The sequence below is a fragment of the Homo sapiens genome, chromosome 19 (assembly GCF_000001405.40).
Source record: "Homo sapiens chromosome 19, GRCh38.p14 Primary Assembly".
In the NCBI taxonomy this organism is placed as follows: domain Eukaryota; kingdom Metazoa; phylum Chordata; class Mammalia; order Primates; family Hominidae; genus Homo; species Homo sapiens.
In genome coordinates this window covers 14375617-14926777 of record NC_000019.10, presented here as the reverse complement: position 1 = coordinate 14926777, position 551161 = coordinate 14375617, and the positions used below count along the sequence as shown (strand labels likewise).

The following is a 551161-nucleotide window of genomic DNA, read 5'->3' as shown; positions in this document are numbered from 1 at the left end:
TTTGGGAGGCAGAGGTGGGCGGGTCACCTGAGGTCGGGAGTTCAAGACCAGCCTGACCAACATGGAGAAAACCCATCTCTACTAAAAATACAAAGTTAGCCGGATGTGGTGGTGCGTGCCCGTAATCCCAGCTACTCGGGAGGTTGAGGCAGGAGAATCATTTGAACCTGAGAGGCAGAGGTTGCAGGGAGCCAAGATGGCGCCATTGCACTCCATCCAGCCTGGGCTACAAGAGCAAAACTCCATCTCAAACAAAACAAAACAAAACAAAACAAAAACCAATACTTTAATGATAAATTCTTTCATGGATTTGAGGAATTTAAATTGAGTGTTGTCAACGTTCCAGGCTCTGTCTAGACAATGAGTGAACAGTGCTGAAAAACAAAAGTTCCTACAGTGAAGTATGGAGAAGAATACAAGTAAATCATATACTGTGTCAGATGGTAACCAGGGCTAGCAAGAAAAAGAAAGAAGGTAAAAAGGCGAGGGTGGATAGAGGATGTTAATTTTCCTAGGTGTCCAGAGAATACTAGCAGTCAAGGTGATAGGTGCCCATCAATAGTGGATTGGACAAAGAAACTGTGGTACTTATACACCATGGAATACTAGGCAGCCATAAAAAAGAATGAAATCATGTCCTTTCCAGCTACATGGATGAAGCTAGAGGCCGTTATTCTGAGCGACCTAATGCAAGAACAGAAAACCAAATATCGCATGTTCTCACTTATAAATGGTAGCTAAACATCGAATATACGTGAACACAAAGATGGGAACAATTGACACTGGAGACCGCTGGACAGAGGATGGAGGGAGGGGGATGTGAGCTGAAGAACCATCTGTTGGGTCCTATGCTTACCTCCTGAGTGATGGGATTGTTAGGACCCGAAGCCTCAGCATCACACAATTTACCCGTGTAACAAACCTGCACATGTACCCTTTAATCTGTAAGAAAAGCTGAAATTTTTAAAAAGAGAAATGAGACCTCAAGGAAGACAGGGCGGGAGCCATGAGGATATCTGGGAATGTGTGTGCCCAGCAGAAAGAATGGCCGGTGCAAAGGTGTAGAGGAAGGTTTCAGATGTTCAAGGCCAACGAGGAAGCCAGTGTGGCAGGGAAATCTGTGAGAGGTAAGTGATGGGAGATGGTGTCAGAAGATGTTGCACTATGAGGTGACTTCATTGCTGCTGAAGCTTCAAAATACAAGAAGTCCCTCTGCCCAGATTTTGTTTGGTTTGGTTTGGTTTTGAGACAGAGTCTCACTCTGTCGGCCAGGCTGGAGTGCAGTGGCATGATGTGGGTTCACTGCAACCTCCACCTCCTGGGTTCAAGAGATTCTCCTGCCTCAGCCTCCCAAGTAGCTGAGACTACAGGTGCCTGCTACCATGCCCTGCTAAGATTTATATTTTTTGGTAGAGATGGGGCTTCACCATGTTGGCCAGGCTGGTCTCAAACTCCTGACCTCAAGTGATCCTTTTGTCTCGGCCTCCCAAAGTGCTGGGATTACAGGCGTGAGCCACCACGCCCAGGCTTGTCCTGATGTTTTCTATTTGCACTTTAATAAATTGGCTCCATGTCCCATGAATTGAAATGCATCCTTTGTTTATTTCCATATGCTGCCTTGCGTGCTGACCTCTGTATTCTGAGTCACCTTTTGGAATATATTGAGTCCAGGTCCCTTTACTTTTTTTTTTTTTTTTTTTTTTTTTGAGACGGAGTCTCGCTCTGTTGCCCAGGCTGGAGTTCAGTGGCGCGATCTCGGCTCACTGCAACTTCCGCCTCCCAGGTTCACACCATTCTCCTGACTCAGCCTCCCAAGTAGCTGGGACTACAGGCGCCCGCCACCACGCCCGGCTAATTTTTTTGCATTTTTAGTAGAGGCAGGGTTTCACCATGTTAGCCGGGATGGTCTCGATCTCCTGACCTCGTGATCTGCCTGCCTCGGCCTCCCAAAGTACTGGGACTACAGGCGTGAGCCACTGCGTCCCTCTACTCTTAAAAGGGATATCTCTACCTCATTTGTATGTCATATTCTTTTATGCCTAGGTCTTTGCAACTTTAATTATTTATCCATGTTGAAAACATTAAATTATTGCTACTTCATATCTTGTTTCAGTTAATTAGCAAGGCTCCTTTCAATTCTGTTTAATGATGTTATTTTGAAATCACTCTCCCCACTAAAGACAGACACACATATGCACAATTAGTACAGACACACACACAGGCACACACTTGAAGCTGAATGAGGACTCCTGGGACTGTGTTTATAGCAAGCTGTTCTCACCTCCAGTCACACCATTAATATTAGAGAGGAATGGAAATGAAGCAAGCTTTCAATATCAGATTATCTTTCCATTTTTTTGTATGGTCATGTTCTGTCTTCTGTTTAAAAAAACATAAAAAATTATAAAAATACAACAATTTTGCTTGATAAACATACAGAGGATAATTAAATAAAACCCAAGGGGGGAAAATCTAATAACCTCAGATAATTCCTGGGAGACTAGGAAGAAGAAATAGCTTGCTTGAATGAATTAATGGCATTCGCAGTGACCTGGATGAGATTGGAGACAATTATTCTTTTTTTTTTTTTTGAGACAAAGTCTCCCTCTTTTCCCCCAGGCTGGAGTGCAATGGCATGATCTCAGCTCACTGCAACCTCCACCTCCCACGTTCAAGTGATTCTCATGTCTTAGCCTCCTGAGTAGCTGGGATTACAGGCACCTGCCACCACGCCCGGCTAATTTTTATAGTTTTAGTAGAGATGGGGTTTCACCCTGTTGACCAGGCTGGTCTCGAACTCCTGACCGAAGGTGATCTGCCCGCCTCAGCCTCCCAAAGTGCTGGGATTACAGGCATGCGCCACTGCGCCCAGCTGGAGACAATTATTCTAAGTGAAGTAACTCAGGAATGGAAAACCAAACATTGTATGTTCTCACTCATAAGTAGGAGCTAAGTTATGAGGATGCAAAGGCATAAGAATGACTCAATGGACTTTGGGGACTCAGGAGGAAAGGGTGGGAAGGGGGTGAGGGATAAAAGACTACAAATTATGTGCAGTGTATACTGCTTGGGTGATGGGTGCACCAAAATCTCACAAATCACCACTAAAGAACTTACTCATAAAAAAAAAGAACTTACTCATGTAACCAAACACCACCTGTTCCCCAGTAACCCATGGAAATAAAAAAAAAAAAAAAATTAAGAAAAAGAAAAAAGAGAAAAGTTTCCTTGGTTACAGCCATACTCCAGCTCCCAATATGTCTCCTTGATACTCAGCCAAAATAATAGAATATAAAAAACAAATCTGTCCAAAAGATAGAAGTCATGAAATCTTTTTGGGGTCAAGACACTTAGAGATTGAACATACCCATGGAAAGAATGGGCAAAGGAAATAAACCAACAGCTCAACCAAGAACAACCAAATTTGGGCATTTTTAATATATGAAACAGTAAAAAACTTGTTTTTCCTGTAGCCTATTTCATATTGATTTGGAAAATTGGTTTTTATATGGTCCGACAGAAGATGAAGAGGTGGGCACCTTTTCTCAGAGTTTCACTCTTGTTGCCCAGGCTGGAGTGCAATGGCGCCGTCTCGGCTCACTGCAACCTCCATCTCCCGGGTTCAAGTGATTCTCCTGCCTCAGCCTCCTGAGTAGCCGGGATTACAGGCGCCTGCCAGCACGCTCAGCTAATTTTGTATTTTTAGCAGAGATGGAGTTTCGCCACGTTGGTCAGGCTGGTTTCAAACTCTTGACCTCAAGTGATCCACCCGCCTCGACCTCCCAAAGTGCTGGGATTATAGGCATGAGCCACTGCGCCGGCCGGCAATCTATTCTTTGCTATTTTTTTGGGGGTTTTGGATTTTGATCTCTTTATTTACAATCCCACGGGCACGCTCTAGTTCTGGTTCTGGTCTTTTTGCAACATGCAAAGGCTTCGCTGATATTATTACGTAAAATTCTGTGCACACTGTGACAAGTCCTTTTACACTGAAATGCCTTCTTCATGCAATTAATCCCTGAGGACATCGTGTCATACACACATTTATTTCATTGTATTCTGTCTTCACCATTCTCATGCCAAATATAAATGAGTGGGGACTTAACTTGCTTTGTTCACTTTTGTGTTTTCACAAATGTATGTGAATACATGTGCATCGTATAGAAACACGTTTTAAGAAAATGAGAAGTAATGAGATGAAAAGAATGGCAAGAGAATAAAATCAGTTTAAATATAGTGGTTTCAAAATAACAATATATTAAATAAAATCAAAAGAAGCATCAGTAATGAACCGAAACGAGACACGAAATAGCAGTAATTTAATGATTTCAATGTGGATAAATATAGTCGCAAAGACCTACGCATAAGAGAATATAACATACAACTGAGGTAGAAATATTCCTTTTAAGAATAAAGGGATCTAGACTCAATATATTCCAAAAGATGACTCAGAATACAGAGGTCAGAACACAAGGCAGCATATGAAAATAAACAGGAGATGCATTTCAATTCATGGGACATCTTTGGAGCCAATTTATTAAAGTACAAACATAAAACACCAGGACAAGGCTGGGTGTGGTGGCTCATGCCTCTAATTCCAGCACTTTGGGAGACCAAGGCAGAAGCATCACTTGAGATCAGGAGTTCAAGACTAGCCTGGCCAACATGGAGAAACCCCGTCTCTACCAAAAAATACAAAAATTAGACAGGCGTGGTGGCGCATGCCTGTAATCCCAGCTGCTTGGGAGGCTGAGACAGGAGAATCGCTTGAACCTGGGAGACGGAGGTTGCAGTGAGCCAAGATCATGCCACTGCACTCCAGCTTGGGTAACAGAACGAGACTCTGTCTCAAAAAAGAAAACAAACAAAACAAAACAAAACACAGACCTAGTCACAAGAGAATATACTGTATAATTGAGCGACAGATATCTAAATTTATAGTTTTATCTTACGTAAAGAAACATGGATCAAATATGTTTATAAAAGATAAAGGTGATCTTTAGTCAAATGAAGAAGAAGAATGCCTTCCAAATGATGGTCAAAGACAGTGTGACTTGTAGAAATAGATTGAACGACAAAAGGACAAAGGTGCAATTACAAATAACACAGACAAAAATAAATTGGAAACGTATTAAAGGCCATTTATTTACTCAAATGATGCAGAAGAACTTTGTATGTTTATAAAAGCAATCAGGGGAACACAGTATGACAGATAGATTTGATCACACAAAACTTACAAACTTTCATATATCTACACATGTATAGATGCGTCTATACGTACATAAAATATGCAGTACATCTATATGTACATAACATAACCAAATGTTAAACAGCAAAGGTGGTGGTATATACTCAAATATACCCCACCTTAACTCCAATTCCTTTTATTGTTTTGTGAGATAAGGTCTGGCTCTGTCGCCCAGGCTGGAGTGCAGTGGCATGATCTCAGCTCACTGCAACCTCTGCCTCCTGGGCTCAAGCCATCCTCCCACCTTAGCCTCCCAGTAGCTGGGATTGCACGTGCATGCCACCATGCCTGGCTAATTTTTGTGTTTATTTTTGTAGAAATGGGATTTCACTACGTTGCCCAGGCTGGTCTCGTACTCCTGAGCTCCAGCAATCTGCCCACCTCAGCCTCCCAAAGTGCTGGGATTATGGGCATTAGCCACCCTGCCTGGCCTAAAACTCCAGTTCTTATGTTTGAAAGAATGCAATCAAAAACAGAAATAAAGACACTGCAAACAAACCCACTCCACGAAAGCAAAGCACTCACACAGACAATTTGCAATTGAGAAAGTAAATGTCTAACAAACCCACAAATATATTCAGACTCAGCAGTGAAGAAATAATCGCAAATAAAGCTCATTAGTGCACCCATTTCCACCTATCCAATGTATACTTTTTCCATCTGACTACCTAGCATGAAGGGAGACTACTGCAAAACGTATGCCTCATGAACTACTGTTGTAAGGTAGCATTAGCAAACAATCCACTGGTCTGGATCTTTCTCACCAGTGTGGAAGCATGCTCAAATATACTCCATCTTAAAAACAAAAGAGTCCAGGCACGGTGGCTCATGCCTGTAATCCCAGCACTTTGGGAGGTCGAGGCAGGCAGATCACAAGGTCAGGAGTTCAAGACCATCCTGGCTAACACGGTGAAACCCGTCTCTACTAAAATACAAAAAATTAGCTGGGCGTGGTGGCAGGCGCCTGTAGTCTCAGCTACTCAGGAGGCTGAGGTAGGAGAATCGCTTGAACCTGGGAAGTGGAGGTTGCAGTGAGCCGAGATCTCCCCACTGCACTCCAGCCTGGGCGACAGAGCCAGATTCCTTCTCAAAAAAAAAAAAAAAGAGAGAATGCGCTCACATCAGTGTGTATCCCTCCCGAGCCAATACCCTATTTGTCTGCTTCCGAAAATTGTAGAGATTCGTGGACATTTGTTCTGCTTCTACTGGAACCACTCTATGCCTACAGTTTCCTCTTCTCATTATGCTTCCATCACTTAAATATCAACAGCGAGCAGTATATTGCTGAGGTCAATGTTCATGTCTCTTTTTAGCGTCATAAACGAAAACCTGAATTAATTAAGCAGACAAGCAAAAAAAAAAAAAAAAACCCCACTGCAATCTCTGGGCTCTGGACTAGGCTGAACTGACTCTCAAGTGACCTCGGGTAAATATTCTCTGTTTCTATTCTCTCTGAAGCTTTTCTGAAGTAGCTACTGGGCTCTCCGACTCACCTGGATGGGATCTCTCAGAGGAAAGTCTCTGTGTGGGAATTCAAATTCTTCTCTGAATGGTTGATGGTGGAGACTGAAACTCTGTCGCCAGACAAGACAGCAGGAAGGAGTCAAGCACTGGTCCCTGAGGTAGACCTAGCACTCCAGAATAAATAATCACATGTGTCCCTTCCAGCCCAAGGTTGTACACGCTGAGGGACAACAGTGATATTTATAGCTCTCTGTATCTGCTTGTTGGGCACATAGCTTATTATTCAGACCCCCAGCACATCATTTTCCTGTGGGACATTGCTTTGCACAGAAAGGAAACTTTTCTTGCAGATTCTTTGCCTTCAAGAGTCCAAGTTAAAAGTTAGGTGCATCATGAGAACACATAGACACAGGGAGGGGAACATCACACACTGGGGCCTGTCAGGGGGTGGGGGACAAGGGAAGGGAGAGCATTAGGACAAATACCTAATGCATTCGGGGCTTAAAACCTAGATGATGGGTTGATAGGGGCAGCAAACGACATGGCACATGTATACCTATGTAACCAAACTGCATGCTCTGCACATGTATCCCAGAACTTAAAGTAAAATAAAATAAAATAAAATAAAAAGAGTCAGGCGCATCTAGTCTTTATTATTCCTTCTCCATGAACTCTTCTGCTTTCCAGAGGTCTAACCTCCCATCACCTTGTCCCAACCCTGAGAGAAAGTTTCCCCAAAACTCAAAAACTGAAGAACCTTCCCTGACTAGGTTTCTTGGACTTCCAAAGCATTGACATGGTGGGCACAGCCCTCACCCCTGATACCTCCAGAAAACTGTTATTGTTTTCTTCAACAAGGGAGAGAACTATATTCCTTTGATATAAAATCATAGATACCGTACTCCTTGGCTTCATAACACTTTTGATGAAAAAATGAGGAGATCCGCTTGTGACACAAGTCAAGAGCTGTCCTCGTCCTTCATTTATAAACCATTTATTAGGCCCACGGTGGCTCACGCCTGTAAACCTGGGACTTTGGGAGGCTGAGGCGGGTGGATCACTTGAGGTCGGAAGTTCAAGACAAGCCTGACCAACATGGTGAAACCCTGTCTCTACGAAAAATACAATCCATCATTTCCCAGAGTATCCTGTGTCTTTTTCTTGTTTTGTTTTGGTGTTAAGAACACTTAACACGATGTATTAGTCTATTCTCACACTGCTAATAAAGACATACCTGAGACTGGGTAATTTATAAAGGAAAGAGGTTTAATGGACTTACAGTCCCACATGGCTGGGGAGGCCTCACAATCATGGCGGAAGGCGAATAAAAAGCAAAGTCACATCTTACATGGCAGCAAGCAAGAGAGCTTGTGCAAGGGAACTCTCATTTATAAAACCGTCAGATCTCATGAGATTTATTCACTACCATGAGAACAGTATGGGGGAAACCGCCCCCATGGTTCAATTATCCCCACCTGGCCCCACTCTTGATGACACATGGGGATTATTACAATTCAAGGTGAGATTTGGGTGGGGACACAGCCAAACCATATCAAGGACCAAGGCTGTGGACCCATGTAAGAGTCAGGTATAAGTACCTCAGCCTCCCAAGTAGCGGGGACTACAGGCACCCGCCACCACACCTGGCTAAGTTTTGTATTTTTAGTAGAGACGGGGTTTCACCATGTTGGCCAGGCAGGTCTTGAACTCCTGACCTTGTGATCCACCCACCTTGGCCTCCCAAAGTGCTAGGATTACAGGCGTGAGCCACTGCACCCAGCCTGCAATTTTTGTTCTATTCCTGCCCAGGGAGTGTGGTAGGCACCATGGACACTGGGCTGAATAGAGCACAGGATCCTAATGAGAAGAATGAAATGCCACGATGAGCTGTAAACACACTAATGTGTTAAGGTTTACATTGTCAAGTAGAGCAGTCAAGTAGTGATAGAGCAAAGAATGGTGGACTCAGAAAAGAAAAACTGTGGTCTCAGATATTTATCTACAATAAAATTACATGAATGAGGCTGGGTGCAGTGGCTCATGCCTGTAATCCCAGCACTTTGGGAGGCCAAGGCGGGCGGATCTCTGAGGTCAGGAGTTTGAGACCAGCCTGGTCAACATGGTGAAACCCCGTCTCTACTAAAAGTACAAAAAATTAGCCGGGCGTGATGGCAGGCACCTGAATCCAGCTACTCCGGAGACTGAGGCAGAAGAATTGCTTGAACCTGGGAGGTGGGGGTTGCAGTGAGCCAAGGTGGCACCATTGCACTCCAACCTGGGTGACAAGAGCGAAACTGTCTCAAAAAAAAAGAAAAAGATTACATTAATGACTTTATAGTTGCCAAGTGTAATTTATTCTTTGGGCTAACACAGCTCACAACTCTATGAGACTAATAGGAATCTCCACTTTGTTTCTGACCTTAGTTTGGGAATAACTTTGGAAAAGTAGGAAAATGACAAAAACAAAACAAAACAAACAAAACAAAACACTGTTGGATATCAAGGAGCAGTTTTCCACAGAAAAGTGTAAATTCTATAGAATAGTGGCAATCAAAGAAATTGAAACTCCAGCTAATAAATAGAAGAGACAAGTCCTACTTCCAGAATCTGGTTCACAAATCACAATTTCTCAGTCCAAGGCTTAGAGCTCTGGGATCACTGTCACTTCCTGAAGAATGGCACTACCCTGATGAATTGATTCAGAGCTCTCTTTATGTCTTTATTCCTCAGACTGCAGATGAAGGGGTTCAGCATGGGGGTGACCACAGTGTACATCACTGAAGCTGCAGCACCTGAGTGAGAGTTTTGGGTAGGAGCAGAACTAAAGTACACCCCTAGGCTCCTACCATAAAATAAGGAGACAACTGAGAGATGAGATGCACAGGTGGAAAATGCCTTGTACTTCCCCTGAGCTGATGAGATTGCACGTATGGAGAAAACTATCTTACAGTACAAGTACAGGATCCCAGCGAGGGGAACTCCACCCAGTGGCCCTACTGCAAAATACATCGCCATGTCATTAAGAAAGGTATCAGAACCGGCAAGGCGGATGACCTGATTAAGTTCATAGACAAAATGTGGAATTTGGAAATCTGTGCAGAAGGGCAGTGACAGCACCATCAAGCTATGTAATGAGGAATCCAGATCACTGATAATCCAGAATGCCAGAACCAGCAGTCCACAGAGCCAGGGGCTCATGATGATCCAGGATGCCAGAACCAGCAGTCCACAGAACCAGGGGCTCATGATGACCATGTAGTGCAGGGGGTGACAGATGGCCACAAACTGGTCATAGGCCATCACGGTCAGGAGTAAGCTGTCCAGTGCTTCTAAGAGTACAAAAAAGCACATCTGGGTGATGCAGCCTGCATAAGTGATGACTCTGCTCTGTGTCTGGATGTTTACGAGCATCTTTGGGATTGTAGTAGAGATGAAACAGATGTCCGCAAAGGACAGGTTGGAGAGGAAGAAGTACATGGGGTGTGGAGGTGGGAGTCTGAGATTGTGGCCAGGATGATGAGCAGATTCCCAAGCACAGTGACCAGGTACATGGAGAAGAACAGCCCAAAGAGGAAGGGCTGCAATTCTGGTTTATCTGAAAGTCCCAGAAGAAGAAATTCTGAAATCTGTGTATCATTCCCTGGTTCTATGTGATTGATAATGACTTTCAAAATGAGAGAAAAAGAACTTGATGAAAGCGTGCATTACAAACCTATCAGAAATGCTGTCATTTATATTCTACGGTCAATAACTTAATTTTTAAAATACATTTTATTTCTTTTTAAGTTGACAGAATTGTTTGTATTTGCTGTGTATGATGTTTTGAAGTATATTTACATTGTGGATTGGCTAAATCTTGTCAATTAATATTAATTAATATCACCTCACATAGTCATCATTTTTGTGGTGAAAACACTCTACATCCACTCTCTTAGGATTTTTCACAAATACAATGTATTACCATTGACTAGAGTCAACATACTGTACAATAGATCTCTTGAACTTTTTTTTAGTTTAACTGTAATTTTGTATTCATTGACCATCATCTTGCCAACAACCCCCCTCCCCCAATTCTCCCAGGCTCTGGTAACCTCCATTTTACAAGAAGTTAATTTCTACATTTTGCGTGTGAATCTAGCCTCTGTTAGGGCATCCCTTTGACAACCCTGGTTAGGAATTCTTGTCCCACTCACAGTCTTTCCCTGAGTGCATGAACTCTGCAGTATTCATGAGAAAATTTTTAGGCATTTGAGGACTATAAAGTGAATTCTGAAGTGTTACAAATACTGTCTGGACATTGAATAATTAGTTCTATAAAACAAAAGTCACTACAGGCTGGGTGGGGTGGCTCACACGTGTAATCCCAGCATTTTGGGAGGCCGAGGTGGGTGGATCACCTGACATCAGGAGCTCGAGACCAGCCTGACCAATATGGTGAATTCTCATCTCTACAAAAAATACAAAAAAAAAAAAAAAAAAAAAAAAAATATATATATATATATATATATATATATATATATAGCTGGATGTGGTGGCACGCGCCTGTAGTCCCAGCTACTCTGGAGGTTGAGGCGGGAGAATTGCTTGAACCTGGGAGGTGGAGGTTGCAGTGAGCCAAGATCATGCCACTGCACTTCAGCCTGGGTGACAGAGCGAGACTCCGGAAAAAAAAAAAAAGTTGCTGCAAATCAGTGACAGAGAAAGAATACAAACAAACAAGAGAAATACCATATGGTGTCACCATATGGTATCCGATGGTGACAAACCCTTTGAAGAGGAAAAAAGAAATAAGAAGGAAAGTGTGGACGGGGTGGGTTTTTTTTGTTTTTTTTTTTTTACTATTTTTTTACTGGTCATTGATGCAATACCAGCAGACCAGGTGACAAATGAACAGAGACCATAGTGAAGGCAGGGCAGAAGTCACCATGTGGCCCGCAGAAGTGTGTGCAAGGCAGAAGGAAGGATTAATGAGAGACTCAGAGGAATGTGCTTCTTGCACATGTTCAAGGCCAGCAAGGAAGCCAGTGTAGCAGGGGAATGAGCAAAAGGAGAGGGATGAGAGATGGTTTCAGGGGATGTTGGGGAAAGAGCTGACTTTGAAGTGGCTGAAATTGAAGACACAAGGAGTCCCTCTGACCAGATGTTGTTGCATTGGCACTTTGCTAATTTGGCTGCAAACAGTGTCACATGAATTGCAATGCATTTCTTCTTTGTTTGCTACTGTTACTGTTGCCTTGAGTTCTGGCCTCTGTGTGATGAGTTACCTTTTGGAACATAGAGCCAAAGCTCCCTTTCTCTGAAACCTCCTCTCACTCTAAAGGCATGCGTGCATGCATGTACACACACACACACACACACACACAATGTATACACACATGGAGCATACCATGACCCCCTGGGTCTATGTTACACCAATATTCTTTTGTGCTCAATCATACTACTAGAAAGGAGTGGGTACCAGGCAAGTTGTCAATATCAATTAATTTTTCTCTTGAGAGAAAACAGAAATGATATCTAGAAATTCCACTTTGGAAATCTCGATGCACAAGTAGCCTTGAGCTCCATTTTAGTATGGCTATTTTCTGCCTTGTGTTTAAAGAAATAGAAAATAATCTTCTCAATAAACACACAGAGAGAAAAATTATGTGGATATTATGGGAGGGAAATGGTCTAAAAGTCTCAGGTGATCTACAAGGGACCATAAGAAAGAAAAATCATTATTAGTTGTGGAGATATTTTGAGTCCCACTATATCCCCTTGATACTCAGCAAAAATTATAAATGACAAAGGAAATTTACCAAATGACATACGTAATTATGTTTTCTCTGTGTCAAGACACCTACAGCTTGAGAATGCCAATAAAAAATGAGCAAATGAAATAAACCAACAATTCATTTTTTTTGTTTGTTTGTTTTTTACAAAAACAGTAGAAGACTTGTTGTTTCTTGTGCTTATTTAATATGTTTTAAATCAAGGGGTTTTTATATGGTCTGATAGTAGGTGAGGCAGCCCCCTTCTCACTTTTCTTGTGTGGCATCTTTCCTTTGTGGTTTGTGGTCTTCTGTTTTGACAGATTCCGCTGGCCCCATTTAGTCCTGGTTCTGGTCTTCATCTAACATGCAATGGCCTCTCCAGACCACACTCTATAAAATCCCACATAGATGATGATAATTTTAACCATTTGCAATGAATGAAATCCTACATTGTCTTATATGCACATTTATAGCATTGTACTCTGCTCTAATCATTATAATGCAAGATCCACACAGGTACAACTTCTCCTGTTGTGTTTACCTTTGTATTTTCACAAAGATATACAAATATGTGTGTTTTATATACCAACAATTTAAAGCAAGAAGATAGGAAATAAAAAGAATGTTAGGGGAATAAAGCCAGGGTAAATACAATAATTTCAAAAGCTGTATTAAATAAAATTGTATGGATCATCAAAAATTAACTGAAGCAAGATATAAAATAATAATTTAATGATATCAAATGAATTCGTTATTTATTTGGCAACATCCTAGATATAAAATTACATAATATATAGCATTCCTAGAATGTTCTGACACATAGCAGATGCTATTTGTTGAATGATCAGGAAATAAGTCTCAATATATATGAATATTTAACATATGCAAGATTGTATTTCAATTTATTTGGATCATTGAGTGACAGCTGCTATAAATGGCCATCCACCTGGAGACAATTAGTTCGCCCACTCTCTCATGGCCTATAAAGAATTAGCAGGTTTAAAGACCTCAGTATAAAAGTAAAAAATGCATGTGTTGGATACAGTGAATTCTAGATTTGTCTTCAAAGAATCAGTATGTCAATATGTTCAGTTCTCTGTCCTCCATTTTAAAGTTTAACTTCCTTGTAGTTTCAGTAAACACCTTTTCCACCAGTTTTAATCAGTAGTTCACATCTGTTCCCCTGGTCACCTGCTCTGTCCTGACTCAACCTGGTCACCTGCTTTGACCTGAGTCACCCCGGTCACCCACTCTGACCTAAGTCACCTTTAGTTACCTGTTGTGTAACCATCTTTCCCGCCAAACTGCTCACCACGCCATTCTGGCTCTTACCCCTGCTCTCTTTAAAATAGTCACTCGGAATTAGCTCAGACTGTGCGGTCCAACTCTAGCCAACAGGGGAACGACACAGCAGTAGGGGCTATGTGGGTCAGGAATAAAAACCCCTTCCCCTCCCTTGTTCAGGTGTGCTCTCACCATTACTCCATCTGCGAGTTGTACCCTTTTATAGAAGTAAAAATTGCCTTGCTGAGAAAATAAATTGATGTTCAAATGCTATTTCTTTGGTGGCACTGAAAATGTATTTATAACACACATACACACACACACAAAATCTATGTGTAGGGAAAACATCTTAACAAAGGCAAGAAACAGAAGCAAGATTAGTATGTAGTTAGCTAAATAAGAAAAAGTATACCCTTGCAAGTCCATGAAGAAGCAATACAATTTAAAAATCACTTGAAATGTGGCAAATTATAGAAAAATGGGCATATAATAATAAGTAGGTAAAAACGATGATCATATATATGACTGTCTGCTCAAGCCCAGGAATAGTTTAAGACAACAAGAAATCTCTATCACAACCATCAGCCTGGGGAAAAGCTTCAACAGCTGCCACCTTGAGAGGGGTTGGATGTTTAAAAGAGGCAGCAAAGGGGGACTCTAATTTTCCTGGCAGAAATGTGAAGTGTTACAGGGTCTTGGGGAAGCAATCTAGATGCAGCTATAAATATTAGTAATACAGATATTCATTAACTCAAGTTTCTCAGTCCCAGCACTACTGAAATACTGGGCTGCATCACTTACTGTGCTGGGGTCTGTCCTGTTCATTGTACTATTTAACAGCTTCCTTGTTCTTTACTGACCCTCCCCAGGCAAGTCATTGCTCAATGTCAGTTGGCAGACAAAGCCACCACAGTGAGAACCACAGACTTAACATAAATGTTTGAAAGTACTTTTAGAAGATTTGTATAATAGAAAAGGAAAGGGGAAAAAATATGAAAAAATTACACTATTATATAGAGTATTAGTGATATGCATAGGATAGTATTCATGCATTTGCATAAACTGTAGTATTCGTGCATTTGCATAAAATGTATGTGTGCATAGTATAGAAAAAGAATGTTCACAGAAACTGGCCTGGTGCAGTGGCTCACGCCTGTAATCCCAGCACTTTGGGAGGCCGAGGTGGGTGGATCATGAGGTCAGCAATTCGAGACCAGCCTGGCCAACATGGTGAAACCCCATCTCTACTAAAAATACAAAAATTAGCTAGGCGTGGTGTTGGATGCCTGTAATCCCAGCTACTCGGGAGGCTGAGGCATGAGAATCGCTTGAATCTGGGAGGCGGAGGTTGCAGTGAGCTGAGATAGCGCCACTGCACTCTAGCCTGGGCGACAGGGCAAGACTCTGTCTCAGAAAAAAAAAAAAGTAGGAGCAGGTTTGATTTAAAAGCATGGTTACTACTTATCTGATTTCATCATGCTTTAGCCAGAACAATTAGAAATCTCATACTTATAACACAGGTTAAGAGCTGTTATTTCATCCTTCATATGTATCTAAGGTTATAATTTCATATGACATAAATATGGGAAGATTCAAATATGTTTATGAGAGATAAAAGTGGTCTTGAGTCAGATGATAAAGAATGATTTTCAAATGATGGCCAAAGGAGATGCAACTTCTAGACAGAGGTCAAATTCAAAAAGCCAAAAGGTGCAATAAAGCATGACAGAGCTATGAAAGCAAGTTGGAAATGTAATCCATAAAAGGATATTTATCTGGCAAAATGATACAGAGCTTTCTGCATTTACAAAGCAACGAGGGGACACACTATGACCAATGGATGGATTTGGCTACATCAGCTTTATAAACTGATGTCAGGAGATTGAGACCATCCTGGCTAACATGGTGAAACCCTGTCTCTACTAAAAATACAAAACATTAGCAGGGCGTGGTGGCACGTGCCTGTCATCCCAGCTACTCGAGCCGAGATCGCGACACGGCACTCCAGCTTGGGTGACAGGGTGAGACTCCATCTCAAAAAAAAGAAAAAACAAAAAAAAGACCTTTCACACATTCCTCTCAAATGCACTGATACATATATAAAAGAATGACATGACAAATGCCAACATCGGTGAAAACAACTCCAATTTTTATTTCAAAAATGCAATAAAAATAGGAATAAGAACATTACAAACCCATCATACAAAAGCAAAGAACAAGGCTGGGCATGGTGGCTCACTCCTGGAATCCCACACTTTGGAAGGCTGAGGTGGGCAGATCACTTGAGGTCAGAAGTTTGAGACCAGCCTGGGCAACATGGTGAAACCCCGTCTTTACTAACAACACAAAAATAAGCTGAGTGTGGTGGCATGAGCCTGTAATACCAGCTACTCAGGAGGCTGAGGCAGGAGAATCGCTTGAACACAGGAGGCAGAGGCTGCAGTGAGCAGAGATCATGTCACTGCACTCCGGCCTGGGCAACACAGTGAGACCCTGTCTCAAAAACAAAACAAAACAAAAACAAAAACAGAAAACAAAACAAAAACAAAAGCAAAGAACATGCACAGATAATTTGCAATAGAGTTGGTAAATGTCTAACAAACACAGAAATATATTTAGCCTCACAAGTGAGGAGAGAATTGCAAAGTTAGTGTTGTTAGTATATCACTTTTCATTTACTGAATAACTTCTAAACTTTCATTTGAATGAACAGCATGAGAGAAGACACTGCAAGATGTTTGTCTCATAAACTGCTGTGGTCAGGTAGCATTTGGAAGCAATTCATTGGTTTAGACCTTTCTCATCAATGTGAAAACATCCTCAAATATGTCTCTTCTTAAACCTAAAAAAGGCACGCCCTCACTTCAGTGTATCTCCCTTCACAGCTAATAGCCTAGTTCTCTTCTCCATTTAATTGCAAAAATGCTAGGGCAAATGTTCTACTTTTACTGGAGCCACTTTAAATCTCCCATGTCCCCTTCCAACTGGGCTTCCGTTACCCTTACTTAACTTTCAATAATCACTCTTCAATTCTGAGCTCAATATTCACTTTTCTTTTTAGTATCATAAACAAATACATGAATAAATGAATCAAGCAAGCAGACAAATGATCGCAGAAGTTTCTCTGCTCAGGGCTAGTCTAGACTGGCTCTCAGGTGACCTCAGGTCCATGGTCATAGCTGCCATTCTCTCTGACCCTTTCCTATGGTACCTACTGGTACCGCCTCAGCCTCCCGAGTAGCTGAGATTACTGGAGCACATTACCACGCCCCAGCTAATTTTTGTATTTTTAGTAGACGGTGGTGGGCTTCACCATGTTGGCAAGGCTGGTCTCGAACTCCTGACCTCAGGTGATTCAACTGCCTTGTCCTCCCAAAGTGCTGGGATTACAGGTGTGAGCCACCGCACCTGGCCTAAGAAGTAGATTTTAAGTGTTCTCAACAGAAAAAAAAAAAAAAAAAAACAAAAAAAACCTAGGTAAGGTCAAGTGTATAGTAGTTAGCTACATTTCCTACGGTACCTACTGGTACCAGCTGAGGCTATTGGACTCACCTTGCTGAGTTTTCTGAAAGGAAGGCCTCCATGAGGAGGTGCAAATTCCTCCCTGGATTGTTGATGATGGAGACGGAAGCTGTCCTGAGACCAGACAGCAGCAGAAAGCAAAGCATCAGTCCCCAAGTCGGAGGACTCCAAAAGAAACAAGCATGTCCCATTCAGGCCAAGGTTGCATTTGCTGAGGGCCAACGCAGAGGAGATATTTAGAGCTTTGTATATCTGTTCATTTGGCACATTTCCTCCTGTTATTCCAACCCTGACCACTCACATCCCCATAGGACATTGCCTGGCACTGAAAGATATATGTGTGTGTATATAGTATATAGTGTGTGTGTGTGTATATATATAGATATATATATTTATTTATTTATATTTATATATTTTTGTTTATATATATTTATATATATTTTTGTATATATATATATATATATATATATATATATATATATATATATATATATTTGTTCCTGCATCCTCTGTTCCCAAGACACCTGATTAAACATGAGGTGCATCCAGCCTTTATTTCTCCTTCTCTATCGACTGGCCTGAGTTCCAGAGTTCTAACCTCCTCTTATATTACCATAACCCTGAGGGAACATTTTCTCCAAAGTCGAAACAAAGGAAGCTGTTTTGGCTAGGTCCCTTAGATCTACAAAGCATTGACTTTTGCTGGGAGCACAGCCCTTGATATCTCTGGAAAATTGCTATTCCCCTCTTCAGCAAGAGGTGAACTGTGTTCTCTTGATTTAAAAGCGTGGTTACTACTTGTCTGATTGCATCATGCTTTAGCCAGAACAATGAGACATTTCATACTTATAACCCAGGTTAAGAACTATTATTTTATCCTCCAAGTATAAAACATTTGGTAATTATGAGATATATTAAGACCCTTTTATGCAAGCTGCCCTGAGATTAGCACCTTATAAGGATCATCTTAAGTTTACAAAGTTATTTATTTATTTTTAAAATTGACAGATACAATTTTATGTATTTATTGTGTACAGCATGATGTTTTGAAGTATATATACATTGTGGAATGATTAAAGCTAGCTAACTACTATACACATTACCTCACCTAGTTTGTGTGTGTGTGTGTGTGTGTGTGTGTGTGTGTGTGGTGAGAACACTTAAAATCTACTGTCTTAGGCCAGGTGCTGTGGGTCACGCCTGTAATCCCAGCACTTTGGGAGGCCAAGGCGGGTGAATCACCTGAGGTCAGGAGTTCGAGACGAGCCTGACCAATATGGTGAAACCCCCCTCTCTACTAAAAATACAAAAATTAGCTGGGCGTGGTGGTGGGTGCCTGTAATCCCAGCTACTCGGTAGGCTGAGGCGGGGGAATCACTTGAACCTGGGAGGCAGATGTCACAGTGAGCCGAGATCGTGCCATCGCACTCCAGCCTGACCAACAAGAGCAAAATTCTGTCTCAAAACAAACAAAAACCTACTGTCTTAGCGTTTTTCAAGAATACAATATATCATCATCAAATAGTCAGTGTGCTTTACAACAGATCTCTTCAATTTATTTCTCCTAAGTGCAATTGTGTATCCTTCAACAAAAAACTTCATACCCCTTCTCCCTCAACTGCCCCAGCCTCTAGTAACCACCATTCTAATTGATATTTCTATCGGATCGACTTTTAAAATTCCACATATGAATGAGACCATGAGGAATTTGTCTTTCTGTGTCTGGTTTATTTCACTTAACACAGTGTTCTCCAGGTTCATCCATATCGTCACAAATGATAAGATTTCCTTCTTTTTTGGGCTGAACAGCATTCCACTGTCTATGTATATTACTTCTAAAAGTCCATTCATTGATGGACACTTTGACTTCATACCTTGGCTATTGTGAATAGTGTAGCTTATCAGGCCGGGCACGGTGGCTCACGCCTGTAATCCCAGCACTTTGGGTGGCCAAGGCGGATGGATTACCTGAGGTCAGGAGTTTGGGAACAGCCTGGCCAAAATGGAGAAACCCCGTCTCTACTAAAAATAGAAAAATTAGCTGGGCGTGGTGGCACACACCTATAATCCCAGCTACTCAGGAGGCTGAGGCAGGAGAATCACTTGAACCCGGGGGATGGAAGTAGCAGTGAGCTGAGATCACGCCACTTCATTCCAGCCTGGGTGAAAGAGTGAAACTCCATCTCAAAAAAAAAAAAAAGAGTGAATAGTGCAGATATCTCTTTGATACACTCTTTTCATTTTTTTTTTTTGATTAATGCCCAGTAGTAGAATTGTTGGATTATGTGGTAGTTGCATTTTTATTTTTTTGAGGAATTTCCATCCTGTTTCTCATAATAAGTGTACTAAATTTCACTCCAGCAACAATGTACAAGAGCTTCTCTTTCTTAGCCAGGCCTGGTGGCTTATAGATATAATCCCAGCAACTGGATAGACTGAGGCGGGAGGCTGCTTGAGGCCAGACTGAGAGTAGCCTGGACAACATAATGAGACTTCTTTTCTAAAAAAAATTGTTTTAATTAGCTGGGTGTGGTGGTGCATGACTGCAGTCCAAGCTACTCAGGAGGTTGACGTTGAAGGATTGCTTCAGCCCAGTTGAAGGTTGCAGTGAGCTATGATTGAGCCACTGCATTCCAGCCTGGGTGACACAGTGTGGTCCTGTCTCTTGTTAAAAAAGAAAAAGAAAAAGACTTCCTTTTTCTCCGCATCCTTGTTAGCATTTGTTCGTTTTGATCCTTTTTTTTTTTTTTTTTTTTTTGAGATGGAATCTGGCTCTGTCACCCTGGCTGGAGAGCAGTGGCATGATCTCAGCTCACTGCAACCTCTGCTTCCTGAGTTCAAGCGATTCTTGTGCCTCAGCCTCCCGAGTAGCTGGGATTACAGGCATGCACCACCACGCCTGGCTAATTTTTGTATTTTTAGTAGAGACAGGTTTCACCATGCTGACCAGGCTGGTCTCGAACTCCTGACCTCAAGCGATCTGCCTGCCTCAGCCTTCCAAAGTGCCGGGATTAGAGGTATTAGCCACCGTGCCTGGCCAAGATCTAATATTTAATAACACAACAAGGGGATTGTAGTCAACAATAATTTATTGTATATTTTGAAATAATTAAAGGAGTGGAATTGGAATGTTTCTAACACAAGGGATTGATAAATGCTTGAGGCAATGGATACCCCAGTTATCCTGATGTGATTGATATGAATCATATAGCTGTATTAAAACATCCCATGTACTCCAGAAATATACATGCCTTCTATGTACCCACAATAAAAATGACAATTTTTAAAAATAGCAATAATAAATTTAAAAATGCAAAAAAATTACTTGCCTAGATCAATGCCATGAATTTCCCTTATGTTTTATTCTATGAATCTCATAGTTTTGAGCCTTTCATTTATGTCTTTTTTTCTATTTTAAAATTATTTTTCTATGTAGTGACAGATAGGGATCTAATTCCATTTCTCTTGAATGTGGATATCCAGTTTTCCTACCACCATTTATTGAAGAGCTTGTCTTTTTCCAATGTGTGTTCTTGGCACCTTTGTCAAAAATGAGTTGGCTGTAAATGCATGAATTTATTTCTGGGTTTACTCTTCTGTTCCATTGGTCTATGTGTATGCTTTTTGATGATGAAAGGAATAAGTTCTACAGTTAGATGAAAGGAATAAGATCTACTGTTCCACAGCACAATAGAATGACTATACTTAATAATTTATTATATATTTCCAAATAGCTAGAAGAGAAGATACGAGTGTTTCCAATACAAAGAAATGATAAATGTTTGAGAGGGCAGGTATGCCAGTTACCCATATTTGATCATTATGCGTTGTATGCTTATATCAAAGTATCACATGTACCCCATAAATATGTGCAACTATTATGTATTTATAAAAAATTTTTAAAAATTTAGAATGACTTTATAGGCTTTTCAAGGTCCAACAGCAGGTACAGAGTAGATGCAAAACTCCAAACTTTTTTTTGTGATGATAGATGTTTCACATTACAAAACAGGTAAATGAGAGGTGGAAGAGCAACATCAGTCTCATCTCATCACCAGTGATAACCATTCATTTAAGAACAAAAATGAGACATGCCAAGTTTTTTACATACATTGCTTTGCATTTACTACAATTTACACATGTCTTTCACAATTGCATCTTTAACCGCCCCCCGCTTTTGTTGGACTTTGTGTGATTCCTTTTGTGAAGTGTGGGTTTATTCCCTTTCTTCATTTTCTCTTGGGGTCTTCAATCTGTAAGATGTCTTGACCCTATAAAGATATCACTTTTATTAATTATGAATTATTCTGGGCATCGGGGTCTATAACCAGGATTGAACATTGCCAGAAACGAGGAAGCTGTTTTCGTCACAGTCTCTCATCAACCACCTGTGTACATCATGCCTATTTCATGCATCTCTTTGTTTATTCAGCAAATTCTCATGTATTTTGTTAAATACCAGGCACAAAGTGATGATATAAAATGGAGCCCCACATTTACATGTGCATGGGAAGCTTTTGGGCTGGAATTTGCTGCCCTGTTTACGTCCTTAGGGGGCCACATTAATAGAGGGCTCAGAACCACATGGGGAGACGAGGCTGTCAGTGTCTTGAAGTTTCAACAGCAGCAGGGAGACCACCTGGTTCCTCAATACTCCTGACACCATCTCTGATCACTCTCCCTCCTTCTCATTGCCCTCAACACGCTGGCTTCTATTTGAGCCTTGATTTTCCGAAACAAGCACCTTCCTCAGGCCTTTGCATTAGTCATTCCCTCTGTCAGGCACAGACTTCGCCAAATATCCTCTGGGCTCCCAACCGCCTCTTCCTTGAGGTCTCTGTTCAAATGTCACCTTGTCTGCTGGTCTTGCCTGTACACTCATAAAAAATAGCAACCCCTCTCCATTCTCTTTAATGTGCTTTCATTTTCTTCTAAGCACCATCTAACGCAACAGATGATGATGTCTTTATCAGCTCATTGTCTTTCTCCATCATTGGATAGTAAGGTTATCAGTTTCTCTGCACCCTACACTCATTACCTAGACAGTTCCTGGAACATGGTCAGCATACAATCAATATTACACAAGTGCGTAGAAGAATTTCTCATTAAAGAATATACAACCTCTTAGGGAAAGGTTGAGAATAGCACAAGAATTTTCAATCAGAGACAGCTCTGAGGAGCACAGAAACTGGGAAAAGTTCCATACACAAAATATAGAAATTAATGTCTTGGCTGCAAAATATAACTGGTTGTCTTTCAACAATGTGAGTGATGCCCTTTTGAGTAAAAATTGGTCATGTTCTCTTTCTCTGACTGGTAGTCACCTCAACCACATGGAACCAGAGAATGGTACGAGGATTTTAGGATTTCTTCTTCTGGGACTTTCAGAGGAACCAGAATTGCAGCCCGTTATGTTTGGACTCTTCCTCTCCATGTATCTGACAACTGTGTTTGGAAACCTGCTCATCATCCTGGCCATCTGCTCTGGTTCCCACCTCCACACCCCCATGTACTTCTTCCTCTCTAACCTGTCCTTTGTAGACATCTGTGTTACCTCCACCACAGTCCCAAAGACACTGTCAAACATCCGGACACAGAGTAAAGTCATCACCTATGCAGGTTGCATCACCCAGATGTACTTTTTTGTACTCTTTATAGTGTTGGACAGCTTACTCTTGACCGTGATGGCCTATGACCAGTTTGTGGCCATCTGTCACCCCCTGCACTACACGGTCATCGTGAACCCTCGGCTCTGTGGACTGCTGGTTCTGGCGTCCTGGATCATGAGTGCCCTGAATTCCTTGATAGAAAGCTTAATGGTGTTGCCACTGCTCTTTTGTACAGACTTGAAAATCCCCCACTTTTTCTGTGAACTTAATCAGATAATCCGCAGTGCCTGTTCTGACACCTTTCTTAATGACATGGTGATGTATTTGTCAGCTGTGCTTCTAGGTAGGGGATGTTTCACTGGGATCCTGTACTCTTACTTTAAGACAGTTTCCTCCATACGTGCAATCTCATCAGCTCAGGGGAAGTACAAGGCATTTTCCACCTGTGCATCGCACCTCTCAGTTGTCTCCTTATTTTATTGTATGAGCCTTGGGGTGTACCTTAGTGCTGCTGCAACCCACAACTCACTCTCAAGTGCAACAGCCTCTGATGTACACTGTGGTCACCCCCATGCTGAACCCCTTCATCTACAGTCTGAGGAATAAAGACATAAAGGGGGCTCTAAAACAATTCTTCAGAAGGAAGAAATAAAATGAGCATCTTTCAAGAAGTACATGTGATTTCAAAGCTCTAACCGAACTCAAACATTGTGATTCACGAATCAGATCATGGAAGGAGGGAAAGAGAATGTTCTGCTTCTATTCAGTTTCTAGAGTTTTAATTTCCTTGTTCTCAAGTGCTGTGTCAGACTTATGCTATTTCTTTAGAAAGCTTTCTGCTCTGATATCCAACTTACTTTTTGTTTGTCATTTTCCTAATTTCCCATAGTTATTTCCAAACTAGGGTAAAACACTTTTGGAGATTCCTATTTGTCTAATACACTAGAGAGTTGTATCAGTCCTAAAAAATCAATTGCACTTGGCAAATGTAAGGTCATTGGTATAATCATATTATAGATGAATATCTGAGATCACAGTTTTTTACTTCTGAGTCCTTCATTTCTTACTACCTTTACTGTTCTTCCTGATTATGTAAACTTGACCATGCTGGTGTGTTTATAATCATCATGGCATTTTATTCTCCTCATTAGGATCCTGTCTGCTATCCAGCTCAGTGTCTACACTGCCTACTATATTCCCTGGTAAAGAGGAGGAAGGCGAATATTACTTATAACATACATGTTCCTAGTGTAGTCTACACAGAAAGACACATTTGCATGAATCAATTGACTTCATATGGCCTCAGATTCAGAGACGACCTTAAATATGATGGACTAAAATTTTCAGTCATGCAGTGATTATCGTGGAAGATTTGTTTTTGATGGTGTGTGATATGGTTTGTCTGTGTCTCCACCCAAATCTCACCTTGATTGTAGCTCCCATAATTTCCTTGTGTCATGGGAGGGACCCGGTGGGAGGTAATTGAATCATTGGGGCAGGTCTTTCCCATGCTGTTCACATGGCAGTGAATAAGTCTCATGAGATCTGATGGTTTTATAAAGGGGAGTTCCCCTGCATATGCTCTCTTGCCCGCCGCCATGCAAGACATGCCTTTGGCCTTCTGCTGTGATTGTGAGGCCTCCCCAGCCACGTGGAACTGTGAGTCCATTAAACTTCTTTTTCTTTATAAATTACCCAGTCTTGGGTATGTCTTTATCAGCAGTGTGAAAACGGACTAATACAACTCATTAAAGGGTGGAAGCTTGTTGTCCATGGGTAATGAGGTTTGTTCATTTAGGTAAAGGATTTGGTGTCATGATCTACATTATTTGATTGCATCATCTTTCTGTTTCTGATTAAAAGTTTCCAGTGCTACAAATATGACTTCTTGCATTGTTCTAAAACTATCACTCCCTTTAATAAATTATGTCACAAGCATTAAACTGGAGGTAAGTGAAGGATATGTGTATTTACTGTATCATCACTTGCTTTATCTCTTTTATACTCCAAACTCTCTAATGATGACTCACATAAGAGCTTGAATTTCTTCCCAGTATTGCATGTGAGATTAGAGACTTGAGATTCCAGGTTGCAATTTGTTTCAGCAAAAATATACATGTCCTGCCAAACTCTTCTGGTTACCTAGAGGAAATCTAAAAGTAGTCATCCTATGATACAGTTATGTGAAGTAAATATAAATATCCATATAATTATGAACACTGCTTTCTGATATCAGAAAAAGCACCAAAAAAAAAGAGCCAACAGAATATTCTGTATACAGTGAATCCAATAAAAAACTAAAAAACAAAAGGATCTGACACCTAAAAAAAGATAATTCTGAATATCTTTAGTTATGTTGCTTTGATTATTGTATCAGTAATCTAATGTTGTGTAACAAAACATCCCAATAATAAATGATTTAAAGTCATGCTTTTAAAAAATCACATCAGAGTCTACATTGTGGAAGTTTTCTCATTGGGGATTAGGACATATATATCCTGGACAAGACAAAAATATTCAGCCATAGGACTATCCAAGCTTAATTAGCTCTTGAATGTTGGGCAGTAAGGACAATCTTTTTTTAACTTTTATTTTAGGTTCAGGGGTACATGTGCAGGTTTGCTATATAAGCCAACTGTTTGTTGTGAGGGTTTGGTGTACAGAGTATTTTGTCACCCGCTTAATAAGCATACCTGATACATAGTTTTTTTTATCCTAACCCTCCTACCACCCTCAACACTCAAGGAGGCCCCAGTATCTGTTGTTCCCCTCTTTGTGTCCATGTGTTCTCATTATTTAGCTCCCACTTGTAAATGAGAATATGTGGTATTTGGTTTTCTGTTCCTACGTTAGTTTGCTAAGAATTATGGCCTCCAGCTCCAACCACGTTGTTGCAAAGGACACAGTCTCATTCTTTTTGATGACTCTGTAGTATTCTATGTTGTATAGTACCACATCTTCTTTATTCGGTCTACTATTGATGGACATTCAGGTTGATTCCATGTCTTTGCTATTGTGAATAGTGCTGTGATGAACATATGTATGCATATGTCTTTATAGTAGAATGATTTACATTCCTTTGGGTATATATCCAATAATAGAATTTCTGAGTGAAGTGGTAATCCTGTTTTAAGGTCTTTGAGAACTGTGAAACTGCTTTCCACAATGGCTGAACTAATCTACATTCCCAAAAGCAGTGTGGAAGTATTTCCTTTTCTCCAGACTCTCACCAGCATTTGTTATTATTGGACTTTTAAATAATAGAGCAAGGACAATTTGAAAGAGGAAGAGCAACAGAAGTGGTGTCATCTCACAATGCCTCTTACAGCTTCTTCTCACAGATTGAACATCTCATGACCACTCACATCCTATCAGACAAAGAATGTCTCAATCATCGTAGGTGTTACACTTCTCCCAGTTGAGGCATCATCAAAATCCAGAGCCAAAGGTGGAGAAGACTGATCCTCCTAAAGGCAACATAGAAAGGCAACACAAAAATACAGAAAGAGGTGTCTAATTATCTAAGAGTTAATAAATAAGTGGAAAATAATTATCTACTGGGAGAAAAACAGACATGCAAGCATTTTATACTTCAGTATACATTAAATATGTATGAATTACATGCTATCACCTAGAAGCCAGGAAGATAAGATTTCCATGAAGAGTTGGAGGAGCTCCTAGAAGATTAGGTGGATAATTTGATACACTAAGAAACATCAGCTTTACAGATATTCTCAAAAGTAGAAGATAGTTAAAGAGTCAGACATATCTACTGTGAGTATTTGGAGCCAGCATGAGGGTGACAGAGACAATGATGAATGATTTTATGTCAACAAAGCATAGAATGATAGACTCTCAGGCACTCTCCTCCTTGTGCAGGGCCCTGGAAGGAGGTCTCCCTTCATGATCACAACTTGCTGTCTCCTCAAAGCAGGACAGTGCTAGACTGTAGCAAGAAACCTTTCTGGTGTCACAATGAGCAGAGTAACTGGGAAACTAGGACATGGTCCAAATATCTGCTATCCATTGAACACCTGCTCTGCGCCAAGTAACTTCCAATGGGCTTTGAAGTCTTACTCCTTCTCACCTAAACTTCATAAGGTAAGTGGAACTTCTAGAAGTTTCATTTCCTGTCATTCCGTAAGTGTTCAAGACTTACGCGTAAGTAAACTCGATTATGCAAAAGCTGAGCTACCGAGTCCAACATTTGACCTCCTAAACCAGACATGAGGAGCAGGGTAGGATTCTTGGTAGAAAAAGCCTCAAAATATGTATACCTGCCTTTAACACTGACCACAGCCTCGATCCCCAAAGAGTGTTCCGCAGAACAGGATGAATAGCATCAACACCAACAGGAAAACTGTCAAAAGTATAAAATGTTGGGACCAGTCCTAGATGTCTGAAATTAGAATCGACATTTGAACAAGAACCCTAGGTGATTCATATATACAGTGAAATTAGGGAAGTTCTGGACTGGAATAGTCTCAGCCTCCCCAGTGTCCACATTTGTTTGCATTAATTCTTTCTGCTGTGGGCTGTCCTGTGCATTGTAGGTTGTTGGGCAGCTTCCCCGGCTTCAATCTACAATGTGCCAGTAAGTAGCACTTCCCCACATGTGACAACCAAAAGTGTATCCAAACATTTCCTAATATTCCTGGAGCACAAACACCCCTGGTTGAAAATCAGCAACCTGGCCCGGTACGGTGGCTCATGCCTGTAGTCCTAGCGCTTTGGGAGGCTGAGGTGGGTGGATCATTTGAGGTCAGGAGTTGGAGACCAGTCTACCCAACATGGTGAAACCCTGTCTCTTCTAAAAATACAAAAATTACCCAGGCATGGTGGCACATGCCTGTAATCCTAGCTACCCTGGAGGCTGAGGCAGGAAAACTACTTTAACCCAGGAGGCAGAGATTTCAGTGAGCAGAGATCGCACCATTGCACTCCAGCCTGGGTGACAAGAGTGAAACTCTGTCTCAAAAAAAAAAAAAAAAGAAAGAAAATAGAAAAGAAAAAAGTAAAGAAAAGAAAAGTCAGTAACCTAGATGTGACAACTGGAAACATTTGGATGGCATTCTGATCAAATCCCTTCCCTTACTTGGTTCATAACTTTGGGCAGGTCACTAACTCACCTTAACCAAAATCCTAAAAGTGCAGAAAGAGGCGTCTAATCGTTGGACCTCATAGAACAAAGATGTATAAAAATGAGACACATTACATGTGATATTAAATGAGACAAACCATATAAGATTTTAACTTATTCCATGATGTCTACAAAGGTTTAAGTATATCTCTTATGATTACCAAATGTTTTATAAAGGAAGGACTGAATGATAAGTTGTACTTTGATGCTTGTGTGTTTACAAGCAAGAAACTGCTCATTGCTTTGTCAAAAGCATCAGGAAGCCAAGGACTGTAGTAAATACCCGTGGCTTTATGACAAATAAACACAGTTCTCTCCCTTTTGATGAGGAAAGAGCGTTGGTCTGGAGATGTCGGCAGCTGTGTTCCAACCACAAGTCAATGATTTGAATATCCAAGGGATCTAGTAAAGACCATGTACTCAGCCTTACACTTTGGATAACATTTTAATTGAGGGCTGTGAAAAGGTGCAATGGCACTTAGACCTCTGGAAGGTACAGAGTTCAAAGAGAAGGAGTAATGAAGACTGGATTCACATGACTTCTAACTTGATTCTCTTGGGAACAGAGAATCAGCAGGAAATTGTTCTTTCTTTCCACATCAGTGTTCCACAGGGAAATCAGGTGCTCCAGGCTTAGAGTAGCAACAGGGAAATATATCTCGCTAGCAGATATTAGGAGCTGTAAATATTTCATCTGCTATTGTCTCTGGGATTAGACAACCCTGGGCTGGATGGGATGTGGTTGATTCTTTTGTAGTCCTAAGTCTGGCTGTGTGGCTGATGCTTAACTCTTCCCTTCTGTCTGTCTGGAGACAGAGCTTCAGTCTGCATCATCAACTACCCAGGGAGGAATTTCAACTTCCACACAGAGACCTTCATCTCTGAGACCCCATACAGGTGCGTCTGAGACCCCAGAAAGTACTGCAGGAAATGTTCAAAGAGAATGGAAGCCAAGAATGTTTACCTGAGGTCACCTAGTATCAAGCCAGGTGAGAGATTCATGTGTGTTTGTTTGCCTGGTTGACTAATTTATAATTTATTTATTTTATATGTTAAAATGTGTCTGTAAGACTCAGCAATGCAGGGATTGTTGTTGACAATTAATTGAGGGATATGGAGGTTCAATTGGATGAGATTGAAGAAGGAATGGAAGACATAAAGTGGTTCCAGTGAAGTTAGAACCTAGGAGGTTTGCAGTTAAAGAAGTAGGAAAGGGGCCAGGCACGGTGACCCACACCTGTAATCCCAGCAGTTTGGGAGGTCGAGGCAGGCGGATCACCTGAGGTCAGGAGTTCGAGACCAATCTGACCAACATGGTGAAACCCCATCTTCTACTAAAAATACAAAATTGGCTGGGTGTGGTGACACACACCTGTAGTCCCAGCTACTTGAAAGGCTGAGGCAGGAGAATCGCTTGAACCCAGGAGGTGGAGGTTGCAGTTAGCTGAGATCATGCCGTGGGCACAACAGAGAAACTCTGTCTCAAAAACAAACAAACACACAAAAAAAGAAGTAGGAGAGTAGAATGTAGAATATTAGGTGTGGGTGGATGTGCAATGAATTGAGGGTTTATTTTTAAAATTAAGATGAGTGTATTGGAGCATGTTTCTGTATTCATTAGAAAGATCTAGACCAACGGGCTGCTTACAAATACTACCTTGCAACAGTAGTTCACAAGACAGACATTTCACAGTATCTTCTCTCTCTTGCTAAATATTCACCTGAATAAAATAAATGTTATTTTATCGTCAAAATGGGAACACTAAAGAGTTTTTACTTGCCATGACTTTCTTTTTTTTCTGCTTTTTTTTTATTATTATACTTTAAGTTTTAGGGTACATGTGCACAACGTGTAGGTTTGTTACATATGTATACATGTGCCATGTTGGTGTGCTGCACCCATTAACTCGTCATTTAGCATTAGGTATATCTCCTAATGCTCTCCCCGCCCCCCACCCCCACCCAACAACAGTCCCCGGTGTGTGATGTTCCCCTTCCTGTGTCCATGTGTTCTCATTGTTCAGTTCCCACCTATGAGTGAGAACATGAGGTGTTTGGGTTTTTGTCCTTGCAATAGTGGAAGTCGGTGTGGCGATTCCTTAGGGATCTAGAACTAGAAATACCATTTGACCCAGCCATCCCATTACTGGGTATATACCCAAAGGATTATAAATCATGCTGCTATAAAGACATGTGCACATGTATGTTTATTGTGGCACTATTCACAATAGCAAAGACTTGGAACCAAGCCAAATGTCCAACAATGATAGACTGGATTAAGAAAATGTGGCACATACACACCATGGAATACTATGCAGCCATAAAAAATGATGAGTTCATGTCCTTTGTAGGGACATGGATGAAGCTGGAAACCATCATTCTCAGCAAACTATCGCAAAGACTTTCTTATTTATGTATTTATTTATTTTACTTTAAGTTCTGGGATACATGTGCTGAACATGCAGGTTTGTTACAGAGGTATACATGTGCCATGGTGGTTTGCTGCACGTATCAACCTGTCATCTAAGTTTTAAGCCTCGCTTTCTGTTGAGTCTGAGTATACTCTACCTGAGGGTTTAGTAGCTTTCATTTTCTCCATTGCAAATTGTGCACGTTCTATGCTTTTATATTCTGGTTTCTGAGGTTTTTTATACTATTATGTTGATTGCATTCTTTCAAACAATGGATTGGAAGATTTTTTTTCCTGCTAACTTTACTGAATAACATTTAATTTTTTTGTGTAGGTAAAGATGTATGGTTAAGGAAGTATGCAAAATTACATTATTTTGCCAAAGGAATCATGAAGCCAAGCAATACAGAACTCATGGTTTTCTATCAAGAGAACACAGTTCACTCCCTTGCTGAAGAGGGGAAGAGTCATTCTCTGGAGATATCAATGTCTGTGTTCCCATCACAGTCAATGCTCTGCAGATCCAAGGGATCTAATCAAAGACAGGCTCCTCAGTTTAGACTGTGGAGAAAAACCTTCCCCCAGGGTTGGGATACAGTGTTAACAGATTACATTTCTGGAAGGCAAGCAGGTCCATAGTGAAGAAGTAATAAAACTGGATTCACCTCTCTTTTAATCTGGTGCCTTGGATACAGAAAATGCAAGAAAAATAAAAAAGTTCCACGCAGAGCAATGTCTCATAGGGACACGATGTGCTCAAGGCTGGAGTAACAGGAGGAAGTTTGCCTGATGAGCAGGTACACAAAGCTGTAAATTTCTCCCCTGCTACTGTTCCTCAGCACATGCTACCTTGGGCTTGATGGGACATGCTTTCCTTTTGGAGTCCTAATCTGGCTGCTTATCATCTGATTAAACCTCACATCTATCTCCCCTAAACATTTGAAGCTTTATATGTTTATATAATACGAAATTATAACCTTAGATACTGTTTCCTCCCCACATTTTAAACATTTTCCTGTGATATTCTTCAATTTCCAAGAGGCGATTTCACAGTGAATTAGTGGTGCATCTTTATGTCAGTAAATTATTACTGTCATATTTTTCTATAAGGATTTTTCAGACTTTCTTTCTATGTTGATTCATGCAGCTGTTTTGAAATAACTATTCTTTTTTAATTTTAATTTTTAGTTCTGGGGTACATGTGCAGGATGTGCAGGTTTGTTAGGTAGTAAACGTATGCCATGATGGTTTGCTGCACCTATGAACCCATCACCTAGGTATCAAGCTCAGCATACATTAGGTATTTTTCCTAATGCTCTCCCTCCCACCACCCCCCCCGCCAGCAGACCTCAGTGTGTGTTGTTCCCCTCCATGTGTCCATGCATTCTCATTGTTCAGCTCCCACTGATAAGTGAGAATGTGTGGTGGTTGGTTTTCTGTTCCTATGTTAGTTTGCTGAGGATAATGGTTTCTGGCTTTATTGATGTCCCTGCAAAGGACATACACCATGGAATACTATGCAGCCATAAAATGAAATAACTGTTCTTAACCTAATAGCATCCTCACTTATATTCTATTCTCCATAAGATTTTAGTTCCTCATAAACCTTCTCTTTACACAAAGGTTTATACAAAGGTTGAGTAGTATGTTATGCATAACACATGTGCTTTTTATATTTGACTATAGGTTTTTTTGTTTGTTTGTTTGTTTTAAGGCTCATCTTCCCTTGTCCTTTCTCAGTTGATAAAAGGTATGGAAATATTTTGTGATTTTTATGTTAAAAATCGGTTCTTACCCAGGGGTGGTTTTGTCTCCCAGGGGACATTGAGCAATGACTGGGTTGGCTGTCACCCTGGGGAGGGTCAGTAGAGAACAGGGAAGCTGATAAACATCGTACAATGCACAGGACAGACCCCAGCACAATAAATAAGCTGGCCCAGAAGTTCCTTTTGTATTTCCTTTTTGAATAGTTGATTTTTATCATTTGCTCATTTTTTTTTCCATGGGGATTCTCAATCTATCAGTATCTTGACACAGAAAAGATATCACCATGTTTGATATTTGGTAAATTTCCCTTTGTCTTTTCTGATTTTTGCTGGGCCTCAGGGATATAAGAGGAGTTGGAATGTTTTCAAAACTAAGGAAGCCTTTTCTTCCTTAAGGTCTCTGAGGGACTATGTGAGCTTATTAGATTATTTTTCCCTTCAGTTCCAATCGATTTTCTCTCTCTGCCTCTCGGTTTTTTGTTTGTTTGTTTGTTTTTGAGACAGAGTCTCGCTTTGTCACGCAGGCTGGAGTGCAGTGGCGCTCGAGGTTCCATATGCATGAGAAGTTTTCAAACTGGAAATTCTAGGTACCATATCTGTATCTTCTTGGGGAAAGATAATTTGATATTAACAGCTTGCCTGGTATCCATTCCTTTCTAATACTGTGAGTGGGATGAGAAGCGTGAGGGGGTAACATGGCCCCAGGAAGCCATGGCTGCCTGTGTGGGTGCGTTCTCTGTGTGTGTGTGCACGTGTGTGGGTGCACAACTTTAGAGTGAGCACAGGTTTCAGAGATAGGGAACCTGATCTCTATATTTCAAAAGGTAACCCATCAGATAAAGGCCACATCTCAGGAAAATATCAGTAAACAGAATGAGCATGCATTGCAGTTCATGAAACACCTTTGCAGCCAAATTAAAGGCATCAGTATCTGGACAGAGGGACTCTTTGTGTCTTCAAATTTCAGCAGCTATGAGGACACTTCCTTCCCTAACATCCTCCGACAGCCCTCGCCTCTTGCTCATTCCCCGGCCACACTGTCTTCTTCGCAGTCCTCAAATATCTGAAAGAAGCACATTCCTCGGGGTCTTTCATTGATCATTTTGCTCCATTGCACAAACTTCTGCAGGGAACGTAGTGCCCTCCACCCTGTCTTCATTATGGGCTCTCTTCATTTGTCACCTTCTCTGCTGGTCCTGCCTGAACACCCTGGAAAATCTATTACCCCATCCACTCTTTCCTTCTAACCTCCTTCTTCATAGGATGCATCACCATCTGATATTGAGGATGGCATTTTAAAAACATACTTGTATTTTTCATTCATCATTAAATTGTAGGAAGTTATTTATTTATTTATTATTTTATTTTATTATTATTTTTTAAAGACAGGGTCTCACTCTGTTGCCCAGGCTGGAGTGCAGTGGCATGATCTCGGCTCACTACAATCTCCACCTCCTGGGTTCAAGTGATTCTCATGCCTTAGCCTCCCAAGTAGCTGGGATTACAGGCATGCGCCAGCACGCCCGGCTAATTTTTTTTGTATTTTTAGCTGAGACCGGTTTTTGCCATGTTGGCCAGGCTGGTCTCGAACTCCTGACTTCAGGTGATCCGTCCACCTTGGCCTCCGCGAGTGATGAGATTACAGGCGTGAGCCACTGCAGCCAGCCCATATTAACTTCTTGACTGTAGAATATAAGTGAGAATATTTCTGATATGTTTGTAATGCATGCTTGTGTCATGTTCTCTTTCTCTCTCTTTTGGAAGTCACATCAACAAGATGAAACCAGGGAATGAGACACAAATTTCACAATTCCTTCTCCTGGGACTTTCAGAGGAACCAGAATTGCAGCCCTTCCTCTTTGGGCTATTTCTGTCCATGTACCTGGTCACCGTGCTCGGGAACCTGCTCATCATCCTGGCCACAATCTCAGACTCCCACCTCCACACCCCCATGTACTTCTTCCTCTCCAACCTGTCCTTTGCAGACATCTGTTTTGTGTCTACCACTGTCCCAAAGATGCTGGTGAACATCCAGACACAGAGCAGAGTCATCACCTATGCAGACTGCATCACCCAGATGTGCTTTTTTATACTCTTTGTAGTGTTGGACAGCTTACTCCTGACTGTGATGGCCTATGACCGGTTTGTGGCCATCTGTCACCCCCTGCACTACACAGTCATTATGAACTCCTGGCTCTGTGGACTGCTGGTTCTGGTGTCCTGGATCGTGAGCATCCTATATTCTCTGTTACAAAGCATAATGGCATTGCAGCTGTCCTTCTGTACAGAATTGAAAATCCCTCATTTTTTCTGTGAACTTAATCAGGTCATCCACCTTGCCTGTTCCGACACTTTTATTAATGACATGATGATGAATTTTACAAGTGTGCTGCTGGGTGGGGGATGCCTCGCTGGAATATTTTACTTACTTTAAGATACTTTGTTGCATATGTTCGATCTCATCAGCTCAGGGGATGAATAAAGCACTTTCCACCTGTGCATCTCACCTCTCAGTTGTCTCCTTATTTTATTGTACAGGCGTAGGTGTGTACCTTAGTTCTGCTGCAACCCATAACTCACTCTCAAATGCTGCAGCCTCGGTGATGTACACTGTGGTCACCTCCATGCTGAACCCCTTCATCTACAGCCTGAGGAATAAAGACATAAACAGAGCTCTGAATCGATTCTTCAGAGAGCAGAAACAGGAGGGCCATTTTCCAGAAGTTCTTGAGATTTCAGAGCTCTAAATCCCCTAGCCAGAAATTATGATTCATGGATCAGATTGTGAAAGTAGAATTTTCTCCTAGTATTTATATTCTGGACTTTAGATTTCTTTAACCTTGACGACATTAGAAAATTTACACTTTTTCTTAATAAAGCTTTCTGCTCTGATATGCAACTGTTTTTGTCCTCTGTCATTTTTCTAAAATTACATCCAAACTAGGTCCAGAAACAAATGGAAGTTTTTCTCATACAGGGGTGAGTTATATTCATCCCAAAGAATTAACTACGCTTGGCAACTGTAAGGTCATTAATATAATTTTATGGTAGATGAATATCTGAGCCCACAGTTTTCTATTTCTGAGTCTGTTATTTCCTTTTCTATGAAAACCTTAGCTGTTCTTCCTGAAAATGTCAACTTGAACATACTGCTGAGGTCTTAGCAATGCACCAACATGTAACAGTCTCTCGCCTGAGATAAAACCCAGAGTTCTTCGTCCTACCTCCAAGAACATTAAGGAGCGTGGACACAAAGATGAGGTTGGAGGGAAAAGAAGAAAGCTCTCGGCCAGCAGAGAGGGGGTCCTGAATGGGAAGCCCCCTATGAGGCCCGTTCTGAGGTTTTTATGGACTGGAAAGGGGAAGCAATGTGTTTAGTCTGCAGGCTGTCTTGGAGAACGCTGACTCAGCTTGGCTCAGGATCTTGGCCTGGGACCTTTCAGAAAGCTTGGCCCAGGACCTTTGCCCAGGATCAATCAGGGGCTGAATTCATAGAGACCAGACTTATAGTCCAAAACAAGGGAAGTAGAGTGCCCACCGGAACCCACCAGAGCCCACTGCGTCCATGCCCACGAAGGGAGAAAAAGCTTTTTCCTGGGAGGCCACTGACTATACAAAGGACAAAGGCATTTCTATGCCAGGCCTTGTTTCTTATCTGAGTGAGCCAGAGGTTTGTGAAAGTTTTTATCTAAATGAGCCAGGAGTTTTCCTATCTGTGCAGCCGTGGGCATGTCTCCAGACACAATCCCCTATGCTTCTTCCCTTATTGGTGCCGGCAGCTTCATTTTTTTTCCCCAGGCTTTTTTTTTATATTATATGGAGATGAGGCACTGACCCATGAGTCAAAGGCTCTCCAGGAATCCTTATCTTGCTATCTACCTAAGGCAAGCTAACTAACTCCTTTCAATACTAGTGTGTTTTACAGCTAGGCAAGGGATTTTACTCGCCTCACTGGGGTCCTATGCTCTATTTCAGCTCAACGTCAACAGTGCCTATATTTTCTGATAAAGATAAAGAGTAGGTAGGAAAATACAGCTTATCAAATACATGTTTTAGATACAGTTTACAAAGAAAGGCACATTTTTATGTGTCAGTTGACCTCATACATCCTTAGTCACAGATGATGTTAAATGTGATGGAATAAAATGATCAGTCATGCACTGAATGACTATAGAATATTTGTTTTTGATGATGTACATCTGGTCCTGGAAGTGTGGAGATTTGGTGTCCATGTGTAATCAGGTTTCTTCATCTGAGTGAAGGATTTGGTGTCATGGTCTGTATTATTTCAATGTACCATCTTGCTTTTCCTCTTAAAATTTTCTACTGCTCCCTACGAATATGACTCCTTGCATTATTCTAAAAATATCTCCTCCTTTAAAAACTGTCTCATAAGCATTAAAGTGTAGGTAAGTGAACAATATGTGTATTAAATTTATCATAATTTGCTTTGTTCCTTTAATAGTCTCTTTGGTCCTCATGGTCAAATAATGACTCACACAAGACATTGAATTTCTGCCCAATATTGCCTCTGTCAATAGACACTTGTGAATTAGAGTCACAATTTATCCCTGCAAAAACCTATATGTCCTTTCAACTTCTCCTGGTTATCCCGAAGGCAATCTAAAAGTTGCCTCACTTTAATACAGTTATCTGAAATAAACACGAGTAACCAGGTGATCACAAATGTTTTCTTGAAATATCAGAACAACTGTGAAAAAAGAAGAGGCAGAAGATTATTCTGAATGTCACTAGTTCTGTTTGCATTGATTAATGTATCAGTAAGCTACTGCTGTGTAACAAGCCATCTCAATAATAAATGGTTTAATATCATGCTTTTTCATCCTGTAGGAGTTTATGATAGAGAAGTTTTTACATTGGGAATTAGAACTTAAGCGTTTTTTAAGGAAATAAAAATATTCAGTTCATAGGACTGCCCAAATCTAGTTGGTTCTTGAATTTTGGATAGCAAGGACACTTTGAGAGAGGAAGATTAAGAGAAGTGGTGGAATCTCACAGTGCCTCTTACAGTTTCTTCACAGGCATTAAATATGTCATGACTGCTCACAGTCTGTTAGACAAATCATGTCACATGTTCAAGATGTGCATCAACCGTTTTAGGGATACACACTCCTCCCAAGTGAATTATTGTCAAGACCCAGAGCCAAAGGTGGAAAAGCACCATCCACCTATAGACAATAGGGGAGGTAATAAATGAATGAAAAATAAAATGATCTACCTGAGGGAGAAACAGACATGTGTGGGCTGCTAGCCACCCAGGTGCCAAGGCAAGAGACCGAGGGCACAAGCTGTTCCAATATAATAAAGAAAATATATAAAATAAGAATAGTTATACTAGAAGTAGATTATAGATATCATTATATATGAATATCATTAATCATTAGTTTGTACATTACTCTTTATTCCAATATTATAATAATCTTTGCTCTACAATTATAACCTAGGAAAAACCAGGCCATACAGAGATAGGAGCTGAAGGGGCATGGTGAGAAGTGACCAGAAGACAAGAGTGTGAGCCCTCTGTCACGCCCAGATAGGGCCACTAGAGGGCTCCTTGGCCTAGCGGTAGCATCAGTGTCTAGGGAAGGCACCCATTACTTAGCAGACCGGGAGAGGGAGTCTCCCTTTCCCCGGGGGAGTTAGAGAAGACTCTGCTCCACCACCTCTTGTGGAAGGCCTGACATCAGTCAGGCCCGCCGGCAGCCATCCGGAGGCCTGTCTCCCTGTGATGCTGTGCTTCAGCGGTCATGCCCGTGTTTCACTTTCATGTTCCACCCTGTACACCTGGCTCTGCCTTCTAGATAGCAATAACAGAATTAGTGAAAATACTAAAAGTCTTTGAAATGCATAGAAGAAATAATGGCTCTCTCTCTCTCTCTCTCTCTCTGCCCTGACTGCCAAACAGGGAAGGGCCCTCTGTCCGGTGGACACGTGACTCATGTGACCTTATCAATCACTGGAGATGACTCACACTCCTTACCCTGCCCTTTTTGCCTTGTATCCAATAAAAAACAGTGCAGCCAGGCATTCGGGACCACTACCAGTCTCCGCATCTTGGTGGTAGTGTTCCCCCAGGCCCAGCTGTCTTTTCTTCTCTTTGTCTTGTCTCTTTATTTCTACAATCTATTGTCTCCACACACGAGGAGAAAAACCCACAGACCCTGTAGGGCTGGTCCCTACAGACATGAAAGTCTTTCATACTTCTGTTGAAATTAAATGTGTATAAATTTTATCTACAGTTTTCTCCATGTCTATTTTTGTATTTTTACCACATGCTATACTCTGGCAATGAGGAAGATAAGATTTCTATTAATAGTTGGAGTTTCCAGAAGAGCTGGAGAAATAAATTGACGCAACAAGAATTATCAGAATTACAGATATTCCCAAGATTAAAAGATAGCAGAGCAGGTTATAAGAGTCTAAAAATGAACATACTCATGCATGTATCTTGGTAATAGAATGATTTCTATTCCTTTGGATATTTACCCAGTAGTGGCATTGCTGGATCAAATGGTATTTCTGGTTCTAGATCTTTGAGGAATCACTACACTGTCTTCCACACTGGTTGAACTAATTTGCATTCCCACTAACAGTGTAAAAACATTCTTATTTCTCTGCAACCTTGCCAGCATCTGTTTCTTGACTTTTTAATCATTGCCATTCTGACTGGCATGAGATGGTATCTCATTGTGGTTTTGATTTGCATTTCTATAATGATCAATGATATTGAGCTTTTTTTCATATGTTTGTTGGCCACAGGAATGTCTTCTTTTGAGAAGTGTCTGTTCATGTCAAAGACATAGAATCAACCCAAATGCCCACCAGTGATAGACTGGATAAAGAAAATGTGGTACATATACCCCATGAAATACTATGCAGCCATAAAAAGGAACAAGTTCATGTCTTTTGCAGGAACGTGGATGAAGCTGGAAGCCATTACCCTCAGCAAACTAACGCAGAAACAGAAAATCAAATACCACATGCACTCACTTATAAGTGGGACCTGATCAATGAGAACATATAGACATAAGGAGGGGAACAACACACACTGAGCCCTGTTGGGGGGTGGGGTGGGGGGGAGGGAGAACCTTAGGAAAACTAGCTAATGCCTGTGGGGCTTAATACCTAGGTGATGGATTGATAGGTGCAGCAAACCACCATGGCACACGTTTACCTATGTAGCAAACCTGCACATCCTGCATATGTACCCCAGAACATAAAATAAAATAAAAGGAGTCTAAACATTTTTAATGTGAATTTTTGGAGCCAGGCAGAGGAGGACAGAGAAGATGTCCCTGAGTATAATAAAGCAGACGTGGAAGGACACTCATGCAATCTCCTCCCCGTGTGGACCCCTGGAAGCAGGTGTCCCTTCATGATCACAAATTTCTGTCTCCGAGAAGCAAGGCATGTCCTTTCCCAAGAAACTTTTCCAGAATCACAAACTTTTCCTACTCTTTGCAGGGATGAATGTATTTCTGCAGACTGTGATGGCCTATGACCACTTTGTGGCCATCTGTCACCCCCTGCACTACAGGGTCATCATGAATCCTGGGATCTTTGGACTGTGGGTTCTGGTGTCCTGGAGCATGAGTGCCCTGAATTCCTCACTGCAAAGCAGAATGTGTTGCAGCTGTCCTTCTGCACAAACTTGGAAATCCCCCCATTTTTTTCTGTGAACTTAATCAGTTGATCCTGCTTGCCTGTTCTAACACTTTTTTTTTTTTTTTTAGTGAGATGGAGTTTTGTTCTTATTACCCAGGCTGGAGAGAAATGGCGCCATATTGGCTCACTGCAACCTCCACCTCCCGGGTTCAAGCAATTCTCCTGCCTCAGCCTCCTGCATAGCTGGGATTACAGGCAACTGCCACCACACCCGGCTAATGTTTTTGCACTCCAGCTCAGGTGATACAACAAGACTCCATCTCAAAAAAATATATATATGAAATTCTAATGTTTTGGCAAAAGCAACATGAAGCCAAGAAATGTAGTACCCATGGTTTTATATGAACAGAACACAGTTCATCTCCTTGCAAAGGTAAATTGCCATTTTCTGGATATGTCAAGAGCTGAGTTTCCATCACAAGCCAGTGCTTTGGAGACTCAAGGGACCTAGTCAAGACAGGTTCCTCAGTTTAGACTTTGGAGGAAATTTTCACTGAAGGCTGGGAGAAGGTGCTAGGAGAATGGGACTCTGGAAGCCAAGGAAGTCCACGGGGAAGGAGTAATAAAGCCTGGATACACCTCACTTTTAACATAGTGTCTTGGGAATAGACGATACAGAAAAAAAAAACAACAATGACATTTGTTTCAGTGCAGGGCAACGTCCCCCAGGAAACTGATGTGTTCAGAGTTGGAATAACAGGAGGAAAGGTATCTAATCAGCAGATATACGAAGCCATAAATATCTCCTCTGCTGCAGTCCCTCAGCATATGCAACCTTGGGCTGGAAATGACATGGTGGTTTCATTTGGAGTCCTTAGTCTGGCTCAAGTATAGATGATGCTTCAACTTTTCCTGATGCCTTGTCTTGAGACAGAGATTCCATCTCCACCATCAACCTGCTAGAGAGGAATTTACACTTCTCCATGGAGACCTTCCTTTCAGAAAACTCAGTAGGGTAAGTCCCAGAGCCCAGTGGGTACTGTAGGAAAGGTCAGGAAGAACAAGAGCCGTGAATATTAACCTGAGGTCACCTGAGAGCCAATCATTTCCTCCAGCTTTGTTCCTTTTGCTTAGAAATGTCTTGGCTATACGGGCTATTTTTTGGTTCTATATGAAATTTAAAGTAGTTTTTGTAACTCTGTAAAGAAAGTCAATGTTAGCTTGATGGGGATAGCATTGAATCTATAAATTACTTTGGGCAGTATGGCCATTTTCAAGATATTGATTCTTCCTTTCCATGAGCATGGAATGTTTTTCCATTTGTTTGTGTCCTCTCTTATTTCCTTGAGCTGTGGTTTGTAGTTCTCCTTGAAGAAGTCCTTCACATCCCTTGTAGGTTATATTCCTAGGTATTTTATTCTCTTTGTAGCAATTGTGAATGGGAGTTCACTCATGATTTGGCTCTCTGTCTATTATTGCTGTATAGGAATGCTTGTGATTTTTGCACATTGATTTTGTATCCTGAGATTTTGCTGAAGTTGCTTATCAGCTTAAGGAGATTTTGGGCTGAGACGATGGGGTTTCCTAAATATACAATCATGTCATCTGCAAACAGAGACAATTTGACTTCCTCTCTTTGTATTTGAATACCCTTTACTTCCTTCTCTTGCCTGATTGCCCTGGCCAGAACTTCCAACACTATGTTGAATAGGAGTGGTGAGAGAGGGCACACTTGTCTTGTGCCAGTTTTCAAAGGGAATGCTTCCAGCTTTTGCCTATTCAGTATGATATTGGCTGTGGGTATGTCATAAATAGCTCTGATTATTTTGAGTTATGTTCCATCAATACCTAGTTTACTGAGAGTTTTTAGCATGAAGGGGAGTTGAATTTTATCGGAGGACTTTTCTGCATCTATTGAGATAATCATGTAGTTTTTGTCATTGGTTCTATTTATGTGATGGATTACATTTATTGATTTGCATATGTTGAACCAGCCTGGCATCCCAGGGATGAAGCCGACTTGATGATGCTGGATAAGCTTTTTGATGTGCTGCTGGATTCAGTTTGCCAGTATTTTACTGAGGATTTTCACATTGATGTTCATCAGGGATATTGGCCTGAAATTTTCTCTTTTTTTGTTGTGTCTCTGCCAGGTTTTGGTATCAGGATGATGCTGGCCTCATAAATTGAGCTGGGGAGGAGTCCCTCTTTTTCCATTGTTTGAAATCGTTTCAGAAGGAGTGATACCAGGTCCTCTCTGTACCTCCGGCAGAATTCAGCTGTGAAACTGACTGGTCCTGGGCCTCTTTTTGGTTGGTAGGCTATTAATTACTGCCTCAATTTCAGAACTTGTTATTGGTCTATTTAGGGATTTGACTTCTTCCTGGTTTAGTCTTGAGAGGGTGTATGTGTCCAGGAATTTATCCATTTCTTCTAGATTTTCTAGCTTATTTGCATAGAGGTGTTTATAGTATTCTCTGATGGGAGTTTGTATTTCTTTGGGATCGTTAACTTTTTTGGTTTACTTTTTAGAGCCTGGTTCTCACTATGATGCCCCGGCTGTTCTCAAAATCCTGGCTTCAGGTGACCTCCCTACTCAGCCTCCCAAAGCACTGGGATTACAGCTGTGATCCAATTATATTGCCCTCCTCATTGACTGTTAATGAAATATTTAAGGAAACATTTTTGGTCATAAAAAGTTTTAACTTTTATTTACCTAAAAATATGTCTACTTTCTTAGTTTTTTTTCTTGCGTTAGTTAAAATACTTTGTCTACACTAAGATCTTATATGTAGTTATCTATGTATTCGTCTAACATATATTGCTGACTTTTACACTGAGGTCTTTAAATCTGCTAATTCTTTGTAAAATGTGAGTCGGGAGACACACTTCATTTTCTCCCAGGTAGATAGCTATTTATTTCTGCTTTTATTCAACAATCTGGTCTTTTGCAACTAAATTGGATTGCAATCTTGTCATATTTTAATACCCATATATACTAGGACTTACTTCCTGACTTATTCAATAAGTCGAGAGTATCTTCTATGTGCCAGAACATTTTAGAAACATTGTGTATTATATAATTTTATGTCTAGGTCTTTGCCAATAAACTAAATCATTTGATATCATTAAATTATTCTTATTGTTTATCTTGGCTTGGTTAACGTTTTATGTACCATAACATTTAAAAAATATAGTTGTTTGGAAATCACTACATTTACCCTGGCTTTAATCCCATAACATTCTTTTTATTTTATCACGTCTCATTGCTTTAATTTTTTTCTACATAATACAGACATACTCATACACCTTTGTGAAAATACAAACTTAAAGCAGGGAAGTTCCTGCTCATTTGACTCATGCATTATAACAGAGAAGACAAAGTAAAATGTAACAAATGTGTCTATGACACAATGTCCTCAAGGATGAAATCATATGGAGAATTTCATTCTGCAGAAAAGGAGACAGTTATCATAGTGTGTGCAGGATTTTTTTCTTTTTTTTTTTCTTTTTTTGAGACAGAGTTTCGCTCTTGTTGCCCAGGCTGGAGTGCAATGGCACAATCTCAGCTCACTGCAACCTCCGCCTCCCAGGTTCAAGCGATTCTCCTACCTCAGCCCCCCGAGTAGCTGGGATTACAGCCACCTGCCTCCACACCTGGCTAATTTTTGTATTTTTAGTACAGACGGGGCTTCGCCACATAGGCCAGGCTGGTCTCGAACTCCTGACCACAATTGATCTACCCACCTCAGCCTCCCAAAGTGCTGGAATTAGAGGCGTGAGCCACGGTGCCCAGCCAGGATTCAATAGTATGGTCTAGGAAGGACATTGCATGTTACAGGAAGACCAGAACCAGAACTAGTGCAATTCCATAGGACTGTCAAAAAGAGTTCAAATCCCAAAGACCCTGAATAATTAAAGAAGAGATGCCACATGAATAATTAAAGAAGAGAAATGAGAAGGCTGTCTCACATGCTATCAGACCATTTCTGAATTCTCGTGGGGAAAGATAATTTGAAATTGACAACTTGCCTGGTATTCGTTTCTTTCTAACAGTGTAACCAGGGTGAGAAAAGCACAAGAGTAACATGGCTCCAGGGAGCTACAGTGTGCTGCGTGCATGTAGGCAATGTGTGTGTGTGTGCGTGCGCGCACGCACCTTTAGCATAAAAGCAGGTTGCAGAGAAAGGGGATTTGGGCTCTGTATTCCAAAAGGTATCTCATAATAGAAAAGCCAGAAGTCAAAGACACGGCGGGAAAAAAAGAGGGGATGCATTACACATACTGAGATGCCTTCGCAGGCAAATTAATAAAATGCAAATGCAACAGCATCTGGTCAGACGGACTCCTTGTGTCTTTAAGTTTCAGCAGCTTCAAGGCCACCTCATCCCACAACATCTTCTGAAACCATCTCTCATCACTCTCTTCCTGTACATTCCCCTGACACACTGGCTTCCTTGAGCACCTTGAACATCTGAAAGAAGCACATTCTGTGAAGTCTTCCACTGAGCCTTCCTTCCCCTTGCACAGACTCCAGCAAGGGACATGATGACTCTCGCCCTGTCTTCATTCTGCTCTCTGTTCAGTTTTTAGCTTGTCTGCTGATCTTGTCTGTACACCTATTAAAAGTAACACTTTTTATCCTTTTTATTCATAGGACTAATCACCAACTGACATAGTATATATGTATTTGTTCCCGTTATTTGATTGTAGGGACTCTGTTTTATAGCACCATTGACTCATTATCTATACAGTACCCTGAACATCAACTCATTTTTTATTCCACAAATGCATGAATGATTTTTCTCTTTAATGATACTGTAGAATACATGCCCTCAGGGAAAGGCTGAGAGAGAGAGAGAGAGAGAGCGAGAGAGCGTGGTCTAGGAATTCCTAATCAGAGATGGCAAGGAGATCTTCTAACAGGGACCAGATTTACACACAAAACATAGAAAACAGCTTCTTGTAGAATGGAGATTACTAGAGGCCAGGGCAATTGGTATGGAGGCTTGAGGTGATGTCAGTCAAGGGATACAAGATGATAATTAGATAGAAGGAATAACTTCAAAATATTTATTTTACAGCATGGTGAATATAGTTCATGATGATATATTGAATTATTGGAAAATGCCAAGAAAATGGATGTTAAGTGTTCTCGCCACAAGAATGATGACTATATGAGGTAATACTAATGTTAATTGGCTAGATTTAGCCAATCCACAATGTAAATATACTTCCACATGTGATGTTATACATGATAAATGCATACCATTTTATCTGTCACCATAGAAATAAATAATTTTTAAAGGAAAAATAAGTTCTTGACTCCGGAGTATAAATGAGAGAATTTCTGATAGGTTTGTAATGCATAATTACATTGTCATATTCTCTCTCTTTTTGGTAGTCACATTGAAAAGATGCAACCAAGCCTGGGCACAATGGCTTATGCCTATAATCTCAGCACTTTTGTAGGCTGAAGTGGGAGGATCGCATGAGTCCAGGAGGTTCAGACCAGCGTTGGCAACAGAGTGAGAGACCCTGTCTATGTTAATAAATAAATAAATAAATAAATAAATAAATAAATAAATAGAAAAAAAAAGATGGAACCAGAGAATGACACAGGGATTTCAGAATTTGTTCTTCTGGGACTTTCTGAGGAACCAGAATTGCAGCCCTTCCTCTTTGGGCTGTTTCTGTCCATGTACCTGGTCACTGTGCTCGGGAATCTGCTCATCATCCTGGCCACAATCTCAGACTCCCACCTCCACACCCCCATGTACTTCTTCCTCTCCAACCTGTCCTTTGCAGACATCTGTTTCATCTCCACTACAATCCCAAAGATGCTCATTAACATCCAGACACAGAGCAGAGTCATCACCTATGCAGGCTGCATCACCCAGATGTGCTTTTTTGTACTTTTTGGAGGGTTAGACAGCTTACTCCTGGCTGTGATGGCCTATGATCGGTTTGTGGCCATCTGTCATCCTCTGCACTACACAGTCATCATGAACCCTCGGCTCTGTGGACTCCTGGTTCTGGCATCCTGGATGATTGCTGCCCTGAATTCCTTGTCACAAAGCTTAATGGTATTGTGGCTGTCCTTCTGCACAGACTTGGAAATCCCCCACTTTTTCTGTGAACTTAATCAGGTCATCCACCTTGCCTGTTCTGACACCTTTCTTAATGACATGGGGATGTATTTTGCAGCAGGGCTGCTGGCTGGTGGTCCCCTTGTGGGGATCCTTTGCTCTTACTCTAAGATAGTTTCCTCCATACGTGCAATCTCATCAGCTCAGGGGAAGTACAAGGCATTTTCCACCTGTGCATCACACCTCTCAGTTGTCTCTTTATTTTGTTGTACGGGCCTAGGTGTGTACCTTACTTCTGCTGCAACCCACAACTCACACACAAGTGCAACAGCCTCAGTGATGTACACTGTGGCCACCCCCATGCTGAACCCCTTTATCTACAGTCTGAGGAATAAAGACATAAAGAGGGCTCTGAAAATGTCCTTCAGAGGAAAGCAATAAAAGGGCCATTTTTCAAGAAATAACTGTGATTTCAGAGCTTTAAGTCTCATACTCAGAAATTGTGATTCACGAATCAGGTTGTGAAAGTGGAATTTGCTCCTTCTATTTTTTCTCAGAGTTTCAATTTCTTTGATCTCAACTGACATAGAATTTAATGTATTCCTTTATAAAGCTTTCCGCTCTCTGATATCCAATCTTTTTTTTTTTTTTTTTTTTGTCATTTTCCTACTTTCCCAATGTTTTTCCCAAACTAGGGTCAGAAACAAGGTGGAGATTCCTATTTTTCTCCTACACTTGTGGGTTGCATTAGTCCTGCAGAATCAATTGCACCTGGCAGCCATAAGGTCATTAATATAATTTTATTTTAGATAAATATCTGAGAAGACAGTTTTTCACTTTGAGCTTATTCCTTTCTCCACCACCACCTTAAGTGTTCTTCCTGGTCATGTAAACTTTACCCCACACGAGTGTGCATTTTAGCTCATCATGGCATTTATTTTTTTAGATGGAGTCTCGCTCTGTCACCCAGGCTGAAGTGCAGTGGCATCATCTCAGCTCACTGCAACCTCTGCCTCCTGGGTTCAAGCAATTCTCCTGCCTCAGCCTCCCAAGGAGCTGGGATTACAGGCATGTACCACCATGCCCGGCTAATTTTTGTATTTTTAGTAGGGAAGGGGTTTCACCATGTTGGCCAGGCTGGTCTCGAACTCCTACCCTCAGGGGATCCGCCTGCCTCGGCCCCCCAAAGTGCTGTCATCATGGCATTTTATCCTACTCATTAGGGTCCTGTCCTCTATTCAGTTCAGTGTCCACCGTGCCTGCTCAATTCCCTGGAAAGAGTAAGAAGGTAAAAATTTCCTATCAAGTGCAGGCACGGTGGCTCAGGCCTGTAATCCCAGCACTTTGGGAGGCCAAGGCGGGCGGATCACCTGAGGTAGGGAGTTGGAGACCAGGCTGACCAACAGGGAGAAACCCCGTCTCTACCAAAAATACAAAATTAGCTGGGCGTGGTGGCGCATGCCTGTAATCCCAGCTACGCAGGAGACTGAGGCAGGAGAATGGTTTGAACCCGGGAGACGGAGGTTGCAGTGAGCCGAGATCACAGCATTGCCCTCCAGTCTGGGCAACAAGAGCGAAACTCCATCTCAAAAAAAAAAAAATTGCCTATCAAATTCACACTTCAAGTGTAGTCTGCACAGAAAAATAAATTTGTGTGAATCAATTGATTTCATCTGGACTTAGATTACAAAAACACCTGAAAGAATATGGATTAAAAAATTTATTCATAACTGAAAGAATAAATGCTTAATGGGGTGGGTACCCCATTCACCATGATGTGATTATTATATAACGCATGCCTGTATCAAAACATCTCATGTACCCCATAAGTATATACATCTACTATGTACCCACAAAAATATAAAAGAAAAAAAGATGGAGTAAAATTTTTGGCCCGGCATGGTGGCTCACGCCTGTAATCCCAGAACTTTGGGAGGCTGAGGCAAGTGGATTACCTGAAGTCAGGAGTTCAAGACCAGGCTGGCCAACATGGTGAAACCCTGTCTCTACTAAAAATGCAAAAATTAGCCGGGCATGGTGGCACATGCCTGTAATCCCAGCTACTCAGGAGGCTGAGGCAGGAGAATCACTTGAACCTGGGAGGTGGAGGTTGCAGTGAGCTGAGATCACACCACTGCACTCCAGCCTGGGTGACAGAGACTCCATCTCAAAAAAAAAAATCAGTCATACATTGAATTGCATTGGGAGATTTGATCTGATGATATACATCTACTTATAGAGGCTTGGTGCCCATTTGTAATGAGGTTTGTTAGTCCAAGGGAAGGATTTGGAATCACAGTCTATGTAATTTCATTATATCATTTTACTGTTTCTGCTTAAAAATTTACAGTGCTACACACAAATAAGACTCCTTCTGTTGTCCTGCTTAAAATCTTCCTTTTAAAATATTGTGTCTTAGCCATTAAAATGTAGGTAAGTGAACAATGTGTGTATTTAACTTATCATCAGTTCATTTGTCTCTTTTATACTCTAACTCTCTTCAACCCTTATAATCAAATGATGACTCACAAAGGAACCTGAATTTCTAACCAGCATTGGCTTGGAGAATAGAGACTTGTGAATCAGAATCACAATTTATATCTACAAATACATACACGTTCTTTCAAAATATTCTAGCTCCCTAGAAGGGAATCTAATAGGTAGTCTCATTTTTTATACAGTTATCTGAAATAAACATGAATGCTGCCTTTAAATATCAGAACAAATGTCCAAAAATAAGAGGCATTAAATTATTCTGAATTCTTTTGTTCTGCTTGCATTGATTGTATCATTAAGCTACTGCTGCATAACAAGGTATACTAATAGAAAAAGGTTTAATGACATGCTTTTATTTCCACATAGGGAGCTATACTAAAGAAGATTTTATAATAAGGATTAATACATATGAATACTGGAGGAGACAAAAACATTGAGTCCACAGGACCATCCAAATCTAGTTCGTTTTTTCAATTTTGGACATGGTGAATGGAGAGGAAGATCAGTAGAAGTGGTGGGATCTCACAATAACTCTTATTTCTTCTTAATACTGAACATCTCATGACTGCTCAAATCCTGATAGAAAAAGCAGTCTTATGTTCAAGCTCAATGTCAACCATTTCAGGGACATAGATTCTTCCCAAATGAGGTATCATCAAGACCCAGAGCCAAGGATGGAGAATGACAATTGTCATAAAGACAATAGAGGACTCAATAAATAAGTAAAAAATAAAAATTATCTATCTGGGGGTGAAACAGACATGCAAATATTGTGCACTTCTGTTAACATTAAGTGTTTATGAATTACATTCTATAGACTTTCAACAAGTAAGATAAGATTTCTATGAAGACTTGGAGGAGTTCCCAGAAGAGCTAGAGGATTAATATGATCCACCAAGAAACATCAGCTTTATAGATATTCCTAAGAGAAGAAGATAGTAGAACAGCTTGAAAGAGTCTAAAAATTCCTTAATATGACTATTTGGAGGGAACATAAGAGTAACACAGATGATGTCCCTGAATTCAACAAAGTATAGAATGATGGCCTCTCAAGTTCTCTTCTCCCTATACAGGGCCTTAGGTAGAAGTCCTCCTTCATGATCACAACTTGCTGCCTCCCAGGAGCAGGGCAATGCTAGACTCACTTCCTGTCCCCAAACACCATTCTGGTGTCACCATGAGCCTAGGAAATGGGGAGTTGGAACCTAGTCACTATAGCTGCTCTCCATTGAACAGCTCCTCTGTGCCAAGGAATTTCCAGTGAGCTTTAAACTGTTATTGCTGTTCATATCCTTCCCCCACTTTTTGATGGAGTTATTTGTTTTTTTCTTGCAAATTTGTTTAAGTTCCTTGTAGACTCTGGATATTAGACCTTTGTCAGGTGGATAGATTGCAAAAATGTTCTCCTGTTCTGTAGGTTGCCTGTTCAATCTGATGATAGTTTCTTTTGCTGTGCAGAAGCTCTTTAGTTTAATTAGATCCTATTTGTCCATTTTGGCTTTTGTTACCATTGCTTTTGTTGTTTCAGTCATGAAGTCTTGGACCATGCCTATGTCCTGAAACTGGAAACCATCATCCTCAGCAAACTAACACAGGAACAGAAAACCAGACACCACATGTTCTCACTCATAGGTAGGAGTTGAACAGTAAGAACACATGGACACAGGGAGGGGAACATCATACACTGGGGACTGTTGGCAGGGTTGGGGAGGAAAGGGGAGGGGGAGCATTAGGACAAATACTTAATGCATGCGGGGCTTAAAACCTAGATGACGGGTTGATAGGTGCTGCAAACCACCATGGCACATGTATACCTATGTGTAACAAATCTGCATGTTCTGCACATGTATCCCAGAACTTAAAGTAAAATTTTAAAAAACTGTTACTTACTTCTCACATAAATTCTACAAGGTGGGTGGAATTTCTAAAAGTTTTTTATCCTACTGTGAGGGAAGTACTCAAGAGGCTTGTATAAACTTGTTTCTGCAGAAGCTGAGCCACTGAGGGAAACATTTGACCTCCTAAAGGCAGACATGAGGTATGTGGTACGATTCTTGGTGAAAAAGGTTTAAAAGTAGTTTTCTTTGACTCTAACACTGGATCCTCAAAGAGTGCTTCACAGAACAGAATGAACAGCATCACCATCAACAGGGAAACAGCCACAAATGCACAACGTTTCTGCCTACCCTCAATGTCCCAAATCAGAATCTGCATTTGAACAAGGTCCCAAATGAATTATAAAAACTTTCAATTTGAGTATATTCTTTTCCAAAACATTCTCTCAACCTCTCCAAGGTTAACATGTTTATGGATACTTCTGGTGTAGACTGTTCTGTGCATTGTGAGATGTTGAACAGCAATCCCTGGCTTTAATCCACTAGGTTCCAGTAGCACCTCCCTAGGTGACAACAACAAAAAATGTATCCAGACATTTCCAAGTGTCTCATGGAAGGACAATCATCCCTGGTTGAGAACCACTGACCGAGACTGTGAGAACTGGAAACCGTTTTTTTTGTTTTGTTTTGTATTGTATTGTTTTGTTTTGTTTTGTTTTGAGACCAAGTCTCGCTCTGTCACCCAGGCTGGAGTGCAGTGGTGTGATCTTGGCTCACTGCAACCTCTGCCTCCTGGGTTCAAGCGATTCTCCTGCCTCAGCCTCCCGAGTAGCTGGGACTACAGGCACCTGCCACCACGCCCAACTAATTTTTTGTATTTTTATTAGAGATGGGGTTTCACCATATTGGCCAGGCTGGTCTCGAGCTCCTGACCTCGTGATCCACCCACCTCGGCCTCCCAAAGTGCTGGGATGAGCCACCGCCTGCAGCCAAGAACTAGAAACATCTTGATGGAGTTCCAATCAAAGCTCATCCTTCCCTCAGTTCATAACACTGGGCAGATCACTTAACCCTTCTTAGCCCCAATTCTACAAATGTAGAAAGAGGCTCCTCGTAGCATGGGAATGTGCAAAAATGAGACACATTACATGTGACATTAAATGAGACAAACCATGTAAGATTCCAACTTCAGTCCATGGTGCATAAAATGTGTAATTATATCTCTTGCAATAGCCAAATGTTTCATAAATTAAGGATTAAATGACAACACTTTCTTGTGTATACAAGCATGAAACTCCTAATTGTTTTGTCGATAGCATCAGGAAGCCAAGGATTATACTAACTATCAATGGTTTTATAGCAAATGAACACATTATCTCCATTGTTGGAGAGGGAATTGCAATTTTCTGGAGATGTCAATAAAACTATGTTCTTACCAGAAGTCAATACGTTGAGTTTCCAAGGGCCCTGGTGAAGACATATTCTTCGTCTTAATCTTTGGAGACAATTTTAACTCAAGTTTCAGCAAAAGTGCTAAGGAGGCTAGACCATCGTCAGGTGGGAGATTTCACAGAGAAGTAATGAAGTCTGGATTCACCTGACTTCTAGCCTGATCTCTTTGGAACAGAATCAGCAGAAAAATGTTTCTTCTTTTCCAGACCTGTGTCCAACGAAAAATCAGGTGCTCATGCAACTCATAATTGCAAAAATATGGAACCAACCTAAATGCCCACCAAACAATGAGTGGCTAAAGAAATTGTTATATACACACACACACCGTGGGACACTACTCAGCCATGAAAAGGATGAATTGATGGCATTCGTAGCAATCTGGATGGAAATTGAAGACCATTATTTTAAGTGAAGTAACTCAGGAATGGAAAACCAAACATCATAGGTTCTCACTCATGAGTGGGAGCTAAGCTACGAGGATGCAGAGGCATAAGAATGATACAATGGATTTTGGGGACTTGGGGAAAGGGTGGGAGGGGGATGGGGAATAAAAGACTATCCATGGGGTACAGCGTACACTGCTCAGGTGATGAGTGCACCAAAATCTCAGAAATCACCACTAAAGGCCGGGCGCGGTGGCTCATGCCTGTAATCCCTGCACTTTTGGAGGCCGAGGCGGGCAGATCACGAGGTCAGGAGATCGAGACCATCCTGGCTAACAGGGTGAAACCCCGTCTCTACTAAAAATACAAAAAATTAGCCGAGCGTGGTGGTGGGCGCCTGTAGTCCCGGCTACTAAGGAGGCTGAGGCGGAAGAATGGCGTGAACCCGGGAGGTGGAGCTTGCAGAGAGCTGAGATCGCGCCACTGCACTCCAGCCTGGGCGACAGAGCGAGACTCTGTCTCAAAAAAAAAAAAGAAATCACTAAAGAACTTATTCATGTAACCAAACAATACCTGTTCCCCAAAAAACTATTTAAATAACTTTTTTAAAAGTCAACAGATGAAAAAAGATTAGGTGCTCATGGATTGGAGTGAAAAAAGGGAAATTTGTCTGATGCATAGATACAGGGAATTGTAAAAATCTATTTCATCTGCTATTGTCCTTAAGACTGTAACAGCTTCGGACTGGATGTGATGTGAATGGTTTGTAGACATATGTCTGGCTAAGGTGCTGATGTTTCACTTCTTCTTACTGTCTTGTCTGGGGACAGAGCTTCATTCTCCATTATCAGCATCCAGGGAGGAGCTCAGACTTCCATATGGAGACCTTCCTCTCTGAGACCCCATACAGGTGAGTCCGCCCAGTAGGTACTGCAGAAAATGTTCAGAGGCAATATAAGTCAAGAATATTTACCTAGTGTTACCTGAAAGCCAAACTAGCCTAAGTCAAGCTGAGAGATTGATGTGTGTTTGTTTGCCTGGTTGACTAATTTATATTTAATATAGTTAATATGTTAAAAAGAGAAGTGTTTGTCATACTAAGCAATGCAGGGATCATTGCTGACAACTAAGTGATAATAAAGGAAGTTGATTTGGATGAGATTGAAGAAGGAATGGAAGACAAAAAGTGGTTCCAGTAAATTACAACACATACTAGAAATTTTGCAGTGAAAGAAGCAGGATAGTAGAATATTTGGTGTGGAATGATGTGCAATGAATTGAGAGACTTTGGAACAAATTTTAAGAGAGGCGTATTTGAGCATGTTTCTGTGCTTAACTGCAAAGATCCACACCAATGGATTACTTGTAAATTCCATCTTGCAACAGCAGTTCACAAGACATACATTTCATAGTCTCTTCTTTCATGTTGGATATTCACATGAAAAATAAATGTTATACAATAGGTCAAAATGAGAATACTAAAGAGTTTTTGCTTGCAATTATTTTCTTCTTCTGGTGAGGCTGGATTTGTTTGCTTTTTATTTTCTCTATTGCAAATTATGCAAGTTCCCTGCTTTCATGTTCTGACGTCTGAATGTTTTCATTCTTTTGACTGCATTCTTTCAAACAAGAAATTGTAGCTTTTTCACCAACTTTGCTGAATAATGTTTAATTTTTATGTATGTAGAGGTGTATATCAGGAAAATGTGTGAAAGTTTATAAGCGTTGTGTGCTCAAATCTGTTTGTCATAATTTGTTCCCACCTCTCCAATTGTTTTTTGACTTAGAAAATTCTTCTGCATCATTGCTAGAAATATATCATCCTTCATAAGTATTTCCATCTTATTTCACATCTGTTTTTGCTTATTGCTTCCTTTTGTAATTAGATCTATTTTTATTTTTAATTTAATGTTTTAATTTCTGTTTTGATTGACAAAAATCATTGCATTCTTGTGGGGTGCAGTAAGATGTTATTTTATTTTTATTTCTATTTTTATTTTTTATTATACTTCAAGTTCTGGGATACATGTGCAGAACACGTAGGTTTGTTACATAGGTATACACGTGCCATGGTGGTTTGCTGCACCCATCAAGCCGTCATCATCTGCATTAGGCTATCCCTCCGCTAGCCCTCCACCCACCGACAGGCCCCGGTGTGTGATGTTCCCCTCCTTGTGTCCGTGTGTTCTCATTGTTCAACTCCCACTTGTGAGTGAGAACATGCAGTGTTTGGTTTTCTAGCAATCCCATTACTGGGTATATACCCAAAGGATTATAAATCATTCTACTATAAAGACACATGCACACGTATGTTTATTGCAGCACTGTTCACGATAGCAAAGACTTGGAACCAACCCAAATGCCCGTCAATGGTAGACTGGATAAAGTAAATGTGGCACCTATACACCATAGAATACTATGCAGCCATAAAAAAGGATGAGTTCATGTCCTTTGCAGGGACATGGATGAAGCTGGAAACCATCATTCTCAGCAAACTAACACAGGATAAGATGTTATTTTATATGTATTCATTGTAGAATGATTAAAGGAACCTAATTAATGTATCGGTCACTTCATACACTTATCATGTCTTTGTGGTTGAGAACATTTAAAATCTATGATACTAGCACTTTGGAAATATATAATACATTATTCTCAACTAAAGTCATCATGCTGTGCAATAGATTACTAGAACCCATTCTTGCTAACTTTATATCCTTTATCTAATGTCTCCGCTTTCTGCATCCACCCCACCCCATACTCCAGTCCCTGGTAACCACTGCCTTACTCCTCTCTATCCCTATGAGTTTGATTATTTAGATTCTGCATATAAATGAGAATATGCAGATCTATATTTTAAAGCAGTAATCTACTGCCATCTTGTGGAAGATACTCTTTTGCACTCACAACCTACAATTGAATACAAACTAAAATTACATTCAACTTAAGATCTTTTTCGTAAGCATATTTGGATCCATTTATACTTAGATAGGAATGAAATTATGGCTTTAAATACTGTTTCTTCTACTGCTAAAAAAAGCGTATTTTAATTTTTTTACTTTTAAGTTCAGGGGTACATGTGCAGTTTTGTTACATAGGTAAACACGTGTCATGGGGGTTTATTGTACAGATTATTTCATCACCCAGGTATTAAGCCTAGTACCCATTAGTTATCTTTCCTGATCTCCCTCCTCCCACCCTCCACCCTCCAGTTGGCCCCAGTGTGTTTTTCCCTTCTCTGTGTCCGTGTGTTCTCATGATTTAGCTCCCACTTGTAAGTGAGAACATCTGGTATTTGATTTTCTGTTCCTGTGTTAGTTTGCTAAGGATAATGGCCTCTAACTCCAACCATGTTGCTGCAAAGGACATGATCTTGTTCTTTTTTATGGCTGCATAGTATTCCATGGTATATATGTACCACATTTTCTTTATCCAGTCTATCATTCATGGGCATCTAGGTTGACTCCATGTCTTTGCTATTTTGAATAGTGTTGCAATGACTATACGTGTGCATGTGTCTTTATAATAGAATGATTTATATTCCTATGGGTATATACCCAGGAATGGGATTGCTGGGTTGAAGGATATTTCTGTCTTTAGATCTCTGAGGAATTGCCACACTGTCTTCCACAATGGTTGAGCATTTATTTGCAGATGTTTGCCACTTTAATTTTGAATTTCTGACTCACGTCAGTAATTTATTTCATATCTTTTCTTTCATAAGTTTGTTTTAGATTTTCATTATTCAAATCTTACCTGGTATCCATTTCCTTTCTAATGCTGTAATTGGTGTTGAGAAGGGCATGGGAGTAACATGCACCCAGGAAGCCACAGCAGATGTGTATGTGTGTTCCGTATATATGTGTGTATGTGTCTATGTGTGTGTGTGTGTTTATGTGTGTGTGTGTGTGTATGATGCTTCAGAGTGAGAAGAAGTTTCAGACAAAGAGATCCTGAGTTACATATTCCAAATGACAACACAAAATATGAACGTCAGATGTGTATATGTGTTCCGTGTGTATGTGTGTGTGTGTGTTTCTTTAGGGTGAGAAGTTTCAGACAAAGAGAACCTGGGCTATGTATTCCAAAAGATAACTCATCATATGAACATCAGAACTCAAGGCCACAGCAGGAAACAAAGAGGAAGTTCATTGCAATTCATGGGGCGCCTTTGCAACCAAATTAATAAAGTGCAAATGCAACATCTGGACAGAAGGACTCCTTGTGTCTTCAGGTTTCAGCAGCTTCCAGGCCAACTCCTTCCTCAATATCCTCTGAAACCATCTCTCATTCCTCTCCTCTTGCTTGTTTGCCTGCCACACTGGCTTACTTGTTGGACTTGAACATCTGAAAGAAGAACACGCCTCAGGGTCTTTCATTGTCGTTCCTTCTGCCTTGCATACGCTTCTGCAAGGAACATGGTGACTCCACCCTGTCTTCATTGTGGTCTCTGTTCAGTTGTCACCTTGTCTACTGGTCTTACCTGACCACCCAATAAAAAATAACACTCCATCCACATTCTCCTTCTTACCTCTTTCTTCTTTTGTTTTATAACATCACACATTCATTTTCTGGACAGTGCCTGGAATATGCCAAAATCCACTTTATATTCCTCAAATGCATGAAAGATTTTCTCATTAAAACTTTAGAATACATGCTCTCTGCCAAGGACTGAAGGTAGAACATGTATTCCTGATTAATATTGTCAAAATTGGCCAGGTGCGGTGGCTCATGCCTATAATCCCAGGATTTGGGGAGGGCAAGGCAGGCAGATCACCTGAGGTCAGGAGTTTGAGACCAGCCTGGCAAACGTGGCAAAACCCCATCTCTACTAAAAATACAAAAACTATCCAGGCAAGGTGGCGGATGCCTGTGTCCCAGCTACTCAGGAGGCTGAGGCACAAGAATCACTTGAACCTGGGAGGTGGAGGTTGCAGTGAGTGGGGATCGTGCCACTGGCCTTCAGTCTGGCAACAGAGTGAGACTTTGTCTCAAAAAGTAAATAAATAACTAAATAACAATATTATCAAAATGCCCATAATACCCAAAGTGATCAAAAGACACAGTGCAATCCCTGTCAAAATACCAATGACATTCTTCACAGAAATACAAAAAAAATTGTATAATACATATGGAACCATCCAAGACCCTACATGGCTAAAACAATGTTGAACCAAAAGAACAAAGCTGGAGACATCACACTATCTGACTTCAAACTATATTATGAAGCTATTGTACCTAAACCAGCTTCGTGCTGGCATAAAAACATACACATGGGCCAAAGGAACAGAGACGAAAACCCATAAATAAACACATATTTACAGCCAACTGATTTTAGACAAAAGTGCCAAGAACACATATTGGTGAAAGGACAGTCTTTTTAATGAATGCTACTGGGAAAACTGGATATCCACATTCAGAAAAAGGAAACTAGATTCCTTTTCTTGCTATATACAAAAATTAACTTTAAATGAAATAAATATTTAAATGGAATACCAAAAACTATGAAACTACTAGAAGAAAATACATGGGATAAGCTTCATAAAATTAGCCAAGGTAAAGATTTTTCAAAATAAAACTTCAAAAGCATAGATTACAAAAGTAAAAATAGATGAATGGGATGACATCAAACTAAAAAATCTTCTGCACAGCAAAGGAGATAATTGACAGATCCAAGAGAAAAGCTGTACAATGAGAGACAATATTTCCAAACTAAACATCTGAAAAATGGTTATCTAGAATGTATTTTAAAACTCAATAGTGGGAAAAAATAATCTGATTAATAAATAGGCAACGACCTGAGGACACTTTTTTCAAAAGAAGACATACAAGTATACAATGGTCCATGAAAAGTGCTCAAAGTCACGAATTATCAGGGAAATGCAAATTGAATCCACAATGAGATACCACGTCATCCCAGCTAACAGGGCTATTATCAAAAGACAGGAAAAATAACAAATGCTGACAACGATATGGAGAAAGGGGAAATCTTATACATTGTTCATGGAATGTAAATTAGTATAGCCATTATGGAAAACAGTATGTACGTTCCTCAAAAAGTTAAAAATAGAATGCGACTCAGGGATCCCACTAGGTATTTATCCAATGGAAATGACAATAGTGTATTAAACAGATATCTGCACTTTCCTGTTTATTGCAGTGTCACAATAGCCAAGATATGAAGTCAATCTAAGTGTACCTTAGTGGATGAATGGATATTAAAATGTGGCATATGTACATAATGGAATACTATACAGCCCTGTGTAAGAAGGAAATACTGTGATTTGCAACAAAATGAAAGAACCTAGAGAGCATTATGTTAAGTGAAATATTCTAGGCACAGAAACACAAATATCACATGATCTTAATCATATGGAATATAAAAAAGTTGATCTCATAGAATTATAGAGTAGAACAGTGGCTACCAGAGGCTACAGCTGTTGTGGGAGGAGGAGTGGGGAAATGTTTGTCAAAGGATACAAAATTGCAGCCAGAAAAAATACGTTCAGCAGATCTATAGTATAGCATGAAGATTTTATATTTAAGGATGATATATGGTGTTTCTGGAAAATGTTAAGAGAGTGGATGTTAAGTGTTTTCACTACAAAAATGATAACTATGTGAGGTAAAACATATATCCATTAGCTAGACCTAACCATTCTGTAATGTATATATACCTCAAAATGTGATGTTTTTTGTGATAAATACAATTTTATCTGTCAATTTAAATAAATAAATTTTGAAAAATTAAATTAAATAATCTTTAGAAGGTGCTATTCTCAGGGCAACTTGCATGAAAAGAGCCAAATATATCTCTTAAGAGTAACCAGATGTTTTATACATGAAGAATTAAATGACAGCTCTTAACCTTTTTAAGAAGTACAAAATTTCTCATTGTTTTGGCAAAAGCATCATGATTTCAAGAAATGTAGGACTCACGGTTTTATATCAGAACAGAGTTCACCCCCTTGTTAAAGAGGAAAATAGCGATAATTCTGGAGATATCAAGGGCTGTGTTCCCATCACAAGTGAATACCTTGGAGATGCAAGGAACATAGTTAAGACAAGTTCCTTAGTTTAGACTTAGGAGAAAACCTTCCCTCGGGAATGAGGAATAGAGTAAGGCATTAGGAGGTTAGAACTCTGGAAGGCAAACAAGTCCATGGAGAAGGAATAATAAAGACTGGATTCACTGCAGGCTTAATATGGTGTCTTGGGAATAGAGAATACAGGGAAAAAATCAATTCAGAGCAGGGTAAAATCCCAAAGGAAAATGATCTGCTCAGGGTTGGAATAACAAGAGGAAATGCACCTAATGTGCAAATCTGTAAGTACCCCCTTGGCTGTTGTCACTTAGCATATGCAACCTTGGGCTGGATGGGACATGCTTGTGTTTTTTGGAGTCTAAATCTGCTGGCTTGGGCACCGATGCTTTCCTTTCTCCTACTGTCTTGTCTCGGGACAGAGCTTCCATCTCCACCAACAACCATTCAGGGAGGAATTCACACTTCCACATGGAGGCTTTTCTTTCAGAAAACCAGTCAAGGTAAGTCAAAGAGTCCAGTAGGTACTGCGGGAAAGGGTCAGGGAGAATGGGAGCTGTGAACGTGAACCTAAGGCTACCTGAGAGCCAAACCAACCAGTGCTAGAGTGGAGAGATTGTTGTGGTTGTTTGCTAACTTGCCTGACTAATTAATTGATTCAGGTATTTACTTAGGATACTAAAAAGAGACATGAACATTGAATTCAGCATTGGAGGATGATTGTTGACAATGAAGTAATAGTAATAGAAGCCCAATTAGAAGAGGAAATGAGATGATTAAAGTGGCTCCAGTAAAAGTAGCATCCGTGCCCAAGGATCTTTACAATTAAGTGAAGATGAAAAATAGGGTACTACTGTAATAGTTAAAGAAACATGAAAAGCAGCTCAACGGTTGAAGACAGGTTTATTTTGGAGAACAAACCTGAGAGGGGCTTCTGGCTGAGTTAGGTCAGAGGTACTCTCTTTCTTTTTTTTTTTTTTTTTTTTTGAGACGGAGTCTCACACTGTTGCCCGGGCTGAAGTGCAGTGGTGCAATCTCAGCTCACTGCAACCTCTGCCTCCCAAGTTCAAGTGATTCTCCTGCCTCCACCTCCCAAGTAGCTGGGACTACAGGTGCCTGCCACCACGCCCAGCTAATTTTTTGTATTTTTAGTAGAGACAGGGTTTCACTATGTTGACCAGGCTGGTCTCAAACTCCTGACCTCATGATCTGCTTGCCTCAGCCTCCCAAAGTGCTGGGATTACAGATGTAAGCCACTGTGCCAGCCAAGGCACTCTCTTACAGACTAAGAGTTTTTAAGGGTTCAAGGCGGGAGAGCTTATCACCGGCTTGGAATGTTTCTGTGCCTCTTTGTCTTGCTTACCTGGAGAGAGAGTTTTTGTGTCTGTTCCCGTACATCTTCTTGCAGCTGCAGGCATACCCCCCAAGTCTGCTTTTAGCTTCCCTATCTTAGTGCACCTAAAGGGAAAGGAATGTGCTTATTAGAGCCCACTGTTTTTCTGGGGCCCACTGTGTGAGTGCCAGGTTTGGTGGTTACCCAAGAGACTTTCCCCCTCCCTCTATGCCCGAGCTGTCTTATCTGTGTTTTACTGTCTGCTCTTTCTGGCTGCTTGTTGTTAGAAGAGAAGTGATTTTCTTAAGATGCATGAGGTTAGAAAAGGAGCTGGAACTTAAAGTGGCGGTTGTCCAAGATGATGGTGCTCCTGCTCTGTCAATTACCTGTGGAGAGATATACACTGAAGAGAGGGATTTGTTTGTCTGTTCGTTTGTTTGTTTTTAAGAAGGGGCATATTTGACTGTCTTTCCATATTGGTGAGAAAGATCCAGACCAATGAATTCCTTTCAAAAACTACCTGACAACAGCAGTCATGAGGTATACATTTTGTAGTATCTTCTCTCATGCTAAGTATTCAAATGAAATCAAAAACTTATTTAATGGGTGAAAAAGTGAAATACTAACAAACTTTGCCACTTTTTTTTACTAGTGAAGCTAAATATATCTGTGTATTTGTTAGACATTTACAGCTATTGCAAACTGTACATGAACTTTCCTTTTGTAAAATGGGTTTGTAATATTTTTAATCCTGTTTTATTTCATTTATCAAAATATAAGACTTGGAGTTCTTCATCAATTTTGGCATATGTCTTTTATTACTGTTATGTAACTTTCAATGTATTTGAGGGAAATGTGTGAAAGCTTAGAAGTATTGTGTAGCCAAATCCATTGATCATAGTGTGCTCCCCTCCTTGCTACATAAATGTAGAAAGTTCTTCTGCAACATTTGGACAAATAAATTGCCTTTTATGCATGCATTTCCAACTTGTTTTCTCTCTTATTTTTTATTGTGCTTTTTGGCTTTTTGTATTAGATCTCTTCTTAGAAGTTGCATTACCTTTGACCATCATTTGGTGATCATTATTTATCATCTGACTAAAGACCACCTTTCTCATAAATATTGGAATCCTTATATCATTATATAATATGAAACCATAACCTTAGATACTACTTCTTCCCATGCTTGTAATCCCAGCAGTTTGGGATGCCGAGGCGGGTGAATCACCTAAGGTCAGGAGTTTGAGACCTTCCTGGCCAACATGGTGAAACCCAGTCTTGACTAAAAATACAAAAATTAGCCAGGCATGGTGGCGTGCGCCTGTAATCCTAGCTACTTGGGAGGCTGAGATAGGAGAATCGCTTGAACCTGGGAGGCGGAGGTTGCAGTGAGCCAGCATCACGCCATTGCACCCCAGCCTGGGCATAAAGATTAAAACTCTAACTCAAAAAAATAAAAATAAAAAATAAAATAAAACGTAGCTTCTTCACTGTAGAATATGTATGACAGCATTTCTGGTAAGTTTGTAATGCATGTTTTTCTCATGTTCTGTTCTTTCTTGTGTGTTTTTTTGTTTGTTTGTTTGTTTTTGGTAGAAACATCAACCAGGTGAAAGCAGGGAATGAGACACAAATTTCAGAATTTCTTCTTCTAGGATTTTCAGAGAAACAAGAATTGCAGCCCTTCCTCTTTGGGCTGTTCCTGTCCATGTACCTGGTCACTGTGCTCGGGAACCTGCTCATCATCCTGGCCGCAATCTCAGACTCCTGCCTCCACACCCCCATGTACTTCTTTCTCTCCAACCTGTCCTTCGTAGATATCTGTTTTGCCTCCACCATGGTCCCAAAGATGTTGGTGAACATCCAGACACAGAGCAAAGTCATTACCTATGCAGGTTGCATCACCCAGATGTGCTTTTTTGTACTCTTTATAGTGTTGGACAGCTTACTCCTGACCGTGATGGCCTATGACCAGTTTGTGGCCATCTGTCACCCCCTGCACTACACGGTCATCATGAGCCCTCAGCTCTGTGGACTGCTGGTTCTGGTGTCCTGGATCATGAGTGTCCTAAACTCCATGTTACAAAGCTTAGTGACATTGCAGTTGTCCTTCTGCACAGACTTGGAAATCCCTCACTTTTTCTGTGAACTTAATGAGATGATCCACCTTGCCTGTTCTGACACCTTTGTGAACAACATGGTGATGCATTTTGCAGCTGTGCTGCTGGACGGTGGTCCTCTCGTTGGGATCCTTTATTCTTACTGTAGGATAGTTTCCTCCATACGTGCAATCTCGTCAACTCAGGGGAAGTACAAGGCACTTTCCACCTGTGCATCTCACCTCTCAGTTGTCTCCATATTTTATGGTACGGGGCTAGGGGTGTACCTTAGCTCTACTATGACCCAAAACTTACACTCAACTGCTGTCGCCTCGGTGATGTACACTGTGGTCACCCCCATGCTCAACCCCTTCATTTACAGTCTGAGGAATAAAGACATAAAGGGGGCTCTGACACAATTCTTCAGAGGGAAACAATAAAAGAGCCATTTTTCGGCTGGGCACAGTGGCTCAAGCCTGTAATCCCAGCACTTTGGGAGGCAGAGGTGGGCAGATCATGAGGTCAGGAGTTCAAGACCAGCCTGGCCAACATGGTGAAACCCCCATCTCTACTAAAAATACAAAAATTAGCTGGGCGTAGTGGCATGCGCCTGTAGTCCCAGCCACTCAGGAGGTTGAGGCAGGAGAATCGCTTGAACCCATGAGGCAAGGTTGCAGTGAGCTGAGATCATGCCACTGCACTCCAGCCTGGGAGACAGAGTGAGACTCTGTCTCAAAATTTAAAAAAAAAAAAATTTTTTTAAAAGAGCCATTTTTCAAGAAGGGTCTGTGATTCCAGAGCTGTAAGCCCCAGACCCAAACATTGTGATTTATTAGTCAGATTGTGAAAACAGAAGTGGTTCCTTCTGTTAATTTTTTGGGATTTGTATGATCTTAACTGCTTTGTAAAATGTATGCCTTTTCTTTAAAAGCTTTCAGCTCTCAAACAGCCAACAGTTTTTTTGTCCTTTGTCATTTTCCAACTTTTGCAAAGTTATTCCCAGACTAGGGTCAGAAACAAGGTGGAGATTCCTATCCGTCTCATGCAGTAATGAGTTGTGTTAGCCCAAATAATTAAGAATGGCCACTCTAAGGTCATTAATATAATTTTACTGTGGATGCCTAGCTGAGACCACAGGTTTTCATTTTTCCATTTGTTATTTCTTTCTCTGTCACTGCCTTAACTGGTCCTCCTCACAATGTAAATTTTAATATACTAGTGTGTTTTATAGCTACTCCTGGAATTTTATTCTCTTCCTTAGGATCCTGTCTTCTATTCTGCTTGGTGTCTACAGTGCCCTCTATATTCCCTGGTAAAAAGAAGGAGGACAAAAATTGCTTATTTTTTATTTTTTTATTTTATTGATTGGTTGATTGATTTTTGAGACAGAGTCTCGCTCTGTCTCCCAGGCTGGAGTGCAGTGGCGTGATCTTGGCTCACTGCAAGCTCCACCTCCCGGGTTCACGTCATTCTCCTGCCTCAGCCTCCCGAGTAGCTGGGACTACAGGCGCCCGCCACTACGCCCGGCTAATTTTTTGTATTTTTAGTACAGACGAGGTTTCACTGTGTTAGCCAGGATGGTCTCGATCTCCTGACCTCGTGACCCACCCACCTCGGCCTCCCAAAGTGCTGGGATTAAAAATTGCTTATAAAATACATGTTCCAAGTGTAAACTAAACAGAAAGACAAGTGAGCATACATAAATTGACTTCATCTGGCCTTAAGACTCAGCAATTACCTTCAATATGACAGAATAAAACTTTCAGTCACATATGGAATTACTGTGGAACATTTGAAGCATACAAGCTTAGTGTCCATGTGTAATGAAGTTTGTGCATCTGAGAGATTTGGTGTCATAGTCCATATAATTTTATTGTATTAGCTTCCTCATTTTACTTAAAATTTTCCAGTGCTACCTATAAATACGACTCCTTCCATTGTACTAACAAATATCTTCCCCTTTAAAAATTGTGTCATAAACATTAAAGTGCAGATAAGTGAACAATATGTGTGCTTCATTTATCAGCAGTTGCTTTATATATTTTATACTCTGAACTCTCTTCAACTCTCACGATCAAAGGAATACACACACATGAACTTGGATTTCTGCCTATTATTGCCTCTGGGAATAGAAACTTGTGTGAACCAAGGTCACAATTCATTCCTTCAAAAACATATATGTCCTTGCAAGCTTTCCTGGCTGCCTAGAAAAAAAGGAAACAATACTCTCGTTTTAATACAATTATCTGACATAAGCATCAATATCCAGGTAATCATTAATGCTGCCTCAAATATAAGAACCAATGTTAAAAACTAAGAAGCATTAGAATATTTTGAATGTCTTTAGATCTGTTTGCACTGTTTATTGTATCAGTAAGCTACTGCTGCATAATAAGCCATCCCATTAGTCAACGGTTTAATGTCCTGCTTTTTTATCACATAGGAGTTTATGTTGGGAAAGTTTTTCATTGGGATTAGGACATAGGGATTTTGAAGAGGACAAAATATTCCATCCATGCGACTATCCAAATCTAGTTAGTTTTTGAATTTTGAATAGGAAGGACAGTTTGACAGAGGAAGATCAAGAGAAGTGGTGGAAACTCACAAGGCCTCTTACAACTTCTTCATAGACATTGGACTTCTCATGAATGCGCACATTCTTTCAGACAAAGCACATCACATATCTATGCTCCACATCAACCACTGTAGGGATATACATGCCTCCCAATTGAGGTATTAGCAAAGCCCCGAGCCAAAGGTGGAGAAACACAATATTCCCAAAGACAATAGGGGAGTTAATAAATAAGTAAAAATTAAATTTACTGGCATGAGAAACAGACTTGCAAGAATTTCATACTTATGTCCACATTAAATGTTAATGAATGATGTGCTATAAACTTGCAATAAAGTAAGTGTTCTATGAAGAATTAAAGGAGTTCTTATAAGACTTCCTACAAGAATTGAAGGAGTAATTTGATGAACTAAAGACATAGTCAAGAAGAGCTGACATATCCATTGAGCATCTGCTCTGTGCAAGGTAATCTCCAATGAGCTTCAAAATATTGCTTACTTCTCACATAAACTCCATAAGTAGATGGAATTTTTTTTTGAGACAGAGTCTCACTGTGTCACCCAGGCTGGAGTGCAGTGGCACGATCTTGGCTCACTGCAACCTCTGCCTCCTGAGCTCAAGTGATTCTCCTGCCTCAGCCTCCCAGGTAGCTGGGACTACAGGCACGTGCCACCACGCCCAGCTAATTTTTGTATTTTTAATAGAGACTGGGTTTCACCATATTGGCCAGGCTGGTCTTAAACTCCTGACCTTGTGATCCACCCACCTCAGCCTTCCAAAGTGCTGAGATTACAGACGTGAGCCACAGCGCCCAGCCAGTAGATGGAATTTCTAAAGGTTTCATTTTCTTTCATGAGAGAAGCACACAAGAGGCACATGCAATCTTTATTTATGCAAAAGCTGACCTGCCCAGTCCAACACTGACCACCTGAAGTCAAATATGAGGTGTGTGGTAGGATTCTTGCTGGAGAAGATCTCGAAGTACTAATTGACTCTAACACTGGACCATAGCCTTGATCCTCAAAGAGTGAACCACCCAACAGGTCAGGGAGCATCAACATCAACGGGGAAACCATTACACATGTAGAATGTCTGGACCTATCCTAGAGGCCCCATATGAGAATCTACATTTGAACAAGATCCCTAATTGAATCATACACACATTGAAGTTGGACATATTCTGGACAGAATAGCCTTTCAACCTCTCTAGTGTTAACATTTTTACTGCTTAACTTTCTGTAGTGTGGGCTGTCCCGTTAGTTGTAGGATGTTGAGAAACATCTCTGGATTATTTTTCATAATCACTTGAAAAAATATTATTTCATAGGTCAAATTAGGATTACTCAAGAGTTTTTAATTGCAATTATTTCCTTTCTGCTGAGGCTGAGTATACAGCATTTGTTGGTTTGTTAGCCATTTACTTTCTCTATTGCAGATTTTGCAGGTTCTTTGCTTTTATGTTCTAGAGTGTGAGTGTTTTTATTCTTTTGATTGCATTCATTCAAATGAAGAATTAGAGATTTTTCACCAAGTTTGCTGAATAATAGTTAATTTTTTATGTATGTATAGATGTACATCAAGGGATTGTGTAAAAAAAAAAAAAAATATATATATATATATATATATACAGGATGAAGAAAAGAAAGTTTATAAACTTTGTTTTATAAACTTTGTCAAATCTCTCAGTTGGTCCTATCATGAACCCACACTCTCCAATTTTTCTTAACTTAGAAAATTCTTCTGCATCTTTAGTAGAAGTAAATCATATGTATTTCCACCTTATTTTATAACCCTTTTTCCTTATAGCTACCTTTTTGTCTTTTTTGATGAGATCTTTTAAAATTTAGTTTTAAATTTAATTTTTGATGGACCAATAGTAACTGTATATATTTATGAGGTACAACGTGATGTTATGATATATGTATACACTGTTGAATGATTAAGTGGAGCTAATTAACCTATCCATCACCTCACATATCTATCATTTGTTTGTGGAAAGAACATTTAAAATTTAATATTTTAGCAATTTTGAAATATATAGTACATTATTCTCAACAATAGTCACCATGTTGTGCAATGGAGCACTAGAAATTATTCCTCCTGTCCAGCTGAAACTTTATAGCCTTTGACTAACATTTTCCTTTTTGTATCGACCCTGTCCTCACCCCTATCCTCTGGTAATGTCCATTCTACTCTATACTTCTATGAGTTTTAATTTTTTATATCCCAGGTATATGTGAGAACACAAAGACTTATTTTTTTAATATTAGTCTTCTTCTGCTATTTTATGGAACAAGTTCAAGCAGAAGGAGATAAATGTATGAAGACATTGAGCATTGAAGCTCTGGCTTCTGGTGAAGCTGAAAGTCAAGGTCAACTTGGTCAACTTATGGAAGATTGATGTGGGTTGGGGTAGGGCAGTGTGAAGGTATCAGAGTCAAGCCTTGTGTTTGAAGCTGTAGAATTTCAGCTTCTTTCTCCCATGGGGAATCACAGGGTGGGCATTTAAGCCAGAGTGTTAGGTGATCAGCTGTGAAATATAGATTTTTCTGGATCAATGAGAATATGGGTATATAGAGATGCCAGCCTCAGAAGCCTGGAAGAAATCATGAGGAACTAAAACAGGACCATTGAATTGGGTAACCGGGTGATAGAGAAAAAAGGGAGACTTTTGAGAGCCAGAAGGAAAAATATCAGCCTCACTTCATCACTGGTGATAACTATTCATTCACTAACAGGAAGGAACAATGTAAAGCACCTTACACAGATTGATTACATCTCCCATCTCAGGAGGATAGATGCTGCTATCTCACTATTTAGAAAAACATATTAACATTTTGAATGGTCTTGTTGATTCTCCAAGTTCAGACAGCTGATTCAAGGTAGCTCTGACATTCCAAACCTGTTTTCTTCTGATTTCAGAAGTTTTGCATTTATTATTTTTTACAAAACTATGTTACCATTGCATCTGGTTAAAAAAAACAACTCACTATTGTTGCATTTTTTATGTTTTCTTTGGTGAATTCTGGGCTTATTCCCTTCACTCATTTTTCTCATGGGGTATTCAATCTGTAAGGTGTCTTGACACTCTAAATAGACCATGTTTTGTTCATTATTAATTTTTCTTGGCTTCACAGGTATTTAACCAGGCTTGGGGTGCTGCTAGAAATGAGGAAGCTTTCTGCATCACGATCTCTCATTGACCACTTGTACCTATCAGATCTTTTACCCTCTCATGCCTATTTCATTCATCTCTCTCTGTTTATTCAACAGATGTTTTTGTTTTGTTAAATACAGAGCACAAAATGGTTGCAACCTCCACTGCCATGTTCAAGAGATTCTCCTGCCTCAGCCTCCCGAGTAGCTGGGACTACAGGTGTGTGCCACCATGCCCAGCTACTTTTTGTATTTTTAGTAGAGACAGGGTTTCGCCATGTCAGCCAGGCTGGTCTCGAACTCCTGACCTTGGGTGATCTGCCCATCTCAGCCTCCCAAAGTGTTGGAATTACAGGTGGGAGCCACCATGCCTGGCCGGATAGGTAAGCAAATGCTGGTGAGGATGTGGAGAAAAGAGAACCCTCGTACATTGTTTGTGGGAATGTAAATTAGTACAACTACTATGGAGGACAGTTTGGAGGCTCCTCAAAATACTAAAAAAAAGAGCTACCATATGATCCAGTAATCCCACTGCTGGGTGTATACCCAAAAGAAAGGAAATCATAATATCAAAGAGACATCTGCATCCTCATGTTTGTTGCAGCAACATTCACAATAGCCAAGATTTGGAAGCAACCTCAGTGTCCATCAACAAATGAATGAATAAAGAAAATGTGGTACTTACAAACAATGGAGTACCATCCAGCCATAAAAAATAAAGAGATCCTGTCATTTGCAACAGCACAGATGAAACTGGAGGTCATTGTGTTAAGTAAAATAATCCAGGCACAGAAAGATAAACATCACAAGTTTTCACTTTTTGTGGCATCTAAAAATCAAAACAATTGAACTCATGGTCATAGAGAGTAGAAGGATGGTTACTGGCCAGGCACAGCAGCTCACACCTGTAATCCCAGCACTTTGGGAGACTGAGGCGGGCGGATCACTTGAGGTCAGGAGACCAGCCTGACCAACATGGTGAAATGCTGTCTCCACTAAAAATACAAAAATTACCCAGGCATGATGATGCGCACCTGTAATACCAGCTACTAGGGAGGCTGAGGCACGAGAATCGCTTGAACCCAGGAGGCAGAGATTGCAGTGACCCAAGATTGCACCACTGCATTCCAGCCTGGGCAACAGAGTGAGATTACATCTCAAAAAAACAAAAACAAAAAACAAACAAAACACACACACACACACAAAAAGGGATGGTTACCAGAGGCTGGGAAGGTAAGTGAGTGATATGGGAAAGGTGGAGATGGTTAATGGGTCAAAAAAAATAGAAAAAAATGAATAAGACTATTTGATAGCACAACAGGGTGATGACCTATGGTCAGTAGTAATTTAGTTGTACATTTTTAAATACTTTAAAGGCTATAATTGGATTGTTTGTAACACAAAGAATGAATGCTTGAAGGAATGGGTACCCCCTTCTCCATGATGTGATAATTGTGCATTGCATGGCAGTTTCAAAATATTTCATGTACCCTGTAGTAATATACACACTTACTACGTACCCAAAAAAAAATTAAAAATTGAAAAATAAAAACAAGGCCCCTCTTCCCACCTTCTTCAAGAGATCCATGTAATAACACCCATAGGCTCAAAATCAATGATGGGAAAAGACCTATCACACAAATGGAAAACAAAAGAGAGCAGGGGTCATTATTCTTGTATCAGATAAAAAAGAATTTAAACCAACAATAGTCAAAAAGGAGGACGAAGGGCCAGGCGCGGTGGCTCACGCCTGTAATCCCAGCACTTTGGCAGGCCAAGGCGGGCGGATCACGAGGTCAGGAGATAGAGACCATCTTGGCTAACATGGTGAAACCCCGTCTCTACCAAAAATACAAAAAATTAGCCGGACGTGGTGGTGGGCACCTGTAGTCCCAGCTACTAGGCAGGCTGAAGCAGGAGAATGGTGTGAACCCGGGAGGCGGAGCTTGCAGGGAGCCGAGATGGCACCACTGCACTCCAGCCTGGGCGATAGAGCGAGACTCTGTCTCAAAAAAAAAAAAAAAAAAAAAGGAGGATGAGGAAAGGCATTACATGATGATAAAACGTTCAATGTTCAATTCATAAAAAGATTTAACTATCCAAATATATACCTACCCAACATCGAAGCCCCAGATTCTTCACAAAGCCACTGCTTCTAGACCGAGGAAGAGACATAAACGGCAACACGATAATAGTGTTGCAAATACTGCTATATGAGAGATCAAGATGAGCTGTAGTCAGATGATAAAGAAGAATGATTTTTTTCTTTTCCTTTTTTTTTTTTTTTTTTTCCGAGATGAAGTTTCACTCTTGCTGCCCAGGCTGGAATGCATTGGCGTGATCTTGGCTCACTGCAACCTCTGTCTCCTGGGTTCAAGCGATTCCCCTGCCTCAGCCTCCCGAGTAGGATTACAGGCACCTGGGATTACAGGCACCTGCCACCATGCCCAGCTAATTATTGTATTTTTAGTAAAGACAGAGTTTCACCATGTTGGCCAGGCTGGTCCCAAACTCCTGACCTCAGGTGATCCACCCATCTCCCAAAGTGTTGGGATTACAGGCATGAGCCACCACACCCGGCCTAAGAATGATTTTTAAATGATAGCCAAAGGTGATGTGATGCAACTTCCAGAAAGAGATCTAATACAAAAAGCCAAAAGTCACAATAAAGAAGAATGAACTGATAAAATCAGGTTGGAAATGTGTGTATAACATGAGATTAACTTAGCCAAACATCTACATTTATAAAGCAAAAAGGGCAACATGCAAGTATGTTCATAAAGCGACACCCCATGCCAGCATTAGACAGATCATTGAAGCAGAAAACTAAACTTTAGAGATCCAAAGGACCTCTTCACAAGTGCCTCAGTTTAGACTTTGGAGAAAACTTTCACTCCAGGTTGGGTTCAGGTTTCAGACAGGTCTCTGGAAGATAAGCAAGTCCATATAGAAAAAGTAACAAAGGCTGGAGTGGGCTGGGTATGGTGGCTCACACCTGTAATCCCAGCACTTTGGGAGGCCGAGGCGGGTGGATCACATGAGGTCAGGAGTTCGAGACCAGCCTGGCCAACATGGTGAAACCCCATCTCTACTAAAAATATAAAAATTAGCCAGGCATGGTGGCGCACACCTGTAGTCCCAGCTACTTGGGAGGCTGAGGCAGGAGAATTGCTTGAACCCGGGAGGTGGAGGTTACAGTGAGCCAAGATCGTGCCACTGCACTGCAGCCTGGGTGACAGAGCAAAACTCTGTCTCAAAAAAAAAAAAGACTGGATTGACCTGATGTTTACCCTAATGTCTTGGGAACAGAGTATGCAAGAAAAAAAAAAATTCTTTCAGTGCAGAGCAATGTCCCACAGGGACATCGTGTGCTGAGGGTGGGAATAACAAGAGGGAAATGTGCCTAATGAGCAGATACACAAATCCGTAAATATCTCCGCTGTCACTGTCCCTCAGCATATGCTACCTTGGACTGGATGGGACATGCTTGTTTCTTTTGGAGTCCTCAATCTGGCTCGAGTACTGATGCCTGACCTTCTCCTGCTGTCTTGTCTCAAGACAGAGCTTCAGTTTCCATCATCAACCATCCAGGGAGGAATTCATACATCCACATGGACGACACCTTCCTTCCAGAAAATCCATCAGGGTGAGTCCAAGTGCGCAGTAGGTACTACAGGAAAGGCTCCGGGAAAATGAGAGCCATGAATATAGACCTGAAGTCCCCTGAGAGCCAATACAGCCAAGCCCAGAGCAGAGAGATTGCTTTGGTTGTTTGCTTGCTTGAGTCATTAATTGATTGATGTATTTATTTGTGATGCTAAAAAGAAATGGATGTTGAACTCAGCAATGGAGGATAATAGTTGACAATTAGTAGTAACGGAAATGGAAGTCCCATTAGAAGAGGAAATGGGGGAAGCCTAATTAAAAGAGTAAAAGTAGAACATTTGCCCAGGGATCTTTGCAATTAAGTCGAGAAGAGAAATAGGACATTAGTTGTGGAGGTATATACACTGAAGTGAGGGCATTTCTTTTTTATTTTAAGAAGGAGCGGGCCAGGCACAGTGGCTTATGCCTGTAATCACAGCACTTTGGGAGGCTGACGCGAAGGAATCACAAGGTCAGGAGTTCAAGACCAGCCTGGCCAATATGGTGAAACCCTGTTTCCACTAAAAAAAAAAAAAAAAAAAAAAAGCCCCGCATGGTGGCACATGCCTGTAATCCCAGCTACTCAGGAGGCTGAGGCAGGAGAATCTCTTGAACCCAGGAGGCAGAGGGTGCAGTGAGCCGAGATCACGCCACTGCACTCCAGCCTGGGCGACAGAGTAAGACTCCAACAACAACAACAAAAAAAGACAGATACCAGAACTCCAGAACTCAAGGCAAATGAAGAAAATGAAGAGGGGATGCATTTCACTTCATGGGATACCTTTGCAACCAAATTCATACAGGGCAAATGCATCGACATCTGGACAGAGGGCCTCCTTGTGCCTTCCAGTTTCAGCAGCTGTCAGGCCATCTCCTCCCTCAGCATCCTCTGACACCATCTCTCATCCCTCTCATCTTGCTCATTCTCCTGCCACATTGGCTTCCTTGTTGGCCTTGAATATCTGAAAGAAGCACATTTCTCAGTATGCTTTATTGATCCTTCCTTCCACCTTGCACACACTTCTGCACATTCATACCGGGTCTTCATTATGGTCTCTGCTCAGTTGCCACCTTGTCTGCTGGTCTAGCCTGAACACCCAGTAAAAATGATGCCTCATCCATGCTTTTCTTCTTATCTTCTTTCTTTTTCTTCATAAGATTTGTTACCATCTGACATAGTATATGGTATTTTAAAAGTTTACTTATATTATTTCTCCATCATTAGATTGTTGAGGCCTTGGTTTTATGGCACCATTCACTCATCGTCTAAATTCCTGGAATATGTCAAAATTCAATTTACTTTATTAAAGTGCATGAAAAATTTTCTTCTTAAAACTATAGAATACATGCCCTCAGGGAAAGGCTGAGAGTAAGAAGGAACTCCAAATTAGAGATGCAAGGGGATCCCCAACAGGAATCAGATTCACACACAAAATATAGAAATTAACTTCTTGTAAAATGAAGGTTATGAGAAGCTGAGGAGGTTGGGGACAAAGAAAGTTGGGAAGATGTTGGTCAAAGAATAGAAAATGAGAGTTAATGAGAAGGAATTCATTCGAGAGGTCTATTGTACATCATGGTAACTATAGTTCATGAAGATATTTTGTAATTTCAAAAATGGCAAAAGTGGATGTTAAGTGTTCTCTCCACGAAAATGATAATTTTGTGAGATAACGCAGATTTTAATTAGCTACAAATGGCCATTCACTTTGTACTTATACTTAAACATATTATGTTGTACATGATAAATAGATGCAACTTTATCTGTAATTTTATAAATACATATTTTAGAAAAAGAAATTAACTTCTTGTCTGAAGAATATAAATGACAACATTTATATTGTTAGGATTGTAAGGCATGCTTGTGTCATATTCTCCTTCTCTTTTTTTGGTAGTCACATCAACAAGATGAAACCAGGGAATGATACACGAATTTCAGAATTTCTTCTTCTAGGACTTTCAGCAGAACCAGAATTGCAGCCCTTCTTCTTTGGGCTGTTCCTGTCCATGTACCTGGTCACCGTGCTCGGGAACCTGCTCATCATCCTGGCCACAATCTCAGACTCCCACCTCCACACCCCCATGTACTTCTTCCTCTCCAACCTGTCCTTTGCAGATATCAGTTTTGTGTCTACCACTGTCCCGAAGATGCTGGTGAATATCCAGACGCAGAGCAGAGTCATCACCTATGCAGGCTGCATCACCCAGATGTGCTTTTTCCTACTATTTGCAGTGTTGGACAGCCTTCTCCTAGCTGTGATGGCCTATGATCGGTTTGTGGCCATCTGTCATCCTCTGTACTACACAATCATCATGAACCCTCAGTTCTATAGACTGGATTCTTAGTGTCCTGAATTCTCTGTTACAAAGCTTAATGGTGTTGCCACTGCCCTTCTATACAGACATAGCAATCCCCCACTTTTTCTGTGAACTTAATCAGATAATCTGCATTGCCTGTTCTGACACCTTTCTTAATGACATCATGATATATTGTGCAACTGTGCTGCTGGGCGGTGGTCCCCTCACTGGAATCCTTTACTCTTACTCTAAGATAGTTTCCTCCATACGTGCAATCTCATCAGCTCAGGGGAAGTACAAGGCATTTTCCACCTGTGCATCTCACCTCTCAGTTGTCTCCTTGTTTTATGGTACAAGCCTAGGAATGTACCTTAGTTCTGCTGCAACCCACAACTCACCCTCAAGTGCAACAGCCTCAGTGATGTACACTGTGGTCACCCCCATGCTGAACCCCTTTATCTACAGTCTGAGGAATAAAGACCTAAAGGATGCTCTGAAACGCTTCTTCAGAAGGAAGCAATAAAAGGACTCTTCTTCAATTAATGCCTGTGATTTCAGAGCTCTAATTCCCAGAGATAGAAATCATGATTCATTAATGAGATTGTGGAAGTAGAAGTTACTCCTTCTGTTATCTACCTGGAGTTTCCATTTCTTTGATTCCAACTGCTTTATAAAGTTTATGATTTTCCTTTAAAAAGTTTTCTGCTCTCAAGTATCCAACAGTTTTCTTTCCTTTGTCATTTTCCCACTTTCCCAAAGTTATCCCCAAAGTAGGGTTGGAAATAAGGTGGAGGCCAGGCACAGGGGTTCACCCCTGTAATCCCAGCACACTGGGAGGCTGAGGCAGGTGGATCACTTCAGGTCAGGAGTTCGAGACCAGCCTGACCAACATTGCAAAACCCCGTCTCTATTAAAATACAAAAATTAGCCGGACATGGTGGTGGGTACCTGTAATCCCAGCTACTCAGGAGGCTGAGACAGGAGAATCGCTTGAATCCAGGAGGCGGAGTTGCAGTGAGCTGAGATCACATCACGGCACTCCAGCTTGGGAGACAGAGCAAGACTCCATCTCAAGAAAAAAACCAACAACAACAACGATAAAAAAAAAAAAGTACAGTGAGATTTCGTCTTACCCAAATTAGAATGGATATTATTAAAAAGAAAAAAAAACAGTTGCTGGGAAGGATAAGGAGAAAAGGGAACTCTTATACACAGTTGGTTAGAATGTAAATTAGTAGATCCTTTATGGAAAATAATATGGAGATTTCTCAAAAAACTAAAATAGAACTACCATCTGATGCAGCAATCCCACTACTGGATCTATAACCATAGGAAAAGAAATCAGTGTATCAAAAAGATACGTGCATTTGCATGTTTATTGCAACACTATTCACAATAGTTCAGATATGGAATCAACCAAAGTGTCCATCAGTGCACAAATAGATAAAGAAAATGCAGTACATATACACAATTGAATACTATTCAGCCATAAAAAAGAATAAAATTATGACATTTGCAGCAACATGGATGGGACTGGAAGCTGCTATGTTAAGTGAAATAAGCCAGGCACAGAAAGAAAATAATGCTTGTTCTTATTCATATGAAGGAGCTAAAGAAGTTGACCTCATGGAGACAGAGAATAGAATTGTAGATACAAGAGATATAGAAATTTGAAAAAAGAGGGGGAAATTGAGGTGGAAGTTTTGTTGCAGATACCCTGAGTGTATGATTGAGAAGAGATTGGAGTCAGGAGAGAATCCAGGGTACCCAGTAGGGGCCGCATGAAATGATGTACAAGAAGAAACGCCAGCATTCTTTTCAGTGGCAGACAGGACTGTCTCCACATGTGCAGGAAAAACAACCAACTTCTTCATATGTACAGAAAAAACAACCAACTTTTCTTCTTCCAGTCACCCTATGATACTTTTTAGATTTTTCTGTATGTGAGCCATTCTCCTATGGAGGTCTTCCAATTTGTCAAGACTTTATGTGTCTGTGTGTGTGTGTGTGTCTGTGTATGTTTGTATGTTTCTGTGTCTGTGTGTGTGTAGCCCCATCAAAAAAGTAAGAATGTACAATAACTGCTTATTAGAAAGTACACATGTAATATAACTGATTTTGATCCCCATGTAGATCTTGTATACATATGACAGGTTACTAATATTATAAAATTTATCGGAATAGTATAGCAAGTTATGGATTGCAATCAATTGCAATTAACAGAACATCAAATGAAAATTGTAACTCTTAATTTGCTAAGTGATACACAATATAAAAAGCTGTAAATTGTGACCTCCAAACCATAAAATGGGTCAGGAGTGAGGGGTGGAATAAAAATGTTGAGTTTAGATATGTGGTCAATGTTATCAGCAAACTACAGATCCAACAAAGTGTTCATATGCAGAATTATGTCCAGAATATCCTGAATCCAAGATGTGAAATCAATCAACGTGTCCATCAATGAATGAATGGATTTTAAAATATTATATAATTTCGTTATGTATTATACACACACACACAATAGAATACTATTCAGCCATAAACAAGAAGGAAATTCTGTCATTTGAGACAACATGGTTGAGTCTGGAGAACATTATGTTAAGTGAAATAAGACAGTCACAGAAAGACAAATACCATCTGATCTCACTCATATGAAATTGAAACAAGTCGATCTCACAGAATTATTGAGTAGAATGGTGGTTACCAGAGGCTGGGGCAGTTGCAGCGTGAGGAGTGGGGAGATGTTTGTCCAAGGATACACAATTGTAGTTAGGAGGAATACATTCAAGAGATCTATTGTACAGCAAGGTGACTATATTTAATGATGACATATTGTATTCTTGAAAAATGCCAGCCGGATCACGAGGTCAAGAGATCGAGACCATCCTGGCCAACATGGTGAAACCCCATCTTCACTAAAAATACAAAAATTAGCCGGGTGTGGTGGTGGGTGCCTGTAATCCCAGCTACTCGGGAGACTGAAGCAAGGAGAATCGCTTGAACCCTGGAGGTGGAGGTTGCAGTGAGCCAAGATCGTGCCACTGTACCCCAGCCTGGCAACAGAGCAAGACTCTGTCTCAAAAAAAAAAAAAGAGAAGAAGAAAGAAGAAGAAGAAGAAGAAGAAGAAGAAGAAGAAGAAGAAGAAGAAGAAGAAGAAGAAGAAGAAGAAGAAGAAGAAGAAGAAGAAGAAAAGAAGAGGAAGAAAAGAAAAATGCCAAAGGTGGATTTAAAGGAATCTCACTACGAATATGATAGCTACATGAGATAATGCATATATTAATTAGCTAGATTTAACCATTCCACAATGTATATATACTTCAAAGCATCATGTTGGACACCATAAATATATACAATTATATCTGTCCATTTAAATAAATAAATACTTTTTTTAAAAAATTAATGAGATCACTCTTATAAGGTGCTAATCTAAGGGTAACTTGCATGAAAAGATGTAAATGTATCTCTTACAATTATCAAATGTTTTATAAATGAAGGATTAAATGACGGCTCTTAACCTGTGTTCTTACCACAAGTCAATGCTTTGGAGACTCAAGGGGCTTAGTCAAGAAAGATTCCTCAGTTTAAACTTCGGAGGAAACTTTCCCTCAGGGTTGGAGGGAAGTGATGGGAGGTTAGACCTTTGGAAGGCAGACAAATCCATGGAGAAGGAATAATAACGACTCGATTCGCCTGATGTTTAATCTGATGTCTTGGGAACTGAGTATGCAAGAAAAAAATTTCTTTCCATGAAGAGCAATGTCCCACAGGGACTGAATGTGATCAGGGGTTGAATAACAGGAGGAAATGTCTCCAATGAGCAGGCATATGAAGCTGTAAATTTCTCCGCTGCAGGTGTCCCTCAGCATATGCAACCTTGGGCTGGATGGGACATCCTTGTTTCTTTCGGAGTCTATATCTGCTGGCTCAGGGGTACTGATTCTTTCCTTTCTCCTACTGTCTTGTCTTGGGACACAGCCTCAGTCTCCACCATCAACCATCCAGGGAGGAATTTGCACTTCTAGATTGAGACCTTCATTTCAGAAAACCCAACAGGGTGAGTCCAATAGGTACCGTAGGAAAGGATCAGGGAGATTGCAAGTTGTGAACATAGACCCGAGATCTCGAAAGAGCCAATCCTAGCTGCAACAGAGTGGAGACGCTGCTGTGGGTATTTGCTTGGTGAATGAATTGATTCATATCTTCATTTATGAAGCTAAGAAGAGAAGTGCATCTTGAACTCAGCAATGGAGAATGATAGCCGACAATCAAGTAAGGGTAATAAAAGCCCAATTAGAAGAGAAAATGTGGGGTCTAAAGTAGTTCCAGTGAAAGCAGAACATCTGCCCAAGCATCACTGCAATTAAGTGGGAAAGAGAAGTAGGGTATTAGCTATGGGGGATACGAAAGGAAGTGAGGGCATTTTTTTTTTTTTAGACAGAGTCTTACTCTGTCGCCCAGGCTGGAGTGCAGTGGCACAATCTTGGCTCACTGCAACCTCTGCCTCCCGGATTCAAGCAATTCTCCTGCCTCAGCCTCCCAAGTAGCTGGGATTACAGGTGCTCACCACCACACCCAGCTAAATTTGGTATTTTTAGTAGAGACAGGGTTTCACCATGTTGGCCAGGATGGTCTCAATCTCTTAACCTCGTGATCCACCCACCTCGGCCTCCCAAAGTGCTGGGATTACAGGCATGAGCCACCTGGCCCCGCCAATTTTTCATTTTTAAGAAGGGCATATTTGGTCCGGCGTGGTGGCTCACGCCTGTAGTCCCAGCACTTTGGGAGGCCGAGGTAGGCGGATCACAAGGTCGGGAGATCGAGACCATCCTAGCTAACACAGTGAAACCCCATATCTACTAAAAATACAAAAAACAAATTAGCCTGGCGTGGTGGCGGGCGCTTGTAGTCCCAGCTACTCGGGAGGCTGAGGCAGGAGGATGGCGTCAACCCGGGAGGTGGAGCTTGCATTGAGCCGAGATCGCGCCACTGCACTCCAGCCTGGGCGACAGAGCGAGACTCCATCTCAAAAAAATAAAAATAAATAAAAATAGAAGGGCATATTTGAGTTTGTTTCCATATTGATGAGAAAGATCCAGACCAATAAATTTTTTCCAACTACTACCTGGCAACAGCAGTTTATGAAACGTACAGTTTTCAGCTGCTTTTCTTATGCTAGGTATTCAAATGAATTAAAATTTTATTTAAGAGTTGAAAACTGGTATATTAATGGCCTTTACTTTGCAATTTTTCCTTACTGGTAAGACTGACTACATCTGTGTTTGTCAGACATTTATCACTCTGTTGGAAATTATCTATGAAAATTCTTGGCTTTTGTATGATGGATTCAAAGTGATTTTATTCGTGTTTTTTATTACATTCTTTAACATATAAGCTTTGGAGTTTTTGCCAATTTTGGCATTTGTCATTTAGTTCTTTTATGTGAGTTATTACACAAGGAATGTTCTTATATGTACTTTTTTCTTAGCTGTTTTATGTTCTTTTGTGTAAGTTTCAATGTATTTGAGAGGACAGTGTGCAAGTTTAAAAAGCTTGTGTAGCCAAATCCATCCATCGGTCACATTGTGTCTCCCTAATTGCCTTATAAATGTAGAAAGTTCTTCTGCATCTTTTGGCTGAATAAATCACCTTCTATATATAAATTTCCAACTTCTTTTCACATCTCTGTCATTCCTTATTGTGCCTTTTAGCTTTTTGTATTCAATCCATATCTAGAAGTTGTGTCACATTTATATCTGTCATAAACATGCTTGAATCCTTACATCTTTATATAAGATCAAATTATAACCTTAGACACTACTTCCTTTTCCTTTTTTTTTTTTTTTTGAGATGGAGTCTCGCTCTGTCACCCAGGCTGGAGTGCAGTGACGCGATCTCAGATCACTGCAACCTCCACCTCCTGGGTTCAAGTGACTCTCCTGCCTCAGCCTCCCGAGTAGCTGGGATTACAGGCACCAACCACCACACGCAGATAATTTTAAAAGACTTCCTGTCATATTCTTTAGTTTCCATGACTGGTAGTTTAATCTTAAATTTGTAACCCATTTTGATGTTATTAAATTATTACTATTTTATGTGATTATATTAAAATTTTTTCAGATTTTCATTCTATGTTGCTTTAGACAGTTGTTTTGAAACCACTGTGCTTAACCTAATTGCATTTTAACTGTCATTCCTTGTTGTATAAGTTCGTTTCTTTTAAAACTTCTCTTTCTATATTATGCACACTTTTGTATTCATACAACACTTATACAAACACGTAGACAAAATCCTATGCATATCACAAATATGCTATATTTTAGTGCAGTTGTTTTTAGCTTGTCTTCTCCTTTCCTTTCCTATCCTATAAATGCTACAAAAACATTTTGGAATTTTTTCTTTAAGACGGAGTCTTGCTCTTGTCACCCAGGCTGGAGTGCAATGGTGCGATCTCGGCTTACTGCAACCTCCGCCTCCCGGGTTGAAGCGATTCTCCTGCCTCAGCCTCCCGAAGTAGCTGGGATTACAGGTGCATGCCACCATGCCAGGCTAATTTTGGTATTTTTAGTAGAGATGGGGTTTCACCGTGTTGGTCAGGCTGGTCTTGACTCCTAACCTCCTGATCCGCTCGCTTCGGCCTCCCACATTTTGGAATTTTTATGTTAAAATTGTCGTTCTCACTTGAGTGGGTGGCATGATTTTGTCCCCCAGGGGACATTGAGCAATGACATATTTGGCTTTCACCCTGTAAAGGTCAGCAGACAACAGGGACAGACCCCACCACAATGAATAATGTGGCTTAGAATTTAAGTAGTGCTGAGATTGAGAAAACGAGTGAATGAATATCTGTATTTTTAGTATTTATAGCTGTATCCAGGTGTATCACTTCACATTTATGCCAGCAAAATTAGAGTTTCCCTTCTCTCCCTGTTTGTAAGTTCCAACCCTACTCAATGTGGTAGCTCCTTAAGTTTTTTCCCAGGCTGATGCGTGTGACAGAGATTTCTTGTTGCCTTAAATTATTGCTTGGTTTAAGCAAAATTCATATATATCACCACCATTTTCACTTGTCTTTTTTTTTTGAGATGGAGTCTTGCTCTGTTGCCCAGGCTGGAGTCCAGGGGCGCAATCTCAACTCACCACAGCCTCCGCCTTCCAGGTTCAAGCAATCCTCCTGCCTCAGCCTCCCCAGTAGCTGGGATTACAGGCGCCCACCACCACGCCCAGCTAATTTTTGTATTTTTAGTAGAGACAGGGTGTCACCATGTTGGTCAGGCTAGTCTCAAACTCCTGACCTCAGGCGGTCCGCCTGCCTCAGCCTCCCAAAGTGCTGGGATTACAGGCGTGAGCCACCGTGCCTGGCCTCCATTCCTTCTTAATAGTGAGACTAGGGGTGAGAAGAGCAGAGGAGTAACACAGCCCTAGGAGGCCACGATGTGATGCACATGTGTATGCATTGTGTGTGTGTGTGTGTGTGTGTGTGTGTTTGTGTGTGTGTGTGTGTGCACCTCTAGGGCGAGAGGAATTTTCAGAGAAAAAGAACCTGGGACCAATATATTCCAAAAGGCAACTTGTAATTAAAAGACCAGAAGTTGGCCTGGCATGGTGGCTTACGCCTATAATCCCAGCACTTTGGGAGGCCGAGGTGGGCAGATCCCCTGAGGTCAGGAGTTTGAGACCAGCCTGACCAACATGGCGAAACTCCATCTCTACTAAAAATACAAAAATTAGCCGGGTGTGGTAGCAGGCGCCTATAATCCCAGCTACTCAGGGGGCTGAGGCAGGAGAATCACTTGAGCCCAGGAGGCAGAGGTTGCAGTGAGCCAAGATCGCACTGCTGCACTCCAGCCTGGGTGACAGAGTGAGACTCCATCTCAAAAAAAAAAAAAAAACACAGAACTCAAGGCAACAGTGAAAAACAAAGAGGAGATGCATTTCAAATAATGGGACACCTTTGCAACCAAATTACCAAAGTGCAAATGCAACAACATCAGGACCGAGGAACTCCTTGTGTTATCAAATTTCAGCATTTAGGAGGTCACCTCATTCCTCATCATCCTCTGACACCATCTCCCATCCCTCTCTTCTTGCTCATTCTCTCGCTACACTGGATTCCTTGTTAGCCTTGAACATCTGCCAGAAGCACATTCCTCAGCGTCTTTCATTGATCTTTCCTTCTGCCTGGCACACACTTCTGCAGGGAAGGTGGTCACTCTGACCCTGTCTTCTGTTCCATTGTCACCTTGTCTGCTGGTCTTACAGGAAAGCAAAGTAAAAACTAACACCTCATCCATGTTTTCTTTTTTGCCTTCTTTCTTTACTTTGTAGGAGCTGTCACGCCCTGATGTAGTATAGGATCTGTCGTCATCTGACATAGTATAGGATCTATCATCATCTGACATAGCATGTGGTATTTTACAAATTTACTTGTATTTTCTCTGTGTTTAGAGCATAGGGACTTCTGGAGGGGTTTTTTAAATTATTCTTTAAGTGCTGGGATACATGTGCAGAATGTGCAGTTTGGTTACATAGGTACATATGTGCCATGGTGGTTTGCTGCACCCATCAACCTGTCATCTAGGTTTTAAGCCCCGCATGCATTAGGTGTTTGTTCTAATACTCTCCCTCCCCTTATCCCGTACCCCCGACAGTCCCCAGTGTGTGATGTTCCCCTCCCTGTGTCCATGTGTTCTCATTGTTCGACTCCCACTTATAAGTGAGAACATGTGGTGTTTGGTTTTCTGTTCCATTCTCAGCAAACTAACACAAGGACTTCTGTTTTATAGCACCACTTACTCACTGTCTAGACAGCATCTGGAACATGTCGAAATTCACTTGATATTCCCCAAATGCATGAAAGATTTTTCTCCCTAAACTTGTAGAGTAGATGCCCTCAGAGAAAGGCTGAGAGTGGGAAGGAATTCAGAGATGGCAAGGGGATCTCCTAACGGGGACCAGATTCACAAACAATATAGAAATTAACTTCTTGTAGAATGGAGGCTGGGGGAAGTGGAGTGGGGAAAGTTAGAAAGATGTTGGCCAATAGACACAAAATTCCAGTTAGACAGGAGGAATAACTTCAAAAGATGTGCTGCACAGCATAGTGACAACAGTTCACCGTGATACACTGTATTCTCAAAAGACACTAAAAGGGTGAATGTCAAGTGTTCTCCTCACAAAAATGATGACAAGGTGACGTCATGTAGATGCTAATTAGCTAGATTTTGCCATTCCACAATGTATTTGTACTTCAACACATCATGTTTTAAGTCCTTTGAGAAATCACCAAACTGCTTTCCACAGGGGCTGAACTAATTACATTCCCACCAGCAGTGTATAAGTTTTCCCTTTTCTCCACAACCTCAGCAGTGTGTGCTATTTTTTGACTTTTCAATTATAGCCATTCTGACTAGTGTAAGATGGTATCTCACTGTGGTTTTAATTTGCATTTATGTAATGATTAGGGACGTTGAGCATTTTTTAATATGCTTGTTGGCCGCATGTATGTCTTTTCCTGAAGTGTCTGCTCGTGTCCTTTGCCCACATTTTAATGGGGTTGTTTGTTTTTTGCTTGTTAATTTGTTTAAGTTTCTTATAGATTCTGATATTAGACCCTTGGCAATTTCTCAAAGAATTTAAAACAGAACAACCATTTGACCTACCAATCCCATTACTAGGTATATACCCAAAGAAATATAAATTGTTCTACCATAAGGACACATCCACACTTATATTCATCACAGCACTATTCACAATTACAAAGACATAGAATCAACCTAGACGCCCATCAACGGTAGACTGGATAAAGAAAATATGGTACATATATACCATGGAATATTACGAAGCCATAATAAAGAACAAGATAATGTCCTTCGCAGCAACATGGGTGTAGCTAAAAGCCATTATTCTAAGCAAACTAATGCAGGAACAAGAAACCAAATACCATATGTTCTTACTAATAATTGGGAGCTAAACATTGAGTGCACGTGAACACAAAGAAGAGAATAGTCCAGGTACATGGCTCATGCCTGTAATCCCAGCACTTTGGGAGGCTGAGGCAGGCGGATCACCTGAGGTCAGGAGTTCAAGACCAGCCTAGCCAACATGGCAAAACTCTGTCTCTACTAAAAATACAAAAATTAGATGGGCGTGGTGGTGCCTACCTGTAATCCCAGCTACTCGGGAAGTTGAGGCACAAGATTCGCTTGAACAAAGAGACAGAGGTTGCAATGAGTTAAGACTGCACCACTGCACTCCAGCTTGGGTGACAGAGCGAGACTCCATCTCAAAAAAGAAAACAAGAGAATAGATACTGGGACCTATTTGAGGGTGGAAGGTGGGAGGAGAGTAAGGATCGAACACCTATTACGTACTATGGTTATTACTGGGTATTGAAATAACCTATACACTAAACCCCCATGACATGTTACCTGTTTTACAAACCTGCATATGTAACCCTGAAACTAAATAAAACTTTTAAAAACACATCATGTTATATGTGATAAATACATATAATTTTATCTGTCAACTTAAAAATAATTTTTTAAGAAAAAGATATTAACTTCTTGACTGTGGAATATAAATGATAACATTTCTGATAGTTTTGGAATGCATGTTTGTTTCATGTTCTTTCACTCTCTCTCTCTCTCTCTCTCTCTCTCTGGTAGTCACATCACAAGATGAAATCATGGAACAATACAATAATTTTAGAATTTCTTCTCCTGGGAATTTCAGAGGAACCAGAATTGCAGGCCTTCCTCTTTGGGCTGTTCCTGTCCATGTACCTGGTCACTGTGCTCGGGAACCTGCTCATCATCCTGGCCACAATCTCAGACTCCCACCTCCACACCCCCATGTACTTCTTCCTCTCCAACCTGTCCTTCGTAGACATCTGTTTTGTCTCTACCACTGTCCCGAAGATGCTGGTGAACATCCAGACACACAACAAAGTCATCACCTATGCAGGCTGCATCACCCAGATGTGCTTTTTCTTACTCTTTGTAGGATTGGATAACTTCCTTCTGACCGTGATGGCCTATGACCGGTTTGTGGCCATCTGTCACCCTCTGCACTACATGGTCATTATGAACCCTCAACTCTGTGGACTGCTGGTTCTGGCATCCTGGATCATGAGTGTTCTGAATTCCATGTTACAAAGCTTAATGGTGTTGCCACTGCCCTTTTGTACACACATGGAAATCCCTCATTTTTTCTGTGAAATTAATCAGGTGGTCCACCTTGCCTGTTCTGACACCTTTCTTAATGACATAGTGATGTATTTTGCAGTAGCGCTGCTGGGCGGTGGTCCCCTCACTGGGATCCTGTACTCTTACTCTAAGATAGTTTCCTCCATACGTGCAATCTCATCAGCTCAGGGGAAGTATAAGGCATTTTCCACCTGTGCATCTCACCTCTCAGTTGTCTCCTTATTTTATGGTACATGCTTAGGGGTGTACCTTAGTTCTGCTGCCACCCACAATTCACACACAGGTGCTGCAGCCTCAGTGATGTACACTGTGGTCACCCCCATGCTGAACCCCTTCATCTACAGTCTGAGGAATAAACACATAAAGGGTGCTATGAAAACATTCTTCAGAGGAAAGCAATAGAAAGGCTATTTTTCAAGAAAGGCCTGTGACTTCAGAGCTCTAAGCCCCAGAGCCAGAAATGGTGATTTGTTAATAAGATGGTGGAAGGAAGACTTGCCCCTTCCATTTATTTCCTGGAGTTTAAACTTCTTTGTTCCTCAACTACTTTATAGAGCTTACACTGTTCTTCTTAGAGTCAGAGATGACCTTAAATATGACGGAATATAATTTTCAATCATACATGAAATAACTATGGAATATTTGTTTTCGTTGGGGTACATCTACTCATTGAAGTAGAGGAGCCTGGTGTCCACGCGTCACTAGGTTTGTTCATCTGAGTGAAGGATTGAGTGCCATGGTGTATGTAATGTCCTTGCATCACTCTGCTACTTCTGCCTAATGTTTTCCAGTGCTGCCTACAAATATGACTCCTTCCATTGTCCTAACATCTCTTCCTTAAAAATGTCATAAGCATCAAAGTGTTGACAAGTGAACAATATATGTATTTACTTTATCTTCAGTTGTTTTGTCTCTTTTATACTCTAAACACTCTTCAACTCTCATGATCAAAGGATGACTCACACAAGAGCTCGAATTTCTACCCAGTGTTGCCTCTGGGAATAGAGACTTGTGATTGAAGGTCACAGTTCTTTCCTTCAAAAACATATGTGTTATTCCATGAAAGGACTATATATGCAAAGCAGTTCCCAAGTGCAGAAGGATCTGAGAAGTCAAAGGACAAGGCAGACAAGCCAGTTTGTTGGGTAGGGTAATTTACCAGGTAAACTTACAGACAGAAGCATGGTCTTAGGTGGCCGCAGGAAAAGTGGATCTCCACACCTCCACCACCCCAGACCTGGGGCTTATATCTTGGAGGAAACATTATATGTGCTCTGGAAGGAATGTGTAAGCAGCTACAGGCATCGCAGCCTATGATGTATGGAAGAACACCAAGGGTTGTTTTGGAGGAAAGGCAAAAATTACAGTGAACACGTATTTCTATAAAAAGAGTAATCCATCAACTAGACATTTTTGGAGGCTTTTCTGGACTCAGCGTTACTCAAAAGTAACCTGGTGGATTAGCATGTGAAAAAAAGTCAGTGTTTTCCCAACATATTTACTTTCAACCTCTCCTAGCTACCTGAAGAAAATCTAATAGGCAGTCTCATTTTAATACAGTTATCTGAAATAAATATGAATAACCAGGTAATCATAAATATTTCCTTCAAATAACAGAACAAAGGTCCAGAACAAAGAAACATCAGATTATTCTGAATCTCTTTAGTTGTGTTTGCATTGATTATTGTATCAGTAAGCTACTACTGCATAACAAGTCATCCTAATAGTGAATGGTTTAATGTCATGCTATTTTTTAATCACATAGGAGGCAATGTTGGAGAAGTTTTAACTTTGGGGACTTGGGACATACGAATTTTGGAAGGGACAAAAATATTCAGTCCATAGGGCTATCCAAATCAAGTTCTTGACCTTTGGACAGCAAGGACAATTTGAGAGAAGAAGCTCAAGAAAAGTGATGGAATCTCTTTTTTTTTTTTGAGATGGAATCTTGCTGTGTCACCCAGGCTGGAGTGCAGTGGTGCAATCGCGGCTCACTGCAAGCTCCGCCTCCTGGGTTCACGCCTTTCTCCTGCCTCGGCGTCCAGAGTAGCTGGGATGACAGGCACCCGCCACCACGCCTGGCTAATTTTTTTTGTATTTTTAGTACAGATGAGGTTTCACCATGTTAGCCAGGGTAGTCTCGATCTCCTGACCTCATGATCCACCCACCTCAGCCTCCCAAAGTGTTGGGACTACAGGCGTGAGCCACCGTGCCTAGCCAAGTGATGGAATCTCTTACAGCTTCTTCTCAGGCATTGGACATTTCAGGACTATTCACATTTAGCTGAAGTCACATGTCCAAGTTCAGTGTCAACTATTGAAGAGCTATGTTCTCCTTACAATTGAGGCACCCTTAAGACCCAGAGTCCATAGTGGTGATTTACAGTCCTCCTACAGAGAATAGAGGAGTTAATAAATAATTGTAAAAAAAAAAATTATCCTAGAAAGAAACAGACACGCAAGAACTTCATACTTCTGTTGGCAGCAAACATTTGTGAATTACATGCTGTGGAGGTGGAACAAAAAGGATGAGAAAATTTATAGAAATAATTTGATGCAACAAGAAATAGCAGCTTTGCAAATATTCCCAAGAGCAGAACAAGTAAAGTGGATTGAAAGAGTCTAAAAATTCTTGCTGTGGTTATTTGGAGTCAGCATTAGAGGGTCAGAGGCAGGCCCAGGTGCGGTGGCTCACGCTTATAATCCCAGCACTTTGGGAGGCCAAGGCAGGCGGATCACCTGAGATCAGGAGTTCGAGACCAGCCTGGCCAACATAGTGAAACCCCGTCTCTACTAAAAATACAAAAAATTAGCCGGGCGTGGTGGCACAAGCCTGTAATCCCAGCTATTTGGGAGGCGGAGGCAAGAGAATTGCTTGAACCTAGGAGGTGGAGGTTGCAGTGAACCGAGATTGTGCCACTGCACTCCAGCCTGGGCAACAGAGGAAAACTCAGTCTCAAAAAGAATAGGGTCAGAGGCTACATCCTTGAATATAACAAAGCATGGAATGGTGGATTCCCCACATTCTGACCCCTCCTTGAGTCCCTGGGATGAGGTCTCCCTTCAAGATCACAACTAGCTGTATTCCAGGAACAGGAACAGGGTAACACTAGACTCACATCCTCTCGCAAGAGACATTTCTGGTGTCACAGTGAGCTAAGTAAATGCAAAACTGAGACAATAACAATAGCTGCTATTGATCGAACAATTATTCTGTTCCAGTAACTTTCCAAGCATTAAAATATTGCTTACTTTTCACAATAACTTCATAGGATCGATGAAATTTCCAGAACTTATAGATAAGAAATGAAAGTTCTAAAAGTTTCATTTCCTATCATGAGGGATTTACTCAAGAGACACATGTAAACTTGTATATGCAGAAGCTAAATGTGAGTTTGTTTTCTGCTACTATAGCAGAATGCCTGAGACTGGGCAATTTATAATGAACAGAGATGTATTTGGCTAATGGTGAAGTGGCATCGTTTGTCTGGGGAAATACTCAAGGTTCATTGTCCTGCTCTAAGGAAAATGAAGACGCAGATGCACGAGGTGTGGATTTAATAGTGGAAAGTTTAATACATGAAAGAAACAAGAAAAAAGCTCCCTTATGTAGATGGAGGCGGGTTCCAAACAGATCTCCCTGTTGCCCATGGGATTCGGTTGGTTTTATAGAGGGGCTTGAGGAGGTGGGGTCTGATTTACATAGGGCCCAGGGGATTGGTTGGACCAAGTGTGTCATTTACATAGCCTGCAAAGAGGCTGGCCATCCCACCCCAATTGTTTATTATGCAGATGGGGTTTTTACCTGGCCAGTGCCATGACACCATCTTGTCTGCTCCTTACAGTGCACGTGGCTGGCAGAGAAGGGAAGATGGAGCCACCATCTTGAAAACGTCTAGTCCTTAGTTTCTGCCAGCATTCACCCATGCAAACTCCCAGCTTGCTTATCTATGTCTGCAGCTCAACTTTACAGGCTGCTCTTTGTTAGAAAATGATTTGAGGCTGCTTTTCATTAAAAGAGAAAAGCCTTACTGAGGACTCTCATGCCCTTGCTATCTGCCTAAGTAATTCCTTCTTAACTCCTATATCAGGAGGCACCTAGTGGGAGCTAACCGAATCGTGGGGGCAGTTTTCCCCATACTTTTCTCATGGTACTAAATAAGTCTCATGAGAGCTGATGGTTTTATAAGGGGTTTCCCTTTTCACTTGATTCTTATTCTCGCTTTGCCTGCTGCCATGTAAGACATGCCTTTTGCCTTCCACCATGATTGTGAGGCCTCCCCAGCCATGTGGAACTGTGAGTCCAGAGTCCATTAAACCTCTTTCCTTTATAAATTACCAAGTCTTGGGTATGTCTTTATCAGCAGCGTGAAAACGGACTAATACACATGTAGAATCTCTGGACCCCATCCTAGACCTGATAAATTAGAATCCACATTTGAACAAGATCCAGAAGCAATTCATATAAACTTTGAAGCTGGAGATGTTCTGGTCTAGAATAGTGTTTGCAGCTTCCTCCATGTTAACATTTGTGCTGGATTATCATTTGTGGTGGGGGTATCATTTGCATTGTTGGATCTTGAACAGCATTCTCAACCTCAACCCCCAGGTGCCAGTAACATCTTCCTAGTTGTGACAACTAAAGTTTTCTCAGATATTTTCAAGTGTCCTTTGGTGGCAAAATCATCCCTGCTTTTTGTTTCTTTGTTTTTGTTTTTTTGAGATGGAGTTTTGCTCTGTCACCCAGGCTTGAGTAATGTCAGCTCACTGCAACCTCTGCCTCCCGGGTTCAAGTGATTCTCCTGCCTCAGCCTCCTGAGTAGCTGGGACTACAGGCGTATGCCACCATGCCCAGGTAATTTTTACATTTTTAGTAGAGACGGGGTCTCACCGTGTTGGCCAGGCTGGTCTCGAACTCCGGCCTCAGGTTATCTGCCTGCCTTAGCCTCCCAAAGTGCTGGGATTACAAGTGTGAGCCACCACATGCAGCCTCATTCCTGTTTTTAAACTACTGGCCTCAAGCATGAGAACTGAAAACATCATGAAGGAGTTTCAACCATTCATCCCTTTCTTGGTTTATAATGTTGAGCAGATCACTGAATCTTTCTGAGCCCCATTACTGCATACGTAGAATGATGCTCATGACAGTACCGACCACATAAAATAAACATTTATAAACATTAGATAAAATAATCCTTATAAGGTGCCATTCTCAGGACAATGTGCATAAAAGGGTCTAAATATATCTCTTGTAATTGGTACACATTTTATCAATGAAGAACTAAAAGACAGTTCTTAATTTGTCTGACAAGCATTAAATTACAAATTGTTTTGGTGAAAACATCATGAAGCCAAGGAGTACAGCCAAGCCATGATTTATATCAAAGGAACACAGTACTCCCTCTAGTTGAAGAATGAGATGGAAATTTTCAGATGTTGGGCCAGGCACAGTGGCTCACGCCTGTAATCCCAGCACTTTGGGAGGCCAAGGCGGGTGGATGACCTGAGGTCAGGAGTTCGAGACCAGCCTGGCCAACATGACAAAACCCCTTCTCTACTAAAAATATAAAAATTAGCTGGGCATGGGGGTGAGCACCTGTAGTTCCAGCTACTCGGGAGGCTGAGGCAGAAGAATCACTTGAACCCAGGAGGCGGAGGTTGCAGTGAGCTGAGATCACACCACTGCACTCCAGCCTGGGTGACACAGTGAGACTCCGTCTCAAAAAAAAAAGAGAAATTTTCTTATGGTATCAGAGGCTGTATTCCCACAATAAGTCGATGCTTTGGAGATTTAAGGGGAGTAGGCAAGATGGGTTTCTCAGTCTTAGATGTGAAGAAAACTTTGTCTCAGGATTGGGACAGTTGTTACAAAGTTAGACTTCTGGAAGAAAGGAGAGTTCATGTTGAAAGAGTAAGAAAGACTGGTTCATCCAGTCTCTTGGGAACAGAGAATCTGCAGGATTTTTTTTCTTTCTGTGCAAAACAATGTCCCACAGGGACATAATGTACTCAGGGTTTCAAATAACAAGAAGAAATGTGCCTATTGAGCAGATGTGGGAAGCTATAAATATTTCATCTGCTGTTGTCCCTCAGGCACCCCTGGGTTGAATGGAATATCATTGTTTCTTTTGAAGTCCTAAGTCTAGCTCAGAGACAGATGCTTGACTCTTTCCTGCTGCCTAGTCTGCTGAGCAGAGCTTCAGTCTCCACCATCAATCATCCAGTGAGGAATTTGCACTTACACAAGGAACTCTTCCTCGGAGAGATCCCCTCCTGGTGAGTTGGAGAGCCCAGTGGGAACTGCAGGAAAACAATAGATGGAATAGATGCAGAGAATATTTACCTGAGATCACCTGAGAGCCAGTCCAGCCTAGCCCAGAGCCAAGATATTGCTGCGGTTATTTGCTTGGTTGATTAATTAACTAAGTAATGTCTCGTTTTATGATGCAAAAAAAGAAAAGTGAACACTGAACTAGGCAATGCAAGGGTGACGACTATTGACATTTAGTGAAGGTCACAGAAGCCCAATTAGAAGGAATAGGAGGTGTAAAATGATTTTTGTAAAAGTACAACATACATCTTTGTAATTAAGGGGAGTAGAGAAATCGTGTATTGGCTGTGGAGGGATATACAGTCATGTAAAGACATTTCCTTTTTACTTTTAAAATGGAGCATATTTCAGTTTGATTCTATGCCCGTGAGAAAAATCCAGATGAACGGATTGCTTGCAAATACCATTTTGCAACAGCAGTTCATAATGCGTATATTTTGCAGGATTTTCTCTTACGCTAGGTATTCAGATAATACAAAATATTTAATAGGTGAGAGACTATGTACTAATGAGCTGTACTTGCATTTATTTCCTCACTTGCGTGGCTGAATATATTTGTGTGTTGTTTAGGCCTGTGATTTGATGCTTCTAAACAACTCACAGTGTATAGGATAGACTTTATCAAAGAGAGTGATCTAGCCCAGAATATCAATAGTGCTGAGATTGAGAAACACTGTGGCGAGGAATATCTGCTGGCTTCCTGGTTTTTGGAGTTTTGTTGTTTGTTTGTTTTTTCTTTGAGACAGAGCCTCACTCTGTCGTGCAAGCCTCTGTCCATGCTACTACTGGAATGCAGTAGCATGATCTCAGCTCACTGCTGCCTCAACCTCCTTGGCTCCGGTGATCCTCCCACCTCAGTCTCCCAAGTAGCTGGAACTACTGGTGTGCACCACCATGCTAGGCTAATTTTTGTATTTCTTTTGTAGAGATGGAGTTTCACCACGTTGTCCAGGCTGGTCTCGAACTCCTGGGCTCAAGCAATTTACTTGCCTCAGCCTCCCAAAGTGCTAGGATTGCAGACGTGTGCCACCACGCCCAGCCTGTATGTGTTTTTAATATTTTATCTGTCTGGAGATTGTTTCCACAAGACATTATGACACTTATTTCTGTCACCAAAATTAGAGTACCCGTTTGCCATCTGTTTAAAAATTCCAACACAAATCTATGACAGCTGAGAAAGTTCCCCACTCCATCCCCGCTCAGGCTGATGGACGTGAGATTTCTTACTGTTTTCTTAAAATATTACTGACTTTGAGCAAATATTCATATATTTGATCAAGATCTTGATTGCCTTATGTTTACTATATGCCCATTTTTATACAGTTACCAGCGTTTAAAATTATTTTTTTCAATGATTCTTTTTCAGTTGACTTTTGGGGAAATTTATTAGCCATAAAAAGTTTAAAATATTCTTTAGTTAAATATATACCTATCATCTTACTTCTGCAATTATTGCCTTAGTTAAGGTGATTTGCCCACCCACAGATTTCATATGTAGTTTCCCTGTTTTCATGGAAAAGGCATTGTTTACTTTTTTTTTGAGACGGAGTCTCGCCCTGTCAACCAGGATGGAATGCAGTGGTGCGATCTTGGCTCACTGCAACCTTCGCTTCCTGGATCCAAGCGATTCTCCCACCTCAGCCTCCTGAGTAGCTTGGACTGCAGGCAAGTGCCACCATACCCATCTAATTTTTGTATTTTTGGTAGAGATGGCGTTTCGCCATATTGCCCAGGCTGGTCTTGAACTCCCGACCTCAAGTGATCCACCCACCTGGACCTTCCAAACTGCTGGGATTACAGGCATGAGCCACCGTACCTGGCCGATATTGAAGTTTTTAATTCCTCTGACTTTGTGTAAGATGTGTGAGGTAGGTGACCAATTTTATTTATTCCAGACAAATAGCTGTTTATGACAGCATTTATTTAAATATCCAATCCTTTCTAACTAAATTGAAATACAAGCTTGCTGTATATTAAATGCCCATGTATACTGAGAACAAAGTCCTGATTCATTCAGCAAATAATAACTGAGCATCTGCTCTGTGCAAGAGTTTTTTATGAACAGTGTATGCCATATTCTTTTATATCTAGATTTTTGCCAATTTATTAATTTATGTTGATATGATTAAATTATTATTATAGCATGTCAGTTAATTTTCAATACTTCAACAATTTTATTCACTACAGTTGATTATATTTAACCTGGTTTTATTCTCCTGCCATTCTTTCTAATTTTATAATTCTTTTTTTAATAATGCATACATCGTCACATCTTTTTATGAAAATATGAAGGTAGCCAGGCACTGTGGCTCAGGCCTGTAATCCCAACACTTTGGGAGGCCGAGGTGGGTGGATCACGGGGTCAGGAGATCGAGACCATCCTGGCCAACATGGTGAAACCCCGACTCTATTAAAAATACAAAAATTAGCCAGGTGTTGTGGCTCATGACTGTAATCCCAGCTACTTGGGAGGTTGAGGCAGGAGAATCGCTTGAACCCAGGAGGCGGAGGTTGCCAGTCAGCCGAGATCGCGCCACTGCACTCCAGCCTGGTGACAGAGCAAGGCTCCATTAAAAAAAAAAAAGAAAAGAAAAAAGAAAGAAAGAGAGAGAGAAGGAAGGAAGGGAGGGAGGGAGGGAAGGAGGGAAAAAAATACATAAGTGAACATCCATGGTAACATCCCTGCTCATTTTGACCTTGTGCTATAATGGTGAAAATACAGTAGAATTAAATAAAGGTGCATGATGCAATGTCATAAGGTGTAAATCAAATAAAGAATATTTCTTAGTGTAAAATAATAGAATTGTCAGGCCAAGCGAGGTGACTCATGCCTATAATTCCAGCACTTTGGGAGGCCCAGCTGGGAGGATCACATGAAGCCAAGAGTTTGAGACCAGCCTGGGCAACAAAACAAGACCCTGTCTCTACAAAGCATGAACAAAATTAGCTAGGTATGGTGACACATGCCTTTCGTCCCAGTCATTCAAGAAGCTGAGGCATGAGTATTATATAAGCCCAGAAATTTGAGGCTGCAGTGAGCTATGATTGCACCACTGCACTCCATCTTTAGCAAGAGAGTAAGACCCTATCTCAACAATGAATAAATAGAATACAACAGAATAGAATAGAATAGTCATGACGTGTGCAAAATTTAATATGTAATATGGTCTGGGCAGGCATTTTCATGTTGGACAAAGACCAGAAACAAGCTCATTGGATTTGTCAAAAAAGTGATCAAAATTCAAAGTCCACAAGTAGCAAAAAAAAAATAAAATAGGCCAGGCGCGGTGGCTCACGCCTGTAATCCCAGCACTTTGGGAGGCCGAGGCAGGCGGATCACGAGGTCAGGAGATCGAGACCATCCTGGCTAACATGGTGAAACCCCATCTCTACTAAAAATACAAAAATTAGCCGGGCACAGTGGCGGGCACCTGTAATGCCAGCTACTCAGGAGGCTGAGGCAGGAGAATGGCGTGAACCCGGGAGGCTGAGCTTGCAGTGAGCCAATATTGCACCATTGCACTCCAACCTGGGCGACAGAGCGAGACTCTGTCTCAAAAAAATAATAATAAAATAATAAAATAAAATAAAGGCCACACAGGAAATACAAGAAAAGTGAGAAAGGGACTGCTTCATCCACTCTCAATTCATATAAAAACCAATTGATCAAGTAAATATGGAATAGGCACAGAAAAAAATGAGTCTTTTACTGTTTCATATAAAAATGCCCAAATCTTGTCATTGTTTGTATGTTTCTTTTTGTGAATTGTTGGCTTATTCTCTTTGCTCCATTTTTCTATTAGGATATGCGATCTGTACCTTTGTTGCCAAAAAAGGTATCATTAGTTTTTGTCATGGGTAGCAGCTATCTGGGGCCGGCATCATGTAGGCAGTAAGAATTTACCAAGACAGTTGTAGATAAAGAAAGGCAAATTTAATTAGAGAAAGGATAATAATACATTGCAAGGGTGCAATGGGCAGGTTAGCAAGAAAGGAGCTGACTGCAAGGAGGCAAAGGCTTGCTGGGGATTTTATAGGATAGTGCTTGTGCTGCGAGCTGAAGAGGGCTTTGTGCGGTACTGATAATGCCAAGGTTGCAGTGAGCTAACTTGCATTTTTCCATCAGCTGAGGGTCAGGTGATAAGACGGGTGCAGGAAGATTGTGAGTCATTGGCACACGAGGGTTGTGTGTCCTGGACCATGAAGAAAGGCAGACTTAGAGCTTATCTATCTTCTCTTTTTGTTTTTCCCTGCTTCAGCCAGCCTGACTCCATTTCCCTAATTAGGACTCCACAGTCTTGTCTTTTGGATAACTTTATTTACTTATTTCTAGTTCCAAAAGGAAAGCTAAAACTTTAATAATCATTAAAACCGACATAATTAAATACTATTGTTAAATTAAAAACCATGAAGTCAATAAAGATGTCAGAATTCTTTATTTTTGATCTTTTATTTATTTTGCCAGGCATCGAGGAGATACAATGGAAGCTGAAATGTAACCATAACCAGGGTCGCTTTTATTTTCCATCCTATAAGATCCCCAGCAAGCCTTTGTCTCCTTGGAGTCAGTTCCTTTCTTGCTAACCTACCCGTTGCACCCTTGCAATGTATTTTTGTCCTTTTGCTGAGGGATTACCTGAGTTTATTAGACTTTTTCCTTACTGGGGTCTGTTTAATTTCTCTCACTCTGTTTATTGAACAGCTCTTTTATGTTTCTTTAAACACAGGGCTGAAAACAGTCATACCAAAATGGAAGTCCAAGTTTACATGTGTATACAGACTTGTGAACTGGAATTTCTTGTACCAATTCTACATTCTGTAGGGAAAAAAGAATCTGATATTAAAAGCTTTCCTTGAGCCAAATGCAGTAGCTCATGCCTGTAATTCCAGCACTTTGGGAGGCCAAAGTGGAAGGTTCACTTGAGGCCAGGAGTTCAAGACCAGCCTGGGCAACATAGGCAGACCTGGTCTCCACAAAAAATGTAGAAATCAGCCAAGGGTGGCGGCACATGGCTGTGGTCCCAACTACTTGGGAGGCTGAGGCAGGAGGATGGCTTGAGCCTGGGTGGTTGAAGCTGCAGTGAGCTATGATCACACCACTGCACTCCTGCCTGGGCCCTCTTCGGCCAGTGTGCTGCATGTGTATATGTGTGTGTGAGTGAGTGTGTGGCTGCATGTCTTTGGAGTGACAGCAGGTTTCAGAGCAAGAGGGACCTGGCCTCAATATATTTTATTATAAAGGAGACCAATGAAACAGAGGCCAGAACCCAAGACACCAGAAGGAAATAAAGAGGGGATGCATTTCAATTGATGTGACACCTTTCTAGTCCAGTTAATAAAGTGCAGGTGCAACAGCATCTAGACAGATGGACACTTTGTCCCTTGATGTTTTGACAGCCAGGTCCCCTTATTCTGCAACATCCTCTGACACCATGTCCCATCACTCTCCGTCTTACTGATTCCCTGGCCACACTGGCTTCTGTGTTGGACTTGAACATCTGAAAGAAGCACGTCCCAACCAGGTGCAGTGGCTCATGCCTATAATCCCAGCACTTTGGGAGGCCGAGGTGAGCGGATCACCTGAGGTTGGGAGTTCAAGACCAGCCTGACCAACATGGAGAAACCCCGTCTCTACTAAAAATACAAAATTAGCTGGGCGTGGTGGTGCATGCCTGTAATCCCAGCTACTCGGGAGGCTGAGGCAGGAGAATCGCTTGAACCTGGGAGGTGGAGGTTGCAGTGATCTGAGATTGCGCCACTGCGCTCCAGCCCGGCAACAGAGCGAGACTCTGTCTCAAAAAAGAAAACAAGAAAGAAGCACATCCCTCAAAGTTTTTGTACTGCCATTCCTCCTGCCAGGCACCCACTTCAACAGATAACTTCATGAATCTTGCCCTGTCTTCCTTGAGATCTTTTTTCAAACATCACCTTGTTTGCAGGTCTTGAATAATAATCAGCAAACAAACAAACAAAAAACAAAAGAAACACTTCATACCCTCCCTCCTTTTTACCTGCTTTGTTTATTTTCCAAGCGCCTGTTCCCATCTGACATATTATGTGATTGTTTAATTTGTTTATATTCGATTGTTTAATTTGTTTATATTCTTTCTTCATCATTAGATTGTAGGGACTTTTGTTTCTCAGCATTGTTCACTCATTATCTAGACAGTGACAAGAACATGGTCAACATTCAATTTATATTCCTCAAATTCATAGAAGAAGTTCTCATTCTTTTTTTTTTTTTTTTTTTTTTTTTTTTTGAGATGGAGTCTCGCTCTGTCACCAGGCTGGAGTGCAGTGGCATGATCTCAGCTCACTGCAACTTCTGCCTCCCGGGGTCAAGAGATTCTCCTTGCCTCAGCCTCCCAAGTAGCTGGGACTACAGGCGCATGCCACTACACCAGGCTAATTTTTGTATTTTTACTAGAGACAGGGTTTCACCATGTTGGCCAGGATGGTCTCAACCTCTTGACCTCGTGATCCGCCTGCTTTGACCTCCCAAAGTGCTGGGGTTACAGGCATAAGCCACCGTGCCCAGCCAGAAGTTCTTATTCTAACTGCAGAATGTACGCTGTCTTCAGTTAAGGCTGAGAGTGGGAAGGAGTTCCTAATCAGAGATGACATGGAGATCCCTTAAAGAGAACCAGATTCATACACAAAATGTAAGATAATTTATTGGCTATAAAATATAAATGATGGTATTTCTGAAAGGTTAGCAATGCATGCCTGTCTCGTTTCCCTCTTTCTCTCTCTCTCTCTGATAGTCACTTCAATCAAATGGAACCAGGAAATGATACACAAATTTCAGAATTTCTTCTTCTGGGATTTTCACAAGAACCTGGACTGCAACCCTTCCTCTTTGGGCTGTTCCTGTCCATGTACCTGGTCACTGTGCTCGGGAACCTGCTCATCATCCTGGCCACAATCTCAGACTCCCACCTCCACACCCCCATGTACTTCTTCCTCTCCAACCTGTCCTTTGCTGACATTTGTGTTACTTCCACCACCATTCCAAAAATGCTGATGAACATCCAGACACAGAACAAAGTCATCACCTACATAGCCTGCCTCATGCAGATGTATTTTTTCATACTCTTTGCTGGATTTGAAAACTTCCTCCTGTCCGTGATGGCCTATGACCGGTTTGTGGCCATCTGTCACCCCCTGCACTACATGGTCATTATGAACCCTCACCTCTGTGGACTGCTGGTTCTAGCATCCTGGACCATGAGTGCTCTGTATTCCTTGCTACAAATCTTAATGGTAGTACGGCTGTCCTTCTGCACAGCCTTAGAAATCCCCCACTTTTTCTGTGAACTTAATCAGGTCATCCAACTTGCTTGTTCTGATAGCTTTCTTAATCACATGGTGATATATTTTACAGTTGCGCTGCTGGGTGGAGGTCCCCTGACTGGGATCCTTTACTCTTACTCTAAGATAATTTCTTCCATACATGCAATCTCATCAGCTCAGGGGAAGTACAAGGCATTTTCCACCTGTGCATCTCACCTCTCAGTTGTCTCCTTATTTTATGGTGCAATCCTAGGGGTGTACCTTAGTTCTGCTGCCACCCGCAACTCACACTCAAGTGCAACAGCCTCAGTGATGTACACTGTGGTCACCCCCATGCTGAACCCCTTTATCTATAGTCTGAGGAATAAAGACATAAAGAGGGCTCTGGGAATACATTTGTTGTGGGGAACAATGAAAGGGCAATTTTTCAAGAAGTGCCCATGATTGCAGGGCTCTAAGCTTCAGAGGTAGTAACTGTCATTCTTCAATCAGATAGTGGAAATAGAACTTGCTCCTTCTATTAATACTTATTATATTTCTGGGAGTTTCAATTTGTTGTGATTTCAACTGGTCTTGTAGAATTTAAGCAACTCCTTTTATTAAGCTTTCTGCTCTCTGATATCCAACAGTTTTTTCTCTTTGTTGTTTTCCTACTTTCTCAAGGTTATTTCCGACTTTGGATCAGAAACACTTTGGAGATTTCCATTTGTCTCATACAGGGAAGAGTTGTATGTCTCCTGTGGCATAGACTACACTTGGCAATTGGGGTAATTGATGTAAATTTATAGTGGAATATGACCTGAGACCACAATTTGTTCACTTTTGTATTCTTCAGTCCTATGTCTGTCTCTACCTTCAATGCTCCTCCTGATAATGTAGACCTGAACATACTTGTGTATTTTGCAGCTGGTCATGAGATTGTGTTGTCCTCATTAGGACATCATGTCTTTGTCAGTGCCATGTCCACAGTATCTGCCATACTCCCTGGCATAGTACGGTAAGGCAAAAATTGTTTATCAAAAATATGTTCCGAGTGCAATGCCCACTGAAAGACAAACTTGCATATGTTGATTAACTTAATATGGACTTACAGTCAGAGATGACCTTAAATATGATGGAGTAAAATTGTCAATCATACATTGAATTGCTATGGAAGACTTGTTTTTATGATGTGCATGGACTCATTGAAGTATGGAAGCTTAGTGCCCATATATAAGTTTATTTATTGGAGTGATGGATTTGGTGCCATGGTCTATAATGTTTCATGCATCCATACTTCTGTTTTTGCTTCAAAATTTTTAGTGCTCCCTACAAATACGAATCCTTCTATCCCACTAACCAAAATACCTCCTTCATTATAAAATTTTGTCGTAAACATTAAAGTGCAGGTCAGTGAACAATATTCAATGTATCATCAATTTATTCATCTCTTTTATGCTCTAAATTCTCTTAAATACTCATGATTAAAGAATGACTCACACAAAACCTTGAGCTTCTCCCCAGTCATGCCTCTGGGAATGGGGAATTGTGATTCAGGTGAAAAGGGTGACTCACACCAAACCTTTAACTTATCCCGTTATGTCTCTGGGAATGGAAAATTGTGATTCAGGTGCACAAATTATTCCTGCAAAAAACATACATCTCATTCTAACCTCTCCAGATCACCTAGATGGGGAATCTCAACAGTAGTCTTTTTTTTAATACAGTTATCTGAATTATACATGAGTATCCAGGGAATCATGAATGCTTCCAAGTATTAGAACAAATGCCAAAATAAGAAGCAGCAGACTATTCTGAATGTCCTCAGTCCTATTTGCAATGCTTATTGTATCAGTAAGCTATTGCTGAATAACAAGTCATCTCATAGTAAATGGTTTAAGATGATGCTTTTCTTGTCTCATAGGGAGTCTACGTTGGGGGTGTCTTCTGGTCTCTGCTGTCCTCCTCATGAAGCTGTAGTCAGCTGTGAGTCAACAGTAGGGCTTTGCTGATCTTGCCCGAGTTCTCTTACATTTGGAGGCTTGTTGGCTGTGGGCTGACCTAGGGTGGCCACAGTTGGGACAGCTTGCCAACTGTCTTAACATGGCTTTACATGTCCTCTCCTCCTAAAGCTGGCTGGCCTGGACTTGTTTGCATGGCAGAGGCAGAGTTACAGGAGAGAGCAACAGAAACATGCCAAGTTCCCTTGAGGGACACTCAATTCCACCATATTCTTTTGGCTAAAGCAAATGAAAAGATCCTGAGTCCATCGCCTCAAATAGTTACCTTTTTTGGTGGAAAGAGCACCTAAACTCTACTCTTAGAAAATTCACAGTGTACAGTATAATATTTTTAACTATAGTCGTCATAGTGTACATTAGATGTCTAGGCTTATTCATCCTACATAACCACAACTCTGTACGTTTTGACCCACATTTTCCCATTCCCCACTCCTCCCATTCTCACCCCTCCATAACCAGAATTGTACTCTCTATTTCTATGTATTTTACATTTTAAGCACAAGATCTCAATCTGTCACCCAGACTGAAGTAGAGTGGTGTGATGGTAGCTCACTGAAGCCTCGATCTCCCAGGCTGAAGCCATCCTCTTGCCTCAGCCTCCTGAGTAGCTGGAACCACAGGCTCACACCACCATGCCTGGCTCACTTGTTCATATTTTTAGTAGAGATGACATCTTGCTCTGTTGCCCAGGATGGTCTCAAATTCCTGAGTTCAAATGGTGATCCCATCTTGACCTCCCAAAATGCTGGGATTACAGGCATGAACCACCACCACACCTGGTCAGTATTTGACATTGTTTAGATTCCACATATAAGTGAAATAATGTAGCATTTTTTATTCCTCTCTCTGGCTTATTTCATGAGCATAATATCCACTTATACACTGTTGGTGGGAATGTAAATTAGTCCAGCCACTGTGGGAAGCGGTTTGGAGATTTCTCAAAAAACTGAGTTGAACTACCATTTGACCCAGAAATCCCATTATTGAGTATATAGCCAAAGGAAAATAAATCATCCTGCCAAAAGGACTCATTCACCCATATGTTCACTGTGGTGCTATTCACAATAGCAAAGACATGGAATCATTGCAGGTGCTCATCAATGGTGTATTGGATAAAGAAAATGTAGTATGTACACACCAGGGAATACTATGCAGCCATAAAAAAGAAAAAAACATGTCCTTTGTAGCTACATGGAGAGAACTCAAGGCCATTATCCTAAGTGAACTAATGCAGAAACAGAAAACCAAATACTTCATGTTCTCGCTTATAAGTGCGAGCTAAACATTGGGTACACACGGACATAAAGTTGGGATCAACAGACACTGGAGACTACTATAGTGGGGAGAAAGGGAGTAGGAAAAGGGCTGAAAAACTACCTCTTGGGTACTCACTACCTGGGTGATGGGTTCAGCCATACCCCAAACTTTAGTGTCACACAATATATCTTTGTAACAAACCTACACATATACCCCATGATTCTAAAATAAAAGTTGAAAAAGAAAGTTACCTCTTTGTTCTCTTTGGTTTCAAGGGATTCATGAATGCAGAGCCCCATCAACTCCCAGAGCTAAATAATTTAGGATCCTGTCCCTTGGGTGAAAGCCATAAAAGTTAGGGAGCTCCATGTATGGATACACTTATTATCTAGAAAATCTGGGGACTTTGTTTTATTATTCATGTGAATCAGAGGGGAAAAGGTAAATGGAAAGCACACTGTATTGGGGCACATTGACCAATGGAAAAGAATACAGAGCCCAGAAATAAATCCATGAATTTACAGCCAATTTTTATTTTTGACAAATTGCCAAAAAAAAAAAAAGCACAATAGTGAGAGTACCATCTCTTCAATAAACGGTGCTGGGAAAACTGGATATCCATATGCAGAAGAATGAAATTAGACCCTCATTTCACACCATATACAAAAATTAAATGAAAATAGGTTAAAGACTCAAACACGGATGAAACTAGAGGCCATTATCTTAAGTGAAATAACTCAGAAATAGTCAAATACTGCATGTTCTCACTTACAAGTGGGAGCTAAATAATGTGGACACATAAATATAGAATGTGGAATAATAGACATTGGAGACCCAGAAGGGTGGGAAGATGAGAGGGGGTTAGGACTGATAAATTACTTAATGGGTACAATGTACACTATTTGGGTGATGGTTACACTAAAAGCCCAGACTTCACCACTAGGCAAAATACCCATGTAACAAAACTGCACTTACACCCCTTAAATTTACACAAATTTTATTTATTTTTTATTTTTTTAGACGGAGTCTTGCTCTGTCGCCCAGACTGGAGTGCAGTGGCACAACCTTGGCTCACCACAACCTCCACCTCCCAAGTTCAAGCAATCCTTTTGCCTCAGCCTCCCGAGTAGCTGGGATTACAGGCACATGCCACCACGCCCACCTAATTTTTTATTTTTAGTAGAGATGGGGTTTCGCCATGTTTGCCAGGCTGGTCTCGAACTCTAGACCTCAAGTGATCTGACCGTCTCAGCCTCCCAAAGTGCTGGGATTACAGGCATGAACCACTGCACCCAACCAATTTACGCAAATTTTTAAAAACATTTAAGGATAACACCTGAAGCTATAAACCTTCCAGAATAAAATATAGGCAGAAAGCAGTAGTCTGGGCAATGGTTTTAAAATATACCCCTCAAAACACAGGCAACGAAAGTGAAAATAGACAAGTGGGATTACATCAAATTAAAAACCTTCTGCACAGCAAAGAAAACAATCAACAGAGAGGCAACCTATGGAAGGAGAGAAAACATTTGCAAACCACACATATGATAAGGGGTTAATATCCCAATATAGAAGAAACTCAACATCAAGGAAACAAGTAACCCAGTTTAAAAAAAAAAAAATAGGCAGAGGACATGAAGAGACATGTCTCAATAGAAGACATACAGCTGGCCAACAGGTACATGAAAAAATGCTCAACATCACTGATTATCAGAGAAATGTACATTATAACCACAATGAGATGTCACCTCAAACCTGTTAGGACGGCTATTATAAAAAAGGCAGGTGGCTGGGTGCGGTGGCTCATGCCTGTAATCCCAGCACTTTGGGAGGCTGAGGCGGGTGGATCACGAGGTCAAGAGTTGAAGACCAGCCTGGCCAAGACGGTGAAACCCCATCTCTACTAAAAATACAAAAATTAGCCGGCGCAGTGGCGGGCACCTGTAATGCCAGCTACTCAGGAGGCTGAGGCAGGAGAATTGCTTGAACTTGGGTGGTGGAGGTTGCAGTGAGCTGAGATCGCACCACTGCACTCTAGCCTGGGCGACAGAGCGAGACTCCATCTCAAAAAAAAAAAAAAAAAAAAAAAAAAAAAGACAGGAGATAAGTGCTGATGAGGATCTGGAGAAAAGGGAGCCCATGTACCTTTTTGGTGGAAACTTAAGGTAGTACAAGCATTATAGAAAATAGTTGGGGGTTCTCCAAAAAACTAAAAATAGAACTACCATATGTGTATAATCCCATGACTGCATATATAGCCAAAGGAAATGAAATCAGTATGTTGAAGAGATATCTGCACTTCCGCATTCGTTGCAACACTATTTACAAAAGCCAACATATGGAGTCAACCTCAGTGTCCGCCAAAGAATGAATAGATCAAGAATACGTGGTGCATATCCACAATAGAACACCACTCAGCCTTTAAAAAGAAGGAAATCCTGTCATTTGTGACCACACGGATGAACCTGGAGGACATTACATTAAATGATAAGCCAGGCACAGTGAAACAAATTCTGCACACTCGTACATGGGGAATCTTAAAATGATAATGAACTCATAGAAGTAGAAAGAAGAATGGTGACAATGGTGAGGGACATTTTGTGTTGTCCCAGCAATTGCTGATGAGGAAATAAAAGATACAGGGAGATGCTAACACAGGTGTGGAGGACACACTAGGAGAATGTTGTCCATATTCTGAGATTGGGACTGATTGAGGGGTTGTGCTATGGTACGTAAGATTTAAATAGCATAGAATGAATAAAATGCAGAAGAAAATATTCAAGCACATCATATATGATAAGGGTACCTACAAACTAGTTTCATGATACTCTTTCTTCAGCCACCTGTGTGTGTATATTTGCATGTGCAGGCATGCTGGCTCATGATGTAAAAGGTATTTCTTACTTTCAGACACAAAGAGTGTGGAATCCACTGCAGTAAAGGCGGAATAGTTTTGTTTTGTTTTTTGTTTTTTGTTTTTAAGGCAAGTTCCTGGGAAATGCAGCCTGAATGAAGAGCTCAAGAGAAGAGCCACACTGTTGGGAGAACAGGTAGCCAGCGTAGAACTGACATTATCTCCGGACTCCAGGGCCCATACCCTGAGCAGAATTTCATTGATCCACTTGCCTCATTACAGAATTCACATCAGACCCCTGATCTAATTGTTATTCCTGTATCTATTCCATATTTATGGACCACACATGTTTTGTTTTTGTTTTTATTTTTGCTTTGAGACAGAGTTTCACTCTTGTCACCCAGGCTGGAGTGCAATGGCGCGATCTCAGCTCACAGCAACCTCCACCTCCCAGGTTCAAACGATTCTCCTGCCTCAGCCTCCCAAGTAGCTGGGATTACAGGCACCTGCCACTACACCCAGCTAATTTTTGTATTTTTAGTAGAGACAGGGTTTCACCATGTTGGCCAGGCAGGTCTCGTGATCCACCCACCTCAGCCTCCCAAAGTGCTGGGATTACAGGTGTGAGCCACCATGCCCGGCCCACACATGTTTTTATATGGTCCAGTAGTAGATGAGGCAGGCCTTTCTCTCACTTTTCCTTGTGGGATCTGTTCTTTGTAATTCCCAGGTATTGAGTTTTTCCCTCTTTTCTGACAAATCCAGTGGGCACTCTCTAGTCCAATTCCGTTCCTCGTGCAAGATGCAAAGACCTCCCCAGACCATACTTTAGAAAATCCTGCCCCTGCCACGACAATCTATCATTTTTCTTCATATGACTTACCTCTGGGGACTTTATGTCAGACACACATTTATTCCATTGTTTTCTGCCCTTTCCATTACAAGGTAAGATCTAAATTAGCAGGGATTTCACCTGCTTTCTTCACTGTTGTGGTTTCACAAAAAGTTGTACGTCTACATAGGAACACTTTTTTTTTTCCTGTGTGATTTTTTTTCTTTAAGGTCTGGGATACATGTGCAGAACGTGCAGGTTTGTTACATAGCTATACATGTGCCATGGTGGTTTGCTGCACCTGTCAACCCGTCATCTAGGTTTTAAGCCCCTCATGCATTAGGTATTTGTCCTAATGATCTCCCTCCCCTTGCCCCCGACCCCCCAACAGGCCCCCATGTGTGATGTTCCCCTCCCCATGTCCATGTATTTTCATTGAGAAACACATTTTTTTAAATTAAGAACTTATTAAACAAAAGGAATGGCTGGGAAAATAAAGCTTGGTTAAATAAGGTGGATTCAAAACAACCACATTGAACAAAACTGAATAAAATTCTAAAATAAATGATCTATCCCGGCGCAGTGGCTCATGCCTGTAATCCCAGCACTTTGGGAGGCCAAGGTGGGCAGATCAACCTGAGGCCAGGAGTTTGAGACCAGCCTGACTGCCATGGTAAAACCCTGTCTCTACTACAAATACAAAAAATTAGCTGGGCAGAGTGGCGGCGCATGCCTGTAATCCCAGCTACTCGGGAGGCTGAGGCACAAGAATCACTTGAACCCAAGAGGTTGAGGCTGCAGTGAGCTGAAATTGTGCCACTGCACTCCAGGCTGGGTGACAGAGCGAGACTGTATCTCTAAATAAATAAATAAACGCATAAAAATAAAATAAATGATCAAAGAAAAAGATAGAAAATAACCATTAATCACATCAACATGGGTTTCGAATTTGAGATTAAGTTGACAAAAACTTGGAAATGAAAGAATATAAAAATATACTTTCTTAAAGCAGTGGAAGAAAACAACAGTATGTAAAGTTATGATTTCATCTTATACAAACTGAAATGGATTAAAATATGCTTACATGAAGAATACACAGGAAATCTCAACGTGGGTATAAGAATATGTTCCACATAGTGGCAAAAGATAACCACTATTTTTAAAAGTAGTTCTGATTAATTGGAAACGTGGAATCAACCTAAATGCCCATCAACAATAGACTGGTTAAAGAAAATGTAGTACATATACACCCTGGAATACTATGCAGCCATATAAAGGAATAAGATCATGTCCTTTGCAGGGATGTGGCTGGAGCTGAAAGCCATTATCCTCAGCAAACTGACCCAGGAACAGAAAACCAAATACCACATGTTCCCACTTATAACTGGGAGCTGAAGAGTGAGAACACGGGGACACAGGGAGGGGAACGACACACACTGGAGCCTGTCAGGGGGTGGGGGTGAGGGGAAGGAGAGCATTAAAAAAAATAGCTAATGCATGCTGGGCTTAATACCTAGGTGATGGGTTGATGGGTGCAGCAAACCACCATGGCACATGTTTACCTATGTAACAAACCTGCATATCCTGCACATGTACCCCCGAAATTAAAATAAAATTTTAAATTTAAAAAAAATAGATCTGATTGCAAAAAAGAAAAAAGAAAGGTGGCAATAAAGAAAAAAGATGTGGACACAGGAAGGGGAATATCACACACCGGGGACTGTTATGGGGCAGGGGGAGGGGGGAGATATACCTAATGCTAAATGACGAGTTAATAGGTGCAGCACGCCAACATGGCACATGTGTACATATGTAACCAACCTGCGTGTTGTGCACATGTACCCTAAAACTTAAAGTATAATAAAAAAGAAAGAAAAAAATGTGTGAAATAAGGTGGAAATACATATAAAAGGTGATTTATTGCGATGAAATATGTAGAAAGCTTTTTAAACTCTCTAAACTATCTAAAATGCAACAGAAGGGAGATACACAGTGTGACCCACTGATAGACCTGACCGCACAAAACTGATAAACTTTAACGCATTCACCCCAAGCGCATCTATAAATACAAAAAGAACTAAATGGCAAACAACAACGTTGGTGAAAAAACGTTCACCAACTCCCATTCTTATGTTTGAAAAAAATGCAATCAAATACAGGAATGAAAACACTGCAAACTCGCTATACAAAAGCAAAGATCTCGCAAAGACTGTTTGCAATAGAAACAGGAACTATCTAACAAACCCACTAATCGATTAAGCCTCACAAGTAAGGAAGTAATTGCAAAGTAAAGCTTGCTATCATACCCCTTTTCACTTATTAAATAAACATATTTTTTTCATCTGGATAACCCGCATGAGAAAAGATACTTTAAAATGTATGACTTATCAGCCGGGCGCGGTGGCTCACGCCTGTAATCCCAGCACTTTGGGAGGCAGAGACGGGCGGATCACGAGGTCAGGAGATCGAGACCATCCTGGGTTACACGGTGAAACCCCATCTCTACTAAAAAATTCAAAAAAATTAGCCGGGCGTAGTGGCGGGCAACTGTAGTCGCAGCTACTCGGGAGGCTGAGGCAAGAGAACGCCGTGAACCTGGGAGGCGGAGCTTGCAGTGAGCCGAGATCGTGCCACTACTGCGCTCCAGTCTAGGGGACAGAGCGAGACTCCGTCTCAAAAATAAATAAATAAATAAATAAATAAATAAATAAATAAATAAAATAAATAAAATGTATGACTTATTAACTGCTGTGGCAAGGTAGCATTTGCAAATAATACATTGGTGTGATCTTTTTAATGGATACAGGAACATACTCAAAATACACCCAATATTAAAAATATTTTAAAAGCCCTCACTTTGCTGCATATCCTTTACACTTAATACTCAGTTTTTTTTCTCTCTTACCTGCAAAACTCCTTGACTATGAACTGATGTTACCAGCACCACTTTTTAGCTCCCATTCCTTCTTCAGTCTTACCAATTGGAATTCCATTCCCACCACTTAATTGTCAGCAGTGGTCTCTGCATTGCTGAGTCTAACAGACACTGCTCTTTTTAGCATACTAAATAGATTGATTATGAAATAATCAGTCAACTAAGCAAACAAACATAGCAACCTCTTGGCGCTGGCCTAAGTTGGATTGGCTCTCAGGTGACTTCAGGTAAACATTCCCAGCTTCCGTTCTCTCTGAACCTTTCCCATGAAACCTGCTGAGGGCTCCTGGGCTCACCTGGATGGGGTCTCAGAGAAGAGGATCTCCAGATGGAAGTCTGAATTTTACCCTGAATGGTTGATGATAGAGGATGAAGCTCTGTCCCCAGACGAGACAGCAGGAAAGAGTGAGGCATAGGTCCTCTAGCCAGATTTATGTTCTACATAGCGGCAAAAGATGACCACTATTTTTTAAAGTAGATCCATTAATTGGAGTGAAAACATGGACTCGACCTAAATGCCCATCAACAACAGACTGGTTGAAGAAAACGTGGTACATATACACCATGGAATACTATGCAGCCATAAAAAGGAATGAGATCATGTCCTGTGCAGAGTCTTAACAATTGAACTTCCATTCCCACCTGGAATGGGCTGAAGGGTCCCATTCAGCCCAGTCCCCAGTCTGGGACTCAGATTAGCTAGCCTACTTTTGGGGTATGATAGCAAGCTTTACTTTGCAATTATTTCCTTGTGAGGGTTAATCTATTAGTGGGTTTGTTAGACATTTTTTTTCTCTATTGTATTCTCTGAGGGCCACAGCTCCCTGTATCTGCTCATTAGGCACCTCCCCTCTTACTGCTGGAACTTACTAACCCGTAAGTGTCTGATTTCTCTGTGGACTCCTGTCTGGACAGTAAGGAAATTTTTCCTGCTCATTCTCTGTTCCCAAGAGACCATGTTAGACATTAGGTGAACCCAATTATTTATTTATTTGATTAATTTTTACTCCTTCTCCAATAACTCACCTGCCTTCCAGATATCTAACCTCCTAGCACCTTCTATTAGTCAGGCTTCTCTAGAGGGACAGAACTAATAGGATAGATATATATATGAAGTGGAGTTTATTAAGGAGTATTGACTCACATTATCGCAAGGTGAAGTCCCACAATAGATCGTCTTCAAGCTGAGCAGAAAGGAAGACAATCTGAGTCCCACAACCTCAAAATTAGGGAAGCCAATAGTGCAGCCTTCAGTCTGCGGCTGAAGGCCCAAGAACCTCTGGTAAACCACTGCTGTAAGTCCAAGAGTCCAAAAGCTGAAGAACTTGAGGTCTGATGTTCGAGGGCAGGAAGCATTCACCATGGGAGAAAGACGAAAGCTGGAAGACTCAGCAAGTCGGCTCCTTCCAATTTCTTCTGCCTGCTCTATTCTAGCCACACTGGCAGCTGATTAGATGGTGCCCACACGGATTGAGGGTGGGTCTGCCTCCTTCAGTTCACTGACTCAAATGTTAATCTTTTTTGGCAACACCCTCACAGACACACCCAGGATCAATACTTTGCATCCTTCAGTTTAATCAAGTTGACACTCAGTATTAACCATCACACACCTTATCACTCCTTTCTTTAACTTTTTAAAAGAATTTTTGTGGGTATATAGTAGATATATACACTTATGGGGTACGCTCCTTTCACTGAAAGTTTCCTCTAAAGTCAGAGACTCAGCAGAACATGGCGGCTCATGTCTGTAATCCCAACATTTTGGGAGGCCAAGTGGGGTGGATTACTTAAGCCCAGGAGTTCAAGACCAGCCTGGGCAACATAGCAAGACCCCATCTCTACAAAACATTTTTTCAAAATTAACTGGGCATGGTGGCATGTTCCTGTAGTCCCAGCTACCTGGGAGGTTGAGGTGGGAGGATCGTTTGAGCTGGGGAGGTAGAGGCTGCAGTGAGCCATGATTGCACCACTGTACGCCTGCCTGGGCAACAGAGCAAGACCTTGTCTCAACACACACACACCCAGACACAGACACACACACACACACACACACACACACACACGCACAAACTCAGAGACTCAAGGAAACTCTCTTGATTAGGTCCTTAGGATCATCAAAAAGCATTGACTTGCGGTGGGGACACAGCCCTTGATATCTCCAGAAAATTGTTTTTCCCTTCTAAACTAAGGGAAACATGTTTATGTGGCTATGTTAACTTTTAAACCCCCCACAATTTATAAATTTAGAAAAGGAAAGGAGACTTTATTTCTTGTAAAGGGTTACAGCCTGCAAGATGGCAATCCCACAGAGTGGGAAGCATAGCCTCTAGCCAATACCAGAGAGACAGGCATTTCTAAGGAGGAGGGGTTGGGGTAAGAGCTAAGAGCTTTATGCTCAATGGGTTGGCTAGACATACATATTCAACAGGTTATAGGAGGAGATATGAATATTCATGAAGCTGGCCCTGGTGCATGTGTATGAAACAAACACTCATGCAACATACAACCCATGCCCACTTTGGAGTGGAGACTTTAACATTTAAATGTATTACAAGTAGACCCTATCCCTCAAAAGTTCTTTTCAGAACAGAAAAGCACGCAAGTGAGCAGCCTCTGTAGACGAGCCAGAGCCAGTCCACAGTCAGTGGTCTTATCAGGAGAAAGTTGCCCAATCAGTCTCTTGCCCAATCAAAGCTGTAGTTATGGCTGCTGGAATAGGGGCTGGGGGTCAGTTAGTATCTGGTGGAGCTGCAAATTGTTTTAATATTGCTTACCCTGAGTCCAGAGCTTGTTTAGCTGCTAGAGAAAAATAAAAACCATTTGGCAGGTAGAACATAAATTATTCTTTAAGGGTAGGGTGTGTGACTTAATGCTTGCCGGGCATGGCGTTAGGCCCTGCTTATAATTGGGTATCTTATTGCCGCAAGAAGTCTGTTCTGCCAGTCTCATGGTCTCTATTTTATTAATGCTGGTTGGTTGTTGTGTAGTGAACCATGAAAAGGAAGGGGTATAACGAGGTGTGTTTGACCTCTCGTCCCGTCATGGCTGGAAGTGAAGTTTTAAAAGTTTTTCTGGGATTCCTTTGGCCAAGAGGAGGTCCGTTCAGTTAAGGAGCATTTTCCCGGCCAGGCATGGTGGCTTACGCCTGTAATCCCAGCACTTTGGGAGGCCGAGGCAGGTGGATCACCTGAGGTCAGGAGTTCGAGACCAGCCTGGCCAGCATGGTGAAACCCCCGTCTCTACTAAAAATACAAAAATTAGCTGGGCATGGTGGTGGGTGCCTTTAATCCCAGCTACTCAGGAGACTGAGGCAGGAGAATCTCTTGAACCCGGGAGGTGGAGGTTGCAGTGAGCCGAGATCGCACCATTGCACTCCAGCCTGGGCAACAAGAATGAAACTCTGTCTCAAAAAAAAAATACATAAATAAAGGAGCATTTTCCATATTCCTGTTGGCCATTTTGTATATCTATCCAGGTTCTTTGTCCATTTTTTAATATCAGGATATATGTTTTATTGCTATTGAGCTGTTTGGGTTCCTTATATATTTTGGATATGAATCCCTTATCAGATGGATGGTTTGTGAATGTTTCCTGCCAACCCATAGGTTGTCTTTTCACTCTGCTCATTGCTTTTCTTTGCCATTCAGAAGTTTTTAGTTTGATGTAATCTCATTTTACATTTTGTCTCCTTTTGTCGCCTGTGCTTCTGGGGTCATTTCCCAAAAATTATTGCCCAGACCAATGTCATGCAGTCTTTCCACTATGTTTTCATCTAGTAGCTCTATAGTTTCAGGTCTAATGTTTAAGTCTTTAATCCATTTTGAGTGAATTTTGTATATGGTGTGAAATAGGATCCAATTTCATTCTTACACATGTGGATATCAAGTTTTCCCAATGGCATTTATTAAAGAGACTGACCTAACCTAAGTCCTGTTGGTCATGGTGTACAATATGGTATGGCTCAGTGTCCCTACCCAAATCTCATCTCAAATTGTAATCCCCATGTGTCAAGGAAGGGGCCTGGTGGGAGGTGATTGGGTCATGGGGGCAGATTTCCCCCTTGCTGTGCTTGTGATAGTGAGTGAGTTTTCACAAGATCTGGCTGTTTGATAAGTGTCTGGCACGCCCCCCTTCTCTCTCTCTGCCTCTCTTTCCTGCTGCCTTGTGAAGACGTGTCTTGCTTCCCCTCCATTACTGTAAGTTTCCTGAGGCCTCCCCAGTCATAAGGACCTGTGAGGCAATTAAACCTTTTTTGTTTATAAATTACCCAGTATCGGGTAGTATCTTTTTTTTGATACGGAGTCTCACTCTGTCGCTGGGGCTGGAGTGCAGTGGCACAATCTTGGCTCACTGCAAGCTCCACCTCCTGGGTTCATGCCATTCTCCTGCCTCAGCCTCCCGAGTAGCTGGGACTACAGGCGCCCGCCACCATGCCTGGCTAATTTTTTGTATTTTTAGTAGAGACAGGGTTTCACCGAGTTAGATCAGGATGGTCTCAATCTCCTGACCTTGTGATCCGCCCACCTCAGCCTCCCAAAGTGCTGGGATTACAGGTGTGAGCCACTGCGCCTGGCAGGGTGGTATCTTTATAGCAGTATGAAAATGGACTAATACAGTGTATAATTATTTTTGTATATTTTGGATTTAATTTGTTAATTTTGTAATTTTGTTGAGAATTTCTGCATCTGTGTTCATATGGTATATTGGTTTGAAGATTTCCTTTCTTGTAAATGTTTTCTGGTTTGGACACTCGGATAATTTTTTTTTTTTTTTTTGAGATGGAATCTTGCTGTGTCGCCCAAGCTGGAGTGCTGGAGTGCAGTGGTGCAACCTTGGCTCACTGCAACCTCCGCCTCCCAGGTTTAAGTGATTCTCCTGCCTCAGCCTCCCAAGTAGCTGGGACTACAGGCGTGCACCACTTTGCCTGGCTAATTTTTTGTATATTTAGTAGAGATGGGGTTTCACCATGCTGGCAAGGCCGGTCTTGAACTCCTGACCTCAAGTGATCCACCCGCCTCGGCCTCCCAAAGTGCTGGGATTACAGGTATGAGCCACCATGCCCAGCCATCACCAGGATAACTTTTGCCTCATAAAATGAGTTAGGAAGTGTTCCCTCTAATTCTATATTATGGTGTAGCAGGACGAGCCGCAAACAAAACCCCTCAGACACCGAGATAGTGAAGGGAGTGGCTTTAATCAGCTGGGAGCATCGGCAGGCTAGCGTCTTAAAATCCATGCTCCCCGAGTGAGAAATTCCTGTCCCTTTTAAGGGCTCACAACTCTAAGGATTTCACATGAAAGGGTCATGATTGATTTGAGCAAGCAGGGGGTACGTGACAGGGGATGCATGCACTGGTGGCCAGAGTGGAACAGAACAGAGCAGGGAGTTTCAAAATGTTCTTTTATACAATGTCTGGAATCTATGGATAACATCGGTTTCTAAGTCATGAGTTGATTTTTAACTACTATGTTTAGGCCAGGCAGGCCCAGGCCTGGTTTTGGGCCTGGCACCGGGCTGCCTGTCTTTGATTTCACTTCTTTGTTTTTTCTTAAAACAGGTACTGAGTATAAAACAATATAAAACAATATGAGAGGGTCTCTCTCTTCCCTCAATGGAAGAGATTATAGAAAGCATGCCAGCTCTAAGTGTAGCCCCTAAGAGACCTTGCATATTTCTGCTGAGCAGTAAAGTCTCTGCTATTTCAATAAGAGCATGCCCTTGCTAATCCACTGACAAGACATATGGAGTAGAACCATCCCAGCCTGTCCACAGCATGAAGCAGAGCTGCCCCAGTCACTGCAGCAAAGACTGAACAACACACACCAGGAAGCTCAATAAAAAGCACCTACACCCCATAGGTCCACAGTAGTAAATAACTTAGTGCAGGGGTCCCCAACCCCTGGGCCACAGACCAGTACTGGTCCACAGCCTGTTAGGAGCTAGGCCGCACGGGAGGAGGTGAGCAGCAGGTGAGCAAGTGAAGCTTCATCTGTATTTACAGCTTGCATAATAAAAGATTAGAGTATGGTGGATAGTCTGACAGTCCTTTTAATAGGTGAATTACAGTAGCAGAAATGAAGCCATATTTAACTTTTCTTTAAATTTTAGTGTCCTCTGTGATTATCAGCTCCCTGTATCTGAATCTACCCTCTAAGCTGGGGGTCAGCAAACTACTGCCCACAGGCCAAATCCTACCCACAGCCTCTTTGTAAAAAGGCTTTATTTGAGCACAGTAAGTTTGGTGAGTTGAATGTTGGCCCCCCTAAAGGATAAGCTCACATCCTCACCCCTAGTGCCAGTGAATGTAGCCTTATTTGGATGAAGAGTCTTTACAGATACAATTAGGCATCCTGAGATGAGATCATCCTGGATTATCCAGGTGGACCTTAAATTCAATGACACAGTGTCTTTATAAGCGACATGCACAGGAGAAAACACACACAGGTGCAGAGGAAACCAAATGACACAGACAGAGGAGATTGAAATGACGCAGCTGCAAGGTCAGGAACACCTGGAGCCATAGAGCATGGAAAAGCCGAGGAACAGAATCACCGTTAGAGACTCTGGAGGAAGCCTGGCCCTTCTTGCACCTTGATTTTGGACTTCTGGACTCCAGAACTATAAGAGAATACATTCCTGTTGTTTTCAGCCACCCAGTTTGTGGTTACATGTGACAGCAGCCACAGGAGGCTAATACAAACAGCCATGCCCATTAGTGTCAGTATTGCATACACCTGCATTCACAGCAATGGCAGAGTTAAGTATTGTGACAGAGAACATAGGACCCAAAAAGCCTAAAATATGTACCACTGAGCCCTTTACAAAAATGTTTGCCAGTGCATGCTCTTAGTCACTGTCAGGTGCTGATTATTTTTTATCCAAATTCCTTCCCATTGGGAAGAAATGCTCCAAATAACATACATAGAAATATAGCCCAAAAAATTAGATCATGTGGATTAAAAATATGAATGTGTTTAGCCCAGATGAAGAAACCGAATAACTGAACTCAGAGAAACTGAGACAAGAAAACGCTAACTCTGCAGCCAAAATGAGCCTTTTTTACTCTCTACCAAGGGAAATGGCCCATTAATTTTTCTCCAGAATCTGTCTCCAGTGTCCAGAATAGAAGCCAGGACAAAGCTGCAGTTAAGAGCTCATTTCGGGCCTGGCGCCATGGCTCACGCCTGTAATCCCAGCACTTTGGGAGGCTGAGGCGGGCGGATCATGAGGTCAGGAGATTGAGACCATCCTGACTAACATGGTGAAACGCTATCTCCACTATAAAAAAAAAAAAAAAAAATTAGCCGGGCATGGTGGCGGGCGCCTGTAGTCCCAGCTACTCGGGAGGCTGAGGCAGGAGAATGGTGTGAACCCGGGAGGTGGAGCTTGCAGTGAGCCAAGATTGCGCCACTGCACTCCAGCCTGGGCGACAGAGCAAGACTCCATCTCAAAAACAAAAAACAAAAAAAAAAAACTCATTTTGGTTGAATGTGGTTAGGGGACAAAACCATATGTCTAAGTCTAACACTGGAAACCGAGTGTCCCTCAGAAACTTGGAGATTCATGAGGTGGTTCCTGAGATGTGCCCTGGAAGAGGGGTCATTTCCAGTGTTGGGGGAAGGATGTTCATTCTAAGGGAGATGAAAACCATCGAATAGAAAGGAATATGTGTCTAGTCCCAAAGGTGAGCCCACGGGGAATGAACTGGCAGAAACACTTTTTATTTATATTGCTTGGCCTCCAAGGAGCTGAACTGCTTGGAGAATTGAGCAACAATAAAACAACTTATTTAATGAGGAGCCCTGAGAATTCAGCCTCCGGTTCTCCATAAACTGTAAATTCTCCCTTTGCAGAACCCACCTGCAGTTCACCAGCCCCAGACCAAGAGCACCTTCTCTATGCCTCTCTGAAATGTCCATCCACTCCAGAGAACCAGCCCCTGACACCCACCCCCTTGCCCTGCCTGCACCGATTGTGCAAGGAGGGAAGGTCAACAGAGCCAAGTCCATTGAGGGATATCAAGAGAAGCCAGAGTAAACCCGTAAGTACTGTGGGAAAGTTTTGTGGAGGGAAGAAAAGCTTTTATTAACCAAGTCTTCTGGGAAACAGCCAGAAATGATGAGATGGTGAAAGAGGATTGATTCAAAGTCCTGAGCAGTTTGTGTCCCTCGCTCTGAAGGGGATTCTTGCAGCCGGTCCTCTCTCTGTTCTTGCTTCCAATCTCTGTTTCTTCTTGCTTCCAATCTCTGTTTCTTCTTGCTTTCAATCTCTGTTTCTTCTTGCTTTCAATCTCTGTTTCTTCTTGCTTCCAATCTCTGTTTCTTCTTGCTTTCAATCTATGTTTCTTCTTGCTTTCAATCTCTGTTTCTTCTTGCTTTCAATCTGTTTCTTGCTCTCCATTACTGTTTCTTCTTGCTTTCAATCTCTGTTTCTTGCTTTCAATCTGGCACAATTCCAGGGCCACTCTCTTCCTGCAGCCGGATCTGACCTTCCTTTACGTATGTGCAAGCCTCAGGATTCGGCTCTATTTCAACTTTACCATCTCCTCGTATTTATGAAGCATTGTGAGTGAGAAAGGCCCTGACTTGGAGTTGGGCAGGTGTGAGTTTTACTTCAGCGTTTTCCCTCTAGAACCTGACCCCAGAGATGTTTCTTACATTCTGTGGATCAATCCCTCATCAGCACAACAGTGAGTTTAAGGAGATCTCAGAGAATGCTTTTGAAAGTAGAGATACAATGGGTCAAATTCAGGGCTGAGTGTCACTCGAAACACACCATTGATTTATTTGTTCATTTACATAACATGTTCCAAAAGAATTTCAAGAAACCTACTCAATATGCAAAACAAAGAAAAATATCTTAAATGTATATGACAAAGGAAATATTGTAACAGAAGTAAAAAAAGGGGGGCATACAACGAGGTGCATAATTACAGAAGTAATCAAAATATATTTCACCAAATGTTACATAGTAGCCCAAATTGGGCCCCGATATGACTCTATGAGTTCTAACGAGGACAAAGCATTCTGTGCTGTTAGGTTGAAATGTGTCTACATAAATGGAAAAACTTTTATTTTACAGATGTAATGAATGCAAGTACGTTTGTGTTACATAGATACATTGCATAGTGGTGAAGTCTGGACTATTAGTGTAACCATCACTCAAATAGTGTACATTGTACCCAATAGGTAATTTCTCAAACCTCATCCCTCCCACCCTCCCACTTTTTGGAGTCTCCAATGCCTACTATTATTCCATTATCTATGCCCATGGTATACATTGTTTGGCTTCTGCTTATAAGTGAAAACATATGGTATTTGATTTTCTGTTTCCAAGTTATTTTACTTAGGATAATGGCCTCCAGTTCCATCCATGTTGCTGCACAAGACATGAATTCATTCTTTTTATGGCTGAGTAGTATTCCGTTGGCTGTATATATACCACATTTTATTTATCCAATCATACATTGGTGGACACTTAAGTTGATTCTATGACTTGGCTATTGTGAATAGTGCTGTGATAAACGTATTAGTTCAGGTGTCTTTTGTGTAATGATTTCTTTTCTTTGGGGTATATACCCACTAGTGGGATTGCTGGATTGAATGGTAGTCCTACTTTTAGTTCTTTGGGAAATCTCCATACTGTTTTCCATAGAGACTGAATTAATTTGCGTTCCCACCAACAGCACATAAGCAGTCCCTTTTCTCTGCATCCTCACCAACATCTGTTGTTGTTTTTTTTTTTTTTATTTCTTTAAAATAACCATTCTGACTGGTGTAAGATGGTATCTCATCGTGGTTTTAATTTGCATTTATCTGATGATTACACCAGTCAGAATGGTTTATTATTAAAGAAATAAAAAAATATGTTGGTGAGGATGTAGAGAAATTTTTGAGCAATTTTTCATGTTTGTTGACTGCTTCTAAAGACTGTTTGTTTGTTTTTTTTTTTGAGACTGAGTCTCGCTCTATCACCCAGGCTGGAGTGCAGTGGCACAATCTCGGCTCACTGCAAGCTCCGCCTCCTGGGTTCACGCCATTCTCCTTCCTCAGCCTCCTGAGTAGCTGGGACTACAGGCACCCACCACTATGCCCAGCTGAATTTTTGTATTTTTAGTAGAGACAGGGTTTCACCGTGTTAGCCAGGATGGTCTCAGTCTCCTGACCTCGTGATCCACCACTGTTTTAATTCAATCAGGAGTTAATGTGTCTCCTCCCTAAAAGAATGGGTCACCATGATCACTCTGTGCTAACCTGAGGCACAAGGGTTTACTCTATCTCTCTGCTGCCCCATCTTTAATGTGTTGTTTTCCAAGATATATCAGCTAAGGGAATTCCAGTGTCATGTGCAAATCCCAGGCAAGAAAGAGATGAACAGAGGGGAAGGATTCTAAAGAGGATTCCAGGATTCCCATCAAATAAATTCCTATGCTTCAACTCTCCATGATTTTGCAATAGAGAGTGGAAAATATAGTATCTTAGCTGGACACATGACCACTTCCAAATATAATTGAGTTCTATTAATAACAAAAAAAGAATGGATATATTGGGTAGGCAATCTCTGGCACAATGATCAATTACAAGATTAGCAGGATCCATAACATTAAAACAAAAAAGTGCTTAATAGAAGCATGGCCATCCCTACATGAACAGACACTTCTCAAAAGGAGACATTTATGCGGCCAACAAACATGAAAAAAAGCTCAACATCACTGATCATTAGAGAAATGCAAATCAAAACCACAATGAGATACCATCTCATGCCAGTCAGAATGGCAATTATTAAAAAGTTAAGAAATAACAGATGCTGGCAAGACTGTGGAGAAATAGGAATGTTTTTACACTGTTGGTGGTAACCTATATTAGTTCAACCATTGTGGAAGACAATGTGGCAATTCCTCAAGGATCTAGAACCAGAAATACCATTTGGCCCAGCAATCCCATTACTGGGTATATACCTAAAGGAATATAATTCATCCTATTATAAATATACATCCACACATATGTTTATTGCAGCACTATTCACAATATCAAAGACATGGAATCAACCCAAATGCCCATCGATGATAGACTGGATAAACAAAATTTTGTGCATATACACCACAGAATACTACGCAGCCATAAAAAGGGACAAGACCATGTCCTTTGCAGGGACATGGATGAAGCTGGAAGCCATCATCCTCAGCAAACTAACACAGGAATGGAAAACCAAACACCTCATGTTCTCACTCATAAGTGGGATCTGAACAATGAGAATGCATGGACACAGGGAGGGGAACAACACATACTGACGCCTGTCAGTGGGAGTTGGCAGAGGGAGCGCATCAGGATAAATAGCTAATGCATGCAGGGCTGAATACCTAGGTGATGGGTTGACAGGTGCAGCAAACCACCATGGCACACATTTACCTGTGTAACAAATCTGCATGTCCTGTACATGTATCCTGGAACTTAAAATAAAACTTAGCAACATGGCCATTCCTGACATGAAGGCATAAAATACATTAATGACTGTTTCTCTTAAAGCAGTCACATTGTGTGATGGAAGGAGCAATGTTTCCAGCCAATTCCCTTGAAGGAATCCAAAAACACATTTTTAGATTCTTGAAATGTTCCTTAATGTAGGCTAAAGACCTCACACACAGTAACAGCCACACAGCAGTAGAGGGGAGCCAAGGACACTAGGTATTGCCCAGGTATTCAGGAGCCCTGAAAAAAATAGCAGTAAACCTTGTCTTGAGTTAAAGCACATCTCATTGAGTGACAAGAACATTTAGACTCTAAATAGTACAGACTTATTGTATAATACCATCATAGTTAGAGGACAATTTTCTGTATTATTAACATTAATTTGGTGTCTCCAATTAACAAGTCACCATCTGGTCTTACTTTGATGTCCAAATTACATTTTTGGATTGACTCATATCAGTATATGTCCCAGAACTGTTGTAATTTTTAGATAGCAGTCTTATATAAATGGGATAATAAAAATAGCTGGTCCCTCTCAAAGTTTGTGACTTAAAAATGTTATTACTAGATCCCTAATGGATGGTCACATGTGGAAGGTAGAAAAAGAAAACCCAATGAAGCTGGTCATTCAGATTATTTTTTGTCACACAGAAATAATTTCCCAGGCCGGGCATGGTGGCTCACGCCTATAATCCCAGCACTTTGGGAGGCCGAGAAAAGTGGATCGCTTGAGGTCAGGAGTTCGAGACCAGCCTGGGCACATGGCAAAACTCTGTCTCTACTAAAAATACAAAACAAGGCCGGCTGTGGTGGCACATGCCTTTTATCCCAGCTACTCAGGAGGCTGAGGCAGGAGAATCACTTGAACCCAGTAGGCGGAGGTTGCAGTGAGCTGTGATCATACCACTGCACTCCAGCCTGGGTGACAGAGTGAGATTCTGTCTAAAAAAAAAAAAAAAAAAAAAAAAAAAATTATTTTCCTGTTTCTTGGGTCCTGCCTCAGTGGACCATCATGGGAGACATGAAGATGCTCCAGGGATGGTCCTAGATTACAGAAGGCACCAGGGTCTCAATGAGCCTTGAATCAATGTGCATCTCATTCCCCTTGAGTGTGAGGAAGCTCTAGCCCCAAGAACTCTCAGATTTTTTTTTGCAGGCAGGAGGAGTACAGACTGGGGACCTTCTTTGGGCATTCTGCAGCGTAGTGATCAAAGCTGAACAAGAAATGTTCCTTCTAACCCCCGTGCTTGTGAATTCAAACATTGAGGCCATATACATAGCAGAGGAATTTAATAGGAATTCAATAGGCAATCAAACTTCCTATCTATCTAGATCCACTAGCTTCTGGGTGTGACGGTGCATTCTTGTAGTCTCAGCTACTTTGGAGGCTGACATGTGAGGATTGCTTGAGCCCAGGAGGTCAAGGCTACAGTGAGTCATGATTGCACCACTGCACTCCAGCCTGGGCAACAAAACAAGACCTTGTCTCAAAAAAAAATTATTGAGATGAAATTAATATAACATAAATTAACCAGTTACTTGAAAGCAAGCAATTGAGTGCCATTCACTACATTCTGTGTTTTGCGCAACCACCATCTCTATCTAGTTTCAAAACATTTCCATTACTCCTAAATAAAACCACTTACACATTACAGTAGCACTTTATCCTCATCCCCTACCCCCGCTCCCCAGTCCCTGCGACTCGTTATCCTGCGACTCGTTTATGTATTGTGGCTATTTCATGTAAATGAGATTGCATGTAAACGAAGAAGCCCAGGCATTGAGCCTCAGTAAAGGCTTCCTTGGGGTCAGGTTCTACTAATTAATTATTCTTTCCTTTGCTATACTTTCTTGTTTCATTGCATGTCTCATAATATTTCATTACAACTAAATATTTTGAATATTATAGTGTGGCGACTCTGGAAATCAAATTTTCTCTCCTCCTTGGGGTTTATGGTTGCTGCTTTTTGTAATTTGCAGTTGTTTACTTGCCTAATGAGTCTTCTAATTTTATAAAGATTGCATATTTGTCCAGTGTGTGGTTGCTGAAGTCTCTAGGCTGTTAGCTTAATGGCCAGAGAGTGATTTGATAAGAGATTTCCTTAAACAGTGGAGCCCAAAACCAAAATCTCCCAACCTTTGCAGTTTGGCTCTGTATGTGCTTTCAGACAGGCCTTTACCACTCAGCTGAGCATTTTTCAACTCCAGCCTTTGCCTTAACTTCCTACTTGCACAGAGCTTGAATATCAGCTACAGGTGAGAGGTCAGGGCCTTCTAGATGTTTACTTAGCATGCAATCCTGGGTAGGACACCTATGTATCCTACATTCCCAGGAATCTTTCTGATATAGGAGTTAAAAAGAAATATTTAGGCCAGGCACGGTGGTTCACGCCTGTAATCCCAGCACTTTCGGAGGCCGAGGCAGGTGGATCACGAGATCAGGAGATCAAGACCATCATGGCTAACACGGTGAAACCCCGTCTCTACTAAAAATACAAAAAATTAGCTGGGCTTTGTGGCACGCGCCTGTAGTCCCAGCTACTCAGGAGGCTGAGGCAGGAGAATCACTTGAACCCAGGAGGCAGAGGTTGAAGTGAGCCGAGATCGCGCCACTGCACTCCAGCCTGGGCGACACAGCGACACTCCGTCTCAAAAAAAAAAAATTATTATTATTATTATTATTTAGGTAGATAGGGAGGGTAAGGAAGTCCTTGGTAAGGTTTCCCTTTTAATAAAAAGCAGCCCCCAAATAATTTCTTTTCTAACAAAAAGCAGCCTGTAAAATCAAGCTGCAGATATAGATAATCAAGCTGGAACCCTGCACGGGTGAATGCTGGCAGCTGTGACAAATAGGAAAAGGCTGTCTGGGAGCCAGGCATGTTCAACATGGTGACTCCATCTTCCCTTTTCCTTGCAAACCACGTGTACAGTAAGGAGAAGACAACATGGCAGCGACCCGCAAAGACCCCATCTGCATAATAGAAGATTAGGATGGAGCAGCCAGCTTCCTCCGGACTATGTAAACGTCACACCTGGTCCAACCAATCTTTTCTTTTTTTTTTTTTTTTTTTGGAGACATAGTCTCCCTCTATCACCCAGGCTGGAGTGCAGTGGTGTGATCTCGGCTCACTGCAACCTCCATCTCCCAGTTTCAAGTGACTCTTGTGCCTCAGGCTCCCAAGTAGCTGGGATTACAGATGCGCACCACCACACCCAGCTAATTTTTGTATTTTTAGTAGAGACGGGGTTTCACCATGTTGGCCAGGCTGGTCTTGAACTCCTGACCTCAGGTGATCCACCTGCCTCAGCCTCCCAAAGTGCTGAGATTACAGGCGTGAGCCACGACGCCTGGCCCCAACCAATCTTTGGGCCCTATTTAAATCAAACACTGCCTCCTCAAGCCAGTCTATAAAATCCAGTGTACTTTGCTGCCAGCAGGAAGTCCCACTCAGGCACGTTCTCCTTTCTCTTTCTTTTGCCTATTAAACCTCTGCTTCTAAACCCACTTTTTGGGTGTCTGCGTACTCAATTTCCTTGGCGTGAGATGAGGAACCTTGGGTATTTACCCCAGACAACGACAGAGCTTCACCTCTACATTCCCAGGAATACGTGAGAAATTTTCAAAGTCATATGTCCCAAATATCTCACTCCACAGCCTTTCTTCCAAGACATGTCAGCGTGTCCATCATTTACCACTACTCATATGCTTTTCCCCAGACACTTGTGGATAGTTCATTTGTCTTTAAATGTTTTCAACAATCTCCTTTGAGAGAGGTTTCAAGGTAGGTAAAGGTAAGCTCCTTGTGTTATTCCTTCAGCAGTCCATTGGAATTATTATCTTTCTTTAATTATTATTTGGAGACAGAGTTTCACTCTTGTCACCCAGGCTGGAGTGCAGTGGTACAATCTCGGCTCACTGCAACCTCCGCCTCCCAGGTTCAAGCGATTCTCCTGCCTCAGCCTCCCAAGTAGCTGGGATTACAGGCGTGTGCCACCACGCCCAGCTCATTTTTGTGTTATTAGTAGAGACGGGGTTTCACCATGTCGCCCAGGCTGGTCTCGAACTCCTGACCTCAGGTGATCCACCCGCCTCAGTCTCCCAAAGTGCTGGGATTACAGGCGTGAGCCACCACGCCCGGCCCATTGGACATATTAAAACAGAACATTGCCATACATTTCCGCTATCTTCAGCACCAGGAACTGGTGGGACTGTGGGGTTGTCATATTCAGCAATGCCACTGAGCCAAGAAAGATGGTGGGAAAATGATAAATTGCCACAAAGCTGTCCAACCTGGTTTCAGTCACCTTTTTTAAAAAATTAAGGATTCACTTTGTTGCTCTAAACCTTTGACTGTTTTCCAGATTCCTGACTGATATGGTTTGGCTCTGTGTCCCCACCCAAATCTCATCTCGAATTATAATCCCCAAGGTTGAGGGAGGGGCCTGGTGGGAGGTGATTGGATCACAGGGGCAGTTTCTAATGGTTTAGCACCATTCCCCTAGTGCTGTCTTGTGATGGGATTCTCATGAAATCTGGTTGTTTAAAAGTATGGTGCTACCGCCTTAGCGCGCGCTCTCTCTCTCTCTGCTGCCATGTGAAAAAGGATGCTTGCTTCCTCTTCCCCTTCCACCATAATTGTAAGTTTCCTGAGGCCTCCCAAGTCATACAGAACTGTGAATCAACTAAACCACTTTCTTCATAAATTACCCAGTCTCGGGTAGTTCTTTACAGCAGCGTGAGAATGGACTAATACACTGATCAAGTTGATTATGACAGCTGCCACGGTATTATCTATGTTTCTGTGAAGTATTGGTACTTTGGAGTTCTCTACCTAAAATTCAAAATATATCCTAAAATCGCATTAATTTAATACGCAGTACCTATAAAATTTTTTAACCATATTTTACCAAAATATTTTTTTAAAGCATAATGTCTGACTGGCTTTCCAGTGACAGAACAGAAACTCACAAAACGAACATGTAAAATAATGTAACATATGATCACATAAACAATGCAAATTATTGTAAACATGTCAGATGTTTGCACTGAAAAAATGAAACATTGGCTTTATAAACAAAGGTTGGAATAGCTGAGAACAATGTGTGAAAAGTATCAACTCCATGCAGATAGCAGGGGGAAAAAGCATAGTTATTGAGCTCCTGTTTTGCATGCATATTAGGTAATGAGGAATGAGGGAAGACATGGAGGAGAACAAAGGTGAGAAGAGCTGAGAACTAGAAGCTGTAAGTGTCCAAGACCATTGCTACTCAAATATTAATGAAGCTGCTACATTGTCTGGAGTATATACCCTGGGGTTCATTGGCATGCACTAGGAAAATTTAGAACACGGACACACACGAGGAGTTCAGAGGCGGAGGTTTAATAGGGAGAAGAGAAGAAAAAGAGAAACACCTCTCTCCATAGAGAAAAGGGTCTCCGAGAGGAAAGGACAGGCTGGTGGTGAATGCGCAGAGTTTAATAGTCCCCTTTGAGGAGGCAGTGTCTGATTTACATCAGGCTCACAGATTGGTTCCATCAGGTATGACATTTTCATAGTGCTCAGGGAAGGCTGGTGGCCCCACCCTAATCTTACTTTGCAATTGGACTTTCCAGTTGATCTGCGCCATCTTGTCTGCTCGTGGCTGACAAAGAGAAGGGAAGATGGAGCCACCATCTTGAAAACTTCTAGTCCTTAGTTCCTGCCGGCATTCACCCGTGCAAGCTCCCAGCTTGTTTGTGTCTGCAGCTCGCCTTTACAGGATGCTCTTTGTTAGAAAATGATTTGGGGCTGCTTTTCATTAAAAAGAAAAGCCTCACTGAGGACTCCCATAACCTTACTATCTGCGTAAGTGATTTTTTCTTAACTCCTATATCACTAATATGCATGTGAAACCCTTGGTGATATTGTTAAAATGTAGATTCTGAATCCGTAGGTCTGACCAGGGATTCTGCATTTAAAGAAACTCTTGTTGATCTTGTTGGTTCATGGACAACACTTTGAGAAGCCAGGCTATAGAGGGTACAAGTATTATGGAACTAACACTACATTTCCAGATCCCGATGGTAGCAAAGAAAAGGATGGAAGAATTTCAGATGCCCCAGAAAAAGACAGCAAGAAAAAGGCAATCTTTTGTTAATTGATTCCTTCACTTAAAATTAAATGTAACCAAATTTCCATGTTGCCAGTGTGTTGATAATTGACTGTTGCTTTTTTCTCTCTTGTGGCAGTTATTTTATCCCCATGGAAACAGGAAATCAAACACATGCCCAAGAATTTCTCCTCCTGGGATTTTCAGCAACGTCAGAGATTCAGTTCATTCTCTTTGGGCTGTTCCTCTCCATGTACCTAGTCACTTTCACCGGGAACCTGCTCATCATCCTGGCCATATGCTCAGACTCCCACCTCCACACCCCCATGTACTTCTTCCTCTCCAACCTGTCTTTTGCTGACCTCTGTTTTACCTCCACGACTGTCCCAAAGATGTTACTGAATATACTGACACAGAACAAATTCATAACATATGCAGGCTGTCTCAGTCAGATTTTTTTTTTCACTTCATTTGGATGCCTGGACAATTTACTCTTGACCGTGATGGCCTATGACCGCTTCGTGGCCGTCTGTCACCCCCTGCACTATACGGTCATCATGAACCCCCAGCTCTGTGGACTGCTGGTTCTGGGGTCCTGGTGCATCAGTGTCATGGGTTCCCTGCTCGAGACCTTGACTGTTTTGAGGCTGTCCTTCTGCACCGAAATGGAAATTCCACACTTTTTTTGTGATCTACTTGAAGTCCTGAAGCTCGCCTGTTCTGACACCTTCATTAATAACGTGGTGATATACTTTGCAACTGGCGTCCTGGGTGTGATTTCCTTCACTGGAATATTTTTCTCTTACTATAAAATTGTTTTCTCTATACTGAGGATTTCCTCAGCTGGGAGAAAGCACAAAGCGTTTTCCACCTGTGGTTCCCACCTCTCAGTGGTCACCTTGTTCTATGGCACGGGCTTTGGGGTCTATCTCAGTTCTGCAGCCACACCATCTTCTAGGACAAGTCTGGTGGCCTCAGTGATGTACACCATGGTCACCCCCATGCTGAACCCCTTCATCTACAGCCTGAGGAACACGGACATGAAGAGGGCCCTGGGGAGACTCCTCAGTAGGGCAACATTTTTTAATGGTGACATCACTGCAGGACTTTCATAAGTAGCAAGGCTTGGACCATTGGGAGGCACTTTTGGTGGTTCTTGAATGTATCCAAACATCAATGTATTCTCTTTTAGTTCTGGAATTACCATATCTTATCGTGTCTTTGATACAGGAGCTAGAAAGAAATTATTTAGGTAGATAGGGAGGGCCACAGAGTCCTTGGCAAGGTTTCCCCGTTAACAAAAAGCAGCCCTCAAAATCATTTCTTTTCTAACAAAGAACAGCCTGAAAAATCGAGCTGCAGACATAGATAAGCAAGCTGGAAGCTTGCATGAGTGAATGCCGGCTGCTGCGCCAATAGAAAAGGGCTAGCTGGGGACCAGTCATGTTCAACATGGAGGCTCCCTCTTCCTTTTCTTTGTCAACCATGTGTACAGCAAAGGAACAGGCAACATGGGGCTGCCCAGGTAAAGAACCCATCTGTATAATAAAAGATTAGGGTGGGGCAGCCAGCTTCTCCACATGCTATGCAAATGGCACACCTGATCCAACCAATCTTTTATGGCCTATGTAAATCAGACAACACCTCCTCAAGCTAGTTTATAAAACCCTGTGCATTTCACCATGGAACTGGCAACCCATTTTCTCTGGGACCCCTCTCTGCACATAGAGCTCTTCTCTTTCTCTCACCTATTAAACTTCTGCTCTTAACCTCACTCTGGTGTGTCCGCATCCCAGTCTTCTTCCATGGCTGTGGGACAACAAACCTCAGGTGTTACCCCAGACAACTATGCTGCTTCATCTTGATTTTGACAATTTTTGAAGACGGTGTATTAACTTTCTAGGGCATCTGTAACAATGTGCCACAAATTGGGTGAGTTAAACAATAGCAATTGATTGTCTCACATTTCTGTAGACTATGACGCCTGAAATCAAGTTGTTGGCAGGGCTGGTTCCACTTGAAGGCTGTGAGAAAGATTCTGTTCCATGCCTTACCCCTAGCTTCTGCCGGTTGCTGGCAGTCTTTGGCTTTCCTTGACAATATAGAAGCATCACCCCAATCTCTGCTTTCATCTTCAGGTGATGTTCTCCCTCTAGGTGTGTCTGTGTCCAAATTTCCCCTTCTTATATGGACAACATTCAGATTAGAGGCCAACTCTACTCCACTATGGACCTCATCTTAGCTTAACTAATTACATTCACCGCAGCCCTATTTCTAACTGAGGGCTTTAATGTAACATATGATCACATAAGCAATGCAAACTATTGTGAACATCTCAGATATTTGCAATGAAAAAACTAAACATTGGCTTCACAAAGGTCAGAATAGCTGAGACCACATTCTGAAGTTTTGGCGGTAAGGACTTCAACATATGAATTTGTAGAGAATGAAAATTCAACCCATAAAAGACAGTTTCATCAAGACTAGCTTTAAATGCAAAGAATGACCAGCATCCCAAATTGCCCATTTCTGTTTTTTTTTGTTTTTTTGCAAATAAAATTTTATTGGCATATAGCCACACCCACTTGTGTACATATTATCTGTGGCTGCTTTCATGTTACAAGAGCAGATATGAGTAACTGCCACAGAAATCATCTGACCTGGAAAACCTACCTAAAATATTTACTCTCTGGCCTTTTTCACTGTGAAGGTTTGCTGACCCCTGAATTAAAACATTGCTCTCACTTCATCTCGTCTAAGTTAGATTTTTTTTTTTTTTTTTTTTTTTGAGATGGAGTCTTGCTTTCTCACCCAGGCTAGAGTGCAGTGGCGCAATCTCGGCTCCCTGCAAGCTCCGCCTCCCGAGTTCATGCCATTCTCCCACCTCAACCTCCCGAATAGCTGGGACCACAGGCACATGCCACCACACCCAGCTGATTTTGTTTTTGTATTTTTAGTAGAGACGGGGTTTCACTGTGTTAGCCATGATGGTCTCAATCTCCTGACCTCGTGATCCGCCTGCTTCAGCCTCCCCAAGTTCTGGGATTACAAGCATGAGCCACAGCACCCAGCCTAAGTTAGATTTTTTTTAAGCATCTCAGCATACCATTAAAATTTTCTAATGTACATGAAATTCTTTGCAAAACTGCATTCTTATTACTGTGTAATTAGAAGGGTTTTGTTCTATACATAGAATGCTAACTCAAACAATAAGTGATCCTTTCCTAGTAATCTAAATATTAATTCTCATGATGGGTGGGACCTTCATACCCCCTCTGTGTAGCAAAATCTCTGACATAGAAGGAAAGTGTGGTAAATTCTTGTTGAATAGGTAAACCTAAACTAGTATATGCAAATCTTGAAAAAATAAGTAGAATTAACAAAGCTGTGAAGCTAGAAAAACTTTCAGCTACTCTGTAGTTAAGTCTCACAGAGATTTTGAGTAACACCCTTATGTGAAGTCGCCATTGTAAGATTATGTCATTATTCACCATCACGCACATGTTAAAGCTAATTCAGTGCCGTCGTCTTCCAGGGGAGTGATGTAGAACAGGAAAGACTGAATGAATGGTCAACTTTTCATGTAACTCACTCAATTAGTGGAAACGGTCCTTCCATTTCTTTGTCTTTTTTTTTTTTTTTTTTTTTGAGATGGAGTCTCACTCTGTTGCCAAGCTGGAGTGGGGAGTGCAGTGGCACGATCTCAGCTCACCGCAACCTCCACCTCCCGGATTCAAGTGATTCTCCTGCCTCAACCTCCTGAGTAGCTGGGACTATACGCACGTGCCACCACGCCCAGCTGATTTTTGTATTTTTAGTAGAGACAGAGTTTCACCATGTTGGCCAGGATGGTCTTGATCACTTGACCTTGTGATCTGCCTGCCTCAGCCTCCCAAAGTGCTAGGATTACAGGCGTGAGCCACTGCAACCGGCCTGGTCCTTCCATTTCTAATTGAGGAGAGTGATGCTGAAACTGCCTTTGCAAAAAATCATCGCTGAGAACATTATGACGGTGAAAGTGGTCTGACCTAACTAACTCCATCTTGCCTCTAACCTCCAAGCTGTCCTTGCTCATTCCTGGGCTCTAACTTTGGGAGAAACTTAGTTTATAGTTTAACTTTGAAACAAAGACGGTAACAGCCCTTTCCCAAAACCAATTCCCTTCCTGCTGGGAGACTAGACTGCCTTCGTAGGACTAACATATTAGCCACAAGATCAGAAACTATGGTTTAAAAGTCACGCAGTTGGCCGGGCGCGGTGGCTCACGCCTGTAACCTGAGCACTTTGGGAGGCCGAGGCGGGTGGATCACAAGGTGAGGAGATCGAGACCATCCTGGCTGACATGGTGAAACCCCGTCTCTACTAAAAATACAAAAAAATTAGACGGGCGTGGTGGTGGGCACCTGTTGTCCCAGCTACTCTGGAGGCCGAGGCAGGAGAATGGCGTGAACCAGGGAGGCAGAGCTTGCAGTGAGCCGAGATTGTGCCACTACATTCCAGCCTGGGCGACAGAGCGAGACTCTGTCTCAAAAAAAAAAAAAAAAAAAAAGAAAAGAAAAAAGAAAGTCACGCAGCTGGAGACTGCAAGATTCTGAACCTCCCCAAATTGCTTCTGGGGACAACATCACTATTGTAAAACCTAAGATTGGTGCTTGAGCTACTTTGCAGACCCTGTACTCCATTGCTCAGCTGGCACCACCCAGACTGATTAACTCATCTGGTCTTGTGGCCCCTCCCAGGAACTGACTCAGCACAAAAGGACAGCTTTGACTTCCTATGATTTCATCTCTAACCCAATCAATCAGCACTCCCCACTTCCCAACTCCTACCCACCAAATTATTCTTTAAAACCCCAATCCCCAGATTTTCAGGGAGACTAATTTGAGTAATAATAAAACTGCGGTCTCCTGTACAGCTGGCTCTACATGAATTTAAACTCTATTGCAATTCTCCTGTCTTGATAAAGCAGCTCTGTCTAGGCAGCAGGCAAGGTGAACCCATTGGGCAGTTACAATGGTGCAATCAACTCTATTGTTGGACAGCTCCCAGCATTAGAGATTGAAAAATCTGAGTCAAAATTGCCTTCCCTATAACGTCTATGATTAGTTATTTTGAAGGAATCGATCAATTTTCAACACTCTTCCATGAAACCACTAGTCATTTCTTAGACAAAAGGTTTATTCCTGTCTTCACCCTTACGAGTTTTCTATACTCCTTAGAAGGTGGAATGAGTTCCTTTGTCAACAACTCCTCTTCCACTGACATTCTATATTCACTCAGTTCTATCACTGCTGCTTCTAAATTGTGAGACACAAGAATGCACCCAACACTCCAGGCATTTACTGATGAGCACTGAGCATGCTTCCTTGAATAATCTGCAGCCCCAGGCCAATGTGCATGTGTCTGTGTTGTAAGCCACAAGACACATATTAAACATTAATTAGTAAAGTTGGATAAATAGAAAAGGTCAGCGTTAGGGGGTGGGCGGGGCTGAGAGAGTGGGAGAATTGTCAAAAGAGTAGAAGAGTTTCATGGAAGAAATGTTGGGAAGTGAAATGTCAGGATAATTAAATGAGTGACCATCAGATGTGGCTACTAGTAGATCACCAGGGATATAAACAGGTACCAGTTGGTTGGTGTTAAAGCTGAAACCCAGATTGGCTCCTCCTCATCTTCTCAAGTTCTCAGTGCTGCAACATTCCATGATTTCGTCTTCTAGCCTCTTCTTTTCCCTACCTGTCCTCACTTTTCCCTATCTGTCTCTCACCATGTGTCTCTCTAGTTAATGTCATGCTGTCTCATAGACTTAAGATCATATATGGAGGCTAAAGAATCCAAAATGCGTATCTTCAGACAAGATGACTCCAGATTCATAGACCCAACTGCCTCTTAGACAACTCCACTTGGAAGCTTAACACACATTTCAAACCTGACATGCCCAAAATCTTAATCCTAATTACTCCCAGCCTTCTCCACTCACAATCTTCCCATCTATGTACATGGCAAAACTCCATTATTCCAGCATCTCAAGTCAGAATCCCTTGAGTTGTACTTAACTTCTTTCTCTCTCTCTCTGTCTCTCTCTCTCTCTCGATTGTATATAAATGGAATCATACACTATTTTGACTTTGTGAGTGGCTTCTTTCACTTAGCTTAATGCTTTCAAGGTTCATCCATGTTGTAGCATGTATTGGTATTTCATTATCTATTTTGCCAAATAGTACTCCATTGTATAGATAGACTATATTTTGATATCCACTCATCAATATGAGAGACACTTCAGTTTTTCCACTTTTGGACTATTATGAATATTCTTATAAACGCTTGTGTACAATTTTTTTTTTTTTTTGAGACAGAGTTTCACTCGTTGCCCAGGCTGGAGTGCAATGGCGCCTTCTTGGCTCACTGCAACCTCCACCTCTCAGGTTCAAGCAATTCTCCTGACTCAGCCTCCCTAGTAGCTGGGATTACAGGCACCCACCACCACACCTGGCTAATTTTTTTGTATTTTTAGTAAGACGGGTTTCACTATGTTGGCCAGGTTGGTCTCGAACTCCTGGCCTCAGGTGGTAGGCCCGCCTCAGCCTCCCAAAGTGCTGGGATTACAGGCGTGAGCCACCATGCCCAGCCTTGTGTACAAATTTTTGTGTAGACATATGTTTCCATTTCTCTTGAATATATGCCTCGGAGTAGAATTACTGGGTTGTATGGTAATGCTATGTTTAACATATTGAGGAACTGCCAAAATATTTTTCTTAGTGACTGCACCATTTTCATCTCCACCAACAATGTAGGAGTGTTCCAATTTCCCCATATTCTCATCAAAACTTGTTAATTGCTTGTCTTTTGTTTTATTTTAGCCATTCCAACAGATGTGGAGTGGTAACTCGGTGTGGTTTTAATTTGCATTCCCTAATGACTTATGATAAGACTCTTTACAAATGTATATTGACCATTTGCATATCTTCTTTGGGGAAATATCTATTCAAATTATTTGCCCATTTTTAATTGGGTTATTTGAATTTTATTGTTAAGTTGTAAAAGTTCTATGTATGTTCTGGATATAAGTCTCTTGCCAGATGATTTTGATGCATAAACATTTTTAATTTTGATGCAGTCCTATTTATCTAATTTTGTATTTTGTCATTTGTGCTTTGGATACCATATCTAAAAATCCACTGCCTAAACCAAGGTCAAAAAGATTTACTTCTGGTTTTTTTTCTACAAGTTTTACAGTTTTAGCTCTTACTTTTAGGCCTATGATCCATGTGGAGTTGGTTATTTAATGCAGTGTGAGGTAGGGGCTTAACTTCATTCTTTTTTTTTTTTTTTTACACATATTGAGCCATTTTAATAAAAAAAGCTAGTCCAAAAAAGGGTCTCATTCTATAAAGATTAAATCATTTCCAAATCACAGTGAAACGAACTTAATTAACCAATTTTGTTTTCTACTATATGCCTTAGAGATACCTCACTAAAATTTCGTATCTGATACAACAGAATAACATTTGCAGAATGTAATATTGTAGTGACAGTACTGAGGTTCATTGTTACAGACTATTAAATGGTTACATCTTAATTATTTATACAGAATATTGGTCCAATAACATTAAAATAGAGAACAGCATCTGGAAATTTATCTCATTCAATGTTCGGAGATAAAAGAGTTAAACATCCTTTCCATTATTTTCTGCAGTAAGTCCTTGTTCACAATGAAATCTGATGGCAATTAAATTCTGGCATTTTCCCCAGCTACTGTATGAAGAGGATGCTGAAGGCCATTACTATACAGCATACTTCAACATAAGGACTCTTCCGTTCACCAATTCTGGCACACTTCCAAAATATACCCAACAATCCAGTTTTATTTCTGTCCAGGAGGCTGGGTGCCAAGGATCGAATATAAGCACAGGTACATATAAGCAGCAAGATTACAGTCAATAGACTCTGAATATTGAAAATGGCAGACATAGCGAGGCCGGCGATGCCACAGCCACATCACCCTTCCAGGCCCCAAGCAGAAGCTTAACTTCATTCTTTTGCATGCTGAAATACAGTTGTCCCAGAAACATTTCTTAAATAGACCATTCTTTCTCCCCAGTGAATTGTCTTCACATCCTTGTTGAAAATCTATAGACCATAAATGTAAGAGTTTATTTCTGTACTCTTGATTCTATTTCATCGGGCTATATGTCTAATCCTTATGCCCATACCACACTGTCTTGATTACTGTAGCTTTGTAGTAAGTTTTAAAATCAGGAAATGTGAGTCTTCAAGTTGGTTCTTCTTTTCCAAGATTCTTTGACTATTGTGAATCCTCTACCATTCCACATAAATTTTAGGGTCATCCTGTCAATTTACGCAAAAAAGTTAACTGGGCTTGTGGTAGGGACTATGTTAAATTCATCATGTTGGGGAGTACTTCTATCTTATGAATACTAAGCCTCCCAATTCATGAACATGGGATGTCTTTCCATTTCTTTAGATCTTTAACTTCTTCCAACAATGTTTCATAATTTTCAATGTACAAGCCTTGTACTTCTTTATACAGTAGTATTTGTACATCTTCTTTCACAGGATAATTATAATGAGCAGCTAAACCAGATGATCCTGTCTCCTGGAAAATGAGGACAATATTGAACTGTCATTCACTGAGCCAGGAGTATCTTAAAAATGCTTTTTCATGTTTGTTACAAATAACTTTTCATGGCACCATTATAAAAGAAAATTTCCAGGAAATGTTTGACACTCATTTGCTGTAGAATTTAGGTGTTCTGATCCGTAGAGCATGCTCAGCTAACTCCCATTGCAGGTAAGGTGCTATGGCCCAATTTCACACATACTTTGGATTAAGTCCTCTGCTTCAACCTCCTTTTCTAAAAAGATCTTCCTCAAGTTGAAAATATATAACCAGGAAAACCAGCCTTAACAGACTTTCTTAAAATAGCATAAGAGAGGAAATTATTGTTCAGTCCAGGACCTTCATGTAAAGCAAACAACTGATCTCAATTGCCCAGCACTTTCCTGGTTTAGTACAAAAAGCCCCAATCCCAGAAAAACATCTCAGTTACAGGAAAACCAGGTCACCTGAGCTCCCTACCTGCATGCCCCATGTTCTTCACTCTCCTTTTCTAAAGAGTCACTAATTTAATTCATTCAACAAATATATTTTTATTACTCACCAAGTGCAGCACACAGATCAATAAAGATTCAATTCCTGCCTTTACAGAGCTTACAGATAATTTTTTAATGTTTCCTGGCTAGAGTAAAATCAGAACTTTGTAAATAGAATCTCTTCACTCTTCCATTTTATAAACTGAGCTATGGAAGTAGGCATATATTTCTACTGCACATTTTGTAAAATGTATTTATAGATAACGTTATTTCATCCTCGGCATGATACCTAAATCCAGAGCAGTTCCACCTAAAATAATATTCCCTCTGGGCTCCCACTGACCAAATTCATACCGATTGGAACATCAAGGAAAATGACTTTAAATTATTATAACCTATTAAATAAAAAATATCCATGAGTTCATAGTGATACATAAAATACCAGCCAATAAATGTAGAAGATATGATAGAATTAGAAAATCATGATTTTTCAATATCCAGTAAATGACCACTAAAAATGTTGCATATTGGAGAACAGGGTATCCCTACAGTGCCAAAGAATCATCTCACAAATTACTGATTAATTACAAGTGCCAAAGTGTACATTTACAATGTGGAGATCTGATAGTCACTATCTGAACTCAGTCTCAGGCTTAACATTATCAATACAGGGGCAACCTGACATTATATATCTCCTGATAAGACATGAAGTTACAAAATCATGTTTGTGGCAAATAAAGAATTATTGACAAATCAGCCTAATCTTAATCTAATCTAGTCTTTAGACTGAAGGTTGGCAAACTACAACATGCAGACCAAATTCACCCTGCTGCTTGTTTTTACAAATATGGTTTTATTGGAACATGGCTACACTTATTCACTGATGTATTATTGACAGCTGCTTTCAACCTACAATGTCAGAGTTGAGTTGTTGTAACAGAGACTATAAGGCCACAAAACCAAAAAAAAAAAAAAAATTACTATCTGACTCTTTATAGAAAAAGTTTGGTGGCCCCGTTCTTCTAGATCTAACCTTCAATCTACATGAAATATGAGGGACAGAAGAAGTTAAGTGACATGATGAGGAAACAAACTGGCAAATCCAGAACATGAGACATTCAACAAGAAAATTGACCTAGACTCTTCTAAAGTCATTATCATGAAAAAAGTGGCCAGTAGCTACTCTAGATTAAGACACAAAACCAGAAAAACAATCAAATTCAATATCAGTTTTGGTGGAAACTCTAGTTCAAATATATAGTATAAAAGATATTTTGGAGTCAAGCGGGATAATTTGACTATGCATTACATATTAAAAGTTATTGTGAAATTATTTATTCCTTTGGGTGTAATAATAGTATCATGGTTATATAAAGAACATTCTTATTCTTAGAATTTGTTGAAGAATTATTTAAGACAGAAGTGCTGGCCGGGCACGGTGGCTCACACCTGTAATCCCAGCACTTGGGGAGGCCGAGGTGGGTGGATCACCTGAGGTCAGGAGTTTGACACCAGCCTGACGAACATGGAGAAACCCTGTCTCTACTAAAAATACAAAATTAGCCAGGTGTGGTGGCACACGCCTGTAATCCCAGCTACTCAGGAGGCTGAGGCAGGAGAATCGCTTGAACCCGGGAGGCGGAGGTTGCAGTGAGCTGAGATCGGGCCATTGCACTCCAGCCTGGGCAACAAGAGCGAAACTCTGCTGCAAAAAAAAAAAAAAGATGGAAGTGCCATGATATCTGCCACTGACTACCAATGTTTTGTATGTGTAAATCTGTGTATATAGAGAGAGATGTTTTCTAGGGTGCCACTATAATAATATTGTTCCATCTCTATGGATGATATATGAGTGTTTATTGTATCAATCTTCTGAATTTTTTCTATGTTTTAAAATTATAAATAAAAGTGTCAGGAAAGCAAATGCATTAATTAGTTCTTAATTCATTAAGGGTATACTCTCATGAATTCCTAGACATCCAGATCAAATGCTTTTTTCTCTGCACAAAGTTAATTTTGTCAATAGATGTTTTATAAAACTGTGAATATGTATGGCTATAAGGTGATGGATTTAAAATCTAAAAATTAAAAATAAAATTATTAAAACGTTAGGAAAAAATGGAGGGGATCTCTACTTCTGCCTAGAAAATAGAAAATGAAAATGAGTATGGCTCCAAACCCAAGAATAAGAAAATCCAAATAAACTACAAAACCATTAATTTTCTTGAACCCATTAGAGAACAGAGGTAATGGGACAAGAAAGTAGCCTGAAACCAAAGGAAAGACAGGAGTGTCTAAAGAGAGACCATAAGGAGTAGTGGCGAACCTAAGGCAGAGCACAAAAGGAAGTTATCTGGGTGTCAATACAAGTGACTAAGAAGAATTCATCTAAATTTTTAATGAATTTAATAGCCCCAAGAGTGGTCACTGATGAAAGTATTAGAACTCTGCAGGAGTGCAAAGAATGTGGAGAGACTCTCTCTGAAATGCAGCTACATAGGGAAGAGCCACAGCTGAAGGTAGAACAACTATGAGACAAACAAACCCTCTTGCAAAGAGAGCCCTCACCCCAACACAAGACACCAAAGTAACACTCAAATAAACTGAAGCCTGGGGTTCACTGATTACAGACAGACTTAACCTGATTCCAGACAGACTTAACCTCCCACAAAAATAGCTTAGGAGAAATAATATAAAGATGTGCTCATTTCCAGTCATAAATAATACCTCATTGTCAGCTGCCCTACACAAATTGTCCAGCATTCAATCAAAAATTATGAAACACGGGCCAGCCACGGTGGTTTACACCTGTAATCCCAGCACTTTGGGAGGCCGAGGCAGGCAGATCACCTGTCAGGAGTTCAAGACCAGCCTGGCCAACATGGCGAAACCCTGTCTCTACTAAAAATCCAAAAAATTAGACGGCGTGATGATGTGCACCTGTAGTCGCAGCTACTTGGAAGGCTGAGGCAGGAAAATTGCTTGAACCCAGGAAGTGGAGGTTGCAATGAGCCAAGATCACACCACTGCACTCCAGCCTGGGCACAGAGTGAGACTCCGTCTCGAAAAACATTATGAAGCACAAGCAAAAGCAAGAAAACACAAACCACAGAGAAATCAGCAGAAACCAGACTTAGAAATAAACTAATAGGGAATTTAAAATAACTATAATTGGGCCAGGCGCAGTGGCTCACACCTGTAATCCCAACACTTTGGGAGGTCAAGGCAGGCGGATCACGAGATCAAGAGATCCAGACCATCCTGGCAAACATGGTGAAACCCCGTCTCTACTAAAAATACAAAAATTAGCTGTGCATGGTGGCACGCGCCTGTAGGCCCAGCTACTCAGGAGGCTGAGGCAGGAGAGTCGCTTGAACCTGGGAGGCCGAGGTTGCAGTGAGCCAAGATCCTGCCACTGCACTTCAGCCTGGCGACAGAGAGAGACTCTGTCTCAAAAAAATAAACTATAATTAATTTTTTTTAACTCTAGTGCAATTCTAGTTTATTGCATTCTCTTATCAAAACTCCTGAACCACGGGACACTGGCGCCACTCTGGCTGGTCCCTCCCAGCTCACAGTAGTCTCCCTCATTCTCTGACTCCCTCCAATTCCTTTCCAAGCTCTGCATTCTTCCAATTTCTCATACTTACTCTCATAGAACTCCTATTTCCTGGGCGCTCAGAACCACCAACATCCCAGCCCTAGATCCCTGAGTCCTATTCCTGGATTTCTGCAGGCCCCCGCACTGGGACCTCAATTTCGCTCCCTGCAAATGTGTGGTCTCTGACTTCCGGTATCGGAAGCAAGGATTTCCGGTTCCCACGCTCCTGTTGACAAAAACTTCCCGTTTTCGTTTTTTGAGGTTGGGCAACAGCACTATGAGAGGCCGAGGCAGGCAGATCACTTGAGGTCAGGAGTTCGAGACCAGCCTGGCCAACATGGTAAAACCCTGTCTCTACCAAAAATGCAAAAAATTAGCTGGGCATGGTGGCACGCGCTTGCAATCCCCGCTACTCAGGAGTCTGAGGCAGGAGATCGCTTGAACCCAGGAGGCGGAAGTTGCAGTGAGCCAAGATCCTGCCACTGCACTCCAGCTTGGGTGACAGAGACCCTGTCTCAAAAAAAAAAAAAAAAAAAAAAACCAAGCAAACAAACAATCAAAAAAAAAAAACGAGCTGACTCTGGACTCACGCAGGCCTGGTGTCTCCGATCCCAGCCTTGCCATTTTCTGGCTCTATGAACCTGGGTGAGCCGCATCGCCTTCCTGAGCCTCAGTTTCCCCATCTGTAAAACAGGGATTCACCCATTCACTGTTCCACAAATGTGCACCCAGGACCCACTGACACCAAGCGCTGCGCCCAGCTCTAACCTATATAAAGTTAAGGCAGAACACGAACATGGTTAAGTGCGTTCACCCCTCCCCCAGGCATGGAGCTGCTGAACTAGTTTTAGGAATGGGGAAATCAGAGCATGCGTGGACAGAGGGAGGACCACAGAGTGGACCACCCCCACTCTTCTCAGATTCCCCTCATTTGACCAAAAAGCCCGTCTACCAGGAGGTGGGACCCCAAGCAGGGTGCCCGGGCTTGGCATCCTAATCCGGGCCAGGAACTGACCCCAGCAGCCAGACAGGGGAGGGGGCTAAAGCTTGGGTTTTCCCACCTCCGGCTTCCCGCCGCTGCAGCGCGTGGAGCCAGCGCCATCTGTGGGCCGCCAAGGGGAGGTGCGTGCGACTGCCGGGGAAGTGGATGGTCGCCCCCGTTTCTCCCCGATCCGGGCGCCTCAGGCCCCCCAGGAGTTTCGGAAACAGCTCTCATCTCTTAAATTATCCTCCACATCCCACTTTTCCCAGTTGTCATTTCCCAGCTAGAACTCATCGTTCATGTATTATTTATGCACATTTATTGAGCAGCTACTGTGTGTATTGAGCAAACCTAGAGCATTGCTGTAGGTTTCGAGTACAGAGAAGAAACAGAACAGGCCTGGCTCGGGCCTGTAACCCCAGCCACTCAGGAGGCTGAGGCAGGAGGATCACTTGAGCCCAGGAGGTGGAGGCTGCAGTGAGCCATGAAGGCAACACCACACTCCAGCCTGGGCAACAGAGCAAGACCCTGTCTCTAAAAGTAAGAAGAGGCCAGGTGCAGTGTCTCGGCCAGGCACAGTGGTCACGCCTGTAATTCCAGCACTTTGGGAGGCCGAGGCGGGTGGATCACCTGAGATCAGCAGTTCGGGACCAGCCTGGCCAACATGGTGAAACCCCCTCTCTACTAAAAATACAAAAATTAGCCAGGCGTGGTGGCAGGCGCCTGTAATCCCAGCTACTCAGGGGGCTGAGGCAGGAGAATTGCTTGAAAACGGGGAGGCAGGGGGCGGGGGCAGAGGTTGAACCGAGATCGTGTCACTGCACTCCAGCCTGGGTGACAGAGCAAGACTCTGTCTCAAAAAACAAAATAATTAAAAGATAAAAAAAAATTCTGAGGGAAAGGTATTCCAGGTGGCGAAAACAGCACATGCAAAGGCCCTGAGGCTGGACTGGGCCTGGTATATTTGTTTGGGGAATAGTGAGGAAGGTGCTGTGGCTGGAGCCAAGTGAATGAGGGGAAGAGAGCTGGAGGTGACAGGGCAAATCACACAGCCAAGCCTTGTGGGCCTTGGGGAAGACTGGATTTTACTGGGTAAGGTGGGAGCCATAGAGGGTGCTCAAGGAGAGGAAGAGCTTGGTCTGAACGGATTCAGATGCTCACAGGAAGAACAGACGGCCAGACCAACAAGACAGCTGTCACAGATACAGGAAGAGATATTATATCTCCCTGCGGTTGGTTTTGTTGCTTTTTCCCATGACTCATGGGGAGAGGAACCAGTGGGGCGAGGAGCTGGGAGGACAGGCCACCCCAGACTTCCCCTTCCCAGGAGTCGGGGAGCCCCCACCCCACCATGTCCCAGGACACACTCGGGCAGGGCTGCCAGGAGTGTTTGTGTTTCACCCTCTCTAGATGGGTGGAAATGAGGTGTGGCTGGGGAGGTGGTGGGGTGGCCAGGAGGGAAGCTGGGTCCCGGAGAGGCAGGACCCGTGAAGGCATCGGGGAAGGGGGTGCCCCCTCTGAGAAGGCACAGGGGTCTTGCTGTCTCCTTTCTCTATTTGAGTATCAAAGGCCTGCTCAAGCCCGAAGCTAAAGGGAAGGTCAAGGGTGTGGGGGCGTCAGGCTGTGGGTGGCTGGGTTTAGTCACAGCTGTGACTGCACTGCCGGTAAGGACCCTGGAGGCTGGACGTCAGCCCTGCCAGGGTTGGGCAACATCCTGTTGGGGAAGTCTCTTCTAGTTATGGTTTTCGCTTTTCCAGCCCTACTCTGACCCTAGTGGGAGAATTACAGGCAGGGGAGCACAGGATGAACGCGCGCGTTACCAGAAACAGAAATAATCCCCTTTAAATTTTCCCAAGAATAGGATATACACATGCAAAAAATAATAATAATAATGAAAGAACTTAGACCCTACGTCATAACCATACACAAAAAGTAACTATATGAGGCCAGGTGCGGTGCTTCACGCCTGTAATCCCAGCACTTTGGGATGCCGAGGCAAGGGAATCACCTGAGATTAAGAGTTTGAGACCAGCCTGACCAACATGGTGAAACCCTGTCTTTACTAAAAATACACACACACACACACACAAAAATAGCCAGGGGTGGTGGCACACACCTGTAATCTCGGCTACTCGGGAGGCGAGGCAGGAGAGTAGCTTGAACTCAGGAGGTGGAGGTTGCAGTGAGCCAAGATCACGCCACTGCACTCCAGCCTGGGTGACAGAGAGAGACTCCATCTCAAAAAAATTAAATTAAATTAAATTTAAAAATAAACATAAGTATCCGTTTGAGTGTCTGCCTTCAGTTTTCTCAGGTGTATACCCAGGAGCAGAATGGCTGGATCACAGGGTCACTCTGCAAGTAACTTTTTGAGGAGCCGCAAACTGTTTTCTATGCCTGGAAAGAAGTGAAAGGGAGACCTCCATCCGAGGGACAGAGCCCTGGGGATGGGTTGATTCTCATCAATGCTTTCCCATCGTTTCTTTCTGGTACTGGCTGGGACCGTCAGTGCCATCCATGGCCCTAATTCTCGGGAACCCACAAGCCCACAACAGAAGAGGCCCAGAGGCATGCGGAGGGGTTGACCCGGGTGGGCACCCAGCCTGAATAAGCCCCCTTCCTCCCCTGGCCTTCCCCACCCATCGAAAGTCAAGGGAAGGATTCTGAGACCCCCATCCTCACAGTGCCCCCCAGAAGCCTGACCCCATCCTTATCGGGACATCGGCACCACCCTGCTCAGAAGATTTTGCAAAATGGGGAAGACACTGAGAGCTGCAAGAAGGTGATAAAAATGCCACCAAATGTCACACAGCGTTCCCAGCTCAGGGCTTCTTGTTGGCTGCCACCAGTTCCCCACCCCCACAGCCACCCCTGAGCTGTTCCCCTCCCCCACCCTACTCTCTCCTTTGCTTCCTCTAATCGCTTCTCCTTAAAACCTTTACACATTTTAAAATTCTTTTTTAAATATTTGTATAGAGCCTCAGGTTTATATAATTCATGAAACAATGTAATTCTTGGGACCATCGGTCTATCCATGATCAGCTTTATTTTACTTACTTATTTTCTGAGACAGAGTCTCACTCTGTGGCCCAGGCTGGAGTACAGTGGCGAGAGCTCACTGCAACCTTGAACTCCTGGGCTCAAGAGATCCTCCCACCTCAGCCCCGTGAGTAGCTGGGATTCCAGGCACATGCCATCACTCCTGGCTAATTTTTGCATTTTTTGGTAGAGATGGAGTTTTACCATGTTGCCCAGGCTGGTCTCGATCCCCTGGGCTCAAGGGATCCTCCCGCCTCGGCCTCCAAAAGTGCTGAGATCACAGGCATGAGCCACTCTGCCTGGCCGATTTTATCTTCCTTGATACAAACTCTTTTCAGAATTCTCTTTGTTTTTGCTTTGGTCCCTGATAAAATCACATGTGAATATAACCGCAAAACACCACATGCCTGCATTACATGGCGTTACGTTAAACAACCATCATTTTGGCTGGGCGCAGTGACTCATGCCCGTCTCTACTAAAAATACAAAAAAATTAGCCTGGCGTGGTGGTGTGCACCTGTAATCCCAGCCACTTGGGAGGCTGAGGCAGGAGAATGGCTTGAACGCGGGGGGCGGAGGTTGCAGTGAGCCGAGATTGTGCCACTGCACTCCTGCCTGGGCGACAGAGCAAGAGACTCTGTCTCAAGAAAACAAAACAAAACAGCCATCATTTTAGGAAACATTCATATGTGGAAACTACTATGTGTATTGTTCACAATTTGCGGGAATAAAGAACTTTGCTTTGCAAAAAATATGTAAATTAAAAAATAAAAGGGAAGGAAGGCATACCCATGAGCCTCCCTCATCACCAAGAACTGAGACATGACCTTGTTCCCATGCTCCCATCTTTATCTTGCTGATTACCACCACTCTGAATATTCTTTGCACCTTATTCCTTTGCTCAGTTACTTATTTTTTTATTTTATTTATTTTTGAGACAGGGTCTTGCTCTGTCACCCAGGCTGGAGTGCAGTGGTATGATCACAGCTCACTGCCACCTCGAATTCCTGGGCTCAAGCCATCCTCCCACTTCAGCCTCCTGAGTAGCTGGGACCACAGGTGCGAGTCACCACACCTGGCGAATTTTTTATTTTTATTGTAGAGATGGAGGTCTCATTATGTTGCCCAGGATGGTCTCGAACTCCTGGGCTCAAGCAATCCTCCCGTCTCAGCATCCCCAAGTAGCTGGGATTACGAGCATGAACCACTGCGCCCGGCCCAGCCTTGTTTATTTTTATTTATTTATTTATATTTATGTATTTTTATTTTATTTTATTTTATTTAGACGGAGTCTCACTCTTGTCTCCCAGGCTGGAGTGCAGTGGCGCAATCTCAGCTCACTGCAGCCTCTGCCTCCCGGGTTCAAGTGATTCTCTTGCTTCAGCCTCCCAAGTAGCTGGGATTACAGGCACCCACCACCATACCCGGCTAATTTTTGTACTTTTAGTACAGACGGGGTTTCACCATGTTGGCCAGGCTGGTCTTGAACTCCTGACCTCAGGTGATCTGCCCACCTCGGCCTCTCTGGGATTACAGGCATGAGCCACCGCGCCCGGCAGCCTTGATTATTTTTTAAAGTCTTCTTGCATATGTTTGTATCCTGAAACCAAATCTTTTATTATCTTTGTATCTCAGCTTTTTTGCAAGGTGGCTTTTTCCTATGGGGCTTTGGAGACTTTTTCAAGATTCTAGTATGGAATCTGTCATGCTGCAATTTAAGATTTTTTTCTCCTGACTTCACTCAGTTTTTAAATTTAAAAAAGGAGTGTGGCTAGGCATGGTGGCATGCACCTGTAACCCCAGCATTTTGGGAGGCTGAGGTGGGCGGATCACTTGAGGGTCAGGAGATCGAGACCAGCCTGGCCAACATGGTGAAACCCCGTCTCTACTAAAAAATTAGCTGGGCGTGGTGGTGTGTGCCTGTAATCCCAGCTTCTAGGGAGGCTGAGGCAGGAGAATTGCTTGAAGCTGGGAGGCGGAGGTTGCAGTGAGCCGAGATCTCGCCACTGCACTCTAGCCTGGGTAACAGGGCAAGATTCCGTCCCCCTCACACACACACAAAAAAAGTGAAAAGTTAGCCAGGCATGGCAACATATGCCTGTAGTCCCAGCTACTTGGTAGGCTGAGGCAGGAGGATCACATAAGCCCAGGACGTGCAGGTTGCCTGAAGCCATAATTGTGCCACCGCCACTGTGCTCCAGCGTGGGCAACAGAGACCCTGTCTCTAAAATAATAACAATAAATTATACTAATATAATTAATAATACCATTATTATTGTTGGTTGGATAATCTTGGGTTGCTTCTTTTTTTTTTTTTTTTTTTTTTGAAACGGAGTCTGGCTCTATCGCCCAGGCTGGAGTGCAATAACGCGATCTCAGCTCACTGCAACCTACATCTCCTGGGCTCAAGCAATTCTCCTGCTTCAGCCTCCCAAGCAGCTGGGATTACAGGTAATCTTGGGTTACTTCTTAGCTGAGCAACCTGGGGCCAGGGGCCCCAAACCCCCAGGTTCCAGTTCCCCTTTTGACAAATGAGGACCATGTTCGCACCCCCCATCATTGCAGAGGTTGTCCAGAAGCTGCAAAATAGGTCAGCAGGACTGAGACTTCTGGACAAAGAGAAGGCGGAGAAACATAGGCAGACACCCCGGCAGGGACCAGATCAGCGAGGCTGAAGGAGGCTTCCTTTAGCTGGGCGGCAGCGGAGTGGAGTGGCAGGAGTACTACTAATTTGCATGGTTTACCATATAGGGCCCCACTCAGCACAGGCTCTGTGCTGGTGCTCTGCAGAGAAAAAGACAAAAGTCACTCAGGGGGCTGACAGCCTAATGCGGCTCGAGGGCAGATGGTTGCTAGGGAAGAAGGGAGATGGTGAGAAGTATTGGAGAGACTCAAGAAAGCCGCCAGGAATGGTGACTCACGCCTGTAATCCCAACGCTTTGGGAGGCTGAGGCGCGTGGATCATTTGAGGACAGGAGTTCGAGACCAGCCTGGCCAACATGGTGAAACCCTGTCTCCACTAAAAATACAAAAATTATCTAGATGCGATGGCAGGTGCCTATAATCCCAGCTACTCGGGAGGCTGAGGCAGGAGAATTGCTTGAACCCGGGAGGCAGAGATTGCAGTGAGACGAGATAGCACCACTGCACTCCGGCTTGGGTGACAGAGCAAGACTTCGTCTCAGAAAAAAGTAATAATAAATAATAATAATAATAATAAAATAAAAATTTAAAAAGAATGTTTCAGGCCGGGCATTGTGGTTCACGCCTGTAATCCCAGCACTTTTGGGATGCCAAGGCAGGCAGATCACTTGAGGCCAGAAGTTCGAGACCAGCCTGACCAACATAGCGAAACTCCATCTCTGCTAGAAATACAAAAATTAGCCAGGCGTGGTGGCTTGCACCTGTAATTCCAGATACTTGGGAGGCTGAGGCAGGAGAATCTCTTGAACCCAGGAGGCAGAGGTTGCTGTGAGCTGAGATCACATCACCACACTCCAGCCTGGGTGACAGAGCGAGACTCTGTCTCAAAATAAATAAATGAATGAACAAATAAATAAAATAAAATAAAAATACAAAAATTAGCCAGGTGTGGTGGTGGGCACCTGTAGTCCGAGCTACTCTGGAGGCTGAGGCAGGAGAATCGCTTGAACCCGGGAGGCGGAGGTTGCAGTGAGTCGAGATGGCGCCACTGTACTCCAACCTGGGCAACACCAGAGTCTGTCTCTAAAATACAGTAAAATAAAATTAAATTAAGAAGAGTCGATGATCACCATGAAGGGGTGTAGGGACAATCCCTGGCATCAGGAAGTGCCACTACCTCCCTGAGATTCTGCAGACGCCAGCTGTCTGACCTGCCCGTCTGATCTGCAGAGAAGGGACGTTGAGCCCTGGGGTTCTAGCTGGAGTTTCTGGCTTTCTGAGAAAAAAAAGGCAAAATCCCTCCAGACCTGGTCTGGCCCTCTCTCCTTCCAGCTTCTGCTGGTGTTCACTCCCCTCCCCCACAGCCCAGGCCACCCCCACAGGAGCCCGGGACAGGAAGGGGTAAATTCTAGGACTGTGGATGTTTGATTATTCCCAGGACAATAGTTCTCTGACTTCAGTCATTAGTGACTTTTTTCTCCATCGCTGCAATCTCCCCCTTTGAACAACTGAACTATATTTTCCTTAGCATTCATCACTTCTGCATCTTGAATTTACTCATGTAACAAGGAGACTTGATTTCGGCATCCTCACTGAAAAACCCTCCTCATTGCCCCAGATAGTAGGGAAACCTAAAAATAAATATAAATATGAGGAACACAAAACCAAGTCCTTGAATTCTGGCTGGATACAGACACCTGCTAAGCCTCAGGGTCACGGAGGCGCTAAAGACATGTTAGTGCCCAGTGGAGACTTTCCCCTGGGCTCATCGCAGGGACTCCAGGGCTGGGCTGCCGGCCTGTGGATCTGAGTCTCAGCTGGGTGAGTCACTTGTGCCTCAGTTTCCTCCTCTGTCAAATGGGAATGACAACATCATTGCAGATGTTTTAAGGAGTAAATGAGTTAATATAGATTAAAAAAAAAAAGCACTTAGGACCAGACCTGGTACAAATTAAGTGCTCCATAAATAATAGCATTTTCTTGGCAGGATAGCGAGATCTCGTCTCTACAAAAAAAAAAAACACTTAAGGAGAAAACTAGCCAGACGTGATGGTGCACAGCTGTAGTCCCAGCTCCTCAGGAGGCTGAGGCAGGAGGATCCCTTGAGCCCTGAAGTTTGAGGCTGCAGTGAGCTGTGATGGTGACCCTGCACTCCAGCCTGGGTGACAGAGTAAGATCTCTTAAAAATATATATAGCGTTTTAAAAAATGATTACGTACCTCAAGAGACAAGCTAATCATATGATTTATCCAGAAAGGAAAGAACCCTCCTATCACATGATTCTCTGTTGATTAACGAAGTGCCCAGGGGCCTCTGAAATATAAGTTTCCCACAGGAGGAAACTGGCTTAGAAAGACCAGAAAGATCCGGGGGGTCTGCTCTGTGCGGTGAAGCTTCTCTTCTTGGCACCTGCCTGGCATCGGAAGAGGGCCCCTTCTCCCTCCCTGGGCTTTTATGTGGACACTGTAATGCCTCAGTTTTCTTTCTTTCTTTTTGTTTTTGACACAGGGTCTCACTCTATCACCCAAGCTGGAGTGCAGTGGCACCATCTTAGCTCACCGCAGCCTCAAACTCCCCAGCTCGGGTGATTCTTCCTGCCTCAGCCTCCTGAGTAGTAGCAGCTGGGACCACAGACGTCTGCCACCAAGCCCAGGTAATTTTTTTTCTTTTTGAAGAAACAGAGCTTTGCCATGTTGCCCAGGCTGGTCTCAAACTCCTGAGCTCAAGCGATCCTCCTGCCTCGGCCTCCCAGAGTGCTGGGATCACAGGTGTGGAGAAATAGGAACGCTTTTACACTGTTGGTGGGAATGTAAATTAGTTCAACCATTGTGGAAGATAGTGTGGTGATTTCTCAAGGATCCAGAACTAGAAATACCATTTGACTCAGCGATCCCATTGCTGGGTATATACCCAAAGGATTATAAATCATGCTACTATAAAGACATATGCACATGTATGTTTATTGCGGTACTATTCACAATAGCAAAGACCTGGAATCAACCCAAATGTCCATCAATGATAGACTGGATTAAGAAAGTGTGGCACATATACACCAGGGAATACTATGCAGCTATAAAAAAGGATGAGTTCATGTCCTTTGCAGGGACACAGATGAAGCTGAAAACCATCATTCTCAGCAAACTAACACAGAAACAGAAAACCAAACACCACATGTTCTCACTCATAGGTGGGAACTGAGCAATGAGAACACCTGGACACAGGGCGGGAAACATCACACACTGGGGCCTGTCGGGGGGTGGGGGCCTGGGGGAGGGATTGCATTAGGAGAAATACCTAATGTAAATGACGAGTTGATAGGTGCAGCAAGCCAACATGGCACATGTATGCCTATGTATCAAACCTGCTCGTTGTGCACATGTACCCTAGAACTTAAAGTCTAAAAAATTTAATTAATTAATTAATTAATTAATTTAAAAAGAAAGAAAGAAACCGAGCTTCGCCATGTTGCCCAGGCTGGTCTCAAACTCCTGAGCTCAAGCGATCCTCCTGCCTCGCCCTCCCAGAGTGCTGGGATCACAGGCGTGAGCCTCTGTACCTGGCCTCAGTTTCCTCATCTGGAAAACAGCAGGGGAAGATACTGCCAGCTGGGACGCAGGCTCTGCCAACTCTGGCATGCCAAAGCTCTGGGCACAGGGTGAGCCCTACCAAAGTGGGAGCCCAGAGCTATTTCTGACAAGGCCCCTGCGTGCCTGCCCAGGGAAGAGCCAAGTGGCCCCAGGCGAGACCGCCCCGCCCGGCTGCCACACCTTCCCCTGCACAGCAGCCAGCCTGGAACACACAGAGGCCAGAGGGTTGGTCAGAGCCACATGGTGGAAACTCCAGCAGAGGGATTTTTAAAGCAGGTTGCACTTCATTCTTGCTGAGCGAGTACACGTGTGTGTGTGTGTGTGTGTGTGTGTGTGTGTGTGTGTGCAGCGCCCCTGGTTCTGTGTTTTTATTGTGCTTTCCTGCTGGCTTCCAGCTGCACCGCCAGTTCCGGGGAGGGCCCTGGGCCAGCGGCTGTCCGCCCCCCCTCCTTTATAAAGTCCTGGCCTCGGGACAGCCCGCACAGCTGCCCAGCCTGCGGAGACGGGACAGCCCTGTCCCACTCACTCTTTCCCCTGCTGCTCCTGCCGGCAGCTCAGCTGGAACCATGGGAGGCCGCGTCTTTCTCGTCTTTCTCGGTAAGTACTTTGGGGCCCCGCTGGGGGTGGTAGCGAGGAAGCTCCAGCGGGACCCCTTGGATGCGTCTGAGAAACGGGAGGCGCCGCTGGTGTCTGTGGGGCCGGCGATGGAGAAAGCCACATGGTCAAGCAGGCACTCACGGGCACACGGCGAGAGGGGCTGGTGGTGCTTGGGCACCCCCACACCCCGGCAGGAACTCCAGGGTGCTCTCGGAGCCTGCTACCCTGCCCGGAGGGATCCTCAAGCTTTCTACTGGAGCCAGTTTGGCATCTGCTCCATAAGAGGGGAAACTGAGGCACGGGGGAAGGAAAGGGGCAAAAAGTGAGTGCTAGGACCCCAGAGCCACTGCTCTTAATATAGCGCATAGAAAGACATGGGCGGGGGGCGGGGAAAATAGAGGCCAGGACTTCTCCACTGCAGGGTACCCCCAGCTTCTCCCTTCTTTCTCTCTCTCTCTCTGTCTTTCTCCTTCTGTCTCTCTTTCAGTCTCTCTATCTCCCTAATCTCCGTTTTCTCTCTACCTCTGCCTCTTTGTCTCTCTCTCTGGTGAACAACAAGGAGATCCCTAGGTCCCCATCTCTAAAGCCCCTGGTGACCTGAGGAGGGTCCCCCAGGACATGCCTTGGAAAGGGGAACTTCCTGAGTGCTGGGAACCGCAGCGCCACATGCACCCCAACAGGCGGCCACAGCGTTTTCCTGTGGGAGGGGCGCCCGGGGTGAAATATCACCACTGGGTTTCAGGATGGGCCGCCAGGGCTGGCGGCGGTTGTGGTGTGTGTGCACCTGTGTCCCTGAGGAAGCATGCGGTTCCAGGGCATCTTAGAGCCTGGGGGATCCAGCGCCATCATTTTTTTTTTTTTTTTTCTGAGGCGGAGCCTTGCTCTGTCGCCCAGGCTGGAGTGCAGTGGCACGATCTCAGCTTGCTGCAACCTCCGCCTCCTGGGTTCAAGCGATTCTCCTGCCTCAATCTCCCAAGTAGTTGGGTAACAGGAGTCTGCCACCACGCCCAGCTAATGTTTTGTATTTTTAGTAGAGACGGGGTTTCACCATATTGGGCAGGCTGGTCTCGAACTCCCGACCTCAGATGATCTGCCCACCTTGGCCTCCCAAAGTGCTGGGATTACAGTCCCGAGCCACCGTGCCTGACCATGCCTTCATTTTTATCTAAAGAAATGAAGATGGCAGTAAATGCTCAGGCACACCAGACAGCCCCCAAGTCAGAAGAGCGGCAGCTGGAGCTGAGACCCCCACCAGGCTCATGGCCCTTTCCTACTCCTCAGTTCCTTAAACCCCACCCCCAAGCCAAGCTAGGGAGGCTGAGGCAGGAGGATCGCTTGAGGCCAGGAGTTCAAGATCAGCCTGGGCAACAGAGCAAGACTCTGTCTCTAAAATAACTTTTTAAATTATTTTTAATTTTTTTGGCCAGGCGTGATGGCTCATGCCTGTAATCCCAGCACTTTGAGAGGCCAAGGCGGGCAGATCACCTGAGGTTAGGAGTTCAAGACCAGCCTGGCCAACATGGTGAAACCCCATCTCTACTTAAGAAATACAAAAATTAGCTGGGCATGGTGGGTCATGCCTGTAGTCCCAGCCACTCAAGAGGCTGAGGCAGGAGAACCGCTTGAACCCAGGAGGTGGAGATTGCAGTGAGCCAAGATTGCACCACTGCATTCCAGCCTGGGCAACAAAGGGAGACTCCATCTCAAAAAAAAATAAATAATAAAAATAAATAAATCATTTTAAAATTTTTGAGCTGGGAGCCGTGGCTCACACCTGTAATCCTAGCACTTTGGGAGGCCAAGGCCGGCAGATCACCTGAGGTCAGGAGTTCGAGACCAGCCTGGCCAATATGGTGAAACCCCATCTCACTAAAAATACAAAAAATTAGCCAGGCACCATGGTGGGTGCCTGTAGTCCCAGCTATTTGGGAGGTTGAGGCAGGAGAATTGCTTGAACCCAGGAGGTAGAGATTGCAATTAGCCGAGATCGCACCATTGCACTTCAGCCTGGGCGACAGAGCAAGACCCTGTCTCAAAAAGAAAGAAAGAAAATTTAAAATATGGCGGTACTCACCTGTGGTCCCAGCTACTCGGGAGGGTGAGGCAGGGGGATCGCTTGAGCCTAGGAATTGGAGGCTGCAGTGAGCTATAATCGCATCACTGCACCCCAGCCTGGGTGACCCAGAGAGACCCTGTGTCAAACAAAACAAAACAAAACCCACCCCCATGAGGACAGGGTGACAGACTCTCTGGCTTTGAGCATCCGAGTGGGACGTGACATCTGCTCACTCTGTTTGAACGATGGGCAGGATCTGAGCCTGAGAGGGGTCAGCATCCTCCTCCCACAAAGTGCATCACCCTTACGCCTCCTTTCCCACCCTGGGATCCCCTCTGACCCCCTTTCCTTTCTCTGTTGCAGCATTCTGTGTCTGGCTGACTCTGCCGGGAGCTGAAACCCAGGACTCCAGGGGTGAGTCTGCTGGGAAGCAGAAAGCACAGTCCACAGCCAGAGCCTGGGGAGGGTCCTGGACCCCCGCCCAGCCCCCTTCAGCCCAGGGAAAGAGAGGGCTCGTGCACGGGAAACTCAGCGCTCTGCCCCATCTCCCCCAGTGCCCCCTTTTTGTGTATTCCCTTACCCCTCACCTTCTGACCGTGCTCCCTGCTCTTGCAGGCTGTGCCCGGTGGTGCCCTCAGGACTCCTCGTGTGTCAATGCCACCGCCTGTCGCTGCAATCCAGGGTTCAGCTCTTTTTCTGAGATCATCACCACCCCCATGGAGACTTGTGACGGTACAGAGGCTTGAGGGCAGCGCAGGGGACATCTGCGATTATGAGGCATAGCCCAGTGCCAGTGGGGGACAGAGGTTGTTGTGAGGGGCCACAGCCTTACCTTCCAGACTATCATCATGGCCAGAGAAAAGAGAAAGAGGGCAGGTGTGGTGGCTCCCAGCACTTTGGGAGGCAGAGGCGGGTGGATCATTTGAGGCCAGGAATTCAAGACCAGCCTGGGCAACATGGTGAGACCCTGTCTCTACAAAAAATACACAAAATAGCCGCGCATGGTGGCACACATCTGGAGTCCCAGCTACTCAGAAGACTGAGGCGGGAGGATTGTTTGAGCCCAGGAGTTTGAGGTTGCAGTGAGCTATGATTGCACCATTGCACTCTAGCCTGGGCAACAGAGTGAGATCCTGTCTCAGGAAAAAGAAAGAAACAAAGAAAGAGGCCAGGTGTGGTGGCTCATGCCTGTAATCCCAGCACTTTGGGAGGGATTGTCTGGGCAACAGGAGCAAGACCCCATCTCAAAAAAAAAAAAAAAAGACAGAAAGAGAGAAGGAGAGAAAGAAAAGAGAAGAAAAGAAAAAGAGAGAGAGGGAGGGAGGGAAAGAAAAAGGAAAGGAGGGAGGGAGGGAGGGAGGAAAGAAGGAAGGAAGGAAGGGAGGAAAAAGGAAAAAATATGAAGGGGGAGAAGTAAGAAGTGAATAGGCATGGCTTCCTGGAGAGAGAGAAGCTGCGTGCTCAGGAATCTGGAGTCTGTGCCTCAGTTTACCGTTAAGACTGGGAAGGGGGTACATTCTGGCCATAGGTTTTTTTTTCTCCCTTATTTTTCTTTTTTCTTTTTTTTTTTGTTTTTTTTTTTTTTTTTTGAGATGGAGTCTCACTCTGTCGCTCAGGCTGAGGAGTGCAGTGGCGCGATCTCGGCTCACCGCAACCTCCACCTCCCAGGTTCAAGCGATTCTTCTGCCTCAGCCTCCCGAGTAGCTGGGATTACAGGCATGCACCACCATGCCCGGCTAGTTTTTGTATTTTTAGTAGAGATGGGGTTTTGCCCTGTTGGCAGGCTGGTCTCGAACTCCTGACCTCAAGTGATCTGCCGGCCTCGGCCTCCCAAAGTGCTGGGATTACAGGTATGAGCCACTGCACCCGGCTGCCATGGGGTTTAAATTTCTACAAAAAGACTGGGGATGGGGATATGGCGCTTCCTGTCCATCCCCCACCTCAGCACTGTCCACTGTGTCCAAATCTAGGATGCCAGCCAGAGAACTGAGATCAAGTGTGGTCTTCAGGAATGGCCTGCTCCAGCTGCAGCATAGCCTGTGCAGTGCAACTTGAGATCCTTTCCAAAAGATACTAAGCAGCAGGCCCCATGTTGGGGAGTCAGGACGGGGGTCTCTGCCCTGACGGAACTCACATCTTTGGGAGATGACCTCCTGTCCTGTTGTGTTCCAGACATCAACGAGTGTGCAACACTGTCGAAAGTGTCATGCGGAAAATTCTCGGACTGCTGGAACACAGAGGGGAGCTACGACTGCGTGTGCAGCCCAGGATATGAGCCTGTTTCTGGGGCAAAAACATTCAAGAATGAGAGCGAGAACACGTGTCAAGGTAAGAACCACCCCACATCCTCCATCACCACTGTCCATGAGGTTTGGGGTCACCAGAGCTGTTTCTGCAGCATCCAGGGAGCAGGTACCCAAGTATAGGTTCAGTTCCTGGAGTCTGAGATGAGACAGGTGTGCATGTACCTGTTTCGCCAGCCCAGAGAGGCAGCGTGGTGTGAAGGCCAAGGGAAAACTCTGGGACCAGCTACCTGGGCCCAAATCCTGGCTTTGCCACCTGTTACCTAAATGATATTACCAACATCACTACTGCTCTTAGAGCCTTGGTTTACCCATCTATAAAATGAGGATGATAATAATGGCCTACTCCTATGCCTTCTAGGAGGACCAAGGAAAGAATAGGTGCTTCTAACAGAGCCCAGCACACAGCAGGTGCTACAGGCATCTTCATTCTTTAAACGTTATTATGCACTGTAATCCCAGCACTTTGGGAGGCCGAGGCGGATGGATCACGGGGTCAGGAGATCGAGACTATCCTGGCCAACATGGTGAAACCCTGTCTCTACTAAAAGTACGAAAATTAGCCGGGTGCAGTGGTGGGTGCCTGTAATCCCAGCTACTCAGGAGGCTGAGGCAGGAGAATCACTTGAACCAGGGAGTCGGAGGTTTCAGTGAGCGGAGATCGTGCCACTGCACTCCAGCCTGGTGACAGTGCAAGACTCCATCTAAAATAAATAAATAAATAAATAAATAAATAAATAAATAAGCAATGGATGCCTTTTAGGAGTTGTTCAGACAAGCTGGGCTCCTGTGGGGCCACACTCCTGGCTGGCACTCAGAAGAAATCTATTTCGACACAGCCTGCCTCATCCCTTGCCATGGTCTTATTCCACACTGCAGCTCCAGCCCATGAGAAGCCAGGCCCCCATGCATCACTCTGCTTTGCCTTCTTTCCAGTGGGAACTAGTTGGGTGCGGGAGGGAGCTTCAGACATCTGCAAGGCCAGATGGGAACCAGTAGCAGGTGGACAGAGAAGGGAGATTAACACAGAGTACACAGAGTGGGAAGGGAAGGTGAGCAAAGGCAGGAAATGAAGAAGCTGAGGCTGAGCCAAGGGTCCCAGGGGACATTAAGGGGGTTCAGCAGACCTGCCCTGCTGTAAAGAGAAAAGTGGCAGTGCTCCTGTTCCCAGCCCTGTCCCTCCTGTTCTCCCTGCAGTCAGTAGAGCCTCCCTGGTGGGAGGAAAGTGAGGACAGAGCAGAGGTGTACGTTCTGAGAGCACGCAGCTGCATAGAGCCCAGCAGGGGGGCTGGTTCACAGGGGTCCCCTGTGAACAGATGCTACATTGCATGCACATATCTTGACCAAAGGACAGAGCCTTCCTGTGAATTAGAAAAAGGACTCTCCGGGCCAGGCACAGTGGCTCACGCCTGTAATCCCAGCACTTTGGGAGGCTGAGGCGGGTGGATCACCTGAGGTCAGGAGTTCAAGACCAGCCTGACAAACATAGTGAAACCCCATCTCTACTAAAAAATACAAAAGTTAGCCAGGCATAGTGGTGAGCACCTGTAATCCCAGCTACTCAGGAGGCTGAGGCAGGAGAATCACCTGAACCCAGAGGCAGAGGTTGCAGTGAGCCAGGATCTCAATATTGCACTCCAGCCTGGGTGACAGAGCAAGACTTTGTCTCAAAAAAAAAAAAAAAAAAAAAAAAAAAAGAAAAGAAAGAAACAAAAAGAAAAAGAGAAACAGAAAAGCCTCTCCTCTCCAGGTAGACACAGCCCCATTTGGGGAATGGAGAGGTTTTCAGCCTCTGCTCACCGCCTTGGCTGGGCATCCATATGTAGTCAGCAACCTACACAACTGTACGTGGTGGTCATGGGTCCTTGTCAGTGAGAGCCTCTGTTTTAGTCTATGTTGTGTTGCTATAAAGGAATACATGAGGCTGGATCATGTATAAAGAAAAGAAGCTGATTTGGCTCATGGTTCTGCAGGCCATGTAAGACACATGGCTCCAGCATCTGCTTCTGGTGAGGGCCTTAGGGAGCTTCCACTCTTGGCAGACGGGAAAGGGGAAGCTGGCATCCCATGGCAAGAGGAAGGAAGCAAGAGAGAAGGGAGGAGATACCAGGCTTTTTCCAACAAGCAGTTTTCATGGGAACTAACAAGGCGAGAACTCACTCATGACCCAAGGACAGCACCGAGATGTTCATGAGGGATCTGCACTCAGGACCCAAACACCTCCCACGAGGCTCCATCTCCAACACTGGGGATCACATTTCAACGTGAGATTTGGAGGGGACAAATATCCAAACTGTATCACCGCATGCACAGGTGGTGTTTGTAATTATTGAGGAGGTGTGTTGCCATGTTAGAAACAGGCCAGCACTGGCCGGGCGCAGTGGCTCATGCCTGTAATCCTAGCACTTTGGGAGGCCGAGGTGGGCGGATCACAAGGTCAGGAGATCGAGACCATCCTGGCTAACATGGTGAAACCCCGTCTCTACTACAAATACAAAAAAATTAGCTGGGCGTGGTGGTGGGTGCCTGTAGTCCCAGCTAATCAGAGACTGAGGCAGGAGAATGGCATGAACCTGGGAGGCGGAGCTTGCAGTAAGCCGAGATGGCACCACTGCACTCCAGCCTGGACGACAGAGCGAGACTCCGTCTCCAAAAAAAAGAAAAGAAAAGGAGAGAAGAGAAGAGAGAAAAGAAAAGAGGCCAACACTGAGAGAGGGGGCTTAGTTGGTGGATAGGCAGAGACACAGATGAGCAGGAATGAAGTGGGAGAGGGCTCTCATGGACCCCATCCGCACAGAACAGCCTGCTAGTTCGGAGCAGGACCTGCCTCTTGAAGCCTCAGCTCAGGGAAGGGCTCCGTGGGGCCCTGTCTGCATCCCCCTCACCCCTCAGCATTCTTGTTTTTTTTGTCTACCTGGTGTCACAGGCCTCATAGGCAGGAGACCTGGGGCCACTCCCTCAGCTCCTTGCCCCACTTACTCCAGGCATCACAGGGCCGTCCCAAACACCTGGTCACCTGTCGCTATCCAAACCTCAAGGTTCAGAACCCTCCACAGAGGGTCACTTCCAAAAGCTCAGAACATCCCCCTGCCCATCTGGCATCTTATTTGTTTGTTTTGTTTTGTTTTATTAGTAAAGATGGGGGGGGGGTGTCTCACCATGTTGTCCAGGCTGGTCTCGAACTCCTGGCCTCAAGTGATCCGCCCGTCTCAGCCTCCCAAAGTGCTGGGATTGCAGGCGTGAGCCACCATGTCCGACCTGGTATCTTATTTGTACAAAACAAAAAGGGGGCTGGCACTCAGGATATTCGATGAGCTCACTGCGTGGTGCATTCCAGCGCAGTATCCATTCTCTCTGCTATCATCAGCGACTGCCAGGATGAGACAGTCTCCACACAGCTCTGCTCACCTGGAACTCTCTCTGATCCCCCAGCTCATCATGGACCCAGGCACCCTGTCCAGAAATGAAGGAGGAGGGAGATTTGAAGGCAGGGCCACTGTCCCCAGTCGAACCTGCCACTGGCCAACAACCCCACCTGGAGAAGATGCCTCGTGGAGCCCTGACCTCTTTTTCTGCCACTCAGTCTCTGTCCCTTTCACTGAGCGAGACTGCCCTGACCCTTCCTGATAGTTTTGGTCCACCTGAGTGCACTGGAGGATGTTGTGGCTAACGGTGGGCACAGTGACATGGACTCCCCATACTTGGAGAGTTGAGTGAATGGAAGAGGCACTAGTGTGGACCCAATGGCAAGAGAGGTTAACATCAGGGCCATTGCTCCAAGCCTGATCCTCTCCCAGGAGGTCAACCCAGATCCCATGGGAGTGGAACCATTCAGAAATAGGTCTGTGTCCCTGGTGGAATGCCAAGAGATGAGATGACAGATACACCTCCATCTTTGCCCATCAGCATCTGTGCCCCTCTCCAGCCACTAAACCTTCACCCAGGGCCAGTCTTTCTCAGCTATGGATTCTCACTACATCCTGCCATTTCCAAGACACCTTCCTGAGGATCAAAAAAAGGCACCTTCACAGCCCTGGGGCAACCCAGCTGTATGTCGGTCCCCACTGTCCACCCTGGCCTGGGACCCACTGTCCAGGCAGCCCTGGCCTATGCAGCACCAGACTCATGCTCCCCTGGGGACTGGCTCAGGGGCCAGTCTTGGTCCATGTGCCTGGAGCTGGGCTCTCAGAGCTAGTGTGGATGGGAGAGCACCATCCTGCTAGGGCCACCGGGATTCTGATAACTCAGCCAGTGAGCAGCTGTCCTGGGGAAATCAAGGCCACCAGAAGCAGATGCTGGAGCCATGCATCTTACACAGCCTGCAGAACCATGAGCCAAATAAACTTCTTTTCTTGCAACACAAAACGGACTAAACCAGAGGGTTCTCACTGAGAAGGACCCATGACCACCATGTACAGTTGCATAGGCTGCTGACTGCATATGGATGCCCAGCCAAGAGGGTGAGCAGAAGCTGAAAACCTGCCTACTCTCCATTCCTCAAATATGACTGTGACTACTTGAAGAGGAGATGCCTTTTTCCAATTCACAGGAAGGCTCTGTCCTTTGGCCCAGGACTGCCACTGGGAACCAAGACAGGTCCTACCTGGGCAAGCAGCATGCCCCCTGCACTTGGTCCCAAGAAAATCCCACCCTGACCTTTGTCCTGAATCCTCAGGCTGGGACATCCCTGCCCCAGCTGGGAGCTGCCCAGGGAGGCAGGGGAGATGGGGAGGACTCAGATGCTTCCAGCCATATCTGAACAACAGAAGGCCTGGGCCACCATGCTCACCATGGGACACCTCTGTGTGGATTAGAAAAGGGAGGAGATGGCCAGGCATGGTGGCTCATGCCTGCAATCCCAGCACTTTGGGAGGCCGAGGTGGGCTGATCACGAGGTCAGGAGATCAAGACCATCCTGGCTAACACGGTGAAACCCCGTCTAATACTAAAAATACAAAAAATTAGCCGGGCATGGTGGCGGGCGCCTGTAGTCCCAGCTATTCGGGAGGCTGAGGCAGGAGAATGGCGTGAACCCGGGAGGCGGAGGTTGCAGTGAGTTGAGATCAGGCAATTGCACTCCAGCCTGGGTGACAGAGCAAGACTCCGTCTCAAAAAAAAAAAAAAGAAAGAAAGAAAAGAAAAGGGAGCAGACAGTGGTGCCTTCCAGATGCTTCCGTGCCAGGAAACATGGCGGACCCTCAGCCCCGAAAGCTGCTCACAGCTACGGGCATTCTTCACCCTCTCCTTCCTCTTGCAGATGTGGACGAATGTCAGCAGAACCCAAGGCTCTGTAAAAGCTACGGCACCTGCGTCAACACCCTCGGCAGCTACACGTGCCAGTGCCTGCCTGGCTTCAAGCTCAAACCTGAGGACCCGAAGCTCTGCACAGGTAGAGGCCCCAGGAAGACGCTGTGAGGCTGGACGGGAGCTGGGGATGGAGCTGAGTCAGGTCCTCCAAAGCAGCCGAGGAGGAGGGAGAAGATCCGCAGGTTCCCACAAGGTCAAGGACCTGCTAAGCCCCTGCCTAAGGATTCACCTCCCAGGAAGGACTCGCCACACGGCAGGGAGGCGGCAGGGCCTTCAGGGCTTGGAGTGCCCTTGTGGGCCCCCAGACCTCACCCCTTCCTCATCTGTCACGTGCGAGTGGAAGAAGGTGTCACTTCCAGTTCTAAGAAGGGGAACCTCCACCATAGTGAGGGAGGGAGCAGGAGAGAGATTTTAGTCAGAAAGTCCAGCTCCCATGACTCAGTTTCCCTTTTGGTTTCACCTCCTATAAACTGGGGACCATGGTCCCTGCTGTGCCCATCTGGTAGGAAGACCATCATAAGATGCTTTGAAGGTGAAGTTGAAGGTCACCAAGTGGTGGCACGTGCAATAATGGTCTTCAGTCTGAGGCAATGAAAAGATAGGGGAGTGGGTGCAGTGAGTGGAGGGCAGGCCCAGGCTGGTCAGGGACAGGGTTTGACCCTCTGGCTTTGTCCTCAGATGTGAATGAATGCACCTCCGGACAAAACCCATGCCACAGCTCCACCCACTGCCTCAACAACGTGGGCAGCTATCAGTGCCGCTGCCGCCCGGGCTGGCAACCGATTCCGGGGTCCCCCAATGGCCCAAACAATACCGTCTGTGAAGGTCGAGAGCTCAGATCCCACGTTCCCAGAGACCCACAAACATCTGATCACATGTTCAACGGCGCCCACACAAACCAAGCAGAATGAGCGCTGGAGGCGCCCGACTGTGTCAGGCGTTCATTCTTCTGAGGCTAGATGAGAAAAGAGCAAGGGTCCTGCGGAAGGAGCTGGGGTACTGAGGGGGGAGGCTCAGGGGGACCCCAGGCAACAGCTGATGACTCACTGGGAGGAAGGCGTTTCACCATATTCATAACCTGCTCATCTGCACGGGGCCCACCTGCTGTGCCCAGGCCTCTCCACGCTTCCATAACCCAGCGTCCACCTCTCCAAGGGGGGCACTAATGCCGGGAGGAACGAGCTGGGGGCACAGACAGGAGACAGGACCCTCTCCAGGCTGGGACAGGACCTGACCCCCTTCTTCCTGTCCTCAGATGTGGACGAGTGCAGCTCCGGGCAGCATCAGTGTGACAGCTCCACCGTCTGCTTCAACACCGTGGGTTCATACAGCTGCCGCTGCCGCCCAGGCTGGAAGCCCAGACACGGAATCCCGAATAACCAAAAGGACACTGTCTGTGAAGGTATGACCTGGCCCTAGAAGCTCCCCACCCCCAGCACACACACTGACACGCTCCCGCCTAATGAGCCGCTTGTCTTGTTCCCTACAGATATGACTTTCTCCACCTGGACCCCGCCCCCTGGAGTCCACAGCCAGGTGAGTGGCCCCCACAGGGACGAGGCGGCGGGAACTCCATCCACACAGCACTGCATCCGTCTCCTTGTTCTAAACTTCCCACCCGCCGTCCAGGCTCTCTGACCCCCACATCTCCTCTCTCTGCAGACGCTTTCCCGATTCTTCGACAAAGTCCAGGACCTGGGCAGAGACTACAAGCCAGGCTTGGCCAATAACACCATCCAGGTAAGGACAGGACCCAGGGCAAGGGGGCGAGGCAGGAAGGTGGCTGCATCCCACAGAGGCCTGGGGCAGTTTGGGTCTGGGAGGGGACAGGACCCAATGCAGTGGGTGCTGGTCTGACTCCCAGCATCTTTCAGGGCTGGTGGAAGCTAATGGACACCCAAGTGCACTTAATATCTTTCCTCTTGCTTTCCCTGGACTTTGGGTTTAGGTCAGCATTGATATTGCACAGAAGTGTTGGCCTCTGAGGGGCCATAACCAGAGTCAAGGATCACCTAGGGAATCCCATCCAATGTCATTTTTTTTTTAGACGGAGTCTCACTCTGTCGCCAGTCCAGAGTTTAGTGGCCCGATCTCAGCTCACTGCAGTCTCTGCCTCCCGGGTTCAAGCGATTCTCCTCCCTCAGCCCCCTGAGTAGCTAGGATTACAGGCACACGCCACCACGCCCGGCTAATTTTTGTATTTTTAGTAGAGACGGGGTTTCACCATGTTGGCCAGGATGGTCTCGATCTCCTGACCTTGTGACCCACCCTCATCGGCCTCCCAAAGTGCTGGAATTAGAGGCGTGAGCCACCGCGCCCAGCCGCCAATGCCATCTTCATCCCCCAGATAGACAGTCTCTAGGATCTGTTCCCTGGGGCTGAGCGGTTGGAGTCTTCATGCGGGCCCTCTGGCCCATGGCTCACTAGGTCTGTGTCCACATCCCTCCAGAGCATCTTACAGGCGCTGGATGAGCTGCTGGAGGCCCCTGGGGACCTGGAGACCCTGCCCCGCTTACAGCAGCACTGTGTGGCCAGTCACCTGCTGGATGGCCTAGAGGATGTCCTCAGAGGCCTGAGCAAGAACCTTTCCAATGGGCTGTTGAACTTCAGTTATCCTGCAGGCACAGGTAGGTCCCTGGGTCTGCCCCAGACTCCAGCTCTGCATGTTTTCTGTCTCCTTCCTTTCCCAGTCCCACCAGAGCCAAGTGACCACACCTGTATATCAGTGTTACTCTCATCGACAAACTAAAATAAGAGATTAAAAAGAAATACATACCAGTCTGGACAAGATGGCAATACTCAATCTCTACAAAAAAAAAAAAATCTTTTAAATTAGACAGATGTGATGGCACAACTGTGGCCCCAGCTAGTTGGGAGGCTGAGGTGAGAGGATCGCTTGAGCCCAGGAGGTTGAGTCTGCAGTGAACTATGATTGCATCACTGTACTCCAGCCTGGTTCACAGGGCAAGACCCCATCTCAAAAAAGAGAAGACGAAGAGGAGGAGGAGGAAGAAGAAGAAGAAGAGAAGGAGGAGGAGGTGAAGAGGAGGAGGAGGATAAAGAGGAAGAAAAAGGAGGAAGAGGGCAGGAGGGGGAGGACAGAAGGAGGAGGACAGGAGGAGAGGAGGGGAGGAGGAAGAGGAGGAAAGAGGATGGGAGGAGGAGGACAAGAGGAAGAGGACGGGAGGAGGAGGACAGGATGGGGAGGAGAGGAGGAGGAGAGAAGGAGGAGGAGAGGAGGAAGAGGAGGAATGGAGAAAGAGAGGAGGAGGAGAAAAGGAGGAGGAGAGGAGGAGGAGGAGAGGAGAAGGAGGAGGAATGGAGGAGGAGAGGAGGCAGAGGAAGATAGGAGGAGGAGAAGGAGAAGAGGAGGAGAAGAGAAGGAGGAGAGGAGGAGGAGACGAGAAAGAGCGGAGGAGAGGAGGAGAGGAGGAGGAGCACAGGAGGAGGAGGAGAGGAGTAGAGGAAGAAGGAAGAATAGAAAGAAGGAAAGGAAAGGAAAAAGAAATGCATAAATAACATGCATTTTCATTGTAATATGAATTATCAGCAGTAAATAATTATGATGAAGAATTTAAAATAACAAAATAGAAATCACTTCAAAAGAGAACAATTTATTTAATTTGGAATACTATAAATTAATATCATTTGATCTCTAAGTATGATTTCTTTCTTGTTTGTTTTTGTTTGTTTTGTTTTGTTTTGTTTTGTTTTTTTGAGACAGAGTCTCACTCTGTCGCCCAGGCTGGAGAGCAGTGACGTGATCTCGGCTCACTGCAAGCTCCGCCTCCTGGGTTGACAGCATTCTCCTGTCTCAGCCTCCCGAGTAGCTGGGACTACAGGTGCCCGCCACCACGCCCAGCTAATTTTTTGTATTTTTAGTAGAGACGGGGTTGCACCGTGTTAGCCAGGATGGTCTCTCGATCTCCTGACCTTGTGCATAATCCACTTGCCTCGGCTTCCCAAAGTGCTGGGATTACAGGCGTGAGCCACCACGCCCGGCCTGCATAATAATTTTTAAAGCATGAAAATGCATATAGCATTAATTTTATTAAGATAAAATTCACATAACATCAAGTTCACCACTTTAAAGTGTCTGTTTCACGTGGGGCGTGCCTGTAATGCCAGGCGCTCACACCTGTAATCCTAGCACTTTGGGAGGCTGAAATGGGTGGATCACTTGAGGTCAGGAGTTCAAATCCAGCCTGGCCAACATAGTGAAACCCCATCTCTACTGAAAATACAAAAATTAGACAGGCGTGGTGGTGCACACCTGTAATCCTAGCTACTCAAGAGGCTGAGGCAGGAGAATCACTTGAGCTTGGGAGGCAGAGGTTGCAGTGAGCCAAGTTTGCACCACTGCACTCCAGACTACGTGAGACAGAGTGCCACTCCATCTCAAACAAAAAAATTAAAATTAAAAATAAAAATAAGAAAAAATTTTAAAAGCGTGTGTTTCGGTAGAATCTAGTATATTCAGAAAGTTATACAACCGTCACCTCTATTTCTAAAATGCTTGCATCAGCCCAAAAGTGAACACTGCACATGGTAAGCAACCACTCCTCATTCCTCCCTTCCTCCAACCCATGGCAGCCGCTAATCTGCTTTCTGTTTCCATGGATTTTCCTAATCAGGATATCTCACATAAATGGAATCATACAATATGTGACCATCTAGTCTAGCTCCTTTCACCTAGCATAATGGTTTTGAGGTTCATGCATGCCATAGCATTTATCAATATTTCATTCTTTTTCATGGCTGAATACTATTCTATTGTATGAATACATCACTTTTTTTTTTTTTATCCATCCATCCATTGATGGACATTTGGGTTGTTTCCACCTTTTGGCTGTTGACAAAAAGAGTCAAACTCTGTAAAATATTTGAAGAGATTTATTGTGAGCTAAATATGAATGTATGACTGACCATGGCCCGTGACACAGCCCTCAGGAGCCCCTGAGAACATATTCCCAAGTGAAGTGGTGTTGTTTTCTGGGGTAATACCTGAGGTTCATTGCCTCATGCCAAGAAAATTAAGGACACAGACACACACCAGGAGTGAGTTTATGAGTGGAGGTTTAATAGGCAAAAGAAAGAGAAAGGAGAACAACTCTCTCTCTTGTGAGAGAAAGGAATGCCCAAATGGGACTTCCCACCCATGCCAGAGGGCACCGGATTTTATAGACAGGCTTGAGGAGGCAGTGTCTAATTTACATAGGGCCCAAAGATTGGTTGGAACAGGTGTGACGTTTACATAAGGTGCAGGGAAGCTGGCTGCCCCACCCTAATCTTATTATGCAAATGGAGTCTTCGCCAGCTCCTTACTGTATACGTGGTTGGCAAAGAGATGGGAAGATGGAGCCGCCATTTTCAACATGCCTAGTCCCAGGTGGCCTTTTCCTATTGGCACAGCTGCCAGCATTCACCTGTGCAGGCTTCCAGCTTGCTTGCCTATGTCTGCAGCTCGATTTTACAGGCTGCTCTTTGTTAGAAAAAAAAAAAATGATATAGGGGCTGATTTTCATTAAAAGGAAAGACTTACCCAGGACTTCCTTACCCACACTCTCTGCCTAAATAATTCCTTTTTAACTTCTATATCACAAGGTAGTCGTGGTACAGCTTGTTGTGATTGTTGTTGTTGTTGTCTTCTGTTGGAGACAGAGTCTTGCTCTGTCAACCAGGCTGGAGTGCAGTGGTGCGATCCTGGCTCACTGTAGACTCCACCTCCCGGGTTCAAGCGATTCTCCTGCCTCAGCCTCCCAAGTAGCTGGGACTACAGGCGCCCGCCACCACGCCCGGCTAATTATTTTGTGTGTTTTCAGTAAAGACAGGGTTTCGCCATGTTAACCAGGATGGTCTTGATGTCCTGACCTCGTGATCCGCCTGCCTCGGCCTCCCAAAGTGCTGGGATTACAGGCGTGAGACACCACGCCTGCCCCCGCAACTTGGTTTTATACATTTTAGGGGGACATGAGACATCAATCAAATATGTTTAAGCTATACATTGGTTCAGTCCAGAAATGCAGGACAATTTGAAGTGGAGGTGTGGGGCGGGTGCTTCCAGATTATAGGTAGATTTAAGCTTTTCTGATTGGCAGTTGGTTGAAGGAGTTATTATCCATAGAAAAGAATGTCTGGAATACGATAAGGGGCTGTAAAGGCTGAAGTTGTATCATCCAGATGAACTCTTCAGGTATCAGGCTTCAGAGAGAATAGATGGTAAATGTTCCTTATTAAGCTTCAGGTCTGTGTTATGTTAAATGCTGGTCAGCTTTTCCTCAACTCCAAAAGGGAGGAGGGCATGACACATGTCAGACCCCCCACTTCCCACCATAGCCTGAACTAGTCTTTCCAGTTAAATTTAGAGTGCCCTGGCCAAAAAGGAAGTCCATTCAGATGGTTTTGAGGGGGGCGGGAGAGGACTTCGAATTTTTTTTTTTTGTTTAGATGGCTGGTGTGAATAGTGCTCTTATGAATATTAGTGGACACATTTTGGGTTGAATAACTGTCTTCAGTTCTTTGGGGTATATACTAAGGAGTGGAATTGCTGGGTGATATGGTAATTCTATGTTCAGCTTTTGGAGGAACCACCAAACTTTTTCCAAAGCAGCTGCATCATTCTAATTCCCCACCAGAAACATACACGGGTTATCCTCTCCACACCTTCAGCAAAACTTGTTACTTCCGTTTTCTTTTGTTCTGTTTTTAATTGCTTTTATTGATACATAAATCTTACATATTTATGGGTACATGTGATACTTTGTTGCTTGCCTAGAATGTGTAACGATCAAGTCAGGGTATCTCAGGTATCCACCACTTTGAGTACTTATCATTTGTATGTGTTGGGAACAATTGAAGTCCTCTTTTGTAACTACTTTGAAATACATCATACAGTCTTGTTAATTATAGTCACTCTGCTCTGCTGTCAAACAATAGAACTTGGGCCGGGCACGGTGGCTCACGCCTGTAATCCCAGCACTTTGGGAGGCCGAGGTGGGAGGATCACGAGGTCAGGAGATCGACACCATCCTGGCTAACAGGGTGAAACCCCATCTCTACTAAAAATACAAAAAATTAGCCAGGCGTGGTGGCGGGTGCCTGTAGTCCCAGCTACTCGGGAGACTGAGGCAGGAGAATGGCGTGAACCTGGGAGGCGAAGCTTGCAGTGAGCCAAGATGGTGCCACTGCACTCCAGCCTGGGTGACAGAGTGAGACTCCGTCTCAAAAAAAAAAAAAAAAAAAAATCTGCTTAATAAGCGGAGAGGTGGCTGGCTTGGTGGCTCACACCCGTAATCCTAGCACTTTGGGAGGTCAAGGCAGGCAGATCACCTGACATCAGGAGTTTGAGCCCAGCCTGGCCAATATGGTGAAACCCTGGCTATTAAAAATACAAAAATTAGCTGGGCTTAGTGACACGTGCCTGTAATCCCAGCTACCTGGGAAGCTGAGGCAGGAGATTCGCTGGAACCCAGGAGGCAGAGGCTGCAGTGAGCTGAGATCGTGCCACTGCACTCCAGCCTGGGTGACAGAGTGAGACTCCGTCTAAAAAAAAAAAATATATATATATATATGTATAACTTATACTTTTTGTCTAACTGTATGTCTCTACCTGTTAACTCACCTCTCTTCATCCCAGTGATACAGGAGTGAAAAAGAAATTATTTAGGCAGTTAGCAAGGGTCAGAGAGTCCTCAGTAAGGTTTCCCTTTTAATAAAAACCAGCCCCCAAATCATTTCTTTTCTAATAACGAGCAGCCTGAAAATTCGAGCTGCAGACATAGAAAAGCAAGCTGGAAGCTTGCACGGGTGAATGCCGGCAGCTGTGCCAATAGGAAAAGGTTACCTGGGGGCCCGACATGTTCAACGTGGGGGCTCCCTCTTCCTTTATCTTTGTCAACCACGTGTACAGTACAGAAGCAGGCAACGTGGAGCCAGCCAGGTAGAGAATCCATTTGCATAATAAAAGATTAGGCTGGGGCAGCCAGTTTCTTCATGCTGTATGTAAATGGCTCACCTGTTCAGACCAATCTTTAAGCCTTATGTAAATCGGACACCGCCTACCCAAGCTCATCTATAAAACTTCGTGCATTTCACCACGCAACCGGAAGACCCACTTGGGAGCCCCTGTCTCTCTGCAGGAGAGGGAGTTATTCTCTTTTTCCTTTTTTTTTTTTTGAGACGGAGTCGTGCTGTGTCCCGCAGACTGCAGTGCAGGGGCGCGATCTCGGCTCACTGCAAGCTCCGCCTCCCGGGGTCACGCCATTCTCCTGCCTCAGCCTCCGGAGTAGCTGGGACTACAGGCGCCCACCACCATGCCCAGCTAATTTTTTTGTATTTTTAGTAGAGACGGGGTTTCACCGTGTTATCCAGGTTGGTCTCGATCTCCTGACCTCGTGATCCTCCCGCCTCAGCCTCCCAAAGTGCTGGGATTACAGGCGTGAGCCACTGCGCCCAGCCAGAGCTATTCTTTTTTTCTTTCGCCTATTAAATCTCCACTCTTAAACTAACTTCTTATGTGTCCACATCCTCAATTTCCCTGGTGTGAAACAGTGAAACTTGGGTATTTACACCACTTCACTAGTGAGATGATACCTCATTGTGGTTTTGATTTGCCCTTCCCTGATAACTAATGATGTTTAACATCTTTTCATGTGTTTGCTCACCATTTGCATGTCATTTTTGGAGAAATGTCTATTCAAATCCTTTGCCTATTTTTAATTGTGCTGTTTGTCTTTTGGTTGTCCAGTTGTAAGCATTCTTTAAACATTCTGATAGTAGATCATCTGAGATGAATGATTTGCAAAATATTTTCTCCCGTTCTGTAGATTGTCTTTTCATTTTCTTGTCTTTTCACTTTAATGAATAGAAGTTTTAAATCTTGAAGACATTTATTTTATCTAATTTTTCTTTTGTTGCATGTGCAATTGGTGTCATATTTAAGAATTCATTGACAGGGGGTGGTGGCTCACGCCTGTAATCCCAGCACTTTGGAAGGCCAATGTGGGCGGATCACCTGAGGTCAGGAGTTTGAGACCAGCCTGGCCAACAAGGCGAAACCCTGTCCTTACTAAAAATAAAAATAAAAATAATTAACCAGATGTGTTGGCACATGACTGTAATCCTAGCTACTCAGGAGGCTGAGGCAGGAGAATTGCTTGAACCTGGGACACGGAGGTTGCAGTGAGCTGAGATTGTGCCACTACACTCCAGCCTGGATGACAGAGCAAGACTCTGTCCCAAAAATAAAAATAAAAAAAGAATTCATTACCGCATCCAAGACCAGGAAGATTTACCCCTGTTTCCTCCTAAGTGTTCTAGTTTTAGCTTCTAAGCTTAGGTCACTGGCTTATTTTGAGTTAATTTTTGTTTGTTGTGTGAGGGTAGGGTTAAAACTTCCTTATTTTCATGTTACTATCCAGTAATCCCAGCACTATTTGTTGAAGAGATTATTCTTTCCCCCATTGTATAGTCTTGGCACCCCTTGTTGAGAATCAACTGACCATAAGATGGATGGGTTTATTCCTGGACTCTCAATTCTATTCTGTTGTGTCCTTATGCCAGTATTACTGTCAGTTTGTAGTAAGTTTTGGAATCAGGTAGTGTGAATTCTCCAACCTTCTTGTTCTTCTTCAAGATTGTTTTTGGGTATTTGGATTCCTTACAACACCATATGAATTTTAAGATGAACTTTTCTTATTCTGCAAAGTAATAATAGGCTAAAATATTGATAGGGATTGCATTGAGTCTCTAGACCACTTTGGGGGAGTATTGTTATCTTAACAATAGAAAGTCTTCCAATCCATGAACATAGGCTGTCTTTCCATTTAGAGAGGGCCTTTTATTTCTTTCAAACACTTTTGTAGGCCAGAAGCAGTGGCTCACGCCCAATATTGTCAGAGGCCACCAAGGTGGGAGAATTGCTTGAGCCCAGGAGTTCAAGCCCAGCCTTGGAAATATACTGAAACATGATCTCCACAAAAAATTTAAAAATTAGCTGGCTGTGGTAGTGAGCACCTGTAGTGCCAGCTACTTGGGAGGCTGAGGTGGAAGGATTGGTTGAGCCCAGGAGACTGCAGTGAGCTATGATCATGCCACTGCACTCTAGCCTGACCAACAGGTGAGAATTTGTCTCAAAAAAAAAAAAATACTCAAAAAACTTTCCTATAAGTCTTGAGTCTCCTTCGTAAAATGTATTCCTAACATTTTTGCTGAAAATTTTTGCATCTATGTCCATAAGAAATATTGGTCTATAATTTTATTTTCTTGTGATGTCTTCATCTGGTTTTGTTATCAGAGCAATATTAGACTCATAAAATTACTTAAATAGTGTTTCCTCCTCTTCCATATTTTTAAAAAGGTAAAAGATTCATGTTCATTCTTTCTTAAGCTATTGGTAGAACTCACCAGTGAAGTCATCTGGTCTGGGCTGTTAGTTTTGAGAGGTTTTGATTACTGATTTAATCTGTTATAGGTCTGTTCAGATCTTCTATTTCTTCTTGAGTTGATTTCAGTGGTTTGTGTGTCACTAGGAATGTGTCCATTTCATCTAGGTTACCTACTTTGTAGATATACAGTTGCTCACACTATTCTCTTCCGATATTTTGTAACTTCAGACTATATATGTATATAGTATATATATTAAGTCATAGTATATCAACCACTGCAGGCACGATTCCTAACCTAACCCCCCTTATGTAATTCCCACAACTCATAGAATTGTCCCTGGAGGTGCAGAAGCAAGTAGACAGGAGTGTCACCTTGAGACAGAATCAGGCAGTGATGCAGCTCGACTGGAATCAGGCACAGAAATCTGGTGACCCAGGTAATGGCTGAGATGGGGAGGTGGTCAGTGAAGCTTCATGGTGGGAAAAGATGCCCAAGAATGTGAAAAATAAGAAATTTAAAGATTAAAGGGAAGTGTGGGATGTTTGGAGTGGGGCTGTAAGAGGAGAGTCCAGCTGAGGAGGAACGGACCTTGTTGGGGACCCTGAGATATTAACCGTGGCCTTGTCCTGCAGGATGTGATACACATAGAACTAAAGATTGAAGGAAAGTGTGGGAGGGGTGAAGCCAAAGGAAGGTAGCCCATCTGAGTAGAAAGTTCTGTGCAGGGCAGAGGAACTCTGGTGTGGACCCAGAGATTCAACCTACTCCAAGATTCAACCTTGGCCTCGCCCTGCAGGCCCTTCTGTGGTGGGCCTTGTCTCCATTCCAGGGATGGGCAAGTTGCTGGCTGAGGCCCCTCTGGTCCTGGAACCTGAGAAGCAGATGCTTCTGCATGAGACACACCAGGGCTTGCTGCAGGACGGCTCCCCCATCCTGCTCTCAGATGTGATCTCTGCCTTTCTGAGCAACAACGACACCCAAAACCTCAGCTCCCCAGTTACCTTCACCTTCTCCCACCGTGTGAGTGCTGGTGGAGTTGGTTGGTGGGTGAATAGTCTGAGTCCGGGCATAGCCTTGCTGCTCAGCTCAGCCCTGGGGCTCAGGGGTCTCTGTTATGGGTACATTATCTCCCCAGGAAAGTCAGTCCTTCCCAAGCCGGCTTTGGGTAAGCATTTCTGAGCATCCGACCCACCAGCTCACACCTGTGTTCTTTTTTTTATTGAGACAGAGTCTCGCTGTGTCAGCCAGGCTGGAGTGCAGTGGCACGATCTCAGCTCACTGCAGTCTCCGCCTCCCAGGTTCGAGCGATTCTCCTGCCTCAGCCTCCCTAATAGCTGGGACTACAGGTGTGTGCTACCACGCCCAGCTAATTTTTGTATTTTTTTTTTTTTTTTTTTTTTTTAGTAGAGATGGGGTTTCACCATGTTGGCCAGGCTGGTCTCAAACTCCTGACCTCAAGTGATCCACCTGCTTCAGCCTCCCAAAGTGCTGGGATTACAGGCGTGAGCCACCATGCCCAGCCCACACCTGTGTTCTGTTCCTGCAGTCAGTGATCCCGAGACAGAAGGTGCTCTGTGTCTTCTGGGAGCATGGCCAGAATGGATGTGGTCACTGGGCCACCACAGGCTGCAGCACAATAGGCACCAGAGACACCAGCACCATCTGCCGTTGCACCCACCTGAGCAGCTTTGCCGTCCTCATGGCCCACTACGATGTGCAGGTGAGACCCTTAGGAGGGGATGCACTCTGCATTTATTGCCGTGTAACAAATCCCCAGAGACGTAGCAGCCTTTTAAAAAAATATATGCATTATCTCACAGCTCTGGGTCAGCAAGCTGGCATAGCAAGATGGCTTTTCTGCTCAGGGTCTTACAAGACTGAAATCATCATGTCACCCCACCCCCAGGGCTGCCATTTCATCTGAGACTTGAGGTCCTTCTCCAAGCTCCCTGGTTGCTGGCAGAATTCAGTTTCTTGTGATTGTAGGACTGAAGTCTCACTTTCTTAGCTGTCAGGAAGGCATCACATTCAGTTCCTAGAGGCCACTCATATCCCTTCTCACATGACCCTCTGGCAAACTTCTAGCATTCCTATCTGGAGGACAAGGAAAAAAATTTCCTCACGCAGAATCCCTCTTAAGCTTTGTATTAGTCGAGGTTCTCTAGAGGGACAGAACTAATGGAATAGATAGATAGATAGATAGATAGATAGATAGATAGATAGATAGATAGATAATTTCTGCCTGCTTATATTCTAGCCACGCTGGCAGCTGATTAGATGGTGCCCACCCAGATTAAGAGTGGATCTGCCTTTCCCAACCCACTGACTCAAATATATACATATATAGAGATATATAGAGAGAGATCTATATATATAGATAGATATAGATATATATAAAGGGGAGTTTATTAGGTATTAACTCACATGATCACAAGGTCCCACGATAGGCCGTCTGCAGGCTGAGGAGCAAGGAGAGCCAGTCCGAGTCCCAGAACTGAAGAACTTGGAGTCTGATGTTCAAGGGCAGGAAGCATCCAGCACAGGAGAAAGATGTAGGCTGGGAGGCTAGGCCAGTCTCTCTTTTCACATTTTTCTGCCTGCTTATATTCTAGCCACGCTGGCAGCTGATTAGACAGTGCCCACCCAGATTAAGAGTGGATCTGCCTTTCCCAGTCCACTGACTCAAATGTTAATTTCCTTTGGCAACACCCTGATAGACACACCCAGGATCAATACTTTGTATCCTTCAATCCAATCAAGTTGACACCCAGTATTAACCGTCACAAGTTTTGAATCTGATTCTCCAGGAAGAGCCCAGAGCTTATAAAGACTCATCTGATTAGGTCTGGCCCACCCAGGGTAAACTCTGCCTTTTTTTTTTTTTTAGACAGGGTCTCTGTCACCCAGGCTGGAGTGCAGTGGCACAGTCATAGCTCACTGCAGCCTTGACCTTCTGGGTTCAAGGGATCCTCCTGCCTCAGCCTCCTGAGTAGCTGGGACTACAGGCATGCACCACCATGCCCGGCTAATTTTTGTATTTTTACTAGAGATGGGGTTTCACCAAGTTGGCCAGGCTGGTCTCGAACTCCTTACCTCAAGTAATCCACCCGCCTCGGCCTCCCAAAGTGCTGGTATTACAGGCAGGAACCACCACACCTCGCCCACCTGACTTTCTTATCTCATCACTTAGAGTAGATCCAAGGGACATCATCATCATATCCTGCGGGAGAAAGGGCCAAACCACCCTTTTGTTTTCCATGACAGGAACATCTTATCAATATCCTCCCAGGCAGCAAGCCATACCGCCCAGCCCCTCCCGCCCAGACCTGTAATTACCCCAGCCTGTAAGCGGCAGTGGGTTCTGGCACGAAGCTAGCTCCCCCCTCCACAAGTCTCCTGCTGGACATAAACCTGCATTGCTGTAGAGCTGCCAACTCTCTGTCTTTCTTTAACTCTCACTTTCCCTTCAAAACCTAACGGGCCCACACCTGGAATCTCTGTGCTTTGGGAGGCTGAAACGGGAGGATCACTTGAGCCCAGGAATTCGAGACCAGCCTGTGCAACACAGAAAGACCCTGTCTCTACAAAAATAAAAAAAAAATTAGGACGGGTGTGGTGGCTCACGACTGTAATCCCAGCACTTTGGGAGGCCGAGGCGGGTGGATCATGAGGTCAGGAGTTCAAGACCAGCCTGGCCAACATGGTGTGACCCTGTCTCTACTAAAAGTATAAAAATTAGCCTGGCATGGAGGCACGTGCCTGTAATCCCAACTACTTGGGAGGCTGAGACACGAGAATCGCTTGAACCGAGGAGACAGAGGCTGCAGTGAGCAGAGATCGCACCACTGCACTCCAGCCTGGGCGACAGAGCAAGACTGTCAAAAAAAAAAATTAGCAGGGCATGGTGCCATACATGACTATAATGCACACCCGTTGTCACCTACATGACTACGCCTGTATTCCTAGCCACCCATGAGGCTCGGGTGACACCTTCGCAAATTAAATTAAATTGGTGACATCTTCACAAATTTACCTGGCTCCCTCATTCTTGAATGTGCTATGCCAAAGTAAAAATTTTAAATGGTGGTGGGGTCATTACCCCAGAGCAGGAAAGCATCACTGTGAACTCTTCTTTTCCGGGTCCCAGGAGGAGGATCCCGTGCTGACTGTCATCACCTACATGGGGCTGAGCGTCTCTCTGCTGTGCCTCCTCCTGGCGGCCCTCACTTTTCTCCTGTGTAAAGCCATCCAGAACACCAGCACCTCACTGCATCTGCAGCTCTCGCTCTGCCTCTTCCTGGCCCACCTCCTCTTCCTCGTGGCAATTGATCAAACCGGACACAAGGTATTGACAGCGGTGTTCCAGAGGGCTCCCTTCCTTGACGCAGGACACGCTGGCTCATGGAATGATGCGGCATTTGATTCCTTAATATAATAGCCCGGCTGGGCGTGGTGGCTCATGCCTGTAATCCCAGCACTTTGGGAGACTGAGGTGGGCGGATCACCTCAGGTCGGGAGTTTGAGACCAGCCTGACCAACATGGAGAAACCCCGTCTCTACTAAAAATACAAAATTAGCCAGGCATGGTGGCGCATACCTGTAATCCCAGTTACTCAGGAGGCTGAGGCAAGAGAATCTCTTGAACCCAGGAGGTGGAGGTTGTGGTAAGCCGAGATCGCACCATTGCATGCCAGCCTGGGCAACAAGAGTGAAATTCCGTCTCAAAAAAAAAAAAAAAAAAATATATATATATATATATATGTGTGTGTGTGTGTGTGTGTATACGTATATATACACGTATATATATATAGGCCCTTGAGTCCTGGGGAATATTAGAAGAGAACACCACCAATTTCCCATTGCCTGACTCAACTACACAGCAAATATTCTCTATAATGCCATCAAATATCTCAGAATTCTCCCCAACAACATGGTACAGGAGAAGCCATGGGCCACACTCAAATCTGATCGCCGCTCTGGGCGTCTTTTACTTCTCCGCCAGGTGCTGTGCTCCATCATCGCCGGTACCTTGCACTATCTCTACCTGGCCACCTTGACCTGGATGCTGCTGGAGGCCCTGTACCTCTTCCTCACTGCACGGAACCTGACGGTGGTCAACTACTCAAGCATCAACAGATTCATGAAGAAGCTCATGTTCCCTGTGGGCTACGGAGTCCCAGCTGTGACAGTGGCCATTTCTGCAGCCTCCAGGCCTCACCTTTATGGAACACCTTCCCGGTTAGTGCAAATTCTCACAATCCTTATCTTCTCCGGCATAACCATGGCCATTGCTAGAACCTAGATAGCATTTTTATGACACCTGCTTTTAATTAGATCAGTAGGGATTTTAGGCTCTATTGGTTGGATTACACTGCAGCTCCTTATTCTTAGCTATTGAGTTTATTTCAATTACATTTCAAGCTAGGCATTGTAGAAGAGGGTTTTCGGAAATTTTCTGAATGAAATAAAGGGCAAGCCTTTGGAAAGCACGAATAGGACAAAGACACTATGTCATAATCCCTAGGGCATCTTTCTGCTAGAAGATTATAATAATTAAGGAGGGTCAGGCTCAGTGGCTCGCACCTGGAATCCCTGTGCTTTGGGAGGCTGACACAGGAGGATCACTTGAGCCCAGGATCTTGAGACCAGCCTGGGCAACACAGCAAGACCCCTTCTTTACAAAATTTAAAAAATTAGCAGGGCCTACTGGCACACACCTGTAGTCCTAGCTACTCAGGAGGCTGAGGTGGGAGGATCGCTTGAGCCCAGGAGTTCGAAGTTGCAGTGAGCTATGATTGCACCACTGCACTCCAGCCTGAGCAAGAGAGAAAGACCTTGTCTCTAAAAAATAATAATAATAGTTAGGGATAATGCATTTAAATCTGTCTCACTGAAATAGTAAGAATGAAATCAAAGTGCTCAAGACAGCATTTTTTAAAAATCTAACCTACTTTATCTAAATCTTTTAGGATACTCCAATTTTTCATTTGAAAAAGTAGACCTGATTTGAATAACTAAAATAATTGATATTGTCATAGTTAAGATTTATGAGATGCTTACTTTGTGCCAGGTACTTTTCTAGCTAGTTTGTTTGTTTGTTTGTTTGCCAATTGCACTGGTTGAAACCTCCAGGACACTGTTGACTAGAACAGCAGACAATTTTGTCTTGCTCCTGTACTTAGGGAGAAAGCATTGACTCTGTCCTCATTAATGTATGATGTTAGCTGAGGATTTTTCATAGATACCCTTTTTCAGGTTAAAGAAATTCTTTTCTATTCCTCATGTGTTCGGTATTTTGATGAAGAAAGAGTGTTTGATTTTGTCAAATGCTTTTCCGAAGCATATAATTTTTAATTATATGGGGTAAAAATTATATGATCACATAATTAGATAATCATATAATTATATAATTATATTAGATTATTTTATATGTAATTTTTATATAAATATATATCTATGTAATTTATATATTAATATTATATAACTATAAATAATTATATAACATAGCTATAAATAATTATGTAACTATGAATAATTACATAACATAGCTATAAATAATTATGTAACTATGAATAATTACATAACATAGCTATAAATAATTATGTAACTATGAATAATTACATAACATAGCTATAAATAATTATGTAACTATGAATAATTACATAACATAGCTATAAATAATTATGTAACTATGAATAATTACATAACATAGCTATAAATAATTATGTAACTATGAATAATTACATAACATAGCTATAAATAATTATGTAACTATGAATAATTACATAACATAGCTATAAATAATTATGTAACTATGAATACATAACATAGCTATAAATAATTATGTAACTATGAATAATTACATAACACAGCTATAAATAATTATGTAACTATGAATAATTACATAACATAGCTATAAATAATTATGTAACTATGAATAATTACATAACATAGCTATAAATAATTATGTAACTATAAATAATTACATAACATAGCTATAAATAATTATATAACTATAAATAATTACATAACATAGCTATAAATAATTATGTAACTATAAATAATTATATAACATAGCTATAAATAATTATATAACTATAAATAATTACATAACATAACTATAAATAATTATATAACCATAAATAATTATATTACATAACTATAAATAATTATATTACATAACTAAATAATTATATTACATAACTAATTATATTACATAACTATAAATAATTATATTACATAACTATAAATAATTATATAACTATAAATAATTATATTATATAACTATAAATAATATGATCACATTAAATTGTATAATCATATATTATCATATCATTATAATTATATTATATATGTATATATCATATATAATTACATATAATTATATAAGCATAATTATATGCTTCCTTAATTCTTTATTTTATTAATACACATATTAATAGAATAAAGGATTAAAATTATATGATCACATTATAATTATATGGTTATATAATTATATGGTTATATATGATTAATTATTTACCTTTGAGTCCTGGGGAATATTATATGGTTATATATGGCTAATTATATGGTTATATAATTATAATGTGATCTTATAATTATATGATTACATAATTATATAACTATAATGTGATCATATAACTTTAATCCTTTATTCTATTAATATGTGTATTACATTGATGGATGATTAGATGTTAAACTAGCCTTACATTCCTGGGATAATTACCACCTGGTCAGGGTATATAATCCTTTTAATATGTTGCAGGACTTGGTCGGCTAGTATTTTTTTGAGGATTTTTGCATTCATTTTCATAAGGGATTTTGGTCTGCAGTTTTCTTTTCTTGTGATGTCTATTTCTGGGTTTGGTGTCAGAGTAACACTGGCCTCGTAGAAGATTTGGAAAGTGCTTCCTCTTTTTCCGTTTTTGGTTTTGTGAACTATTAACACTAATCCTCCAAAAGTTAACCATAGAGCTACCATATGACCCAGGTATATACCCAAAACAAATGAAAACGATGTCCACAAAAAAACTTGTACATGATGCAGCCATAAAGAATAAGGAGATCGGCCGGGTGCGGTGGCTCACACCTGGAATCCCAGCACTTTGGGAGGCCGAGGCGAGCAGATCACAAGGTCAAGAGATTGAGACCATCCTGGCCAACATGGTGAAACCCCGTCTCTACTAAAAATACAAAAGTTAGCTGGGCGTGGTCGTGGGTGCCTGTAATCCCAGCTACTTGGGAGGCTGAGGCACAAGAATCGCTTGAACCTGGGAGGTGGAGTTTGCAGTGAGCCAAGATGGCTCCATTGCACTTCAGCCTGGCCACAGAGCGAGACTCCATCTCAAAAAAATAAAATAACAAGATCATGTCCTTTGCAGCAATATGGATGGAGCTGGAGGCCATTATTCTAAGTGAATTAATGCAGGAACAGAAAATCAAATACCGCATGTTCTCACTTATAAGTAGGAGCTAAACATTGGGTACCCATGGACACAAACAAGGAAACTTCAGACACCGAAGCCTGCTTGAGGGTGGAGAGTGGGAGGAGGGCGAGGATAAATAAACGACCTATAGAGTACTGTGCTGATGACCAGGGTGACGAAATAATCTGTACACCAAACCGCCGCAACATGCATTTTACCTACATAACAAACCTACAAAATGTACCTCTGAACCTAAAATAAACGTTTAGAAAAATGTTGTACATGAATGCTCATAGAAGCAGTATTTAGAATAGTCAAAAATTGGAAACAATGCCTATCACTGATGAATGAATAAACAAAACGTAATATATCCACAATGAAATGTTATTCAGCCATAAAAAGGAACGTTAAGAGACCATTCAGTCATTATTTATTTATTTAGAAACACTCTGTCACCCAGGCTGGAGTGCAGTGGTGCCATCTTGGCTCACTGCAACCTCTGCTCTCTGCTTCCTGGGTTCAAGCAATTCTCATGCCTCAGCCTCCCGAGTAGCTGAGATTACAGGCATGCGCCACCACACGCAGCTCATTTTTTGTGTGTTTTTAGTAGAGAAAGGATTTCACCACACTGGGCAAGCTGGTCTCAAACTCCTGATATCAAATGATCCACCCGCCTCGGCTCCCAAAGTGCTGGGATTACAGGTGTGAACCACTGCACCTGGCCTCATTCAGCCATTTTAAAATGCTGCAATATAGGTCTTGCTCTGTTGCCCAGGCTGGAGTGCAGTAGTGCAATCACAGCTCACTGCAGTCTCGACCTCCTGGACTCAAGCGATCCTCCCACCTCAGTCTCCCAAGTAACTGGGAATACAGGTGTGAGCCACCACACCCGGCTATTTTTTTATTTTTTGTAGAAATGGGGTCTTGCTATGTTGCTCAGGCTGGTCTCAAGCTCTTGGTCTCAAGCAATCCTCCCACCTCGGCCTCCCAAAGTCCTGGTGTGAGCCACTGTGCCTGGCACAACCTTCCATTTTTGTTTCATTGTTTGAATGTGTCTGATTGTGTGTATCTTCCTTGAGTTGAAATTTTGGGGATCTAAGACCGTGTTCATTTTCTCCACCACTGTATCTTCAGAGCCAACCACAGACCCTATCACTAAAGAAACACTTAATATTGTTGACGTAGGAAGGAAGTGAGGAAGTGGTGAGGAGGGATGGAATAGATTTACATAACTGTTCCATATCTCCAAAAACTGATGCATTTTTTTTAATCTCTCTTTTTTCAGCTGCTGGCTCCAACCAGAAAAGGGATTTATATGGGGCTTCCTTGGACCTGTCTGCGCCATCTTCTCTGTGAGTGACATCATCTGAGCATCCTCGCTGCCCCGCTGAGGGTCATTAGAAAAACAAGATAATAAAGATGGTGACAAGAGCAGGAATGTCCCCTGGGTTGTCATGGGTTGGGTTAGGTTTCCTAAGACCACTCTTGAATCTTCAAACTCAACACTGTTACTCAATATTTAAGAAAAAGACTTACGTGTATAATTCATATTAGACAGGCTAGGATGAAGAGATAATGGGCTTCAGGCCCGGTGTGGTGGCTCACGCCTGTAATCCCAGCACTTTGGGAGGCCGAGGCAGGCAGATCACTTGAGGTCAGGAGTTCAAGACCAGCCTGGCCAACATGGTGAAACCCTGTCTCTACTAAAAATACAAAAATTAGCCAGGCGTGGTGGTGGGTGCCTGTACTCGGGAGGCTGAGACAGGAGAATCGCTCGAACCCGGGAGGCAGAGGTGGCAGTGAGCTGAGATTGCACCGCCACACTCCAGCCTGGGCAACAGAGCAAGACCCTGTCTGAAAAAAAAAAAAAAAGAGATAACAGGTTTCAAAATCTATTCAACAAATCTTCTGTGGTTTTCTGAAGGTGAATTTAGTTCTCTTTCTGGTGACTCTCTGGATTTTGAAAAACAGACTCTCCTCCCTCAATAGTGAAGTGTCCACCCTCCGGAACACAAGGTAAGATGGAGAAGGGGGTGATAACCACACAGACATGTATGGTTCCCAAGAGCCAAGCCATGTGCCTCAGCAGCCACTGAGGTCCCTTCTCAGGGTCTTTTGAAGGGACCCAGAAAAAACAGACGCAGCCATCCTTCTATGGCAGCCATCACAGATTCAGTGGTATCCTGTTGAGACCCCATGCAACATGTTTTGTCCATGTCTAATCTCAGTTTGTGAATCCCAGAGCAACAGGAAGAATCTTCATTGACTGGTAAATGGTATATATACAAAATAGGATACGATTCGATCACAAAACAGAATGAAACCATGTCATTTGCAGCAACATGGATGAAACTGGAGGTCACTCTCTTAAGTGAAATAAGCCAGGCACAAAAAGACAAATACCACAGGTTGTCACTTACATAGAGAGGAGCCGAAGAAGCTGATCTTGTGGAGGCAGAAAGTAGAATGATAAAAGTTAGCCGGGCATGGTGGCAGGCACCTGTAGTCCCAGCTACTCGGGAGGCTGAGGCAGGAGAACCGCTTGAACCCAGGAGGCGGAGGTTGCGGTGAGCCGAGATCACACCACTGCACTCCAGCCTGGGCAATAGAGTGAGACTCTGCCTCAAAAACTAAAAATAAAAATAAAGTAGAATGATAGATTCCAGAGTCTGGAAAGGGTATGTGAGTGGGCAAGGCGATGAAGAGAGGTTGGTTAATGGGTACAACATACAGTCAGATAGAAGGAATAAGTTATAATATTGGATGGCAGAGTAGGGTGACTCTAGTTCACAATATGTTGTATATTTCAAAATAGCTAGAGGGGAGAATTTGAAGTGTTCCCAACACATACAAATGGTAGACACGCGAAGTGACGGATACCCCAAATACTCTGACTTAATCATGACACACTCTATGCATGTTAACAAAATATCACATATGTCCCCACAAAGATGTACAAACATTACGAATCAATAAACTAAAAGGTTAAAAACTTCTTTGGACTTTTGTCAGCAGTCCTATAACAAAAGCACAAAGAAGGCCGGGCATGGTGGCTCATGCCTGTAATCCCAGCACTTTGGGAAGCTGAGGGGCGGGGGCAGATCACAAGGTCAGGAGTTCGAGACCAGCCTGGCCAAAGAGACCAGCCTGACCAACGTGGTGAAACCCCGTCTCTACTAAAAATACAAAAATTAGCTGGGCGTGGTGGCGGGTGCCTGTAATCCCAGCTACTCCAGAGGCTGAGGCAGGAGAATTGTTTGAACCTGAGAGGCAGAGGTTGCAGTGAGCCGAGATTGCGCCACTGCACTCCAGCCTAGGTGACAGAGCAAGACTCCAACTCAAAAAAAAAAGTGCAAAGAACACGTACATTTTCTTGCCTGTTCCCACAGCCCAGTCTGCACCTTCATACCGTACCCTCAGTTCAGGCTCCTCATCACTTCTCATGCAATCCTCCCTCTGGGAAAATCCTAATCAACATTAAATCCTTTACGGGGGCCAGGCATGGTGGCTCACGCCTGTAATCCTAACACTTTGGGAGGCCGAGGTAGGCGGATCACTTGAGGTCATGAGTTCAAGACCAGCCTGGCCAACATGGTGAAACCCCATCTCTACTAAAAATACAAAAATTAGCCAGGCATGGTGGTGGGCGTCTATAATCCCAGCTACTCAGGAGGCTGAGGTGGGAGAGTCACTTCACCTGGGAGGCAGAGGTTGCAGTGAGCCAAGATCACGCCACTGCACTCCAGCCTGGGTGACAGAGGGAGATTCCATCTCAAAAAAATAAATAAATAAAAATAAAAATAATTCCTCTACAGGGTTTGAGCAGTTTGTTGTTCCAGGCACCCTTGTGCAAAATTAATGAACTTTCTTCTAGATTCCTATCATTATCCTTTCCAAATTTTGTGTGTCATGCCTGGTTGTATTGGTGATTTGAAGAGACTGTGTAGTTCATGAACACAGAAATCTCTTTGCATATTCAAAAATAATCCTTTTTTTTTTTTTGAGACAGAGTCTCGCTCTGTCACTCCCAGGCTGGAGTGCAGTGGCTCTATCTCGACTCACTGCAACCTCCGCCTCCTGAGTTCAAGCAATTCTACTGCCCCAGCCTCCTGAGTAGCTGGGATTACAGGCGCCCCCCCGACCACACCTGGCTAATTTTTGTATTTTTTTAGTAGAGACCAGGTTTCACCATGTTGGTCGGGCTGGTCTCGAACTCCTGACCTCAGGTGATCTGCCTGCCTTGGCCCCCCAAAGTGCTGGGATTACAGGCATGAGCCACCGTGGCCAACCCCAGGTGGCATTTCTACTGTGGGCTATAGTTGACAGTAAATATCTAAGCTGACCACAGCCCAGTCTGAGAAATCATCTACAGGGGAGGGCAGGGGACTCCATGGGCACAGATGAAATAGCCTTGATTCTCTTTCTCTGGGTGCATCACCAGCCTCCTTTCTTACTCAATCCAGGATGCTGGCATTTAAAGCGACAGCTCAGCTGTTCATCCTGGGCTGCACGTGGTGTCTGGGCATCTTGCAGGTGGGTCCGGCTGCCCGGGTCATGGCCTACCTCTTCACCATCATCAACAGCCTGCAGGGTGTCTTCATCTTCCTGGTGTACTGCCTCCTCAGCCAGCAGGTACCACTGCCCAGCTCCCACCCAGGACTCTTCCTGTCCTCACTGCTCTCTGTGAGCTGACCCAGTACACACTTTGCCTCTGCAGGTCCGGGAGCAATATGGGAAATGGTCCAAAGGGATCAGGAAATTGAAAACTGAGTCTGAGATGCACACACTCTCCAGCAGTGCTAAGGCTGACACCTCCAAACCCAGCACGGTAAGATCACGCATTGCTCCAGAGCACTTCACTAACCGACCCACCTGAGGAGCATGTGCCTATCACACAAGGAAACCTGGGAATACAGCAGGCAATGCCCTAGAAAGGCTCGCATCTGAGTACGCCTTGACTCATTAACCATTAGCAATGATCTCAGTTTAAATGTTTTTTTTTAATCAGTCATAGCCTGTCATCCCAGCATCACTGTCATCCCAGCATTTGGGAGGCCTAGGCAAGAGGATCACCTGAGGCCAGGAGTGCAAGATGACCCTGGGCAACATAGCAAGATCCCATCTCTACAAAAAATAAAAATAAAAATTAGCCAGACATGGTGGCATACACCTGTAGTCCCAGCTACTCCTCGGGAGGCTGAGGTGGGACAATCACTTGAGCCCAGTAGGTTGAGGCTGTAGTGAGCCATGATCATGCCACTGCACTCCAGCCCAGGCAACAGAGTGAGACCCTATCCCAAAAATTAAAAAAAAAAAAAAAATCCTTGGCTCTTACTCCTTAGGGAACTGTGCTTAGTTTGACTCTCACACACAAACACTCCTATTGGACACCTACTATGTGCCATGCATGGTTAACTAAATGAGCAGGAATTGATCTGAAGCAGTGATGCACATTCTACCTAGAAGCATTTACCCTATCCCTTTCCTCTACATACAAGTCTATCTCACAGTCACTTGGCACCACCACCCAATAAGGCAAGCATGGGAGGAAATGCTGTACATATTTATGAATTAAACAGAAATAAGTGTTAACTGGGATTTAGGCTTTCTTAACAAGTCTGCCTCTACCAACTACCACTTAGTAGTGGGTAGTGGGCAGTGCCTCTACTCAGCACCCTCTACCCACTGCAAAACTCAGAAAGAAAAGCAGTAATGGGGCCAGCGATGGTGGCTCATGCCTGTAATCCCAGCACTTTAGGAGGCTGAGGCAGGACAACTGCTTGAGGCCAAGAGTTCAAGACTAGCCTGAGCAACCCAGTGACACCTCGTCCCTATAAAGCATTTAAAAATTAGCTGAGGGTGGTTGTGTGCATCTGTAGTCCCAGCAACTCAGGAAGCTGAGGTGAGAGGATCACTTGAGCCCAGGAGTTTGAGGCTGCAGTGAGCTATGATTGTGCCACTGCATTTCAGCCTGGATGACAGCAAGACCTCTTCTCTAGAAAATAATACAAATAACAAAATTAAATAAATAAAGTTTTAAAAACACACTGGGCAACCTGGGAATCAGCGGGTGATGCCCTAAGAGGGTTCACATTTGAGCGACTCCTTGACTCATTAACCATTAGCAATGATCTCAGTTTAAATGCTTTTTTATAAATCAGCCAGGAACAGTGGTTCAAGCTTGTAATGCCAGCACTCTGGGAGGCCAAAGCAGGAAGATCACTTGAGCCCGGGACAACTTGGGGATCACTTGAAGCCATATTATCCTATGCCTCAATGGCATGGGATAATTCATGACATTGATGACTAATAACCAACATTTATTAATGTAGACATACAAAGTTCTGTTGTATTTTTCTCACCTCTTCTTCCATCTTCTCCAGATTATATGTGTAATTCTAACCCCATTTCACTGATGAGCAAAGTAAGACTACTTGGATTTGTGTCAAATGTACAGAGTCTCGGCCAGGCACAGTGACTCATGCCTGTAATCCCAGCACTTTGGGAGGCCGAGGCAGGTGGATCACAAAGTCAGGAGATCGAGACCATCCTGGCTAACACGGTGAAACCCCATCTCTACTAAAAATACAAAAAAAAAAAAAAAATAGCCAGGCGTGGTGGTGGGCGACTGTAGTCCCAGCTACTCGGGAGGCTGTGGCAGGAGAATGGTGTGAACCCAGGAGGCAGAGCTGGCAGTGAGCCGAGATCGCGCCAATGCACTCCAGCCTGGGCAACAGAACGAGACTCTGTCTCAAAAAAAAAAAAAAAAAAAAAAGAAATGTACAGAGTCTCTTCAGCCAGTGAGATTTAGGCCTCTTGAGTCTTGCTTCACATTTAAAGAGCCCATTCAGGGCCAGGCACCGTGGCTCATACCTATAATCTTAGCACTTCAGGAGGCCAAGGCAAGCAAATCACCTGAGGCCAGGAGTTCGAGACCAGCCTGGCCAACATGGCAAAACTCCATCTTTACTAAAAATACATAAATTAGCCAGGCATGGTGGTGCACACCTATAATCCCAGCTACTCAGGAGGCTGAGGCACAAGAATTGCTTGAGCCGGGGAGGTAAAAGTTGTGGTGAGCCAAGATTGCCCCATGCCACTGTACTCCACCCTGGGCAACACAGCAATACTCTGCCAAAAAAAAAAAAAAAAAAAACAGCCTATTCAGCCTGGGCAATGTAACGAGACCCCATCTCTATAAAAAAGTTTTAAAAATTCGCTGGGCGTGGTGGCACATGCCTGTAGTCCCAGCTACTTGGGAGGCGAGAGGATCGCTTGAGCCCAGGAGTTGGAGACCAACCTGTGCAACATGGCAAAATCCCATCTCTACACAAAATATAAAAACTAGCTGGGCATGGTGGTGCATGCCTATAATCCCAGCTGCTTGGGAGGCTGAGGCAGGAGGATCACTTGAGCCCAGGAGTTCAAGGCCACGGTGAGCTACGATTATGCCACTGCACTACAGCCTGGGTGACAGAGCAAGACCCCTTGTGTAAAGTAAATACATAAATAATAAATTTTTTAAAGTCTTGAAAAGAAGCCCACCATGCTGCCAGGCACTTTTTCCACATTTGCATTTCTCTCATTACCTTTTTCCTTTTTTATTTTTCTTTTTTTTTTTTTTTTGAGACGGAGTTTCGCTCTTATTACCCAGGCTGGAGTACAATGGTGCTATCTCAGCTCACCGCAACCTCCGCCTCCTGGGTTAAAGCGATTCTCCTGCCTCCACCTCCCAAGTAGCTGGGATTACAGGCATGTGCCACCAAGCCTGGCTAATTTTGTATTTTTACTAGAGACGGGATTTCTCCATGTTGGTCAGGTTGGTCTCAAATTCCCGACCTCAGGTGATCTGCCCGCCTCAGCCTCCCAAAGTACTAGGATTACAAGCGTGAGCCACCACACCTGGCCTCATTACCTTTTTCATCCAACCTGCACAATCCCTGTTTCCAACACAGGATCTTCTATTTCCTTTTCTGTTCTCACTAAATGCCCTCACCACCTATGTCACACACACACACACACACAAATCCAAGTCATCATGATGACACATTGTAAACTCCATGCTCTCAATCATACAACCAAACATGACCATCCACCTTCCACATTCCCATATTATTGACTGTCCATCCTCTTTTTTTTTTTTTAGACAGAGTCTCACTCGCTCTGTCACCCAGGCTGGAGTGCAGTGACACCATCTGGGCTCACTGCAAACTCTGCCTCCAGGGTTCAAGTGATTCTCGTGCCTCAGCCTCCCGAGTAGCTAGGATTACAGGCACCCGCCACCACGCCTGGCTAATTTTTGTATTTTTAGTAGAGACAGGGTTTCACCATGTTGGCCAGGCTAGTCTTGAACTCCTGGCCTCAAGCCATCTGCCCGCCTTGGCCTCCCAAAGTGCTGGGATTACAGACGTGAGCCACTGCGCCCAGTCCATCCCTGTCTTTGACTCTCCTACAGCCTTCATACTTTATAAAGACCTTGATGATTACATTGGGTTCACCAAGACAATCCAGGGCAATTTTCCCATCTCAAGATCCTTTTCATAACCGTATCTACAAAGTCTCTTTCTCCATGTCAGGTAGCATTTACAGGTTCTGGGGATTAGGGATGTGAACCTCTTTGGGGGGTCATTATTCTGTCTCTCATACCCATATAGTTTGGGTTTACCTATTGTAGAATCATCAAAACCTGCCTCATATTGTAGATATTTGCATAAATATTTATCACCCTTTCACCCCACACAGCCACTAGAAATGATATATACACATTGAAGAAAGGAAACATGTACTTTTGTGTAGGGAATTAGAGTTAGGTCATCAGATAGCCAACAAAGGCTTCTGAAATTTAAGGTGTGTGATCAGATATTTCTACCAGCTACTGACAAAGGACCAAGAAAATCCATTGCATTACTTAATGTCATTTTATCTTCTACTGTTTCCTAAAACTTGTTATCTCTGGTGTTTGAAAATGTATGTGCCTTGGCCGGACACGCTGGCTCACACCTGTAATCCCAACACTTTGGGAGGCCAAGGCGGGCAGAGCACTTGAGGTCAGGAGTTCGAGACCAGCCTGGCCAACATGGCAAGACCCCACCTCTACTAAAAACACAAAAACTAGCCAGGCATGGTGGTGGATGCTTGTAATTCCAGCTACTTGGGAGGCTGAGGCACAAGAATCACTCGAACCCAGGAGGCAGAGGTTGCAGTAAAGCCAAGATCGAGCCACTGCACTCCAGCCTGGGTGACAGAGTGAGACTATGTCTCAAAAAAAAAAAAAAAAAGAAAAGAAAAGAAAAGAAAATGTGTGTCTTGCTCTTATTCTGCAGTCTCTGCCATGGCTTTCTGCAGTCTTGTTTCATAAAAACAAAATGTCTTGTGATCACTACTGAATAATCTCCTGAAGCACAATATTTATTAATCTCTTGAGCACATATTAATTATGCATTAAATACTAACTATATAAGCAAGTGAAGCTGACCATCTCGAACCATAGAAATTACACTGAGTTTCCTATGAACCTAGGAATAAATAACTCATATTGGAGATGGAAAAGATATGGAAAAAAGGAATTCAGGCTGGGCGCAGTGGCTCACGCTTGTAATCCCAGCACTTTGGGAGGCCGAGGCAGGCAGATCACTTTAGCTCAGGACTTCAAGACCAGCCTGGGTAACATGGCAAAATTCCGTTTCTACAAAAAGTATAAAAATTAGCCAGGCATGGTGGTGCATGCCTGTAGTCCCAGCTACCGGGAGGCTAAGATTGGAGTATTGCTTGAGCCCAGGAGGTCAAGTATCCAGTGAGCTATGATCCCATCACTGCACTCCAGCCTGGGCAACAAAGCAAGACCCCTGTCTCAGGGGAAAAAAAAGGAATTCAGTGCTTTTTCCTTTAAATCTTATGTGGTTAACAATAGATAACACTTCTAACATTTCATTAATTTCCCACCTGGCTTCTTTTATGACTCCACATTTAAAGCAACATTACACAAACCCTGGAGCTCCGAGGTCAAGACATACATTTGGAAACAGATAGATCTTTTTAAATGTTTTTTAATTGATCCATAATAGACGTACATAGTTTCTAGGTACATGTGATCATTTGCTACACTCATATAAGCAAATCAGGGTAACTAAGATATCTATCACCTTAAATACTTATCTTTTCTTTGTACTAATAACATTCAAATTATTCTCTTCTAGCTAGTTTGAAATGTATGGTAGATTAATGTTAACTATAATCACCCTACTTCAGATACAACTTTTTTTTTTTTTTTTGAGAGGGAGTTTTACTCTGTCGCCCAGACTGGAGTACAGTGGCACCATCTTGGCTCACTGTGACCCCCACCTCCCAGATTCAAGCGATTCTCCTGCCTCAGCCTCCCGAGTAGCTGGGACTACAGGCGCCTGCCACCAAGCCCAGCTAATTGATTATTATTATTACTACTGTATTCTAGTAGAGACAGGGTTTCACCATGTTGGCCAGGCTGGTCTCAAACTCCTGACCTCAAGTGATCTGCCCGCCTCGGCCTCCCAAAGTGCTGGGATTACAGGTGTGAGTCACCACACCTGGCCCAGATAGATACTTTACTGCAACACATTTACTTCCTCTTAACTTTGGTAACTTGGGGTTTAGGAGGCATACAAAGATGGGGCTTCTGAGAAAGAACAGGATGGAGCAAAATGAAAGCTGATATGGCCTTTTGATGTTGCCCTGACAAATACATATGGTAAGAAAACCTTATGATTAAAGACTTCTTGGCCAGGCATGGTGGCTCACACCTAGAATTCCAGCATTTTTGGGAGGTTGAGATGGGAGGATCACTTGAGCCCAGAAGTTCAACAGCAGCTTGGGCTATACAGTGAGACCCCATCTCTACAAAAAATTAAAATTAAAAAATGAGACAGGAGTGGTGGCACATGCCTGTAGTTGCAGCTACTCGGGAGGCTGAGGCAGGAGGATCACTTGAACCTGGGAGTTGGAGGTTGCAGTGAGCAGAGATGGTGCCACTGCACTCCAGACTGGGTGACAGAGCAAGGCCCTGTCTCTAAAAAGAAAAAAAAAAAAAAGACTTCTTAAATTTCTTTTTTTTAATAAATTTTATTGTGTATACACACAATTGAGGTTTAACCCATGAAGTTATGGGATACATATAGATAATAAAATGGTTATCTATATGTGAAGCAAATTAATATATCTATCATCTCACATAGTTACTTATTTTTGTGGCACAAGCAGCTATAATCTACTTATTTAACTAATTTCTTATTTCTTTTTCAAAATGGAAATTATAGGTTTTCTTTCTATAGTCATATATATTTCTAAATATATATATATTTCTAAATATATAGATATTAAATATATATATTTCTAAATATATAGATATTAAATATCTATATATTTCTAAATATATAGATATTAAATATCTATATATTTCTAAATATCTATATATTTCTAAATATCTATACTTCTAAATATCTATATTTCTAAATATCTATATATTTCTAAATATCTATATTTCTAAATATCTATATATTTCTAAATATCTATATATTTCTAAATATCTATATATTTCTAAATATATATATTTAGAAATATCTATGTATTTCTAAATATCTATATATTTCTAAATATCTATATACTTCTAAATATATCTATGTTTCTAAATATATTTAGAAATATATATATATTTCAGGCCAGCTCAGTGGCTCACACCTGTAATCCCAGCACTTTGGGAGGCTGAGGCAGGCAGATCACCTGAGGTCAGGAGTTCAAGGCCAGCCTGGCCTACGTGGTGAAACCCTGTCTCTACTAAAAATACAAAATTAGCCGGGTGTGGTGGCACATGCCTCTAATCCTGGCTACTCTGGAGGCTGAGACAGGAGAATTGCTTGAACCTGGGAGGCGGGGGTTACAGTGAGTCGAGGCTGCGCCATTGCACTCCAGCCCAGGCAACAAGAGTGAAACTCTGTCTCAACAACAAAATACATACATATATATATATTTCAGGTTAACTAGAAAAATCTTCTGAATAAGATCTTCCCTCTTTGCCCGTGGAAAATCTGAACAATCTTTGAGCCATCTAGAGGGGAAAGAAAAGACTTTGTTCTGTGTGTTTCAAGAAATTCACCATGTCAGCAATATGAAGGATGTTATGGAAGGCGTGCTAGGCATTCAATTCCTGCAGAAACCGGAAATCTTCCATGCCCTGCAATGTGCTCATCAAACTCTCAGCATATGGACGGCCAGCTGTGGCCCATATCTTGGTCACTCTGAAGCACAATATTTATGAAGCTATAGAACGTTAAGACCTCTTTCACAGCCTCTCCTTCCTACAAAGACTCCTCCAAATCTTAAAATGAAGCAGGAAAACGAGCCTAAGAGGACTTTCATACCGACAACATCTGAAAGGACTAGAATGTTCACACCACGATCTGGATTTCTTAATTTTTTGTTTTTGTTTTTGTTGTTCTCTAGTTCTACGGGTTTGATTATTTAGTCATGTGAAAAATATTGATTACTCACACATAGATCAAGAGAGACACGGCTCCTGCCTTCATGGAGCTTTTAGGGGAAAATGAAGTGGCTCTTGCAGCTAGAGTTGACTCAGAAGCCGAAATTCCTAGAAATCAGGTTTCTACTGCTAGGCAATTGAAGTATAAACTATTTTATAAACACTGTCTTCTTTCGTCTTCACACCAACATGCAGAAAAGTTTCTAATCTCAGATCGGGGATGTGCAACAAATTCCATTTCAAAGGAATGACCTGCAAAACTCCTAAATATTCCAAGCAAATGCCCTTAACCCTGTCTGTTATCTGCTTTCCTTGAACAGAAATTCTACATGACCATAAAACCTCGAAGATGGGTATGGCACAGTTCATGCCCTGTAATCCTAGCACTTTGGGAGGGTGAGGCAGGAGGATGGCTCAAGCCCAGGAGTTTGAGACCAGTGTGGGCAACAGAGTGAGAACCATCTCTACCCAAAAAAAAAATTAAAAATTAGCCAAGCATGGTGATGATATAGGAGTTAAGGAGAAATCATTTAGGCAAATAGCAAGGGTAGGAAGTCCTCAGTAAGGTTTTCCATTTAATGAAAAGCAGCCCCCAAAATCATTTTCTTTTCTAACAAAGAACAGCCTGTAAAATCGAGCTGCAGACATAGACAAGCAAGCTGGAAGCTTCCACGGGTGAATGCCGGCAGCTGTGCCAATAGGAAAAAGCTACCTAGACTAGGCATGTCCAAAATGGCGGCTCCAAGTTCCCTTCTCTTTGCCAGCCATGTGTACAGTAAAAAGCAGGCAACATAGTGTCAGCCAAAGCTCATTTGCATAATAAGATTAGGGTGGGGTGGCCAGCTCACATAGGGGTAGGCCCTAGGTAAATCAGACACCGCCTTCTCAAGCCTGTCTATAAAATCTGGTACACTATGACGAGGGTCAGATTTCCCATTCAGACGCCCCTCTCCCATGCAAGAGAAAGAGCTGTTCTCCTTTCTCTTTCTTTTGCCTATTAAACCTCTGCTCCTGGCCAGGCACAGTGGCTCACGCCTATAATCCCAGCACTTTGGGAGGCTGAGGTGGTCAGATCACCTAAGGTCAGGAGTTCAAGACCAGCCTGGTCAACATGGTGAAATCTTGTCTCTAGTAAAAATACAAAAATATATGAAATCTCACATAGATGATAATATTAAGTTCCAAAAGCAACTCAACCTGGTAGATTCTAATTTTTTTTGAGGCAGGGTCTTGCTTTGTCACCCATGCTGGAGTACAATGGCACAAACACTGCTCACTGCAGCCTCGACCTCCCAAGGCCTAAGCAATCCTCCTGCCTCAGTCCCCCTCCAGGTATTTGAAACTACAGGTGTGTACCACCACACCGGGCTAATTTTTGTATTTTTTGTAGAGACGTGGGTCTCACTATGCTGCCCAGGCTCAGGTCTTAATCTCCTGAGCTCAGGCAATCCGCAGGCCTCAGCCTCCCTAAGTGCGGGGATTACAGGCTTGAGCCACTGCACCTAGCCTCTATTTGTTTTACAAAAGAGAAATTGAGATCCTGAATGTTAAGTGACTTGCCTGAGGCCATCCCACTAACAGGAGCCAGGGTTAGGATTCAAACCCCATCCAACTGGTCCCAGAGCTGGAGCTTCTTGCACTGCCCTACACTACCTACCATCTCCATCCTCTGGGCACCTTTTTATAAGAACCAAAACATTACAGAGCATTGCTTTGTCAACTCAGCTGGGAACATTTCCCAGTGCAACTCACATTTTTCACTGCTCTGTGCCTGTCCGTATAAGCTCAATGAGTATTGATTTAGGGGCTTTGGAGAACTTTGAATGCTACCCCCCAAGTAACCATTGTTGGCAACCTGGTACCTCTACTTTTAGCCATTTCTCCTTCTCTATAAATAGTGCAGAAGTAACCCACTTGGTAACAGGCATCCTTGCCAAGCCTCCACCACTAGGTCAGTGTAAGAATTAAAGAAAGAGGAAAGAAACACAAAAAGTGGCTTGATGGTTAAGACAGGTTTATTTTAGAGAAAACACACCTGAGAGGGGCTGCTGGCTGAATTAGGTTAGAGTCTTTTCTACAGACTAAGAGTGTTTAAGGATTTAGGGTGGGAGAGTTTCTTAGAGGCTTGGACTGCTTCTGTGTTTTTTTTGTTGTGCTTATATGGGAGGGAGAGTGGTGTGTTTGCTTTTATACATTTTTCTGCAGCTGTAGGCATACCCCCCAAGTCTGCTTTTAGCTTCCCTATTTTAGTGCACCTGGAGGGAAAGGAATGTGCTTATTAAGGCCCACTGTTTTACTGGGGCCCATTGTATGAGGGTGAAGTTTGGCAGTTACCCAAGAGACTTTTCCTCCACCTTCCTCTGTGCCCGAGCTGTTTTATCTGCATTTTACTGTCTGCTTTTTTTGGCTGCTTATAGTTTTTAAAAAAGTAATTTCCTTAAATCCAGAAGGCTAAAAATGAAGCTGAAACTTAAAGTGGCGGTGTTTGTCCAAAATAACGGGGCTCCTGCTCTGCCAGTCAGTACCCTCAAGTCACTCCTGATCCTCAACCTCCATGCCTAAGGCTGGTTCAAGAGACCACATAATATCTGCCTTTTATTACATACATGATGGGTGCATGGGATTCTGCGTGCCCTTTGCTTGATATAGACTGCTAAGGTGAGATGGGGAATATCAGAGTCAGCTGCTGCTTGAGGAAGCAGAACACACAGCTGGAGGCTTGGAACATGTGGGTCCCTATGAGTGTAGAGCCCATATCCCCATAGAGTCTACCTAGAGCAGGGGTCGCCAAATGTTTTCTTAAAGAGCCTGATAGTGTATATGTTAGGCTTTGTGAGCCAGGTATTTACAGCAACTCAATTCTACCACTGTGGTATGAAAACAGCTATAGACAATCATAAATGAATGATCATGGCTATGTTTTAATAAAACTTTACAGACACTGAACTTGAACTTCCATTGTGATATGAAAACAGCTATAGACAATCATAAATGAATGATCATGGCTATGTTTTAATAAAACTTTATGGACACTGAGCTTGAACTTCATATATCAGTCATGTGACACAAAATATCATTCTTCTTTTTATTTGTTTTCACCCATTTGAAAAATGTAAAAACTATTCTTAGCTGTACAGAAACAGATGGTGGGTCAGATTTGACTCACTGCCCATAGTTTCCAGACCATGATGTTCAGGTTCATGGAAGCACTTCACTCTACACTAATTTATTCATCCATTCATCACATATGTGATGAGCACATACAGACACACCTCAGAGATATTGCAGGCTCCACTCCAGATCACCACAATAATGTGAATATTGCAATAAAGCAAGTCATACACATTTTTTGGTTTCCCAGTGTGCATAAAAGTATGCTTACCCTATACTGTAATGTGTGCAATAGCATTATGTCTTTTTTTTAATGTACATACTTTAATTTAAAAATAGTTTATTCCTAAAAAATGCTCAAGCAGGGACACAAAGTGAGCACATGCTGTTGGGAAAATGGCACCTACAGACTTGCTCGACACAGGGCTGCCATAAACGTTCAATTTGTAAAAAATGCAATATCTGTGAAGGGCAATGAAATGAGGTATTCCTATACTCTCGTGCAAGGCATAATGCTAAATTGAGAGAAACTAAAACATATAAGACAGACATGATCCTACATCCAGGAATATTGATGATTTGTAAGATGGAAAATGAGGAGGAAGGAAAGGTGCAGTGCAATGGACTCTGTGGTCTGGGGGACACACAGCCCCTTTAAGGACATGGCAGAAGTGAAACACAGACGAGGTTGGGGAAGGAAGGTCAGAGGAAACTCTAGGGTCAGCTGATGGCAGCATCCATTTGCCCCCATATCTTCACTTTTTAAATTTATTAAGTCCATTCTCTTTATTTATGATGGAAATAATGTTAATTTGCTCATGGGTTGTGTTTGAATATTAAGTAAGAAAATAAAGATTAAGCTCTGGTATGTAGTAAGAAACCCAAAGATAAACAAGAGTTAAGGGGCAAGTAGGCAGCAGAGTTTCCCATCTCATTTCTCCAGAATTATATCATCCAGTTTGAAACATGAAATACGGCTTTAAGGTAGAGTTTGGCTTCTCAGCTGGATTTTAAGTACAAGACCACGCCCACCAAAGACAGCAGACAAAGGAGCTAGGGTACACGTTTGAAGAACCCTCTCCCTCCAGCTCTCCACCGTGGGGGTCCACTGTGAGCAGTTTCCCTGGCTGTTTTCCCCCTTTCTGCATCTAACAGTCATTGCACGGCTGGGGAAACAAAGACCCACACAGGCCTTAGTCTCCTTGCGGGGAACCTACAATCCGGAAGCCAGAAGTATGTGACTAAGCTCCCGGAAGCCGGAAGTTAAGGAGCCCGGATGTCACGGAACTGGAAGTTTGAAAGTCCAAGGCCACTGACCTGCAAGCTTCAGAATCTGCAGATTTGGAGTCTTCAAGCCCCAGTAGTGATCCTTTGATATCCAGAGGTTGGATTCTAGCGATCTGAACATGCAAGAGAGTACTGGATGTGGAAATTCTTCCAAATTAGTTGGGTGGCTGAAAAGGGAATTATAAGGAGGAAGAATGAGGGAAAGAGAAGAGAAATTGAATGAATAAAGGGGCCAATCCTTGGGGGGAGGGGGCAGGAGGGGCGGTGCTTGAGACCAGGGCAGCATGTAAGGGACTGCCTATGAATGTCCTAAATATCTGCTATTTAGGGCATTCTGGGATGGGAGTTTGAAAGACTGATGGTGGTGTGTTTTGCAGCCACATGAATGCAGCTGGAACCATCATCCTAAGTGAATTAACTTAGAAAACCAAATACCGCATGTTCTCACCTGTAAGAGAGAGCTAAATATTGGGTACACGTGAACATAAAGATGGGAGCATTAGACAATGGGGACTACTAGATGGAGGAGGGAGGGAGGAGGGCAAGGGTTGAAAAACTACCTATCAGGTACTATGCTCACTAACTGGATTCATTTGTACCCCAAACCTCAGCATCATGCAATATACTCTTGTAACAAACCTAAACGTGTACCCTCAGAATCTAAAAATAAAAGTTGAAATTAAAAAAATCACTGTTGATAGACATTTGGGTTGTTCCCAGTTTGGGTTATTACAAACTGCTTTGCTAGCTTTAACTTTTTTTAAATAATAAACTCTTAAATTTACAGTGCAAGAAATACAGAAAGAGAGAGGAAGACAAAGAAAAAGAAAGGAGATAGAGAAAGGAAAAGCAAAGAAAGAAAAAGAAAAAAGTGAAAGAAAGAGAGGAAGGGAGGAAGGAAAGAAGGAAGGAAGGACAGACTGATGGTGGGATAAGAGAGAAGGGGCTGGGAAGAACTAAGTGGAACATTCTGAAAATGAAGACAGTGGCCGGGCACGGTGGTTCACACCTGTAATCCCAGCACTTTGGGAGACTGAGGCAGGCAGATCACCTGAGGTCAGGAGTTCAAGACCAGCCTGACCAACATGGTGAAACCCCATCTCTACTAAAAATACAAAAATTAACCAGGCATGGTCACGGGCACCTGTAATCCCAGCTACTCAGGAGGCTGCGAGGCAGAAGAATCACTTGAACCTGGGAGGCAGAGGTTGCAGTGAGCAGAGATTGTGCCATTGTACTCCAGCCTGGGTGACAGAGCGAGACTCCATCTCAAAAAATAAAAAATAAAAATAACTCTCTTCTCTCTATTTTCCTTCAATAAATTCTCTTTTTGGCTAAAGTAGTCATTTTAGCCAAAATCTTTCTCTCAAGACAACAAAGAACTGAGGATTTCTGCCCTTTCCAGTATACAACTAGCAGGGATCCCACTGGCATTTTTCTTTGGACAGATAAAATTGGATGTATTTATCAAGAGCAACATGATGTTTAATGGATGTATACATTGGGGAATAACCAGATCTAGCAAATTAATGTATGCCTCGTCTCATATAGTTATTATTTGGTGGTGAGAACAATTTACATCCACTCTCTTAGCATTTTTTAAGAATATAATTTATTATTAACTATAGTCACCATGCTCTACAATTGATCTCCTGAACTTCTTCCTCCTGTCTAACTGAAATTTGTATCCCACCGGGCGCAGTGGTTCACACCATAATCCCAGCACTTTGGGAGGCTGGGGTGGGCAGATCGCTTCAGCCCAAGAGTTCAAGCCCAGCCTGGGCAAAATGGAGAAACCCTAACTCTACAAAAAATATTAGCCAGGCATGGTGGTGCATGCCTGTGGTCCCAGCTACTCTGGAGGCTGAGGAGGAAGGATCACTTGAGCCCAGTAGTTTGAGGCTGCAGTGAGCTGTGACCACACCACTGCACTCCAACCTGAACAACAATTAGACCCTGTCTCAAAAAACAAAAAAAAAAAGTGTATCGTTTGACCAACATCTCCCCAACCCAAGCTACTGGCATTTAGTTAATAGTCCAGGGATGCTGCTCAACAGTCTTCAGTGCATAGGGCAGTTCCTACAGCAAAGAATTATCTGGCCAATAAGGTCACAGTTGAGAAACCCTGACTGTAGGATGCAATGAATCTCTCGGTTTCTCTTCAAAGGTTCAGTCTGTTAACTTCCTTGTCTCTATGCCTCCCTGCCCCAAGTTACTATAAACAGCCTTCCCGTCGGCACTAATCAATAACTCACATCTGTTCCCTCGGTCACGCATTCTGCACCCGTTCCACCCCTCAAAACCACACACATACCCTTCAAAACTGCACGTCCCACCATTGTAACTCACGTCCCCTTCCCCCTTCTTTATTTGAGAGAAATATTCGCAAGTAGCCAATCGGGTCAGCTTACATTGTGCCGACCCCAGCCCATGGGGGAAGGACATGGAGGCAGGGATTGCGTTAAGGATATAAAACCCCCCTGGCCTCCTTTGTTCTCTGTGCTCTTGGATCTTGATTGACGTGGGTGGCACCCTTCTGCAGAAGTAAACTGCCTTGCTGAGAGAACTTTTGCCTCAGTGCTGGTTTCACTTTGCAGCACCCAGCATTTATTGCTAGAGCATTTTTATATTCAACATGACCTAAGGTGTAAAGGGATTCACATGGAAGTTTTTGCCATTTTCTTCATCCTTTCCATTGTCGTCATAGGTCACTCATTCCCAGGTCTAGAGAAAGTTTGATGCAGTAACTGTTGTTTGAGATGAGTGGCTTCACCTGCTCATCTTTCTATTGAATACATTTATAAGTGATGTGCTTCAAGAAATTCTTCAAAGCTAAACATAAGACAAAGTTTCTACATATCCTAGCAAGATAACATGACCATTTAAAAACTGATATGAAGCTACAGAAGAGACCTCAGGGATGAGAGGAGAAGACCACCCCCACAACTTCAGCCAGACCTCAGAGAAACAGACTGTCATCACACCCTAGCATAAGAAGAGACACTAAGCAGCGAGGTTTCTGTCTTCAGCCTGTAGATAGAAAAAATATTCGAAGAATTATCTCATGCCTTTACCAAGTCTCAGCTCAAATTTTGCAGCTTGAGTATTCTGAAAAAAAAATTTTTTTTTGAGACGGAGTCTCGCTCTGTCGCCCAGGCTGGAGTGCAGTGGCACAATCTCGGCTCACTGCAAGCTCCGCTTCCCAGGCTCACGCCATTCTCCTGCCTCAGCCTCCCGAGTAGTTGGGACTACAGGCGCCCACCACCACACCCGGCTAATTTTCAGTAGAGATGGGGTTTCACCGTGTTAGCCAGGATGGTCTCGATCTCCTGACCTCGTGATCCACCTGTCTCAGCCTCCCAAAGTGCTGGGATTACAGGCGTGAGCCACCGCACCTGGCCAAATATATTTTTAAGTACTGGAAATTTTTATAAACTCTGAATTCCAAGGTAAGATAGCTCAGTTTACTTTATAAAGGTGTACCTGCATGCATGTATACATAAGCCATTGATTTTCCACCATTGTGGGCAAGAGGGTATAAGGTGAGACTTAACATTAAATGGGATTAAAGGAAATGATTAGGATACTGGGACTCTTAAGTTTGTAAATCACTGCCTCAGATATTTGGTTATATTTAACTAATAGGTACATGATATAGTTTGGATGTTTGTCCCCTCCAAATCTCACACTGAAATGTAATCCCCAGTGCTGGAGGTGGGGCCTGGTGGGAGGTGTTGGATCATGGGGGCAAATCGCTCATGAATGGTTTAGTAATCCCTTTGCTGTAAGTCAGTTCTTGCTCTGGTAGTTCACACCAGATCAGGTTGTTTAAAAGAGTATGGAACGTCTCTACTCTGTCTCTTGCTCCTGGTCTCACTATGTGATGTGCCTGCTCCCGCTTTGCTTTCTGCTGTGATTACAAGCTTCCTGAGGCCCTCACCAGAAGACAAGCAGATGTTGGTACCATGTTTGTGCAGCCTGCAAAACAGTGAGCCAATTAAACCTCTTTTCTTGGGCCGGGCTTGGTGGCTCACACCTGTAATCCCAGCATTTTGGGAGGCCAAGGCGGGCGGATCACAAGGTCAGGAGATCGAGACCATCCTGGCTAGCACGGTGAAACCCTGTCTCTACTAAAAATACAAAAAAATTAGCCAGGCGTGGTGGCGGACACCTGTAGTCCCAGCTGCTCAGGAGGCTGAAGTGAGAGAATGGTGTGAACCCAGGAGGCGGAGCTTGTAGTGAGCCAAGATTGCGCCACTGCACTGTCTGGGCAACAAAGCAAGACTCCACCTCAAAAAAAAAAAAAAAAAAAAAAAAGCCTCTTTTCTTTATAAATTACCCAGCCTCAGGTATTCCTTTATAGCAACGCAAGAACAGGCTAATACAGAAAATTTCTGAAAATGTGAAAGCAGCTTTAGAACTGTGTAACAGGCAGAAGTTGGAAGAGTTTGGAGGGCTCAGAAGGAAGAAGGAATATGAGAGAAAGTTTGGAACTTCTTGGAGACTGGTTAAAGGGTTGTGACCAAAATACTGGTAGAGATATGGACAGTGAAGGTCAGGCTGAGGAGGTCTCAGATGAGGAACTTACTGGGAACTGGAGCAAAGGTCAGCCTTGTTATTCCCTGGCAAAGGACCTGGCAGCATTGCGTCTATGTCCTAAGGCTTTCGGGAAGTTTGAACTTAATAGTAATGACTTAGAGAGTGTCTGGTGGGAGAAATTTCTAAGCAGCAAAGTGTTCAAGGAGAGGCACGGCTGCTTCTAACAGCTTACAGTCAGATGTGGGAGCAAAGGAATTAAAGTTGAACATTATATTTAAAAAGGGAAGCAGAGCATAAAAACTTGGAAAATTCTCAACCTGGCCATGCGGTAAAGAAGGAAAGAGCATTTTCGGGGGAAGAATTTAAGAGGGCTGCAGAACCACCACTTGCTGAAGAGACTAACGTGACTAAAAGGGAGCCAAGTGCTAAGATCCAAGACAAAAGGAAAAAGGCTTTGAAGGCATTTCGGGGATCTTCCAGGCCACCTCTCCCATCACAAACCCAGAAGCCTAGGAGAAAAGAATGATTTAGCGGGCCAGTTCCAGGGCCCCGCTGCCCTGTGCAGCCTTTGGACACCATTCTCCACGTTCCAGCCACTCAAGGCTCCAGCCTTGGCTCAAAGGGGCCCAGGTATAGCTTGGGTTGCAGCTCTGCAGGTTGCAAGCTGTAAGCTTTGGTGGTTCCAGGTAGTATTAAGCCTGCAGATGCTCAGATTGCAAGCATGAAGGAGGCTTAGTGGCTTCCACCTAGATTTCAAAGGATGTATGGAAAAGCCACGGTGCCCAGGAAGGAGACTGACATTGGGGCATAGCTCCCACAGAGGAACTCTATTAGGATTGGATTCCCCCGTACCCCCACAAGAATCCCTACCAGGGCACTGCCTAGTGGAGCTGGAGGGCCACCTCCCTCCAGACCCCAGAATGGTAGATTCACTGGCAGCTTGTGCCCTCTGCCTGAAAAACCTGCAGGCACTCAACTCCAACCCATAAGAGCAGCCATGGGGGTTGCACCCTGCAAAGCCACAGGGCTGGAGCTGCCCAAAGCCTTGAGATCCCATATCTTGCACTAGTGTGTCTTGACGCAGGACATGGAGTCAAAGGAGATTTTGGAGCTTTAAGATTTAATGACTGCTCTTCTGGGTTTACAACTTGCATGAGGTCTGTTGCCTTTTTCTTTTGGCCTGTGTCTCCCTTTTGAAATGAGAATGTTTAACCAGTGCCCATACCACCATCTTCTCTTGGAAGTAAATAACATGTCTTTGATTTCACAGGCTCACGGGGAAGGAATTCATCTTCAGATGAGACTTTTGACTTGGGACTTGGGACTTTTGATTGAGTTGATGGTGGAACAACTTATGACTTTGGGGAGGTATTTAGAAGGGATGATTGTATTTTGCAATTTGAGAAGGTATTGAGATTTAAGGGGCAGGGGCAGAATAATATAGTTTAGATGTTTGTCTCCTCCAAATCTCTTGTTGAAATGTAATCCCCAATATTGGAGATGGGGACTGGTGGGACGTATTCGGATCATGGGGGCAAATCCCTCATGAATGGCTTAGTGTCATCCCCATGGTGCTGTCAGTTCTCACTCTAGTAGTTCATGCGAGATCTGGTTGTTTAAAAGAGCATGCAATCTCCCCTGCCTGCTCGCTCCCATTCTCATCATGTGATGTTCCTGCTCCTGCTTCACTTTTTGCCATGATTGTGAGCTTCCTGAGGCCCTCGCCAGAAGCTGAGCAGAGGCTGGTGCCATGCTTGTAGAGCCTGCAGAACCGTGAGCCCGTTAAACCTCTTTTCTTTATAAATTACCCAGTCTCAGGTATTCCTTTTTAGTAATGCAAAAACAGACTAACACAGTACATCTCTCCCTAAAAGTGCTTGGTATTTGCCTACATTTATGAAGAACATAGCATTAAATACAGCACCAAATAGGTGCTCAATATTTTCACGGAAAGAATTAATGCACATGTGTAAGAATCAAGCAGCACAGTCACCTAATGAGGAATAGCCAAATTTTTAAACAAAGTTTTTCTTTTTGAGACAAAATTTCACTCTTGTTGCCCAGGCTGGAGTGCAATGGCATGATGTCGGCTCACTGCAACCTCCGCCTCCTGGGTTCAAGCAATTCTCCTGCCTCAGCCTCCAGAGTAGCTGGGATTACAGGCTCCCGCCACCACACCCAACTAATTTTTGTATTTTTAGTAGAGATGGAGCTTCACCATGTTGGCCAGGCTGGTCTCGAGCCCCTGACCTCAGGTGATCCACCCGCCTCGGCCTCCCAAAGTGCTGGGATTACAGGTGTGAGCCACTGCGCCCGGCTTAAACAAACTTTTTAATGGAGAAAATGTCATCCAATAAATCAACCAAGTGTGACCCATCCTCGTGTGAGCCATCCTAGAACATCACCCACTGTGGACCAGGTTGCCAGTGTTATAACCATGTGCTCCCCAAGTGAATCAGTAAGAGAAGCTATGTGGGGAAGAGCAATGTATGATCTTACTGTGCTAGGTTTGAAGGCATCAGGCACAGCCCTTCTAAAGTGTGTGTATTTCTCAGACCTAGCTCTTCTCATTCTGATCTTTTTGAACCATTTCTTGTTTTGTCCCCAGACCTGCTAGAGGCAAAGCATCTTCTGGGTCAGCTCATTAAGATAGGCAAGGACAAGAAGAGTCTTGAGTGGGACCTAGACAGTGGCACCTGTTGACTGAAAAGGCAGTACACCAAAAGATGGAGACACCCTGCAGGGTGTTGATGATGGTGAAGAGATAGGCAAGAGCATAGCAACTGGGCCCACCTGCAGAATGCCCAAACACCAGGTGCAGCCCAAGATGAACAGCTGATCTGTCACCTTGAATGTCAGCATCCTGGATTGGATGAGAAAAGAGGCCCATAATATACCCATAATAACAAAGGCTATTTCATCTCCATCCCATGGATATCTCTGCCCTCTCCTGTTGGTCATTTCTCACACTTGAGTTTTGATCAACCTAGATCTTTACTGTTGATAATTCCCCACAAAAGAAATGCCATTTGGATCCAGGAAAGCATTTTAACTTGGACCAAGGAGAGTAGTGACACTTCATAATATGGGTTGCAAAAGAAGTGTGATGATCAACACAAAAAAACAGTTGCATTTCTATGCACTAACAATGAACAACCCAAAAAGGAAATTGAGAAAACAAATCCATTTACAACAGCATTAAAAACAATAAAATACTTTGGAATTAACTTAACCAATGAGATGAAGAACCTGTACACTGAAAGCTAAAAAGCATTGCTGAAAGAACTTAAAAGAGACACAAATAGACATACTATGTTCACGGGCTGAATGACTTAATATTTTTGCAGAAACAGAAAAATATCCATCCTAAAACTCATATGAAATCTCAAGAATACCAAACCAAGAAGTCAAAACCATCTTGAAAAAGAACAGAGTTGGAGGTCTCACACCACACTTATTTCAAAATTTATTGTAAAACTACAGTAATCAACACAATACGGTAATGGCATAAAGATAAGACATATAGACCAATGGAATCGAGGAGGGAGCCCAGAAATAAAACCTCACATTTATAGTCAAATGAATTTTGACAAGGGTGCCAAGACCATTCAATGGGGAAAGGACAGTCTTCAACAAATGGTGCTGGGAAAACTGGATATGCACATGCAAAAGAATGAAGTTGGACTCTTTTCTTACTCCATATATAAAAATTAACTTGGCTGGGCATGGTGGCTCACACCTGTAATCCCAGCACTTTGGGAGGCTAAGGCAGGCAGATCACAAGGTCAGGAGATCAAGACCATCCTGGCTAACATGGTGAAACCCCATCTCTACTAAAAATACAAAAAAATTAGCCAGGCATGGTGGTATGCGCCTGTAGTCCCAGCTACTCAGGAGGCTGAGGCAGGAGAATCACTTGAACCGGGGAGGCGGAGGTTGCGGTAAGCCAAGATTGCGCCATTGCACTCCAGCCTGGGCAACACAGCAAGACTCCGTCTCAAAAACACAAAAACGAACAAACAAACAAACAGAAATTAACTCATAATACATCAAAGACCTAAATGCAAGAGCTGAAACAATAAGACTCTTAGAAGAAAACATAGGGGGTAAGCCTCACGACATTAGATTTGCAATGATTTTTTGGATATGACATCTAAAGAAAACAAAAAATATCTATAAGTTGGACTACACCAAAATCTTAGACTTCTGCATATCAAAGGATACAATTAATAAAGTAAAAAGGTAACCCCTAGAATGGGAGAAAATATTTGCAAATCATATATCTGATAAGGGGTTAATATTCAGAATATATAAAGAACTTCCACAACTCAACAACAACAAAAAACTAATTTAAAAATGGTCAAAGGACTTAGACATTTTTCCACAGATGACATACAAATGGTCACAACTAAGAAGGAAAAGCCCAACGTGTGTTCTTCCAGCCTCTGCTTCTGTCATGTTTGTCAACACTCCATTGGCCAAAGAAAGTCACATGACCAAGCTCGTCTTCAAGGTTTGGAGAAATAAACTCCACCTCTTGATAGGAGGAGCTGCAAAGTCACATGGAAAAGACATATACATAGAGGGATAGAAGAAGTCATTGTGGCAACCATCTACCACTGCATCATTACTTATCAAGAATATGCAAATTAAACCTAAGAAACTGCTGCATACCCACTAATGTAGCTCAAATTAATTTGCGTGACAGTACCACATGTTGCCAAGGATGTGAAGCAATGAAACTTTCATTCATTGATGTACAAATTGAGGTGTAAATGGTTTCAACCACATTGAAAAACTGTCTGGCAAGATCTACTAAAGCTAAAGATAGGTCTCCTCCAAAATCCAGTAATTCCATTCCTACATTTATACTCAAGAGAAATGAATACCTATGTCCACAGTATGACTTAACAAGAACATTCACAGCAGCTTTATTCATAACAATAAAACCTGCAGGATTATTCACAATAGCCAAGATATGGAATCAACCTAACTGTCCATCGGTGGATGAATGGATAAAGAAAATGTGGTATATCTACACAATGGAATACTATTCAGCCTTGATGAGGAAGGAAATTCTGTCATTTGTGATAACATGGATGAACCTGGAGGACAGAACTCAAATGTTTGTAAACAGAATAGAATTTTTAAATTGTGGTATATTCAGACTATGGACTATTACACAGCAATTAAAAAGCATAAACTACTGATAATACAACATAGATAAATCTCAATGACACTATATTAAGTGAAGAAAACAGACACAAGAGGGCTGTTTATGGTTCCATTTACATGAACAGGAAAAACAAATCTATGGTGATAGACATCAGAATAGTGATAACCTTTGAGGATGAGGTGGGGCCCAAGGGAAATTTCTGGGACGATAAAATATTTTGATGGAGACCGTGGTGGGTATAGACATATACAAAATTCACCAAGGTGTACCCTAAGATTTATTAACGTTTATGTAAGTTATACCTAAGAGAACTTTAAAACCAAAAAAAAAAAAAAAAAAAAAAAAAGAACAAGTAAAAATGGAGACTAGTCCCCTGGGTCTGCCACTGTAGAGAGAGTCAGGCCTGTCACATGCCACCCAGATGACTTTGATAGCCCACCTTAACTTGCTGGGCCTCAGCTTCCTCATCTGGGAATTGGGGATAACAGTACATACCTCAAAGTGTCAGTGTGAGGACTAAATTAAAAGATGCAAAGCTTCAGGCAGTGGCTACTATCTATTAATAGTAAACTCTAAATAAGTATTTACTATCATTACAATGAATGGTTGAATGTTCAGTAATAGGGAAAAGGATGATCACTTTATAAGAATAAAAGTAACAATTTGTTGGAAATGTAAAAAATGTCAGTATCTATATTTAATTTCATTGCTTCAAAACATATATATGTATGTATATACATAAATTTAAAAACTGACAGAATGACAAAGATTTTTCAGCAATACATAATCATGGTGGGAGAGTTTAACATACCTCTCTCAATAAATGCTAGATCACAGATCAACATTTATAAATGTGTAGATGGTTTTTAAACACATTTGCTTGATCTAGCAGACATTTGTAGAATACAATACATTGATTTCAACCATCCATGAAGCATTTATAAAAACTGACATATACTAAGTGCATCAGTTAGGAATTATATTCAGGTGAAATAAACCTCCCACCAAAAACAAAAACAAACAAAAGAAAACTGTACCAGTAAGAAGTGCATATTTTTCATGTATGGGACATCCAGAAATAAATAGTCCAGGGCTGCTGCAATCACATAAATATGCCAATTCTATTAAATCTATCCTAAATATTTTTTAGATTACAGAAGCAAGATGGTTATGACTTCCGGCCACCCTCTTCTTAGCTTGCGGCTTTTACCCTTATGGTCACAGGAGGGCTCCTCTAGGTCTAGAAATCATGTCTACTTGTCCAAAAGGCAAGAAGTGGAGAGATGTGGCTACATGAAACCATCCCTGAACACAATATCTTCCCCAGAGTCACATCCAGTGACTTCTCATATTCATACTAGCCAGGACCGGAGGAAATGGCCTGCCCTTGCTTGCAAGAAGGGCTGGGAGATGGAAGCTTTTTTTTATTATTATTATTTTTGAGACAGAGTTTCACTCTGTTGCCCAGGCTGGAGTGCAGTGGCGCAATCTCGGCTCACTGCAACCTCTGCCTCCTGGGTTCAAAGAATTCTCCTGCCTCAGCCTCCCAAGTAGCTGGGATTACAGGTGCATGCCACCAAACTTGGCTAATTTTTATATTTTTAGTAGAGAGGGGATTTCACCATGTTGGCCAGGCTGATCTCGAACTCCTGACCTCAGGTGATCCCCCAGCCTCAGCCTCCCAAAGTGCTGGGATTAGAGGCATGAGCCACCGTGCCCAGCCGGGAGATGGAAGCTTTTTAATAGTGCACACTGCCAATCTGAACAGAAAACCCAGGTTCTTTTCTAAGGAGGAAGGGGTAATTTGGGTTGGCAGCTAGAAGAATAAGCCACACCAGACCTAATAGCAAATCTCAGCAAATACCTATGACTCAGTAACAAAGAGGCCACATACTCTTCTCACCATGTAATTAAATTAGAAACCAACAACAAAAAGGCAACTAAGAAATAGCCATATAACATGCAGGAACCTTCCAGAGAGATAGAAACATTCTATATCTGGAATGGGGTGGTGGTTACATGCATGTATGCATCTGTCAAACTCATCCAACTGTACACTTCAGATGTATGCATTTCACTATAAGTCATTATACCTCTATGAAAATATATCCACATATTAGTTTTGAAAAATCTAATTCCAAATAATAGATGGGTCAAAGAATAAACGATAATGGAGGTTAAGACAATACTTACAATTAAACCAAAATGAAAATATTATACATTGAAACACAGGATGCAGCTAAAGGAGTATTACGAGGGAAAGTCATAGCCCCATGTGTTTATATTTTTACAAAATGGAAGTTAATTAGCAAGGGGCCCACAGTATGGATGAGACATGGATAAAGGCAGGCTGCCATTCCTAATGGTCTCTCTTCCCACATGGGTTCTTTTGTGTACAGTGAGTGAGGAGCTGTGCCTGAAGGCTTTCTCACACTGATTACATTGATAGGGTCTCCCGGCACTGTGTGTTCTCACATGTACAATAAGATGTGAAGACTGACCAAAGGCTCGCCCGCATTCCTGGCATGCATAGGGCTTCTTGCCACTGTGAGTCCTTGCATGTTTCCTGAGGGATGAGGGCTCACTGAAGGCTCGCCCACATTCCTGGCACACATAGGGCTTCTCTCCAGTGTGAGTTCGCATGTGACTCTTCAGGGTTGAAAGACGACTCAAGACCTGACCGCAAGTCGCGCACTCATACAGTTTCTCCCCTGTGTGTATCCTCTTGTGCACGTTCAGATGAGTGCTCGTCCGGAAGGGCTTGCCACACTGGTTGCATTCATATGGTTTCTCTCTGGTATGGGTTCGCAGATGTGTCTTCAGTGAAGAGTGTTCCCTGAAGGCTTTCCCACACTGGCTGCATTCAAAGGGCTTCTCTCCAGTGTGAGTTCTCACGTGGCTCCTGAGGGATGATGGCTGATTGAAGGCTTTCCCACAATCTTTACACTCGTAGGGCTTCTCTCCTGTGTGGTTTCTCTGGTGCAAAATCAGGTTAAAGTTCCTCGTGAAGGTTTTCCCACACTGACTACATTCAAATGGCTTCTCTCCGGTATGGGTTCTCATGTGTCGCCGGAGATTCGAGGAATATTTGAAGGCTTGCCCACATTCTTGACAGTCAAAGCACTTCTCTGCAGTATGAGTCTTCTCATGCCTGATAAGGTCAGAGCTGTATCTGAAGGATTTTTCACATTTGTTACATGCATAGGATTTATCCCCACTACGGATTTTCTCGGGCACAATTAGGTGGGCACTCTGGAAGAAGGAATTTCTAATCTCTTGACATTCACAGGATGCCTCTCCAGCATGAATTCTCTGGTACTGGAAAAGTGGTTCAATGCTGTTAAAAGGTTTCTCAAGTTCATTATATTTATAGAGTTTTTCTCCAGGCTGAGGTTGCTCCTGTCGATGAAGGAAAATGTGAAGACCAAAGGCCTTATTAGATTCACAGATATTCTCCCCTATGTGAAATGAATGTAAGAAAAAGACAGTTCTATATCTGATACTTTTACCATTTATGGAGTCCATACCATTTCTATCCAGAGTTCCTTCAAGTGGAATAGGGTGGATACTCTGTTGCAAAGAGCTATCTTTTCATTATTTTCATGCAGCTTCTTAGATGCAGAATTTTTCCAATTTGTGTAAGGCTAAATTAAGTCTTAAACACTTTGTATGTGTCATATCTGTGAAAATGCTTACTTGTACGAACATGATCTACATTTAGTTTTCCACCAATTCATGACATTCACGGACTCTCTCCCAAGAAACTGCTTCCTTCTGGGTAAACACTTCTTGCCTCGAATCGCTCTTGGCTCTTGGGCTGCTTTTCTAACTTACGGTTAACCCCAGACTCATCCTACTATAGAGAACCATGAATAATCCCTGGTGAGCCTTACCCCTTTCACATCAATGGACAGGATCTCTGTAAAAGTATCTTGGCTAGGAATTGCCTCTTGGGGTTGACACTGAGGTTCTGAAATGAATTAGGGAAGAAAAAGTTAAGCACACAGAGAAAGAAACTGTGGGATCAAGGTCACCTCAAAAGTAGGCAAGGCACATGTGGACTTTTTTTCCCAAATACTGGTCCTATGTACGGGAAGAAATTGCAATGAGAAGGAATGCATCTAAAAGTTAAGGAAAATTTTAAGGTGTGTGGCTAGATGAGAAGTTATGTAATCAGAGGAACATGGGAAGGAAATAGTAGGTAATTTACCAAAAAAGGATTCTACAAAGATTGTGACTAATGTTGAGGAAAAATATTAGCAAGAATGTACAGTGGGGAGGAAATGGATAAAATATACACATGGAAATATTAAATATGAAGAGAAAGTAGGACAGATCTTTCTAGGAGATGAATGCAAAGTTTTAGAGATTAAAAAGGAAAGGGAAAAAGGAAAGAAGGTGGCATTTAATAAGGGAGCTCAACCAAACAGGCTTCTCAGTCAAAGGTATGAATAGGTTGCCCTGATAAGACAGTTTCCAAACTGGACACTCCCCTTACTGACCAGAGCTGATGCTCACCTGATCTGCCTGGGCTCACCTGCACAGGTGTCTGAGAGGACGCCCCTGTCAGTGGTCCACTGCTCTCCTCTTTCTTCCAAATAAGACAACGCATTGGGTTTGCACAGTTGATCAGCTGCTCATGAGAAAAAAACACATGTTGTGCGAGGACTGTGCCATGCCCTGACACCAGGGCCGATATTCTCAAGTCTTTAGGGGCTCTAGAGATGGGAGTGGCAAAATGCATGTGCCTAAATTCTGATGGCCACAGCCAAACTCTTCCACTGAGCAACTAAATACAAGTTCCCTCACTAGGTCTCAGAGGACACTGAGGCTCTCCGGTCTACAAAACCAAGGGCCTAGCTAAGGAATACCTTTGAGAAGCCCAAAAACTTTTAGTCACAGAAAGACAGGGCAGTAAAAAGATCTTCATTCCATAGAAAGGCCAGTAAGTAGACTGGAAGCTCATGAAGGTGGGAATTATCTTTTTTTTCACCACTAGGTTTCCCAGACTTGCACAATTTCTAGAGCTTATGGTTGGTACATAAATGTGATGAAAAGGCAAAGCCTTGGCCAGGCACAGTGGCTCATGTCTGCAATCCCAGCACATTGTGGGGCTGAGGCAGGTGAATCACTTGAGCCCAGAAGTTCGAGACCAGTCTGGGAAACATGGCAAAACTCCATCTCTACAAAAAAATACAAAAATTAGCCAGGTGTGATGATGCACCCTGTGGTCCCAGCTACTCGGGAGGCTGGGGTGGGAGGATCACCTGAGCCCAGGAAGCGGAGGTTGCAGTGAGCCAAGGTCACGCCATCACACTCCAGCCTAGGCAACAGAGCAAGACTCTGTCTCAAAAAAAAAAAAGGAAAGAAAAGATGAAGCTGCCTTACCCACAGAGGCCAGGTTCCTGTAGTTCTCCAGCATCACATCTCTATACAGGCTCCTCTGAGTAGAGTCCAGAAACACCCATTCTTCTGGGGTGAACACCACAGCCACATCTGCAAAGGTGACTGGTTCCTAAAACACACATCCATCCCGGCTCAGCCAGGGACCACCCCCACCAGTACGCCAGAGGATGCTGGAGGCTGGCAAGCCTGGGGAAGGGAAAACCCAGGCAGAGGACTTTCAGACAGGGTTCTGAGATCCCGCAGAATCTGGCCCTTAGCTCAGGACTCTGAACTAGAACTCCTCTCTCTACTCTCCACTCCTTAAGTAAGAACAGCAAGAGGCAATAACTAATGTTGCAAGTCCTCGACCTCTGGACAGGACTTATCTATTGACAAGGAGCCAGGAAGCTCTTACAGATTTGTCCCCCTTCTAGCTCCAGGGTCCAGCAGACCTGAGCATGGTACAGGCAAGAGGGAACTATCTGGAAAATGACTCAACTCTTTGTTCAGTGAGACCATGAAGACCACAAAATGAGGACAGCTGACATCCTTGCTTTGTTTTCCCTCCTGGTGCTCAGCAGCCTGGGGAGGGTCTGAATGAGGTGGTGGGATCATGGCCCATGCTCCCTTGCTGACACCCACTGCAAGAGGCCCAGTCCCTGAAAGCATGGAGACCAACCCTATGAGATGATCCAGACAGGTCACAGGAAGAAGGTAAGTCCAGCCTTTGGGCACAGCAGTGTTCTTTTAGAACAAGAAGTTCTTACCTACCTGTGAACAGGCGGTTGGCAGCCCAGGAGCCATAGCTTCTTCCTCCACTTTGTCCTCCTGAAGCCAGGCAGGGTCACGTGCAGGCACAGCTAGGGGAGAAGGGAAGAGGCATGAGGGTTGGTGCCTGGCCTACTGGGCACACTCACAGGCCCCAAGTCTGCCCACCCTGGCTGTGAGTGATCACATGTGTACACACACACATGCACACACTCACAGGGACACACACATGCAGACACATATCTGCAAGCTCTTGCACACGCATGCATGCAATCACATGCACACACGTACACAGACATGCACACATATACACACAAACACGCACACATATACACAGTTACATACCACATGCACCTGTTCATATATATAACATATACACACAGACCAGCACACAAAGAGACATATAGACGTGCACACACACACACACACACACACGCACGCCTTCATTCCATATCCCAAGAGCCATAGACTCCATAATTCACCAGGAGACTCCAAAGCTCCTGCAGCCCCCACCACTGTCCCGACTCAGCTTTGGGACAGCTTTTCCTCCCCGGCTGCCTGGCCCCTTTCTCTGCCCCTCTACACTGCAGGGCTAGTGGTGCTCCAGGACTTACCACAAATCAAGGGCAGATAAACCACAACCAACCTGCAAGTCTGCCTTAAAAAGAAACTTCCTTCCCACCTGCCTTCAAATCAACACCACTCCTCGCTCTGCACCAGGCATCCTCCTTCTGGCCTATGACAGACAAGCAAGCAACTCCCAGATCATCCCTCATCCCCTGCATCCTCACCTCTCCCTCCCGATGGGACCTTTCCCCTCACTTTTTTTAAACCTGACCCACACCCAATCCCTGACCCCACATGTGTTTTCTGCAGCTGCCGTAACAAAGTATCACAAACTGAGTGGCTTAAAACCACAGAAATGTATCCTCTCGCAGTTTTAGAGACGAGGAGTCCAAAGTTAAGCTCAGCAGGGCCACGCCTCCTCTGACGCTCTGAGAAGAGTCCTTCCTTGCCCCTCCCTGGCTTCTGGTGGCGGCCATCGACACTTGGGGCTCCTTGGCTTGTGGATGCATCACTCCAATGTCTGCCTCCACCGTCGCACGGTCCCCTCCCTGCGTGTCTGTCTTCACGTGGCGTCTTCCTCTTCTCATAAGGACACAGTCATGTTGGATTGGGGCCCAACCTTGTGACCTCCTAACTTGGTTACAGCTGCAAAGACCCTATTTCCAATAAGGCCACATTCACAGGGTTAGGACTTCAGCATGTCTTTTTGGAGGGGCACAATTCAAGCCATAACACCCCACTTTTCCCTTGGGCTACCTCTATCTCTTCATTCCCTATCATGGGCTATCTACCCTCTGTGCCCACTTCCTCCCCTCCCACTTGCTTCCCATCTCCACCGTTCCAAGGGCTGGCACCACCCTGGAATCACCAGTGACCTCCATCCGTGCTGGGAAATCCCACTGATGTGTGCTCATCATCCAATCTCTCCTGGGTTTGTTGTTGTTTTGAGCCAGAGTCTTGCTCTGTCACCCAGGCTGGAGTGCAGTGGCACAATCACAGCTCACTGCAGCCTCAAACTCCTGGGCCCAAGTGATCCTCCCACTTCAGCCTCCCAAGTAGCTGAGACTACACGTGTGCACCACCACACCCTGTTAATTTTTTTTTTATTTTTTTAGAGATGGGGGTCTCACTATGTTGCCCAGGCTAGCCTTGAATTCCTAGCCTCAAGCGATCCTCCCACCTCAGCCTCCTGAGTAGCCAGGATTATAGCTGCAAGCCACTGCACCTAGCCAATCCCTCCTTCTTGTAGCCCACCCAGCCTGTGATCAGTGATCACAACCCCAGCCTCCTCTTTTTCCTGTAAGAGCTTCTTCTCCAACATGTTGCTGGCGTCCACAGGTTGCAGGCCCTCCTCTTCGTGTCTCCCTCAATTCTCTCTGCCTTGGTGTGCAACCTCACCCATTCTCTGGGTGTCAATTCCCAAACTTCATGATGAAGCCCAAATCTCCAGGCTGACTCTCACATCTGAACACCAGACCATGTATCCAACCATTGGCTCAAATCTTTCTGCCCATCTAAGGGAACAGGAATAGAAGGTACCCAAAATGAGGTCCAGAGGTCAGAGCTTCCAACCATAGAGGATTTGTTCCAGGCCTGGAAACCTCATAGCATTTGCCCTGATGGGTTTTAAACTTGCTCAGGACCCATGACCCCTTTTTCTCCTTTTGAAATGGGAATGTCTATCCTTTGCTTGCCCCATCACCGTATTTTGGAAGCAGATCACTTGCTTTCTGATTTCTCACAGGTTCGCAGATGGAGAGGAATTTTGCCCCACAATGGACCACACTCTGAGTCTCCCTCATACCTGCTGTAGATGACTGACATGAAGAGTTGTGGGATTCTCATCAGATGAGATGAAACTTTGAGTTGATGGTGCTTAGATGAGATTTTGCACTTAGAGTTGACGCTGGAATGGATTAAAACTTTGGGACCACGTGAGTGTATTTTGCATGTGGAAAGGACATGAATTTGGGGGGACTAGAGAACAGACTGCTATGGTTTGAACTGTGAACCCCCCAAAAAAGAGAAGTCCTAACCCCCAGTACTTCAAAATGTGACCTTATTTGGAAATAGGATTGTTGCAGATGTAATGAGTTGAGACGACAGGAGAATAGGGTAGGCCCTTAATCCAATATGATGGTTCTCCTAACAGAAGAGACAGAGACAGATACACAGAGGTGACACAGCCATGAGGCAACACAGGCAGAGACGGGAGGGCTGCATCCACAAGCCAAGGAGCACCAAGGGCTGCAGGCCACTGTTAGAAAGCAGGTGGCAGGATCCTCCCCCCCGAGCCATCAGAGGGAGCACGGCCCTGTCGACACCTTAATTTCGGACTTTTGGTATCCTAAATTGTGAAAGAGAAATTTCTGTTACAAAAAAACTAGGCCAGGCACAGTGGCTCACACCTGTAATCCCAGCACTTTGGGAGGCAGAGGCCAGCATTATCATTTGAGGTCAGGAGTTTGAGACCAGCCTGGCCAACATGACGAAACCCCGTCTCTACTAAAAATACAAAAATTAGCTGGGCGTGGTGGCACACATCTGTAGTCCCAGCCACTCGGGAGGCTGAGGCACGAGAATCACGTGAACCTAGGAGATGGAGTTTGCAGTGAGCCAAGATTGCACCACTGCACTCCAGCCTGGGCAACGGAGCAAGACTATGTCTTAAAAAAAAAAAACACTCATCACCGTCCTCCCAAAGCCTGCTCTCCCTAACCATGTCCTCAATCTCAGGAAGTGCTGCCCCTGTCTTTGATCAGAAATCTCACCCCTCTCTGACACTCTACAGATCCCAGCAACTAATCAGAATAAATAGTGATGACGTCTCTACATGGCGGTACTCACCCCCAAGCCCCTCTCCCACCCATTCCCGCTACAGCCAACACCTACATAGAGCCTTTTCTTTTTGGATCCACTGAAACGTCGCCCTCAGAGTGCCCCATCCTGAGGTCTCCTCCCCTGTAGAAAGAGCCCCTTCTCTCCTTTTCTCTGATAGGACCCCTTCCCTTTCTTCGCAGCCCTTACCCATCTGTAACCAGCTATGTATTGCTGCCATGAGTGTTTCTTTTCTGTCATCCTCACTGGATTGGAAGCTTTGTAAGAATAAGCCTGGGTGCCTTTCACCATCCTGTCCCCGATACCTTACTTGGCACAAAAATGCTCCATGTCATTGGTAAATGAATACATGAACCACCAAATCAACTCAACCTCCTCAATATAAATGTTTTATATGCATTATTACTATAATTTTTTTGAGACAGGGTCTTGCTCTCTCACCCAGGCTGGACTAGCTCACTGCAGCCTTCAATTCCTGGGCTCAAGTGATTCTCCCTCCTCAGCCTCCTGAGTAGCGAGACCACAGGTGCACACAACCATGCCTGGCTAATTTTCTTATTTTGTAGAGATGGGGTCTCGCTATGTTGCCCAGGCTGGTCTCCAACTCCTGGCCTCAAGAAGTCCTCCCACCTCAGCCTCCCAAAGTGCTGGCCTCTATGTGTTTTAAATCATTCCTCACTTCCCTACTGTGCAGAAAGGCGTTAACCCAGCAGGCCTGGATGGGCTCCTTAATGAGATGTGTTTGCAAGGTTGGCCCTTGGGTGGAGTCTGGGAACTTGGATTTCAGGAAGGTTCCCGCCCCCCTAACTGGTAAGAGAAACTCGCTCCACTTAAACTGCTTGTACAAACAATGCAGTTTATGTTGAACACCTGCTTTCCTTCTGAAAGTCTGGAATTTAGGGACTGTTTGTTTCCTCCAAAACTCACACCAAAACGTTAATCCCCAGTGTCGGAGGCGGGACTTGGGGGCAGATCCCTCAAGAATTGATTAACGCTCTCCCTCAGAGAGAAGGAGTACTCTTCTACTACTTTCCAAGGAAGCTGGTTGTTAAAAAGAGCCTGGCACCTTTCCCCCTTCCCTTCCCTTCCCTCCCCCACTGCCCCCGCTCCTGCTTCCTCCCTCACCATGTGATCTCCGCACACTGGCTTCCCTTCCCCTTCTGACCTAAGTGGAAGCAGCCTGAGGCCCTCGCCAGGAGCAGATGTTGGTGCCGTGCTTCTTGTACAGCCCACAGAACCATGAGTCAGATACACTTCTTTTATTTACTTTTATTTATTTTTTTATTTTTTAAGAAGGAAATCTCACTCTGTCGCCCAGGCTGGAGTGCAGTGGCGCAATCTTGGTTCACTGCAACCTCCGCCTTCCGGGTTCAAGCAATTCTCCTGCCTCAACCTCCCAAGTAGCTGGGATTACAGACATGCACCACCATGCTCGGCTAATTTTTACATTTTTAGTAGAGACAGGGTTTCGCCATGTTGGCCAGGCTGGTCTCAAACTCCCAGCCTCAAGTGATCTACCCACCTTGGCCTCCCAAAGTGCTGGGATTACAGGCATGAGCCACCACACCTGGCACCCCCTTTGCTGATTCTGCTTCATATCCACTTCTGGTAATAAATCACAGCCACGAGTACGACATCTCCTGTGAGTCCTCCTAGTGGATCATCAAGACTGGGGTGGTCTTGGGGGAACCCAGCACACCTCCTCCACACTCAACCCCCAAGTCTAGACCAGCACCATTCTACTCCTAATGGCCTCCACCTACCACTGCTTTCCTCCCTGAGCCCACGCTCCTCACAGGTGGGCTGGGGGGTGCGGTTCTGTTAAAACCACAGGTGCATTGCACCACTCACCTAAACACGTCACTGGCTCCCAGCGGGCTTAGAACATGGGCCAAGGTTCTTTTCCTGCACTTCCAAGCCCTGAACAATCTGGAAGCTGCTTCTTCTTCAGTCAGCTCACACCACTCTCTCTCCACTTCTCCCTGCTGCCTTCACACCATCTTCCATGGGCCCTGGATGCAACCAGTTCTCTGCTCCATGGGGAATTTTATCAATGTTGTTCCTAAGCCTGATATCCTCTCTCCGAACCTCCTGACAGCCCAACAGCTGACCAAGCTAAATGTTATAGTATTTATCATGGTCTAGGTCAGGGTTTGACCCCCAGGGGACATTTGGCAATGTCTGGTGTTGAGCTGTCGAGCTGTCATTCCAAAATACCATGCGCTAGGTGACTTAACAGAAATTTGCTGCTAACAGTTCTGGATGCTGGAAGTTTGAGATCAGGATGCCAGCATGGTTGGTTCCTGGTGAGGGCTCCCTTCCTGGCTTGCAGATGGCTGCCTTCTGGCTGTGTCCTCACATGGGCGAGAGAGCTCTGGTGTCTCTTCCTCTTCTTGTAAGGGCATGAGTTCTGTTGGTTCAGGGCTTCACCCTTATGACCTTATTTAACCTTTATCACCTCCTTAGAGGTCCCATTTCCAATGGCACCTTCGGGGGAGACAATAGGGCTTCAACATGAACTTGGAGAAGGGGAGCACAATTCAGTCTGCAGCATCTAGAGACATTTTAGCTTTTCATGACTAGGGGGTATGTGGCTGTTATGAGCTGAATTGTATTACCTCAAAAATTCATATCTTGAAGTCTTAACCCCTAGTATCTTATCTCACCCCTGGTAACCATATTTGAACATAGAGTCTTTAGAGGTAATTAAATTAAAATGATGTCAGTAGGGCGGGCCCTAGCCCAATATGACTGGTGTACTCACAAGACGTATTAGTCTGCTTTGCACTGCTATAAAGAACTACCTGAGACTGGGGAATTTATAAAGAAAAGAGGTTTAATTGGCTCCTGGTTCCACAGGTTGTACAGGACGCATGGCTGGGGAGGACTCGAGAAACTTACAATCATGGCGGAAGGCAAAGGGGAAGCAGGCACGTGCTACATGGCTGGAGCAGGAGGAAGAGAGTGAAGGGGGAGGTGCTACACACTTTTAAACAACCAGATCTCGTGAGAACTCACTCACTATCAAGAGAACAGCAAGGGGGAAGTCCACCCCCATGATCCAGTCACCTCCCACCAAGCCCTTCCTCCAACACTGGAGATTACAATTTGACATGAGATTTAGGTGGGGACACAAATCCAAACCCTATCACAAGAAGACGACATTTGGACACAGACATGGACAGAGGGAAGATGATGTGAAGATATAGAGAGAAGATGGCCATCTACACACCAAGGAGAGGCTTCAAAAGGAACCAACACTGCCAACACCTTGCTCTCGAGCTTCTGGCCTCCAGAACGGTGAGACAATATATTTTTGCTGTTTAATCCACCCAGCTGGTGGAACTTTGATATGGCAGCCCTAGCAAACTCATAGAGGAAAAGTGCTCGTAGCATCTAGTGAGTTGAGGCCAGGGATGCTGCTCAGCATCCTATAATGCACAGGACGGCCCACAGCTGAGAGTGAACAGGCCCATTATCAGCAGTGCTGCAGTAGCCCATTATCAGCAGTGCTGCAGTTGAGAAACCCTGGCCTAAGCTTAAATATCCATCCTTTCCCAGAACTCTCCCGTCCCCTGAGATGAAGTCCTTGTATAACACACTTCCACTGGACTCTGTTATTCATTTCGAACTCTGACCACCCAGCTGACCGTGAGCTCCACGGAGGAGGGGTCGGTGTTTTCTTTGTGACTGTTTCCTGGTCCCCATCTCACCATCGGATGACAGTAGTGGTGTTACCCGCTTCAAGAAGTAACAAAATAGGTCAGGCACGGTGGCTCACACCTGTGGTCCCAGCACTTTGGGAGGCCGAGGTGGGCGGATCACCTGAAGTCAAGAGTTCGAGACCAGCTTGGCCAACATGGTGAAACCCCGTCTTTACTAAAAATACAAAAATTAGCCGGGCATGGTAGCGCACCCCTGTAATCCCAGCTACTCGGGAGGCTGAGGCAGGAAAATCGCTTGAACCCGGGAGGCAGAGGTTGCAGTGAGCCGAGATCGTGCCACTGCACTCCAGCCCAGGTGACAGAGCGAGATGCTGTCTCAATTAAAATAAAATAAAAAAAGAAGAAGTAACAAAATAGAGCCTGGCCCAGAAGACTTACCAAAAATATACTGAAGAGCAACACAAGACTTAGATCTAAGAATTGTTCCCTGTCAAGAAGAAAACAGAGATTCCAGACACAAGAGTGGATGGCACTTTTAAGAAACAAAGTTTATGGCCGGGCGCGGTGGCTCACGCCTGTAATCCCAGCACTTTGGGAGGCCGAGGCGGGCGGATCACGAGGTCAGGAGATCGAGACCATCCTGGCTAACACGGTGAAACCCCGTCTCTACTAAAAATACAAAAAATTAGCCGGGCGTGGTGGTGGGCGCCTGTAATCCCAGCTACTCGGGAGGCTGAGGCAGGAGAATGGCATGAACCCAAGAGGCGGAGCTTGCAGTGAGCCGGGATAGTGCCACTGCAGTCCAGCTTGGGCGAAAGAGTGAGACTCCGTCTCAAAAAAAAAAAAAAAAAAAAGAAACAAAGCTTATTATTCTTACTAGAAGGCCAACTAGAAGAAAACAAACACCTTACTGTTAAAGTTAAAATGTTATTTGTCTTCTAGAATTAATTTCTTCCCCACTTCTCAGGAGAAGTGGCTTTGAACCTATTTCTTTAGAGACAGGGACTCATTCTGTCACCCAGGCTGCAAAGTGCAATAAAGCGACTGTAGTTCACATCAGCCCTGACCTCCTGGGCTCAAGCGATCCTCCTGCCTCAGCCTCTTAAGTAGCTGGGACTTGAGAGGCACCATGCACAGCTAATTTTTTTTTTTTTTTTTTTTTTAGAAATAGGGGTCTCACCATGTTACCCAAGCTGGTCTTGAACTCCTGGCCTCAAGCAATCCTCCCGCCTAGGCCTTGCAAAGCACTGGGATTAAAGGCATGAGCCACTGCAACCGGCCTGAACCTCATTTATAAAAACACAGTTAAAACACAGGCCATTTCTAGTAAATTCAATCATAATTTTTCAAAATCAACATTATCGTGTAGTCAAGAATTTCATGTTGCCCAAAGAGAGGTCTGGCCTTTGCTGTGGTTGAGTGAGCCCTCTCTTTCTTAAAGATCTGTCACTGGAAGTGCCCTCCCACTTAAACACACAAATAATGAGAGAGGCCTTCTGTATCCTCTCTATGGTGCCACGGCAGTGCCTGCAGTCAGAGGAAATGCAGGCAGGATAGGATACAAGTTCCTGGACAGAACACAAGGACAGCAGGGCCCTCTGGCCACGTGTTCCACGCAGCACTCACTCACCAGAATCCCTGGCCACCCATGGGTTGCGGTGGCCCAGAGTAGGCACTGGTATCACCACCCTCTGAATCTGCATAGCGGCCTTCAGTCCCTGGACAGAGTGACAGGGGTCACAGATTAGAGTCAAGAAGCTGAGGGGGCCACTCACACCTGCTCACCCCAAATGAACGTGCATATTTGATCCTGCTTTGGGGAACATATTAATAAAAGAAGAGAGAGACCCATTTACCTTGTCAGGATTTACCCAATCCTTAAATACAAAGCTAATCACTGTGATCCAAAATGGCCTGGAGAGAGGGCACCCAGGCAGGGGCTGGGGAAGGTGGCACCCTCCAAGGAGGCTCCAGAAGTCAGGGAAAAGCTGGGAAAAAAGTGGGGAGTGGATGGCCAGGAGGTTGAGGGGTGGAGGGAAGATGGAGTTTGGAGGTGGACCTGCGTGAATGCGGAGCAGGCAGTCAGTGAGTTTTTCTGGGAGGAAGACCTCTCCTTGGAGTAGGATGTGGTCTCTTCTCTGCTGGCAGCTGCTCGCTCAGGAAACACGTCTGACCTGACTTGCACTTCTAAGGGATCCCTCTGGCCTCTGTGTCCAGGGTGGAGCCCAGGTGCCTGTCAGGAGCAGAACTGGAGTCCAGGAGAACTAACGGTGGCTCTGGGCAGGATGGCAGCAGCAGGGACAGGAGAGGCAGCTGGAGGTGGGTTACATTTTGGAAATAACGCTAGCAGGACTTGGTGGTGGATGGGAGGTTGGGGGGTACATGCAGCAGGTCCCTCGGGGGAGGGAACAGGGCAGGGACGAGTGGGAAGAGGCCTTTTCTCCTCATGCAGGGCTCAGGACGTGCCTTACAGCAGCAGTCACCAACCTTTTTGGCACCAGGGACCAGTTTCATGGAAGACAATTTTTCCACAAAGCAGGGTAGGGGTATGGTTTTAGCATGAAACTGTTCCACCTCAATTATCAGGCATTAGTTAGATTCTCATAAGGAGCCTGCAGCCTAGATCCCTCGCATGCACAGTTCACAATAGGATCAGCTGCTGCTGATCCGACAGGAGGCGGAGCTCAGGCATGGATGCTCGCCGCTCACCTCCTGCTCTGCAGCCTGGTTCCTAACAAGCTAGGGGCTAGTACTGGTCCACGGCCTGGGGGTTAGGGACCCTTGCCTTACGGCATCTCTCTCCCATTCTCTCTCTGCCTTGGTAAGGACACGCAGGGCCCTGAGCCAAGAGGTCCTCACTTCCCTGAGCCTGGATGCTCCCTTGCCCAGCCCTCAGGTCATAGGACCTGCCAGTTCCTGTCAGTTTCGAGGTTATGGAAGCAGTGGGGCTGGGGTGGAAGGACAGGAAGAAAAAAGGCTGGACCAGGAAAGGCAGGGCCTACAGTCCAACAACCAGACCCTCCCCCAGGACCCGCCCTGGAGCCCGCCATCACCCTGGGGACAAGTATATTCAACACAGAAACAGACTCCACCACCCCAAGCCCACAGCCTGGGCCTCCTACAGGCCCCAAACACCCTCCTTTCCCTCCCCTCCCCCAATTTACAGACAACCCACACCCCAGGCCTTCCTGACTGCACCTGGTGCCATCACAGTGAACCTCTCCCAGGCTTACCGTGCATCCCAGAGACCAAGGCGGCTCCTGGAGAGCTGGCCGGTCCTCTCGAGTCAATGGTGTCTCCCTCTCTTCTATGGAGGGCACCAGCTGCATCCTCAGGAACAGCCCCGGCCCCTGGCAAAAGACAAGAGGGTGCTGAGCAGGACAGAGTTGGCACCACAGCTGTTCTCAGCCCGAGAGACCTTTGGTTTGGGGCTTAGGGCTGCCAGAAGTCAAGGCAAATGGGGATGGGTGCAGTGGCTCATGCCCATAATCCCAGCACTTTGGGAGGCTGAGGTGAAGAATTGCTTGAGGCCAGGAGTTCAAGAGCAGCCTGGCCAACATGGCGAAGCCCCATTGATATGGTTTGGCTCTGTCCCCATCAAAATCTCATCTTGGATTCCCACGTGTTGTGGGAGGGACCCAGTGGGAGGTAACTGATTCATGGGGACAGGTCTTTCCCATGATTGTTCTCGTGATAATGAGTAAGTCTCACGAGATCTGATGGTTATTATAAGGGGAGTTTCCCTGCACAAGGTCTCTTTACTTGCTGCCATCCATGTAAGACGTGACTTGTTCCTCCTTGCCTTCTGCCATGATTGTGAGGCTTCCCTGGCCACATGGAACTGTAAGTCCAATTAAACCTTTCTCTTTTGTAAATTGCCCAGTCTCGGGTATGTCTTTATCAGCAGTGTGAACACAGACTAATACACCCATCTCTACTAAAAATACAAAAATTAGCCAAGTGTGGTAGTGTACATCTAAGCTCCCAGCTGTTTAGGAGGCTGAAGCATGAGAATCACTTGAACCTGGGAGGCAGAAGTTGCAGTGAGCTGAGATCACAACACTGCACTCCAGCCTGGACGACAGAGCGAGATTGTGTCTTAAAAAAAAAGTCAGGGTACACAGGTCTGACATCTGGTAGCCTCAGACCTAGTAACTACTCCCCACCTACGGCAGTCACCAGCTACCACCGAGGGTCTCGAGGCTTGAACACACTGCAGATACAAAGACAGACCTGAGGTTAGGACAGAGCCCCTGAAGAGGCTATGAGACATTTCACTATAGAAAGGTGTGGCACAGAGGGATGGCCGTGTGAAGAGGCAGCAGGAGGGTGGCCACCTGCAAGCCAAGGAGAGAGTCCTCAGGAGAACCCAGCCCTGCCGCCACCTTGATCTTGGGCTTCCAGCCTCCATAAGGGTGAGAAAATAAGTTTCTGCTGTTTAAGTCACCCAAAAACCAAAAAAGAAAGCAAGGTCGGGAGATCTTGGTTCTGAACAGGAATGCTGTCCTTGTCCACAGGGCATCCATCATTCACAGGGCCAAACTGCCTGCCAACTTCATCTCCAAATCCCGTGACCCACAGCCCACATGCCGTACCAGCTCCTTATCTCACTCTCACCCAGCCAATATTTCCCCTGCCCTAAATCAACCAGGGACAGCACCTATCCCCCAAGGTCCACTAAAATTATTCAAACTGACAAATCCTGAGTGGTTTACCCTGTGGAAACTCCAAGAAAGGCTCTGGCCTGGGCTATCCCCTCGCTCCTTTCTGCCTCCAGGCTGACCTTGGTGCTTCCCTGTGTGGACCTGTGTGGCATGGTGTGCCCTGTCCTCCCAGGAAATACAAGTAATCAAAATTTTCCAATGACATTGGCCTCTCTGTGTCATAAATCAAAATCCCACGGGTACATTTTGAGACAAATGTTTCCATCAGAATCATTTTGACACAGGTCACTCAACTTAAAGAAACTGTTTTTAGGCGTTCTGCCTATTTGTCGAACAAATATGTACTGGGCTGATATGGTCTGGCTGTGTCCCCACCCAAATCTCATCTTGAATTGTAGTTCCCATAATCCCCGTATGTCATGGGAGGGACCCGGTGGGAGGTAATTGAATCATGGAGGCAGTTACCCCCATGCTGCTGTTCTCGAAATAGTGAGTGAGTTCTCACAAGATCTGATGGTTTTTTTTTTTTTTTTTTTTGAGACGGAGTCTTGCTGTCGCCCAGGCTGGAGTGCAGTGGCGCGATCTCGGCTCACTGCAAGCTCCGCCCCCTGGGGTTCACGCCATTCTCCTGCCTCAGCCTCCCAAGTAGCTGGGACTACAGGCGCCCGCCACCACGCCCGGCTAATTTTTTGTATTTTTAGTAGAGACGGGGTTTCACCATGTTAGCCAGGATGGTCTCGATCTCCTGACCTCATGATCCGCCCGCCTCGGCCTCCCAAAGTGCTGGGATTACAGGTGTGAGCCACCACGCCCGGCCACGATCTGATGGTTTTATAAGGGGTTTTTCCCCCTTTTGTTTATACTTCTCCTTGCTGCCCACCATGTGAAGGATGTGTTTGCGTCCCCTGCCGCCATGTTGTAAGTTTCCTGAGGCCTCCCCAGCCATGCTGAACTGTGAGTCAATTAAACCTGCATCCTTTATAGATGACCCAACTCGGGTATCTCTTTATCAGCAGGGTGAGAACAGACTAAGACATGGGCACTGCTAGTGCAGGCCCTGCGGATGCAGCAGAGGATGAAAGCAGCAACACTGCAGCCTCAAGGAGCCAGGTGTCTGCAGAAGAGGCAGCTGTGGGGTGGGCCTGGGACAGAAGAAGGGCTGAGCCTGGAGAGGCCTGTTCCTCAGCCTCCCTTGGGGAGTTTTATTTTTCTTTTTTTGAGACAGAATCCTGCTCCGTCACCCAGGCTGGAGAGCAGTGGTGCAAACACATGGCTCACTGCAGCCTTGAATTCCTGGGCTCAAGCAATTTTCTCGCCTTAGCCTCCCAAGTAGCTGAACTACAGGTGCACACCACCACACCTAGCCATGACTAATTTTTGTATGTTTTGCAGAGATGGGTTCTTGCTATATTGCCCAGGCTGGTTTCAAAATCCTGGGCTCCAGTGGTCCTCCCACCTCAGCTTCCGGAGTTGCTGGGATTCTGGGGTGAGGCCCTGTGCCTGGCTTCCTTGGGACTCTTCTAAGAGCAGTTTCCCACCCTCCTCTTCACTGGTCCCTCTGCTGGACCAGCCGACCAAAGAGAGGGAGGCCATGGGGACTCAATCTGTCCCTGGCCATCAGCACTTTTTCCCATGTGACAGGGAGGTCTCGGAGCCACCATACAGGGTCTCAATGATTGTGACAAGGCACAATGATGCCTGGCATGGCCTGGAAGGGCTACCTAAAGGGTCAGCACCATCAACCCAGCAGCAGGTTGTATGATCGTCAGGCAGTAGAACCTGACAGCTGAGACTGTGGTCTCTGCGGTTAGGTCTGGGTTCAACTCCTAGCTCCAAACCCACCTCTACTACTCACGGGCTGGATGTCTTCAGGGATGAACTCCTCAGCTTCTCTAAACGTGTGTCCATAGGTGGACCTCCTCTGCCCACTCAGAATAGTCTGTGACCGCCTGTTTCCTGGGGCTCTGATGTAACAAGAGCCCCATGCCTGCCACTCTCAGCACCCATTATGGAGGGGCTTGCTGGGCTGGGTGTGGAGTTCTGTGGAGGGCACTGGAGCCCTGTACTGAAAGGAGAGAGCCCACAGAAACAAAGAGGGCACCGGGCCCTCGTTGCTCATTCTCCCTCCCTCTCTCCTTTCTTCACATGGGGTCCACCTGCTGAGCAAGAGAGACATGGAGGTGGAGGATGGGAACTGGAGATGCCTTCTGCAACACCTTATCCATTCCTTCCTTCATTCAACAAGCACTGGGGGCTACATGACACACAGAATGCCCTGCAATGGGAGCCTGCACAACACAGCAAGACTTCGTCTCCAAAACAATTTTTTAAAATCAGCCAGGTGTAGTGGTGCGTGCCTGTAGTCCCAGCTACTCGGGAGGAGGCTGAGGCAGGAAGAGCACTTGAGCTAATAAGTTCAAAGCTACAGGGAGCTATGATCGTGCCAGTGCACTCCTGCCTAGGTGACAGAACAAGACCCCATATCTATTTAAAAAGAAAAGAAAGAAAAAAGGATGTTCTGTAATGAGGCTTACCGCAACCACCACATCGGATGAGGAACCTGCAATCCAGCAGCCCTGATAAGACATTCTCAGAAGTCAAGGTCTCAAAACCCAAGCACCTGATCCCAAGGAGCTACTGGAGGGTGTTCTCCACCAAAACAAGAGTGTAAACCAAGGGCGAGGAGGGCCTGGGGAGTGAGGAGGGCTGTCAGCTGCCCAGGGGTCTGTTGCAGCCAGGCAGGTTGTGAGTTTTGGCTGATCTGCAGCCCACACCAAGCTGCACAGGGTTGAGGCTTCTCTGTGTTCCAGAAGCTTCCCTGGCAAAGAAGTTGAATGTGGGTCTCTAAAACCGAGGCCACTGCACCCCATCCACTGTGTGGGGCATCCCTGACGCTCTGATGCTGACACCCATCCATGACACAGGGGAAGGGGCACTGACTGAGGGATCCCGGGGTTCTCACTGACCCTGGGACTAATACGCCCCACTTGGGGGTGAGGCTGAGCTCTGTGCCTCCTTCTAACCAAACCCTAACTCTAACTTTCACCAATACTCAGGAATGGGAACTCAAACTTTGGAAGGTCCTCTTGTTTGAGGCGGAGGAAATTCAGGGCCAAAGGGGGGATGGTGGGGACTCCGTGTATATTTTCTCCTGTACTATTAATGTACAAGCTCATATGGAAGGCTTTTTCCACACTGAAAAGGGCTTCCTTCCAGTGTGGGATCTAGACTGGTCTCCTAAGAAGAAAAGGATGCCCAACAACTTTCCCACATTCTTTCCAATCAAAGTGGCCTCTGTCTTGCCAGTTCTCTCACCCACATCCAGGTTACAGCTCCTCCAGAAACATTTCCTGCCTCCTTTCAACTCATCAGGAGCCTTTTCTCCAGGTGGAGCTTGCTCCTGACAAGAGGTGAGTAATGGCTGGGCCCACTGGCTCACACCTGTAGTCCCAGCTACTTGGGTGGCTGAGGTGGGAGGAACACATGAGGCCAGGAGTTCGAGATCATCCTGGGCAACATAGCAAGACCCCATCTCTAAGAAAAAAAAAAAGAAAGAAAAAGAAAAAAATTAGCTGGGCATGGTGACTCAGGCCTGTGGTCCCAGGTACTCGGGAGGCTGAGGTAGAAGGATCGCTTGAGCCCAGGAGTTTGAGGCTGCAGTGAGCCATGAACATGCCACTGCATTCCAGCCTGTGTGGCAGAGCAAGACCCTGTCTTTTAAAAACCAAAAAAAGAGGTGAATGATGGTGGAAAGCTCGCCAATATCTGTGCCAGTGCCCAGGGGTCCTCCCCACCGGGAGCATATTCTCAGCATTTTCAAGCCATGCCTTGTTTAGACAGCTGGAGTTCGTCGAGTGTGTTGCCAGCTCTACCACAGGGCTGCCTCCTATTCACAATGGGGCTTCTCTACCAGGAGGGGTTTTTCTGACAGTTGCTGAGGAGGAAGTCGTATTTCGCACGCTCAATGTCTGACTCACATTTATTAAAATGTTTCCTTCAGGAAACCTTCTAGAAAAAAAGAATCTTGAGGCAGGCAGATCACTTGAGGCCAGGAGTTCGAGACCAGCCTGGCCAACACAGTGAAACCCTGTCTCTACCAAAAAATACAAAAATTAGCCAGACGTGGTGGTGCACGCCTGCAGTCCCAACTACTCGGGAGGCTGAAGCAGGAAAATCACTCGATCCTGGGAGGTGGAGGCTGAAATGAGCCGAGATCATGCCACTGCACTCCAGCCTGGGTGACAGAACAAGACTCTGTCTCAAAAAAAAAAAAAGTCTTGAGCAACAGTCTGGGTTTGCCCAAATTCAGAAGTCACAGGCACTCCCCTCAGACACTGTTTCCCTTCCAAGAGACACCCATGCTGCTAACATCTCCCTGGCTCTGGTCCTGTATTTCCACCTCACGTGTTCCTCAACTTCTCCCATGCTGGGAGCCGGGGAAAACCCCGTGCATCTTACCATTTGCATGTCCCTGGAGGATGCTTCTTCCAAAAGATCCTGCATAGAAGGCAACTCTTCGGGTTTAAGTTGAGATTCCCAGGCTGAAATGAATGGGAGAAAAAATGAACTCCTTTCAGAAAGAAATAGTGACATTAATTGAAAATATATATTCACATATATATGTGAATATATATACACACTATACACACATAGGCTTTTTCTTTTAATGTTGAATATAAATATTCAAATTTTAATACCGAATACATATATTCAAGTTGAGATTTCCAGTCTGAAATGAATTGGGAAAAAATAAACTCCTTTCAAAAAGAAATAGTGGCATAAAATTGAAAATATATATGTGTGTATATATATATATATATATATATATATATATATATATCTATATTTGTGTGTGTGTACACACATACATGTTTTTTGTTTTTTGTTTTTTGTTTTTTTTGAGACAGAGTCTTGCTCTTTCGCCCAGGCTGGAGTGCAGTGGCGCAATCTTGGCTCACTGCAACCTCTGCCTCCTGAGTTCAAGCAATTCTCTGCCTCAGCCTCCCAAGTAGTTGGGATTACAGGTACCCGCCACCACGTCTGGCTAATTTTTTTTGTATTTTTAGTAGAGACAGGATTTCACCATCTTGGCCAGGCTGGTCTTGAACTCCTGACCTTGTGATCCACCCACCTCAGCCTCCCAAAGTGCTGGGATTACAGGCATGAGCCACATGTTTTCTTTACTTTTTATTTTTGAGATAGGGTCTCACTCTGTCACCCAGGCTGGAGTGCAGTGGTGCGATCTTGGCTCACTGCAACCTCCACCTCCCAGGTTCAAGCAATTCTTGTGCCTCAGCCTCCCAAGTAGCTGGGATTACAGGCATGCACCACCATGCCCAGCTAATTTTTTTTTTTTTTTTTTTTTTGAGACGGAGTCTCACTCTGTCGCCCAGGCTGGAGTACAATGGCATGATCTCGGCTCACTGCAACCTCCGCCTCCCAGGTTCAAGTGATTCTAGTGTCTCAACCTCCTGAGTAGCTGGGATTACAGGCGCGCACCACCATGTCAGGCTAATTTTTGTATTTTTAGTAGAGACAGGGTTTCACCATGTTGGGCCAGGCTGGTCTCGAACTCCTGACCTGAAGTGATCCACCCAAAGTGCCGGGACTGCAGGCATGAGCCACCATGCCCAGCCCAGCTTTTAATACTGACCTTAGACTTGGGAAGATCCTGAAAGGGAAGACAGCATCTGTATGTAGGGCTATGTGTGGACTCTGGCAGTCATAGGAATGAGGGGAAAATGAGAGGCAATTTCCTAGCTAAGAATTCTATGAGGACTGAGACTATTTCCAGAAAGCAGATGTTATTAGAAAAAAGAGTAAGAAAGAACTAGACAAAGAACATACATAAAAAGGTTAAATTTAAAGAGGAATTGGATGACAAGTATGGGCGAGAATGTGGATAAATCAAAACTCTCATCTCCGCTGGTGGGAATGTAAAATGGTGTACCTGTGTTGGAAAGTGGTACGACAGTTGCTCAAGAAGTTAAGCATAGCATTACCATATGAGCCAGCAATTCTGCTCCTCAGTATATACCTAAGAGAATTAAGTACATGTCTACATAAATCTTGTACACAAGGCCAGGCACGGTGGCGCACGCCTGTAATCCCACCACTCTGGGAGGCCAAGGTGGGAGGATCACCCAAGCCCAGGAGTTCAAGACCAGCCTGGGCAACATAGGAAGAATGGTCTCTAGAAAAAAATTTAAAATTAGCCAGGCATGAGGGCATGCACCTGTGGTCCCAGCTATTCAAGAGACTGAGGTGGGAGGATTGCTTGAGCCCAAAAGGCTGAGGCTGCAGTGACCTATGATTGCACCACTGCACTCCAGCCTGGGCGACAGAACAAGACCCTATCTCAAAAAAAAAAAAAAAAAAAAAAGAAAAGAAAAAAGAAATATTGTACACAAACATTCACAGCAACATTATTCACAATAGCTAAAAAGTAGAAACAATCCAACTGTCTATCAACTGATGAACAAATAATCAAAATATAGCTTATCCATACAATGTATATTATTCAGCCTTAAAAAAGGAATTAAGTTCTGATTCATGCTACAACATGGATGGATCTGGAAAACATAAAGCTAAGTGAAAGAAGACAGATACTGCTGTAGTTTAAGTGTGTCCTCCACAGTTCATGGGTTGGAAGCAATTCCCATACAACAGTATTGAGAGCTGGAACTTTAAAAGGTGATTAGGTGGCCGGGCACAATGGCTCACGCCTGTAATCCCAGCATTTTGTGAGGCTGAGGTGGGTGGACCACGAGATGAGGAGTTCTCGACCAGCCTGACCAACACAGTGAAACCCCATCTCTACTAAAAATACAAAAATTAGCCGGGTGTGGTGGTGTGCACCTGTAGTCCCAGCTACTCAGGAGACTCAGGCAGGAGAATCGCTTGAACCCAGGACGCAGAGGTTGCAGTGAGCCGAGATCGTACCACTGCACTCCAGCCTGGGTGACAGGGCGAGACTCTGTCCCAAAAAAAAAAAAAAAAAAAAAAAAAGGTGATTAGGTCACGAGGAATCTGCCCTGTGATTACTTCAGAAGGGGGTTAGTTATCTCAAGAGTGGCCTTGCTGTAAAAACCAGTCTGGGCCTCTCTTGTTCTCTTGCAACATGATCTCGTCCACCATGTTATGATGCTGCAAGAAGGCCCTTACCAGATGCAGCCCCTCAGCCTTAGACTTCCCAGCCTCCAGAACCAGGAGTCAAATAAACTTCTATTGTTTATAAACTACCCAGTCTAACTTACTTGCAACACAAAACTATTATACTAAGCCGGATACCAAAGGCTACTTATGATACGATTTCCATATACAAATGTCTATATAGGACAATCCATAGAGACAGAAAGCAGATTAGTGGCTGCCAGGGGCTGAGGGAGGGGTAATGGGGAGTAACTGCCCATGGGGACAGGGTTTCTACTTGGCGTGATGAAAATGTTCTGGAATTGGGTAGTGGTGATGTTTACACAAGGTTGTGAACCACTGAACTGCACACTTTAAAGGGGTGAATTTCATGGTGTGTGACTTATAGCTCTAATTTTTGCTTTGTTTTGTTTTTTGGAGACAGAGTCTCGCTCTATCCCCCAGGCTGGAGTGCAGTGATGCAATCTTGGCTCACTGCAACTTCTACCTCCCAGGTTCAAGCAATTCTCATGCCTCAGCCTCCCAAGTAGCTGGGATTACAGGTGTGCACCATCACATCCGGCTAATTTTTGGTAGAGATGGGGTTTTGCCATGTTGGCCAGGCTGGTCTCGAACTCCTGACCTCAGGTGATCCACCAGCCTCGGCCTCCCAAAGTGCTGGGATTACATGCAAGAGCCACCACACCTGGCCCTCTAATTTTTTAAGAGAAATTAGAACAAATCTTTTTCTGAAACCAAAGGAAAGTAGGAGAGGAGGGCTAGAAAGTGAAAATAGAAGAGAAGCTAAAGGAACTTGAGAAACCTCACTCCGAATGGCCTTCGATGTCCCCTCAGAACAAAGGGCCTTTGAAAATGCTCTTGACACTTCCCAAGGCACACCACCCAACCAGGGGGGTCGGGGGATCCACAGCCTGCCTGGTACTCACCAACACCTGTGGCACGGAGAATCCCTCGTTCTGTTGCCTTTGGCTCTGCTCTTTGCCCCAGCTGGGAGACACAACTGGGTTTGCATGGTGGAGTTCCTGCACATGAAGAAAGACACAGGCACTGAGAGAGAGAGGGCTTGCAGGGGAAAACAAACTCTTGTTTCTCAACTCAAACTCTCCTTCAGCTTCAATATGGGCTTCAGATTCTCTGGGCTGAGCAAGTGTGATGGGTAGCAAAGGGATCTTGCCCAATAGCTAATGAACTCAGGACCCAACCCACAAACACCCTCCCCTCTGCCCCAAGGGGCTGAGGCTGTCTCACCTCAGAAGCCTGGGGCCAAATTCAAGGAGACCCAAACAGGGCCTTACTACAGAGGGAAAGAAGTCAATGCAACAGATGAAGCTTTGTCATCCTGTGGACGCTAAGTGCCACAAAGCCTAAGCCACGTCTGTCTTCTTCACATGGCAGGCGCTTAAGAAGCATTTAGTGCCTGCGTACAGGAAGGAGCCAGGTGACGCCAGCCTTACCCCTGGAGGCCAGGGTCCTGCACTGGTCAAGCATCCTGTATTTGCACAGGCTCCTCCGTGCGCTGTCCAGCAATGCCCACTCCTGGATGAACTCCACGGCCACATCCTCAAAGGTGACGGATTCCTAAAACAGCACACACATTCTGGCTCGGCAAATACCACCCCCACCACTGAGCAGAACGACTGGTTATCACTGGAGAAGAGAAAATGTTCAGACACAGCAGGCATGGAAAATCCAGCCTAAAGCCTATTTTTGTAAATAATGTTTTCTTGGCACACAGCCACGTGCATTTATTTACAATGCATCAATGGCTGTTTTGAGGCCACAACGGCAGAACTGAATAGTTGTGACAGAGATCACATGGGCCACCAAGCTGAAATGTTTACTTTCTTTTAACATTTGGATAAATCCTAAAGTGTAAAGTTATGGCTCTCTGTGTAACTCCACTGACTTGTGATGGCAGAGCCTGTCCCTCCCTGCTTAGAGAGTTTTTCCTAAACTCCTTATTACAAATTGGCACAGCATCACAAATTTGGGATTGAAAGCTTAATTTCTGTGAAGTCCCTGGGATCCCCCAAGACTTACGTCCTTAATTATATACTTGTGAAAGTAGGACTTCCATTGCATCTGAGAGTCTTTTTCTTTTTTTCTTTTTTTTTTTTGAGACAGTCTTGCTCTGTCGTCCAGGCTGGAGTGCAGTGGCGCCATCTCGGCTCACTGCAACCTTCACCTCCTGGGTTCAAGCGATTTTCCTACCTCAGCCTCCCAAGTAGCTGGGATTACAGGCACGTGCCACACACCCAGCTAACTTTTTGTATTTTTAGTAGAGACAGAGTTTCACCATGTTGGCCAGGCTGGTCTTGAACTCCCAGCCTCAAGTGATCTGCCCGCCTCGGCCTCCCAAAGTGCTGGGATTACAGGCATGAGCCACCACGCCCGGCCTCATCTGAGAATCCTTTTAATTGCAGAATTCTTCAGAGCAGTGCTGTCCAACAGACATCACTCTCTGATGATGGGAATGTTCCATGCCTGTGCTTTCCAGAAAGGGGCTACCAGCACATGTGGCTGTTGAGCACTTGGGCAATGTGACTGGGGCGACTGAGAAACTGAGCGCTTAAACTTTTTAATTTTTTTTTTTTTTTTTTTTTTTTTAGAGACAAGGTTTTACTCTGTAGCTTAGGCTGGAGTGCAGGGTCACAATCCTAGCTCAATGCAGCCTCAATCTCCTGGGCTCAAGCTATCCTCCCACCTCAACCTCCCAAGTAGCTGCGATTCCAGGCACACACAACCATGCCCGGCTAAATGTACTGAATCTTAATTAATTTAAGCTGAATTTATATTTCTATGGCCACATGTGTTTTCAATAGGTCTCACCAGGGATGACAAGGATGGCCCTGGAGGAGCTCCGCTCAGAGCCCCAGGGTCTGCTGTGGGACTCTTCTTCCATGCCACCTCTAGAGGTCAGGCACAGAAGGAAGTCCCTAGGTCCCCTAGGGCAGGGATGAGGATGCTCCTCACTCACCCTTCCCTTTCTTCCTCAGTTGGGGACGGAAGTGGCGAGAGAGAAGACAGGGCCCAGAGGACATAGTTATCCTACATATCCACCCCTTCAGCCACAGGAGCCCCCAGTTTCCTCACCATGACACTGGAGCCAGGGTTTGAGGTCTCAGTCGGTGTTCTCCCTGCAATAAAGGAGACACTGAGGTAAAAGAAGGGGTGAGGACGGAAGCAGAGCATTTTGGGGGATCTCCAGCAGAGTGGTCACAATCAAAACCCTTACAGGACATTTATCTCCATAAGCAACATGTTGGCCCCCAAGGCACCTTTCAAACAACAGCCTCTAGTGACTGCTACTGACTCTTCCCATGTCATCAAAGGAACATTTTAACTTCTAGCTTCCCTCAAAATACTTCTAAGATCTTCTACTTTTCCTCCACTGCCCATATGAAGGTGTGATTTGATATTTATTTCTTAAACGATTTTGGCCTCTCTCTCTCCAACTGTGATGTAAACCTTTTTTTTTGAGTCTCACTCTGTTGCTCAGGCTGGAGGCCAAGGTGGGTGGATCACTTGAGGTCAGGAATTTGAAACCAGCCTGGCCAATATGGTGAAACCCCATCTCTACTAAAAATACAAAAATTAGCTGGGCATGGTGGCAAACGCCTGTAATCCCAGCTGCTCGGGAGGGAGGCTGAGGCAGTAGAGTTGCTTGAACCCAGGAGGCGGAGGTTACAGTGAACTGAGATCGTGCCACGGCATTGCAGCCTGGGCAACAGACTAAGACTCCATGTCAAGAAAAAAAAAAAAAGAATAAGGTCCAGGTCAAGCACGGTGGCTCATGCCTATAATCCCAGCACTTTGGAAGGCCGAGGCAGGTGGATCACTTGGGGTCAGGAGTTCAAGACCAGCCTGGCCAACATGGTGAAACCCCATCTCTACTTAAAATACAAAAATTAGCTGGGCATGGTGGCACACACCTGTAATCCCAGCTACTCAGGAAGCTGAGGCCAGAAAATCGCTGGAACCCGGGAGGTGGAGGCTGCAGTGAGCCCAGATCCCACACTGCACTCCAGCCTGGGTGACAGAGCAAGACTCTGTCTGAAAGAAAAAAAATAAATAAAAAGAAGATCCAATGCTAACCATGATCTTCAGGGACCTGCCTCCCTCTCTCACCTGGCTCATCCATTCAGTACTTTATTTTCTCTACTTTAGCTTTCTCTACCTGTTCTCAGCTCCTGGAACACAGCAGGCTTCGTACTGCCTGAAAGACTGTACATCTGGAATGTTCTCTCAAGTTTCCTCCGCTACCCCACTCCACAGCTAGACCCCTTGTTTAGCTACGTACAACTCATCTTGAAGGTTCAAACATTTGTTCCTTTTCAGATGTGTTTCCTGACATCCTCCCCAAGTTCTCCTGTTCCACGTTCTCATATTGCCTTTGGCACTATTAATTTACCAATATTATTAGCTAGAATAAAGCCTCCACAGGGGCAAGCACTGTAACTATTTCAGTCCCACTGTTTCCCCATGTACAGGGTCCAATTCATTGAGGGCACCCCAGTGAAAATATGCCAAATAATCAACACTCCTCAAGAATGACTCAGTATAGCTAGCCTAAGAAGGAATATGCCCACGCACACACAAAACACAGTATGAGGCCAGGTATGGTTGCTCACGCCTATAATCCCAGCACTTTGGGAGGCCGAGGCGGGTGGATCACCTGAGGTCAGGAGTTCCAGACCAGCCTGGCCAACATGGTGAAACCCCGTCTCTACTAAAAATACAAAAATTAGCCGGGCATGGTGGCGGGCGCCTATAATCACAGCTGCCTGGGAAGCTGAGGCACGAGAATTGCTTGAACCCAGGAGGCAGAAGCTGCAGTGAGCCGAGATTGTGCCACTGCACTCCAGCCTGGGTGATGAAGTGAGACTCTGTCTCAAAAAAAAAAAAAAAAAAGACAATATGACACCATAAAAATCAAATATAAGAATAACTTAAAGTGCCTGTCTTTCATAAGACATAATCACACAAGTTTCAGGTACCTTTAAGAAACAATATTAATTCTTTTTAAAAAGGCAAGGCAAGCGCATATATTCTTTGTGGAAACAAACACCTCACTCGTAAAACTGAAATCTGATGCATGATTTTCCTCTGGAGTTAATTTTTTCCTGATTTCTCAGTAGACACGAGCTTTAACCCCATTATTAAAAAAGACATCCCACTTATGGCCAACTCAATTTGAATTTCCAGTATTAACAAAGTTTATATCGTCTTTTCCCTGAAGTTCCATTAGTTTTGAAGCTCTGTGATTCACATGCTTGGGGGAAGGACTGGAGCCAACTTGAAAAGATCTGAATAACAGTCTTAGGTTTTCTTGATAATAATATTTGTGAAATAACTGAGAAACGGCTTTTCTTAACCTAACAGTGAGAAACTTGATGCCCACAGCAGAAGTAAAAGTCGTCTCAAACATAGAAAATAAAGAAAAACAAAAACAAAAAAAATTAAGAACTCCTCCTTTTGTTGTTGTTTTTGTTTTTGAGATGGAGTCTTGCTCTGTCACCCAGGCTGGAGTGCAGTGGCACAATCTCAGCTCACTGCAACCTCCGCCTCTGGGGTTCAAGCGATTCTCCTGCCTCAGCCTCCCGAGTAGTTGGGATTACAGGCGCCCACCACTACGCTCGGCTAATTTGTGTATTTTTAGTAAAGACAGGGTTTCACCATGTTGGCCAGGCTGGTCTCAAACTCCTGACCTCAGGTGATCCACCCGCCTCGGCCTCCCAAAGTGCTGGGATTATAGGAGTGAGCCACCAAGCCTGGCCAAAAGCTTTCTTATGAGAAAGAAAAAAAAGAAGAAAGAAAAAGTTATGGAAAAGGAAGAGATGCAAAGCCAAGCTAACAGATATTAAGCTAAAAGACTTCAAATTGTCAGTCTCCAAAAGAAATCTCTCGTCATCTAATTCATTCCTTAATGGAGGATGCATTCAATTTTTTAAGTAAATTTGGCCAATCAATTAAACCAGTTTGCACATGTGGACCCAGACCTCACTTTCCAGTTGCAAAGCTAGATAATATTAAGTATCATATCAAATAAAACGTGAATTACTAATTCGCAGTTATCTTGCATACTGTAGGCAAGGTAGGGCCGTCTTTATGCACTTTCCCTAAAAATTGGGAAGGACAGGTGAGAGCTGGGGCCGGTGTCACCACATTTCTGAGCTGTGGGACCTGGACTGTTTGGGATTTCCCTTTTGACAGGATGACAGCCCTGTCTGCCCGGACGGGGGGTACCTGAGAGCGAGAGACCGGGCGGCGGGCGCCCAGATGCGAGGCCCTGACTGTGTGGGCCTCACGCCGGCCACCGGCTGATCGCAGGGAGGAAACCCCTCACACAGGCGGAGCTGTTCTAGGCCCTCCAGTCCCTCCCCGCGCCAGCCGAGCCCTCCCCGCCCTCCCCGCCCTCCCGAGGGGCCGGGCCACACCTGCAAGCCAGCCGGAGACACTCCCACCGTGCCGTGCCGCACCGCGCCGCGCCGCGCAGCACAGCTCAGCCGCCGTCGGCCGCCGCCGCGCGCACTTCCGCTTCCGGTCTCGGGGCCGCCGGGAACGGAAGTGGCTGTGGCTCAGGCTGTTGTGGCCAGGGTAGCCTTAGGCGGCGGCAGAGAAACTAACGTCTTCTTTAGCCTCCAAGGAGAAATTCTAGTATTCTTACCCGGGGGATGAGGTTAGGCTCTGGAGTGGGGTCCCACAGAGCATGGAGGGTGGTGCTGGGGGCGGAGCCTATGTCCGAGAGACAGGGATAGGGGTGGGGCTTAGGTCCCGGGGCAAAAGTGGGGCGGGGCCTGTGCGCGGGGGCGGGGTGGAGTGTGGCTTGCCCTCCGATGGCTGATGGGCGGGGCTTGCACCCCAATGGCGGAGTGGGCGGGGCCTTGGTTTGCAGGGTGGTAGTAGGGGCGGGTCGTGCGCCTCAGGGGCAAAAATGGGGCGGGGCTTGTGCTTGGGGTGGGAATGGGAGCTGAACTTGCATTCGGAAGGCGGGATGAGGGGACCTGGGCTTCAAGGGTTGAGAGGGGCACACCCGACCCCTCCCCGGGTCTCTTTAGGGATGCTCAATATTTAACTTACCCTTTTCTCCTTCCTTTTCCCCAACCCCTTCCACCTTTATCCATGGGCTTAATCCAATCCCCTACAAAAATATACCCATACTTAAGATTGTTTTTGTATATTTTTATACGGCTGACCCTTAGGCAACGGGAGTTGGGGCGCCACCCTGTGCAGTGGAAAATTCACTTCTTTTGACTCCCCCAAAACCTACCTACTAATAGACTACTGTTAACCAGAAGCTTTACCAATAACATAAAGTTAGTTAACACATATTTTGTATATTATATGCCATATTCTTAAAATAAACTAAGCTCAGAGAAAAGAAAGTGTTATTAAGAAAATCATGAAGAAGAGAAAATATATTTACTCTTCGTTACGTGGAAGTGATCGTAAAGATCATAAATAAACGTCTTCATCGTCAGCTTCACCCTGAGTAGGCTGAGGAAAGGGAGGGGTTTGTCTTGCTGTCCCAAGGAGGACAAAGGTAGAAAAAAATCTACCTATAAGGGGATAGCCACAGTTCAAACCCTTGGTGTTCACGGGTCAACTAACTGTCTTTATTCTAAAAATAGGACGATGTATTTTTGTTTCTTCTACAGCTTGCCCTTCTCACTAAAAATAAGATGTGTGAATCTAAGACATAGATCTGACTTTTTAAAAACTATTTATTATGTAGTATACATAGTACATACCTATGGGAAAAGTTCAAACGGGAGGCTCACTCTATTCCTAAATTTTCCTCCCCTGAAACAACCACTGTCACTAGTTCCCTGGTATTCTTTATATATCAAGCACATGTGCAGTCATGCACCACATAACAAGGTTTTGGTCAACCACGAAACACATACACAGTTGTGATCCCATAAGGTTATAATGGAGCTGAAAATTTCTTATCACCTAGTGATGTTGTAACTGTCACAATGTTGCAGTGCAACACATTACTCACATTTAAAAAGGTTTTAAAAATATGAAAAGACCGGGCGCGGTGGCTTACGCCTGCAATCCCAAGACTTTGGAGGCCGACGCTGGTGGATCACTTGAGGTCAGGAGTTCGAGACCAGCCTGGCCAACATGATGAAACCCCCAGTCTCTACTAGTAATACAAAAATTAGCTGGGCATGGTGGCATGCGCCTGTAATCCCAGCTATTCGGGAGGCTGAGGCAGGAGAATTGCTTGAACCCAGGAGGTGGAGGGTGCAGTGACCCAAGGTCTTGCCATTGCACTCCAGCCTGTGCAACAAGAGCAAAACTCCATCTCAAAAAAAAAAATGAAAAATAGCTTATAGAATAAGGATATAAAGAAAGAAAATACCTTTATGCAGTACAATTTATCTGTGTTTTAAGCTAAATGTTCTTACAAAGAAGTTGGGCCGGGCGGGGTGGCTCATGCATGTAATCACAGCACACTTTGGGAGGCCAAGGCAGGAGGATCGCTTGAGTCCAGGAGTTCCAGATGACCAGCCTGGGCCACATAGCAAGACACTGTCTCTAAAAATAAAAATAAAAGAAATGTATCATTTAAAAAACAAAATGTACAAAGGTTCAGTTATTTCAGATAAATAAGTTTTGGAGATCTAATGTACAGCATGGTGACTGTAGTTAACAGGAACATATTATGTACTTGAAATGTGCTAAGAGGGTAGGTCTTACGTGTTCTTACCACCAAAAAAAAAAAAGCAAATATGTGAGGCGATGGATGTGCTAATTGCTTCATTATTTCACTGTATGTATATCAAAACATCAAGTTGTACACCTTAAATATATACAATTTTTATTTGTCAACTATAACTCAACAAAGCCAGGAGTAAGAAAGGAGTCAGTGGCCAAGCATGGTGGCTCACGCCTGTAATCCCAGCACTTTGGGAGGCTGAGGCAGGTGGATCACCTGAGGTCAGGAGTTCAAGACCAGCCTGGCCAACATGGTGAAACCCCGTCTCTATTAAAAATACAAAAATTAGCCGGGCATGATGGCAGGCGCCTGTAATCCCAGCTACCCGGGAGGGTGATGCAGGAGAATCACTTGAACCTGGGAAGCAGATGTTGCAGTGAGCCGAGATCGCACCATTGCAATCCAGCCTGGGCAATAGAGCTAGACTCCGTTTCAAAAAAAAAGAAGTGAGAACATCCAGTATTTGGTCTGCTGTTCCTGTGTTAGTTTGCTAAGGATAATGGCCTCCAGTGCATCCATGTCCCTGCAAATAACATGAGCTGATTCTTTTTTACATCTGCATAGTGTTCTATGGTGTGCATGTACATTTTCTTTATATCGCCTGCTATTGATGGGCATTTAGGTTAGTTCCGCATCTTTGCTATTGTGAGTAATGCTGCAACGAACTTACATGCGCATGTGTCTTTATGATAGAATGATTTATATTTCTTTGGGTAGATACTCAGTAACGAGATTGCTGGGCCAAATAGTATTTCTGTTTTTAGGTCTTTGAGGAATCGCCACGCTGTTTTCCATTGTTAACCCCATTTTAAATGTGAGAAAGTAAACACTGAGTAAAATGAATCAACCTGACATGAAATCACCGAGCACAGAGACCACATATCTTAAACGTTTGTCGGATGGATGGATGGGTTCACAAATGCATGAGTGAATAAATATCATGATCAGGCTTCCTAACTCTAATTCTCATGCACTTGTCACTAAATTTAGCTTACTGACTTAATGAGTATCTTTGGGCCTGAATGTCCCAGAATAATAAAGATACAATAATAGATTTAAGGTGATGTAAAAAAGAACAAGTTAATATCTCTGTAGGATTTGCCTTAACTCCTCATACCCGGAAAATTTAGACCTTCATCCATACTTCAACCCAGCTTCTTAAAGCCCAGCATTTGAAGCTACTTTGGATTTCTTTTTCTTTAATCTTACCAGAAGATGGCACTATAATGTAAAGACTAAGCCCTCTGAGCTGGGCGCGGTGGCTCACACCTGTAATCCCAGTGCTTTGGGAGGCCAAGGCAGGAGGATCACTTGAGGCCAGAAGTGCAAGACCAGCCTGGGCAATATAGAAAGACTCTATCTCAATTTCAAAAAGAAATTAAGCACTCTGAAATAGGACTCAATCATCATTATTATCATCATCATCAATAAAGTAATATTGATAATGGGGATCTTATTTGTGTCTTACTGTAAATCAAGCATTATATTTTTAAATCTCATCTCAGGATAAAACCAGAAAGTGTTAGGAAACTTGAATTATTTCTTCTTTTGTGTTGATGACATAACCAAATAAGGGAGGAATTTGGTTAGGTCGCAATCCCTGGGAGGAGGGTAGGTCCTCATGATTTGCTGGGGTGCTCTTGGGAGAGAGGGAGTAAGGAAAGCAGGGTAGGAAGGAAAGGAAGGAGTTGAACAAAGATGTGGGCTCAGCTGGAGTCAAGCTTCAACCTAATCTCATAGGGAGCTCTGGAGTATGAGACACAGAACTGGTCCCATTCTACTTTGAGGAAAGGAGCTGGCATTTTGTACCCCCATCTTGGATAGCCATTGGCTGCAAGATGCCTCCTAAGGGTGGGGGATCATAACCTCCCAGAGCAACTCCTGTTCAGCTGAGGCAGCAATTATCTGAAGGAGGCATAAAATTAGTCATTCAAAATTTAAGCTATTGGGGCTGGACACAGTTGGTTCATGCCTGTAATACCGACATTTTGGGAGGCCTAGGTGGGAGGATCACTTGAGGCCAGGAGTTGTAGGCCAGCCTGGGCCACGTACCAAGGTCTCTGTCTCTACAAAAAAAAAAAAAAAAATTTAATTAGGCATAGTGGCATATGCCTGTTGTCCCAGCTACTCAGGAGGCTAAGGTGGGAGGATCGATTTGAGTCCAGGGGTTCAAGGCTTCAGTGAGCCATGATCACACCACTGCACTCCAGCCTGGGTGACAGTGAGAATCCATCTCCAAATAAAAAGAAAATTAAGCTGTTGGAACTCAATTAAATTATTTAGGGCCTTAAAGGAATGTGAATTACAGGGCCCGAGTCACGTAACAGGCAGCTCAAACCCAGGAAGCCATAGCTTTTGTTTCTCTGATTACAGATTAAACCTTTTCCTTTACTGGCACTGTTTTGTAAAATGTTACAGGTGGTTGAAGAGCCAGGGAAGACCCTTCCTTCTCTGCTGTTGACTTTCAGTAAAAAATAACTTCCCTTTTCCCTTTCTCACATAAGGACTTCATGGCTATTACACTGCCTTTAGAGGGAATGTTAAATACACACTTTTAAATTGGAAAGAAAATGAAAAGCAGCTACAACAAAAAGAAAACAAATCACACAGAAAAAAAACTGCAACTAATTAATTTGTTATAACTCATAAACCAGCCTTGTATAGAAAATGTAATCCTGTTAAATTTCTTTGTCTTCCTATACAAGCAAGAACTTAGCTTCTAACTTCAGAGCATTGACTCCATTTCTCTAGAGTTTGTGCATCCCAGAGTGGCTGTTCATGGATTTTCTCTTGAATAAGCTCTTTAAAACTGGAATCTGGTGCTTTTGATTATTTCAGGTTGATATATCAGACAGCCGTGACTGATAGCAACTAATATACAACAGCTGGGGGATGAGTCCCTACAGAACAATCCATTTGTTCCTTAGGGCAAAGAAATACTTTCTTGACATTAATAAAATTTGATTTTATTTCTCATGGAAATAGTTCTAGAAAATAAACCAGAAAACGGGATCTGGGTGAGGGATCAACAGCATCCTCTCTGTAGGGATCGACACTTAAATAAATTCAACCTGACTACCAAGCTGGCTGCCATGATCATCTTTGAGCCTGTCGAGAATTAAACATTACTGCCAGGCACGATGGCTCACACCTGTAATCCCAGCACTTTAGGAAGCCGAGGTGGGTGGATCACTAGAGGTCAGGAGTTCGAGACCAGCCTGGCCAACATGGTGAAACCCCGTCTCTATTAAAAATACAAAAATTAGCTGGGCATGGTAGCGGGCACCTGTAATCCCAGCTACTCAGGAGGCTGAGGCAGGAGAGGCGCTTGAAACTGGGAGGCAGAGGATGCAGTGAGCTGAGAATCGCACCACTGCACTCCAGCCAGGGTGACAGAGTGAGACTCCGTCTCAAAATATAAAAAAAGAATTAAGCATTACTTGCACCAAAGAATATGAAGTTCCAGTTAAACAGGAGGAATGAGTTTTCAAGATCTATTGCCCAGCAAGGTGCCAATAGTTAATAATTCATTGTATATTTGAAAATTGTTTTAAAAAATACATTTTGGCCAGGCGCAGTCACTCATGCCTGTATTCCCAGCACTTTGGGAAGCCGAGGTGGGAGGAGGGCTTGAGCTCTGGAGTTGGAGACCAGCCTAGGCAACATGGCAAGACCCCATCTCCAATATATATATATATATATATATATATATATGCCAGGCATGGTGGCATGCCCCTGTAGTCCCAGCTACTCAGGAGGCTGGAGCAAGAGGACCGCTTGATCCCAGGAGTTCGAGGCTGCAGTGAGCTATGATCACATCACTGCACTCCAACCTGGGCAACAGAGCAAGACCCTGTCTCTAAAAAAAAAATATATATATATATATATATATATATTTACTTATTTAATATTCTCACTACAACAAAATATATAAGTATGTGAAGTAATGAATGTGTTAATTCACTTGGTAAAATCATTCCACATGTATACATATATCAACACATTACATAGTACCCCATCAATATATACAATTCTTATTTTTTCAATGAGAAATAACAACAGAAATTGAAAAAAAGAATCATGTGGAAGCTGCTCACCCCCATATTTATCATGTGATGTTGCAACACGGCTAATGAGAATTGTTATTTTGAACACTTTAAAATGAAGAGGAAGTGACATTCATACTCTGTGTAGCAACGTTTGAGGCAGTGGGTGAGCATGACCCAGATAAAGGTTTGAGCAATGCAGTTGATGCTCCTGGAGCTCCACCCAGTTGCTCTTCATGGTTGCATTCATTCATTTACCTGTGAGGTTTGGCTTGCACCCACGCCCAGGGCAGCCACAGCCAATGATTGATTGACATAAGGGCCTTGTATAAGGGCCCTGCCTCAAGATGGATCAACTCCATGGTGCACAGTCCAGAGCTCCCCATGGGATTAGGCTGAGGCTAGACTCTTGCTAAGACTACCTCCTTGTTCAGCTCCTTCCTCTGTCCTATCCTTCTTCAGTTCTCTTCTTCTAGGAGTAACCCCTCTGTAAGAAATCACATGCATTATAACCCCTACCCCCAAAGTCATGGGCATCCCAACCTCTATGCCTCAAAAATCATGTGCATCCCACTCCCTGCACCCAAGAAAAAAAAAATCATGTACATTTTAACCCTTATCCCTCCAACAAATCAAATGCATCCTAAACCCTGCCCCCCAGCAAATCTTGTGCATTATAAACCCCACCCAAAAATCATGTGCATTATGAAAGCTGCACTCCACTCAAAATTCGGTAAATTCTATTTTTTTTGCGGGGGGGAGGGAGCTTGTGTTGCCCAGGCTGGAGTGCAACAGCGCAATCTTGGTTTACCACAACCTCCGCCTCCCAGGTTCAAGTGATTCTCCTGCCTCAGCCTCCCGAGTAGCTGGGATTACAGATGCCCACCACCAGGCCTGGCTAATTTTTTGTATTTTTATTAGAGACAGGGTTTCGCCATCTTGCCCAAACTGGTCTTGAACTCCTGACCTCATGATCCACCCACCTTGGCTTCCCAAAGTGCTGGGATTACAGGTGTGAGCCACGGAGCCTGGCCAATTCGGTGCATTCTAATCCTCATCCCCCAAACAAATCAAGTGCATCCCAACCCTTACCCCCAACAAATCATGTGCATTACAAACCCTACCCCCAAAAAATCACATGCATCCCAACCTCTATCCCCCCAAAAAAGCATGTGCATATCAGTCTCTATCCCCCCAAAAATCACATGCATCCCAACCTGTATCCCCCAAAACCTCAAGAATCCCAACCTCTAACTCCCCAAAAATCATGTGCATTCCAACCTCTATCCCCCTAAAAAACCATGTGCATCCCAGCCTCTATCCCACACCAAAAATAATTTGCATCTCAATCTCTATCCTCACCAAAATCACAAGCATCCCAACCTCCATCACCCAAGATGAAAAGTTGAGTGTGTGACTAAGTGGATGGATGAGTGCATAAATGGGTTGGTGGATGAAAAGAAGAATAGGTCGGTGAGTGAACGGATGAAAGGTAGATGGCTGGGTGAGTGGATGGATGGATGGATGCATGGATGCATGATGGATGGATGGATTGATGATGGATGGATGGATGGATAAATGGATAGATGCATGGATGGATGCATGGATGGATGCATGGAAGGATGGAAAGGGCTATTCAGGGACATCTATGAGGTGAACCTGTGAGAAACTCTCAGAGATAACTGAGAACACACTTTTAGATTTCCAGCAAGAAAGCCCCTGGAATATTATACCACAATAATTTGGTTACGAAAAGGAATTATAATCTCATTTGTCATCACAGTTGGAAAACATTTGATTTATTCTCAGGTGCCCCACTAAGCAATGTTAGGATGGCAGAGAACTAGCAATGGCCTCTGGCTCTCTCATGGGTTCTTTGAATAAATCCTACATCACAGTACTCCTGATGGTCCAGAGAACAATACCATGCAAAGCTGGGTTCTCAAACTTAAGCATGTATCAGAATTACTTGGAAGGTCTGTTAAAAAACACTCACTGGGCTCTATCTCAACATTTCTGATTCAGCAGGTCTGGATATGGTCCAAGAATCCGCATTATTTATTTATTTATTTATTTGTTTGAGATGAAGTCTCACTGTGTCCCCAGGCTGGAGTGTAGTGGTGTGATCTCAGCTCACTGCAACCTCCACCTCCCAGGTTCAAGCGATTCTCCTGCCTCAGCCTCCTGAGTAGCTGGGATTACAGGTGCCCACCACCACTCCTGCCTAATTTTTGTATTTTTAGTAGAGACAGGGTTTCACCATGTTGGCCAGGACGGTCTCGATCTCTCGACCTTGTGATCTGCCCACCTTGACCTCCCAAAGTGCTGGGACTACCGGCATAAGCCACCACACCAGGCCCAAGAATCTGCATTTCTAACAAATTCCCAGACAATATTGATGCAACTGATCTGGGGACCACATCTTGAGAACTACTGACATAGAGAAACATGGAAATTGAAACATGGGCACCAATGACTGTGCTGAAAGTAATTTAGAAGATTCTGAATATGAAGAAGCTTCAAGAACATCTTAACAAATTTAGTTCCCGCTGCTAGTTTCTTTTGTATGCATGCAACAGAGCCATGCATGATAAATATTCATTTCTAAATAAATCTATTATAGCTCATTCAAGAATAAAATAAAAATTTATAAAGAATAATAAAGCATTGTATCATAGTTTAATGGTTAGGTGTAGTGGTACATAAAATAATGGTGTACCTTTATTTATTTATTTATTTTTGAGGTGGAGTCTCACTCTGTCACCCAGGCTGGAGTACAGTGGCACCATCTTGGCTCACTGCAACCTCAGCCTCCTGAGTTCAAACGATCCTTCTGCCTCAGCCTCCTGAGTAGTTGGGATTACAGGTGCGTGCCACCACGCCTGGCTACTTTTTTGTACTTTTAGTAGAGATGGGGTTTCGCCATGTTGGCCAGGCTGGTCTCAAACTCCTGGCCTCAAGTGATCCGCCCACCTCAGCCTCCCAAAGTGCTGGGATTACAGTCATGAGCCACCGCACCCGGCCAATGGTGTACCTTAAAATTAATAATGCTTTAGATTTGATGAAATAGGATATGAACAGAGAAATGAGAGAAGCTAACTCTATCTTAGAGGCAGGGAAGGGCACAGTGGAGAGTATAAACCAAAAGTAACTGAGACAGGTCTCAATCAATTTAGAAGCTTATTTTGCTAGGGTCAAGAACATGCCTGGAAGAAAGGAACACAGAAAAACATACTATCATCTGTTTGTTTCTCCAAAGATAATTTTGAGGGCTTCAATATTTAAGGGGGAAAAGCAGACTGGAGGGGAAAGAGGGAGAGTTTGGTCACATTACTGAACCAATGTGTTGCCAGAGATAAAAGGAGCAGGTGGGGGACTAGTCAATGATGTATTCACCTTGTGCTCAGTAAATCGGCACTTTATGTAAGATAAAATGAATATACAGTAGCTACCTGTGAAGATATCTGGCCTTTTATCTGTAGCTGTCTGCTTGACTCCGCTTTCAGCTTAATTTTATTCCTGAATTGGAGTCCTGAGACTTTATTTTCCTTTCACAAGAGTTTATCATGGAAGGACATGCAAAAGAATGCCACTTGAAGGACGTGGCCAGGAGTAGAGTGGCAAGAAAGAAAAAGAAAGGGCATTCCAGGTGGGGCACAGTGGGTCACACCTGTAATCCCAGCACTTTGGGAGGCCAAGGCAGGCAGATCACTTGAGACCAGGAGTTTGAGACCAGCCTGACCAACGTGAGGAAATTCCATCTCTACTAAAAATACAAAAATTAGCCAGGCATGGTGGCGGGTACCTATAGTCCCAGTTACTCAGGAGGCTAAGGCAGGAGAATTGCTTGAACCCGGGGAGCGGAGATTGCAGTGAGCCAAGATCATGTCACTGTACTCCAGCCTGGGTGACAGAGTGAGACTTTGTCTCAAAAAAAAAAAAAAATGGGGGGGCATTCCAGGTTGAGAGAATCACATGTACAAAGGCATGAAAGGCTACAAATAGAATGTGGAGTTTAGGGAAACAGAAAATGTATCAGGGAAGGTGGAAAGGCTGAAGCAGAAGGGTAGGAAATGAGGCTGGAGAAGTGGAGTGGGACCAGAGTGGGGTGAGATTTATGCACCTACTAAGTAAGTGCATTTAGCCTGTGAAATATTCACAGGGTTGTGAGGCAGAGGTGTGATGGGCCCAGAATCATCTTTCAGAAAACTGTCCTGACTGCACGGTGGAGGATGGGACAGAAGGACAACGAGTTACGAGACTATTGCAGTTATCCCAGATCAGAGATGCCTGCAGAAAAGAGAGGTTGAGTAACTTTCCCAAAGTCACACAGCTAATCAGTGGCAGAGCCAGGATTTGAACCCAGGGATTCTGACTCTGCAGCCAACATTCTGTAATAGCATAACTACTGAGTTAAGCCATTCTTGCATTGTTACAAAGGAATATCCAAGGCTGGGTAATTGATAAAGAAGTGTTTTAACTGGCCCGTGGTTCCGCAGGCTTTACAGGAAGCTGACATCTGCTTGGTTTCTGGGAAGGCCTGGGAAGCTTCCAATCATAGCAGAAGGTGAAGGGAAAGTAGGTGTCTCATGGTGAGGGCAGGAGCAAGAGAGAAGAGGGGAGGAGTCACACACTTTTAAACAACCAGATCTCATGAGAACTCACTCACTATCATGAGGACAGCACCGAGGAAATGGCACTAAACCAGCCATCAAAAATCCACCCCCATAATCCAATCACCTCCCACCAGGCCGCACCTCCAACACTGGGGATTACATTTCAAGATGAGAGTTAGAGGGAACAACATCCAAACTATGTGAACCACTTTGGCCTGACCATTAGGTAGCACCACCTGTCTCTCTTGATCAACTCTTGCCTCTACAACCCCACCCCTAGACGATCACTAGGGAGAAAGATCAGGAAGCCTCACTGCATGCATGCTGGGACAGTAGGATGTTGAGAGCCCAACAAACCTACTACGTACGTTCATGGCCTTGACAATCCCAATAGCCAGCTAATTCCACCATGCTCCAAACACCCAGGGAGGTCTCTTGATCATCTTGCTTTGCTCATACTTTTTTCTCCAACTGTCTTTACAGGTGACTTCACTTGCTGTCTCCACTTCTTCCCCTCGCGCTTTTTCCTCAATCCACATAATTCTGGCTTGAACCATTATAACAACAACCTCCACCACCTTCCCTACCATTATTGGCATCACCACCATCTTTACCTCCACTATCAACATAACCACCACCGCCACTATTTTCACTCCCATCTTCATCACCACTGCTATCACAGCCTTCATCACCATCACAACAGTCACCTTCACTACAACTGTCACCATCAATCACCATCATCACCACCATCTCTGAAAACATCACTGTGATGTTACCACCACCATTGCTACTACCACCGTCGTCACTTTCGTCACCTTCAGCCCCATCGCAACCATCATCATCACCACCATCATCACTTCCGTCATCACCACCACGACCTCTACCACCACCATCGCTACTGCCACTACCATGATGACCACCATCACCACTGCAACCATTCTATCACCATCATCATCACCACCACAACCGTTATTATCATCATCATCATCACCATGTTAGATATGAGTTCTAAATTTATTTTCAAAGAATTAATATGTCAGTATGTTCAATTCTTTGCCTTCTACTTTTAAACTTAACTTCCTCGTAAAGCAGCTTTTTCGATTACCTACTCCACCCTGACTCATTCTGATCACCTGCTCCACCCTAACTCATTCCGATTACCTGCTACCTGCTCTGCCCTGACTCCCGCCAAAGCACTCACCCCGTCATTCTCTTTAAATTAGCCAATCGGCATTAGTTTAGCCTGCGCGGTCTAATCCTAGCCAATAGGGGAACGACACAGCAGCAGGGGCCACCTGAGTCAGGGATAAGAACCCCTTCCCCTCCCATGTCCGAATGTGCGCTCGCCACTGTTCCATCTGTAAGGGCACACCCTTCTATATTGAAGTAACTTGCCTTGCTGAGAATTAAAAGGAAAATTTTATATTCAAGTGCTATTTCTTTCACGTCACCGAAACTTTATATATAACAACCACCACCACAACCGCTATCATCAGCATCAGCATCATCACCACCACCACCACCTTCACTACTGTAATTGTTCATGCTAAGAATACAAACAACCCCCTTGCAGCTCTCTCCTGTGGGTGTCTTTCAGTCTTAATTCAGTGTGATCTCTTTCCTTTACCTCCATAATACCATACTCCATTCATTTCCCACCCCCACCCCTCATCTCTCTGGCCATTCTCGTCCTGTCTCCTCTATTAGCTGCCTCTCCATTCCTTTATTTTTTTTAATTTTTTTCTATTGCCTTTGCACAAATTAACATTGCCTGAGTTTTTAAATGAATTACTCAGGGTTCTTTTTCCACTCTATAATCTCTCCCTAAATGATTTAATCCATGACCGTGTCTTCAGTTGCCACCAGGGCTACTTTCTTGCAGTGGTTTTTTTGTTTGTTTGCCTGTTTGTTTGTTCCTTTTTGTTCCTGTTGTATCTAGTGATACAAGAGCTAAAAAGATATTATTCAGGCAACTGGTGAGGGTAAGAGAGTCCTCAGTAAGGCTTCCCTGTTAACAAAAAGCAGCCCCAAAATCATTTCTTTTCGTCTTTACCTCCACTACCAATATAACCACCACCTTTGCTATTTTCACCCCATCATTATCACCACTGCTATCACAGCCTTCGTCACCATCACCACAACAATCACCTTCACTGCAGCTGTCACCTTCAATCACCATCATCACCACCATCTCTGAAAATATCACCATAATGTAACCATCACCATCGCTACTACCATCACCGTCACTTTCATCATCTTCACCATCATCGCAACCATCGTCATCATCACCATCATCCCTTCCTTCATCGTCACCACCACCACCTATAGCTCCACCATCACTCCTGCCACTACCATGATTACCACCATCACCACCACAACCGTTATTATCACCATCATCATCATCACCACCACGACAAAGAGCAGTCTGCAAAATCGAGCTACAAACATAAATAAGCAAGCTGGAAGTTTGCAAAGGTAAATGCAGCGGCTGTGCCAATAGGAAAAGGCTTCCTGGGGGCAGGCATGTTCAACATGGAGGTTCCCTCTTCCCTTTTTTTTTTTTTTTTTTTTTTTTGAGACAGAGTCTCGCTCTTTCGCCCAGGCCAGACTGCAGTGGCGCTATCTCGGGTCACTGCAAGCCCCGCCTTCCGGGTTCACGCCATTCTCCTGCCTCAGCCTCCCGAGTAGCTGGGACTACAGGCGCCCGCCACCGCGCCCGGCTAATTTTTTGTATTTTTAGTAGAGACGGGGTTTCACCATGTTCCCTTTTCTTTATCACCACGTGTGCAGTAAAAAAGCAGGCAACATAGTGCCAGCCAGGTAGAGACCCCATCTGCATAGTAAAAGATGAGGATGGGGCGGCCAGCTTCTTTGCGTGCTATGCAAACAGCACACCCAGTCCGACCAATCTCTCGGTTCCTGTGTAAATCAGACAGCTCCTCCTCAAGCTCGGCTATAAAACCCCATGTATTTCACCACGAGACCAGAAGACTCACTTGGGAGCCCCTCTCTCTCTGCAGGATAGAGCTTTTCTCTTTTTTCTCTTCTCTTGCCTGTTAAACTTCTGCTCTGAAACTCACTTTTTTTTTTTTTTTTTTAGATGAAGTCTCACTCTGTCACCCAGGCTGGAAGGAACTGGCGCAATCTTCGCTCACGGCAACCTCTGCCTCCCGGGTTCAAACAATTCTCCCGCTTCAGCCTTCCGAGTAGCTGGGATTACAGGCATGCGCCACCATGCCCAGCTAATTTTTGTATTTTTAGTACAGACAGGGTTTCACCATGTTGGCTTGGCTGGTCTTGAACTCCTGACCTCAGGTGATCCGCCCGTCTCAGCCTCCCAAAGTGCTGGGATTACAAGGGTGAGCCACAGTGCTCGGCCTTAAATTCACTTCTTGTGCATCCGCATCCTTGATTTACTTGGCATGAGAGGATGAACCCCAGACAACAACACTGCTTCAGTAGGAAGTCTGGTGTTTTAAGTCTAATGAAGAGCTTCAGAAGAGTTTTAAGCAGGGGAGCCGGGTGCAGTGGCTCACACCGGTAATCTCAACACTGGGAGACTGAGGCAGAAGGATTGCTTGAGCCCAGAAATTCAAGACAAGCCTGGGCTACAAAGCGAGGCCCTGTCTCTCTTCAAAAAAAAAAATAAAAACTAAAAAAAATTAGCCAGGCGTGGTGGCATGCACCTGTAGTCCTAACGATTCAGAGGACTGAGGTGGGAGGATCGCTGGAGCCCAGGAGTTTGAGGTTGCAGTGAGCTATGATTGTGCCACGGCACTCCAGCCTGGGTAACAGAGCAAGACCCACATAAATAAATAAATAAATATTTGCTGGAGGAAGGGTAGATTTACAGACTTTTTCTCCCAAGTCCTGTGACTGGTTAGGGTTGGTCCAAATAACCAAATAATGTATTACCTTCTATGAGACTTTGGGACTCTTAACTTCTTATGGCTCAGCAATCATAACCAGTAAGTATCATCTACTGGGGGAAGAGAAAGATATGTTAAAATGACTCCTCTGGAAACTTCAGATACCAACACAGACACCCTAAAATCTGGTTTACTCACCTCAAAGCCACAGGCTTATTTAAGATTTATTTTGGCCCCAAAGGCACTTCCTAATCCTCAGACAATGTGATGTAACTTTCAGGGCATTTCCTCGTTAGGGTTTACCAACTCAATCATCCCAAAGGTGATCAACAATAGCTAGGCAGAAAAGGTACAGCAAATAAACGAAAAGCAGAACCATGAGTCTGATGGCGAAAGAGGGGAAGCAGTTTGCTTTTCTGATAGCAATTTCATGAGTCAGCTGACCTAAGATACATACTTCAATTCTCATGGGATTTCTTGAGCTAGGAAAGGTGGTTGGCTTACGGCACAGTAGAGAGCTTCCAGGGCTGGCTGGCGTGGGATACCCGTACCACAGAAATGCAGGGACCATTGCTTCTTCCAGGTATGTGTGACTGTAACAATGACTGAGGCTTAACCTATCCCCCAGTCAGGGACCACTTGGTTCAACAATTGGTTATTTTCTCCTCCTCTTTCTTCTGCTCTGAACACTCTCACCTTTTCCCTTTGGAGTGTGGTTTCCTTCCTGACTACCCTATTCAAAGTATGCTCTCGAATATCCCTAAAATGTTCCTATCCAATCTAGTAGCTTGGTTTTTTGTTTGTTTTGTTTGTTTGTTTTGTTTTGTTTTTTGAGACAGAATCTCACTCTGTCACCCAGGTTGGAGTGCAGTGGCGCAATCTTGACTCACTGAAACCTCTGCCTCCCGGGTTCAAGTGATTCTCCTGCCTCAGCCTCCTGAGTAGCTGGGATTACAGGCACACATCACCACACCTGGCTAATTTTTGTATTTTTAGTAGAGATGGGGTTTCACCATGTTGCCCTGGCTGGTCTCGAACTCCTGACCTCAGGTGATCCACCCGCCTCAGCCTGCCAAAGTGCTAGGATTACAGGCATGAGCCACCGCACCCGGTCTCTAATACGTTGTTCATCTTCCTCTTGGCAAGTTTTGTTTTCTAATTGATGTCTTCTCCTTCTTGATAACTTCTGCAAACTAGCCCTGCCCTGACTTTTTTCCTTTTTCTCTTGCTATTCTTTCTTCTCCCTCCTTTATCATTTTCCTGTGACAAGAAAATAAATGATAATTTTATTATTAATTTTAGAGGTCATTATATTAAGTGAAATAACTCAAACACCAAAAGACAAATGCCTCATGTTCTTGTTTATCAGTGGGAGCTAAATAATGTGGACACATGGACATAGAGAGTAGAATGATAGACGATGAAGACTGGGAAGGCTGAGGGAGTAGAAGGACAGTGGAAAATAAGAAGTTACCTAATGGTTACAATGTACATCATTTGGATGGTGGATACTCTAAAAGCCCTGACTTCACCACTATGAAATCTATGCGTGTAACAAAATTACACTTGTATCCCATAAATTTATACAAAGAAAATAATGATAACCAACATTTTTGAAAACTCACTATGCACCTTACATGTATTAATCTGTTGCATCATCAGTATGCTCATGGGGTATCCTCATCTTACAGATAAGAAAACTGGGGCACAGGTTATGTTATTTGTCCAACATCACACAGCTAGTAAATAAGAGAGCTGGGATTTGAATCCAAACCATCTGTCTCCAGATCTTTGCTATAATGCTCCTCCCACAGGATCCTTACTGGGATCTTCTGTTTTTCTACTCCCTCTCCCTATGGGAATCTCCTAATTCCATGGCTTCAACCACCATCTCTGTACGGATGAAATCCCATCCATCTTTCCAGCTCCAGATGAATTAACAATATTGATAGTCCCAATATCAATCAAAGCTTACATTTATTAAGCAGCTACTTTAGCCTGGCATTAGGCTTAAATTGCTTTACATTGTCACATAGCATCTGCACATTACAGATAAGAAATTGCATCATAGAGAGGTTCTGTGAATTTCTCAAAGCCTCACAGCTATTCTGCTGCAGAGGCAGCTGATAGGCTGTAAATTCTATCAAAATAATACAAGCTACACTTAAATCCTAATGCCATGTCTCCCTCACCTTTGCAACCCCTAGCATAGCATCTTATATATAAGAGGTGTTTCAGTATATGTGGAATCAAATGTGAAAGAAGCCTGCCTTTTTGCAACTGGAGACAGAGTCCTCCACACTTCTGAGGTGGATTATTAGTGAATTTTGGTTATCCAGGAACTTTTAGCCCATATCACTGGATGGTACAGGCAAGGGTGATGATATGAGCATTGGGTCAAGAATTAGGATTCCAGGGTTGGGCATGGAGGCTCATACCTATAATCCCAAAGCTTTGGAAGGCAAGGCGGGAAGATTGCTTGAGCCAGGAGTTCAAGACCAGACTGAGCAACATAGCAAGACTCTGTCTCCAAGAAACATTAAAAAAAAAAATTAGCCAGTCATGGTGGCACACACCTGCAGTCCCAGCTACCCTGGAGGCTGAGGTGGGAGGATCGCTTGAGCTCAGGAGTTCAAGGTTACAATGAGCTGTGATTGCATCACTGCACTCCAGCCTGAGCAACAGAGCTCAAATGATAATATAGGCAGCAAGCTAGAGCAATTAGGCAAAAAGAGAGAAAGAAAAAGCATCCAAATGGGAAAGGAGGAAGTCAGATGGTGACAGAGGCAGCCAGTATCAGTGGAGGACTTCCTGCCTGACATTGTGCTCTACACAGTCCCTCATTTAGGTCATCTCCAAAACCCCACAAAGTAGGTCATACTGCCACCCTATTTCACATAAGGAAGCTTAGAGAAGTTAAACAACTTACCCAAATTTGCCCAACTAGTGTGCCAGCCACTTAACCCCAGGGGACCTGTTTCCTCATCTACAAAATAAGTCAGTGGATGATTTCTAAAGTTTCTTAGAACTCTGGGATTCTGACACACCGATGACTCTTCAGAAACCCTAACTTAAGACCTTTGCCCAAATTAGTGAGTACAGGCTTGCTGGTTAGACTAAAGACTAGTCTTAAGGAAACATGATGGTCCCCCAGACTGCCTGAGTTTTAGGAACAGGGTAACACTATTCAGCCATATGGTTTATCAGTTGGCCCTGTGAGCTAGTCATCATTTGGGCAGGCGTAAGGTTTGTGTGGCTGCTACACATTCATGTATATACAAAAGAAGAAAGTGCCTCACGCATATAATGCCAACACTTTGGGAGGCCACAGAAGGAGGATCACTTGAGGCCAACAGTTCAAGACCAGCTCGGTCAACACAGCAAGACCCAATCTCTACCAAAAAAATTTTTTTTAATTGGCCACAAGTGGTATCTCATGCATGTAGCCCAGGAGTTCAAGGCTACAGTGAGGTATGATTGCACCACTGCACTCCAACCGGGGCAACAGAAAAAGAACCTGCCTCAAAAAAATAAAAATAAAAATAAAAAATGTAGAAGGAAGGGGACTTTAAAGGAAACATCAGCCTGACATTAAGCCCAGCTGAGAATATTCAAAATGTTCTGTGAATGCAATTGCATAAGTAACTGATCACAAACCAGACCTGGCATCTTCTTGGGGGAAGGGTGAGAATTACAGGAAGAAAAATAACAGTCCCCCCAGAGACATCCACATCCTAATCCCTGGAACCTGTTAATATGTTACCTTACATGGTAAAAGAAACTTTGCAGATGTTGATTAAGATAAGAATCTTAATATGGGGGTAGTACCCTGAATTTTCCAGGGGGCCTAATATAATAATCACAAAGGTCCTCTTAAGAGGGAGGTGGAAGATCAGGAAGACGAGAAGATGCTGTGCTGCTGGATTTAAAGAAGGAGGAAGGGTCCGTGAGCCAAGAAATGCAGGCAGCTTCTAGAAGCTGGAAAAGGCAAGGAGACAGATTCTCCCCTAGAGCTTCCAAAAGAAACCAGCCCTACTAACATTCTTGATTTTAGCCTATAGAGGCTGATTTAAGACTTCTGACTTCCAGACCTGTAAGAGAATAATAAATCAGTGTTGTTTTAAGCCACTACAGTCATGGTAATTTGTGATAGCAGCAATTGGAAACTCAAGAGAGAGATCCAGAAGGATTTAGATTGCTGCCATTACCTCTCCTGAAGAGTCACACAGTTAGCCCCCAGGGCCTCTTCTCCAAAATCCTACAATTGGTCTGCACTGCCCTAAATGACCAAGTCACATACCACTCTCTACGGGACTTTGAGGCTCCAGTCAGATCTGGTGAGTGGCATCTGCCGGGGGAAAAAAGGACAAGTCACTGTCACAATAAACATGCCAACCTACAGTGTCTACAATCTGAACAGCACTTCCATGCAGGTAGTGCCCTGTGGGATTTCTGAAGGAGAGGCTATGTGGTGTAATGGGTTATCAGCTAGAACCCAGAACCCGTGTTTAACCTCAGCTCTGCCACTGACTAGCCCCAGTGAATGGAGCAAGTTACTTACCTTCTCTGTGCCTCCATTTCTTAATCTGAAAAGCAGAGATGATGCTAATAGCACTTTCCTGCTAAAGTCGTTGCAAAGCTGAAGTGACAGAAAAAAAGCAGTCCATCTGTCCAGCATCTTTAGGTCTTTGCAGAAGCAGGAACATGACTGATGACATCATCGGATGTTGGAAAGGCATGGGGAAGAGCAAAGGGCTCTTTACCAGCCACAATAGAGCCAGCCTGAGCAGACAATTTTCCAAAAAGGTGGAAATAATATCCCCCATCAAAAATGTGTTTCTAGAACCTTGCTGGTCTCTCATAAGGAGGAAGAATTTGATTCTTCTCCACTTGAATCTGAATGAGCTTGTAACTTGCTTGTAACCAAGGGAATATGATGGAAGTAGAGCCAGGTGACTTTCAGGGATGAGTGTCAAGAGGAAATGCAGCCTCATCAGCTGGGACACTCATGCTTAGAGCTTAGATGTTCCATTAAAGCAGCTTGCTTCAGGTCTCCATGTTTGAAGGAAGCCCAAACAAGCCCAACACCCTGAGACAACAGGTGAAGGGACAATGCCCAGCTAGTTCTCAGCCGTTGCAGCCCCATCCACTAACTGACTATAATCATATGAGACCATCAAGCTAGAACCGCCCAGCTGAGCCCTTCCCAGATTCTTGACCCACAGAAACCAAGAGTGATAACAAAACAAACATTTTTTTTCTTAGATTCAAGATGTACATGTGCTTGTATGTTATATGGATATTACATGCATAATGGTGGAGACTGGGTTTCTGATGTACCCATCACCCAAACATTAAACATTGTACCGAATAGGTAATTTTTCAACCCTCACCACCCCACATCCTCCCCTTTTTTAGTGGCTTAAAACAACATTTTTGTTGAGTTTGGAGATCTCTTAAAGAACTAAAGATAGAACTACTGTTGGACCCAGAAATCCCGCTACTGGGTATCTACCCAAAAAAATAATAATAGTCATTGGGCTGGGCAGAGTGGCTCATGCCCGTAATCCCGGCACTTTGGGAGGCTGAGGTGGGTGGATCACTTGAGGTCAGGGGTTCAAGACCAGCCTAGCCAACATGGTGAAACCCACCTCTCTACTAAAAGTACAAAAATTAGCCAGGTGTGGTAGTGAGTGCCTGTAATCCAAGCTACTCGGGAGGCTAAGGCAGGAGAATCGATTGAACCTGGGAGGTGGAGGTTGTGGTGAGCCAAGATCGCGCCACTGCACTCCCGCCTGAGTGACAGAAAGAGACTCTGTCTCAAAAAAAGAAAAAAAATAATAATCATTATATCAAAGCGACACCTGCACTCATATGTCTATGGCAGCACTATTCACAATAGCCAAGTCATGGCTATTGCAAAGTCCCCAGAGTCTATTGTCTCCATCTTCATGTCCAGGTCTGCCCACTGCTTAGCTCCCACATATAAGTGAGAACATACAATATTTGATTTTCTGCTTCTGAGTGAGTTCACTTAGGATAATGTCCTCCAGCTCCATCCATGTTGCTGCTAAGGGCATGATTTCATTCTTTCTTATGGCTGCATAGTATTCCATGGTGCATATATGGCATATTTTCTTTATCTAGTCAACTGTTGGTGGACACTTAGGTTGGCTCCGTGACTTGCCTATTGTGAATAATGCTGCTGTAAATGTATGAGTGCAGGTGTCTTTTTTATATAATGATTTCTTTTCCTTTGGGTAGATATCCAGTAGTGGGATTGCTGGGTCCAACAGTGGTCCTATTTTTAGTTATTTGAGAGATCTCCATACTCAACAAAAATGTAGCTTTAAGCCACTACATTTTTGTAATTTGTTACACAGTGATAGATAACTGATACACAGTCCTTGGGGCATTTCTTGGAATCTCTCCTCAATTGTTTCATGTCTCTCCCTTCTGTTTCCCATCTATTCCAGGCCTCTGCTTTCTGCTGAGCCTCTTTGGAGCTGTGACTCAGAAAACCAAAAGTGAGTGCTCAGAGCCAGAACAGAGAACTTGTGGACCAAGGGCTGGACCTGGAGCCACTCATGGTCTCCAGTGGGCTGGAGAAAAGTGCCTGTTCTGAGAGCAATATTTGGGAAGGCTTGCTCCTGTGTTTCATTATTTGTTTGCTTAATTTATCATTATATCAAATATGGATAGCCTTTTATTTATCGTTTTGTTTGATTTTTAATTTGTCTGTTTTTGCTAACCACAGTGAGTACAAAGTGGAGATAGAACAGAAAATAAAACACACAAAGTCTCATGAAGCAGACATTCTAGTGGGGAGAGACAAAGGAATGCTAATCATTATCATTCTGATTATAAACAAGTCAACCAATAATGAACAAGGTCATTTCTGTTTAACGTTATTCCCCTGGGACTCTCTCTCTAGATTCACAAGTACCTCTTGAATCTAAGAGAAAAAAAAAAAGTTTGTCTGGTTATCACTCTTGGTTTCTGTGGGTTAAGAATCTGGGAGGGGCTCAGGTCTAGGGTGGAACCTGAGAGTCTCTTTTTTTCTTCTTCTTCTTTTTTTGAGACAGAGTCTCACTCTGTCACCCAGGCTGGAGTGCAGTGGTGCCATCTCGGCTCACTGCAACCTCCACGTCCTGGGTTCAAACGAATCTCATGCCTCAGCCTCCCGAGTAGCTGGGACTAAAGACACGTGCCACTGTGGGCTAATTTTTGCATTTTTTGTAGAGACTGGGTTTCACCATGACACCCAGGCTGGTCTCCAACTCCTGGCCTCAAACAGTCTGCCCACCTCAACCTCCCAAATTGCTGGGATTACAGGCATGAGCCACCATGCCCAGCCTGGAGTGAGTGTTTAGTGGGTACAGAGTTTCAGTTTTACAAGATGAAAACAGTTATGGAGATGGTTCCACAACATTATGAAGGTATTAAATTCCACCGAACTGTACACCTAGTAATGGCTAAGATCGTAAATTTATTTTTTTTATTATACTTTAAGTTCTAGGGTACATGTGCACAACGTGCAGGTTTGTTACATAGGTATACATGTGCCATATTTGTTTGCTGCACCCATCAACTCGACATTTACATTAAGTATTTCTCCTAATGCTATCCCTCCCCACGCCCCCCACCCCCTGGGTGTGATGTTCCCCACCCTGTGTCCAAATGTTCTCGTTGTTCAACTCCCAACTATGAGTGAGAACATGCGGTGTTTGGTTTTCTGTCCTTCTGATAGTTTGCTGAGAATGATGGTTTCCAGCTTCATCTATGTCCCTGCAAAGGACATGAACTCATCATTTTTTATGGCTGCATAGTATTCCCTGGTGTATACATGCCACATTTTCTTAATCCAGTCTATCACTGATGGACATTTGGGTTGTTTCCAAGTCTTTGCTATTGTGAATAGTGCTGCACTAAGATGGTAAATTTCATATTATGTGCATGTTACCAAATTTAAAAAAAAAAAAAACAGAAAAGAAGACATTCATGGAAAAGAAGACATTCATGAGCAAGGTAGATTTTACTGGCCCATTCACAGGAAGGATGGAAGGGTATTTGCATTACAGGGCATGCCACATTTCACTCCAAAAAATTTCCGTCTGCTCCAAGTCTCACTTCATAGCCACCAGCAGCCACATTTCCTCTCTGCCAAGCCTCCCCCAGACAACAGCAAGTCCCATTCCCAGAGTTCTGGAGGCCATAAGCAGCCTGACTGAGGTCACCATGTTGGAAGGAAGACCAAACTAGCCCACACCCTGACACTACATGAAGGGACAACCTGCGCCCACCCTACTCCAGTACGACCTCATCTTAACTTGATTACATCTGTACAGACCCTGTTTCCAAATGAAGTCATATCCTGAGGTTCTGGGTGGACATGAATTTTAGGAGGACACTATTTAAACCAGTATACTCAGTATGGTAAGGTATTAAGTCCTGGAAAAGATTAAGAATAGACTTTCAGAGCTCACTCTGAACTAAGCAGAACCTGAACAGGAAGGGAAGAGATAGGAAAGAAATGAGTGGCAGAGGGTACCACCTCTCCCTGTCCCCCCAGGAGAATTGTGCATACTTAGTGGGTGACTATTTTGCTCCACTGAGTACAATACCACCTCTTCTATATACAAATGGCCAACAGGCCAGGCACGGTGGCTCACGCCTGTAATCCCAGCACTCGGGGAGGCCGAGGCAGGTGGATCACTTGAAGTCAGGAGCTTGAGACCAGCTTGGCCAACATGGTGAAACCCCATCTCTACCAAAAATACAAAAATTATCCAGGTGTGATGGTGTGCATCTGTAACCCTAGCTACTCGGGAGGCTGAGACAGGAGAATCACTTGAACCCAGGAGGTGGAGGCTGCAGTGAGCTGAGATCACACCTCTGCACTCCAGCCTGGGCGACAGAGCGAGACTCTGTCTTTAAAAAAAAAAAAAAATAGGCCAAGAAACATGAAAAAATGCTCAACATCACTAATTATAAGGGAAATGCAAATCGAAATCACAATGCAATACCACCTTACTCCTGCAAGAATGGCCATAATAAAAAAATAATAGATGTTGGCTTTGATGTAGTGAAAAGGGAACACTTTACACTATTGGTGGGAATTAAAACTAGTACAACCACTGTGGAAAACATTGTGGAAATTCCTTAAAGAACTAAAAGTAGCTCTACCATTTGATCCGGGAATCCCACTACTGGGTATCTATCCAGAGGAAAAGAAGCATTGTACAAAAAACATACTTGCACAAGCATGTTTATAGCAGTACAAATCACAATTGCAAAAATATGGAACCAGTTCAAATGCCCATCAATCAACACGTGGATAAAGAAAACACTATATATATATATATATATATATATATATATATATATATATACACATATGTGTGTATATGCAATATATATGTGTATAAATATATAATTTATATCTTATATAATTATATATTATGTTGTATATTATATTATAATATACAAATTATGTAACATATTATTTTATTTTTATCCAAAAATAAAATTCCAAAGGCTAGGCATGGTGGCTAACACCTGTAATCCCAGTGCTTTGGGAGGCCAGGGCAGGTGGATCACTTGAGCCCAGGAGTTAGAGAACAGCCTAGGCAACATAGCAAGAACCCCATCTCTACAAAAAAATTTTTTTAATTAGCTGGGCATTTTGGCAGATGCCTGTAATCTCAACTACTCAGAAGGCTGAGGTAGGAGGATCGCTTGAGCCCAGGAGGTTGAGGCTGCAGTGAGCTATGATCTGCCACTGCATGCCAGCCTGGACAATAGAGCGAGACCTTATCTCTTAAAAAATAAAGTAAAATAAAACAAAATCCAAAATGCATTAAGACTTGCGTGCACGGTCAATTGCACCCTTGTTTCAGTAGCATATTTGGGACTGTCCATCCCCGGGATGGAATACTGCAATGCCTTTTAAAATAATGAGGTTGCAGCTGGGCGCAGTAGCTCACGCCTGTAATCCCAGCACTTTGAGAGGCCGAGGCAGGCGGATCACGAGGTCAGGAGATCAAGACCAACCTGGCTAACACCGTGAAACCCCCGCCTCTACTAAAAATACAAAAATTAGCCGGGCGTGGTGGCGGGCACCTCTAGTCCCAGCTACTCAGGAGGCTGAGGCAGGAGAATGGCATGAACCCAGGAGGCGGAGCTTGCAGTGAGCCGATATCACACCACTGCACTCCGGCCTGGGCAACAGAGCGAGACTCTGTCTCAAAAAAAAAAAAAAAAAAAAAAAAAATGAGGTTGCTCCACATGTGAAGCTGTGGAAAAAATTCTCAGGCAAAATTTTACATGAAAACCAAAGAACAGAGCAGTATGTGTAATATGTTCCTATAACGTAAAGAAAAATGATGCACATATGTGTGTATATGGATTGGTATTTTTCTGAAAAGTATACAATAAGCAGTAGACAGCTCAGAATCTGGGGTAATAAGAGACTTATTGTTGGATTTTTTTTCAATTCTGTGAATTTATCATTTTCATAAGTAATGAAGCCTAAAGAAAAAATACCTTAACATATACCACGATCAGAATCTCCCTCCCATGGTACCATACAAATTCAAATTTTTTTGTCCTTTTGTTTTAGAGACAGAGCCTCACTCTGTCGCCGAGGCTGCAGTGTAATGACATGACCACGACTCACTGCAGCCTCAAACTCCTGGGCTCAAGCAATCCTCCCGCTTCAGCCTCCAGAGTAGCTGGGACTACAGGCACATGCCACCATGACTGGCTAATTTTTAAATTATTTTTTATAGCAATAGTGTCTTGCTATGTTACCCAGGCTGCTCTCCAACTCCTAGCCTCAAGGAATCCTCCTACCTGGGCCTCCCAAAGCACTGGAATTACAGATGTCAACAGGCGTGCTCACCATGCCTCTCACCGTGGTGCGATCACAATGGCGCGATCTCGGCTCACTGCAACCTCCACCTCCCGGATTCAAGCCATTCTCCTGCCTCAGCCCCCTGAGTAGCTGGGATTACAGGCATGTGCCACTACGCCTGGCTAATTTTGTATTTTCAGTAGAGATGGGGTTTCACCATGTTGGTCAGGCTGGTCTCAAACTCCTGACCTCAGGTGATCCACCCGCCTCAGCCTCCCAAAGTGCTGGAATTACAGGCACCTGCCACCACACCCGGCTAATTTTTGTATTTTTTAGTAGAGACGGGGTTTCACCATGTGAAAATCCTCACCAGGCGGAGTGAGCCACCACGCCTGGCCACTCTAATTTTTTAACGTGCTTAGATCTCACAAGAGGAAAAGGCACAGGCTTCCTCAGCCTTGAGAGGCCCTGCCCAGAGGCGAGGCCTCATTATTATTATTATTTACATATATAATATGTCAGGGGAGTGGGGGGCTGGGGGAGGGATAGCATTAGGAGAAATACCTAATGTAAATGGGTGCAGCAAACCAACGTGGCACGTGTATACCTATGTAACAAATATATATATTTGTTTTGAAATGGAGTCTCCCTCTGTCACCCAGGCTGGAGTGCAGTGGCACAATCTCGGCTCACTGCAATCTCCGCCTCACAGGTTCAAACAATTCTCCTGCCTCAGCCTCCTGAGTAGCTAGGATTATAGGCATGCACCACCACGCCTGGCTATTTTTGGTATTTTTAGTAGAAATGGGGTTTCAGTATGTTGGCCAGGCTGCTCTTGAACTCCTGACCTCAGGTGATCAAGAGGCAGGGCCTAATTATAACAGGAGAGTTTGTGACCCCAGTCCATTTAACCTGCCTCTCTTCTCCCTGCAGCTTCCTGTGCTAAGTGCCCCCCAAATGCTTCCTGTGTCAATAACACTCACTGCACCTGCAACCATGGATATACTTCTGGATCTGGGCAGAAACTATTCACATTCCCCTTGGAGACATGTAACGGTAAAGAAGTATTATTATTTTTTATTATTATTATTTTATTATCATTATTATTAGAGACAGGGTCTTGCTCTGTTGCCCAGGCTGGACTGCTGTGGCATGATCAAAGCTCACCGCAAGCTGGACACAGTTGCTCAAGCCTGTAATCCCAGCACTTGGGGAGGCCTAGGTGGGCAGATCACTTGAGGTCAGGAGTTCGAGACCAGTCTGGCCAACATGACAAAACCCCATCTCTACTAAAAATACAAAAATTTGCCGGGCATGGTGTGGGGCGCTTATAATCTCAGCTACTCAAGAGGCTGAGGCATGAGAATAGCTTGAACCTGGGAGGCAGAGGTTGCAGTGAGCCGAGATTGCACCACTGCACTCCAGCCTGGGCAACAGATCGAGACTCTGATCAAAATAAATAAAAACACTCACTGCAGCCTCCAACTCCTGGGATCAAGCCTCTCAAGTGGCTGCAACTACAGGCGTGCCACCATGCCCAGCTAATTTTTTTTTTTTTTTTTTTTTTTTTGTAGAGATGGATTGTTACTATATTGTCCCGGCTGGTCTCAAACTCCTGAGCTCAAGCAATCCTCCCGCCTCGGCCTCCCAAAGTGCTGGGATTACAGGCGTGAACCCTGCACCTGGCCAGGGATAATTTGCAAGTTATCCAGAAGCAGGAGCAAAAGGGAGGCAAAATGGGGGCTGTTTTGGAAACTTGGCCGTTCATTTAAGATAGTTTCTTGTTTCAGCCAGGCATGGTGGCTCGCGCCTGTAATCCCAGTTCTTTGGGAAGCCAAGGCAGGTGGATCACCTGAGGTCAGGAGTTTGAGACCAGCCTGGCCAACATAGTGAAACCCCGTGTCTACTAAAAATACAAAAATCAGCCGGGCGTGGTGGTGCATGCCTGCAATCCCAGTTACTCGGGAGGCTGAGGCAGGAGAATCGCTTGAACTCAGGAGGCAGAAGTTGCAGTGAACCCAGATCCTGCCATTGCACTCCAGCATGGATGACAGAGCAAGACTCCGTCTCAAAAAGAAAAGATAGTTTCTTGTTTCATTTCGCGACTGCCCTCTCAGTGTTTCCTGGGATCCCCTCCCAAATAAAGTACTTATATTCTCGTCTCATTGTCTGCTTCCTGGAGAACCCCACCAAAGTCAATGAAGAAAGCGAAAAACCAAGATAACCATTACCTAAACTGATTTGTCTCGGAAAGCCAGGACAGACCATGGGGGAAAGAGCACAACTCCTGACACATAGTAGCTGCTCAATAAATCTTTGCTGAATGAATGACCCAATTGCTTCTTTGTGTTCCAGACATTAATGAATGTACACCACCCTATAGTGTATATTGTGGATTTAACGCTGTGTGTTACAATGTCGAAGGAAGTTTCTACTGTCAATGTGTCCCAGGATATAGACTGCATTCTGGGAATGAACAATTCAGTAATTCCAATGAGAACACCTGTCAGGGTAAGAACATTTTTGTCCTCCTGCCTTCCTTCCTCTGTTGTTGTTTTTTTGTTTGTTTGTTTTGTTTTGTTTTGTTTTGAGACAGAGTCTCGCTCTGTAGCCCAGGCTGGAGTGCAGTGGCTGAAACCTCCGCCTCCCGGGCTCAAGCGATTCTCCTGTCTCAGCCTCCCAAGTAGCTGAGATTACAGACGTGCACCACGACGCCCAGCTAATTTTTCTTGATCCACGCTCCTCATCCTCCCAAAGTGCTGGGACTTTTTACAGGCGGCAGTCCTTCCTCATTTTTTATTGAATCTAACATCAGAAAAGACGTATTTGTTGTGGGACCAGGATGTGGTTTTTATTTTCTGCAGGGAACTACAAGGAAAGAAGGAAGTTCAAGTTGAGGGAAATAAGGGGGTGAGAAAGGGAACTATAGTTTGGAGATGGAGGATGTGACAAGGTGGTGATTGAGACCACATTCTTTGAATTGCAAGGAAGAGAAACTCACTCAGGCTAACAGGCCAAAAAATGGGTTTATGAAAACGATGCGTAGCCATGCCCTGCAAGGACAGGAATGCAGCTGGGCTTCTGGAATTAACTAAAACTGGGAACTCAACACCCCCAGGGTGCATCTCCTAGTCCCTGTCTCTAATCATCTTTGGATCTGCTCCTTCCTTCTCTTTCACTGCAGGCTGGCTTTCTCTGCTTCCTAGACCACAGGACAGAAAATATGACCACCGGCTGGGAGGGGTGGCTCACGCCTGTAATCCCAATACTTTGGGAGGCCAAGGCGGGTAGATCACTCGAGACCGGGAGTTCAAGACCAGCATGGCCAACATGGCGAAACCCCATTTCTACTAAAAATACAAAAATTAGCTGGGTGTGGTGGCGGGTGCCTGTAATCCCAGCTTCTCAGGAGGGTGAAGCACAAGAATTGCTTGATCCTGGGAAGCAGAGGTGGCAGTGAGACAAGATCCCGCCACTGCACCCCAGCCTGGGTGACAGAGTGAAACTCTGTCTCAAAAAAAAAAAAAAAAAAAAAAGGAAATATGACCACCAACCCGCTCCAGATCTTACCATTTTTTTTGCCCCAACCAACCAAAGAGAGATCAGTTGACTCTCTCTCTGAGACCCCATTGCAAATTCTTTGGGAATGAATACATTGGCCCAGTTTGAGCCCCATGTGCACCCGTGGATCCGTGTCCAGGGAGAGATACTGTGTCATGTAAACATGACCACTCCCATGGAAAACATGGATGGGAAAGTCTATATGAGAAAAGAGATGAGACTTGGTAGACCACCCATGAGGTATTGACTACCGTAGGGATAATAAGAGAGAAACTTTTTTTTTTTTTAAGAGATGGGGTCTCACTCTGTCACCCAGGCTGGAGTACAGTGGCACAATCATTGCACACTGCAGCCTTGAACTTCCAGGCTCAATCCTCCCACCTCAGCCTCCTGAGTGGCTGAGATTATAGGTATGAGCCACCATACCTGGCTAATTTATTCATTTTTTGTAGAGATGGGGTTCTCACTATGTCGCCCAGGCTGATCTCAAACTCCTGGTCTCAAGCGATCCTTCTGCCTTGGCCTCCCAAAGTGCTGGGATTATAGGCATAAGCCACAGCACTCAGCCATAAATCTGTCTTTTACTAAGCAATGCGCACCTCTATTGACAGTGTAGAAGCAGACTGTGATTCTACCTGGGTTCTGATGTTAATCTCTTAAACTTGTCTTATTTTACAAAAAAGGAAAATGCCTTTGGTTGTTTTCCTAATGTTAAGAGGTCTGCACCGTCCTTTTATAAAGACTGAGCCCATTTGGGGTTCGTTATTACCAAGGCTGGCAGCTCTAAGCAACAGACACCCCCACCCAATGATAAAGTGTGCAGCTTTGGTTCAAAAGGGCAGTTTTCTACAATAAATACGGTTTCCTATAACAAACATATTCTAGACTCAGGGTTGTAAGTCAAAGTTCTTGAACTCTTAAGATAAAATGTTCAGTATTAAAACAAAGCTGTTTGTGCTTTTAAGCAAATAGACTGAGCTGAAAACCAAAATTTAGAATAAGTACAGATTTAACCTCAGCATGATGATAAAAGATATGTAAACATTTGCTAGACTTTCCTTGTCTTTTTTTTTTTTTTTTTTTTTTTTTTCAGAGGCAGAGTCTCGCTCTGTCTCCCAGGCTGGAGTGCAGTGGTGTCATTTCAGCTCACTGCAACCTTTGCCTCCTAGGTTCAAGAGATTCTCCTGCCTCAGCCTCCCGAGTAGCTGGGATTACAGGCACCCGCCAACATGCCCAGCTAATTTTTGTATTTTTAGTAGAGACAGGGTTTTGCCATGTTGGCCAGGCTGGTCTCGAATGCCTAGGCTCATATGATCCTCCTGCCTCAGCCTCCCAAGCAGCTGGGACTACAGGTGCACCCTTCCTCAAATTTCTAAAGCAGAGATGTCCTCACTAAGCACAGAAACCAACACAAAAGTCTTCATTAACAGCTGATGACCAGACACTGATGCTTCTGTTTCGGTTATCATTCCCAGCCAGGCTGACTTTAAACACAAGAGGCTTCTAATTTTCTGTTTTCTCGGACATTTCAGTTCTAATTTCCAGTCAAGATGGAATAAAAGAATTTGGAGGCCAGGCACGGTGGCTCGCGCCTGTAATCCTTGCATTTTAGGAGGCCAAGGCGGGTGGATTGCCTGAGGTCAGGAATTTGAGATCAGCCTGGCCAACATGGCGAAACCCCATCTCTACAAAAAATACAAAAAAAAAAAATTTAGCCAGGTCTGGTGGTACACACCTACAGTCCCAGCTACTTGGGGGACTGAGGTGGAGGATTGCTTGAGCCCAGGACATTGAGATTGCAGTGAGCCAAGATTGTGCCACTGCACTCCAGCCTAGGCAGCAGAATGAGACCCTATCTAAAAAAAAAAAGGGAAAAAAAAAGCCAGGTGCGATGGCTCATGCCTGTAATCCCAGCCCTTTGGGAGGCCGAGGCAGGCGGATCATGAGGTCAAGAGTTTGAGATCAGCCTGGCCAACGTGGTGAAACCCCATCTCTACTAAAAATACAAAAATTAGCCATGCCTGGAGGTGCGTGCCTGTAATCCCAGCTACTCAGGAGGCTGAGGCAGGAGAATCACTTGAACCCAGGAGGTGAAGGTTGCAGTGAGCCTAGGTCGCACCATTGCACTCCAGCCTGGGCAACAGAGTGAGACTCTGTCTCAAAATAAAAATAAAAAATAAAAAATTTTTTAAATAAAATTTAAAATTTTTTAAAAATCAACAAACAGCAGATAAAGACTATGAATTCAGGCTTTTACCTTCTAGGTGCAAAGTTGCTCACCCCATTACTTACCCCACCTGCCCACCCCTCTGCCTGGTCACTCTCAGTTCCAATAGTAACTCCATCATGATGTCTTTTGCAGACACCACCTCCTCAAAGACAACCGAGGGCAGGAAAGAGGTGAGTGGAGGCTGATCCCCAGACCCTTCCCAGGTAACAAACATCAGTAACAAATATTTACAAAGCCCAAAGTGAGCAAATGGGGATGGATTTAGGGCAAAATATATATTATATATACATATATAATGTATTATTTAGGACAAAGAATATGTTATATATAAATACATAATATATTATTACCATATAATATCATATTACTACACAATAGTACATATTCATATATTATATACAATTATATATTATGCATAATTGTGGTATGTATACATATATCTATAGATAGATAGATACAGATATACCATTAGGTATACCACTATATATGTATCATTATCCAGCTCACTATAGATATATCACTATATATACAGTTGAACAACACACATTTGAACTGCGGGGATCCACTTACACGAGGACATTTTTCAACCAAATGTGAATCAAAACTACAGTATTGCCGGGCTTGGCGTGGTGGCTCACGCCTGTAATCCCAGCACTTTGGGAGGCCGAGGTAGGCATGTTACTTGAGGTCAGGAGTTCGAGACCAGCCTGGCCAACATGGTGAAACTTCATCTCTACTAAAAAATACAAAAATTAGCCAGGTATGATGGCACATGCCTGCAATCCCAGCAACCCCAGAGGCTGAGGCAGGAGAATCACTTGAATCCAGGAGGCGGAGGTTGCGGTGAGTGGAGATGTTGCCACTGCACTCCAGCCTGGGTGACAGAGCAAGACTCCGTCTCAAAAAACAAAACAAAACAAACAAACAAACAAAAAAATATATATATATATATGTATATATAGGCAGGATGCAAAACTCACAAAGAGGAAGGACTGACTTTTCATGAGTGAGTTCCATGGGTCTTGAGTATGCATGGATTGGATTTGAGCATATATGGACGATCCTGGAACCAATGCCATGCGTATACCAAGAGGGCTCTGTATCTGTATCTACTTATATATATATATAGATATAGGTATAGATAGACACACACAGTGTGCATGTACGTACATACATATGACAGTGTGTGAGTGTGTGTGTATGAGCGTGTGTGTGTTGCCATCTAAAGACAGGAATCTATCCCAGACCAAGAAAGACAGGCCAAGAGAGAGTATATTAAGGCCTGCTGCACTGCTGCAAAAGACATCCAAGTATCCAATGGTATCCATTATTGTCTCCGGCCAACTGACGGCATTTATATAAATATGTGATTACATCATGTAATCAATCCCTAGACTGTGAGCTTTTTGAGGAAGGGAATAAGACCAACCCCAAATTAGGAGTTCAAGGAATGATCACTGAAGTAATGAACAAATAAAGAATCAAGTAATCAGGCCGGGCATGGCGGCTAATGCCTGTAATCCCAGCACTTTGGGAGGTGGGTGGATCACCCGAGGTCAGAAGTTCAAGACCAGCCTGGCCAACATGATGAAACCCCCATGTCTACAAAAAACACAAAAATTAGCCGGGCATGGGGGCGCATGCCTGTAATCCCAGCTACTCAGGAGGCTGAAGCAGGAGAATCACTTGAACCCAGGAGGCAGAGGTTGCAGTGAGCTGAGATCACGTCACTGCACTCCAGCCTGGGCAACAGAGTAAGACTCCATCTCAAAAATAAATAAATAAATACACAATGATATAGGAGTTAAGAAGAAATTACTTAGGCAGATGGTGAGGGTACGGAAGTCCTCAGTGAGGTTTTCCTTTTAATGAAGAGCAGCCCCAAATTTTCTTTTCTAACAAAGAGCAGCCTGTAAAATCAAGCTGCGGACATAGACAAGCAAGCTGGAAGCTTATGGGTCAATGCCAGCAGCTGTGCCAATAGGAAAAGGCTGCCTGGGACTAGACATGATCAAAATGGCAGCTCCATCTTCCCTTCTCTTTGCCAGTCACGTGTACAGTAAGGAGCAGACAAGATGGTACTGGCCAAGTGGGTAGGGCAACCAGCCTTCCCCGAGCAGTAAGTAAATGTCGCACCTGGCCCAACCAATCTGTGGGCCCTACATAATTCAGACACCGCCTCCTCAGCCTGACTATAAAATCTAGTGCCTGAATATAAAATCTAGTCGGTGGGCAGGATTTTGCTTTCTTTCGGGCATCCCTCTCTCTCGCAAGGGAGAGAGCTGTTCTACTTTCTTTTTTTTTTTTCTTTTCTTTTTTTTTTTTTTTTGAGATGGAGTCTCACTCTGTCACCCAGGCTGGAGTGCAGTGATGTGATCTCGGCTCACTACAACATCTGCCTCCTCTGCCTTCCAGGTTCAAGCGATTCTCCTGCCTCAGCATCCCAACTAGCTGGGATTACAGGCACGCGCCACCATGCCCGGCTAATTTTGTATTTTCAGTAGAGATGGGGTTTCACCATGTTGGTCAGACTGGTCTTGAACTCCTGACCTCAGATGATCCACCCCCCTCGGCCTTCCAAAGTTCTGGGATTACAGGCATGAGCCACCGCACCCTGCCCTCTTTTCTTTTTCTTTTGCCTATTAAACCTCCACTCCTAAACTCACTCCTCGTGTGTGTCCATGTCCTTCATCTTGGCGCAAGATGACAAACTCTGGGTATTTACCCCAGACAGTGACGCTGCTTCAATAGTGGCAACCACTCCCTTGTTGCGACAGTGACAACCGAAAATGTCTCCAGCCATCGCCACATGTGCCCTGTGGAGGGAGTAGCAGAATCACCCCCCCGTTGAGAACCACTGGTCTATTTCTAACAAACTTATCACTACCTTGTTGGCAAAAAACGTTAATAATAACTAACCCAATCAGGCACGGTGGCTCACTCCTATAATCCCATCACTTTGGAAGGCCAAGGCAGGAGAATCGTTTGAGCCCAGGAGTTCCAGACCAGCCTGGGCAACATAGCAAGACCCTGTCTATACAAAAAAAAAAATTAAAAAAATTAAGCAAGCATGGCGGTGTGCACCTGTAATCCCAGCTACTCAGGAGACTGAAGCATGAGAATCACTTGAACCCAGGAGCTGGAGGTTGCAGTGAGCCAAGATCCCACCACTGCACTCTAGCCTGGGCGACAGAGCAATACTCTGTCTCAAAAATAATAATAGTGACTCACCCTTACATAGCTTTTACCAGATACAGACACTGTCCTAAAAGAAGAGCATCTGTTAACTCATTTAATCCTCCAGAAAAACCCTTTGAGTTCCTTTTCCTGTCGTGGGGCACAGAGTGATTGAGTGACTTGCCCAAGGTCACAAAGCTGGGACATGATGAAGTGCCAGGATTTGAACGTGGTTCCTCCAGCTCCAGAGCCTGCTTTCTCATGCTTTCTACTGTTCTTTTGGATATGGGACTTACCAGATTACATTTTTAAAAAATGAAAATTCTTTATGTCTTCAAAGCTGCAAAAGATTGTGGACAAATTTGAGTCACTTCTCACCAATCAGACTTTATGGAGAACAGAAGGGAGACAAGAAATCTCATCCACAGCTACCACTATTCTCCGGGATGTGGAATCGAAAGTTCTAGAAACTGCCTTGAAAGATCCAGAACAAAAAGTCCTGAAAATCCAAAACGATAGTGTAGGTAAGACAATAATGAGGACTGATACACCCTGGGGACTGGTTAGCAGCTGGGATCTGGGTTAGGCAATTAGAAAAAAAAAATTGAATACACCACATGAGTCCCTTTATGTAAATTACAAAAATTTATATAAATTCTAGAAAACGCAAACTTATCTAGAGTGACAGGGAGGGGCAGGAGGGAGGGGTGGCAGAGGCATGAGAAAATCTGGGGAAACTATTAGGGGTGATGGAAATCTTCCTGCCTTGATTGTGGTGTTGATTTCAGAGGTGTGTGCACCCAACAAAACTCACCAGATTGTACACTTTAATATGTGCAGTTGGTTAGACATCAATTATACCTCAATAAAGTTGTTTATTCAGAAGATTGCCAATAGTTTCCAATCCCAGGTCTGGAATTTTCACTTAAATGTAGTTTGAGGACCAGGCATGATGGCTCACGACTGTATTCCCAGCACTTTGGGAGGCTGAGGCGGGAGGGTTAATTCAGCCCAGGAGCTCAAGACTGGCCTGGGCAACATAGCAAGACCCCCATCTCTTTAAAAAAAATTTAAAATTTGCCAGGTGCAGTGGCTTGTACCTGTGGTCTCAGCTACTTGGGAGGCTGAGGGAGAGGATGGCTTGAGTCCAGGAGTTTGAGGGTGCAGTGAACTATGATCATGCCATTGCCACTCCAACCTGGATGACAGAACAAGAACCTGTCTCATTAAAAAAAAAAAAAAAACAGGTTTTGGGCTGGGCATGGTGGCTTACACCTATAATCCCAGCACTTTGGGAGGCCAAGGTGGGTGGATCACTTGAGGCCAGTAGTTTGAGATCAGCCTGGGCAACATGGTGAAACTTAATCTTTACTAAAAATACAGAAATTAGCGGGGCGTGGTAGCTCATGACTGTAATCCCAGCTACTCCAGAGGCTGAGGTGGGAGAATCACTTGAACTGGGGAGGCAGAGGTTGCAGTGAGCCGAGATCACATCACTGCACTCCAGCCTGGGTGACAGAGCAAGACTCCATCTTAAATTAAAAAAAAAAAAAAAAAAAACACACACACAGCAGGCTTTGAAAAAGTCAGTGCCTATTCTTCTTGGAAAACTGGAATCTGGATACTTTGGTTCAAAATTAAACCATTTTCCAGATTGCAAGTAAATCTCATCTCTCCTGATTTTGCCACGTCCTAACTGTTTGATCTGAGACCAGTGCCCTCACCTCATTGGGCTTCATTCTCCTGTCAATAAAATGAGGATAATATTAGCTGGACATGGTGGTGTGCAAATGAGGTCCCAGCTACTTAGGAGGCTGAGGTGGGAGGATCGCTTGAGCCCAGGAGTTCGAGGCTGCAGTGAGCTGAGATTGCACCACTGCACTCCAGCCTGGACAACAGAGTGAGAGCCTGTCTCAAAAAAAAATTTTAATAGAGATAATGAAAGTGCATGTAATGCACCTAGGACTAGGATCCCTCAGAAGCTAAACGACTCAAACTTTTAAGAAAGAAGAAAAACTACGGTAGTAATTGCTATAATTATGATTATTCTATCTTTCCACTCTTTAATATTATGAAATATTGTCAAAATAGTGTCATTCTTTTTTACAGGAAACACATAGTTTAATGTAGAAAATATTAAATAATATAAAAACAAGTCAAATTGAGGTTTGATAAAAATGACAAAGAGTAACAAGCGATAATATAATGGATGATGAAATTAACATTGTGGGCAGGATGAGGTGGCTCATCCTGTAATCCTAGCACTTTTGGAGGCTAAGGCAGGCGGATCACTTGAGGTCAGGAGTTCGAGATCAGCCTGGCCAACATGGTGAAACCCTGTTTCTACTAAAAAAAATTAGCCAGGCGTGGTGGTGCATGCCTGTAATCCCAGCTACTTGTGAGGCTGAGGAAGGAGAATCGCTTGAACCCGGGGGACAGAGGTTGCAGTTAGCTGAGAGCAAGCCACTGCACTCCAGCCTGGGCAAAAGAGCAAGACTCCATCTCAAAAATAATAATAATAACAATAAATTCACTTACACTGAGCTCAAGAATTTCTATTCATTAAAACGTACTAAATGAATGAAACAGTAGGCCAAAAACATTAATACATAATTAGAGTAAATACTTGTAAACTTTTCAAAAACTGAGAGTCAATATTAGACAAACCAGTAGTAGTTTCTAGAATGTCATTAATGTCATTCTTTTTTTTTTTTTCTTTTTTTTTTTTTGAGATGGAGTCTCATTCTATTGCCCAGGCTGGAATGCAGTGGCATGATCTAGGTCACTGCAACCTCTGCCTCCTGGGTTCAAGCAATTCTCCTGCCTCAGCCTTCCTAGTAGCTGGGATTAAAGGTGCCTGCCACCATGACCAGCTAATTTTTGTGTATTAGTAGAATGGGATTTCACCATGTTGGCCAGGCTGGTCTTGAACTCCTGACCTCAAGCAATCAACTGGCCTCAGCCTGCAAAAGTGCTGGGAATTCAGGCATGAGCCACTGCACCCAGCCATAAAATAGTGTCATTCTTGATGTGCTGTTTTGTTGCTTGCTTCTTTTTTTTTTTAACCTTTTAATATGCACAAAAGGAAATAGGAGAATAAAATCCCTGATGCACCCATCACCCAATTCAACGATTTCCATCTCACAGCCAGTCTTGGGTTGTCTGTTTTTAAGATACATATTTTCATGAGCTTAACATTTTTTAGCTTTATTAAGGTGTAATTGATAAAGAAAATTGTATATATTTAAGGTGTACAATAGGATGACTTGATATACATATATACTGTGGAATGATCACCACAATCAAATTAGCTAACACATCCATCACTCACATGGTTACCTTTTTTCTCATGAGTTTTTCTTGATTGCAATTCATTTGTGACTTTATTTTTATTTGAAGCCCTGGTTCCCCACCACAGAGATATATCATCACTTATTTATTTATTTACTTACTTACTTATTTTTGAGACAGAGTCTCACTCCATCATCCAGGCTGGAGTACAGTGGCGTGATCTCAGCTCACTGCAACCTCTGCCTCCCCGGTTCAAACTATTCTCGTGCCTCAGCCTCCCAAGTAGCTGAGATTACAGGTGCACACCACCATGCCCAGATAATTTTTGTATTTTTAGTAGGGATGGGGTTTCACCATGTTGGCCAGGCTGGTCTTGAACTCCTGGCCTCAAGCAATCCACCTGCCATGGCCTCCCAAAGTGCTGGGATTACAAGCATGAGCCACTGTGCCCAGCCCATATCATCACTTATTTAATCAATCACCTCTTGTTGAACATCTAGATAATCCCCCATTTTCCACCATTATCATCTAAGCTGCTATGAACTTTCTTGTAGCTAAATCTGCCCTCCATCCACAATCGTTTTCTGAGAATAAACTCCTAGAAATAGAACTGTATCTTCAAAGGTGTATGCTAAGAGCTGTTAGTTAAGAACTTGGTTTCAGGAATTAGAGTCTTACCTAACTTCTGACTTCAGTTTCCTCATCTATAGAGTTGTCCCTGATGAAGTTATAGGTTTATAAGGTGACATGTGTAAGACTCTTAGCTCAGTGCCCGACACATCCTAGACATTCAGTATATGTGAGCCATTTATGTTGCTATGAACATTTTTTTTTTAGAGGCAGCATCTCACTGTGTTGCCTGGGCTCAAATTCCTGGGCCCAAGCAATCCTTCTGCCTCAGCCTCTTGAGTAGTTGGGACTACAGGCATGCACCACCATGTCCTGTTCCTATGCATATTTTTAAAGTTTCTTACAATATCACTAAGCCTGCCCATTGCTTTTCTTACCAGCTATTGAAACTCAAGCGATTACAGACAATTGCTCTGAAGAAAGAAAGACATTCAACTTGAACGTCCAAATGAACTCAATGGACATCCGTTGCAGTGACATCATCCAGGGAGACACACAAGGTATGCCTGATGGCTGCATTCAGAATCCTTCACACAGAGCCATGTCATTGTGTGAGTCATGGGGAAACAAGCCCACTGGGCTCTCCCCTCATGGGCTTTTTACCCTCAAACTACGATATTGGAGATTTTCCCTTTAAAAAAAAAAAAAAGACATTTTCCCAAAATGGAGGTTTTCTGTTATTCAGTATGGGAGGGACTTTGCAATTTGGGATGGTGGGGGAGTGCTGTTCTGCCTGTGTCCCGGTTTGGGTTCACCCAGAAGCAAACCCTGAAAGAAGTGTGAGAAGTTTCTTTGGGAGGTGATCCCCAGGAACAACAGTGGGTGTATTCATCAGTGTTCTCCAGAGAATCACAACTAAAGAGCTGAAGAGTGTAGGGTGTGGGGGGGTGTGGGAAGAGGGGAGAGAGAGAGAGAGAGAGAGAGAGAGAGAGAGAGAGAGAGAGAGAGAGAGAGATGGAGACAGAGAGCAAGAGATGAGAGAGATGGAGAGAAACAGATGTGGAGAGGCAGATGGGTAAAGAGAGATGGAGAGAAAGATGGGGAGAGAGGTGGAAAGAGAGACATGGGGAGAGACAGATGGGAAGAGAGAGATGGGGAGAGAAAGATGGAATTAGATGGGGAGAGAGATGTGGAAAGAGAGAGATGGGGAGAGCGATGGAAAGAGAGAGATGGGGACAGCGATGGAAAGAGAGAGAAGGGGAGAGAGATGGAAAGAGAGAAGGGAAGAGAGATGGAAAAAGATAGGGAAAGAGATGGAAAGAGAAAGATGAGAAAAGAGAGATGGGGAGAGTGGTGGAAAGACAGAGATGGGGAGAGAAATGGAAAGAGAGAGAAGGGAAGAGAGATGGAAAGAGAGAGATGGGGACAGAGATGGAGAGGAGAGAGATGCAAAGAGAGAGATGGGGGAGAGAGATAGGAAGAGAGGTGGAAAGAGAGAGATGAGTAGAGAGAGATGGAAAGAGAGAGATGAGGAGAGGGATGGAAAGAGAGAGATGGGGAGAGAGAGATCAAAAGCAAGAGATGGGGAGAGAGATGGGAAGAGAGGGATGGGGAGAGAGATGGAAAGAGAGAGATGGGGAGGGAGAGATGGAGAGAGAGATGGAAAGACAGAGATTGAAAGAGAGAGATGGGGAGAAAGAGATGGAGAGAGATGGAAAGAGAGAGATGGGGAGGGAGAGATGGAGAGAGAGATGGAAAGACAGAGATCGAAAGAGAGAGATGGGGAGAAAGAGATGGAGAGAGATGGAAAGAGAGAGATGGGGAGGGAGAGATGGAGAGAGAGATGGAAAGACAGAGATTGAAAGAGAGAGATGGGGAGAAAGAGATGGAGAGAGATGGAAAGAGAGAGATGGGGAGGGAGAGATGGAGAGAGAGATGGAAAGACAGAGATCGAAAGAGAGAGATGGGGAGAAAGAGATGGAGAGAGATGGAAAGAGAGAGATGGGGAGGGAGAGATGGAGAGAGAGATGGAAAGACAGAGATCGAAAGAGAGAGATGAGGAGAAAGAGATGGAGAGAGATGGAAAGAGAGAGATGGGGAGAAAGAGATGAAAAGAGGGATGGAGAGAGAGAGATGGAAAAAGAGAGATGGAGAGAGAGATCAAAAGAGAGAGATGGGGAAAAAGGTGGAAAGAGAGAGATGGGGAGAGAGAGATGAAATTAGAGAGATGGGGAGAGAGATGGAAAGAGAGAGATGGGGAGAGAGAGATGGAAAGAGAGATGGGGAGAGAGATGGAAAAAGAGAGATGGGCAGAGGGAGATCAAAAGCGAGAGATGGGAAGAGACAGATCAAAAGCGAGATGGAGAGATGGAAAGAAAGAGATGGGGAGAGAAAGATGGAAAGAGATAGATGGAAAGAGAGAGATGGGGAGAGAGAGATGAAAAGAGAGAGAGGGAGAGAGGTGGAAAGAGAGAGATGGGGAGAGAGATGGAAAGAGAGAGATGTGGAGAGAGAGACGGAATTCGAGAGATGGGGAGAGATGGGGAGAAAGATGGAAAGAGAGATAGGGAGAGAGAGATGGAATTAGAGAGATGGGGAGAGATATATGGAAAGAGAGAGATGTGGAAAGAGATCAAAAGAGAGATCGAAAGAGAGAGATGGGGAGAGAGAAATGGGGGAGAGAGATGGAAAGAGAGAGATGGGGAGAGAGAAGGAAAGAAAGAGATGAGGAGGGACGAGGAGAGTCATTTTAAAGAATTGGCTCACGTGACTATGGAAGGCCGACATGTCCAAAATCTGCAGGGTGGGCAGGCAGGCAGGAGACACAAGGTAGAACTGATAGTGCAGCTTGAATCCAAAGAGAGTCTGAGGCCAGAACTACCTCTTTCTCAGGAGACCTTAGTCTAGTTTCTCTTGAGGCCTTCAACTGATTGGATAAGGCCCACCCACATTATAGCAGGCAATCTGTTTTACTCAGTCTACTGATTTAAATATTAATCTCATCTTTAAAACACCTTCATGGCAACATCCATGCCTCATGTCTGGGGACCATGGCCTAACCAAGTGGACATGTAAAATGAACTATCACAGTAGGTAAGAGGCAAAGTAAGACAGGCAAGTAAAGGCAGCCAATGAGGTAGGTACCTGAGTGAGCAGCTTGCTGTTGGGGTACCTGGGGCTCAATCTCACTGAGCTGTCCCATTCGAGAAGAGGGAGCTAGGACGTCTGTCCATCTGCTCTGATCTATCATTGGTGGAGGGTTGCTCCGGGGGCTGAACTTTCAAGCTCTTCCAGCCTGTCCTCTGTGCAGGCCAAACACAAATTCACGCCCATGGAAGTTCCCAGGCAGAATCACCGATGCTTACAGCAGAATTAATCAGCATATTAAAGAAACCAAGAATGCCAGGGATTCGAGCCAGGGTGCCCACCGTACCTACAGCCTTTGTAGGAAGAAATAGATTATTATTCATTGTCTCAGTGTTACCAGACTTTGAAGTTTCCAGAAAATGCAAAAAGTGGGTTGTTTGTAGGAAAACATCTTTTTTTTTTTTTTTTTTGTCTTTGAGATGGAGTCTCACTCTGTCACCCAGACTGGAGTGCAGTGGCGTGATCGCAGCTTACTTCAGCCTCCGCCTCTTGGGTTCAAGCGATTCTCCAGCCTCAGCCTCCCAAGTAGCTGGGATTACAAGCATGTGCCACCACAACCAGCTAATCTTTGTATTTTTAGTAGAGACAGGGTTTCACCATGTTGACCAGGCTGGTCTTGAACTTCTGACCTCAAGTGATCCACCACCCCCTCAGCCTCCCAAAGTGCTGGGGTTACAGGTGTGAGCCACCATGCCCGGTGCCAGCACTCTGTTAAAACGAATCCTCCAGGGATCACAGGATTTAAGCTCCATCTGAGAACAACTCTTCTAAAAAACGGCAGACCGGGCATGGTGGCTCATGCCTGTAATCCCAGCACTTTGGGAGACCAAGACATGTGGATCACCTGAGGTCAGGAGTTTGAGACCAGCCTGGCCAACATAGTGAAACCCTATCTCTACTAAAAAGACAAAAAATTAGCCAGGCATGGTGGTGAGTGCCTGTAATCCCAGCTACTTGGGAGGCTGAGGCAGGAGAATCACTTGAACCCGGGAGGCGGAGGTTGCAGTGAGCCAAGATCACGCCACTGCACTCCAGCCTGGCTGGGCGACAAGAGCGAGACTCCGTCTCAAAAAAAAAAAAAAAAAAAGAAAGAAAAGAAAAGAAAAAAGATTCCATCTTTCTGTTTCCTCAGGTCCCAGTGCCATTGCCTTTATCTCATATTCTTCTCTTGGAAACATCATAAATGCAACTTTTTTTGAAGAGATGGATAAGAAAGATCAAGTGTATCTGAACTCTCAGGTTGTGAGTGCTGCTATTGGACCCAAAAGGAACGTGTCTCTCTCCAAGTCTGTGACGCTGACTTTCCAGCACGTGAAGGTGGGTCACAGGTATGATTTGAGCTTGTGGGTTCTCAAGGAGGCAGGCCAAACGATGTGTGTATCATCCCAGGCTGTGGTTCTAGACCCACTCTGTTCAGGGTCGTAGTCAGGAGCACCTGTCGCTATTGAGCATTTGAAATGTAGCTGGTCTGAATCGAGATTTTGAAGACAGTATTTCCAGATTTACATCTTGTAAATCAGCCTTTGAAGACTTAATAAGAAGAAAACAATTAGCTTGATTTAAACCAGGCAGGTTGGCATGCTCCTATACTTCCAGCTACTCGGGAGGCTGAGGCAAGAGGATTGCTTGAGCCCAGGAGTTGGAGGCTGCAGTGAGCTATGATTGCACCACTGCACTCCAGCCTGGGGCACAGAGCAAGACACTGTCGGAAGAAGAAGAAAAACAGTAAGGAGAAGAAGAAAAGAAACAAAGAAACAAAGAGGAAAGAAGGAAGGAAGGAAGGAAGGAAGGAAGGAAGGAAGGAGGGAGGGAGGGAGGGAGGGAGGGAGGGAGGGAGGAAGAGAGAGAGGGAAGTGACTGAGAATTTCCCCAAACCAATGTCAAACACCAAACCACAGATCCAGGAGTTTCAGAGAACCAATAAGAATAAATGCAAAAAAAAAAAAAAAAAGAATTAGCTAGATGTAATCATTCTACATGGTATGCAAATACAAGTATTATAAATCACACTGTATCCCATAAATATATACAATTATAATGTATAAATTAAAAATACATTTTTAAAAAGTAAATCAAAACAAAAAAAGAAAAGAAGAAAGGTCACACCTGTAATCCCAGCACTTTGGGAGGCCAAGGTGGGGGGATCATGAGGTCAAGTGATCAAGTGGCCAACTTCGTGAAACCCCATCTCTACTAAAAATACAAAAATTAGCTGGGCATGGTGGCACATGCCTGTAGTCCCAGCTACTTGGGAGGGTGAGGCAGGAGAATCTCTTGAACCCAGGAGGCGGAGGTTGCGGTGAGCCAAGATCGCGCCACTGCACTCCAGCCTGGCAACAGAGTCAGACTCCGTCTCAGAAAAAAAGAAAGAGAAGAAGAAAGGAATGTAAAATATCTCCTTGATAATATCTATGTTGATTATATTTATTAATTTATACTGATATATTTAAAAGATACTATGTTGGATATAGTGGGTTAAATAAAATTTATTATTAAAGTTAATTGATCTATATCTTTACCTTTTTTGAGAAAGGGTCTCATTCTGTTGTCCAGGCTGGAGTGCAGTTGCACAATCATAGCTCACTACAGCCTCGGACTCCTGGGCTCAAGGGACTCTCCCACTTCAGCTTCCCCAGCAGCTGGAACTACAGGTGTGTGCCACCACGCCCAACTAACTATTTTATTTTTGGTAGAGAGGGGGACTCATAATGTTGTCGAGGCTGGTCTCAAACTCCTGGCCTCAAGCAACCCTCCCACCTCAGCTTCTTAAAACCCTGAAATTATAGGTATGAACGACTTCATCCGACCTGTTTTTCTATTTTCTTTTTTTTTTTTCTTTTTTTGAGTCGGAGTCTCTGTCGCCCAGGCTGAAGTACAGTGGTGCGATCTCAGCTCACTGCAACCTCCGCCTCCCAGGCCCAAGCGATTCTCCTGCCTCAGCCTCCCAAGTAGCTGGGATTACGAGCAAGTGCCACCACACCTGGCTCATTTTTGTATTTTTAGTAGCGATGATGTCTGGCCATGTTGGACAAACTGGTCTCCAAGTCCTGACTTTAGGTGATCCACCCGCCTTGGCTTCCCAAAGTGCTGGGATTACAGTCATGAGCCACTGTGCCCGGCTTCAAAGGCTCATTTTATTCTCTCTCCTCATGACTTTTCTTTCCTATATCATGCCTCTCATTGCATAAGCAATTATTGTGTTGTAAGGGAGTAGAGACAAAATTGATTATACAACGACCAGGGACATTTGGCTTAGAGAGACTTTAGGGAAAAACATGAGAGCTTCAGACTCCACTGCTTTTTTTGGGTTTTTTTTTGTTTTTTTCCTCCCATGGTTGGGGCAAGGTTCTAAAACCAAAGAAATCTCTTGAAACTGTGGTTCCCAGGGAGCCTTTGCTTTATTTTATGTTACATAAAATCCCAAAAGAGCTGCGGTTATGGATCGGGGGTCCTGGTGGCCGCATAAAATAGAAATCAGGTACAGCGGCTCATGCCCATAACCACAGCCTCTTGGGAGGCCAAGGCAGGAGGATTGCTTGAGGCCAGGAGTTCAAGACCAGCCTGGGCAATATGTTGAAACCCCATCTCTACTAAAAATACAAAAGTTAGCTGGGCATGGTGGTACACACTTGTAGTTCTAGCTACTCTGGAGGCTGAGATGGGAGGATCGTTTGAGCCAGGGAGGTCAAGGTGGCAGTGAGCTGTGATTGCGTCACGGCACTCCAGCCTGGGTGACAGAATGAGACCCCGTCTCAAAAACAAACAAACAAAACAGAAATCACCTGAGTCACTCTTCACACAGGTGCCTTAGCAGGTGGCACCCTGGCATAGGCCAACACTGAGAACTGTCCCTCCTGAGGAAAAAGACAATGAGCTGGCCAGATGCAGTGGCTCATGCCTGTATGATCCCAGCACTTTGGGAGGCAAAGGCAGGAAGATTGCTTGAGTCCAGGAGTTCGAGACCAGCCTGGGCAGCACGGTTGACCCTGTCTCTACAAAAAATACAAAAATTAGCCTGGTGTGGTACTGCACGTCTGTAATCCCAGCTACTTGGGAGGCTGAGGCAGGAGAATCGCTTGAACCCAGGAAGCGGAGGTTGCAGTGAGCCGAGATTGAGCCACTGCACTCCAGCCTGAGTAACAAAGCAAGATTTTGTCTCCAAAAAAAAAAAAGAAAGAAAGAAAGACAAAGACAATGAGCCCTTTCTATTTTCTATTTTCAGATGACCCCCAGTACCAAAAAGGTCTTCTGTGTCTACTGGAAGAGCACAGGGCAGGGCAGCCAGTGGTCCAGGGATGGCTGCTTCCTGATACACGTGAACAAGAGTCACACCATGTGTAATTGCAGTCACCTGTCCAGCTTCGCTGTCCTGATGGCCCTGACCAGCCAGGTATGATGTATATGTTTTATTCTTCCAGCAAATACTTTCTGAGCCCCTACTAAGTGGTAATAAGTGCTATTAAAAAAAAAAAAAAAAACTGAAAAAAGGCCGAGCATGGTGACTCATGCCTTTAATCCCAGCACTTTGGGAGGCCAAGACGGGCAGATCACCTGAGGTCAAGAGTTTGAAACCAGCCTGGCCAACATGGCAAAAACCCATCTCTGCTAAAAATACAAAAATTCGCCAAACATAGTGGTACATGCCTGTAATCCCAGCTACTCAGGAGGCTGAGACAAGAGGATGGCTTGAACCTGGGAGGCAGAGGTTTCAGGGAGCTGAGAGCAAGCCATTGCACTCCAGCCTGGGTGATAGAGCAAGACTCCATCTCAAAAAAAAAAAAATCAACATGTGGAAAAGACGCAAGGTAAGAAGTCCAGGAGAAACCTGGTGCAAGCTTCCAGTGTCCTCTCCCAGGAAAGTCACACAGATGCAGTTCATTCTCCCAGCAATGACTTATGACAACGCATGTGAAGTGTTGTCAGCCAGGGAAGCTCACCAGAGCTTTGGTGTTCAGGGTGTGTATTGGGGGATCATTCACATAGGGATGCAATGCCTACATGGTTGACCTCAGTTGCTCAGACTATAGGACCCCAGGGCAAAGATATGATTACTGGGCCAGGCACAGTGGCTCACACCTGTAATCCCAGCACTTTGGGAGGCCGAGGCAGGCAGATCACGAGGTCAGGAGATCAAGACCATCCTGACCAACATGGTGAAACCCCATCTCTACTAAAAATACAAAAATTAGCCAGGTGTGGTGGCACACGCCTGTTGTCCCAGCTACGCAGGAGGCTGAGGCAGGAGAATTGCTTGAACCTGGGAGGCAGAGGTTGCAGCGAACCGAGATCACACCACTGAACTCCATCCTGGCGACAGAGCGAGACTCTGTCTAAAAAAAAAAAAAAAAAAAAACCATGATTACTATAAACCACATCATGAATGACTACTATTAAAAAGTCAAAAAATAACAGATGCTGGTGAGGTAGCAGAAAAAAAGGAACACACACTGTTGGTGGGGTTGTAAATTGGTTCAACCATTGTGGAAAGCAGCATGTCACTTTCTCAAAGAGCTGAAAACAGGACTACCATTCAACCCAGCAATCCTGTTACTGGGTATATACCCAAAGGAATATAAATCATTCTATCATAAAGACACATGCACATGTATGTTCACTGCAGCACTATTCACAATAGCAGAGACATAGAATCAACCTAAATGCCCATCAATGGTAGACTGGATAAAGAAAATGTGGTACATATGGAATACATACACCATGGAATACTATGCAGCCATAAAAAAGAATGAGATCATGTCCTTTGCAGGGACATGGATGGAGCTGGAGGCCATTATCCTTAGCAAACTAACACAGGAACAGAAAACCAAATACTCGTGTTCTCACTTATAAGTGGGAGCTACATGAGGAGACATATGGACACAAAGAGGGGAACAACAGACACAAAGAGGGTGGAGAGTGGGAGGAGGGAGAGGACCAGGAAAAATAACTAATGGGTACTAAGCTTAATACCTGGGTGATGAAATAATCTGTACAAGAGACCCCCGCGACAGGGGTTTACCTATGTAACAAACCTGCACATGTATCTCTGAACTTAAAAAAGTTTTTTAAATCCCTTCATTAGTATGAGCTCTCTGATCAAACTGGTACTGCATAGCACAAGCCCTCTGCATACAAAGACACTTTATTTTTTTTTTAGATACGGGGTCTCACTTGTTGCTCAGGTCGGTCTTGAACTCCTGGCCTCCAGCAATCCTCCCACCTCAGCTTCCCAAAGCATTGGGATTACAGGTGTGAGACACCATGGCCCAAAAATCACTTTGTAAAGATTGTGGTAAAATACACAGAACATAAAATTTACCATCTAAGCCATTTTTAAATGTATATACAGTTCAGTAAAGTACAATCATATCGTGCAATCATCAACCACCATCCATCTCCAGAACTCTTTCATCTTGCAATACTGAAACTCTTCACTCCTTAACCAACTCCCTATTCTCTCTCTCTCCTCTCCCCAGCTTCTGGTAACTGCCATTCTACTTTTTTTAGGGGAAAAAAATCATATGTCCAAACTCATCAAAGTGTATACATTTAATATGAGTAATTTTTGATACATTAAGTATACACCTCAATAAAGCTGAAAATAAAAAAGACAGTCTAGCAATCTATATTAGCAGTCTACATTAACAATCACATTAGCAGTCTGTATTAACAATCTACATTGGCAGTCTACATTAACAATCTACGTTAGCCATCTATATTAGCAGTGTATATTAGCAGTCTACATTAGCAATCTACATTAGCAGTCTAACGGTCCCACACTACCACTGGGCTTGGTGCCTGTGTCTAGGATGCCCCAGTTCAAGGAGGGAGCCATAATCCCAGTGCAGGAAAGCATCACTGTGAACTTTTTTTCTCGGTCCCAGGAGGAGGATCCCGTGCTGACTGTCATCACCTACGTGGGGCTGAGCGTCTCTCTGCTGTGCCTCCTCCTGGCGGCCCTCACTTTTCTCCTGTGTAAAGCCATCCGGAACACCAGCACCTCACTGCATCTGCAGCTCTCGCTCTGCCTCTTCCTGGCCCACCTCCTCTTCCTCGTGGGGATTGATCGAACTGAACCCAAGGTACTGACAGTGTCTCAGAGGATGCCCTTTCTGCCCCAAGGTACACTGAGCTCATGGAGCAATGCTGCACTAGATTCCTTAATAAAATGTCCTTGGGTCTGTAGAGGAGAAAAATATAATTTTCCCGCTACCCTTCTGAGATCGTAGCTGGGACCCATGTAACAAAAGACAGATAAGAGAAAAAGCAAACAGAAGTTCATTAACATATATTCATATTTCATATATACATGGGAGATACCCAGGTAACGAGGCATTCTCAAAGAGGTAGTTTAGAACGACAGCGTTTTTGACAAAGAATGATGAATTTTTGAAGAAGGGAAAAAGATCTTGGCTCTCTAGGGGCACAAATTATGGGAAGGCAAATATCTGGGAAATGAGTGATAGATAAAGGCTTACTAGTATCATTGGTTGTATTACTCCATTTTCAGGCTGCTGATAAAGATATACCCAAGACTGGGAAGAAAAAGAGGTTTAATTGGACTTGCAGTTCCACATGGCAGGGGAGGCCTCAGAATCATGGCGGGAGGCGAAAGGCACTTCTTACATGGTGGCTGCAAGAGAAAAAATGAGGAAGATCCAAAAGCAGAAACCCCTGATAAAACCATCAGATCTCGTGAAATTTATTTCCTACCACGAGAACAATATGGGGAAAACCGCCCCCATGATTCAAATTATCTCCCACCGGGTCCTCCCCACAACATTTGGGAATTATGGGAGTGCAATTCAAGATGAGATTTGGGTGGGGACACAGAGCCAAACCATATCATTGGTTTTGTAGATTCCTCTGGTGTTGGCTCCAGACCAATGAGGATCTAAAGTTGTCTCGGTGGCCGGGCACAGTGGCTCACACCTGTAATCCCAGCACTTTGGGGGACTGAGGTGGGCAGATCACCTGAGGTCAGGAGTTCAAGGCCAGCCTGGTCAACATGGCAAAACTCCGTCTCTACTAAAAATACAAAATATTAGCCCAGCGTGGTGATGAGCACCTGTAATCCCAGCTACTTGGGAGGCTGAGGCAGGAGAATTGCTTGAACCCGGGAGGCAGAGGCTGCAGTGAGCCAAGATTGCGCCATTGCACTCCAGCCTGGGCAACAAGAGCAAAACTCCATCTTAAATAAATAAATAAGTTGTCTTAGTGATCAACTTTTGTCCCCCCCATAGCAAGGGTAGGAGGGTAGAAGGAAGAGAATAGGTATGAGGAATGCCTTTGTAAACTAATGTCCTGGAATACTATTCAGCCTTCAGAAAAAGAAGGAAATCCTGCCATTTGTGATAACATGGATGAACCTGGAGATTGTTAAGCTGAGTGAAATAAGCAAGGCACAGAAAGACAAACAGTGCATGATCTCACTTATGTGTGGAATCTAAAATAGCCAAACTCATAAAACCAAAGAGGGGAATGGTTGTTAGCAGAGACTAAGGCAGCAGGGAAGGGGTTTAGGGAGATGTTGGTCAAAGGATACCAAATTTCAGCTAGACGGAAAGAATAAATACAAGAGAGCTATTGTACATCATGACTATAGTCAATAACAATATATTCTATATTGAAAAATTGCTAACAAAGTAGATTTTAAGTGTTCTCACCCCCCAAAAAAGACAAGTACAAAAACGTATGTCCTGCTTTTAGGCAAATAGGGGGAGGGCAGAGAGCTATTTTTGTATCTGCTTCTTCTCAACTGCCTTCAGTTTAAAATAATCCCTTGGGCCAGACACAGTGGCTGACACCTGCAATCCCTGCACACTGGGAGGCAATGGTGGAAAGATCACTTGAGGCCAGGCGTTTGAGGCCATCCTGGGCAATATAGTGAGACCTTGTCTCTACAAAAAAAACAAAAAAAATAACAAAATTAGCTGGACACAGTGGTGCACGTCTGTAGTCCCAGCTGCTTGGGAGGCTGAGGCAGGAAGATTGCTTGAACCCAGGAGTTCGAGGCTGCAGTGAGCTATGATTGCAACCACTGTACTCCAGCCTGGGTGACAGAGCAAGACCATGTCTCAAAAAAAAAAGAATCATAATCATAATAATAATCTCTTATGCTAAAGTGAAACTTTTTTCTAAATTTTATTTTTAATTGAAAAATAATAAATGTATAAAATTATGGGGTACAATGTGAAGTTTCCATAGACATACACATTATGAAATGACCAAACCAGGATAATAAACATATCTATCACTTCCATACTTATCATTTCTTTGTGGTGAAAACATTTAAAATTCACTCTTTTAGGACTGGGGTGGCGGTTCATGCTTGTAATACCAGCACTTTAGGAGGCCAAGGCGGGAGGATCACTTCAGCCCAGGAGTTGGAGACTGGCCTGGGCAACACAGTGAGACCCCGTCTCTGCAAAAATTAGTGGATATGGTGGCACACACTTGTAGTCCCAGCTACTAGGGAGGCTGAGGTGGGAGGATCACTTGAGCCTGAGAGTTCAAGGCTGCAGTGAGCTATGATTGTGCCACTGCACTCCAGCCTGGGTGACAGAGTGAGATCCTGTCACAAAGAAATAAAATAGAACAAAATCCACTCTTTTAGCAACTTCAAAATTCATAATATATTAACTATAGTCACCACGCAATACAGTAGGAGTAGAGAGTAGAATGGAGGTTCTCAGAGGTTGAGGGGGGAAGTGGATGAGGAAAGGAGACATAGCTCAAAGTATACAAAGTCTTAGTTTAAAAGGAGGGGTAAATTCTGGTGATCTGTTGCAAAGTGGCATAGGTGGAGGTGGCACATTCTGCTACCCTTTCAGTCCCAAGGGCAGGTTGAAGGGATTGGTGCCCAGGTGGCCAAAGCTATCCTTGACTATCAACTATCTATTTTTTTAAATATAATTGAGATGGGGTCTCACTAAGTTGCCCAGGCTGGTCTCAAACTCCTGGGCTCAAGCAATCCTCCCACCTCAGCCTCCCAAAGTGCTGAAATTACAGACATGAGCCACTGCATCCAGTTCCCCTTTACTTTTAGTGCCCTTGGTCTGATGTCAGGTGCTCTGAACCCAAAGCCAATGTCAAGGAGAGGTCCTAGGGCCATACTCCACCCTGACAACCCCTTCAGGCATCCCTTTCTCCTCCCCCAGGTGCTGTGCTCCATCATCGCCGGTGCTTTGCACTATCTCTACCTGGCCGCCTTCACCTGGATGCTGCTGGAGGGTGTGCACCTCTTCCTCACTGCACGGAACCTGACAGTGGTCAACTACTCAAGCATCAATAGACTCATGAAGTGGATCATGTTCCCAGTCGGCTATGGCGTTCCCGCTGTGACTGTGGCCATTTCTGCAGCCTCCTGGCCTCACCTTTATGGAACTGCTGATCGGTGAGCTTGAATCCCACCTTGTGTCATGGACAGTTTCCTAAGAAAGCTTTTGAGGGCAGCATTCATGATGATGGTGGGAATATACGTAACCAATGCACTCTACGTTCTCCTTTATAACAGCTCTAACCTCTTTCCCAACAAAGCAGGGTGAGATGGTGGTAAGAGTTTGCAAGGTTCTGGAAGTCTTATACAACCAACAGGTTCATATGCCCACTGCACAGTAACGTACCAATCCACCAAGACAGCAGGGTTTGCAGCAGAGAAAGAGCTTAATGAGGCCAGGTGTGGTGGCTCACACCTGTAATACCAACAATTTGGGAGGCCAACGTGGGAGGATCACTTGAGGCCAGGAGTTCAAGACCAGCCTGGGCAATATAGCAAGGCCCTCATCTCTACAAAAAATTAGCTGAGCACAGTGGCTCACACCTGTAATCCCAGCACTTTGGGAAGCCCAGACAGGAGGATCACTTGAGTTCACAACTTCAAGACCAGCCTGGGCAACATAGCAAGACCTTGTGTCTACTAAAGATTAAAAAAAAAAAAAATAGCCAAGCATGGTGGTTCACACCTGTAGTCCCAGCTACTCAAGAAGCTGAGATGGAAGGATTGCTTGAGCCCAGGAGTTCAAGGCTGCAGTGAGCTATGCTCAGGCCACTACATTCCAGCCTGGGTGACAGATCAAGACCTTGTCTCAAAAAAAAAAAAAAAAAAGAGCTTAAAAATCTCAGGGCGCCAAGCGAGAAGATGAGAGAAGACTCTCAAATCAATCTCCTCAAGGAGTTCGGGACTGGGACTTTTAAAGGGATCATGGAGGGTGTGGAGGCTGGAAAATGTGGGTCAGGGTACAGCAGACAAAATCATCAGGAGACGGAAACTGCCTTCTTTGGTGACTCAGCTCCTTCTGTGGTCCTTCAGAGCAGCTGAAGCCAGTAGTTTCACTGGTACACAGGACCTGAAAGAATATCTCAAGGGGAAACTTAATTTTTTTTGTTTTGTTTTTTTGTTTTATTGAGACAGAGTTTCGCTCTTGTTGCCCAGGCTGGAGTCCAATGGCACGGTCTTGGCTCACTGCAACCTCCACCTCCCGGGTTCAAGCGATTCTCCTGCCTCAGCCTCCCAAGTAACTGAGATTACAGGTGCCCACAACCACGCCCAGCTAATTTTTGTACTTTTAGTAGAGATGGGGTTTCACCATGTTGACCAGGCTGGTCTTGAACTCCTGACCTCAGGTGATCCATGCACCTCGGCCTCCCAAAGTGCTGAGATTACAGGTGTGAGCCACCACACCTGGCTGAAACTTCATGTTTTATAATATTTAAGTTGTTACCTATAGAGCAGTAAAGGGAAACTGTTATCTAGGATCTGTGTGATTCTAGGATAACAGGCACCAAACAGCTAGTAGGAAGCAGGTCAGAGAGCAAGCTGACCTGGCAGTGAATCCTGGATGTGCTGCAAGTTTGGCTTGTTTTCATTTCTCCCCGTTTTGTCTTCTCTGATTATTTTTATAAAGTTTATAGGGATGGCTTCAGAAGGAGAGGGTTTGGGGTGTTGTTCAAAAGACCATCAAGATGAATAAATAATAGAAAGAAGAGCTTTAAGGTCGGGCACGGTGACTCATGCCTGTAATCCCAGCGCTTTGGGAGGCCAAGGCGGGAGAATCGTTTGAGGCCAGGAGTGCGGGACCAGCCTGGCCCACATGTGAAAACCCATCTCTACTAAAAATACAAAAATTAGCCAGACGTGGTGGCACACACCTACTTAGGAAGCTGAAGCAGGAGAATCGCTTGAACCCGGGAGGTGGAAGTTGCAGTGAGCTGTGATTGTACCAACGCACCCCAACCTAAACGACAGAGTGAGACTCTGAAAAAAAAAAGAAAAAGGAAAGAAAAAAGAAAAGAAAAGAAAGAAAGAAAGAAAGAAAGAGGAAGGAAAGGAAAGGAAAGGAGGAAAGGAAGAAAGAAAGAAAGAAAGAAAGAAAGAAAGAAAGAAAGAAAGAAAGAAAGAAAGAAAGAAAGAAAGAAAGGGAAAGGAAAGGAAAGGAAAGGAAGGAAGGAAGGAAGGAAGGAAGGAAGGAAGGAAGGAAGGAAGGAAGAAAGAAAGAGAAAGAGAGAGAAAGGAGAGCTTTATTGGCAATACTGGTTTGCAAACCAAAAAAAGAAAGTCTCCAGGATGAACCAAAGGTGCTCCCTCTTTGAAAAGGGGAAGGACAAGTTAGGTTTTATGCCTCACTAGATCTGTATTACACAACAGAGTCATACACATTCAGGAGGTTTGGAAAAGCTGTACCTATTTAAGATGAGAGCAGAGTGTATGCACAATGGATAAACATATATATAACATATATCCCATGTTCACTTTGGGGCAGGATTTTAGCATTAAAATAAGATGGAAAAGCTGGGCGCAGTGACTCAAGCCTGTAATCCCAGCACTTTGGGAGGCTGAGGCGGGTGGATGACCTGAGGTCAGGAGTTCAAGACCAGCCTGGCCAACACAGTGAAACCCCGTCTCTACTAAAAAGACAAAAAATTAGCCGGGCGTGGTGGTGCGCGCCTGTAATCTCAGCTATTTGGGAGGCTGAGGCAGGAGAATCACTTGAACCCGGGAGGTGGAGGTTGCAGTGAGCTGAGATCACGCCATTGCACTCTCCAGCCTGGGCAACAAGAGCGAAACTCTGTCTCAAAAAAAAAAAAAAAAATGGAAGACCAGGCATGGTGGTTCACGCCTGTAACCCCAGCACTTTGGGAAGGCAAGGAGGAAGGATTGCTTGAGCCCAGAACTTCAAGACCAGGCTGGGCAACATAGCAAAACCCCATCTCTACCAAAAAAAAAAAATTGTTTTAATTAGCTGGACACGGTGGTGCATGCCTGTAGTCCCAGCTACTCAGGAGGCTGGGGCGGGAGGATCGCCTGAGCACAGGAGTTCAAGGTTGCAGTAAGTTGTGATAGAGCAACTGCACCACAGCCTGAGTGACAGAGCAAGATCCAACTCTAAAAAATATATAAATAAAATAAAATAAACAATGACGAGGAATGTGGCTCTACACCAAAAGTTGAACCAAAGGACACAAAGACAGTTTGTGCACAGCCTCTATAAACTAACTGAAACTGGCTTAAGATCCATAATTGCTTTGACTGGTTCCCTTTCCAGTCAGAGTTATAGTGGTCTGGATCGTATATCAGAGGTAGGAGGGAACTGATGGCTCGTATTGTTATGGAGTTTAGCAAGCGTGGGTTTTCTTGTAGCCGAGGAATTTAGACAGTTGCTTCACCAGCCAGGCCCTGAACCCCCGACCCATGGGTAACTTGGTTTCCTTAACCTTAGGATCCATGTTAGTGGATATAGAAGTGTCTATTTCAATCTCTCGGATCACAAGAGTTAGGTCCCAACTTTATTCTTCCTGTAATTTGAGCTCTCCAGTCTCAGTCCCCTCATTAGCGAGATGAGAATAATAGTTGTCCCCATTGTTCCAACCTCACAGTGCTGGTGTGAAAATTCAACAGGACTGTGCTCCTAAAATGCTTAACAGGACGCTGTTCCTCCTAGCTGTTTGGTGCCTATTATCCTAAATCACACCACAGTTACTAAAAAGCTTAAATTCTATAAAAACCCCAAAAATCTGGTAATGTCACAAAGCTGTGTCCACCCCAGCCAACAGAGATCAATCTAACTATATTAAATCACATACTTAAATTACAAATTAAACTCTCTGTACACATACCAATTTAAATATGTATCTCCAATTGTGTGTAATAGGTTCAATAAGGCTCTAAATGAAAATATATTTTGTATACTACTACTTCAAAATACCTTGAGCTATGAGTATTTTTTATGTTGCAGCATCCATTTTAATTTGAGCACGTAATTTGTTGTTTTCATTTTAATCATAAAAATAAGACAAGTTTGTTAAAATTTTCATAAAATTTTCATAAAATTTCATATATATATTGAAATATATAAAGTGAAAGTGGCTGTCACATGATGTGTGGATCAAAGTTGCAATCAAAATGTGTAATCAAAGCTGATTGTTGGCCGGGCGTGGTGGCTCACGCCTGTAATCCCAGCACTTTGGGAGGCCAAGGGGAGCAAATCACTTGAGGTCTGGAGTTCAAAACCAGCCTGGCCAACATGGCAAAACCCCATCTCTACTAAAAATGCAAAAATTAGCCGGGTGTGGTGGTGCACATCTGTAATCCCAGCTATTCAGGAGACTGAGGCAGGAGAATCACTTGAATCCAGGAGGCAGAGGTTGCAGTGAGCTGAGATCGCACCACTGCACTCCAACCTGGGCAACAGAGCAAGACCCTGTCTCAAAAAAAAAAAAAAAAAAGCTATTGTCATCAGCTGACTTTCTTTTTATTTTATTTTATTTTATTTTATTTTATTTTATTTTATTTTTTTTGAGACGGAGTCTCAGTCTGTCGCCCAGGCTGGAGTGCGGTGGCGCGATCTTGGCTCACTGCAAGCTCCGCTTACCGAGTTCACGCCATTCTCCTGCCTCAGCCTCCCGAATAGCTGGAACTACAGGTGCCCGCCACCACGCCCAGCTAATTTTTATATTTTTAGTAGAGATGGGGTTTCACCACGTTAGCCAGGATGGTCTCAAGCTCCTGACTTCGTGAGCCGCCCATCTCGGCCTCCCAAAGTGCTGGGATTACAGGCGTGAGCCACCGTGCCTGGCCTGTCATCAGCTGACTTTCAAGAGAAACTGGAAACAATTCTCTGGTAGGAAAAGAGACACTTTATGTTGATCTCACGCACTTTCTCTGATCTCTCTTTGTATCTCTTTTCCCACTGTTCCTAGATGCTGGCTCCACCTGGACCAGGGATTCATGTGGAGTTTCCTTGGCCCAGTCTGTGCCATTTTCTCTGTGAGTATGTGCCTTCGATGTTCCCAAACTAGGAAGAACCAAGAGAAGTGCTGGGTACAAGATGGTACAAGGGGCTTGCATTTCCACTGTTGGGTGGTTTGATTTTCCACCTGCTACCAATTCAGTCCCATGTACAAGAGGGTAGGACTCCTGTGTGCAATTTAAAGTGGACACCATACATTACTTTAACTTGCACTCTGCCTTGTTTGTGTTGGTCCTGCAGGCGAATTTAGTATTGTTTATCTTGGTCTTTTGGATTTTGAAAAGAAAACTTTCCTCCCTCAATAGTGAAGTGTCAACCATCCAGAACACAAGGTAGGATGTGACAAATGGTACTTCCTATTCCCTTTCCTTCTGCCAGTCCTTCCTACATATCCATACACACGTACATTCAACAGCCATGCTCCCAGGACTAGCAAGACCACTGTAATCTTCCACCATCACAGTTAATGAGAACCTGAGTTAGCTAGAATACAAGCTAAGCTGCTGTGATAAAGAAAAAATCTCAAAAAAAAAAAAGAATAAAATAGAAGTTTATTTCAGTCTCATGTTGCAACCCAGAAGTGACCAGTTCAGGGCTAATAAAGAAGCTCTGCTCCACACAGTGTTCCAGGGTCTCAGGTGCTTTCTACTTTGTTGCTCCACCATCCTCTAGAAGGATGTTGCCCTTGTCAATATCCCATCCATGGGAAGGAGGTAATATAGGAGTTGCAGTTGCCACATTTGCTCATATCCCATTGGCTGATCTTTGTCACATGATAACACCCAGCTGCAAGGGAGGCTGGGAAATGTAGTCTCTACCTTGACCATGTGCCTTGTTTTAAAACTCAAAGGGGAAGAGATCTAACACTAAAAGGAAGATGAAAAGGGAGAAAAACATTCGTTTCTGCCACACTACACAAGATACACACAGGAGTATATTTTTTATCAAAAGCAACCAACTCAAATTTGCTAATCCAACAGTTACTAAGAAGCTTAAATTATATAGAAACCCTAAAAATGAATCTGGTAATGTCACAAAGCTATGTCCACCCCAGCCAATAGAGATCAATCTAGCTATATTAAATCACATGCTTAAATTACAAATTAAACTCTCTGTACATATACCAATTTAAATGTTTATCTCCAATCGTGTGTGATAGGTTCAATAAGAATCTAGATTAAAAGATATCTTGTATAATATTTCAAAATATCTTGAGGTATGAGTATTTTTATGTTGCAGCATCCATTTTAATTTGAGCATGTAATTTGTTGTTTTCATTTTAATCATAAAAATAAGACAACTTTGTTACATTTTTTTATAGTCTTTTGAAATATATACAGTAAAAAATGAAAATGGCTGTCCCTCTTCCTGCTACTTCCACTTCCCAGGAAGCCAGAATTAACAGCCTGTATGATGTGTGAGATAAAATATGACATTTTCCCAGAGCTTTCTCTGTGCACTTTTAAGTAGAACAGACCGACACACACACAATAGGATCACACTATACAAACTGTTCCTCAATTAGCTTTCCTCACTGATGTAATATCCTTAATAATTAGGGATATATATAATGTATATATGCATGTAATATAGATATTATATGTGTATGTACACACATATACATACACATATAATATATTCTATACATATATAACACAATGTATATTTTTATATACACTATCACTATATATTGTGATTATATGTTGTGATAGTGTATATAAAATATATATGTACATATATATATTGTGTGTGTATATATGCCATAAATACTATAAATAGGATGGCCTCATATCTCAGCTTACCTGGAACAGTCTCAGTTTATGTCTGTCGACACAATGTAATTATTAATAGTATCCCTTTCATTTTTTATTATTATTTTTATTCTTATTGATATATAATATTTATATACATTTACAAAGTATTTGTGATATTTTGATTCATGCATAAAATGTGCAATGATCAAATCAGGGTATTTAAGGTACTCATCACCTCAAACATTTATCATTTCTTTCTGTTAGGAACAGTACACCTCCTTTTGATCACAAAAGCCTTCCTGTTTGAATAACAAATTATATGACCCCGGCCGGGTGGGGTGGCTCACACCTGTAATCCCAACACTTTGGGAGGCCGAGGCAGGTGGATTATTTGAGGTCAGTCGTTCGAGACCAGCCTGGCCAACATGGTGAAACCCCTTCTCTACTAAAAATACAAAGATTAGCTGGGTGTGGTGACGTGCCTGTAATCCCAGCTACTCGGGAGGCTGAGGCTGGAGAATCGCTTGAACCCATGAGCTGAGATCACACCACTGCACTCCAGCCTGGGCCACAGAGCGAGACTCCGTCTCAACAAAAAAAATTATATGACCCCTGTCTATAAATGATAAGAGTGAGAGAGAAAGCACCCAGGTTTTCAAATGCCTTATGCATGTCTGGTACTAACTTTGTCCCATACATTGTCCTAAATACTTTCCCATTAAAGTCTCATGTAATCTTTATAGCAACCCCACGAAATAGGACAATTATTAAGATAAGGGAACTGAGGCTGGGTGCAGTGGTTCACGCCTTTAATCCCAATACTTTGGGAGGCCAAGATGGGTGGATCTCTTGAGGTCAGGAGTTCAAGACCAGCCTGGTCAACATGGCGAAACCCCATCTCCACTAAAAATAACAAAAATTAGCAGGGCATGATGGTGCATGCCTGTAGTTAGTCCCAGCTACTGGGGAGGCTGAGGCAGGAGAATCACTTGAACCCTGGAGGTGGAGGTTGCAGTGAGTCGAGATCATGTCATTGTGCTCCAGCCTGGGCAACAGAGCAAGACTCCATCTCAAAAATAAAATAAAATAAAATAAAATAAAATAAGATGAGGGAGCTGAGTTGCAAGAAGGTAAAGCAGCTTTCACAAGATCACACAGGTAGCCAGTGCTGGCTTCCATTTAAACTCAGGTAGTCTAGCTCCAGAGTTCTTACTATTAACAGCTAACTAGAGGGGTGTTCATGCTCATTATTAGTTTTTTGACATCCTAATCTCTGACTTCCTCCTCCCAGGATGCTGGCTTTCAAAGCAACAGCTCAGCTCTTCATCCTGGGCTGCACATGGTGTCTGGGCTTGCTACAGGTGGGTCCAGCTGCCCAGGTCATGGCCTACCTCTTCACCATCATCAACAGCCTCCAAGGCTTCTTCATCTTCTTGGTCTACTGCCTCCTCAGCCAGCAGGTAAACACTGACCCCTTTCTTTGTTATTTAAACTTAAGAAAATTTTGGAAATGGAGTTCAATGGGGATTTAAGTTGACATTCTCTAAATGTTCCACATGAGATTATAATCCACCTGTAAACACTCTCTCTATTTTCTCTACTTTAAAAATGCTACTAGTTGTTAAGATACATCATTTATTAACACATTTCAGAATATAAATAATTGCTATGTCAAAAAAAAATCATGCCTTTTTCTCAGTTTTCCCACTCGTAATAGTCAGCTAATGCTGTGTAACAAACAACCTCAAAAAATCTCATTGGTTTAAACACAAATATTTGCTTTTCTTATTCTGGGGTCTACAGGTCTATTGGGGTTCACCTGATCTTAGCTGAGCTCAGCTTGCCTTTGCTCCAGGATGCAGATCAGATTTAGGCCTGCTCCTTGTGACTCATCCTGAGGCTTAAGCAGAAGGGGGAGCAACTCCCCAGCAAATATTCTTCTCCTAACAATGCTGAAATCACAAAGAGGCAGACCCTACTGGGCAAGGTCACTCAAGCCTGTGATTCTTCCTCTACTAATATCCCATTAGCCAAAGAAAGTCACACACCCAAGCCCAAAGTCAATGAGAAAAGAACACTCAACCCACCAAGAGACTAAGACAGAGTGTAATACAACTACAAAGGAGTGAATCGTGGAGATCAACAATGCAGCTAACACACCACTTCACATGAATTATTTTTTTTCCAACTACTATTTTATTTACATTACTACCTTAAGTTACATGGAAAAAAACACCCAAGCAGTTCTGCCCTATTTCAGAAAAAGTTTCCAATCGGCAGGGTGCAGTGGCTCACGCCTGTAATCCCAGCACTTTGGGAGGCCAGCACAGGGGGATCACTTGTGCTCAGGAGTTTGAGACCAGCCTGACGAACATGGCGAAACCCCATCTCTACTAAAAACTACAAAACAATTACCCGGGTATGATGGAGGCGCCTGTAATCCCAGCTGCTCGGGAGGCTAGGCAGGATAATCACTTGAACCCAGGAGGCAGAGGCTGCAGTGAGCCGAGATCGCACCACTGCACTCCAGCCTGGGCAACAGAGCAAGACTCCGTCTCAAAAAAAAAAGAGAAAAAGAAGAAGCTTCCAGTCAATACCAATTATATAGTGCCGGGATTACAGGTGTAAGCCACCATGCTGGACTGATTTATCTCTTTTTCTTCAAGACATATCAGATGATATCTGCCCCTTAAAGCTGTCACTGTCCCAAACTAGGTCACATTCCAGGATCACACAGCCTTCCTTGTAACACTGGCTGTCTGCAGGGGCAAACTCATAGATCCATCCCAGTCTGCTATTGCAGTTTTTGCAACTCACATCTCAAACCATGGAACAGCAGTGGGCATGATGAGGTCTTGAACTTCACTGTACTGCAGGTTAACTGCCTCGTTAAAGAGAAACTGGGGCCAGGCACAGTGACTCATGCCCATAATTCCAGTACTTCAGGAGGCTGAGGCAGGAGGCAGAACTCATCTCCACTTGGTTCACAGGCACCACTAGCAGAGTGTGTGTTTCATCGTCATCATCATCATTATTTATTTATTTATTTATTTATTTTTTGAGACAGATTCTTGCTCTGTCACCCAGGCTGGAGTACAGTAGCTCAATCTCGGCTCACTGCAACTGCCTCCCAGGTTCAAGCGATTCTTCGGCCTCCACCTCCCGAGTACCTGGGACTACAGGCGCATGCCACCATGCCTGGCTAATTTTTTTTTTTTTTTGTATTTTTAGTAGAGATGGGGTTTCACATGAGCATACGCAAAACACTTATATGTACTCTTCCCTTAGTTTATCTCAGTTTGTGAGGCATATCATAGCATCCAGTTTTTGTTATTCGTTTTTTTGTTGTTTTGTTTTTTGTTTTTTGTTTGAGACAGAGTTTGGCTCTTGTTGCCCAGGCTGGAGTGCAATGGCACGACCTCAGCCCACCACGACATCTGCCTCCCGGGTTCAAGTGATTATCCTGCCTCAGCCTCCTGAGTAGCTGGGATTACAGGTGCACACCTCCACACCCAGCTAATTTTGTGTTTTTAATAGAGACAGGGTTTCTCCATGTTGGTCAGGCTGGTCTCGAACTCCCGACCTCAGGTGATCTGCCTGCCTCAGCCTCCCAAAGTGCTGGGATTACAGGCGTGAGCCATCGTGCCTGGCCTAGCATCCAGTTTTTAAAGATATATATAGTTTTATTTCATATGGCTACTAAATTCAAAACACTTTATTTGTCTGCAACTGAACAGTAGTCTGTGTCCTCCAAGAAGATCCCTTACTAAGGGGTGCTCAGGGATAATCTGGACTGCACGCTGTCTCCACAATGGAACCCAGCCAAGCGTGGTGGCTCGTGCCTGTAATCCCAGCACTTTGGGAGGCCGAGGCAGGCAGATCATCTGAGGTCAGGAGTTCAAGACCAGCCTGGCCAACATGGTGAAAGCCCGTCTCTACTAAACAATACAAACATTAGCCGAGAGTGGTGGCACCTGCCTGTAATCCCAGCTACTAGGGAGGCTGAGGCTAGAGAATCACTTTAACCTGGCAGGCAGAGGTTGCAGTGAGCTGAGATCACACCATTGCATTCCAGCCTGAGCAACAGAGCGAGACTCCGTCTCAAAAAAAAACAAAAGAAACTACCCCAGAGGGTTTCATTTTGTTTATATAACGAGTATAAGCACTCATTGTTTGTGTTATTGTTATGTATTTATTTATATGTAGGTATGGGTGTTTATGGCATATCAGAATGGTTCTTACCAGGAGCAATTGTGTTCCCACCACGGGACAGTTAGCAATGTCTGGGGAAATGCTTGTCATTACTGGGGTGGGGGTTTCTACTGGCATCTAGTTGGTGGAGGTCAGGGATACCGCTAAATATCCTAAACAATGCACACAGGACAGCCCTCTCCAGCAAAACATGATCCAACCCAAGATGTCAACAGTGCCAAGGTTAGGATATCACGGTGTGGCAGATGCTGTCCACGGCCCTCTCATATCCCTTTGGCTTCTGTCTCTACATGCCTGGAGTTGCTTGTTGCAAACACCCATGACTGTGCCTGAAGGCTTCGTACTGCCCACAGGACACGCCTGGCCCATGCATAGGGCAAACTGGTGATGCCAAAGAGTAATGGCCCTTGAGACCGGCCATCAACCCATGACTGATGGGAGCTGGTGGATAAATACCCCAGCTCCCTCCTCCTTCAGGCAAGTTGACTCTAAGGTAGTTCCATGCTCTACCCCAGAGCTCCTGAATGGGGCTGAGCCCCAGATTCCCACAGTGGAAATAACCTTAATTATGCATTCTTTACCAGCTGCCTTCTCTTCCCTGTCCTGCTTCCTCATTGCCCTACTGGTGCTTCTTGGGATCACCCCTCAAATAAACTCCTTACACTTCCACCCTTGTTGCAGGGTCTGCTTCTGAGGTGCCCAAAACCAAGACACATTGAAGGGTACTACCAAAATATTATTGGTGATTTTCACTAGATTGAGGAATTATATGCAACTTCTATTTTCTTCCTTTTGCATATGCATATCTTATACATTTTCTATTTTTTCTTTTCTTTTCTTTTGTTTTTTTGAGATGAAGTGTTGCTCTGTCTCCCAGGCTGGAGTGCAGTGCCGTGATCTCAGCTCACTGCAACCTCTGCCTCCCAGGTTCAAGCAATTCTCCTACCTCAGCCTCTGGAGTAGCTGGGATTACAGTCATGAGCCACCACTCCCATCTAATTATTTTGTATTTTTAGTAGAGACAGGGTTTCACCGTGTTAGCCAGAATGGTCTCAATCTCCTGACCTCGTGATCCACCCGCCTCGGCCTCTCAAAGTGGTGGGATTACAGGTGTGAGCCACCACACCTGGCCATAAATTTTCTACAACAATTATATACCCTGTAATGAAAATGTTTACTGTGGTAAAACATATATAATATAAAATTTACCTTTTTAACCATTTTTAAGTGTACCATTAGTAGCATCACATTCGCAATGTGGTGCAACCATCACCAACATCCATCTCCGGAACTTTATTCATCTTCCCAAACTGAAACTCCATCCACATTAAACACTACCTCGCCACTCTCCTTCCCCCCAGGCCCTGGAAACCGCTCTTCTACTTTAGGTCTATATGGATTTGACTACTTTAGGTACCTCATATAAGTAGAATCATACAGTATGTGCCTTTTCATGACCAGCTTATTTCGCTTAGCCTGATGTCCTCAAGGTTCATCCGTGTGGTAGCATATGTGTCAGAATCTCCTTCCTTTATAAGACTGAGTAATATTCCATTGTACGAATAGACCATGTTTTGTGAAAATAAATAAATAATAATACATCTCTATCCTCTTCCTGACTCACCGACCTTTCTGCTGTTCACCAATGTTAGCAAAACCCATCCAGGTATTTCCTTTGATGTTCCAGGTCCAGAAACAATATCAAAAGTGGTTTAGAGAGATCGTAAAATCAAAATCTGAGTCTGAGACATACACACTTTCCAGCAAGATGGGTCCTGACTCAAAACCCAGTGAGGTAAGTGAAACATCTGAATTGTTCTAATGTTTTACATACTCCTCTCTTGACACTGCAAACTTCCTCTAGTTTGGGATTTTTTTGTTTGTTTGTTTTTGTTTTTGTTTTTTAAGTTCTGAGGTTACATGTGCAGGTTTGTTACATAGGTAAACGTGTGCCATGGTGGTTTGCTGCACCTATCAACCCATTACCTAGGTATTAAGCCCAGCATTAGCTGGGCATGGTGGCTCATGCCTGTAATCCCAGCATTTTGGGAGGCCAAGGTGGGTGCATCACCTGAGGTCAGGAGTTCAAGACCAGCCTGACCAACATGGTGAAACCCCATCTCTACTAAAAATACAAAAATTAGCCGGGTGTGGTGGTATGCACCTGTAGTCCCAGCTACTGGGGAGGCTGAGACAGGAAAATCACTTGAACCTGAGAGGCGGAGGTTGCAGTGAGCCAAGATCGCACCATTGCACTCCAGCCTGGGTGACAGAGCGAGACTCTGTCTAAAAAACAAACAAACAAACAAACAAAAACAGCACACATCGGCTCTTTTCCCTAATGCTCTCCCCCCTCCAACGTCCCCTAACAGGCCCCAGTGAGTGTTGTTCCCCTCCCTGTGTCCATGAGCTCTCATTGTTCAGCTCCCACTTACAAGTGAGAACATGCGGTGTTTGGTGTTCTGCTCCTGAGTTCGTTTGCTGAGCTTCCTCTAGTTTTTAATTTATATTTTCCTTTTTTTTTTTTTTTAAGAGACAGGGTCTTGCTCTGTCACCCAGGCTGGAGTGCAGTGGCGTGATCATAGCTTACTGCGGTTTCGACCTCCTGGGCTCAAGCAATCCTCCCATCTCAGCTTCCTGAGTAGCTGAGACCACAAGTGTGCACCACCATGCCCTACTAATTTTTTTTATAGAGAGAGAGATGGAGTCTCCCTATGTTGCCCAGGCTGGTCTTGATCTCCCAGCTCGAGCAGTCCTACCACCTCAGCCTCCCAAAGTGCTGAAATTACAGGTATGAGCCACCACACCCGGCCTATATTTTCCTTTTTCAAAGATATGCTCATGTTATTCAATTTCCACAATGTAAAATAATAATAATAAAAAGGAAGCCACAGGCCTGGCACAGTGGCTCACGCCTATAATCCCAACACTTTGGGAGGCCGAGGTGGGCAGATCACCTGAGGTTGGGAGTTCGAGACCAGCCTGACCAACATGGAGAAACCCCATCTCTACTAAAAATACAAAATTAGCTGGGCATGGTGGCACATGCCTGTAATCCCAGCTACTCGGGAGGCTGAAGCAGAAGAATCGCTTGAATCCGGGCAGCAGAGGTTGCAGTGAGCCGAGCTCGTGCCATTGCACTCCAGCCTGGGCAACAAGAGCGAAACCCTGTCTCAAAAAAAAAAAAAAAGGAAGCCAGGTGTGGTGGCGTTGTAGTCCTAGCTACTCGGGAGGCTAAGATGGGAGGATCGCTTGAGCCCAGGAGTTTGACACCAGCCTGGGAAACGTAGGGTAGCTTTGAGGAGCTAGTCTTAGTACAAACTTGCTTTCCTGGAGGGTATGAGGAAGAGTCCTTTTCCCGATAACCTGGTTTGAGTTCCTCATTCTTGTTATATTGTTCCTCAGTGACTCCTCTCTGCTCACTAACAGCACTTAAGCTGGTTTTCATATGTATTCTTGCTGTGTGAAGATGTATGGGTGAAACATATCATCAGAACCAATGCAATCTAACACAGACTCTCACTGGGGGAAATTTACAAGTGTAGGCATAGCAGAGTGATCATCTTCCCCCAAATGCCCACTGTCCATAAAGATGTGGATGTGGGCCCACAGAGTGACGGTACGCCATGGAACAGGCTCCAGGGGAGGGATTCTGCCCCAGCTGCTCTGCATAATTGCAGAGGATGGGTGCAGGGAATCATGGGACCTTTCTGGGGGAGGACATAGCCCTGTTAGAAAGATGATACTTCTGGAATCTGGTTGCTGGTATTCTGTTCTTCCATTGCACTAACTCAGGCTCAGTGCAACACAGAATGAGCTTTCTGCACTATGTGACATTTCGTTCCATATTTGGCTTTTTGAATAAATGACAGAATAGACATCTAAAAAGAGGCTGGGCATGGTGGCTCACACCTGTAATCCCAACACTTTGGGAGGCCAAGGTGGAAGGATCACTTAAGTCCAGGAGTTTTATTTTTTTTTTTTTTTATTTTTTTTTTTTTAAGTATTTTAGGCATATTTAATAAATAACTTCAGTAAATAGCACTGTAAAAAGTGAACTGTTAAAACTAAAGGCACTTAAAACAAGAATGTGACTAGTGTGAAACAAGATGGGCAACTCAAATGGTGAGAAGTAAACATACAGTGGTCTGTTATGGCACTAACTCAAAGTAAGACTCGCGTAGGTGAGAGCTGTTGCATAGCCACAGTATAACTTCACATGTTCATTAAAAAGGCAAATTGACCGCTAAAACTTCAAAGAAAAAGTACTCATAAAAAAAGTCTTACCCCAAAATTGCAAACAAATACATTAAAAGATTAGAAGAGGTGACAGAAAGCACCAGACATTAAACAAAATAAAAATAATAAAATAAATTCAACTCAAAAGGTCCCCATTCAGCAAATACTTTGTAAAGTATGGCCTGTATGTAAATAGTGCTAAATCAAGGACTTTTTAGCAAAAAATTGCTCGGTTCTTTTATCTAAGGCTTGAATTTGTAAAGTGAAGGCATAAAAGTTACCAAACATTAAGTAACTCTTAAAATGGCACACAGGTTTTAAAGCTATTGGTTTTTCCTTCCTAACTCTCTGAATTTTTCCCATGGCCTTTGTAGATCAACTATTTCAAACGTATTTTACACCAGCAACTCTCAACATACTTGTCTTTCAGATATGTCATCAGTCATGTCTAACAGGCAAATAGCAAAATAACAGATTTAAAACAATCCTTAACTAGCTAGCAGGACATTTACTTTGGATTCTGCATAACTGCAAACTGACATATTTGTAAAGCTAAAAATCAGTTTTAATACATGATTAACAGAAACTCTCATCATGCTCATTACTTTAACTATTGCCCTTTCAATCGCTATAGAAATATCACTTAATCCAATAAGCTTGATTTCAATAGTCCAGGAAGAAAAGGTCAAAAAGGCACAATGTGACCTTAGCTGACAAGAATAACCATCCTGTCTCAAGTCTTTTGTCAGTCCCTGGCATGAATTACAACATTATTTTCAAAATAATAAAACATTTTAAAAATTATACTAGTACTTGTGAAGCCAGCAACGGACAGATCTGCAATGGCCGGGGCATCTGCGAGTGTGGTGTCTGTAAGTGTACAGATCCGAAGTTTCAAGGGCAAACGTGTGAGATGTGTCAGACCTGCCTTGGTGTCTGTGCTGAGCATAAAGAATGTGTTCAGTGCAGAGCCTTCAATAAAGGAGAAAAGAAAGACACATGCACACAGGAATGTTCCTATTTTAACATTACCAAGGTAGAAAGTCGGGACAAATTACCCCAGCCGGTCCAACCTGATCCTGTGTCCCATTGTAAGGAGAAGGATGTTGACGACTGTTGGTTCTATTTTACGTATTCAGTGAATGGGAACAACGAGGTCATGGTTCATGTTGTGGAGAATCCAGAGTGTCCCACTGGTCCAGACATCATTCCAATTGTAGCTGGTGTGGTTGCTGGAATTGTTCTTATTGGCCTTGCATTACTGCTGATATGGAAGCTTTTAATGATAATTCATGACAGAAGGGAGTTTGCTAAATTTGAAAAGGAGAAAATGAATGCCAAATGGGACACGGGTGAAAATCCTATTTATAAGAGTGCCGTAACAACTGTGGTCAATCCGAAGTATGAGGGAAAATGAGTACTGCCCGTGCAAATCCCACAACACTGAATGCAAAGTAGCAATTTCCATAGTCACAGTTAGGTAGCTTTAGGGCAATATTGCCATGGTTTTACTCAAGTCCAGGAGTTTTAGACCAGCCTGGGCAACATAGTGAGAACCTGTCTCTTCTTTTCTTTTCACTTTTTTTTTTTTCTGAGACAGAGTCTCACTCTATCACCCAGGCTAGAATACAGTGGTGCAATCTCGGCTCACTGCAACCTCTGCCTCCTGGGTTCAAGCGATTCTCCTGCCTCAGCCTCCCCAGTAGCTGGGATTACATGCGCCCGCCACCACACCCGGCTAATTTTTTTGTATTTTTAGTAGAGATGGTGTTTCACCATGTTGGCCAGGCTGGTCTCGAACTCCTGATCTCAAGTGATCCGCCCGCCTCAGCTTCTCAAAGTGCTGAGATTACAGGTGTGAGCCACTGGGCATGGTGGCAGGTGCCTGTAATCCCAGCTACTCAGGAGACTGAGGCAAGAGAATCGCTTGAACCTGGGAGGCAAAGATTACGGTGAGCCGAGATCATGCCATTGCACTCCAGCCTGGGCGACAAGAATGAAACTCTGTCTCAAAAAAAAAATTTGATTAATATTAGGCTTAATTATTCTCAACAAGAGTAAAAGTGCCAACTGTTGACTGTGACCTATGAAAGGTTTCCCAGATAATCCAAAATAATTCCCAAAGCTGCCAGCATTCCAGTTATTGGTTCTCCACAATGAAATAAGGAAAATCGTTTAACATTGTGGAAATTGAATAATATGAGTGTATCTTTGGAAGGGGAAAATATCAAATATAACCTGGGCAGTATAGTGAGACCCTGTCTCTGCAGAAACATCAAAGAATTAACCAGGTGTAGTGGTGCATGCCTGTAGCCTGTAGTTTCAGCTATTTGGGAGGCTGAGGCAGGAGCATTGCTTAAGCCCGGGAGGCAGAGGTTGCAATGAGCCAAGATCAAGCCAAGATCAGGCCACTGCACTCCAGCCTGGGTGACAGAGCAAAACCCTGTCTCAAAAAAAAAAAAAAAAAAAAAAAAAAAAATATATATATATATATATATAATATATATATAAAATATATATATTCATATATAGTCATAATATATTCATATATTCATATATATTCATATGTACTCATAATATATTCATATATTCATATATACATGAATATACATATATATTCATATATACATGAATATACATATATATTCATATATACATGTATATATGAATCTCTCTTTAAGAAATACATTAGCTTTGGCCGGGCATGGTGGCTCATGCCAGTAATCCCAGCACTTTGGGAGAACAAGGTAGGAGGATCGCTTGAGGTCAGGAGTTTGAGACCTGCCTGGGCAACAAAATAAGACCCCATCTCTACAGAAAAATCTCCATGCTTTTATTTTTTAGGCACAGAGTTTGAGTAAAAAGCTAATGAAACTCTTTCTCTATGGACAAGTTTGACCTTGGGTTAACTTTCTAACTCTGTTCCCAAGAAACGTGATAAAGTTGGAAGATCAGATAGGTCGCCAGGCAATGTTGCCTATGGAAAAAGTCAAGCTTGACTTGTAAATTGCATCTAGATGGGAAATTCTATGAATGAACCATAAATACCAGGAAGGAAGATGTAACTTTGAACTTCTTGCCCACAACTCTTATAACTAGGCTAGGAAGCACTAACCTCATAGGCTTCTTCAGGAGATGTTGGTTCCTCTGTGGAGCTTGGGGCTGCTAAACCAAGCTGTAAGTTGTGGGGTGCAAAGAGAACATTTGTTGAGTACTACAGTGTGTCAGGCACTATGTTAGATAACAGGCATTCAAAGAGAAACAAAGCCAACAAGACTCTAACCTTTCTTCATAGACAAAAAAACATCCAGGGGGCTGAAATTCCAGAGTGTAATATGTCTGAAAATTTATCAAAAAGAAGAATTCTTCCTGCTGAATTTTTGATAAGTCTTCCCACTCTAAGCCAAAGAAGACCACATCTGCCCTAGGATTTTTAAATGCTAGGAGATCATGCCATCCTTGCCTGCTGGTTCAAACTGGGTTTAAATCACTCCTGCTGTTTTTCCATGTTGTTGATTTTGTCTGTTTACTTTATTTTACCCTTACATCCACCTTTAATCTAAACCTCTTTTATAGGGGGATGTTTTTCCAGGACAAGTGAAGAGAAAATATTAAAACTAGAATATTCAACTCCATATGGAAAATCATATCCATGGATCTCTTTGGCATTATGAAGAATGAAGCTAAGGAAAAGGGAATTCATTAAACATATCATCCTTGGAGAGGAAGTAATCAACCTTTACTTCCCAAGCTGTTTGTTCTCCACAATAGGCTCTCAACAAATGTGTGGTAAATTGCATTTCTCTTCACTATGGTGTATTCAGTCAATGCTTGTCCCTGGAAACCCAAAGCATGACCACTGCAAATATTTCCTTGACTTTTTGTAAATGAAGAGGTCCTTTTCCTCAAGTTCTTAGTCCCACTCATCCTAAACTTGCTCTTTTTTTAAGACAGAGTTTCACTCTGTCACCCAGGCTGGAGTGTAGTGGCATGATCGTAGCTCACTGCAGCCTCAAACTCCAGAGCTCAACTGGTTCTCCAGCCTCAGCTTCCCAAAGTGCTGGGATTACAGGCATGAGCCACTGCACCTGGCCATAAACTTGCTCTTTAAACTCACTCATTCCCTCAAACCATCAGCTTCCTACTGGCTTTACTTCCTTGCTAGATACAGGCTAATTTTTTTTTTTTTTTTTTTTTTTTTGAGATGGAGTTTCGCTCTTGTTGCCCAGGCTGGAGTGCAACGGCGTGAGTGCAACCTCTGCCTCCCGGGTTCAAGCGATTCTTCTGCCTCAGCCTCCCAAGTAGCTGGCGTTACAGGTATGGACCACCATGTCCGGCTAATTTTGTATTTTTAGTAGAGACAGGGTTTCTCCATGTTGGTCAGGCTGGTCTCGAACTCCCAGCCTCAGGTGATCCACCTGACTTGGCCTCCCAGAGTGCTGGGATTACAGGCATGAGCCACCGTGCCCGGCCCAGGCTAACTTATTTTCTTCTGAGACTGAGTCTCACTCTGTCACCCAGGCTGGAGTGCAGTGGTGAGATCTAGGCTCACTGCAACCTCTACCTCCTGGGTTCAAGCAATTCTCCTGCCTTAGCCTCCCGATAGCTGGGACTACAAGCACATGCCACCATGCCCAGCTAATTTTGTATTTTTAGTGGAGACAAGGTTTCACCATGTTGGCCAGGCTGATCTCAAACTCCTGACCTCAAGCAGCGATCCACCTGCCGGGGCCTCCCAAAGTGCTGGGATTACAGACACAAGCCATCGCGCCTGATGAGAGATTTTAAGTGTTCTCACCACAAAAAAAAGAAAAAAAAGTTATATGAGGTAATCGTATATTAATTAGCTTGACTTAGTCATTCCACGATGTAGATATATTTCAAAACATCCTGTTGTACATGATAAATATATATATTTTTGTCTATATAAAACAAATAAATAAATAAATGTTTAAAGTGTAAAAGAGCCTGGACTCTAAATTATGCTGTCCCTCCAAATAAAAGTTTATTTTGCAAAAAATAAAAAAATTAAAGAATGTAAGAAGATTCAAGTGCATGCCCAAAAGTTCTAGTTCTATGGAACTTAATAAAAAAGGAATACATTTAAGAAGATATTTTACTGGATGATTTTTATTTTTCTTTAGCACCTGTCTGCTATTGATGCTGGGTGATTTTTTTTTTAAGTCATCACTCTCAAAAGCCAAATTTGAGGCTTAGAAGACCACACAGGAGAAATAGCTCAAAGCACTGAGGAAAAAAGGCCAAAAGATTAAAATCTTGGAAGAATAAAAGGAAGACTGGGGTGTTTAATATGAGAATAATAGGAATTTTGGAAGAAAAGAGAGGACATGGCCGGGTGCAGTGGCTCACGCCTGTAATCCTAGCATTTTGGGAGGCCGAGGCAGGTGGATCACCTGAGGTCAGGAGTTCGAGACCAGCCTATCCAATGTGGTGAAACCCCATCTCTACTAAAAATGCAAATATTAGCCAGGCGTGGTGGCAGGGGCCTGTAATCCCAGCTACTTGGGAGGCTGAGGCAGGAGAATCACTTGAACCCAGGAGGCAGAGGTTGCAGTGAGTCAATATCATGCCATTGCACTCTAGTTTGGGTGACAGAGTAAGACTCCATCAAGAAAGAGAGAAAGAAAAGAAAGAAAGAAAGAAAGAAAGGAAGAAAGAAAGAAAGAAAGAAAGAAAGAAAGAAAGGGAGGGAGGGAGGGAGGGAAGCAAGGGGAAGAGAGAGAGGAAGAGAGAGAGAAAGAGAAAGAACGAAAAAGAAAGGAAGGAAGGAAGAAAGAAAAAAGAAAAGAAAAGAGAAAAGAAAAGAAGGAAGGAAAAGAGAGGACACATGTTCAGGCCCCTTCTATCCAAAAAGTCTCCCCTTAATCTGCTTTCCCTCTGCAATAGCCACTCTATCTCTCCTCCTCTTCACAGCCAAAATTCTAGAAAAAAAGGTGGGGTGTGGTGGCTCACACCTATAATCCCAGCACTTTGGGAGGCCAAGGCGGGTGGTTCACCTGAGGTCAGGAGTTCGAGACCAGCCTGACCAACATGGAGAAACACCCTCTCTACTAAAAATACGAAATTAGCCAGGCGTGGTGGCGCATGTCTGTAATCCCCAGCTACTCAGGAGGCTGAGGCAGGAGAATCACTTGAACCCGGGAGATGGAGGTTGCGGTGAGCCGAGATTGCGCCACTGCACTCCAGACTGGGCAACAAGAGCGAAATTCCATCTCAAAAAAAAAAAAAAAAAAATTCTAGAAAAAAGCTTGTTTCCACTGTGTTGTCTTCACTTGCTCCAACCTCCTCACTGTTCAACCACTGCAATCTAACTTCTGCTTGCAACACACCAAAGGATGAACCAATGTCCCAAATGCTTCCTCGGTGCAAAGTCCACTGGTTGTTTCTCAGTCTTACCAAACTTGACCGCTGGGTCAACATTTGACTCTGTTGATCATTTTTTTTCTTCTTGAAGCATTCTCTTCTCTTGGCTTCCCTGATGCCACACTATCCTCCTATAAGGATAGTCAATTCATTCTGGTTTACCCGGGACTTTCCCAGGTTTAGTACCAAAAGTCCCACAATCCAGGAGTCCCTCAGTCCCAGGCAAACCAGAACCATTTCACAAACTCATCTTTGATGATGACACTCATCCCATAGCATCATCATTTGAGTTCTCCCAAAAGCAAACTCTGAGATAAGGAGTTTAATGCATGCAGGTAGATTATTTTGGAGATGATCCCAGGAAACACCAACGGGGTGTGAAGAAATGAGGCAGGGCTGGGCACGGTGGCTCACACCTGTAATCCTAGCACTTTGGAAGGCCGAGATGGGCAGATCACGAGGAGTTCACGTGGAGATCACGAGGAGATCACAAGGGCAGAGGTCAGGAGTTCAAGACCAGCCTGGCCAATATGGTGACACCCCGTCTCTACTAAAAATACAAAAATTAGCCGGGTGTGGTGGCATAGGCCTGTAGTCCCAGCTACTCGGGAGGCTGAGGCAGAAGAATCACTTGAACCTGGGAGGCGGAGGTTACAGTGGGCGACAGAGCAAGACTCTGTTAAAAAAAAAAAAAAAAGTAAGGCAGAGAAAGAACAAGATGTGTTAAAAGATGTGTTATTGCTGGGAGCAGTGGCACACACCTGTAGTCTCAGATACTCTGGAGGCGAAGGCGGGAGGATTGCTTGAACCCAGGAGTTCAATGTTGCAGTGAGCTATGATTGCACCACTGCACTCTAGGTTGGGCAACACAGCGAGAACCTGTCTCTCTAATTTTTTTTTTTTTTTAGCAGAGTCTCTCTGTTGCCCAGGCTGGAGTGCAGTGGCATAATCTCAGCTCACTGTAACTTTCGCCTCCCGGGTTCAAGCAAATCTCCTGCCTCAGCCTCCTGAGTAGCTGGGATTACAGGCACGCACCACCACGCCCGGCTAATTTTTGTATTTTTTAGTAGAGATGGGGTTTCAACATGTTGCCCAGGCTGGTCTCGAACTCATGGCCTCAAGCGATCCACCTGCCTCGGCCTCCCAAAGTGCTGGGATTACAGGCGTGAGCCACCACACCTGGCCAGAGATGCTGTCTCTCTAAAAAAAATTTTTTTTAATTTTAAAAATTAACCAAAAATGTGTTAGTTGAGCAGGCTATCTCTCTAGGCAGGTGGAGCTTTACCCTAGTGGGGACTTTCAGGAGATAATGTGGAACATGCATCTCAGAGTCACCTCTCCCGAGGAACGAGGGAGCTGGGGTGGGAGATGGAAGTTGCAGTGAGCCAAGATCACACCACTGCACTCCAGCCTGGGCAACAGAGTGAGACTCCATCTCAAAAAAAAAAAAAAAAAAAAAAAGAAGGCAGCTGTAGAAAGAGATCAACAAACAGTGGGAGGCACAGATGGAATCTGAATCCCAGTTCTGCCATTTACCCACTAAATGACAATGGACAAGCCGTGAGACCCCACCTCTGGGCCTCAGTTTGCCCAGGTATAAAATGGGGTTGGTTAGCCAGGTGTAGTGGCACACACCTATAGCCACAGCTACTTGGGAGGCTGAGGTGGGAGGATCACTTGAGCCCAGGAGGTTGAGGCCACAATGAGCTGTGATTGCACCACTGCACTTCAGCCTGGGTGACAGAGTGAGACCCTGTCTTTAAAAAAAAAAAAAAATGGGGGCCGGGCACAGTGGCTCACACCTATAATCCCAGCACGCAGCACGTTGGGAGGCTAAGGCAGGCAGATCACTTGAAGCCAGGGGTTTGAGACCAGCCTGGCCAACATGGCAAAACCCCATCTCTAGTAAAAATACGAAAAAATTCACTGGGCATTACGGTGTACCTGTAATCCCAACTACTTGGGAGGCAGAGGCAGAAGAATGGCTTGAACCCAGGAGGCAAAGGTTGCAGTGAGCCGAGATCACACCACTGCACTCCAGCCTGGGAGACAGAGTGAGACTCTGCCCAAAAAAAAAAAAAGATTGGCGGGCGTTGGTAAATATTCCAACCTCACAAAGTCATGGTGAAGATTCAATGAGAGCCACTGCATTTATTTACCACACAATATATGTTTGATAAACCATGGTTATTATTTTTATCCAACTGTTGCTCCCCTGGACCTAAAGTGGTAAAAAGTGACCTCTTTCATATTTACCTCTCTGCAATTAGATAATCATGAGAGATGTGGAAGGGAGATAGGTTGGGACCAGTTCCACCAGGGGCCTCCTAGAGACGTGACCACAGACCCCTGCTTCCCCATTTCTCAATACGCATATCAGAAAACAACTTCCCTCTTCTGAAATGTGGGAACTTCCCCTGACCCCAGATAAAGTTGCTTGACATAACAGTCCCCTGGGTGGAGGGTTTACAACACGACACCCACCCACTCAGCAGGCTGCGGACAGTACAGGAGCTGGCTTTGGTAGTGATGCATCAGGGCAGCTGCAGAGGTGGGCAGAGGTGAGAAGAGAGGACAGACAGAACCAAAACTCAGTAGTGGGGTCGTGCCTGTGAAATGCCACTGCACTCCAGCCTGGGCCACGTCCTGAGAACCCATCTCTTAAAAATAAATAACGAGGCTGGGTGCAGTGGCTCACACCTGTAATCCCAGCACTTTGAGAGGCCAAGGCGGGTGGATCACTTGAGGTCAGGAGTTCGAGACCAGCCTGGCCAAAGTGGCGAAATGCCGTCTCTACTAATAATACAAAAATTAGCCGGATGTGGTGGCGCACACCTGTAATCCCAGCTACTCAGGAGGCTGAGGCACAAGAATCGCTTGTACCCAGGAGGAGGAGGTTGCAGTGAGCCGAGATCATGCCACTGTACTCCAGCCTGGGTGACAGAGTGACACTCCATCTCAAAAAAAATTTTTTTAATAACGAAATAAAAGAACAAGTAGATTTAAAACAAATCAAAGAAACAGGAAGTGAAATCAGCTCCGACCTCTCCCACCACCTGCTCTCCTCACAGTCTCCTTGCTATAAGCACCTGTTCTCAGACAAAACAGGAAAGATTCTGCTATTGATTAAGGGAGCTTATTGATCAATAAATTGATCGCAATCCTTGTATTTTAGGAGGCTGAAGCAGGAGGATTGTTTGAGACCAGGAGTTTAAGCCCAGTCTGGGCAACAAAGCAAGACCCCTGTCTATACAAAAAAAAAAAAAAATTAAAATTAGCTGGGTGTGGTGGGGGCACACCTGTAGTTCTAGTTATACAGGAGTCTGAGGACGGAGGATTTCTTGAGCTCAGGTGTTTGAGGCTTCAGTGAGCTATGATTACAACACTGCACTCCAGCCTGGGCGACAGAGTGAGACCTTGTCTCAAAAAATAAAATAAGGCCAGGCATGGTGGCTCACGCCTGTAATCTTAGCACTTTAGGGGGCTGAGGTGGGCGGATCACTTGAGGTCAGGAGTTCGAGACCAGCCTGGCCAACATGGCAAAGCCCTGTCTCTACTAAAAATACAAAAATTAGCCAGGCATGGTGGCACGTGCCTGAAATCCCAGCTATTCAGGAGGCTGAGGCAGAAGAACCAGTTAAACCTGGAAAGCAGAGGTTGCAGTGAGCCGAGATCACGCCGCTGCACTCCAGCCTGGGCAACAGAGCAAGACTCTGTCACAAAAAAAAAAAAAATAAATTGATTGGTTTGGAGAATGTCTACCCACCCTTGGATGCAATTCAGGGATTGTCCAAAGGGAATACTATGTTGAGTTATGCCTAGCTGGGAGTAGTACCAGCCCTCTAATTGGTATTTTTTGGTTGTCACATGGCCAGGGCAGGAGGGTCGGGTGGGGGTCACTCTGGCAGTTTGTGAATGTTATGGGCCAAATTGTGCCACCCCTCCCAAATGCATATGTTTAAATTCTAATTCCCAGGACCTCCTAATATGGCTGTATTTGGAGACAGGATCTTTAAAGTGGTCGTTGTAGGCCCAGCACAGTGGCTCATGCCTGTAATCCCAGCACTTTGGGGGACCAAGGTGGGCAGATTGCTTGAGCCTAGGAGTTCAAAACCAGTCTGGGCAACATGGTGAAACCCCGTTGCTACAAAAAATACAAGAATTAACCAGGCACGGTGGTGCACACCTGTAATCCCAGCTACTCAGGAGGCTGAGGCGGGAGGATGCTTAAGCCTGGGAGGTGGAAGTTGCAGTGAGCTGAGATCACACCACTGCACTCCAGCCTGAGTGACAGAGCGAGACCCTGTCTCAAAAACAAAAGAAGAGGAGGAGGAGATTAGGACCCAGACACACAGAAGGAGAACCAGGTGAAGACACAGGGAGAAGAGGATCATCTACAAGCCAAGACAGGAGGCCTCAGAAGAAATTAACCCTGCCAACACCTTGATCTTGGACATCCAGCCTCCGGAACTGTGAGAAAATGCATTCTGTTGCTGAAGCCACCCAGTCCTTTGTTATGGCAGCCCCAGCAAACTAACACACAGTAGACAAGGAACACCCAACATAGTGGCATTTTGAGAAGCACTAACATTGCAAGAGCTAATAGCCCAGGAAAGTCCACACAGAAGTAAAGTGAATTTTTATTTTTATTTATTTATTTGAGATGGAGTCTTGCTCTGTCACCCAGGCTGGAGTGCAGTGGCACAATCTCGGCTCACTGCAACCTCCGCCTCCTGGGTTCAAGCAATTCTCGTGCCTTAGTCTCCTGAGTAGCTGGGATTACAGGCACATGCCACCACGCCCAGCTAATTTTTTTGTATTTTTAGTAGAGATAGGATTTTACCATGTTGGCCAGGCTGGTCTCGAAATCCTGACCCCAGGTGATCAGCCCACCTCAGTCTCCCAGAGTGCTGGGATTACAGGCGTGAGCCACTGTGCCTGGCAAGTAAAGTGAATTATATCATCAAAGACGTTACAACCCACAGATAGCTCAAGGGCACGTGCTGGCAGATAGGTCCATCGTTGTCCTGTGTGGATATGACCAGGTTATGGCCTGCCTGGCCACACTATGTAGGGGTCTTGCTTTTCAGCTGGTATGCCTTTCTAGAAGTTCCATGGGCCAGCCAGGTGTGAGGGTGAACGCCTGTAGTCCCAGCTACTTGGGAGGCTGAGGCAGGAGGATCACTCGAGCCCAGGAGGCAGAGGGTGCAGTAAGCTATGATTGTGCCACTGCACTCCAGCCTGGGTAGTAGAATGAAACCCTATCTCAAAAAAAAAAAAAAAAAAAAAAAAGGATAGAAGTTCCACGGGCCAAGTCTTCTGGCAAAAGTCTGATTCTGCCACTTAGCTTGTGCAAACCTCACCCAAGACATTGAGAAAGTTGCTGGTCAAAAATAATTTTGATGGTTTCTGGGTTATTTGTGCTGTTTGAGACCAGGAAGGAAGCAGTGTCTGGAGAGGACGACATGGGGTGAATATAGAAGCTCTCCTGTCTTCTCCGCTGATGTTCTGTATTTTTAGGTTTGTAATTTGCAATGATGTGGGGACTACATGAGACCAGCCCACTTAATGTATTTCTGTGCGAGGCAGATCTAGAGGTCTAGCTCAAAGGGAAATTTTTCTGTCACCACTTTCAAAGCTTTTGTTTGGAAAAAAAAAAAAAAGGAAAAGATGGGGAAAGTAAAAATAAAAATAAAAATATCGGCCAGGTACGGTGACACATGCCTGTAATCCCAGCACTTTGGGAGGCCATCACGGAAGGATTGCTTGACCCCAGGAGTTTGAGACCAGCCTCGGCAACAGAGTGAGACCTCATCTCTATAAAAATAATAATAATAATTTTGAGCCAGGCACAGTGGCTCACACCTGTAATCCTCACAATTTGGGAAGCCCAAGTAGGAGGATCCATTGAGGCAAGGAGTTTGAGACTGGCCTGGGCAACATAGTGAGACTCCCTCTCTTTAAATGCTACAAAAAATTGGCCAGGCATGGTGGTGCGCATGTGTAGTCCCAGCTACTCAGGAGGCTGAGATGGGAGGATCACCTGAGCCCAGAAGTTTGAGGCTGCAGGAAAAGGAGCCCAGTCCCAGCTCTTTGTGGTTCACAGGCGCCAGGATATTTCATCCCAGGTTCAACACCAGCCCCAGGGTCCTCAGGGCTAGTATCACTTCCCAAGAGTCATGATCAGGAACTTAGTGAAGATCCTTTCAACCCCAGAAGTGGGAGACCTCCCACCACCAAGCTCTGAGCATCCTCCCAGCTCACCATCTACTAGGGCAAGCCCAAGTCCTCACTCTAGAAACAGCCTGACTTGCACCCCTGGGAACTTGCTGCATCCAGGGTGCCAATCCTGTTTGAGGCACATCTGTGTGTCCACTCACGAAGAGGCAAGGCCGTCCACGAAAGGGCAGGAGATTCTCATCTCAAAGAGACACTCAGATATGGACCCCCAGCCTCGGCCCTGGGCTTCAACAGGAACATTTCCGCTCACAAATCCAATACGTAGTTTTGTAGCAAGAGAGATCATTCCAGGTGCCACCTTTGTTCATGGTAGCACAGTCCTCATCGTGGATGTTATTGGGTTCCTCTGGCTCCCAGAAGCTGGATGGAGGAAAAAGTGGGCAGAGGGACAGGGATCTTTAGGGTGGTGAAACTCTTCTGTATAATACTGTAATGATGAATACCTGGCACTACGCATTTGGCAAAACCCATATTAGGCCGTGTGTGGAGCCTTACACCTGTAAGCCGGGCACAGTGAGCCACCGTGCCTGGCCCTTAATCAATTTCTGGTTTTGGGGGGTTTTTTGTTTTGTTTTGTTTTGTTTTGGAGACAGAGTCTCACTCTGTCGCTGAGGCTGGAGTGCAGTGGCGTGATCTCGGCTCACTGCAACCTCTGTCTCCTGGGTTCAAGCAATTCTCCTGCCTCAGCCTCCCAAGTAGCTGGGATTACAGGTGTCCACCACCACACCCGGCTAGTTTTTATATTTTTAGTAGAGACGGGGTTTCACCATGTTGGCCAGGCTGGTCTTGAACTCCTGACCTCAAGTGATCCGCCCGCCTCAGCCTCCCAAAGTGCTAGGATTACAGGCACGAGCCACCGTGCCTGGCCCCTTAATCAATTTCTGAATCTGGTCAGTTTCTGTCTTGTCTTCCAAGGACTCTTTCTTTTACAACCTCCCAACCCAACCTTCTAGGAATTGTTTAGATCATGTGGGCTCTTGCTTAAAGCAGGGCCTGATTCAGGGACTCGAGTGTGTAGGATTTATTAAAGGATGTTCTTAGGAGAGAGGTGAGGGAAGCTAGATGGAGAAGGGGAAGGAATTGAGCAGGAGCATGGACTCAGATGACTCTAGCCTCAGCCTGACCCCAACAGAGACCACTGGGATGTCAACAGCACCAGAGTCATCCCAACTTGTCACAAGGGGTCCAGGCTTCTCTTAGGCTGTCACCGGTTGTGAGCTGACCCCAGTGGAGTTGGGTAGTGTCTTAGGTGAGCAGGCTCCCATTCAGCTGAGAATAGCTTTGCGGAAAAAGCATTCCTGTGAGCCTTTAGCAGCCAATGTTCCGCCAGGTGCGGTGGCACACACCTGTAATCCCAGCACTTTGGGAGGCCAAGACGGGTAGATCACCTGAGGTCAGGATTTCGAGACCAGCCTGGCCAACATGTTGAAACCCCGTCTCTACTAAAACTACAAAAATTAACCAAGCATGGTGGCGGGCGCCTGTAATCCCAGCTACTTGGGAGACTAAGGCAGGAGAATCGCTTGAATCCAGGAGGCAGAAGTTGCAGTGAGCCAAGATTGTGCCACTGCACTACAGCTCGGGCCACAGAGTGAGACTCCGTCTCAAAAAAAAAAAAAAAAATTAGCCAGGCATGGTGGTGCGCACCTGTAATCCCAGCTACTCAATAGTCTGAGGTGGGAGAATCACTTGAGCCTGGGAGGCAGAGGTTGCATTGGGTCAAGACTGCACCACTGCACTTCAGCCTGGGCAACAGAGTGAGACTCTGTCTCAAAAAAAAAAAAAAAAAAAAAAATTCTTCCTCATCCTTCCACCCTCCCTTTTTTCTCCCAACCATTAGCCTGGAGAGCTTGATATATTTCAGCAGTTTTACGAAAAGACTGAGATGTTGCAATGGAGGAAATATTGAAGGTTCAGGGTCCAGACAGCCTGTCACCAAAAAATCACCCTGGTGCTGTCCCTGTCTGGCCAAGCCTGGGATGCTAGACACCCTATCAGCTTGGACTGCAAGGATGCCAAGCACACAGGGAAATGGGAATGACTGGGGGTGGTGTACCAAAATAATGAGCAATGCTACCTGTGCCACACACCCTGCAATCAGGGTCTCTAGGCCCCTTCTTTGCCAATGACAAATCCTTTAGTTGTTAGGTGATGTGGAAGTCCAAGGGGCAGCAGAAGGATTCTCAGGAGATTTAAGGCAATGGCAATTTACCAAACAGGACAGGAATTTTTCTGTGTTTAAAATTAGTAGAGGCCAGGTGTGGTGGCTCAAGCCTGTCATCCCAGCACTTTGGGAGGCTAAGGCGGGTGGATCGCTTGAGCTCAGAAGTTCAAAACCAGCCTGGGCAACACACTAAAACCCCATCTCTACTAAAAATACAAAAAATTAGCCAGGCATGGTGGTGTGTGACTGTGGTCCCAGGTACTCGGGAGGCTGAGGCAGGAGGATTACCAGAGCCTGGGAGGTTGAGGCTGCAGTGAGCCGAGATTGCACCACTGCACTCCAGCCTGGGTGACAGGGCGAGACTGTCTCAAAAAACTAAAATAAGGTTGGGCGCAGTGGCTCACCCCTGTAATCCCAACACTTTGGGAGGCCAAGGTGGGCAGATCACCTGAGGTCAGGAGTTCAAGACCAGCCTGGCCAACATGGTGAAACCCCATCTCTACAAAATTACAAAAATTAGCCAGGCACGACGGCGGGTGTCTGTAATCCCAGCTACTTGGGAGACTAAGGTGGAAGAATCAACCTCTACCTGGGAGACAGAGATTACAGTGAGCTGAGATCGCACCATTGCACTCCAGCCTGAGCGACAGCGAGACTCCGTCTCAAAGAATAAATAAATAAATAAATAAATAAATAAATAAATAAATAATAAAATAAAATAAAACAAGTAGAGCTGTACCAGTAAAAACCAGCTCCTGGCCGGGCGCGGTGGCTCACGCCTGTAATCCCAGCACTTTGGGAGGCCAAGGCGGGCAGATCACGAGGTCAGGAGATCAAGACCATCCTGGCTAACACGGTGAAACCCCGTCTCTACTAAAAATACAAAAAATTAGCCGGGCATGGTGATGGGCACCTGTAGTCCCAGCCACTCGGGAGGCTGAGGCAGAGAATACCTTGAACCTGGGAGGCGGAGCTTGCAGTGAGCTGAGATTGCGCCACTGCACTCCAGCCTGGGCGACAGAGCAAGACTCTGTCTCAAAAAAAAAAAAAGAAACAGCTCCTGACTCCTTCAACCATGTACTCCATCACCTTCTCCCCTCCCCATGGTCAGGGCCCACAGAGGAAGCAGAGAGACCCCAGGAAACCCAAGCACTTGCCTTAATGTCACAGGAGACCCATCCAGCCACCTCCAGTCCCCTTCCTGGGCCCTGTCATTCAGCCCCAGCCAGTACACCCGTGGAGAGCCATGGGCCTTGGCCACAAAATTCTGCAAATAAAAATTCCATTCAGCCAGCCATTCCTCTACATGACCCTCAGGGTGAGGACCTGCCCTGTGCCCTGTCCTACATATTTAGGGCTTGGGAACGTCACCTCCCACAACCCGTCCCCGTCCCCATGGTATGCAGAACAGGATCAATGTCTTCCTCCCACTGTAGCATGTGTGGTGGGAATAATCGTGCTACTTTTTCTCATGCAATCTGCGAACTGCTCCGTGCCTCAGTTTCCTCACCTGTAAAATGGGTTCACAGTAGCTACCTCCTGGTAGTGTTGTGAGGATTAACTTTTTTTTTTTTTTTTTTGAGAGGGAGTCTCGCTCTGTCACCCAGGCTGGAGTGCTGTGGTGCGATCTCAGCTCACTGCAGCTTCCACCTCCTGGGTTCAAGCGATTCTCCCGCCTCAACCTCCCGAGTAGCTGGGATTATAGCTACCCGCCACCACGCCCGGCTAATTTTTGTATTTTTTAGTAGAAACGGGCTTTCGCCATGTTGACCAGCCTGATCTCAAACTTCTGACCTCAGTTGATTCACCTGCCTCAGCCTCCCAAAGTGCTGGAATTACAGGCATGAGCTACCACATCCAGCCTAATTTTTTTTTTTTTTTTTTTGAGACAGGGTCTCACTCTGTCAACCAGACTGGAGTGCAGTGGTGTGATCATGGCTCACTGCATGTCCCAAAGGTCACTGTAAGTCTCCCAAAGATCTAGGATTACAGGCATGAGCCACTGTGCAGAGCCTCATACTGTGGACGTCTTAGTAGGTAGCATTATAACATTTAAGTGACATTTTTAGCAATAGTAACTGATTTTTTTTGGTTTCTCTTGCACTTTTGTGCTACTCGGTAGCCTTAATCTGCATCCAAACAACATAAGAATTCATTGTTCCAGGAAAAGAAGGAAGGAAGATGAAAAGTAGGTTTCCTAGCTTTGGTATTTCAAAAGCCCAGGCTTTTGACACGCTGCCTCATATCTGTAATCCCACCACTTTAGCCAAGGAGGGAGGATCGCTTGAGACTAGGAGTTCGAGATTAGTCTGGGCAACATACTGAGACCCCATATCTACAAAAATTTTTAAAAATTAGCCAGACGTGGTGGTGCGTGTCTATAGTCCCAGCTACTCAGGAGGCTGAGGTGGGAGGATCCCTTAAGCCCAGGAGTTCAAGGCTGCAGTGAGCTATGAATGCACCACTGCACTCCAGCCTGGGCAGCAGAGCAAGCCTCTGTCCCGGAAAAAAGTCAAAATCCCAGGTCTTTGGAAGAAAAGAAAGGACTTATGACAGAGATAAAAGATAGGGAAGAAAATATAGTTAGAAGCAACTCCTCTCCAAACAAATTGATGGTGAAAGAAATTAGACTGGTGGTTGCAAGTAGGGGGCAGGGAGGGATTAACTAGAAAAAGGATATGAAAAAACTTTCTAGGGTGGTGGAAAGATTATAAATATTGGTTAGTTTGACAGTTACACAGGTGTACGCATTTGTCAAAGTTCACTGAACATACATCAAAGATCTGTGCATTTTACTATATGCAAATCACATCTAACTCACCCAACTTACCACCAAACCAAGATTCCTTAAAATGTGGGGAGGTGGCCGGGCGCGGTGGCTCATGCCTGTAATCCCAGCACTTTGGGAGGCCAACACAGGTGGATCACCTGAGGTCAGGAGTTCGAGACCAGCTTGGCCAACGTGGCAAAACCCCATCTCTACTAAAAATACAAAAATTAGCCAGGCGTGGTGTCATGCCTGTATTCCCAGCTACTCGGGAGGCTGAGAGAGGAGAATTGCTTGAAACCAGGAGGTGGAGGTTGCAGTGAGCTGAGATCGCGACAGTGCACTCCAGCCTGGGCAACAAAAAGCGAAATCCCGTCTCAAAAAAAAAAATGTGGGGAGGTCAAAGTGCTGGGATTACAGGCGTGAGCCACCATGCCCAGCCCATTTTAGACTTTTTGACTGCCAGGTGATCTCAGTTAGCTAATGAGTTTAGAAAAAGTTATGATTTTGTAGTTATTCTGGCTATTGTTGCTGTTTGGGTGTGAGTAACACTCGCCCCAGCTTTCCACATCCTGGAATTCTTTGTGTTTTAAGAATTTTTTACTATAATCTATTTCATGTGTTCTACTATAGGCAATGCCAATTGATGTTTGCTTTTATTTATTTGCAGTTTTGATTTCTTCTTTAATCCAAAGTTATCTGGTGACTTTAAAAAAAAAATTTTTTTTTTGAGTCAGAGTCTTGCTTTGTCTCCCAGACTGGAATGCAGTGGTGTGATCCCAGCTCACTGCACCCTCCGCCTCGCAGGTTCAAGCGATTTTCCTGCCTCAGCCTCCTGAGTAGCTGGGATTACAGCCACGCGCCACCATGCCCAGCTCATTTTTGTATTTTTAGTAGAAACAGGGTTTCACCATGTTGGCCAGGCTGGTCTCAAACTCCTGACCTCAGGTGATCTGCCCACCTCGGCCTCGCAAAGTGCTGGGATTACAGTCGAGCCACTGCAGCCGGCCGACTTTAAACATTCTTAAGGTGATTGAAATTTTTGTAAAAGAAAATATTTCTGTCGTTATAGCATTGTGGTCAAAGAATGTGGGTAATAAAATTTCTGCTTTGATGGAAAAAAAAATGTGGGGAGGTAAAGTCACCATGGGAAGGAAATAATAAATGTGTAGACATGGCAGGCCCCAGAGAGAAGAATCTGGTATCTCATTTCCGGTGAGCTTTTCAGGTGATGGTAAAAACCCCAGATGGGTTTGGAGACTCTAAAAAGCAGAAGGGACCTGGGGACTATTTCCTGGGTAAAGCCCCAGGGAGGTGTCAGAAAATCAGAGAGCGGAAAGGTCTTCCTGTCCCATCAGACTAGATGGAGGCTTAGAAGGCCTCACAGTGTCTTAGACCCCAGAATGGGATAGGAGGAGCAGAAAGATCTCTTGTGCCCAAGAACAGCAGGAAAAGACCTCCAGGCCCAAAAGGCTTTGCTGATGGAAGAGTGGGATGCCTCAGGGGCAGCCTAGATGGCCCAAAGTCTGAGCCCCAGAAAACCAGAAGACTCTTTAACATTTAGAGAGTCCTTGCTATTTCTAGGCACCAAAATCAGAGCAGTTTAAGAAGAGGGAACTCATATGTCTTGGTCATCACTGGATCCCCAATATGTAGAATAGTCTCCAGCACATAGTAGGTGCTCAGGAAATGTTGGTTGAATTAATGAATTAAGAAGTGAGCTATGGGTTAGGGCACGGTGGCTCACTCCTGTAATCCCGGCACTTCGGGAGGTCAAGGGGAGCAGATCACTTGAGATCATTAGCTAGAGAGCAGCCTGGCCAACATGATGATACCCTAACTCTACTAAAAAAAAAAATACAAAACTTAGCTGGGAGTGGTGGCACGTGACTATAGTCCCAGTTACTTGGGAGGCTAAATCAGGAGGATTGCCTGAACCTGGGAGATGGAGGCTGCAGTGAGCCAAGATCATGCCACTGCACTCCAGCCTGGGCAACAGAGCAAGATCCCATCTCAAAAAAAAAGTGAGCTATACTACTTTGCACAGATTGTCTCATTGGATCCTTATCATGACTCACTGAAGCAAGTATTATCATTATGCCCATTTTGTAGATGAGAAAACTGAGGCACAGAGGGGTTAAGTAACCTTCCCAGGATCATTCAGTCTGTAGATGTCCCAGTAGATACCAGTTTGGAGTAAAGACAGCAAAGACCCGATGTGTGCTCCCTTCCACCTTGACCCCACAAAAGCTGTCCCCATTTAGAAGTAAAATGGGAGAACCCAATTGACTGAGAGTAAATGTACACCATTCTAGCAGAATGAGAACTCAAGAGAGAAACTAAAATGAGTAATTTAAAGGAAATGTAGTTGTATTTCTTGTGAAACTGAGTTAGGGAATATGATTTGCACCTGCCTCATTTACATTACCTAATTTAACTCCTTCAAAAGCCCTGTTTTGGCCAGCCACGGTGGCTTATGCCTGTAATCCCAGTACTTTGGGAGGCCAAGGCAGGTGGATCACCTGAGGTCAGGAGTTCGAGACCAATCTGGCCAACATGGAGAAACCCCATCTCTACCAAAAGTACAAAATTAGCCAGGCATGGTGGTGGGCGCCTGTAATCCCAGCTACTCGGGAGGTTGAGGCGGGAGAATCACTTGAACTCGGGAGGCAGAGGTTGCAGTGAGCCAAGATCATGCTGCTGCACTCCAGCCTGGGCAACACAGCAAGACTCCATCTCAAAAAAAAAAAACTGTTTAACTACTCATACAAATAATGCTATGAAACAGAGGGATAAAAAACAGAAGGGACACGACATACAGGAAAATAATAAGATGATAGACCTAAATCCAACCCAATCAGTAATTATATTAAATGTAAACGGTCTAAAAATACCAATTAGGCTGGGTACAGTGGCTCATGCCTGTAATCCCAGCACTTTGGGAGGTGAAGGCGGCAGATCACTTGAGGTCAGGAGTTCCAGACCAGCCTGGGCAACATAGCAAAACCTCATCTCTACAAAAAATGTTAAAAATTATCCAGGCATGGTGGCACACACCTGTTGTCCCAGCTACTTGGTGGGGAGCTGAGGTGGGATAATCACTTGAGCCCAGGAGGCCAAGGCTGCCATGAGCTGAGGCTGCGCCACTGCACTCCAGCCTGGGTGACAAAGTGAGACCCTGTCTCCAAAAATACATAAATAAGTAAATGAAAACACCAATTAAAAGCCAGAGATTATCAGATCAGATTTTAAAAATCCAAACCCAACTATATACTGTCTGGGAAAAAAAAAACATTTTAAATATAATGACATAAATAAATTAAAAATAAAATGAATAGAAAACATAGAGCCTAGGCAACATAGCAAGACCCTGTCTCTACAAAAGTAAAAATAATTTGCTGGGCCAGGCGCGGTGGCTCATGCCTGTAATCCCAGCACTTTGGGAGGCCGAGGCAGGCAGATCACCAGGTCAGGAGATCGAGACCATCCTGGCTAACACAGTGAAACCCCGTCTCTACTAAAAATACAAAAAATTAGCTGGGTGTGGTGGCGGGCGCCTGTAGTCCCAGCTACTCGGGAGGCTGAAGTGGGAAAATGGCGTGAACCCGGGAGTCAGAGCTTGCAGTGAGCCGAGATCGCGCCACTGCACTCCAGCCTGGGTGACAGAGCGAGACTCCATCTCAAAAAGTAATAATAATAATAATAATTTGCTGGGTACAGTGGCAAGTGCCTGGTTGTCCTAGCTACTCAGGAGGGTGAGGCGAAAGAATTGCTTGAGCCTAGGACTTTGAGGCTGCAACGAGCTATGATTATACCACTGCACTCCAGCTTGAGTGACAGAGTGAGACCTTGTCCCTGAAAAACAGAAAAAAGGAAACATAAACCATACTATAGTCCTATGTCTATGGTCAAGACCATGGACTTGAAAGCCGGCTACCTAGGCTTAAATCCCACTAGCTGTAAGTGACTCCAGGCAAGTTGCTTACATGTACTGGAACCTTGACTTCCTCACCTGTGAAGTACAGATGATACATATTGTGTACAAATAGTAATACTACCTAAATTGTAGTAGCAAATCATTAAAGCTATTTACCCATATTCCAATCCTCCTTCTGGTTGCACGGAGGTGAGACTTATTTCCCTACCACCTTAAAAGATAGGCGTGTACATGTGACTTTTGTGAGCAAAAGTAAATGGAAACTCTGACAGTCAATGTATGATTTCCCTCGTCTACTTTCACCATTGGACTATGGAGACTGTCTGTTACCGCAGCATAAAGTAACCCCTCCTAGCCCAGCGTGGTGGCTCACACCTATAATCCCCGCACTTTGGGAGGCAGAGGTGGGAGGATCACCTGAAGTCAGGAGTTCGAGAACAGCCTGGCCAACATGGAGAAACCTCATCTCTACTAATAATACAAAAGTTAGCCAGGCGTGGTGGCACATGCCTGCAATCCCAGCTACTCGGGAGACTGAGGCACTAGAATTGCTTGAACCCGGGAGGCAGAGGTTGCAGTGAGCCAAGATTGCACCACTGCACTCCAGCCTGGGTGACAGAGTGAGACTCCATCTCAAAAAAAAAAAAAAAAAAAAAAAAAAAAAGAAGGCCGAGCGTGGTGGCTCACGCCTGTAATCCCAGCACTTTGGGAGGCCGAGGCGGGCAGATCACGAGGTCAGGAGATCAAGACCATCCATCCTGGCTAACACAGTGAAACCCTGTCTCTACTAAAAATACAAAAACAAAATTAGCCGGGCGTGGTGGTGGGCACCTGTAGTCCCAGCTACTCAGGAGGCTGAGGCAGGAGAATGGCGTGAACCCGGGAGGCGGAGCTTACAGTGAGCCAAGATCCAGCCACTGCACTCCAGCCTGGGTGAAAGAGCGAGACTCCATCTCAAAAAAAAAAAAGAAAAGAAAAGAAATAAACTCTTCCGACTGGCATACTAATGTATAGGTTGTCGTGAGGATTGCATGTGTTAATGACTGTAAGATGTAAAGTATTTGGAATGCAACCTGAAACATAAAAAGTGCTACCTAACAGATATTAATTATTGTATTTTCATGTTAGAGATAAAACCGATACTTGAAATGTACAGAGGTTAAATCAACACAACCAGAATTTGAACTCAAAAACAAAGCATGTCTTCTTAACCTCTGCATGATACTACCTTAGGAAGAGCTTGCTGTTAAAGTTTTAGTAACTGAAAAGTAATTCTAATTTCTTGCCATCCAGGGAAGGGAGGGATGTGTGCATCCTGGAAGAGAAGCAGGCTGTCCCTGAAGGTTCTCAAAGGTTCAGTGGGAAGAACTCACGTGCTCAGCAAAGCTATTGATGATGACCAAGTGAGAGTAATTCTCCTGGCAGAACATCCGGGCCTCATCCCATGACTTGGTGCTTGGGGAGAAGTAGTAACACTTGCCCTCAAAGGGCAGCCAGCCTTCAGGACAGGTAATTCGGCGGCAGTCTGGGAACCAGACAGAATGCTGTCAGGATGGCCCCAGAACCTGAGCCATGTACATAGTATGCCATGTACAGTTGTGCAGGCTGTACACTGCTCAACTCCGGTGAGGGGGAGGGGCACCATTCACATAGACTGCACTGAGAATGACTTCAATGGAGTGATGTAATGTGCCAGCTCTGCCATGCCCCCCATCCCTGGGCAATTCCCCAAGTCTCACTTACCTAATAAGCCCCAAAGTTCCACCAGGGACTGGTTGGTGTCAGCTCTTACACGGGCAATGTCATGCTTCAGGCCAGCTAGCCCTGCCATGCCAGTCACTGTCAGAAGGGATGGGCTTGAGGGCTACAGACTGAGAACCCATCCTACCCATCCACCACGGACTGCAGACACATCAGAGAGAGAAGCAAGGGTTGTGTTCCCCACTGTGTCCACATTCCAGTGGGTCACGCTTGCGCTCAAAAACCACATGTACAGTGCTCAGAATCCGAGAATGGCTCAGAGGAGGGATCAATCCCGGGGATGTGGGGAAAAGTAGGGGTGGTGGGCACCCTGAAAGAAGTGGGTTTTAAAGGAAGAAAGTGATTCGATAACTGTGAGGTGAGGAAGAGGCACATTAGGCAGGGACTATCTTAAAAGCAAAGATGCAGGCTGCCCATGGTGGCTCACACCTGTAATCCCAGCACTTTGGGAGGCCGAGGTGGGCGGATCATCTGAGGTCAAGAGTTCAAGACCAGCCTGGCCAACATGGTAAAACCCTGTCTCTACTAAAAATACAAAAATTAGTTGGGCGTGGTGGTACATGCCTGTAATCCCAGCTACTCAGGAGGCTGAGGCAGGAGAATCACTTGAACCCGGAAGGCAGAGGTTGCAGTGAGCCAAGATCACACCACTGTGCTCCAGCCTGGGCAAGAGAGTGAGACTTCATCTCAAAAAAAAAAAAAAAAAAAAAAAAAAGCAAAGATACAGAGGCAAGTATGTTGTGGTGAGGCGGCAAAGCCTATAAGAGTGGAGGGAAAACTCAGAAAAGCTTGAGATCAAAGCAGAATGAGCTCAGATGCCTGGATCCTTTATTTTATTTTTTTTAGACACAGTCCTGCTCTGTCCCACAGGCTGGAGTGCAATCGTGGTTCACTGCAGCTTCAACCTCCTGGGCTCAAGTGATCCTCCCACCTCAGCCTCCTGAGTAGCTGGGACTACAGGTACATGACATCATGACTGGCTATTTTTTTAAAATTTGTTGTAGAAACAAGGTCTTGCTAGGCCGGGCGCAGTGGCTCATGCCCATAATCCCAGAACTTTGGGAGGCTGACGCAGATGGGTCACCTGAGGTCAGGAGTTCGAGACCAGCCTGGCCAACAGGGTGAAACCCCATCTCTACTAAAAATACAAAAAATTAGCCGGGAGTGGTGGCAGATGCCTGTAATCTGAGCTATTCAGGAGGCTGAGGCAGGACAATCACTTGAACCTGGGAGGGGGAGGTTGCAGTGAGCTGAGATCGCGCCACTGTACTCCGGCCTGGGCAACAAGAGCAAAATTCTGTCAAAAGAAAGAAAGCAAGAGAGAAAGAAAGTAAGAAGGAAGGAAAGAAGGAAGGAAGGAGAAAGAGGGAGAGAAGAAAGGAAGGAAGGAAGGAAGGAGAAGGGAAGGGAAGGAAGGAAGGAAGAAAGGAAGGAAAAAGAAAAAGAAAGAAAGAAAGAAAGAGATAGTGAGAGAGAGAGAGAGAGAGAGAAAGAAAGAACAAACAAACGAAAGAAAGTCTTGCTGTGCCCAGGCTGGTCTTGAACTCCTGGCCTCAAGGGATCCTCCCACCTTGGCCACCCAAAGTGCTAGGATTACAGACATGAGCCACTGTGCCCAGCCTAATATGTGGATCCTTGAATGCCAAGCTAAAGGTTTCACCTTGGACTCTGGACAATGAGAAGCCATTGATGGGTTTTGAGCTTGCTTGTTATGAAGCATAGGGTGAGGCAGTGTGGAATGGAGAAATATTCAGACTTTGGCAGTCATGATGAAGGCCAACCCAGGTCAAAAGATTCTTCTATAATTAACGTGTGTATTATCACTACTCCCCCACGAACTCTTCCCTTTTTCAACACTCGCTAGCTCAGTAGCTGGCCCTTCAGTTGGACAAAACAGAAACACAGGTTTTAGGCCAGGCACGAAACACTTCAGGAGGCTGCGGCAGGAGGAATACCTGAGGCCAGGAGTTTGAAACGAGCTTAGTCAACATAGTGAGACCTCTTCTATACAAAAAAAAAATTTTTTAACCAGCCGGGTGTGATGGCATGCGCCTATGTCCCAGCTACTCAAGAGGCTGAGGCAGGAGGATCTCTTGAGTGTGATCATGGCTCATGATCAACCTCAAACTCCCTGATTCAGGAGATCCTCCCACTTCGGCCTCTTGAGTAGTTGGGATGACAAGCACACACCACACACCACCACACCCGGCTAATTTTTTTTAGAGATGGAGCCTTGCTGTGTTGCCCAGTCGGGTCTCGAACTTCTGGCCTCAAGCAATCCTGCCTCAGCCTCCAAAAGTGCTGGGATTACAGGCATGTGCCACTGCACCTGGACCAGTGTGTATTTCATACTTAGTGCTCATCTCAGTTTGGACTGGCCACATTTCAAGTGTTCAACAGCCACATATGGCTTGTGGCCACCATATTGGATGGTGGAGGTCTGGACACATATACACATGCACACTTCACACAGTCAGACAAAGACTGTGTCTGACATGTTTACCATTTTAACCCCCTGGTACCTAGCACAGTGCCCAGCAAAGATGGGGATGAGGTTGGATCTTGGAGTTGGATCTGAGGATTGGGTTAGGGCTCAATAGGAGTGGCATGAAGGAATGACTGAAAGCACTCACTATTTGTTCGCCACGTCATCTGCTGAAAGCTTAACATTCTCAGTTCTTCCATCAACTCCTGGTCTATGAAGAAGAGTCCAAATTGAGCCCAGGTCCTCCTGTGCACCCTCCCCAATCTCTCCCCATGTCCCTTCCTGGCCCTACTCACACTTAATCAGGGTCACAGTGAGACCAAGGCAGCCCAGGAACAGGGAAGTCACCACCAGCAGACACAGGTACACCATCCACCTCTTCTGGCAGCAGCCAGGACCTCCAGACCTCTGATTGAGCCAGGGGACTGGAGTTGCTGGGGAGTGGGGATGGGAACAGAGAGACTGATACTGGGGCTTCAGAGAGTAAGGAAGAGACTCTTAAGTCTTTGTCCAAGAGCAGGGGGCAGAAGTCTGTAGTCATGACTGTTTCAGCAGATGAAGTCAGCAAGAGAGGGTTAGGGAGAGTGAACCCTGGGGAGGCTCAGGGTCTTTTTGATGCATTTACGGTGCGCTAAGCATCATGTTGCATCCTTCTCTTTTTCCTTCTTTCCTTCTTGAAACAAGGTTTCACTCTGTCATCCAGGCTGGAGGGCAGTGGCACAGTTATAGCTCACTGCAACCTCTAATGCCTGGGCTCAAGCAATCCTCCCACCTCACCCTTTCAAGTAGCTGGGTCTATAGATGTGTGCCACTAGGCCCAGCTAATTTATTTTATTTTTTTGCAGAGATGGGGGTCTCGCCATGTTGTCCAGGATGGTCTTGAACTCCTGGCATCAAGAGATCCTCCCTGCTTCAGCCTCCCAAAGTGCTGGGATTACAGGCGTAAGCCACTGTACCCAACCTACATCCTTCCTATCTTATTGGAGTCTCATCCTTATGATGTAGGTTATAAGCATTATTCCCATTTTGCAAGTGAGTAAACTGAGGCTTGGTGAGGTTAGGCATGACTTGGACACAGCTTTGTTCTTAATATCTATGATGCATCATCTTCTACTCTCCAGAAACCCCTGACCAAGTTGCTCCTAGGTCAAGGAAGCTTGTGGACCCCGGCTTCTAGAGCAGAGAACATTTCCCATATCTTATGCAAGCAGATACCTGAGTTTCTGGAGATCTGGCCTAGACTCAGAGAGGAGAAGCTTCTTTTTCTTTTTAAACATGGTCATCACCAACACCATCACTACCTCCACCATCACCACCATCATCTCTACCAACAACATTGTCATTGTCAACAATACCATCACTGCCTCTACTATCATCACCAACACCATCACCACCAACACCATCACTACCACCACTATCATCATCACCATCTCACTAACACCATCACTACCTTCATCATCACCACCACCACCATCACCAACAATACCATCACTACCTCCGCCCTGCATTACCACCATATCACTGTTTCCACCATCATTACCATCATCAATACCAACAACACCATCACTATCTCCACCATCACCACCATCATCAGTATCTCCACCATCACCATCAGCACACAACAACGCCATCACTACCTCTACCATCGTTACTACCACCAACCATCCTCTTCCTTTCCATCATCTCCTTCCTCATCCTTCCATCACAATCACCAACAGAACCATAAGTACATCATCATTATCAAAAACAAAACAACCACATAACTCTGGTCCTCAGAAGGACAAAAAAGAATACACGTTTGCAAACTCTGATGTCAAGGAATGGCTTTCTCACTTAGAGCAGCGCTCACTAGACTAACTCAGAACAGTGCAGCAGGTCCTGAAGGAGCAGCTTCTTAAAGGAGAAGTTCCTCTGACTCAGGGTCTCACTGTAGAGCCATAGGTCTCAATCAGATACACTAGCCACTGTCAGAGGGGAAATGGGAGGACACTTACCGGCCAGGGATGGCTGCAATGGAGAAGGCTCAAGATTCACAGCTGGGAGAAAGGGGGAGAGAGGTTTATTCAGAAGATGCCAAAGACTCTGTCTTCCAAGATCAACAACCTCTGTTTTGTTCTCTGGTCAGAATTTAGGGGGCTGGCTGTGGGCAGTGGCTCACGCCTGTAATTCCAGCACTGTCGGAGGCTGAGGCGGGTGGATCACCTGAGGTCAGGAGTTTGAGACCAGCCTGGCCAACATGGCAAAACCCCATCTCTATTAAAAATACAAAACTTAGCCAGGTGTGGTGGTTCGTGCCTGTAGTCCCAGCTACTCAGGAGGCTGAAGCAGGAGAATCACTTGAACCCAGGAGGCAGAGGTTGCAGTGAGCCAGTATCGCACCACTGCACTCCAGCCTGGATGACAGTGAGACTCTGTCTCAAAAAAAATAAATAAATAAAAATTGGGGGATTGAAAGGAAACATCCAGGTATCCCCTCTTAGGCATCTTAAAGGGTCTTCCCACTGCTCACCCAGTTGAGGAGGTGGACAGGTGACAGCGGCGAGGTCCAGGCCTAGAAGAGATGAGAAAGTCATTTCAAGAAGGGCTTCAGCCAGGTGAGCAGGAAGACTCCAACTGTCAGCTCTCACCTGTCATGTTCCGGGGCTTGCAAGGAAGTGGGGGTTTCTCTGTTTCCTTTGCTGAGGAGGGAGGAATGGTTGGTCAGGGCCAGAGCAGGGCAAAGCCAGCTCTGGGTCTCCTACACCCCCAGCCCCAACTCACCTGCCCTTGGAGGTCTTGGTGGAGCACTTGAACCTGGAGAAGAGAAGCTCAGGGTGAGGGCTGGGCTGAGGATGGGAATGCGCCAAGAGGAAGTGATGGAAACAGGGTTAGGATTGCAGTGGAGGATTGGAGATTAGGTTACAGACGGGGTTGGACGTAAGAATGCAATTGGGATTAGGGATGGAGATGGGATTAAGTAGGGTGACCAACGAACCTAGATTGCCTGGGTATCTCCCTATTTTATTTTATTTTTTATTTTATTTTATATTTTTTGAGACAGAGTCTTGCTCTGTTGCTCAGACTGGAGTGCAGTGGCGTGATCTCATCTCACTGAAACCTCCGCCCCCTGGGTTCAAGCAATTCTGCCTCAGCCCCCTCAGCTGGGATTACAGGCGTATGCTACCACGCCCAGCTAACTTTTATATTTTTAGTAGAGACAGGATTCCACCATGTTGGCCAGGCTGGTCTCGAACTCCTGACCTCAAGTGATCCACCCGCCTTGGCCTCCCAAAGTGCTGGGATTACAGGGCTGAGCCACCGTGCCCGGCCATGTTTTTGTTTGTTTGTTTGTTTGTTTGTTTGTTTTATGAGACAGAGTCTCTCTCTGTCTCCCAGGCTGGAGTTCAGTGGCGCGATCTTGGCTCACTGCAACCTCCGCCTCCCAGGTTCACGCCATTCTCCTGCCTCAGTCTCCCAAGTAGCTGGGACTACAGGTGCCCACCACCACACCCAGCTAATTTTTTGTATTTTTTTAATAGAGACGGGGTTTCACCGTGTTAGCTAGGATGGTCTCAATCTCCTGACCTCGTGATCCACCCGCCTCAGCCTCCCAAAGTGCTGGGATTACAGGCGTGAGCCACCGCACCCAGCCCGTGTTCTATTTTTTTAAAGACAGTGCCTTGCTCTGTCATCCAGACTGGAGTGCAGTGGTGCCATCATAGCTCACTGCACCCTTGAACTCCCGGGTTCTAGCAATCCTACCACCTCGGCCTCCTGAGAAGCTGGGACAACAGGCACACATCCCACAACTGGCTAATTTTTTTAATTTGAAAAAAAAAATGTTTTCATATAGCTGGGGGTTTCACTGTGTTACCCAGGATGGTCTCTTTTCTGGGGCTCCAGTGATGCTCCCACCTTGGCTTCCCAAAGTGCTAGAATTACAAGCATGAGCCACCACGCCTGGCCCAAACTTCCCTTTTTTTTTTTTTTTTTTTTTGGTAGAGATGGGCGTCTTGCTATATATTGCCCAAGCTGGTCTCGAACTCCTGGCCTCCAGTGAACTCATGGCTAAGTGATCCTCCCATCTTGGCCTCCCAAAGCAGTGGGACTACAGACACACACCACTGCAACCAGCCCAAACCTCCACTTTTATATCCTCTGATCAGATTCTTGTTGAACCCTGGGCTATGCCTTGGGTTTATTGAGATTCAAGATTAAATAAAGCCCTGGGCTTTGAGTGGTAATGAGAGGAGATTGAGGAGCCCACAGGCCACTCCCAGTTTCTCAAGCACCAGCTTTTATGACTCGGGGACTTTGCAGCCAACAATTCTCTCCTGTGCTTCTCTACTTAAGAAATGTCTGCTCGGCCAGGCGTGGTGGCTCACACCTGTAATCCCAGCACTTTGGGATGCCAAGGCAGGCGGATCACTTGAGGCCAGGAGTTTGAGACCATCCTGGCCAATATGGTGAAACCCTGGTCTCTACTAAAAATACAAAAGTTAACCAGGCATGGTAGCAGGCGCCTGCAATCCCAGCTAATCGGGAGGCTGAGGCAAAAGAATTGCTTGAACCCAGGAGGCGAGGTTGCAGTGAGCGGAGATTGTGCCACTGAACTCCAGCCTGGGTGACAGAGTGAAATTCCATCTCAAAAAAAAAGAAAAAAAGAAAGAAATGTCTACTCATCCCTCAAGTCCCACTCCAAAGTCCCTTCCTCTAATTGAGCTCTCAGTCCCCCAAGGATTTTGCCAATCTCCTGACCCTTCCTCTCTCAACCCTGCTCACCAAGGCTGTGTCCAAACCCGCCTCTGCCATCAGACTGACAGGTCCTCCTGGGCAGGGTGTGTGTTGCACAGTGCCTGGCATGGGCTGGATACAGAGGAGACTGACTGTGTGTCTACAATGCCCAGCCAATGCCTCCTGGAAACCCTGTTCCCTGTATTCCCCCAGGTCACACTCCAAAAAGTCCTCTTACCTGGCTTGGGAGGAAGGTCCTTGTAGGGAGGTGTTGAGTTCTCATAGTCATCATCCTCCTCCTCCTCCTCCATGGTCCCTTCCAGGGGAAAGGCAAGTCAGAGCCCAGCCATTCCCTCCTCCCTCCATCCCTCAAGCCCTGGTCTCTGCCTCAGCTGCCCCATGATGGGGATTCTGTACCCTGGATCTTGACCACACCTGGGCCCCAGCCCCAGCCTGGCCAGGGCCTTACCTGGTGGGTCTGGACACCCAGCGATAGTATACATGTTGTGCATGGCTACAGCTAACACCAGGAACATGACAAGTGGTAGCCAGGTCTTGTCCCTCCTACTCAGATGTCTAAGGCATCTGTCTGTTTCCCTTTCCTTTCAAAGTCAAGTACAGGCAAATCCATCTTGGGGGGAAGCCCCTGGACCTCACACAAACACACACACACACACACACACACACACACACACACATTTTTCTCCGGAGTTTGGATTCACACACGGAAGAAACAATGGGCCGGGAGTGGTGGCTCACATCTGTAATCCCAGCACTTTGGGAGGCTGAGGCTGGCAGGTTGCCTGAGTTTGGGAGTTCGAGATCAGCCTGGGCAACCAACATGGCGAAACCCCGTCTCTAACAAAAATACAAAAACTAGCCAGGCATGATGGTGCAAGCCTGTAATCCCAGCTACTTGTGAGGCTGAGGCAGGTGAATCACTTGAACTCAGGAGGTGGAGGTTGCAGTGAGCTGAGATCGCACCACTGCACTCCAACCTGAGTGACAGAGTGAGATTCTGTCTCAAAAAAAAAAAAAAAGAGGAAGGAGAAACAATGACAATAGCCCCCATTGCAGTGAGCCGAGATAGCGCCACTGCACTCCAGCCTGGGCAACACAGTGAGATTCTGTCTCAAAAAAAAGGGCCAGGCGCGGTGGCTCACGCCTGTAATCCCAGCACTTTGGGAGACTGAGGCAGTCAGATCACAAGGTCAGGAGATCGAGACTATCCTGGCTAACATGGTGAAACCCTGTCTCTACTAAAAATACAAAAAATTAGCCAGGCGTGGTGGCGGGCGCCTGTGGTCCCAGCTACTCAGGAGGCTGAGGCAGGAGAATGGCGTGAACCTGGGAGGCGGAGCTTGCAGTGAGCCGAGATCGCGCCACTGCACTCCAGCCTGGGCGACAGAGCAAAACTCTGTCTCAAAAAAAAAAAAAGAAGAAAAGGAAAAAGAAGAAACTATGACAACAGCCACACCCCTCCCCTCTCCCAGTTGAGCTCCCCTACAGAGCACCAAGTCCTGGGTGGAAGAGATGGATAAACTTCTTCCTGCAATCTAGACCAGAGAGACAATAAACCAGTAAAGAGACGCAGAAATAGGCTGGGCGCAGTGGCTCATGCCTATAATCCCAGCACTTTGGGAGGCCAAGGCAGGAGGATCGCTTGAGGCCAGGAGTTCAAGACCAGCCTGGGCAACATAGCAAGACCCTATCTCTGTAAAAAAAAAAAAAAAATTAGAAAAAACCATCCAGGCATGGTGGTGCACACCTGTAGTCCCAGCTATCGGGAGACTGAGGTGGGAGGATTGCTTGAGCTCAGGAGGTTGACACAGCAGTGAGCCATGATTGCACTACCACACTCCAGCCTGGGCAACAGAAGGAGACCCCACTCTTAAAGAAAAAAGAAAAGAGGCTGGGCATGGTGGCTCACGCCTGTAATCTCAGCACTTTGGGAGGCTGAGGCAGGCAGATCACCTGAGGTCGGGAGTTCGAGACCAGCCTGAGCAACATGGAGGAACCCCATCTTTTCTAAAAATACAAAATTAGCCGGGCACGGTGGCACATGCCTGTAATCCCGCTGCCAGGGAGACTGAGTCAGGAGAATCACTTGAACCCGGGAGGCAGAGGTTGCTGTCAGCCAAGATTGCACCATTGCACTCCGGCCTGGGCAGCAAGAGTGAAACTCCGTCTCAAGAAAAAAAAAAAAAAAAGTAAAGAAATTAAGAAACATTAAAATATGTTTTTATATAGACTAAGTATTACTGCTCTAAACCTAATAAAACAGAGCAATAGGGATAGGATAAAAGCTAATGTAGCGAGGTCATCAGGAAGTGCCTCCTGGAAGTGGTAACATTTGTAACAAGATGTTAAGGGGATAGGTGTTAAGTATTCCCCCACATTCCATGGTGAAGTACCAGGGCACTGGGTCAGTTATCTATGGCTGCACAACCAATTACCCCAAAACGCAGTGACTTAAAACAACCATAAGCATTTATTATCTCACAGTTTCTGTGGTTCAGGAATCTGAGAGCAGCTTAGCTGGGTAGTTCTAGCTTGAGATCTCTTGCGTGATTGTAGTCAAGATGTTGCCTGGGACTGCAAGTCATCTGCAGGCTTGACTGGGGCTAGAGGATCTGCTTCCAAGATGATGCACTCACATGGCTGTTGGTGGGAGGCCTCAGTTCCTTGCCATGTGAGCCTCTCCAAAGGGATGACTGGGCATCTTCACAACATGGCAGAGGCAAAGATAGAAGCCACCATGCTCCTATGATCTAGCCTCACAAGTCACAAAGGATGGTCTCCACTATACAGTATTCTATTTATCACATGGACCAGCTCTGAGTCGTTGTGGGAAGAGACTACACAAGGGCACGAATATGAGAACGTAAAGGTCACAGGGAACCCATCTTGAAGGCTGACTACCACAGTCATCTCTGCAGAACTTACAGGCCCTGAGAGTCATATGAGTCATATATGTAGACCCTGAGCTTCACATGTGAGGCTTTACAGACAGTGACTCATGCCTGTAACCCCAGCTACTCGGGAGGGTGTAGTAGGAGGATTGCTTGGACCCAAGAGCTCAAGGCTGCAGTGAGCTATGATTGCACCACTTCAGGGCAGCCTGGGTGACAAGCAAGACCCTGTCTCAAAAATATTTTTTTTAAATTCTCTGGTTTCCTCTCATAAAAACTAATGAGCAGACAATTCACAGTTCTCTTCTCTGTGTGTCTCTTTGAGGGTTTGATTGAAAGGGGAAGGGATGGAAGGGGATGGAGGGGATTTTAAAAAACAAAAACAGTTGCGTTTCAGGATGGGGATGAAGATGAGGTGAGGTTTGGATTAGAATTGGTGTTGGGATGGGGTGGGATGGGATGGAAAATGGGTTGGGGACAGGGATGGATGTGGGTAAGGTCATGATGTGGTTAGGATGAAGAACAGAGTCCTTGCCAGGTTTGGGAAGGGGGAAGGAGTCGAGGCTGGGCTATAGTAGAGAGGGTGATGAAGTTGGATTGGAGAGTGGATGCTGGGCTGCATGTGGATGTGGGGACAGGACTGTGCTTTTGGAGCAGACGTGGCCCTGAAGAAGGGAATGGGATTGGTTGGTCATATATGTAGACCCAGGGCTTGAGGGTCACATTAGGACCATAAATTGGAAATGGGGCAGTGAAACAACACAGCACAGGTCACCTCCTACCTCAGGCAAGTCCCACCATATTTCTGGACCTCCCAGGTGGCCCCACTCTGGACTCAGAGATGGGGGATATACAGCCTCAGCCCTCATAGAATGGCCCCTGTCTAAGGTCACCAGGACCAGGCCATCAGCATATCTCAGGGATTTTCTGTTTTGGGCCCCCAGGATCTCTCATGGCCTCAGGGTCCCTGGTGGCAGTAAACTCAGGAATACCTCAAAAACCTCCGGTTTCATTTTCTCTATTTTTTTAGAAGTGGGGTCGCGCTATGCTGCCCAAGCTGGAGTGCAGCGGCTACTCACAGGAGCAGTCGCACTACTGATCAGCTCGGGGGTGTCGAGTGGCTCTGTTTCCAACCTGGAAACCCCTCCTCAGACACCTTAGGCAACCTGGTGGTCCCTGCTCCCAAAACATCACCATATTGATGCCAAACTTAGTGCAGATGCCCAATCACATACTTCACAATAGCCCAGAACTCCTGGGCTCAAGCGATCCTCCTGACTCAGCCTCCCAAGTAGCTGGGACTACAGACATGTGCCACCACAAACGGTCCAAACCTCTACTTGTTTTTTTTTTTTTTTTGGCAGAGATGGGGTCTTGCTATGTTGCCCCGGCTGGTCTCAAACTCCTGTCCTCAAGCGATCCTCCCACCTCGGCCTCCCAAAGTATCAAGACTACAGATGCACACCACTGCAGCTGGCCCAAACCTCCACTTTAACAACCACTTATCAGTCTCCTGTTGGACCCTGTACCATGCCTTGGGTTTGTGATCCAAGTCTAAATAAAACCTGGGCTTTGGGTAGAAAGGTGAGGAGATTGGGAGCCCACAGTCCACTCCCAGTTTCTCAAGCACCAGCTTTTGTAACTCAGGGACTTTGCACCTAACAGTTCTCTCCTGGACTTCTCTTCTTAAGAAATGTCTACTCATCCCTCAAGTCTCACCCCAAAGTCCCTTCCTCTATTTGAGCCCTCAGTCCCCCAAGGATTTTGCCAATCTCCTGACCCCTCCTCTCTCACCCTGCTCACCAAGACTGTGCCCAATCCTGCCTCTGCCATCAGACTGACAGGTCCTCCTGGGCAGGGTGTGGGTTCCACAGTGCCCGGCATGGGCTGTGTAGAGAGGAGACTGACTGTGTGTCTACAATGCCCAACCAATGCCCACTGGAGACCCCGTTCCCTGTATTCCCCCAGGTCACACTCCAAAAAGTCCTCTTACCTGGCTTGGGAGGAAGGTCCTTGTAGGGAGGTGTTGAGTTCTCATAGTCATCATCCTCCTCCTCCTCCTCCATGGTCCCTTCCAGGGGAAAGGCAAGTCAGAGCCCAGCCATTCCCTCCTCCCTCCATCCCTCAAGCCCTGGTCTCTGCCTCAGCTGCCCCATGATGGGGATTCTGTACCCTGGATCTTGACCACACCTGGGCCCCAGCCCCAGCCTGGCCAGGGCCTTACCTGGTGGGTCTGGACACCCAGAGATAGAATACAGGTTGTGCATGGCTACCGCTAACACCAGGAACATGACAAGGGGTAGCCAGGTCTTGTCTCTCCTACTCAGATGTCTAAGGCATCTGTCTGTTTCCCTTTCCTTTCAAAGTCAAGTACAGGCAAATCCATCTTGGGGGGAAGCCCCCAGACCTCACACAAACACAAACACACACACACACACACACACACACACATCTTTCTCTGGAGTTTGGACTCACACATAGAAGAAACAATGGGCCGGGGGTGGTGGCTCACGTCTGTAATCCCAGCACTTTGGGAGGCTGAGGCTGGCAGGTCGCCTGAGTTTGGGAGTTCGAGATCAGCCTGGGCAACCAACGTGGTGAAACCCCGTCTCTACCAAAAATACAAAAACTAGCCGGGCGTGGTGGTGCCTGCCTGTAATCCCAGCTACTTGTGAGGCTGAGGCAGGTGAATCACTTGAACTCAGGAGGTGGAGGTTGCAGTGAGCTGAGATCATGCCACTGCACTCCAGCCTGAGTGACAGAGTGAGATTCTGTCTCAAAAAAAAAAAAAAAGAAAGAAAGAAAGAAAAAGAAGAAACAATGACAACAGCCACCCACCTCCCCGCTCCCAGTTGAGCTCCCCTACAGAGCACCAAGTTCTGGGTGGAAGAGATGGATAAACTTCTTCCTTCAATCTAGACCAGAGACACAATAAACCAGTAAAGAGACATAGAAATAGGCTGGGCGCAATGGCTCATGCCTATAATCCCAGCACTTTGGGAGGCCAAGGCAGGAGGATCGCTTGAGGCCAGGAGTTCAAGACCAGCCTGGGCAACATAGCAAGACCCTATCTCTGTAAAAAAAATTTAGAAAAAACCATCCAGGCATGGTGGTGCACACCAGTAGTCCCAGCTATCAGGAGGCTGAGGTGGGAGGATTGCTTGAGCTCAGGAGGTTGACACAGCAGTGAGCCATGATTGCACTACTACACTCCAGCCTGGGCAACAGAGGGAGACCCCACTCTTAAAAAAGTAGAAAAGAGGCTGGGCGTGGTGGCTCGTGCCTGTAATCTCAGCACTTTGGGAGGCCAAGGCAGGCAGATCACCTGAGGTCGGGAGTTCGAGACCAGCCTGACCAACATGGAGAAACCCCATCTTTTCTAAAAATACAAAATTAGCCGGGCACAGTGGCACATGCCTGTAATCCCGCTGCCAGGGAGGCTGAGTCAGGAGAATCACTTGAACCCGGGAGGCAGAGGTTGCTGTCAGCCAAGATTGCACCATTGCACTCCGGCCTGGGCAGCAAGAGTGAAACTCCGTCTCAAGAAAAAAAAAAAAAAAAAGTAAAGAAATTAAGAAACATTAAAATATGTTTTTATATAGACTAAGTATTACTGCTCTAAACCTAATAAAACAGAGCAATGGGATAGGATAAAAGCTAATGTAGAGAGGTCATCAGGAAGTACCTCCTGGAAGTGGTAACATTTGTAACAAGATGTTAAGGGGATAGGTGTTAAGTATTCCCCCACATTCCATGGTGAAGTACCAGGGCACTGGGTCAGTTATCTATGGCTGCACAACCAATTACCCCAAAACGCAGTGACTTAAAACAACCATAAGCATTTATTATCTCACAGTTTCTGTGGTTCAGGAATCTGAGAGCAGCTTAGCTGGGTAGTTCTAGCTTGAGATCTCTTGCGTGATTGTAGTCAAGATGTTGCCTGGGACTGCAAGTCATCTGCAGGCTTGACTGGGGCTAGAGGATCTGCTTCCAAGATGATGCACTCACATGGCTGTTGGTGGGAGGCCTCAGTTCCTTGCCATGTGAGCCTCTCCAAAGGGATGACTGGGCATCTTCACAACATGGCAGAGGCAAAGATAGAAGCCACCATGCTCCTATGATCTAGCCTCACAAGTCACAAAGGATGGTCTCCACTATACAGTATTCTATTTATCACATGGACCAGCTCTGAGTCATTGTGGGAAGAGACTACACAAGGGCACGAATATGAGAACGTAAGGGTCACAGGGAACCCATCTTGAAGGCTGACTACCACAGTCATCTCTGCAGAACTTACAGGCCCTGAGAGTCATATGAGTCATATATGTAGACCCTGAGCTTCACATGAGGCTTTACAGACAGTGACTCATGCCTGTAACCCCAGCTACTCGGGAGGGTGTAGTAGGAGGATTGCTTGGACCCAGGAGCTCAAGGCTGCAGTGAGCTATGATTGCACCACTTCAGGGCAGCCTGGGTGACAAGCAAGACCCTGTCTCAAAAATATTTTTTTTAAATTCTCTGGTTTCCTCTCATAAAAACTAATGAGCAGACAATTCACAGTTCTCTTCTCTGTGTGTCTCTTTGAGGGTTTGATTGAAAGGAGAAGGGATGGAAGGGGATGGAGGGGATTTTAAAAAACAAAAACAGTTGCGTTTCAGGATGGGGATGAAGATGAGGTGGGGTTTGGATTAGAATTGGTGTTGGGATGGGGTGGGATGGGATGGAAAATGGGTTGGGGACAGGGATGGATGTGGGTAAGGTCATGATGTGGTTAGGATGAAGAACAGAGTCCTTGCCAGGTTTGGGAATGGGGAAGGAGTCGAGGCTGGGCTATAGTAGAGAGGGTGATGAAGTTGGATTGGAGAGTGGATGCTGGGCTGCATGTGGATGTGGGGACAGGACTGTGCTTTTGGAGCAGACGTGGCCCTGAAGAAGGGAATGGGATTGGTTGGTCATATATGTAGACCCAGGGCTTGAGGGTCACATTAGGACCATAAATTGGAAATGGGGCAGTGAAACAACACAGCACAGGTCACCTCCTACCTCAGGCAAGTCCCACCATATTTCTGGACCTCCCAGGTGGCCCCACTTTGGACTCAGAGATGGGGGATATACAGCCTCAGCCCTCACAGAATGGCTCCTGTCTAAGGTCACCAGGACCAGGCCATCAGCATATCTCAGGGATTTTCTGTTTTGGGCCTCCGGGATCTCTCATGGCCTCAGGGTCCCTGGTGGCAGTAAACTCAGGAATACCTCAAAAACCTCCGGTTTCATTTTCTCTATTTTTTTAGAAGTGGAGTCGCGCTATGCTGCCCAAGCTGGAGTGCAGCGGCTACTCACAGGAGCAGTCGCACTACTGATCAGCTTGGGGGTGTCGAACTGCTCCGTTTCCAACCTGGAAACCCCTCCTCAGACACCTTAGGCAACCTGGTGGTCCCCTGCTCCCAAAACATCACCATATTGATGCCAAACTTAGTGCAGACGCCCGATCGCCTAGTTCACAATCGCCCAGAACTCCTGGGCTCAAGTGATCCTACTGACTCAGCCTCCCAAGTAGCTGGGACTACAGACATGTGCCACCACACACGGCCCAAACCTCTATTTTTTTTTTTTTTTGGCAGAGATAGGGTCTTGCTATGTTGCCCTGGCTGGTCTCAAATTCCTGTCCTCAAGCGATCCTCCCACCTTGACCTCCCAAAGTATCAAGACTACAGACGCACACCACTGCAGCTGGCCCAAACCTCCACTTTAACAACCACTTATCAGTCTCTTGTTGAACCCTGTGCTATGCCTTGGGTTTGAGATCCAAGTCTAAATAAAACCTGGGCTTTGGGTAGAAAGGTGAGGAGACTGGGAGCCCACAGTCCACTCCCAGTTTCTCAAGCACCAGCTTTTGTAACTCAGAGACTTTGCACCTAACTGTTCTCTCCTGGACTTCTCTTCTTAAGATATGTCTACTCATCCCTCAAGCCCCACCCCAAAGTCCCTTCCTCTATTTGAGCCCTCAGTCCCCCAAGGATTTTGCCAATCTCCTGACCCCTCCTCTCTCACCCTGCTCACCAAGACTGTGCCCAAACCCACCTCCGCCATCAGACTGACAGGTCGTCCTGGGCAGGGTGTGGGTTCCACAGTGCCCGGCATGGGCTGGATACAGAGGAGACTGACTATGTGTCTACAATGCCCAACCAATGCCCACTGGAGACCCCATTCCCTGTATTCCCCCAGGTCACACTCCAAAAAGTCCTCTTACCTGGCTTGGGAGGAAGGTCCTTGTAGGGAGGTGTTGAGTTCTCATAGTCATCATCCTCCTCCTCCTCCTCCATGGTCCCTTCCAGGGGAAAGGCAAGTCAGAGCCCAGCCATTCCCTCCTCCCTCCATCCCTCAAGCCCTGGTCTCTGCCTCAGCTGCCCCATGGTGGGGATTCTGTACCCTGGGTCCTGACCACACCTAGGCCCCAGCCCCAGCCTGGCCGGGGCCTTACCTGGTGGGTCCGGGTACCCAGTGATGGAATACAGATTATGCATGTCTAGCACAGGGAACCTGACAAGTGGCAGCCAGGGCTTGGCAACCTCTGCCCCCTGTCTCTCCGACTCAGGCGTCTGGGGGCTCTCTCAGTTCCCTTTTCCTTTCAAAGTCAAATACATGCAAATTCATTTTGACAGGAAGCCCTCAGACCTCACACGTGCTCACACAAACACACACACACACACACACACACATACACACAGAGCCTTTCTCCCCAGTTTGGATTCACGCACAGAAGGAATAATGACAACTGGCCTGGTGTGGTGGCTCTCGCCTGGAATCCCAGCACTTTTAGAGGCTGAGGTGGATGGATCACTTAAGGCCAGGAGTTCGAGACCAGGTTGGCCAACATGGTGAAACCCAGTCTCTACTAAAAATACAAAAATTAGCCAGGCGCAGTGGCAGGCGCCTGTAATCCCAGCTACTCAGGAGGCTGAGGCAGGAGAATCGCTTGAACCTGGGAGATGGAGGTTGCAGTTAGCCGAGATCACGCCACTGCACTCCAGCCTGAGTGACAGAGTGAGACTCTGTCTCAATAAATAAATAAATTAATTTTTTAAAAAACATTAAATATTAATTAATTAATTAAGGGTCTTGAGATGGATGGTTTATCCTGGATTACCTAGGTGGGCCTTAAATGGCTTTACAGGCCAGGCATCGTGGCTCACGCCTGTAATCCCAGCACTTTGGGAGGCCGAGACAGGCAGATCACGAGGTCAGGAGATCGAGACCATCCTGGCTTACACAGTGAAACTCCGTCTCCACTAAAAATACAAAAAATTAGCTGGGTGTGGTGGCGGGTGCCTGTGGTCCCAGCTACTCGGGAGGCTGAGGGAGGAGAATGGCGTGAACCCAGGAGGTGGAGCTTGCAGTGAGCCGAGATCGCACCACTGCACTCCAGCCTGGGTGACAGAGCGAGACTCCGTCTCAAAAAAAAAAAAAAATGGCATTACAAGGGTCCTCGTAGAAGGGAAACAGAAGGAGATTTGACACAAAAAAAAGGCAATGTGGTCACTAAAGTTATGCTGGCTTTGAAGATGCAAGAAGGAGCCATATGCTAAAGAATGCAACTGCAGAGGCTGGAAACAGCAAGAAAATGGATTCTCACGCTGCAGCCTCTTAAAGAAGCATGGCCCAGCCCATGAACACCTGGGTTTCAGCAGTGAGACTGATGTTGGTCTCCTGACTCCAGAACTATAAAATAATCTGGCCGGGTGCAGTGGCTCACACCTGTAATCCCAACACTTTGGGAGGCCGAGGTGGGTGGATCACGTGAGGTCAGGAGTTTAAGACCAGCTTGGCCAACATGGTGAAATCCCATCTCTACTAAAAATACAAAATTAGCCAGATATGGTGGCGCGCACCTGTAATCCCAGCTACTCAGGAGGCTGAGGCAGGAGAATCGTTTGAACTCGGGAGGTAGAGGTTGCAGTGAGCCGAGATCACATCATTGCACTCCTGCCTGGGCAACAAGAGTGAAACTCCATCTCAAAAAAATAAAATAAAATAATCCATATAATCCATTTCTGGCCAGGCGCGGTGGCTCACGCCTGTAATCCCAACACTTCGGGAGGCTCAGACAGGTGGATCACTTGAGGTCAGGCATTCGAGACCAGCCTGGCCAACATGATGAAATCCCATCTCTACTAAAGTTACAAAAAAAAAAAGAATAGCTGGACATGATAGCGGGCACCTGTAATGCCAGCTACTCGGGTGGCTGCGGCAGAAGAATCGCTTGAACCCGGGAGGCGGAGGCTGCAGTGAGCCAAGATCTCGCCACTGCATTCCAGCCTGGGCAAAAGAGCAGGACTCTATCTCAAAATAGTAACAATAATAATAATTATTATTTCTGTGGTTCCGAGTCACTCAATTTATGAGTAATTTGTTAGAGTCACTATAGGAAACTAATATGTACCCCAAGGGGCAAGACCCCAATTTCCCTTTGTAGAGGTTTTTACTAAAAGTAAGAGGAAATGCAACTCAGATTGGCTTCAACAACAAGGAACATTCATCAGGCCCATGGGGAACATTAGGTTGGGTTTCCATAACTGAGACTCAGAACAAGAGTGTCTCAAACAAAATAGAATGTATTTCTTACCTGACAGGCTCAGTATAAGCAAGTGAGAGCCTCTAACAAATGGAAAAACCTTCCCCCGCACCGCACGTGGGCAATGGGGTAGCCCCGGTCTTAATTGAGGTAGGAGGGCAGCAGCAGATTAACCTCCCTTTCCATTCAAAGCTGACTCTAGGGGCTGGGCTTTCCCCTCTTACATGGCCTGATGTCATAGAGCCTTCCCAGCCTGTAGGAGGGCAAACGTGACTGTACCCATTCCAACCTGTAGGAGGGCAAATGTGACTGTACCCATTCTAGAGATGGGAAAATGGAGACCTGTCTGAGAAGGAAGAAAGAGCCCGTCTGTTCAGCCAACATCTGCTAAGCACACACAAGCTAATCAGGCTCCAGATGGATGGGGGTGGGGAGCAGCTGCAAACAGACATAGGAGGATAGGAGAAGGGGAATAGTAACAGGGGGAGGGACAGGTCAATAGGTCAAAAAGACTGACGGTATATCTGCCCATCAAGAGCACTTTTTAGGCTGAGCATGGTGCCTCATGCCTATAATCCCAGCACTTTGGCAGGCCAAGGCAGGAGGATCTCTTGAGGCCAGGAGCTTGAGACCATCCTGGACAACAAAGTGAGACCCCAACTATACAGAAAAACAAAATTTTTTAGGCTGGGCACGGTGGCTCACGCCTGTAATCCCAGCACTTTGGGAGGCTGAGGTGGGCGGATCACCTGAGGTCAGGAGTTCGAGATCAGCCTGGCAAACATGGTGAAACCCTGTCTCTACTAAAAAATACAAAAATTAGCCGGGCGTGGTGGCAGGCGCCTTAATCCCAGCTACTTGGGAGGCAGAGGCAGGAGAATCATTTGAACCCAGGAGGCAGAGGTTGCAGTGAGCCGAGATCGAGCCATCACACTCAAGCCTGGGGGACAAGAACGAGACTTCTCTCAAAAAAAAAATTTTTTTTAATTAGCTGGGCATGGTGGTGCATGCCTGTAGATCCAGCTACTTGGGAGGCTGAGGTGGGAGGATCGCTTGAGCCCAGGAGATTGAGGATGCAGTGAGCTGTGATCATACCACTGTGCTCAAGCCTGGGCAACAGAGCAAAACTCTGTCTCAAAAAAAAAAAAAAAAAAAAAAAGCACTCTTAGAGGTAAGGGGACCTTCTTACAATAAAGGCTGGGTGGTCTCATGGTATAGGGGTGATAGCTACCTGGCCAATACCATCCCTCGGGACCTGGCACACAGTAGGTATTCAGGAACAGATGTTGGAATCCAGCCCCATTCACTGAAATAACAAGGCTATGAGCCCAGGCTGCTTCCAGCTCAGGCCCATTCTTGCTGTGTCACCTTGGGGGTGCAGAACAACATCTCTGAGCATTAGTCTCCTGATATGTCAAACAGGGATTCATTTGTTCATTCATTGATTCAACAGATAAGTACTGACCACCTACTCTGTGTTAGGCTCTAACACATAAGAACCGAAATACACTGGTGAACAACAACAAAAAATTTTACCCATGGGAGCAGCAACAGGGAGAAAGAGAGTGAATAAAATAAATAACTCAACTACATTAGAAGTTATGTTAGATAGTCACAAATAGAAAAAGAAGAAAAACACAGGTGCAGTGGTGTGAGCCTATAGTCCCAGCTACTCAGGAGGCTGAGATGGGAGGAGTCCTGGAGCCCAGGAGTTTGAGGCTGCAGTGCATTATGGTCACGCCTGTGAATAGCCACTGCACTCCAGCCTGGGCAACATAGTGAGACCCCATCTCTAAAAACAAGAAAAGAAAAAGAAGTAGATGGCCAGGCACAGTGGCTCATGCCTGTAATCCCAGCACTTTGGGAGGCCGAAGCCAGGGGATCACCTGAGGTCAGGAGTTTGAGGCCGGCCTGGCCAATACGGTGAAGCCCTGTCCCTACTAAAAATACGAAAATGAGCTGGGCGTGGTGGTGTGCACCTGTAATCCCAGCTACCACGGAGGCTGAGGCAGGACAATCGCTTGAACCTGCAAGGCAAAGGTTGCAGTGAGCCAAGATCGCACCACTGCACTCCAGCCTGGGTGACAGAAAGAAACTCCATCTCAAAAAAATAAAAATAAAAATAAAGTAGAAACAGAAAAAGAAGAAAAAGAAAGAAGGAGAAAGGAATCACATGTACATGGGGGATTGCAATAAAGAGGAGGATCAGGCTGGGCATGGTGACACACGCCTGGAATCCCAGCACTTTGGGAGGCTGAGGCAGGTGGATTACCTGAGGTCGGGAGTTCAAGAACAGCCTGACCAATATGATGAACAACCAGCCTGGGTAAGGTAGGGAGACCCTGCCTCTACAAAATTAATGAAATATCCCTCTGATATTTATCATATCACAGGGTTTACGCACTGTGATATTAATGAAAAAATTAACCAGGCATGTTGGTACACACCTATAGTCCTAGCTACTCAGGAGGCTGAGGTAGGAGGATCCCTTGAGCCCAGGAATTCAAGGCTGCAATGAGCTGTGATTGTGCCACTGCACTCTGGCGTGGGCAACAAAGTGAGACCCTGTCTCAAAAAAATAAAATAAAAATAAAATTCCAGACCATCCCTTCTCATCCACTCTGTCTGCCATTTTTCCCCTTAACCATTGTCACAGTCTTATCATATCTCACATTGCACATACCTCACTTCCTAATCTTGTTCTCTGCCTGTCTTCCACCTATTAGCAGCTCAACTCCATGAGGGCAGGGATTTGTGTCTGTCTTGTTCACTGCCTGCCACACGGTAGGTGCTCAATGAATGTTTGTTGAATGAGTGAGTGACCTCCTGCCTGCCAAGCCCTGTCTAAGGCCACCCCTAAAGCCCCGCCCCTCCAGGCTCTCTCATCCCTCCAATACCAGCCAGCCACTCTCAATGCACACAGCATCAAACGCTGGGTGTCAGTAGCACTCCTGCCTGGATTAAAGACAAGTGTTCTGTCTGCCCCATAAGCAGAAGCGGGGCTTGCCCTGGGAGTCTTCTGCTGAGGCCTCACTGACCTTGTTTTTCCTCCTTCCCTGAAACTGAATCCCCCAGAGCATCTGGTCTCCCAACCAGCAGACTGTGGCAAGGTGCAGACACCACTCAGAATTTCCTTCCCCACCTCAGGTCCCACGTGGGCCCTCTGAGGCTGCTCTGCTCACAGAGTGCGAATGCAGCCCCTTCTGGAGCAGACCAGATGGGGCAGGACAGGAGAGCAAGGGAAGGAAGAAAGGGGAGAGGCGGGGAACTGTGGCCAATAAACCGGGTCCTGGCCAGGTGCGGTGGCTCATGCCTGTAATCCCACCACTTTGGGAGGCCGAGGCGGGAAGATCACCTGAGGTCAGGAGTTCGAGATCAGCCTGGCCAACATGGTGAAATCCCATCTCTACTAAAAATACAAAAATTAGCCAGGAGTGGTGGCGGGCGCCTGTAATCCCAGCTACTCAGGGGGCTGAGGCAGGAGAATTGCTTGAACCCTGGAGGCCGAGATTGCAGTGAGCCGAGATCTCACCACTGCACTCCAGCCTGGGTGACAGAGCAAGACTCCGTCTCAAAGAAAAAAAAAAAAAAAACAGGTCCCCTGGGAGCGGTGGGCAAGGGACACAGGAAGGTCTCCTTGGTGGGTGGTTGATAAAGAAAAAAACAGGAAGGATACAGATGATGGGTGATGGAGGCCCCCACATGCTGCCTAAAATCACCCTCACCCAAATATTGATACAGGAGATAGAAAGACATTATTTAGGCAGCTAGTGAGGGTAAGAGAGTCCTTGTCAGAGCTTCCCTTTTAACAAAAAGCAGCCCAGGCTGGGCTCAGTGGCTCACGCCTGTAATCCCAACACTTTGGGAGGCGGAGGCAGGCGGATCACCTGAGGTCAGAAGTTCGAGACCAGCTTGACCAACATAGCGAAACCCCGTCTCTACTAAAAAAAAAAAATACATATATATATATATATATATATATATATATATATATATATATACACACACAAAAATACAAAAAATTAGCCAGGCATGGTAGCGGGTGCCTATAATCCCAGGTACTCAGGAGGCTGAGGCAGGAAAATCACTTGAACCCGGGAGGCGGAGGCTGCAGCAAGCCAAGATTGCGCCATTGCACTCCAGCCTGGGCAACAAGAGCAAAACTCCAGCTCAAAGAAAACAAACAAACACACAAAAAAAACAGCCCAAGAAATTATTTATTTTTAACAACGAGCATCCTGAGAAATTGAGCTGCAAACATAGATAAGCAAGCTGGAAGCTTGCATGAGAAAATGCCAGCAGCTGTGCCAATAGAAAAGGGCTACCTGAGGGCCAGGCATGTTCAACATGGAGTCTCCATCTTCCCTTTTATTATCACGTGTACAGTAAAAAATAAATAAATAGATAAAAAATAAACGGGCATGATGGTGCAGGCCAGGCAGAGAACCTACCTACATAATGAAAGATTAAGGTGGGGGGACTTCCAGAAATTCGCGCCCTATGCAAATGGCACACCTAGTCCTAAACAGTTTTTGCGCCCTATGCAAATAGCACACCTGGCCCAACCAATCTTTCAAGCCCTATGTAAATCAGACACTGCCTGCTCACCAAGCATCTATAAAACGCCCTGCATTTCACCTCAAAACCAGCAACCTGTTCAGGACCCCTCTCTCTGCAGCAGAGACAGGTATTCTTTCACCTGTTAAACTTTCACTCTTGGCCAGGCGCAGTAGCTCACGCCTGTAATCCCAGCACTTTGGAAGGCCGAGGCGGGTGGGTCATTTGAGGTCAGGAGGTCCTGGCCAGCGTGGTGAAACCTCATCTCTACTAAAAATACAAAAAATTAGCCAGGTGTGGTGGCACACACCTGTAATCTCAGCTACTCAGAGGCTGAGGCACGAGAATCACTTGAACCCAGGAGGCAGAGGTTGCAGTGATCTGAGATCCTGCCATTACACTCCAGCCTGGGCAACAGAGCAAGACTCCATCTCAAAAAATAAGTAAATAGGCCAGGAGGGTGACTCACACCTGTAATCCCAGCTACCTGGGAGGCTGAGACAGGAATTACTTGAACCCAGGAGGTGAAGGTTGCAGTGAACCGAGATTGTGCCACTGCACTCCGGCCTGGGTGACAGAGCAAGACTCCATCTCAAAAAAATAAATAAATAAATATAAACTTCCTCTCTTAACCTCACTCCTTGTGTGTCCACGTCCTTGATTTCCTCCGCTGTAAGACAACGAATCTCAGTTATCACCCCAGACAATGGCCCTTTCAGTATCATTCCCCCCAGGTCCCCAGTGCTCGGTAAGGCTAGGCCAGGCTGAACCATTTGAGTCCTGGAAGTTTAGAATGGAATGGGCCACATGCCTCCACGCCCAACCCCAGTCATCCCTGGCTTGAATCCCTTCAGCCTCTGGTGAAATGACTGGTCACAGTAGCCTCCTTTGTTTGGCTTTCTAGCGCCAGACTGTGACCTGGATGAAAGAAACAATAGTGAGCATGTATTGAGCACCTACTGGATGCCAGGCACTAAGCACTTTTGATGCAACCATCTGATTCTTCCACCTTCTCTATTTATTTATTCCTGTGTTTATTCAACAAATTATTTATTTTATTGTATTGTTCTGTATTTATTTTCAGAGACAGGGTCTTGCTCTGTTGACCAGGCTGGAGTGCAGTGGCATGATCATTGCTCACTGCAGCCTCAACCTCCTGGGCTCAAGCGATCCTCCCACTTCAGCCTCCCAAGTAGCTGGGACTACAGGTGCATGCCACCAGCCCGGCTAATTTTTTTATTTTTTTGTAGAGACAGGGGTCTCCCTATATTGCCCAGGCTGGTCTCAAAGTCCTGTTCTCAAGTGATCCTTCTGCCTCCGCCTCCCAAAGCCGTGTAATTACAGTCGTTAGCCACCGCACCCAGTCTATTCAACAAATATTTTCTAAGCATCTACTGCACGCCAGTTCTGTTCTAGGTGCAGTAATATGGCAGTGAACAAGACAGACAAAATTCCCTGCTTCACAGAGCTGAGTTGAGAGAAGAGACCAATAATAAACAAAATAAATAAGGCAAATGGATCGCAGTTTAAATGGTGCTAAGTGCGAAGGAGGAAAATAAAGGTCCAGCATGATGGCTCACGCCTGTAATCCCAGCACTTTGGGAGGCCAAGGCAGGTGGTTTGCTTGAGCCCAAGAGGTTGAGATCAGCCTGGGCAACATGGCAAAACCTCATCTCTACAAAAATACAAATATTAGCTGGGCGTAGTGGCACGCACGTGGAATCCCAGCTACTCGGGAGGCTGAGGCAGGAGGGTCGCCTGAGCCCAGGAGGCAGAGGCTGCAGTGAGCCGAGATCATGACACTGCACTCCAGCCTGGGTAATAGAGCAAGACCCTGTCTTGAAAAAATAAAAAAATAAAGCCAGGAAAGGGGTGGAATCCATCAGGAGGAGGGGAGCCCTCGCTGGCTGGGAACATTATGAGATAGGTATTACAAACCTCATCTTACAGATGAGTAAACTCAGTCTGCGAGAAATGAAGTCACTTCTGGGGGTCACACAGGGAAAGTGAGCTAGTACTGTAATTTGCCTCTCTGGACTCCCTTTGAGCTCTGACCTCTGGGTGAGCAGCTGAAGCACAGAGAAAGGAAGATTAAGGAGACACGCCCAGAACACGTCAGGGTTACTGGATGCAGCTGTGCAGGCTGTGCACGGCACAACTCCAGAAGCACCATTCATAGAGATCACAATGTGAATGCTGCCCCCTTGAGTCTAGAAGGGCACAAGAATCACAGATTAATGTGGTGGCCTGGAGATAGGGACAGGTCACACAGGTAGCCCTGGAAAGAAGGTCTCAGCTGGACGCAGTGGTTCAAGCCTGTAATCCCTGCACTTTGGGAGGCCGAAGCGGGTGGATCACCTGAGGTCAGGAGTTCAAGACCAGCCTAGCCAACATGATGAAACTCCGTCTCTACTAAAAATACAAAAAAATTATTTGGGAGGCCAAGGCGGGCGGATCACAAGGTCAGGAGATCAAGACTATCCTGGCTAACACGGTGAAACCCCGTCTCTACTAAAAATACAAAAAAAGTAGCCGGGCGTGGTGGCGGGCGCTTGTAGTCCCAGCTACTCGGCAGGCTGAGGCAGGAGAATGGCGTGAACCCGGGAGGCGGAGCTTGCAGTGAGCCGAGATTGCGCCACTGCACTCCAGCCTGGGCAACGGAGCAAGACTCCGTCTCAAAAAAAAAAAAAAAAAAATTAGCTGGCCGTGATGGCACCCACCTGTAATCCCAGCTACTTAGGAGGCTAAGGCAGGAGAATCGCTTGAAACCAGAAGGCGGAGGTTGCGGTGAGCCGAGATCACACCACTGCACTCCAGCCTGGGCAACAAGAGTGAAACTCTGTCTCAAAAAAAAAAAAAAAAAAGAAAGAAAAAGAAAAGTCTCTATTGCCAGTTGTCTATTCTCAATAGCTTGCTTTTTTCACTTAATATATCAGCAGCCACTTCCCCATGTCAACACATAAAGATCTAGTTGAGTAATTCTCCCAAAGCTGGTCACTAGACCAGCAACATCACATCACCTGGGAATTTTTATAGACAGGGTCTCACTCTGTTGCCTAGGCTGGAGTGCAGTGATGGGATCACGGCTCACTGCAGCCTGGAACTCCTGGGCTCAAGTTATCCTCCTGCCTCAGCCTCCCGAGTAGCTGGGACTACAAGCGTGCACCACCACACCCAGCTTTTTTTTTTTTTTTTTTTTTTGTAGAGATAGAGTCTCCCTATATTGCCCAGGCTGGTCTCAAACTCCTGAGTTCAGGCGATCCTCCCATCTCAGCTTCCCAAAGCTCTGAGATTACAGGTGTGAGCCACTGCCCTGGCCCATATTTTTTTTTTTCCATTAGACTGTTTTTCTGTTCCATTAGACTGTAAGCTTGAAAGACAGGAACCACGTCTGCCTTTCTGTCTGACCACTGGACCCAGCATACCATACAGTAGATGCCTAATACATGCTTTGTCAGACTGGGGAAAAATATATATTAGATATTAATATTAGATATTAATATATTTTAAAATTGTATAAAGATTGCATATATATATATAATTTATTTGAAATTTCAGCTTTAAATAATTGTTTTTGACCAGGCACAGTGGCTTACGCCCATAATCCCAACACTTTGAGAGGCTGAGGCGGGAGGATCCCTGGAGCCCAAGAGTTCAAGGTTGCAGTGAGCTATGATTGTGCCACTGTGCTCCAGCCTGGGCGACAGAATGAGACCCTATCTCAAAAAATAATAATATAATAATAACTGTATTTATGAATAACTTTTATTTAAATTAAATTTATCAAAATCTTTCTTGGACAGGCACTGTGGCTCATGCCCGTAATCCCAGCAATTTGGGAGGCTGAGGCGGGGGAATCACTTGAGGTCAGGGGTTCGAGACCAGCCTGGCCAACTGGCGAAACCCCGTCTCTACTAAAAATACAAAAATTAGCTGGGGGTGGTGGCGGGCGCCTGTAATCCCAGCTACTCAGGAGGCTGAGGCAAGAGAATTTGAGCCCAGGAGGTGGAGGCTGCAGTGAGCCGAGATCGCGCCAATACACTCCAGTCTGGGCGACAGGTACTGTGTCTCCAAAAACAAAAAATTCTTAAAGTGACTTTATGCAAAATTACATACATTAACGATATAATAGATATCGTGCCTTTTTTAAGAGAAATTTGAATGTTTTCAAAGAAAAAACTTTTTGGAAAATGATATGAAAAATAATTTTAATATGTGCTTTAGCCTCGGGCTACCAGAAGAGCCCCAGATAGGGTCGAGGGAGGCCTCAGTCCCACACCGTCCCCTTCTGCCCCGCCCAGATGGATTTCCAGGCTCAGGGAAGTCCCCTCTCGGGTCCAACCATATCCTGCGAAGAGACACAGCACCTGTCCCGCCTCCGCCTGTCCGCGAGGTGACGCCAGGCGGACCGGAGCGATCCTCTGGAGTCCTTCATCTCTATGATCTCCGCAGCTGCCTAAATGACCCGGAAGCTGTGTCTGACTGAGGGGTCAGTGGTTCCGGGTAGGAGCTAGGTGACCCTCGGCTGCTGCAGGGATCTGCAGCGACTGCAGCCATGGGGGCCCACCTGGTCCGGCGCTACCTGGGCGATGCCTCGGTGGAGCCCGACCCCCTGCAGATGCCAACCTTCCCGCCAGACTACGGCTTCCCCGAACGCAAGGAGCGCGGTGAGGCCCAGTGCGCAGGCGCAGCCAGAGGGCGTGGGGCGCGGGTGCCTGAACACCTGGCACCCCAGGGCTGGCACCCCAGGGCTGGGCTCTAACCTCAGGTGTTGTATCTGGGTTTGGGTCTAGACTAGGAGTCCACAGGACGTGCATGACCCCACCTCAGTGTGGAGGCGTTCCAGCCCAAGGGCACGGCTTGAGCAAAAGCCAGGGAGCAAAAGTGAGGCGACAAGTGGGGGTTCGGGCAGGAATGCGACGCGCAGAGCTGGGTCGAGTCTTTTTTTTTTTTCTTTTGAGACGGAGTCTCGCTTTTTCTTTCAGGCTGGAGTGCAGTGGCTTGGTCTCGATTCACTGGCAGCCTCCACCTCCCGGGTTCAAGCGATTCTCCTGCCTCAGCCTCGCGAGTAGCTGTGATTACAGATGTGTACCACCATGCCCAGCTACTTTTTTGTATTGTTAGTAGAGACGGGGTTTCTCCTTGTTGGCCAGGCTGCTCTTGAACTCCTGACCTCAAGTGATCCGCCCGCCTCGGCCTCCCCAAGTGCTGGGATCGCAGAAGTCAGTCACCACGCCCGGCCTCGGGCCAAGTCTTGGGGGACGTGGGGAGTCATGGGAGGGCAGGGACACGTTCATTGTACCCCCTTCCTGATGTCACTGCAATTGTGGGGTATGCACAAGGAAATAAGGAAGATTCGAGCTGCAAATACTGTCCTGCAAAGTGCTTTGTTTTGCTTTGAGACGGGATCTTGCTCTGTTGCCCAGGCTGAGTGTAGTGGCACAATCACAGCTCATTGCATCCTCGACCTCCTGGGCTCAAATGATCCTCCCGCCTCAGCCTCCCGAGTAGCTGGGACTACAGGAGCGCCCCAGGATGCCAGACTGATTTTTTATTTTTTGTAGAGTTGGGGGTCTTGCTGTGTTGCCCAGGCTGGTCTCAAACTCCTGGGCTCAAACGATCCTTCTGCCCAGCCTCCCAAAGTGCTGGGATTGAAGATGTGAGCCACTACGCCCAGGATGGTTTTTTGGTTCGTGTGTTTGTTTTTGCTTTTAATGTAGTAATATCACAGGCATACCGAGCACCAGCTCTGGGCCACGTCCCACATTAGGCACCGCGGATACAGCAGGGAACTGGAGGGATGCAGGCACTGTCTCCAGAGAACTCAGCACAGTGGGAAAGATTGTGGAATCAGGCAGAGCTGGGGGTGTCAAAGCAGGCTTCCAAGAGGCAGTGGCTGGAAACAAAGACGTGAAGGGTGGCCGGTCGTGGTGGCTCATGCCTGTAATCCCAGCACTTTGGGAGGCTAAGGCGGGCAGATCACCTGGGGTCAGGAGTTTGAGACCAGCCTGGCCAACATGGTGAAACACCATCTCTACTAAAAATATAAAAATTGAGGCCGGGCATGGTGTCTCACACCCATAATCCCAGCACTTTGGGAGGCCGAGGCGGGCAGATCACGAGGTCAGGGGATTGAGACCATCCTGGCCAATGTGGTGAAACCCTGTCTCTACTAAAAATACAAAAATTAGCCAGGGGCGTGGTGGTGCACACCTGTAGTCCCAGCTACTCAGGAGGCTGAGGCAGGAGAATCGCTTGAACCCAGGAGGCAGAGGTTATAGTGAGCCGAGATCACACCACTGCACTCCAGCCTGGGCGACAGAGCAAGACTCCATCTCAAAAACAAAATACAAAAATTAAGCCGGGCACGGTGGCTTATGCCTGTAATCCCAGCACTTTGGGAGGCCAAGGCCGGTGGATCACCTGAGGTCAGGAGTTTGAGACCAGCCTGGCCAACATGGTGAAACCCCGTCTCTACTCTACTAAAAATACAAAAATTAGCCAGGTGTGGTGGCGCATGCCTGTAATCCCAGCTGTCTGGGAGGCTGAGGCAGGAGAATTGGCTGGAACCCAGGAGGCAGAGGTTGCAGTGAACCAAGGTCAGGCCACCACACTCCAGCCTGGGTGACAGAGCGAGACTGTCTGAAAAAACAAAACAAAACAAAACAAAGATGTGAAGGGGCATGAGTAGGGGTTGACCAAAGAGAGGTGGCAGAGCCAAGCTTCTAAGCAGAGGAGGGACACAATCAGTTTTGGTTGGTCAAAAGGTCACACTGTCTACTGAGTGGGCGACAAGCTTGAGACAGAGACCTCTAAGCAGCCTGGATTTGAGAGAAAGTTGGGAGATGGTATAATCACTCCAGTGTCCACACTCCGGGTAGTCCTTCCGCCCCAGCTGAACCTGCAGTTCATTGGTCCGTCCACCTTCCTCCCACTGCCTCACATACCTTGCTTTCCCCAAGATCAGCTTTGCAAACGCTAGCAACCTGCTGCCCTTCTCTCTTGCTTACTCTGGATAAACTCACCTCTTTCCCTTCCTTGGTGCCTATCCCCGTGCAACTGAACATAATGGGGGGCGGGGAGATAAGAAAAAAACAGCTCTAAGCCAGGCAAAATGGCTCATGCCTGTAATCCCAACGGTTTGGGAGGCAAAGGCAGGAGGATTGCTCAAGGCCAGAAGTTCAAGAACAGCCTGGGCAACATAGCAAGGCCCTGTCTCTACAATTTTTTATTTTTATTTTTTAATTAGCTGGGTGTGGTGGCGCATTCCTGCAGTCCCTGCTGACCGGTCTCCCGATTGGTACTCCAGTGGACTCTTTATGGTGCCTGGCCTTTCTCTTACCTCCCGGATCCTTCACTCTCTCCCTCCCTCCTAGATCACTGTCCCCTGCCCTCTCTTTCCTCCTTTCCACCCCCTTTCAGCCAGTCACTTTGCTCACTGCAACATCTGCCTTCCCGGTTCAAGCGATTCTCCCGCCTCAGCCTCCCGAGTAGCTGGGATTACAGGTGCGTGCCACCACACCTGACTCATTTTTGTATTTTTAGTAGAGACAGGGTTTTACCATGTTGGCCAGGCTGATCTCGAACTTCTGACCTCAAGTGATCCACCTGCCTCGGCCTCCCAAAGTGCTGGGTTTACAGGCGTGAGCCACCGCGCCTGGCCCATATTTATTTATTTGTTTGTAGAGATGGGCTCTCGCTCTGTTGCTTAGGCTGGAGTGCAGTGGGGTGGTTATCACCCACTGCAGCCTCAAACTCCTGGGTTCAAGCGATCCTCCCGAGTAGCTCTGGATACTCCGTGTGCACTACCGTGCAAAGATAATTTTATTTTTTTCTGGACATGGGATCTTTCTGTGCTCCCCAGGCTGGTCTCCCTAATACTTAAGCACTGCCAGACACGCTGTGGTGCTCTGTCTTCTGTCTGTTCTGTGTCTCCCTCTGAGGGCAGGGACACTTGTGTGTTGTGTTGCCTGCTGTATCCCCACCACTAAGCACACAGTAGGCAGTCTAAAGTCCTTGCTGCTAGCTGATTATAAGTTCAAGACAAAAGAGGGAGGAGTCTAGGATTGCCACCTGGAGCTCCAAGTGCAGATAGGGAACAGCCAGGGGCTGCAGGTGATACCCAGGCCTGGGGCTCAAGCGAGGTGTGGGGTGGAGGGACCACATCGGGCTCATCTACATACGGGGCGGCAGCAGAGAAAAAGGCTCTCAGGCCGGGCACAGTGGCTCACACCTGTAATCCCAGCACTTTGGGAGGCCAAGGTGGGTGGATCACCTGAGGTCAGGAGTTCAAGACCAGCCTGACTAACATGGCGAAACCCCATCTCTACTAAAAATACAAAAATTAGTCGGGCATGGTGGCAGGCGCCTGTAGTTCCAGCTACTCAGGAAGCTGAGGCAGGAGAATTGCTTGAACCTGGGAGACAGGGGTTGCAGTGAGCTGAGATCTTGCCACTGCCCTCCAGCCTGGGTGACAGAGTGAGACTCCATCTCAAAAGAAAAGAAAAAGGCTCCCAGAACAAAGCGTAAGGTAAGGCAGCCATAGAGATGGGAGGAAACCTGGGGAGGAGGGATGTGGGAGGAGCCACAGGAAAGAAGGAAGCGGGAGGCTGGGGTCCTGGGCTGTTGGGTGGCCCTGTGAGAGCCCGTGTCTGGGCAGTGAGGGGGTAGGGCAGAAGCCAGGGAATGGGACAAGGGGCAGGAGAGGAGGACCTGGGCCTCAGTGGGATGAGAGAATCGCAGCTGGGAAGCAAAGGGGAGAGAAGCCAGCAGGGGACGACTGCCATTGAGATGTGAATATATCTCGTCTCACTTGCGCAGATGGGAAGGAGCTGGGACCGAGAAAGATGTGGTGGACGTCAGGAGGGCTAGGGAGGCTGGGTCTGAGGGAGGCGGTGGGGAACGAGTGCAGGATCGCCAGGCACAGGCTCCGGGGTGAGTGTCCAGGATTCCTCATGCTCCCATCGGCCCCCTCCTGAAGGTTGATTTGTCCGGAGTCAGGTTTGCTAGGTGAGTGGGGCACCGGGACCCAGATACTAGTCCAGCTGTCTTCTGAGCCCACGCCTAAGTACCTTACAGGTACTGTTAGCTCAGTGGATGCTCGGGTAACTTCCATGACCGGATGGTCAGTTCTGAGGCTGAGAGAGAGGCCACGCCGCCGGCCAGTGCAGAGCTGGGCCTTGGGTGGGTTGCAGACAAGAAAGGCTGGGAGTGCTGCCTGGAGCCCCAGGTGCAGGTGGAGGGGCTGAGGGTTACTCTGGGAGAAGGTGGATTCTGAACTCGGACTCTGGAGAGCGGGGCTGTAGAGAGCTGGGGACGGGCATCCCTGTGGGAGGGGAGGCAAGGATCCGGCACGGGATGTTGAGGTGCCTCAGGGTGATGGGGAGCCACCTTCTCCTGTCTGGCCCTTGGTGTCTGGAGTTGCCTTTGTGCAAATTAGAAAAGGAGGCCCCTTCAGGACAGTGCATCCGTCAAAGGCATCTGCCATCCACTGCCATCTGGATGTGAATGGGGGACACCCCAAGCCGTGCCTTCCTGAAGCCGTGTGCCTCGGTCCCCTGGGGATCCCCGGAATTGGGGTGGGGAGCCTCCAGCCTGGTTGAGCCCCGCCCACTCCCTGCAGAGATGGTGGCCACACAGCAGGAGATGATGGACGCGCAGCTGAGGCTCCAGCTGCGGGACTACTGCGCCCACCACCTCATCCGGCTGCTCAAGTGCAAGCGTGACAGCTTCCCCAACTTCCTGGCCTGCAAGCAGGAGCGGCACGACTGGGACTACTGCGAGCACCGCGAGTGAGCACCCCCACACCAGCCCCCAACACCCCGGCCCGCAACACCCCATACCCCCAGCCTTCCACACCCCTGGCCCACCCAAGCCCCCCACATGCCCAGCCCGCCCAAGCCCCCCTCCCACCCCCGCCAACACCCACAGCCTGCACCCCACCCAGGCCTGGCCCCTGGCAGGATGTGGCTCCAGAGGCCAGGGACCTGAACTGCCACTGAGGTTTCTAGCCGGGCCCCACCTTAGTCCCAGAGAGGGCTCTCTAGGGGCCTGTTTGATGGGGACAGGGCAGGTGGCTGAAGCCACCTAGGGGAGTGGCCAAGCCCAGGTTCCAGTGGGAAGCCCTGCCACCTGCGTGGGCAGACCCCAGACCCAAGCCACAGGCACTCGGACATGTCTTCTTCAGAGGCCTCCCCCACAGTGCTCTGGGACGGCCCCTCCGCTTCCCAGGGCTTGGGGGGCGTGTCCTGGCCAGGGACCCTGACAGCCCCTCTCGTGCTTTTCCCCCAGCTATGTGATGCGCATGAAGGAGTTTGAGCGGGAGCGGAGGCTGCTCCAGCGGAAGAAGCGGCGGGAGAAGAAGGCGGCAGAGTTGGCCAAAGGCCAGGGACCCGGGGAAGTGGACCCCAAGGTGGCCCTGTAGGGGGTGCACCCCCCACCCTATGGACCAGTCAAATAAAAGCCTTCAGGCCCCTCAACCAGAGTCCCCTCTTACTGCTCCGACGCGAGAGTGGGGAGAGAGTGAAGGGCAGTGTGGTGGTCCCCAACCCCGGAAAGAAACACACAGAGCCCGAGTCCGACTGGGGCAGGCGGGCTTTATTCCGGGTGCTGGAGAGCTGTGGGCCCCACTCCTCCCCCAGAATGCCACCGGGTTGAGGGGCTGAGCCTCAGCAGGGGTGAGCGCTCAGAGCAGGAAGGGGATGATGGGCATGCGCAGGGGCGGGTAGTCCCGGAACTCCTTCAGGTAGCTGCGGTGCTTGCCCTTGGCCCAGATGGTCATCTGGGTGAAGCCCACCAGGGAGAACAGGGCCACTGCAGGAAAGAACGGGCGTCAGGGAGGGGCTGCCGGCCCGGAGGGGCAGGGCCCCGCCGAGGGAGGGCGGCAGGCTCACCTGGGAGACACTGCGTCATGATGGCGAAACCGATCCAGGACCCCACCTGTGGGCAGGGGCGGAGAGTGAGCGTGGGCAGCCTCGCAACCCGTGTATGTGGCTGTCCTGGACTCAGCCAGCCACCTCCCGCCGCCCCTGCTTTCTGAGTCAGGGATGGGAACCCAATTCCAGCGGAGGCGGGGCTGTATACGGCGGAAGCCCAGCGGCACACGCCTCCCCGCCACCACAGCAGAGAGGCCGCGGTCTCCACCTCCCAATGCTCGCAGTGCAGGCGGCAAAAGCAGCTGCCCAGCCAGGCGCCCCATCCTAGGGGCTGGTCCCTCCACATGGGACCCCAAGTCCCAGGGCAGAGAGGGGTAAGGCAGCCCCTCACCTCGTAGGTGTAGTTGGGGCAGGACACCAGCAGGAAGAGCCACGTGAAGGGGTTCTTGGTGGGGTATGGGATCTTCCGCGTCTTGGACCCTGGCAGGCAGGACAGAAGGAGAAAGTCAGACCCCCTCACCCAGCCCAGCTGTCCCCCTGCCCCCAGCAGGCACTCACCAGCGGGCCGCAGGTCCCGCAGGGCCATGTGGATGGAGAAGTTGCCGAGCTGGCAGATCTGTCAGAGAAGCAGGATCAGCCTAGGGCCGCCCAGACTCCCCCGACCCCGTCCCCACACCCAGCCTCCTTACCACAAAGATGGCGAGCGCCAGTTTCACCTGCTGAGCTCCGTAGGCTGAAGAGGAAGCAGGGAGGGGAGCCCATGAGGGGAGGACCCGCTGGGTGGGGACCGTGGGGGAGGGAAGGATGGTCTGAGGCCACTTACTAGGGGGAGTGTAGAGAGGGTGATTGATGTAATAGGCCATCCACGCGGCGAAGCCCCAGTAGTAGGTGCAGTTCTGAAAGGGAGCAGGGCAGGGATGGGACTTGGGCCAGCACCGGACAAGGCAGATGCTGCCCATGTCTCATCCCGAGGGGCCTGGGAGCATGGTGGGAAAGGACAGGAGGGGCCTTGGGGCGGGGCTGGGGAGGATAGGCGGGGCCAAGGGGTGAGGCTAGGGCAGGGCTCTGTGAGGGCGTGGTGGACAGGAGGGGCCTAGGGGTGAAACTGGGGCGGGGCTCTGCAGGGGCGGGGCTGGGGGGATAGGCGGTGCCTAGGGGTGGGACTAGGGTGGATAGGCAGGCCTAGGGGCCCGACGGGGGCGGGGCTGGGGAGGACGGGCGGGGTCTAGAGGCTCTGCGAGGGCGGGGCTGGGGAGGTTAGGCGGGGCCTAGGGGTAGGGCTCTGCTGGGGCGTAGTGGCAGACAGGAAGGGCCTTGGGGTGGGGCTCGGTGGGGGCGGGGCGGGGTGGGGCAGAAAGGCGGGGCTTAGGGGTGAGGCGGGGACGGGCTCTCACCTTGAAGATGTTGCGCAAAGGCATAGTGCCATGGGAGAAGCGGTGCACGAAGAGCGTCTCCAGCAGGCGCTTGATGTAGTGGAATGAGTGACAGATGCAGGCGAGGCTGGTCGGGGGGAGCAGGCTCAGCTGGGGCTGGTCCGGCAGGTCTTCTGCCTTCCCCTACCCTCCTCCCACCTGCCCCACTTACTGCACCACTGTATGCCGACTGGACGTAAAGTCATATTTGTGGCCATAGATGAAGGGCACTCGGAAGTAGAAGAGCAGGTAGATGAAAAGGGGCCCCGCGTACTCTGTTAGGAAGACCTGAGAGTAGAGGGGGGCAAGATGAGTCACCCAACGTGGCTGACGGGAAAAGAGGCCGTGGGTAGGGTCAGGACTCACCGTCACCCAGCTGATCTGGGCCCCCAGGTCCCGGAAGTACAGTGTGGCCGTGGTGCCCACGGGCAGCTTCTGCAGAACATCCTCATCCTTCAGGGACTTGCCCTCTGCAGAGAGGCGGGCCAGGGCTCAGGGGCTACCCGGGCCTTCTCCCACTGCCACCCAGGAGCCCAGGGGGCGGGCCGAGTGGACAGCTGTACTCACTGGGGTCCAGGCGGAGGGACTGGCGGGCGGGGTACCACTGCGGATCTGCGGGGAGAACAGGGCAGTTACAGCCCACAGCCTGGCAGGGCTCAGCCGGTCCGCTGCCCAGCCACTGTGCCAGCTTCTCAGGGTTCCCAGGGTGCAAGGACCCCAGGACTCCACAGCTCCTCCCACCTGGGGGCAAACCCTCAGGCTTGTGCGGTTTCAGGACACAAGCCAGAAGAGCGCGGGCAGAAGCAGGATCTTGTCCTTCCCAGAGCCTAGCAAGGGCGTTCCTGCGGAGTGCCACGTGGAGGCGCCTGCCCCAGTCACGCCCCAGAAGCCTGGGCCACACTGGGGCATCTCTGCAGGCCCCTGGGAGAGGGGTGCAGGATGGGATCCCTCCCACCCTAAGGTCCCTGGTCAAAGGGGTTGCAGGGGCAGTGTGGCCGGGACTAGAACTCACGGGTCTTAGTGAAGAGGTTCTTGATCTCCGCAATGGTGGCGTGGGGCTCCACCTGGGGGAAGCACAGGCGCAGGGACGTCAGCTCTGCGGGGAGCCCAGACTCAGGATGGGGAGGTACTAAAGGGGATGGCAGGCTGGGGGTTGGGCTGTAGCTATGGGAAGGGGGAAGGGCTGGGGTCCAGGCCTCTGCCTGCAGTCAGGGAAGGACCACCGAGGGCCCTGCCAGTGCAGTGACAGCAGGGGTCTGGGGCTCCACTTTTACCCTCAGCCAGCAGGCCCCCAGCCCGGCTAGTGGCGGATTAAGCATGGGAAGGCAAGCCTGCTTCTCTGCCCCTCCTCTCCACTTCTCACCCATGACTCTCCCAGGAGCAAAGGCCCTCTGTCCTCCCCAGGGACAGCGCAAGCCCCTTCCCCCAGGCCCGGCCTCAGCAGGGGCAAGGCTCACTCCTCCACCGCCCTCCCAGGACCAAAATCCCCGCAGGGTCCACTGAGACTCCTGTGCCTCCATTTCCCCGCCACACCCAGGGGACATGGCTATCCACCCTACCCCAAGTGAGGGCATACCCCTCCATAGGGCAGGGGGTGGGGCACAAAGGGCCCCACTGGACAGCTCCTGGGCTATAAGGATTGGGGTCCCGGGCCCAGTGCCCTTGGCCCAGTGCAGCCCACGCCCCAGTCCTACCTTGTCCAAGAAACACAGCTTCTCCCTTGTCTTTGCGTCCAGAATCTCCACCTCGAAGAAGAGAACAGCCTTTTTAGGTTTCTTGGCCACCTTTGGGGGTGTGGGCCTGGGGAGCCCATTGAGGCCAGGGAGGAGGCCTGGGGTGGCCTCCCGGGCCAACAAGCTCAAGTTCAAGTCCATGCCGCCTGCCACCAGCCCTGCCACTCGGCTCTGCCCACGGTGGCCAGCAGCCCCAGCTGCCGGCCGTCAGCCCCCACCACCGACCTCCCCACGGGAAGCAGCCCTGGGCCGGGCAAGCGCGATCAAATTCTGCCGCGGTGCTGGAAAGGAGCCCGTGCCGGCCCTGGCACTGCCGACTTCTGTGCCAGATGTAACCCGAGTGGCAACCACAGCCACAGCCCAGCTAAATATAAAACCACCCCAGACTGCGCCCCCCAGGAGCCATGCCACAGACCTTCTCTGAGGGGGGCTTGGGAGTCTCCCCGGGGAGCCAGGCTGCCCTGAAAGCAGCTTTTGAGTGGTCACCTCAAAACCCTCAACGGCACCAGCACAGGGAAAGCCCCAGGGGCAGGCATGACAACACCTCCCAGCCCCCGCCCTGCACAGAGCCAGTGGCTAGAGGAGAGTGAGAGGCCAGCGGGCCGTGCAGGCCCCAGCCCGCAGCTCAGGCCTAGGGAGTTCACTGGGCTTGGAGAAATCCCAGCTATTTTGAGAATCCGCGAGACAGATCATCCATTTCCCCTTCTGAGCTGTAAGAGACACTTTGGATTATTTTCCTTGTGCATTTGTGTTACCAGGGAGGTGACAGATTCTGGAGTTATGGGTGCAGAGAGCCTCTCTCGAAGTGTGGAAAGGATCGGGGTGTGTGGAAGTTTTAGGCAACCGCCTCCAGCTTGGGCTGATGAGGTCTCCCCAACCTTCCTCCCCACCCACTTCTCACCTTATAGCCACCTGTGGGGCAGGCTTTCCACTGAGTCAGCCCAAACACTGCACCCTCACCCAGGACCTGCGCCCCACTAAAGCCCGGCGCTTCCTGCGTCCAAGAGCCAGGCCTGTGCCAGCCCCTGAGGTAGGAGTCTGGCCCAGCCCTCCCTGAGCCCCCAGGCCAGTGATGAACGATGGGGGTGCAGAGGGGCAGGGCTGGAGGGAGGCAGCCCCCGGGGATCTGACCCACCCTATGCAGGGGTCAGTGCAATCCTATTATACAGGGGTCGTGGCAAGCAGGCAGGCCTGATCCCAAGTCAGCCACCAGCCAGCAATTCTTGGGGGACCCTTCCTACCCACAGAAACCCAGCGGGGGCCCCCAGAGGCTGCCTGAGGAAAAGGAGCAGGACACAATGCTCAGAAACAAACCTCTGGGCTGGGGCCATCCCAGGGCAGGCCCACCCACCCAGAGCCCAGGGAGACCGGGCCACGGCAGCTAGGGCCCATCCTGAAGATGAGGGCACCACGGTCAAGCCAGAGAAGCTGGGTACCCCTCCTGCACATTCCCAACGACAGCGGGAGACAAGGGGGCTTGGTGGCCTGCACTCGGGAACCGTAACCAGCCCTGCCTTGTAGTCCCTGGGGGACCCCAGGCATGTCACCTCTCTCTAGGCCTCAGAAGGGGGCAGGTAGGAAGCAGACTACCTCCCAGGACTGTGACGGTCCCCTGAGACAATGCATGGGGTACACTAGGTGACCCCTGACAGATGGGAGGCACCCCATGGGATAGGAGGCATTGTTGCCCGTGGGTTTGGTTCAGATCCCCACTCCCCTGCTGGCCTGGCAGTCACCACAGCATGGGGGCCTATTTCCCCAGCCATGACACACTCGCCCCCACTTCCTGGACAGGAGGGTGGGAATGGGCCCAGCAGCCAGGAAATCCTGGCCCACGGGGCCTCCTGAGTCCCTGCTGTCAACTCCAGGCACTGCCTGGCCTTGTGGCCTCTAGGGGAAGGTTACTGAACTCCTCCAAGCCACAGCGATAACAAGGCCAAAGAGCTGGCACATGGAGGGGCCAGAAAAAAAGAGCTCGGTCACACCACGCAGGACGTTGGGCCCCACCAAGGGGATATGTAGGATAGGGACAGAGGACACGGGGCGGGATCCACGGGAAAGGGTTAGCACAGCAGGGCCCTGGGCGGGCACGGGGCCTGCCCTGTGGCTGCAGGTATATTAATAGTTCCTGGGCCCCAGGCAGGCAGTGCCCACATGCTTCCAAGCCCGTGTGGCCTGTAGGAAGGCAGCCTAGCGTCCACAGGGAGAGAAGGCCTCCGAGTTCCTGCTGAACCACTCAACAGCTTAAAATACAACCAGCCCCTCTCCCTGTCCAGCCAGCTGCTAGTGGGAGGGGTGAAATCGTACCCTGCTCCCCCCAACCTGGGCACCAAACCAGGGCCCAAGAGGGAGAGTACGGCCATCGGGGTCCCGGCTAGCTGCTGGGAGAGGACGCCGGGCTGCGGCAGGAGGGGGTAGCGAGAGAGGGGCCACGCTCACAGCTGCAGCAGTGGTGCCCAGGCCAGCCTGAGGCCCAAGGAGAGGAGACGCCCAAACCTGCAAGGAGGTAAGCCCGGGCTGCAAGGCAGCACCTAGGGGCCCCTACAGACAAGAAATGCCCAAGGCTAGGGCCACCTGGGCAGGATGAGTCCTCAGTGGGACGGCCGTCCGTCTCCCATTTCCTGCCCCAAATCCCCAGCTCGTCGGCCATCTCCTCCTAGAGAGAGGACTGAAAGGCTCTGGGGGGAGCAGGAGACCTCTCCATACTATTCTTGCAATTCCCTGTGTCTCTATAATTTTTTTTTTTTTTTGAGACAGAGTCTCACTCTGTCGCCCAGGTTGGAGTGCAGCAGTGCGATCTTGACTCACTGCAACCTCCGCCCCCCAGGTTCAAACGATTCTCCTGCCTCAGCCTCCAGAGTAGCTGGGATTACAGGCACACACCACCACATCCAGCTAATTTTTTGTATTTTAGGAGAGATGGGGTTTCACCATGTTGCCCAGGCTGGTCTCGAACTCCTGAGCTCAGGCAATCCACCACCTCGGCCTCCCAAAGTGCTAGGATTATAGGCGTGAGCCACCTGGCCCGGCCTATAATTATTTCTAAGTAAGAAAGTTAAATAAGATATTCCAGGTGGGGTAAAAGAAATAAGTTACGCTAGGAAACAAGCCAGACACAAAGGTCCCATATCTATGCAAAATACCCAGAGCAGACAGACAGAAAAGCAAATTGGAGGGGCCAGGGGCTGGGCGGGGGGAATGGGGAGTGGCTGCTGCTGGGTACCCGGTCTCCTTTCAGAGTGAGGAAAATGTTCTGGGACGAGACAGAGGTGGAGGCTGCACAATGATGCACGTGCACTCAATGCCACTGTTCACTTTTAAATGGTTAGTTTCATGTTACATGAATTTCACCTCAATAAATTATTGTTTAAAGGGGTGAGGGGTAACAAACAGGCCCCACATACCCATCAAAATAAAAACAGTCGGGTGGGAGGAGCAGGAGAGGTTCCCCACCCCTCAGAGGGAGGGCCTAATGTGAGACCTCATCGAGGGCTCCGCGCCCCACACCCCACTGCCACCCCAATCTCTGCTCTGTGCCTGCCACACACACACACGCCTGCCCAGGCCTGAGGCCAACAGGGGGCAGGGGCTCCCAGGGGAAGCCCAGGGCTGCAGAGGGTACAGGCAGCTGCTGAACAGAGCCCCAGGCAGGGGATCCTGAGCACAGACGGGGAGGTGGCAGGCTCTGGCCCCATCTCCAGGAGAAGCGGTGAGGCAGGGAGGACAGACAGGACCTTCTGAGGAAGCCCACGGAGCCACTCGGAGGGGCTGGGAGGGGCTGAGATGCTCTGGGTGGATGAAGGGATACCTGTGGGAGGGGGGCTACTGGTGTCAGCGAGGTCCCAGCACTGGCCACGGGCAAGGGGTGAGACCACATAGCCTCAGGCACGACGGGCAGGGAGAGGGCAGGAACGGGCAGACAGGCAGGCACTCTGGCCTGGGGCACAGGCTGGTGGCTCTGCCGGCCTGTGGCTCTGTGATGACAGTTCCACTAGCCTGAGAGGAATTCTCACCAGGAGGCCCAAGATTCCCGGGGCCCAGCCAACAGCAACTCGTCGCAGCACGAGGTCAGGGCAGAGCCAAGAGCCAGGACACACGGTGCGGCGTGAAGCGCACCCTGCAAGAGGGAGCAGGGGCGAGGTTTGTGCCTCCCAAGCCCAGAGGGGAGTGCCGCAAGCAACAGAGCCCGTCTTCACTGTCTTTGTGGTCATGAAGATATTACTAATGGGGGCAGGAGGAGTGAAAAGGGGGGCTCTCGTTGTCTAAGCACTTGTCACAGCTCCTGGGAACCCGCCCGCCTGGTGGGTGAACAACCCAGAGAAGCAGACCTGCCCATTTCCTGGCTGTGTGGCCCTGGGCAAGTTACCCAACCTCTCTGAACTTCCATCTACTCATGGCAAAGTGGGCTGTCCCCAGCTGCCATCTGACAGGGTTACCGTAATCATCCCCAGTTTAGGATAAATCTTATTAAGGATAAATATAGGCCGGGCGTGGTGGCTCACGCCTGTAATGCCAGCACTTTGGGAGGCCGAGGCGGGCGAATCACGAGGTCAGGAGATCGAGACCATCCTGGCTAACACGGTGAAACCCCATCTCTACTAAAAATACAAAAAATTAGCCGGGTGCGGTGGTGGGTGCCTGTAGTCCCAGCTACTCGGGAGGCTGAGGCAGGAGAATGGCGCGAACCCGGGAGGCAGAGCTTGCAGTGAACCGAGATCGCGCCACTGCACTCCAGCCTGGGCGACAGAGCAAGACTCCATCTCAAAAAAAAAGAATAAATATGATGACCGGGCACGGTGGCTCATGCCTGTAATCCTAGCACTTTGGGAGGCCAAGGTGGGCGGGTTACCTGAGGTCAGGAGTTCAAGACCAGCCTGGACAACATGGCGAAACCCCGTCTCTACCAAAGATACAAAAATTAGCCAGGCGTGGTGGTGCATGCCTGTAATCCCAGCTACTCAGGAGGCTGTGGCAGGAGAATTGCTTGAACCCAGGAGGAGGAGGTTGCAGTGAGCTGATATCGCACCACTGCACTCCAGCCTGGGAGACAGAGCAAGACTCCATCTCAAAATTTAAAAAAAGAATAAATATGATTAGGCGGGGCACTATGGCTCACACCTGTAATCCCAGCACTTTGGGAGGCCGAAGCAGGCAGATCACCTGAGGCCAGGAGTTCGAGACCAGCCTGCCCAACATGGTGAAACCCCGTCTCTAATAAAAATACAAAAATTAGCCAGGCATGGTGGTGTGTGCCTGTAATCCCAGCTACTCAGGAGGTTGAGTCAGGAGAATTGCTTGAACTCAGGACGGTGGAGGTTGCAGTGAGCTGAGTTTATGCCATTGCACTCCAGCCTGGGCGACACAGCAAGACCCTGTCTCAAAATAAATAAATAAATAAATAAATAAATAAATAAATAAATAAGATTAGACCAACACTAGCAGAACAGCCATGCCAGGTGCACAAGGGGGCCAAACCCTGGCAGGATCCACAGGCCCCTTCTCCTGGGACGCTGACCATGCTCTTGAAGGGGCCCATCCACAGGAAGCCAGGGCCAGAGAGCTGGTGCACTGATGCCTCGCCCAGCTGGTCACAGTGAACCCAAACCCTAACAATAGCGAGATACTTTCGGTGCAGAGGCCGAGCTGACCCGTCACCACCGGGATGACTGGCTGCAAGCGGCGGAGGCTGCGACGCTCCCCACTGCCCCCTTGTGGCCGCACAGACTTACTCCCGCCTGCTGGAAGGGCACCCGCAGCAGCCGGCTCAGGAACAGTCCCAAAGCCGATGTCAGGGACGGAGACAGCTCTGGTGCAGAATGGGACCTTAACCCTGGCCCTGCCACCAGCCAAGAGAGCTCAGGGAGCCTGCATTCATTTATCCATTCATTCATTCCTGACTCCCTCCTTCCCATACCCCAGGCACTGTTCCAGTTCCTGGGATATGGCAGTGAAAAAAACCAAGCCAGCCTCTGGGGTTCATGGGACCTGAATTCTAGCCTGTGCGTGCTGGGCAAGCAGGGGGTGGGGGCAGATAGCCATAGCATGTTTTGTCACCAAGAGTTGTGAACAAAACTAGAAGGTTGTGGGGGAGGTCACAATGTGGTTTTTTTTGTTTTTGTTTTTTTTTTGAGAGAGTCTCGCTGTCGCCCAGGCTGGAATGCAGTGGCGCGATCTCGGCTCACTGCAACCTCCAAGAGGATGGCCATTTGAGAGTGGTCAGAGAAGCCCTTTCTGAGAAAGTGGCGTGTGAACAAAGGCCAGTAGACAGTGGGGGAACCAGTGCAGTCCAGGCAGAGGGAACAGTAAGTGCCAAGGCCCTGAGGCTGGACCATACCTAGCGTGGCTGAGCAGGAAGGAGTCCTGTGTGGCCTGAGCAGAGTGAGTCAGGGAGAGAGTGGGAGGAGGTGAGGGCAGAAAGGTGATGTGGCGGTCTGTGCCACGGCTTTGTGGGCCACGGGGAGGACGTTAGCTTTTACTCTGAGTGAAGTGGCAGCCATAGAGGGTTCTTGAGCAGAGGAGGGATGAGACTTGGCTCAGGTTCAAGACTTGGCTTCCCCAGCTTTACCTGCTTGCCACTGCTGGGTGGAACAGACTGGAGGAGTGAGGGCAGAAGCTGGGAGCAAAGAGGGAGCTATAGAGAGGTGAAAAGTGGGCTGGGCGCAGTGGCTCACGCCTGGAATCCCAGCACTTTAGGAGGCTGAGACAGGATGATCACTTAAGCCCAGGAGTTCAAGACCAGCTTGGGCAAAATAGCAAGGCTCTGCCTCCACAAAAAGTATTTATAAAAATTAGCTGTGTCCACGCATGGTGACTCACACCTGTAATCCAAGCACTTTGGGAGGCTGAGGTGGGCAGATCACCTGAGGTCAGGAGTTCGAGACCAGCCTGGCCAACATGGTAAAACCCCGTGTAAAAACACAAAAATTAGCCAAGTGTGGTGGCACACACCTGTAATCCCAGCCACTTGGGAGGCTGAGGCACAAGAATCACTTAAACCCAGGAGATGGAGGTTGTGGTGAGCCAAGATTGCACCACTGCACTCCAGCCTGGGCAATAGAGTGAGGCTCTGTCTAAAAAAAAAAAAAAAAAAAAAAAAAAGAATAAATAAAAATACAAAAAAATTTGCTGGGCATGGCAGTGGGCACCTGTAATCCCAGCTACTCAGGAGGCTGAGGCAGGAGAATCGCTTGAACCCAGGAGGCAGAGGTTGCAGTGAGCCGAGATCACACCACTGCACTCCAGCCTGGGCCACAGAGCAAGACTCCATCTCAAAAAACAAAAATAAAAAATTAGCTGGGTGTGGTGACTCGCACCTATGGTCCTACCTACTCCTCAGGGGCTGTGACAGAAGGATCGCTTAAGCCTAGGAGTTCCAGGCTGCAGTGAGCCATGATTGATTACACTACGGCACCCCTGCCTGGGGGACAAAGCAAGACCCTGTCTCAAAAAAAAAAAAACAAGGCCAGGCGCAGTGGCTCACGCCTGTAATCCCAGCACTCTGGGAGGCGGACGTGGGCAGATCACAAGGTCAAGAGATCAAGACCAGCCAGGCTAACATGGTGAAACCCCATCTCTACTAAAAATACAAAAATTAGCTGGGCATGGTGGCACACGCCTGTAGTCCCAGCTACTCAGGAGGCTGAGGCAAGAGAATCGATTGAACCCAGGAGGCGGAGGTTGCAGTGAGCAGAGGTCAGGCCACTGCACTCCAACCTGGTGACAGAGTGAAACTCCATCTCAAAAAAAAAAAGCACAAGGCAGAGACAAGCAGTGAAATTCTGGACAGATGTGGAGGTGAAGAGTGGGTGTGGCCTGAGAGTGGAGTGGGTGTGGGGATGAGAGGTACAGGGAAGGAGGGAGGAGCAGGCACCACCTGAGCCAAGGCTGGAAGAGCTGAGCCTGCAATTCCTGCTCATCCCCTGGAGGCGCAGCCTGAAGGCCTGGCACACACAGCCATGCACAGAAGGCCTCTGGAGCTTCGGCTTCCCCAGCTTCACAAACAAGCCAAGACTGGTGCTTCCCAGTCCTCTCCCGGCTGTAAACAAGCAGGTTCAATGGCCTTGCTGGCGGCAGAGTCCACACCACAGGACCCAGCAAGGCACCTGCCTGCCCTCTCAGCCCCAGAAGAGGGGCAGACCCGGGCCAGAGCGGGAAGCTTGGATTCTGGGCCGGCCTCATCTCCCATGGCTTATGAACCTGAAACTTCTGTGTGTCCTAGGACGTGACCTGCCTAATGGTGATGAGTGAGAACAGCGACCAACAGTTATTTCACGTTCCCTGCCCGGGGCTGGAACTGCCACAGCTTCCCAGACATCTCTCCTGCAGCAGCCGGAGGGAGCAGGAGCCATTAGCTCCGTTTCACAGATGAAGAGGCCAAGATCTAAGCAGTAAATCCCAGAGCCCAGAAGACCACGCGTGCATGTTGAAAGCCAGGCCATACCCCACCACACATGGGCCTCCAGGGCCCCCTTGCAGAGCTGATGTGGTGCCGCACAGCCCACCTGTTGAGCTCAAAGCTCCGGCAGGCTCTCTCGGACCCCGCAGGGGACTGCACTTCCTGGTAGGAAGCATCTCCCGAGTCTGGGGCACAAGAGGCCTGGCTGGGGGTGCGAGCCCTGGTCAGTGCAACCAGGGCCCCAGGTAAAGACACAAAGGGCCTGACAGGTCCTGCAGCTGGCCAGCCAGGCACTCACCATCCCCGCGCCGGGCACAAGCGCTGCTGCACTCATCGCCTGAGCTCCCTGTCCAGCCAATGCCCAGCATAGAGGTCGGAGGCCTGGCCCGATCATGCCCAGAGCCACGCCGGCCACCTCGCCCCCATCACCTCGCCCCCATCACAAATGCAGAGACTCCGGCACATTCATCTGGACTCCGGCTCAGCGGCTCAGCCCTCTCGGCTCCCTTTCCTTCCCACTTCCAGAAATATCAAGTCAACCTGCTAATGCCAGGATGGCTGAGAAGACCTAGGGCTCAGCTGCCAGGAACCCTGCACAGGCCACACCTGCTCGGCCAGAAATACCACCTTCCCCAGTGGCCTCAGTGTATGACCTCGTTTCTCAGTGGCACCCGGGGGCGGCTGCACCAGCCTCCCCGAGGCGCCACAGTGGAAGCAGAATGTCACCCAGGGTGGGGAGGAAGGGCTGAGAGTGGCTGACCTCCCACTCCCAGGTCCCTGGACCGCTCTGCTCCTGTCTTCTACCTGTGCTGGCAAGACGAGAGGTGCCAGGGTCTCAATGCCAATGTCTCTGGGCTCTCGGATCCGAGGCCAGGGCCAGGTGCAGAGGCAGCGGTAGCCCGGGACCCGGAGAAGCTGGAGCTGCTGTTCCCATCCAGCAGAGCCCCGAGCGAGCAGGTAGCAATCCAGCCTTGGAAGATGGTCATCGGACGCACGAGCTCCTGGCTTGGGCGAGCAGCCACAGCCATTCATAGAGGATGAATATGGCACAAGACAAACACAGTGGGAAGTTGGAGAACCTGGGTCTCAGCCCTGGGCCTGCCCCCCATTCTCAGTGGTACCCACAGCCTACACCCATCCCTGCGGTTGTGCCCTCAGGGCCTCCGAGGAGCACTGGCCCACCCAGAGCGACGCTGATCTCGCCCGTTTCATTCAGACGTGACATCTATCAGATGCTCACCCTGTACCTAGGACTATGCTGAGACTGCCACCCAGGCCTCACCCAGGCCCTATAAGAAAAAGACTGGGCCGGGCGCAGTGGCTCACACCTGTAATCCCAGCACTTTGGGAGGCCGAGGCGGGTGGATCACGAGGTCAGGAGATCAAGACCATCCTGGCTAACACAGTGAAACCCCGTCTCTACTAAAAGTACAAAAAAAGTTAGCCGGGCATGGTGGCGGGTGCCTGTAGTCCCAGCTACTCGGGAGGCTGAGGCAGGAGAATGGCGTGAACCCGGGAGGCGGAGCTTGCAGTGAGCCAGAGATTGCGCCACTGCACTCCAGCCTGGGCGACAGAACGAGACTCCTCTCAAAAAAAAAGAAAAGAAAAGAAAAGAAAAAGACTGTGATGCCTGTTACGTGGCTTGGAAAACTGGGGCTTGGGAACGAGGAAGCCCTCGCCCAAGGTAAGTAGCCTGGAAGTGCCCATGTGAGTGTCCACCCAGCTTGCTCAGGCCCAAAGCTCCTACAATAAAATAATGCCTCCATCCTAGAGAGCAGGGCTATGTGCAACAGAGAAAGGAAAAGGCAGGCCGGGCACGGTGGCTCACGCCTATAATCCCAGCAGTTTGGGAGGCCAGACTGGGAGGATTGCTTGAGCCCGGGAGGTCAAGGCTGCAGTGACCTATCATTGCACCACTGCACTCCAGCCTGGGGGACAGAAGACACGCTATCTCAAAAAAAAAAAAAAAGAAAAAAGAAAGAAAGAAAGAAAGAAAAGAAAAAGGCCAGGCGCGGTGGCTCATGCCTGTAATCTCAGCACTTTGGGAGGCCAAGGTAGATGGACTGCTTGAGCCCAGGAGGTCAAGGCTGAGTTATGACTGCACCACTGACTGCACTCCAGCCTGGGCGACAGAGCGAGACTCCATCTCAAAAAAAAAAAAAGAGAGAAAGAGAGAGAGAGAGAGAGAGAGAGAGGGAGGGAGGGAGAGAGAGAGGGAGGGAGGGAGGGGGAGAGAGAGAGAGAGAAAGGAAAGAAAAAGAGGAAGAAAGGAAGAAATAAAGAAATAAGGGTAAAACCAAACAAAAGAAAAACAAAAACAAAAAAACAAAAAACCCACCACCCTGGATGCGATCCTCCAGCAGACACCAAGAACTGAGCCTCTCTGCCTGGCCTGAGGACCCAGCCCGCTGGCCTCTGCCCCACAGCCTCACACAGCCAGGCTGTACCAGAGCAAAAGGTCTATCAGCAACTCATACCACAGCGGGGCCCAGGCAGGGTTTACAGCTGTGGCAATGCCTCCTGCATGTTTTCCTGTCACTAGCTAAGACAGCCAATGGGCCTAGAAAAGCAGGGGCGCGTCCTCAATGCTGACTGAGAGGCACTGCCACAGGGGGCGGTGTCAGACCTGCCTTGCCTGTCTGCTTCTCCAACTAGTAAATGGGTGTGCCTGCAAGACCATCTAACACAGGGACTGCTTAGGAATTAGGGAATTCCTGCAGCCTGTGCAACATGTCAAAACTCCTTCTCTACACAAAATATAATAATTGGCCAGGTGCAGTGGCTCACGCCTGTAATCCCAGTACTCTGGGAGGCCGAGGTGGGTGGATCACCTGAGGTCAGGAGTTCGAGAGTAGCCTGGCCAACATGATGAAACCCTATCTCTACTAAAAATACAAAAAAATTAGCTGGGTGTGGTGGTGGGTGCCTGTAATCCCAGCTACTCAGGAGCCTGAGGCAGGAGAATCGTTATGAACCTGGGAGGTGGAGGTTGCAGTGAGCCGAGATCGCACCACTGCACTCCAGCCTGGGTGACAAAGCAAGACTCCATATCAAAAAAAGAAAAAAAAATAGTGTCTTTGCAGATATAATTAAGGATCTTAAGATGACATTATCCTGAATTTAAGGTGGACTTAATAAGAGAAAGGAGTGTCCTCATAAGTAAAAGGAGCGGCCGGGTGTGGTAGTTCATGCCTGTAATCCCAGTACTCTGGGAGGCCAAGGTGGGCAGATCATCTGAGGTCAGGAGTTCGACACCAGCCTGGCTAACATGGTGAAACCCTGTCTCTACAAAAATTAGCTGGGCATAGTGGTACGGGCCTGTAGTCCCAGCTACGGGGGAGGCTGAGACAGGAGAATCGCATGAACCCAGGAGGTGAAGGTTGCAGTGAGCTGAGATCACGCCACTATACTGCTGCATGTGCAACAGAGCAAGACTCCATCTAAAAAACAAACAAACCAAAAAACTGACACTCCTGGCCGCTGGGGCCAGCCCTCAAGGAGCTCCAGTGTAAAGGCCAAACACTCAACTCCCCAGGTCCCAGACCCCCAGGGGATGGTCCAGAACTGCATCCCTGCACCCACAGCTGGGTGGCAGTTGGGGACGACACCTGGGTCTCTCTCCAACTCAGGGCAGGAAGGCGCTGTCGGACCAGGAAGCTGGAAGGGGGCCAGAGGCTGAGCCCTGCAGATACAAACTGACTGGAGGAGCAGGAGGAGCTCATCCGGGCCAACCCCCGACTGCCCGAGTCCAGCAGACAGGTTAGTCCACCCCCATGAGCTCAGCTTGCCAAAGAGCCTAGACTGGGATCTACGTGGCAGGCTTTATACACGCGGCGGCAGCTAACACCACCCGCCCACTCACAACCAGCCAGGCACGGAGGCTCATCCTCAACACGAATCATCTCCTTTACAATGTATTCATCCTCTTTTGCAGGTAAGGAAACTGAGGCTCGTTTGTTCACTGACACATGCCAGGCCCTGTTAAGGACTGTGGGGTTCAGCTATAGAAGGAGAGACAAAAATCCCTGCTCGCATGGAACTCACATCTTGGCAAAGAAAGAGTGACAATGAAATAAATCGCTATATGTAATATGTTCAAAGGTGACGTGCGACATGGAAAGAAGAAAGAAAGGAAAGGGGACAGGGAGTGGCAGTTGAAGGGGGCAGGTGTATAGTTTATTTTTTTTATTTTTTTTTTTGAGACAGAGTCTCACTGTGTTGCCCAGGCTGGAGCGCAGTGGCACAATCTCGGCTCACTGCAACCTCCGCATGCCGAGTTCCAGTGATTCTCCTGCCTCAGCCTCCTGAGTAGCTGGGATTACGGGTGCATGCCACCATGCCCAGCTAATTTTTGTATTTTTAGTAGAGATGGGGTTTCACCATGTTGGTCAGGCTCGTCTCAAACTCCTGACCTCGTGATCTGCCCGCCTAAGCCTCCCTAAGTGCTGGGATTACAGGCGTGAGCCACTGCGCCTGGCCTACAGTATTTTATAAAGAGGCCAAAAGCTGAGTGCAGGTCAGGTACGCTGGCTCATGCCTGTAATCCCAGCACTTTGGGAGGCCAGGGCAGGAGGATCACTTGAGCCCAAGAGTTTGAGGCCAGGCTGGGCAACATAGTAAGACCCTTATCTCTACAAAAACTTTTAAAAACTTAGCCGGGTTAGGGGGCCAAGGAGGGCAGATCACAAGGTCTTCAAGACTAGGAGTTCAAGACTAGCCTGGCCAATATGGTGAAACCCCATCTCTATGACAAATACAAAAGTTAGCTGGGCATGGTGGCGCATGCCTGTAGTCCCAGCTCCTTGGGAGGCTGAGGCAGGAGAACTGCTTGAACCCGGGAGGCAGAGGTTGCAGTGAGCTGAGATCGCACCACTGCACCCCAGCCTGGCGACAGAGTGAGACTCCATCTCAAAAAAAAAAAAAAAAAAAAGTCCAATTAAAGGTTGTGGAAATAATTCTGTGAAGGTAATGATGGCTTAGACAAATGGGTCAGCAAACTACAGCCGATAGGGCAACTCTGGTCTACTGCCGGCTTTTGAACCGACTAAAAATGGCTTTAACTTTTGTTTTATCTTTTAAAAAATACATGACGTTTTTACCTTTTTAAGCGGATGGAAAAAAAAAATCAAAGAAACCTATTTCATGATATGTGAAAATTAAATTCAAATTTTGGTGTCCATAAATAGAGTTGTATTGAACACGCCATGCTCACTGGATGTCATCTGTGGCTGCCACAGTGGTATCACTGCTGCTGAGATGTCTGAGATGGTTGGATGCGGTGGCTCCCGCCTGTAATCACAGCACTTTGGGAGGCCAAAGTGAGCAGATCACTTGAAATCAGGAGTTTGAGACCAGCCTGGCCAACATGGTGAACCCGTCTCTACCAAAATACAAAAATTAGCCAGACGTGGTGATGCGTGCCTGTAATCCCAGCTACTTGGGAGGCTGAGACAGGAGAATTGCTTGAACCTGGGAAGCGGAGGTTGCAGTGAGTCGAGATCGCACCACCGCACTCCAGCCTGGGCGACAGTGCAAAACTCCGTCTCTAAAAGAAAAAAAAGAGACGACAGAGATGAGCAGTGCTGCAGAGACCCTTAGGCAAAGCCTAAGATCTTTGCTAGCTGGATTAAGTTTGCCAACCCCTGGCTTAGGCCTGGTAACGGCAGTGAGGCTGATGAGAAGTGGTTAAATTCTAGAATGCTGAGCTAAGGGATGTGCTGACATTTGGACATGAGGCATGAGAGAAAGAGCAGAGTCAAACAGCTTAGGGCCTGGGTAACAAACAGGCCGGAACTGCCACCAAGGGGGTGGGGAAATGCAGGTTCAAGAGGAAAAATCAGAAGCTCCATTTTGGACATGTAAAGTTTGAAATGCCCATTAGGCCCAGGCACAGTGGCTCACACCTGTAATCCCAGCACTTTGGGAGGCCGAGGGGGCGGATCATGAAGTCAGGAGATCGACACGATCCTGGCTAACACGGTGAAACCCCATCTCTACAAAAAATACAAAAAATTAGCTGGGCATGGTGGTGGGCGCCTGTAGTCCCAGCTACTTGGGAGGCTGAGGCAGAAGAATCGCTTGACCCAGGAGGCAGAGGTGGCAGTGAACTGAGATCACACCACTGCACTCCAGCCTGGGTGACAGAGCGAGACTCCGTCTCAAAAAAAAAAAAAAAAAAGAAATGCCCATTAAACACACACATGGTTGGGAGGCCAAGGCAGGAGGATCCCTCGAGGCCCAGAGTCCAAGACCCAAGACCCAAGACCAACCTGGGCAACATCGCAAGACCCCATTTCTACCAAAAAAAAACAAAAGTAGCCGGCTGTAGGTGGTATGCACCTGTAGTCCTAGCATAATCAGGAAGCTAAGGCAAGAGTATCACTTAAGCCCAGGAGGCCCAAGCTGCAGTGAACTATAATAGCACCATTGCACTCCAACCTGGGTGACAGAATGAGACCCTGACTCAAAAAAAAAAAAAAATATTAGGTACAGTGGCTCACACCTGTAATCCCAGAACTTTGGGAGGCCAAGGCAGGTGGATTACCTGAGGTCAGGAGTTTGAGACCATCCTAGCTAACATGGTGAAAACTCATCTCGACTGAAAATACAAAAAATTAGCCAGGTGTGGTGGCACATGCCTGTAGTCCCAGCTACTCTGGAGACTGAGGCACGAGAATCACTTGAACTTGGGAGGCAGAGGTTGCAGTGAGCAGAGTTCATGCCACTGCACTCCAGCCTGGGCAACAGACTGAGACTCTGTCTCAAAAAACATAAAATAAAATAAAATAAAATAAAATAGGCCAGGTACGGTGGCTCACGCCTGTAACTAATATTTTTACCCAAGCTTTAAGAGTTGCAAAAGATGTCATTTCTGGCCTACTGTCGGTATTAAAAATTTTACATAAACATTTACAGGACTCTGTTAAATCTATCTAGAGTCTAAATGCTTCAGTAATTTGAAACCTACCATTATCCCTTTAAAAAAAAATAAGAGGCTATGAATAAGCTCTTTAACATTGGCTCTCTTTTTGCTTTGACGTTGGTTTCTGTTTCCCTCCTTCATAGGATCTTATTATAATACATGTTTATGACTGAAGGTTAGCACTGATTACCCTATCATGTTGATCAAATTGAAATTTAATTTTTAGGCTGGGTGCAGTGGCTCATGCCTGTAATCCCAGCACTTTGGGAGGCCAAGGCGGGCAGATCAGATCACTTGAGGTCAGGAGTTTGAGACCAGCCTGGCCAACATAGTGAAACCCTGTTTCTACTAAAAATACTAAAGTTAGCTGGGCGTAGTGGTGTGCACCTGTAGTCCCAGCTACCTGGGAGGCTAAGGTGGGAGAATGGCTTGAACCCGCCCTCAGAGGTGGAGGTTGCAGCAAGCCAAGATCGCGACACGGCACTCCAGCCAGGGCAACAGAGCAAGACTCCGTCTTAAAAAAAGAAAAGAAAAAATAATGTTTAAGAAATATTTCAGTGACCAAAGGTTCTAAGCATAGAAAGAAAAATCCAGGCTAGACACGGTAGTGCATGCAGCCAGGCCAAGATAGTGAGAGCCCTGTTTCTGTAATAAATAAATAAAAAGAAAATTTCTGCAGGAGGTTGCTCACTACAACCTCTGCCTCCCGGGTTCAAGCAATTCTCCTGCCTCAGCCTCGCAAGTAGCCAGGATTACAGACACGTGCCACTGCACCTGGTTAATTTTTGTATTTTTAGTAGAAGAGGGGTTTCAGCATGTTGACCAGGCTGGTCTTGAACTCCTGACCTCAAGTGATCCGCCCACCTCAGCCTTCCAAAGTGCTGAAATTACAGGTGTGAGCCACTACACCTGGCCTAGGGTGGAGTTTTCTCAGAGCAAAAAAAAAAATCCCAAATCTAGAATTCCTTCTGAGTTAGATGCCCAAAAACTTTCAGTGTGATCTATGATCGGAAATGTCTGTAATGATTTCCCAGCTGAGTAGCCCCCAGCGCCGCCCCCATGATTTTTCTGAAAGCAGATTTGTGACCACCCCAGGTGCAGAAGGACTTGGTCCCCAGGGACGAGCTAGCATGGATCACTTCCTCACCTTCCAGGCAGGTCCCCCAAGAGTCAGTGGCATGGCGGGCGTGACCCAGCCAGGAAGGGAGATCAGGGTCCCAACTCCTAGTCCAGCCATGTCCTGGGGGCTCTATGTGGCCCAGAGGAGCTCTGATCAGGCCTTGGATGGAATACTGAGCCACTCAGCTCTGCCTGAGGGAGGCTGCGGTTACCTGCTGCGTTGTGACCCATTTCCGATGCTCCTCGGGGACAGCAGGAAGAAGCCAGGGAACCCACACAGCCCTTTCCCAAGCCGCAGCCCTTTCCCAAGCACAGCAGGGATGTACTTGTCACACGGAGACCTACAAAGGGCTCAACCGTGTGCAGGGGTGTCTGTCACTCCCAAAAACCTTTTCTGCTAACTGTGCAGTTTGCACTCGCCATGCACGCAACCAACACGGACTGTGCCCCTTGCTGCGTCGGGCCTGCCTGTGCCAGCTGCTGGGCTCAGTGATGAATGGCAGTCAGGCGGGTGTAACAAGAGCGTGCGGGCAGCGATCCAAGGGCCGGGATATGACAGTGCGCACGACTGAGAGAGGCTATCCCCCCCACCCCCTAGGCTTGCTGGTGCTCAAGGGGACATGAACAAAGCACCTATTACATAATACGGGGTCACGATGTACCAGGAGCTGTGGAGAGGAGACAGCGGTGCAGAGGGCCCAGAGGGCCACAGTGGGTGTGCCCGGGAGGACCCTGCTGAGGAAATGGGATTTCAGCTGAGGGCCAGCATGAGGCTCCCTGGCGGGGAATGCAAAGGCCCTGGGGTAGCACAGAGCTTTGGGGAAGCGGGTGACACCCGGAGGCTGGAACAGAGTAAATTTTAGGGGGAGCAGCTAAGCAGCAGGCTGGAGCAGAGCCAAGACAAGTGCTTTAGGTTTTACCCTTGAGCAATGAGGAATCGCTGGAATGCCACAGGCTGCTTTGGTTTCTTGAAGAATCATCTCTCTGCTGGGGACAGAGGAACAGTAAGGGAGCAAATGTGGCTTCAGAGACAGTGGTGAGAGGCTTAGAAACAACTCAGGGCAGAGACTCAGGTGCTTGGACCAGGGAGGGAACAGAGAAGGGAAGGAGTGAAAAGGACACCGCAGTTCCTAGATTCTGATGTGTCAATGGTTCAAAACAAGCCACGTGCTGGGCATGGTGGCTCTTGTCTGTAATCCCAGCACTTTGGGAAACAGAGGCAGGAGGATCACTGGAGCCCATGAGTTCAAGACCAGCTTAGGCAACACAGCAAGACCCCATCTCTACAGAAAATTTTCAAATTAGCCGGGCGTGATGGCATGCACCTGTGGTCTCAGCTACTTGGGAGGCCGGGGCACAAGAATCCCTTGAACCCAGGAGTTGGAGTTGCAGGGAGCCGTGATCGTGCCACTGCACTCCAGCATGGGCGACAGAGTGAGACCCTGTCTCAAAAAAAAAAAAAAAAGGAATGGCCAAACACCGCAGCAGCAAAAGATGAGCCCGGTTCATGGAAGAGCAGAACCCTCTGCTACTATCACCAAGGATATGCTATAAGCTCAGGACCCGCACTCAAAGCCAGACCTGCCAGTCCCATAGAATGGCCGCACACCCCGAGATCATGCAAGCATCCTCGTCCTGATCAGTTGCAGTGACTTTTGAGGGCAGGCATCAATTATGCGGCTGAACGGCTGAGCCTGTCCTGTGTGCTCCGTAAGACAGTGGCCTCTATCAAACATACACATACTCGTTCCACAAGTATCCAGAGACCCTCCCCAGGGCCAGGGGTTACAGGGGAGAGCCAGGGGCTTACACAAACATGCCTTATCAGAAGGTGCCAAGTGCTGTGTGGAGAACTCAAACATGAGGTGACAAGGTGATGAGTGTGGCCTGGGTGAGTCAGGGGCAGAGGCTTCTCGGAGGTATTTTGTCACATTCAGACCAAGACCACACAGCCAGCCTCTCCAGAAACCATCCCCACACCAGTATTTGGATAGGGATTCTCCAGCTCTGTCCTCTGTGGATCCCCCACCCCTGGCTGGGAGATTTTGTTAAACTATTCTCCAGGCCCGGCACGTTGGCTCACACCTGTAATCCTAGCACTTTGGGAGGCTGAGGCGGGAGGATCATTTGAGGTCAGGAGTTCGAGACCTGCCTGGCCAACATGGTGAAACCCTGTCTCTACTAAAAATACAAAAATAAGCCAGGTGTGGGGTGGTGCATGCCTGTAATCCCAGCTACTCAGGAGGCAGAGGCAGAATTGCTTGAACCTGGGAGGCAGAGGTTGCAATGAGCTGCGATCATACCACTGCACTCCAGCCTGGGCAACAAAGGGAGACTCTGTCTCAATTTAAAAATATATATATAGCCGGGCGCGGTGGCTCACGCCTGTAATCCCAGCACTTTGGGAGGCCGAGGCGGGAGGATCACGAGGTCAGGAGATCGAGACCATCCTGGCTAACACGGTGAAACCCCGTCTCTACTAAAAATACAAAAAATTAGCCGGGCGTGGTAGCGGGCGCCTGTAGTCCCAGCTACTCGGGAGGCTGAGGCAGGAGAATGGCGTGAACCCGGGAGACGGAGCTTGCAGTGAGCCTAGATCGCGCCACTGCACTCCAGCCTGGGCGACAGAGCGAGACTCCGTCTCAAAAAAAAAAAAAAAAAAAAAAAAAAAAAAAAAAAAATATATATATATATATATATATATATATATATTCTCTGAAACAAGTAGTATACAGGCAATACACTGTTTCCAACTATACATGTCTCCTCAGGAATTCCAGTATCTGCACACACACACACCCCCACCCCACCCTCTGCAATCCTCCAACCCCACCCAGCTCCTGAGAAACATTCATTCAGCAGCTCCACCCATCTGCCCACCTCCTGAGTTAGACACTTGAGGTGTCTGGGGAAACAGCTTCTCCCCACAAGGAGCCTGGAGGCTCAGCTCCGTGACTTCAGCCTGTTTCCAGATGTTTCCTGAAGCCCCAGGGCTTGTGTTAACTTCCCACCCCCACCCCCAACTTGGCACCCCACCCTGAGGACAAGCCCAGATCCCACGCTCTGGCCAGTGATCCCTGTTCACTTTCAAATGGAAAAAAAAAAAAAAAAGAATTTGGAAGGACCCAGGAGACTGCATAAAGCCCTGCATTCTCTCAGGCAGTCTGTGAATGGCTGGTGGGCTCTGCTTACGTAAGAGCCTGATTCGAGCAGGGACAGAGGCAGGGCCATGCCAGCCTGTCACTGTGACACAGCTACAGGGCCACAGAGAGGGCCTTTACACCTTGCAGGGCTGGGAAACACTCATGACCCACATGCAGCTAACCATGTAACTGGGGTGAGTCGCTCTGCTCCCAGTAAGCCCCACACGCAATCCACGGTACACTTCTCAGAATAAGGAACAAATGCTCTGTGCATTTTTATTACAAACACCATGGTGGGCAGGTGCAGTGCCTCAATGCCTCTAATCCCAACACTTTGGGAGGCCAAAGCGTGTAGATCACCTGAGGTCAGGAGTTCGAGACCACCCTAGCCAATATAGTAAAACAACATTTCTACTAAAAATAAAAAAATTAGCCGGGAGTGGTGGTGGATGCCTGTAATCCCAGCTACTCAGGAGGCTGAGGCAGGAGAATTGATTGAACCCGGGAGGCGGAGGTTGCAGTGAGCCGAGATTGCACCACTGCACTCCAGACTGGGCCACAAAAGCGAAACTCCATCTCAGAAAAAAAAAAAAAAAAAAAAAAAAAAAAACACTATGGCATGAGGGCCCCCTGAGGACTTAAAAATGAACTGCCCTCCAATAGGGAATCTTTTAGGTAAAATCAGTAGAATGTGGTCGGGCATGGTGTCTCACACCTGTAATCCCTGCACTTTGGGAGGTCAAGGCAGGAGGATCACTTGAGCCCAAGAGTTGGAGACCAGCCTGGGCAATATAGCAAGACCCCATCTCTACTAAAAACAATAATTCATAGGTAATTGAATAAAACAGAAAAGGGACTTTCATTGCCATCAAAATGAGGCAGGGCAGTGGCTCACGCCTGTAATCCCAGCATTCTGGAAGGCCGAGGTGGGCGGATCACTTGAGGTCAGGAGTTCGAAACCAGCCTGGCCAACATGTGAAACCCGGTCTACTACACATACAAAAAATACGCCAGGCGTGGTGGCACGTTAGCTGGTAATCCCAGCCAATCGGGAGGCTGAGGCAGGAGAATCGCTTGAACCCAGGAGGCGAAGGTTGCAGTGACCCAAGATTGTGCCATTGCACTCCAGCCTTGGTGACAAGAGTGAAACTCCATCTCAAAAAAAAAAAAAAAATGAAAAGAAGTCCACAGGTCTCTCTGGGTGGCTACAAAGCCCTGCCCTGTCAGCCTCATCCCTCAACGTGGGACATATGCAAACTCTGGGCTCCATGCCTCTGCACACACCACTCGGTTCCCTCTGCCTAGAACACCATTCTCCTCCCTGGCCCCAAAGACCTCGACCTTCAGGCCTTGGCTTAAATGAAAAGATCTTGAGGACAGAGAATGTGGTTCGTTCATCCCACGATTCTTAGCATTGATAAGAGGGAAAAAACATGTTGGAACAAATGAACTAATGAATAAGTGATGGACTGGAAAACAGAGGCAGGGTCCTATGACGGGAAAAGGCCTGGACCAGCAGGACCTGCCCACAACCTGTGCGGTGAGTGCCCAGTGTTGTCTCGGCAGCTTCCATCTCAGAAGGGCCGCTGTGCCAGGAGGGTTGAGATGATGGGGAACAGGACAGCCACGGGCAGGATGGACCCAGGGCTTGTGGCCAAGAGGCCAGAAGAAGCCAGTTGCCAGCCAGGCACGGTGGCATACACCTAGAATCCCAGAGCTTTGGGAGGCTGAGGCAGGAGATCACTTGAACCAAGGAGTTCAAGACCAGCCTGGGCAACACGGTGAGACTGCGTCTCTACCAAGAAAAATCCTTTAAAAATTAGCCAGGCACTGGCCGGGAACAGTGGCTCACACCTGTAATCCCAGCACTTCGGGAGGCCAAGTTGGGCAGATCACTTGAGCTCAGGAGTTCGAGATCAGCCTGGCCCACATGGTGAAACCCTGTCTCTACTAAAAATACCAAAATTAGCAGCGTGTGGCCTGTAGTCCCAGTTACTCCGGAGCCTGAGGCAAAAGAATGGCTTGAAACCGGAAAGCGGAAGTTGCAGTGAATCGAGATCACTCTACTGCACTCCAGCCTGGGCAAGAGCAAAACTCCAACTCAAACAAACAAACAAACAAAAAAAAGCAGCCAGACATAGTGATACACACCTGCAGTCCCAGCTACTTGGGAGGCCGAGGCCGGCAGATCACTTAAGATCAAGAGTTCGAGGCCATCCTGGCCAACATGGTGAAACCTTGCCTCTACTAAAAATACAAAAATTATGGCCAGGCACGGTGGCTCATGCCTGTAATCCCAGCACTTTGGGAGGCCCAGGCAGGTGGATCACTTGTGGTCAGGAGTTCAAGACCAGCCTGGCCAACACAATGAAACCCTGTCTGTACTAAAAATACAAAAATTAGTGGGGTGTGGTGGTGGGCACCAGTAATCCCAGCTACTCGGGAGGCTGAGGCAGGAGAATGCTTGAATCCCAGACGCAGAGGTTGCAGAGAGCCAAGATCGCACCACTGCACTCCAGTCTAGGTGACAGAGCACGACTCTGCCTCAAAAACACACATTTTTTAATAAATAAATAAAAATACAAAAATTAGCCAGGCACAGTGGCTCACGCCTGTAATCCCAACACTTTGGGAGGCTGAGGAGGGTGGATCACGAGGTCAGGAGATCGAGACCATCCTGGCTGACACAGTGAAACCCTGTCTCTAGTAAAAATAAAAAATAAAAAATAAATTAGCCAGGCGTGGTGGTGGGTGCCTGTACTCCCAGCTACTCGGGAGGCTGAGGCAGGAGAATGGCGTGAACCTGGGAGGTGGAGCTTGCAGTGAGCCGAGATCATGCCACTGCACTCCAGCCTGGGCGACAGAGCGAGACTCCGTCTCAAAAAAAAAAAAAATTAAATAAATTCAAAAATTAGCCAGGCATGGTGGCGGGTACCTGTAATCCCAGCTACTCAGGAGGCTGAGGCAGGAGAATCACTTGAACCCGGGAGGTGGAGGTTGCAGTGAGCCAAAATCCCACCACTGCACTCCAGCCTGGGCAACAGGGCAGGACTCCGTCTCAGAAAAAAAAAAAAAAAGAAAGAAAACACAACCCAAGCCCAGATGGGCTGCGAAGGAGATGAGTGGGGTGCCAGGGTGACAGGCAAGGGGTTGGACTTTAGATTGGATGGCCAAGGAAGGTCTCTCTGGGGGACATGGAAGCTGAGCGCTCGGTAACACGAAGGGCCAGGCATGAGGAAAGCAGAGGGAAGGGCATCCAGGGCCGAGGGAATAGCATGTGCTTAGGGCAGGAACGTGGTTTTGGGTATCTGTGAAAGACAGTAGCATAGTAACAACTGAGGAAAGCAGGGGACAGATGACAAGCCTCTGAGGGAAGGTTCTGAGCCATGGCACACTAAGATCCTCCCACTTACAGGCAAAAAGGCCTTCTGCCTGTGGCTCGGTGGGGAACAGTCAGCTAGGAGGGAGCAGGAACAGAAGCAGTGTGCTCCTAGGTGAGGCAGCTGTGACAGGCACCTGGTGGCCAGACTGTCTTCTAGCCTCCACTTCCTGGGATGATTCTTTGTCACAACAGGTTAAAAAGTGGGCTCTGAGTGTGGTGTGACTTCCCCAAGGGTCTTCCCATGAAGAAGGAAAGAGCTGATCATCTCAAAATGTGACTTGCAGCCAGGTGTGGTGGCTCACGCCTGTAATCCCAGTACTTTGGGAGGCCGAGGCAGGTGGATCACGAAGTCAGGAGATCGAGACCATCCTGGCTAACACGGTAAAACTTCGTCTCTACTAAAAATACAAAAAAAAAAAAAAAAAAAAAAAAAAATTAGCCGGGCGTGGTGGTGGGCGCCTGTAGTCCCAGCTACTCAGGAGGCTGAGGCAGGAGAATCGCATGAACCCGGGAGGCGGAGATTGCAGTGAGCCGAGATGGAGCCACTGAACTCCAGCCTGGGTGACGGAGCGAGACTCTGTCTCAAAAAAAAAAAAAAATGTGACTTGCATGGTGTGTGACATTATATCAAAACTGAGGCACTGGCATCTGGGCTTCTTCCTCCACCTTCTGGGCATATGATTTGACATCAGTCTGTCTCCTGGCGCCTGGTGGACCTTCTTCATTAAGTTTTGAAGCTTTTCTCAGCCAGGCGTGGTGGCTCATGCCTATAATCCCAGCACTTTGGGAGGCTGAGGCGGGTGGATCACGAGGTCAGGAGTTCAAGACCAGCCTGGCCAAGATGCTGAAACCCCGTCTCTACTAAAAATACAAAAATTAGCCAGGCATGGTGGCACGTGCCTGTAATCCCAGCTACTCGGGAGGCTGAGGCAGGACAATCACTTGAACCCAGGAGGCAGAGGTTGCAGTGAGCCAAGATTACGCCACTGCACTCCAGCCTGGTGACAGAGGAAGACTCTATCTCAAAAAAAAAAAAAAAGAAAAAAAAGAGTTTTGAGGCCTTCCAAAGAGGTCAGGTGCCAAAAGCATCTCAGGCAGCCCTGGGGATGCTGATCTGTCCTTACCTGCCTAACGTGGGTCCCTCTCCGCTTAAGGATTTTTACCCTGCCTGTGGGCCGCGAAGCATGCTGAGCACTTCACACTCCCCCACAGGCCCCCAGGTGTCGTTATCCTGGCCTCACAGGGTGACAAAACTGAAGCTTAGGTTAAGTCACTGTCCCAAGGACAGAGTGGGTGGCCTCCAAGTCCTTCACCACCACCACACACTTGATTCTTTCCCCAGTGCACGACCCACAGCAAAGCCCACTCTGGTTCTAGAAGAATCCCAGCTCTGCTAGCCACTAGCTGTGGACAAGTCGCTTCACTTTCTGTGCCTCAGTTTCTCCATCAGTCAAGTAGAGATAAGAACAGCATCTACGTCTTATGTTTAGTACACGATTTAGATATGTTACTAGATAAGAAGCACTCACACTGCCGGCGCAGTGGCTCACGCCTGTAATCCCAACACTTTGGGAGGCCAAGTTGGGCGGATCACCTGAGGTCAAGAGTTTCAGACCAGCCTGGCCAACATGGTGAAACCCCATCTCTACTAAAAATACAAAAACTAGCCAAGTGTGGTGGTGGGCACCTGTAATCCCAGCTACTCGGGAGACTAAGGCAGGAGAATCGCCTGAACCCGGGAGGCGGAGGTGCAGCGAGCCGAGATCACGCCATTGCACCCCAGCCTAGGGGACAAGAGCGAGACTTCGTCTCAAAAAAAAAAAAAAAAAAACACTGATAATTAAGCACTATATTCACCGTAATTTACTAGGAAGATTACTATATTCTGGCTGCCGCAGGAAATGTCCCAGGTATTAAAACATTCTCAGCTGCCACTATCAGTATCAGCAAGAAGGTGTTAAGACCCAGCCTGAACTTGACCAACTAGCTCAAGGTCTCTGGCCTTTCTCACGCAGCCAGGCTTGTCAATGAAAGTGCAGGATTCCCGACCAAACCCAACCACCTTATCAGAGTCGCAAGGCCTTTCCAAGCACCGCCCTCACTCAAGGCTGTCAACCCTCCTCTGTTCTCAGGAACCAGTTAGTCCAGAAGGCTTTGCTGGGCCCAGCTGGTGGAGCCTCTAAATCCACCTGGGTGCGGCTGAAACAGCTACTCCACCTGGCACACACCAAAGCCCACCACTCATCCCGTCCCACCTTCTTGTTACTCGGTCCCGCCTCCCCCTCCCTGGTCCCGCCTCCCCCTCCCTGGTCCCGCCTCCCCCATCCAGGCCCGCCGCTTCCTTCTTGCCCCGCCTCCTCCTCCTGAGCCCCACCTCCTCCCCCTCGGCCTCCCCTTCCCCCCCGGCCCCGCCTCTTCTTTCTCAGCCCTACCTCCTCATCCTCAGGAACCACCTCCTCCACCTCAGCCCTGCCCCCTCCTCCTCCTCAGGACATGCCTTTTCCTGCTAAACTCTGCCTCCTACTCCTTGGGACCCGCCTCCCCCTCCTCGACACCCCTCCCCGTCCTCAAGCCCCACCTCCTCCTCCTCGGCCCCGCCCCCTCCTCGGCCCCTCCTCCCCACATCTGCCCCGTGTCCAGAGGTCCAGAGGTGAGTAGGGCCGTACTACTTGTCAAATGTTAGCTGCTGCAAGGTGCTGCACCAAGCTGAGGCTTTCCAGGTATGTATCTGCTCATACGATGCTCACCAGACCAAGAAACCCTTGAAACGATAACCCTGGGAGGCAGGGACAATTATCCCAGTCAATATGAACATTGGGCAGGAGAGAGGAAGGGGCCTCAGCTGTAGCATTTGCCACTTTCCGTGATGTAAATACCCTACCTGTGACTTAGAGATGTCAGCCTGATATCCCTGAACACAGAGTTGGGAAGATGCACACCATCAGCCAATGTCAGCCGGGTCTCGCACACCCAGGTGTCATTTTATGGATTAAAAAGCTAGTTCAAGGCCAGCCGCTGTGGCTCACGCCTGTAATCCCAACACTCTGGGAGGCCAAGGTGGGAGAATCACTTAAGGTCAGGAGTTCAAGACCAGCCTGGCCAATATGGTGAAACCCCATCTCTACTAAAAATACAAAAATTAGCCGGGCGTGGTGGTGGGCGCCTGTAATCCCAGCTACTCAGGAGGCTGAGGCAGGAGAATCGCTTGAACCCAGGAGGCAGAGGTTGCAGTGAGCCTAGATGGCACCACTGCACTCCAGCCTGGGCAACAGAGGGGGACTCTGTCTCACGAAAAAAAAAAAAAAAAACTAGCTCGAGAAACTAAAGACCTTGCCCGTGGGCTCCAAACCTTGTCAGTGGCAGTTAAGCATATGAGCCTAGCACTGATCCAAAGCCCGTAAGCATTGCCACCTTCCCAGGAAGAGTATCAATCAATACTGCCCAACCCAAAGGGGAACTGGCCTGCAGCCCTGGAAAAGGCCTTGTTCTCTGGGTCTCAGGTCCCTCATCTGTAACTTTACAGAAGTTAAACCAGAAAAATTATCTCAAGCCTGGGGCTCTGAGATTCTGAGTGCCTACAGCAAAGAAATGGCCTAAGTACAAAGCTACAGCCAGGACAGAAGGGACTCCACCAGGAGAATCTGCCCAGTGAGTCACCATCTGCTCAAAGCAAGAAGCCTGCAGGAAAATCTGAAAAGCCTAAGATCCCCTCCAACCCCCTCAGGATCTTGGCCTGAGTCAGGCTAACATAGGAAAGGTCTTTATAGCTCACCACAGCTCAAGGCTCACCACTTTCCCTTTTTTTTTTTTTTTTTTTTTGAGACAGAGTCTCACTCTGTTGCCCAGGACCGGAATGCAGTGGTGCGATCTCAGCTCGTCCGCGACCTCCACCTCCCAGGTTCAAACGAATTCTCCTGCCTCAGTCTCTCGAGTACCTGGGATTACAGGAGTGCACCATGATGCCTGGCTAATTTATATATACATACATATATATATATATATATATATATATATATATATATATATATATATTTTTTTTTTTTTTTTTTTTTTTTTTTTTTTTTTTTTTGAGACGGAGTCTCGCTCTGTCGCCCAGGCTGGAGTGCAGTGGCGCGATCTCGGCTCACTGCAAGCTCCGCCTCCCGGGTCAAGCCATTCTCCTGCCTCAGCCTCCCAAGTAGCTGGGACTACAGGTACCCACCACCACACTCAGCTAACTTTTTCTATTTTTTAGTAGAGACGGGGTTTCACTGTGTTAGCCAGGATGGTCTCGATCTCCTGGCCTCGTGATTCACCCACCTCGGCCTCCCAAAGTGCTGGGATTACAGGCATGAGCCACTGCACCCGGCCAATTTTTATATTTTTAGTGGAGAGGGGGTTTCGCCATGTTGGCCAGGCTAGTCTTGAACTCCTGACCTCAGGTGATCCTCCTGCCTCAGCCTCCCAACGTGCTGGGATTACAGGCATGAACCACTGCACCCAGGCAAGGCTCATCACTCTCAATCCTGCCCTTACTGCAAGGGGCAGCCCATCCGATTTTAGGGCAGAGAAAGACCCTCTCCCAGCAGTCCACACTGACCCGCAGCACCTCGCCCTCCCTTCAGGGATGCTCTGTCCTCAGAACACAGCAGGAGAGCCACCAGCTGTCCTAGGGCAGCATCAGCAGAGAAGCCATCAGTGTGGACAAAACTGGAGTCTGACAAACCCAGGTTCAGCTCCCTGGCTTCCAGGCTCTGTGACCTTGACCAGCTTAGTTTACCTCTCTGAGCTTCAGTTGCATTATCTGTAAAGTAGAACAGTAGTTCCCATCTGATCAGGTGCTAATAAGACTCACCCCTGGGCAAGGTGCGGTGGCTCACACCTATAATCCCAGCACTTTGGGATGCCAAGGCAGGAGGATCGCTTGAGCCCAGGAGTTCGAGACCAGCCTGGACTAACATGGTGAAACCCCATCTCTACTAAAACTACAGAAATTAGCCGGGCATGGTGGCACCCACCTGTAATAACAGCTACTTGGGAGGCTGAGGCAGGAAAATCGCTTGAACCGGGGAGGTGGAGGTTGCAGTGAGGTGAGATCACATCACTGCACTCCAGCCTGGGTGACAGAGCGAGACTCTGTCACAAAAAAAAAAAAAAAAAAAAAAAAAAAAAAGGCCAGGCATGGTGGCTCACTCCTGTAATCCCAGCACCCTGGGAGGCCGAGGCGGGCGGATCATAAGGTCAGGAGATCGAGACCATCCTGGCTAACACGGTGAAACCTCATCTCTACTAAAAATACAAAAAATTAGCCAGGCATGGTGGCAGGCACCTGTAGTTCCAGCTACTCGGGAGGCTGAGGCAGGAGAATGGCGTGAACCCGGGAGGCGGAGCTTACAGTGAGCCAAGATGGAGCCACTGCACTCCAGCCTGGGCGAGAGTGCGAGACTCTGTGTAAAAAAAAAAAAAGAAAGAAAACACCCTAAATGTGGGTTATGGGGGACCCCAAGAGGCTCGCTTCTGGGTATTCAGCTGCGGGAAATGGGCAGTGACCTGGACTGCTGGAGGCTGAAGACAGACTGATTTTCTCAGGAATTAACAGGCTCAATTACAAGATGTAGTAGCTGTTTTTCCAGTTGCTGCTGGGCTCATTGCTTTGAGTCTCATCTGCAGTGGCAAAAACAGCAATAAAATAAAAAAATACATTAAAAAAATACTGTATCCTAGGATAAGCAGTTCGCTTACCGACCTAGCTCTGACCCCAAGACAATGCTAAGGCCTGCTCTGGTATTCTAAGAAGACGGCTTCAGCCAAGGCCTGGAGGTGACCCGTTCTAGAGAGAGGCTTCACCTCAATTAGGCCACAGAGTGGAAAACTTTTCCTCTCAGATCAGATGAGATTTGGCAGTGATATGAGGCTACTATGGAAACAGCCACCGATCTCCACTACTGCTGGGATCCCAACTGCCATGATAACAGTCCTCAACCAGACATTAATTTGTTGCGTGACAGTCAGCACGTCCTGCACCCCTCTGGGCATTACCTCTATCAGTTGTAAACTGCACTTCATAATCTCCAAGGTCTCTCCAGGGGCCAACCTTTCAGTGGACAACAGACTGCTTGAGGGTGGGAAGATGGATTTAGTCCCAAGCAGAAATAGATTTTTTTCTTTTTTTTTTTGAGACAGAGTCTCGTTCTTGTCACCCAGGCTGGAGTGCAGTGGTGCGATCTCAGCTCACTGCAACCTCCACCTCCCAGGTTGAAGTGATTCTCCTGCCTCAGCCTCCCAAGTACCTGGGATTTCAGGCGTGCGCCACCACACCCAGCTAATTTTTTATTTTTTGTAGAGACGGAGTTTCATCATGTTGGCCAGGCTGGTCTCAAACTCCTGACCTCACATGATTTGCCCACCTTGGTGTCCCAAAGTGCTGGGATTACAGGCATGAGCCACTGTGCCCAGCTGAAATATATCCTTTATTTATTTTTTTTAAAACAGAGTCTCGCTCTGTCACCCAGGCTGGAGTACAGTGGCGTGATCTCAGCTCATGGCAACTCCGCCTCCCAGCTTCAAGTGATTCTCATTCCTCAGCCTCGAAGCCAGTAGCTGGGACTACAAGCACGTGCCACCATACCCAGCTAATTTTTTTGTTTTTAGTAGAGACGAGGTTTCACCATGTTGACCAGGCTGGTCTCGAACTCCTGACTTCAAGTGATTCACCCGTCTCAGCCTCCCAAAGTGCTGGGATTACAGGCATGAGCCACCTCGCCCGGCCAGAAATATATTCTTTGATGTAGACAAACCTTTTCTCAAATTGCTTGTTAAGTGTGAGTGAAAGCATCCTTTCTATTTTTACTGACCTACAATACACACATGCAGTTAAACTAATCTGCTTGCTATGCAATCCGCTGGGCCGGGAAACAACTGCTTCTCCCACCCAGAAGCCCTGTAGCTATCGCCTCTATGGGTACTTGGCAAAGGTTGGCAGAGAATAACAAACAACACAGCAAAATAACAATTTATTTTTTCCTTCAAGGTCACTTTGAACAGTGAGTTTGAAGCTTCCCTTTTTTTTTTTTTTTTTTTTTTTGAGACAGACTCTCGCTCTGTCATCCAGGCTGGAGTACAGTGGCATGATCTCAGCTCACTGCAACCTCTGCCTCCAAGTAGCTGAGATTACAGGCGTGTGCCACAACACTCGGCTCACTTTTGTATTTTTAGTAGAGACAAGGTTTCTCCATGTTAGCCAGGCTGGTCTTGAACTCCTCACCTCAAGCGATCCGGCCACCTCAGCCTACCAAAGTGCTGGGATTACAGGCGTGAGCCACCATGCCTGGCCAAAGCTCCCCCTTCTTTCTGGGAGAGAAAAGGATTAAGTACGGTGGAGCATATTCTCCAGTCCAAGTCTTGGGCCTCAGGCTGTGCCCAGCTTCCTGGAACAAAAGCACGCACCCCCAGGGTGCTCAGAGGCCTACTTTATCTGACTGTTAACTAGCAAAACTAAACCAACTACATTTGCAAAATGCCATATGGATGTTCCAAACTGCATGTTTCAAGCTGGACATGGTAGCTTTTTTTTTTTTTTTTTTTTTTCTTCAAACAGGGTCTCTGTTGCCCAGGCTGGAGTGCAGTGGCCTGATTTTTGGGCTCACTGCAGCCTCAACCTCCTGGGCTCAAGCCATCCTCCTGCTTCAGCCTCCCGAGTAGCTGAGACTACAGTAGTGGGACTACAGGTTTAGATATAGAGTTTGAGAGGGGAATCCACATCAGAACTTCATTCTAGAATGAAAACTTAAATGACAGAGATTATTGAATACAAACCTCCTCATTCTTGATACCATGTCAAAAATTACAGGATTTGTGGGTTAAAGGCTTCTAAGGGGCTAGGCACCGTGGCTCATGCCTGTAATCCCAGCACTCTGGGAGGCCAAGGTGGGTGGATCACCTGAGGTCGGGAGTTCGAGACCAGCCTGACCAACATGGAGAAACCCTGTCTCTACTAAAAATACAAAATTAGCCGGGCATGGTGGCTCATGACTGTAATTCCGGCTACTCAGGAGGCTGGGGCAGGAGAATCACTTGAACCCGGGAGGTGGAGGTTGCGGTGAGCCAAGATCACGCCATTGCACTCCAGCGTACTCAACAAGAGCGAAACTCCGTCTCAAAAAAAGGCTTCAAAGGATTGTGGGTAAATTTCCAAAAATAGTAGCAATAAAGGGGGCAGGAGGCAGAGGTAGTAATATTCAACTTGTCAATAAAAACAAACAGCCGGGCGCACTAGCTCACACCTGTAATCCCAGTACTTTGGGAGGCCGAGGAGGGCAAATCACTTGAGGTCAAGAGTTTGAGGCCAGCCTGGTCAACATGGTGAAACCCCCATCTCTACTAAAAATACAAAAAATTAGCCGGGCATGGTGGCGGTCACCTGTAATCCCAGCTATTCAGGAGGCTGAGGCAGGAGAATCGCTTAAACCCAGGAGGCGGAGTTTGCAGTAGGCCGAGATCGCGCCATTGCACTCCAGCCCGGGCAATAAGACCGAAACTCTGTCTCCAAAAGAAAAAAAAAATCCTTCTACGTATCCAAGGTACCTAGAGTAGTCAATTCATTAAGACGGAATGGTGGCTGAGTAGAATGGTGGCTGCCAGAGGTGGAGGTGGAGAGGAATGGGGAGTTAGTATTTAACGTCTACAGCTTCTGTTTTCCAAGATGCAAAGAGTTCTGGAGATGGGTGGTGGTGATGGTTGCACAACAATGTGAATGTTCTTAATGCCACTGAACTGCACACTTAAAAATAGTCAAGATGGTAAATTTTATGTGTATTTTGCCAGAATTTTTTAAATTGGAGGGGAAGTGAGAAACAAGAAATCGCTCGACCTGCTATTTTTCATTTGAGGACCAGCATGGCATAGTGGCTAGGAACTAAGACCTTGGCGTCCTGAGTTCCCCTATCTGTTTTGCATTTACTAACTAGGGGCCTTTGAACAAGTCACTTTATATCTCTGAGACTTTATTCATCCTTACAAACAGGAATAATAATAGTTCTTATACAAGGTAACAGAATCTCACCAGCACAAGAGTAAGCACTTGCTAAATTGTTATTTTGAATTTTAATAACAAATTTTATTATTTGATGATAGTTACTTAAAAGTCAGCAATAATTCAGGGATAATTGGTTGAATTATTAATATTATATTATCACCTAGGGCGATAAGCACATCAGAAGACTTCGTTTTAAGGGAAAAAGAGACCCAAGTTAGGAGTCAGAAGACTTGGGCTTCAAGAGTGGCTGTGGGTGGGTATAAGATTTCTCCTTGGTGACACCCAAGGGTTGACGTAGATGACCTCTTTGATAACCAGAAAGCAAGATCAGCTTCGCTGCTCTGCGAAAGCCAGCCGTGGAGCTGCACCTCCCTCACCGCCTAAGTCTCCCGGGAACGTCCCGGGCGAGGGAAGGGGTCCAAAGGTCGTACACAAGAATACTGATAGCAAAGCCCCTTCCTACGCTGGTGACGGCGGCGTGGCGCAAGATTTGTGCAAGACTCCCTCGGATTGGGAGCAAGGGTCCCGCACCTTCGTGGCTCCCATGACAAAGTCTGCAACTCAGCCCGCTGGGGGAGCTGCAAGGAACCTGCAAGCGTCCCAGCCCCTGCAGAGACCCCCAAGAAAAAGTACCCCCAAAACAGCCTGGGTTGCAGATTTATAAATACTTCCTGCGCACATGCGCATTGGAATTTACGAGTGGCCCGGGGCGCAACGCTTGCCCACTGCGCCTGCGCCGTCTGGCTCTTCCTTCGGGGCACAGGACCAGAAAGTGGGGTCCCGTGGTCCCGCAAAGAAGGAAAAAGAATGGGTCAGCAGTGGCCACACGGCCCCTGTTTCTCGCTTCTTACCTCGTAATGCTTCATGGCTCCCTCCCACGGCGGCTACTGCTCCGCGGCTGCTGCTGCCTAACTGCGCGGCACAGCACAGGCTCCCTACAGCGCTCGCAACCGCAGCGATAGACTAAACGCGGCTCTGCGTCCGCCCCGCCCCTCCAGGCCGCGCGCGCCCCGTCGGCCAATCAGGGCACGAGGCGCCCACGTTCGCCCCTGCTCCTTGGGGCCGGTCCGAACCAAGACTAGGACTAGCACCAGGGGATTGACCAATCAACTTGCGAGACCAATCGAAGGGGGCGGAACGCCTGTAGGAGGGGCTAAAGAGAAGGGGCTTGACCATCCACCAATCCAAAGGAGGTCTCTGCCCCGCGCGTCCCTTTGCCACGCCCCCTGATGGCGTCGCTGTGGAAACCAAGGTAAGCGACGGTTAGGCCAGACGCGGGGGCGGGGTAAGAAGTTGAGTGACAGGCAAGGCAGCATCCACATGACAGGCGGCGCCGAAGGGGTAAATTCTGAGGTGGGCGGCCCCCGGGGTACACCGGGAACAGCAGGAGAGGGCTAGGGGCTGGGGTCGCGGGCTGCGGAGTCTGGTTGGCGAGGAGGTCACTATGGGAGGAGACTCTTGAGTGGGAGGGAAGGAAAGGCGAAACGGAGTCGCGAAAAGCTCCCCATTTGGGAACCCCCAACCTGCAAGAACCTTGAGCCCCAGCCCCATTCTGGGGTGGCTTCACTGCCGTTTTTAATGAAAGCCCCGCCCCACTTTGTTTTTCTGTTTTGTTTTGTTTTTGAAACAATCTCGTTCTGTCCCCCAGCTGGAGTGCAGTGGCGCAATGACGGCTCACGCAACCTCCGCCTCCCGGGTTCAAGCGATTCTCATGCCTCAGCCTCCCAAGTAGATGAGATTACAGGCACCCGCCACCACGCCCGACTAATTTTTGTATTTTTTTTAGTAGAGACGGGGTTTCCCCATGGTTGGCCAGGCTGGTCTTGAACTCCTGACCTCAGGTGATCCTCCCGCCTCAGCCTCCCAAAGTGCTAGGATTACAGGCCTGAGCCACCCCGCCCGGCCCCCCTCCACACTTTGCTCCGCCCTATGGACAGGGGAACTACATTGGTCTCTGCCTGACGTCCAGAATCGTGTCTAGTGGCTCCAATGGGGCCACTGAGCCCTTGAAATGGGGCTGGTCCAGGCCGGGAACGATGGCTCACACCTGTAATCCTAGCACCTTGGGAGGCCGAGGGGGGCAGATCACGAGGTGAGGAGTTCGAGACCAGCCTGGCAGATATGGTGAAACCTCATCGCTACTAAAAATACAAAAATTAGCCGGGCGTGGTGGTACACACCTGTAGTCCCAGCTAATCAGGAGGCTGAGGCAGAAGAATTGCTTGAACCCGGGAGGCGGAGGTTGCAGTGAGCCAAGATCTCGCCACTACACTCCAGCCTGAGCAACAGACCGTCTCAAAAAAAAAAAAAGAAAAAAGAAAAAGAAATGGGACTGGTCCAAATTGAGATGTGCTGTAAATGAAAAACACATAAATTTCTGGCCAGGCACGGTGGCTCACACCTGTAATCCCAGCACTTCGGGAGGCCAAGACAGGCAGATCACATGAGGTCAGGAATTCAAGACCAGCCTGGACAACGTGGTGAAACCCTGTCTCTACTAAAAATACAAAAATTAGCCAGGTGTAATGGTGGGCACCTGTAATCCCAGCTACTAGGGAGGCTGAGAATCGCTTGAACCCGGGAGGTGGAGGTTGCAGTGAGCCAAGATCGCACCACTGCACTCCAGCCTGGGCGACAGAGTGAGATTCTGTCTCAAAAAAAAAAGAAAAAAAAAGAAAAGACTTTTGACAGACAAAGGAACAGGCAGTACCTGGCACACTTCTTCACCTCCTCTCCTTACTCTTGTTTCCAGATCCTGCCCCTGAGCTTTCATGAGCTGTTGAACCATCTGGAATTCACAGGCCTGTCATGAGAGACACGATGAGAAGTCCTTAAAGGTAGATCACTGATTCACAGGGGAGCAGGCGGAGGCAAGGGTGAGTCAGTGCTTGGAACTCAGTCATCCAGATTTGGCTCTGGAAACTTCTGAAGCTGTAGCCTTTGGGGATCCCTGACTGCGAGTACAGGAAGCCAACGCTATGTGGTCTTCTGGAAACTCATTATCTTTTTCACTGGTGCTATCTGGGAAAAACAGATGAAAACCTGAAGGTGTTCTGTATGTGTGCTTTCAAAAGCAAGGATCTGGCCGGACGCAGTGGCTCAGGCCTGTAATCCCAGCACTTTGGGAGGCCGAGGCAGGAGGATCACCTGAGGTCAGGAGTTTGAGACCAGCTTGGCCAACATGGCGAAACCATCTCTACTAAAAGTACAAAAATTATCTGGGTGTGGTGGTGGGCACCTGTAATCACAGCTACTCAAGTAGCTGAGGCAGAAGAATCAGTTGAACCCAGGAGGCAGAGGTTGCAGTGAGCAGAGATCACACCACTGCACTCCAGCCTGGGTGACAAGAATGAAACTCCGTCTCAAAAAAAAAAAAAAAAAAAAAAAAAAAAAAAAAGCAGAGATATTTTTCTGGTGGCAGTTTGAGTTTTGAGGCCTTCTGTGTCATGACAGGCCTCACTCCCTGCCCTTCTTGGGTGCTGGGGGAGAGTATTTGCTTCCAGGCCACAAGTTAATTTTTTAGTAGAGATGGGATCTCATTATGTTGCCCAGGCTGCTCTGGAACTCCTGGCCTCAAGTGATCCTCCCTCCTCGGCCTCCCAAAGCGCTGGGATTACAGGCATGAGCCATCCCACTCGGCCTGAGACCACAGTTAAAATCCTATCAGATTGAGTTACCTGAGGTACTTGATTGTGAGGGGCCATGGGGATAGGGTTGAAACCCTAAGACCCATCCATGTGTTGCTCCTTCACCAGTTATGCAAATTTTCAACTTATTTAATGTGATCTGAAGAGGTGAGTCTTCCATCTCTGGGTTGCAGTTAGATAGGGCATGATGGTGTACAAGTAGGTGTCATTTTGAAGAGATTCCATACATATTCCCATAAACTCAGAACGTTTTGGAAATTCCCTTTTGAGACTGCTTTTCTGAGCCCCACACTTACTCAACAGGCACCAAATCATCCTCATGCACCTACTATGCTGCGTGTCAACCGGAACATACAAATAATTTCCACCCCCTCCTCACCCATAAGAAGCTGGCAGAAAGGCAAGATCCAGCCTCCAAAGTAGAATTCCTCTTTGTTTTTGAGGGGTGTTGCAGGCTTGAGGAACCCCTTGTTTGCCCATCTGGCTTCCGGTAACCAGGCTGTCAGCAGAAATGAAACCCACCCTTGGAATGAAGACTGGCCACTTTGTTCAAGCCACTGAGGACACTGTACTGTGGCCCCCTGACAGTGCCTGTCTGTAGGGACAGCTAGATCCTGCTGGTCCCTTCACAGTCCCAGCAGTGGCTGATTCACAATGGTGACTGGTAGATCTGTTGGGTCGTTGTTGAGCTGATGGTAACTAGCTCCTTTATTAAAGTAATTTCCAAGGGAGAAACTGCAAGAGACGGCCTAAGCTGCGGCAGCTTCCAAGGATGAGCTTTTCTGGACCTCAGGTTTGGGGGGAACCCGAGACCATTTGAATGCCAGAGATGTGATGTGTTTGGTAATGTCGTGTCTCACAAGCTCCTTTTGTATTTCCCATGGGCAGATCAGGTCGGATCTTGACTTTTTCCAGAACCTGGCTTGGCTGGTTTGGGTTGTGTATGAATGAGCTGGCTCGCTGGGTGTGTGAGGGGAGGTGAAGCTGGGACTAGACAAGCCAGGGCTCGTTAGCAAGTTTCTGCTGTGTCAGGAATCCCAGAGAGAGGTTTCCCAAGCCCTATCCTGTCTTGCCTGGGTTGTTTGGTTTTTCTCCTTCTTTTTTTTTTTTTCATTGAAGTGTAATTGACATGTAGTAAAATTCACCCATTTTAGTGTACAGCTCTGAACACATACGGTCATGCAACCACCACTACAATCAAGATACAGAGCATTTACACCAACCCAAAAAATTCTCCAAACTACTCCATTTGTTGCAGGTCCCAGCCCCTGGCAAGCATTCATCTGCTTTCTGTCCTGATACTTTTGCCTTTTCCAGAAGGTTGAGTGAAATGGAATCATGCAGCCTTTTGAGCCTGGCTTCTTTCACCCACATAATGCATATGAGGTTCATCTGTAATGTTGTTTTTTTGTATCCGTAGCTCATTCCTTTTTATAGCTGAATAGTATTCCATTGTGTGGATGGATCCCATTTGTTTATCCATTCATCCATTGAAGGACAGTTAGGGTTTAACTGCTGTTGGTAATAACTAATAAAGCCTCAGCAAACATTCGCTCATGAGACTCCATCTCAAAAAAAAAAACAAAAAAAGTAGATTTTACCCTGCTGGTGTTGCTATGTTGATGAAATTGAGAGGAGCCAGGAAATGAACATTATAATAGTATCTTTTTTATTTTTATTTTTGAGATGGAGTCTCGCTCTGTCACCCAGGCTGGAGTGCAGTGGCGCAATCTCGGCTCACTGCAACCTCCACCTTCTGGGTTCAAGCGATTCTCCTGCATCAGCCTCCCGAATAGCTGGGTTACAGGTGTGCACCACCATGCCCAGCTAATTTTTGTGTTTTTAGTACAGACGGAATTTCACCATGTTGGTCAGGATGGTCTCCATCTCTTGACCTTGTGATCCTCCCGCCTCGGCCTCCCAAAGTGCTGGGATTACAGGCATGAGCCACCGCACCCAGCCATGAATTTTTATATATGAACAAAGGTTTTCATTTCACATGGGTATCCCACTGGGAGTGGGATTGTTGGCTCATATGGCTATAGCGCTTTTTGAAGGTCTTTTTTTTTTGAGAACGAGTCTCGCTCTGTTGTCCAGGCTGGAGTGCAGTGGCACCATCTCGGCTCATTGCAACCTCCACCTCCTAGGTTCAAGTGATTCTCCTGCCTCAGCCTCCCAAATAGCTGGGATTACAGGTGCACGCCACCATGCCTGACTAATTTTTGCATTTTTAATAGAGATGGGGTTTCACCATGTTGGCCAGGCTGGTCTCGAACTCCTGACTTCAAGGGATCCACCTGCCTCAGCCTCCCAAAGTGCTGAGATTACAGGCATGAGCCACCGCACCCAGCCTTGAAGATCTTTTCCAAATTTATTTGGATTTTTATTTATTTTTGAGACAGGGTCTCACTGTCTCTCAGGCTAGTGTGCAGTGGCACACTCATAGCTCACTGCAGCTTGGAATTCCTGAGCTCAAGTGATCCTCCCACCTCAGCCTCCCAAGTAGCTGGCACGTGCCACCATGCCCAGCTTATTTCTTTGTCATTCTTTGCAGATATGGGGTCTCACTATGTGGGCCAGGCTGATCTGGAACTCCTGGGCTCAAGTGATCCTCCTGCCTTGGCCTCCAAAAGTGCTGGGATTACAGATGTGAGCCACCGCACCTGGCCTGAAGGTCTTTTTTTCAACAGGTGAAGAGCTGAAGACAGGAGTAATGCAATTTTCTTAAAATTAAGGCTTTATGATCATCTGAGTCACATTATACACAAGCTGAGTGTCTACTGTAAGCACTCAGTATGCTAAACACTTCAGCATTTTACTCTCTGGGTGACCCTGGGGAAGTCACATGACCTCTCAGAATCTCCATCTCCCCACCTGTAAAATGGGTGTAATGATAGCCCAACCTCATAGGGCTGTTGTGACAAGTATATGAGTTAATATTCATCGAGTACTTGGAACAGGCTTGGCCATGTCAGTGTTAGATGTTATTATAGGCCAGACATGGTGGCTTATGCCTGTAATCCCAACACTTGGGGAGGCCAAGGCCGGCGGATCACCTGAGCTCAGGTGTTCGAGACCAACCTGAGCAACATGGCAAAACCCCATCTCTACCAAAACCATAATACAAAAAATTAGCCGGGCATGGTGGCAGGCACCTGTGATCCCAACTACTCAGGAGGCTGGGGCAGGAGGATCATTTGAACCTGGGAGGTGGAGGTTGCAGTGAGCCAAGATTGTGCCACTGTGCTCCAGCATGGGTGACAGTGTGAGACCCCATCTCAAAAAAAAAAAAAAACAAAAACAAGGCCGGGTGTAGGGTTCAACCCTTGTAATCCCAGCACTTTGGGAGGCCAAGGTGGGTGGATCATGAGATCAGGAGTTCGAGATTAGCCTGGCCAACATGGTGAAACCCAGTCTCTACTAAAAATACAAAAATTAGCCAGGTGTGGTGGTAGGCACCTATAATCCCAGCTACTCAGGAGGCTGAGGCAGAGAATCGCTTGAACCCAGGAGGCGGAAGTTGCAGTGAGCTGAGATCACACCACTGCACTCCAGCCTGGGTGACAGAGTGAGACTCCATCTCAAAAATAAAAATAAAAATGTTATTATAATGTTCATTTCCTGTTCACTTCCTGTTCATTTCCTCTCAATTTCATCCACATAGCAACACCAGCAGCGTAAAATCTACTCTTTTCTTTTCTTTTCTTTTCGAGACAGAGTCTGGCTCTGTTGCCCAGGCTGGAGTACAGTGGCGTGATCTTGGCTCACTGCAACCTCCACCTCCCAGGTTCAAGCGATTCTCCTGCCTCAGCCTCCCGAGTAGCTGGGAGTATGGGCACATGCCACCATGCCCAGCTAATTTTTGTGTTTTTAGTAGAGACACCACGTTGGACAGGCTGGTCTCAAACTCCTGACCTCAAGTGATCCACCCGCCTCAGCTTCCCAAAGTGCTGGGATTACAGGCATGAGCCACCGCACCCGGCCTAATCTACTCTTATCTCCAATTTATGGAGGACAGACCTAATGCTCCCAGAGATCAAGCAGGCTGTGGAAGATCACACACGTAGGAAATAAGGAAACAGTTGGTCCAGGATTTGAACTAAAGCAACTGTCCTCAGACTCACTTGCATAGTTCCTGTATCAGTCAGGATTTTACCAAAGACACAGAGCCAGAGCCAGTAGGAGTGTGTGTGTGTGTGTGTGTGTGTGTGTGTGTGTGTGTGTGTGTGTGTCTGTGTGTGTGTCTGTGTTTGTGTGCAGAGATTTATTTCAAGGAATTGGCTTACATGCTTGTGGGGGCTGGCTAGACAACACCAAAATCTGCTGGGTGGGCTAGCAGGCTGGAAACTTAGGCAGGAGCTGATGCTTTTTCTGCCGGGAAACCTCAGTGTTTGCTTTCAGTGTTGGCTTTTTTTTTTTTTTTTTTTTCTTCGAGACAGAGTCTTGCTCTGTCACCAGGCTGGAGTGCAGCGGCCTGATCTTGGCTCACTGCAACCTCTGCCTCCTGGGTTCAAGTAATTCTCCTGCCTCAGCCTCCCAAAGTGCTGGGATTACAGGCGTGACCCACCACACCCGGCCTCAGTGTTGGCTTTTTAAAGTCTCTAGACTGATTGGATGAGGCCCGCTTACATCCTCACATCCTTGAGGGTCATGTCCTGTTTTTAAAGTCAAGCAACTGTAGACGTGCTAACCTAACCGCATCAACATAATAACTTCACAGCAACACCTAGATTAGTGTTTAGTTGAATAACTAGGTTCTAGAGCTTAGCCACGCTGACACAACAAACAACTATAACAGCTTTTCCAAGTTAAGAGCCCAATATCTGCTGAAGTTGACGCAGAGGCCATTTTTTCAGTAATATTCTGAAGTTCTCAGTGAGTGTTCAGGTCACAGTACCATGTCCATTAGGAGAGAGTTACTGGGTTTGTTTGTTTGTTTAATTTCCTGGCTCCTAGAACTGATTAAAAAAAAAAAAATTAAAACTTCCCGAACTGGCTGGGCGTGGTGGCTCACGCCTGTAATCCCAGCACCTTGGGAGATCAAGGCGTGTTGATCACCTGAGGTCAGGAGTTCAAGACCAGCCTGGCCAACATGGTGAAACCCCATCTCTACTAAAACTACAAAAATTAGCCAGGCATGGTCGCAAGCACCTGTAGTCCTAGCTACTTGGGAGGCTAAGGCAGGAGAATCACTTGAACCCAGGAGGCGGAGGTTGCAGTGAGCTGAGATCGTGCCACTGCACTCCAGCCTGGGCTACAAGAGTGAAACTCCATCTCAAAACAAACAAACAAAACTTCCTGAACATGACCCAGGCTTACTCAAGGAGGGGAGAGTTCCCAGCTCTAACACTGACCCCAAGCACAAAGACATCCCTTCCGCAGTGTTTTTAGCAAAATGTTCCCCTCCAGTGTGTCAAGAAACTTTTATTATTATTATTATTATTATTATTATTATTATTTTGAAACTCTCACTCTGTCACCCAGTCTGGAGCACAGTGGCACGATCTTGGCTCACTGCAACCTCTGCCTCTCGGGTTGAAGCGAGTCTCATGCCTCAGCCTCCAGCGTAGCTGGGATTACAGGCACCTGCCACCGCACCCGACTAATTTTTGTATTTTTAGTAGAGACGGGGTTTCACCACGTTGGCCAGACTGGTCTCGAACTCCTGACCTCAGGTGATCCACCTGCCTCAGCCTCCCAAAGTGCTGGGATTATAGGCGTTGAGTCACCGTGCCTGGCCTATGGCAAGAAACTTTAGAACAACCAGAAAGGCCCACCCAGAGCCATGTTAAAGCCTTTGGAGGCTGCTGCACTTGTAATTCTAAATTAAATTTATATTATAAAATACTAGTTTATAAAGTCACAAGCTCTGAGTTTTTCCCCATAATGCTCCTGATAGTTATTTATATAATTTTTTTATGGGGAGGTTCAGGATCTCACTGTCATCCAGGCTGGAGAGCAGTGGCACAATCATAGCTGACTGCAGCCTCAAATTCCTGGGCTCAAGCTATCCTCCTACCTTGGTCCACTGAGTAGCTGGGACTACAGGCTCACATCATTGCACCCGGCTAATTTTTTTTATTTTTAATTTTTTGTATAGATGGGGTCTCACTATGTTGCCCAGGCTGGAACTCCTGGCCTCAAAAGATCCTCCCACCTCACCTTCCCAGAATGCTGGGATGACAGGCGTGAGCCACTGTGCCCAGCCTAGTAACTTTTTAAAAAATATCAAGTTCTCTCTCCCCATAATTGCTTCAGGACCCCTGCTCAAGTATGGTTCTCGATGTCTAGGGAATTTCAGCCCCATCCTCCCGGGTTGTCCAGTTCTAGTCCAGAGTTCTTGCTGATGCAGTTACCTCAGAGATCATTGAGTGGGCCAAGAGAACCAGATCTGCCTGCTGGATGCTCCTGATAGTTATTTATGTAACTATCCGCCATGATGCTCCTGATAGTTATTTATGTAACTTTTTTATGGGGAGGCTGAGGGTCTCACTGTCACCCAGGCTGGAGTGCAGTGGCACAATCATAGCTGCCTGCAGCCTCAAATTCCTGGGCTCAAGAGATCCTCCCGCCTCAGGAGGCAGGAGGATGGTCTTCTTCTTCAGGAGTCCCTGTCTGCCCAGGGGCAGCTGTCACTGGAATCTTTTAGCTGCCAGGAATGAGGTGATGGCTGAAGAGCCCACCACTAAGAAAATGGTTAGTCACCCCTTTGACAATGCTTCCTTTGTGCCATGCCTGCTCTGAGCACTTTGCAAATGTTGACTCATATAAACTTCAAAGCCCTCATGATGTGGGCACAACTGCTATCCTCATTCCTCATTGTGCAGATGAGGAAGCTAAGGCCAGCAAAGGCCTAGTAACTAACCCAAGGTTACCCAGCCGGGAAATGCTGGAGCTGGGAATGAAGCCCAGCTGTCTGGTTCCAGAGCCAGTGTTACATGGCTCTGACCTCCCAGGCAGTTCTTCCAGGAACCTCCCCCACTTCCCTGGGCCCTTCCCAGGTGGAACCCCTTTCTGAGCCTCCTTTTCCCATCAGCTCTGTCCTTGACAGAGGCACCCCAGACTTTCAGAGCCAAACGCGATCGTGTTGCCTACAATTGAGGAAACAGAGGCCTTGAAAGGTGTGTGACACACCTATGTCCCCCCAAATTATAAAGGTAGTTGGGGAAGAAAAAGAAGCACGTGTGTAAGAACGGGGAATATTTATGAGGTTCTCACTGCGTTCCAGGCACTGGGGACCCAGTGCAGACAGGACCTGGCCCCTGCCCAGGTGGCGATGTCAGACTGGGAGGGAAGACACATTGAAAGCCAAGAGACAAGATAAATTTCAAATTTAGCGGCAAGTGATCTTGAGAGGGCAGTAAAGGGAAGAAGGCGGGACTGGGAGGACCTTGGGAGATGCGCTTCCGTCCAGATCCTCACCTTGCTTTAGGAGGTGAGAACAGAGGCAGTCTTCCGTCCCAAAATCCTTCTCCCCACGGTTGGGAGAATAGCGCTGGTGGGTTTTTTGTTCATTTTACTTTATTTTACTTATTTTATTTATTTATGAGACGGAGTCTCGCTCTGTTGCCGAGGCTGGAGTGCAACGGCCGGATCTCGGCTCACTGCAACCTCCGCCTCCCCGATTCAAGCTATTCTCAGGCCTCAATCTCCTGAGTAGCTGGGATTACAGGTTCGTGCCACCAACGCCCGGGTAATTTTTATATTTTTAGCAGAGATGGGGTTTCACCATGTTGGCCAGGCTGGTCTCGAACTCCTGACCTCAAGTGATCCGCCCGCCTCGGCCTCCCAAAATGCTGGGATTACAGGCGTGAGCCACCGCGCCCGGCCTGTTTGTTAATCTTAAATAGAAACGGAGTCTCCTTATGTTGCCTAGGCTGGTCTCCAACTCCTAGGCTCAAGAGATCCTCCTGTCTTGGCCTCAGGAAGTGATGGGATTACAGGCATGAGGCTCCGCGCCCGGCCTGATAGGTTCTCTTATTGCCATGTTGTAGATAGAAGGGGGCCCCTGGGTTAGGCAGACACAGGTTAGGTAGTTCGTCCGGCGTCACCGGGCGGGAGCCCACCGCAGGCCCCACGAGACAAGGGCGAGCAGGTTCATCGCCTCCCGGGGAAAGGACTGGGTAGTCCCAGGCCCCACCCCTTCCTGGAACAGCAAGTTCGCTGTGGGTCCCGACCTACTGACCCAGGCGGAGGGCGGGACGCAGGGTAGCTGGGGCCGCGTAGAGAGGGAAAGAAGGTCGCGATTGGCTCGTCCCGAAAGGTGGGCGGGGCCTCCTCCGACCTGTGCGCGCGCGCCGCGGGGAGGTGTTGCCGAGGGCGGAGCGGGAGGGGGCGTGGCCCCGCGCGGGCGGCCGTTGACGGCGAGGCCCCGCCCCGGATGTCGCGTGTCGCTGAAAGGGCGGCGGCGATTGGCCGGCGCCGCGGGGGCGGGCGGGGCGGAAGGTTCTGGAGGGGGCTGGCGGGCTCTGGAAGCTTCCGCCGGACGGGTATATAGAGTCCGGGACTGGTCGGCGGCGGAGCCGGGGGACGGCGACAGCGGGTCGGCGGGCCGCAGGAGGGGGTCATGGGTAAAGACTACTACCAGACGTTGGGCCTGGCCCGCGGCGCGTCGGACGAGGAGATCAAGCGGGCCTACCGCCGCCAGGCGCTGCGCTACCACCCGGACAAGAACAAGGAGCCCGGCGCCGAGGAGAAGTTCAAGGAGATCGCTGAGGCCTACGACGTGCTCAGCGACCCGCGCAAGCGCGAGATCTTCGACCGCTACGGGGAGGAAGGTGTGTGCTCGCGGCCAGGGGCGCGGCCCCGCCTTTTGACAGACAGGGAAACTGAGGCACGCTGGCCCCTCTCGGCGGCCCCCCGGGAAGGACGCCCCGGGCCGTGGGGCCGAGCTGCCCCGCCCTCCGGCCTCGCGGGCCTCCGCCCTCGGATTGGCGGCCGCGCGGTGGGAGGAGGAGCCTTGGCCCAGCCGCTCGGCCAGAAGCTTCTAGCATGTCTGGGGCTGCCCCTCCCCGGGCGCCTCCTCCCGCGGCCCCGAGCAGCCCCGGGGTGCGGTGCATGGGGGTGGGGGAGCCGGGGGTGACGACGGGGACGGCGCGGCGGAGCCCGCTGCGGACCCGGGCTCACCTGGGCTCGGCCGCCGGGGTCCGCGGGGCGGCGCCTCCGGCTCAGCTGCGGGGCGAGGGGTTGTGAATGCAGGAGCCGACCCCGTTCGTGGGCTTGGGGGCTGGGTTGGGATAATTCCCGGGAAGTGATGACCTGGCCCCGGCAGGGCACGCAGGAGGCAGCGGCCGCCCAGGTCCGGAGAGCGGGGCCGCCTCGGAGGGTAAGGAGAGCAGGGCTTTTTGTTCCTGTGCCCGTTGATGATTCAGGCTGGCTTCTGGGCTTGATCTGGAGCTGACTTTTTGTGCAAGGATGGTGGCAGTGAATGCTAATGTGTGAGGATTTAAAAACTCCCTATTTATTTTTGTTTTTTTTTTTCTTCTCTTCCTACGCACCATTAGCCCTAAAACGTTGAGAGTAAACACTTACCGAAAGCCGACCCTGGACCATGTGTCTTTAGCCATCTCTTGGTGATGTTGCCAGGAGGATGGGTCAGTCCAGGAGTGGCAGGGCCTAGGTGGCACCTGGAGGTGAACACCTAACCGCATGAGTCCTTTTCCACTGTCAGGCTACGCGGAAATACTGTTGGTAGGGGGGCGTCTCTGCTGTTGGCAGTGAGAGGTAGAAACTTGGGGTTCTTCCTTGCTCTCCCCTGACAGACAAAAAAGTTCCTCCCCCATGGCTTCCAAGCTGTTTCCCCCTGTAAGGGAAGCTCGAGAGAGAGTCTGCTGTTCAGCCATCTGACTGCTTCTAAATCTGCTTTTCAGGCCTAAAGGGGAGTGGCCCCAGTGGCGGTAGCGGCGGTGGTGCCAATGGTACCTCTTTCAGCTACACATTCCATGGAGACCCTCATGCCATGTTTGCTGAGTTCTTCGGTGGCAGAAATCCCTTTGACACCTTTTTTGGGCAGCGGAACGGGGAGGAAGGCATGGACATTGATGACCCATTCTCTGGCTTCCCTATGGGCATGGGTGGCTTCACCAACGTGAACTTTGGCCGCTCCCGCTCTGCCCAAGAGCCCGCCCGAAAGAAGCAAGATCCCCCAGTCACCCACGACCTTCGAGTCTCCCTTGAAGAGATCTACAGCGGCTGTACCAAGAAGATGAAAATCTCCCACAAGCGGCTAAACCCCGACGGAAAGAGCATTCGAAACGAAGACAAAATATTGACCATCGAAGTGAAGAAGGGGTGGAAAGAAGGAACCAAAATCACTTTCCCCAAGGAAGGAGACCAGACCTCCAACAACATTCCAGCTGATATCGTCTTTGTTTTAAAGGACAAGCCCCACAATATCTTTAAGAGAGATGGCTCTGATGTCATTTATCCTGCCAGGATCAGCCTCCGGGAGGTAAGGTGCCAGGTGGGGCGGTGTCTGTAGAGGGCGATGGCTGCTTTTTGAAGCAGTTTAGTATTTGCTGAACCAATGTGTTGGGGTGTGTGGTGCGTGCCAGGCTTGGGGCACAACAGTGAACAGGACTGACCAGGGCGCTGTTGTGGAGCTTTCGTGGTGGGGACGTGTAGATTTGGGGGCCAGGTCTTAGCTGCAGAGGCCTGATGGGTCTTATCTATGGCAGACGGCCTCTGGGCAAGAGCTGAGCCTCTTGAGCCAGCTTCCATCTAATGCTGTCCTTTTGCTTTTCAAGGCTCTGTGTGGCTGCACAGTGAACGTCCCCACTCTGGACGGCAGGACGATACCCGTCGTATTCAAAGATGTTATCAGGCCTGGCATGCGGCGAAAAGTTCCTGGAGAAGGCCTCCCCCTCCCCAAAACACCCGAGAAACGTGGGGACCTCATTATTGAGTTTGAAGTGATCTTCCCCGAAAGGATTCCCCAGACATCAAGAACCGTACTTGAGCAGGTTCTTCCAATATAGCTATCTGAGCTCCCCAAGGACTGACCAGGGACCTTTCCAGAGCTCAAGGATTTCTGGACCTTTCTACCAGTTGTGGACCATGAGAGGGTGGGAGGGCCCAGGGAGGGCTTTCGTACTGCTGAATGTTTTCCAGAGCATATATTACAATCTTTCAAAGTCGCACACTAGACTTCAGTGGTTTTTCGAGCTATAGGGCATCAGGTGGTGGGAACAGCAGGAAAAGGCATTCCAGTCTGCCCCACTGGGTCTGGCAGCCCTCCCGGGATGGGCCCACATCCACCTCCAGTCCCTGGCCAGGGGTGAGAGGCAGACCAGCAGATGGACTTGATCCCTCTGTGTCTTTTTGCTTCTGGCTGGTAGATAATGTCAACCTGCAGTCTTGATTCCCAGACCCTGTACACTCCTCCTTTTCTGTTGTGTGATCAGTTTGTGCTTTATTCTGTATTTGTCTCCCATGTCTTGCTCTTCTCCTGGAGAATTCTGTCTTCTCTTTGGCCATCTCAAATTGAGAACCTAAACTATTCCTGCAGAACTGCCTGGTTGGCGTCCACAAGCAATACCTCTCGTTCCAGCAGGACCAAGGGAGCCAGCCTCCAGTGAGTGACTCCAGCAAGTGCAGCCACCTCTCCCTTGATGGTCTGGGAGCCTGGCCTCAGCAAGGGGCCTTCCTGACCTCTGGCTCCAGTGAAGCTGAATGTCCTCACTTTGTGGGTCACACTCTTTACATTTCTGTAAGGCAATCTTGGCACACGTGGGGCTTACCAGTGGCCCAGGTAATTTTTTGTTTCATGGACTATGGACTCTTTCAAAGGGATCTGATCCTTTTGAATTTTGCACAGCCCTAGATACAATCCCTTTTGATAAAAGGGTCTTTGCTTCTGATTACAGGAGCACTGTGGAACGTCTGTAAATATGTTTTTATAATTCCATGTATAGTTGGTGTACACTCAAAACCTGTCCCCGGCAGCCAGTGCTCTCTGTATAGGGCCATAATGGAATTCTGAAGAAATCTTGGGGAGGGAAGGGGAGTTGGAACAAATGTCTGTTCCCTGGAGGCCAGTCCAGTGCTCAGACCTTTAGACTCATTGTAAGTTGCCACTGCCAACATGAGACCAAAGTGTGTGACTAGTCAATGAAGTGCGACAGCATTAAAGACTGATGCTAAACCTCAGGGGAGCGGTCCTGTGACTCTGTTTGAGGGTTCTGCTGGTTTTGGGGGTGGAGTGGGGAGCTGGGCATCCTTCCAAATTCAATCAAGGTGAGAGGGTGGGATGGGCAGGAGGCAAGTGCCCTGCAAGGGAAACGTAAGTCTCCCTTCCTCAGCCATAAGTGGGTTGGAGAACTTCTACCCAGACTCGGGGTCCAAAAAACCAGAGACCCAAGCACAGTGGCCTTGGGGATCATTTTTTGATGAAGGTTGGAGTCAAAGTAGCGGTGGGGAGAGGCAGGGTCTGGCTCCTAATTCTGCCTTTCTTCAGGGTCCCTGGCTTTTTCAGCAGACCTTGGCTCTGGGGCCAAGGGGCCAACCCAGGGTCTGGCCTCTTAATTCCTTATCACTCCTTCCCTGCTAGAACGGGCTGGGCGTCCTGAAGGCTGGCCAAACCGGAGCTCAAGGTCCTGCCCAGGACTAGCCCCACTGTAGAGAGGACCCATTTCCTGCCTTGGCTTTATTTGCAGGCTACTAAAGCTGCTTTTACTTTGTAACTTTCTTTAAAATAACTGGTTTTATTATAAAGTAATTGCTCAGGCTTAAAACAATGTATTGCTGCTTTGTTACAAAATGTTCTAAAGTGGAAACACTGTATATAGACCAGGAGCAGTGGCTCAGGCATGTAATCCCAGTACTTTGGGAGGCCAAGGTGGGTAGATCCCTTGAGCTCAGGAGTTTGAGACCAGCCTAGACAACATTGTGAAACCCCATCTCTACAAAATTTAAAAATTCAGCCGGAGAATGCAGCGTACACCTGTAGGGCCAGCTATTTATGGGACTGAGGCAGGAGGATCAATTGAGCCCAAGAGGTGGAGGCAGTAGCAAGCTGTGTTTGTGCCACTGCACTCCAACCTGGGTGACAAAGTGAGACCCTGTATCAAGAAAAAAAAACTAAAACACAGTATCCAAAAGTCAAACTGGGCCAGACGCAGTGGCTCACACCTGTAATCCCAGCACTTTGGGAGGCCAAGGCGGGCAGATCACCTGAGGTCAGGAGTTTCAGACCAGCCTGGCCAACATGGTGAAACCCCGTCTCTATTAAAACAAAAAGCCAGGCGTGGTGCACGTACCTGTAGTCCCATTTACTCAGGAGGCTGAGGCAGGAGAATCACTTGAACATGGGAGGCAGAGGTTGCAGTGAGCAAAGATCCCACCACTGCACTCCAGCCTGGGTGACAGAGCGAGGCTGTGTCTCACAAAAAAGTGTCAAGCTAAGAGTTGCTTTCCCTTCCCACTGAAACAGTTGAAGCGCTGAAAACAGGCTAGGGGCAGCCCTGCCAGTCCAGGAGAACTTTCTGCAATGACTAGAACGTTCTATATACCGTTTACTTAAACATCTTACAAATTCAATAAAATTAGAATCAGTTCCTCAGTCCTGCCACACTTCAGTTGCTTAGCAGCCACACATGTATGTGGCCAGTGGCAACTGTTGGACAAGTCAAGTCTAGAGGGCTTTTCCCTAAAGACATTGCAGGGGTGACTTTGAAGAGCAGCCACATTAAGCCAGGAGACGCCAGCCCAATCAGGAGGTGACCCTGGAATATCAAGAGCTAAGAGATGTTTACCAAAGTATCCCACACGCCAAGGTCACATTTATTGCGGAACTGACCTGACCTCATTGGTGACACAAATCCCAGGGCTGCCATCCCCACCCCCAAGTCTCCATTATACACCAAGTCCCTGTGAACTTCATACTGAAGTGTCACAAACATAAAGGTGCACGAAGCCTTGAGGTATATACAATTCTGGGAACTTCACAAAAAACACGGCCAAGCAACCTACCAGGTAGCAGTGTGAGGAGTGGGACGGTGGGATTTTGAGGGGAAAATCTTGGTGGTAAAAGGGCCCAAAGACCTTTCACACATGCATTTTTTTGCTCAAAGGCCACTACTTGGCTTGTCTATCTTGGCCGGATATCTGGTGCACCCACATGCAAACTTTTCCCAAAGTCTTGGGCTTGTTTTTTTTTTTTTTTTTTTTCAGACAGAGTCTCGCTCTATCCAAGCTGGAGCGCGGTGGTGCAATCTCGGCTCACTGCGATCTCCACCTTCCAGGTTCAAGCAATTCTCAGCCTTCCAAGTAGCTGAGATTACAGGCGTGCGCCACCACGCCAGGCTAATTTTTGTATTCTTAGTATAGAGATGGGGTTTCACCATGTTGGCCAGGCTGGCCTCAAACTCCTGACCTCAAGTGATCGGCGCCCCCTCGGCCTCACAAAGTGCTGGGATTACAGGTGTGAGCCACCGCACTCAGGATTTTTTTTTTAATTTCTTTTTTTGAAGACAGGATTTCACTCTGTTGTCCAGGCTGGAGTGCAGTGGTAGGATCATAGCTCACTGCAGCCTCAAACTCCTGGGCTCAAGCAATCCTCCCGCCTCTCAACCTCTTGAGTAGCTAGGACCACAGGCACTCCACACCACAACCAGCCAATTTGTCTAATTTTTGTAGAGATGATTTGTTGATATGTTAACTTTTTTGCGGGGAGGGGGATGGAGTCTTGCTCTGTTGCCTAGGCTGGAGTGCAGTGGTGCAATCTTGGCTCACTACAACCTCCACTTCCCGGGTTCAAGTGATTCTCCTGTCTCAGCCTCCTGAGTAGCTGGGACTACAGGCACATGACATCACGCCCAGCTAATTTTTGTATTTTTACTAGAGATGGGGTTTCATCATGTTGGTCGGGATGGTCTTGATCTCTTGACCTCGTGATGTGCCTGCTTTGGCCTCCCAAAGTGCTGGGATTACAGGCGTGAGCCACTTCTACCTTCCTTTTTTTTTTTTTTTTTTTTTAATTTTTTTTCCTGAGACGGAATCTTGCTCTTTTGCCCATGCTGGAGTGCAGTGGCGCAATCTCGGCTCACTGCAACCTCTGCCTCCTGGGTTCAAGCGATTCTCCTGCCTCAGCCTCCCGAGTAACTGGGATTACAGGCGTGTGCTACCATGCCTGGTTAATTTTTTATTTTTAGTAGAGACTGGGTTTCACCATGTTGGCCAGGCTGGTCTTGAACTCCTGACCTCAAGTGATCCACCTGCCTCGGCCTCCCAAAGTGCTGGGATGACAGGCGTGAACCTGCGCTGGCCGATATCTTGATATCTTGATATGTTGCTCTGGCCCCAAGCGATTCTCCCACCTTGGCCTCCCAAAGCTCTGGGATTATAGGCTCAGCCTTGGGCTTTCTTTAATGGATTTATTTCACTTTTCCATGCTGCATCTCTGATCAGGTCTCAGAGCTCCTTCCATGACAGGACGTGTGCAACTGACTCATTCTTTGACCCACCTGCATTACAATACCAGCAGTGTTTTTTTTTTATAATCATAGAACAGCACTCAATAGGTCCATTTGGCCTATGGTGAAAAGCCGAGTCCTCCCATCCTTCCCCTGGCCCTGAAGTTCCCCATCCTACTGCACCACTATAGACACTGGCATTGGCATCACAGATTTTTTTTTTTTTTTTTCCTTTTCTCATTTTTGAGACAGAGTCTCGGTCTGTCGCCAAGGCTGGAGTGCAGTGGTGCAATCTCGGCTCACTGCAACCTCTGCCTCCCAGGCTCAAACGACCCTCCTGGCTCAGCTTCCCTAGTAGCTGGGATTACAGGCGCGTACCACCACGCCCGGCTAATTTTTGTATTTTTAGTGGAGACAGGATTTCATCATGTTGGCCCAGGCTAGTCTCAAACTCCTGACCTCAAGTGATCCGCCCACCTCAGCCTCCCAAAGTGCTGGGATGACAGGCGTGAGTCACTGCACCCGGCCTTTTTTTCCTTTTTTAAAAAAACCATTTTTGTGCTTCCTCCAAGAGATGAGTCTGTGCTTACATAAGCATAAACACAATTTCTAAATTTTCAGTTTTATTTTTTGACTGTGTAATCACAATACAACACTGGAAAGGATACAGAGAGTGAAAGTCCTCCCTCCCACCCTACCATCCGATTCCACACCCCCGAACTGGATACGAATGTTCCCCGTCTCTCCTGCGCCTTTCCTGAGATGCTGCGGGGAATACATTTTTCTTTTTTTACACAAGGAGTACATACTGTACACTCCGCTTTTTTTTTTTTTTTTTCTCACACAAGATGCTGTGAACATAAAGAGCTTCCTCATTCCTGTGCTATTCCCCACCTTTATTCTGGCAGGTCCACCCAGCTGGGTGTGAAGATCTAAATTAGTGTTTGGCGACCCCTGACTCCTCTCACATCGTTCTTGCTTCCGGATTTGAGTCCCAGTTTGATTGCTTGCTTTTGTTTTTTTTCTTTTCTTTTCTTTTCTTTTCTTTCTTTTTTTTTTTTTTTTTTTTGACACGGAGTCTTGCCCTGTCACCCAGGCTGGAGTACAATGATGCAATCTCAGCTCACTGCAACCTCCGCCTCCCAAGTTCAAACAATTATCCTGCCTCAGCCTTCCGAGTAGTTGGGATTACAGGCACCCGCCACCACACCCAGCTAATTTTTGTATTTTTAGTAGAGATGGGGTTTCACCGTGTTGGTCAGGCTGGTCTCGAACTCCTGACCTCAGGTGATCCACCCTCCTAAAACGTTAGCTGAGCATTAGCCAGGTGTGGTGGCTCATGCTTGTAATCCCAGCTCTTTGGGAGGCCGAGGCGGATGGATCACTTGAGGTCAAGAGTTCAAGACCAGCCTGGCCAACGTGGTGAAACTCTGTCTCTACTAAAAATACAAAGCTGGGCGTGGTGGCAGGTGCCTGTAATCCCAGCTACTCAGGAGGCTGAGGCAGGAGAATCGCTTGAAACTGGGAGGTAGAGGCTGCAGTAAGCCCAGATCCCACCACTGCACACCAGCCTGGGTGACAGAGCAAGACTCTGTCTCGAAAAAAAAAAACAGAAGAAACGGGAAACAGAAGTGCAGCTCTCATAGAGATGCTGTGACATCTGGGTGAGTTAGTGCATTTAGGAAACAAAAGAACATAGCGATGAAGAACCCAGCTTCTGGGGTAGGGGGGTGCCAAGTCCAAGTTCTGCTCACCACATTTCCTCAAACAAATGACAAAACCTTTCAGAGCCTCAGTTTCTTCCCATGTATAACAGGACTAATCAAACATCGCAGCCCCTCCTTTCTCACTCTTCTGGAGCTAGAACTCAGACAGCTAATCCCTGAGAAGCGCTTTATCCAGGCCAGGAATAGAGCAAGTGTGAATAACATTAGCAAATATATCTAAAGCACTTGGCAGAAAACCTGCCCCAGGCCAGGCGGAGCAGGTCATGCCTGTAATCCCAGCACTATGGGAGACCACCATGGGTGGATCATTTGAGGTCAGGAGTTCGAGACCAGCCTGGCCAATGTGGTGAAACCCCATCTCTACTAAAAACTGAAACATTATATCTAAAAGTCAAGCTGGGCCGGGCACAGTGGCTCATGCCTGTAATCCCAGCACTTTGGGAGGCCAAGGCGGATGGCTCACCTGAGGTCAGGAGTTTCAGACCAGCCTGGCCAGCACAGTGAAACCCCGTCTCTACTAAAATTACAAAAATTCGCTGGGCATGGTGGCAGGCACCTGTAACCCCAGCTACTCCAGTGGCTGAGGCAGGAGAATTGCTTGAACCCAGGAGACAGAGGTTGCAGTGAGCTGAGATTGCCCCACTGCACTCCAGCCTTGGTGACAGAGTGAAACTCTGTCTCAAAAAAAAAAAAAAAGGAAAGAATAAAGGAAATCTCAATGCACCAAACTTCCACTAAATACTAAAAATGGGCCAGGCGCAGTGGCTCACGCCTGTAATCCCAGCACTTTGGGAGGCCGAGGTGGGTGGATCACCTGAGGTCAGCAGTTCGAGACCAGCCTGGACAACATGTTGAAACCCTGTCTCTACTAAAAATACAAAAATTAGCCAGGCGTGGTGGCAGGTGCCTGTAATCCCAATTACTCTGGAGGGTGAAGCAGGAGAATCGCTTGGACCTAGAAGGTGGAGGTTGCACTGAGCCAAGATTGTGCCACTGCACTCCAGCCTCGGTGACAGAGCAACACTCTGTCAAAAAAAAAGAAAGAAAGAAAGAAAGAAAAAAAAAACACCTAAAAATGGCACAACACAAACAAGAAGCATCTATCTATATTCTCTATTAAAATCTAGGCCTTGGCTGGGTACGGTGGCTTGCGCCTGTAATCCTAGAACTTTGGAAGGCTCAGCTGGGTGGATCACCTGAGGTCGAAATCTCGCCACTGCACTCCAGCCTGGGCGACAGAGTAAGACACTGTCTCAAAAAAAAAAAACAAAAAAACTAGGCCTTAAAGAGCATGCACTCATCTTCTCTCCCACAGACCTGAGAGCACTTTCTTTCTTTTTTTTTTTTTTTTTGAGAAGGAGTCTCACTCTGTCACCTAGGATGGAGTGCAGTGGCGCAATCTTGGCTCACTGCAACCTCTGCCCCCGAGGTTCAAGCGATTCTCCTGCCTCAGCCTCCTGGGTAGCTGGGATTACAGGTGCATGCTGCCACGCCCAGCTAATTTTTTATATTTTAGTAGAGACAGGGTTTCACCATGTTACCCAGGCTGGTCTCGAACTCTTGAGCTCAGGCAATCCACCCGCCTCAGCCTCACAAAGTGCTAGGATTACAGGCGTGAGCCACCCCTCCTGGCTGAAAGTACTTTCATAGTCTGTTGACATCACACTTGCCCAAGGGGAAGCAGAGGCTGATTTCTCAAACTCCCTGATTATTAGTTGAGACACCTTCCCTCTTTGTCAGTGGGGCAGGAGAGACAACGGCAGGAGAATACTAAAAAATGTCCCCCGCTTTGTGGCAACTGTGAGTTCCCTTGAGGTCACCAACTACATCCTAATAATCTGTATCACCAGTTGCCAGAGTGATGCTTGCCCCGGAACTGACCCTTTGAGTGTTTGTTAAGTGAGTAATTAAGTGACAAAGTAATTCAGACAAGAGGACCTGCAACATTTTTCCTACGATAGTTCATGTCATGGTATGTGCAGAGGAAGGATAACCCAGCCCTCGGGTCAGCTAGTAGTCCCCACCACCCTTGCCAGGGACCCCACCCCCATACCCCAATTCCTTCAGCTTTCCCACCAGGGAGAAGCAGATATTCAGTCCGGGAGAGCCCCTCTTTCCTGAGGGACCTGTTTCTTTTTTTCTTTTTCTTTTCTTTTTGTTTTTTTTTTTTTTTTTGAGACCGATACTTGCTCTGTCATCCAGGCTGGGGTGCAGTGGCATGATCTCAGCTCACTGCAACACCTACCTCCCAGATTCAAGCAATTCTCATGCCTCAGCCTCTTGAGTAGCTGCGACTACCGGCACCCACCATCACGCCCAGCTAATTTTTGTAATTTTAGTAGCAACGTGGTTTCACCATGTTGGCCAGGCTGGTCTCGAACTCCCGACCTCAGGTGATCTGCCTTACCTCGGCCTCCCAAAGTGCTGGGATTACAGGCGTGAGCCACCGCGCCTGGCATGGGGGACCTGTTTCTACTTCACAATCTGTAGACTAGTCTATGGGCACAGTTCCTGAGGGACACCTCAGTGCTAGGCTCAGGAGATGCGCCAAGCAGAAAACTTGGCCATCTGGCATAGGGGAGGGAGGATGGAGCTCGTGAAACTCACAGTCTCCTAGGAAACACACCTGTGGGTTTCCGTTTCCTAGGGCTGCCACAACAAACTGGGTGGCTTCAAACGACAAGTAATTTGTTGTTGGTGGTGGTGGTGTTGAGACAGAGTCTCACTCTGTCGCCCAGGCTGGAGTGCAGTGGCGCGATCTCAGCTCACTGCAGCACCCGCCTGCCAGGTTCAAGTGATTCTCCTGCTTCAGCCTCCCAAGTAGCTGGGATTACAGGCACACATCACCACGCCCAGCTAATATTTTGTATTTTTAGTAGGGATAGGGTTTCACCATATTAGCCAGGCTGGTGTCGAACTCCTGACCTCAGGTGATCTGCCCGCCTCGGCCTCCCAAAGTGCTGGGATGACAGGCATGAGCCACTGCACCCAGCTTGCTTGTTTGTTTTGAGACAGGATCTCACTCTGTTGCCCAGGCTGGAGTGCAATGGCACAATCAGGGCTTACTGTAGCCTCGATCTCTTGGGCTCAAGCGATCCTCCTATCTCAGCCTCCCAAGTAGCTGAGACCACAGGCATGCACCATCATGCCAGCGTAATTTTTAAATTTTTTGTAGAGACAGGGTCTCACTGTGTTGCCCAAGCTGGCCTCAAACTCCTGGGCTCAAGCAATTCTCCTGCGTTGGCTTCCCAAAGTGCTGGGATTACAAGCATGAGCCCCTGTACCTGGCATTAACAAGTGAGGACGGCTTTCTCCTGGCTTCTGGTGGTTTCAGCAATCCTTAGCCTCCTTGGGCTTGTAGCTGCATCGCTCCAATCTCTGCCGCTGCCGTCCCGTGGCCCTCCCCTCTGTGTGTCTTTGTGTCTTCTCCTTTTCCATCTCTTATAAGGACACCCATCATTGGATTTCGGGGCCAGCCACCCTAATCCAGGATGATCTCATCTCGAGATCCTCCACTGAATTACATCTTTGAAGACACTTACTCCAAGTCAAGTCACATTCACAGTTCTGGAATGTGGACATATATTTTAGGGTGGGGCATCATTCAACTCATTAAACTGACCGAGCCACTTCCCATAGCCCGCAGCGTGGAGGGGAAGACGCCTGGCAGGCCCTGGACACACAGGCCAAGGGACAGGAGCTTGTTAGGGCGCAGGGAGGGGCTCCTGGAGCCAAGGCCCGGGGAAGAGGCCCCTAGGCTGGAGATCTGGGAACCACTCCCCCACAGGGCCATCCACACACACACACACACACACACACAGGCCTGGTGTGACTGGAATCGAGAGAACAGGAGAGAGCAGGGCAGGGCGTGTCTAGGAATGAGACAGGCCAGGCCCTGCATTCCTGAGTTGGAAGAGAAATTGAGAGTTAGGAGGGACAAGGCCTGATTTGCTTTTACCAGGAAGACAGAGCTGGGACCTGGGTTGTTTGCCTTCATGGGGCCCCAACGTTCCCCAGGAATATTATGCTGGACATCAATGTAGCCAGGCGTGACACCTGAAAATAAAAAACACTTTGGCTCACAGGGGCAGGTTCTTTGGGGGCTCATGGCCTCCTGGGGGGAGGTCCTCCGTAGAGAAAGGAGGTGACCTGATTTGGGTGCTCACGGGCGCCCCCTGGCCTCTGTGCGGAGAACTGACCGTAGGGGTAAGGGCAGAGCGGGTGGACCAGGACCGAAGCCATTCACCGCACCACCAGGCAGGAGGTGATGGGGCTGGCTGGACCGGGAGAGGTCGGAGCAGGTGGGGCGAAAGTAGCCCAGGATTTTTTTTTTTTTTTTTTTTTTTTTGTCTTGAGACAGAGTCTCGCTCTGTCGCCCAGGCTGGAGTGCAGCGGCGCAATATCGGCTTGCTGCAACCTCGGTCTCGGGGGTTCACGTGATTCTCCTGCCTCAGTCTCCCGAGTATCTGGGAGTACAGGCATGTCCCACCACGCCCAGCTAATTTTTGTATTTTTAAGAGAGGTGGGGTTTCACTATGTTGGCCATGCTGGTCTCAATCTCCTGACCTCAGGCGATCCACCCACCTTGGCCTCCCAAAGTGCTGGGATTACAGGCATGAGCCACCGCACCTGGCTGATTTTTTTTTTTTTTTGGCTTTGTTTTGTTTTGTTTATTAGAGACAGGGTCTCATTCTATTGCCCAGCCTGGAGTGAAATGGTGCGATCATAGCTCACTGCAGCCTCGACCTCCTGGACTCAAGTCATCCTCTTACCTCAGCCTCCCAAGTAGCTGGGACCACAGGCACGCACCACCACACCCACCCAAGAATACATCTTGGGGCCGGGCACGGTGGCTCACACCTATAATTGCAGCACTTTGGGGGGCTGAGGAGGGCGGATCACTTGAGGTGAGGCGTTTAAGACCAGCCTGGCCAATACGATAAAACATCATCTCTACTAAAAATACAAAAATCACCCAACCAATCAGAGAGCTCACTAAAATGCTAATTAGGCAAAAACAGGAGGTAAAGAAATAGCCAATCATCTATCACCTGAGAGCACAGCGGGAGGGACAATGATCGGGATATAAATCCAGGCATTCAAGCCAGCAATGGCTACCCCCTTTGGGTCCCCTCCCTTTGAATGGGAGCTTTGTTTTCTCTCTATTAAATCTTGCAACTGCAAAAAAAAAAAAAGAAAAAAAAATCAGCGGGGCCTGGTGGTATGCACCCGTAATCCCAGCTACTTGGGAGGCTGAGGCTGAGAATCATTTGAAACTGGGAGGCCAAGTTTGCGGTGAGCTGAGATCGTGCCACTGCACTCCACTCCAGCCTGAGCGACATAGCCAGACTTTGTCTTTAAATATATGTATGTATGTATGTATGTATGTATGTATGTATGTATGTATGTATATCTTGGGCCAGAGATGAGATAGGTGGCTCCCTCCTGTAATCTCAGCTACTTGGGAGGAGGCTGAAGCAGGAGGTTGAGCCCAGGACTTCAAAATCAGCCTGGGCAACATGGCAAAACCCCATCTCTATGAAAAATACCAAAATTAGCTGGGTGTGGTAGGACACCCACTCGAGCCTAGGAGGTCAAGGCTACGGTGAGCTATGATGGCACCACTGCACTTCAGCCCGGATGACAGAGCGTGACCCTGTCTCAAAAAAAAAAAAAGAGAGAGAAGAAAAGAAAATATTGTGCCTATAAGAAAAGCTTTTTAAAAATATCTGATGTGTCTGTGAGTTTCACTGTCATTGCTTGCCCATTGGGATTTAAAAAAAGGAAAAGAACAGAAAAGAAAGTAGTGCTGATAGGACGTGCTGCTGACAGAGCTGGACTATGAGAGAAAGGTAGGAGTCGGCTGGGGCAGTGGCTTATGCCTGTAATCCCAGCACTTTGGGAGGCCAAGGCAGGAGGATCATTTGAGCTCAGTAGTTTGAAACCAGCCTTGGCAACATGGTAAAATCCCATCTCTACAAAAAATTAAAAATTAGCTGAGTGTAGTGGCCCGTACCTGTGGTCCCAGGTACTTGAGGGGCTGAGGTAGGAGGATTGCTTGAGCCCAGGATGTTGAGGTTGCAGGGAGTCATGATTTTGCCAGTGTATTCCAGCCTGAGTAACAAAGCAAGACTCTGTCAAGAAAGAAAAGAAGAGGAGAGGAGAGGGAAAAGAAAGGAAGGAAGAGGGAAAGGGAGGAAGGGAGGGAGGGAGGGGAAGGAAGAAGGAAAGGAAGTAAGAAAAAAAGGAAAGGAGAAGAGAAGAGAAGGAAGGAAGGAACGAAGGAAGGAAGGAAGGAGAGAAAGAGAGAAAAAAAGGAAGGAGAGAGAGGAAGGAAGGTAGGTAGTATTTAAGTCTTATTCCAAGGTTTGGGGCCTGATCAACTGAAAGAATTGCTATCACCATGCAGGGGAAGACAGGGTAAATGGCACATTTGGGGTGTCAATCAAGACCTCAATTCCAGATGGGTTCAGTTTGAGATGCCCTGAGATGTCCTTATAGAGAAAGCAAGACAGAGAAATACCTCAGGAGTTCAGGGAGAAGGGCTGGTGTGGTGTTTATCATCACCACTGTTGCCATTTGTTTCTCTTTGCTTCTGCAAAGACCCCTCTAGAAAACAGTGTGACCTGCAGAGCTGCTGGGTGTCACTTCCTAAAACCCAGCAGTCAAAGGCAGGTGTCAGGCCGGGCGCAGTGGTTCACGCCTGTAATCCCAGCACTTTGGGAGACTGAGGCAGGTGGATCACCTGAGGTCAGGGGTTCAAGACCCACATGGCAAAACCCTGTCTTTACTAAAAATACAAAAATTAGTCAGGCATGGTTTTGGGTGCCTGTAATCCCATCTACTCAGGAGCCTGAGGCGGGAGAATTGCTTGAACCTCCGGGAGGCAGAGGTTGCAGTGAGCCAAGATTGCGCCACTGCATTCCAGCCTGGGAGACAGAGCAAGACTTCTGTCTCAATTAAAAACAAACAAACAAACCAAAAAGGCAGGTGACAGTGCTGGGGCTGTAACCTGAGGCCACAGGACTCAGCCCTGCCTCCAGGATCACCTGGCTGGGGCTATGTCCCTTGGTGCTGTCCCTCCTGTCCCCCACATCTCAGTCCGCCCTGTCCCCAAAGTTGAAGAAAGTAGAACTCACTCCCTTGAGGGACGTCTCATGTCCTGGGGTTGGAGCTAAGATTCCACATCGATGAGTTACTGTGCATCTTTCAGCTCATGTCTCCCCTCTCTGAGCCTCAGTCTCCTCCTCTGTAGAGTGGGGGTGCTATCAGTCCCATCCCCAGGAGCTCAACATGATCCAGTGAAATTAGACATGAAAAGCGACCAGCACAGAGCCTGACACACAGCGAGGATCCAATACAGGTTTCTATTTCTATGGTGTGTCCATTATGACATATTGCGTCTATCTATGATTGTGCCCTCAGCACATTTTAGTAATGGCAGCTGGTATGCAGTAAGTGCTTACTATCTGCCTGGCACCATCGGGGCATTTGACATGGAATAGCCCATTTAATCCTAACATGCTGATAACCACCTAAGGAGGTGTGTACTATTATTTATTTTATTTTGTTTTTTTTGGAGACGGAGTCCCGCTCTGTCTCCCAGGCTGGAGTGCAGTGGGATGTTCTCAGCTCACTGCAACCTCCGCCTCCGGAATCAAGCTAACTGCGACCTCTGCCTCCCGAGAATCAAGTGACTCTCCTGCCTCAGCTTCCAGAATAGCTGGCATTACAGGTGCACGCCACCATGCCCAGCGAATTTATATATATATATATTATATATATATTTTTAGACGGAGTCTTGCTCTGTCACCTAGGCTGGAGTGCAGTGGCAGGCTCTCGCCTCACTGCAAGCTCCACCTCCCGGGTTCACGCCATTCTCCTGTCTCAGACTCCTAAGCTGGGACTACAGGCGCCTGCTACCACACCCGGCTAATTTTTTTATGTTTGGTAGAGACAGGGTTTCACCATGTTGGCCAGGATGGTCTCGATCTCCTGACCTCGTGATCCACCCGCCTCGGCCTCCCAAAGTGCTGGGATTATAGGTGTGAGCCACCACGCCTGGCCTGTATTTTTACTAGAGACAGAGTTTTGCCATGTTGGCCAGGCCGGTCCCAAAGTCCTGACCTCAGGTGATCCACTCACCTTGGCCTCCCAAAGTACTGGGATTGCAGGCATGAGCCGCCACACTCGGCCTTTTTTTTTGAGATGAGGTCTCACTTTGTCACCCAGGCTGTAGTGCAGTGGAGTAATCTCGGTTCACTGCAACCTCCACCTCCCAGGTTCAAGCGATTCTTGCGCCTCCTGAGTAGCTGGGATTACAGGTGCACACCACCATACCCGGCTGATTTTTGGCATTTTTAGTGGAGACAGGGTTTCTCCATGTTGGTCAGGCTGGTCTTGAACTCCTGGCCTCAAGTGATCCACCTGTCTCGGCCTCCCAAAGTGGTAGAATTACAGGTGTGAGCCACCACGCCCGGCTGGTGTGTATTATTATTATCTCCATTTTACAAATGAGGAGACCGAGGCACAGAAGAGGATGGGCTTCACACAAGGTCACAGAGCTGCTGAACAGCACAGGTTATGGAGAAAAAGAAGACCATTCTACCCCACAACCTCAGGTGGACTACGGATGGAATAAAGACTCAGGAAAAGTAACACCATAGAATGGGCCGGGCACAGTGGCTCATGCCTATAATCCCAGCACTTTGGGAGGCCAAGGTGGGCAGATCATGAGGTCAGGAGTTCGAAACCAGCCTGGCCAATATGGTGAAACCCTGTCTGTACTAAAAATACAAAAATATTAGCCAGGCGTGGTGGCATAGCCTGTAATCCCAGCTACTCGGGAGGCTGGGGCAGGAGAATTGCTTGAGCTCAGGAGGCAGAGGTTGCCGTGAGCCGTGATCACGCCACTGCACTCCAGCCTGGGCGACAGAGCAAGATTCTGTCTCAAAATAAATAAATAAATAAATAAATAAAATAACAAAACCAAAAAACGTAGAATGAAGAAATGAAAATGGGGCCAGGCGCAGTGACTCACGCCTGTAATCCCAGCACTTTGGGAGGCCAAAGTGGGCAGATCACGAGGTCAGGAGATCAAGACCATCCTGGCTAACACGGTGAAGCCCCGTCTCTACTAAAAATACAAAAAATTAGCCATACATGGTGGCGGGCGCCTCTAGTCCCAGCTACTCGGGAGGCTGAGGCAGGAGAATGGCATGAACCTGGGAGGCAGAGCTTGCAGTGAGCCAAGATCGTGCCACTGCACTCCAGCCTGGGAGACAGAGCGAGACTCCGTCTCAAAAAAAAAAAAAAAAAAGGAAACTGTGGAAGAGTCAGGTGCGGTGGCTCACTCATGCCTGCAATCCCAGCACTCTGGGAGGCCAAAGCGTGCGGATTACTTGAGGCCAGGAGTTCAAAACCAGTCTGGACAACATGGTGAAACCCGGTCTTCACTAAAAAATACAAAAAATTAGCTAGGCATGGTGACACATGCCTCTAATCCCAGCTACTCGGGAGGCTGAGGCGTGAGAATCGCTTGAGCCTGCGAGGTGGAGGTTGCAGTGAGTTGAGATCACATCACTGCACTCCAGCATGGGTGACAGAGTGAGACTCTGTTTCAAAAAAAAAATAAAGAAAATGTGGAAGTATAAGTTTGCCATATAGGGATGAAAAGGCCTTCTTTTGTTTTGTTTTGGGAGATAGGGTCTTGCTCAGTCACCCAGGCTAGAATGCAGTGGTGTGATCATAGCTTACTGTAGGCTTGAACTCCTGGGCTCAAGTGATCCTCCCACCTCAGCCTCCTGAGTAGCTGGGACTATAGTCCAGTGCCTCCTTTTCTGGCTAATTTTTATTATTTTTTGTAGAGACAGGGTCTCATTATGTTACCCAGGCTGGTCTTGAACTCCTGGTGTCAAGCAATCCACCTGCCTCAGCCTCCCAAAGTGCTGGGATTACAGGCATGAGCTAGTGTGCCCAGCCAAGCATTCTTAATATAACTTCACAGTGAGTTCTATTATATCAAAATTAAGAATTTCCCTCCAATGAAGGATATCATGGGTGAAGCAAATTTTCCCCTGACAGAGTGGGAGGACAAATATACAATGTGTAAAACTGCACCTAGGTCATCAGGAGAGTTACATGGTTTAATAAATAGGAAGTTCTTGGAATGATGCCTGGCACATAGGAAGCTGTAGCTCATAGCTCACTGTAGCCTCGACTCCTGGGCTCAAGTGATCCTCCTGCCTCAGCCTCCCGAGTAGCTGGGACTACAGGCACACAGCACCACACCCATTTTTGTAGAGATGGAGGTCTTGCTATGTTGCCTCGGCTAGTCTCGAACTCCTGCCCTCAAGGGATCCTTTCAGCCTCAGCCTCCAAGTCACTGGGATTAGAGGCTGCAGCCACTGCACTCAGCAAAACAATGATGTTCTAACGCACACAACCTTCCCTTCTGCATGTGTTAGCTGGCATTCAAGGATGGAATTTTTTTCTTTTTTCTGTTTTTTCTTTTTCTTTTTTTTTTTTTTTTTTTGAGACGGAGTCTCGTTCTGTTGCCCAGGCTGGAGGGCAGTGGCGCAATCTCGGCTCACTGCCAGCTCCGCCTCCCGGGTTCACACCATTCTCCTGCCTCAGCCTCCTGAGTAGCTGGGACTACAGGCGCCCACCATCACACCCAGCTAATTTTTGTATTTTTAGTAGAGACGAGGTTTCACCATGTTGGCCAGGCTGGTCTCGAACTCCTGACCTTGTGATCCGCCCGCCTCACCCTCCCAATGTGTTGGGATTACAGGCGTGAGCCATTGCACCCGGCCTCTTTTTTCTTTTAAAGGAACAGAGGTAGCGCTCACATCTAAGCTGCTCACCATTGGACTTCCCAGCCTCAGCTTTTAGGCATTCCTCTTGAGCTATAAAATCGGGAAGGAGGGCTGGGCATGGTGGCTCACACCTGTAATCCCAGCACTTTTGGGAGGCCAAAGAGGGAGGATGGCTTGAGCCCAGGAGTTCAAGACCAGCTCTGTGCAACATGGTGAGACCCTGTCTCTATCAAAAAACAAACAAATGGGCCTGGCACAGTGACTCATGCCTGTAATCCCAGCATTTTGAGAGGATGAGGCAGTTGGATCACTTGAGGCCAGGAGTTCGAGACCGGCCTGGCCAACAGGATGAAACCCTGTCTCTACTAAAAATACAAAACTAGCCAGATGTGGTGGCGGGTGCCTGTAATCCCAGCTAATCAGGAGGTTGAGGCAGGAGAATCGCTTGAACCTGGGAGGTGGAGGTTGCAGTGAGCCGAGATTGCGCCATTGCACTCCAGCCTGGGCAACAAGAGTGGAACTCTGTCTCAAAACAAACAAACAGACAAACAAAGGAATAGACTGCGTGCAGTGGCTCATGCCTGTAATCCCAGCATTTCAGGAGGACGAGGCAGGTGGATCACTTGAGGCCAGGAGTTCGAGACCAGCCTGGCCAACATGGCGAAACCCCGTCTCTTTTAAAAATACAAAAAATTTAGCCGAGCATGATGGCGCACGCTGTAATCCCAGCTACTCAGGAGACTGAGGCGTGAGAATTGCTCGAACCTGAGAAGCGGAGGTTGCAGTAAGCTGAGATTGCACCACTGCACTGCAGCCTGGGTGACAGAGTGAGGCTCCGTCTCAAAAAAACAAACAAACAAACAACAACAACAACAAAAATTAGCCAGGTGTGGTGGTACATGCCTGTGGTCCCAGCTACTCGGTAGGCTAAGATGGGAGGATTACTTGAGCCTAGGAGGTGGAGGTTGCAGTGAGCTGAGATCCTGCCACTGCATTCCAGCCTGGCCAACGGAGCTAGACACTGTCTCAAAAAAAAAAAAAAAAAAATTCAGAAAGGAGGTGCCCAGTGCTGCTCTGTGTCTTGAGCAATCCCACAATCCCATCACCCCTTCTCCGGGCACTTCCTCATCAGGAAACAGGAGCCAGTTGGAGTCTGGCTCAGGACTCTGCAGCCTCAGTCATGCTGTCCCCTGGGCTCAGCATCCCGTCCTCTCCAAGTGTGCAGGGGGCAGCTTAGATGCCAGGCTCAAGCAGGGCAGGCAGCACAGTCCCACAGAGGGTACTGGCCAGCCCAGGCAACTGATTGCTCAGTGGGATGGCAGAGGTCAGCAGAACAGGAAGGGACGGACAATAGCTGTGCCTGTTGCCTGGCCTGCCACAGCAATCTCGGTGTTTGCCAGCTGGGTGGGGCTGGCTAGGCAATCCTCAGCAGCAAAGCTCAAGGTTCCATCTCCCATTTTAGTTTGCCCCTCTGCAGGTCCTGGTGGGACTGATATGCACAACATCTCACCCTGGGAACTGCAAAGAACCAGTCTTTCTATGGAGCTTGAGCAGGGTCTCAGCACTTAGAGGCTTCCAGGAACTACAGTTCCCAGAACACACAGCATTCAGCCCCAGTTGCTGTCCAAGTGGCTGGGTTTGAACTAGAACAAGGAAATCTCACTTGTCCCGGGAACTGAGCGTCCTGGCCTGGTCCAGGTGCATTTGTGACTCTTGTTTCTTGGATCTGTGTCCACCTGATAAATCCCCCTTCCTTATAAACTACATGGTCTATTTGTCCACACAGGTTTGCTGAGAACCTGCCGTGTGGCAGCCTGAGGTGGGAGTGAGGGGTTGACAAGAGAGACTCAGCCTCCACCCTCACAGTCAGATGGAGGAGACAGATCTATGAAAGGCTGGCTGGGTACCTTCTGTGACCTAGCACATAAACAAACCAACAAGCAGATAAACTATCTCACCCTTGTCTTTCATTGCATCTTGCCTTTCCACACTGATTTACTAGCTCCCACGATATTGCAGTATCCTAAAGCGTGCTGTATCTCTCTGTCCGGCTTTTGCACGCTCTGTTACCTCTACCAGGAGCACATTCAGCTTATTCACTGACGCGTCTTCAGAGGTAGGACAGAGTCTGGCACGGAGCAGTCTGGCACATTAAATATTTGATGAGTGAGTGAACGAATGAATGAATGAATGCCTTTGTCCATTGTACAGCCCAGGAAGCAGGGAAACTCGGGACCCTCCCTATTCATCTCGATCCCCCGCCCGCCCCCAGAGATTGAATGCATCTTTTTATCCGCTCCGAGGATGGCCAGGCTGGGGCAGAGGAGGCCGGGCAGGGAACTGGGTTGGGGACTGCCATTGACCCCCACCCAGGTCTCCTAAACTGTCCGCTTTCCTGGACGTCGGAAGTTCGAATCCTTTCCCCGAAACCTGGCCTAGGTCACCTGACTCCCCCGCCCCTCACCACCCAGGGCACCCGAGACTGACACTCAGCCGACAGCACGTGGTTCAGGGGCCCCAGCTTCCTTCCCATTGGCCGCTTGTCTCCTTCCTCCCTCGCGATTGGCCGGGGCCCAGCTGCAGCTCCCCCCCCTCCTCAGCCCTCCGGTGGTACAGCCAGCCGCGGCTTAGGCGGGGCGGAACGGTCCACTGCTTCGCGGCGAGGGGAGGAGTCGGGAAGAGCCGGGCGAGGCGGAGGGATCCCTCTGGAATGTTTCCGTCGGGTCCACCCGAAGCGGAAGACGCGGATTGGCTGCGAGCACCGAGAGGCAGCCGCTGATTGGCCGGCCGCGGGCGTCGGCCCCGCCCCCCAGGCGCCGCTGCGGGAGAGGCCCGGTCTGGAGTTTGCGGAGGGCCGAGCCGGGTGCGCACGGGGAGGCGGAGGCAGCGGCGGCGGCGGCGGCGGCGGCGGCGGCGGCGGAGCAGGTGAGTGGCCTCTGCGAGAAGGATGTGTCTGCTCCGGGGGCCTCGGGGGTCGCGGGCCTGCGAGGATCCGGCCGATCCTGCAGGGTGGGGCCGGCGCCGTGGACGCGACTGGAGGTCTAGGCTGCGCGCGGGGATGCCGGAGGCCCCTTCCCAGGGGAAGCGGGGGTGGGGGGTGGTGGGGGCAGCTCCCTTCCTGCTGGCGGGCAGGGGACAAACGCCTCCCAACGCTGGGCTGGGGTTTCTGGGCTTGCCCCTCCCCCCGTCCCCCGGCTGGACTGTCCCCATCCCAGCGTGGACAGGCGCGGGGTCAGTGTTTCTGACCCTTTCCTGGGCACTTCCCCTGAGCTAACCGCGTCTGAACCCTCCAGGGCCTTGGGGGGGACGCAGTGAGGACCACGGTCTGAATAATAATCGTCATGAAAAACTCCACCTCAGCTAGCATTTATTGGAGAGCTTCCGTGTCAGGCATTTACCATGAGGATAATTGACTCTAAACACCTCATGGGAGGTGCTGTGCCTTCTTGTAAAAAAGGTGAGGCAGCCTACCCAGAGAGGTGGAGTGACTTGCCCAAGGTCACACAGCTAGTAACTGGCACATCTGGGACTGGAACTCATGCCCCAGGGTCCAGAACTGGAGTCACACCCACTAGACTGGATACCAATAACTCCACGGCTCAGTTGTTGCTGAGTAGCTCCGGCCCCCTACCCCTCCCACCCCCTACCCCGTACTCATCATCAGGGCCACACCTGCTGGTCTTTTGCTTTACCAGCCACTCAAACAGGAAGCTGCCCTCCTTTCCCTTCTCCCCAGAGCTGGAGAGGGCAGGTCTAACTACCTGGGTCCAGAGAAGAGAGTGGCGTCTGCAGGGGGCCAGGATGCTGGGGTCTGGGCCCACTGGGTTCCCCCCTGGCAACCTGGGCCGAGGCTGGGAAGTAGGCGTTCTCCCCGGAAACACCCAGGAGCCGGTTTTTCAAGAGTGAATCAGAGGCCTCTTTCCCTCCTTCTCTCCAAAGCAACACTGTGCTGGAACGGGGAGCCTGGGCGTGGTTTCCCCCTTCCCCTAGCTTCTGTGTGCTCCCAGGAACCCCCTTCCCCTCCTCCTGCTGGCCACACTGCTTCTGTGTGGCCGTGGGGTTGCTAAGTTTCAGGCCCTTCCCAGGATGAGGGGGTGAGGATGCTGAAATTCCAGCCCAAACACTCAATATCCGGGCTGAAGTGGCTCTTCATCTCTGTGTTCAGGTGTGAGGGGAGCCAGGGAAAGTGGGGAGCCTAGGACAGTTGGCAACCGCACAGCAGGCATGTTTAGGGGGCTGTTTCAAGGATGGGGAGCACAGAGAGCAATCAGAACGAGGACCTGAGACACATTCATTCACTCAGTCTACAAATATTTAGTGAGCACCTGCTACGTGCATGTGCTAGGCACTGTTCTTGGCACAGAAAATGCAACAGTGAACAAAACAAAATCCCTACTTTTGAGGAGTTGGCACTCTGAAAGGAAGGAAGCAGCCAACAAACAAGTTAGCAAGTAAATAAAGAAGATAATTTCAGATGGCACTAACTGCTATGAATAAAATATGAGCGGGTGGTACTGTAGAGAGTAGTTGTGGGCAAGGGGTGCCAGCCCAGCAAAGATCAGGCAAGGGGGCCCGGGCGCGGTGGCTCACGCCTGTAATCCCAGCACTTTGGGAGGCCGAGGCGGGTGGGTTGCTTGAGGTCAGGAGTTTGAGACCAGCCTGGCCAACATGGGGAAACCCTGTCTCTACTAAAAATACAAAAATTGGCTAGGGGCATGGCTCACCCCTGTAATCCCAGCACTTTGGGAGGCTGAGACAGGTGGGTCAAGAGGTCAGGAGTTTGAGACCAGCCTGATCAACATGGTGAAACCCCCTCTCTCCTAAAAATATGAAAATTAGCTGGGTGTGGTGGCGCACGCCTGTAAGCCCAGCTACTCAGGAGGCTGAGGCAGGAGAATCGCTTGAACCCGGGAGGCGGAGGTTGCAGTGAGCTGAGATCGTGCCACTGCACTCCAGCCTGGGCTACAGAGCGAGACTCCATCTCAAAAAAAAATAAAAATAGGCCAGGCGTGGTGGCTTATGCCTGTAATCCCAGCACTTTGGGAGGCCGAGGCAGGCAGATCACCTGAGGTCAGGAGTTCAAGACCAGCCTGACCAACATGGAGAAACCCTGTCTCTACTAAAAATATAAAATAAGCTGGGCGTGGTGGCACATGCCTGTAATCACAGCTACATGGGAGGCTGAGGCAGGAGAGAATCGCTTGAACCCGGTAGGCAGAGGTTGCGGTGAGCCAAGATCGCGCCATTGCACTCCAACCTGGGCAACAAGAATGAAACTCCGTCTCAAAAATAAATAAATAAATAAAAATAAACAAATACAAAATAAAAATACAAAAATTAGCCGGATGTGGTGGTGCGTGCCTGTAATCCCAGCTACTCAGGAGGCTAGGGCAGAAGAATCGTTTGAACCCAGGAGGTGGAGGTTGCAGTGAGCTGAGATGGCGCCACTGCACTCCAACCTGGGTGACAGAGCAAGACTCCATCTCGAAAAAAAAAAAAGAGAGAGAGATGGGCAAGGCCAAGGTCTTTAGGCTGGACCAAGTTTGGAATCACATGGTTGGAGCAGAAGATGAACCCAGAGCAGCGATTCTGCAGGGGTTTGTGGGTCACAGTAAGGAGATTGCAGTTTTTCTTCCAGAAGGTGGGAAACTGTTGTAAAGTTTCAGGCAGGGCAGTGATGCCATCTGGTTTACGTTTTAAAATAGAGACATGAAGTTAAATGACAGCCTGAAGCTGGAAGACAAGAGTTCTGCCAGGGCAGCATGCAATTAAGTTCATGGGCCTGAGCCATCTGTACCACAGGGGCAGTTCCAGCATGCTGGGGCAAGCCTGGGAGGCTTCATGGAGGAGTGGGCCTGGAGTAGGTATTGGCAGGCAGAGAGGGTTGGGATATTCCTGGGCAGGGCAGGGCAGAGGAGGAGACACCCATAGTAATGACAACAGCGTCCTTAAATGGAGTCTGAGGCAGAGTGTAGATGGGATACGTGGGTAATCTCTTTGGATTTCCACAACCACCTTGAGAGTGACAGGAATTCCACCCATTTTTCAGATGAAGAAACTGAGGCCCTGTGATGTGAAGTGACTTGCCCCCCAGCCACACAGCTGGTAAGTGGCAGGGGTGGGATTTGAACCCAGGCCACGAAGCCTCTTATGGCCGTGGCAGGCAGATTCATTACTCACTCACTTTCCTCACTGCTGTTAATGCCTCCTCACGGGTGGGGACACGGAAGCTGGCATGAACCAGGGCAGTGGGGTGGGCAGAGAGAGAGAGTAAGGAGGCTGGGAATTGGTGGTCAGGATGTAGGGATCTTGGGAAAAGGAGGAAGCTTGAATCTTGGTACAGATGGCAGTAGCAAGGCCGGGTGCAGTGGCTCACGCCTATAATCCCAGCACTTTGGGAGGCCGAGGCAGGTGGATCACGAGGTCAGGGGATCGAGACCATCCTGGCTAACATGATGAAACAGCGTCTCTACTAAAAATACAAACAATTAGCTGGGCATGGTGGCGGGCACCTGTAGTCCCAGCTACTCGGGAGGCTGAGGCAGGAGAATGGCGTGAACCCGGGAAGCAGAGCTTGCAGTGAGCTGAGATCGTGCCACTGCACTCCAGCCTGGGCAACAGAGCGAGACTCCGTCTCAAAAAAAAAAACAAAAGATGGCAGTAGCAGTAATTGTCACCAATATTTATGCAACCCTTATTGTGTGCCAGGACTGTTCCAAGCACATGCATGATTTCCTTGGAGCTCAGAGAGGTTAAGACCCTTGCCCAAAGTCACACAGCTATTAAGAGATGAAGCCAGGTTCCAGATTCATGTTTTTAGTTTCCTGCCTCCCAGTGCGTAGAGCTGGCGGAATTGGAGGGATGATGAGGGGTCTTTTCTTTTTTCTTTTTTTTGAGATGGAGCCTCACTCTGTCACCCAGGCTGGAGTGCAGTGGCACGATCTTGGCTCACTGCAAACTCCACCTCCCGGGTTCATGCCATTCTCCTGCCTCAGCCTTCCGAGTAGCTGGGACTGCAGGCGCCCGCCACCACGCCTGGCTAATTTTGAAAATATATGGCTGGGCGTGGTGGCTCATGCCCACCTCGGCCTCCCGGAGTGTTAGGATTACAGGCGAGAGCCACCACACCCGGCCGACACTGATTTTTCTTTCCAGCGAGGTCAGAGCCCGGGGAGGGGTCAGAGCAGAGACAAATGCGACATGACTTATGTTTTACAGGACCATTCTGGCTGCTGTCTGGACAAGAAGTCGTAGGGGGTGAGGGTGGAAGCTGGGAAACCCACAGGAGGCAACCACACTAGTTTAGGTAAGTGATCATGGAGATGGACCAGGTGAGATGAGAGGGTGTGTTAGGGGACAGACGAATGGATGCATGAACAAATGGATACATGAGACTAGGTGCAGGCTGGGTGCAGTGGCTCACACCTCTAATCCCAGCACTCTGGGAGGCCAAGGTGGGCGAATCACCTGAGGTCAGGAGTTCCAGACCAGCCTGGTCAACATGGAGAAACCCCATCTCTACTAAAAATACAAAAATTAGCCAGGTGTGGTGGCACGCACCTGTAATCCCAGCTACTCAGGAGGCTGAGGCAGGAGAATCGCTTGAACCTGGGAGGTGGAGGTTGCAGTGAGCCGAGATCGCGCCATTGCACTCCAGCCTGGGTGACAGAGTGAGAGTTCATCTCAAAAAAAAAAAAGATTGGATGCGGCCAAGCTGAATCCAGCATGGCCCCCTGGAAGAGACCATTGGATAGGAGGCACCAGGAAGTCCCTTTTACATAAGAAAATATAGGCTGAGCGCAGTGGCTCACACCAGCCTTCTTTGGCTCACACCATGTTGGCCAGGCTGGTCTCAAACTCCTGACCTCAGGTGATCCACCCGCCTCGGCCTCCCAAAGTGTTGGGATTACAGGCGGGAGCCACCGTCCCTGCACCCGGCCTAACTAATGTATTTTCTTTCTTTCTTTCTTTCTTTTTTTTTTTTTTTGAGATGGAGTCTCGCTCTGTCACCCAGGCTAGAGTGCAGTGGCATGATCTCGGCTCACTGCAAGCTCCGCCTCCCGAGTTCACGCCATTCTCCTGCCTCAGCCTCCCGAGTAGCTGGGACTACAGGTGTGTGCCACCACGCCCAGCTAATTTTTTTTGTATTTTTAGTAGAGACGGGGTTTCACTGTGTTAGCCAGGATGGTCTCGATCTCCTGACCTCGTGATCCACCCGCCTTGGACTCCCAAAGTGCTGGGATTACAGGCGTGAGCCACCACACCTGGCCTTTTTTTTCTTTTTGAGACAGAATTTCGCTCTTATTGCCCAGGCTGGAGTGCAATGGCACTGTCTCAGCTCACCTCAACCTCTGCCTCCCAGGTTCAAGCGATTCTCCTGCCTCAGCCTCCCTAGTAGCTGGGATTACAGGCATGTGCCACTACACCCAGCTAATTTTGTATTTTTAGTAGAGATGGGGTTTCTCCATGTTGGTCAGGCCAGTCTCGAACTCTCGACCTCAGGTGATCCGCCTGCCTCTGCCTCCCAAAGTGCTGGGATTACAGGCGTGAACCACCGTTCCTGGCCTAACTAATGTATTTTCTTTTTTTTCTTTTTGAGACTGAGTCTCTCTCTGTTGCCCAGGCTGGAGTGCAATGGCACGGTCTTGATTCACCGCAACCTCCACCTCCCAGGTTCAAGCAATTCTCCTGCCTCAGCCTCCCCAGTAGCTGGGATTACAGGTGCCCACCACCGTGCCTGGCCTAATTTTTTGTAATTTTAGTAGAGACGGGGTTTCACCATGTTGGCCAGGCTGGTCTTGAACTGCTGACCTCGTGATCCGCCCGCCTCGGCCTCCCAAAGTGCAGGGATTACAGGTGTGAGCCACTGCACCTGGCCAACTACTGTAAGTTCTGGAGAACTAATCCGGGCTCTTGAGAGCAAGCACTCATTGCTTCCAGAGCTACTTCAAGCCATTCAGGAGAGATCTGGCCCCATAACACAGACACCTCCCACTAGGCCCCACCTCCCAACACCGCACCACCACTTTGGGGATCAAATTTTAGCATGAGTTTCTTTTTTTTTTTTTTTCTCCTTGCCATGTTTCACATTTAATAAGATTCTGTCACTTTAATACATAAAACCCTTTGAAATCAATGTCAACCAGGAAAATTCATGTTAGAAAAAATTGGAATGAGAGCTAATATTGTATATTCAGAACATCTGAAAAAACATTTTTGACTATTACAAAAGTTTATTTAACAAAAAGTCTAATATGAAAATGTACATGACCTAATTTTTACATCATAGTAAAACAGGCCCTATGGAGAGAGGACATGGGTTTCTCTGCTGAACAGCCATTATTTATACTCATTCCAAGGCTTCTAACATGATGATACTATTTCCTCGTATTTCCACCATTCCAATATTTTTCTGTTGTCCACTAGTCGCCATCTCCACACATTCATCTATCACAAGGTTCATAAAGGGATCAAATCCCCGCAATATTCCTTGGACATGTCTGCCACCATTTAATTTCAATGAAAACTTCTTGTCCGTAAATTTTTTCAACTCAGGAGGGTGAGCTTTGCTCATGGTGTATACTCCATGGGCTCACAGATGCCTTGGAACAGAACGCACGGCTTCCCTCACGCTACCGCGGTAGGCCCAGCATCTTGTGCCTGGCGTCATCGACCTCGTTAGCCAATCGATTGTTCGAGCATGAGTTTCAATGGGGCAAACCTTATCCAAACCATAGCAGGCTGGGTGTGGTAGCTCATGCCTATAATCCCAGCACTTTGGAAGGCCAAGGCGGGAGGATTGCTTGAGCCCAGGAGTTCAGGACCAATCTGGGCAACGTAGTGAGACCCGTCTCTACAAAAAATAAAAATTAGCTGGGCATGGCTGTGAACACCTGTAGTCTCAGCTATTCAGGAGGTTGAGACAGGAGGATTGCTTGAGCCCAGGAATTTGAGGCTGTAGTGAGCTGTGATCACATCACTCCACTGCAGCCTGGACGACAGAGTGAGACCCCATTAAAAAAAAAAAATCAGGAAAACATAGCAACCTGTTACCTCCCTGCCCTCATGTTCTCACTATCCCCCCTTCACTCACTGTTCCAACCCCCCAGGCCTCCTCACTGTTCCTCAAACATGCCAATTGCATGCCCAGTTCAGGGCTTGGCTTTTCTTTCTTTTTTTTTTTTTTGTTTAGACCGAGTCTCGCTCTGTCGCCCAGGCTGGAGTGCAATGGCGTGATCTCAGCTCACTGCAACCTCAGCCTCAGGAGTAGCTGGGATTACAAGCATGCACCACTACGCCCAGCTAATTTTTGTGTTTTTAGTAGAGATGAGGTTTGCATGCACCACCATACCTGGCTAATTTTTGTATTTTTAGTAGAGACGGGGTTTCACCATGTTGGTCAGGCTGGCCTCAAACTCCTGACCTCATGATCCGCCTGCCTTGGCCTTCCAAAGTGCTGGGATTACAGGCATGAGCCACCGCGCCTGGCTAGGGCTTTTCTTTGTTTTTTTGAGATGGAGTCTCGGTTTGTCACCCAGGCTGGAGTGCAGTGGTGTGATCTCGGCTCACTGCAACCTCCGCCTCCTGCATTCAAGTGATTCTCCCACCTCAGCTTCCCGAGTAGCTGGGATCACAGGTGTGCACCACCACGCCCACCTGTGTATTGTATTTTTAGTAGAGATGGGGTTTTGCCATGTAGGCCAGGCTGGTCTCAAACTGCTGACCTCATGTGATCCGTCAACCTCAACCTCCCAAAGTGCTGGGATTACAGGCTTGAGCCACCATGCCCAGCCCCAGCTCAGGGCCTTTCTACTGGCTGTTCTCTCTACTTGGGACGTTCTTGCCCCAAATCATTGCATGAATGCTTCCTCCTGTGGTTCAGGTCTCAAGTTCAGCTTCACGTGCTCAGAGACGCCCTCACTGATCTTGTCTATAGAACTTGTCTTGCTTTGTCTCCATATCACTATTAAAAATTATATGAGGCTGGGCACAGTGGCTCATGCCTATAATCCCAGCTCGTTAGGAGTCCATGGCAGGAGGATTACTTGAGCCCAGGAGTTTGAGACCAGCCGGGACAACATAGCAAGACCCTGTCTCTAAAAAATAAAAATAAAAAAATTAGCAGGGCATGGTGGCAAGCACCTGTGGTCCCAGCTACTCAAGAGGCTGGGGCGGGAGGATCACTTGAGCCCAGGAGGGCAAGGGTGCAGTGAGCTCTGATTGCACCACTGCACCTCAGCCTTGGCAACACAGCAAGACTCTGTCAAAAAAAAAAAGGAAAATAAAGGAAAAAATTTATATTAGACATTTACACATTTCCCTGCTCCCTGTGCATTTCCTCTTCCGGACTGTCCACTTCTGGAGGTCATGTGCAGAGCCCCAGCTAGCCTATATAGCATCTGTGAGTGAATTAGAAAGACATCTCTTCGGCCGGGTGCAGTGACTCATGCCTGTAATCCCAGCACTTTGGGAGGCTGAGGCGAGCGAATCACGAGGTCAGGAGTTCGAGACCAGCCTGGCCAACGTAGTGAAACTCCGTCTCTACTAAAAACACAAAAAAAATTAGCCGGGCATGGTGGCGTGCACCTGTAGTCCCAGCTACCTGGGAGGCTGAGGCAGGAGAATTGCTGGAACCTGGGAGGCGGAGCTTGCAGTGAGCCAAGATTGCACCACTGCACTCCAGCCTGGGCAACACAGAACAGACTCTGTCTCAAAAAAAAAAAAAGAAAGAAAGAAAAAAAAGAAAAAAAGAAAGGCATCTCTTCCTCCTGGCAGACACCACACCAAGAAATATAGCTTGGCAGGCAGTGCACAGACCGAATTTCAGTCCTACTTGCCACCTTGGTCTAGTAATTTTGCACAGTACACAACTTGTGTAACTGAACATGGTGGCCCTAGTCAGGGATCTTGCTTTTTTTATTGAAGACAGTATCTAAAATGGTGCACAGAATACAGTAAGTACTAAAAAGAAAAAAAAAATTGTTTGAAGGGAGGGGAGAATGGAGAAAGAGAGAAATAAAGAAGCGGGCCGGGCGCGGTGGCTCATGCCTGTAATCCCAGCACTTCAAGAGGCTGAGGCGGGTGGATCACTTGAGGTCAGGAGTCTTCTGTAGTCACAGCTACTTGGGAGGTTGAGGCAGGTGAATCGCTTGAACCCAGGAGGCGGAGGTTGCAGTGAGCTGAGATCGCACCACTGCACTGCTGCTTGGGTGACAGAGCAAGACTCTGTCTCAAAAAAAAAAAAAAAAAGAAAGAAAGAAAGCAAGAAAGAAACAGAAAAAAAATGTATGTGGTGTAGAAAACAACCCCAAAAGTCTTAGTGGCTGAATTCAGCAAAGATTTGCTTTTTCTTCCTGCTACACTTCCATTGCGGCTCAGCAGGGGGCACCATTCACCGTAGTCATTCAGGGCCCGGCCTCATAGAGTCGCCACCATATCAAATGTGGCTCATCACCCTGCCTGGGAAAGATAGATCTCTGGAGGCTCCAGCACTTAAATGCCTCAGCCCAGAAATGTCATGTGCCACTTCCTCTCACAACCTATTTGCCAGAAATAATCATTTATCTGCCCAGTCACAAGGAGGCCAGGAAGTGCCATCCACCTGTTTGGTCCAAAGGGGGAGAGTCAGAAATTTTTTGCACACAGTGTTAGTGACTGTGGCTGAGAGGAAAATAGAAGCGTAGTCGCTTTCAGCCTCCATTTTCTCATCTGTTCAATGGGCATAATTGTAGCATAACGTGATCCCTGTGTTACAGTGTGGTGTGAGGGTTAAGGAAGGTCACAGGCCGGGCACGGTGGCCCATACCTGTCATGCCAGAGCTTTGGGAGGCCAAAAGCTCCTTGAAGCCAGGAGTTCCAGACCAGCCTGGGCAACAGAGAAAGATCACCTCCTTGCCAGGCGCAGTGGCTCACGCCTGTAATCCCAGCACTTTGGGAGGCCGAGGCAGGCGGATCATGAAGTCAGGAGATCGAGACCATCCTTGCTAACGTGGTGAAACCTCGTCTCTACTAAAAATACAAAAAATTAGCTGGGCATGGTGGCGGGCACTTGTAGTCCCAGCTACTCCGGAGCCTGAGACAGGAGAATGGCGTGAACCCTGGAGGTGGAGCTTGCAGTGAGCCGAGATCGCGCCACTGTACTCCAGCCTGGGTGACATAGTGAGACTCTGTCTCAAAAAAAGAAAAAAAAGAACTCCTTTCTCTCTCTCTCCCTCTCTCTGTCTCTCTCTCTCTCTCTCTCTCTCTCTCTCTCTCTCTCTATATATATATATATATATTTGTTTATTTATTTATTTATTTATTTTTTGAGACGGAGTCTATCTCTGTCACCCAGGCTGGAGTGAGTGCATTGGCACGATCTCTGCTCACTGCCAACCTTCGTCTCCTGGGTTCAAGCAATTCTCCTGCCTCAGCCTACCCAGTAGCTGGTACTACAGGCGTCTGCCACCATGCCCAGCTAAGTTTTGTACTTTTAGTAGAGATGTGGTTTCACCATGTTGGCCAGGCTGGTCTCGAACTCCTGACCTCAAGTGTTCTGCTCACAGCCTCCCAAAGTGCTGGGATTACAGATGTGAGCCATCGCACCAGGCCTACAATAAAATTTAAAAAAAAAATAGTCGGGTGTGATGGTACATGCCTGTAGTTCTAGCCACTTGGGAGGCTGAGAATGGAGGATGGCTTGAGCCCAGGAGGTTAAAGCTGCAGTGAGCCATTATCGTGATCACCCCACTGCACTCCAGCCTGGGGACAGAGCAATAAGAGACCCTGACTCTTTTATTTATTTATTTTTATTATTTTTTTTTGAGACTGAGTCTTGCTCTGTTGCCCAGGCTGGAGTGCAGTGGTGCAATCTCAGCTCACTGCAATCTCTGCCTCCCAGGTTCAAGCGATTCTCTCGTCTCAACCTCTCGAGTAGCTGGGATTACAGACGCCCGCCACCACGGCCAGCTAATTTTTGTATTTTTAGTAGAGACGGGGTCTCACCATGTTGGCCAGGCTGATCTCCAACTCGTGACCTCAGGTGATCTGCCCACCTCAGCCTCCCAAAGTGCTGGGATTACAGGCGGGCACTATGGCTCATTCCTGTACTCCCAGCACTTTTGAGAGGCCGAGGCAGGAGGATTGCTTGAGTCTAGGAGTTTGAGATCACTCTGGGCAACATATTGAGACCCCTCATCTCTGCAAAAAGTGTTTTTTGTTTTTTGTTTTTTGTTTTCTGTTTTTGAGATGGAGTGTCATTCTGTCACCCAGGCAATGGCACGGTCTCAGCTCACTGCAACCTCCGCCTCCCAGGTTTCAGGCAATTCTCCTGCCTCAGCCTCCTGAGTAGCTAAGACTACAGGCACATGCCACCACACCCGGCTAATTTTTGTGTTTTTTTGGTAGAGACAGGGTTTCACTATGTTGGCCAGGCTGGTCTTGAATTCCTGACCTCGTGATCCACCCGCCTCAGCCTCCCAAAGTGCTGGGATTACAGGCATGAGCCACCGCACCCGGCCTGCAAAAAGTTTTAAAACGTCAGCTGAGCATTAGGCACAGTGGTTCACGCTTTTAATCCCAGCGCTTTGGGAGGCTGAGGTGGGCGGATCACTTGAGGTCAGGAGTTCAAGACCAGCCTGGCCAACTTGGTGAAACCCCATCTCTACCAAAAATGTAGAAATTACCCCGGTGTGGTGGCACAGACATGTAATCCCAGCTTCTTGGGAGGCTGAGACAAGAGAATCGCTTGTACCCGGGAGGCAAGAGATTGCAGTGAGTGAGCTGAGATTGCACCACTGCACTCCAGCCTGGGCAACGGAGTGAGACTCAGTCTCAAAAAAAAAAAAAAAAAAAGAGTCAGGGTCTCTTCTTCAAGAATCACTTGAACCTGAGAGGCAGAGGTTGCAGTGAGTCAAGATCACACCGTTGCAATCCAGCCTAGGGGACAGAGTGAGACTCCATCTCAAAAAAATAAAATAAAGGTTAGCTGAGCTTCATGGCATGTGCCTATGGGCCCAGCTATTTGAGAGACTGAGGTGTGAGGATCCCTTGAGCCTGGGAGATCAAGGCTGCAGTGAGCTTTAATTATACCACTGCACTCCAGTCTAAGTGACAGAGCAAGACCCTGTCACAACAACAAATGAAACACACAAGGAAGGTCACAAAGCAATAATCCTAGCTGGTATTATTATTATTATTATTATTATTATTATTATTATTATTATTATTATTATTGAGACAGAGTCTTGCTCTTTTGCCCAGGGTGGAGTGCAGTGGTGTGATCTTGGCTCACTGCAACCTCTGCCTCCTGGGTTCAAGCAATTCTTATGCCTCACCCTCTTGAATCACTGAGATTACAGACATGCGCCACCATGCCTGGCTAATTTTTTTGTGTTTTTGGTAGGGATGGGATTTCGACATGTTGGTCAGGCATCTCGAACTCCTGACCTCAAGTGATCCTCCCGTCTCAGCCTCCCACAGTGCTGGGATTACAGGTGTGAGCTTTTTATTTTATTTTATTTTATTTATAGACGGAGCCTTAGTCTGTCACCCAGGCTAGAGTGCAGTGGTGCGATCTTGGGTCACCGCAACCTCCACCTCTCCAGTTCAAGCTATTCTTGTGCCTCAGCCTCCCAAGTAGCTGGGATTACAGGTGCACACCACCACACCCGGCTAATTTTTATATTTTTAGTAGAGGTGGGGTTTCACCATGTTGGCCAAGCTGGTTTCAAAGTTTTGACCTCAAGTGATCCGCCCACCTCAGCCTTCCGTAGTGGTGGGATTACAGGCGTGAGCCACCGCACCCAGCCCTATTATTACTTTTATATAAGTGTCCTGTCACTATACAAGAGATGAGGATTTCAACCGAGGCCAATTTGTTCTCTGAGTATTTCCTTGGGCCTGTATGGTTCGAGTAGTGTGGGAGGGGCACCCAAGGCCTCTGCCCAGGCCCTGAGCCCCACTTCCTGTCCTGCAGATCTTCTGGTGACCCCACTTCTCGCTGCTCATGCCGCTGGGACTGGGGCGGCGGAAAAAGGCGCCCCCTCTAGTGGAAAATGAGGAGGCTGAGCCAGGCCGTGGAGGGCTGGGCGTGGGGGAGCCAGGGCCTCTGGGCGGAGGTGGGTCGGGGGGCCCCCAAATGGGCTTGCCCCCCCCTCCCCCAGCCCTGCGGCCCCGCCTCGTGTTCCACACCCAGCTGGCCCATGGCAGTCCCACTGGCCGCATCGAGGGCTTCACCAACGTCAAGGAGCTGTATGGCAAGATCGCCGAGGCCTTCCGCCTGCCAACTGCCGAGGTATCCACTGGGGAGCCGGGCACCAGGGTCCCTGATGGTGGACCAGAGGTCTGGGCCTGCATCCTGTTCATGAGCTGGGGCTCAGATGCTGAAGCTGCAGATGCTGAGCCTGGGCCCCACTCAGTGGTGGGGGCCAATGGCCTGGGCTGGATGCTGAGTCCCCATGAGGCACTGGGAGGCTTGTGCCCCTGTGAATTGTGGGGAACTGGAGGCCAGGGCTGGATGCTGAGTTCCCATCAGGCACTGGGAGACCTGTGCCCCAGTGGATTGTGGGAGCTGATGGCCAGGGCTGCATGCTGACATCCCATCAGGCATTAGGAGGGGTGTACCCCCAGTAGATTGTGCAAGACTAGGGGTGGATGCTGAGTTCCCAACAGGCACTGAGAGACCTGAGCTCCAATGGACTGTGGGAGGCCAGGGCTGGATGGATTGATTGGATGGATGGATTGAGAGGCCTGCATCCCAGTCGATTGTGCAAAACTGACGACCAGGGCTGGACGCTGAGTTCCCATCAGGCGTTGGGAGGCCTGCACCCCAGTAGATTGTGGGGAGCTGATGGCCACAGTTAAATGCTGAGTTCCCATCAGACACTGAGAGGCCTGCACCTCTACAGACTGTGGGAGCTGATGGCCAGGGCTGGATGCTGAGTTCCTGTCAGGCATTGGGAGGCCAGTGCCCCATGAGATGGTGGAGGCTAGAGGCCAGATACGAGATGCACTTCTCCGTGATGCCTTGGAGAAACTCAACGCTGTGGGAGGCAGGCTTGCCTGGTGCCAAGCACTGTGGGGATAGATGGGAGGGGGTCAAGGAGGGCAATAGTGGGTTTGAGCAAGAAGTAGACGCAGGGGTCTCCCTAAGTGGGATGAGTTTCTGTGTCCTCCACAAGCATTTCCTGAGCACTCACTGTGTGCCAGGCTCCGTTCCCTGAAAGCAGCAATGAATTTTTTTTTTTTTTTTTTTTTTTTTTTTGAGATGGAGTCTTGCTCTGTCACCAGGCTGGAGTGCAGTGGCACGATCTTGGCTCTCTGCAACCTCCACCTCCTGGGTTCAAACCATTTTCCTGCCTCAGCCTCCCGAGTAGCTGGGATTACAGGCGCCCGCCACCAGACCCAGCTAATTTTTGTATTTTTAGTAGAGACAGGATTTCACCATGTTGGCCAGGTTGGTCTCGATCTCCTGACCTCGTGTTCTGCCCACCTCGGCCTCCCAAAGTGCTGGGATTACAGGCGTGAGCCACCGCACCTGGCACAGCAATGAATTTTTGCTAGGACCGAAATCCTAGCTGGGTACAGTGGTGCACACCTATAGTCCCAGCTACTTGGGAGGTTGAGATGGGGGGATCACTGGAGCTCAGGAGTTCCAGGCCAGCCTGGGCAACATAATGAGGCTCCCATCTCTAAAAAAAATTATTTTAACTATGTGGGTGTGGTGGCACGTGTCTGTGGTCCCAGCTACTCGGGAGACTGAGACAGGAGGATCACTTGAGCCCAGGAGTTGGAGACCAGCCTGTGCAACATAGTGAGACCCCATATCTCCACAAAAAATACAAAAATTAGCCAGGCATGGTGGCGAGCACCTGTAGTTCCAGCTACTTGGGAGGCTGAGGTGGGAGGATTGCCGGAATCTGGGAGGTTGTGGCTGCAGTGACTATGATGGCACCACTGCACTCCAGCCTGGGTGACAGAGCAAGACCCTGTCTCAAAAAGAGAAAGGAAAACTAAATCCTAGTCCTAGCAGAGCTGACACGCTAATGTGGGCCCTGCTGTGGCCCTGGCTCAGGCTCAGTGGGTGATGAGTTACTGGGATGGAATCCCCCTAGTCCTCTCCCAGCTCTCTCCCTTCGCCCTCCAGTGGTGATTAGAAAAGGGGGAGGGAGGGGGAAGAGGTTTCAGCGTCTCCCACCCCTGCAGGTGATGTTCTGCACCCTGAACACCCACAAAGTGGACATGGACAAGCTCCTGGGGGGCCAGATCGGGCTGGAGGACTTCATCTTCGCCCACGTGAAGGGGCAGCGCAAGGAGGTGGAGGTGTTCAAGTCGGAGGATGCACTCGGGCTCACCATCACGGACAACGGGGCTGGCTACGCCTTCATCAAGGTGCCTGGGGAGACGGGGCACCCCGGAGGCCTGGGAGTGAGGGTGGGCCATGGGACCCCGGAAACCAGGGCAGAGCCCCAAGGGCTGATGACTCCCCGCCCCCGCAGCGCATCAAGGAGGGCAGCGTGATCGACCACATCCACCTCATCAGCGTGGGCGACATGATCGAGGCCATTAACGGGCAGAGCCTGCTGGGCTGCCGGCACTACGAGGTGGCCCGGCTGCTCAAGGAGCTGCCCCGAGGCCGTACCTTCACGCTGAAGCTCACGGAGCCTCGCAAGGCCTTCGGTGAGGAGCCGCCCCCTGGACCTCCCCAGTGGCGCTGCTCGCATGGGCGCAGGCGGTGGTGCCGGGAGCGGCCAGCAGGTGGCGCCCAAGCCTGGCCTGCCGAAAGGGAAGGGGTTGCAGAAAGGGAAGGGGTTGCAGCTCCTCCCGACCCCAGACGGGGTGCTGGCCCTTGGCCCAGCCTGGGAGAAGGGCGGGGGCGAGGAGGAAGTTGCCCTCACACCTAGCTTCCAGGGGCCATTAGCCCAGCCAAGCGCCCTCAGCCCTGGCCAGCCCCCTATCCCCAACAGGCCAGGCTTGACTGCTCAGTGCCAGCCCCCCCACTTTTCCATCTGGCTTCACTAACTCTCAGGAATGGGCCCCAGGCCCCTGAGGTGGGGGTGGGGGACTAAATCACTTCCCTGGGCAGGTAGGGCTGGTCTGTGGCCCAGCAGCCATACCCCCTTGGCCAAGAGGAGACGGACTCAGGCAGCTGGAGACTCAGGCTGGGGTACACCTGCTTCCTGTCCCCCAGCCCCTGGGAGCAGAAGTGGCCCCTCCAGTCTCCCCTCCAGCATTTCCTATTCCTGGCCCCCAGCTGTTCCCCCTGCTCTGCCCCACATCCATGCCAGGCCTGAGTCAGGATTCCTGCCCTCCTGGGATCACCCCGGCCCCAGCCCCCAGAAACTTGCAGAAGCCTGGAGAAGTTTGGGGTGGTGGTGAAAGCCAGGAAGGACAAGTTCCTGCCCAGAACGTGCTAAAACCAAGCTTCCCCCACACTCACTCCTCTCCTGCCTCCCACAGACATGATCAGCCAGCGTTCAGCGGGTGGCCGCCCTGGCTCTGGCCCACAACTGGGCACTGGCCGAGGGACCCTGCGGCTCCGATCCCGGGGCCCCGCCACGGTGGAGGATCTGGTGAGTGCTCCAGCCGGACCCTATCTCCGGCATCCCTTCCCTTTCTTTTTTTTTTTTTTGAGACAGAGTCTCACTCTTGTCACCCAGGCTGGAGTGCAGTGGTGCAATCTCGGCTCACTGCAACCTCTGCCTCCCAGGTTCAAGCGATACTCCTGCCTCAGCCTCCCAAGTAGCTGGGATTACAGGTGCCCACCACCATGCCCAGCTGATTTTTGTATTTTTAGTAGAGATGGGGTTTCACCATGTTGGCCAGGCCAGGAGTTGGTCTCGAACTCCTGACATCAGGTGATCCAGCCTCCTTGGCCTCCCAAAGTGCTGGGATTATAGGCATGAGCCACCGCGCCCAGCCCTCCCTTCCTTTTCATAACCGGCAGCATTACCTGTTAGCTGAGGGGACTCTGGGCAGACAGCCTGGATTCTAGTCCACTTCTGCCACTTCCCAGCTCCCAGGGACCTTCCTTGGGCACATGGGCCGCAGTTTGCCCATCAGTAAAATGGGGATGAGCTGAACACCGATACCACCTTCTCAGGGTTGTCCTGAGGTCTAAATACGAATATATGTAAAGTGGTGACAATGGCAGTCCGTCCAATTACTATGTATATTCACATTGTTATGATGTCGCTGTCACCCCTCCCTGGCCCCCAGCCCTCTGCCTTTGAAGAGAAGGCCATTGAGAAGGTGGATGACCTGCTGGAGAGTTACATGGGTATCAGGGACACGGAGCTGGGTGAGTGAGGGCTGCCTGGGGGAGGGGGCATCTAGGTCTGCTGGGGGCCGAATCCACCCTGAGCCCCTTGGTCCCTGGTGTCATTTGTGCCTCCGTTCTGACCCCTCCCCCAATAGCGGCCACCATGGTGGAGCTGGGAAAGGACAAAAGGAACCCGGATGAGCTGGCCGAGGCCCTGGACGAACGGCTGGGTGACTTTGCCTTCCCTGACGAGTTCGTCTTTGACGTCTGGGGCGCCATTGGGGACGCCAAGGTCGGCCGCTACTAGGACTGCCCCCGGACCCTGCGATGATGACCCGGGCGCAACCTGGTGGGGGCCCCCAGCAGGGACACTGACGTCAGGACCCGAGCCTCCAGCCTGAGCCTAGCTCAGCAGCCCAAGGACGATGGTGAGGGGAGGTGGGGCCAGGCCCCCTGCCCCGCTCCAATCGGTACCATCCCCTCCCTGGTTCCCAGTCTGGCCGGGGTCCCCGGCCCCCCTGTGCCCTGTTCCCCACCTACCTCAGCTGGGTCAGGCACAGGGAGGGGAGGGATCAGCCAAATTGGGCGGCCACCCCCGCCTCCACCACTTTCCACCATCAGCTGCCAAACTGGTCCCTCTGTCTCCCTGGGGCCTTGGGTTCTGTTTGGGGGTCATGACCTTCCTAGTTTCCTGACGCAGGGAATACAGGGGAGAGGGTTGTCCTTCCCCCCAGCAAATGCAATAATGCCCTCACCCCTCCTGAGAGGAGCCCCCTCCCTGTGGAGCCTGTTACCTCCGCATTTGACACGAGTCTGCTGTGAACCCCGCAACCTCCTCCCCACCTCCCATCTCTCCTTCCAGGCCCATCCCTGGCCCAGAGCAGGAGGGAGGGAGGGACGATGGCGGTGGGTTTTTGTATCTGAATTTGCTGTCTTGAACATAAAGAATCTATCTGCTGTTGGACCTGTGTGGCTTCGGGGTGGGAGAGGGGGAAGATTGGGGCTGAGAAAGAATTCAGCAGCTGAAATCCATCTTCCGCAGGCTCCAAATTGAATTAGGAGCTGGCACCAAGCCACCTGCCCCCTCCCACTGTTCCTTCTGGCTGCAGGCCACCAGGCTTCCAGGCAGGGCCAGAGCTTCCTGGACTACTGAGGGTTCAAATCCTGCCCCCTCTCCCACAAGGCCTCCTACCCCCTGGAGCTTCACAAGGCTGCTGTCTGCAGCTGGTGACAACCCCCGGACCGTGGGGAGCACCAGGGCATTGAAACCTGGCTTGGAAATAGAAAGATGGAACCTCAGGCCTGCCAGAGCCCCACCCCTACACCGGGAGGTTGGGGGCAGGCGTGAGGCAGCCCCCACCCCACCCGGCCCAATGCTGGACACGCAGGCGTCCATGGGGCACCCTGCTTTGTCCTAGACATAAACCCAGCATACTTGTTTTGACAACCCACTCATCTTCGAGGATTGAGGGTGATCAGGGAAAGGCGGGGTGGGACCCTGGCCAGACCTGGAGGGAAGGGAAGGGATTGAAGCAAGGGGCGCTGGGCCAGAAGGCCCCACAGGAATGCTTGGGGGTGAGCCGAGAGGCTGTGGGGAAGTCCGAGGCCAGCTTGCAATCCTCGTTCCAAAAGGCGGGCGGGCACTGGGCCACCAGGAAGAGGGGAAGGGGGAAAAGGGGAAGACCCTGGGGGCTGGGTGTTGGTGGACAGACCCGGGTGGAGTCGGGGAGCCGCAGTCCTGGTGACTCAGGGCATCCCCGGGCACCTGTGGGCTCCTCAGGTGTCTGTGCTGGGAGCCGCTTGCGGTGGTGAAGGGGTGTGGCTATGTGTGTCTCGGGTGTTGGGTAGCACTGTGAGTCTATCAAGAGTGTTGATGGCTCGTGACGCAATGAGGGAGGGCTGTGTCGTGGGTAAGGGATGTGATAACCGGCTCTGTGTTCCAGGGCAATTGCAGGTGTAACTGGCAGTGTCTGGTGGTGGGGAGTGCAACGGAGTGACTGTGTCTTGGGGTGTCCCGGGGTGTGGGGGTGTGTGTCTTAGGGTGCTGTTTCTGGGGCAAGGAGGGGTGCTTGGCTAGGCCTTGGGGTGTTCAGGGGTGTCAGGGTATGTCTCGGGGTGTTGCTGTTTCCTGGGTGGGGGTGCTGGCTAGGTCTAGGGGTCTCTAGGGGTGCAGGTGTGTGTGTCTCAGGGCGTTGCTGTTTCTGGGTGAGGGTGGGGGTGGCCAGCTAGGTCTCTGGTGTCCAGCGGCGGGGGGTGTCACTTCTTGTGCCTTGGGTGTACGGAGTGTGCTGGTGGGGCCTGTCTGGGATTGTTGAGGGGTCATTGAAAGTCAAACAGAGTGTGGTCAGGGGCAGTTTTGGCAATAAGGAGTGTGTGTGCGTGTGTGTATCTCTCGGGGTGCCAAGTGAGACCCTATTTCCCAGCACTAAGGAGGGTGGTTCGGGTGATCATCTCAGAGGGCTGCATTTTGGGGTGTTGGGAGGGGCTGGAATTGAGGCAGTAACTCTGGGTGCGTCCCGGCGCTGGGGGTAAGACCCTGAGTTCAGGGATGTGGCGGCAGCAACCTGGCTGTGCTGAGATGGGGACAGGATGAAACTGAGTGGTAAGTGACAGGATTGTATGTCTTAGGGTGTGAGGCTGTGCCAGTGTGACCCTACTTCTCAGGGCAGGAGGCGAGTCTTTGTGTCTTAGGACGTGTGTCACAGGTGTCACTCAGCCCATCTTAAAGGAGCCAGTCACTGGGGAGAGTCCCCAGGTCGCCAGGCCTCCTGGTTCCCCTGCCCCCTTTCAGCCTCCTCCCAGGATATGACTCGCTGTGGCCCTAGCCGGGGCTTAAGCCCCTGTATAAATAGGCGGATCCCCTGGCCAGGCTGGGCCTGACCCAAGCTGGTCTACCCGAGGCCCTGCCCACCAGCACCCACCCCGACATCCACGAAGGCTTTGGCAGGGCAGGGGGGGCATTGCTGGCCCCACAGAATTGGAGTTAGCCTCTCTAGCTCCAAAGCCCCAGGGAGGGGGGCAGTGGCACCCCCTGCAGCTGCCCCAGCCCGCCCCAGACGACGCTCACATTTTCCAGTGTTTAGATTTTATCCGCTTTATTAATGAGGCAAGAGGCCCGATCCTGGGGGGGAAGGGGGCTGCTCCCGCCCTGCTGGGAGGAGGGGGTCACATGGGGCCAGACCAACTCCAGGGAGCCTCACTCCTCGTGGAGGGAGCCGCTGGGGCCCAGAGTGGCCCCCGCCCATTGCCAGGAGCAGAGAGGGGGGTCTCTGCCACTCCAGGCCCCCAGCGGGCGTGCGCGGGGTGGAGCGGCCCCTGGAGGCCAGCAAGGGCGGCGGGAGGAGCTGAGGAGCCGCCCCAGGAAGAGGGAGGGAGGAAGCGGCTTGCCGGAGAGCCAGGGCGCAGTGGGCGGCAGGGCTGAGCGGCCGGTGATGGGGACCCCACATCCCAGGCAGTGCCGGGTAAGGGGGTTGCACATGAGGGTCCCTGATTGGGGAGGAGGAGGGCATGAAGGGGTGGGGCCATGGCCACCTGCTGTCCGTCCTGTGTCCCCGGGCTCTTCTCCCTGATCTGTGCGTCCCTGTCTTACCGTCTGTCCATCCTCCCTTCCCATCTGGCCTGGTGGGCAGTTCCGCCCTTTCAGCCCTCACCACCAGGATATCAAAGAGTGGATGGTCGTGGGGCCGCCTCCAGGCCTCTGGGGCAGGGATATGGAGTGGAACCGTGGGCACCCAGGGTGAGGCAGAGGTGATCGGGGTAGGGCCTGGCGAGAGACCGCAGTGGAGCAGAGGCAGGTCCATGGGGCAGGGGCAGAGATGGGTCCATGGCACAGATGTGGCTGTGCCATGTGGGGTCAGAGATGGGTCCATGGGGGACAGGGACATGGCCGTGGGGAGAGATGTGCCCGTGGTGGTAGAGATGGGGCTGGGGCATCGAGGATGGGACTGGAGTAAAGCTGACATGGGGAAAGTCAGGTAGGGCCACAGTGGCAGAAATGGGTGAGAGCTATCAGATGGAGCCACAGGCCCCAGGAATTTGCTGGGTGTAAAAATGGAAGGTGGGGGTCGGAGGCACTGGCAGAGATGCCTGAGGGCGGGGCTGGGGGGAATCTTGCAGGAAACCATGAAGGGCAGAGAAAGGGCCAGTGGGGTTAGAGGGAGGCCCTGGAGCAGGAGATGGGGTGGTGAGAGGCAAAAGAGAGGGAGAAGGGTTTCCAAATGGAGTGGCCAGGTCATTTGGAGTTGCCCATGGCAACTGCCATGGGCAGAGGGGCCGCCTGAGAACGCCATGGAGTCAAACAGGCCCTGATGTTCTGAGATGGCACCGTGGGCTGGTCCCCGCCCGGGCCCAGCCAGCCTCACTCTGCCCTCCTCTCCTCTATCCAGCACCCCTGGCGCCTGACATGAGCCCTTGCGGGCCCCTCAACCTGAGCCTGGCGGGCGAGGCGACCACATGCGCGGCGCCCTGGGTCCCCAACACGTCGGCCGTGCCGCCGTCGGGCGCTTCGCCCGCGCTGCCCATCTTCTCCATGACGCTGGGCGCCGTGTCCAACCTGCTGGCGCTGGCGCTGCTGGCGCAGGCCGCGGGCCGCCTGCGACGCCGCCGCTCGGCCGCCACCTTCCTGCTGTTCGTGGCCAGCCTGCTGGCCACCGACCTGGCGGGCCACGTGATCCCGGGCGCGCTGGTGCTGCGTCTGTACACTGCGGGGCGCGCTCCGGCCGGCGGGGCCTGCCACTTCCTGGGCGGCTGCATGGTCTTCTTCGGCCTGTGCCCGCTGCTGCTGGGCTGTGGCATGGCCGTGGAGCGCTGCGTGGGCGTCACGCGGCCGCTGCTCCACGCCGCGCGGGTCTCGGTCGCCCGCGCGCGCCTGGCGCTGGCCGCGGTGGCCGCGGTGGCCTTGGCCGTGGCGCTGCTGCCGCTGGCGCGCGTGGGCCGCTATGAGCTGCAGTACCCGGGCACGTGGTGCTTCATCGGCCTGGGTCCCCCGGGCGGCTGGCGCCAGGCACTGCTTGCTGGCCTCTTCGCCAGCCTCGGCCTGGTCGCGCTCCTCGCCGCGCTGGTGTGCAACACGCTCAGCGGCCTGGCCCTGCTACGCGCCCGCTGGCGACGCCGCTCCCGACGGCCTCCCCCGGCCTCAGGCCCCGACAGCCGGCGTCGCTGGGGGGCGCACGGACCCCGCTCGGCCTCCGCCTCGTCCGCCTCGTCCATCGCTTCGGCCTCCACCTTCTTTGGCGGCTCTCGGAGCAGCGGCTCGGCACGCAGAGCTCGCGCCCACGACGTGGAGATGGTGGGCCAGCTTGTCGGTATCATGGTGGTGTCGTGCATCTGCTGGAGCCCAATGCTGGTGAGGGGCGCACCGGCCCCTCGAGCCACGCTCCTTCCCGCTCCCTCTCGGCACCCTCCCGCCCTTTGTCGTCCCAGGACACCTGGGGCCTCCATCCTGGACTCAACCAAGGCCCCGGCCCCTAGAGGCCCCACCTGCCCCGAAAGCCAGCATCGCCTTCTCCATCTGACCTCCCATCCTTCCTCCTAGCCCCCCTCTCCTCTTCCTTTTTGGGGTCTTTGTAGCGCACCCCGACCCACACAAGCCTCCTCTCCTGCCCCACCGTTATAAGTCGCCGCGCTTCATTCCCTAGTCCTTTCACCCAACCCCCTTGCTTTTCCTCTTTCCGGGACACCTGAGACTCCTCTACGGCCGGACCCCCACCCACTGAAGGTGTTTGTTTCTTTGCCCCCCTTTTTTTTCCGCATCCGTTTCTCATCTGGATCCCCATTTACCCTCCCTGCGACGGCTCGCCCCTCCTCCCAGGCTTTTACCTTCCAGCCACGCCCCCACCATCCCTGCGCCCCCCTGCGCCCGCGCCTGCTCTATAGCTCACACCGGCTTCCCCCGCAGGTGTTGGTGGCGCTGGCCGTCGGCGGCTGGAGCTCTACCTCCCTGCAGCGGCCACTGTTCCTGGCCGTGCGCCTTGCCTCCTGGAACCAGATCCTGGACCCTTGGGTGTACATCCTACTGCGCCAGGCCGTGCTGCGCCAACTGCTTCGCCTCTTGCCCCCGAGGGCCGGAGCCAAGGGCGGCCCCGCGGGGCTGGGCCTAACACCGAGCGCCTGGGAGGCCAGCTCGCTGCGCAGCTCCCGGCACAGCGGCCTCAGCCACTTCTAAGCACAACCAGAGGCCCAACGACTAAGCCAGCCCACCCTGGGCTGGGCCCAGGTGCGCGGCGCAGAGCCTTTGGGAATAAAAAGCCATTCTGCGAGCCCAGGCAGGACCGTGTGTCCCGTCGGGGCTTCGGCATCCACTGGGGCCGCGCGGGGGGCTGCAGGGACGCCGCGTGCGCCTCCAGGGTGGATGCAGTTCCGGGGCCTACCAGAAGAGGGCGCGGAGACACGGGGGCGCGGTTCTAGGAGGTTCGAGGGTGCCGGGCCCGTGGGCGCCAGAGCCGCAGGAGCAAGCGCACCGTGCGGGCGGCCGGGGCTGGGGCTCCGCTGGGAGCAGAGACAGAGGGTGTGTGGGGCGTTTCCTGACCTTGCCGCTGCCCTAACGGACTTCCGAAACCATTCTGCTCACTGCGGCTTTGAGCTCTTCCAATACAGCCCCAAAACCCTATCCCCAAACCATTTTGCCCCACGCCCCTGGGCGCCCCCCAACACAATCCCGACGCCCCCTCCCATCTCGGCTCACCCACGCTCCCCACCATAAGAACAGCCCCGAGTCCACGCCGCCCCTTGATCCTCTTCAGATGACACCCCCATCAGTCGAGACTCCCACGACCACCCAGCCACCTGCCCCGCAAACGTCCACACCTCCAAGCACGCCCCCACCCCCAATGACTGCACACAAGAAGACACGGAGGATGCAAGGATCCGGCAAATCCCAAAGGCCTTTTTAAAAACTAAGAGCTCTCGGGCAGGGGCAGGGGCAGGGGCAGGGGAGGGGGCTAGCAGCCCCCGGCCACGAAGTCGAAGTCCAGGAAGGCTGCCTGCTCCGCGGCTGTGAGGGGCCGCGCGTCGCGGGGCGGGCTCAGTGTGGGGGCCTCCCCGGTGAACTCCTCGTCGAAGTTGCTGACGTCGGTGCGGCCGGACAGCGTGGGCACAAAGGGCGGTGGCAGGCGCCGGGCCAACAGGGCTTCCCAGCCCAGAGTCTGCAGGGGAGGGAAGCGGAGGGGAGGGTCAGCCTGGAGGCTGAGGAGGGGGCGTGCTGCAGTGGGGACCAGTCCTGGGGCTCGGGGACCACGGAGAGGAGTGAGCATACAGAGGACAAGTGGGGTGGGGGGACTGGGGCTCAGGAGGGATCACCTGCGAGAGCCTGGTGGAGAAGCCGGATTAGGAAAAGTGGAGGCCCGGCGTGGTGGCTCAGGCCTGTAATCCCAGCACTTCGGGAGGCCGAGGCGGGAGGATCACTTGAGGCCAGGAGTTCAGGACCAGCCTGGCCAACATGGCGAAACCCCGTCTCTACTAAAAATACAAAAATTAGCCTGGTGTGGTGGAGTGGTGCACGCCTGTAATCCCAGGTACTCGGGAGGCTGAGGCAGGAGAACTGCATGAACCTGGGAGGCGGAGGTTGCAGTGAGCCGAGATTGAGCCACTGCACTCCAGCCTGGGCGACAGAGCGAGACCCTGGCTAAAAAAAAAAAAAAAAGGGAAAAGTGGAGATGTGGGATTAGGAGGGTCCTTGGGGGGAACAAAAGTGGAGGAGGGAAATGGGGGTGTCAAAGGAGGTGACGATGTTGCCCTGGAGGTGCAACGAGGCCCTTGAGGCGCAACGAGGCCCTTGAGGCAAAGCGGCTAGGCATGGGGGCCGTCTGCTGTGGGGTGATGAATCGGCCCTGGGGGAGGGCCGGGGTCACTGAGGTCCTTGTGGGGAATCTCACCCTGAAGAAGGGCTGTTTCTTCACATCTTCTGCATCTCTCTCGCTAGATCCCAGCCTCCGCTCTGGGTTCCTCCGAAGCAGCTTGGAGGAAGGAGCACTGTGTCAGGATCTGTCCCCTCCTGGGCCCCACTGCCCCTCCCCAGGCCCGCCCCACGTCGGGGGTCCTCACCCTTCTCATGATGCCGATGGCTTCGGCCGACAGGAAGCGGGGGTAGCGAACCTCGTCGTTGACGATGCTGTCGAAGACCTCCTCCTCATCATCCCCTGGGAATGGGGACTGGGGAGAGGGAGGCCCGGGGTGAACGAGGCCCCTCCTCTGGCTGCTCCAAACCCAGCCCGGCCTGAGCCCCACACTCTGCTGCAGCTCTTGGGTGCTGGCTTACTTGGGCAGGGAAATGCCCCATTTTATAGATGTGGAAACTGAGGCCAGGGAAGCAGAGCCAGCAGCCCTCAATCACACAACACATGGTGGAGGCAGACTTGGATCCCACCCTGGGCACGCGCAGGTTCCAATGAGATCCGAGACACACAGGGGCGGGGTCTCACCTCGCCAACCAGCATCTCGTAGAGCAGCACACCCAGTCCCCACCAGTCCACAGCTCGCGTGTACGACGTGTCCGTCAGCACCTCAGGGGCCAGGAACTCCGGGGTCCCACAGAATGTGCTGGTCCGGTCCCCATAGCCCATCCCTGGGGACAGCAAGGCCATGTGAGGTTATGGGGGCCAGAGGAGTCACTCAGCCCAATGTGGGGTTGTCCACACAGCCAGCCCTGTCCCAGGGTCAGGGTGGGGGGCACCCCGAATAGGGTTAGGGACCCCATTCCTTCCCCCTCCTTTGTCTAATCCAGAGGCCAGCCCCTCACCCTCCTTGCAGAGGCCAAAGTCTGCGATCTTGACGTAGCCCTCGGTGTCCAGGAGCAAATTGTCCAACTTCAGGTCCCTGTTGGGGGTTGGAGGGGTGGAAAGAGGGATGAGCGGGGGTCTGGGTCCTGTCCCCACAACGGGCAGTGTGCACATGCATGCACACACGCACACACCTGTAGACGATCTTGTGTTCGTGAAGAAACTGTAGGCCCAGCACCACGCAGGCGGAATAAAAGCTGCAGAGAGAGAGAGGCTGCTGAGAGGGGTGGGGCCACCCTGCAAGGAGGGAGGGTCACATAAGCCTGGCTTCCACATCCTCAAAAGCCCCCCAGTCTCCCCAAAGCTCTGGGAGGCTGAGGGAAGCAAGGCCTGAGGGTGGAGGGGTGAGAAGCAGGCTGCCAGCCTCTCGGGGGGACTAAGTGTCAGATGCTGTAGGGGAGGCAGGGGCCCGGGCTGGGGTCCAGGCTCACATGGCACGGGGCTCAGAGAACACGTCGCTGTGGATGTGCAGCATCAGGTCCCCACCGGCCGAGTACTCCATCACGAAGCACACGTGCTCCGGTGTCTGGAAACAGCCGAAGAGGTTCACCAGGAAGGGGTGTCCCGCACTGGTCACTGCCGCCAATATCCGCTTCTCACACATCAGGCTGGGGAGGGGTGGGGGATAGAAGTCAGAGACCATGGCCGCCACTTACTCCAGACTCCCAGATGGCAACCAAAGCCCATACAGAGGGAAGCAGAACTGAGAAACGTCATCTCAGCACCTGGATACAGCCATGCCTGAAGGTAGCACACTCCTGGACTTTTCAGATCCAGACCAATAAATTTCTTTACTTGTTTCAGTCTTTCTCAGTTGGGTTCCTGATTATCAAAAGGATGCTGGGAAGACCAGGCACAATCTCAGTGCCTGTACCGAATGTTTAGAGGGGTTAGGCACTGTGTAGAGAGCACCTGACAACCATGTGTGGAAGGCAATAGCATTCTGCTTCTCCACAACAAGAGGGGTTCTTTTTTTTTTTTTTTTTTTTTTTTGAGACAGAGTCAGGCTGGAGTGCAGTGGTGCGATCTTGGCTCACTGCAACCTCCGCCTCCTGGGTTCAAGCGATACTCCTGCCTCAGCCTCCCAAGTAGGTGGGACTACAGGCACCCGCCACCATGCCTGGCTGATTTTTGTATTTTTAGTAGAGACGGGGTTTCACCATGTTGGCCACACTGGTCTCGATGTCCTGACCTCAGATGATCTGCCCACCTCAGCCTCCCAAAGTGCTGGGATTACAGGCGTGAGCCACCATGCCCAGCCAAGAAGCTGAGGTTCTGAAGGGAGAAGTGACCTCCCCAGGATCTCCAAGCCCATGCTGCAGAATTGAGATTTGAACCCAGGAACCTGACCCTAAAGCAGAGGCAGTATGGTGGCACCACAAAGGGCACAGGCTTCAGAGCCTGAGTCTCTAGCTTTGAATCCTGGACCTGCTGCTTACTGGCTGTGTGACCTTGGGTAAATTGCTGAACCTCTCTGTGCCATCAGTATTTATCTTATAGGGCTACATGGAGGAACAAATGAATAACTTTCCTAAGAGCTATTATTATCTTGGTATTAGGCTAGTAGGTATTAGTGACTTTTTGTTTTGAGACAGGGTCTCACTGTGTTGCCCAGGCTGGAGTGCAGTGGCGCGATCTCAGCTCACTGCAACCTTGACCTACTGGGCTCAGGCGATCCTCCTATCTCAGCCTCATGAGTAGCTGGGGCTACAAGCATGTGCCACCACACCCAGCTAATTATTTTGTATTTTTTGTAAAGATGGGGGTGTCACCATGTTGCCCAGCCTGGTCTTGAAATTCTGAGCCCAAGTGATCCACCTGCCTCGGCCTCCCAGAGTGCTGGGATTACAGGTAAGAGCCACTGTGCCTGGCGTTAGTGACTACTATGAGTCACTCTCCCTGTAGCTCCAAGGAGAGAACTGCTCTGTCATTTCCCAAAAGAGAAGAAAGAGGTCCCCAGAGGACCACGGCAGGTCCCCACCTCTCCACCTCGTCTCGGGCCACAATGTCCCCTTTCTTCAGAGCCTTGATGGCGAACAGCTCCCCACTGGGCCGGAATTCGGAGAGGAGCACCTGGAACCACAGTGGGCAGGGGTGGTTTTAGCGGCCAGCCAGGGACCTGGGGGGTCTCCCAATTCCCTGCCCTCCACCTCACCTTCCCAAAATGACCCCGGCCCAGCACCGCCAGGAACTTGAAATCTTCGAGGGTCAGAGGTGACTTCCTCAGAGGGCTGTGGAGAGAGGCCACTGGTGAGAACAAGGACAGCGGGCAGGGGTGGTGGACAGGGGGCCAGGGAGTGGTGTCACCTGCACAGGGCGGGGCCTGGGGTCTCCTGGGTCTCCGAAGGCAGCTCGGGAGCAGTGGATTCCTGGATGGGGGAGCTCTGTGGCGGAGAGAGGAGGCCAGAGTAAGGGGAGTCAGAGATGCCCTCATAACCACAGCAGCCTCCGAGGCCCTGCAAGATCTGCCCCCGACCTCTCTGTCCTCACCTCTCCTCCCACGCAGCCCCTCACTCACTCTCCTCCAGCCACACGCCTGCACCACCATGGCTGGCTAATTTTTGTATTTTTAGTAGAGACGGGGTTTCACCATGTTGGCCAGGCTGGTCTGGAACTCCTGATCTCAGGTGATCCACCCGCCTCGGCCTCCCAAAGTGCCAGGATTACAGGCGTGAGCCACCATGCCCAACCTGAATTTTTTTTTTTAGAGACAGGGTCTTGCTCTGTCTTCCAGGATGGAGTGCAGGGGCGCAGTCATAGCTCAGTGCAGCCTCCAACTCTACCTCCGCCTCCTGAGTAGCTGGGACTAAAGGCATGCACCACCACGTCCAGCTCATTTTTTTTTTTTTTGAGATGGAGTTTCACTCTTGTTGCCCAGGCTGGAGTACAATGGTGTGATCTTCGCTCACTGCAACCTCCGCCTCCCGGATTCAAGTGATTCTCCTACCTCAGCCTCCCAAACAGCTGGGATTACAGGCATGCACCACTACGCCCGGCTAATTTTTTATATTTTTAGTAGAGATGGGGTTTCTCCATGTTGGTCAGGGTGGTCTTCAACTCCCGACCTGAGGTGATCCACCTGCCTCAGCCTCCCAAAGTGCTGGGATTACAGGCGTCAGCCACCGCGCCCGGCCTAATTTTTGTAGAGATGGGGTCTTGTTCTGTTCCTCAGGCTGGTCTCAAACTTCTGGCCTCAAGCGATCTTCTTCGTTCAGCTTCCTGAGTAGCTGGGACTACAAGTGCAAGCCATCATGCCTGGCTTGACAATGTCCATTTTTTATTATTATTTTTTTTATTTTTGAGACTGAGTCTCACTCTGTCGCCCAGGCTGGGGTACAGTGGTGTGATCTCAGCTCACTGCAACCTCCGCCTCCCAGATTCCAGCAATTCTCCTGCCTCAGCCTCCCAAGTAGCTGGGATTACAGGCGTGCGCCACCACGCCCGGCTAATTTTTGTATTTTTAGTAGAGATGGGATTTCACCATGTTAGCCAGGATAGTCTTGATCTCTTGACTCCAAAGTGCTGGGATTACAGGCGTGAGCCACCATGCCCAACCCATTACTTCTACTTTCTAAAAAATTAGATCTATAAAAAATTAGCCAGGTGTGGTGGTGCACGCCTGTAGTCCCAGTTACTTGGGAGGCTGAAGTGAGAGGATCACCTGAGCTCAGGAGGTCGAGGCTGCAGCGAGCCATGACTGCGCCACTGCACTCCACCCTGGATGGCAGAGCGAGACCCCGTTTCAAAAAAAAAAGATAAAAGATAAAATGCATTCAGGCTGGGTGCAGTAGCTCATACCTGTATCTCAGCAATTTGGGAGGCTGCAGAGGGGAGAACACTTGAGGTCAGGAGTTCAAGACCAGCCTGGCCAACATGGTGAAACCCCATCTCTACTAAAACCAAAAATTAGTTGGGCATGATGGCACATGCCTGTAGTCCCAGCTATTAGGGAGGCTGAGGCATGGGCATCTTTGAACCTGAGAGGCGGAGATTGGAGTGAGCTGAGATCACGCCACTGCATTCCAACGCCCATTCTGGGCGACAGAGTGAGACTCTGTCTCAAAATAAATAAATAAATAAAATGCATTCAGTGAGGTGGGCAAGAGGAACAGGTTACATATGCATCCACCCAGGAAACCATCAGCCAGCCTAGGAGTTGGCAAATGCTGGCTGGTGGGCCAGCCTGTTTTTATAGTTTGTAAGAGCTAAGAATGGCTTTCACTATTTTTTTTTTTTTTAAGAGATGCAGTGGCCGGGCATGGTGACTCACACCTATAATCCCAGCACTTTGGGAGGCTGAGGTGGGCAGATCATCTGAGGTCAGGAGTTCAAGACCAGCCTGGCCAACGAGGTGAAACCCCGTCTCTATTAAAAATACAAAAATTAGCTGGGTGTGGTGGGCACACACCTGTAGTCCCAGCTACTCGGGTGGTTGAGGCAGGAGAATCCCTTGAACCTGGGAGGCAGAGGTTGCAGTGAGCCTAGATCACGCCACTGCACTCCAGCCTGGGCAACAGAGTGAGACTCCATCTCAAAAAAAAAAAAAAAAGAGATGGAGTTTTGCCATGTTGTTCAGGCCAGACTCCAACTCCTGGGCTCAAGTCATCCTCCTGCCTCGGCCTCCCAAGTAGCTGGGACCACAGGTAAACTGATTTTTACATTTTTAAATCGTTGGGGGAATAAAAAAAAACAAAAAAAGGAATAATATTTCATTGCCCATGAAAGTTCTACAATGTTCAAACTTCCGCGTGTACTACCAATAAGGTTTTACTGGAATAGAGACACGCTTACAGTGTACATATATCGTCTGTGGCTGCTTTCAAACTACAAAGCAGACAGGGACTGTCTAGCCCACAAAGCCAAAAATATTGACTCTCTGGCCCTTTCTGGAAAACGCGTGCTGACCTCTGACCGAGATCAAGATAAGGAACATTTCCATCACCCGGCAGGTCCCCTTGTGGCTCCCAGCTTGCGGTAACCTCTGCCTAGAGAACAGCACTCTCTCGATCATTCTATCATTGACATGAGTTTTAAATATGCTCGTTTTGCAAAGTGGTACACTGAGGCACAGAGGTGAAGCGCAGAGCCAAGAGGTGGCACGGCAGGGGTGGGAACCCAGGGGGTCCAGCCGCTGAGCTCACAGTTTTATTTATTTTTATTTTTTGAGATGGAGTCGCTCTGTCGCCCAGGCTGGAGCGCAATTGGTATGATCTTGGCTTACTGCAACCTCCGCCTCTCAGGTTCAACTGATCCTCCTGCCCCAGTTGCCCGGGTAGCTGGGATTACAGGTGCCCACCACCGTACCCGGCTAATTCTTGTATTTTTATTAGAGACGGGGTTTCATTGTGTTGGCCAGGCTGGTCTTGAACTCCTGGCCTCAAGTGATCCACCCGCCTCAGCCTCCCAAAGTGCTGGGATTCCAGGTGTGAGCCACTGTGCCCAGCCTGTTTTGTTTTTTGAGATAGTATTTCGCTATGTTGCCCAGGCTGGAGTGCAGTGGCAGGATCATGGCTCACAGTGGCTCACTGTGTTGCCCAGGCTGGTCTCAAACTCCTGGGCTCCAGCAATCCTCCCATGTCAGCCTCCCAGAAGTGCTGAGATTATAGGCATGAGCAGTTTTTTAACCAGGATGGGGATCTGGGCACACGTTTTAACCAGCATAGAGATCTGGGCCCTGGTTCTGCCACAGACATGCTGCGTGGCTCCAGGGAAGTTCCTAGTGGTCTCTGAGCCTGGAGCAGGACCCCTGACGCTGCCCAGGCCAGGCCTACGGGGATAGAAGGGGGGACCCTCACCAGGCTCGATGGGCTGGAAGGAGGATCCCGCGAGCTCTTCTGAGGTGAGCTGTCCGAGTCAGTGCCGAGGTTCAGCTTCTCCACCGATATGTCACTGCAGCAGACGAGAGGAGGGTGTGTCTGGGACCCAGGACCCTCGCAGGCTTCAAGGGGCAGCCGGGACCATGGGGCCCTCCTTCCTTACCCCGTGGTCCGGGCCTCGGATCCTGGAGAAGCCCCAGGGCTAAAGGTGCCTGTGCCCGTGGCATTGGGGATGAGCCTCCGGAGCAGCCGCACCCACGTGGCGACATCGATGTTCATCTGCCTAGCACGCTGGAACGCCTTCCCTGGGGGGACGGGGCAGGCGTCACCCTCCATGACACTCCCAGGACCCCTGGCCTCTCCCCCAGGAAGCCTGGAGCACCCTCTCACCTTGCTGCTTGGAGAAAATTTTCTTCTGCCGTCGGAGCCGAGGAATCCTCTCAATGACAGGGTTGCGGAAGGTGACCTGGGGGAAGGGACCAAAATGTGAGGACCCTCTGCCCACCTGCAGGCAGACAGCTTGGTAAGGAAGCCCCTGGGAGCACAGGTGTGCGCGCCCAAGTGGGGTTCTGGTCACGTGGCATCAGATTCAACCCGAGTACCAGGTGACAATGAAGAGGTCATCGGTGCAACCCATGGCTCCCCTCCTGAAGGGACGTCTTGGAAAAGCAAGAAGCAAACAACCGGGTCCCTTTCTAGAGGTGGGGAGAGCATCTGACCCAACAAGACTGACAGACAGCGACTGCAAACGGACGCCACGCCATCCCACACCCCATTCCCCACATGTGCTCCCAGACCCCAGACCTGCAGTAGCAGCAACACCTGGGAACTTTCTAGAAACGCAGGTTTGACCTACTGAGCCAGAAACATGGAGTGGAGGAAGCGCGCGCATGCTCTCTCTCTCTCTCTATATATATATATATATACACACACACATATATATATATACACACATATATATATGCACATATGAGTAGTCCGATCTCGGCTCACTGCAGCCTCCACCTCCCGGGCTCAAGAGATCCTCCCACCTCAGCCTCCTGAGTAGCTGGGACTACAGGCACGCACCCCCATGCCTGGCAAATTGTTGTATTTTTGTAGAGACGGAGTTTCACCATGTTGGCCAGGCTGGTCCTGAACTCCTGGGCTCAAGCGATCTGCCCACTTTGGCCTCCCAAAGTGCTGGGATTACAGGCGCGAGCCACCGTGCCCGGCCCTAAAGCACTCAGTATTTCAACAAGCCCCCAGGCAATGCTGGTGCCCACCCATCTATGGAAGCCACCTGTCAAGTTGAATTCTCCCAACTCCAATACAACTTCTAGAAGGTGCTGAAGTCACAGAACTGCAGTGTCTGGTATGGTTGTCACATGTGGCGATTTAAATTAGTGAAAATGTCAGCGAAATTAAAACTTTGGTTCCCTGGTCACACTGGTCACACTTCAGATAGAGAACATTTCCATCTACAACAGAACTCAGCTACTGTGGGTGCATCGACAACAGAGCTGCAGAAAGTTCCTTTTTTCTTTGAGACTCTGTTGCCCAGGCTGGAGTGCAGTGGCGCAATCTGGGCTCACCACAACCTCCACCTCCCAGGCTCTAGAGATTCTCCTGCCTCAGTCTCCCGAGCAGCTGGGATTACAGGCACCCACCACCAAGCCCGGCTAATTTCTTTTTTTTTTTTTTTGAGACACAGTCTCACTCTGTTGCCCAGGCTGGAGTACAGTGGTGCGATCTTGGCTCACTACAACCTCCGCCTCCCAGGTTCAAGTGATTCTCCTGCCTCAGCCTCCCAAGTAACTGGGATTACAGGCGTGCGCCACCACACCTGGCTGATTTTTGTATTTTTAGTAGAGACTAGGTTTTTCCACGTTGGCCAGGCTGGTCTTGAACTCCTGACCTCAGGTGATCTGCCTGCCTACCCTCCCAAAGTGCTGGGATGACAGGCGTGAGCCACCGCACCCAGCCGAATTTTTGTATTTTTAGTAAAGACAGGGTTTCACCATGTTGGCCAGGCTGGTCTCAAACTCCTGACCTCAAATGATCCATCCGCCTCAGCCTCCCGAAGTATTGGGATTACAGGCGTGAGCCACAGCGCCCGGCCAGAGCTGCAGAAAAGTTCTATGGAAGAATGCTTCTGTATAGGCATAAAAACAAAATAGAATGCCACAGAGAGACCTTGAAGGCAAGGAGAAACGCTTTAGAATGTGTCCCCCAGGCCACCCACCATCACTTTCCATTTGGTTTGGGCTGTGTTCTGAATGGGAGAACAATTTTAAACCTCTGCCATCTGGAGTCAGCTCTTCTCCACGCCCCTTTCTTTCTTTCTTTTTTTTTTTTTTGAGACAGAGTTTCGCTGTTGTTGCCCAGGCTGGAGTGCAATGATGCGATCTCGGCTCACTGCAACCTTCATCTCCCAGGTTCAACTGATTCTCCTGCCTCAGCCTCCCGCGTAGCTGGGATTACAGGCGCCTGCTACCACACCCGGCTAATTTTTCTATTTTCAGTAGAGACGGGGTTTCACCATGTTGACCAGGCTAGTCTCGAACTCCTGACTTAGTGATCTGCCCGCCTCAGCCTCCCAAAGTGCTGGGATTACAGGTGTGAGCCACTGTGCCTGGCCCCGCCCCTTTCTTTCACTGGTGCTTGATGGTCAGACCAGGGGAGAACCTCTGCTTAGGGATATGGATATAGAGAGATGGATAAATAGACACAGAAAGAGACAGATATAGACGCAGGTAGATAGAGAGGGGCATGGACGGAAGGGTAGTTACAGATAGAGAAAGAGAGAGGGACTGATAGAGAAAGGGATTCATAGAAAGAGAAGGATGCATGGATAGATGGATGGATAGATAGATACAGCTATCGAGAGAAAAAGAGAGAGAGACACAGATAGATACAGAGAGGGATAGATAGAGACAGAGACAGGAATGGGTGGATATAAATAGAGATAGAGGAATATACAGAGATGGATGGATGGAGGGATGAGCATAGATAAGATAAATGGATGGATGGATAAGATGATAGATAGATAATATAGATGGATAGATAATATAGACAGATGGGTAGACGGAAAGATAGATTAGTTGATAGATAATATAGATGGATGGATAGATAGATATAGCTATATAGAGAAAAACAGAGGCACAGATAGATATAGAGAGGGATAGATAGAGATAGAGAGAGGAATGGGTAGATATATATACAGAGAAATATACAGGGATGGATAGATGGATGGATGATGCATACATAAGATTGATGGATAAGATGACTGACAGATAATAGAGACGGATGCATGGAAAAATAGATTGGTTGATAGATAATATATAGATAGAGATAGATAAATGGATAGATGGATTAGATAAATAGATGATATAGATACCTAATATAGATGGATACATAGATAAGACAGATAATATAGGTGTATCTATCAATGGATAGAGGATGCATTGATAAGATGGCTGGGCCGGGCGCGGTGGCTCACGCCGGTAATCCCAGCACTTTGGGAGGCCAAGGCGGGCAGATCACGAGGTCAGGAGATGGAGACCATCCTGGCTAACACGGTGGGTGAAACCCCGTCTCTACTAAAAATACAAAAAATTATCCGGGCGTGGTAGCGGGTGCCTGTAGTCCCAGCTACTCGGGAGGCTGAGGCAGGAGAATGGCATGAACCCGGGAAGCAGAGGTTGCAGTGAGCCAAGATCGCACCACTGCACTCCAGCCTGGGAGACAGCGAGACTCCATCTCAAAAAAAAAAAAAAAAAAAAAAGATGGATGGATGAATGCATAGACAGACAAAATGGATGGATGGACACGTAGGTGGGTAAATAATAGATAATATGTGTGTGTATACATATATAGGTAATCTATCATATATATATGTAAAATGGGGTACACATATAGGTTAGCGGAAGATTAAAAGAGTTTTTTAGGATAATTTGGCTAAATGAGGGGTCAAGTGCCCCTTCTCTGTGCCCCAGTTTCCTCCTCTGTCAAATTTGAGTAATAACAGTCCCTCTTTTGTTGGTTGGTTGTGAGAATTAATGAGTTCACGTCGCCAAAGTACTCGCTACAGAGCCTGGCTTATACTATGAGAACTCAGCTAGAAATGTCATTTAGACCAGGGGTTCCCGGCCAGGGAGCACTTGACAGTGTCTGGAGACCTCTGGGCTGTCAAAACTCAGGGGGAGGTGGTGCTACTGACATCCTGTAAGCAGTGGGGAGAGGTGCTACATCCTCTAGTATGCAGGACAGCCCCACCACAGAGGATGATGTGGCCCCAGATGTCAACAGTGCCAAGGGTAGGCCACCTCAATTCAGACCTTCACCCTCACACAGCTGTGGAAGGAATCACTTTCTCTTGACTGTGGCTCTGGTAGCAATCACCACGATATGTTGCCAGGTTTTGTATCTCTTTCCTGGTTGGAAGAAATTTTATAATTTATTTCCTTTTTTCTTTAAACATTTCTAAATTTGGAAATCAGCTTCTTCTTCTTCTTTTTTTTTTTTTTTAAGTATCTTGCCTCAGAACAAAACCAATCCCAGCTAAGGTCCTATCACTGATGTGGCTAATTAGAAGTGCTTTTCTTCTTCTTCTTCTTCTTTTTTTTTTTTTTTTGAGACAAGAGTCTCACTCTGTTGCCCAGGCTGGAGTGCAATGGCGTGATCTCAGCTCACTGCAACCTCTGTCTCCTGGGTTCAAGCAATTCTCCTGCCTCAGCCTCCCAAGTAGCTGGGATTACAGGTACCCACTATCATGCCCAGCTAATTTTTGTATTTTTAATAGAGATGGGGTTTCACCATGTTGGCCAGGCTAGTCTGGAACTCCTGGCCTCAAGTGATCCACCTGCCTCAGCCTCCCAAAGTGCTGGGATTACAGGCGTGAGCCACCACACCTGGCCAAGGTGTACTTTTCTATCAAGGTTCAGAGACAGATCTAAAATGTATCTTCCCCTTCTAGAATACACGGGTCTAAAACATACCTGCCACTTCTGAAAGAGCCTGATCTAAAACTATCTTTCTGTATTAAGAGAAACCATATCTAAAACATATCTTATGCTTCTAAAAGAGCCTGATCTAAAATGTATCTTCCCCTTCTAGAACAAGCAGATCTTTTTTTTTTTTGTGAGACTCCTGGGCGACAGAGTCTCACTCTGTCGCCCAGGCTGGAGTGCAGTGGTGGGATCTCAGCTCACTGCAGCCTCCGCCTCCTGGGTTCAAGCGATTCTCCTGTCTCAGCCTCCCAAGTAGCTGGGACTAAAGGCATGTGCCACGACGCCCAGCTAATTTTGTACTTTTAGTTGAGACGCGGTTTTACCATGTTGCCCAGGCTGGTCTCCCTGACCTCAGGTGATCCTCCTGCCTCAGCCTTCCGAAGTGCTGGGATTACAGGCATGAGCCACCACGCCCAGCCTAGAACAGGCAGATCAAAAGCCTATCTTCCCTTTCTAGAAGAGCCTGATCTAAAACATATCTTTCCCTTCTAGAAAAAAGCAGACCTAAAACGTCTCTTCCCCTTCTGGAAGAGCCTGACCTAAAACGTATCTTCTCCTTCTAGAAAAGGCAGAGTTAAAACATATCTTCCGTTTCTAGAAGAGCTGGATCTAAAATCTATTTTCCTCTTCTAGAAAAGCCTGACTTAAAACTTATCTTCCCCTTCTGGAAGAGCCAGACCTAAAACATATTTTCCCCTTCTAGGAAACTGGGAATGGGGCAGTGAGGGAGAAGAAGCATTTTCTCAGGGTCAGGTGTGGGCTATACCTCAGCCACCAGGCAGCCCTGGGGTTCCATGTCCAGCTGCACCTCATGCCTCTCATTGTCCAAGAAATCCTCCAACTTCAGGAATTTGAGGGCACACAGGCCCCGCTGGTCCCGCCAGAACACAGCCAACTCCAGTTCCCGTGCCTGGAGGGAGAGGAAGAGGGCCATCACTCAGGGTGCCAGAGGCATGGAACCCCTCCTCCTCTAGGCCCTGCTGTCCTCCAACGCAGCTCACCCTTTCCAGCTCCAGAGTGAAGCTCTGGTCCCAGGCATTGGGGCCACATGGCTTCCAAGACGTCTGCCCCACCACTGTGTTATCCAGCTTAAGCACAGTGCTGACTTCACCTGAAATGGGAGAGAGGGCCCAGTCAGAAAATGCTGGCAGTAGCCAGACAAGGTTGCTCATGCCTGTAATCCCGGCACTTTAGGAGGTTGAGGCAGGCGATCACTTGAGGCCAGGAGTTCAAGACCAGCCTGGCCATCATAGCGAAACCCCGTCTCTACTAAAAATACAAAAAATTAGCTGGGCGTGGTGGCACGCGCCTGTAATGCCAGCTACTCGGGAGGCTGAGGAAGGAGAATCACTTGAACCCAGGAGGCAGAGGTTGTAGTGAGCCAAGATCGTGCTACTGCGCTCCAGCCTGCGTGACACAGCAAGACTCGGTCGAAAAGAGAGAAGAGAAGAGAAGAGAAAATAAAAACGGCCAGGCACAGTGGCTCATGCCTGTAATCTCAACACTTTCGGAGGCTGAGGCAGGTGGATCACCTGAGGTCAGAAGTTTGAGACCAGCCTGACCAACATGGTGAAACCCCATGTCTACTAAAAATAAAAAATTACCCAGGCGTGGTTGCACATGCCTGTAATCCCAGTTACTCGGGAGGCTGAGGCAGGAGAATCCCTTGAACCCAGGAGGCAGAGGTTGCAGTGAGCCGAGATCACGCCACTGCACTCCAGCCTGGGCAACAAGAGTGAAGCTCCATCTCAAAAAAAAAAAAAAAGAAAAAAAAAAAAGAAAAAGAAAGAAAATCCTGGCAGAAAGGGGCATGTCTATTATCTTTTTCTTTTTTTTTTTTTTTTTCAGTAGAGATGAGTCTTGTTATGTTGCCCAGGCTGGTCTCAAACTCCTGGCCTCAAGTGATATTCTCCTGCCTCAGCCTCCCAAGTATCTGGGATTACAGGCATGAGCCACCAGGCCTAGCTGTCTGCTATCTTTTTAAAATGAATCCTCCCCTCCATAACTTTTCTCCCACTGTAAAGTTTTGCATTTGACATTGAAGCCTTTAATCCAGTTGATTTTTTTACATGGTGTGATGTGAGGCAGGGATCCAAATTCAATTTTATTCTACATGGAAGTCCCAGCCACATACTCCTAAGGATTTATTTATTCATTTATTTTTTGAGCCAGAGTCTCTCTCTGTCACCCAGGATGGAGTGCAGTGGCACAATCTCGGCTCACTGCAACTTCCACCTTCTGGGTTCAAACAATTCTCGTGCCTCAGCTTCCAAAGTAGCTCAGACTACAGGCGCACACCACCATGCCCAGCTAATTTTTGTGTTTTTAGTAGAGATGGGGTTTTGCCACGTTGGCCAGGATGGTCTTGAACTCCTGACCTCAAGTGATCACTGGTCTTGGCTTCTCAAAGTGCTGGGATTACAGGCGTGAGCCACCGCGCCCAGGCACTCCTGAGGATTTACCCTAGCCAAATGCATGTGGGTATACATCAGGAGATGCATTTATATAAAGTGTATGTAACAGTCCAAAATAGAGGCATCCCACAGTCCATTAACAGGAGAATTAATATTTTAAAACTGCTATACCATCTTAGTAGCTGAAGTACGAAATTGCTGATATTTAACTATTTTTTTGCTTTCAGAAAGAGGCAATTCGATATGGCTCAGTCTAACATAATGGATTACTAAACAGGAATAAATATGAATTAACTATAGCTTGTCACAACAAAATGGATGAGTCTACCAAAACAATGCTTTTTTTAGTTTGGTTTTGTTTTTTGCATTTTTTTGTAGGGTGGGGTTTCACCATGTTGCCCAGGCTGGGTTCAAATTCCTTGGCTCAAGCAATCCCTCCACCTCGGCCTCTCAAAGTGCTGGGATTACAGGCATGAGCCACTATGCCTAGCCCCTAAACAATGTTGAATGAAAGAAGCCATGTGATAGAATAGTCTGTATGAGCCTGTCAATATAAAGTTCTAATACCAGGCAAAATTAAACAAAAGTTTTTGGGGATGCAAACATGGGGTTCTACAACTACAAATTATAGCAAGGAAATGATAAAAGTCGGGAGAGTAGCCACCTCTATGGCAGAGGAAGGAGATGGAATTGTGGAGGAGACAAGAGGGGGCTTCTGGAGAGCTGGAAATATTCTATTTCTTTTCCTTTTTTTTTTTTTTTAAGATGGGGTCTCGCTCAGTTGCCCAGGCTGGAATGCAGTGGTGCAATCACAGCTCACTGTAGCCTTGACCTCCTGCGCTCAAGCAATCCTCCCACTTCAGCCTCCCAAGTAGCTGGGACCGCAGGCACAAGCCACCATGCCCACGCCTGGTTAATTTTTGGTTGGCTTGTCTTCTCTTTTTTTCCCTTTAGTTTTTTTTTCTGTGACACAGATTCAGGAGGGCCTGATGACATGTACCCCCAATTTTTTTTTTTTTTGAGACAGAGTCTTGCTCTGTCACCCAGGCTGGAGTGCAGTGGCGCGATCTCGGCTCACTGCAAGCTCTGCCTCCCAGGTTCATGCCACTCTCCTGCCTCAGCCTCCCGAGTAGCTGGGACTACAGGCGCCCACCACCACGCCTGGCTAATTGTTTGTATTTTTAGTAGAGTTGGGGTTTCACTGTGTTAGCCAGGATGGTCTCGATCTCCTGACCTTGTGATCCACCCGCTTCGGCCTCCCAAAGTGCTGGGATTACAGGCGTGAGCCACCACACCTGGCCATATGCCCCAATTTTTAAATTATTTGTAAAGACAAGGTCTTGCTATGTTGCCCAGGCTGGTCTTGAACTCCTGGGTTCAAGTGATCCTCCTACAAATACCAAAATGCTGGGATTCCAGGCATGAGCCGTGGCACCTGGCTGCCATATTCTATTTCCTAACGCAGGTGGTGGTAATATGGGTGTCTGCTCTCCTGTTACTCTTCTCCACACTCCCTTTTTTTTTTGTACATACGTATTAATTTTCTTTCTTTTTCCTTTTTTGCCATGAGATTACGAATCAAATTTTCTTTTAAAAAAATTATGGCCAACATGGTGAAACCCCATCTCCATAAAAATACAAAAATTAGCCGGGTGTGGTGGCGCACGCCTGTAATCCCACCAGCTATTTGGGTTGGCTGAGGCAAGAGAATCGCTCAAACCGAGGAGGCAGAGGTTGCAGTGAGCTGAGACGGTGCCACTGCACTCCAGCCTGGGCAGCAGAGGAGAATCTGTCTCAAGAAAAAAAAAATTATGGTAAAATACATGTAACATAAAATTTACCATCATAATCACTTTAAAGTGTCCATCCAGTTCAGTGGCATTAAGTACATTCACATTGCTGTGCAACCATTACCACCATCCATCTCCAGAACTTTCACCTTACAAAACTGAAACTCTGTCCACATTAAATAATAAACTCCCCATTCCCCCTCCCTCTACTCCCTGGCATCCATCATTCTACTTTCTGTCTCTATGAATCTAACTACTCTAGGAACCTCATATAACTGGAATCATACAATATTTGTCTTTTGGGGACTGGCTTATTTCACTTAGACTAATGTCCTCAAGATTCATCCGTGTTGCAGGATAAGACAGGATTCCTTTCCTTTTTTTTTTTTTTTTTTTTGAGACAGTGTTTCACTCTGTCACCCAGGCAGGAGTGCGGTGGCATGATCTTGGCTGACTGCAACGCCTGCCTCCTGGGCTCAAGCGGTTTTCCTACCTCAGCCTCCTGAGTAGCTGGGATTACAGGCATGTGCCACCACACCCGGCTAATTTTTGTATTTTTAATAGAGATGGGGTTTCACCATGTTGGCCAGGCTGGTCTCGAACCCCTGACCTCAAGTGATCCACCTGCCTCGGCCTCCCAAAGTGCTGGGATTACAGGCATGAGCCACTGCGCCTGGCAGGATTTCTTTCCTTTTTAAATCTGAGCAATGTTCCATTGCATGGCTGGCCCACGTTTTGTTTACCCATTCATCTATTGGTGGATCTGGGTTGCTTCCATTTTTGGCTTTCATAATGCTGCTATGAACACAGGTATACATATCTCTGAGACCCTTTTTTTTTTTTTTAAATATTTTTCTATCACTATTTTTAAAACTGACAAATAAAAATTATATATATTTATCATGCACAACATGTTGTTTTGAAATATGTATGCATTATGGAATGTCCGAGGCCCTGTTTTTAATTCTTTTGGGGATATGCCCAGAAGTAGCTTTGGATCATATGGTTACTCTTGTTTTTTTGTTTGTTTGTTTGTTTTGAGATGGAGTCTCATTCTGTCACCCAGGCTGGAGTGCAGTAGCATGATCTCTGCTCACTCCAACCTCTGCCTCCCGGATTCAAGCAATTCTCCTGCCTCAGCCTCCAGAGTAGCTGGGACTACAGGCGTGCACCACCACCAAGCCCGGTTAACTTTTGTATTTTTAGTAGAAATGGGGTTTCACCATGATGGCCAGGCTGGTCTTGAACTTCTGACCTCAGGTGATCCACCTACCTTGACCTCCCAAAGTGGTGGAATTACAGGTGTGAGCCATTGCGCCTGGACTGCTTACTCTGTTTTTACTTGTTTCAGGAACTGCCAATATTCCTTCCTCCCTCCCTCCCTCCCTCTCTCTCTCTTTCTTTCAGACAGAGTCTCGCTCTGTTGCCCAGGCTGGAGTGCAGTGGCTCGATCTAAGCTCACTGCAACTTCTGCCTCCTGGGTTCAAGCGATTCTCCTGCCTCAGCCTTCTGAGTAGCTGGGATTACAGACACACACCACCATGCCCAGCTAATTTTTGTATTTTTAGTAGAGACGGGGTTTTGCCATGATAGCCAGGCTGGTCTCGAACTCCTGACCTCAGGTGATCTGGCCCCCTCAGCCTCCCAAAGTGCTGGGATTACAGGTGTGAGCCACTGCACCCGGCCATGCCAATATATTTTCCATAGGGCTGCACCATTTTACATTCCCACCAACAGTGCACAAAGGTTCTGATTTCTCTCCACATCCTCACCAACACTTATTTTCTGTTTGTTTTGTTGGGTTTTTAAAATAGTATTAGTCATCCTAATGAATATGATATATTGGTTTCTTGTTTGGTTTTCCTTTCTTTTTAAATTTGTTTTATTTATTTATTATTATTATTATTATTTTGAGATGGAGTCTTGCTCTGTTGCACAGGCTGGAGTACGGTGGCACAATCGCGGCTCACTGCAACCTCCGCCTCCTGGGTTCAAGCAATTCTCTGCCTCAGCCTCCCGAGTAGCTGGGATTACAGGCACGCGCCGCCACGCCTGGCTAATTTTTTTGTATTTTTTGTAGAGATGGGGTTTCACCATGCTGGCCAGGCTGGTCTTGAACTCCTGACCTCGTGATCCACCCGCCTCGGCCTCCCCAAGTGCTGGGATTACAGGCGTGAGCCACCACGCCCAGCCTTTTTTTTAATCTAAATAAACTTGAAGTTTTTTTTCTTTTTTTTTAATTTAGAGACAGGGTCTCTCTGTCATCTAGGCTAGAGTGAAATGGCTCAATGATAGCTCACTGGGCTCAAGTGATCCTCCCACCTCTAGAACAGCTAGGACTACAGGTGTGGGCCACCACATCTGGCTAATTTTTACATTTTATTTTTTGTAGAGACAGGGTCTTGCTATGTTGCCCAGGCTGGTCTCAAACTCCTGGCCTCAAGTGATCCTCCTGTCTCAGCCTCCCAAAGTGCTGGGATTACAGGCATGAGCTGCTGCACCTGGCCTGTTTTTTTGTTTTTGTTGTTGTTTTCGTTCTCTTTTGAGGCAAAGTCTCACTCTGTCACCCAGGCTGGAGGGCAATGGCGTGATCATGGCTCACTGCAATTTCCACCTCCCGGGTTCAAGTAATTCTCCTGCCTAAGCCTCCCAAACAGCTGGGATTACAGGTGTGCACCACCATGCCCAGCTAAGTTGTATTTTTAAGTAGAGACAGTGTTTCACCATGTTGGCCAGGCTGGTCTCAAATTCCTGACCTCAAGTGATCCGTCCACCTTGGCTTCCCAAAGTGCTGGGATTACATGTGTGAGCCACCACACCCGACCCCTGGCTTATTTTTTAAAGGTTTACAAATATGGGGCATTCCAGGTCCCCAATGCCACCTCGTTTCTCAGGGCCCACGATGCCCACTCACTGGTGTTCTCGGCTTCTGCTTTGAGGCTGCTCCGGCCACTGAGGCTTCCGCTTCGGCTGTAAAGGCCCCGGGCTGGGCGGCTCAGGAAGGGGGGGCGGCTGTCTGGGGTCCCAGGTCCCCCCATTGAGGGGGTAGGGTTCCACGGGATGGTCTCTGGGAGGTCTCTGCAGCCCACCACTCGTACCTCCAGGGTCCCTGCAGGAGGGGAAAGCTCAGCAGGGGGCCACTTCTGGGGCAGGCTGAGCGGAGGGGACCACAGCGGGGAGGGGACACATCCAGACGCAGCCATGGTACAAGTGGGAGCCAGTGAGGGACAACCAGAATGGAGCATGGGGCATGAGGCCGGGATGTCCGTGCTGGGATAGGAGAATATGAGAGAAGCAGTCCTTCCAGGAGGGGCTCAGATGCGGGAGTTTAGGGGCAGAAGAGAGGCTCAGGGTACAGGCCGTAGGCTCAGGGTACAGGCCGTAGGCCCAGGCAAGCAGGAACAGGGTAGGACTAGGGGTTCTAGGGGAGGACTCGGTGGACAATCTGAGGTCTAAGATGGGCTAGGGGTCTACGGTGGGGCTGGTCTGGAGGGGTAGATGGCTGAGGGGTCTGTGGAAGGTGGGGCTGGCTGGTCTGCAGCAGGCGGGTAGGAGGCTCATGGCTGAGCGTTGTGAGGCCGAGGTGGGGCTGGGGAACAAGGGCTGGGAGAAAAATACTGGGCCAGGTGAAGAGAGATGGAGAAACTGAGGTGTGGGGGGGGTGGGCAAGAGCCCAGAATCAGAGGGCAAAGGAGGGGAGGAGACAGTGGTGGAATGGGAGTCCAGGGTTGGGGAGAGCGGAGATTGAAGTCGGGGGTCACAGGAATGGGGAAATGAGAGGAGTCGGAGGCCCAGGGCTGCAGGGGTGGGGTAGGGTCTCAGACCCACCTGTGAGCGGCGCGGGCTTGCACAGGGTGCTGTAGTGCGTGGCGGGAAAGGGCCCGGCCAGGCGGGTGCTGAAGGCAGCGGAGGAGGCCGCAGCGAGCTCTTCTCGCAGCAGCCGCCCCTTGGGGTGGTCGGCGGGCAGCTCCCCAAGTCTCCGCTCCAGAGCCTCCCGCAGCAGCCCCAGCTTCTGGTTGGATTCTGTTAATTTCTCCTGGGCCTGTGGTGGGAAGTGTGGGGGCTGGGGGCGGGACCAGGCTTGCCCCTTCCCAAGTGCAGGCCTAGGCCCCACCCCCAGGCTGAGTCTCACACTGAGCTCCTCCCTAGAGGGCTAAACCTCAAACCAACTTGGTCCCACCTCTGGGAAAACCAGGCCCCGCCCCTTGGAGAGGCCCCTCCCCTCACCGAGGGCCATTCCTGCCTGAAACCATGCCCCCTCGCTGAGGCCCCGCCCCTCACAGTTGCACTGTTCCTGCCTGATGCCCTGCCCCTCACAGTAGTCTACCCTGGCTGAGGCCCCACCCCTTATGAAGGTCCCACCCCCTTTGAGGCTCCACCCCTCACCGTGGGTGTTCCTGGTGAACTCCCCGCCGCTTGCTGAAGCACCGCCCCTTGCTGAAGCCCCGCCTCTAATGAAAGCTCCGCCCCTCACCTCGCTGACTGCCTTGCGGTCCGGGGCCTTGGCAGCGCTGAGCAGGCGCAGTACGTTCTTGGCACCCTCGGCCACCGCGTGCTCCACTCGGAAGTGGTGCCGCAGCTCTTCGATGCGCAGCTCCACAGCCCCCAGGTCAGGACTCCCTGTGAGCGTGGAATACAGGGCAGTGAGGCTAGCCTGCAGCGCCCCACCAACCTAGTCGCAGACACAGCCATTCGCAGGAACAGGCACGGGCCACAGACAAACCATCATGAAGATGCATCACGCTTCATCCAAGGGGCAGGCACAGTGACACTGTCGCACTGTCACCTGCAGGCAGCCACACTTCCACCCAGACTCTTTTATCCAAACACCATCACTCACAGGGCCAGTCCTAGGGAAAAAGTTACCCTGTTACAGGGGACAGTCTGAGCAATGACACACAGGCACACTGTCACCCCACGCTTACCGACACACACATTGTCACGGTCCCTCTTCACCTCCAGTGATTTGCACAGGGACAGACGCAGGCACATTGTGGCCCCCAGGGACAGCCACATTATCTAGATTCAGACACTGTCACCCAGGGGCTGTCACCCAAACAGACAGGAACATCTAAATCATAGGCCAAGCATGGCGGCTCAGGCCTGTAATCTCAGCACTTTCGGAGGCCAAGGCGGGTGGATTACCTGAGGTCAGGAGTTTGAGACCAGCCTGACCAACATGGTGAAACCCTCTCTACTAAAAATACAAAAATTAGCTGGGCACAGTGACGCATGCCTGTAATCCCAGCTACTGAGGAGGCTGAGGCAGGAGAATCACTTGAACCCCGGAGGCGGTGGTTGCAGTAAGCCAAGATTGCGCCATTGCTCTCCAGCCTGGGTGACAGAGTGAGACTCTAAGTCATTAAAAAAAAATAATAATACTGTCATACCCGTGTTGACACACCTCATTCCCCAATGAACAGTCACCAGGTTACACAGTCAACCAGGCATGGTGACACTCATGGACATCTGGACAACCACAGCATACTACATTTACACAGACGGTGTCAGTCACAAAGACACTGTTAAGAGACTCAATGTTTGTCTCCTACCAAATTCCTATGTTGAACCCCTAATCCCCAGTGGGATGGCACTTGGACTTCTCCAAGTGCCTTTGGGAGGTAATTAGGGTTAGAGGAGGTCATGGAGGGAGGGCCATCATGATGCGATTAGCGCGCTTATTGGAGGAGGAAGAAGCTGGGTGCAGTGGTCCACGCCTGTAATCCCAGCACTTTAGGAGGCTGAGGCAGGAGGATCACCTGAGGCCAGGAGTTTGAGACCAGCCTGGGCACCATAGAGAGACCTTGTCTCTACTAAAAATAAAAAATAAATTAGCGAGGCATGGTGGCGTGTGCCTGTAGTCCCAGCTATTAGAAGGCTGAACGAGGAGGATCACTTGAGCCCAGAAAGTCGAGGCTGCAGTGAGCTGTGATCACGCCACTGCACTCCAGCCTGGGTGACAGACCAAGACCCTGTCTCAAAAAACTAATAATGAAAAATAAGAAGAGGAAGAGACACTAAGGCTCTTTCTCCCTGTGAGGGAGCAGTAAGAAGGAAGCCATCTGTAAGCCAGGAAGAGCGCCCTCACCAGGAACCGACCATGCTGGTACCCTGATCTGGGACTGCCAGTCTCTGGAACTGTGAAAAACATAAATGTCTGTTGTTTAAGCCACTCAGCCTATGGGACTTTGTTATGGCGGCCCAAGGAGAGTAAGGCAGGCACTGTCGCACTGACACTGTCACACTGTCGCCCACAGGGACACATGGCATTACCACTTTGTCACCAGCGTAGGCACACTATCACCAGAGGAACACATACTCTGTCACAAAGATGTAGTCACCCTGCCACATAGAGACACTGTCATGAGTCAGACTCTGTTACACAGACACGGCCCTGTCATCTTGGGCACAGGGACACCATTATAGGGGCAGAGAAACACAGTCACAGACACAAATGCATTTATGCCCAAGCACAGGGTCAAGAAAAGGGGCACAGGCCAGGCATAGTGGCTCACGCCTATAATCTCAACACTTTGGGAGGGTAAGGCAGGAGGATCACTTGAGGTCAGGAGTTTGAGACCAGCCTGGGCAAGACCTAGTCTCTACAAAAAAAAAATTTCTTTTAATAAGCTGGGTGTGGTGGCACACGCCTATGGTCCCAGCTACTCAGCAGGATTGCTTGAGCCCAGAAGGTCAAGCCTGCAGTGAGTTATGATCGCGCCATTGCATTCCAGCCTGGGCAACAGAGCAAGACCCTGTCTAAACAAAAAAAGTGTGTCAGCCAGGCACGGTGGCTCATGCCTGTAATCCCAGCACTTTGGGAGGCCAAGGCAGGCGGATCACGAGGTCAGGAGATCGAGACCATCCTGGCTAACATGGTGAAACCCCGTCTCTACTAAAAATACAAAAAATTGGTAGGGCGTGGTGGCTCAAGTCTGTAATCCCAGCGCTTCAGGAGGCCAAGGCAGGCGGATCATGAGATCAGGAGATCGAGACCATCCTGGCTAACATGGTGAAACCCCGTCTCTACTAAAAATACAAAAAAATTAGCCAGGCGTGGTGGCAGGTGCCCGTAGTCCCAGCTACTTGGGAGGCTGAGGCAGGAGAATGGCATGAACCCAGGAGGCGGAGCTTTCAGTGAGCCGAGATCACACCACTGCACTCCAGCCTGGGCGACAGAGCAGGACTCCGTCTCAAAAAAAAATACAAAATTTAGCCGGGTGTGGTGGTGGGCGCCTATAGTCCCAGCTACTCAGGAGGCTGAGGCAGGAGAATGGCGTGAACCCGGGAGGCAGAGGTTGCAGTGAGCAGAGATTGTGCCACTGCATTCCAGCCTGGGCAACAGAGCGAGACTCCATCTAAAAAAAAAAACAAAAAAAAAAAGTGTGTCCCTGCAGTGTGTGTCAGTGCGACGGTGCACGTGATTGTGTGCCTGTACTGTGGATATCCACATGGACTTCACAGTGACTATGTGTGATGGTAGGATCACACATTCCTTTGTCTCTGGGTGTTGTCGCAAGGATGGGTGACTGGATGACTTTATTCCTAAAAGTCCCAGTGACTGATAAAGCGCCATGTGGCAGCAGGTCTAGGGGTGACAGTGAGACTGTGTGTTTTTTTGTGTGTGTTTTTTTGAGACAGAGTCTCACTCTGTTGCCCAGGCTGGAGTGCAGTGGGGCGACCTTGGGTTACTGCAACCTCCGCCTCCCGGATTCAAGTGATTCTCCTGCCTCAGCCTCCTGAGTAGCTGGGACTACAGCTGCGTGCCACCACGCCCAGCTGATTTTTGCATTTTTAGTAGAGACAGGGTTTCATCATGTTGGCCAGGCTGATCTCGAAATCCTGACCTCGAATGATCCGCCCGCCTCGGTTTCCAAAGTGCTGGGATTACAGGCGTCAGCCACTGCACCCAGCCGAGACTGTGTTTATAAGGCAACATACCTGTGACTATCAACTTCCTTGGAACTGTGTCTGTGTTATTGGTGTCCAGGTGAGTGACACATGTGGACACAGTGTGACTGTGAGTGTCTGACTCTCTGTGACCAAGTGCCAGGGTCATTATTCAGAATAGTCAGGCAGTCAAAAACATAGTAAATGAATGGGCGTGGCTGGGTACCAATAAAACTTTATTGACAAAAAAAAGACAATGGATAGATTTGGTCTGAAGGTGGTAATTTACCAACCCCTGATGTAATCCAAACTTTGCATGGGACAAAATGGGAAGCTCTGGCCCAGAGAGGGTCAGGAATGTGTTGAAGTCTCACAGTGGGTCACAGGACCCACCTCCCTGCCCCAGAAAGGGACTCATTATGGAGCTGGAGGCTGAGCCCTGCAAGGCGAGATGCAGGCTAAGCTGCCTGGAAGCAAGGGACTCACCTTGGGTGTCATCCGGGGCTGCCTGGTTCTCCAGCTGGCCGGCCTGCAGCGCCCGGCGGAGTTGCATGCGGATGATGTCAATCTTGGTCTTACTGTCCTGCAACATCTGCTGGGCTGTCAGCAGCAGCTTCCGGTCCTGGAGGCAGAGACAGTCTGAGAGAGGAAGGCTAGGTGGTTGGGGTCTAGCCACACCATGCAGGTCCTAGGTGACTGTGGCAGAGTGTTCACATGTGGATGTAACAACATGCATTTGCAGGCCAGGCACGGTGGCTCATGCCTGTAATCCCCGCACTTTGGGAGGCTGAGGCGGGTGGACTGCTGAGCTCAGGAGTTAAAGACCAGCCTGGGCAACATGGCAAGACCTTGTCTCCACAAAAAAATGCAAAAATTAGCTGGGCGTGGTGGTGTGCACCTGTGGTCCTAGCTACTCAGGGGGCTGAGGTGGGAAGATCACTCAAGCCCAGGAGTTGGAGGCTGCATTGAACTGAGATTGCATCACTGCCCTCCAGCCTGGGAAACAGAGCAAGACCCTGTCTCAAAATAAATAAATAAGTAAATAAATGTACTTCCATGCATTCCTGGATACAGTGGCATGATGTAGTCCATGGAGTCCTCAGCCTCCTGAGTAGCTGGGATTACAGGCGCCCACCACCATGCCCAGCTTTTTTTTTTTTTTTTTTGAGACATAATCTCGCTCTGTCACCCAGGCTGGAGTGCAGTGGTGTGATCTCAGCTCACTGCAACCTCTGCCTCCCAGGTTCAAGCGATTCTCCTGCCTCAGCCTCCCGAGTAGCTGGGATTACAGGCATGTGCCACCACGCCCGGCTAATTTTTGTATTTTTTTAGTAGAGCTCGGGTTTCACCATGTTGGCCATGCTGGTCTTGAACTCCTGACTTCAAGTGATCCGCCTGCCTCAGCCTCCCAAAGTGCTGGGATCCGCGCCTGGCCTACTCTATTCATTTTCACTGGGTCAGTATTACCCCCAGGGCGGGGGGCAGAAATTCTTAGGGGGTGAGAAACTCTTATTCTTTTTTTGTATAACGCTCAGATACATGTAAAAGATATACAATTGATCTAGGTTTTAAATTTTCATAGAATGGTGTTCAAATACTTGTACACAGGTGTTCATAGCAAAACTACTCACAATCGCTAAAAAGGTGGAAACAACCAAATGTCCACCAATTGATAAATGGGGCGCAGTGGCTCACATCCGTAATCCCAGCACTTTGGGAGGCCAAGGCAGGAGGAATGCTTGAGCCCAGGAGTTCGAGTCCAGCCTGGGCAACACAGACCCCTGTCTCAATAAAAATAAAAATAAATTAAATAAATAAAATAATGTTAGGCCAGGCAAGGTGGCTCACATCTGTAATCCCAGCACTTTGGGAGGCCAAGGTGGGCAGATCACCTGAGGTCAGGAGTTCGAGACTCGCCTGGCCAATATGGTGAAACTCCATCTCTACTAAAAATACAAAAATTAGCGGGACGTGGTGGCATGCGCCTGTAATCCCAGGTACTTGGGATGCTGAGGCACGAGAATCGCTTGAACCCAGGAGGCGGAGGTTGTAGTGAGCCGAGATCACGCCACTGCACTCCATCCTGGGCGACAGAGTGAGACTCTGTCTCAAAAAATAAATAAAATAGTGTCATTAAAAAAATCCATGCAGTCTGTCCTCCCATGTGACATTCACGTGGAAGGACATGCGCACACCAGCCTGTGGGTCTGGACATTAATCCTCTAGCTGTAGGTTGGCCTGTGCTTGTGGTGTCAGAATTTCTGGGTGTTGATAGAGACCTGTGTGTTCCTGGGACTGATTGGCAGGACGGGGGATGTGTGTGTGTCTGTGCACCAGTCTCTGGGTATGAATGTAAGAGTGTGTGTGTGTGTCCAGATGTGGCTGTGGTGGGATTCTCCATGTGTTGCTAGATGTTGTTACCACTGTGTGTCTCTAGATGTTATGACAGCATGTGTGTGTGTGTGTCTAGATGTTATGATGGTGTGTGTGTGTCAAGGTATGACATGACTGTGTGTGCTTGTAACAGGACACACCGTCAGCAGTGAGAGGCGGCATGTTGCCCTGACTGTGGATGGGCCTGAGGCTCTGCAGGGGACTGTGGGAGGAGGGGAGACAATTTGCCACGTCTGTCTGACATCACCCATAGTCATGCTTCCCATATGCCCCCATGAGCTGCCTGTGCCTTAGTCCTGACACCAAGTTACACCCATCAGCCAGTATGTCCCCAATCCAAAGGCTCCCAGCCTCCCATGGGGGCAGCTGTAGGCTGCACCCTATGCCCCCAGCCTGTGATCTGCTCACAGGCATGTGCATACATGTGCGGTGTGTGTGCAGATACACGGGTGGGTGTGTACGTGTGGGTGTGTACATGTGCATGTGCATTGCAAATGTGTATGCAGGTGCAGGTGCACAGGCAGGTGTGTGTGCATGTGCAGGTGTGTGTGCACATGGGGGGTGTATGTACACATGCTGGTATACACACATGTGGGTGTGTGCAAGTATGCATGCACGTGCAGCTGTGTGTGCACGTTCAAGGGTGTGTACACATGCAGGTGTGTGCACGTGTGGTGGGTGTATGCATATGTGTGTACACATTTGCAGGGGTGTGTACACATGTGGGTGAGCGTGTATGCACGCAGGTAGGTGTGTGCATGTACAGATGTGGGAGTACATGCCAGTGAGTGTGTGCACATACAGGTGTGGGTGCACACTTGAGTGGGTGTGTGTACACGTGGACAGGTGTGTACACATGCGGATGGGTGTGCACGTGTGGGGTGTGCATGCGCAGGTGTGGGTGCACATTTGAGTGGGCGTGTGCACACAGGGACACATGTGTACACATGCAGGTAGGTGTGCACATGTGGGTGGACTGTACGCACACAGGTGTGGTGTGTGTACACAGTGTGTGTGCACGTGCTGCCTCACCTTGGTGCTGCCATTGCTGTAGGTCTGGATCATGTTCTCCGCCCCCTGCTTCACCTTCAGCTCAATGGCCAACTGCTTCTCCAGGCCCGCCACGCGGCTCAGGTTGGTGGCCGAGCAGGTGGGGCCACCCGCACCAGGGGACTGGGGGCCATCTGGAGGCGACAGGTGGGAGAGAGTCACCACGCATCCTCACCTCGGCCTGCCTGGGAGGCTTCATCCTCAGCCCAGCCTGGGCATTGCCCCTGGGGCATGGAGGAGGGGGAGCTGGGGGCCAGCAGACAGGCAGGCAGGGGGACACCAGGGCCCAGCAGTCTACCCACCCACCCTCCCAGGGAAACCCCTCGGGGCTGGGGCAGAACCCAGGATGAATGAGTGCAGGCGAGCACCCAGGTGTGTTAGTGTGTCCTTGGTGCTGGGTCCACTGCATTTGAGAGGCCCATGAGTAACTACGTACATGGCTTGTGTGAGCCTATGGGTGTGGGAGTGGTGCCATCTGTGAGCTGCAGGGTGTTGGCATGGCTGAGTGTGTGTTTCCCTAGGTGTTAGTGTAACTCTGTGAGACGCCATGTGTTAGAATGACTGTCTGAGATTGTGGGTGTTGGGAGATGCTCTGCGTACATCTCTGACTGTTGCTACAACTGTGAGTTCAGATCTCCAGGTTGGTATGACTGAGTCTCCGGGTGTTGGCACATCCGGATGCATGTGTCTGCATGAGTCTCTGGAGAGTGGTGTGATGCTTGAGGGGACCCTGGGTGCAGAAATGACTGAGGCCGGGCGCAGTGGCTCACACCTATAATCCCAGCACTTTGGGAGGCCGAGGCAGGCGGATTGCTTGAAGTCAGGAGTTAAATACCACCCTGGCCAACATGGCAAAATCCCGTCTCTACTAAAAATGCAAAAATTAGCCAGGCGTGGTGGCTCATGCCTATAATCCCAGCTACTTGGGAGGCTGGAGCAGGAAAATCACTTGAACCTGGGAGGTGGAGGTTGCAGTGAGCCGAGATCGTGCTATTGCACTTCAGCCTGGGTGACAAGAGCAAAACTCTGTCCTTCCCCACCAAAAAAAATTCAAGCTGCTGAGTGAGGTGGCTCACACCTGTAATCCCAGCATTCTGGGAGGCACATCACCTGAGGTGGGTGGATCAGTTGAGGTCAGGAGTTTGAGACCAGCCTGGCCAACATGGTGAAATCCCATCTCTACTAAAAATACAAACATTAGCCGGGCGTGGTGGTGCAAGCCTATAGTCCCAGCTACTCAGGAGGCTGAGGCAGGAGAATCACTTGAACCTGGGAGGTGGAGGTTGCAGTGAGCTGAGATTGCACCACTGCTCTCCAGCCTGGGTGATGGAGCAAGACTCCATCTCAAAAAGAAAAAAAATGTTAAAACCAATAAAAATGTTTTAAATTAAAAAACAGGCTGGGTGCAATGGCTCACGCCTGTATTCCCAGCATTTGGGAGGCCAAAGCAGGAGGATCACTTGAAGCCAGGAGTTCTAGCCAAGCCCTGGCGGCATACCAAGACCCTTTCTCTACAAAAAAAAAAAAAAAAAAAAAAATTAAATTAGCCAGGCATGGTGGTGTATGCCTTTAGTCCCAGCTACTTGGAAGGCTGAGGTGGGAGGATTGTTTGAGCCCAGGAAATTGAGGCTATAGTGAGCTTTGATCACACCACTGTACTCCAGCCTGGGTGACAAGGCAAGATCCTGTCTCCAAACAAAAACAAAAATAAACAGTCTTTGGTTATCATCCATGTAACTGTGGGAGTTTCTGGGTATTCGTGTGACAGTGTGCACATCCTTGAGTGTTGCCTGGGGTGTTGGCGTGGCTGTGTCTGGAGGTATTCGTGTGACAGTATGTGCACCCTTGGGTGTTGCCTGGGTGTTGGTGTGGCTGTTTTTTTAGGTGTTTGTGTGACTGCATGCACATCCTTGAATGTTGCCTGGGTGTTGGCGTGGCTGTGTCTAGAGGTATTCATGTGACAGCATGCACGGTCTTGAGTGTTACCGGGTGCTGGTGTGGCTGTATGCACCTCTCTGGGTGTTGGTGGCTACGGGGGTCATGGCATGCATCTCCCTGGGGGTCCGTGGAGATGGGTTAACCTGGCTCTGGAGACCATGGGTGAGCCAGTGAGCAGTGGAATCCCTGGAGTCCCGCATCCCCAGAGGCATCCCAGCTCACCGTGGGTGGCCGCCGGGTCGGGAAGCACCACGTGGGCGTGCAGCTCCTGCAGCTGCTGGTGCAGCAGGTCGAGGCGGCGCGAGGAGCCCCGCAGCAGCAGCTCTACGGGGCCCAGGCTGCGGCCCAGGTCAGTGGTGGCCCGCCGCAGGTTCTCAGCACCCTCCTTCAGCTTCAGCTCCTTGCGGATTTCCCGCCGCAGCCGCTCCCGCTCCAGCTCCAGCTGCTGCTGTACCCCGGGGGCCGCCAGGTCTGCCCCGGCCAGGCCCAGCTGCTCTAGCAGGGACCAGCTGCGAGGCTCACTCTGCGGAGGACAGAACAGGGTCAGTGGAGCTAGGAGAACTCCAGGTGCAGACCACATGCAGCCAGCCTGGCCCAGCCTCTGCCCTGGACTGGGGCTCCCAAGACAGGGCCTGCTCTACCTCCTCTGACTCCCAAAACTGGAAGGTGACGAGGCCTTGCCACTGCTTCCTGACCTCCCCAAACTGGGAGGTCTCAAGAGCAGGGCCTTGTCACCCCCACCACCACAGCGTCCCCCACATTAAGGGGGTCTCAAGAATAAGATCTGTCTCCCTTCTGCTGCCTCCCCCAAACTAGAGGGTCCCAAGGGAAGATTCCTTCTTTTCTCTGCTGCTCCCCGAAACTAAGAGGGCCCAAGGGCAGGCCCTGTCTTCTCTCTGCTGTACCCCTAAAACTACAGGGTCCTGAGGACAGGCCCCATCTTCCCTCACTTGTACCCTGAAACTATGGCATCCCGAGGGCAGGCCTCATCTTTCCTTGGCTACACCCCCAAAACTAGGGTATCCCAAGGGCAGGCCAAGTCTTCTCTCTGCTGTACCCCCAAACTATGGGGTCTTGAAGACCCTCATCTGCTCTTCTCCTATGTTCAACAACTGGGACCCTAAAGAACAGAGCCCGGTCTCCTTCCTTCTGTCTCTCCCCAATCTGGGAGCCCCGAAGGGCACTGGATACTCTCATCCTCCAGAGAGAGAACTCTGAGGCCAGTGCCCCATCTCCTCTCCTTGTTCCCAAACTGAGAAGTACCCGGGGAAGGACTACTGGCCTGTGCCACTTGGGGCCCCCTTCTGCCTGCCCCCACAGGGACCCTGGACCCCACCTCCAGCTCCTGCTCCGAGGGGTTATTGGCCTCCGCCATCCTGGGTCCGGGCTGAGGGCCCCGCCCTCTTCCTGAACCTCAGCCCCACCAGGGCCTCTCGGCTGCCACTTCCTCTTTCCTGTCAACTCCCAGCACCCCTCGCGCGGGGCCAACTCCAGGGCATCTAAGGGACCTCCTGTTCCTCTAGATGAAACCCAGGGACAGTCCTTGCTCCCTGTCCCTAGAGAATGTCCAAGGTGCAGGCAGTTTGTACATTCACACACTCATGGTGTATCCATGAGGGGACGCAGGCTCCGAGGGCTGACTTGAGTGTGCACTAACTTTCAAATACATATGTGGATATGCACAGAACACAGGCTCACAAATGTTTGCACGCTTTCTTTTTCTTTCCTTTTTTTTTTTTTTTTTTTTTTTTTGAGACAGAGTCTCCCTTTGTGTTGCCCAGGCTGGAGTGCACTGGTGTGATCTTGGCTCACTGCAACCTCCGCCTCCCAGGTTCAAGCAATTCTCTTGCCTCAGCCTCCCAAGTAGCTGGGATTACAGGCATGTGCCGCCACGCCCAGCTAATTTTTGTATTTTTAGTAGAGACAGGGTTTCACCATGTTGGCCAGGCTGGTCTCGAACTCCTGACCTCAGGTGATCCGCCCCCCTCAGCCTCCCAAAGTGCTGGGATTACTGGACGTGAGCTACCGCGCCTGGCCTGTGTTTGCACAGTTATGGCTGCAGGTGTGTGCCTGCAACACAGGCTCACATGTGTGCACACTCCCATGCCTGTGTGTGTGGATGAAACAAAGATCCACACACAGGTGCACACTTCTACACCTGCAGGTGTGTGCCTGGAAAATGGGCTCACAGTGTACCCATTCCCATGCCTACCACATATGCACTTATTTGCAAACACATACAAGTGCTTATGAGCTTCCCTCTAGAACCCATACAAGACACACTCCCACCTGCCCGAGAGGGCATGGCCCACATGCTCATGCGTGTGCACATGCTCACACACATATGCACGCTCCCCGAGGCCCCTGCAGCACATCCATGCTCCCACAGACCTCCAGCCCTGCGACTACCTGCATATGTCCCTCCAGACTCTCCCAGCCACCCCTTGTCCCCGGCTTCCCCTTCAGGGTCAGAACAGCCACTTCTTCAGAGGTGAGGCCCCTTTCCTGCAGACGGGCCCTCCCAACTTCCTGCTTCCTCTCAGTCCAGTCGCCAACTGTTATTGACCATAGCTGAGAGGCCCGGGGTCCCAGCCAGCCCAGTGGCACCTCCCTCAGGCCAACACAATTAGGGGACAGCACTGGGGGACTGGGATAAGAATTTCCAAAACCAGGCCGGGCACGGTGCCTCACGCCTATAATCCCAGCATTTTGGGAGGCCGAGGTGGGTGGATCACCTGAGGTCGGGAGGTCGAGACCAGCCTGACCAACATGGAGAAACCCCGTCTCTACTGAAAAAAAAAAAAAAATACAAAATTAGTCGGGTTTGGTGGTGCATGCCTATAATCCCAGCTACTTGGGAGGCTGAAGCAGAATCACTTGAACCCAGGAGGCAGAGGTCGAGGTGAGCCAAGATCGTGCCATTGCACGCCAGAGCGAAACTCCGTCTCAAAAAAAAAAAGAATTTCCAATTTCCAAAATCACGCCGGGCGTGGTGGCTCACATCTGTAATCCCAGCACTTTGGGAGGATGAGCGAGGCAGATCACGTGAGGTCAGGAGTTCAAGACCAGCCTGGCCAACATGATGAAACCCCGTCTCTACTAAAAATATGAAAATTAGCCAGGCATGGTGGCACGTGCTTGTAATCCCAGCTGCTTGGGAGGCTAAGCATGAGAATCGCTTGAACCCAGGAGGTGGAGATTGCAGTGAGTCGAGATCACACCACTGCACTCCAGCCTGGGCGACAGAGTGAGACTCTATCTCAAAAAAAAAAAAAAAAAAAAAGAATGCCCCAAATCAGCAGCCTACAAAACCACTTGCTAAGCACACAGTAACATTCAAGAACAACTTATGATGGCATTACTTCCTGATAAGCTCATCATAAGTTGCAAATATCATAAGTCAAAAATGCATTTAATATATCTTACCTACCAAACATCATAGCTCACCCTGGCCTACCTTAAATGTGCTCAGAACACTTACCCAAGCCTATAGTTGGGCAAAAACGTCTAACACAAAGCTATTTTACAGTAAAGTTGAATATCTCATGTAACTTTTTTTCTTTTTTTTGAGACAGGGTCTTACTCTGTTGCCCAGGCTGGAGTGCAGTGGTGTGATCATGGCTCCCTGCAGTGTCTACCTCCTGGGCTCAAACAGTCCTCCCAGCTCAGCCTCCCGAGCAGCTGGGACTACAGGCATACGCCACCACACCTGGCTAATTTTTGTATTTTTCATAGACATGGGGTCTCACTATGTTGCCCAGGCTGATCTCGAACTCTTGGCCTCAAGTAATCCTCCTGCCTCGGCCTCCAAAAGTGCTGGGATTACAGGTGTGAGTCACTGCCCCGTGGCCAGGGCCTTGATTTAAAACAAGAGCACCCAGATTCCAAATGCTGGCTAGGAAATGGCCCCCTGGGGTTATCTCCTTCAGCTGGGAGCATCCATTTCACAGACAAGGAATGTTATCCTTGGCTCGTGACTGATCTCAAGCGCAGCTGCCCCCAGGGAGGAATGCCACAGACCAAGTGTATCACTCCCACCATCTTCCCAACCCTCACTACAAATCTTGAGCAGCTGCCAAGAACTCCCCACTTCACAGGTGAGGAAACTGAGGCTCAAGGAAGTCACAGTAGTATGTTTTGTTCGTTGGTTTGAGACAGAGTCTTGCTCTTTCGCCTAGGCTGGAGTGCAGTGGTGCAATCTCGGCTCACTGCAATCTCCACCTTCCGGGTTCAAGCAATTCCCCTGCCTCAGCCTCCTGAGTAGTTGGGACTACAGGCACGTGCCACTGCGCCTAGCTAATGTTTTGTATTTTTAGTAGAGACGGGGTTTCACATGTTGGCCAGGCTGGTCTCAAACTCCTGACTTCAAGCAATCAGCCAGCCTCGGCCTCCCAAAGTTCTGGGATTACAAGTGTGAGGCACTGTGCCTGGCCAGTAACAGTTTTCCATTGAGGGGAGATTTTCTCCCCATACCCGGGGACATGCGGCAACATCCGGAGACATTTTTGGTTGTCCTGACTGTGGGTAAGGAGGTGACTTCTATCAGGGTGAGGCCAGGGATGCCACTCAACGCCCTGCAGTGCACAGGACAGCCTCTACTGCAAAGAATGACCCAGCCCTGAATGTCAGTAGTGCTAAGGCTGAGAAGCCTACGGTTAAGGGTCATAGATTTGGCCAGGTGTGGTGGTTCACGTCTGTAATCCCAGCGCTTTGGGAGGCTGAGGCAGGAGCAGTGCTTGAGGTCAGGAATTGGAGATAAGTCTGGGCAACACAGCAAGACCTACAAAAATCTCTACAAAAAATAAAAAAGTATTGGCCAGGTGTGGTGGCTCTCTCTGCCTGTGATCCTAGCACTTTAGGAGGCCAAGGCCGGAGGACTGCTTGAGCTCAGGAGTTCGAGACCAGCCTGGGCAATAACGGTGAGACCCCATCTCTACAAAAAATGTAAGAATTAGCCAGGTGTGATGGCATGTGCCTGCAGTCTCAACTACTTGGGAGCCTGAGGTGGGAAGCTGGCTTGAGCCCAGGAGGCAGAGGTTCCAGTGAGCCGAGATCACACCATCACACTCCAGCCTGGCCAACAGAGCCAGGCTTTGTCTCAAAAAAGAAAAAAAGAGGCCAGGCGCGGTGGCTCATGCCTATAATCCCACCACTTTGGGAGGCCGAGGCAGGCAGATCACGAGGTCAGGAGATCTAGACCATCCTGGCTAACAAGGTGAAACCCTGTCTCTACTAAAAACACAAAAAAATCAGCCGGGCATGGTGGCGGGCGTTTGTAGTCCCAGCTACTTGGGAGGCTGAGGCAGGAGAATGGCGTGAACCCAGGAGGCAGAATTTGCAGTAAGCCGAGATCAAGCCACTGCACTCTAGCCTAGGCGACAGAGCGAGACTCCATCACAAAAAAAAAAGGAAAAGAAAAAAAGAAAGGCTGGGGGCAGTGGCTCACACCTGTAATCCCAGCACTTTGGGAGGCCTAGGCGGGCAGGTTACTTTGAGCTCAAGATTTCAAGACCAGCCTGGGCAACATGGCGAAACCCTGACTCTACTAAAAATACAAAAATTAGCCAGGCGTGGTGGTGTGCACCTGTAGTCCCAGCTACTCAGGAGGCTGGGGTGGGAGAACGGCTTGAGTCTAGGAGGCAGAGATCATGCCGCTGCACTCCAGCCTGGGTGACAGAGTGAGACCCCAGTCTCAATTTAAAAAAATAAAGAAAAAAAAATTAGCCAGGTGTGGTGGTGCATGCCTGTAGTCCTGTAGATCAGGTGTTTGAGGCTGCAGTGAACAAGAATCTCGTCACTGCATTCCAGCCTGGGTAACAGAGCGAGACCCTGTCTCTACAAAAGTAAAAGGAAATTAGCCAGGCATGTTGGTCTGTGCCTTTTGTCCCAGCTACTTGGGAGGCTGAGGCAGGAAGATCACTTGAGCCCCGGAAATTGGAAATCGAGGCTGCGGTGACATAGGATCGCACCACTGTACTCCAGCCTGGGTGACAGAGCAAGACTCTCTCCTCTAAAATAAATAAATATAAATCAGTAAATCAATCAATAAGGACACAGATTCACACCCTGAGCTGCTGACCAGGACGCTTACCAGTAACGACTTCACAGCAGCCCTGCCTGCCAAGTGCTGGCAAGGTCTCGGTCTCTCTCTCTCCCATGAACACCCTCTTAGTCCCATTTTTCCTAGGTCAGAACCGAGGCTCAGAGAGGCGAAGGCACTGGGCCCAGGACACACAGCGAGGAAGTGTCAGCGCTGGAATTTAAGCCCAGGCTCACCAAATACCACCCTCGCTCAGAAGGCCCCACCCCATCCCCAGCAGGCAGAGGGAGGACACAGCCAAGAGCGGGGCCAGCTCAACTGGGGAAGTCCAGGCAGAGAGGAGAGGTGGCCTCCCTCAGCCCCACCTCCAGCAGCTGAGGTCTGTAATGCACAGAGGGAGGGAGGCTGGGCTCCTGGGTTCTCCTCCCCTGAGTGACTCACTTCTACCCAAGGCACAGGGGTCACCTGAGGGCCAGCAAGGCAAACCCAGGACTCAGGGCCCTGGCCTGGCCTGTCCTATGGAGAACCCCTGCTCCTCCGCTGCCCACCATGGAGCGGAGACCTCAGACCCAGAGGACCTGCCTCCCATAATCCCCATCTTGCCAGAGCAGCCAGGGACCTAGACTCCCACATCCGGAGATTTCAATGCCTTGGGCGTTTCCGGAATCTGGACAGGACATCCGTTTGCAGGACACAGAACAGACAGGCACACGTTGGGACAGACAGAGGGACAGGGCAGCAGGCCCAAGCAACCATGAGAGAGGGATGACCAGGAGCGGGGAAGAGACTGGGGAGGAGATGGGAAGGGGGGACCAGGGCGTGGGTCCAGCCTCGTTGCAGGAATCACAGCCTGTCTGGGTCATGTGTGGGATGCGCCAAGCGCATGCATGCACCCGGGGATTCCTACACAGCCCTCCCTGGGCCGGGGGTAGAGGCAGGGACCCCGGCCCATCCCGGCCTTGAGGTCTGACCTTGTGTGATCGGCAACACCAGATACGCCCAGCTCCTCGGCAAGGCCGGCAGGCCATCAGCAGGACTGGGAAGGCGGGAGGGACCGGGGGTTACCGGGGAGACACAAAGGGGCCGGGGGCAGGTGCAGAAGGAGACGAGAACCCAGTTACACAACAACCACAGGACAATGAACTGGATGGTGAGGTGCTAATGGGGACACTGAGGCACAGACATTTCTCAGATTTGGGTCACTTGAACCAAAGAAGGTTGGCAGTCACCCTGGCCGTGCTTGTCACAGACGGGGAAGATGAGTCCAGGTCAGTGATCCCCACCAGGTGGCACAAGGGGAATCTGGCTGGGCGGGAGGCTGGTGCCAGTCACGTGTGTGTGTTAGCAGGGTGGGGGTGACCCAGCCATGCCCAGCCACCATGCAAAAAAGTAGGATTCTATATATGGGAGCATCCCTGGCCTGTTGACTGAGACACTCCCCACCCAGGAGAAGGTTCCACCTGACAGCCCAAGGGTGGGAGTGGGGGTCCCCATTCCCCCGACCTAATGCAGTGACTCGGGTACTTCCGCCAACAGGTGCCAATCTGGGTGGCGTCTGGAACATCATAAAGCTGTCTAGAGGCGGGGGTGGCTGGAGCTTTGTTATGCGGGGGAAGGGCACGGGCCGGGCCCAGCAGCCTCCTCCCCTCCCAGGGCACTGCGCCAGGCACGTGCCCCAGGTGGAGCGGCACCTGCCGGGTACCCAACCCTGGGGAGGGGGATGAGTTTGGGGGCGGACGAGAGGCACTGGGACGCCCAGCCAGCCACAGACACCCGAAGTAGAGCCTCCGCCGCGCCCCTTCTAGTTCTCCAGGAGAGGCCGAGTTTGAGGGTGTAGCAGGGGTTGCCTCCGGGATCGCCCCCAAACCAGCCCAGTCCACATCGCCACCTGCCGAGAAGGGGGCCTCGCTGGCTCCACAGTCCCGGCCCAGGGAGGGGGCGCCGGGCGCTCCGGAGGCCCCCGCCCTTGCCATCGTCACCCGAGTCCCGTTCCGGGGGCTGGGGGGGCTCCCCCGGCAGCGCGCGGGCGGGGTCCGCCGGCGCCGTCCGGTCGCCCCGGGACTCCAGACGCAGGTGCGCCTACCTGCACGGCGTCGCTGGCCATGTCCTCCTGCCGCCCGCCAGGGGTCCCCGCGCGGAGGGAGGGGCGGCCAGAGGAGCGCGCGTGCGCCCCGGGCGTGGCGGGGAGGGGGCGGGCGCGGCGCGACCCTCCCCGGCGCGCGGCCCGCTCCGGCCTGCTCGGCTCCCGCCTCGCCTGGCCAGGCCGCCGCGTCCCCGCGCCGCGCCCTCCGGCCCCAGCGGCCGCCGGGCCTGGTCACGTGACCCCGGAGGTCGGCGCCCGGGGAGGGGGCGGGGCCGAGGGGGGACGGGTTCCCAGAGGCCCCCGGGGCTGCGGGGTCCCGCCCGTCCGCCCCCTCGGTCTCCCGAGCCCGGAGCATCCCCATCGGCTCCCCACCTTTCCTCTTTCCGGGTCCCGAGACGACCGCACGCTGCCGAGGGGTCCCCCATTGGAGCGCGCGGGAACCCGAGGAGAACGGTTCCACGCGTTCAAGCCGAGAGCGGCGGAGGCCTTTGGGCCTCCCGGGACCCCTGAAAAAAACAAACAGAATAACCCCCCACCCCACCCTACCCCGGTGCATTTGCAAGCTCGGGACGCCTGCATCTGTGGTCCCCTATTCAAGGGCATGGAAGTTTCCCCGTTACCTGGAGACAAGCTCTGGGCGGATCTGCATTCAAATCCTAGCGCTTTACGCCTTGAGGGAGACAAACCCTTCCAGGCACCTCATCTGTGAAATGGGAATGATGCGCTCACCTCCTCGGTGTTGGTAAAATTCAATAAGACAGTGCAGGCCAAGAGCTGAGAACACACTAGACGCTCCATAAGTGTTAGCTGCTGTCACTTTTAATGTTATCGTAATTGTTTGTTTGTTGTTTTGCTATTTTTGGACGGAGTTTCGCTCTGTTGCCCATGCTGGAGTGCAGTGGCGCGATCTCGGCTCACTGCAACCTCCGCCTCCCGGATTCAAGTGATTCTTCTGCCTCAGCCTCCTGAGTAGCTGGGATTACAGGTGCCCACCACCATACCCGGCTAATTTTTGTATTTTTAGTAGAGACGGGGTTTCATCATATTGGCCAGGCTGGCCTCGAACTCCTGATCTCAGGTGATCCGCCCGCCTCGGTCTCCTAAAGTGCTGAGATTACACAGGCCTGAGCCACCGCGCCCAGCCTCTATTATCGTTATTGTTATTAAAAGAGGTTTGAATCCCAACTTGCTGTTCATCCTGGGGACCCCTGTGGCCTCTGAGTCTCAGTTTTCCCCGCTATAAAATGGGCATCGCCTTCTTTTTCGGGGCTGCTGCATGCAGATGGCGCTCCATAAATGCAGACTCGTGCCCAAGCGGAGAGTGGAGGCCTCTGCGGAATTTCTAGGGGATCTCCGGGGTCTGCAGAGCGTGCAGCTTTGTTCGTGGCCGCCGTCGGACCCTCACTCCTTCGGAAACCAGGCGAGGGAGCCAAACCTTGGTCTCCGGGGCTCCGGCAGGGAGCGCTCCCTGGCGGCGGTGCCTGCACATTGGCGCCCTTTGGGACCCGAGGAAGCGCCGTGGGCTGCGGGTACCTTGGTTACCCGTGGCTCTGCGTGGTTTCAGTCGTCCCAGAAACCAGGGCGCGATGTTTTCTCTCTTATTTTTTCCTCTGAGCAACTCTTTGGGAGATACTAACAACAGAAAGAGAGAAGGAGGAGAATTATGCTGATCCAGAACCCATCCAGCCGGGCATGGTGGCGCACGCCTGTAGTCCCAGCTACCAGGAGGCTGAGGCGGGAGGATCGCTTGAGCTCAAGAGGCCGAGAATGCATCACTGTGGGGAGAAATCATGATGCCCCTGCACTCCAGCCTGGGTGACAGAGCGAGACCCTGTCTAAAAAAAGAAAGAAAAAAAAAAACGGCTGGGTGCAGTGGCTCACCCCTGTAATCCCAGCCCTTTAGGAAGCCAAGGTGGGTGGTGGATGGATCACTGGAGGTCAGGAGTTCGAGACCAGCCTAGCCAATATGGTGAAACCCATCTCTGCTAAAAAATATAAAATTAGCTGAACGTGGTGGCGCATGCCTGTAATCCCAGCTACTCGGGTGGCTGAGGCAGGAGAATAGCTTGAACCCAAGAGGCGGAGATTGCAGTGAGCCGAGATCGTGCCATTGCACTCCAGCCTGAGCGACAGAGCAAGATTCCATCTAAAAAAAGAAAAAAGAGGGGGCCAGGTGTGGTGGCTCACGCCTGTAATCCCAGCACTTTGGGAAGCAGAGGCAGGCGGATCACGAGGTCAGGAGATTGAGACCATCCTGGCTAACATGGTGAAAGCGGCGGGCGCCTGTAGTCCCAGCTACTAGGGAGGCTGAGGCAGGAGAATGGCATGAACCCAGGAGGCGGAGCTTGCAGTGTGCCGAGATCGCGCCACTGCACTCCAGCCTGGGCGACAGAGCGAGACTCCCTCTCAAAAAAAAAAAAAAAAAGAGAAAGAAAACAACAACAACACACACACAAGCCCAGAATTCACCCACATTTCACCTTTCCACTTTGTCGCATCCAGTCCCTACCATCACTCACCTTAACCAGTAGTCACCTCTCTCCTGGTCTCCTGGTTTTGCCCTCGCCCCCACAGTCTGTTCCCACAACAGCCCAAGGGAGCAGTGAACACATGAGATGGGGTATGCCCCTCCTCTGTCTAGAACCCTCCATGGCTCCCAGCTCACTCAGGGAAAAAACTCAGGTCCTCCCCACAGCCCACGAAGCTCTGCACCATCAGTTCTTACTTCCTCCCATCTCTCCCCCTTGCTCACTCCTTCCAGCCACATGAGCCTTCTAACTGTTTCTCAAATGCTTGTTGATTGAATAAAAGAAAGAACTCTGTGGCTGGGCGCAGTGGCTCCCACCTGTAATCCCAGCAATTTAGGAGGTCAAGGGGGGTGAATCACTTGAGGCCAGGAATTCGAGACCAGCCTGGCCAACATGGTGAAACCCCATCTCTACTAAAAATTAAAAAATTAGCCAGGTGTGCTGGCGGGCATCTGTATATTCAGCTACTTGAGAGACTGAGGCAGGAGAATGGTTTGAACCTGGGAGGCGGAGGTTGCAGTGAGCCAAGATCGCACCCCTGCACACCCCCCTGGGTGATAGAGCAAGACTGTCAGAAAGAAAGAAAGAGAGAGAGAGAGAGAGAGAGAGAGAGAGAGGAAGGAAGGGAGGGAGGGGAAGGGAGAAAAAGAAAAGAGAAAAGAAAAGAACTCATGGCCAGGCATGGTGGCTCACGCCTGTCACCCCAGCACTTTGGGAGGCCCAGACGAGCAGATCACGAGGTCAGGAGATCGAGACCATCCTGTCTAACACGATGAAACCCCATCTCTACTAAAAATACAAAAAATTAGCCGGGCGTGGTGGCGGGCGCCTGTAGTCCCAGCTACTCGGGAGGCTGAGGCAGGAGAATGGCGTAAACCTGGGAGGCAGAGGTTGCAGTGAGCTGAGATCACGCCACTGCACTCCAGCCTGGGGGACAGAGCGAGACTCCAGCCTGGGGGACAGAGCGAGACTCCCTCTCAAAAAAAAAAAAAAAAAAAAAACAAAAAAAAACTCTGCAAGCTAGTTCTTTCATATTTATTTATTTATTTGTTTGTTTGTTTGTTTAGACAGAATTTCGCTCTCGTTGCCCAGGCTGAAGTGTGATGGCACGATCTCAACTGAACGCAACCTCTGCCTCCCTGATTCAAGCAATTCCCAGCCTTAGCCTCCTGAGTAGCTGGAATTACAGGCATGTACCACCACACCCGGCTAATTTTGTATTTTTAGCAGACATGGGGTTTCTCTACATTGGGCAGGCTGGTCTCGAACTCCTGACCTCAGGTGATCTGCCCACCTTGGCCTCCCAGAGTGCTGGGATTACAGGTGTGAGCCACCGCGCCCAGCCTGATATTTATTTATTTAGAGACAGGGTCTCACTCTGTCACTCAGGCTGGGGTGCAGTGGCGCCATCGCAGCTCACTGCAGCTTCCACCTTGCAGGTTTAAACGATCCTCCTGCCTCAGCCTCCCAGGTAGCTGGGACCACAGGTGTGCACCACCATGTCTGGCTAGTTTTTTCAAAAAATTTTTTTGTGTGTGTGTAGATACTGGATCTCGTAATATTGCCCAATCTGGTCTTGAACTCCTGGGCTCAAGCAATTCTTCTGCATTGGCCTCCTGAAATGCTGGGATTACAGGCATGAGCCATCAAGCTTGGCCCAAACTAGTTCTTTTGCTCCAGTTTTGCAGGTGAGTAAGCTGAGAAGTCCCTTACCCCAATCATCAAGCCAGGATGTCTATGGCCCTTTCCCTGAGAAACGAAGTAGCTCCCTCTAATTCTCCAGCCCACCCATTCTACAGATGAGGAGGACAAGGCAGAGTGAGGTTTCATGGGGGCCGAAGGATTGGGTTGTCTGGAACCACCTTGCACAGGGATGGGCCCTCCCTCCCCAACCTGTGAGGTCCCAGGCTGCCTCCCCAGATGGAGCTGGGGAAACCAGCCAAATTCTCGCTCCACCCTTCAGGCATTCATTTACTCAGTGAATATTTACAGAGACCCACTGGGGAATTTGGTGGCACTGGAGATAAAGTTGCAGTTCAGGCCTTTTTTTTTTTTTTGGAGACAAAGTCTCATTCTGTCACCCAGGCTAGAGTGCAGTGGGTGAGATCACAGCTCACTGCAGCGCAGCCTCAACCTCCCAGGTTCAAGTCATCCTCCCACCTCAGCCCCTTGAGTAGCTGGGACTGCAGGCATGCACTACCATGCCCAGCTAATTCTTTTTTTTTTTTTTTTTTTTTTTTTTTTGCAGAGATGAAGTCTCACTGTGTTGCCCAGGATGGTCTTGAACTCCTGGCCTCAAGTGATCCTCCCGCCTCGGCCTCCCAAACTGCTGGGATTACAGTTATGAGCCACCACGTCCAGCCACACTTTGTTTGCTAAAAGGGGAGACGTGGCCAGGTGTGGTGGCTCAAGCCTGTAATCCCAGCACTTTGGGAGGCCGAGGTGGGTGGATCACCTGAGATCAGGAGTTTGAGACCAGCCTGGCCAACATGGTGAAACCCCATCTGTACTAAAAATACAAAAAAAATTAGCTGGGTGTGGTGGTGAGTGCCTGTAGTCCCAGCTACTCAGGAGGCTAAGGCAGGAGAATCGCTTGAATCCGGGAGGTGGAGGTTGCAGCAAGCCAAGATTGCACCATTGCACTCCAGCCTGGGCAACAAGAGCAAGACTCCGTCTCAAAAAACAAACAAACAAACCAAGAAAGGGGGCGGGGAGACATAGCCAGGCATGGTGGCGCATGCCTGTAGTCCCAGCTACTCAGGAGGCTGAGGCACCAGAATTGCTTGAACCTGGGAGGCAGAGGTTGCAATGAGCCGAGATCGCACCACCGTACTCCAGACTGGGCAACAAAGCAAGACTCCGTCTCAAAAACAATAAAAATAAAAAAGGAGCGGGGTGGTGGTTGCTGGACACAGTGGCTCATGCCTGTAATCCCAGCACTTTGGGAAGCCGAGACAGGTGGATCACCTGAGGTCAGGAGTTTGAGACCATCCTGGCCAACATGGCAAAACTCCGCCTCTACGAAAAATACAAAAATTAGCCGGGTGTGGTGGTACACGCCTGTAATCCCAACTACTAGGGAAGCTGAGGTAGGAGATCGCTTGAACCCAGGAGGCAGAGGTTGCAGTGAGCCAAGATCATGCTACTGCACTCCAGCCTGGGAGACAGAGCAAGACAAAAAAAAAAAAAAAAAAAAAAAAAGTGTCAGGGGGAGAGACAAAGGACTAATTGTACAATCTCAACAAAATATGATAACTGCACCGGCACATCCTTGCAGCTGTTCTCACCCCTCTCTAATTCACTCTGGGGCCTTGGAAATCCTAAATCACACCATCACCATCCCTGCTTCTCCCTGCTAGAAAACGTGCCTGTGCCTGGTTTCCCAGCAGACTTAGGAAAAACTTCATACTCCTCACTTGGTCTACAAGGTGGTCTTGTCAGACTTCTCTGCCCACCTGTCCAAACACCTCACTCTCCTCACCCCCATCCAGCAACATTAGCCTTCACTATGTTCTTCAAATAGTCTCACCTTGGCCAGGCACAGTGGATCATGCCTGGAATCCCAGGACTTTGTGAGGCTGTGTCAGGTTGATCACCTTAGGTCAGGAGTTCGAGACCAGCTTGTCCAACATGGTGAAACCCCATCTCTACTGAAAATACAAAAAAAAATTAGCCAGCTGTGGTGGCAGATGCCTATAATCCCAGCTACTTGGGAGGTGGAGGCTTGAGAATCGCTTGAACCCAGGAGGTGGAGGTTGCAGTGAGCCAAGATTGTGCCACTGGGCTGTGCGTGCCTGTAATCCCAGCACTCTGGGAGGCAGAGGCAGGTGGATCACCTGAGGTGAGGAGTTGAAGACCAGCCTGACCAACATGGTGAAACCTGTCTTTATTAAATACAAAAAATTAGCTGGATGTGGTGGTGGGTGCCTGTAATCCCAGCTACTTGGGAGGCCAAGGCAGAAGAATTGCTTGAACCTGGGAGACGGAGGTTGCAGTGAGTCGAGATTGCACCAGTGCACTCCAGCCTGGGCAACAAGAGTGAAACTCCATCTAAAAAAATAAAAAAAATTAGCTGGGCGTGGTGGCCGGCACCTGGAATCCCAGCTACTCAGCAGGCTGAGGCAGGAGACTCGCTTGAACCAGGGAGGCGGAGGTTGTAGTGAGCTGAGATCATGCCATAGCACTCCAGCCTGGGTAATAGAACAAGACTCTCTCAGAAAAAAAAAAAAAAAAAAAAAAAGGCCAGCGATTGGCTCATGCCTGTAATCCCAACACTTTGGGAGGCTGAGGTGGGCGGGTCATGAGGTCAGGAGTTCGAGACCAGCCTGACCCACATAGTGAGACTCCATCTCTATGGAAAATACAAACATTAGTTGGGCGTGGTGGTGCTTGCCTGTAATCCCAGCTACTTGGGAGGCTGAGGCAGGAGAATAACTCAAACCTGGGAGGCAGAGATTGCAGTGAGCCAAGATCATGCCATTGCACTCCAGCCTGGGCAATAGAGTGAGACTCCACCTCAAAAAAAAAAAAAAAAAAAAAAAAAAGGCCAGGCGCGGTGGCTGACGCCTGTAATCCCAGTACTTTGAGAGGCCAAGGCAGGTGGATCACGAGGTCAGGAGTTCAAGACCAGCCTGGCCAAGATGGTGAAACCCCATCTCTACTAAAAATACAAAAATTATCTGGGTGTTGTGGTGGGCACCTGTAATCCCAGCTACTTGGGTGGCTGAGGCAGAGAACTGTTTGAACCCAGGAGGCAGAGGTTGCAGTGAGCCGAGACAGTGCCATGCACTCTGGCCTGGGTGATAGAGCAAGACTCCGTTTCAAATAAAAAACAAAAATCATGCTACTGCATTCCAGCCTGGGCAACAGAGTGAGACCAAAGAAACAAAAAAACAAACCACCTCCCACCGTCAAAAAAAAAACAAACAAAAACAAATAGTCTCACCTTACTTCCAACCACATGGCCCTTGCACTGGCTGTTATCTGTTCTGGAATGCTTTTCTATCACATCTTTCCAGGGCTGGCCCCTTTTGCTCATTTAGTTATCTGTTTAAATGTAACATCTTCTGAGCAATCTTCCTAGACCACACCGACGTCATTTCTGGCCCTTGGCCCTGTTTGATTATTTTGCATGTTACTCCTCCCTGAAATTGCACAGAGCCTGTGCTACGTCCGTCTTTGTGAAAGGAATGAGTGGGCACAGTATGAGGTATCAGGCGAAAGGTATCCCAGACTGCAAAGGCTGGAGGGGGTAGCTGTCGCACTTCAGAGGAAGCAGTCAGTGTAGGCTTCCCTGAAGGGCAGGTACTGGAGTAAACTTGGGAAAGACAAGCTAGAAAACTGCAAGGTAGGCTGGGCACGGTGGCTCACGCCTGTAATCCCAGCACTTTGGAAGGCCGAGGTGGGTGGATCACGAGGCCAGGAGATTGAGACCGTCCTGGCTAACACAGTGAAACCCCGTCTCTACTAAAAATACAAAAAAAGGCCAGGCGCGGTGGCTTATGCCTGTAATCCAAGCACTTTGGAAGGCCGAGACGGGAGGATCACAATGTCAGGAGTTGGAGAGCAGCCTGGCCAATATGGTGAAACCCTGTCTCTACCAAAAATATAAAAATTAGTCAGGCGTGGTGGTGGGCGCCTGTAGTCCCAGCTACTCGGGAGGCTGAGGCAGGAGAATCGCTTGAACCTGGGAGGCAGAGGTTGCAGTGAGCCGAAATCATGCCACTGCACTCCAGTCTGGGCGACAGAGCAAGACTCTCTCAAAAAAAAAAAAAAAAGGACTAAGCGTAGTGCCTCAGGCCTGTAGTCCCAGTACTTTGGGAGGCAGAGGTGGGAGGATTGCAGAGGACAGGAGTTCTAGACCAGCCTGGGCAGCATAGGGAGAGCATCATCTTTAGTTATTATTATTATTATTATTGAGACAAAATCTTGCTCTGTCACCCAGTTTGAAGTGTAATGGCACGATCTCGGCTCACTGCAACCTCTGCCTCCCAGGTTTAAGCAATTCTCCTGTCTCAGCCTCCTGAGTAGCTGGGATTACAGGCGTGTGCCACCGCGCCTGGCTAATTTTTTGTGTTTTTAGTAGAGATGGGGTTTCACCATGTTGGCCAGGCTGGTCTTGAGCTCCTGACCTCAAGTGATCCACCCACCTCAGCTTCCCAAAGTGCTGGGATTACAGGCAGGAGCCACTGGGCCCAGCTTCTAGTTATTTTTTAATGATACTAAAGAGAAAGAAAGGAACAAAATGATGCAGTCTGATACCATTTGTATCAAACACACACACACACACACACACACATATATATATAAAGTGAAAAAATGTATAAAGTAAAGGAGGCTGGGCGGGGTGGCTCATGCCTATAATCCTAGCACTTTGGGGAGGCAGAGGCGGGAAGATTGCTTGAGCTCAGGAGTTCCAGAGCAGCCTGGACAACATGGCAAAACCTCATTTCTTCTAAGAAATACAAAAATTAGTGGGCCAAGGAGGTGGAGGTTACAGTGAGCTGAGATCTCACCTGGCACTATGGCCCGAGTGAAAGCCAGACTGTTTATTTTTTTCTTTTTATTTATATCATGTAATTTTATTTTTTGAAACGGAGTCTCGCTCTGTCGCCCAGGCTGGAGTGCAGTGGTGTGATCTCAGCTCACTGCAGCCTCCACCTCCCAGGTTCACAAGATTATTCTGCCTCAGACAACTGAGTAGCTGGGATTACAGGTGCCTGCCACCATGCCCAGATAATTTTTGTAGTTTTAGTAGAGACGAGTTTTCTCCATTTTAGCCAGGCTGGTCTTGAACTCTTGACCTCAGGTGATTCACCCGCCTCGGTTCCCAAAGTGCTGGGATTACAGGCGTGAGCCACTGTGCCTGGCCCAGACCCTGTTTGAAAAAAAATAAAAATTAGTCGGGCATGGTGGCAGGTGCCTGTAATCCCAGCTACTCGGAAGGCTGAGGCAGAAGAATCGCTTAAACCCGAGAGGTGGTGGTTGCAGTTAGCCGAGATCGTGCCACTGCACTCCAGCCTGGGGAACAAGAGTGAAACTCCGTCTCAAAAAAAAAAAAAAAAAAAAAAAAAGTAAATGGGAAAAATAAAAAGGGAAATGAAAGGAAATTTATATGAAGTAGCTTTTTAGCTTTTTTTTTTTCCTTTGGTAGAGAAGAGGTCTCACCACATTGCCCAAGCTAGTCTTGAACTTCCTGCCTCAGCCTTCCAAAGTTCTGGGATTACATGTGTGAGCCACTACACCCAGTACCTTTTCTATGTTTTGATATGTATAGATATCCAAATACCTACCATTGTAACATCACAAAGAAGATGAAGGTAAAAACAACAAAACAAATACTTAGCATTGTGTTGCAATTGCCTACAGTATTCAGACAGTTACACACTGTCCGGGTTGGTAGCCTAGGAGCAGTAGGCTTTATATAGCAGGGGTCCCCACCCCCACCCCTCCCTGGCCTTGTGGCCTGTCAGGGACCAGGCCACACAGCAGGAGGTGAGTGATGGGTGAGCATTACCTACAGCCTGAGCTCTGCCTCCTCTCAGATCAGCAACAGCATTAGATTCTCATAGCAGCTCAACCCTATTGTGAACTGTGCATGTGAGGGATCGAGGTTGCCCATTCCTTATGAGAATCTAACTAATGCCTGATGATCTGAGGTGGAACAATTTCATCCCAGAACCATCCACCCTCCTTACGTCCATGGAAAAATTGTCTTCCATCATTCAGGTCCCTGGTGCCAAAAAGGTTGGGGACTGCTGGGCTATACCACATAGCCTACACGTGTAGTAGCCATACCATCTAGGTTTTTTTTTTGAGATGGAGTCTCACTCTGTTGCCCAGGCTGGAGTGCAATGGCAGGATCTCGGCTCATTGCAACCTCCGCCTCCTGGGTTCAAGTGATTCTCCTGCCTCAGCCTCCTGAGTAGCTGGTATTACAGGTGCGCACCACCATGCCCGGCTAATTTTTGTATTTTTAGTACAGACAGTGTTTCACCATGTTGGCCAGGCTGCTCTCGAACTCCTGACCTCGTGATCCACCCGCCTTGGCCTCCCAAAGTGCTGGGAATGAACCACCATGCCCAGACCCATCTAGGTTTATCTAAGTTCCCTTGTCTAGGTCAGTTTGCATTGCTATAGAGGAATACCTGAGTCTGGGTAATTTATAAAGAGGTTTATTTGGCTCACAGTTCTGCAGACTGTACCAGAAGCATGACACTAGCATTTGTTTCTGGGAGGGCCTCGGAAAGTTTCCAATCATAGTTGAAGGGGAAGGGGAGCAGGCATTCCATGGTGAGACAGGAAGGAAGCCAGACCGAGAGAGGATAGCAGTGCCGTGCTCTTTTAAACGATCAGCAATCTCATGAATAGAAGGAGAACTCACTTTACCATGGAAATGTCACTAAGCCATTCATGAGGGATCTACCCTTGTGACCAAAAAGACCTCCCACTAGGTCCCACATCCAACACTGCGGATCACCTGTCTGCCTGCCTGGCTTCCTTCCTTCGTTTCCCCTTCCTTCCTTCCTTCCTCTTTCTTCTTTATTTTTGTTTTATTCTTTTTCTTTTTTCTCTTTTTTTTTTGAGACGGAGTCTCACTCTTTCACCCAGGCCAGACTGCAGTGGCGCTATCTCAGCTCACTGCCAGCTCCACCTCCCAGGTTCACGCCATTCTCCTGCCTCAGCCTCTCAAGTAGCTGAGACTACAGGTGTCCGCCACCACGCCCAGCTAATTTTTTGTATTTTTAGTAGAGACGGGGTTTCACCGTGTTAGCCAGGATGGTCTCGATCTCCTGACCTCGTGATCTGCCCACCTCAGCTCCCAAAGTGCTGGGATTACAGACGTGAGCCACCGCACCTGGCCTCTTTCCTCTTTTTTTTTTTTTTTTTTTTTTTTGAGACAGTCTCACTCTGTCTCCCAGGCTGGAGTGCAGTGGCACAAACATGGCTCACTGCAGCCCCAACCTCCTGGGCTCAAGAAGGATCACATTTCAACATGAGATTTGGAGGGGACAAACATCCAAACTGTATCAAACTCCATGATGTTCATACAATGACAAGATTGCCTATGGAGACATTCCTCAACATGTCCGTGTCATTATGTGACCCCATGACTGTAATTCTTGTAAAGGTGGGTGCAGTAACTGTTCAGTACGACTGTTTTTCTTTAGGGCATTGTTTCTGTACTGGGAGGAAAGGAGTTGGAGTGAAGCACAGGTGACTTCAACTTTTTTTTTTTTTTTTTTTTGAGACAGAGTTTCGCTCTTGTTGCCCAGGCTGGAGTACAATAGTGCGATCTTGGCTCAACGCAACCTCCGCCTCCCAGGTTCAAGCGATTCTCCTGCCTCAGCCTCCCGAATAGCTGGGATTACAGGCATATGCCACCACGGCTGGCTAATTTTGTGTTTTTAGTAGAGACGAGGGTTCTCCATGTTGGTCAGGCTGGTCTCGAACTCCCAACCTCAGGTGATCTGCCCGCCTCAGCCTCCCAAAGTGCTGGCATTACAGGTGTGAGCCACCACACCCGGCCGTGACTTTGACTTTAATTACAATGTGTTATTCATTTATTTTAGAGACTGGGTCTCACTCTTTCACCCAGGCTGGAGTGCAGTGGTGCAATCATAGCTCACTGAAGCCTCAAACTCCTGGGCTCGAACAGTCCTCCTGCCTCAGCCTCCCGAGTAGCTGGGAGTACAGGTATCAACCACCATGCTTGGCTAATTTTTATTTTATTTTATTTTATTTTTTGTAGAGATGAGGTCTCACTATGTTGCCTAGGCTGGTCTTGAACTCCTGGCCTTAGGTGATCACTCTTGTTGCCCAGTCTGGAGTGCAATGGTGCGAACTCGGCTCACTGCAACCTCCACCTCCCAGGTTCAAGCGATTCTCCTGCCTCACCCTCCCGAGTAGCTGGGATTACAGGCATGCGCCACCACGCCCGGCTAATTTTGCATTTTTAGTACAGACGGGGTTTCTCCATGTTGTCAGGCTGGTCTCAAACTCCTGACCTCAAGTGAACCGCCCTCCTTGGTCTCCCAAAGTGCTGGGATTATAGGCAGGAGCCCTGGTGCCCGCTGATCCTTTCTTTACTTGGCATTTTCTTTTTCTTTTCTTTTCTTTTTTTTTTTTTGAGACGGAGTCTCGCTCTGTTGCCGAGGCTGGAGTGCAGTGGCGCGATCTCGGCTCACTGCAAGCTCCGCCTCCCGGGTTCACGCCATTCTCCTGCCTCAGCTTCCCGAGTAGCTGGGATTACAGGCGCCCGCCAACACGCCCGGCTAATTTTTCTATTTTTAGTAGAGACGGAGTTTCACCATGTTGGCCAGGATGGTCTCAAACTCCTGACCTCAGGTAATCCACCCACCTCGGCCTCCCAAAGTGCTGGGATTACAGGTGTCAGCCACCACGCTCGGCCTGCAAAACCCCACCTTTACCAAATTTTTAAAAATTAGCTGGGCATGATAGGTAACAAGAGTGACACCCTGAAGAAAGAAAGAAGAAAGTGGAGGGAAAGAGGGAGGAAGGATGATAGGAAAATAAATCTGCCAGGATCTAATAAAGCTTAGTGACCATGCCACCATGCCACTCCTAAGTATTTAAAAGAAATGAAAATTTATCTTCCCCAAAATACTCTTACAGTACAAGCTCTATTAACAGTGGCCAAAGACCGGAAACAATCAATTGGCCAAGAACAGGTGAGTGAAACTATATTGGCTACATTATAGTATAGCCACACAATGAAATACCACTCAGCAGTAAAAAATAACGAGCTGTTGATATCCCCACAACATGGACAACTCTCAAAAACACTTTGCTGCGGCCAGGCAGGGTGGCTCATGTAATCCCAGCACTTTGGGAGGCGGAGATGGGCAGATCACATGAGGCCAGGAGTTCGAGACCAGCCTGGCCAACATGGCGAAACCCCTCTCTACTAAAAATATGAAAATTAGCCAGGTGTGGTGGCGGGCGCCAGCAGTCCCAGCTACTCAGGAGGCTGAGGCAGGAGAATCGCTTGAACCCGAGAGGCGGAGGTTGTGGTGAGCAGAGATCGCGCCACTGCACTCCAGCCTAGGTGACAGAGCCAGACTCCGTCTCAAAAAAACAGCTTTGTTGAGCAAAAGTCAGACACAAAAGACAACCTATTGCATGCTTCTACTAACGTGAAAATCAAGGAGACAAAACTATCGTGGAGCGATAGAAATCCAAATACTGCAAAATGTTCTGTCCATTTGAGTCATTCCAAGCTCCCTATTCTTTTCAGAGCCTACACTGTGGAGGACCCCCAGGCCGCAGATTGATAGCAACTGGGACAGTTCTGGTTTCAGCGCCCAGCGCAGACGCCACTCTTCGAAAAGGTGGGGCACACGCCAAAACGCAATCATCCGGTCTTCAGTTATCAGTACTAAACATGGCGGCTCCCACCGAGCACCACACCCAGATCACGAGACCGCGCGCTGTCGGAGCCAGTCTGTCGGCTCACTGGGGCGCGCCTACTTTTAGATTGACCAATAAACGCGAGGCGTAAGGCACGCCCTCTTTCTTCCCGTCTCCGCCAATAATCTCCCGGTCCCTTCCACAGGACCCAATCACCGCTTCGGCCTCTCTTGAATGAAAAGGCAGCGGCCCAGTCAGCAGAGCAGCAGCCCGACGCAAGAGGCAGGAAGCGCAGCAACTCGTGTCTGAGCGCCCGGCGGAAAACCGAAGTTGGAAGTGTCTCTTAGCAGCGCGCGGAGAAGAACGGGGAGCCAGGTGAGCAGCGGATCCCGGGCGCGGGGCCGCGGTGTGGGGACGTCTGAACTGAGAGCGAGAGGACGAGGGGAGACGTTGGGATCTAAGGGGAGGGGGAGAAAGGGTCGCGAGACGGTGGGGGCGGGGCGGTTGGTGTGTCAGAGCGCTGTGTGTTGGCCGTTGGGCACCGGGGCGCATGCGCTAGGGGTGGGCCAGCCGTTGGCGCGCGGTGCTCGGGGCTCGGGGCCCGCTTCTCGGAGGGGCTGTCATGGCCTACGGCGCTCCGAGCCCCACTTGGAGTCTGTCAGTTCGTCCGAATAGACCCCGCGGCGGCCTGGGGCCATTTGGAGAGGGACGAGGGGGTGACGCCGGGGTCTGGGGCCTGGGTGGGAGAAGTTGGAGCTTTCAGTTGTCAGGGGTTTCTTTGGGTCCGAGGGACTTGATCCCTTTCCCAGTCTACCTTCTTCTTGGTCTACTTTTTACGGGATTCGGGATTCTGAGATTTAGAGCAAATAAGACTTTATTTTGGAAGGCCGGGCGCGGTGGCTCTTGTAATCTCAGTACTTTGGGAGAGACCAAGGAGGGCGGATCACTTGAGGTCAGGAGTTCGAGACCAGCCTGGCCAACATGGTGAAACCTCGTCTCTACTCAAAATACAAAAAAAAATCAGCCGAGCGTGGTGGCGAGCGCCTGTGGTCCCAGCTACTCGGGAGGCTGAGGCACGAGAATCGCTTGAACCCGGGAGGTGGAGGTTACAGTGAGCCGAGATCGCGACACTGCACTCCAGCCTGGGTGACAGAGCGAGATTCTGCCTCAAAAAAAACAGAATGAAAAAAAGATTTTCTTTTGGAAATAGGAGTCCCCAGGTGGGAATAAACTCCGGGGTGGAAAGCCTGCCTGGGGACACTTGAGGGTAACTGGGTACACGTGGCGTGTCTGGGTTGTGAGTTCCCCGCTGTCACCTTTCAAGTTCATGCGCTCCTGGCGCCTTAGCGGTCATGGCCACCCACTTTGGGCGGGGAAAACCCCGCCGGATCCTTTCCTGATCTAATCAGTTTTGAGCTTTAGATCCTGTCCAGCCCGGTTTCTCGAAAATTTTATCTTAGCAGATTCGGTTCACCCCAATTTATTTATCTCTCTCTCTCTTTTTTTTTTTTTTTTTTTTTTTTTGAGACAGAGCCTTGCTCTGTCGCCCAGGCTGGAGTGCAGTGACACTATCTCGGCTCACTGCAGCCTCCGTCTTCCGGGTTCAAGCAAGCACATCCGGCTAATTTTTGTATTTGTAGTAGAGACGGGGTTTCACCATGTTGCCCAGGCTTGTCTCTAATTCCCGACTTCAAGTGATCCGCCCGCTTCGCCTCCCAAAGTGCTGGGATTACAGGCATGAGCCACCACGCTGGGCCCCAATTTCTTTTTTTAAATTTATTTTTCTTGAGAAAGGGTCTCCCTCTGTCACCCAGGCTGGAATGCCATGGCGCCATCACTGGCAGCCTCGACCTCCTGGCTCAAGCGATCCTCCCGGCACAGCCTCCCAAGTAGCTGGGACTACAGGCCCATGCCACCACACCGGGCTAATTTTTTTCTTTTTTTAATTTCTACTTATTTATTTTTTAGCCTTTGCTACATAGAAGGTGCCCCTTGGGCTATGTGTTTTTTAAGTTTTTTTAAGTTTTAGGGTACATGTGCACAACGTGCAGGTTTGTTACATATGTATACATGTGCCATGTTGGTGTGCTGGACCCGTTAACTCGTCATTTGCATTAGGTATATCTCCTAATGCTGTCCCTCCCCCCTCCCCCCACCCACCCGGCTACTTTTTTAAAAATTGTTTTTGTATAGACGCGGTCTCGACTTATTGTCCAGGTTGGTCTCGAACTCCTGGGCTCAAGCCATCCTCCCACGCTGGCTTCTCAAAGTGCTGGGATTACAGAAGTGAGGCACCATGCCGGGCCTGCCCCAAATTTATTTCCCCACCAACAAAACAACTTTGCTTTATTTCCTTAAAATACACCATCTCTTGGCCACCTAGATTTGGAGCCCAGAATAGACTGTGGCTTTTCTCTACCCATGGATTGGTCAGGGGATGTTCCTGTCTTTTGGCATGTCCCACCCTTTCTTTCCTTACCTCACGCCCCTACCCTGGTTACTTCTCTTTTATTTGGTGACTGGTTTTCCCTGCTACTGGTCTTAACCTACCCCTTCATCGGAGGAGTAAGTTACAGTACTCTTGGGCAGATCCTGATTGAGTGGCTCAGCTCCAATCTAATTAGCAGTTCCCTATTGCTTAACAAGTACACAGGCCCAGGCTGGGCGTGGTGGGTGGCTCATTCCTGTAATCCCAGCACTTTGGGAGGCAGAGGCAGGAGGTTTGCTTGAGTCCAGGAGTTCACGACCAGCCTGGGAAACGTGGTGAAACACTGTCTCTACTAAAACAAAAATTAGCCAGGCGTGGTGGCATGCACCTGTAGTCCCAGCTACACAGGAAGCTGAGGTGGTGGACTCACTGGGCCTGGGAGGTCGAGGCTCCAGTGAGCTATGATTGCACCACTGCACTCCAGCCTGGGTGACAGAGCGAGACCCTGTCTCAAAAAACAAAAAAACAAACAAACAAACACATGCCCTGTGTGGCTGACCAGCTCTTCCAGCTTTGTCTTCTGCCCTGACGCCAGCCAGCTAGTCCTACTCTGCATACCCCAAAAGGCTCTGGTGCTTTTCGGACTGACCTTTCTTGGCTCCTGTTTTCCCTGCTGCCTGGGAAGTGACCCCTTCAGATTGCCTGTTTGAAGGGTCAGATAAAGAGACATGTTCAACTCTGCCTGAACGCCTTTATTCTAGTTCCATTTATTCAGCCATTGCTATGGAGTGCTTATTAGCTGTTCTCACAGGGCAGGGCTGACTGGAAGCGGTGCTGTTTTAGTTGGGGCTGTGAGGAAATGCCTTTCTGGAGCAAAGGAGGCCCAAAAGAAGTGGGGGATTTGTGACCCTTCCAGGCAGCAGGAACAGCAAGTGCAAAGGTGCTGAGGTGTGTTTGAGACACGGCAGCAAGGCTGGCGAGTGAGGGGCAATGGGGGAGATGAGGTATGAGTATAGAGGAGTCGGGTTAGGAGGGGCCCGGTAGGCTGGCTTTGTGAGGACTCGAGTTTTTTTCTAAGCACAGTAGGAACCCATTAAAAGTTTTGAGCAGAATAGTGATGTACTCTTAGGTTTGTTTTTTTTTTTGAGACAGAGTCTTGGTCTTGCTCTGTCGCCCAGGCTGGAGGGCCATGGTGTGATCTCGGCTCTCTGCAACCTCTGCCTCCTAGGTTCAAGTGATTCTCCTGCCTCCAAGTAGCTGGGATTACAGGTACCCGCCACCACACCCGGCACATTTTTGGTATTTTTAGTAGAGATGGGGTTTCACCATGTTGGTCAGGCTGGTCCTGGACTCCTGACCTCAGGTGGTCCGCCCGCCTAGGCCTCCCAAAGTGCTGGGATTACAGGTGTGAGCCACCGCGCCTGGCCGTGACTTAGTTTGATAGGGTCTTTCTGGCTGCTCTGGGGAGGGGCTGGGGGATGGCAACAGGGAAACCAGGGAGGAGGATATTGGCTTAATTCAGGCAAGAGATGATGGCACCTACATGTCCAGCTGACAGTGGTTAAGCAAAATGTAGTATGTTGGTGAGATGGAACATTAGGTGACCATGGAAAGAAATGAGGCCAGGTGTGGTGGCTCACACCTGTAATCCCAGCACTTTGGAAGGCTGAGGTGGGCGGATCGCCTGAGCCCACAAGTTGGAGATCAGCTTGGGCAACATGGTGAAACCCCATCTCTGTTACAAATACAAAAATTAGTGGTGGCGGGCGCATGTAGCTCCTGCTACTAGGGAGGCTGAGGTGGGAAGATCGCTTGATTGAGCCCGGGAGGCAGAGGTTGAAGTGAGCTTTGATTGGGCCACTGCACTCCAGCCTGGGCAACAGAGCAAGACCTTGTCTCAAAGAGGGGGGAAAAAAAAGGAAGGGAGTACTGATGATGTGGTAGAGCACACTGTGCTGAGTGAAAGAAGCCAGACACAAAATGTCACAAATTATAAGATTTCATTTATGTGAAATGTCCACAACAACAGGCAAATCCATAGAAACAGAAAGCAGATTAGTGGTTGCCCGGGGCTGGGGTGGGGTGTTTAGGGTATGGATACGTAAAGGGTACAGGAGCTTTTATTTCAAGGTGATGAAGTATTCTAAAATTGCACATGTGGTAGTGGTTGCACATGTCTGTGACTACACTAAAAACCACTGAATTATCTGCCTTAAGTGGTGAGTTGTATAGCATGTAAATATCTCTGTGAAGCTTTTCTTTTTTTTTTTTTTTTTTTTTAGGCTGGAGTGAAGCGTGATTTCAGCCCATCACAACCTCCGCCTCCCAGGTTTAAGCAATTTTTCTGCCTCAGCTTCCCGAGTAGCTGGGATTATAGGCGCCTGCCACCATGCCTGGCTAAATTTTTGTATTTTTAGTAGAGTTGGGGTTTCACCATGTTGGTCAGGCTGGTCTCGAACTCCTGACTTCAGGTGACCCACCCGCCTTGGTCTCTCAAAAGTGCTGGGATTACAGGCGTGAGCCACCGCGCGCAGCCTGTAAAGCTGTTCTAGTTAAAAATAATAATAAGGCCAGGCGCGGTGGCTCACACCTGTAATCCCAGCACTTTAGGAGGCTGAGGTGGGTAGATCATGAGGTCAGGAGTTTGAGACCAGCCTGACCAACATGGTGAAACCCTGTCTCTACGAAAACTACAAAAATTAGCTGGGCATGGTGGCAAGCACCTGTAATCCCAGATACTCAGGAGGCTGAGGCAGGAGAATCTTGAACCCTGGAGGTGGAGGTTGCAGTGAGCCGAGGTTGCGCCACTGCACTGCAGCCTGGGTGACAGCAAGACTTCATCTCAATAATAATAATAATAATAATAATAATAATAATAATAATAATAATAAAACAGGTGATAGCAGCTTGGGGCCAGCATGGTAGCATAGGTGAGAACTGGCCAGAGGGCCTTGGTGGGATTCACTGCCTCATGGACAGGGAGGTTGAGAGAGAGAAAACAGCCATTGAGACAATGGAATTGCTGTTTCTGAGCCGGGAATGAGTGACAGCGAGGCCAAAAGTGGCCTAGGATCCTCAGCATCCAGCCTCAGGAAGAATTGTAGCAGCTGTCACCCTCTGCTCCACCCCCCACTGGAGTCTGGGGTAGGGGAGGAGGACGAAAGACAATTGTCCTCATGTTTGGGTCCCTTGCACCCAGCAGGCACTTGGTATGCATTAGATTAATAAAGCAAAGAGGTAGGCAGACTTTGTATTAATTCCATTTTCCATCTTCTCAGCTTTATTTTTATTGGCCCAGGCCCAATAGGAGGCCTTTCATGAGAGCACTTAATTATTCCCCTGTGCAGACCACAGAGAGTGGGAGAAGCTGGGGCTGGACAGATACTGCTTGCTCTCTCGCAAACTCAGTTCCCACCAGCATCCTGGCAGCCCCACCCCTGGGATCTTTGGGCTCCTGCCCCATGAAAGCCCAGTGGGTTCCTTGGGGAGTGATAGGGAGGGGGCTTCTCTGGGCTGAGTAGTCTGAGGAGGTTCACTGGAGCTGAGGCTTGCGTGTGGAGAAGGAGGCATTTGTGCAGAGACCTGGGGGCAGAGCATTCCTGGCGGTGACAGCCAGGTTCAAAGGCTTGGGGCAGGGGCTCCAGGGGTCTGAGCAGCTGAACAAGGCTGGGGGTGGTGTGGGATGAGGTGAGCAGGGGTCAAACCAAGGGGATTGCCTGGCCTGTGGTGAGAGTTGGGATTTTAACTCTGTGAGCCATGGGAAGCCCTTGGAGGTGGAGGGTGTTCTGTCTGTGGGTGTGGCCAGAGGGGCATGGGGGAGAGATGGGGTAGCTTGGGGGTGGGGAGGTGGAGACAGGGCGAAGCTGCGAGGTGCAGCCCAGGTAGAGCTGATGGGCTCACTCATGGAAGGAGGCGGCAGAGAATGCCATTTGAATGAAGCTTCATCATCCTTCTGTGCCCACTCGCGGGACCCTGCCTCTCTCTCTTCTCAGCATCATGGCAGAACAGGATGTGGAAAACGATCTTTTGGATTACGATGAAGAGGAAGAGCCCCAGGCTCCTCAAGAGAGCACACCAGCTCCCCCTAAGAAAGACATCAAGGGATCCTACGTTTCCATCCACAGCTCTGGCTTCCGGGACTTTCTGCTGAAGCCGGAGCTCCTGCGGGCCATCGTGGACTGTGGCTTTGAGCATCCTTCTGAGGGTACGCCTTCTGGGTGTTATCCTCTTGCCCAGGTCCTCACCAAGACAAGACCAGCCCTGCCCGCCCAGAGCGGTGCCGCCTCCAGTTTGCCGTGGGTGAGGGAGGGGCCCGTCTGTCCCGCGGATCAGTTGTGCCCAGCGGGGCCTGTGGCTGCCCTCGGCAGTGGGGCGTTCTGCTTTGACCAGGCGGATACCCCAGCCCTGCAGGTGTCTGTGGCCTTGTCCGGACTCGGCCTCTTCTGATTGCCCTCACTGTGGGCCCCCGGTCAACTGGTGAGGATCCTGCACGGGGGTGCATCCAGGTTCTCGTCCCTCACGCTCTGCTTCTCCTGCAGTCCAGCATGAGTGCATTCCCCAGGCCATCCTGGGCATGGACGTCCTGTGCCAGGCCAAGTCCGGGATGGGCAAGACAGCGGTCTTCGTGCTGGCCACCCTACAGCAGATTGAGCCTGTCAACGGACAGGTGGGTGGGCTCCTCCCTTCCTGGCCCCACCCTGCCTGTGGCGGCGGAAGTAGAGTAGGCTGGATGGGGTGGCTCACACCTGTTAGCCCAGTGCTTTGGGAAGCTGAGGCTGGAGGATTGCTTGAGCCCAGGAAGTCGAGGCTGCAGTGTGCTATGATCACACCACTGCACTCCAGCCTGGGTGGCAGAGGTAGACTCCATCTCAAAAAATAATTAGTTATAACAAAAATTAGAAATTGCCAATAAGCCAAAATAACTGGAAAGTGCCCACAGTTTGCCCCTTGCCCCAGAGGCATCGTTGCTGTTTTGCCGTGCCACTTACCTAGAGAGTGTCCATCTGTGAAGGTTGGGTTGCCCCGAATATAGCTGTCACCACTGTCCTTGCTGTTAGGCCCTGGCTGTCTTCTCCCATTGTCTTGTGTGCCACTGTCCTGGGGAGACACTTCAGTGAATTCTGGTGTCTTGCTCCCGAGTCAGGCCAGGTGCACATCTTTGGGCTTCATATTGGCGCCCGTGCCCTCGTTATCTCAGAGCACATCCTGAAGGATGAAGGTGCTGTGGAGGGCTGTGGTGTGGTCCAGTGTCTGATGGCACGGGTGGGAAGACCGGGGCCGCCCGAGTGCCGAGATTCAGGAAATCCTTAGAGAGCCAGGTCCCATGTCACCCAGGCAGGCCAGGTCTAACCATTACATTATGCGGGCCATTTTCTGTTCCATTTTCTGTTTCTTATTGTGGGTCCTGGTGTTGGGAGACAGGTTTCAATAGCTGTGGGAGGGTATAGGGAGTGAGGGGTGGGGAAGGGCCGTGAGAAGTGGGAGGCATTTGGACCGGGCCTTCAAATGGCCTGTGATGTTGGGTGCAGTGTCAGGGGGACTGGGTTGGGTGGACTCTGGTGGGGAAGGGGTTTAGGACACTGCCTAAGGTAAGGCCCTCTTCTTATGCCACTTCCCAGGTGACGGTCCTGGTCATGTGCCACACGAGGGAGCTGGCCTTCCAGATCAGCAAGGAATATGAGCGCTTTTCCAAGTACATGCCCAGCGTCAAGGTGAGTCCCTCGGGCCAGACTGGACCAGGCGCCACTTGGTTTCTGCAGCTTTGTTAGCCTCGGCTCTGGCCCAGCCAGCATTTACCAAGCTTGGCAGGGGCAGCTGCCTTTGAGGTTTGCGGTGGTTTTTGCTCCTTAAAAGCCTGATGAATTATGCATGGCTCCCAGGGGCCTGCGCAGGTCCCAGCCTGGGGCTGCCTTTGAGTGGAGCCCCGGGAGGCTCTCAGGCCTGCCTTGGTCCCCTGAGGCCTCCTGTTCGCAGGTGCTGGGCCGTGCAGGTTGGGGCCTTGGGCCGTGTATCAGCATGGAGCGGTTTCCTCCTCATCCCCATAGGTGTCTGTGTTCTTCGGTGGTCTCTCCATCAAGAAGGATGAAGAAGTGTTGAAGAAGAACTGTCCCCATGTCGTGGTGGGGACCCCGGGCCGCATCCTGGCGCTCGTGCGGAATAGGAGCTTCAGCCTAAAGAATGTGAAGCACTTTGTGCTGGACGAGTGTGACAAGATGCTGGAGCAGCTGGGTGAGTCCTCTGCCCTTGCAGCCCCAGCTGAGAGTCAGTGACTAGGCGGGCCCCATAGCAGGCGGAAGGCTCTTGAGTGGGTTACATGGGCGGCCGGCAGGCGGGGCTCCTGTGGTGATCTTGGGGAAAGCTCTGCTGCTGGCAGAGGGATGTGCTGTTTCTGAGCCCGAGCCGAATGGGACCACGGGGCCCAAGCAAGCCCCCGTCCCTCCTGGACGTAAAGGCATGCACACATACCTCTGGGAGTATGAGGCTTCTGCCACCTGTTGGGTTGGTTCCAGGCCCCGCCTGCCCTCAGTGAGCCCCGACAGGGCCGGTGGGAGATGGGCTTGTGTCCTGGGAGGCAGCTGCAGCTCTCACCCCAGCGGCTGTCTCTGCCTCAGGCTCCCCTCCCTGAAGCGTGGCTCGAGGCGCACGGGCACGGCTGCTCCGCGCCAGCGTGTAAGTGGATTGCAGCTCCTCCCGCGCCTGCGCTCGCTGGCCACCCCCCAGCCCCTCAGGCACCAGGACTGGCCACTCCCGCGGCTCACTCTGCCCTCGTCACGGTGCCACTGGCTCCCTGGCACAGGTTGGGAGGGGTCTGGGTCTGGTCTGGGGTGGGGGTCCTGCATGGCAGACGCTCATGCCCACCCATGTCTTGCCCTCCCCACCTAGACATGCGGCGGGATGTGCAGGAGATCTTCCGCCTGACACCACACGAGAAGCAGTGCATGATGTTCAGCGCCACCCTGAGCAAGGACATCCGGCCTGTGTGCAGGAAGTTCATGCAGGATGTGAGTAGGGCGAGAGTGGCAGCTTTGGCCTTCCCCAGGGGCCTGGAGCCTGGGGCCCCAGGACACCCGCACGGCCCACATGGCACGGAGGATGCTGGGATGCTGGGAGCCGGCGGAGCCTCCTTTCCTCCCCTCGGTCTTGTCAAACTGGGAGTCAAGCTTGGTCCACACCTGAGTCGGGCCAGAGCTTACATCCAGCTTTTGAGCGATGTTTACTGAGGTCTGGTGCAGCAGGTCCTCTGGGAAGTGTCGCACAAAGGAGTCGCCCACTGGAAGGTTCTGGGCAGGCGAGATGCCCAGAGGTGATCCCTGCCCGCCCCTCCCACCTCCCTTCCCACACAGCCCATGGAGGTGTTTGTGGACGACGAGACCAAGCTCACGCTGCACGGCCTGCAGCAGTACTACGTCAAACTCAAAGACAGTGAGAAGAACCGCAAGCTCTTTGATCTCTTGGATGTGCTGGAGTTTAACCAGGTGATACTTCCATCAGCCTGTCCTGGGGCTCAGGACCTTCGGGAGGTCACTGGGCCACAGGGACTGTGTGGCCCTGACTGCCACTCCTTCCCTCAGGTGATAATCTTCGTCAAGTCAGTGCAGCGCTGCATGGCCCTGGCCCAGCTCCTCGTGGAGCAGAACTTCCCGGCCATCGCCATCCACCGGGGCATGGCCCAGGAGGAGCGGTGAGTGCGAGCCGCCCGCCAAGGCTGCAGGGAGCACCACCAGGAGCCCAGTGTCTGACGGCCTCCACTTGTTTCTCCTGCACCCCAGCCTGTCACGCTATCAGCAGTTCAAGGATTTCCAGCGGCGGATCCTGGTGGCCACCAATCTGTTTGGCCGGGGGATGGACATCGAGCGAGTCAACATCGTCTTTAACTACGACATGCCTGAGGACTCGGACACCTACCTGCACCGGGTGAGCAGCCTCACGGGCATGTTGCTTTCCCCTGGCGGTGGGGTGGGGCCCCAGCCCTGCTTTTCCTCAAGTCCTGAGGTAGTATCTGTGGCCTGACCCTGATCCTGTCTGCCTGCAGGTGGCCCGGGCGGGTCGCTTTGGCACCAAAGGCCTAGCCATCACTTTTGTGTCTGACGAGAATGATGCCAAAATCCTCAATGACGTCCAGGACCGGTTTGAAGTTAATGTGGCAGAACTTCCAGAGGAAATCGACATCTCCACATACAGTAAGTGCCTTGGGCAGGGCCAGGGGTCTGGGGCAGAGGGTTCCTCCCCCGGCCCTTCAGTTCACTGCATCTCATGTCTTACAGTCGAGCAGAGCCGGTAACCACCACGTGCCAGAGCCGCCCACCCGGAGCCGCCCGCATGCAGCTTCACCTCCCCTTTCCAGGCGCCACTGTTGAGAAGCTAGAGATTGTATGAGAATAAACTTGTTATTATGGAAGCCTGGCTCCCACCCCATCTATTTCTTGGTCATCTTGGCCTTTCACGGACACCCTGGGCCCGGCCTCTGAATCACCACCAGCAGGCAAGGCCATCTTCTGTATGCATGTGTTTAATTTTAAGTGTCAACACTGAAAAATTTTAACAGATAAAAACACATTACACAACGTCTACAACCTTCACAACAGTGAGAACCTCCTGCCCGGCCAGGCAGGGCAGGCCTCTGTACCGTGAGCCTCAGGCAGTGGCCCCAAGGGGCCTCGCCATGGGGCCTCTGACATCAGTCTTAGCTTAAGAGGGAAGCTGAGCCCCAGCGCCTAGTCTCTTCAGTTCTGCAGCAAAGACATGAGAGGAAAAGTCCAGGATGGGACAAGCGCCCTTAGTCTGTCCCGAGTACTGGCCACAGGTGCCAGGGCAACATGCTGCATTGCAGCCCTGGGCCAGCCCCTGTCCCCACCCTGGGTCACAAGGTGGAGCAGAGAGGCAGCCAGCAGCAGGACCAGTGGCTCCGACTCCACCCCACTGGGTGTCCTGGACTTTGGTGCCAGACTATAGCTGCCACTCCCTCCTGGTGGCACACGGGATCAGGGAGGGAGGGTGGAGGGAGTAGAGTGGTGGACGAAGGGAGGATGGATGGTCTTCGTGTACAAAGCTGCTGTGGCCACAGGAGCTGCTGGGCCGTCCAGAACCATGCGCCTTCATATGCCGGACTCTGATGCCCTGAGGGCCTGGAGAGGAGAGCCCAGAGGCCTGAGCCCCGCTAGCCCTGGTGCCTTCCTGCCCACACCCGCCCCAGGCGCAGCCCCTTACCCGGGTCTGATTGTGGCCAGTGCCAGACGTGGTGGAGGTGAATTCTGAGTACTTGCTCCCCCCAGCAACTAGGCAGGCCCACTTCCGGTATTCTTCCCGAACCTGCCGGCCCAGACACCAAGTCAGGGCAGGAGCAGGCCCTGGGACCATGCACGCTCCTCCCCATGCTCTGCCCTCAGCCCCACCTTCTTGGTGTTTTTGTGTTTGTCTTTTTTTTGAGATCGGGTCCCCCTGTCACCCAGGCTGGAGTGTAGTGGCACCATCATAGCTTACTGCAACCTTGAACTCCTGGGCCCAAGTGATCCTCTTGCCCCAGCCTCCTGAGAAGCTGAGATGGGTATTCAGCACACCCGGCTTTTTTTTTTTTTTTTGGAGACAAGTCTCACTGTCACCCAGGCTGGAGTGCAATGGTGCCATCTTGGCCCACTGCACTCCTGGTTCAAATGATTCTCCTGCCTCAGCCTCCCAAGTAGCTGGGACTACAGGCGTGTGCCACCATGCCTGGCTAATTTTTGTATTTTTAGTAGAGACAGGGTTTCACCATGTTGGCCAGGCTGGTCTTGAATTACTGACCTCAGGTGATCTGCCCACCTCGGCCTCCCAAACTGTTGGGATTACAGGCGCCTCACCCTGGCTATCTTTGAATTTTTTTGTAAAGACAGCATCTGGTTATGTTGCCCAGGCTGGTCTCCAACTTCTGGGCTCAAGCAATCCTCCCACCTCAGCCTCCCAAATAGGTGGGAGGATGACAGGCGTGCGCCACTGTGCCCAGGCCCCCACCTTCTTGTTGAGCAGGCAGTGCAGCAGGTAGAGGAAGGCGCCCTGCAGGCAGTTGAGGATGGTAAACACATAGGTCAGCACCAAGCTCCGATCGTCGAAGATGAACAGGCCAAAGACCCAGGTGCAGCCCAACAGGAAGAGCTGCGCGATGGCCGTGATGGTCAGCGCCCTGCGAGGAGCGGGGTTGCAGCGTGGGCCCCCACCTCACCTCCAGCTTCATGCCCCTCACCCCGGCCCCGCCTCCAAGTCCTTCCAGCCTCTCCTCTCACCTCGCCTTCTTTAATTTCTTCATGTCTGGATTGATTTCAGAAAACTTCTGAGTGAGCTTCCAGACGGTAGTCACGAAAATGACAGCATTGCACTGGGCAGGGAGCAGATTGTGGGTTAGAGGGCGAGAGCGATGGTCCAGCCGGGCCTGGGCCTGTGGCGCTCGGGCTTCGGTGGAGGGAGAGTGGGTACTTACCAAAATGATGAAGGTCACAGGTCCCAAGAAGCTCCAGAGGAAGCCCTGCTCAAAGTCCAACCAGCAGCTAGGAGGGAAGGGAGGGGTCCCATCAGTGCCCCAGGAAGCCAGGAGCGGAACGGAGGGCGGCCGGACATTGTGTGTGGCACTGCCTGTGAGCCCCAGGCCCAGCACCCCGCCTTCCTCCTGCCCCATCTCGCTGCACTCACTATCTGGGGCGGCCGTAGCCCTTGCTGTAGATGGCAGCCGAGACGCCCACGATGAGCAGGGGCACGCCATAGCCGATCAGGCAGAGCCAGCGCGTACTCAGGCCCTGGCCTTGGAACACGCGCACCACAAGAAAGTAGAGCTCCAGGCCTTCGAGGCTCATCCAGCAGAAGGCGGCCAGGAAACAGTAGTGCAGCAGCCCGGCCACCAGGCGGCAGCGCAGCCCCACCTGCGGGGCGGGGACGGAGGGGCGGAGCGACGTCAGCGCGGGGAGGGGCATGCGGCGCCAGAGCCAGTCGCCTGCCAGGTCCCGAGAGTGGGCGGGACCACAGCCGGAGGGTGGGCGGGTCTGGAGCGGGGGCCAGGTTTCCCCCCAGGGCCCACCCCCAACAACGCTCAGAAGCGAGCGGGCACTCGGGGTGTGGCCAGGCAGCTCCAAAGCCAGCGCCCTTTAAAGAGACAACCCGACCCCCCGGTGGGCGGGGCCAGATCCCGGACAGGGGCGGGGCCTCATGCCTCCAGGGCCCGCCTACCCGACTGAGCCCCGGGAGTGGGCGGGGCTAACCCCTCCCAGGCCTCCCTGACCCCAGAGCTCAGGAGGGAGCGGGGCGGGACCTCACCTGGCCGCCTTCGTTCTCGATGCCGGCCAGGAAGATGGTGGAGCCCACGAAGAGGCAGATGCAGAGGTGCAGGTGTATGGTGGTGCGCGAGCCCTGGATGGGCCGCACCAGCAGGAAAGTGAGGATGCACAGCAGCAGGCAGAAGAGTGACAGCGCCAGTCCCACCCTGGTGATCAGGGTCAGCTTCCAGTCCTAGGAGTGGCACCGGGTGCTCAGGGTTCCTTCAGGGCATGAGGCCTTCCTGCCCTCTTTGTGGTCCCTTTTCCCCCCCACACTTTGACGGGCCCACCTCTCTGACCTCCTCCCTTGTCCCTCCTAGATCTGGCCACACTTACCAGCTGGAAGGGGAGTCTAGGGATTTCACATTTTTGTGCTTGCTGGGCCTTTGGCCTGGACCACAGGCGCCCCCCTTCTCTGCCTGGTTAATTGCAGTTTTCGACAAGGCCCAGCTTAACGATGGATCCTACTGAAGTCACGTACAGAAAGTGGTGCTCCAGGCTGGGTGTGGTGGCTCATGCCTCTAATCCTAGCACTTTGAGAGGCTGAGGGGGGGCAGATCACCTGAGGTCAGGAGTTCGAGACCAGCCTGCCCAACATAGTGAAACCCCGCCTCTACTAAAAATACAAAAATTAGCGGTGCATGGTGGCATGCACCTGTAATCCCAGCTACTTGGGAGGCTGAGGCAGGAGAATCGCTTGAATCCGGAGGCGGGGGTTGCAGTGAGCCAAGATCACACTACTGCACTCCAGCCTAAGCGATAGAGCAAGACTCTGTCCAAAAGAAAAAAAAAAAGAGGCCGGGTGCGGTGGCTGACACCTGTAAGCCCAGCACTTCGGGAGGCCGAGGTGGGTGGATCACCTGAGGTCAGGAGTTTGAGACTAGCCTGGGCAACATGGTGAAACCCTGTCTCTACTAAAAATACCAAAAATTACTCAGGCATGGTGGTGCACGCCTGTAATCTCGGCTACTCGGGAGGCTAAGGCAGGAGAATCCCTTGAACCTCACTAGCTGAGATTGTGCCACCATACTCCAACCTGGGCGACAGAGACTCCGTCTCAAAAAAAAAAAAAAACGGGCAAGTGGTGCCCCCTTGGAATGCTCTCCATGGGGAGCTTTTAGTTGACATCTCACAACTGGTACGGGATGGACAGGCAGAGGAGCGGAGCTAGTGGCTGCACCCAGTGTATAGTTGCTGGGTTGTAGAGAAGAGGCCAAAGGAAGAGGCTGCGAAGGGTGTGACGTGGGGACACCTGGGCTGTGCAACCATGCAGATATATCTGAGCAACCAGTAGGGCTCCATGGAGAACTAGCTGCCTGTCTGGTTGCAGCTGGACCTCATTACCTGTGGGCACTTGAGGATGCCTCCAGCTACTTACCTCCACGTCATAATGAGCCATAAGGATCGCAAAGCTGCTCAGGTGGCTGCATTGGCAGGTGGTGCTGCCGTTCTTGCTGCCCAGCACCTGGCAGCCCTCGGTGGCCCAGTGCCCTCCCCTGTCGCTGTCACTCTTCCAGAAGGCACAGAGCAGCTCCTGCCGTGGCCCAGGCATCACGTCCTGTGGGCAGATGGGGGTGGTCAGAAAGGTTGGCCTGGAGCTCACTCTTAGGTCCTGGGCTTGGGCTGAGTCTAAGAGGGCTGCTTTTTACTAGATGAGTATTGACCGAGCGCCTACTGAATGTAACAGGTTTGGAGACACAGCAGTGAACAGGGCACACACAAGTACCTACCCTTGTGAGGTTGACATAAGAGTGGGAGAGGTGGCCAGGCATAGTGGCTCATGCCTGTAATCCCAGCACTTTGGGAGGCTGAGGCAGGCGGATCACCTGAGGTCAGGAGTTTGAGACCAGCCTGGCCAACATGGCGAAACCCCGTCTCCACTAAAAAATACAAAAATTAGCTGGGCCTGGTGGCAAGCACCTGTAAATCCCAGCTACTTGGGAGTCCTGGGCAGGAGAATCGCTTGAACCTGGGAGGTGGAGGTTGCACTGAGCCGAGAATGAGCCACTGCACTCCAGCCTGGATGACAAGAGTGAAACTCCATCTCAAAAAAAAAAAAAAAAAAAAAAAAAAAAAGTGGGAGAGGCAGATTATGACATAAACCTAACGAATAAGTAATGTAGATAGTGCATTAGAAGGTGGCCAGGGATGATGATGGCTCTTGCCTGTAAGTAATTCCAGGACTTTGGGAGGCCAAGGTGGGAGGATCGCTTGAGGCCAGGAGTTTGAGACCAGCTGTGGCAACATAGCGAGACCTCCATCTCCATTAATTTTTTTGTTTTTAATTAACTGGGCATAGTAGTGCACGCTTATAGTCCCAGCTACTCAGGAGGCTGAGGTGGGAGGATCACTGGAGCCCAGGAATTCTAGACCATCCTGGGAAAAATAGTGAGGTCCCCGTCTCTATCAAAAATAAAAAAATTAGCTGGGAGTGGTGGTGCATGCCTGTAGCCTCAGCTACTCAAAACTCTGAGGCTGGAGGAATGGTTGAGTTCAGGAGTTCGAGGTTGCAGTGAGCTATAATCGCGCCACTGCACTCCAGCCTGGGCCACAGAGTGAGACCCTCCTGTCTAAAAATATAAATAAATAAGAAAAGAAAGTCTGGGAGTGGTGGCTCACGCCTGTAATCGCAGTACTTTGAGAGGCCAAGGCGGGCAGATCACCTGAGGTCGGGAGTTTGAGACCAACCTGACCAACATGGAGAAACCCCGTCTCTACTAAAAATACAAAATCAGCGAGGTGTGGTGGCGCATGCCTGTAATCCCATCTACTTGGGAGGCTGAGGCAGGAGAATCACTTGAACCTGGGAGGCAGAGATTGCAGTGAGCCGAGAACGTGCCACTGCACTCCAGCCTGGACGACAGAGTGAGACTCTGTCTTAAAATAAATAAATTAATTAATTAAATTAAATAAATAAAGTAAGGAAATAAATAAGTAATGAGGTTGGGGAAGGCCCAAATCAGAAGGCCAGAAACATAAAAGACTGAGTCACGTCGGGAAAGAGCATCCCAGAGAGAGGCCCAGCATGTGCGAAGGCCCTGGGTTATCTTTGAGGAAGTGAGCAGAGTGAGCAGAGACCTTGGCAGGAGGGTCTCTTCCCGCCTCCCCATCGGAGGACTCAAGGTGGGAGAAGGCGAAAAGGATGGGGGAGTTGAGTTCCTTGGTGTTGTTGTGGCTCAGAAAGATGGAGTTGACGGCAGAGAGGCGTCTGAGTTGGACACCACGGATGCTGCTTTCATATATCTCCTCCAGTTCGGCTTGCTTCTTGGAATGCAGGTTCAAGGAGGCATTGGCCAGCAATGTCGTCATGTTCTGGATGGAGAGGATGCCCGCCACGGCGGGGCCTGGGGAACAGACACACTCGCTGCCTACTCCCGTTGTCCTCCTCCCATGCTCTATCCTCCCTCCCAAGATGACCCAGCTCAGGCTCAGCCAGTCCACCACGATGACGCCAGGAGCCCCTCCCGATGAGTCAGTTTCTAGTTGTTCCTTGTTTTTTTTTTTTTGAGACGGAGTTTCGCTCTTTCGCCCAGGCTGGAGTGCAGTGGCGTGATCTCAGCTCACTGCAACCTCCACTCCCCAGGTTCAAGCAATTCTTCTGTCTCAGCCTCCCAAGTAGCTGGGATTATAGGCACCTGCCACCACTCCCAGCTAATTTTTGTATTTTTAGTAGAGATGGGGTTTCACCATCTTGGCCAGGCTAGTTTTGAACTCCTGACCTCGGGTGATCCATCTACCTCAGCCTGCCAAAGTGCTAGGGTGCTAGGACTACAGGCATGAGCCACTGTGCCTGGACTTTTTTTTTTTTTTAAGACAGGGTCTCACTATGTCGTCCAGGCTGGAGTGCTTTGGCGTGATCATAGCTCACAGCAGCCTTGACCTCCCGGGCTCAATTGATCCTCTCGCTTCAGCCTCCTGAGTAACTGGGACTACAGGCACGTGCCACCACACCTGGCTAATTTTTGTATTTTTTGTAGAGACCGGGTTTCACCATGTTGCCCAGGCTGGTCTTGAACTTCTGAGCTCAAGCGATCTACCCACCTGGGCCTCCCAAAATGCTGGGATTGCAGGCGTGAGCCACCGCGCCCAGTCAGTTGTTCTATTCTGAACCTCACCCTGGCCCCATCCCAGCACCTCCATCTCTCTCCCACGGGCTCCCCCTCCAGACCACCGCTGCTACCTGGATCCTCGGCTCCAGCTGCCACAGCCCAATTCAGCTTCATGCGTGCGCTGCTCTGACCCATAGTGACGTTCTTGTCCCCCCGCTCCTGGATCATCAGGGTCAGCTCTGAGGGGAGAGGGGCAGTTGTGATTAGGGACCCCAGGTACCAGGTGGGGCCCAGGGTTGGGGCAGGGCAGGCCAGGCCAAGGCCTCACCTGTGTTCGAAGGGGAAATGTAGGTGAAGGGGCCTTTAGGCAGGCTCTTGGCCAGGATCCTCATGATATCTTCAAGGTTTGAGAGCAGCTGGGTGGCTATGAGGTGCCGGACAGGTGGCGCCAGGGCCTCTACGTCTCCAGGAGCTTCCATCAGTTCATCCACCAATTTGATGACATTCTAGGGGGTGGCGGGTGACAGAATCGCTGGAGCATCAGACCACAGGGGTTGCCTGAAGGACCTGGATGTCACCCCCTACCAGGGGACACACTGGAGACCCACAGGCACAAGGGAATCACTGAGATGATGCAGTAACCAGAAAACAAGCGACGGATTGAGTATTTGCCTGCATGCACGTATGAATCACAGCGCTTAACACTGGTTGGGCACGGGCTGCCTGCCAGGCTCTGTTTTGATTTCCTGTTCTTTTTTCTTTCTTTTTTTGAGACAGGGTCTCAGTCTGTTGCCCAGGCTTGAGTGCAGTGGCATAATCAGCTCACTGCAACCTCCACCTCCCAGACTCAAGCGATCCTCCCACCTCAGCTTTCTGAGTAGCTGGGACTACAGAAGCGTGCCACCACACCCGGCTAATTTTTGTAATTTTTTTTTTGTTTTGTTTTGAGATGGAGTTTCACTCTTGTCACCCAGGCTGGAGTGCAATGGCACGATCTCAGATCAAAACAAAAAAAGCAAAAAATCATTCCATGTTAAAGTGGTTAATACGTTGGATCTATTAGGTTAAATGCAATCTTAACTTTATTTATTTATTTATCTGAGACTAAGTCTCACTCTGTCTCCCAGGCTGGAGTGCAGTGGCGCGATCTTGGCTCACTGCAACCTCCGACTTCTGGGTTCAAGTGATTCTCCCGCCTCAGCCTCCCTAGTAGCTAGGACTACAGGTGCCCGCCACCATGCCCGGCTAATTTTTTTTGTTATTTTAGAGACGGGTTTTCACCATGTTGGCCAGGCTGGTCTTGAACTCCTGACCTCAGGCGATCTGCCTGCCTCAGCCTCCCAAAGTGCTGGGATTACAGACTTGAGCCACCATGCCCGGCCTGCAATCTTAACTTTAATTTAACTTTATTTTTACTTTATAAAGTGTAGTTATTAGACAACAGGCACGGTGGTGCACGCCTGTACTTCCAGTGCGTTTGGAGGCTGAGGTGGGAGGATCACTTGAACCCAGGATTCAAGACCAGCTTGGGCAACATAGCAAGGCCCCCATCTCTGCAAAAAATGAAAAAATGGCTGGGCGCGGTGGCTCACACCTGTAATCCCAGCACTTTGGGAGGCCAAGGTGGGTGGATCACGAGGTCAGGAGATCGAGACCATCCTGGCTAACATGGTGAAATCCCATCTCTACTAAAAAATGCAAAAAATTAGCTGGGCGTGGTGGTGGGCGCCTGTAGTCCCAGCTACTTGGGAGGCTGAGGCAGGAGAATGGCATGAACCCGGGAGGCGGAGCTTGCAGTGAGCCGAGATCGTGCCACTGCACTCCGGCCTGGGCGACAGAGCGAGACTCCGTCTCACAAAAAAGAAAAAAAAAAAATGAAAAAATTAGGCACAGTGGCTCACACCTGTAGTCTCAGCTCTTAATACTTGGGAGGCTGAGGAGGGAGGATTGCTTGAGCCCAGGAGGTTGAGAATGGAGTGAGCTGTGATTGTGCCACTGCACTCCAGCCTGGGTGACAAAACAAGACCGTATCTCTAAAACTAACTAACTAAATAATCTAGCTACTGGAAAAGTTAAAATGATGTTAAGTGGCTCACATCATTTTTCTACTGTGCTAAAAACATATGGGAAAACTGTTTTTTTTTTTTTTAAGACAAAATCTTACTCTTGTTGCCCTGGCTGGAGTACAGTGGTGCAATCTTGGCTCACTGCAACCTCTGCCTCCGGGTTCAAGTGAATCTCCTGCCTCAGCCTCCTGAGTAGCTGAGATTACAGGCGTGCACCACCACGCCAGCTAATTTTTTTTTTTTTTTTTTTTTTTTTTTTTTTGAGACGGAGTCTCGCTCTGTCGCCCAGGCTGGAGTGCAGTGGCGGGATCTCGGCTCACTGCAAGCTCCGCTTCCCGGGTTCACGCCATTCTCCTGCCTCAGCCTCCCAAGTAGCTGGGACTACAGGCGCCCGCCACTACGCCCGGCTAATTTTTTGTATTTTTAGTAGAGATGGGGTTTCGCCATGTTGGCCAGGCTGGTCTCAAACTCTTGATCTCTGGTGATCCACCTGCCTCAGCCTCCCAAAGTGCTGGGATTACAGGCGTGAGCCACCGTGCTTGGCCAGGAAAGCTTTTATATAAGGCTTATCATGTGTCAGGCACTGTTCTGAGTCTTACTTCTATTAGTTGATTTACCCTTCACACTGACTATATGAAGGAGGCATTACTTTCATGCCTGTGTTGCCCATGAGGAAACTGGCCAGACACAGTGGCTCACGCCTGTGATCCCAGCATGTTGGGAGGCCGAGGCAGGAGGATCACTTAAGCCCAGGAGTTCAAGACCAGCCTGGGCAACATAGCAAGACCCCCATCTATAAATATATTAAATAAATAAATAAGCCAGGCATGGTGGTATATGCCTTTGGTCCCAGCTACTTGGGAGGCTCAGGTGGGAGGGTCACTTGAGCCTGGGAGATTGAGGCTGCAGCGAGCCATGATCATGTCACAGCCCTCCAGAATGGGCAACAGAGCCAGACCTTGTTTCCAAATAAAAAAAAAAAACGCAAACAAACAAAAAAAAACACACCACAACCCCCAAAACAGATGAGAAAACCGAGGCCCAGAGAGGGCAAGTCACTTGCCTTAGATCACAGAGCAAGAAGTGGCAATGGGGGGATTTGAACTTCTGTGGCCCAACTCCAGGCTCTTTTTTTTTTTTTTTTTTTTTTTGAGACAGAGTCTGGCTCTGTCGCCCAGGCTGCAGTGCAGCTGCACGACCTCGGCTCACTGCAAGCTCCACCTCCCAGGTTCACGTCATTGTCCTGCCTCAGCCTGCTGAGTAGCTGGGACTACAGGCACCCGCCACCACACCCAGCTAATTTTTTTTTTTGTATTGTTAGTAGAGACGGGGGTTTCACCATGTTAGCCAGAATGGTCTCGATCTCCTGACCGCGTGATCTGCCCACCTCGGCCTTCCAAAGTGCTGGGATTACAGGCGTGAGCCACCGTGCCCGGCCTCAACTCCAGGTTCTTAAGTGCTGCACTCTGTTGCCATTATACCTGGTGTGTGTGTGTGCATGCGTGTGTCTTCACGTGTCCGGGTGTGTATGTTTGTGCACATACTGTATGTGGTGTGTGTATGTTATGCGCATGTGTGTCTCTGACTAGAGGCCCCTGCTTGGGTTGGGCACTCTCTCTGGCCACATGGAAGCCTCCGCTAGCTGATTCTACACTGTCCTGGGGTCCCCCAGCATCCTGCCCTTACCTGGATGGTGACCTCGGCTGAGCTTGTCTTGGAGTCTCTGCCCAGGTCCTGGACTTTGTCGAAGAATCGGGAAAGCGTCTGCAGAGAGAGGAGATGTGGGGGTCAGAGAGCCTGGACGGCGGGTGGGAAGTTTAGAACAAGGAGACGGATGCAGTGCTGTGTGGATGGAGTTCCCGCCGCCTCGTCCCTGTGGGGGCCACTCACCTGGCTGTGGACTCCAGGGGGCGGGGTCCAGGTGGAGAAAGTCATATCTGTAGGGAACAAGACAAGCGGCTCATTAGGCCGCTTGTCAGTGTGTGTGCTGGGGGTGGGGAGCTTCTAGGGCCAGGTCATACCTTCACAGACAGTGTCCTTTTGGTTATTCGGGATTCCGTGTCTGGGCTTCCAGCCTGGGCGGCAGCGGCAGCTGTATGAACCCACGGTGTTGAAGCAGACGGTGGAGCTGTCACACTGATGCTGCCCGGAGCTGCACTCGTCCACATCTGAGGACAGGAAGAAGGGGGTCAGGTCCTGTCCCAGCCTGGAGAGGGTCCTGTCTCCTGTCTGTGCCCCCAGCTCATTCCTCCCGGCATTAGTGCCCCCCTTGGAGTGGTGGACGCTGGGTTATGGAAGCGTGGAGAGGCCTGGGCACAGCAGGTGGGCCCCGTGCAGATGAGCAGGTTATGAATATGGTGAAACGCCTTCCTCCCAGTGAGTCATCAGCTGTTGCCTGGGGTCCCCCTGAGCCTTCCCCCTCAGTACCCCAGCTCCTTCCGGAGGACCCTTGCTCTTTTCTCATCTAGCCTCAGAAGAATGAACGAACGCCTGGCACAGCCAGGTGCCTCCAGCGCTCATTCTGCTTGGTTTGTGTGGGCGCCGTTGAACATGTGATCAGATGTTTGTGGGTCGCTAGAAACGTGGGATCTGAGCTCTCGACCTTCACAGACGGTATTGTTTGGGCCATTGGGGGACCCCGGAATCGGTTGCCAGCCCGGGCGGCAGCGGCACTGATAGCTGCCCACGTTGTTGAGGCAGTGGGTGGAGCTGTGGCACGGGTTTTGTCCGGAGGTGCATTCATTCACATCTGAGGACAAAGCCAGAGGGTCAAACCCTGTCCCTGACCAGCCTGGGCCTGCCCTCCACTCACTGCACCCACTCCCCTATCTTTTCATTGCCTCAGACTGAAGACCATTATTGCACATGCCGCCACTTGGTGACCTTCAACTTCACCTTCAAAGCATCTTATGATGGTCTTCCTACCAGATGGGCACAGCAGGGACCATGGTCCCCAGTTTATAGGAGGTGAAACCAAAAGGGAAACTGAGTCATGGGAGCTAGATTTCCATGACTAAAAACTAAAAACTCTCATCTGCTCCCTCCCTGGTCATAGTGGAGATTCCCCTTCTTAGAACTGGAAGTGACACCTTCTTCCACTCGCACGTGACAGATGAGGAAGGGGTGAGGTCTGGGGGCCCACAAGGGCACTCCAGCCCTGAAGGCCCTGCCGCCTCCCTGCCGTGTGGCAGGACCTTCCTGGGAGGTGAATCCTTAGGCAGGGGCTTAGCAGGTCCTTGACCTTGTGGGAACCTGCGGATCTTCCCCCTCCTCCTCGGCTGCTTTGGAGGACGTGCCTCAGCTCCATCCCCAGCTCCCGTCCAGCCTCACGGCGTCTTCCTGGGGCCTCTACCTGTGCAGACCTTCGGATCCTCAGGTATGAACTTGAAGCCAGGCAGGCACTGGCAGGTATAGCTGCCAAGGGTGTTGACGCAGGTGCCGTAGCTTTTACAGAGCCTTGGGTTCTGCTGACATTCGTCCACATCTGCAAGAGGAAGGAGAGGGTGAAGGATGCCCGTAGCTGTGAGCAGCTTTCAGGGCTGAGGGTCCGCCATGTTTCCTGGCACGGAAGCATCTGGAAGGCACCACTGTCTCCTCCCTTTTCCAATCCACACAGAGGCATCCTATGGTGAGGGTGGTGGCTCAGTCCTTCTGTTGTCCAGATGTGGCTGGAAGCAGCCAAGTCCTCCCCTTCTCCTCTGCCTTCCTGGGCAGCTCCAAGCTGGGGTGTCCCAGCCATCTGTGTCCCAGCCTAAGGATTCCGGGCAAAGGCCAGGGTGGGGCCTTCCTGAGAACCAAATGCAGGGGACATGCCGTGCGCCTGGGCAGGACACGTCTTGGTTCCCAACGGTGGCCCTCGGCCTGACTCCCACAGAACGGCCGCTCGCTGGCCAAATTCTCAGCATCCTGGTGGCCCTAGCAGGATGCTGCTCTCCCATCCACACTAGCTCTGAGAGCCCAGCTTCATGGGCATGGACCAAGACCCCTCCCTAAGCCAGTGCCCCCGCGATGCAGGGCAATAGCAGGGGTGGGGAGAGTGCGGGATGATGTGGGACAGGCTAGGGCTGCCCGGACAGTGGGCACCAGGCTGGGGTGAACAGTGGGGGCTGATGTCCAGCCAGGCAGCCCCGAGTCTACAAAGATGCTTTTTTCTGATCCCCAGGAAAGGATCTATGGATATGGAAATAGCAGGATTTGGTGAGAATCCATATCTAAGCAGAACTGGCCGTGAGCGGGGGCCTGTGGCTAGAGAGGGCACAGGTGCCGATGGGTGAGGGGTGGCAGATGTATCTGTCCTCTCATCCCTTGTCATTCCACCAGGGACAGAGACCTGTGGGCCCTGCTGAATGGGGTTCAAGCTTCCATCTCTGTCCTTGAGTGGTCCAGACCAGGACTGACTACAGGAGAGGATCGGGCCTGGGACGATGGTCCCCAGTGATGCTGTCTCTTGCCGGCTAGTCCAGGCTGGAGCCGCCTCCTTCATCCAACCCTCTGAGTGCGTTTTTGTTTTTTTTTTTTTTTTTTGGAGACAGCGTCTCTCTCTGTTGCCCAGGCTGGAGTGCAATGATGTGATCTCAGCTCACTGCGACCTCTGCCTCCCGGGTTCAAGCGATTCCCCTGCCTCAGCCTCCTGAGTAGCTGGGATTACAGGTGCGTGCCACTGCGCCCGGCTAATTTTTGTATTTTTAGTACAGACAGGGTTGCACCATGTTGGTCAGGCTGCTCTCGAATTCCCGACCTCAAGTGATCCTTCCACCTTGGCCTCCCAAAGTGCTGGGATTCCAGGCATGAGTCACGGCACCCAGCCCTCTGAATCCATTTGTGGGGTCCACATCACGCTGCCCACACCTGGCCACAGCATCCTCCCAAGCTTTGGTCATTGACGGTGCGTTCAGGCCCAGGAATTACCAGGGTGGGTTAGGGTGGAGCCTTGGATGGGGAAATGGATGAGGGCTAAACGGCCAGAAAGGTGGTCGGGAGGCATCTTCTCCAAGCAAGGCTGCTGGCTGGAGACAGTTGTCCTGTCCTTGAGATTCCCTCCTCCTGAGTTTCTGGACAGGGTTTTGGGGTTCATTATGGTAGGTGTGGGTGTCAGAGGGGTTCCAGGTGTGGCTGAGCTCATGGGAGCCCCGGTGGCAGCAAGTCTCATCCTGGCAGTCCCCGGCGATGGCGGAGAGGATGGATACTGTACTGGAATGCGCCACCACACGCCATGTCATGAGCCCATGAAATATCCTGAGTGCCAGCCCCCTTTTGTTTTATGCAAATAAGATGCCAGATGGGCAGGGGGATGTTCCGAGCTTCCAAAGTGGCCTCCTGTGGAGTGTCCCGAGTCTCAGGGTTGGGACAAAGACGGGTGATCAGGGGTTTAGGATGGCCCTGAGATGCCTGGAGACAGGGGGGTGAGGAGTGGAGGGAGCCGCCCGAGGTCTCTGGCCTGGATGTCACAGGCCCCATGGGCTGTGACACTGGGTGCACGTGTCCTCAGGTGCAATAGCGAAGCCTGGAGTGCCTTGGGTTAAAGGGAGGGGCCCAGGCCCCTCTGAGCGTCTCACCTCTGGTCATAGGTCCTGCTCCAAACCAGCAGGCTGTTGGCTCCATCACCTGCTTTGATGTCCGTGGAGGTCCCTCTTATCACCTCAGCCCTGCTGTCCATGTCTCTGCCCAGCTGCCTGACTGAGTCCCCTTCTCTCAGCCCAGGCCTGTTTCTAACACAGCAACACACCTCCTTCATAACCACAACCACCATCCCATGCAGGGGGTTCATAGCAGTGGGTGGGCGGCACCCCTAGCCAGAGCACCCTGGGAGGAAACCATGATCACCAAGTACAGCTGTGCAGGTTGCTCACTGCACAGGTATTGGGCCAATGAGATGAGCAGGGGCTGAAAACCAGCCCACTTTTTGTTTGTCAAATGTATCCACCGGGAGAGGGGGATCTTTTTCCAGTTCACATGAAGACTCTGTCTCCTCTGGCCAAGTCACATGCATGTGGGGTAACATGATGTCCACTTGCAAGGGGGCCCTGGGGACTAGCAGTGTGGCGGACAGAAGCCTCCTTCTGGGCTCCACGCAGGTGTACGTCCCAGGTATATGCATCTCTGCCTTGTCCCCCAACCCACCTCCCTCTTTATCCCTCTGTGCTCTGCCTGAATGCAGGGCAGGAGGGGTGGGGCTGGGATCTGGGCTGCCGGCCCTTTCTTCTCTCTGTAGTCTTGAGTCTCATCACCTCCCACCTCTGCACCACTCCTCTTCCTGATCTCGGTACCCTGCACTAACTCCCTCTCTTTGAATGAGTCGCAGCTCCCAGCTGCCCACTGCTGGCTCCCATCTGCCCCTGTGAATCCTGGAAGCCCCTCCCCTGCCCAACCAGCTTCCCTGGAAAATAGGCAAAGCCTGGAGTCCCAGTTTCTCCCGGCCTGAGCTGTGGCCTCAAGCAAGACCATAGCAAAGGCTGTGGCCTCTGCGCAGGGGTAGAGCCTTGCAGCTGCTCTCTGATCTCGCACCCTACGGATACCCATCCTGGGGGCGCATCAGATCAGAATTACAATAAAATCCCCATTAGCCATTGCTGATAGAGTGCATTCTGCAAGCCAGGAGCTTTTAAGTGATTTTTTTTTTTTTTTTTAGATGGAGTCTCGCTCTGTTGCCCAGGCTGGAGTGTAGTGGCGCAATATCGGCTCACTGCAACCTCCGCCTCCCGGGTTCACGCCATTCTCCTGACTCAGCCTCCAGAGTAGCTGGGACTACAGATGCCGGCCACCATGCCTGGCTAATTTCTTGTGTTTTTAGTAGAGACGGGGTTTCACTGTGTTAGCCAGGATGGTCTTGATCTCCTGACCTCGTGATCCACCCGCCTCGGCCTCCCAAAGTGCTGGGATTACAGGCATGAGCCATCGCGCCTAGCCATTTTTTTTTTTTTTTTGAAATGGAGTCTCGCTCTGTCACCTAAGCTGGAGTGCAGTGCTGTCATCTCGGATCACTGCAACCTCTGCCTTTCAGGTTCAAGCGATTCTCGTGCTTTAGCCTCTTGAGTAGCTGGGATTACAGGCATGCACCACCACACCCAGCTAATTTTTGTATTTTTAGTAGACACAGGGTTTCGCCATGTTGGCCAGGCTGGTCTTGAACTCCTGACCTCAGATGATCCACCTGCCTCGGCCTCCCAGAGTACTAGCATTACAAGTGTGAGCCACTGTGCCCAGCCTGTTAAATACTTTTGTAGGTAAATGCCATTACTCCCCTTTTAGCAAGGTGAAAGTAACTTTAACCTTTTAACAAGGTGAAAGTAACCTGTCCAAGGTCTATATTTAACAAAAGTCAAAGCTACTTTTGTTTTTATCTTTAAAAGATAAGGACTCAGCCTGGGCATGGTGGCTCACGCCTGTAATCCCAGCTACTTGGGAGGCTGAGGCATGAGAATCACTTGAACCCAGGAGGCGGAGGTTGCAGTGAGCCGAGATCACACTACTGCCCTCCAGCCTGGGTGACAGAGTGAGACTCTGTCTCAAAAACAAACAAACAAAACAAATAAAAGATAAGGACTCTTTCTTCCCCTTGTCTATATTTTTGTTTTTGTAGAGATGGGGTCTTGAAATGTTACCCAGGCTGGTCTTGAACTCCCAGACTCAAGTGAAGTGATCCTCCCACCTTGGCCTCCCAAAGTGTTGGGATTACAGGCATGAGCCATGGCACCCAACCTATCTTTTTTTTTTTTTTTTTTTCAGACAGAGTCTCACTCTGTCACCCAGGCTGGAGTGCAGTGGCGCGATCTTGGCTCACTGCAACCTCTGCCTCCTGAGTTCAAGCGATTCTCCTGCCTCAGCCTCTGGAGTAGCTGGTAGCTGGGATTACAGGCGCGTGCCACCATGTCTGGCTAATTTTTGTATTTTTAGTAGAGACGGGGGTTTCATCATGTTGGTCAGGCTGGTCTCAAACTCCTGACGTTGTGATCCACCCACCTCGGCCTCCCAAAGTGTTGGGATTACAGGTGTGAGCCACTGCGCCCGGCCAGTTCTTTTTTCATTTAATGTTTTTAATTTTTTAAAATCCTGCCTCCAAGAAAGCTTTGGTTTGATTTTTTCTTTTTTAGAGACAGGATCTTGCTCTGTCACTCAGGCTGGAGTGCAGGGGCTTGATCATGGCTCACTGCAGCCTTGACCTCCCAGCCTGAAGCAATCATCCCACCTCAGCCTCCTGAGTAGCTGGGACTACAGGCGCAGGCCTCTATGCCTGGCTAATTAATTTTTTTTTTTTTGGTATTTTTTGTAGAGATGGGGTTTCACCCGCTTGCTCATGCTGGTCTCGAACCCCTGGGCTCAAACAATCTACCTGCCTTCGCCTCCCCTTTTATAGGGGTGGGGTCTTGCTATGTTGCTATGGGCTGGTCTTGAACTCCTGGCCTCAAGAGATCCTCCCGCCTCAGCCTCCCAAAGCACTGGAATTACAAGCATGATAACGTTATCACATCTCACATGTGGACAGCGGTTTCTGAATAAGTATCCTGGCCAACGTCATACACTTGGTTATCAGGATTTGGCCCAGGCAGCTGGTCCCAGAGTCAGCCCTTAATCCTCACATCACTCTGCCTCTCTGGGGTGGTGGGGTAGGTACATGTGCACCTGTCCCATCTCAGACGCCAGGCACTGACCCTACAACCAAGGCCCTGCTCTCTGGATGCTGCCAGAATGGCTCTGGTGACCCCAAACCTCATGGATGGAAAGTCAGAGGACGTGGGGTGGTTCTTACCTTGACAGGTGTTCTCGCTCTCATTCTTGAATGTTTTTGCCCCAGAAACAGGCTCATATCCCGGGCTGCACACGCAGTCGTAGCTCCCCTCTGTGTTCCAGCAGTCCGAGAATTTTCCGCATGACACTTTCGACGGTGTTGCACACTCGTTGATGTCTGGAACACAACAGGACAGGGAGTCACCTCCCAAAGATGTGAGTTCTGTCAGGGCAGAGACCCCCATCCTGACTCCCCAACATGGGGCCTGCTGCTTAGTATCTTTTGGAAAAAATCTTAAGTTGCACTGCACAGGCTATGCTGCAGCTGGAGCAAGCCATTCCTGAAGACCACACTTGATCTTAGTTCTCTGGCTGGCATCTTAGATTTGGACACAGTGAACAGTGCTGAGGTGAGGGATGGACAGGAAGCTCCACATCCCCATCCCCAGTCTCTTTGTAGAAATTTAAACCCCATGGCGGCCGGGTGCAGTGGCTCACGCCTGTAATCCCAGCATTTTGGGAGGCTGAGGCAGGTGGATCCCCTGAGGTCAGGAGTTCGAGACCAGCCTGGCCAAGATGGCAAAACCCCGTCTCTACTAAAAATACAAAAATTATCTGGGCATGGTGGTGCATGCCTGTAATCACAGCTACTTAGGAGGCTGAGTCAGGAGGATCGCTTGAACCTAGGAGGTGGAGGTTGCAGTGAGCCGAGATCGGGTCACTGCACTCCAGCCTGGGTGACAGAGTGAGACTCTGTCTCAAAAAAAAAAAAAAGGAAAAAAAAACCTCATAGCCAGAATGTACCCCCTCCCCAGTCTTAAGGGTAAACTGAGGCACAGACTCCAGATTCCTGAGCACCCAGCTTCTCTCTCTCCAGGAAGCCATGCCTATTCACTTCTTACTTCTCCCCCTTCATATTCTTCCCTTATTTCCTTCCTTCCTTCCTTCCTCCCTCCTTCCCTCCCTCCCTCTTCTTTCCCTCCCTCCCTCCCTCTCTCTCTTGTTCTTTTCTTCTCTTTTTTTTTGAGACAGAGTTTCACTCTTGTTGCCCAGGCTGGAGTGCAATGGCACGGTCTTGGCTCACTGCAACTTCCGCCTCCCGGGTTCAAGCGATTCTCCTGCCTCAGCCCCCGGAGTAGCTGGGATTACAAGCATGTGCTCATGGGCCACCACACCCGGTTAATTTTGTATTTTTAGTAGAGATGAGGTTTCTCCATGTTGGTCAGGCTGGTCTCGAACTCCCAACCTCAGGTGATCCGCCCGCCTTGGCCTCCCAAACTGCTGGGATTACAGGCGTAAGCCACCATGCCGGGCCTACTTTTCTTTCTCTTTCTCTCCTTCTCTGTCTCTCTCTTTTTTTTTTTTGAGACAAAGTCTTGCTCTGGTCGCCCAGGCCAGAGTGCAGTGGCGCAATCTCGGCTCACTGCAACATTCACCTCCCAGGTTTAAGCGATTCTCCTGCCTCAGCCTCCCGAGTAGCTGGGATTACAGGTGACCACCACCACCCCCGGCTAATTTTTTGTGTTTTTAGTATAGAGAGGAGGTTTCACCATGTTGGCCAGGCTAGTCTCGAATTCCCAACCTCAAGTGATCTGTCCACCTCGGCCTCCTGAAGTGCTGGGATTACAGGCATGACCCACCATGCCGGGCCTATCTCTCTCCCTCCCTTCCTCCCTTCCTTCCTTCCTGCCTCCTTTCCTCTCCCTCTGCCTCCCCCTCCCCTTCCCCGTCTCCCTCCTCATCCCCCTCCCCTTCCCCTCCCCTTCCCCCCTCCCTCCCCCATCCCCCTCCCCTTCCCCCTTCCCCTCCCCTTCCCCTCCCCTTCCCCCTTCCCCTCCCCCTCTCCCTCCCCATCCCCCTCCCTTTCCCCCTTCCCCTCCCCTTCTCCCTCCCCCTACCCCTCTCCCTCTTCCCCTTCCTCTCCCCCTCTCCCTCTTCCCCTTCCTCTCCCTCTCCCTGAGACACGATCTCATTCTGTTGCCCAGGCTAGAGTGCAGTGGTGCAATCATAGCTCACTGCAGCCTCAAACTCTTGGGCTCAAATAATCCTCTCCCCTCAGTCTTCTGAGTACTCCTGGCCTCAAACGATCTGCCCGCCTCAGCCTCCCAAAGTGCTGGGATTACAGGCGTGAGCCACCACGCCTGCCCTCTTTTTCTTTTCTCTGGCCATGATGATAGTCTGGAAGGTAAGGCTGTGGCCCCTCACAACAACCTCTGTCCCCCACTGGCTGGGCAATGCCTCATAATCGCGGATGTCCCCTGCGCTGCCCTCAAGCCTCTGTACCGTCACAAGTCTCCGTCGGGGTGGTGATGATCTCAGAAAAAGAGCTGAACCCTGGATTGCAGCGACAGGCGGTGGCATTGACACACGAGGAGTTCTGAGGGCACCACCGGGCACAGCCTGCAAGAGCAGGGAGCACGGTCAGAAGGTGAGGGGTAAGGGAATACACAAAAAGGGGGCACTGGGGGAGATGGGGCAGGGCGCTGAGTTTCTCGTGCGCGAGCCCTCTCTTTCCCTGGGCTGAAGGGGGCTGGGCGGGGGTCCAGGACCCTCCCCAGGCTCTGGCTGTGGACTGTGCTTTCTGCTTCCCAGCAGACTCACCCCTGGAGTCCTGGGTTTCAGCTCCCGGCAGAGTCAGCCAGACACAGAATGCTGCAACAGAGAAAGGAAAGGGGGTCAGAGGGGATCCCAGGGTGGGAAAGGAGGCGTAAGGGTGATGCACTTTGTGGGAGGAGGATGCTGACCCCTCTCAGGCTCAGATCCTGACGGTCGTTCAGAGTGAGCAGATGTCATGTCCCACTCAGATGCTCAAAGCCAAAGAGTCTGTCACCCTGTTCCCATAGGGGCGGGTTTTTTTGTTTTTGTTTTTTTTTTGACACAGGCTCCTGCTTGGTCACCCAGGCTGGAGTGCAGTGGTGCAATCATATCTCACTGCAGCCTCCAATTCCTAGGCTCAAGAGATCCTCCTGCCTCAGCCTCCCAAGTAGCTGGGACCACAGGTGTGCACTAAATTTTTTTTTCTTTTTGAGACAGAGTCTTGCTCTGTCGCCCAGGCTGAAGTGCAATGCTGTGATCTTGGCTCACTGCAATCTCTACCTCCTGGGTTCAAGTGATTCTCCTGCTTCAGCCTCCTGAGTAGCTGGGATTACAGGAGTCTGCCACCACACCCGGCTAATTTTTTGTATTTTTACTAGAGACAGGGTTTCACCATATTGGCCAGGCTGGTCTCGAACTCCTGACCTCAGGTGATCTGCCTGTCTTGGCCTCCCAAAGTGCTGGGATTACAGGCGTGAGCCACATTTCCTGACTCAAAATTTTTAAAATAAAATAATTTATCATGCCAGGCCAAAAAATTAAAAATAATTTTTTTTTTTGAAACGGAGTCTCACTCTGTCACCCAGGCTGGAGTGCAGTGGCATGATCTCAGCTCACTGCAAGCTCCGCTTCCTGGGTTCATGCCATTCTCCTGCCTCAGCCTCCCGAGTAGCTGGGACTACAGGCGTCCACCACCACACCCGGCTAATTTTTTGTATTTTTAGTAGAGATGGGGTTTCACTGTGTTAGCCAGTATGGTCTCGATCTCCTGACCTCGTGATCCACCCACCTCGGCCTCCCAAAGTGCTGGGATTACAGGCATGAGCCACTGTGGCCGGCCTAAAAATAATTCAAAAAATTATTTTACAGACAGAGTCTTGCTCTGTTGCCCAGGCTGATCTTGAACTCCTGGCCTCAAGCGATCCTCCCCGCCTCAGCCTCCCGAGCTCGGCTTGAGGGTGGAGTTTCAGGAACTGAGTAGGGAAGGGCCATGAGCCTGGTGGGGGTCTCAGCTCCAGCTGCTGCTCTTCTGACCTGGGGTGTGTGGGGAGTGGCTAAGAAAACAGACAGGAGCCAGGCATCCCCAGTTCAAATCCCAGACAGTGGGCCTCTCTGCCTCAGTTTCCCTCTGTAGAATAGGGATGATGGCGCCCACTCCCCAGTGTAGTGTGTGTGGGAGTAAACCACATGACTGCTGTCCGGTGTGCCTGAGCATTTACTGCCATCTTCATTTCTTCTTCTTTTATTTATTTATTTATTTTATTTTTTTTCTGAGACAGAGTCTCTCTCTGTCGCCCAGGCTGGAGTGCGATGGCACGATCCTGGCTCACTGCAACCTCCACCTCCCGGGTTCAAGCAATTCCTCTGCCTCAGTCTCCAGAGTATCTGGGATTACAGGCACCCGCCACCAAGCCCGGCTGATTTTTTTGTATTTTTGTAGAGACGGGGTTTCACCATGTTGGCCAGGCTGGTCTTGAACTCCCGGCCTCAAGTGATCCTCCCGCCTTGGCCTCCAAAAGTGCTGGGATTACAGGCGTGAGCCACCGTGCCCAGCCTGCCATCTTCATTTCTCTTTTTTTTTTTTTTTTTTTTTGAGACGGAGTCTTGCTCTGTCGCCCAGGCTGGAGTGCAGTGGTGCAAACTTGGCTCACTGCAAGCTCCGCCTCCCGGGTTCACACCATTCTCCTGTCTCAGCCTCTCGAGTAGCTGGGACCACAGGCTCCCGCCACCACGCCCAGCTTATTTTTTTGTATTTTTAGTAGAGACAAGGTTTCACCATGTTAGCCAGGATGGTAGTCTTGATCTCCTGACCTCATGATCCGCCCGCCTCAGCCTCCCAAAGTGCTGGAATTACAGGCGTGAGCCACCGCGCCCGGCCTCTCTTTTTTTTTTTTTTTTTTTTTTTTTTGAGATGGAGTCTTGCTCTGTTGCCCAGGATGAAGTGCAGTGGTGTGATCTCTGCTCACTGCAAGCTCCACCTCCCGGGTTCACGCCATTCTCCTGCCTCAGCCTCCAGAGTAGCTGGAACTACTGGCGCCCACCACCACGCCTGGCTAACTTTTTATATTTTTAGTAGAGAAGGGGTTTCACCATGTTAGCCAGGATGGTTTCGATCTCCTGACCTCGTGATCCACCTGCCTTGGCCTCCCAAAGTGCTGGCACAAGCCGCCAGGCCCTGCCTGCCATCTTCATTTCTTTAGGTAAAAATGAAGGCGTGGTCAGGCACAGTGGCTCATGCCTGTAATCCCAGCACTTTGGGAGGCCGAGGCGGGTGGATCACTTGAGATCGGGAGTTCGAGACCAGCCTGCCTAATATGGTGAAACCCCCTCTCTACTGAAAATACAAAAAATTAGCTGGGCGTGGTGGTGGGTGCCTGTTATCCCAGCTACTTGGGAGACTGAGGCTTGAGAATCGCTTGAACTAAGGAGGCAGAGTTGCAGCAAGCCAAGATCACGCCACTGCACTCCAGCCTGAGTGACAGAGCAAGACTCCGTCTCAGAAAAAAAAAAAAAAAAATGACGGTGTTGGATCACCCAGGCTCTGAGATGCCCTGGACCTCCACGCTTCCTCAGGGACACAGGTGCACACACACCACACCCACAACTGCCACTGGCCCTGGCGGTCTGTCCTGGAACCCAGTGGTGATATTTCACCCCCGGGCCCCCCTCCCACAGGAAGACGCTGTAGCCGCCTGTTGGGGTGCACGTGGAGTGGCGGTTCCCAGCACTCAGGGGGTTCCCCCTCCCAAGGCATGTTCTGGGGGACCCTCCTCAGGTCACCAGGGGATTCAGAGATGGGGACCTAGGGATCTCCTTGCTGTTCACCAGAGAGATAGAGACAAAGAAGCAGGGGTGGAGAGAAAATAGAGATTAGAGAGAGAGAGAGACAGACAGAGAGAGAGAAAGAGTCAGAAAGAAAGAGAGACACAGAAAGAGAGACAGAGACACAAAGAGACAGAGAGACAGAAGGTGGGGGGCTGTGCTTGGTGGTTCACGCCTGTAATCCCAGCACTTTGGGAGGCCGAGGCAGATGGATCACCTGAGGCCAGGAGTGTGAGACCAGCCTGGCCAACATAGTGAAACCCCATCTCTACTAAAAATACAAAAAATTAGCCGGGCATGGTGGCACACGCCTGTAATCCCAGCTATTTGGGAGGTGGAGGCAGGAGAATCGCTTGAACACAGAAGGCAGAGGTTGCAGTGAGCTGAGATCCCGCCACTGCACGCCAGCCTGGGCAACAGAGCAAGACTCTCAAAAAAAAAAAAAAAAAAAAAAGAGCAAGAGTCTCAAAAAAAAAAAAAAGAAAGAAAAGAAAAGAACAAAGAGAGAGAGAGACAGAGAGATAGAGGGACAGAGACGGAGACAGAGAGGAGAAAGGAGACAAGCTGGAGAGAGAGAGGGAGACAGAGAGGAGAAAGAAGACAGCTAGAGAAATATAAGACAGAGGAGACAGAGACACGGAGAGATAGAGACAGACAGAGAGACAGAAATTACATGGTGATAGAGAGAGGTGGAGAGAGAAACAAGGGGCCCATAAAGAGCAGAAGGGGAAACAGGAGGAGATGGGACAGAGAGAACAGAGAGACAGAGAGATAAACAGTGAGGAAGAAAGAAAACCATGAGAAAGGAGGGTGGATGGAAACAGAGGGGAAGGGCAGGGGAACGGAGGGCGTTGGGATATGAGCGGCAGGTGGGGCCTGGGGCGGGCTGGGAGGGGACGTCCAGTCCCTGCCGATCTGGGAATACTGGGGACCCCAATAATCCAGGGAGACCTGAAGGGGGGTGTCGGGCAGAGGGATGGGGACCAGGACAACGGCTGGGCATGAGTCACTTCCTGGGCCTAAGGGAAGGAATGACTCACCACTCATTTGCCCCAATTCAACCCTGGAGGGGCTTCCAGGGGAATTTTGGGGTCTGTTATGAGCACAGCTTCAGAGGGCGGGTGTTTGGGGTGCAGATTGGAGGTCCCCGGACCACTCAGCCACTGTGTTCAAATTTAGTACCCCTTAGGTGGGTGGAAGGCAGAGATCCCCACTCCCACCTCCACACTCCTTCCAGCTGGGTTAAACCAAGGCCGAAACCCCCCAGCCCAAGCCCGTACTCCCCACTTCTGTCAGGATTCCCCTCTTCCTCCTCTCTGGCCACAAGGCTTGGCTAGTTCCTCCCTCGGCCAGAACCCAGTTCCTCTTTGCAGAACAGACCACAAAATGACCTCCCCTGGCAGGACAGGATCTAGGCAGATTCATCTCTAACTCCCAAAGCCCCAGGTAACTCCTTTAAAGCTCAGAACCACTCTAGGAGGCAGGGGCTGTGTTGATGCCCATTCTACAGATAGAGAAACTGAGGCTTGGAGCCCAGAAAAGGATCAGGAGGAATCCAATAAACAGAAGAGGTTGGGGAAGGAGGAATTGAGGGATTGAGGTCCTCAGGGCCCTGGGCAGGGTTCCTTTGTGCCCCATCCCCTCTGCATGGGCTGAGCTGGGTTCTCTACTCCCACCGTGAGGCTACAGGGCCCAGCTGCCTCCATCTGGGGCCTTGGAAGTTGCCCAAACAGAAGCCGGGAGAGAAGCTGCTGTTCTGGTTTGAGTTCCTTCTGGTTTGCATTCTCTGGGCTGAGCCCTAAGTAGTCAGTTTCCTGCATTGAGATCCTGGGGTGGGGGGTGGTGGGGCAGTCACCCCTTCTTTAGGCTTCCTCCTAAGGACCCCGAGACAATTCCCCAGACCCACTAGTGTCTTACCAGAATTTAATAATCATCATAATTTATTATTTATTCATTTATTTTGAGACAGGGTCTCACTGTCACCCAGGCTGGAGTGCAGTGGCGTGATCTCAGCTCACTGCAACCTCCACCTCCCAGGTTCAAGAGACTCTCCTACCTCAGGCTCCCGAGTAGCTGGGATTACAGGCGCCCGCCACCACACCCAGGTAATTTTTGTATTTTTAGTAAAGACAGAGTTTCACCATGTTGGCCAGGCTGGTCTCGAACTCCTGACCTCTGGTGATCTGCTGGCCTGGGCCTACCAAAGTGCTGGGATTACAGGTGTGAGCCACTGCACCCGGCCTTATTATTAATTTATTTTTTGAGATAGGATCTTGCTCTGTCACCCAGGCTGGAGTGCAGTGGTGCAAACACAGCTCACTGCAGCTTCAACCTCCTGGGCTCAAGGGATCCTCCCACCTCAGCCTCCTGAGCCACTAGGACTACAGGCGCACACCACCAAGCCCGACTAATTAAAAAAAATTTTTTTTGGCTGGGCGCGGTGGCTCATGCCTGTAATCCCAGCACTTTGGGAGGCGGAGGCGGGTGAATCACCTGAGGTCAGGAGTTTGAGACCAGCCTGGCCATCATGGTGAAACCCCGTCTCTACTAAAAATACAAACACAAAAACTAAAACAAAAAACTAGCCGGGCATGGTGGCAGGCACCTATAATCCCAGCTACTCGGGGTGGATGGGGGCGAGGCAGGAGAATCGCTTGAACCCAGGAGGCGGAGGTTGCAGTGAGCCGAGATTGCACCATTGCACTCCAGCCTGAGCGACAAGAGCGAGACTTTGTCTCAAAAAAAAAAAAAAAAATTTGTTTTTGGTAGAGACAACGTCTCGATGTGTTGCCCAGGCTAGTCTCCAGTCCCTGGGCTCAAGAGATCCACCTGCCTCGGCCTCTCAAAGTGCTGGGATTGCAGGTGTGAGCCACTGTGCCCAGCCAACACTTTTAAAATGCTGTTTACCTAATTCTTACTGTGAACCAGGAATAGTTTGTGTCCTAACTCACTCATCCCTTAAAACAATCTAAGACGGAGACGGGTTGTGCTCCATTTTATAGATGAGAAAAGTGAGGCGCAGAGGCTCTCTGACTTGGCCCTGGTGACACAGACAGCCAGGGCGTGGAACCCTTGGGAAGCCAGGTCTTGGCAACTGCCCCCAACAAGTGTGCCCCCAAGAAACCCAAGGTGGGCTCTTGTCTCTCACTCTCAAGCCAAGGCGGGGTGCTGAGCTGACACCTGCCACTTGGGGCTGGCCCAGGGAAGCTGTGTCCCTGTGGTCCAGGAAGTTCTGGTTTTTGCCCCAAATGTCATTTCTTCACTCTCTTTGTTGCCCCGTTGCTTAGGCAACGAGCTACCCTGATAACCGTTACAGTCACCTTGGGTGGGGCGGGAAAGGGAGTCCCAGGAAGTCACAACAAAAATCAAATTCAAACCCAGAACCAGGCAAAGTCCCTTCGATCCGCAGCTGAGCCCCAGCCAGGTCTGCGGGGAGCAAGAACTGGGGTCTCTGGGGGCTGCCCCTGCTGCTGAGACTGCGAGGGACAAATTGGGGGTACCTTGCAGTGGAGAAGTCCTGGCTTCTAGCTTCCCCACCCCCGCCCATGTCCTTCTATGCGTTATATTAAGCACAGCGGCTCTCAGGGTCCCAGCACTCACTTTTTGCCCCTTTCCTTCCCCCGTGCCTCAGTTTCCCCTCTTAGGGAGCAGATGCCAGACTGGCTCCAGTAGAAAGCTTGAGGATCCCTCCAGGCAGGGTAGCAGGCTCCAAGAGCACCCTGGAGTTCCTGCCGGGGTGTGGGGGTGCCCAAGCACCACCAGCCCCTCTCGCCGTGTGCCCGTGAGTGCCTGCTTGACCATGTGGCTTCCTCTATCGCAGGCCCCACAGACACCAGCGGCGCCTCCCGTTTCTCAGACGCAGCCAAGGGGTCCCGCTGGAGCTTCCTCGCCCCTCCCAGCGGGGCCCCAAAGTACTTACCGAGAAAGACGCGGCCTCCCATGGTTGGAGCTGCCGGCAGGAGCGGCAGGGGAAAGAGTGAGTGGGACAGGGCTGTCCCGTCTCCACAGGCTAGGCAGCTGTGCAGGCTGTCCCGAGGCCAGGACTTTATGAAGGAGGGGGGGCGGACAGCCGCTGGCCCAGGGCCCTCCCCGGAACTGGCGGTGCAGCTGGAAGCCAGCAGGAAAGTGCAATAAAAACACAGACCCAGGGGCGCTGCATACACACACACACACACACACACACACACACACACACACACGTGCACTCAGTAAGAATGAAGTGCAACCTGCTTTCAAAAACCCTCTGCTAGAGTTTCCACCATGTGGCTCTGACGAACCCTTTGGCCTCTGTGTTGGGGCTGGCTGCTCTGAGGGGAAGGTGTGGCAGCCGGGCGGGGCGGTCTTGCCTGGGGCCACTTGGCTCTTCCCTGGGCAGGCGCAAAGGGGTCTTGTCAGAAATAGCTCTGGACGCCCACGCTGGTGGGACTCGCCCTGTGCCCAGAGCTTTGGCATGCCAGAGTTGGCAGAGCCTGCGTCCCAGCTGGCAGAACGTTTCCCTGCCATTTTCCAGATGAGGAAACAGGTCGGGTGCAGAGGCTCGCACCTGTGATCTCAGCACTCTGGGAGGCCGAGGCAGGAGGATCGCTTGAGCTCAGGAGTTTGACACCAGCCTGGGCAACATGGCGAAACTCTTGTTTCTACAAAATAAATAAATAAATAATCCAGGCTGGTGGCAGACATCTGTAGTCCCAGCTACTACTACTCAGGAGGCTGAGGCGGGGAGAATCACCCGAGCTGGGGAGTTTGAGGCTGCAGTGAGCTATGATGGTGCCACTGCACTCCAGCTTGGGTGATAGAGTGAGATCCTGTGTCAAAAACAAAAAGAAAGAAAGAAAACTGAGGCATTACAGTGTCCACATAAAAGCCCAGGGAGGGAGAAGGGGCCCTCTTCCGATGCCAGGCAGGTGCCAAGAAGAGAAGCTTCACCGCACAGAGCAGACCTCCTGGATCTTTCTGATCTTTCTAAGCCAGTTTCCCCCTGTGGGAAACTTATATTTCAGAGGCCTCTTCGTTAATCAACAGAGAATCATGTGATAGGAGGGTTCTTTCCTTTCTGGATAAATCACATGATTAGCTTGTCTCTTGAGCTACCTCATAATTTTTTAAAACGCTATTTTTTGGCTGGGTGCGGTGGCTCACACCTGTAATCCCAGCACTTTGGGAGTCTGAGGTGGGTGGATCACCTGAGGTCGGGAGTTCGAGACTCAGCCTGACCAACATGGAGAAACCCTGTCTCTACTAAAAATACAAAATTAGCCGGGTGTGGCGGCACATGCCTGTAATCCCAGCTACTTGGGAGGCTGAGGCAGGAGGACTGATAGAACCCAGGAGGCGGAGGTTGTGGTGAGCTGAGATTGTGCCCTTGCACTCAAGCCTGGGCAACAAGAGTGAAACTGTCTAAAAACAAACAAACAAACGCTATATATATTTTTAAGAGATCTTACTCTGTCACCCAGGCTGGAGTGCAGTGGCACCATCACAGCTCACTGCAGCCTCAAACTCCAGGGCTCAAAGGATCCTCCTGCCTCAGCCTCCTGAGGAGCTGGGACTGCAGCTGTGCACCATCACGCCTGGCTAGTTTTTTCTTAAGTTTTTTTTTTTTTTTTTTTAAGACAAGCTCTCGCTATGCTGCCAAGAAAATGCTATTATTTATAGAGCACTTAGTCTGCACCAGGCCTGGTCATAAGTTTGTTTTTTTTTTAATCTATTTTAACTCATTTACTCCTCAAAACATCTGCAATGATGTTGTCATTCCCATTTGACAGAGGAGGAAACTGAGGCACAAGTGACCTACCCAGCTGAGAAGATCCATAGGCGGGCAGCCCAGCCCCAGAGTCCCTACAATGAGCCCAGGGGAAAGTCTCTACTGGGCACTAACATGTCTTTAGCGCCTCCGTGACCCTGAGGCTTAGCAGGCGTCTGTGTCCAGCCAGAATTCAAGGACTTGGTTTTGAGTTCCTTATATTCACATTTATTTTTAGGTTTCCCTACTATTTGGGGCAATGAGGAGGGTTTTTCAGTGAGGATGCCGAAATCAAGTCTCCTTGTTACATGAATAAATTCAAGATGCAGAAGTGATGAATGCTAAGCAAAATATAGTTCAATTGTTCAAAGGGGGAGATTGCAGCGATGGGGAAAAAAAGTCACTAATCACTGAAGTCACAGAACTATTGTCCTGGGAATAATCAAACATCCCCAGTCCTAGAATTTACCCCTTCCTGTCCTGGGCTCCTGTGGGGGTGGCCTGGGCTGTGGGGGAGGGGAATGAACACCAGCAGAAGCTGGAAGGAGAGAGGGCCAGACCAGCTCTGGAGGGATTTTGCCCTTTTTTTCTCAGAAAGTCAGAAACTCCAGCTAGAACCCCAGGGCTCAACGTCCCTTCTCTGCAGATCAGATGGGCACGTCAGACAGCTGGTGTCTGCAGAATCTCAGGGAGGCAGGAGGCGCTTCCTGATGCCAGGGATTGTCCCTACACCCCTTCATAGTGATCATCGACACTTTTTTATTTTATTTTATTTTATTTTACTTTATGTTAGAGATAGAGTCTGCTGTTGCCCAGGCTGGAGTGCAATGGCACGATCATAGCTCATTCCAGCCTCAAACTGCTGGGCTCCAGCGATCCTCCCACCTCAGCCTCCCGAGTAGCTGGGATTCCAGGTGAGCACAACCAGGTCCTCATTTTTTAATTTTTATTTATTTATTTTCATTATTATTATTTTTTGAGACAGAGTCTCTCCGTAGCCCAGGCTGGAGTGCAGTGGCACGATCTCGGCTCACTGCAGCCTCCGCCTTCCAGATTCAAGCGATTCTCCTGCCTCAGCCTCCCAAGCAGCTGGGGTTACAGGCATGCACCACCATACCTGGATAGTTTTTTGTATTTTTAGTAGAGATGAAGTTTCATCATGTTGGCCAGGCTGGTCTCGAACTCCTGACCTCAAATGATCCACGCGCCTCAGCCTCCCAAAGCGTTGGGATTACAGGCGTGAGTCACCATTCCTGGCGGCTTTCTTGAGTCTCTCCAATACTTCTCACCATCTCCCTTCTTCCCTTGCAACAATCTGCCCTCGAGCCGCATTAGGCTGTCAGCCCCCTGAGTGACTTTTGTCTTTTTCTCTGCAGAGCACCAGCACAGAGCCTGTGCTGAGTGGGGCCCTATATGGTAAACCATGCAAATTAGTAGTACTCCTGCCACTCCACTCCGCTGCCGCCCAGCTAAAGGAAGCCTCCTTCAGCCTCGCTGATCTGGTCCCTGCCGGGGCGTCTGCCTATGTTTCTCCACTTTCTCTTTGTCCTGAAGTCTCAGTCCTGCTGACCTATTTTGCAGCTTCTGGACAACCTCATGACTTTTGTTCTGCAATGATGAGGGGCGGGAACATGGTCCTCATTTGTCAAAAGGGAAACTGGCACCTGGGCGTTTTGAGCCACTGGCCCCAGGTTGCTCAGCTCAGAAGTAACCCAAGATTGCCTGTAATCCCAGCTGCTTGGGCAGCTGAGGCAGGAGAATTGCTTGAGCCCAGGAGACGTAGATTGCTGTGAGCTGAGATCGTGAGATCGTGAGGTCGCGCCACTGCACTCCAGCCCGGGCAACAGAGCAAGACTCCATCTCAAAAAAAAGAAAAAAAAAAAAAGAAGCAACCCAAGATTATCCAACCAACAATAATAATTATTATAGTATAATAATAATTATATAATATAATTATTATAGTATAATAATAATTATATAATATAATTATTATAGTATAAAATAATTATATTATATAATTATTATAGTATGATAATAATTATATAATAGAATTATTATGTATAATAATTATTATATAATATAATTATAGTATAATAATTATTATATAATATAATTATTATATAATCTAAGAATTATAGTCATATAATAATAATTATATAATCTAAGAATTATAATCGTATAATTATATAATCTAATAATTATTATAATCGTATAATAATTATAATATATAATATGTAACATTATAATATATTATATAATATAGTAATAATTATATTATATAATATAATAATTATTATAATATAATTATAATAATTATATTATATAATATAATAATAATAATTATATTATATAATATAATAATTATTATAATATAATTATAATATATTAGTATAATTTTTTTTGAGACGGAGTTTCACTCTTATTGCCCAGGCTGGAGTCCAATGGTGCGATCTCGACTCACTGCACCCTCCACCTCCTGGGTTCAAGTGATTCTCCTGCCTCAGCCTCCCGAGTAAGCTGGGATTACAGGCATCTGACACCGCACCCGGCTAATTCTTTTTTTTTTTTTTTTTTTTGTATTTTTAGTAGAGATGGGATTTCTCCATGTTAGTCAGACTGGTCTCGAACTCCCGACCTCAGGTGATCCGACTGCCTCGGCCTCCCAAACTGTTGGGATTACAGGCGTGAGCCACCACGCCCAGCCTAATTTATTATTATTATTTTAGAGACAGGGTCTCTGTTGCCCAGGCTGGAACTCAGTGGCACAATTATGGCTTGAGGCAGACTGCACCTCCTGGACTCATGCCACCCTCCCGCCTCAGCCTCCCAAGTAGCTGGGAATACAGGCACGTGCCGCCATGCCTGGCTAACTTTTTTTACTTTTTTTTTTTTTTTTTTAGATGGAGTTTCGCTCTTGTTGCCCAGGCTGGAGTGCAGTGGCGCGATCTTGGTTCACTGCAACCTCCGCCTCCCGGGTTCAAGCGATTCTCCTGCCTCAGCCTCCTGAGTAAGCTGGGATTACAGGCGCCTGCCACCGCACCAGGCTAATTTTTTTGTATTTTTGATAGAGACGGGGTTTCCCCATGTTGGCCAGGCTGGTCTCGAACTCCTGACCTCAGGTGATCCACCCTCCTCAGCCTCCAAAAGTACTGGGATTACAGGCATAAGCCACCACGCCCAGAGCTCCCTTTTGGGCTGTGTGGTCTCAGGCAGGTGATGTGGCCTTTCCGGGCCTCAGTTTCCCGATCTGTGAAATGGTCAGAACTTCTCCAGGTGCCCGTGAGGACCAGACTGGAGGGAACGCATTGCAGAAGTGTAGGTGGGCATGGACGCTCAATAAACAACAGGAGCCGCGGTTAGGATGATCCCAGAGCGGGGTGAACTGTCTCTTTGCTGCCCTCTGCAACAGGGAGGGACACCAGGAGACCCCAACGCCCCACTCCCCGGCTTCTTATGCCGCCAGCCCTTGCCCAGCACCCGCACAAGCCTGGGCTGAGGCGGGGGGTCAGATGGGGTCTCCGGGTGGAGGGGGGCATAACAGGATGCCCCCTGGCTGGGAGACAATGGCAGAGGAAGGGGCCGGGCAGCCCCCACACGGATGAGCCCCGCAGCTGGCTCCAGGAGGGCGGCGCAGCTATTGTGAGACCAGACAGCTGTCCCTGTGCCAGGAAGCCCCAGAGAACGGGAAAGAGGGTGGGAAGCCCGCTGGCCAACCCTGATCCCCCACCGGGGGCAGGTCCCACTATGGTCTGTTTGTCTCCTCCAGCAGGCTGAACACCTGGGTTTCCGGGAGCCTGGCCTGTCAGTGTGCACCTGGCCCAGGGGGCCCTCACTGCAGACCCCATCTGGCCCCACTGACATCTCCCTAACTCCTTGCTCCCTACTCATCCCAGCCTGGCCTGGGGATTTTGGAGGCTGCACTGATCTGGGCTGTATTTATAGTTCCCTGGTGCTGCTGAGCCAGCTTCTAAATATAGAAGTCCAGCTATTTGGGGCCTCGGCCCTGGAGCAGAGTGGGGAAGAGCCAGTCCTGCACATGTGTGCCTCCCCGCCCATCCCAGAGACCACCCAGGCCTCTTAGTCTCCTGGGGTCTGGGCTGCAGGG

At 47.6% G+C, this 551161-nt stretch overlaps 16 protein-coding genes, 2 non-coding genes and 12 pseudogenes across 101 annotated transcripts, besides 73 other annotated features; 17 read left to right on the top strand and 13 right to left on the bottom strand.

The window, feature by feature from the left end:
- OR7A11P (olfactory receptor family 7 subfamily A member 11 pseudogene) lies at nt 9376–10364 on the bottom strand (annotated as a pseudogene).
- Nucleotides 22805–23451, top strand: OR7A3P (olfactory receptor family 7 subfamily A member 3 pseudogene; annotated as a pseudogene).
- Nucleotides 33974–34919, top strand: OR7A1P (olfactory receptor family 7 subfamily A member 1 pseudogene; annotated as a pseudogene).
- Nucleotides 37893–37952: an enhancer, noted in NCBI's record as "active region_14180". NCBI's record gives its function as "activates an Ori minimal core promoter by ATAC-STARR-seq in GM12878 lymphoblastoid cells {active_cell/tissue: GM12878}" and the evidence as "EXISTENCE:reporter gene assay evidence [ECO:0000049][PMID:35858748]".
- On the top strand, nt 39506–39932 carry OR7A18P (olfactory receptor family 7 subfamily A member 18 pseudogene; annotated as a pseudogene).
- On the top strand, nt 40646–48575 carry OR7A17 (olfactory receptor family 7 subfamily A member 17). Its single transcript, NM_030901.2, has 3 exons — nt 40646–40837; nt 44907–45004; nt 45227–48575. Exon 3 carries the CDS (start codon nt 45423–45425, stop codon nt 46350–46352), a length of 930 nt encoding a protein of 309 aa, NP_112163.1. The 5' UTR covers nt 40646–40837; nt 44907–45004; nt 45227–45422; the 3' UTR covers nt 46353–48575.
- Nucleotides 61516–63192, top strand: OR7A2P (olfactory receptor family 7 subfamily A member 2 pseudogene; annotated as a pseudogene).
- Nucleotides 74035–74667, top strand: OR7A8P (olfactory receptor family 7 subfamily A member 8 pseudogene; annotated as a pseudogene).
- On the top strand, nt 77856–86312 carry OR7A10 (olfactory receptor family 7 subfamily A member 10). The gene is made up of 2 exons (NM_001005190.2): nt 77856–78278; nt 84889–86312. Exon 2 carries the CDS (start codon nt 84901–84903, stop codon nt 85828–85830), a length of 930 nt encoding a protein of 309 aa, NP_001005190.1. The 5' UTR covers nt 77856–78278; nt 84889–84900; the 3' UTR covers nt 85831–86312.
- A 5280-nt stretch (nt 86313–91592) lies between these two features.
- Nucleotides 91593–100537, top strand: OR7A5 (olfactory receptor family 7 subfamily A member 5). 5 transcript variants are annotated; one of them, NM_001370481.1, is made up of 4 exons: nt 91593–91704; nt 92686–92801; nt 93467–93627; nt 98524–100537. In NM_001370481.1, exon 4 carries the CDS (start codon nt 98537–98539, stop codon nt 99494–99496), a length of 960 nt encoding a protein of 319 aa, NP_001357410.1. In that variant the 5' UTR covers nt 91593–91704; nt 92686–92801; nt 93467–93627; nt 98524–98536; the 3' UTR covers nt 99497–100537. The 5 variants fall into 5 exon arrangements, with proteins under 5 accessions (NP_001357410.1, NP_001357412.1, NP_001357411.1 ...); NM_001370483.1 differs by lacking the exons at nt 92686–92801; nt 93467–93627 and adding an exon at nt 98193–98421; NM_001370482.1 differs by lacking the exon at nt 92686–92801.
- On the top strand, nt 91593–128263 carry OR7C1 (olfactory receptor family 7 subfamily C member 1). 2 transcript variants are annotated; one of them, NM_001370485.4, is made up of 5 exons: nt 91593–91704; nt 116785–116972; nt 126014–126245; nt 126334–126522; nt 126629–128263. In NM_001370485.4, exon 5 carries the CDS (start codon nt 126642–126644, stop codon nt 127602–127604), a length of 963 nt encoding a protein of 320 aa, NP_001357414.2. In that variant the 5' UTR covers nt 91593–91704; nt 116785–116972; nt 126014–126245; nt 126334–126522; nt 126629–126641; the 3' UTR covers nt 127605–128263. The 2 variants fall into 2 exon arrangements, with proteins under 2 accessions (NP_001357414.2, NP_945182.1); NM_198944.1 differs by lacking the exons at nt 91593–91704; nt 116785–116972; nt 126014–126245; nt 126334–126522 and having other exon boundaries at nt 126642–127604.
- Nucleotides 125516–126715: an enhancer, noted in NCBI's record as "MED14-independent group 3 enhancer chr19:14910875-14912074 (GRCh37/hg19 assembly coordinates)". NCBI's record gives its function as "activates an origin of replication core promoter dependent on BRD2, BRD4, P300/CBP and CDK7 cofactors, and independent of MED14, by STARR-seq in HCT116 cells {active_cell/tissue: HCT116}" and the evidence as "EXISTENCE:reporter gene assay evidence [ECO:0000049][PMID:35650434]".
- Nucleotides 133823–134513, bottom strand: TMEM167AP2 (TMEM167A pseudogene 2; annotated as a pseudogene).
- Nucleotides 139760–140259: an enhancer, noted in NCBI's record as "H3K4me1 hESC enhancer chr19:14897331-14897830 (GRCh37/hg19 assembly coordinates)". NCBI's record gives its function as "activates a minimal SCP1, AML or CMV promoter by ChIP-STARR-seq in naive H9 embryonic stem cells {active_cell/tissue: H9 hESC(naive)}" and the evidence as "EXISTENCE:reporter gene assay evidence [ECO:0000049][PMID:30033119]".
- Nucleotides 139760–140475: a biological region, named in NCBI's record as "CRISPRi-validated cis-regulatory element chr19.2424". NCBI's record gives its function as "regulatory_interactions: DNAJB1".
- Nucleotides 140024–140475: a transcriptional cis regulatory region, noted in NCBI's record as "candidate enhancer chr19.2424 targeted for multiplex CRISPR interference". NCBI's record gives its function as "positively regulates DNAJB1 gene expression with high confidence in K562 cells {active_cell/tissue: K562}" and the evidence as "EXISTENCE:mutant phenotype evidence [ECO:0000015][PMID:30612741]".
- Nucleotides 148218–202607, top strand: ADGRE2 (adhesion G protein-coupled receptor E2). Of its 28 annotated transcripts, NM_013447.4 has the most exons (21): nt 148218–148521; nt 149851–150052; nt 152472–152522; nt 152724–152840; nt 154281–154436; nt 159669–159800; nt 160397–160543; nt 160974–161120; nt 161208–161254; nt 161381–161458; nt 162168–162345; nt 170433–170540; nt 170901–171124; nt 171651–171824; nt 174252–174449; nt 175107–175342; nt 179816–179882; nt 180455–180546; nt 182994–183162; nt 183248–183358; nt 190534–194386. In NM_013447.4, the coding sequence occupies exons 2-21, from the start codon at nt 150022–150024 to the stop codon at nt 190540–190542; spliced, it is 2472 nt and encodes an 823-aa protein (NP_038475.2). In that variant the 5' UTR covers nt 148218–148521; nt 149851–150021; the 3' UTR covers nt 190543–194386. The 28 variants fall into 28 exon arrangements, with proteins under 28 accessions (NP_038475.2, XP_047294676.1, XP_047294677.1 ...); XM_047438720.1 differs by lacking the exons at nt 148218–148521; nt 190534–194386 and adding an exon at nt 202584–202607; XM_047438721.1 differs by lacking the exon at nt 148218–148521 and having other exon boundaries at nt 170934–171124.
- Nucleotides 150682–150741: an enhancer, noted in NCBI's record as "active region_14179". NCBI's record gives its function as "activates an Ori minimal core promoter by ATAC-STARR-seq in GM12878 lymphoblastoid cells {active_cell/tissue: GM12878}" and the evidence as "EXISTENCE:reporter gene assay evidence [ECO:0000049][PMID:35858748]".
- Nucleotides 152778–153279: an enhancer, noted in NCBI's record as "H3K4me1 hESC enhancer chr19:14884311-14884812 (GRCh37/hg19 assembly coordinates)". NCBI's record gives its function as "activates a minimal SCP1, AML or CMV promoter by ChIP-STARR-seq in naive H9 embryonic stem cells {active_cell/tissue: H9 hESC(naive)}" and the evidence as "EXISTENCE:reporter gene assay evidence [ECO:0000049][PMID:30033119]".
- Nucleotides 167016–167541: an enhancer, noted in NCBI's record as "NANOG-H3K27ac-H3K4me1 hESC enhancer chr19:14870049-14870574 (GRCh37/hg19 assembly coordinates)". NCBI's record gives its function as "activates a minimal SCP1, AML or CMV promoter by ChIP-STARR-seq in naive H9 embryonic stem cells {active_cell/tissue: H9 hESC(naive)}" and the evidence as "EXISTENCE:reporter gene assay evidence [ECO:0000049][PMID:30033119]".
- Nucleotides 167542–168065: an enhancer, noted in NCBI's record as "NANOG-H3K27ac-H3K4me1 hESC enhancer chr19:14869525-14870048 (GRCh37/hg19 assembly coordinates)". NCBI's record gives its function as "activates a minimal SCP1, AML or CMV promoter by ChIP-STARR-seq in naive H9 embryonic stem cells {active_cell/tissue: H9 hESC(naive)}" and the evidence as "EXISTENCE:reporter gene assay evidence [ECO:0000049][PMID:30033119]".
- ZNF333 (zinc finger protein 333) lies at nt 193036–236991 on the bottom strand. 11 transcript variants are annotated; one of them, NM_001352239.2, is made up of 13 exons: nt 236628–236730; nt 233284–233327; nt 231645–231768; nt 231117–231212; nt 227497–227579; nt 224894–225197; nt 221608–221724; nt 220005–220092; nt 211308–211396; nt 210540–210666; nt 209689–209784; nt 209045–209121; nt 204879–208550 (listed from the first exon to the last, which is right to left on the bottom strand). In NM_001352239.2, the coding sequence occupies exons 7-13, from the start codon at nt 221701–221703 to the stop codon at nt 207453–207455; spliced, it is 1671 nt and encodes a 556-aa protein (NP_001339168.1). In that variant the 5' UTR covers nt 221704–221724; nt 224894–225197; nt 227497–227579; nt 231117–231212; nt 231645–231768; nt 233284–233327; nt 236628–236730; the 3' UTR covers nt 204879–207452. The 11 variants fall into 11 exon arrangements, with proteins under 11 accessions (NP_001287841.1, NP_001339168.1, NP_001339169.1 ...); NM_001352240.2 differs by having other exon boundaries at nt 224894–225194; NM_001352241.2 differs by lacking the exon at nt 224894–225197 and adding an exon at nt 220434–220687.
- Nucleotides 195013–196212: an enhancer, noted in NCBI's record as "P300/CBP strongly-dependent group 1 enhancer chr19:14841378-14842577 (GRCh37/hg19 assembly coordinates)". NCBI's record gives its function as "activates an origin of replication core promoter dependent on BRD2, BRD4, P300/CBP, MED14 and CDK7 cofactors, with strong dependence on P300/CBP, by STARR-seq in HCT116 cells {active_cell/tissue: HCT116}" and the evidence as "EXISTENCE:reporter gene assay evidence [ECO:0000049][PMID:35650434]".
- Nucleotides 236387–236756: a silencer, noted in NCBI's record as "silent region_10263". NCBI's record gives its function as "represses an Ori minimal core promoter by ATAC-STARR-seq in GM12878 lymphoblastoid cells {active_cell/tissue: GM12878}" and the evidence as "EXISTENCE:reporter gene assay evidence [ECO:0000049][PMID:35858748]".
- Nucleotides 237087–237136: a silencer, noted in NCBI's record as "silent region_10262". NCBI's record gives its function as "represses an Ori minimal core promoter by ATAC-STARR-seq in GM12878 lymphoblastoid cells {active_cell/tissue: GM12878}" and the evidence as "EXISTENCE:reporter gene assay evidence [ECO:0000049][PMID:35858748]".
- On the top strand, nt 251934–326661 carry ADGRE3 (adhesion G protein-coupled receptor E3). 6 transcript variants are annotated; one of them, XR_001753772.2, is made up of 17 exons: nt 251934–252032; nt 257926–257976; nt 263238–263360; nt 264660–264815; nt 268228–268265; nt 271613–271796; nt 275574–275693; nt 279413–279597; nt 282503–282670; nt 285162–285359; nt 288438–288673; nt 293476–293542; nt 293766–293857; nt 296571–296739; nt 301179–301286; nt 307307–307519; nt 326516–326661. XR_001753772.2 is itself a non-coding variant. In NM_032571.5 (16 exons), the coding sequence occupies exons 1-16, from the start codon at nt 252008–252010 to the stop codon at nt 307343–307345; spliced, it is 1959 nt and encodes a 652-aa protein (NP_115960.2). In that variant the 5' UTR covers nt 251934–252007; the 3' UTR covers nt 307346–307661. The 6 variants fall into 6 exon arrangements, 5 of the variants coding, with proteins under 5 accessions (NP_115960.2, XP_011526676.1, NP_001276087.1 ...); NM_032571.5 differs by lacking the exon at nt 326516–326661 and having other exon boundaries at nt 307307–307661; XM_011528374.3 differs by lacking the exons at nt 257926–257976; nt 326516–326661 and having other exon boundaries at nt 307307–307661.
- YPEL5P4 (YPEL5 pseudogene 4) lies at nt 297977–298179 on the bottom strand (annotated as a pseudogene).
- On the top strand, nt 303490–304557 carry ITGB1P1 (integrin subunit beta 1 pseudogene 1; annotated as a pseudogene).
- SNORA104 (small nucleolar RNA, H/ACA box 104) lies at nt 304427–304565 on the bottom strand. Its single transcript, NR_132784.1, has one exon. It is a non-coding gene; the product is annotated as a small nucleolar RNA, H/ACA box 104 (small nucleolar RNA).
- Nucleotides 312503–312552: a silencer, noted in NCBI's record as "silent region_10261". NCBI's record gives its function as "represses an Ori minimal core promoter by ATAC-STARR-seq in GM12878 lymphoblastoid cells {active_cell/tissue: GM12878}" and the evidence as "EXISTENCE:reporter gene assay evidence [ECO:0000049][PMID:35858748]".
- CLEC17A (C-type lectin domain containing 17A) lies at nt 314743–345827 on the bottom strand. Of its 13 annotated transcripts, XM_017026787.3 has the most exons (16): nt 343575–343694; nt 343344–343421; nt 340948–341166; nt 339087–339164; nt 336685–337039; nt 334420–334497; nt 332229–332261; nt 332096–332146; nt 331978–332019; nt 331463–331504; nt 329765–329902; nt 329617–329679; nt 326966–327061; nt 326596–326747; nt 319676–319785; nt 314984–316714 (listed from the first exon to the last, which is right to left on the bottom strand). In XM_017026787.3, the coding sequence occupies exons 6-16, from the start codon at nt 334490–334492 to the stop codon at nt 316582–316584; spliced, it is 933 nt and encodes a 310-aa protein (XP_016882276.1). In that variant the 5' UTR covers nt 334493–334497; nt 336685–337039; nt 339087–339164; nt 340948–341166; nt 343344–343421; nt 343575–343694; the 3' UTR covers nt 314984–316581. The 13 variants fall into 13 exon arrangements, 11 of the variants coding, with proteins under 11 accessions (NP_001191047.1, NP_997273.3, XP_016882274.1 ...); XM_017026785.3 differs by lacking the exon at nt 340948–341166 and having other exon boundaries at nt 314924–316714; XM_017026788.3 differs by lacking the exons at nt 340948–341166; nt 343575–343694 and adding an exon at nt 345717–345827.
- Nucleotides 322644–322893: an enhancer, noted in NCBI's record as "active region_14178". NCBI's record gives its function as "activates an Ori minimal core promoter by ATAC-STARR-seq in GM12878 lymphoblastoid cells {active_cell/tissue: GM12878}" and the evidence as "EXISTENCE:reporter gene assay evidence [ECO:0000049][PMID:35858748]".
- On the bottom strand, nt 338122–338421 carry RN7SL842P (RNA, 7SL, cytoplasmic 842, pseudogene; annotated as a pseudogene).
- Nucleotides 339456–339545: an enhancer, noted in NCBI's record as "active region_14177". NCBI's record gives its function as "activates an Ori minimal core promoter by ATAC-STARR-seq in GM12878 lymphoblastoid cells {active_cell/tissue: GM12878}" and the evidence as "EXISTENCE:reporter gene assay evidence [ECO:0000049][PMID:35858748]".
- Nucleotides 341221–341270: an enhancer, noted in NCBI's record as "active region_14176". NCBI's record gives its function as "activates an Ori minimal core promoter by ATAC-STARR-seq in GM12878 lymphoblastoid cells {active_cell/tissue: GM12878}" and the evidence as "EXISTENCE:reporter gene assay evidence [ECO:0000049][PMID:35858748]".
- Nucleotides 342383–342683, bottom strand: RN7SL337P (RNA, 7SL, cytoplasmic 337, pseudogene; annotated as a pseudogene).
- Nucleotides 343410–343579: an enhancer, noted in NCBI's record as "active region_14175". NCBI's record gives its function as "activates an Ori minimal core promoter by ATAC-STARR-seq in GM12878 lymphoblastoid cells {active_cell/tissue: GM12878}" and the evidence as "EXISTENCE:reporter gene assay evidence [ECO:0000049][PMID:35858748]".
- Nucleotides 343921–344064: a silencer, noted in NCBI's record as "fragment chr19:14693526-14693669 (GRCh37/hg19 assembly coordinates)". NCBI's record gives its function as "represses an EF-1alpha promoter that drives an FKBP-Casp9 reporter gene in an ReSE screen in K562 erythroleukemia cells {active_cell/tissue: K562}" and the evidence as "EXISTENCE:reporter gene assay evidence [ECO:0000049][PMID:32094911]".
- Nucleotides 346021–346070: an enhancer, noted in NCBI's record as "active region_14174". NCBI's record gives its function as "activates an Ori minimal core promoter by ATAC-STARR-seq in GM12878 lymphoblastoid cells {active_cell/tissue: GM12878}" and the evidence as "EXISTENCE:reporter gene assay evidence [ECO:0000049][PMID:35858748]".
- Nucleotides 354491–354780: an enhancer, noted in NCBI's record as "active region_14173". NCBI's record gives its function as "activates an Ori minimal core promoter by ATAC-STARR-seq in GM12878 lymphoblastoid cells {active_cell/tissue: GM12878}" and the evidence as "EXISTENCE:reporter gene assay evidence [ECO:0000049][PMID:35858748]".
- Nucleotides 354712–360700, top strand: NDUFB7 (NADH:ubiquinone oxidoreductase subunit B7). 2 transcript variants are annotated; one of them, NM_004146.6, is made up of 3 exons: nt 354712–354889; nt 359845–360013; nt 360513–360700. In NM_004146.6, the coding sequence occupies exons 1-3, from the start codon at nt 354778–354780 to the stop codon at nt 360643–360645; spliced, it is 414 nt and encodes a 137-aa protein (NP_004137.2). In that variant the 5' UTR covers nt 354712–354777; the 3' UTR covers nt 360646–360700. The 2 variants fall into 2 exon arrangements, with proteins under 2 accessions (NP_004137.2, XP_011526341.1); XM_011528039.4 differs by lacking the exon at nt 354712–354889 and adding an exon at nt 358677–358752.
- Nucleotides 360705–361511: an enhancer, noted in NCBI's record as "H3K27ac-H3K4me1 hESC enhancer chr19:14676079-14676885 (GRCh37/hg19 assembly coordinates)". NCBI's record gives its function as "activates a minimal SCP1, AML or CMV promoter by ChIP-STARR-seq in naive H9 embryonic stem cells {active_cell/tissue: H9 hESC(naive)}" and the evidence as "EXISTENCE:reporter gene assay evidence [ECO:0000049][PMID:30033119]".
- Nucleotides 360798–399052, bottom strand: TECR (trans-2,3-enoyl-CoA reductase). 7 transcript variants are annotated; one of them, XM_006722945.3, is made up of 14 exons: nt 397067–397218; nt 381598–381664; nt 364203–364253; nt 363521–363604; nt 363076–363120; nt 362875–362978; nt 362681–362796; nt 362491–362596; nt 361920–361992; nt 361786–361829; nt 361655–361712; nt 361488–361576; nt 361115–361160; nt 360798–361034 (listed from the first exon to the last, which is right to left on the bottom strand). In XM_006722945.3, the coding sequence occupies exons 1-14, from the start codon at nt 397079–397081 to the stop codon at nt 360907–360909; spliced, it is 1026 nt and encodes a 341-aa protein (XP_006723008.1). In that variant the 5' UTR covers nt 397082–397218; the 3' UTR covers nt 360798–360906. The 7 variants fall into 7 exon arrangements, 5 of the variants coding, with proteins under 5 accessions (XP_006723008.1, NP_001308099.1, XP_047295693.1 ...); NM_001321170.1 differs by having other exon boundaries at nt 363521–363572; NR_038104.2 differs by lacking the exon at nt 381598–381664 and having other exon boundaries at nt 363521–363637; nt 397067–397184.
- Nucleotides 362089–362238: a silencer, noted in NCBI's record as "silent region_10260". NCBI's record gives its function as "represses an Ori minimal core promoter by ATAC-STARR-seq in GM12878 lymphoblastoid cells {active_cell/tissue: GM12878}" and the evidence as "EXISTENCE:reporter gene assay evidence [ECO:0000049][PMID:35858748]".
- Nucleotides 363128–363935: an enhancer, noted in NCBI's record as "H3K27ac-H3K4me1 hESC enhancer chr19:14673655-14674462 (GRCh37/hg19 assembly coordinates)". NCBI's record gives its function as "activates a minimal SCP1, AML or CMV promoter by ChIP-STARR-seq in naive H9 embryonic stem cells {active_cell/tissue: H9 hESC(naive)}" and the evidence as "EXISTENCE:reporter gene assay evidence [ECO:0000049][PMID:30033119]".
- Nucleotides 366387–412009, top strand: DNAJB1 (DnaJ heat shock protein family (Hsp40) member B1). 7 transcript variants are annotated; one of them, XM_047438745.1, is made up of 5 exons: nt 366387–366747; nt 376266–376395; nt 398968–399091; nt 409732–410312; nt 410608–412009. In XM_047438745.1, the coding sequence occupies exons 4-5, from the start codon at nt 409821–409823 to the stop codon at nt 410836–410838; spliced, it is 723 nt and encodes a 240-aa protein (XP_047294701.1). In that variant the 5' UTR covers nt 366387–366747; nt 376266–376395; nt 398968–399091; nt 409732–409820; the 3' UTR covers nt 410839–412009. The 7 variants fall into 7 exon arrangements, with proteins under 7 accessions (XP_047294701.1, XP_006722796.1, NP_001300893.1 ...); XM_006722733.3 differs by lacking the exons at nt 366387–366747; nt 376266–376395 and adding an exon at nt 397507–397556; NM_001313964.2 differs by lacking the exons at nt 366387–366747; nt 376266–376395 and adding an exon at nt 397507–397568 and having other exon boundaries at nt 398968–399052.
- Nucleotides 369382–370262: an enhancer, noted in NCBI's record as "H3K4me1 hESC enhancer chr19:14667328-14668208 (GRCh37/hg19 assembly coordinates)". NCBI's record gives its function as "activates a minimal SCP1, AML or CMV promoter by ChIP-STARR-seq in naive and primed H9 embryonic stem cells {active_cell/tissue: H9 hESC(naive and primed)}" and the evidence as "EXISTENCE:reporter gene assay evidence [ECO:0000049][PMID:30033119]".
- Nucleotides 369917–370016: a silencer, noted in NCBI's record as "silent region_10259". NCBI's record gives its function as "represses an Ori minimal core promoter by ATAC-STARR-seq in GM12878 lymphoblastoid cells {active_cell/tissue: GM12878}" and the evidence as "EXISTENCE:reporter gene assay evidence [ECO:0000049][PMID:35858748]".
- Nucleotides 370263–371144: an enhancer, noted in NCBI's record as "H3K4me1 hESC enhancer chr19:14666446-14667327 (GRCh37/hg19 assembly coordinates)". NCBI's record gives its function as "activates a minimal SCP1, AML or CMV promoter by ChIP-STARR-seq in primed H9 embryonic stem cells {active_cell/tissue: H9 hESC(primed)}" and the evidence as "EXISTENCE:reporter gene assay evidence [ECO:0000049][PMID:30033119]".
- Nucleotides 374598–375097: an enhancer, noted in NCBI's record as "H3K4me1 hESC enhancer chr19:14662493-14662992 (GRCh37/hg19 assembly coordinates)". NCBI's record gives its function as "activates a minimal SCP1, AML or CMV promoter by ChIP-STARR-seq in primed H9 embryonic stem cells {active_cell/tissue: H9 hESC(primed)}" and the evidence as "EXISTENCE:reporter gene assay evidence [ECO:0000049][PMID:30033119]".
- Nucleotides 396433–396492: an enhancer, noted in NCBI's record as "active region_14172". NCBI's record gives its function as "activates an Ori minimal core promoter by ATAC-STARR-seq in GM12878 lymphoblastoid cells {active_cell/tissue: GM12878}" and the evidence as "EXISTENCE:reporter gene assay evidence [ECO:0000049][PMID:35858748]".
- Nucleotides 396856–397440: an enhancer, noted in NCBI's record as "H3K27ac hESC enhancer chr19:14640150-14640734 (GRCh37/hg19 assembly coordinates)". NCBI's record gives its function as "activates a minimal SCP1, AML or CMV promoter by ChIP-STARR-seq in naive H9 embryonic stem cells {active_cell/tissue: H9 hESC(naive)}" and the evidence as "EXISTENCE:reporter gene assay evidence [ECO:0000049][PMID:30033119]".
- Nucleotides 397093–397382: a silencer, noted in NCBI's record as "silent region_10258". NCBI's record gives its function as "represses an Ori minimal core promoter by ATAC-STARR-seq in GM12878 lymphoblastoid cells {active_cell/tissue: GM12878}" and the evidence as "EXISTENCE:reporter gene assay evidence [ECO:0000049][PMID:35858748]".
- On the bottom strand, nt 397138–397235 carry MIR639 (microRNA 639). The gene has a single exon (NR_030369.1). It is a non-coding gene; the product is annotated as a microRNA 639 (primary transcript).
- Nucleotides 406358–407087: an enhancer, noted in NCBI's record as "NANOG-H3K27ac hESC enhancer chr19:14630503-14631232 (GRCh37/hg19 assembly coordinates)". NCBI's record gives its function as "activates a minimal SCP1, AML or CMV promoter by ChIP-STARR-seq in naive H9 embryonic stem cells {active_cell/tissue: H9 hESC(naive)}" and the evidence as "EXISTENCE:reporter gene assay evidence [ECO:0000049][PMID:30033119]".
- Nucleotides 408000–408319: a silencer, noted in NCBI's record as "silent region_10257". NCBI's record gives its function as "represses an Ori minimal core promoter by ATAC-STARR-seq in GM12878 lymphoblastoid cells {active_cell/tissue: GM12878}" and the evidence as "EXISTENCE:reporter gene assay evidence [ECO:0000049][PMID:35858748]".
- Nucleotides 408530–409099: a silencer, noted in NCBI's record as "silent region_10256". NCBI's record gives its function as "represses an Ori minimal core promoter by ATAC-STARR-seq in GM12878 lymphoblastoid cells {active_cell/tissue: GM12878}" and the evidence as "EXISTENCE:reporter gene assay evidence [ECO:0000049][PMID:35858748]".
- Nucleotides 428630–429129: an enhancer, noted in NCBI's record as "H3K4me1 hESC enhancer chr19:14608461-14608960 (GRCh37/hg19 assembly coordinates)". NCBI's record gives its function as "activates a minimal SCP1, AML or CMV promoter by ChIP-STARR-seq in naive H9 embryonic stem cells {active_cell/tissue: H9 hESC(naive)}" and the evidence as "EXISTENCE:reporter gene assay evidence [ECO:0000049][PMID:30033119]".
- Nucleotides 430318–430377: a silencer, noted in NCBI's record as "silent region_10255". NCBI's record gives its function as "represses an Ori minimal core promoter by ATAC-STARR-seq in GM12878 lymphoblastoid cells {active_cell/tissue: GM12878}" and the evidence as "EXISTENCE:reporter gene assay evidence [ECO:0000049][PMID:35858748]".
- Nucleotides 430410–431336: an enhancer, noted in NCBI's record as "H3K27ac-H3K4me1 hESC enhancer chr19:14606254-14607180 (GRCh37/hg19 assembly coordinates)". NCBI's record gives its function as "activates a minimal SCP1, AML or CMV promoter by ChIP-STARR-seq in primed H9 embryonic stem cells {active_cell/tissue: H9 hESC(primed)}" and the evidence as "EXISTENCE:reporter gene assay evidence [ECO:0000049][PMID:30033119]".
- Nucleotides 430518–430747: a silencer, noted in NCBI's record as "silent region_10254". NCBI's record gives its function as "represses an Ori minimal core promoter by ATAC-STARR-seq in GM12878 lymphoblastoid cells {active_cell/tissue: GM12878}" and the evidence as "EXISTENCE:reporter gene assay evidence [ECO:0000049][PMID:35858748]".
- Nucleotides 430651–449016, top strand: GIPC1 (GIPC PDZ domain containing family member 1). Of its 7 annotated transcripts, NM_005716.4 has the most exons (9): nt 430651–430741; nt 433866–433921; nt 435035–435122; nt 443772–444089; nt 446000–446185; nt 446293–446473; nt 447254–447366; nt 448013–448094; nt 448211–449016. In NM_005716.4, exons 4-9 carry the CDS (start codon nt 443802–443804, stop codon nt 448360–448362), a joined length of 1002 nt encoding a protein of 333 aa, NP_005707.1. In that variant the 5' UTR covers nt 430651–430741; nt 433866–433921; nt 435035–435122; nt 443772–443801; the 3' UTR covers nt 448363–449016. The 7 variants fall into 7 exon arrangements, with proteins under 7 accessions (NP_005707.1, NP_974197.1, XP_016881637.1 ...); NM_202468.3 differs by lacking the exon at nt 433866–433921; XM_017026148.3 differs by lacking the exon at nt 443772–444089.
- On the bottom strand, nt 436888–437481 carry SNRPGP15 (small nuclear ribonucleoprotein polypeptide G pseudogene 15; annotated as a pseudogene).
- Nucleotides 446236–446830: an enhancer, noted in NCBI's record as "H3K27ac-H3K4me1 hESC enhancer chr19:14590760-14591354 (GRCh37/hg19 assembly coordinates)". NCBI's record gives its function as "activates a minimal SCP1, AML or CMV promoter by ChIP-STARR-seq in primed H9 embryonic stem cells {active_cell/tissue: H9 hESC(primed)}" and the evidence as "EXISTENCE:reporter gene assay evidence [ECO:0000049][PMID:30033119]".
- Nucleotides 447916–448431: an enhancer, noted in NCBI's record as "H3K27ac-H3K4me1 hESC enhancer chr19:14589159-14589674 (GRCh37/hg19 assembly coordinates)". NCBI's record gives its function as "activates a minimal SCP1, AML or CMV promoter by ChIP-STARR-seq in primed H9 embryonic stem cells {active_cell/tissue: H9 hESC(primed)}" and the evidence as "EXISTENCE:reporter gene assay evidence [ECO:0000049][PMID:30033119]".
- Nucleotides 449872–450354: a silencer, noted in NCBI's record as "fragment chr19:14587236-14587718 (GRCh37/hg19 assembly coordinates)". NCBI's record gives its function as "represses an EF-1alpha promoter that drives an FKBP-Casp9 reporter gene in an ReSE screen in HepG2 liver carcinoma cells {active_cell/tissue: HepG2}" and the evidence as "EXISTENCE:reporter gene assay evidence [ECO:0000049][PMID:32094911]".
- Nucleotides 450771–451439: an enhancer, noted in NCBI's record as "H3K27ac-H3K4me1 hESC enhancer chr19:14586151-14586819 (GRCh37/hg19 assembly coordinates)". NCBI's record gives its function as "activates a minimal SCP1, AML or CMV promoter by ChIP-STARR-seq in naive H9 embryonic stem cells {active_cell/tissue: H9 hESC(naive)}" and the evidence as "EXISTENCE:reporter gene assay evidence [ECO:0000049][PMID:30033119]".
- Nucleotides 451424–454312, top strand: PTGER1 (prostaglandin E receptor 1). The gene is made up of 3 exons (NM_000955.3): nt 451424–451516; nt 452441–453399; nt 453952–454312. Exons 2-3 carry the CDS (start codon nt 452458–452460, stop codon nt 454216–454218), a joined length of 1209 nt encoding a protein of 402 aa, NP_000946.2. The 5' UTR covers nt 451424–451516; nt 452441–452457; the 3' UTR covers nt 454219–454312.
- Nucleotides 454431–455079: an enhancer, noted in NCBI's record as "H3K27ac-H3K4me1 hESC enhancer chr19:14582511-14583159 (GRCh37/hg19 assembly coordinates)". NCBI's record gives its function as "activates a minimal SCP1, AML or CMV promoter by ChIP-STARR-seq in primed H9 embryonic stem cells {active_cell/tissue: H9 hESC(primed)}" and the evidence as "EXISTENCE:reporter gene assay evidence [ECO:0000049][PMID:30033119]".
- Nucleotides 454504–454593: a silencer, noted in NCBI's record as "silent region_10253". NCBI's record gives its function as "represses an Ori minimal core promoter by ATAC-STARR-seq in GM12878 lymphoblastoid cells {active_cell/tissue: GM12878}" and the evidence as "EXISTENCE:reporter gene assay evidence [ECO:0000049][PMID:35858748]".
- Nucleotides 454919–493472, bottom strand: PKN1 (protein kinase N1). Of its 2 annotated transcripts, none has more exons than NM_002741.5 (22): nt 493236–493472; nt 485335–485635; nt 483157–483308; nt 480217–480352; nt 476315–476460; nt 475669–475882; nt 474755–474949; nt 468638–468747; nt 468403–468546; nt 463036–463111; nt 462809–462950; nt 462625–462718; nt 459137–459213; nt 458985–459060; nt 458811–458902; nt 457261–457437; nt 456964–457026; nt 456790–456866; nt 456473–456615; nt 456096–456203; nt 455927–456007; nt 454919–455197 (listed from the first exon to the last, which is right to left on the bottom strand). In NM_002741.5, the coding sequence occupies exons 1-22, from the start codon at nt 493254–493256 to the stop codon at nt 454994–454996; spliced, it is 2829 nt and encodes a 942-aa protein (NP_002732.3). In that variant the 5' UTR covers nt 493257–493472; the 3' UTR covers nt 454919–454993. The 2 variants fall into 2 exon arrangements, with proteins under 2 accessions (NP_002732.3, NP_998725.1); NM_213560.3 differs by lacking the exon at nt 493236–493472 and adding an exon at nt 486449–486501.
- Nucleotides 476007–476301: an enhancer, noted in NCBI's record as "tiled region #3261; K562 Activating DNase unmatched - State 8:EnhW, and HepG2 Activating DNase matched - State 9:DNaseU". NCBI's record gives its function as "activates a minimal TATA promoter and a strong SV40 promoter by Sharpr-MPRA in K562 cells, with weaker activation in HepG2 cells {active_cell/tissue: HepG2 | K562}" and the evidence as "EXISTENCE:reporter gene assay evidence [ECO:0000049][PMID:27701403]".
- Nucleotides 476007–476303: a biological region, named in NCBI's record as "Sharpr-MPRA regulatory region 3261".
- Nucleotides 476174–476303: a silencer, noted in NCBI's record as "silent region_10252". NCBI's record gives its function as "represses an Ori minimal core promoter by ATAC-STARR-seq in GM12878 lymphoblastoid cells {active_cell/tissue: GM12878}" and the evidence as "EXISTENCE:reporter gene assay evidence [ECO:0000049][PMID:35858748]".
- Nucleotides 482061–482561: an enhancer, noted in NCBI's record as "H3K4me1 hESC enhancer chr19:14555029-14555529 (GRCh37/hg19 assembly coordinates)". NCBI's record gives its function as "activates a minimal SCP1, AML or CMV promoter by ChIP-STARR-seq in naive H9 embryonic stem cells {active_cell/tissue: H9 hESC(naive)}" and the evidence as "EXISTENCE:reporter gene assay evidence [ECO:0000049][PMID:30033119]".
- Nucleotides 486541–486660: an enhancer, noted in NCBI's record as "active region_14171". NCBI's record gives its function as "activates an Ori minimal core promoter by ATAC-STARR-seq in GM12878 lymphoblastoid cells {active_cell/tissue: GM12878}" and the evidence as "EXISTENCE:reporter gene assay evidence [ECO:0000049][PMID:35858748]".
- Nucleotides 486761–486820: an enhancer, noted in NCBI's record as "active region_14170". NCBI's record gives its function as "activates an Ori minimal core promoter by ATAC-STARR-seq in GM12878 lymphoblastoid cells {active_cell/tissue: GM12878}" and the evidence as "EXISTENCE:reporter gene assay evidence [ECO:0000049][PMID:35858748]".
- Nucleotides 491387–491681: an enhancer, noted in NCBI's record as "tiled region #2073; K562 Activating DNase unmatched - State 1:Tss". NCBI's record gives its function as "activates a minimal TATA promoter and a strong SV40 promoter by Sharpr-MPRA in K562 cells {active_cell/tissue: K562}" and the evidence as "EXISTENCE:reporter gene assay evidence [ECO:0000049][PMID:27701403]".
- Nucleotides 492432–493004: an enhancer, noted in NCBI's record as "H3K27ac-H3K4me1 hESC enhancer chr19:14544586-14545158 (GRCh37/hg19 assembly coordinates)". NCBI's record gives its function as "activates a minimal SCP1, AML or CMV promoter by ChIP-STARR-seq in naive H9 embryonic stem cells {active_cell/tissue: H9 hESC(naive)}" and the evidence as "EXISTENCE:reporter gene assay evidence [ECO:0000049][PMID:30033119]".
- Nucleotides 492743–492852: a silencer, noted in NCBI's record as "silent region_10251". NCBI's record gives its function as "represses an Ori minimal core promoter by ATAC-STARR-seq in GM12878 lymphoblastoid cells {active_cell/tissue: GM12878}" and the evidence as "EXISTENCE:reporter gene assay evidence [ECO:0000049][PMID:35858748]".
- Nucleotides 493005–493578: an enhancer, noted in NCBI's record as "H3K27ac-H3K4me1 hESC enhancer chr19:14544012-14544585 (GRCh37/hg19 assembly coordinates)". NCBI's record gives its function as "activates a minimal SCP1, AML or CMV promoter by ChIP-STARR-seq in naive H9 embryonic stem cells {active_cell/tissue: H9 hESC(naive)}" and the evidence as "EXISTENCE:reporter gene assay evidence [ECO:0000049][PMID:30033119]".
- Nucleotides 493005–493722: a biological region, named in NCBI's record as "H3K27ac-H3K4me1 hESC enhancer GRCh37_chr19:14544012-14544585".
- Nucleotides 493143–493212: a silencer, noted in NCBI's record as "silent region_10250". NCBI's record gives its function as "represses an Ori minimal core promoter by ATAC-STARR-seq in GM12878 lymphoblastoid cells {active_cell/tissue: GM12878}" and the evidence as "EXISTENCE:reporter gene assay evidence [ECO:0000049][PMID:35858748]".
- Nucleotides 493383–493722: a silencer, noted in NCBI's record as "silent region_10249". NCBI's record gives its function as "represses an Ori minimal core promoter by ATAC-STARR-seq in GM12878 lymphoblastoid cells {active_cell/tissue: GM12878}" and the evidence as "EXISTENCE:reporter gene assay evidence [ECO:0000049][PMID:35858748]".
- Nucleotides 494453–494732: an enhancer, noted in NCBI's record as "active region_14169". NCBI's record gives its function as "activates an Ori minimal core promoter by ATAC-STARR-seq in GM12878 lymphoblastoid cells {active_cell/tissue: GM12878}" and the evidence as "EXISTENCE:reporter gene assay evidence [ECO:0000049][PMID:35858748]".
- DDX39A (DExD-box helicase 39A) lies at nt 507395–517980 on the top strand. 3 transcript variants are annotated; one of them, NM_005804.4, is made up of 11 exons: nt 507437–507508; nt 513554–513765; nt 514100–514227; nt 515180–515272; nt 515606–515789; nt 516444–516562; nt 516905–517036; nt 517133–517242; nt 517331–517475; nt 517594–517741; nt 517826–517980. In NM_005804.4, the coding sequence occupies exons 2-11, from the start codon at nt 513558–513560 to the stop codon at nt 517840–517842; spliced, it is 1284 nt and encodes a 427-aa protein (NP_005795.2). In that variant the 5' UTR covers nt 507437–507508; nt 513554–513557; the 3' UTR covers nt 517843–517980. The 3 variants fall into 3 exon arrangements, 2 of the variants coding, with proteins under 2 accessions (NP_005795.2, XP_011525922.1); XM_011527620.2 differs by lacking the exon at nt 507437–507508 and adding an exon at nt 507726–507849; NR_046366.2 differs by lacking the exon at nt 517133–517242 and having other exon boundaries at nt 507395–507508.
- Nucleotides 507608–507707: a silencer, noted in NCBI's record as "silent region_10248". NCBI's record gives its function as "represses an Ori minimal core promoter by ATAC-STARR-seq in GM12878 lymphoblastoid cells {active_cell/tissue: GM12878}" and the evidence as "EXISTENCE:reporter gene assay evidence [ECO:0000049][PMID:35858748]".
- Nucleotides 507828–507967: an enhancer, noted in NCBI's record as "active region_14168". NCBI's record gives its function as "activates an Ori minimal core promoter by ATAC-STARR-seq in GM12878 lymphoblastoid cells {active_cell/tissue: GM12878}" and the evidence as "EXISTENCE:reporter gene assay evidence [ECO:0000049][PMID:35858748]".
- Nucleotides 508378–508437: an enhancer, noted in NCBI's record as "active region_14167". NCBI's record gives its function as "activates an Ori minimal core promoter by ATAC-STARR-seq in GM12878 lymphoblastoid cells {active_cell/tissue: GM12878}" and the evidence as "EXISTENCE:reporter gene assay evidence [ECO:0000049][PMID:35858748]".
- Nucleotides 508808–508857: an enhancer, noted in NCBI's record as "active region_14166". NCBI's record gives its function as "activates an Ori minimal core promoter by ATAC-STARR-seq in GM12878 lymphoblastoid cells {active_cell/tissue: GM12878}" and the evidence as "EXISTENCE:reporter gene assay evidence [ECO:0000049][PMID:35858748]".
- Nucleotides 509855–509944: a silencer, noted in NCBI's record as "silent region_10247". NCBI's record gives its function as "represses an Ori minimal core promoter by ATAC-STARR-seq in GM12878 lymphoblastoid cells {active_cell/tissue: GM12878}" and the evidence as "EXISTENCE:reporter gene assay evidence [ECO:0000049][PMID:35858748]".
- Nucleotides 509965–510044: a silencer, noted in NCBI's record as "silent region_10246". NCBI's record gives its function as "represses an Ori minimal core promoter by ATAC-STARR-seq in GM12878 lymphoblastoid cells {active_cell/tissue: GM12878}" and the evidence as "EXISTENCE:reporter gene assay evidence [ECO:0000049][PMID:35858748]".
- Nucleotides 517482–517531: an enhancer, noted in NCBI's record as "active region_14165". NCBI's record gives its function as "activates an Ori minimal core promoter by ATAC-STARR-seq in GM12878 lymphoblastoid cells {active_cell/tissue: GM12878}" and the evidence as "EXISTENCE:reporter gene assay evidence [ECO:0000049][PMID:35858748]".
- On the bottom strand, nt 518055–545334 carry ADGRE5 (adhesion G protein-coupled receptor E5). Of its 3 annotated transcripts, NM_078481.4 has the most exons (20): nt 545233–545334; nt 538278–538328; nt 537960–538076; nt 535699–535854; nt 530305–530436; nt 529555–529701; nt 528974–529120; nt 528843–528889; nt 528639–528716; nt 525215–525392; nt 525018–525125; nt 523916–524181; nt 522216–522395; nt 520839–521030; nt 520221–520447; nt 520012–520078; nt 519818–519909; nt 519549–519717; nt 518769–518870; nt 518055–518686 (listed from the first exon to the last, which is right to left on the bottom strand). In NM_078481.4, the coding sequence occupies exons 1-20, from the start codon at nt 545252–545254 to the stop codon at nt 518657–518659; spliced, it is 2508 nt and encodes an 835-aa protein (NP_510966.1). In that variant the 5' UTR covers nt 545255–545334; the 3' UTR covers nt 518055–518656. The 3 variants fall into 3 exon arrangements, with proteins under 3 accessions (NP_510966.1, NP_001020331.1, NP_001775.2); NM_001025160.3 differs by lacking the exon at nt 529555–529701; NM_001784.6 differs by lacking the exons at nt 529555–529701; nt 530305–530436.
- Nucleotides 518752–518981: an enhancer, noted in NCBI's record as "active region_14164". NCBI's record gives its function as "activates an Ori minimal core promoter by ATAC-STARR-seq in GM12878 lymphoblastoid cells {active_cell/tissue: GM12878}" and the evidence as "EXISTENCE:reporter gene assay evidence [ECO:0000049][PMID:35858748]".
- Nucleotides 520330–520849: a silencer, noted in NCBI's record as "silent region_10245". NCBI's record gives its function as "represses an Ori minimal core promoter by ATAC-STARR-seq in GM12878 lymphoblastoid cells {active_cell/tissue: GM12878}" and the evidence as "EXISTENCE:reporter gene assay evidence [ECO:0000049][PMID:35858748]".
- Nucleotides 520330–520993: a biological region, named in NCBI's record as "H3K27ac-H3K4me1 hESC enhancer GRCh37_chr19:14516597-14517226".
- Nucleotides 520364–520993: an enhancer, noted in NCBI's record as "H3K27ac-H3K4me1 hESC enhancer chr19:14516597-14517226 (GRCh37/hg19 assembly coordinates)". NCBI's record gives its function as "activates a minimal SCP1, AML or CMV promoter by ChIP-STARR-seq in primed H9 embryonic stem cells {active_cell/tissue: H9 hESC(primed)}" and the evidence as "EXISTENCE:reporter gene assay evidence [ECO:0000049][PMID:30033119]".
- Nucleotides 520994–521623: an enhancer, noted in NCBI's record as "H3K4me1 hESC enhancer chr19:14515967-14516596 (GRCh37/hg19 assembly coordinates)". NCBI's record gives its function as "activates a minimal SCP1, AML or CMV promoter by ChIP-STARR-seq in primed H9 embryonic stem cells {active_cell/tissue: H9 hESC(primed)}" and the evidence as "EXISTENCE:reporter gene assay evidence [ECO:0000049][PMID:30033119]".
- Nucleotides 521127–521421: an enhancer, noted in NCBI's record as "tiled region #8500; K562 Activating non-DNase unmatched - State 25:Art". NCBI's record gives its function as "activates a minimal TATA promoter and a strong SV40 promoter by Sharpr-MPRA in K562 cells {active_cell/tissue: K562}" and the evidence as "EXISTENCE:reporter gene assay evidence [ECO:0000049][PMID:27701403]".
- Nucleotides 524045–525244: an enhancer, noted in NCBI's record as "CDK7 strongly-dependent group 2 enhancer chr19:14512346-14513545 (GRCh37/hg19 assembly coordinates)". NCBI's record gives its function as "activates an origin of replication core promoter dependent on BRD2, BRD4, P300/CBP, MED14 and CDK7 cofactors, with strong dependence on CDK7, by STARR-seq in HCT116 cells {active_cell/tissue: HCT116}" and the evidence as "EXISTENCE:reporter gene assay evidence [ECO:0000049][PMID:35650434]".
- Nucleotides 529143–530342: an enhancer, noted in NCBI's record as "CDK7 strongly-dependent group 2 enhancer chr19:14507248-14508447 (GRCh37/hg19 assembly coordinates)". NCBI's record gives its function as "activates an origin of replication core promoter dependent on BRD2, BRD4, P300/CBP, MED14 and CDK7 cofactors, with strong dependence on CDK7, by STARR-seq in HCT116 cells {active_cell/tissue: HCT116}" and the evidence as "EXISTENCE:reporter gene assay evidence [ECO:0000049][PMID:35650434]".
- Nucleotides 543846–543985: a silencer, noted in NCBI's record as "silent region_10244". NCBI's record gives its function as "represses an Ori minimal core promoter by ATAC-STARR-seq in GM12878 lymphoblastoid cells {active_cell/tissue: GM12878}" and the evidence as "EXISTENCE:reporter gene assay evidence [ECO:0000049][PMID:35858748]".

What these genes read in the sequence shown, in the direction of transcription:
- ADGRE5 (NM_078481.4), bottom strand. Translation starts at nt 545,254, where the DNA reads ATGGGAGGCCGCGTCTTTCTCG. An exon ending in TGAAACCCAGGACTCCAGGG is followed by an intron (nt 538,077 to 538,277) that starts GTGAGTCTGCTG and finishes CTGCTCTTGCAG; the next exon opens with GCTGTGCCCGGTGGTGCCCT. An exon ending in AAACAATACCGTCTGTGAAG is followed by an intron (nt 529,121 to 529,554) that starts GTCGAGAGCTCA and finishes TCCTGTCCTCAG; the next exon opens with ATGTGGACGAGTGCAGCTCC.
- DNAJB1 (NM_006145.3), top strand. Translation starts at nt 408,429, where the DNA reads ATGGGTAAAGACTACTACCAGACGTTGGGCCTGGCCCGCGGCGCGTCG. An exon ending in CGACCGCTACGGGGAGGAAG is followed by an intron (nt 408,640 to 409,731) that starts GTGTGTGCTCGC and finishes TCTGCTTTTCAG; the next exon opens with GCCTAAAGGGGAGTGGCCCC. An exon ending in CCAGGATCAGCCTCCGGGAG is followed by an intron (nt 410,313 to 410,607) that starts GTAAGGTGCCAG and finishes TTGCTTTTCAAG; the next exon opens with GCTCTGTGTGGCTGCACAGT.
- OR7A10 (NM_001005190.2), top strand. Translation starts at nt 84,901, where the DNA reads ATGAAATCATGGAACAATACAATAATTTTAGAATTTCTTCTCCTGGGA.
- NDUFB7 (NM_004146.6), top strand. Translation starts at nt 354,778, where the DNA reads ATGGGGGCCCACCTGGTCCGGCGCTACCTGGGCGATGCCTCGGTGGAG. An exon ending in CCCCGAACGCAAGGAGCGCG is followed by an intron (nt 354,890 to 359,844) that starts GTGAGGCCCAGT and finishes CACTCCCTGCAG; the next exon opens with AGATGGTGGCCACACAGCAG. An exon ending in GACTACTGCGAGCACCGCGA is followed by an intron (nt 360,014 to 360,512) that starts GTGAGCACCCCC and finishes CTTTTCCCCCAG; the next exon opens with CTATGTGATGCGCATGAAGG.
- OR7C1 (NM_001370485.4), top strand. Translation starts at nt 126,642, where the DNA reads ATGGAAACAGGAAATCAAACACATGCCCAAGAATTTCTCCTCCTGGGA.
- DDX39A (NM_005804.4), top strand. Translation starts at nt 513,558, where the DNA reads ATGGCAGAACAGGATGTGGAAAACGATCTTTTGGATTACGATGAAGAG. An exon ending in AGTACATGCCCAGCGTCAAG is followed by an intron (nt 515,273 to 515,605) that starts GTGAGTCCCTCG and finishes TCATCCCCATAG; the next exon opens with GTGTCTGTGTTCTTCGGTGG. An exon ending in CAAGATGCTGGAGCAGCTGG is followed by an intron (nt 515,790 to 516,443) that starts GTGAGTCCTCTG and finishes CTCCCCACCTAG; the next exon opens with ACATGCGGCGGGATGTGCAG.
- TECR (XM_006722945.3), bottom strand. An exon ending in CTTTGCGCAACATCTTCAAG is followed by an intron (nt 361,993 to 362,490) that starts GTGAGAGCCCGT and finishes GCTCCCTTTCAG; the next exon opens with AACTGCACCTACTACTGGGG. An exon ending in CATGACGCAGTGTCTCCCAG is followed by an intron (nt 361,035 to 361,114) that starts GTGAGCCTGCCG and finishes TCTTTCCTGCAG; the next exon opens with TGGCCCTGTTCTCCCTGGTG.
- ADGRE2 (XM_011527948.3), top strand. Translation starts at nt 150,022, where the DNA reads ATGGGAGGCCGCGTCTTTCTCGTCTTTCTCG. An exon ending in TGGCCAATAACACCATCCAG is followed by an intron (nt 161,459 to 162,167) that starts GTAAGGACAGGA and finishes ACATCCCTCCAG; the next exon opens with AGCATCTTACAGGCGCTGGA. An exon ending in ACTGCCTCCTCAGCCAGCAG is followed by an intron (nt 183,163 to 183,247) that starts GTACCACTGCCC and finishes TTGCCTCTGCAG; the next exon opens with GTCCGGGAGCAATATGGGAA.
- ADGRE3 (NM_032571.5), top strand. Translation starts at nt 252,008, where the DNA reads ATGCAGGGACCATTGCTTCTTCCAG. An exon ending in CAACCGAGGGCAGGAAAGAG is followed by an intron (nt 268,266 to 271,612) that starts GTGAGTGGAGGC and finishes ATGTCTTCAAAG; the next exon opens with CTGCAAAAGATTGTGGACAA. An exon ending in CATCCAGGGAGACACACAAG is followed by an intron (nt 275,694 to 279,412) that starts GTATGCCTGATG and finishes CTGTTTCCTCAG; the next exon opens with GTCCCAGTGCCATTGCCTTT.
- OR7A17 (NM_030901.2), top strand. Translation starts at nt 45,423, where the DNA reads ATGGAACCAGAGAATGACACAGGGATTTCAGAATTTGTTCTTCTGGGA.
- GIPC1 (NM_202470.3), top strand. Translation starts at nt 443,802, where the DNA reads ATGCCGCTGGGACTGGGGCGGCGGAAAAAGGCGCCCCCTCTAGTGGAA. An exon ending in GGAGCCTCGCAAGGCCTTCG is followed by an intron (nt 446,474 to 447,253) that starts GTGAGGAGCCGC and finishes TGCCTCCCACAG; the next exon opens with ACATGATCAGCCAGCGTTCA. An exon ending in CCGCCACGGTGGAGGATCTG is followed by an intron (nt 447,367 to 448,012) that starts GTGAGTGCTCCA and finishes CCTGGCCCCCAG; the next exon opens with CCCTCTGCCTTTGAAGAGAA.
- ZNF333 (XM_011528362.3), bottom strand. An exon ending in CCTCCAGGGACATGCAAATG is followed by an intron (nt 221,725 to 227,496) that starts GTAAGATGCACG and finishes GTCTTTTGCCAG; the next exon opens with GGGCCGGGGCTGTTCCTGAG. An exon ending in CCTCTCAGACACCTGTGCAG is followed by an intron (nt 209,122 to 209,688) that starts GTGAGCCCAGGC and finishes AATTCATTTCAG; the next exon opens with AACCTCAGTGTCAACCCCAA.
- PTGER1 (NM_000955.3), top strand. Translation starts at nt 452,458, where the DNA reads ATGAGCCCTTGCGGGCCCCTCAACCTGAGCCTGGCGGGCGAGGCGACC. An exon ending in TCTGCTGGAGCCCAATGCTG is followed by an intron (nt 453,400 to 453,951) that starts GTGAGGGGCGCA and finishes CTTCCCCCGCAG; the next exon opens with GTGTTGGTGGCGCTGGCCGT.
- PKN1 (NM_213560.3), bottom strand. Translation starts at nt 486,487, where the DNA reads ATGGCGGAGGCCAATAACCCCTCGGAGCAGGAGCTGGAG. An exon ending in CCATCGGCATCATGAGAAGG is followed by an intron (nt 456,008 to 456,095) that starts GTGAGGACCCCC and finishes CCTTCCTCCAAG; the next exon opens with CTGCTTCGGAGGAACCCAGA. An exon ending in AGAAACAGCCCTTCTTCAGG is followed by an intron (nt 455,198 to 455,926) that starts GTGAGATTCCCC and finishes CCTCCCCTGCAG; the next exon opens with ACTCTGGGCTGGGAAGCCCT.
- OR7A5 (NM_017506.2), top strand. Translation starts at nt 98,537, where the DNA reads ATGGAACCAGGAAATGATACACAAATTTCAGAATTTCTTCTTCTGGGA.
- CLEC17A (NM_001204118.2), bottom strand. Translation starts at nt 343,617, where the DNA reads ATGCATAATCTGTATTCCATCACTGGGTACCCGGACCCACCAG. An exon ending in TGGGTACCCGGACCCACCAG is followed by an intron (nt 343,422 to 343,574) that starts GTAAGGCCCCGG and finishes TTCCCCTGGAAG; the next exon opens with GGACCATGGAGGAGGAGGAG. An exon ending in GATGACGTGGCGAACAAATA is followed by an intron (nt 327,062 to 329,616) that starts GTGAGTGCTTTC and finishes CCCTTCTGACAG; the next exon opens with TGACTGGCATGGCAGGGCTA.